At 41.5% G+C, this 426,021-nt stretch overlaps 20 protein-coding genes across 41 annotated transcripts; 6 read left to right on the forward strand and 14 right to left on the reverse strand.

Moving 5' to 3' along the window:
- Positions 1 to 9,407: 9,407 nt before the first annotated feature.
- LOC310871544 (hydroxycarboxylic acid receptor 2-like) lies at positions 9,408 to 10,535 on the reverse strand. The gene has a single exon (XM_083783127.1). It carries the CDS (start codon positions 10,513 to 10,515, stop codon positions 9,535 to 9,537), a length of 981 nt encoding a protein of 326 aa, XP_083639253.1. The 5' UTR covers positions 10,516 to 10,535; the 3' UTR covers positions 9,408 to 9,534.
- Positions 10,536 to 14,663: 4,128 nt separating this feature from the next.
- Positions 14,664 to 59,866, reverse strand: kntc1 (kinetochore associated 1). Its single transcript, XM_083783713.1, has 60 exons — positions 59,628 to 59,866; positions 59,393 to 59,525; positions 55,542 to 55,662; positions 55,174 to 55,289; positions 52,277 to 52,355; positions 52,021 to 52,098; positions 51,908 to 51,942; positions 50,542 to 50,652; positions 49,658 to 49,751; positions 48,579 to 48,631; positions 48,101 to 48,207; positions 47,597 to 47,654; positions 47,396 to 47,494; positions 47,255 to 47,298; positions 45,093 to 45,155; positions 44,895 to 44,970; positions 44,449 to 44,574; positions 44,140 to 44,306; positions 43,798 to 43,909; positions 43,273 to 43,416; positions 42,791 to 42,847; positions 39,551 to 39,622; positions 39,303 to 39,422; positions 39,041 to 39,184; positions 38,840 to 38,935; positions 38,591 to 38,694; positions 36,940 to 37,042; positions 36,664 to 36,798; positions 35,513 to 35,632; positions 35,125 to 35,197; positions 34,563 to 34,630; positions 33,288 to 33,589; positions 31,881 to 32,053; positions 30,830 to 30,930; positions 29,624 to 29,762; positions 29,460 to 29,516; positions 29,182 to 29,345; positions 28,983 to 29,087; positions 28,770 to 28,898; positions 28,035 to 28,151; positions 26,730 to 26,839; positions 25,406 to 25,631; positions 25,066 to 25,155; positions 24,805 to 24,970; positions 24,513 to 24,571; positions 24,211 to 24,430; positions 24,034 to 24,107; positions 23,742 to 23,952; positions 22,889 to 23,001; positions 22,698 to 22,753; positions 21,955 to 22,030; positions 21,434 to 21,558; positions 20,613 to 20,748; positions 20,392 to 20,487; positions 19,720 to 19,776; positions 18,560 to 18,614; positions 18,399 to 18,462; positions 18,128 to 18,257; positions 15,452 to 15,541; positions 14,664 to 14,806 (listed from the first exon to the last, which is right to left on the reverse strand). Exons 2-60 carry the CDS (start codon positions 59,516 to 59,518, stop codon positions 14,729 to 14,731), a joined length of 6,420 nt encoding a protein of 2,139 aa, XP_083639839.1. The 5' UTR covers positions 59,519 to 59,525; positions 59,628 to 59,866; the 3' UTR covers positions 14,664 to 14,728.
- Positions 59,867 to 62,203: 2,337 nt separating this feature from the next.
- On the reverse strand, positions 62,204 to 83,157 carry LOC310871678 (proprotein convertase subtilisin/kexin type 5-like; the record flags this gene model as incomplete). The annotated part of the gene is made up of 16 exons (XM_083783318.1): positions 62,204 to 62,930; positions 63,488 to 63,698; positions 65,540 to 65,640; positions 66,558 to 66,775; positions 66,886 to 67,063; positions 67,356 to 67,589; positions 67,729 to 67,971; positions 69,141 to 69,355; positions 69,673 to 69,871; positions 70,036 to 70,119; positions 70,605 to 70,811; positions 71,418 to 71,563; positions 71,881 to 71,941; positions 79,614 to 79,682; positions 82,192 to 82,328; positions 83,114 to 83,157. 16 exons carry the CDS (start codon positions 83,155 to 83,157, stop codon positions 62,497 to 62,499), a joined length of 2,781 nt encoding a protein of 926 aa, XP_083639444.1. The 3' UTR covers positions 62,204 to 62,496.
- Positions 83,158 to 87,448: 4,291 nt separating this feature from the next.
- pcsk5b (proprotein convertase subtilisin/kexin type 5b) lies at positions 87,449 to 162,420 on the reverse strand. Of its 2 annotated transcripts, none has more exons than XM_083784910.1 (21): positions 161,841 to 162,420; positions 153,173 to 153,277; positions 135,997 to 136,152; positions 134,682 to 134,825; positions 129,656 to 129,732; positions 126,172 to 126,260; positions 125,267 to 125,439; positions 121,820 to 122,032; positions 120,298 to 120,398; positions 111,337 to 111,440; positions 109,568 to 109,685; positions 104,716 to 104,904; positions 102,550 to 102,686; positions 102,297 to 102,419; positions 101,954 to 102,056; positions 99,403 to 99,596; positions 98,043 to 98,127; positions 95,523 to 95,626; positions 95,024 to 95,162; positions 92,466 to 92,581; positions 87,449 to 90,072 (listed from the first exon to the last, which is right to left on the reverse strand). In XM_083784910.1, exons 1-21 carry the CDS (start codon positions 162,018 to 162,020, stop codon positions 89,966 to 89,968), a joined length of 2,757 nt encoding a protein of 918 aa, XP_083641036.1. In that variant the 5' UTR covers positions 162,021 to 162,420; the 3' UTR covers positions 87,449 to 89,965. The 2 variants fall into 2 exon arrangements, with proteins under 2 accessions (XP_083641036.1, XP_083641035.1); XM_083784909.1 differs by having other exon boundaries at positions 87,449 to 90,081.
- Positions 162,421 to 192,322: 29,902 nt separating this feature from the next.
- On the reverse strand, positions 192,323 to 227,452 carry LOC310872586 (ubiquitin-associated protein 2-like). 8 transcript variants are annotated; one of them, XM_083784581.1, is made up of 29 exons: positions 227,374 to 227,452; positions 225,010 to 225,147; positions 223,497 to 223,574; positions 223,222 to 223,335; positions 222,699 to 222,885; positions 222,435 to 222,512; positions 217,049 to 217,109; positions 214,936 to 215,021; positions 214,613 to 214,665; positions 214,446 to 214,507; positions 214,110 to 214,332; positions 212,147 to 212,405; positions 211,785 to 211,925; positions 210,626 to 210,762; positions 210,276 to 210,484; positions 209,908 to 210,124; positions 207,946 to 207,985; positions 205,888 to 206,017; positions 205,561 to 205,618; positions 204,526 to 204,742; positions 203,267 to 203,358; positions 202,905 to 202,979; positions 199,978 to 200,056; positions 199,564 to 199,824; positions 198,359 to 198,529; positions 197,493 to 197,597; positions 196,919 to 196,992; positions 194,522 to 194,710; positions 192,323 to 193,171 (listed from the first exon to the last, which is right to left on the reverse strand). In XM_083784581.1, the coding sequence occupies exons 2-29, from the start codon at positions 225,103 to 225,105 to the stop codon at positions 193,079 to 193,081; spliced, it is 3,585 nt and encodes a 1,194-aa protein (XP_083640707.1). In that variant the 5' UTR covers positions 225,106 to 225,147; positions 227,374 to 227,452; the 3' UTR covers positions 192,323 to 193,078. The 8 variants fall into 8 exon arrangements, with proteins under 8 accessions (XP_083640707.1, XP_083640709.1, XP_083640711.1 ...); XM_083784583.1 differs by having other exon boundaries at positions 210,626 to 210,738; positions 217,049 to 217,112; XM_083784585.1 differs by having other exon boundaries at positions 199,624 to 199,824; positions 202,905 to 202,955; positions 217,049 to 217,112.
- Positions 227,453 to 244,601: 17,149 nt separating this feature from the next.
- LOC310872018 (Rieske domain-containing protein-like) lies at positions 244,602 to 250,233 on the forward strand. Of its 5 annotated transcripts, XR_014570332.1 has the most exons (6): positions 244,602 to 244,740; positions 246,824 to 246,904; positions 247,013 to 247,240; positions 248,164 to 248,198; positions 248,721 to 249,156; positions 249,367 to 250,233. XR_014570332.1 is itself a non-coding variant. In XM_083783684.1 (5 exons), the coding sequence occupies exons 3-5, from the start codon at positions 247,030 to 247,032 to the stop codon at positions 249,021 to 249,023; spliced, it is 549 nt and encodes a 182-aa protein (XP_083639810.1). In that variant the 5' UTR covers positions 244,602 to 244,740; positions 246,824 to 246,904; positions 247,013 to 247,029; the 3' UTR covers positions 249,024 to 250,233. The 5 variants fall into 5 exon arrangements, 4 of the variants coding, with proteins under 4 accessions (XP_083639810.1, XP_083639813.1, XP_083639811.1 ...); XM_083783684.1 differs by having other exon boundaries at positions 248,721 to 250,233; XM_083783687.1 differs by having other exon boundaries at positions 248,724 to 250,233.
- A 285-nt stretch (positions 250,234 to 250,518) lies between these two features.
- On the reverse strand, positions 250,519 to 274,675 carry mlxip (MLX interacting protein). 3 transcript variants are annotated; one of them, XM_083783712.1, is made up of 18 exons: positions 274,078 to 274,675; positions 269,516 to 269,622; positions 266,995 to 267,080; positions 266,639 to 266,728; positions 266,504 to 266,545; positions 265,736 to 265,976; positions 265,122 to 265,211; positions 264,838 to 264,932; positions 262,889 to 263,471; positions 262,044 to 262,156; positions 261,167 to 261,278; positions 260,944 to 261,056; positions 260,578 to 260,685; positions 257,479 to 257,606; positions 257,259 to 257,382; positions 257,003 to 257,132; positions 255,762 to 255,900; positions 250,519 to 251,829 (listed from the first exon to the last, which is right to left on the reverse strand). In XM_083783712.1, exons 1-17 carry the CDS (start codon positions 274,383 to 274,385, stop codon positions 255,779 to 255,781), a joined length of 2,592 nt encoding a protein of 863 aa, XP_083639838.1. In that variant the 5' UTR covers positions 274,386 to 274,675; the 3' UTR covers positions 250,519 to 251,829; positions 255,762 to 255,778. The 3 variants fall into 3 exon arrangements, 2 of the variants coding, with proteins under 2 accessions (XP_083639838.1, XP_083639837.1); XM_083783711.1 differs by lacking the exon at positions 250,519 to 251,829 and adding an exon at positions 252,669 to 253,302; XR_014570336.1 differs by lacking the exon at positions 250,519 to 251,829 and having other exon boundaries at positions 257,003 to 257,127.
- Positions 274,676 to 276,396: 1,721 nt separating this feature from the next.
- On the reverse strand, positions 276,397 to 282,932 carry cfap251 (cilia and flagella associated protein 251; the record flags this gene model as incomplete). Its single annotated transcript, XM_083783319.1, has 20 exons — positions 276,397 to 276,500; positions 276,695 to 276,796; positions 276,925 to 277,153; positions 277,363 to 277,506; positions 277,639 to 277,729; positions 277,840 to 278,003; positions 278,190 to 278,304; positions 278,417 to 278,601; positions 278,700 to 278,873; positions 279,290 to 279,441; positions 279,607 to 279,857; positions 279,965 to 280,153; positions 280,285 to 280,487; positions 280,615 to 280,659; positions 280,744 to 280,821; positions 280,902 to 280,982; positions 281,968 to 282,076; positions 282,167 to 282,276; positions 282,403 to 282,546; positions 282,780 to 282,932. 20 exons carry the CDS (start codon positions 282,930 to 282,932, stop codon positions 276,397 to 276,399), a joined length of 2,823 nt encoding a protein of 940 aa, XP_083639445.1.
- Positions 282,933 to 283,760: 828 nt separating this feature from the next.
- LOC310872450 (rab5 GDP/GTP exchange factor-like) lies at positions 283,761 to 288,218 on the forward strand. 3 transcript variants are annotated; one of them, XM_083784343.1, is made up of 9 exons: positions 283,761 to 283,996; positions 284,619 to 284,813; positions 284,947 to 285,071; positions 285,528 to 285,679; positions 285,787 to 285,856; positions 285,945 to 286,086; positions 286,253 to 286,347; positions 286,474 to 286,730; positions 286,847 to 288,218. In XM_083784343.1, the coding sequence occupies exons 2-9, from the start codon at positions 284,644 to 284,646 to the stop codon at positions 287,252 to 287,254; spliced, it is 1,419 nt and encodes a 472-aa protein (XP_083640469.1). In that variant the 5' UTR covers positions 283,761 to 283,996; positions 284,619 to 284,643; the 3' UTR covers positions 287,255 to 288,218. The 3 variants fall into 3 exon arrangements, with proteins under 3 accessions (XP_083640469.1, XP_083640470.1, XP_083640471.1); XM_083784344.1 differs by lacking the exon at positions 284,619 to 284,813; XM_083784345.1 differs by lacking the exon at positions 283,761 to 283,996 and having other exon boundaries at positions 284,630 to 284,715.
- A 2,021-nt stretch (positions 288,219 to 290,239) lies between these two features.
- On the forward strand, positions 290,240 to 292,787 carry psmd9 (proteasome 26S subunit, non-ATPase 9). The gene is made up of 6 exons (XM_083783255.1): positions 290,240 to 290,385; positions 290,553 to 290,652; positions 291,089 to 291,282; positions 292,267 to 292,368; positions 292,463 to 292,551; positions 292,639 to 292,787. The coding sequence occupies exons 1-6, from the start codon at positions 290,260 to 290,262 to the stop codon at positions 292,664 to 292,666; spliced, it is 639 nt and encodes a 212-aa protein (XP_083639381.1). The 5' UTR covers positions 290,240 to 290,259; the 3' UTR covers positions 292,667 to 292,787.
- Positions 292,788 to 293,338: 551 nt separating this feature from the next.
- gtf2h3 (general transcription factor IIH, polypeptide 3) lies at positions 293,339 to 296,928 on the reverse strand. Of its 2 annotated transcripts, XM_083784077.1 has the most exons (14): positions 296,909 to 296,925; positions 296,682 to 296,770; positions 296,434 to 296,513; positions 296,236 to 296,342; positions 295,993 to 296,132; positions 295,587 to 295,649; positions 295,458 to 295,487; positions 295,261 to 295,289; positions 295,105 to 295,179; positions 294,969 to 295,022; positions 294,692 to 294,760; positions 294,452 to 294,587; positions 294,283 to 294,319; positions 293,339 to 293,857 (listed from the first exon to the last, which is right to left on the reverse strand). In XM_083784077.1, exons 2-14 carry the CDS (start codon positions 296,689 to 296,691, stop codon positions 293,788 to 293,790), a joined length of 900 nt encoding a protein of 299 aa, XP_083640203.1. In that variant the 5' UTR covers positions 296,692 to 296,770; positions 296,909 to 296,925; the 3' UTR covers positions 293,339 to 293,787. The 2 variants fall into 2 exon arrangements, with proteins under 2 accessions (XP_083640203.1, XP_083640202.1); XM_083784076.1 differs by having other exon boundaries at positions 296,682 to 296,928.
- Positions 296,929 to 298,258: 1,330 nt separating this feature from the next.
- LOC310871680 (leucine-rich repeat-containing protein 43-like) lies at positions 298,259 to 307,031 on the forward strand (the record flags this gene model as incomplete). Its single annotated transcript, XM_083783320.1, has 11 exons — positions 298,259 to 298,345; positions 298,477 to 298,731; positions 299,367 to 299,477; positions 299,708 to 299,847; positions 301,752 to 301,990; positions 302,436 to 302,644; positions 303,778 to 303,943; positions 304,470 to 304,609; positions 305,761 to 305,955; positions 306,114 to 306,210; positions 306,880 to 307,031. 11 exons carry the CDS (start codon positions 298,259 to 298,261, stop codon positions 307,029 to 307,031), a joined length of 1,791 nt encoding a protein of 596 aa, XP_083639446.1.
- An 803-nt stretch (positions 307,032 to 307,834) lies between these two features.
- On the reverse strand, positions 307,835 to 340,816 carry clip1a (CAP-GLY domain containing linker protein 1a). Of its 4 annotated transcripts, XM_083783273.1 has the most exons (27): positions 340,681 to 340,752; positions 337,684 to 337,772; positions 333,643 to 333,921; positions 332,877 to 333,427; positions 331,989 to 332,113; positions 331,670 to 331,889; positions 331,351 to 331,548; positions 330,682 to 330,773; positions 329,675 to 329,735; positions 326,058 to 326,162; positions 323,982 to 324,890; positions 323,623 to 323,739; positions 322,973 to 323,030; positions 322,755 to 322,838; positions 322,389 to 322,545; positions 321,340 to 321,505; positions 320,645 to 320,860; positions 317,246 to 319,678; positions 315,588 to 315,725; positions 315,314 to 315,420; positions 315,085 to 315,184; positions 314,914 to 314,966; positions 313,825 to 313,930; positions 313,629 to 313,683; positions 313,422 to 313,474; positions 310,330 to 310,454; positions 307,835 to 308,541 (listed from the first exon to the last, which is right to left on the reverse strand). In XM_083783273.1, exons 3-27 carry the CDS (start codon positions 333,722 to 333,724, stop codon positions 308,313 to 308,315), a joined length of 6,540 nt encoding a protein of 2,179 aa, XP_083639399.1. In that variant the 5' UTR covers positions 333,725 to 333,921; positions 337,684 to 337,772; positions 340,681 to 340,752; the 3' UTR covers positions 307,835 to 308,312. The 4 variants fall into 4 exon arrangements, with proteins under 4 accessions (XP_083639399.1, XP_083639398.1, XP_083639400.1 ...); XM_083783272.1 differs by lacking the exon at positions 337,684 to 337,772 and having other exon boundaries at positions 340,681 to 340,816; XM_083783274.1 differs by lacking the exons at positions 326,058 to 326,162; positions 337,684 to 337,772 and having other exon boundaries at positions 340,681 to 340,816.
- Positions 340,817 to 343,972: 3,156 nt separating this feature from the next.
- LOC310871681 (eukaryotic translation initiation factor 4E transporter-like) lies at positions 343,973 to 345,817 on the reverse strand (the record flags this gene model as incomplete). The annotated part of the gene is made up of 1 exon (XM_083783321.1): positions 343,973 to 345,817. One exon carries the CDS (start codon positions 345,815 to 345,817, stop codon positions 343,973 to 343,975), a length of 1,845 nt encoding a protein of 614 aa, XP_083639447.1.
- Positions 345,818 to 347,863: 2,046 nt separating this feature from the next.
- Positions 347,864 to 358,877, reverse strand: zcchc8 (zinc finger, CCHC domain containing 8). Its single transcript, XM_083783953.1, has 14 exons — positions 358,701 to 358,877; positions 357,985 to 358,025; positions 357,816 to 357,890; positions 357,622 to 357,718; positions 357,451 to 357,528; positions 356,915 to 357,018; positions 356,515 to 356,580; positions 356,305 to 356,365; positions 354,693 to 354,826; positions 353,090 to 353,232; positions 352,876 to 352,991; positions 352,219 to 352,305; positions 350,326 to 350,431; positions 347,864 to 349,732 (listed from the first exon to the last, which is right to left on the reverse strand). Exons 1-14 carry the CDS (start codon positions 358,869 to 358,871, stop codon positions 348,705 to 348,707), a joined length of 2,307 nt encoding a protein of 768 aa, XP_083640079.1. The 5' UTR covers positions 358,872 to 358,877; the 3' UTR covers positions 347,864 to 348,704.
- Positions 358,878 to 359,031: 154 nt separating this feature from the next.
- On the forward strand, positions 359,032 to 361,430 carry LOC310872057 (uncharacterized protein). Its single transcript, XM_083783751.1, has 4 exons — positions 359,032 to 359,339; positions 360,150 to 360,279; positions 360,378 to 360,511; positions 360,625 to 361,430. Exons 1-4 carry the CDS (start codon positions 359,220 to 359,222, stop codon positions 361,405 to 361,407), a joined length of 1,167 nt encoding a protein of 388 aa, XP_083639877.1. The 5' UTR covers positions 359,032 to 359,219; the 3' UTR covers positions 361,408 to 361,430.
- A 25-nt stretch (positions 361,431 to 361,455) lies between these two features.
- On the reverse strand, positions 361,456 to 371,344 carry rsrc2 (arginine/serine-rich coiled-coil 2). Its single transcript, XM_083783752.1, has 10 exons — positions 371,209 to 371,344; positions 370,173 to 370,311; positions 369,839 to 369,879; positions 367,935 to 368,113; positions 363,439 to 363,570; positions 363,226 to 363,342; positions 363,000 to 363,082; positions 362,629 to 362,921; positions 362,430 to 362,519; positions 361,456 to 362,326 (listed from the first exon to the last, which is right to left on the reverse strand). The coding sequence occupies exons 1-10, from the start codon at positions 371,212 to 371,214 to the stop codon at positions 362,141 to 362,143; spliced, it is 1,266 nt and encodes a 421-aa protein (XP_083639878.1). The 5' UTR covers positions 371,215 to 371,344; the 3' UTR covers positions 361,456 to 362,140.
- Positions 371,345 to 373,663: 2,319 nt separating this feature from the next.
- On the reverse strand, positions 373,664 to 383,141 carry rfk (riboflavin kinase). 2 transcript variants are annotated; one of them, XM_083784497.1, is made up of 4 exons: positions 382,671 to 383,141; positions 378,533 to 378,684; positions 377,554 to 377,656; positions 373,664 to 377,214 (listed from the first exon to the last, which is right to left on the reverse strand). In XM_083784497.1, exons 1-4 carry the CDS (start codon positions 382,750 to 382,752, stop codon positions 377,048 to 377,050), a joined length of 504 nt encoding a protein of 167 aa, XP_083640623.1. In that variant the 5' UTR covers positions 382,753 to 383,141; the 3' UTR covers positions 373,664 to 377,047. The 2 variants fall into 2 exon arrangements, with proteins under 2 accessions (XP_083640623.1, XP_083640624.1); XM_083784498.1 differs by having other exon boundaries at positions 377,181 to 377,317.
- A 5,298-nt stretch (positions 383,142 to 388,439) lies between these two features.
- LOC310871683 (beta-1,3-galactosyl-O-glycosyl-glycoprotein beta-1,6-N-acetylglucosaminyltransferase-like) lies at positions 388,440 to 391,351 on the forward strand (the record flags this gene model as incomplete). The annotated part of the gene is made up of 4 exons (XM_083783323.1): positions 388,440 to 388,681; positions 389,863 to 389,956; positions 390,219 to 390,623; positions 390,866 to 391,351. 4 exons carry the CDS (start codon positions 388,440 to 388,442, stop codon positions 391,349 to 391,351), a joined length of 1,227 nt encoding a protein of 408 aa, XP_083639449.1.
- Positions 391,352 to 394,893: 3,542 nt separating this feature from the next.
- LOC310871684 (protein prune homolog 2-like) lies at positions 394,894 to 415,090 on the reverse strand (the record flags this gene model as incomplete). The annotated part of the gene is made up of 12 exons (XM_083783324.1): positions 394,894 to 396,702; positions 398,943 to 398,984; positions 402,720 to 402,818; positions 403,431 to 403,517; positions 404,501 to 404,632; positions 404,756 to 404,855; positions 406,781 to 406,951; positions 408,644 to 408,865; positions 409,764 to 409,846; positions 413,325 to 413,897; positions 414,492 to 414,536; positions 415,047 to 415,090. The coding sequence occupies 12 exons, from the start codon at positions 415,088 to 415,090 to the stop codon at positions 396,672 to 396,674; spliced, it is 1,629 nt and encodes a 542-aa protein (XP_083639450.1). The 3' UTR covers positions 394,894 to 396,671.
- Positions 415,091 to 426,021: the final 10,931 nt, after the last annotated feature.

The raw sequence follows: 426,021 nt of genomic DNA on the forward strand, positions 1-426,021 counted from the left end.
TTATCTTTAGTGTTAATGGGATTTAATGTTTGTGTTAGGGACAAGATTATGTAAATTATCCCTTCATTGTCAATGGCGTTTTTAAATCAAACATTGAACTAAAAACAAACGTGTTTGTGTGTAGTGACAATTTGATGGAGTTAAGAGTCCTTCAAAATAAGGTTTAATGGACATAAAAAGCATTGATTATTGGTTAGGGTTTCATGTCCTTCATAAGCCCTGCCCAGATCATCTTATCCATCCAGCTTGCTATTGCTAGACTGGATTTTCACGTTCACTGCCAGTTGGAGCAGTCACCCTGTCATTCTGTTCCAATTAAGGTATGCAGGTGAAGGAAGCAGAAGGGCTGATGATGGGACAACAGGAAAACAGAACAAAGGGATGTTCTTTGCACCACTGACCAAACTGGCTCTCTCACATTCTTCCCCATGCATGCTGCATGGCCGAACATTGACAGACCACATTGACAGCATATCTTTAACCAATGAACCTATTCCCTATTCTGGGAATGTCATAGAGGAACATTAAAAAACAAAAAAATCAGCCAAACATTTGGCCAAAAAATAGCAGATCTACAAGATCATAATTTGTCAGAACATGCTGAGTTGTGAGCTTGTAGATCATCTATTGTCAGGGAAGTCATTTCATGTACTGTAAAGTGTAAAGGAAGGGAAATGGAGGGCAGGAACTAGGTAGCCTTCAGACCCCTAGGGGATCTTGGTCAACAAAGCATAGTTTATTAAGTGGTTAAACCGGTATGGCCCAAATCACAGCCCTGGTTAAGTGACAGAATAATATAGCATCTTTGCCTATTAGTCCAGGCAATCTAGCCCATTTTAGACCCAAAAATCAGACTAATTAAAATAGTTTTTTTTTCAACAGATATAATTTCTATGAGGTGTCTAGAATAACATACTAAAAGTCCTAAGAAATCCTAGATGCGGAAATATGTTTAATTCTCATCAATTCAAGATGTGTGCTAATACCTCGAGAAAACTAAACACCCTAATGGGCTTTTTTTTTTCTTTTGTCCTATCACAATGAAACTTTCCACAATGAATCTTAACATGAAAACTAAACTTTTCTGTATTACAAGTTTCTCTGAAAATTAATTTGAATATGCAAATTAGCTTAATATATATTGAATATGCCCACATTTGCATATCACGAAAATTACTTTTCCCCAAAATGTATAATATTTACATTGTTGTTTGTTAATGATATCAAACACACTGATCAGACTTTCATGAACCATTTCATCGAAATATTGTGACTTCATAGAATAACACCATTCATATGTATGACAAATGCATAAATCCGTCAAATCTTCCTCCAACCATCCTACTGATAATGGTTGATGGCAATGCTGCTTTTGGACTGGCCTCTAACCTGAAACCTGCCGGGCTTGGTTGTACCTACCGGGGGCATAACCCCCACCGGTATAGTCCTCAGGGTCACAGAGGCACACAAGCCTCCCCACCACGACAAGGTAGCAACAACAGGGGAGGTTCCCCTGCTAACGTGGCCCAGGAAAGAGAAGTCTGGAACTCTCTGCAACCCAACTTCGGATGAGCGGATGAAGATGAATGGATGGATGAATTTGCAACACATTAAAGGGATTGTGACATTAAAAATAAATGAATTAATGTCACATGTGAAACCTTTAAGGAGTAGGAAACACACAACATAATTGTAGCGACAGAGCTGTGTGATGGAGTCTACCTGGAGGAGACAGAGCTGTGTGATGGAGTCTACCTGGAGGTGACAGAGCTGTGTGATGGAGTCTACCTGGAGGTGACAGAGCTGTGTGATGGAGTCTACCTGGAGGTGGGAGAGGTGTGATGGAGTCTACCTGGAGGTGGGAGAGCTGTGTGATGGAGTCTACCTGGAGGAGACAGAGCTGTGTGATGGAGTCTACCTGGAGGTGGGAGATGTGTGATGGAGTCTACCTGGAGGAGACAGAGCTGTGTGATGGAGTCTACCTGGAGGTGACAGAGCTGTGTGATGGAGTCTACCTGGAGGTGACAGAGCTGTGTGATGGAGTCTACCTTGAGGTGACAGAGCTGTGTGATGGAGTCTACCTGGAGGAGACAGAGCTGTGTGATGGAGTCTACCTGGAGGTGGGAGATGTGTGATGGAGTCTACCTGGAGGTGGGAGAGCTGTGTGATGGAGTCTACCTGGAGGAGACAGAGCTGTGTGATGGAGTCTACCTGGAGGTGACAGAGTTGTGTGATGGAGTCTACCTGGAGGTGGGATAGCTGTGTGATGGAGTCTACCTGGAGGTGACAGAGCTGTGTGATCGAGTCTACCTGGACCTGGAGGTGACAGAGCTGTGTGATGAAGTCTACCTGGAGGTGGGAGAGCTGTGTGATGGAGTCTACCTGGAGGTGGGAGAGCTGTGTGATGGAGTCTACCTGGAGGTGGGAGAGCTGTGTGATGGAGTCTACCTGGAGGTGACAGAGCTGTGTGATGGAGTCTACCTGGAGGTGACAGAGCTGTGTGATGGAGTCTACCTGGAGGTGACAGAGCTATGTGATGGAGTCTACCTGGAGGTGGGATAGCTGTGTGATGGAGTCTACCTGGACCTGGAGGTGACAGAGCTGTGTGATGAAGTCTACCTGGAGGTGGGAGAGCTGTGTGATGGAGTCTACCTGGAGGTGACAGAGCTGTGTGATGGAGTCTACCTGGAGGAGACAGAGCTGTGTGATGGAGTCTACCTGGAGGAGACAGAGCTGTGTGATGGAGTCTACCTGGAGGTGACAGAGCTGTGTGATGGAGTCTACCTGGAGGTGGGAGAGCTGTGTGATGGAGTCTACCTGGAGGAGACAGAGCTGTGTGATGGAGTCTACCTGGATGTGACAGAGCTGTGTGATGGAGTCTACCTGGAGGTGACAGAGCTGTGTGATGGAGTCTACCTGGAGGTGACAGAGCTGTGTGATGGAGTCTACCTGGAGGTGGGAGAGCTGTGTGATGGAGTCTACCTGGAGGTGGGAGAGCTGTGTGATGGAGTCTACCTGGAGGTGACAGAGCTGTGTGATGGAGTCTACCTGGAGGTGACAGAGCTGTGTGATGGAGTCTACCTGGAGGTGACAGAGCTATGTGATGGAGTCTACCTGGAGGTGGGATAGCTGTGTGATGGAGTCTACCTGGACCTGGAGGTGACAGAGCTGTGTGATGAAGTCTACCTGGAGGTGGGAGAGCTGTGTGATGGAGTCTACCTGGAGGTGACAGAGCTGTGTGATGGAGTCTACCTGGAGGAGACAGAGCTGTGTGATGGAGTCTACCTGGAGGAGACAGAGCTGTGTGATGGAGTCTACCTGGAGGTGACAGAGCTGTGTGATGGAGTCTACCTGGAGGTGGGAGAGCTGTGTGATGGAGTCTACCTGGAGGAGACAGAGCTGTGTGATGGAGTCTACCTGGATGTGACAGAGCTGTGTGATGGAGTCTACCTGGAGGTGACAGAGCTGTGTGATGGAGTCTACCTGGAGGTGACAGAGCTGTGTGATGGAGTCTACCTGGAGGTGGGATAGCTGTGTGATGGAGTCTACCTGGAGGTGACAGAGCTGTGTGATCGAGTCTACCTGGACCTGGAGGTGACAGAGCTGTGTGATGAAGTCTACCTGGAGGTGGGAGAGCTGTGTGATGGAGTCTACCTGGAGATGACAGAGCTGTGTGATGGAGTCTACCTGGAGGTGGGAGAGCTGTGTGATGGAGTCTACCTGGAGGAGACAGAGCTGTGTGATGGAGTCTACCTGGATGTGACAGAGCTGTGTGATGGAGTCTACCTGGAGGTGACAGAGCTGTGTGATGGAGTCTACCTGGAGGTGACAGAGCTGTGTGATGGAGTCTACCTGGAGGTGGGATAGCTGTGTGATGGAGTCTACCTGGAGGTGACAGCTGTGTGATCGAGTCTACCTGGACCTGGAGGTGACAGAGCTGTGTGATGAAGTCTACCTGGAGGTGGGAGAGCTGTGTGATGGAGTCTACCTGGAGGTAGCCTCGATAGCCAGGCTTTCATTTCGTCTGCGCGAAAGATGAAAGCCTGGAAAAAGCCGTGGGCTGAACCAGTCTAAAAGTGGGAGTCAACCCTTCCGGGTGGGCGTCGCTCTAAATGATGTGACGTAGCGCTGCACTAGGGGGGAGAGGAGGGGCCGGGGGTGACGGACAGATCGATGAGATCCAATCAGGGTGCGCGCATTTCTGAGGCGCGACCCGCCCCTCTAGACGAGAAATGTCTCGCTCTGGGTCAGGCTAACCTGGAGGTGACAGAGCTGTGTGATGGAGTCTACCTGGAGGTGACAGAGCTGTGTGATGGAGTCTACCTGGAGGTGGGAGAGCTGTGTAATGGAGTCTACCTGGAGGTGGGAGATGTGTGATGGAGTCTACCTGGAGGTGGGAGATGTGTGATGGAGTCTACCTGGAGGAGACAGAGCTGTGTGATGGAGTCTACCTGGAGGTGACAGAGTTGTGTGATGGAGTCTACCTGGAGGTGGGATAGCTGTGTGATGGAGTCTACCTGGAGGTGACAGAGCTGTGTGATCGAGTCTACCTGGACCTGGAGGTGACAGAGCTGTGTGATGAAGTCTACCTGGAGGTGGGAGAGCTGTGTGATGGAGTCTACCTGGAGGTGGGAGAGCTGTGTGATGGAGTCTACCTGGAGGTGGGAGAGCTGTGTGATGGAGTCTACCTGGAGGTGACAGAGCTGTGTGATGGAGTCTACCTGGAGGTGACAGAGCTGTGTGATGGAGTCTACCTGGAGGTGACAGAGCTATGTGATGGAGTCTACCTGGAGGTGGGATAGCTGTGTGATGGAGTCTACCTGGACCTGGAGGTGACAGAGCTGTGTGATGAAGTCTACCTGGAGGTGGGAGAGCTGTGTGATGGAGTCTACCTGGAGGTGACAGAGCTGTGTGATGGAGTCTACCTGGAGGAGACAGAGCTGTGTGATGGAGTCTACCTGGAGGAGACAGAGCTGTGTGATGGAGTCTACCTGGAGGTGACAGAGCTGTGTGATGGAGTCTACCTGGAGGTGGGAGAGCTGTGTGATGGAGTCTACCTGGAGGAGACAGAGCTGTGTGATGGAGTCTACCTGGATGTGACAGAGCTGTGTGATGGAGTCTACCTGGAGGTGACAGAGCTGTGTGATGGAGTCTACCTGGAGGTGACAGAGCTGTGTGATGGAGTCTACCTGGAGGTGGGATAGCTGTGTGATGGAGTCTACCTGGAGGTGACAGAGCTGTGTGATCGAGTCTACCTGGACCTGGAGGTGACAGAGCTGTGTGATGAAGTCTACCTGGAGGTGGGAGAGCTGTGTGATGGAGTCTACCTGGAGATGACAGAGCTGTGTGATGGAGTCTACCTGGAGGTGGGAGAGCTGTGTGATGGAGTCTACCTGGAGGAGACAGAGCTGTGTGATGGAGTCTACCTGGATGTGACAGAGCTGTGTGATGGAGTCTACCTGGAGGTGACAGAGCTGTGTGATGGAGTCTACCTGGAGGTGACAGAGCTGTGTGATGGAGTCTACCTGGAGGTGGGATAGCTGTGTGATGGAGTCTACCTGGAGGTGACAGAGCTGTGTGATCGAGTCTACCTGGACCTGGAGGTGACAGAGCTGTGTGATGAAGTCTACCTGGAGGTGGGAGAGCTGTGTGATGGAGTCTACCTGGAGGTAGCCTCGATAGCCAGGCTTTCATTTCGTCTGCGCGAAAGATGAAAGCCTGGAAAAAGCCGTGGGCTGAACCAGTCTAAAAGTGGGAGTCAACCCTTCCGGGTGGGCGTCGCTCTAAATGATGTGACGTAGCGCTGCACTAGGGGGGAGAGGAGGGGCCGGGGGTGACGGACAGATCGATGAGATCCAATCAGGGTGCGCGCATTTCTGAGGCGCGACCCGCCCCTCTAGACGAGAAATGTCTCGCTCTGGGTCAGGCTAACCTGGAGGTGACAGAGCTGTGTGATGGAGTCTACCTGGAGGTGACAGAGCTGTGTGATGGAGTCTACCTGGAGGTGGGAGAGCTGTGTAATGGAGTCTACCTGGAGGTGGGAGATGTGTGATGGAGTCTACCTGGAGGTGGGAGATGTGTGATGGAGTCTACCTGGAGGTGGGAGATGGCCTGCAACAGCTTCAGGCGCGTCTGCAGAGTGCAGGAACAAGAAGACTGGGATGGACTGAGACACTGCTGCAGCCAGGGGATGTCCTCACAGAGGTAGGTCACCTGGCCTCTGTGACCCTGAGGACTATACCGGTGGGGGTTATGCCCCCGGTAGGTACAACCAAGCCCGGCAGGTTTCAGGTTAGAGGCCAGTCCAAAAGCAGCATTGCCATCAACCATTAGCAGTAGGATGGTTGGAGGAAGATTTGACGGATTTATGCATTTGTCATACATAAATTTGTCATACATATGAATGGTGTTTTTGATGTTATTCTATGAAGTCACAATATTTCGATGAAATGGTTCATGAAAGTCTGATCAGTGTGTTTGATATCATTAACAAACAACAATGTAAATATTATACATTTTGGGGAAAAGTAATTTTCGTGATATGCAAATGTAGGCATATTCAATATATATTAAGCTAATTTGCATATTCAAATTAAGTTTCAGAGAAACTTGTAATACAAAAAAGTTTAGTTTTCATGTTAAGATTCATTGTGGAAAGTTTCATTGTGATAGGACAAAAGAAAAAAGAATGCCCATTAGGGTGTTTAGTTTTCTCGAGGTATTAGCACACATCTTGAATTGATGAGAATTAAACATATTTCCGCATCTAGGATTTCTTAGGACTTTTAGTATGTTATTCTAGACACCTCATAGAGATGATCTATGGTGAAAAAAATTCTATTTTAATTAGTCTGTCTGGAAATGCTACTTTGCCTGGACTATATGGTATATATTTTTCTACTTTTAAAAGTGAGACAAACTATCATTGCAGGTAATATGCTGTATATCCTGAGCAAAGGAATAAATATCCAAACATGCAACCAAGGATTAAAGATTGAAGCTTTATTTGTCACTCAATCATACACATATGTGCAGTGAAATATTGGTGACAGCCACAGACTGTGTTAATATATAAAATTAAACAAGATATAGGCTAATAAAGCAAGGTATAATAATACTAGCAAAACCCTATAGCAGCAATAGAAATAATTAAACTATATTTGTCACTCAATCATACAAATATGTGCAGTGAAATGTTGGTGACATCCACAGACTGTAAATATATAAAATGAAACAAGATATAGGCTAATAAAGGAAGGTATAATAATACTAGCAAAAACCTATAGCAGCAATAGTAATAATTATAAACTATGAAGTGAAGATAAATTACAATAGGCTATAACACATGTGTAAAATAAATAAAATTAAATAAACCATATCGATATACAAATCACATGGAATTGCTTGATCCCAGGGTTACTGAGGTAGAATAACCACCTTTTTGGATGTGATTAATCATAGTCTACACCGGTTTGCTTGGCACCATTTTGATTCATTGATAACAGTTTGCAAAGACACACTCAGGAAAGTAAAGTATAATACAAGGTTTGCTAAGAGGATTTAAACCCAAGAAAGCCTTAGCCAGCATATAAAGCTAATTCTCCAAGAAGCATGGTTCATACTGTAGCTTCAAATGTGAATCACTAGAGAGCAGTAGAGATTTGCAGCCTCCCATGAGTATGTGGTCTATATATTCTATGTTATAGGTAGTTTCCAGTTGCATACCTTAAGTTTCAAACATAAGTTTGTCCCATATGGAAAATATTTATTTCATAAATGTAAGGGCAACCGTAGCCTAAGTGGTTTTATGCAACTGACACTGGAACAGTTTCAACCTCTAGTCTACTTGCAACTGCTGGATTACAATTACCATAATGCTTTGCTGCACTCATCCCACCTTGTGGAGAGGGAGAGGACTGTCGTACTGAGACAACATGTAGCCCAGGAAGGAAGTGCGACCAGTGCCCATGACATCACAGACACTTTGAAATATCCTATTGGCTGGCCTTTACACGGCTATTACTTGTTTGCAGCATGCCAGACGCCTCTGGGGCGCATGTCAAAATGGAAGGCACAATTAGTAACTCTGTCTTAGTGACAGTTACAGTGTTGCAGCTTTCCGTACACACACACACACACACACGCCAAATTCCAATAGCCTAAATCTCGGCCACTTGCTCCCTCACACTCGGTCACTCCAGCATGGTGGTGTTACGGTGAAATTGGTGACCTGCTGAAATATGTCACAAACTTGTTGACATCACATAATGTCAGTGTCCGAATGTTGCAGTTTGTTCATTAACAGAGTTCAACCTATAGCGCCGTAGCTGTATTTAGGCCACGTATTTAAAGCTAGACTTCCATGTAAGTTGTGTGAAGTCCACAAGATGGTCACATTTCGGCAGGTCACCAATTTCGTAACAGAGTGGAGGCTCCGCTCAAAAATAGATGCCTCATTGGCCGCTGCAGTTCTTTGGAGGTAGAGGGGAGGAACAATTTACACCAGGCCCGGTGCCACGCTGGTGCCAGAGGGGGCCTGCAAATTCTGCCCCCTCATGTACATATTGTGGCGGAAGTGTGGAAGGCACGCTACGTTACGCTGCCACTCAAGTGATTACTGGCCATCACAGCGCATCTTTTCCGGGACTTATCAGACCCAAATGTGCGCACTCTGACTTTTTGGGCCTGTTGAGAACTCTAGTTCTTGCCGGCTGCCGGGCGTGACTGCACTAACGAGAAATGCACTCTGTCGAGCTGACTCTTGTTAACTTACCGTCCATCCCTCTTTAAAATATAACAAATAAAGACGAAACCCATAAACAAACATTTAAAATAAAATAATCCCTGATTGGATTGGCCGATCAGTGACGCCACTAAAAATATACAATACCCGATTGGCCAAGGGGACCACCAAAAATGTCACAATTCCTGATTGGCCAAGGTAGTCACTGACATACAGTACTTGCGCAAGTAATAACTTTGGGGCAGGTCCATCTAGAGTTTAAATGGACAGGTATCAGTCAAAAGGGAGACATCGAAGAGGAAGGATGGATGGGGAACGATCAACATGGAATGTCAGAACAGGTCAGCTCCATATATGGAGATCTAAGGGTTTGAGGTGAGATGTACAAGGTTCAAGGTTTCTTTATTTTGTCTCCCAAGGGAGAAATTTGTCTTGGACCCCAAGGACCCGCCCTGCAGCATACAGATACAATACAATACAAGACAACAAAGGCACACAGTGACCCATACAACATTAAAAAACCACACACCAACATACCTAGTGCAATTTCTTTTTTTTTTTTGCTGGCCAATATTGATGACATCAGGGATCTCCATATATGGGTTTAATATATTAATATTGACATCACATGATGTCACAAACATGAGTCATGACCATATATGGGGTGTGACCAACTGACGGGAAATGCACAATTTCATAGTTAACTGCGACCTGCGGTTGCAAAAAGAGGAAAAGGGAAAACATGCGATTACAAATGTACAAATTAACTCTGTTCTCAATATGTACCATTGTCATTGTTGACAGTGGCTTTCATAATTGGCTGATGGACTTGGAACCGTTTCTCGAGTCTTATCCGCTGCGTCTGCAGTGTCCTCTGCTTGACGTACTCCAATAGCTTTCTTGAATATTTTCTGGAATGCAGGGCTGGAGAGGTAGTAAACAATAGGATCCAACATGCTGTTGAGATAGGTCAGGGTGATGGTAATGTAAAATGCTGTGTCCAGAACCTCCATCTGATGACAATCTTTAGATTCTCTCTTCTTAATCCAGGCCAGTAGCTCTGTAATGTTACTTGGGAGGAAGCAGATAATGAAGACGACCACCACAACAGTTATGAACCACAGAGCCTTTTTGATCTTGGCATTTTGACCCAGCTGTCTCCTTCTCAGATGACCAATGATTTGGAATGTGCAGTAGAGTATTACAGCCAGTGGAATCCAGAAGGAAAGTAAAAACTCGGTTCTATGCCACATCAGCATAGGATTGGACTCTTGCAATTTACCCTCAACCGTAAAGCTCTCACAGCGAGTTGTGTTGTTTCTTGGTATAGCCAGGAGATGAGCAGTCATTGAGATCGTGACCACCCACAGCCCAAATGCACAGCATACTGCTTTGTGGATACTTAAAGAATTGATGGAATGGTGGGGATGCACCACGCGCACATACCTGTCCACAGCAACAGCCATTAAAAACATGATACTTCCAGTGCGGTTCATTGCCAACAGGAAGAGAGAAATGTTGCAGAAAGTATCTCCAAACATCCACTTCATCCTAGAAACATAGTAGCTTGCACGGAAAGGCAGAACTACAATGAGCAGAAAGTCAGCCAGTGCCAGGTTGAATATAATGACAGTGCTGCTTTTCCAGGGTTTCAGATGGAAACAGAAGATCCAAAGAGCCAGGCCATTACCGATGACACCCAGAATAAACTCTGTGATAAGTACTGGAGGTAGCAGTTGGATGAGCAAAGTTCCATTAAAAAGGCAGTGCATTTTTTCACGTACAGTAGCTCGGTTTGTTGGATACAGGACAGGTCCACTAAATAAGCTAATTCTTATTGCATGCTTATAAGAGGTGCAGAGAAGCATTGTGGTTTGAAGGATGACGCTTTTAATCTGTCACAGGAAACCCACCAATGATTAGACCCACCCCTTAGTACATGGCAATGAGAAAAGCACTATAAATGCAGTTCATTTACCATTGACATGTTTTATTTGTTCAATTTAATTACTGGAGGCCCCACCCACCACCATGTTCACGTATCCCTCCAGCATAGGCCTATGACTGGACCTTGTATGGGCAAAGTTATAAATTGTGGGTTGACAGATCAATCAATGGGTGTGTCTATGAATGTTAATTCCTGAAAATGAAATGTTCATGTGCAATTTTCTGTAGTGGTCCCAGTCAACGAACGCAAAAGGGGATTCACGTGAAAGAGGATGTGTGCCTACAGCCTACTCAAAGCTAGCAGATGCTGAACAGTTTCATGATGAGCGATGATCCAGACTGGATATATTCTATCCACTAGACTCTAGTCTACCTGTGTCCTTTTTATGCCCATATAGGCCCATGGCGCTCTGCTAATATTGATCTGACATTTGCGCAACTTGACTGGCATTATGTACACTTGTACAGTAATCAGTTATTTACAAGCACCTGCTACAATAGTAGCCTATTTGAAGAGACTTTCATAGTCTTTGTTTGTGCTCAGTTTTGGATATTAATTAATACAAAAACATTCGCACAGGGCCTCGAATTTGTCCCCGGCGTGTGTGTGTGTGTGTGTGTGTGCGCTTGTTGGTTATATTAATAGATGGATCTCTTATCGTCATTGCTGGTTCGTTTTGTGTCCCGTTCTGTGGCAAAAGTCGGGCACACAATACTAGACAGTAGGCTATACAATGTCCACCGTAGTTCTACATGAGAACCACAATGGGAACGAATCAATACAGAACAAACGTTAATGGTCTGGGTCTGGTGGAGCTGTGCTCTGCTGCATGGGAGTTTGCAGTCAGTATACTGCAGTGATGGAACAGGTCAGTCTTCAGACAAGAAAAATAAAAGATATCGGTGACAATGGCGAAATAATTTTCTATTAGGCATACCTATTATTAGTAGGCCTAGTTAATTTCATGAGTGAATCGTTTAATGTATCGTCTATATTTTGGATATTATTAGGATATTTTGCATAATAAGCTATAGCCTATATCTTATTATGAACACATGTAAGCAAACCAACTTGGGTGTGCAGGTGCAGCGGAACAGCTGCCCGCAGGCATTGATTGATTTGCAGAACAGTGCATTTCCAAAGAAACTTGGACTAGTGTAATGAGTCTGTAATCGGACCCCCGTCCAATTACACTATATTTTCGCGACAGTGTCCCCCGGCGAGAATATGTCGGGGAATGTAACAAATGTGTGACCATGCAGTCTCTGACATTGAGAGAAATTAAGATTATCAGATTATTATTATTTTTTTAAACAAAAACACAGTTTATCAACTAACCGGTTAAAGGACCACTTCACCACTTTTCAACCTATCTTCATATAATAGCTCCTCACTAATAATCATGATAAAATGGCTAAATCCTCAATACATCTCATCTTTCATGAAATGGGACTCTGAACCCTACCACACCCGGTCAAGTAATTAAATTAAAATTGACCACACTGGTACCCTTGAGCCGTTTTAAAACCTTGGTGAGCGCACAGAGAGAAATTCGAGAATAAATAAAACTTGAATGAATGAATAAAAGTCAGTCAGTCCCGCATACAGTATGCACATGACCATATACTGCATGTGAAATTGTGCACAGCGGTCGGATATGCAGCTCTGAACAACCAGATATCCATATGCCTATATGTTGTTGCTCTGGAGAGGGAAGGCCTGGATTTGTCTATTTTCTGTCAAGAAATTCCAGTGCAGGTGACTGTCAGAGTTTGGAAGCGCTCGTTTTCAATAACTCAACGTCCTGCTGCCTCCTCCATTAAGTGCAATTTAGAAACAGTTAGTGCAGCACCGTTGGGTGATTTCCAACGAGCACTTCCAAACTTCAATGCTTCAATGTTTTGCCACTCAGTCTCGATGAGGGGGGGCGTGTCTCGGTGGAAAGGTGCTGCATGTGCATACTCTCTTAGGCCCTCATTTATCAATCGAGTGTAAAATCTGCCACAGATTTGAGTGCAGGTTTCGTAGTACACCCACGTCGCCACGGCATTTATAAAGTGATCGCAAACAGCTGATCCTTCCTTAATTTCGTTCCGACGTTAATAAATGTGACGGCTGAAATCTATCTGGCACGCCCTATGAAATCAAGCCTCGCCCTCGTTTTTGCGACAGGAACAACGGTAATACGATTTTGAAACCATGGTTACATGAAGAAAATAAAATCCCTCGCTTGCCTTTCTGCCCCCTTTCTCATACACACACAGACGCACGCACGCAAACGCAACTTGCAACTCTTTGCATCTTAAATAAATAAACCTGCATGAATTAAATAAAGCTGTCTGTTTCTCCTCTCGCTTCGCTTCCCTTGCTGCCTCCCTTGCTCCTCACCCCCCGCACGCACGCACCACATATCGTAATTTGCAAGCAACTTTCACTGTGTGTTGTTAGTTGTATATAAAATTATTAAAATGTTTATTCATTTAATATACAACAAGCTGTTTTGAAACTCTGCATCTCCTCCTCCGCTCCTGTTCCGTCTGTCTCTGTAACTGTCGTGACCTGCATGCACGTTTATGACATTACTGTATATTAGGCTGCATGCCTCGCAGCCTAAACCTTATGTGGTACTGGTGGTAGGCTGTAGTGGTGGAGGTCCGTGAATTAAGTTGGCACCCCGTGATTTCCATATGACGAAAAAAAAAAGATGCGGTCCCCACTTTGCTGCCTCTGCACTGTCGGCATGTCACATTTTGTGGCATTCGAGTGCGTCAGGTTTACCCTTAATTAAAAGGACGAGACGTGAGAAAGACATGGCTGTAGACTTACTTATCTGCGAAAAGAAAAGCTAAAGCTGCAGCACTGCAAATGCCTCTCGATATGTCATGGGGGGGGGGGGGGGGGGGGGCTACCGGTATGCGCTCATGCAAAACACTGTTTAAATGGCTTAAGCATGACTTGCATTGTTTTTAATTGCGCGATTTTAATAAGCTTGCACACTTGGAAATATGATAATATCCTACCAATTTCATATGACATGCTTTTACAAAATATATTTTTTTCACATGTAGGCCATTATTAGTTTTATACATTTTAGGAGTGAAAACATGTTTAGATGCCTGTGACAGCCTCTCAGCTGGTCAAACAATGCTGCTCTGCTGTTCTACGACAGAAAAACAGGTGAGGACAAAACGTACGACAGCTCCCGACCAGACGTGAGTTTTGAACTTTGTCAAGTTCAATTTCAAGCTTTGGCGGAAATGTTAAATGCCGAAAATGTCGGTAATTTCGGCGTGCACCCATATTTTGGCGTACGCACGGTTGATAAATGAGGGCCATACTCTCTAGACGCCTCAACCTCAACAAGAACACCACCTCTCATAAGATGCAATGGAAAAGTTCTAGCTGCACTCATGTGTATCAAACGTGTATCAAACTTTAAGATGCTGTTTTTCTCCACTCTTATACGATATGTGATGGTAGCGTGTCCGAGTCATGGGCATGGCAGTGTTGGCAGATGGCAACGGTTGCAAGCTAAGATTGGACAATCGCTATTGGGGGGTGGGTCTATTAAATTTGTCTATCAAATTCTAGTTCAAAGAGACAAATGTAGGCTATATTAAATATAGGTAACAGTTAAAGGACCACTTCACCACTTTTCAACTTATCTTCATATAATATAATCATGATAAAATGGCACAATGTTTTTCTACTCAGTCTGTGCCTCATAGGAGGGCTGTGGGCAGTTTAGAAACAGTCTTCTAGTGACATCATCATTAGGCAGATTTTTTTAAACAAGATTTCTTTACAAGTTGCAATTTTCGCATTGCAACTTTTCAGGACTAGAAAGTCTGCAGTTTCTATTGGCTTGTATTCCCCATCGATGATTTAAATAAGAGCTAAATAAACGTAATAACAATTCTCAGTATGATTCACGTTTTTATTATCACAAACAATTTAAAGTAAAGTAGCAAAGTAGTTCATCATCAGTGTAAAAACAGTGAAGGTTTTTACTGTAGTACAAACATACTGCCCCAGTCCTACTTGAAGTACTTTGTCTTCAGCACCTTATGCTGCTGCCCATTTTGGTTGATGAATGTCAACACTGTGTCCTTGATCTGGGGAGGTACAGTAGCAATGCACATAATACAGGTATTGATCAGAAAAATAGTGTAACAAATTTGTTTCAAACAAAATGGTAAAATTAACCTAAGTTGGTAAAAACGCATTGTAATTGTATTAGGAAGTATATGCTTTTGAAAAAAATAAAATAAAGATGTCAGTGTGAGATGAAATGAATCCACAAAGTCTCAATTTGATACACATGGGTTTTAGTTGGAAGAACAGACATTCAGTAGTATGATCTGGATAATGGCTCTGCTACCCTAAACGTACTGTACTAACACTGGTCAGACACAACATTCTGCACGGTCCAGTGCCAGAGTCTTTCCCCACACTATGACATGTTATTCTTTTATTTTCTAATCTGCTGTGTTCTCTTATAAGGCGTTCCGTCTTTATGACTGCTGTAATTTTCATGGACACTGAATATCTCCTCATTGGATCAATAAAGGTCTTTCTATCTATACATCTCTAATTGCTCAGCACAACAGTATTGATGCTATTAATTGTATTTAACAAGAGTAATATAACTACCGTAGGTCATTTAGAAACAATCTTTCTAACACCATCTCAATGCATGATTCTGAAAGAGAAAACTAATACAGGGGATAATAATGTAAGATGCAAAGACAGTAACTAACCTGTAATGGAATGCCAGCCAAGTCCCCACTGTTCATAAGCTCTTCTACTTGCTCCAGTATGGTCACATGGTTAGAGCGAGAAAGGAAACCCTGCAAACAGTAAAAATAAATTGTGTAAATCAAATATTTCCTTTGTGAGAGAATAAATGCCCTTTAGTATATATATTTTGATACAACAATAATGAAAAGATTGCTTCAAATAGGCACTGAGGCGTCACCACAGGTTTTGACTCTAATATTGATACAGTATTTTAGCTAAGCAGTTCTCAGTCCCAATACTATGCAGGTGCCCTCCCATGAGCCTTGTTTACTTTCTCTGCTAAGGCACTTCATTCAGATTTCAGACATAATGATAACAAGTGAACTATTTCGGATAAAACTCATAGCAGATGAATAATTAATGAATAAATCAATAACAGGAATATACAATCACAGTCAATATATGATTTGACTTGGCAGCTACTGAGGAAAAATGCTGTTGGTGTGTACACAATATACCCAAATTATACACATGTACATTTGATGATGCTCCATTTTATTCCCTTTTTGCACTCTCATTTCTTTTAAAAGTTTATAATTTCTTAGAATAATTATTCTAATCTATGCTGCTGCTTTGTCTGAAGGAAACTAAACCAAATCAAGTTTTACTTTTGACTTTTTGGAAAAATGTCAAGTAGCATTTCTTCGTCAGCCTAGTGGGAATATGTGTGCGGTTTCACTGCAATCGGACGCTGTGTTTTGTACAAAACGGGCCACTCCTGAAAACTTTGGAAGGCAATCTTAGCCATTTAGGATGGAAAATGAGAAATCAAACAGACCCGTCTTCATCACATAACTATAGAGATTATGTGTACCGATTTGCGTGAGATCTGGATAAAATCTGAAGGAGTAAATTCAAAAGGTGGCGCTATTAAGAGCACATGTGAAAAATGTTTCGTGGCCTCTAGGGAGTGTGCCTACAAAGTTTTACACAGATCGGTCCAGTTATAGGTAAAAACACGAATGGGCCAGTAAGAGCGCCCTCGGCTTAGTTGGAATGTGCATGTAAAACTTCACTCACATTGCACTCTGCGTTCATGATTTGAGGCATTTTGTTCAAAACGGACCAATCCTGCAAACTTTGGAAGGCAATAGCCAATAGGGATGCAATATGGGGAAGCAGACGGGTCTGTGTTGATCAAATAACTATAGAGATGGTGTATACCAATTTGTGTGATGTATGTATGGTGTTACGGACTGCCGTCCTGATTATAATTGTTATTGTATTTGGTTAATTAAGTTGGAAATGTTGGCAGCCCATGTTATATTGTTTCCCTTTGGTGTTCTCTATATTAAGGTCATGAATGGAGGTGAATGGAGAATGTGTGGTGTATAGAGTAAAAAAACTAGACGACGGCTTACTTCTGCAGCAGACTCCATCCCTCTTGTCCTCCACCCATGTTGCCTTTTCTTTTGTTTGCTTTGGTATTTTGTTTCTTTAGTTAGTTTGACTTCAGTCCTTTGAGTAAGTTAGATTTTGTTATCACAGTTTCATGTTCAGTTATTTATTGTACTTTTGTATTTCCCTATGTAATGTGAAACCCTGCTTTACCATCCCGTAGGGGTGTTTGATCCTATTTATTGTATCTTTATTAGTGTAGTGAGGTTAGTAATTGTATTTTTGTTTCCAATAAGTAATTTTTATTTTCTTAAGATAGCAAGTTTTTCACAAAGAACTGACACGTTTTTGTCTCTGTCAAAAGAAAAAAGGAGATAACTAGAAAAAGTGCCCTTCCGGGCACAGGTCTCCACCAGGTTATCCACAGATCCGTGCAGTTAGAGGTAAAAACACTTTTCGGCCAGTTATAGCGCCACCTTGAGGCTGAGTTGAAATTGTTCATGTGGCATTTCGTCCTCGGCCTAGTGGGAATGTGGGTGCACAATTTCACAGAAATCACGCGATGTGTTCATGATTTGCAGCATTTTGTTTGAAACTGAGCACTCCTGTGAACTTTGGAAGCCAATCTTAACCAATCAGGATGGAGTCTGATAAATCTGAAAGAGCCGTTTCGTTGAATGGCTCTAGAGAGACTGTGTACCAATTTGCGTGATGTTTGGACAAAATCTGTAGGTGTACTGTGCAAAAACTTGTTTTGCACAAAGCGGCCTCCTGGTGGCGCTATAACAGGCCGTTCTGGAAAGTTTGGGGCAGAGGTTCATGGTTGGCATCCAGGGAGTGTGTGTGCAAAATATGGCATCGACCGGGTTAACGGTGGCCGAGATTAGCTGTTCACGGACACACGGACGGACACACGGACGGACACACGGACGGACGGACGGACACGCGGACGGACGGAGTGCAAAACATACTCTCCCCACATGCCTTCGGCCTGGTGGAGACAATAAACAAATCTTTTGTAAAAGCTATCTCCTCATTATTATGTCATCTCCCCCTACCCTAGACAGGGGGTCGTAACATATGGATAAAATGTGTACGTAATATAAAGAAATGTGTTTTGCAAAAACCAGCCTCATGGTGGCGCTATAACAAGCAATTGTGGAAAAAGTGGGACAGAGGCAACGATCGGTGCCGGAGATTAGCTGTACACGGACGAAGTGCGAAACATGCTCTCCCCATGCCTTCGGCCTGGTGGAGACAAAGTACAACCTTGACCAAATCATCTGTTAATCAGTCACCTGGATCTGCTGTTCCTTTTTCCTGGAACAGGGGATGAGGAGGAGAGATCCGAGTGCAAGGGCTGACAGACCAAACTGGGCAAAGCGGTTGGCAATTCCTATCAGGTCCAGATTCAATAGGAACGGACACCTGTTGAAACAAAGGCCAAGACAGACAACATTAACCAATGATTCAGGTCACTGCTGTCCCATGAACCCATTCATTTATCAAGTCACGTGGCCACCATCTCTGGAATAAACCGGCAACAAGAAAAGTTTCAACAGCGCTTACTTGAGAAGAAGAGCAAAAGTCCTGTGGAGGGTGGCCTGTTGATCGGGACTCAATGGAACAGATGCTGTGACAATCAAAGCAATCAACGGCAGTTATTTTCACATATTATACATTTAAAGATCAAACTGTAAAAGCACCTGGCAACCACTATGATGCGATACCTGAGACAAAGGGTGCCAGTATCATGCTCCTCCAGGTCCGAGAAAAACAGGAGATCTGTGTGGACAATGAAACGTCACAAGAGATTATTCAATATTTTAACCAATTCACTTAGTTATAAAATGCTGTAAACTAACTGGGTTTATTTTCTCGCTCCATGTGTGTGAATAAAAATAATGTGAATACCGGTACATTTTAATTTGGAGAAGGACTGACTGATTCTGTATACAGACAATACCTCACCACCTTGGCACTGGCAGGTTTGCATCAGCTGAATGTAATTCCATCCAAAATTAAGAATACAATGCTTATAGCTGCTAGTTCGTTTGTAAAGCAGTTAGTTACAAAATGCACCATTATGAGTAGGTGCATCGACGGTTTCATCATTGCAAAGTCATTGTGTAATCTGTCCACACGCTACCTATAGTTCCTCCAAGAGAAGTTTATCACTACAGTGTACCCCGCTCCCTGATTATAACTTGCGCAGTTGTAATAAAGATGTGGATTAAAGGACCCAATGACGGAGTGTAATTGGTTTTAGATGGTGACGTAATGACGATATGTTTTAGTGTTGGGAGGATTAAAGGTAATGCTCCTATGTATACATGTATGTAATCTGGCACCACTGCTGTATCAGGCACAAGTAGTCATTACGTGATTTGCTGGGACGGTGCATACGCATCGAATATGCTGGGACGGTGCATACGCATGAAAAGTGGCGCAAAGTAATTTTTTACATGCATAAAGTAGGTAGGTAGCAAATAGTTAAACCAAACAATTCAACATTTCAAACGTTCCTTCACAGAGAAACTGAGATTTGACTAGTAGGCCTGGCCATTTATGGCCTACTAGTATGCACTCGACAGAGTGCAGTTCTAGTTGATGACTGTGCCTGTCAATTACTCTCAAAATAGGCATAATAAATGTGATTATTTGATTTGAAATGTTCCAGAAATCCATATGGACTATATACTGTATATACCTGCTGGTGCTCTACTATATTAGGGTTACCCTAACCCTAACCCAAGCCCCCCCCAGTAAACACAACTTAGCCTTAGTACTTAGGCGGAAAATGTTCTTGGCATGGTGGTAGTGCACCACTGCTCAGTCAAGAAAGAAGAAACGCATCACTTTAGTTTGTTGAGAACTAAATCTAAATTACCTGCCACAGAGAGGGAACAGCAGCTAATGCCTCCAGCACCTTCTGGAGGTGGCTGATCTGTTGAAAAACAAAAAAGACAATTCATGTTAACAGTAGGGACCTGAAGCCGATTCTGCAAATCCCTTCTAAATCAGTAGTTCTCACACATTTAAGATTTTTCAAAAATGTTAAAAAATATATCTGATGTACAAGATTATTATGTAGTAGTGTTCTTATAGTAGAAAAAGTTCTAAAAAGATTTTATTCTAGTGCCAGTACTAGTGAATGTCTTGACAGAGGTCGGGTGACTGAAACATTGACACATTTAAGCAGTGTCTGTAGCTAAATGGATCCAGGATGTAAGGGTCCATTTGACCCCAGCACAACCAGAAGAATTTTTGGAAGTGTGCATGTTTCCTCTTCCAAGTTTGATTCTATGACTTGCAGTTTCATTATTTTCATTTGCCATGAAAATAATTGTGTAAGTGTTGTTGCTGTGATTGTAGCTGTTTTTTACTGTTGAGACCGAAGACAAATTTCCACACGTGGACAATAAATTAAACTAACTAACTTGTCTTTAACCATCTGCAGACAGGTTACTTACTACTAAACATAGTATTACTAGTAGTACTACTAGTGCCCCGCCCCATGAAGAGATTATTCTTTAATTCAGTTCAAACTTCATCTTCTCACCATGTTGAAGCTTAGCAGCTTCTGCAGTAAACCATTCCACAGTTGGGGATCAAACACTTGATACTCCAGACAAAGATCTGCCACCAAACGCACAGCCTGCAGAGAAACTACTCCCATTAATGTCTATACACGGCCACATACATCTCATACATACTCTCAATGAAGAGGAACAATTCAATCTAAATTAACTAAATGGGCTTATATTTTCAGTGGTACAGCACCTGTGGTTCGTGACTGTGGTTCTTCCACAACCCCTTAATCATGCCTTCTTTGGGACTGTTGAGGAATGATTCCACAGTGTAAGGAATGTTTAAAGCCTCCAGGTTGGAGACATAGATGTAACACTTCAGGTAGTACCTGCATGGGATGTAAAATACAACATCAGTGAATAAGACCAACACCCCTGATGAAGGCCAACTGTGGCAGAAATGTCGTGTACCATGTATACAAAGAGAAAAAAGAAGCGCTGCAGGGATCAGTCAGTGGCTCAACAAATAGATAGGTACTCTTTGGTGATACAGGTAGGAACATACCGATAACGGTATGTACAAAAAGGTTTTTCAATAAAAGAAAATCCGTGGAATTCTTCTTTGCAAGTCTGCACCTTTGGGAATTGAGCAGTACCTTTGTGTTTTGAGCCAACTAACATACGGTTGGGGAATTCCAGCTGATGTATACTATTTGTTTGGTTGGATATACTAGGGCAACAAGAAATGCCTGGGTGGGAATCTGTACATTCTCAGAACTTATTTGCCCTGGCCTGGACAATGGAATGATAGGACCAGAAAGTGATCAGCTTGAGTTGATTGGTCAGCTGATGCATCTTACCTAGGCATTATATTATACAATCGTAGCACAATCCAAAAGTTAACTTAAATTGATGATTCAATGCTAGTAGAAAAGCGGCCTTCGGGTGTGTGAACAATTTCTGTGTGGTTAGCAGTGTTTTGTTATTGGGGCAAAAGTATCCATAAGTATGCATATCAAACTTCCAAATTCCCATTGAATACATGATTTGATCTTTGACCAGAGAAGAACTTACTTAATCTTTGTAGAGGGTATCTTGAGCTCTGCCTCCAGAGTGGCAGCATCGGCCAGGTGGATGAGACAAAGCAAGGCTCGACTCCGGTGGCAGGTCGTCAGACGAGGTCCAGAACTGCCATGGGGCTGAACAAGGAATGAACCCATTAAAACCGATAAAGTCTGTTAATCTGTGGTCATTTTAGATTTTAGCTATACATTGCACATTGGTTGCCTATTCAAAAATACAGATATAATAATAAAATCATGAAGATGTTTGCAAATCTTTGTATATCTTTTTCGAAGCGAACATTTTAAACTCAAATCTTTGCTTCCAGGGGTTCCTGGGACAAAATGTTTTCAGATGGGGGTCTGCTGCCAAATCAATTTAAGTTATGTTTAAGTCTTTTTTTCTTCAGAAAACTGATTTAGAAGACATTTGGTAGAATCGACCCCAAGCCTGTCAATCAGGAACACTTAAAATGTTATACGATTTCATGATAATTCAGGTGCAAACTTGATTCATCCCACATAATTACTCACCCATGTTTCCACAGACAATAAAGGGCTCAGCAGGCAGACAGTGTCCATGGGATATGCCTGCAGTAGATGCACCACCCTGAAGAACATAGTTGAGCACAGCACATATGTAATTAATATTTACTTTTCCCTTTCTGCATGATCACCTATGAGAAAAAAAGAGACTGCATAGCTGCCACATTTAAAAGGCACAGCCATTGCACTTTTACTGGCTCAGTGGAACACGTCCAGAAGTTGAGCACAGTTTTGAGAAAGACCAATAACTGCAAACTCTTTTTTTTTTTTTTTTAAGATATTTTTTTGCGGCTTACGCCTTTATTGATTTTTTAAGGGATAGAAAGTAGGCTGACAGGAAACGGGAGAGAGATGGGGGGATGACATGCGGTAAAGGCCGTGTCGGGTCCGGGAGTCGAACCCGCGGCACACCGCGACTGGATCACCAGTCCGGTGCCCAGACCGTTACGCTACGGCCTGGGCCAATAACTGCAAACTCAAACCTTATCATGAATGATAAGGTTTGAGTGCAGTTCATATCGATAATTAGAGGCAAATATAAGTAGTTGCCTTTAGTAGACAGATAAATGATATCCCTATACGCAAAGTATTTTAAACATTTTAATAGCATTATGAAGATGCAAATAGTGTGACTTCACGTTCTTGTGGGGATTTTCAATTGCTTCGCCAATATGGAACCGATTACAAAATTGACAGTTCAAAACTACTACACACTATAAAAATGCCTGTACCTCATTAAATCTGGGTCTTCCTCAATGTTGCTGGCACATTCTTGATTGTTGATGTCCTTCATGAAAAATAAATAGTAACCCTTAGTCAGTGACTCAACATAAGCAGAATAAAAAGGAGACCATTGCAGTTAGCTGATCATTTGAAATATAAGCAATGCAAGCCTGAAAAGACAAATACAGATTTGTCAAACCTGGGCCATGGCTGAGCCAGTTTTACAGATCCACTTCTCCAACAGCATATTTCGGATCTTCAGAAGATCCACCTTGCAGATGGTGGCTATTTCCTTACATACAGCATGAATGTCTGTTCAGAAACAAATCGTCTTCATATAAACATATTGTAATGTAGTAGTACACAATTTTAATTATGTCCACCTAGCACTCACACTAGTATGAATCACTGTAGTTTAAAATAGTTTCAACAAAAGGGTGTAGATGTGCAGTCTCACATCGTTTACACTGCCAAGTTAGACTGCAAAAAGCCACAGATACAACACATGGTTGTACTGGCCAGCTCCCAGGTTTTAATGTGTGCGTGTGTGTGTCCGCGTGCACGCACGCGTGTGTGTCTGTCTGTTTCTATGTACAGGGCGTTGCTGAAAATTAGCACCTGTGCTCAGCTACTTCCCTGGGTAAACAAAGGATACAAAAGAAAATGTCTGGATAGGAACTCTAATGTGGGATTGTTTTCACAAAAGGGTCAGTCGAAGTCCAAAGTATTGAAGACTTTCTAAAAACAAAATGAGCATGTTGGTGATCTGTGGCCAGTGGAAAACAAGTCTTTGGTTTACTGGTGAGAAACTTAGCGTTTGCCTCATTAGTTGTACAGTACACCACGTAGCGTTTGCCTCATTAGTTGTATACCAGTATACCAAGGCAAAACCTTTACACCGGGCGCAGACACATACTGTAGCTTCTCCCATTTTGTGTCATCTACTGTATAGAGCATCTATATACACACAACACACCCCCACGGCAAGAGTTCAAATAATAATTATGATGTAGCATTGTGGTTACAGTATTGGCCAAGGCGGTGGTACTTGCCAGGATAGGCTTGACCCATTGAATTCTTGTAGCGCTGCTCCACGCTGATGTGCTCATAGAGAGCGGCTATGAGTTTGCCTGGCAGCCCAGTCAGTTTAAGAAGCTCTGGGCTGTTGAGTTGGCTGGCCATCATAATGTTCTCTGTGGCTGAACGCTGGAACTGCAACTTCAGCTTGGACAAAAAGGACTCGACCTTGGCCCGTGCAGTCTCCTGCTCAGGATAAGACAAGCAAAAATATTAAAACCCCAACAGATATACAATCAAACATAACATACGACTGTGAAGACTGACCTCAATGTTTGGGTCCTTAAGCCATATATCAGCAAGAGATAAGCAGAATCTTAGTGACTGAGTCTTCTCAAGGCCTATGAATAAATGAATAAATACAAGTGAGAAAATATAATGCATGTGTATAAACAGACAAAGCAATGTTATGTCAAGTGTCTGTTATGAACAGGCCGATCAGACCTGGGGGCAGTTCCTGAGCAATCCTATGGGCTGTGGCTGTAGCCCACTCTAGGTTCTTTATGCAGTGGATATACTCCATCATCGTCTTTGCCACTTTGAAAGTCTCCTTTTTCTGTAAAACATGTCTCTGGCCCTTCTTGCTCTGCTCCAACAGCAGAGGCTTCATTCTCTTGTCGAAGCAGTGGTTCACAGCAGACATGTACAGCTTGTCAAGACACACCTTGAAGGAAACAAGACAACATTATGATGGATGTACAGTTAAGGTGCTTTTTATTGAGGTTGTATACATTTGAATTATCTACCTTCATAAGCTTGCTAATCAGGAGAAGAGTAGGGAAGGTCTCCTCACTGAGCTCAGGAGCTAAATAGGAAATATTTTAATGTTTAATTGATTCATTCTAATCATAACGAAACTAACGAGGATCACTGTGCCGTGCACTGGAACACAATACAAAAATTACTTTACAGTGTTAATGTCAGACATGTATTAAAATAAGACAAAAGGGGATAAAAAAAAGGATGATGTTCTAAAATAGCAGGCGACCAGTGCAGAAAAGCTAAAGCAGCAGTCTTTGGGGTAACTAGTGTACTCACAGATGATCTTCCAGAAATGATTGGTCTGCATAAGCAGGTGGACAGGCAATCTGCTTTTGGACAGAGGAGTAGACTCCAAGCCGTTATCCAAAAGATAGGTGCTCTCTATGTCTGAAGGAGGCGAGATGCGCTTGTAGGACTTCAGGTGTTGAACGAGGCCCATTGCCTGCAGATGGTTAAGACACCAATTGCTTATGAATTGTTTTTGTAAAGACATCAAGTGATTAAGTGTACTAATTTCTGAGAAAAAAAAATCCACACCTGACTAACTGAGAAGCTGGGGACATTCTCACCAGTTGTCTGTATGATCTTGAGCACAACCTCAATCCTCTCATAGTTATAGGGACTGAGCTGCAGAAGCAAGGCATTTTTCATAATGGAAAATAATAAATACAGTCATTATCCAAAAGCATCACATAAGCATGCAACAGGGCTTGATCAAAAAATATATATATATATATATATATTTGACAAGCACCATCTACAAAAAAGGCTGACATAAATCTAGATCAATAGTCTAATGAAGGCTAAATGAACTAATTCAGTTAATAAGAAGAACAAGCAAACACATTAGCAGTAGAATAATCTCCCAGCGACAGACCTTGAGCATGGCAGCACTGAGGCTCTCGGTGAGGTTGGTGGTGCTCTGCAGCATGGGAATGATCTGCAGGACCCGTTCCAGGGCCTCCGCATGGCTCAGAGACGGCACCTCTTCCAGGCCTAACCCAGGATCACCAGCTGCTCCAGTGTCTTCGTCCTCCTCCTGTAGCAGCAACAGGGTTGTGATGTAGCGGTTGATCACGCTATCTCGATCCAGACCAAAGGTGCTGTTGGAAGCAAAGAAGAACGTGTCAATCTAATCTACTGTAAGTACTTGATGCATGCAGCAACTCCCAGTGATCATTTTAGTCAACAGCATCAACTGTCATGCCCACAGCTCTGTTACAAGACGCAGGGATAACATGATGGAAATACACATATTTTCTACAATAGACCACCCCCTCTATGGAGCTTTGGTACACATTCTCTCAGCACACTCACTTCCACAACCATTGTTAAGTACTCTGACAAGGTTTTAGACTTATGATCCCTCCGTCTACGTCTTCGCCTACTGTACAGTTAATATTTAAAAAAAATCATTCCGGCACATTACAGCTACCACTTTTGCGCCACAGACCACAGACAGAACGTCATCAACACCGCGCCGCGCTTCTGATCGTGGCATATTTCACCAGGTCACCAATTTACCCGTAACACCGCCATGTTGGAGTGGCTGCGCAACTCGCACACCTTCCCCACACAATATGCCTGCGCTTTGGACCGCGACACAGACAGGGACTGTCGTCCACAGCAACAGGTTTTGTAGTGAGTTGTGCTTTCATTCCAATTTAAATGTTCCCATTCTGCATAGTGCAGACTGCAAAAAAATACTTTAATCAATCCGTCCCTCACGCAAACAGGTAGACTATCTTTGCTGCCAGATTTCAGCGCTGAGCCAGAAACAAGCAATCACGTCTATGCTTTAATTCCCCACTGTCTTCAGAGTGGTTCAGCCACTCCAACAGCAATGTGTGTCCCTATGTATGTATGTATGTATGCATGTATGTAGAAAAAGTGAGGACGCCAATTGTGATTGGCCGGAATATGATGCATGATAAGAGTGCCCCTCACTTCACACAGGTCTGATTTTTAAATATTGTTGCTGTTGCCCAATATTTAGCCGACCTCACACACTTGGCATTTGCTGCTACTACCTGGATGCATGGCGAAAACCAACACCTTCCTTGCTCACTACAATTTGCTGTGCAATATGGCATAGGTGACAACGCTGCAAGGGAGCCAATGACGCGTGGAACTAGAATCGAGTTTCTAGTCCAATACAGTTGTGAAGAAGACCAATGAACAAACTGTGTTGGCCAGCAGACCTGCAGTACTGGAGGATGATGTCAGGTGTGATGCTCATGTTCTTCACCAGAACTGGGATCAGAGCACTTTTCATCTCTGGGCGCTGGCGGAAAACAGACTGAATGGATATCTATAAAACAGGAAAAGACATGTGGTTAAAGGAAGGGCAACAGTCAAAAACTTCTGATATTTATGCTATGTCCATATCTCAACAATAATATCAGTTGCTTTTTGCCTATATACAGCTTTTCGTCCAAACACATGTCACATTTACCATCGACAAATAATTTACGTCAAATGTGGACAAGCAAATCGACTTTTCTAAATACAGTGCAACCGTTTTAACTCAGCTCGGGGCTTATATACTGTGTGTGTATATATACATACACACACAGTATATATATACACAGTATGTATGTGTATATATATATATATATATATATATAAATAAAATACATTGAATATTTCTTTAACATTGTATCATGGTTAAAAGATAACATAAGTTGACAAATTAATTCATGAGGAAGTATATTAATCTTTTGTATTGGATGATGTATAAGAGCGCCCCTCATTTCACACAGGTGTGATTTATTTTAATATAATTACATGGAAATTACTTAATGACTTAACTGATGATACTTAACGTAATGTTCTGAAATCTATATCTACATGTACATAGGGCAAATATGTTGCCCTGTCTTTAAGTTTGAGAAAGACAGCTTGCGGCTGGGTCCAACAGTGCAGCCAGTTTATGTTAAATTACTGCATATGAAATAAGCACGTTGTAATCGAGATCGCTCTATGTTTGTAGAGAAGATCGTCAGTAGAGGTTAGTCCTGTTTGTGGACCTTGTAGTCCTATTCGTGGACCCTATGGGATCTGTACCTTTCCTTAGGTGCTAGGTGTAGGGAAGTGTATGAACTAGTCAGTAAGCTTGAGCCCAGTGTTAGCTAGGTGCCTCCTTCTTATATGATTCCAAATACTTACTTGTAGTATGAGATACTATATAGAGGGTATGCGTGTGACATCATCATACCCAACGTCTACAGAGTGGAAAAACACTATTTTCTGGCCTTAACAGCCCATACATCCAAACAGAAAGGTCCTATTTAAACGACATTAAACTCACTTTTCCACTCGATTTCCCATTCACTTTATGCATGTGCATACCCTCTATTATACAGTATGAAATACGTACTTGTAGTATTATTATTGCTGAATTATTTTTTTTATGCGCCATACTTTATAGTGATGTAACGCCATACTGTCAACCGTTTCCGTGACAACAAGTGAATATTAAACTGAATTTCATCCACAATACAAACCCCTAATTTGCCCAGCTTGATGCCCCACTCTGCATCTGTGATGACTGACTGAAACTTCTCTTGTTCCTCTTCCTCTCCATACAAGTGGCAGAGATGCGCTCCAACCATGGCCACAGCCTGACATTAGAAAATGAAAAGTGGATTACATAAAAAATGAAATAGGATGTGTATTCCATTTGTTCCCACTAGAAAATGCTAACAAACGTCCAATTTGACATTTCTAAGTGTGCAGACTGGAGTGAGAATGGAGTGAGATGTGCAATATCAAATCTAAAATGTAACTATCCCTTTATTATATTAACAGTCTATGGAACTATAGTGAACTGGAAAAAAATAATTGACGTCTAAAAAAATTCTATTAAAACAGACAGAATTCAGGACAATCTATTGAATATGGACTTTTACAAGAGGATGTACACAAATAGCCACTGGCTCTGCTGCCTTTTTCAGGGGCTGTGCCTTTGAAGAAGGCAGCAGAGCAAGAATTTCTTTTCCGTTTGATCATCTTGAAAATGTAAAAGAACATACTTGAACAAACTTAATATTGCACTCCACTGTTTATAGATTTGAGGATTTCAACAATAAAACGACAAAAATAGGCTACAGAAGCGTTATTTTGTAATTTAATGTGTGGTGTGATTATTTTTACTATGTTGTATGTGTTAGCATGTGACCTTGATCTATGACATTTCATTTCCTTTGTGGATGAAAAAACATGTAACCATTTCATCATACCAAGATTTTGCTGTAGTTTTGCCAGGTGCTGTCAATAATCTTCCAAAGTATTTTGAAGACTTCGGCCTTGGATAGAAGAGTGCAGAGTCCAATAGCCAAGTCACAATCCACCACTCTCCAGTTCAATACCTTCAAACAAAGGAATATATAGAAAGATAAAATAAAGTGACAAATTCTAATGAAAGCTTTTCACAAGATCACAGGTGAACTCACCTTGTTCAAGAGGCCCACAGCAACCACATTGAGAGAGGATAATGTTGTTTTCTGTAGATCTTGCACGCAAGTATAGTACTGGAAAAGTTTGTCCTCGCCATAAAGCTGAAAGAAGAAGGACATAATTCAATACCCATAGATATTTGTCCAGATGCCACAACATGTATGACCACAACTGTGATACTGCTGCATGTTATACCCGTGTGCTGAACTTAGGGTCCATTATGTTGGAAGTAACATGCTGCAAGCAGATGCCATAGGAGTTGACCAGTACTCTAAGGGCCAGCTCCAACTGACTGCACTCCTGCAGCATCTGCAGCATGTTAGACAGGGGACCCAGGAGAGGCCTCAGGAAGTTTGAACCTATAGGAGGGACAGGTATGATCCAACATCAAAACTAAGGCTCACGTTTGCCAAGCAAATATGAATCCCGCTAAGAGTCTTTAAAAAATACGGTAAGTCATTTTAAGTAGTTACCATCTGCAAAAGAACACTGCGACAGACAAGAGCAGTCCAACGGATAGAGCTTGTTATCTGCAATAAATAAATAAATAATGGAACTCAACTGCATACCATCTCAATAAACCAGTTAACAATGTCACAAATCCAGGCACTAAAATGCAAAAAGATATTTTGTTTACCTGGTGACACAGGCACCAAGCTGTTGGTGATCTCATACTGCACTGGTAGTACAGATACTGGGTCCAGAACAATGCAATCCTCTTTAAAAAGATCCTGGAAACTGGAATAAGCAACATTTTCTGCTTCCAATGTTGCATCCTTTGAACAAATGTACAATTTATTAAAAACAGACTTTAGTTTTTATTTAGAATTTGTTATGTGTAGATTTGAGCATGTAAAATGGATTGAACTTTGCAAGTACTACACACTCAAAAGTGTATAGTTCTTTGAGTTTGTTTTGGGGGGTAGGCTTCATATTTGTGTTGCGATAAAATAGAGGTATCGCCTTTAAAGATGTGGTGCCGTGATTTGTTTCCACCCTAAAACATGATCATCAGGTAGTATTATTATATAAGGAAGAAGAACTGTTAAAAACGAAATTTTAACTAATACTGTACTTTTTTTAATGTGGACACGCCCCCCCGTTAAAGGAACACTTCACCACTTTTCAACCTATCTTCATATAATAGGTCCTCACTAACAATCATGATAAAATGGCACTTTTATTTCCTACTCGGTCTGTGTCTCATAGCAGGGCTGTGGGCAGTTCAGAAACCCGTCCACCAGTGACATCATCAATGAGGAATCCAAGCCAATAGAAACTTCAGGCTTTCTTGTTCTGATAAGTTGCAATGCGAAAATGGAAGCCATCGTTTTCATGATAATTAAAATCTTAACATTTTTGTAAAAAATTGTTAAAAAAAAAATCTGCCTAACGATGATGTCACTGGTGGACGGGTTTAAGAACTGCCCACAGCCCTCCTATGAGACACAGACACAGTAGAAAGAAATTGTGCCATTTTATCATGAATATTAGTGAGGACCTGTTATATGAAGATAGGTTGAAAAGTGGTCCTTTAAGTATGCCTGGTGGGTGGTGATCCACCTGAACTGAAGTCGCCCCCACAGCTGTGGTTGTATGATAAAGGGGGAGGGGAGGCGATGATATTGGGATGTCACCATCACCGTGTGTGTGAGGGGTGTTAAAACCTATAACATGGATGCACAGATGAACGATGAATCAGTCTCGCCTGGACCTCCCGGTCCCTAGTGAAGGACGGGGAGTCCATTAAACATTAGCAGTGAACACCACTTAAAGATCATGCAAAGGGCCAGGCCATCATTTGGACACAGTGTTGTAAGAAATTGGAGGCTGAGATACAGACCTTGGGTATGAAACCATAGTTGTCTGATAACTGACACTGATTGTAGACATCCACCGCTGTCCGTGTGCACTTACACAGCTCCAAACAATCCAGCAGGAGGTCTGAAACCATTTTCACATTTTCCTTTCAGGCATTATGTTTGTTGAAAAATGCTTAATAATTTGAGCACTAGGCATTTTCTGTAACCATGTACAGGTTTATGTCATGTACACATCTGTGTCTTTTTACCGGTTGCTTGAGAACAATATATTTATATCCAACAAAAGTTTGGAATTCAATTGTTCAGGTTCAGCTTCATTGATCATAATGTTGTGGGGTGTCACTAGGCAACCAGCCGCCAGGTGAGCATAGTAGTAGCCCAGACAGCCAGTGGGGAGGAGGCAGAACACGCCTACTTGGCCTCGTCATTGAGCAGACGTACTACCCCGCCTACCTATTGGCTCAAGGCCAAGTGCACACACCTACGTCACCTTCCAGGGAAGGTTAAAAGGGAAGGACTGACTGCTTCTGCGCCCATTCCCCATTGACTACTGACAGGGACAGTTTGGGCATGCTCGGCGGTAAGCGATAGCACACCCATCCTCACACCAGGCATATCCACATTAATACTGAATGTGAAGGTAGCCTACTGGGGGAAGGCTTATACTGTGTGTATAGGCTCAATATGTCAGTTTGTCACATTCAATAGATCCTGTGATCTTTTGTGGCCAGATGTAATTTCCTGGCGTTTATTAGGACTATAGTAAACCATAAAAAAATTAATCACCATAAAATTGTTAAAAAATACATATTAAGCCCCATGCTCGAATGCCCCCGCCCCCCTGTCAAAAACTGCTAAAATCCCTAAAACGAAAGAAAGCAGCAAATGAAAGAAAATTAACACTCACCTTTTAGTTTCTCTAATAACAAACTAAAACATGAACCTTGGTTGAAAAAAACTAAAGTTGTCCTTTAAGACTTTTCTTTTTAACAAGGCATTTGGCTAGTTGGACTTTTAGATGCCCGGTGTGCTTTTAACCTTTTAGCAGTATACTTGACCACAAACTTTTACCTGAGTGGCACACAGTTACAGCCTGACAGGCCAGGTTGTGGGTGACAGCTGGCAAGTCCAGGTCATCAGAGATCACCATGGGCGCATCATCATTTAACATCTGACACAGCCTCTGGGCAGCAGTGAACAGTACCTTTCCTGTACTGGGATTACAGTGGTGCTCATACAGCTCACTGTTAGGGTAGAATACAACAGACAAGACATGAGCCATTTCATTCAAAAAAAGAAATCATTAATAGTGAAGTCTATCACTAATCCACATTTCGCTCCCCGCCTGAAAAGGCCTTAAAAGAAAGCCTTATGTCAACTTCCCGTTGATCTTACTATTTGTAAACTTGCTTGTTTCACACTAGTAGGCCAAATTTACTAGTGTGAAACAAGCAAGTAGGCAAGTAGGCACTTGCAAAAAAAAGTATATATATATATATATATATATATATATAAGCAGAGCGCGCAAGTACCGTCGACCGCTACAAACTGTCAAATCTCAGCTTCTCTGTGAAGGAACGTTTGAAATGTTGAATTATTAGGTTTAGCTATTTGCTACCTACCTACTTTATGCATGTAAAAAAGTAGTATTATGAAGTATGGTACAAGTTTCTATCTATAAAAGAAATACAGTTTTATCTTTAGAATTATTCTGGATCCCTTTTTAGTTAAATCAAATCATCGATATCCGATGAAAAGAAAAGGTATATAAACTGAAATATGTTATCACGTACACAGTATAATTATTTAATTCTTTATTTTAAATTGTCAATTGCTTTAAAAGTCACTTAATCTTGGACTATAGTGATATTAATACTAAATGCCTCTGTGTATATGTATAATGTAATTTGTAAATTGATTAGCGGTATTCTGTGGTTACTTTGCGCCACTTTTGATGCGTATGCACCGTCCCAGCATATGACGTCAGGGTATAACTAGCTCTCAATAATGACGTAATAAAGATGTGGATTAAAGGACCCAATGCCTTCGATGGTGACGTATATGTCGATCAGTGTCGGGTCGATTAAAGGAAATGCCTCTATGTATATGTAATTTGTAAGTTGATTAGCGGTATACTGTGGTTACTTTGCGCCACTTTTGATGCGTATGCACCGTCCCAGCATATGACATCAGGGTATAACTGGTATAACTATGATGACGTAATATGATGTGGATTTAAGGACCCAATGCCAGAGTGTAATTGGTTTTTGATGGTGACGTAATGACGATATGTTTTAGTGTCGGGAGGATTAAAGGTAATGCTCCTATGTAATCTGGCACCACTGCCGTATCAGGCACAAGTAGTCATTATGTCATTTGCTGGGGCGGTGCAACGAAAATCGTCCTGGGCGAAACTAGTACTTACTAGGACTAGCTTCTTTCTCTTGATTCCTAACCACCCACACATGATTTTCTGACCTGAGGATCTTAAGGGCCTTATCCACCTTGCCCACCCCCAGGGCACGTAGGGCCAGGTCAGACCACAGCTCCGATTCTGTGCGCTGCAGTTGCCTTCCCAGACGACGCAGACCAGCTTCAGTTGAGATGGTCTTGGTCTTGCCATCAGGATCGTTGGCCACCACTGTGGTGGCCGTGACCTTCCCCTTGGATAGACGACTATTGCGTGTGGTTTCGTAGGCAGTGATGTGATGCTCCTGGATCTGCTTTCGGACTTTGGGATCAGCATAGTTGGTGGGAGTGAAGAAGATATCAAAGTCCTCCTGGAATGTGTAGAAATGAATTTGTAATATGACAAATTTCATACACAAGGGCTCCTAGATGCAAACGGTTATGCAATGGTTACATTTAGATACAGGAACACTGAGGATTTTACTGCTGCATGTTGTGTGTGTGTGTGTGTGTGTGTGTGTGTGTGTGTGAGAGAGGTGGTATGAGCTTGTAGATCTGCCACTTTTGAAAAATCTTGAAAATCTGTGCACATCTTTGAAAATCTGTGCACATCTTTGAATATTTTTAACAGAAATCTTCTTTTCTGGGGGTCCCTAGCACAAAACCTTTTCATATGGGGGTCTGCAGCCAAATACATATATAAATGTGGTACTGGGTATCCTTGACCTGAAAGAGTTTGAGAAACATTAGACTTGGACTAGATATTTCCTTCACTGTAGGTCAGGTGTATTCAACTAGATTAGTCCAGGGGGCACAACTGTAGAATGATTGTGGGGGGTGTTGTAATACAGCATGCTGTGTACTGATAGGTGGTACTTTAAGAGCTGTGTTAGGGCACGCTGAAGGCCGCGTGCTGGCAGGCAGTGATTGTGATGTCTAGTCAGTGACGTCAGTAGGACATGAAGTATCCAAGCTATATTATGATCCTGTATGTGTAATAAAACCTTGTGAATGAATTAATGTGACCAAGTCTCCGTGTCATGTTAATCTCGTTCTCCCGGAGCAGGCCTGCCCGTATGTCCGAACCATGGAAATGTCAACCGCGTAGTCACACACCAGAACCAGACGAGGGTCCAATACTTAGAACAGAGTTTTATAACAGGGGGGGGGGTGCACTGCTTTGTGCGCACACAGACAATTTGTGGGTTCTCAAAATGCATTTTGTGCTCAAACACGAAGATTTATGTATATAATATACATTTGTGTACAGTAATACAGTCTATACAGCCGTCTGGCCTGGCAGAGACTCAAATATTATGTTCGATTAAAAGAAGCTTACAATACCTGTAAGTTGGCGATCGCCTTAAACATGATTAGATTGTTCTCACACTCCAGGCTTTTAAGTGTATCAGCTGCAGGGAATATGAAAATGTAGGGTCAATGCACACAGTACAGAATAGCATTTACATTCATTTAATTATATAATTTTGAAGTAAAAAGAATCACACCGTGTGAAATGAGGGTCGCTCTTGTCATCGTACATCAATTTATGTTAGTGGACATTTGACATTGCTACATAAGGTGGTCCCTTATTGGCTATCACTCCCACAAACATGTGATTGGTTAGCCGATTTGCTCGTTTACATACGACGTAAGTTACCCCTTCAATGTCAATGGCGTTAAATGTTTTGATGTTTAATTTACGTCATATTTAGTGGAATTCTGACGTAATTTCTCTGTTCATTGTCAATGGCAAATATTGAGGGGACAAGATTTAGCGAACATTTGACCTGAATTCCCCTTTCATTGTCAATGGCAAATCTTGAGACGTGTGGGGACAAAATCTGTTTATAGAAGGCGCGCCCCTTAAAAATGGCGTTATATAAAGGTAGACTACTGTACTTACATATGTGGTTGATCTGCATGTATTTTAATGCTTCCAACATCACTTGGGCAATAACCATTTGATGCTTCTTGTGCTGTTGAAGAGACATTTAAGTTGTATGAATGATTTCACACAGTATTGGCTCCCTGCTCACTATTTACAGACCCTATGTTTTCTGTCCAACTGATTGTTGGTGGTGAAAATCAACCAGCTAAATAATAAATGTTCTACATGCGTTTTCCTTAAACAAAATGTATCTATTTTTTTCTGGAATGCAAAAACAAATGCTGATTTGCAGCATTAATGTTACTGATGTTTTTTTATCTTAAAAAAGGACAGAAAATACACCAAAAACAGCATTAAATAAACAAGTCATAGAATCTACATGCAGGCAATGACATCTGCCCACCTCATGGGATATATGATCTTTGTCCTCCAGCTGGAGTCTAGCCCAGGTTGTAAGGCGATCTATCACAATCTCCAACTCTGCAGAGGACAGCTTCTTCAGGAGAGTCATGCATGCCTCATTCTGCAAACACACCCTTTTCTATTAGATACTAGCCAACCTTGCATCACCAGGCTCTCCACACAGCTTAAATCCTGGTTTTCGTTCCAAATTGACTGCGAACAATGTTATGATTCATCCCATATACAGCTAAGTAAGTCTGTGTACTGAACTTGAGATACAGTGTACTTCATAGGTTACAGTGCAGCTTGCATTGTGCTTAGGGATGTGCCGATGAGACATTTTGACCGATAGATATAATTATAATTAATTTCTGTTATGGCCGATAACCAATATTAACGATGTCGATATGATCTCATTCTGTATTGAAAATGTATACTTATTTTGTTCATTCTGAAAAATACATGCAACAGGGTATCTGCACTGCAGGCTTAGGCAATTCAGATTGAACTTAAATACCTTTATATTAATATTGTGAGCTTGTAGATCTGTTCAAGCAGTTACTTTGGGCTTGTTTATTTGTAAAGACAGACCGATGAATCGGACCGATTAATTCATCGGTCTGATTGATTAATCAAACCAATGCCGATTAATCTAAAGACAACTAAAATCGGCCGATACCGATGTGTTTGCCGATTAATCTCCCATCAAATTGTGCTTGATAGCGAGATGTTTCTCTGTCTGCATTGTACTGTCTTGATATGTGACGCATCCTGTTAGGTGGCACCCATAAGGTCTGCCTGGTATGCCGACATATTAATATCCATATCTGGTTGGGAACAACAATGTTACCTCCTGGAGGAATGCCCAATTACCGGTAGTAGCACAGTTTAGCCAGTTGCTATGAATGACTGTTTGAATAAAACAGACATACCAATCAAAATATACCTGCTAAAGAATTTAAAGAAACGGATTCTTAAGATTTCAGACGATTATATGGCTCTACCACAATGTTGCCCCTGGTTTCCAAGTGAATTCGTTTTGGGAGCACAGGCTTCTCATTAGACAAAATCAGAAAACTGTACAACAACTTGATCACAGTCAGGCTACAACTTCTGATAAAAACAAAAAAAGATTAATAATGATTAACATACCTTGCCTTGGCCAATCAGCTGGATGAGATACAAATAATGTATCTGGGAAGTTGTAAGTTTGTACGCTTCAGCCAACTTAATGGAGTCATCTAAAGACGATGGTAGATCTTGCTTTATTATGTATTGAATCAATGTCTAGGGAAATACAAATCAGTCATTTTATGGATTCAAGTGGCTGTCATCGTACCAGAGTAACTTGCGTTAATTTAATGGGTAACTGGATGAATAAATAATGGAATGGCTAAGTCACTAAATTGACATGTAAATTAATCATACCATAATTTGAGAGTTGGAGGAGAGGTTGTAGTTACGAATCCCATAGCCTCGGAGTAGTTTCCTGATCTCCATCAGACCGTAACTCTCCTTCAGAAGCTCTTGTCTGGATAGTAGTAAAAAGAAAAAAAGAAAAAAAAAATCAAACCAACCTTTATTTATATAGCACAACCAGAGTTGACCAAAGTGCTTCACAACAAAAGATAAAAACAGAATACATCAAGCATAATAAGAAAAACAGAATATAGAAACCAGCGAGAGACATGGATAGTACTGTACAGGAGTGCCTAAATAGGTTAAAATCAGTTCACATTGAAAGCCAGGGAAAAAAGGTGGGTTTTAAGAAGATTTGAAAATGTCAATGGTTTGGGCAGCTTTAATATAGGGGAGGAGGTTGTTCCAGAGCTCAGGGGCTGCCACCGCAAAGGTACGGTCGGTCACCCCTTGTTCTGAGGGTTCGGGTTGTTGGAACGGTCATCAGTGACTGGTCCGCAGACCTCAGAGCTCTGGTGGGGTTGTGGCACTGTATGAGTTCAGCCATATATGGGGGGGGGGGGCAGGCCGTTGAGAGATTTAAACTTGGTGAATAAAATAATCTTAAAATCAATTCTCTGTTTGATGGGAAGCCAATGGAGTGAGATTAAGACGGGTGTGATATGGTCATACTTTTTGGTACCGGTCAGGAGGCAGGCAGCAGCATTTTGTACTAGTCGTCTGAGAGAGGATTGGGTGATACCATAGTACAGAGCATTACAATAGTCTAGTCTTGAGGAGATGAATGAATGGATGACTGTTTCGAATTGTTTGGGGGGAGGTAGGGTTTGATCTTGGCAAGTAGGCGTAGGTGGGGTGTTGGATGTAAGGGGCCCAGGTTGTTGACAGAAGGGATGGGGTGTTGGATGTAAGGGGGCCGAGGTTGTTGACAGAAGAGATGTGGAGATCCAGAAACAAGATTCCAGAAGAATAACCTGGCCCTCGACATCGATCAAACTTAAGCCAAGGAGAGAGCACCCCATCATCAACATGAAAGGTTCCATAATAGAGAGGTGCAGCGACTTCAAATTTCTAATTCCTATAAGTAAGTGGTGATGAAAGCACAGCAAAGCCTCCATTTTCTCAGGGGAGGTCCAACGGCCATTCTACAGAGGTACCACCTCTAAACCATCAGTTGGATTGTTGCAGAGGTTCATGCGAACAGGTACAAGGTGGCAAGTGGAAGGTACACAGGTAACTTAACAACTTTATACAGATATATATAATTATGTTAATATAGGTGCTATAAGTGCTTCTATTCTATCATTATTCACTTACTCTTTTCCTATAATTACCTTGTTCTCCTTTTAAAATCAATCCCGTCTGTTATTCTATACTATAATACACAGTAATTCAGTTTAATTTTGGAAGTGGGCTGGGGATGGATGGGCAGGAGCTTCTATTAGGTTAACATGGAAAAGGTTAGTTCAAAACTATGAACTCGGACCAGTTAATTATCTATTTTAAATTGTGTGAAGTTAACTTTGTGATAGCTCTTTTACTTGTGAACTTGAAAAGGTTTGGGACAGTAAACCATCCACCATCTAGTGGCTACTTGCACATTACTACAAATTACAAAATGACATGCAGAGTGCAGACCAAATAGTCTTCAGTGACATACTTGGGTCCCTCCATCTCGAGGTACTGCTGCACCAGCGTCTCCACCACTTCACTCCAAGGCACCACAGCCTTCTGCATGATCTCCAGTACAGCATCCACCATCAACTATACACAATACAGAAATTGTAACAACTTCAAATGATGGGAGATTGGGACTTAATTTAAAACTTTATCAACAGTTTTAATAATTGTCATGTCTTGTTGAGGCCAAAAAGATGTTTCCTGTTCATGTGTGGTAACAAGAACTCACGTCAGTGTCAGTCATGCATCCCAATACAGACACTGCTTTAGCCTCCCACTCTGTAAATAGGGTTGTGGTCTGTGAACTGCAGCGCTCCAGCAGATCCTAAAATCAGTTTCAAAGAGAGAAGCAAAATGTTATCTCTTCACTACAGCAAAATCATTTTAGCAATTTGGTGTGTGATGTTTTTTTCCTATGGTAGGTCAATACCTTGATATACTGTAGGAGCAACTCGTCAAAAGGAATCTGATGTTCTAAGCAATATGGCAGGATGCTGCTCTCCACTGCGGCGGGAATGAGCTCTGGAGCCGGCACCTTATCCAGCATGAAAAACACCACATTCCGAACACTTCCCTACCAGATTCACCGGGAAGATGAACAGAGATATTAGTAAACGATTCAAATTCAAGTCCCTGCTCTTTGTGGAACAGATGGCATGACTGCAAGTGAAATGTTTCATTTACACACACACCTTCTCAAAGACAGAGAGAGACAGTCGGCAGTTGTACATTCCATAAAGGTCCAACAGCTGGTGCAGGCTGGAGACCAAGGATTCCAGGCTCTCTATTTCTTCTGCTCCATAATAATCATCCTGAAAAAATTTAATATGACTATGTCATATGCTACTCTCTGTCAATATGTGCAGCATGTTACCATCCTGTCCACAAATATGATATGAAAGTTGTATTGTAAGCGGAACAGGGGACGAAGTAATCTTACACACTGCATCCACATCCATAAGGAGGGCAGTCCGAGCTCTGCCATGTCAAGTCCATTCTGTGGCCAGGCTCCCTAGAAGAACAGGATATATTGATGACTTAGTTGATTCAACATTTCACACCAACATTCATCGGAATATTATATTACAATAATGCTTGGCTGGACTCATAGGACTATGTGACAACCAGGTATAGTCTGGTGACCACCGTAGAGACGGGTGACAGCCGGAATGTCGACAGCACCCAGGTGAGCAGTATGGGTTAGCGCCCCAGCCTGTGTCCTCCGTGAGGAGGAAGCCCAACAAACCCTCGGTGAGGCCTTTAGGAGGGCCATTCAAGCAGCAAGCGGAGCCCTAGGCACCACCTTCTCGGTCAGGTGGAGTCTGCGGAAGAACCATTGCCCACCACTCGTGAATGAAGTGTCTGGTGCTGGGACTCTGGTGCAACGCACAGGTCCTGGGCCTGGTGAGACGTATAGTTAGGGAATTTTAGCAATATAGTTGGACCATCTGTGAAAAAATTTACCGCCAATAGCTTTCTTCACCAATGTGTTCTTATAGGTGTCTAGAATCACCTCTCAATTTTTTCAAACCCAATTCCTCGTGGAAAATTCTGGGGAGCCAATCAAAGTTGAGGAGTTAAGGAGGCTTGGGTGAAAAATATGAAAGTATAAAATTAACTTGTGAGGTGTCTAACTAGGGGTTTTCAGGGGTGCTGAATCCATTCCAACCATTATTTTTTAGTAAAAATGTCTCCCTGGCCATATATTGGTATATTGGTTATTAAGCTGTAATGTACAGCACACAGTGTATAATCAATGGTAGGGGATTGGGTTGTTGTTGAATTGATTCTATTCTGAAAATAAAAGAAAATATTGCTAAACACTTGATAAGAGTGTACACCTACTGTGCACATGCTCAGTGGATACACTGTCTGCATGTGGGGACTTAAGGAGCCCGGCTTGGGTCTAAAGATTACTTGTGACTAACTAGGGGGTTTCAGGGGTGCTGAATCTATTCCAACCATTATTTTTGAGTAAAAAAAAAAACTCATTTTCCATAAGAACATATTTTATTACATACTGCAAGAAAAATGTAAATCAGAAATGTGCAGTATTGATGAAACCTGGTGTCAACCGGGTGTTACTCAGCCAACTCCTCATCTTCCTCACTCCTTATCTCGTCTTCCTGGTTGATGTTCTTGCATCCTCCATTACACTTGCCACAAGCAGATATACACTTGACCCCCTGGTTTTTACAGCAGCACCTGCGTGTACTACAGTCTCCCTCACAGTTGCAGCTGATGAATTTCAGTATATAGTCTGGGGCAATGGGGTCTGTGGTAGGGACTGGTGCATAGCCTTCTCCTCCCAGTTTCCACCCGTAGTCAAGGACATCCAGTGATGGACTTTTAGCAGTAGCCAGTCTCTGGTTTGGAGATATGCCCGGAGAGAATGTTGTGCTGCAGCTGCAGTTTCTCTGGTATGATCTTCCCAGCAGCAGCATGCTTGCTGAAGGTCTCAAATCTCAAGTCCCCCAAGTCCTTTGGTGGTTTCCCGTGATACATGATTTTGAAGATTTCACAGCCGGCTGTGATGATGGCATCTTTCTGGGCTTGGATGTCAAGAAAAACGTCTATGTCTGTCTCGGCTTGGTCCGTCTTGCAGAGTTATATATAGATATGCTTCTTACAGGATTGGATAGCTTGGTTCTGCATTCCAAATGGTATCTTAATTTGGGGTCATCTCCGTTGTTCCAGTCCTCATGTAGTCTTTTGATTAATGCTGCATCATCCAGACTCTCAGAAAGAGACGCAATATGTGCATAGCCTTTATGGGTGACTTTTAAGAGCTTTTGAATATCAGGACCACCACAGATGAAGCACCTTAAGCCACAAGCTACAGAATCCTCTTCCATGTTGTTTTCCAGGATGCAACACTCCTGCTCCTTCCCCACATGCAGACAGTGTATCCCACTGAGCATGTGCACAGTAGGTGTACATTTCGCTAATCACTGAGGTTTTTCAGATGTGGTTTCACAAATGTCAACGAGGTCATCACGACCTCGTTGACATTTGTTGTTTGATGTTTGAAAATAGCATGTTTCACTCAAAAACACTTGGTAAAACAGAGGAAAACAGGGATTCTTTTCTCCGTTTATTATTTAACATTGAAGTGACTGGAGCAGTAAATCTTTGGATCGCATTATCTCCTGTTTTTTTGTGAATTTGAATTTATTTATGTATTTATCTTTTTTATTTTATTTGTTTAAAGAGACGTCAAAAGACGTCATTGGCGCTGTGGGCTTACTAAAAACAGTCGTCAAAAGACATCATTGGCAGGGAATGAGTTTTAACAAGCCCTCGGGGCTCCTTAAGCAGACAGTGTATCCACTGAGCATGTGCACAGTAGGTGTACACTCTTATCAAGTGTTTAGCAATATTTTCTTCTTTTATTTTCAGAATAGAATCAATTCAACAACACCCCAATCCCCTACCATTGATTATACACTGTGTGCTGTACATTACAGCTTAATAACCAATATACCAATATTATATGGCCAGGGAGACATTTTTACTAAAAAATAATGGTTGGAATGGATTCAGCACCCCTGAAAACCCCTAGTTAGACACCTCACAAGTTAATTTTAGACTTTCATATTTTTCACCCAAGCCTCCTTAACTCCTCAACTTTGATTGGCTCCCCAGAATTTTCCACGAGCAATTGGGTTTGAAAAAATTGAGAGGTGATTCTAGACACCTATAAGAACACATTGGTGAAGAAAGCTATTGGCGGTAAATTTTTTCACAGATGGTCCAACTATATTGCTAAAATTCCCTAACTAGTAGGAGGTGCCCGGACAGGAGTCAACCCACAGAGCCTAGTCTGTTTTGGTTTTATATTTGGCAATTTTGGCAGTGCCATTGATTGATAAGTTGCAGCATTTGATGTGTGTAGTTCTTTATAGATCAAATGATTGTTAGTTAACATTAAACAAAAAATAGTTTTTTGTGTCCCCTCAAAAATCGCAATTGCCCCCTCAGTCATTTCATCCTGGCGCCGGGCATGATGTTCGAGAGACCCGAAACCCCGATGACCTTGGGATACATCACTGAGGATACGTCCCAGGTGCATCCATGCAATGTTTTTTGTTATTGTATTCAAGGACTGAAATTCAATTCAATTTAATTTTTGCAAATTCATCCACAAATAATACATTATAGAGATGAGAAAATAATTCACCTTTTCTGTTAACTCCAGATTCCTTGCCCTCAGCTCAAGCCATCTTGCCAAGATTTTCTGCAAATATATTTTGGCAACACTTTAATGCCAACAATACTAACAATAAATGTTATACATCCACCACATACATCCATGTACCAGTTTGTTGTGTGTGGTTTCCATTAATAATTAGACTAAAATCATTATTTTTTCTTTCAAAATTTCAGGTGATACACACTTTAACTGGCAAATAAATATTAATGTTTGCCGTATGGCAATATAACTTTTTGTTTTTCATAAATCGATTTACAGACTTTTGTATAGACTTCGGAGCCTTCAACTGCATTGCATACATTAGATAGACGATAGTACATGCAGTACTTAACGCTTTGTGTGCCCTTTCAACATTTTCAAAAGTGACCCAGGGTGCCCAATGTTATTTTTGACATTTGCACAACATGCTAAAATACTTATGTGGTTCCTTTAAGACACTAACATCTCACCTGTCCTCTGGGAAGTACCCTCCTTACAAAAGGGACAATGACAGCTCTAAACCATGGACAGAGGTCTTGGGATGGTAAATCCTCAGGGATTGAAACAAGCAGAGTTTCAAGTCCACGCTCGTCGAACTTCTCTGAAATCTCTCCCTGTCCAGAGAACATTGTGTATAAATTACCATGATACTACTTACAGAGATCTTTTGTCATCTGCACTTCATGAAGAAGTAATAATAATTAAAACAATTATAATAAAACAATATTACAAAGTGCTTTAGATAAATAAAAAGTATCCCAACAGAATACAAACACAACAACGTGCAGTGACAAATTAAAGTAAAAACATCAAAAGATTTCACAATTTTGGAAAGGCCTTTCTATAAAACGTGATTTAAAAGAAGACACTGATAGAAAGCCTGGGTTCCTCGGGCAGGTCATTCCAGAGTCCTGACTAAACCTCAACTCAGGAACAAGTTTTCCTCTCAGGACCTCAGCATCTATGTATCTATCTCTGTACAATTTGGAGACTACCTCATGTCGGAGCCAAAGGTGCTGTGCACCCTGCAGATTGCCTTCTCTTAAGTGGGTCAGAATCTCTCCAAAGTTGTCTGTGCAGTTCAGAAACTCAATCCAGGCAATGCCACTGAAGGTAACAAACAAAACACATATTCACACACAAAGAATGTATATTCACCAAATTCATGGTTCGGTTCAATATTTTGGTGTCACTGGTTCGATACAAATTAAACAATTGAAGGAAATTTATTTTTTGTAATATATTAAAATTACATCTTTTTGTTTTAACTTTGAACAATACCCAAATTCGAGGGCACAGATCCCCATTGAACCTTTTCATTGCATTTCCTTACTTACTTGAACTTATCCGGACCATAAAGACTGCAGAATGTGGCCAATCTGGCCAAAGCCTCCTGAATATGCAGAGAGGCATATCGTGTGGCAGTGTGGTTCAGCATCTTCTCTGCTGTCTCAAAGGTGGGCCATGGCATCTTAAGGCAGTATTCCACCACATACTGCTCATCCTAAGAAAAACACAAAATAATCTTCCATCAGCAAAGCATGAACACTTTTAATTGCAGACCTTTAACTTTACACTAAACTAATTTCACTTCACTTTCAATGCAAAAATGATCGCTCCCCTCAAAATAGTGATGACATGCTCACCATGATTTTCATCAGGTTGGTGTTTGCCTCTTCCACGAGTTCACACAACACGTTGTCTCCATAACCCCCGACTGAAGCATCAGCCAGCTGCTCCAGCACAAAGTCCAGCTTCACCTTGTAAACAAGCTGAGCAAGAAGTAGCATTGTCAGTAGTAGTATAAACCCCCTAATCAAGGCATAACCAACTAGATTCTATATTAAAATTGGCTAAGGCAAAAGGTGGGCCGCCTGGATGGCGGGTTGATCACGTCCATGTCGATGATGTTAATGACATAATGGGAAATTATCTTATATTATGATTAAAATAAGTGTTAAATAGATATTATATATTCTTTAGTAAACAGAAATTGCATTTTCACAAAAGCAACAAAATGGAAATCTAACTTATTTGTTTTACTGCACCAATGGTCACATGAATTTAAATTCCATTTAGAAGAGAGACTGACCTCCAAATCCAGCTCGAATGCAATTGCAAACTTTTCAGCTTCTTCAAATTTGTGCCTGTAGAGAAGTCTGCTGAGTCTGTGAACAGTAAAATGTATCTTCTATTATTGACCTCATATATCTTGTTATTGAAAATCACATACAGTAATAGGCTGATCAAATGTATATTCCAACTATTTAGTGCAAGACAGCTATGTTACCTGTTCTCAGGCAAAGCCTCTGTGAAGCATCGCATGACAACACAAGATATAGGCTCCTCTGGGCTAATTGAAGATACAAAATAAACATCCATCACTCAGATATCACATCACAGTCAAATATTCATAATTTATAGTATGAATCAATGATGACAAATGTTAAAGAACACGCTTACAATTTAGGCATTTAGCAGACGCTCTTAATCCAGAGCGACTTACATTAAGCAAGAACAAAAGCATGGGAATACATCACATAAAAGCATTTATCATGAAACATGCGTAAGCTAAGAAAGTAACAGTGGAATATCTATATAATGAAACTATACATATATACTACTATGCTATACATATGTACTATGGCGTGCTATGACTATATACAATGCAATTATAGTGCTGTCTACATAACATGGCCTCTTTTCCACTATGGGGTGGAACAAGAACCAGAACTAGAACTTTCCAGATCCCAGAACTACCAGGAACCTGTGAAGTTCCAGAACCAAGTTCTGCTTCTGTTTCCATATAACCAGAACCCAGAACTTTCAAGAACCTGTTAAGTCTTGTACTTTTTTAAACCAATAATATGAACATATTTTTATATGCCAGGGTATGGCAGCACCCTGGGTCCTAAGGCCTTCAGGAGGCTGAAACCCTGTACTGGCATAAGCCAGTTGGATGGCCTCCTGCACAATACATCGGGAAAGCCATACTATTAGGGTTTCCTTTAGCTCTGGTACCCCATGTCACAAATACCCATACCCTTCCTGAAGGGAGATGTCTTGGTCATGTACAGTCTGAATATTTCATATCTTTTGTCAGGTGTGCGCTGTGAACAACAAGTGTGACTCAGCCTTTTTACACATTACCACATTTAACCAGACAAGGAAGGTAATATATATATACAAGGAACAAGGAACAAGGAACTGAAAAATTATACTCTGGGAAATCTAAACAATAAAGTTCCTTTAAGGACAGTTCCGTGAGTGCTGGTATTCTCTTGTTTAACAGTTTCTTCCCAGACTGCCTGCTTCCTTGATGCGTGGTGAGACGAGAAAAAAGGACGAGACGAGAAAAAAAATGCGATGAGAAATAAAAGACGAGATGAGAGAAAAAAGACGAGACGAAACGAGACGAGAAAAATAAGACGAGACGAGAAAAATGATGAGAAAAAAAGACGAGAGGAGCTGTTTTGGGGGGAAATAGTATACCATCTAATGGCAATTTCATTGGAAAAAAATGCTGTCTGTATTACTCTTATTACACTATTATACTTATTACACTAATATACTTATTACACGATTACATTTATTACACTTGCACTTATCGGATTGAGGGAACATAGGGCTGAGGGAACATAGGGTCTGTTTTGAAATGGGAGAACATACTAGGGCTGAGGGAACATAGGCATGACCCCGAATTTAATTCTTCCAATGTGTAGTATTGTGTACAGCACATTTCTAGTAGCCTAATGATATGCCTAATGCCTTGCCCTGAAAAAGAAAGAAAATTCTGTTCTGGCAATTTAGAATAGATCATATGGCGCTCTCGCGCGCGAGCACACACACGCAAACACATACACGCACGCAAACACATACAAACACGACACACGCACGCATACACACACACACACACACACACACACACCCCTATCTGCAGTTAGCCTAGCTGCTGTAGTGTAGAACAACAACTGCAAGCAAACAACTCGTCACGACAGCTTTATGGCTCTCTCTCTCTCCCTCACGCACACACAAGCTCTGTCTCTCCCTCTCTCGTGGCCATAGTGTTTCTGTGTGCTTTTCCAGGTTTTTTTTCTGTGTGTCCGCTGTCGCTGTGTCGCACTTAGGAGTTTAAAATGTGCGCTGTTGTGTTGTGTGCGCTTCTCCTCGCTCCGGTCTCCTCAGTGCTCAGGGTCCTGTCACCTCAGCTCGACCAATCGAGAGCAGCAGCGCTGCTGGCCCCGCCCATAGGTTCCCAGAACTCAGTGTTAGTACTACCTCAAAAGCAGGGCCGAAAAAAGGTTCTGAGAACCTGGTCTGAAACCGTGCCGTACCGCGCTGTGCGCTGTGGAAACAAACCCAGAACTAAAAAAATAGGTTCAGGTTCTGGAAAGTTCTGGTTCCACCTTGCTAGTGGAAAAGGGGCCTAAGTCAAATGCTATCTAAGCTTACCTTTCTGGGTTCTCAGATATCCCTTCAAGCAAATAAATTGTGTCCTGAAATAAAGGAAAGTTGACATGTTTAGCAGTGTACAGTATTGAGACCAACAAAGAAGTGGTTCAATTGCAATTACCAAGAATTGTAGATAATTACCATGCTCATTTTGGTCTGAACGAGGCAAGAGGTAGAGGAGACATCGAGAGAATAGAGAACAGCCATGGAGGGTAGAGAGCGCACGTGAAGTGTACTCATCTAAATTTAAAAAAATGTAAAAGAATAAAGAAAGAAAAGAAAACTTCATACTTTAACATTAAATGATCTTTCAAATTCCCTCTAAAGAAATATTATGTATACCTTGTGGTTGTCCTTCTTGGTCATTGTAATCATCTTCTTCATGCTGCCCTTTTCTTGGCTGAAATACAGATTGAGTTACATTTAAAAATATGAACTCAGTCTAACAAATCAATACATAAGTACATACTATCTCCAGTGGTGTCATGGTGTTTTTTTACTGATGTTTTAATGACGTCGCGTGCATGTGTGTGCATGGCAGCATGCACACAGAACAGCTGATATAGCCTAAGCCTATTGTTAAATAGTGTGTGAGAGTTTTAGAAACACAAACACAAAAGTAGACTTAAAATAGTCAGACAAACATCTTTACTGCACACTAGAGAAAGTAAAACGTTTGCGTTGACTAGGTGCGTCTTCTCTTGAAGGGGGGCGCGTTCTAGCATGCACGTACATGCACCGTTCCGTCCTTGCACGTGCATGTCAAAAAAGTACTGGTACCACGGTGTGGTACTGCGTTCTATGAGCATGACACCACTGACTATCTCACAAAATTGTGATACATACACCGCCATGGGGTCGCACTCTGTGATGAGTTGGAAGTCATGTATGGCAAGATCAGGCCAGCAGCAAATCATGACCAGACAATGTAGGTCCCACATACTCAGAACATCCTGAAACAAAAAGTGGGGGGGAAAACCTACATGTACTAATAGTAGACCCATTATGTGCATATAGTTGCATTGCAAGAGACAATGGGTCATATAGTAATAACCGGTAGCACCTAAATTGCCTGCTGCTAGTTTAGGATCCAATACTGCCAGTCTGGCACAGCTCTGTTTAAGTTATGTGCCTCCCTCCTATAGGCTATACGACACGCTGCTTTCATGTGGTCTGTTCAAATAAGTAAATACGATGTGGATTGACCATTCTTAAAAAACAAAGCAAAACTAAAAACTCTACATTTTACTTTGAATTATTTTGATAGAATACAGCATAAATATACACGACATATCAGGTAACTAACAGAAACCTTTGGACTTACCTCAGTGTCTAGAATATAGATGAGATTTTCCACCACCAGGATTTTCCTTACACCTTGCAAGTGAAGGTGAGAGAACCAACAGCTTAACAACAGTTAAAAAGAAATTACACTTTTCATAAGTGCAAATATCTGATATATAAAAACAACAATATCTTGACACTCATCCTCATAACTGCCACCCTACAACACATTTCTCCAACCAGGAAAGCAAGATGTTTTTCTACTATTTTTAAAGCTGCAATCCATTACTTTGTATTGTGTGAATAATCTCTAAGGGAGATGCCAGCCACCCGTCAAAGAAAAACTCATTTCGGCAGCTTGTATTTGGGACCTTATTCTTTCGGTCATGACACACACTTCATGACCATAGGTGAGCGTAGGAACGAAGATTGCTCAGAAGACAGAGAGCTTTACCTTCTGGCTCAACTCTCTTTTGTGCGGTGCGGTACAGTGACTGCAATACCACCCCTGCCGCTCTGATTCTCAGAAAAAGAGAAAAGAACGGCAGTGTACAACATTTTTGATTTAGTTTTTCCTTCTTACTAGGTAATTATTTGATCGGCCTAAAACATTGTGTTTATTGTCACGATTTATCATGAGCCAAGTTGGCTTTGTCCGCACCGTAAACGTCTTTAAATAAATCATTTTTTTCTTCCGGGGCTCTTGTCGTCATGAAAGGGGGCGGGACTGCGACGCTCTATAATAGAGCATGTTAATACAATGTAACGAACACAACTGCTGTGGTTATAGTTGGTCTACTGGCTCTTCTGTTGAGAAATGTATGTTCTGTGGTCAGGTAGGACCACTACTGATTGACAAGTGGTATAATTAAGCTCAAAAGCTTAATATACTGTATACAGTATATCAACCATATTTTCTGTATGAGCTCAACAGTAGAAATGTTGGGGCCTATGACGTGGAGGACCTGCGTAGGACAAGGTAGGACATACAAGTTACAGATTGCAGCTTTAAGAACAATTACTCATCTAGTGTAGAATGTATGGTAATGCAAAATATAATGCAAAATCTCGAAATTATAGTAATGATAATACATTAAATTACATGATGGAAGAAATCACCTGGGATTAAGCTAGAATCCAGAGACTGTGCAAGGCGCATAGTGGTCTGATATGGTTCCAATGTCCAGTGGGAGAGAACGTCCTCTCCCTTACCCTTTAGAAATCAATCAATTGAGAAGAATCTGTTTTATTTTTTTCATTAAAAACAATTACCATTACAGACAGCACCTTTTAATCTGACCCAGTACAAAATTCGGGGTGCATACTTAGTTTAGACCAGTCATTGGTTAGACATGGGTTAAGGTTAGGTTTAGGTGTGCTGCCCCGTGGGAGGTTAGGTTTAGGGTGAGGGTTTGAGATAGGTTGTAGTTGTAGGACTAATGACTGGTCTAACCAATGACTACCCGGTAGTCTAAACCAAAAACTGTCTAAACTAAGTACTGCACCCCAAAATTCATTCAAAAATCATGATGGCAGTCCCACCATTGTGATTTCAAGCAAATGTTTTAAGAGCATTTCCCCCTTAACCCATTTAGACCGTACGACGTGTGGGAAAGTCATAACTAATCCAACCGACGGCTAACGCATTTTCATTGATATCAACAGAGAGAAAAATATTCTGAAATTCTCTCTTTTTTTTAGCCTCTCCTTCTAATCTACACCATACTCCTTGCTCTTTCCCGCATGTGCGTTGTCGTTCACTTCCCCGTTTATCGTTCACAAAGAAAGGCTTGGTGTGCGTAATCTAGGCCTTCTAGGGAGCTCTCCATGGTTTTGACCAGATGGATACTAAACTCTTCATTTCATCAACATGCCTCTCATTCAAAATATGAAGTTTTATCGTAATCTTAGTGTCGTCCTTTCAATACACTGACTATTTAGAAGAATAAATCCATCTTCCATCAACTATTCTCTAGGATAATAAAGAGATTTTATGTATGTACCCCAATAATGAGATGAACTTCGTGGCTTAGATTGAACATCACTGCTGTACTGCATCCTTCCCCATGTGACTCATTGGTGGAACAGAAGTCGATCTTGATGAGAGACTGGAGCTGAAAGGAGGCAAAGTTTCATTAAACATCTATCCATTAGTGGTTCGTGGGTCGATCCGTCAACCCGGTCCGGCAGGCAGGACCGGGTTAATATTCAGACGCAATTACATCACTAATTTAAAGGTATATTCAGTGATTTCACTTAATTCAAATATCACTTATTTTTTTGTTTTGTTGTGATAATCCTCCCTACTATAGAGTGTGCTGGCCATATAAGGAGTTCCTCCCTGTCCCCAGTTAACCCCTGGGGGTCAAAAAACCTTAGGTTTCGTTTTTGACTCTTTTGACTCTATCCTGATTGGACGAAAGGCTGGGTCCCACAGCCAAAAACGAAACCTAAGGTTTTTTGAGTGAAATCACTGAATATACCTTTAATGCATTCTGGTACCTTCTCTCTCTCTCCTCCGTTCTCCAGGAATAATCTGAGCTTGTGTTAATTAGGCACAGCTGCATCTAATGATATCCCCTCACTGTACTCATTAACTTTATCATTGAATGTTCCTTAATTATAATATTGTAGGCCACTGCATCTATCTACTTTTCTACCCTAGGTTTAAGTTTACCGAACCTTTAGCCAATATTACCTGGTGGTGCTCAATATACATGATTTGGTTTCTTTTTTCTCACAGAATCAAAGGTTTTATGGTCATGACCAGGATCCTGGATGGCTTGATTCTAGGCTTACAATAATCAATATCAAATTTGGAAGTCTCGGAGGTCATGGCACAGTCGTTAGTGTCGCCTCACAGCTAGAAGGTCTAGGGTTCGATTCCCACGTCATCAGTGCCCATTCCCGAGGAAGGGTTGGCAAAAGGGCCTTTCTGTGTGGAGTTTGCATGTTCTCCACGTGTGCCCTAGGGTAGGTACCCTCACAAAAACATGCAGTAATCCTGGTCTCTAAACTACCTCCCCCTGGCCAGCCGAGGCACCTGATGGAGGGGAAAGGAACTGGTCGGAATAATGTGTTCCTTCCACTCCCCCGTCAGGTGAAAAGAAGCAGCTTGGACTTCTCATGCATTGAAGGAAGCATGAGGTCAGTCCACTGCCCCCCCCAGGTTTGCAGAGGAAGGGTAGCGCCCAGGATTACATTAGATAATTGACACTGGGTGAAAAAATGAGTTACAAAATCATGGGATAAAAATTTATTGTTTTCTAAGTCTCTATGGGAAAAATGAATGTCGTCACTGTTATTGCCCCCCCCCCCCCCCCCCCACACACACACACACACACACACACACACACACACTTGAATTACCTCTTTCAAAGCTCCGACATCCGTTTTGTCAATGGCTAAAGAAAAAAGAAAAAACGAATAAACTCCAACAACAGAGATACAGTAAGTATTTTGCTTTATAAGTTACCACATACCAGTCTGGATCTTCACTAAAGCAAGGTTTGTGATGTGGAAAAATCCCTCGTTTATGAGGAGTAGGATGCGATATATTCCTGCAAGCATGAAACAATAAAATAGATCCAACAAGGCATTAAATCTAACATTCCATAACGTCATCCATTTCAATTACCGGTAGTCACAAAAAGATAAATTTATTCCCCTTCAAATCCAGATTATTATAACAGTCCATCTCCAAAGCTAGTTTCTAATAATCAGCTGGAAAGAGCTCACCTGATGAGTCCTTATCCTCCTCTATGACGAGATGCTGGTATGTTTTATCATTTCCTTTACATGGTTTCTCCACCAAAACCTGTAAGATATTCCTTTGTATTCATCAATCAAATCACATACCGGTTTCATTCCCATTAGAAAGCACACTGGATAGTTATACAGGCTTTCATTATGGCTGGGTCGATTGTCTCAAGCAGGGACACCGAAATATTGTGGATGACTTCAGACAAGTACTGCATACCAATACAAGTTAAAAGGACATTGCCGCAATATGTGGGTAGATGCACATTGTGTGACAGTCTATAAAAGTATGTATGGTACATTCTGTAACTGGCATCTACTATTTATCATTCTCTTCCCCCCTTTCCTTTTATGTCCGTTGACTGAATTACTCGATCAGATGTTGTCTTTCATGTTTACATTTCTTCACTTTATTATTATTAATATTATTATTGTCTCCACCAGGCCGAAGGCATGTGGGGAGAGTATGTTTTGCACTCCGTCCGTCCGTGTGTCCGTCCGTCCGTGTGTGTGTCCGTCCTTCCGTCCGTCCGTCCGTGTGTCCGTGAGCAGCTAATCTCGGCCACCGTTAATCCGGTCAATGCCAAATTTTGCACACACACTCCCTGGATGCCAACGATGAACCTCTGCCCCAAACTTTCCAGAACGGCCTGTTATAGCGCCACCAGGAGGCTGCTTTGTGCAAAAAAAGTTTTTGCACAGTACACCTACAGTTTTGTCCAAACATCACGCAAATTGGTACACAGTCTCTCTAGAGCCATTCAACGAAACGGGTCTTTCAGATTTCTCAGACTCCATCCTGATTGGTTAAGATTGGCTTCCAAAGTTCACAGGAGTGCTCACAAAATGCTGCAAATCATGAACACATCGCGTGATTTCCGTGAAATTGTGCACCCACATTCCCACTAGGCCGAGGACAAAATGCCACATGAACAATTACAACTCAGACTCAAGGTGGCGCTATAACTGGCCGAAAAGGGTTTTTACCTCTAACTGCACGGATCTGTGGATAACTTTGTATGCCAACTCCCTAGAGGCCAAGGAAAAACCTTTGCCTGGAATTTTTCACATCTGCTCTTTATAGCGCCACCAGGAGGCCGACATATGTAAAACACATTTTCTATTATTACTCCTTCAGATTTTATCCAAATTTCACGCAAATCGGTATACACTATCTCCATAGTCATGTGATCAACACGGAGCGGCACCATTTCCCATCTTCCATCCTGATTGGCTAAGATTGGCTTCCAAAGCTCACACGATTCGTCCATTTCGAAAAAAGCCCACAAATCACAAACACAGTGTGCAATTTCCCTTAAATTATACACGCACATTTTCACTAGGCCGAGGACGACATGCCACAATTTATTCCTCAAAATCAGCCTCACGGTGGCGCTATAACAGGCCAATTCCTGTTTTTAGCTATAACTGCATCAATCTGTATACAACTTATGTATGCACACATGGAAAAACATTGTACCTGCATCCCTCCAACACGAACCTCCGGCCCAAATCTTCCTCAACAGCCTGTTATAGCGCCACCATGAGGCCACAACCTGACCTGCCCTGGTGGAGACCTGTGCCGATTGGCACTTTGTCTAGTTTATGATTATTCTTTTTTCAAATGCGTTACTTTTAATGTTGCTGCTGTCTCTTTGAGGAGACAATGTGAATTTTGCATTGAGAACCTAATGCTGTGTAACCTATGCTGTGCTTGTGTATAAAATGTATCGTTTCCCCCGGCAATAAGTTGCAAAAAGAAAAGGACATTGCCACAATCCAATAAGGTGTAGGGGTCGATTCATACACCTATTTATTTAGTGCTATAAAAGTAAATTCATACTCCCTCACGGCTAGCGCCGAAGTCGCTTGTAAATATCGGAGGTCCTTGGCAAGAATGTGTTTGTGGCCGGGAAATGAGCCTTGCACAGCGGGTACAAAGCTTTATGCTTCAGCCCATTTTCGGCTAAAATATTCACCATGTTGACTAAACAATGTAAATTGCTTAACAACCATTTTGTTTTATTTTTTAAATGACCGAAATAAAGATTCAAACTCAATATCTGACTGGCCCTCACTGTGGCGGTGCGTCCTCCTTGACTTCCAGCCGGCTGGGTGTTGTGTTGTGTCACACAAACAGGCTGATTTGTGTGTGTGTGTGTGTGTGTGTGTGTGTGTGTGTGTGTGAGAGATATCAAACGCAGTTGGTTAAGAACGTGATGTGGGGGTACCGGCTGACCAAGTGCCCATAGGCTATGGGCCTGACAGCGCGTTGCGTGTTCGAGTCCCGTTCATGACGACCTTTTCTGCATGTCTCTCCCCTTCTCCCTCTTTCCTGTCTATCTTCACTTGATACTATCAATAAAAACAGAAAAGCCAAAAACAAATCTTAAAAAAAGAAAGCGATGCGTTGTGGGAAAACGGAGGTATCTTGTGTTTTTGTTTGTTATGTGAACATGTTGTTTATTTGTGTAGCCTAGTATCGGTTTGTAATAATCTTAGAGAGTATTTGTTTTATTGTTGAGAACGAGTGTGAGAAGAGTGGAAAGCAGAGCAGCTGGTCTGACAACAACACTGCAGCCAGATTGCATGGCCAGCGAGCGACAGCTCCTGCAGACTGCCCGCTCTGCAGAGCTCGCCTCCCAGCCTTTCTTGGCTTCAACGGTGACAAATTGAACTTGAAGCTGGGCTGAATTAATGAGGAAATACTGCCGAAATGATTTTGGGTCGTCACAACATTTCAGTGGCACCGAAGCGCCTACTTTAGTTCGGTTCCCGCCCTCCCAAACATCTGAATGACGTCACATTGTAGTCTCTACAGAGCCGAACCAACTTTTTTAGCACTAAATAGGACTATGAAAGGACACAAGACATACCCTGGTGAGGAGGATCCTCTTTTGTGGGACATAGATCAAATGGAGGTTTCCATTTCTTTCGCAGACCACCAAAAACTGTCCTTCCAGACACACATCCACTGCATCCACAGCAGTTTCTGGGGAAAAAAAGTTACACCACCCGGCCCTCATTACTGATTTGTTTAGGTAAAATTTATTAGACTACAGTACAGTAACACAGCTCTCTGCATAATAGTTTTATTAATTTGTTTGGGATACCCATCCATCATGTTTGGCACACAGATTTGAATATGTACCATGAAACAAACAAGTTAATAGACTGATTCTTCAATTCTAGAAGAACACAAACTAATTGATGCTGAAACAAGCAATATCAAAGAGACATTTACCAAAGTCAAGGTGCAGCAGGATGTTCTGATAATTGTGATCAAACAGAATAATGGTTCTGTCAGCAACAACAATGCTACTATTCGTATCACTAGAGGAATAGAGCTGCGGATTGGACTGCACCTGCAAAAAACAATAATTTTTACAAGATTTTTGGTCAATACAATATATACCGGTGTATCCGATTTGGATGAAATCAGATCAAAATGAAATGACGTTATCCGTCGCCGTGGAAACGGCAGATGTTCTAACGGCGACAGAATGCGTAGCTGTCCTCGCAAATGCCACTTTTTTTCTTTCACAATGCCAACACATACCCAATCCGTTATCCGATCCGATTCTTGGGCAGACGGACACTCACATTGCGATAGCGGCAGATCAGTATAAGCCTGGGACCGAGGCTACTCAGGCTAGCCGTATGTTTTGTTGTTATTAAAACAGGAAGACAACCCCGTCTTCCTGTGACTGTCTATCTCCAACAATACTATAGCCTGGCTACATTTTAGAAATGCACCTATCACCATTGTTGGAGTAGCCTATAGTATGCAGCCCATGTAATGCGTAAGCAGCGTAACAATAAACGCATCGATGAATGAATGAATAAATAAATAAACGTTTGTTTCTGACGGGGTTCGAACTTTCTCCTCCGTTTGTCGGCATAAAGTTCCCCAGTCATGGAGCGTATGCCTACTACATTGAGCCATTCTAGCCATGACATTTTGTAATCATAATCAAATCATAGGTTATAAAAGAAGCCATCACAACTCAAAACGAACTGGGAACTAGATCAACTTGAAATCTCTTTCGTCACACCGATTTCCAAAACGGCTGTTTAATAAGCCTACAGAATTGTTTTTAACATCACCATCTCACCATCATCACCTATATAAGTTCACCTTATGTTAATTAATGTTATACAGGCCACATAGAAGTAGTAAATATGATGCATGATAGGTTAAAGTAACAATTTCTTTATAACATGACCTAAATATGCCCAAAAGCTACACTGACGTGACTTGGTCAGTCAATGTGCTCCAAATTATCAAAGCGAATGGTGTTAATGTTTCAGTTTCACACATAATATTCTGCCCATTTAAAGCGTCAAAATAAACGCATCATGAACGGATGACTGAATAAATAAATAAATCAATAATTGTCAACATCTCACAGGATTCGAACTCCTCCCAATGTCAGCAGGAGCACACCAGTCTGAAGCATAGCCCAGTGTGCCATTATGTGCACTTCATCTCTGAACAGTAAATAACTCATAGAGTACAAATCCAGTTATCACAACTCAAAACAACAGACAACAGAATAGATTAACTTGAGATATCAACACCACTGAATGACTGAGGCCCCTGGCTCCTCTGTCTATAGGCCTACCTTTATTCCTTCTATCCCAATTTCTATTTGGTCTTTGGCATCGTTTTTGTTTTCAAAAAGCAAGATTCTGTAGGCTACCATGTTTTTTTAAATATTTTATTTGTTCTCACTTTCTGATTGATTGATTGATTGATTGAAATATTTATTTAACAGTTTGCAGAAACTCTGTCGTCGATCCTAAGCCATTCCAGCCTGTCAATGGGCAGGGGTGAGGTGGGTTCTGGGGGTGAGGCCAAGTAGGAGCCTGACCTGTTTTGGGAAGTCTGGAGCCTAGTTTGGCTGAATGTGTCATTTCCAACTCTATTGTCGGCGCATGGAAACTAAGGGCTACTAATATATACTATTCTCTGCCTATCGGGACGTAACTCGGACGGCGCTGAGTCGGGTCTGGTGGCCGTCGCAACGCTCGGCACGGCGACTCGCTCGGCTAGCGCCTCGCTCGGCGGTGCCTCACGTGGCTCAAGGCCACCAGACACGGCGCGCCTCCGTCATTGACATCAGTGACATTATCACATACTGAAACACTGAGTAGGCCTATGCCAGTATACCCATATTGGCCCTGTTGAGGTGCCGATAACAGATAGTGTGTATAGAATGGCGCACGTTGCTTCTGACTGGTGCACAGGTGCTGACAGTTCAAAACTTCGAATCCCATGATGAGAGCCTTTTATTTATATTCATCCATCCGTTGATGCGTTTATTTTGACGCTTTAAATGGGCAGAATATTGTGTGTGAAACTGAAACATTAGCACCATTCGCTTTGATAATTTGGAGCACATTGACTGACCAAGTCACGTCAGTGTAATGTGGCTTTTGGGCATATTTAGGTCATGTTATAAAGAAATTGTTACTTTAACCTATCATGCATCATATTTACTATTTCTATGTGGCCTGTATAACATTAATTACCATAAGGTGAACTTATATAGGTGATGATGGTGAGATGGTGATGTTAAAAACAATCTGTAGGCTTATTAAACAGTTTTGGAAATCGGTGTGAATCTGCTGAGATTTCAAGTTGATCCAATTCCCAGTTCGTTTTGAGTTGTGATGGCTGCTTTTATAACCTATGATTTGATTACGATTACAAATTGTCATGGCTAGAATGGCTCACTGTAGTAGGCATATGCTCCATGACTGGGGAACTTTATGCCGACAAACGGAGGACCAAGTTCGAACCCCGTCAGAAAAAAACATTCATTTATTTACGGTATGTATTTATTCTTTCATCGATGCGTTTATATTGACGCATTACATGGGCTGCATAGTTAATGTATGTGACACATATGTTTACTCATAGTTGCATTTATAAAACGAATTGTTGTACATAGACAGTCACAGGAAGAAGAGTGTCTTCCTGTTTCTCAACAACAATCACAACAACAAAACACAGGGCTAAAGGGTGTGCAACCACAACGCAATGTGAGTGTCCGTCCGTCTCCCCGACGCTTCTTAATCCAAACCAGAATCAGATCGGTATGTTTTGATAAGTTGGCATTGACGAGGACAGCTACGCAGTGTAGGGTCCGTGTAGGACCACAATGGAACATCAGCCGTTACTAGGACGACGGAGACGCCATTTCAAGTTGATCTGGTTTCACGTTAATCTTTGTCACCGGTAGTAGGTAGAGTAGAGCAAATGCAAGGTACTTTTTGTGTTGTGAGGACACTCAGGACAGCATATACTGTATGAATCGAAAAAAACCTCTACAAGAATCTAAATGTTTGGGCTAAGTAGGCATATAGCCTACTGTTTGGCCTAAGTAGGCATATAGCCTACTTAGGCCAAACATTTAGATTCTCGTAGAGGTTTTTTTCGATTCTGACGAATCTCTCTAGAGAGTCTAAAAGATAACCCCGCCCCTAACGTCGAAAAGGAACGTTTGTGCCTCAAAATCACTCTTACCTTGTACAAATGCAAAATCTAAGCTGCTTTAAATGTTGCCCCACTTGTTTGTGAGGTGATCGCAATCAGATTAAACACCGCACATGCTATTTTTCAAGAAAAAAGGTATTTTAATCCACTCTGTTTCTGAATCCTCCATTGTAAATGCGGTAAACGGCGCAACAGAATATTGCCCGCGCCCCTAGCGGCCAGGGTTCTCTTGCGCATTTACAATGGAGAGAAAAGCAAGATGGCCGCCAGATTCCGAGACAGAGTTGATTAAAATACCTTTTTTATTGAATAATAAGCATGTGTGGTGTTTAATCTGATTGCGAACACCTCACAAACAAGTGGGGCAACATTTAAAGCAGCTTAGATTTTGCATTTGTACAAGGTAAGAGTGATTTTGAGGCACAAACGTTCCTTTTCGACGTTAGGGGCGGGGTTATCTTTTAGAGAGATTCGCCAGAATCGAAAAAAAACCTCGAGAATCTAAATGTTTGGGCTATTAGGCTATAGCCTACTTTATGGTGTCTGTCCAAAAAAGTGTCCATGATCACATGAATATTTTAACCATAGCTTACCTTTTCACCAGTGGAAATTTTGACCAATGTATCCACTTGATACAAGCCACTATTTTCATCTGAAACATTGCGAAGCCGAAGACTGTTGGTGTCCTCGTTAGTCAGAAGTTCAATGTCGTTCCACATTGTAGTTCTTAGACAAAAGGATTAAGATCACTCACTCATTTAACGTCCATGTTTGTGTTAACAGTTAATCTCATTGACATATTAAGGCACACAAGCGCATAACTATTACCTATTGTTGGCCTCTTATTGGGAAACAGGCAAATTGTTACTATCAAGAATCCACACATTGGGTCGCGCTAGGCTAATAGTATCGGTATATTTTTTATATCTAAAGTCACATACAACTAGTCGCAACTAAAGTATACAACTGCTGGTCAAACCGTAAAGAAGAATACATGTCGCGTTGGAGTTTGAAGCGTCAACACGTTTTAGCAGATCAAACAACACTGACAGTGACAGAAGATAAACGTAAACAGAAAACTTCAGAAATTGGCGGGCTGTAGATACCATCCGGGTCACAAGGAGGAGCTTGAGATTATTCTTCCGACAGACTGTACACTACACTGTAGTGCCGAAATGATTTCGGCTCGTCAGAAATTTTCAGTAGCACCGAAGAGCAGATAAGTTAGCCTGGGGCCGAGGCTAACCGAAGAGCCGACTTTAGGACGGTACCCGCCCACCCCCCCCCCCCCCGAACCTCAAATGACGTCAAATTGTAGGCTCTACAGCGACGAACCGACTTTTATTCGGCTCTATGGCCCTTCACTCGTGCAATGCTGCCATGGAATGCTGCCCTCCACAGTCTTGGAGGGCAGTCTTCTTCTGTTTATGTTGGACGCCATTTCCCAGCGGCCTTTGCGGGCAAAATAATAATAATAATAAAAAAAAATATATATATATATATATATATATATAGTACATAAAAAATATATAAAAAAATAAATAATAATAATAATAATGTAAATATGATAAATAAATAAAAAGATAGTCATGACACTCGCACCGTGATATATTTACAACGATAAAGTCGACAAAGGTTCAGATTTTAAAGTTTTTTTTTAAGTTCTCACCCTCAGAGCCAAGGATGTTATGATCCTCTTCGGGTAGGGTGACTAGTTAATTTCTTAAAATGTGTCATCCAATTCACCAATCCAATGCGTGAAAATGTAAATATCAAAAACTCCTGTGGAAGGGTCATCATACGGTACAGTTTAAACTACCGGTATATTAACCCATTTAGGCCTGATGTCGAAATTAAAAAAATTTCTTCTATGGCTTTGCCTACTCATTTGGTAATCTCAGCTCAAAAACTCCTGGGAACCCAGATTAGGTAATCATAGCCCACATTTGGAGCTCTGGCTCATGGACTTCTGACTTAACACCTGAATGCAGCCTGACCACTGACCTGACCAGTAATGTAAACCAACCAGAATCTCAACTGAGAATACAGGTTCTGTTTCAACCTCCGTCTATAAAGAGACACAATTTGGCCATGCAGTTCAAACCTGTCACTGAGCCACTATAGACCTCATAGACAGCAGCTACAGAACAACAGGAAAGCCCTCGATGCCCTTTTAGTGACCAGAATCAGATCCAGACTGATGTCTCACATTTTGTTTTAAATGCAAATTTTAGTCATGGGTGGTGGCCGACTTGGTACCATAGCCTAGGGGATATTTCTCATGTTATTTAACACATCATAATAATATGGCCTGTAAGGCCTGGGCTATTGAACTGCACTGCACTATACCTCCAGCGTCTTGCCTTAAGGATAGAGCGGCCTCTTTTAAAGACTTAACTCTTTAGTTGCTTGTATTGACTTGCCATGTTGTGCAGTAATATAGAAGTGTGATGCATCGTAGAATCGAATCATTAGCTGGTAAATCGTAATTGAATTGAATCATGAGGGCAGTGCCAATGCGCACCTCTATACCAGGGGTTCTCAACGTTTTTTGGCTTTTTTCACGATTTTCATACAAAACAGTATCGTCAGTATAGCATTTACCCTGTTGCACCATTGCCTTCCGCCCATTGCACGGTGCCTTTTCATACACATACACAACACCAAGACATTGTCATCAGCGATGATAATGTCCAAATACCTGGTATACACATATATATACTGTTTGCATGTGTGCTGCTCTACTGTACCCATACAGTACTACTTTGAATTTGGTGGTGGTGGTGGCGCCGGGGCCCGGTGGTGAACTCCAGAATTGTGTCAGCATGGTCATCATTCACACAAATGATTGAGCCAAAACTTCAATCTGACAAAACAAATCCAACTTTATTATTAAGCATTACCCCTCAACAAAATAGGGAGAAAAATCATGATGATTAATACTATAACCCCTTGGTAATAAAACCATATTGGTGCAATACCTTTACACCACTGGAAATAAGAGGGAGATGAGATTTTGCTCAGTGCAGACTCATATAAATACAAAAATATGTCATACAACCTCATGTTATCATTGGTGTCTAATACAATATGTTGCTCAAATTCATACATAACATTATGCTATGATTTCATATATTTTATGGAGTAGTACTCATGGTGTTGCATATTTTACATCAAAGTCACAGTATAGAACTCAACATCAGAATAAAAATGTACGGTTAGACTTTCCATGCTAATTGCTTACCTGATGACAGATGTGTGTAGCATGCCAAAAGGCCTTGTTTTTATAACATCAAGATTATCATTCACAGTATCATTACTGTAAATATTGTAAACATGATTTATTTATTTTTTGAGAAAAAAAAATGTAAACAGCATGCAAATACATTTTATAACATTTGAAGCACACCCCTGAGGTTTGAAGTTTGTTTGTGTCACTCACATGCAGCCAGGTGTGGTTCACTGTTAACCACATCATATGACTGAATATAATGGTTATTCCCTGGTGCATAATCCCTTGAAGCTAAAATGGCTACCAATGACTTTTACATTAATACAATATTTGGATATTGTACAATTATTGTGTAAAATATATAATTAACATTATAAATTATAAATACAATTTCCACAACACTGGGAGAACACACATGCTGTGTTCAGTGAAGAGCCACCCTGTCAAGTCTGTGGTGCTTCCTTTTTATTTGAAGGAATAGACTTCATCATCATATTCCAACTCGATTTCCTCATCTTCATCCAGGAGTCCGTACTTGAACTTACGATACACCGTGCCGTCCTGTCCCATATACACAATATCGTCGTCATCATTCTCCTCATCATCATCCTCGCAATCAATGATGCGGTCACTGTACTCCCCAAATGATGAGGTGGTGTTTTGTGTGGTGCTGCCGCCATTGCTGTCAAGTTTCTCATAGCCTCCAGCTTTGTTTTTAAGAGTGCTGACAATAGGATGTTTTTTGGAGCGAGCTTGGAGGAAGACAAAAACTCCTCCACCCACCACAATGATGAGTAGCACACAGGCAGTGACAAAGATTTTGGCACTGCTTCCTCGGCCCTCCAGTTCAAGTTCCTTAGCTCCCCTGAACACAAAGTTGACACTCATGATGCACTCCGCTAAGAAACAGAAGACAAGACAAGACAGAGGGTTAGATCAGATAAATTAGGTAAACTGTTTCTTCTTCATCAACTGTTTTTGATTGGCACACACATGACCTGAGTTCTTGTAGTGAGCCTGCAGGTCCAAGGAGAAATACCACCTCAGGTCCCACACCGAATTTCTCCGATATGAGATTATTATTGGGGGTATGTTAGAAGATGGAGAACAGCTTTGCTATTGTCACATAGTACTGTATGTGTCTATGTTCCTAGCAAGGCACTTCACTAACTTTTGGGGACTTCTTCCCCAGAGTTACTGTGCCTTCCTGTTTTACAGGCTTCAATCATCATGGACTATATTCAAGGGTGTGTTTGCGGACCAAGGCTTTCCATGGAATATGTCTGGGGAGTCGGGACTGTTATATCATACTACAATTATATCTCCTATTATTATTGATCTTTAGTGGTTTTGTTTGTTGTTTGACTCTCTCTTCTCTCTCCAAAGTCTTTCTCCAGTGTTGTATGCTCTACATTTAATTTGGAAAAATACTTTGTTGACAACTTTCACTGTTTACCTCTTGAGGCCTGGCAGTCGCAGCAGTCCATGGGTATGGGTGCACCATCCCTACGGGATTCATTCCCACAGCAGGACATGCAGCGGCCATCATCTGAAAGGATTTGGAGTGCATGACATTCTGTGCAGTTCCTCTTGCTGGCACCCCGACAGTCCAGGCAGGACGGATCACATGCCACACAATCTGGCTTTGAACCCACGGAGGCGAGGCCCTGGAGCCATGTGTAAATATTTGAATCATAATCAGTTTACTGGCAAATAAACATCATATAGAGTACAAATAATTTGACTTGGTAGGTTTGGCTATGTTCTAATCAACATGTTATAGCACAAACAAAATAGGAAATGGCAAATAAAAAAGCCTTGTAGATTTAAAAAATATATGGAAATTCTAACTAGACAGCATGAAAATAATCCAAAATACAGTACGACACGCGTGTGTGCTCACATGTGTGCTCACATGTGTGTCTCAACATACATGTTGAGACATGTGAGCACACACACGCGCGCGCGCGCGTGCGCACGCATGCACGCACGCACGCACACCAGACACAGGGACAGAGAGAGGGAAAAAGACGCAGTTTGATGTTACTGCCAAGATTTGCGAAACACGGAGTGTCTCTTTCTTGTTAACCCAGTGCTAACCTTCATTAGCAGGTGTGGGATCTGTACCCAGCAAGCCAAATGACGTCATGATGACGATATGATGACGTCCTCCGATGACTCCGGTGACGTTCAGGACTAGGCCAGATTTACATGGCTCTACTGCAACTTTATTATACAGTATATACAGCCAGAGTTTGCCTTGGGCATATTTCTGGACTTTTGATATATAAAGTATATCAAAATTGACTGTATCAAAGGCCTCTTCGATACAGTCAATTTTGATATACTTTTAAAGAAATTGAAACACTATGGGTTTCAAGGACAGATTCTTAAATGGCTGCAGAGTTGTATGTGTTTGAGTTCCTCAGGGGTCGATTTTGGGTCCTTTAGTATTTCTTATATAATAATGATTTACCTTCTGTTTGCTCCAGGATGTTTCCCATACTTTTTGCTGATGACACCAGCTTATAGTTATAACACACACTGACTTTCATTCCCTCATAGCTGAGGCCAATGAAGGTTTGGAACAAATATCCACATGGTTCCAAGCAAATAAGTTATCCTTAAATGTAACAAAATCAAATTTTATTGCATTTAGTGGAAAAAACTAAAAATACTGTAAAGACATTTGTAAAATTATCATAAATGATAATGAGATATCATCAAGTATCCTCTACTAAATTCTTAGGAGTCGTAGTAGACGAGAAACAGTTTCCGTTAATCATACTGTAAATAACTAAGACTTGTGTTTTGTTCTAGACTTCTGTATGCAATCATGTTTTCTGTTAATAATAGTATATTGCACTGAAAACATGTTTTTTAATGTTTGGTTATTGTACACAGGTTGAGGCCTCGTATAAGCCCCTTGGGCTTCTTGCCTCCTCCTATCACTTTCCTTTATTATAATTTTTTCTACGTATTTCCCATTGTTGTATTGTTTTATACTGTGCTAAATAAATCAATCAAATCAAACAGCCCATATGATGATGATCTTTACGTCATTTCCGGGACGTCTTCTCCAGTTGAAATAATATAGATTATTCTGGGCCAGATCTGACTAGTTATGATATGACTTAAGTTGATCTGACCTCGATCGGACTCTCTCTGATTCATCCAGGGATATCTGTCTTAGTGGGCAGAATTTGTGTTGGTTGAAATCAGGTGATATTCTGAGCCAGATCTAGATCTGACTAGTCTTGGTTTGAACGTGATCTGGCCCCAATCGAGACGTCACTAATTCGTCCAGGTCCTGAACGTGCTTGCTGGGTATGATCGCACACACGCACGCGCACACATGCACGCACGCACGCACGCACGCACGCACGCACGCACGCACGCACACACGCACACACACACACACACACACACACACACACACACACACACACACACACACACACACACACACACACACACACACACGTGCATGCACACACATAATCTTTACCTGCAAGACAGGAAAGTAGCCTAGGAGACACGGGGAGTCACAAATTCCTGCAAATAGTCTATATCCTTCATAACAGGACTGACAGGATAGAGCACCTTCAGCTGAAGGAGACAAAGAAAGAAGATACAATTAATGGCAATACAATGGTTCTGACTCTGATAAAAACTGGTCAGGCTACTACTTGGCCTCACTCCCCGAATCCACTTCACCCCTGCCCACTTTGACAGGCTAGAATGGCTTAGGGTTGACGACAGAGTACAGCATCTTGCAATGAGTCTGGTCCACAAGATTCGCTACACCACCAAGATACCCATGTACCTGTCTAAATACTTCCTTAATGTCAACGAAGTCCACACCCACAACACCAGAGGAAGTTCAACAAACCATGTGCAACCCAGATTCGGCACAAACAAGGAACTAAATTAATTTCGCTCCTACTGTACATGCCACCAAAATGTGGAACGCCGTACCAACAGTCATTAAGACATGCGAATCCCTAGACTCCTTCAAAACTGCTCTCAAAGGGCACCTACGGACGGCTACAATTCGGAACTGGCCCCCGTAAAATCTGAATCCCCCACCCACCCCTTTCCCCCCTCACTGTATATGTTTCTTTACCCTTTACCCTTTTTACCTCCTCTATGACGATGTCCTGTTTTGACTATATAGTTGTGTATATTCGTACGTCTCTAAATGTTTTGATGAATTGAAAATGGTGGGCCGTATTGTAAACAAGTGTAATGCTTTATGGTGTCGTCCACTCACAGTTAACAGTTTTTGTATTGAGTTGTACTTGAAATGTACTGTAATTCTGCAAACTGTTAATAAATCAATCAATCAATAAAAAAAAACACATTGCATGGCAATGCTAGAATGGCCAAACCATGACCGAGTCAGCAAAGACCTATACATTTACAGTATATAATATATAAATGTTTTTGCTGACTCATTTCTGGTTTGGCAAATATAATTGTCCTGAGGTCAACTAATGTCCTCCAATTCTGGAATGATCCCGTACCTCTACAGGTCTTGCAGGTTGGGTGGCATTTGTGGCAGGCCTTCGACCAGGTGTCCTGGTAGTAGTAGACAGGGCAGCTCTGCAAACATTGTCCCCACTGCCTCAGGTACAAGTAGCCCTCCCGACAGCTCAGACAGTCGCTCCTACTACGACCCCAACACTGGCCACACGAGGGGTCACAGCGCTCACATAGCCCAGAGGACATGTTGCCATAGTGACTGATGGGGGCAGACAAGACAAATTAATGTTCTTTGCTGAAACACGTAAAATCATTGTGTGTGTGTGTGTGTGTGTGTGTGTGTGTGTGTGTGTGTCATGCCTTTCTAACCTCTCTGAGCAGGTCTCTACACAACTGCGACCCTCTCTGAGGAGTCCAGGTTTACAAGTGACACACTGCACGCTGTGATGTCCCTCACATGACGCACAGCTAAAGTGACAACGCTCACATGCACGTTCATCCTCGTCGGCATAGTAACCCACGGGACACTCCTCCACGCAGTTGTTGTCTGATGGGCACAAATATTATATTTACAAAGTTGGACGTCTCTGGAAAGAGAACAACAATCTACTGCTAAATTGCAGCTATGGAATAATAGTGAAAATCAACAGCAATTATGGTCATATAGATCCTATTTTCGTATTTTTTTTAAATTGGTCCCGATGATGACATTATTGGCACATGATAAAAAGATTTGACACAAGAAGGTTGCTTTGCAGGATTATGATGATGAAATTGATTGGCTTGACAATGGATTGACTGCAGTACTGGCCAAAGGTCAAACAACCTCCATAACTCACTGAGCAGGAAGTGTGGGTTGTTGCAGCTAAGGCAGTGTTCTTTGCCAGGCCCAGAGCAGCGATGGCAGAGTGGGTGGCATAGCGGGCACTCCCCATTGTCATCCCTGTACGAGTGCATAGAACACTGGCTGTACCACACACAGTGTCCACTGCTATCTTTACGCATGTTGGATTCACAGGTGAGGCAGGAGGCAGGTTCAGAGCCCGAACAGGTCAGGCACGACCTATCACAGTCTGGGGATAATTGAGTGCAGTGAGATAGTGAGTGAGACACAGACCATAAGACAAGACTATGAGAAGGTTGTACGCCGTACGGTGTGTGTGTGTGTGTGTGTGTGTGTGTGGTTATGACCGTGTGTTAGCCCATCCTTACCCCTGCATTCAGCAGTGTCTTGATCATGGTATGTATTTGTGGGACACTGAGGCAGACATTCTCCATTGTAGCGGACGGCCTTTGGGTTCCGACACACGTCGCAGTCGTCTGCATCCGGCCCATCACATGAATGGCAATCAGCATGACAACTCACACACTCCTGCTGCTCCACGCTGACAAAGTAGCCAGTGGGGCAATCGTCCACACACTTGTCATTATGGAGGTAGTAGAACTCTGCACATTCTGGGAGTAAATGGAAGAAAATAGTTGGTGAAATCTAAGCAATGATTCAAATGTTATCCATGCAGGAATTTCCAAAACAAAAGCATTTCAGAGCTTACTCTCGATTTACTCAAACACAAACCATCTGTGCATTTTTACTCATCATGGCAGGCAGTGTCATGATGGCATGTCCATGAAGACACATGCAGCCATTGTTACACATCTCTGCTGTCTGGAAGAAACCACCTAACTCCAAAATGTTACTTTTTTAGGAAATGAAGAATACCTTTTTAATTTTTAAAACAATGCAATACTGCCTCAACAAAGTTAGTATTGTTATTTTCATGAGAGGGGGAGTTAGCTGCTTTAGCAGACAGTTTGAGGGTCCAATGGAGTTAAGAGGTTTCGTCCGCTTTTTTATACTTTTCATTGGTTGAATATTTTTTAACCAATACAAAGACGTAAAGGGTGTACAATAGCAATGATTATACTTTACACATTGTTTTGGGCTTTACCATTCGTGTAAACACCACAGTAACTTTTACGTGTATTACCTCGTCACTTACTCACTTCTACCCTAAACTCGTTCTCAGATGTATTTCTCACAAGGAAATAAAGCCTGGAAAAGAACTACTGCCATCTCTAACCACGTAACCAGAAGAACAGGAAGTAAAGGGCTAAATATGTCCAGATGACCGGAACTTCCTGGTATTTCCAGTTCCAATTTTGGCAGTAGTTCTCATAGACTATGGTAGTTCTTGTCAATGTCCAGCCTACTTTTATCCTGACTTAAAACTTCAGTTTGGGTGGAACTGAACTAAAGATAGCACAACATATTTGATATTTAATTTGTTATTCATAATCATACTGTATATTAAAATGATAAATTTATTGTTCTAATTGCACTTACAAATACAATGACGAGAAATGTATTGATTTCAGTTTTTCTTATAATATGAGCAGTGTTTTTGAGAAATTGCAACTTTTTATGGCAGTCAAACCAAGTTTAGATTTTATTTTATTTTTTTAATCACAATGAATCGCAGAATCACATACACTGTATTATGATAGAATGGATTGGTGAGGTCCCTGGTGATCCCAGATCTAGGCTACACAGTTCACCAGCGGTACAGAAAGCCAGGAACCTTTTCCGATTTCCTCTATTCAAGTGGTTTTCAAACCTTTCTTACCCTGACACAGGCCATCATGGTTGCACACCTTACAGTCAGGCGGGCATCGCAAACACTCTGTCTCTGTGGCATAGTGTCCTTCAGGGCAGTGGCCCTGGCAGGAATGGTCCACTAAAAGGTATTGTATGGCACAGCTCAGACAGTGAGTGGCATTGCCCTCGCATGACGCACAATTTGGGGCGCAAGACACACACACAACGCCTTGAGGAAACCCCCTGAGAAAAGAGAGAGAGAGAGAGAGAGAGAGAGAGAGAGAGAGAGAGAGAGAGAGAGAGAGAGAGAGAGGGATGGATAAAGGTGAGGAACTGATTCTCAAAACCTAGCTACAAGATGCTGAGACGTTATGGTATTATAATACACATAATATCGTGTGTGTGTGTGTGTGTGTGTGTGTGTGTGTGTGTGTGTGTGTGTGTGTGTGTGTGTGTGTGTGTGTGTGTGAGTGTGAGTGTGTGTGTGTGTGTAAGCAACATACAGACAGAGTGATAGATATTATAGATAGAAGAAAAAAACTAATTACACAGACAGTCACCTCTTACACTCCACCACACACACACCGTCCTGCAGGTAAAGGTGTGTGTATCCAGTGCTGCGGCATCGTTGGCAACGCTTGCTGTCCTGGCAGACGGCACACCCCTGTAGACATTCTTCACATTGGCCTGATGTCCCGTTAGCAAATGTACCAGATGGACAGCGGGACACACAGGACTGTTGGGCAGTCAGAAAATGCCCTGGAGGACAGAGATAAAACTAACTAAACACACTGCTAATAAAATCAAATGAATCATGTGTAAGGCAAGGCAACATTTATTTGTATAAAACATTTAAACAACAACGTCATTCAATGTGCTTTACATAAAACATTAAGCAAAGGAAACAGTGCAACAGACTTTACCTAAGTCACAAGTGTTGCAGTCTCCATTTCCTGGACCAGAGCAAGTCTTACAGGAAGGATGGCAATGCTCGCAGTCACCATCACCTGGTGACATAAAAACAACAAACTTAGGACATAAATAATTGACTGTCATGACAGTAGAGTAAAACGTAACCTTACATTTTAGGGTAATGGTGGAGAAATTCAAAGGCGTTAAATGGGCTGCGTGGTGGCTTAGCCATATACACAGACCTTTATGCTCCTATAGAGCATGAGAACCTGCGATCGAATCCTAGAGAGCTTAATAAGACCATGGGATCTAATCTGATCCCTGTCTTGTTTCCTCTCTAAAACAAAAGGCAGGGCAGGGCCTAGATACTGATGAGTCATGATAAAGTGTCAAACATAATTCATATAGCCTATTATTCAAGTATATATATTCAAAAATATTTTTTGAACAAGATGTTTCAGAATCAGAACAAATACCATTGCTGTTGAATTACAAATCCATATTTATCATATTTATCTAGTCTAGTCTAGTCTAGTCCTAGTGAACAGTATTTAGCTGGTGACGGGTACTGATGACGTACTGTTCCTGAAGTGCTTGTCAGGGCAGGAGGCCAACCTCCGGTTATCCAAACACTCCCCATTCTCCAGTGTGAAGCCGTCCTCGCAGGAGTCACAGTCATTGTATTTTAGCCCACCACAGGTTATGCAAGCACGATGGCAAGGCTCACAGTCCTCACTCTCTTCGTCCACAAAATAGCCATCGCTACAATGATCAACGCAATCTCCATCTGGGGAGGAGACACAAACAAACATAAAGCATGACCATTTATACACAGTAAAATCCTCAATGTTACTTTGAGTGTACAAATATGTTTTTATATGACAGTGGGGGGGTTACTATTGTGGTCTCACTTAAAGGGACATTTCACCGCTGGAAGAAACTCCAGTCACTCAATGTTAATAGTATCTATTTGTAGTAGATAACAGTAGCACAATTTGAATTTAGCACACTATGGCCAGAAAAATAATAAGTCTGTGTGTTTGACTATAGGGTTTGACTAGATTGATGGATTACTACAATGACCATTATGCTTTGGTGCACTACCCCACCTTGTGGAGAGGGGAGGTCCGTTATACTAAGACAACATGTAGTCCAGGAAGGAAGTGAGACCAGTGCCTATTGACATCACATTCACATGGCCCTTTGAAATACTAAAATATCTAAAACCACATATTACACACATTAAAAACCTCAGGAAAGTGTCCACGAAATTAAATCGTTTGAGAATGACTGCTCCAGGAGTTACAAATGGATAAATGAACACAGAGAGGGTTTTACAGATTTCACAATTTGGGCCACATATGCATAACGCATCCTAAATTTAAATTTGTACCGAAAACATAGAATCCGTCTTCACACCAGTAGCACTGGTCCTGGTCACAGTTAGCACAGTGGGAGTCCACACATCCGGCACAGATCATTGAGTCGTTTAAACTGTACGTCCGATCTGGGCATGACCTATGGCAGTCTGTATTATACCTGAGAGAGGAAATGAAAGGAGAGGAGATAATGCTTTATGGTACATTTGTACACTTTCACAGTTAAATTAAGACTGAGGTTTTAGAATGTATTGTAGGCTATACCATATATAGAGATTGGTTTGATCTGAATGATCAAATTCAAATTCATACAAGTCTTTAAAGTCTTTTACACACAGGGTCAATCAAGGTATAATTTATTATACAATAATGACTACACAACTGAGGAAGGGAGGTGAGCCATAAACAGGGTCAAATATGTTAAATTATGTGTCAATAATTGTACAAAAAAATATATATATATAAAATGAAATGTACTTGTAGTAGCCTTCTTCACAGCTGAGGCACACAGTACCCTGTTGATGTACCCCGTCGTCCTCTGCAATGGAGAATAAGATTCAAAGTCACACACATGTTGCATTTATGACAACTTGCAACAGAGTCTATTGCATAACAATATAACTATATATAACTATATATATAACTATATTATAACTAGAGGACAGAGGAAACCATGCAAGGCACCAATCGGGAGCAATTAGGGGTTCATTGTCTTGCTGTAGGACACTACTACCCCTGAGCCACTGCTGCCCCCAGTAGGCCTATGTCAAACCATGTATGGCTATCCAGAGTTTGATGAAGGTCAGTGTTGTCATTGTTCTGGAAATTCCATTCTGGAAAGGTGTTCCATTCCTCCATTGTTACTGAAATTAGTTGTTGTTGTTGTACTATTCTGCTATGTCTGCCTAAAAGTACAGTACTTGAAATTCCATTCTGTAAAGGTGTTCCATTCCTCCATTACTGAAATTAGTTGTTTGTTTGTTGTCTATTGGTGTACTATTCTATGTCTGCCTAAAAGTACAGTACTTGTTAGAGTTAAAAAAATTAGCTGGGGACCTGGAGTCTGTGAAATATGTCACAAACTTACAGCGCCACCAACAGGTGGATTTTTGAAAATGACTCAAATCATGAAGGCAGTGTGCAATTTAAGTGGAATCTTTCACAGACTTTCATACTAGGCTGAGAAATATATCACACCCTTTTCACATTGGCCAGTTACAGCTAGCGCCACCAACAGTTCAGATCTGTTGTTCTTGTTGTAGTAACGACCCAGCACACTCAAACAAAAGAGGCTGAGTGATGACCCCTTGGGCCCCCTCAACTCTAACTATAACTAGACACTTTACCCCCCCCCCCCCCCCCCCCCTCTCTTTAAAAGTACAGGAAAAATATCAAAGTACAGGTAAAAATATAGTAAATATAGTATCTGGCTCGCCCCAAGCGCCGTGGATATCCACGGCTTGGGGCAAGCATGGATATCTCGCCCCATAGCGTGGATATCTCGCCCCAAACTAAGCATGGATATCTCGCCCCATGTTTATTTTACCTTATTTCTCATATTAGAACATTTAGAATCAATATGTTGTTTGTCAAAGGAGAACATTTAGAACCAGTTTTGTTGTTGTTGGTCAAATGAAAAGTATGCATGGCTCACCCCCGGTCGTTACCAGCAGAGGGCACTCTAACACCAGATAATAAAGTTACCCTGCTCAGTGCTCACCCTACTCTGCACACTAAAGTCAAACATCTGTTTGGATAAATGCAGGGACCCGTTTCACGAAACTTGGATTAGAGATTAAACCGGGATTGAACAGATATCCTGGTTTAATATATCCTGGATCAGCGATTAACCGGTTTCATGAAAACTGGTTAATCTCGCCAGTTTAAGTTTGCCAGTTAACCTGGATATGTTGAGGCTTGATTCAGTTTCATGAAAGCAATGCCACAAGTTACCATGGAAACTAACAGCCAGGTTTAACCGTCTTTACTGTTCATTAAGCAGTCAATCTGATCACAAACCAATGCTTTTTCAACACTTATTCAATTATTATGGGTTTATGTTGCCTTATACACTATATACAAAATCAAAGAACCAAAATATATAGGCTGCACAACCTCATCATAACAGCTTGTGGGAGCTTGTAGATCAGCTACTACTGGTGTATGTTCCCCAAGAATAGGTTTGCTGTGGTGCAAGCGGAATTATTATATTATTTTAAAAAATAGTAACATTTCACCCACTATTGAACCCATGACCCACGGTTCACCAGTCTGGCCCCTGTCTGGGCAACTGGCCCTTCCCCAAATGTAGCTCCCTCAGAGGTGCTACAATATCATTATGCTTACAATAATTCTGTTACATTTATTATGACGATTTCATTATGAAGTTTTAAGTTAAGAGTAGTGGTAAAATGTAGACTATATTTTTGGGGTAGTTAATCATTCAGTCTATCCACTATTGAGAGTATTTTCTCTCTTTAATTACAGTAGCAGTATTTCTTTTAGAAGCTTAAGTAAGTCTGGAATAGATTAGTAAAGATACTGAGATATACAGAAGGGGGCAGTAATGCAACTATTAAGGATACCAACTGCCATAATACCCCACGAAGAAGAAAGATCTGTAAATATGTGTTCCACCGAATGGGTCTACAGAGGAAAAGCCAGGCTCTGCATTCAGCCAGGCTTTATGATCCTGGCTCGATAACCCCATGGGCACATTTGAGCCGACAGCCGCGGACAGAAGAAGCTGTGTTTTACGTAATTTCCGAGTTTTTAGACAGCTGGTGGATGGAAAAGAAGCTCCACCCCCGCGGCTGACTGCCGCGTCGGACAGATTCCCGGAAACGCGCACCTCCGCGGCGGTCAGCCGCGGGGGTGGAGCGTTTCTTCCATCCACCAGCTGTCTAAAAAGCCGGGCGTCAGCTTCCTTTGGCCGCGCCTGTCGGCTCAAATGTACCCACGTGTATCCACCCATTCTAAGCCTCGCTTGGCTTTAGTGGAATGGAATAAACCAGGCTGTACAAACCAGGATTTAACAAGTCTGGTTTTGGCTTAAATCCTGGATTTGTTAATCCAAGTTTCGTGAAACAGGCCCCAAAACAAGCAAGCAAGCAAGGAATCATAAACTGACCACGAGTGGCCTAACAATAGCTGGCATGACAAAGAGCAAAGACAAACAAGTTACAACTTGCCAAATAGGCCTACTGCTCTGTTTCGGCTGTGGCAGTTTGTGTGGAGGAGAAGGTGCCACGTAGGTGCCCATGAACTGCCAACCCTGTTATATTTGTTTCCCTGTAAAATTAATTGTAATTTGCGGACTCAAATAAAGAACCAAAATATGTGTGTGTGTGTGTGTGTGTGTGTGTGTGTGTGTGTGTGTGTGTGTGTGTGTGTGTGTGTGTGTGCGTGCCGTGCGTGAGCGCCATGGTGCGGAATATAATTAAATCTTAATTAAATTAATGAATTCCTCCTGTCAATCAAAACCATCGGACTGGTAACCATGGTAACGCTATCCTCCTGTCATCCTGCAGCACCATACTGTCAGAACAACCCCCAAAGACATAGAGATCAAGGGAGCTACTGAGATAGCCTACAGGAAAAATACAACAATGGAGAAATACAGAGAGAGGTATACACACCAAGGTTAGTAAAGTTTTTCTTTTTTGAGTGGTGCAGCCACTCCAATGAACAGCAACTCTAGTCTAAACCAAAATCGGACAGAGCAACCTTTATTAACGTATAATTTATAAACACACAGAAACACAAACAGACAAACAAGCAAACAGAGGTGACTACAACATCTGTGCCTGGTGGAGATAATAAAAACTTAAATCTGTAGACACAGCCCCCTGGGACATTCTTACATCTTACTGTTGAGAGAAGCAACACCAGGCCAGCACCCACAACCTAACACACATTATAGGTTTGCACGTCAATACTGTAGACAAGCCACTACCTGTGAGAGTAATTACTCATGCAGAGAGAGACTGACAGCGGACAGGTGGGAGGGACAGAGGTAAGACAGAGCACTAGGAGACGGAAATCATGCCTTTTGGGTGATTGTTGTGACGAGATAAAATAGTGCCCACATAAATATGAATTGCACAAGATGATGGTGTATTTGATGTATTACCATGTTGTTCTTGCTTACTGTAAATCGCTCTGGATTAAGAGTGTCTGCTAAATGTCTAAATTGTAAAGTGTGGGGACACCCCTACTGACTTGACTTTATAGGTTTGCATGCACAATCTCTCACGCAAACTACTCATGTAAACATGTTTACATGCACGCATGCACGCACGCACGCACGCACGCACACACACACACACACACACACACACACACACACACACACACACACACACAGCATATAGTATAGCAAGTAGTAGTGAACAGTAGTGAATATAGCTCCTGATCGTGTGGCTCGGGAACTGTTGGTTCCCAAGGCCACTTACTTCTACTTTACAGTAACAGTGCAGTCTTTTGCACATGTGCACATGGGCGAGCCGAGCTCATGCCTGCACAGACATGCGCACGAGACAAGTTTATTCATGCATGCAGATACACACACAAACTGAGCATACATACACACTCCGGTTCACTGTCAGTCTACACAGTACAGTGAAGACAGCTGACACTAAACTCAAATATAAATTAGGCTTAAGTCTACAATGGAGCTATAATCACTTGGAATTAAGACGTGGTGTGATTTGCTCTTCATGTCACCACCTGGAGTGAAAACGATAGGGCAGAATGTATTTCTAACTAAAGGTGAGGAGAGAAGGATTACAGGGAGCAAAGAGAAAGACTGAAGGCACGTTTAGTAAGTAGGGCAAATTCTCTCAAATATCAATCCTCCAGCTTTTTAATTCTATTATAATTTAACCAACAAAACTGCTGACATTCTCACTCTTTTCTGGGAACCATTGAGCATGTTCACTACTGCATGTAAGCATACCGTTTAACCTGTGTACTCCAGCTCAGTGGGTAAAGCATGGCATTAACACTGCCACAGGGCATCCATTCCTACTGGGACCACCCAAGAATATCTACTCTCACGGTACCGTATGGGAAAAAAACCAACATCTACCGACTGGATGAAGTCACTCTGCTCCTTTCCCCAACCGAGCCCTCTCCAATCTATTTAAAACAATAGGAGAATGTTTTTCTTTTTTTCCATTTCATGGCAAACAACATGCCCATGCTCCATTCAACTGAATATAAATATGAATGCACAGGGATGGATAATAAGAAATGTTTCAGTCTGAGTTGACAGGGTGAGAGGTACAGTAGAGAGGCTTGCTAACAATTAGAAGATCACCTTTCTCCTGACCTTTCGAGAGCCATGTTGTATGGATTAGGTCACAGAGAATTGGAGACCCGTACCTTGCATTATTAGTGTGTCATGCGATATGTGATGAATATTAGAAACAATGCCGAGCTTCTCTCGTCTCTTAATGACCCCTGACCAATGTTTGCGCATTGCATTGCAACCACTGAGTTAAAGTACTCTACAATCAAACCAAATAAAAAAACAGTGAACTGACATGACACTTGCTCTCCCTACACAGACAGTGGAGTGGAGGATCCCACTCATAGTCTCAGTGCCATGCTCTAAAACTACAGAGCTACAGTACCAGTCCAGTTATCCTACGACTCCTCTGTGCCCTATAGTGTAGATGTAGCTAAGGATCTGAGAGATGAGAAGATGAGAGAGTGTAAAAACTGATGATAAGCAGAGAAGAAAAGTACAGAAATGATGTGATATGAGAGATGGGAATGGAATGGATAGGGGTTGCTTCTTATCACATACTATCAGGCGGGTATGCTCTGCAATGGGAGCTCACACGCACGCACGCACGCACGCACGCACGCACGCACGCACGCACGCACACACACACACACACACACACACACACACACACACACACACACTAAGGCTGTCCCCGAACATTCAGGGTTCGAATGTTCGCTCGTTAAGGTTGGCACTCGAATCTTAATTTATGGCCTTGAACCATTCGTTTTATTTATTTATTATTATATTTATTTATTATTATATATATATTCTTTTTTTACTCCGAAATATATCTCGGCGAGAATGCGATATGCATAATAAGAGTACTATGTTGTGTTTACAATAATTGGAAAGTCCTGCAGACGGCAGAAGAGACAAACACAGTGACACACACACATACACACACCACAAAATATAAACCAGGCCCTACACAGTGACAAACACGTACGTCCATGTCAACTGTAAGATCCGAATGAATCCAGATTCCAAACAGATAGAGATACTGACGCACATGTAAATTGTAATCATGCTGATTACTCCATTCATTCCACCTTACTTTAGCCTGTCACATTGCAAGGGCAACAAGTTTCCACCTAATCTGCTGACTGACTGGTTTACAGTGTCAGTCAGCTCCTTCAGTGATTGCTGAAGGAGAATGGGTGGTGGGCTGGCTGTGATGGCAGTGAGAGAGATGAGAGAAGAAAGGAGAATGGGTGGTGGGCTGGCTGTGATGGCAGTGAGAGAGATGAGAGAAGAAAGGAGAATGGGTGGTGGGCTGGCTGTGATGGCAGTGAGAGAGATGAGAGAAGAAAGGAGAATGGGTGGTGGGCTGGCTGTGATGGCAGTGAGAGAGATGAGAGAAGAAAGGAGAATGGGTGGTGGGCTGGCTGTGATGGCAGTGAGAGAGATGAGAGAAGAAAGGAGAATGGGTGGTGGGCTGGCTGTGATGGCAGTGAGAGAGATGAGAGAAGAGAGGAGAATGGGTGGTGGGCTGGCTGTGATGGCAGTGAGAGAGATGAGAGAAGAAAGGAGAATGGGTGGTGGGCTGGCTGTGATGGCAGTGAGAGAGATGAGAGAAGAAAGGAGAATGGGTGGTGGGCTGGCTGTGATGGCAGTGAGAGAGATGAGAGAAGAAAGGAGAATGGGTGGTGGGCTGGCTGTGATGGCAGTGAGAGAGATGAGAGAAGAAAGGAGAATGGGTGGTGGGCTGGCTGTGATGGCAGTGAGAGAGATGAGAGAAGAAAGGAGAATGGGTGGTGGGCTGGCTGTGATGGCAGTGAGAGAGATGAGAGAAGAGAGTTATTCCACCCAGAACACTGTGTCAGCCTGGCTCCTCCTCACCCCATGCAGCTCAACAACAACGACAGTGTTCTTTGGGATGTTGGTTATCATCACCTACAGAAGAAAGAAGGATTCACCCACTGATGACAGGCCGAGCTGTCTTGATTTGTTATTAGCACTAATGTTTTAGTTCCTCCGAGGTTACCACATTTAGGGAAGACTCAGAGATAGAAAATGTGGTGCACCAATATTATGTACAGATACATATTATTATTATTATCATCATTATTATTAGTAGTAGAGCAGCAGCAGTAGTAGTATATCTTTATGCTCTTTTTGTATGTTTCTCGCACATTGTTTTTCTATTTTGCAACTCTGCTTTAAAAAGTGCTTAAAGCAACAAAAAAAAAGATTGACATGCCATTGTACCATTGTATCCAGTGTACTGAATATATATATATATATATATATATATATATATATATATATATATATATATATATTTTTTTTTTAATCATAATAAAATATGAGATTAATCCCTTATATCTTTAAAAGATGTTTGTCCCATGAAAAAATCCCAGTATGTATGATATATTTTGTTTTTACAGTTCTGCAGGGAGAGCTAACTCTATGATGATTTACGGCAAGTAATTATAGCAAGGTGGTGATCAGCCAGGGCAGTGTGTGTGTGTGTGTGTGTGTGTGTGTGTGGGTGCAGGGCCTTTTTACCTGTCTCTGCCAGCTTTAGCTCTGTGTCCAGGTAATCAAATACCTCCACTGTGAGCGTGCACTGAGATAGTGTATACCGATTTGCGTGATGTATGGATAAAATCTTTAGGAGTAATATAAAGAAATGTGTTTAGCAAAACTTGGACCCATGATGGCACTATAACAGGCAGATGTGGAAAATGCAGGGCAAAGGTCTTTCTTTGGCCTCTGGGGAGTGCGCACTGCGCATACAAAGTTGTACACAGATCAGTGCAGTGGGAATGCATGTGCATAATTACACAGAAATTTTGTTCAAAACGGACCAAACATACTCTCTCCATGCCTTCGGCCTGGTGGAGACGATGAACCAGAGAGAGAGATAGAGGGAAAGAAAGAGACATGGGGAGGGTGCTTATAGTTAACTCACTTTGTTGGCATTTCTTACAGCCCTGCTCACAGGGGATACAGTCCTCATACTCTGGTTCAGCCACTTCACCTGATGGACAGAGAGGACAACAGTAAGGACACAAAGTGACAGAGACAGACTTTGCCCCATTACTAAATAGACAACAGAGGAGAATGTATAAATGCAATGTGATTTTAGGAAATAGGGGGAAAAAAAGAAAAGCATCATTCTGACAGTGGGTTTATTTTTTCCCTTGTCACACCAAAAAAGGACATTTGAACAACAGCACAGACAGACAGAGAGAATATACAGTGTCAGTGATATACAAAGTGGACATTAATGTACAAGTCCATCTCCCGTGCCAGCCATAGGTGCATGTGGATGTGGAGTGGATGTAGGTTCTTGTTGAAGGTGTCTGAATTTAAGGTCTCTGGTTCACAATGTGTTCAGACGTGTCTGCCACATGTGGTAAGAATTTCCCCTCTTCCTTCCCCTGCTTGACCTTACACACTCTAATCCTTCCTCCACACTCTGCCTGGCTTTTTCCTCAATACTCTCTCTCTCTATCTCTCTCACACACACACACACACACACACACACACACACACACACACACACACACACACACACACACACACACACACACACACACACACACACACACACACACACACACACACACACACACACACACACACACACACACACACACACACACACATCTGTCACACAATACTACTAAACAAAGTAGAAACTACTGTAGGCTACTATTCAGCGAATTACAAACTCGGTGGGTGGCGGGGGGGAATATATGTGTGGATTTGAGTACACCAGCATCTCTCACCATCACCACACACCAGTGGAACACAGAGCCCATCTCTGAGGTTGTGTGCTGGACTGCAGTGAAGGCATCGGTTGGCTGCAGTACAAACGGTACAGTTGGCGGAACATGGCTCACAATGTCTCCTCCATGAGTGAAAATGCCCCTCAGGGCAGGTGTCACGACACTCTCCCTCAAACAGATATCTGTCCACCCCAAACTTATCTAGATGGAGATGGAGAATGAATAGAGTGAGAGAAAGAGAGAGAGAACACAGGGAATTATCATCTGAGAACCATCTTTTGTACATGAAAACAAACTAAATGCAGACACAGAATACACACACTAATACAAAATCAGTTCTACACACAAATACAGAAATATACCTGTACATACATGTCTACTGAAAGTTTTTAATAGTGAATCTGTTGAAAATAGCTGTTCATAACAATACATCGTAGTTACTGCACATTGTTTTAGCATTTTCAACTCTCGTGCACACAATCATGTGAATGTGAAGAATTATAGCCAAGGCTGTGTCACTGCTCTGCTCATTTTGAAAAGTAAAAGTTATTTTGAATACTCTACTGTAAAGCAGCAGCACAGATCCGACCTAGAGAACACAATTAACTCATCTCTTTAACAGTTCGAGCAATTGTGTGTGTGTGTGTGTGTGTGTGTGTGTGTGTGTGTGTGTGTGTGTGTGTGTGTGTGTGTGTGTGTGTGTGTGTGCACGCGCACACGCATGCGCCCGTGCGTGTGTTTGTGCACACATCTTTGAGACTGTTTCTTCCCTGTTCCCTCCACACATCCACATCCCCCCTTGACTTTTATCCAACTCACTCTCAATCTCTTCCATTGTTCCTTCTTGAGAGAGCAACAGGAAAATCCAACCTTAACCTCAAAGTTTCTTATTCAACAGTCAGTGTCTAATTAAATAATGCTGGACGTCTACAAGTATTTGTACATCATGCATTCATGTGCATCTGCCTTTGAGTGTGTGCGGATGGAGGCAGCAAGCTTGCCTTGTACCCCGTATGACCGGCTGAGATAAGGGAGGTCCATTTCAGTGAGAAATGAATCAGACGCAGACACATGGAGGGTCTTTCTTGTCATGTTATTATTGTTATGTCTCATTGAGCTTCAGACAAACCCGCAGTTAAACGGAACCACATTTTCAAACACTGTCTGACAAACTAACTGGTTAATTGAGAGTGTCTGTACACACGTGAGAAAGTGTGTGAGGGGGAAATCTGGTACTAATCATCTCCTTGGCTGTCTGGTGTATAAGGGCGTGTGTGAGTGTGTAACCGTATCTCACTAGTGTAAATACACATTCTGAGAGCCATAATACTGCCTGTAAACACACACACACACACACACACACACACACACACACACACACACACACACACACACACACACACACACACACACACACACACACACACACACACACACACACACACACACACATTTTAATGTACTGTATTATTTATTTGGGGCATTATTTTTGCTTTTTGCTTTACTAATTTCCTTGCTAAGCCAGGACCTGCAACATAGCCTACATTGGGATTCCTTGTGTCCCGACGGGCCGACGGCCACAGCTCACAAGCCGGGCAACCACTTGCAATTTCACAAAATTGCAGCTTTCTAGTGACTTAAGGTGGTTGCACACTGGGCGCGTTTTTCGGAAAACCGATGGAGAAACGCCGCTAAAAATCAGAAAATCGCGCCCGGTGTGTAGGGACCTTTACTGTGTACATTATTATTTTCTACCTTTGTCACAGCTGGTGCACTTGTCAGGGCCCCCATCAATGCACTCTTGACAGGTATGATGACAGAGGTGACACTGCCTCTCCATGGCATAGCGACCCCTCCGGCAACGGATGTCACAGCGTCCGTCATCAAAGAACCTGTACGTTTGGGTTTGGTTGACATAAACATACAACAATAGTTTCAAATGCACAGTTAATCACAGATCCTATTATGTTTTATGATGCCATGAATATTTCTAATGTCACTACAACACTAAATAAAAACGTCTGGATTTCCGAACACGAATAGGCTGTTTTACAACAAATAGGCTATATATAAAGTATGTGGAAATCAAGACAATTTATCTCTCTCGCACAGAACAGTTTATGTAACAATACTTAAAGGTCAGCTTCAACCATTTTCTACCTATCTTCGTATAATTGGTCCTCACTAATATGGCATGATAATATGGCACCATTTTTGTCTACTCAGTCTATATCTCAGAGGAGGGCTGTGGACAGTTCTGAAACCTGCTTCCCAGTGACATCATCGATGGGAAATCCAAGCTAATAGAAACTGCAGGCTTTCTATTCCTGGAAAGTTAGCATGCTATAATGGAAGCCATTGTTCTCATTTTAATACAAAGATTAAATAAAATATATAACGATGATGTCACTGGTAGGTAGGCGGGTTTCTGAATTGTCCACAGTCCTCCTATGAGACACAGACCAAGTAGGATTGTTTTTTCTCCCATTTTATCATATTAGTATTAGTGATGAGTGATGACCAATTATACTGTATGAAGATCCATGTCCTTTCTATCACGATGCTTAGGGCCAAAATTGACTTACCGGGATGTATAACAGCACATTTTACTCTCTTTTGCGGTGTGACCTGATGATAACTGTGCCTCAAGACTGGTTAAATCATTGCTCAGTCTCACCGTGTGGGGGGACAGCTGGTGCAGTCCTCCGTCTCAGGACCCATGCACTGCCGACAGGCAGCATCACACAAGTGACATGTCCCATGTCGACTCATATACTGTCCTGTGGATCATGACAATGAACAGCAATTCACTATAAAAACATCTTATGATTTAACTCTGCTTTGAACGATTTAGCTCTGAAATGGTTGGTAAAGGTGATTTTCCTTTTTTCTTACTTGAAAGAATGAAAACCGCCCCCCACCCCACCCCCCCAAACTACAGTAAATACATGGTGCCTACAACCAGACCCATCTTTTTGCGGTTAGTAACAAAAACAAAAATGATCTACTCAAATAGTGTTTCATGTTTTTAAAACTGGCTAGATCCAAGTGCAATTGAGCCATAAATATAAACATATACCAAGCAAACAATGTTTCACTCGCAATACACACAGTCTGTACTGTCTGTCTGTACACCAGTAAGACGGCCTGAGGGTGAGAAGCGACCTCGCCCTGAAGGGAAAGGTTGCGTACACCATCCGCCTGGGTGACGGCCTACTGGGCGAGCGCTGGTGCTTTGGCATGGGGGGTCAAATCAGATGAATTCTGTACTGGCCATATATGGAGCGTGTCTTGAGTGTACAGGGTTTGATGAGGTCAGATCATCATATGGAATGTCAGAACAGGTCAACTCTATATATGGAGATCTAAGGGTGTATATAGGGTTTGATGAGGTCTGGCCATATATGGAGCATGTCTTGAGTGTACACTAGGGTTTCATGAGGTCAGATCAACATATGGAATGTCAGAACAGGTCAGCTCCATATATGGAGTTCTAAGGGTGGCAGCGGGGGCAGTGTCTTGAGTGTATACAGGATGTCATGAGGTCAGAACAACATATGGAATTAAATCTGTATTGGCCGTATATGGAGCGTGTCACGAAGCATGATGGACTGACTGACGAGGCGTGACAGACTGACAGGTTTCGCAGGTTTTCATAGTAAACTGCAACCTAAAATCGCAATCATCTTTTGCATTCCAAGTTTGAAGGTTAAGATGTATAAGCTCAAATGATCCAGCATTTTGAAAGTGCTCTTACAGGGAGGCATAAACAGTAAACACGGTCTCCCGCTGCCCTACAGTAGCTGCCACCTTTGTATCAAATGTAAAAGGTTTTAGTTCAGGGAGGGGGAAAGGTGGTATGATGTGTCTGTAACACTTCAAGGCAGCAGCAAGGATGTTGTCTCTGTCTCTTTATCTGTAAAACCGGATTGTTCTTTTCAAAACAAGAGCTTTTCTGTGTACAAACACAACAGACAGAAGCTTCCCATTCAGCATAGCTCGGCTGCAGCGACCCCTGAATATGCACCATCACACTCTCCCTTACACACATACTGTATATGTCTCCCTCCCTGTACGTACACGCACGCACACGCACACGCACACACACACACACACACACACACACACACAAACTGAGGGAGCCATCTCCTTCAGGGACAGCAAGAAGTGTTGCTGTACACAGCAAAAACTGATATTTCTGACTCCACAAGGAGAAGAATGGAGTGCATCCCTCAGGGATCTTTCTTCTGTTATGGAAAAAAGGACTGACCTTGTGATGTCAGGACATTATCTACTATCCATATACCTGAATCCCAATGAATGACCTCCCCCATCCCAGATACTGTACTTCTAGGTACAGTACTTGACAAAAAACAAATGGATATTAAGGTCTAGGTCTTACTTTTCTCATACCTTTCATGTGGGATAGTCACACATTGGACTGACTATGCATGCTTTTAGCTAAATAAACAGCAGAGCTCTAAGGATGGCAATGCCTCTTCATCCATCCATCCATCCATCCAACCCCTTCATTCCTGTGCGATTAGGCCCAGAGTATTACCGCATACCCTCTAGCAATAGCAAAATGGATGTACATACAAGAAAGGACAAAATTACCTACCTAGCCTTCCTGTGTTAAAATGGCTACCAATGTAATCAAAAAAGGTCAACCAAAGAACAGGATCTGTACAGGATCTCCTCACTGGTCAGAAAAAATGCTTTGAAGACCCTAATAAGCTTTCTTCGACGTATGCATGCACCTCATGGTACCACAGCACCTCAAAGGCCCTTAAAACAAGGCTCCAGAGACATCCCAAAACAAACGGGTCAGGCTACTATTTGGCCTAACTCCCAGAACTCACCTCACCCCCACTCATTTTGATAGGTTGGAATGGCTTAGGCTTGACAACAGAGTACAGCAACTTGCAATGGGCCTGGGGCCTGTTTCACGAAACTTGGATTAACTAATCCAGGATTTAGGCCAAAACCAGGCTTTTTCAATCCTGGTCTTTACAGCCTGGTTTATTCCGTTCCATTAAAGCCAAGCGAGGCTCAGAATTGGCGGATTTGGCGAGCCGGGATCAGCAACCATGGCTTAATAGACAGTCTGGCTTTTTGTCTCTAGACCCATTATGTGGATCACAGATTTACTGATCCTTCTTCTTCATTGGGTATTAAGGCAGTTTGCATCCTTAATAGTTGCATTACAGCCCCCTTCTGTATATCTCATTATCTTTACTAATCGATTCAAGACTTACTGATACAAGGACTTAAGCTTCTAAAATAAATACTGCTGCTGTAATTAAAGAGAGAACATACTCTCAATAGTGGATAGACTGAATGATTAACTACCCCAAAAATATAGTTTACATTTTACCACTACTATTAACTTAAAACAGAATTCTTAATATTGTAAGCATAATGATATTGTCGCATTGTGATATTTGGCCATAACTCCCTCCTCTGAGGGAGCTACCTTTGGGGAAGGGGGTTGTTGTCCAGACAGGGGCCAGACTGGTGAGGGTCATGGGTTCATGTAGCATGCCAAAGTTTGTGCTATTGCCATTGAGAATGCATTGGGCGTTTAAGTTAAATAACTCAGAAACTACAAAACATTTCAAAGTAAAAAGTTCCAGCATGTGTCTCCACAGTAAGCAGAATTTTAGTGTGAATGGAGTTTCTAGGTGAAAATGATTTTTTGAAGTGCCACTATCTGCCTATAAATGTCACAAATTTTAAAGCACTATATTTCTAAAACTATGAAACATTTCAAAGATTCCTTTTCAGGCACACATGTCCACCGTAGGATGAACCTAAATAGGTTTGAATGGGGTTTCTAGGTGTAAGTATGTAGGACTAGTAGTGGCTGAAACGTTACAATGGTAATATGTTGTAAAACAATGAGTAATGGTAATATTTAGTGGTTTTCACTTTTACAAAAAAAATTAATAATAATATAATATAATTATTCTTAACCGTGCACTTGCACGACAGCAAACAATTCACCAACATTCACCAAAAGCATTCACCAAAAGCAGCTGATCTACAAGCTCACAAGCTGTCATGTTGTGCAGCCTATATATTTTGGTTATTTGATTTTATATAGTGCTTAAATTTGTCCTTTAATGCAGACCGATACAAATAAGGCAACATAAACCCATAATAATTGAATAAATCTGGAAAACATCATTGGTTTGTGATCAGTTTGACTGCTTAATGAACAGTAAAGACATCAGGATTAGGTTAAACCTGGCTGTTAGCCTGGTCCAGAGCAGGCTAAATCCAAAGCATTAGTTTCCATGGTAACTAATGTAGCATCACTTTCATGAAACCGAATCAAGCCTCAACATATCCAGGTTAACTGGTTAAATTAATCTGGCAAGATTAACCAGCTTTCATGAAACCGGTTAATCACTGATCCAGGATATATTAAGCCAGGATATGTGTTAAATCCCGGCTTAATCTCTAATCCAAGTTTCGTGAAACAGGCCCCTGGTCTTCAAGATTCGCTACACGACTAAGATACCCATGTACCTGTCATAATACTTCCTTAATGTCAACGAAGTCCATGATCACAACACCATAGGGATTTCCACAAACCTCAGGCTCAAACAAGGGGTTAAACTAATTTCGCCCTTGGAACGCCCTACCAACAGCCGTTAAGAAATGTGAATCCCATTCCAAGACTCCTTCAAAACCGCTCTCAAAGATGGGCGGCTGCAATTCAAAATTGGAACCTATAAATAAAAAGTAAAGTCCCCCCCCCACCCCAACTGTGTATATGATTTATTTTGCATAAAAGTGTATATAGTGTATATGTGTTTAATTGTTCTGATGAATTGAAAATGGAGGACCCTTATGAATTGTTAATACAATTTTCAATCAATCAATACTACAGTAACTATAGCATTTACTGTAGATATATGCAACTATTTGGTACTTTTGTTCATTGGAAAAAAGTGTTTCACTACTATATAATGAATGAGAATTATAATAAAGAAAAAAGCATGAACAGATTAAACATTTTAATAAGAACATTTAAGTAAAAAAAAAAAAAAAATGATTTTCAAAACTAGGCCTTTGAGTAACATTAATAATGCATTGTCAGGTATATCACAGGTACACAATAAAACAGTTTTCATAGGAGGGGTGTATGCGTGTTTACTACCACACAATCTAAATTAAAATTTAGTCATCTTAAACAATGACCAAAAATACGTTTTTGTTAACCAAAAAAGGGATTCATCAATTTTTATTACAAATCATCAAGAACCATAACAGTCGACAGTACAACAATTCATCTAATACTGTAATTGCTCAAGCTGCAGGAGTGAAAACCCACACAAATAGAATAAGAATCTTAAACATTATGTTGTTCTTTATTGGAATCCCGTACCAGTCAAATAACCTTGGAGTTCCATTCAGACAGACAGACAGACAGACAGATCCAAAGCCACACATCTGAAGGTTGTTTTGTTGTTTGTGGGGGGCTGCAACACCACAGTTTTCACCCCAAAAAAAATGCATGGGCGAGAGCAATTTGAAGTGCCTTTGTACAATAAAGGCTCAATGTTTGACATTTCAGAAAGAAAACATGAATATGCTACCTGAACATACCCCTGTAGTGCTTAAATCCCTTTTCCTGCTTCTGATGCTGAAACATTTACACCAGGGTGACCATTCACTCACGATCGAACTCTATATTTTATTGATAAGGCATTCATTTTTTTATTATGTCTTATTATTATGACTACTCTTCCTGTGAAGCAAGTTTAAATATTGGAACTTTTAATCTACTTCCTGAACAAACTGAGATGAAAGTGAAACCCCCGCCCCATCCGTCTACCTGTCGCCCAACTGTGTGTCACACGTAAAAGAAATAACAGATCTACAATCTCACAATGCGTCACGGATATGACGTGTTGTGCATTTGTATATCAGCTATTTTTGCCATGTGACCCCATCCTACCTACGACAAAGTATAAATCAGGCTTCAGAGATCACCATCAGCAAATGAAACGCACTTAAAATTAAAAACATTTTTTGTGATCGCTGAGCAATACTTCAGTTGGTATACGCCTCCATTACAATAAAATAATCTTATTCCTAAAACGTTTGGTTTGAAAATAGTGATGCACCAATACTAGCTGGCTGAAAAAGGTGTTGCGGAACTTCTGCCAACTGCCACGTGACAGATTTTTCACACATACAAGGATCTTCAATTTTCTCTAATGGAGGGATATGGATTGGAACAATTGCAAACTAATCCTCCAAGTGTGGATTGTTCATCAGCGGTAATTGTTTGGATCATTAGTTTGGATGTGGTTAAATAATGTTTAACCACATGAAGCTTCAGGGATCCCCAGGGGTCCCCCGCAAAATGAGGAATAGAATAAGAACACTTATGCCCTATTTCAGTTTTCAGCTACTCTTGACAAATCTTCTCTTGTGTGGGTCCCCGACACAAAGTATTTCCAAATGGGGGTCAGTGACCAAATACAAATCAATTTAGGGTTCCTTGACATGAACACATTAGAGAACCACTGGGTTAAGTGGTTAAACCTATTAGTAGTGTGCATCATTATTGTCAGTAAAACATTTTTTTATTGGTGCATCCATATTAACGGAATCATTTCCACTCACTGCCAAGTTTATTACTCCATGCAGAAAGATCCGGAAGGAATGACTATTGATGTGCTTAATTGTACCACAGTAATGAATCAATGCGCTCTGGTCTTACATCAAGGATCGTTGGCCTTCCCCTCCCCACACCGAGAGACACACACACACACACACACACACACACACACACACACACACACACACACACACACACACACACACACACACACACACACACACACACACACACACACACACACACACACAGTTTGTAATTGTATATGGTGCCGCAGTAAATCCTAATTTATGTGTGTGTAAGTACGTATATGCATGTTTATCTGCACAAGGTGTGTAATGACCTGCATGTATGAATTCTTTATTTGCACACAGACACACTGGGGCCTTTCCTACTGTACATGAATCGATTGCCATCGTTGATATTCGCTAGCAGAGGAGGAAGAATGAGGAGCCAAAATGAAAATGCAAAGACGCAAGATTCACAGGCTGAATGGCTCCTGCTTAGCTACACACTCTACACTGGCAACAAACAAAAAAAAAGAAGGTACAATTATTTTGGCATCAATGCTTTGGTCACAGAATGCCGACACTTTTGCTCGTTTGTGTGTTCTGTTTCACTTTTGTTTTTGTTTGCTTGTTTGTTCTTGAAGTATGTCCCAGTCATTTTACACCCTGACCGCGTGCGCATGTCCCACTACAGGAAAAAAAAGGTAGGTTTGTTGTAGTCCTGTCATCGCACCTCCGATGCAGTCCCTTAAAGAGGCACAGATTCTTTTTATAAATTATGTGACTATGAATGTGTGGGCTGAGAGGTTTGAGGAAGAGGGGTGCCCCTTGTTCCCCTGCATCCGGTTACGCCCCCTCACGTATGCCCGCCAAGAATGTTCTGTCACCCCTTTTGCGAACACGTTCTGCAGCACAGCTGCTGCAGCACTTTCCTCTGGCAGAGATTGTTCTTTTTTACAAGCACACAGAAACTGCCTTCCGCCCAAGATTCTTCATTTGCTTTCCATAGAGCAGAAATAAGAGATAAAGGGGAGTGGCACGAGGAGGGAGGAAAACAAAAAACAATAACAGCGTGCATACACACAGTGTAGAACCATCATAGGTTGGTCAGGATCAAAAGGTAGAGCCATGTGATTGGTCAGGAGAGGGGTCAGGTGACAGGAAGAGTTTTGAGGATCCAATCACAGGTGTGATGTTCGTCGAGGTGGGGAAAAACGATCGTAGTCCCGCAGAAATGATTGGATCCATGTCAGGAAAAAGGGAAAACAGATTTGGGAGGGGAAAAAAGAGAAACAGTAAGAAGACAAACGTCACAACAGATGTTTGATTTAAAAAAGTCAAAAGGTAGTTTTGCATAGCTGAAAACATTTGAAGTGGACCACCAGTCTCCCAGCTCTTCTATTGAGATATGTATAACCTGTTTCTGGTTTAACCACTACTGGATGACAAGTGGTACTGCCTGAAGGTCCAAATTCAATTCATCACATGAGCAGGCATGCAGGCTCCATTAGCTCAGTGATGAAAATGTTAACACTTGGGTGGGGGACTCGGTTTCAAATCCACAGTAGAATATTAAAGTTACAGAGTGTAGCTTGAAATGATCAGTGTGCAGCTATTTCTTCCTATTATTATCCTTTTGTCCTGCACCTATTAGGTTGGATATTGGCACTGTTGGGTAGAAACTTTCCAATGGATCCAATGTAGTCATCTACAGTATAAGATCACAACATGTGACAATGCAACCATATAGTGCATTCATTAATGAGAAAATAAATATAAATGTATATATGGACACAAGGTTTCTGCTCAACAGTGACAATATATACACACTCCAGCTCACATTACTGGAGGGTGCACTTTGAGCTTTGACAAAGGGCGCGTTCGGAAATGGCGCACTGAGCGCACTGCACAATGCAAACTAATAGGCGAGTGCGCTCCAGTGCAGAATTTCCGAACGTGCCCCAAGTAAAGATCTCCATCATCATGGAAAGGAGATATATTTTGAAATGTATCACAGACCGGTAAGGTTTATGGGCGTTTTAGTGAAAAGCCAGCCATAGAAAAGAGCAAACCCAGCAATTATGAACTGTGTTAGTTGTTAGCCACATAACCAGATCACCTTGGCCAGTCTTTAATGTAAAGAAAATAGAAAATGTACTGCATTAAAATAGCCTTTCCTAATTGCCAACACATGCACAATTTAAACAAGACTGGAGCAATAGAGCATACAGCAATGAAAATAGAGTTAGTGCAGTAGAGTGTAAAATAAAGAAGACAAGCCAGAGTTGAGAAGATAAGACTAAGCACAAGGAAGCAGTTGAAAAGCAGATTATCAAAATGTCTTAAATAACATGAGAAATATGTTGGCGCATGCCGGTGTGAATGTGTCAGCCTCTGTGTCAAAACCAATTATACCATTTCATGAGATAGATAGATAGATAGATAGATAGATAGATAGATAGATAGATAGATAGATAGATAGATAGATAGATAGATAGATAGATAGATAGATAGATAGATAGATAGATAGATAGATAGATAGATAGATAGATAGATAGATAGAGAGAGAGGGGGGGGAATGGATGGATGGATGGATGGATGGATGGATGGATAGATAAAGGTTGGACAGAGAGACGGGACTGAGACACTGTGCAGAGCAGATCAGTGAGCAGTTTGTTGTGATGGGTTACTGGGTTATTAAAAAGCTGAAAATGAAAGAGAAACCAGACCAGTGTGTTCTCTGCTGTTATTTTATACCGTGGCTCCCTTTTGGCAGCAACTGTGCCTCTGCTCTAGTGACAATTCAATTAGGAATGCAAAATGGCACGCATTTAAGCAACGCATTCTCAAACTTAGGCCTATTGCACAATTGATCTACACAGTAAAATCTTCAGTGTTTGATAAATTAACCAATCTTAACCATCTATAAGCTAACAACACATTGGCTATTTTTTTAATACATTTGGTGCCCTGGGGCACCCCAGGCAACAAAGTATATATACACACAGTAGTGTTTAACTGAGTATTTTACTCTGCACAAACACTTTGTGCCACACATTTCACTGCTTGTACCTTTATGAGTAAGTGACAATAAACCCTTCTAGATTCTTGATTGCTTGATTGACCAGAACAGTAGATTAGATATGCCTCAACATATACTGTACTTTCATTTTATAATTTGGCAACATAGTACTTCAAGAATTCATTCTTGTGAGAAAAAATTAATAAATAAAATGTAACATACATGTATCATGTATGTATGTTTATTTCTACAATTACATTGATATTCCTTACAATATGTACATTTGGATCCAAAACACAGTTGATCAAGGATTTCATTCCATTTCCATTATGCTAGTCAATATAGAAAGTTGATAACTCACCATCTTTGCAGATGGTGCTGACCACACAAGCTGTGGCCTCCAGGTTGTAGCCACTGACACAGCTGCTGCAGTTCATTTCACCAGGCCCTGTGCACTCATAGCAGCTATGGTCACACCTATGGGGACAGATTCGGTAGTGTCATCACTCTGAGAGATATAGTAATACAAAGGGCCATGGTTACATTATTAACACAGAAATAGGGTTGATATGGACAAAATCACAATATTTTTGAACAAATATTTTGATATATATATGGTCCGGACGGCTGGTGTAGAACTAGGGTGTACAATACAAAACAGATATAGAGGGTGTGGAAGCACATTCATTTTGATACAGTTTACTTTCCCAGCTAGGGTTATATGTAAGCTCTTCCACCTTTCCAGGTCCAATTTTGTAAAAGTAAAAGTGTGTAATTGGGATTTTGTACCGTTCGTGTTCACTGATGCCTTAGTAGGTGATGAGCAGGTTTGAGGCGTAATGCTAATATTTTAGCTAAAAGTTTATAGTCTGCATTCAAAAGGGAGATAGGACGGTACGAACTTACATTCACGTACATTCTGAGTTGTCTTTACCTTGCTTAGGCAATAATATAATTGAAGCTTCAGTGAAGGTTTGAGGTAATGATCCCTGGTCCATAGAGTCATTGAACATTCTTAACAAAAGGGGAGCTAGTTTATCAATGCATATTTTATAGAACTCTATAGGATAACCATCTGGACCGGAGGCCTTCCCACTGTATTTGTTTAATTGAATCTACAAGATCTACAAGAACTGTTATCCTATATCTGTAGTGACTTGAATAGTCGAATTGCAGATTTGAAAGATTATGTTGATATATATCATATACCCACAATGCCAGTATTGGACAACAGTTGTAAATAAATTAACATGGGCAAACCTTCATTGAATTCTTGAAATATTCAAAATGCTGTGAGTGTGCTTAACGGAAGGCTAAATCCAGAAAACCAAATCTTCACGTCTATTTCTACACGTGGTAAAGCTGTGGAAGACTATATTGTGACCCCACAAAACTTGCCATGAATGTAGTGTTCACACACACCCTCTGAGCTTGTAGACAGAGTTGATATGAAGCTGCTAAATTGTTGAATCAGCACAGCAGACTGCCTGAACATTAAGTGATGCTTTGAAGGTGACACAGAAAGCTGACTGACAAGGCAGAGATGTGAAATGATTAGACTGTAGAACTGCCTTACTGCCAGAAGAGAGGCTTAATAAAAGTAAATTGGAGCAGAACACATAATCCCATGGATAAGAAGGGTTTCCTCAATTTTCATACTCTCTGATCTATTAAATATATATTTTATGAATATCCTACAGTGTAATATAAATATGGATAACAGAAATTATTAATGTTACATCAGGAGCAATTTAGGGCAGACATTTTGAAACAAGAATTACTCAGTCATAATTGCCAGCTGCAGCAAGCTCTCGTTTATGAACATCTATAATCAGTTTGTGTGCCGCAGCCTCAGCTCACGGCTTCACATTGCGGCGTTCAGAGTATGCAGCCAATACGGCTTCACGTTGCGGCGTTCAGAGTATGCAGCCAATACGGCTTCACGTTGCGGCGTTCAGACTTCAGAGTATGGTTTTTATGCCGTTCAGACTAGCCTCCCATTGGCTTAGAGGCAGCCAATGACACTACTACGGTCTCTAGTAGAGGTAGGCGAATATGTTGTCCAGCAGCTTTTCAAGCAGCTGGCAAAAATGCAAACTTAACAAATGATGCTCAAAGGTCTCTCTGTGCTCAACTAGGATCTGGTGCCCTACCTCTGGCAGTTGAGGATGGTAGACAAAAGGCAATCCTGAGGAACAGTGATTGTGTGTTCTTAGTGACCTGGGAGTTTGAACAAATATTTTGATATATATATATGGTCCGGACGGCTGGTGTAGAACTAGGGCACCTAGTTCTACACTCTGTATGTATGTATGTATGTATGTATTTATGTATGTAATACAATTCTGTACGAGACATGGCCAAAGCATTTCCGTGGGTCCCCAGCCAAAAACGTTGAGAACCCCTGCCTTAGCTTAAGGCCTGATCTTTGCCACAGAGAAAACGCTGCATCAAATCTGTGTGGAGGAAAAAGGTGGTTGTTATGAATAGGACTATGGGTCTCAAAGGTCTCTCTGTGCTCAACTAGGATCTGGTGCCCTACCTCTGGCAGTTGAGGATGGTAGACAAAAGGCAATCCTGAGGAACAGTGATTGTGTGTTCTTACTAGTGACCTGGTAGTTGTGGAGGATGAGTTTAACTTTGTGTTCCACTGTCCACTGTACCATGATGTAAGAATAAATGCACATAAGACACAGAAGAAGATTCCTAGAGGCATGGTAGTTGCGTTGGAGTACCCGTAACTCACAGCTTGGACAATTCATGTCACTATTTTATTTGTGGATGTCTTGGTGTATGTACAGTACAGTATGTGAAGCATGTACAGTAAGTGTCTTGTGTGCCTGTGGGGCTGGGCATCTTGCGGTAGAGGACACTAATAAAAAGATCAATCAATCAATCAGGTACTGTAGGATGACTTACTTTGAGCATGACCTTAGCGCCTGTCCACTATCTGAGGTCTTCTCTGCCAGGTAGTAGCCAGCACTGCATGTTGTCACACACCTCCATTCCTCTAGCAGGTATCCCTCTGCACACTTGGTACATGCCTCTATCCCTGTACCTGTGACAAGATGCAAACAAGCGTACCATGTCATCAGTGCAACTTAATTGATTTAATTGATTAATAAAAAATATATATCAAATGTTTTATAGGAAATAAGTCACAGGTTGGTTTCAATAGTGAAAGTAGCTGATCTACAAGCTCGCATCACGTCATGCGGCACGTTGTGAGCTTGAAGATCAGCTATGTTATGCACAACACCATTGTGCGACAAATTATATAAGTAAGTAATGCACAGAAAAGAAACGGCTAAGAAAATAATGAATAGTTGCAACCCCCTACAACACTGAGTAGTACAGAGGAGAAAAGCAGGTGGGAGAATTATTCTGATGAATGCACATTTGAAGAAGTTCTGTATACCTGCACAGGTGGCACACGCCCGATGGCAGGGCTCACAGGTCCTTCTATGCCCATTGTAATAAGTTCCTGGGTCACATGTCATCTGACACTTGTTTCCTTGGAGACTGGACACAAACAATGCCATGCATACGGTTATGAGCCTTTCACACAGGACATTGTAACAATGATGCTCTATGAAGAGCGATGCATCCTCTGGTGTGGCAGATCTACAAGCTCACAATGCAGTGCAATGTGAGCTTGTAGATTGGCTATTTTCAGCAAATAGATTTGGTGTAGAGGGAAAAAGGAGGGTGGCAAGTATAGAGGGTATGGACATGACATCATCATCAAACCCGGAAGTTATGTAGGAACACCTACTGAGTGACAAAAAACTACTTTCTGGCCTTGACAGCCCAAACATCCGAACAGAAAACTTGAATTTGACTGCATTAAACGACGATAAACGCCATTAAACTCACTTTGTGAGTGAGAATTTTGCCACTCGATTTGCCATTCACTTTATGCATGTGTAATATGTATACCCTCTATAGAGCCCAGGGGAATCACAGTCAATGAAATACATAGGGTTTACTCTGTAAGTGTAACTGTTGTCTCCGAATGAGGATTATTTTTTCAGCCCTTACAACTCCAGTGAAATAAAAAGCCAGAAATGCAAGGTAGAAAATCACACCATTGTGAAGTGAGCGGTGCCTTTGGAGTGAAGCACAGTTGTTGACTTACGAGAATTTTCGACCTCTAGGTGTAACGGGGAGGGAAAAAAAGAACAAAAAATATATATATATTATTATGAATTATATTTGTATTATTATTTATTTATCTTTTAAGAAAAAATAATAATAATAAGACAATCACACCCATGTGAACTGAGTGGTGCAACCCTGTGTGGGGGTCCCCGGAACTTCCAGACCCACAGGTGGGAATGGACTTGAATTAATGAAAGAACTGAAAAGAAAAAAGGAACCTGACAAATGACACTTTTTTTTCTCAGTTATTTACAGTAAATCTGGAAATTCCGGCCAAGTACAAGTTAATCACTAAGCTTTGAGATAACGCTTGTAGAAAAACAACCCAACTCTAGCACCAATGATACTTACTTTTTGTGGGTGGTCAGGACACTGACTGGCCTTTCACTTGGTATTCAGGAATGTGACCATCCGGTGGTTTAATTTAAGGTATCTATGTTCTTATGCACTTAAAGTGCATTTATTTTAACTCATACACATTACAATCCTTGGTGTACCATCCATCCATTTGTAAATTTGAGGGTGGACAAATGTAACCAAATGTAACTAAATGAAGCCTTAGGGGTCCATTTAGTTACCTTTGTACACTCTTAAATAAACACTCGTTTTTTACAATGGCAAGCGGAGGGGCAAAAGTCCATTAGTGAGCAACGTTGGAGGTTATAAACCCAGTTCTAAGAAGTCAAAGTGAGGACAGGTTGGTCCTGACTCTGTGCTGAGTTGAAAACCAGCTGGGCTGTGTTAGCTAATGTTTCCCAGAAAGGGTCTGGTTTGGTCCACACTTCCTCCTCTCCTCCCCACCAACCATAAATGGTGTACTGAATTGGAGAGGGGAGACATTGTGTCTGAGTGCATGTGTGTATGTGCATCTGTCTTATTGTGGTCTTGTCGGCACTACTATTCACATGTCTATGTCCCCCAGCTCCGTCTCTTGACTACGTGCTGGGTTCAGGACCAAAATGTTTCCAAATTTTCACAAGTGCTTCCTTCATGACCTATCAGGAATCCCGGCACTCTGGAACACTCTATCCCGTATCAGGTCAAGTGCGGTCACTGTGGTTTAAAGAGGTTTGCGTGGAAGTGGCCAGAAAATGATGTCAGTATAGATAACTGACTGGTTCAGATCAGGGGCTCTTAAAATACAGGTCAGAACTTCTTACAAGGCTAACCCAAACTTTTAGTCTAGGACCTGACTAAGACATATCTTAGTCAGGTACTACATTGAATTCCTACTGCTTTGACTGGCCTTTTGGGGCTATAGAGTAATACCATGTCAGGATTTTCCTATATCCTTGATTCTGTTGCATTTGTTTTGATAGATAAGGCTCAAAATAATGCTCTCAGGTTAAGCCAAAACACATTGTGGTGGAAACCATACATTGTATCATTACAACTATATTTCAGCAACAGCTATTAGAAGGATGTTATACATTCATAGGTCAGCTGTCTGCCATGCATAGTGAATGGCAGTAAATGTTAAGTGCATGGATATCGATTGAATTCTACCTGCATTTTATTCATGTATTTGATGTAAATACCATGTTTTGTTCTTGATTACTGTAAATCACTCTGGATTAATTCTGCTAAATGCCTAAATTGTACATGTTTATATGCGTCTGGAAATGGGATAATGGGTAGCTCATGCCAGTGGTTCTGGGACCCCCAAACTGATACCTATAATGCAGTAGACTGCTTTGTGCCCGACACCCCCAGAATACAAGAGATATATGATGACATGCCCAAAATAGTGATGCCAGGTCAAAAGTATTCAAGTTACCTCATCCCTGGTTTACATTCTGTGCAGACACTGGAGGTGGTGCACCTCCTGCAGTTCTCAGGGCATCTCCTGCACATGTTGGAATCTGGAAGACGGAAGGTCAGTCAGTCATACACAGTGACTAATACGAACCAGACGTCTGGTCACTTTCAAAATGAAAGGGGATGAAGGGAGCAGGGGAAAGGCGAGGGTAAAGGTGAAGGAGGAGGGAGAGAGAGGCGATGTGTGGCGGAGGAGATGAACAGGAGGCAGGGGAGGGGATGGGCAGAGCTGAGGTGGTCATTGATGTATTATACTGTAGAAAAGGGTATGTGTGAACATTTCAAAGGGTAGACTTGATACACCTTTGAGGCATTGCACATGGACCAGTGTTGTGTTCAGCAGGGCCATGAATTACAAAAGGTTTTACCAACATAGTGAACCTATTTTCTTTATAGGCTAAAAGTCAACTCAGATCTTCACTATTTAGCATACGACAAAGGATATAGGGCTTAATTTGTTAAATCTATATGGATAGCAGTTTTACTTTTACGGTCACAGAACACACCAAGCATTTCCTCTTCTGTACAACATTCCATAAAAATGGTTTCCATGAATCATGACATACTGTATGTTGCATCAGCAAAGTCAGATCATGTTTCTACGAATTAGGGGGAAGGAGGGAGTCAAAAGATCTGTGACGAGATGAAACCGTTTTAAACATGGTTTATACTTCATCCTACAACTGTGTCGCAAGCCGAAAATAAGCTCACAAAATGTTGCATCCGTGACACGTTGTGAGCTTGTATGTCTGCTTTTTTTGTTGTGCGACAGCATCGTACAACAGAGCATACATTTTGGGAATTTAAACGTTTCAGAGAAAAAAATCTTAGTGCTCTAAAGATTACCCTTTAGACTGTGTGGGAGAGTTTGTGTTTTTTTTATTTTTGACATCCCAGAATCTGAAAATAGAGGATGCTTTCCACAAAGATATAGAAGGATCACACTCAACAAACAAGGTCTGTTTGTTTGTTTTGTTTGTCATGTTTATTTCGAATATGCCAATAAAAATAAATAAAAACTGAAACAATTCTTTGCATTTTCTAATTACAAGGAAGAACAATTAAAATAAATAACTTAAAGAAAACGATTATTTCTTTACACAGTTAATGGAGATATTTCTGTGAAAAGCATTGGCAGTGAAAGAAGCAGTGTTTTCAATTAAATATTCAAATAGATTTTTTTCATTGAGGAACTTTATTTGGGTAGAAAGAATTACAGATTTTATGGTTAAAATGTTCAGTAATTGGACAAAAATCGTTTACTTGAAAAAGAGTGCAGAGGATTGTTAATATGGCTGGCATTAAACTCTGCAACCCACCATGCTCCAAGAAGAACCCATCTGCACAGCTGGCAACGCAGGTGTTGGAACCCTCACTGAGGTGGTACCCCACCCTACAGGTGGTGCACTGGTCGCTGCGGCTACCAACACATGTCTCACATGACGACCAGCACTTCTTGCAGCGCTTCCTGTCGTCACGGAAAAACCCACTGGGACACTCAGACACACACATCCTAGAAAAGAGAAAGGAGGGAGGCACAGTAAGGAGGAGAGGAAAAAGTGGAATGAAAGAGTGTGTGACGGTGGACGGTGATGGCGAGGGAGAAAAGGAGTTTGACATTATGCTAGTAGTTCATATGGACTTGATGAACAGGGGAAACTGTAGGGGAAAAGTAATAAAGGCCCATTCAATTTTACTCTCAGGGGTAAATTCACAAAAGGATGGCACAGCTTTGATGTCAGTCAATCTGCAAAGCAAAAATAAACTGCATAAACTCAAAAGAAACCCCCCATGATCATCAGGTACTATGATTATACTAGGAGAACGATTTGTTTTCAAAAAAATTGTACAGAACGTGTTAAAATGATGTTTTTCTGTGGCCACACCCACCAGTTCATTAAGTATTCCTGGCTTTCAGGTGGGTGGTGATCCACCTGGACTGAAGCCACACCCATAGCTGTTGTATGATAAAGTGAGAAGGGTTAGGGTAGGGGATGATATTGTGACTATGTGACTATATCTGGTGTATTTTGATTGGGCCTTGGACTCAAAGGCTTCCAGCTTTCAGGAAGAAACTACAAATACACAAGGAAGATATTTCAATATACTAACCACACTTGGGGGTCTATTAGGGTAATTTTAACTCCATAGACACATGATAGATGATGTGAGCATCCACAGATTTTGGTAACATGTTGAACGTGAGTGATGCGTTGAATGAATGAATGTCCTGTACATTGGGATGGATAATGATTGGATATCAGTTTCTATTATTAATCAAAGCACACGGGTGAAATTCACACTTAACTGCACTGCCAATTAAATACCATCTCAGGGCTCCGGAACAATACCATTTTTCTTATTGAAAATTAATGGTCCGCAATGAATAAATAAATAAAAAGTCCAATTAAAAAACAAGTGAAAGTTATTAGCGTCTTCAGAGGGTTGGTGGTAACTGAAGCACATGTATATGGTCTGTCAAGCCCAGACTTTCATCATGATCATGGCAGCAGTATTTTATTTGTTCTTACACACACATACATTGTTGCGTTTACAGCAGCTTTCAGCGTCCAAGCATCAAATGGCCTTTCAACGCTGTGCGTTCTATGATGAAGCCAAGTGTGAAACCACTGAGTTGGATGAGTGTATTGGCTCAAATATAACTACATGTTTTTATTAGTACACTGGCATTGTCCATTTCCAGGCTTTTGTGAAGCTTACTTAATTCCTTGACACCAGTTCCACAAACTCCTAAGTGACAGTCAAAGATGCATCAGCATTCAGCACACAAATAAATAGTGCAGCGTAAAGCCACCATTTCGTTTTTTGCCACATAGATAATTGCAATCAGATGCAAAATGAGGGCAAATTGCACTCAGCTGCAAAATGTTATGGGTGTGTTCAGTGCTGCCATATCATTAGCGCAATGTCTTTTGTGAATTAGACTTTAAGATGGGGCAGACTCTTCATTGTACCTTTTTATTTACTGTCAAATGTTATTATATTTATTATATTATTTACCCCCCCCCCCCCCCCACTACAAAGTTTAATTTGTATCACTGTTTGCTTATCTTATCCTGTAAGCTGTGACAATCCTTGAATAAATAATATAAAGATAGTGGGTGCAAGTGGCCGGAATCCCAAAATAATTTAATTAATGTGCTGGATTTTTGCAGTGTATACTTGTGCTTACAGGGAGAGAAAGTGTGCATGCCTGTAATTGTCTGTCTTATATGGGGAACAGGTGTCACATCTGTTGGATAACTTCACAGCCCTGCACTCATTAACACTTTTTCACACATTACAATGTTTCCACATATGGCATGCATGCAGCACATTAAGTCTACTTAGTTGCACACTGTTGGAAAAAAGCACCGACAAGAGCAGATCTACAAGCTCACAACAACGCGTTGCAGCACGTGTTGTGAGCTTGTAGATCGACTTTTTTCAATGTGCGACACCCACGGCACGTACAGATAAGCACCAACTGTTCTTGACTCCCATTCCCTCCAGTTAGTCAAGGCCATCAAAGACATAAGGAGGGATGTAATTACCTGAACATTAAACAGCACTTCTGCTTCTCTAGCCCAACCCCTCCCAGCGTCATTCATCAATTGCTCCCAATGGAAGTGTTAAAGTGCAGCGCATGCATCTCTAAAGAGGACTAATGATAAGGCAGTGCCTGAGTTTCCCAGATTGCCTTAATGCACCTGCACAGCTCGTCTTTTATTAGACACACAACACAAAGGCAATTACAAGACTTTGATACACACACACACACACACACACACACACACAATGGGCCCGTTATCCTCAAAAAAAGAGGACTACAATTCCATGCTCAAAGCATTGAGAACATTGAAATCTGACCTGGTATTGTTCTTGAACTTGAGGAAATAATGGAGGCAGTTGATGCAGTGATGGGGTCCAGGACCCTCGCAGCCATTTTCATTGCACTCCGAGTCACATGGGCCTAGAGATACGGAGACGATGATGAATCAACACAGGTAAAGTATAATCAAGAAAGTATGTGCCATGGATTATATGTCATGTTTCTGTAAAATGACAACATGCCATCTGAAACATCATAATGCCATAGCTAAGTTGAGTTAAGTAGACAAAAGACACACAGATGCCAGATCCATAGACAGCCAGGTGCTACAGCAAATAGCTTTTGGCGTTAGCACCTGTTTGTCTGGTCTCAAGTCCTCACCATTGTATTCCTCTGTGAACTCGTCAGTGGGTGCCAGCAGGTCTGTGGAGCGGGGCTTGTCACTCACAGAGTATGGATGCACAGACGTACCGTAAAGCACCAGTGACCACTCCTTCAGCTTCCCTTTACACAAAAAAGGCATGAGGAAAATGCTGTTTGTTTGTTTGGTGGATGCTGTTCCATATCCGAATAATCGCTAAGAAAGTAATCGATAGTTGCAGCACTATTAATAGCCATTCCGTAGAATCCATACCAGGTACTTTCTGGCTGCGGAGCTGAGATGGTGAGTCATGGATCTCTAGGATCCAGTCTCCGGCAGCCTTCTCTCCCCAGCAGTGGGTGGTCATGAACTCCCAGTTCTTAAAGCCTTCCATGGAATGGTCAAATAACCTAGACAACAGAACAAGCACGCAGACCAAATGGAAAACATGCCCACGCAAAGTATGCCACTCAGGAGTCAAGTACTGAAAACTGTTACAATCAAAACCAAGCAAGCACGTGCAAATTAATGTCAGTAACCTGGTTGCAGAAACAGAAAGTTGCAACAGGAGTTATTTAAGCCTATTTTCCTTCACAGCACACACTCCATATCTGATATGATCAATTGTAACATCCACAAAAAAAGATAACCAATCTTGGTCAAAAACGACATTTTTCATTATAATTTAAGAAAAGGCGTGAGACATCTAAGACCATAAAGTCTGAAGAAAAAACTAAACATTTAATAATTTCATGTTCATTTCAAATTAAGTCACTAATCTCATCACCACTGCCCTTCAATGTGGAAGGCAGTGTGGATTTAGACATTAAGAAGAATTGCATTCTCTGTTCATAATATATGCTGGACGTACAACAGTTTTGTAATATTGTTGTTGTCAGGGAGAAACCTTGTATCTCCATATTTAAACTTTAAAAGGTGATATAGACAAGTTTCCAGTTTGTACACAGAAGTGAGTGAGTGTTTCCAAACAGATTCAAATCTAGCTCAACCCCCCCCCCCCCCCCCCCCCCCCGTCAGTCTATTGACCGAGCCAGGTCACTTCAGGCTATGGGGTTGTTGTTGCTGCTGGGAGGGACGCAATGCATTTGCGCTCGTATGGCTAAATATGGCATTCAAAAAATATGAATTTCTATCGTACATCTTAGTTACAATGAAAATTAGTTGGCATGCTTTTTTGCATGTACTGTACCATAAGCGCAATATCACACGAGTCCCGTGGCGTGGTCGCAAATGAGGATGTGGCGCCGGAGGCAGAGGCTCACTCTCAACATATTAATTCTCTTTTATTTGTCAGTGGCGGTGCATATAAAATATATATTGCCCCTCAAATGCCCCAGCCACCACAGCATTCATGTGAACTACTTTGTCCACGGTTATTCATTGTAATGATCAAAATCGCTGATTCGCTATGAGGCTCAAGACAGCCGCGCCGACGGAGCCACGGTGATCCGGTGGTGGTGACTGGTGATTCACTATAGCGACTTCCACCATTTCAACAAATAACCACATACAACCCACTTCACATGAACGATATTGATGTAACCAGGCGATTTGGTGGGGGTCTGATCATGCAACGTATGCAATCTCGGAGTTGGAATGACTCGGATCCCACTCCTCTCCTCCTGCCTGGCCGCTGCTCGGCGAGCGTGGTCAGTGCCAAAACCACGCTCGCCGACCGGCATCAACCCGAGGAACATGCACCGTTGTGAGGCTGCTGCCTGCTGCTGCCACCAAGACAATGAAGCGGTACATAGCGATTCTCATAATTTCAATAAAAGAAAATCATGAACTATTATAACTACTATTTCATATGAAGAATGTAGGTAAAACTAAGGGGAAATATAAATTGCATTGCGTAATTTGCGTATTCATTATAAAACTGTGCTGGGGAGTGGGACTGGGGCTTTGTAGACACCCTCGCTGTGATAATTGGCTACAACTCCGCCTCACCCCCCCACTAACCCCTCCTCCCCCTCACACCCCGACGTCCCTTAGCTATAAACACCTAGAAATCAAAACATCCCAGAGGCTGCCAACGGTAGTGTCTGCCTGCAGGAAAACACCACAGCATCATCATACAGGGGATGCTAGAGGGAAAAACTATAGATATATATATATTTAAAATTGTGGCTTAAAACTTGTCTATATCACCTTTAATGTTTTTCTGTAAATTAATACCCTACTAGTTCTTCGTAAGGAAGTGATTTTTTTTATATGTTTTTAATAAATATTTAACCAATGAAAAGGTATCAACAACAGATTGTGACAAATTTAGTCACCATTGAATCCAATGTAGTTATTTAATAACTACATTGGATTCAATGGAACACAGATTATCGTTTCCATTTCCAGATAAAGTGACTGCTTTGGACAAACAAGCGATGATACAGCACAAGGAGATTAGGTCTCATGTTTTACCTGTTGGCAAGTAGCTGAGACTTGGTCCCTGAGGGGGAAGTGAGGTTTATAGACAGGTCCCCTCGACGGGGGTGTGTGATTGTAATGCGTACAACCACATGCTCCAGGTAGATCACGTGGTGGTTGGAGTTGTCAGTGCAGCCTGTCGCCTTGTACACAGTACGCACTACATGCTCCGGTCGGATAGTTCTGAAACATAAGATACCAACCAATACGTTGGCAAACGTCATTATTATACTTCCATTATAAAATCCAGTGTTACATTTTAGGATTTTACTTTGTCTAAGCGTACTTAAAAGTAAAAATCAATCCTAGCGTCCCTGTTCTGGGGGAAAAGTTTGACAAAAAGAATGCGTCGCATCACATTGTGAGCTTGTAGATGTGCTATTTTTGGCAAAGAGATTGTGCAGGTCCATATTAGACAATATTTCAAAGTATTCCTGACTGTTATTTTCAGTTGATGGAAAGAAAGCATCATCCAAGTCATCCAAGCTAATATTAGTGCCATTAATATGGATTTTTTTTAAAACATTTTTCAGAAGTGTGCATTGGAGAGTTTAAAGTTATTAAACTATTCTTCAAAATATTCTATAGAGCACAAAAACATCAGCATGTTAACATTGTATTGTGACAATGTCAGTATACAAAGGGGGGATCTCGACAAATTGTTCATCTGAACTCTATTCAGATGCTTAGTTCAGTTCAGCAGAAACACAAGCCGGATAAGAGGAACAGTGTTTTGTACAGTATGTAGGAACGGTATTTGTTCTGTCTGCTATACATACAACTAACAGCAGCACATGGTCCAATAGCCAATACAAATATCTGTTCTATGACACATGAATAACAGACTAAAACAGCTGTGGTATGATGTCATACACGAGCCATAGAATTACCAAACGAAACACCAACGGTCTGGTCCAGTACACAAAGCAGTGAATGTCATCGTGCCAGAATTGGGCTTAGGAGAATAGAAGAGTCATAAGTTATTATTCTACAGCAGTACAACATGAGGCTTGCCAGTGCCTGGGTCAAATCAACATGTCTACAACACTGGATCAGAGACAGGTTCTGTTGCTGGAAACTATAACCTAGCTGGCAGAAATGCACAAAGGAATCACTGTGAGTTAATTCCTCTGTCTCTGTGATAGTAATGTCTTGCCTTGTTTAGTCTTGTATTGGAAACCAGACTATTGGAATCACTGTCGTCAGGGTGGCATTGATATTTTTAACCTCTTAAACCCAATAGTGTATCATTTATTGTAGGTCAAGTAGCGACAATAGCCGGCCTACAATCTCACAACACGTCACGTTGCACGTGCAGCGTGTTTTGATCTGAAGCATGTTAACAAACTGAGAATAGGGACACTAGGGTTCATGTGGTTAAAAAAGAACTTAACTGATACAACACAGATGTAAATTAATATAATCCAATAAATCTATACAAGGAAAAAGAGGTTCATTTTCTCCTGAAGACATTTCTTGGAATGCATTTCTTAAACTTGGCTCAAGGATTAAATGTAATTAAGAGGGTCCTTTGACAGCTGAAACTTGTTACTTTCCATAAAAGTCATGACGGGTCTCTACACCCCAAAAGAGATTACAGAAATTACAAAATGTCTATATATATATGCACTCGAAATATTTTGCAGGATTTTATTGTCATATTGTTTTTTCTAGTTTAATGTGCCAACTTTTAACTTTAACCAAGCTGAAATGATGTCATCATCTTCCTGATTATTTATCAGTGAAATATGCCATTAATATAGTTAACCATTTACAGTATACTATAGCCCTACACAGTATATGCTTAGTATTAATATCGTTAACCATTTACAGTATACCCTACACAGCAAATACTTCGTTGACCAGGTCCCCCAGGGGTATATCCTTGGTTCCATCCTTTTTTCCTCTAAATCAAATCTCTACTCTGAAAATAGACGATCTACAAGCTCAAAGCGCATTGCATCGCGAGCTAGTAGACCGGTTGTTTTCACCAAATGTTCACCGAAAAATGTTAGGCTTCTTGCAGGCCTTTTATTTTTCTTCTGATAGCAACAATGTCATAGAAGGTTAAATCCCTGTTAAGATCTCTTTTTCCAAGGATAGAACAGGCTAGAGAAGCCATGAGCACATCGAATTACAGACAATGAGACAAAGCAATCCAAAAGGACCCTCCTTGTCCTTGCTCCAGGCTGGCCTGAATCCATCTCATCATCCAACAGTAGTCGATTACTGATTGGAAGGCTGTCAGTGATGAGGATAGCTGGGGATACCAAGGGCTGACTTCATGGCATTGGCACCTCTACACATACACAACAACAACAACAATGTCCAGAAGTAGTTATGCCAGAGAAGTAAGTATCTAGCACTAAACCCTATATGCTGTGTTGACCGGTGTCCCTCAGGGGTCTATTTGCTTACCTTTTTTCCCTCTACACCAAATCTCTTGACCGAAAACAAGCTCACAATGTGCCGCAAAGAGCTTGTAGATTCATAAAAACAGAGTAAAGAAAACACTGGTATTACCGAATACACGTTTACTGTGCAGTCTTTTCAGTTCAAGCATTGCTACAAGACTTCTTGTTTCCTGAGGTCCAATAATGCTAGAGGAGGGTAGCAAAGTCGTTCCCTTGTTTTCCTTAACATTAATTTACCAGATTAGCCCTCGTGAGATCTACTTTTCTTATCCAAACCACTCAGTTCATCTCCTTTCTTTGCGGTAGTTAATAATTGGCTCAAGAACCAATAGCAAATGTAAATATTTAATATTAAATCATTGAAAACAGAGAAACAGGCCATAGTGATATTTTACTCTTGCATAAGCCATGGAATGAAAAGAGAGCGAGAGAAAAGAAAGAAAAAAAAACTAAAAGAAACGCCTCTTCCAAAAGTAGTCTATTACTGATTGGATGGATGACAGCAGTAATGGTTGGGGAGAACAGGACTGACATCACATCTCTGGCTTCTCAACAACAACACAGATATGGAAACCAAACGCATAGAACTGACCAGAGCAGATGCAGGGCCAATTAGGACATGTCTGATCGCACACAGATCAGCCAGTTTTCCCCGCGTGTGCTCCAAGGGGAGTGAAGCGAACGATTGCAGACAGACATTACCAAACGCCCTCTGAGGGGCCAGCCAGAGGGTGTGTGGGAATGCGGCAAATCTGCGGCGGCTGTGGTTATGTAGCAAGCTAAAGGTGCAATAACAGAGGACACAGACATACGCACATGTACTGTACCGTAGGTTCACATATGCACACAGACACGTGCACAAGTCTTAGCTTCAAAAAATGAATTAAATAGCCGATCTACAAGCATCACAATGTGATGTGGAGTGAACTTGTAGATCTTCCATTTGAAGGATAATATTAATAGTACATTTTCACAAATGTTTCACCTTTTATGACATGCCGTAAATAGGGATGCCAGGTTGTAAGTGGTTAATCAACGGCAGACCAAAAACCTTTAAGGCTCATTTATGTCTTTGTCACTGGCAACCTCATGCACATAAGATACATGTACTCTACCACAGGTTCAATGTCAGAACAATTCACAGACTAAACCCTTGGGATAATTCATACTTTGATAGAGATGCTTTATTTTACAGCTTGGTTTGGGAAGATTAACATGGCCTTTTTGCAGTGTGAACTGGTTTACCTTGCTCTTGTTAATAAAATACAGTATCGTTTACAGTCGTCCACTTTACAAACAGCATAAAAATATCTGTCACATAAGGCACGATGCTTTGACCAAACCATGACACATAGCAAGTGAAGATATAAAATACACCCGTATGATTCTTTGACTATAAGACATAACCTCTACAACCCATCAGTAATCGATATTTATTCAATAATATATCACATTCTTATTTGCTGCCCACTGAAATCTGTTCACATGAATATTAAAATGACCATAAAACTGTTGCTTTGCTTTTTGTCACTGCAGCAGCTCAATAAATCTCTTAAAGGACAACTTTAGTTTTTTTCAACAGAGGTTGTTATTAGAGAAACTAAAAGATGAGTGTTAATTTTCTTTGCTGCTTTCTTTCGTTTTAGGGATTTTAACAGTTTTTGACAGGGGGGCTGAATATGTATTTCTTTACAATTTTTTATAGCGATTTCTTTTTTAAATTATTTACTATAGTCCTACTAGACCCCAAGAAATTACATCTGGCCACAAAAGATCACAGGATTTATTGAATGTGACCTTAAACCTTGTATTACTATAAACATGGTCATGAATACTTTCTGCTTCCAGTCACCAGTCAGTTTAAAGTCTCATTTCTCATGTCATAATATTCTTTTTGGAAAATTATGGTCCCATTTATTAAAAAAATGTTCTGAGGGGTGTGGCTACCGTTACAGTCTATGAACGGGAGCCACCCCCCCTTCAGTCAAAATAAAAACCAACGAAGAGTAAGGGGGGGGGAAGTCCCGCCTCGTTGTCTGGGCCAGCCAATGGCCAGCTGGGCCCAAACGGAGCCAGCCAATGGCCAGCTGGGCCCAAACGGATCTAGAAATATGGCGACTTACAGTGCAAGGAATTACAGGCTTCATTTTACGTCCATGTTAGACCCGGGGAACGCTTTGTCCATATTTTTTACAGTCTATGTTTAAGACCAAATAAACCTGGCGCTCTCTTGATTTTATTTGTGGCCTAAACTAAGTCTTCTGTGTTTTTACACACACAATAATCAATCAATGTGATTGTCAAAATCAATCTGAATCAATGTGATTGTCAAACCAATAGTGTGACACAAGTGCGTCAAGAAAAGGTGTGTGTGTGTGTGTGTGTGTGTGTGTGTGTGTGTGTGTGTCATGTGTGCATATGCGTGAGTCTACCTGATCTGTCGGTCTGCACTCTCCACACAAACATGCTGGGCAGGAACTTGCTTCCATTGCTCTGCCTCCCTCACCATTGCCTCGGCATCCATCAGGCCAAAGCCATACAGGTGGCTGACTATTAAACACATAGAGCTGTCAGTCACAAAGCATAGAGCTTTCCTCTGGAGTGCCGCCAACATTGGTAAAAAAACTAAACAAAAATCAGCATAGTGAAGAAATTGTTCAAGACTTTGCTCTTCTTGCTTCATATTCAAGATAAGAATTGTTTGCAGTGATTGCAGCATATCAGTAATCCCCAAAGAGACAGAGTATTTCTAACGACATAACCGAATAAAGAGCCCTTGATAAGACTTTCAGTTTTTATTTGTATTAATCAATGCAGTCAGGAGGTAAATGTGCACAATGGGAACATGTATCCCCAAATTGCTTATTAAACTCCAACACTATTCCAAAGTCATAACTTCCTACCCGAACGCAGAGGGTTATTTAATCCATTAAATCATAGCGCCCAGCGATTTATAGCGGAGCACATGTAGCGACGGACTGGATGCTATCCCGGATGTGGTAGCTCTCTCGATGCGTTTCATTCTAATGCGACTAGCGACAGGACGTCTAACACAATCTTTTCGTAGAATTGGACGGAATGATTTAGATCAAGAGTTATTCACGTTTTAAGATTTTCGATCTCGTCGGGGGGGGGGGGGGGGGGGGGGGGGGGACATTTACGATGATGTCCCACCGGAAAATAACATTGAGTGTTGCGCAACAGACGCTCCCAGCCTGTGGAGCGATGCGATTGGTTTCGATATCAATAATCTCCGTCCTTTTGATCAATCTCCGTCCTGAGCGCTGGGCGTTACTAATTGATTGAACAGAGAACTCCGCCCTTGACGCTCAGGGTGTTAATGTATGTAAAACAAGGGCAAATTTTTTGAGGGGCGCTAGCACCTCCTATGTCCAGCTTTGAGGCTTTGTGTAAACACAAACATTGTCTTAGGATCCCGAAATATTAGTACTATTGACGTGTGAGGACGTCCTAGCGACGTCCCAGCGACGCGGGGCGAGATAAGAATATTCAGAATTTTTCCTATTTTTTTTTTTGGCATTTCGCTTTTCGCTTGCTGTATGCTAACGCTCAGTGCAACTATTAGCTTGTCATTGACTCCCATGTTAGCGCGGCGGAAAGAATGACTCGTATCTCCTAATCCAGGGCGCTCTCCGTGGTGATGAATGGATCGATATGCTGGCGCTTCATTTCTGTTCCTCATCCGTCTCTCCCGCAAAATATGAACGCTTTTTGGAGCGTAAAACAATATATTAAGATGATCGGGGATGTGAGGTCCCTTTGTAAAGTCAACTTTTTTAGGCAAGTGTTTCCTGTTTCATGGCTTTCAAAGTAAAAGCGCTCAGACAACTCTGGCACTCTATAGCCTTTATTTTGAAGGCACTTCCTGTACTAAATGTGTTAACAAAAACATTGAAGACGAAAGTGAGGATGTAAATTGTGATTGGCCTGGAATGAGATGATACATGAGCTCCCCTCACTTCACACAGGAGTGATTTTTATTTTATATTTTTTACCGAATGGGTTCCCAGATTGAGAAACAAACCTCATCACATAGCTGGCAGCAAGTAATGAGCTAGATTATGTGATCTAGCCAGAAACATGGAGATATGATTGTACTGTAAACCAAAATGGGGGCTGTGGTAAAAGCACTATATACACAGCAAATCTTGAGTGTCAAATCAAGTCAAAAAACACTTACCATTGTAACCAGCCGCATTGGTCTTCCAGTCAGGGGCGTTGAGATGTCCTGCTCTTGAGGTCTTCACGATAATATGTTGCACATCCCTCCATGACAGCAGAGGACTGGTGGAAGTGAAAACAAAATAACAAACTGATATTATAATATTCCTAAGTCAGAGGAGTAAAAATAACAGAAAGTAAAATGTATGGTGCCAACAACTTTTACAAAATCATTTGGATATTCACACATTGATGTCATTGGAAGGGGGCGAAAGAAATGGAAGGCAGATGAGGAGATTTTAAAAGATTACTTACTAAATCAATGTAATATAGATGGATGATCAGTAAGACAGAAAATCACAGACAGGAATAGAAGGGTCACAGAGATGCCTAGCTACCAACCTCTTTCCCTCCCTACCTCCCTCCATCCATCCATGCATGCCCACTTTTTTCTCAGATCTCACGTGAGATCCATTACAAGATGGCAGCCATGTGTCTCAATCCCTTTGATGTCCAAACGCTACATTAAAAAAGAAAAACCATGAAGTGGGTCACCAAGTTTCCTGGGAATCCCTTCTATCTCATATGCCAACCAGATGCTCAGTTCCCTCCCCTCGTGGTGCTGCCTCGCCCTCCTAGAGGACCGAATTCCACGGTCTGAATTGACATTCTGAGTGTTTCTGTGTAGCTTGTAACTTTAATGTGCGTACACCATTGCAGCTGTTTTAACATTAAAACTTTACGCCACACAGCAGGATTTCACAATTTGTTAAAGGTTATTTGAAGGCCTGATTTGGTGGTGTACTAAACTGAAGAGATTAACAGGACAGAGCACACAGAGAGACAGAGATCGGGGGCACAGCACAGAATGTGATTTGAACACTCAACCAGCCACCAGGATGATGGGCCATCAAAAGAGGTTCTTTCTTGGCTTCCTTCCCTCCCGTATTTCATGAGAGAGGATAACATCTGACAGCAGTTAAGCTAACCGTGAATTATCACAGCACTAAGAGCTTGAATAAGAGCTCATCTTTTCACATTAAGCTGTCTATCAGTCCTTGACTTTGACAGAACACAGTCAAATGGATCAACAAACTGCCAATTATGCTTTTGGTGGTCATCAAGATTTAACCCGGGTGCTTTTTACTGATATCAGAAATGTGAGCATGACAAACAAAAATTATTCCCTTCCTCTGATGCCAGATATGTTACAGCTCACTTTGACTGAAACAGGTTGCTATGTGAGAGACAGAAATAAAAAGTCAACATAATTCAAACATTGTTATTTTATTACAAAATAGATGTAGAAGAAGAAGTACTATGAAAAGCAGGAATAATTAAGCATCAGATCAATATTAAATAGGCTTAGCGTTCCCCCAGTAATTATGGTTCCATAAATGTTTCATGGTCATTAATTAAAAGTGGCTTTGGCGTCATTATCTAGGCCACAACAGACTTTCTATAAACAAGCCAATGCTAATTAATGGATGTAAAAAAACATGTTGGGTAAAAAACCATAGTCAAACATATCTCAACATCTCATCTGTATTTTTTATTTCTGTGCTCCTCCCAAGTTTGAAAGTGGATGAAATGCACTACAGACAGATAGGAGGGGATGGGAAAAGAGGGAGGAGAAGGAAAAAAATAGGACAGAAGGGCAAAGACGCTGCACGGTAAAATCCTGAGTGTTCATTGAAACAGACAAAGAAAGAAAAACAGGTGTGTTTCCTCTGGAGACTGCCCTTGGTTGAGGCAGTGGGTGCTCAGCTTTGAAAATAACTTCACTCAGAAACAAACTACATAGAAAAGGCGGCACTCCAACATAAAAGATGCAAGGCTGGTTCAGATGCAATTTCTCATGTTTATTTGCGAACGCTGACGTGTTATTTTGGAGTGCCGCTTTTTCTATTTAGTTGGTTTATGAGTTATGTTCATTGAAGCACTGAGGATTTTACTGTGCGGGCCCAAGATCAGTGGTGGAAAAAGTACTCAATTTCTTCAAGTATCAATGCCGCAATATAGAAACAGTCTATTGCAAAAGTATTGGCATCAAAATGTACTTCAAGTAAAAGTACTCATTATGCAGAATAGAGCAGGCACTGGTCTACTTGGAACGATGCAAGTTGGAAATGCATGCCTCACCCAGATATTATGTCCCTTTTATGCCCATATATGGAGTTCTTTGTCAGGCATGGCTCTGGGCATGCCCAAATATGGAGTCTATACAGATATCAGAACAATCATTGTGGCGTCAGAACTCAGAACAGGCCAGCTCCATATATGGAGATATAGGGGTGATCAGGTCCAGAGCCCGGGCAGAGGCATTTGTGTTGGTTCTGGACAACCGGCTCTCCGACGGACTCGACACTGGGCAGGGCGCTCCCTGTGGGGTGTGGAAAGCGTGTTTCGAATTTGAAGTGTGGCGAACGGTTCTCGAGTTAGACATGGTGCATTTATAGATAGACTCCCTTGGCTCTTATATAGGCCGGATTATCTGAATTAATTTATTGTTTACCCCTTCTTTCATTATGCACCCTATCATTGACCTTCCCACCAGTTCTCCACTTCAAGGAGAAAGGGCAAATGAACAAAGAATATTTCGTAAGCTCTACAGCCGCACAACCATATCATCAGATGAGAGATGAAAACTGACAACTAAACCTGACATTAAACTCAAGTGCATGAGTTTAATTCACAAATAACTCAACTCATCAACATCTGTTAAAGTGTCAATATTCGATTCATCCATAATTACGACCTTGGGACAGCACTCTAGCCTCAGGGCACCCCCAAATTAGTTCATAGCACCTTATATTTACTGTATGTATATCATGTTGATATCAAATGTATTTACATACCCGTATATTAGCAAATAGTAGCCCGGGCTGCTAATATGCAAAATCGATTCGGCCCCCGAGCGTTTATAAGGAACCAGGCCGTTATTTGCAGTAGGCTGTTATTTATTTGCACTGGTCAGCACAGGGCCATTATTTGGTTACAGACAGTTACTGTCGAGCATGTTTTTATTTGCAAATTTAAAAGGTATATGATAAACATACATAGCAGGCAAAGTCTTTTATCTTTTTGATTTAATATTGAGAATTGGTGAGCTTATAGGCAGCTCCTGAGCTTAATTGATTTGACCCAGATTCCAATATACATTTTAAAAGGCTGTCATATAGCCTACTCTTTATATATTTTTTCAAATGTTCTTTCGAGGTTTGGCCTTATAGATTAAAAAGAAATTGGGCTTTACCCTACCATCTCCATATCATTTGATAAAGGCATATAAAAACATGGGTTGTACAGCCAATGAAAATATACACTTCAGAGTATTTACCACTTGGAATTATAACAATCGGTTGAGGATTGCAGTATAGAACAAGTTAAATCTCAACTTTTGTGTTTTGTGTGCACTGAGGACCTCGTGGTGACTGTGTTTTACCTATACTTGTGAGGAACTCTGCTTGAATTCATGGTGAGTGGCGCTGGCGCACGCCGTGCACAAGCTCATAACGCGCTGTCGATGCAACACTTGGAGCTTGTAGATACACGCATGACAAACATTTCACAGAATATATACCACTTTGAATTAAAACAATTAGTTGTGCATAGGCTGAGTATATGGCACTTATGAAACTATAGCTATAGATTTATTTTGGGGATGTGGAGGAGTGGGAGGACTTTGTTGTTGCGCTATTGTGAGGCCACGTGAGTGGCGTGCGGAGATCTGCAAACTCAGCACGCTGTATATATAATAATATAAATGAGGCTGACTAAGTTTGCAAATAACGGCCCATGGGCGGTTATATGGATGAGGGCGGTTATTTGGACGAGGCGGTTATTACGCAAAATGGTGTAAGAACCTTGGCCGTTATTAGGTAGTGGACGGCTATTTGAGTAAGGGCTGTTATTTGGAAATATACGGTACGTAAATAAGTAAATATTTCCCCCTAATTTTCTAATTGACAAATAACCACTTCCATATATGGGCATAAAAGGGACATAATAACTGGGTGAGGCATGCATTTCCAACTTGCATCGTTCCAAGTAGACCAGTGCCCAACGGGTAGATATCATCAGCACCGCTCAAAGAGTTCCTACTAACAGTTTTCCTGCAGTATAATGTGTGCCTGCATGTCTATTCAAACAAGAGACTGAGTGGAAGGATAAGAAAGAGAACATTTGCATGACAGGAAGAGAGAGAGAGAGAGAGAGAGAGAGAGAGAGAGAGACTAATATTGCAGCCAAGCAAGAAGCAGTTTGAGATAATCTTGTTGAGGAAACTGGCTTAGGTGGCCATGACTGCCAGGACACAGAGAATATTTTCTACGGAGTGGATTTAAATTGGATTATCCAGGTTAAATAAAATGACCTCAGCTGACGGCGTTTCTCAACTTGTGATAATAGGGAAAAGCCCAATTCAGAGTCTCTGCAGCTGCACTGACATTGTGATTCAAGAACCAGGTACATACAGTAGGGTTGATGGGTTCAAAGAGGGCCCGGGAAGGGGGGTTCAACATGCCATCGACCGGTAATTTCACTTATGTTGCCATTTCTATAAATGGGACAGAAACTAAGAACATCACCCAAAAATTCAAAGGTCACTTTCAATCTAACCCTCTCTCAACATTAGCTTGGGCTACTAAAATGGCACTGCACAGCACGTTTTGTTACAGAAAGTTTGAAATTCACTTAATCCGCAGTGCTTTTACCTTAGGATGTACCTGGGCATGATTTAAGTAAAGATATTGTCAATCAACTTTGTCGCTGCTTCTGTGCTCAACACGTTTTCCTCTTTCCATTCACTCTCACTACCTGGAAGAACTGTCTCAAAATCCCATTTCAGATTGATTGATTACTTTTGGGAGGTTGACCTCCCAAGGCGCTCCCATGCTCCAGAATAGTTATCTGGGATTGCGTCCTATAGCTGTAATCTGGAACGGTTCCCAGACGGGAAATCAGAGCCGGATCTACCGTTGGGCTAGGGTTGGCTGCAGCCCGGGGGCCCCCGACTGGGATGGGGGGCAATTCTTTTTAAATTATGAAATTGTAAAGTATTGCAATCCAATTCAAGTGAGATTTATGTTTAGTTATTGTATATTTAGTATTATGGGAAAAACATTGCGTTCAGACAGTACCTGCTGTGTTGTGGGGTAGCTGTGGAAAGTTACCAATGTTGGTGTAACAGGAGTGATGACAAGTAATGATAGGTGAAATGCTGTAGTTAAGAAAAAGGTAACAGTTCTCCATGCATTGAGGGTTAATGGAGAAAGTCAAAATATGACTTCTGGGCCCAGGCTTAATCCAGCCTGACAATGTGTCGCGGGTTCAACTCTCGATCCCGACAACCATTACTGCGTGTCACTTCCCATCCCCCGCCCCCATTTCCTGTCAGTACTGTACTCAGTACTGTACTCCTATCTAATAGGACAGTATTCACTTTTCTGGCCATTTCTTATGATTGTACGATGAAAGAACATAACCAACATCATAATATACAGGGTACATCTTAAACATCTCAATTAAACATCATAGAACCATGAGTGGTACATCTTTTTTTTGGGTTCATAAGGATGTAAAAACCATTTAGACAAACTCAATGTTGTACCCCAGCAGACAACTCAACTCAGGAAGACATGTAACACACACCTTTCTACCAGAAGCGTGGTACACAAAACCGCACACAGTTCGTGGACATAGACAAGCTATGCCTTGCTTTGGGAGAGTCTAGTTGTGCTCACGCATTTACAAGATGTGACATTGAGTGACTTTGCTGGTTGTGGAAAACTGAATGCATGGTTACTGAAGAAAACCCCTGATTTTCAGGAGACATTCAAACAACTTGACCAGACTTGGGATGTTTCAACAGAGCTCTTTGACCAACTGCAGCAGTTCACTTGTAGCTGCTACCTGTCTGGGACCACCTCCAGTGACATGAACAAGATCAACTACCAGTTTGTCTGTGCCAGGAGAGAAGCTGATTCCAGTCAACTCCCACCATGTAGAGAATGTCTATTTCTCCATGCCCTCTGTGCCAATTACCAGACTAGAATATGGAGATGCTCTCTGCAGACTCACCCATCTGCCCCATACAGAGTCGATGGACAACTGTTGATTGTGGACAGTTACCATTTCACTGGATGGGCACAGCCCCTGCACCGGATGTACAGTAGGTAGTCCTTGAATTTTAAGCTCGTAAATGTGCACGTCTATGCAAGCTTCCTAACTGCAGTTGTCTCAGCAATGGGTTGACATGTGCAGACCTCTGCAAACTCCAGAACTGTACAAACCAAGCAACTAAGCAAGATTCAATGCCTACAGTTGAACAGGACAGTTGTCACAGTTCTGATGAGGAAGACGTTGCGTAGTTCAATATTAACTCATTAACTGTTTCTCTAGAACAGTCTGCACACACTGCCAGCATTTTTACTAATATTTCCAAAAAAAATCACACCCGTGTGAACTGAGTGGTGCAACTCCCGTCTATTGGTTCTCTGTATCGTTCCAAGCACGTAGGAGTGGTTGCACCCAGGGCTCGACAGTGCGACTAGGTACTCGCATTTGCGACTAAAAATATCACCGTGCGACTTGTAAAATTAAATTTGTCGCACAGGTGCGACTACAGGATTTGACCATTGATAAAGACAAGTCTCTGTCTACAGCAAGTGCACATTCTATAGTCGCGGTTCTATACCTACATTTATATTTCTGAACGGCGGTGTCGTTCGCCAAAAAGAGAAGAGCTACAAGCTAACAACGTTTTTTATTGGACCCCGACACGGCGACACGTTATTTGCAAAGTCTGTTTGTAATGCTCAAAGTTCAAACGTAACTTACTTTTAACCAAACGCGGGTGAAACAGCGTGCAGCCGTGCACGCACGCGCGCACACACACACACACACACACACACACACACACACACACACACATGGAGTGGACGGATTGATTATCAAAAACAACCCTTACTTAGCGTTTGCTTACAAAAGCGTGTGCCCAGCATAAATGATAATGCGAATGACCGAACTGGCTGGATTACCGTATTAATATCAGTCAGTCAGTCAGTCAAAGCCAAGGAGAATGTTACAATACTAATTCACCATCGAGCAGCCTCTGCACTGTCTGAATGTCACACTAACATGATAGAAAACAGAAGGATAAAAACGGATAGTATTAGCATAAAACAAATTGATTATATAGATTATATGAAAACAAACATAACAATGATAATTATCATGATGAATATCACTATTTTGTGATAATTGCTGAAAAGATAGTGATATAATATTTTGACATATTATTTTCCACCCCTACCTCATAACACTTCATTAAAGAAAAATCACACCCATGTTAAGTGAGGGGCGCTCTTGTCATCATACATCATCAGATATCATCTCATACTGGCCAATCAGAATGCCTGTTGCCTGTGATTGGTTAGCTGATTTGCTCGTTTACATATGACATACATTTTCCCTTAAATGTCAATGGTGTTTAATTTTTGTCATATTTAGCAGAATTTTGATGTAATTTCTCTGTTGATTGTCAATGGCTCATTTTGAGATGTGTGGGGACAAAGGCTGTATATAGGAGGGGCTAGCGCCATCGTGCTCCTAAAATAATTTGTGTGCCACTAGATTTTTCAACTTAGGCGCACACGTGCTACTTGGAAAAATGCTAAGCGTCGAGCCCTGGTTGCACCACCGCGTTCATGCACGGCACTACACACACCAATTCCTTCTCTGTGTCGTTCCAATTTCACGCATGCGCACACCTCGTGCTCATGACTACACACAGGTACACAGGTACACGGACATTGCTGGTTGTAGGAGTGGTTGCACCACTCAATAAGGACCTGACTGAAAAGGCCTTAGCAAGGGGAGAAAAGATGGAAAAATACATTTTAAATTAGACTGATATTTGTGATTATCGTGCATAATAAAATAATAAAACTATTTTGCTACAAAATGTAATTTAATTTGCTACGTATTATTGAGGGCAAAGTAAACATAAAAGTTAAGGCCAAGATATGCCAGTTTTGTTAACATTTCGGATTGAAAATGACCTTGACATTGACATTCGACCTTTGACTGAACTTGAATTGCTTCAGTCATCTCATAAATCAACTCCATTAGTTGCCCAGTTATGCCATATGTACCAATTTTTATATCAGATATACTGTAAGAGCTGAAAACAAGTAATCAGATACTATTTTGAGTCAAAATTAAGTTACCACCATCAGTGTTCCATGTTCTAGCAGCAAGCAAATCATACCAGTTCTTATATTTCCCCAATGAAGGCAAGAATACTTATATATTGATCTGCAGAAGAAATTGTGTGCTGTCCGCTCATACTGCAGATCCATAGTGATCTCACCAAGACAAATCCCTCTTATTATATTTTAATTCATCTTGACTGCAATTCTAATTGTTGAACCTATTGATTGTAACAGATAGCTGCATGTCTTTGTTGCTGGAACTGGAGTGCTTCTTTGGCACTGATTTGACAATAAAATGCAAATAAAAGAACACTGTGTGCTCCCCTTAACACATTCCGTCCGTAGGACGTGTCCACACGTCCTAGGGATCCCAACCGACGACTCCTAGCGCATCCTCAATGATACCGGGCGAGAGAAGAATTATTCTGATAATTATTTCAGTTCACATATACTAGTGCTTAATTTCTGCTCCTCATCCGTCTCTCCCTCAAAATATAACGCTTTTTGGATCATATATCGTATCAATTAAAACTATGTAAGCTAGCAATGTAAAGCAAACCTTTTTTCCGTATCGTTTCCGGGTCGTGGGTTTCAGAGTAAAAGCGGCCATGTCTTTCTGGCACCCCAGAGCTCCTATTTTGAAGGAATCCCGGCACGGATTGTGTTTAAAGAGCAAGCAGGGGAAAGGAATGGAGGGTTTGAAGGAAACCAACAGTAAGGAGGAGAAGATCGAGTCAAAAGGTATAAAGATATGTGGATCTTACTTTGCCTCCAGGGCGAGTGCAATGATGGCAGCAGCCATGGGAGCTGAGGCCGAAGTGCCCGTGTGACTGTCTGTACACCGATGTCTCAGGTCTGTTGTGATCTGGAGAGAGAGGAGAAGAGTAAAGAGATAGGAGATGGAGAGCAATAGAGAGAGATCAGCGAAAGAGATGATGAGGGCGTAATGAGGTTGGCACAGTAGGAACAGAAGGAGAGAAAAGGGGGAGGTGAAAGAGAGCGTTAAGTCTTGAGGATCAGGAGGAGATTTAGACACACCTGAAACTCACATTCCAGCTTTGACACATAACCCTGCTTGAGATAACACAGACATACAAATACACTCACAAATAACTTAAAAATCACTTACACTCAAAAATAACTCTGGTTTTCTATGAGAAACAAATCCATTGACCAAAGAGCAAATAAGGACATGCGATGGAAGTAATACTAGATGGTGAAGTTTGTTTTTAAAACACGGTATATTCATTCCGACTGTATGGACCTCAGTCAGCCAGCTAGTCAGTCAGTCGCTTTGCCAAGAAAAGCTTGGCTAACTCCCAGTCTGAGCCCCCATCAAAGGACCTTTCCCTAACCAAAGGGCTTGAAGGATTATCTGAAGCCACACATATACACACATAGTTTGATACATTTAGCAAGATTTTCAGTTCCAGCAGTACAAAAGGTACTGTAGACACTAGACAGGACAGAGGAACTCAGGTAGAATACACCGAAGTATGCTCTTTAATGTGACTACAACATTTTTCTTAGAAAACTGCAAAGGAAACCATCATATGCCCTGAGCTATAGCATATGATGCCATGAATAAATGAACGCATGTTCATCATTTAACAAGTTGTTTAATTAGTGACTCCTAGGTGGGTTTATTTGTGCGTTTATTATTGTGGCCATAACATTTCAGTAAGTCCACTTTTGATCTCAATATGTACAAATAATGTTCAAATAAGTATTGCTTTTGATTCAATAAAAGGTTGTAGCTTAAATTAGTTTAACGTTTAGAGAACACGAGGTTCACACAAAGCTTGTCAATATTTTATCACTAAAATAACTTCTTTCTCTCACATACTCCCTATAGTCCCTCTGCGTACCACCATTTGAGAAACACTAGTGTTCTATTGAACTATTGTCACAATGGATGTCAGAAATGTAAGTTAAGACCTACTGTAAGTGTACTAGGCAAATGGTCTATGTGTGTGCCTGTGTATGTGAGGGGAAGAGCAGATAGAATCTAACTCTCTCAACGCCAAGGATAAAAAAGTGTGTGTGGCATTAGTGTGAGGAATGTAGCAAGCGATCTCCAGACAAGCTAGCACGCCGTGGCAAACTGTCACTGTCCATCCCTGTTGATCATGCGAGATAGAGGTATTCGGTCACACCAGGGCGCGCACACACACACACGCACACTTTGCGATTTTAACTCAGGCACTTTGGTAGTGGTACAACACTTTTGATGTTAGTAAGTCAAACTCAATAATATAACGCTCAACCACACAGAGCCATCCTTACAATCTTTCGGTCGTAATTCTCTCCGCTGCTGTAGGTAGTTGTCAGTGTGGAGGAGCACTCCTCCAAGTACCAGGGTTTGCGTCCACTCTCAGCTGTGCTGGAGATGGAGATGGTGTAGATTGAGTTGGTGTAGCCGTCACACGAGCAGTGGTCCCTGCTGCGCCCACCATTGCCCGACGCCCACACAAAGATGGAGCCACGCCCCTTCCTCCCCTGACAAGAAATGACACAATGTGTTACAGTAAGCAAAATTGTATTTAATCTGCATCTTTTTTCTACTTCACTTCCGCATTATGTAGGAGCAGACCTTCAATAAATCAATCAACTACAGCAGTGGTTTTAAACCTTTTTCATATCATGGTCCATGATTTTGGGGGGTGAATATGTGTGATCAATTGGCTAATAAAGGGCGAGGTCGTGCGGCATTGTGATGTCAGAACAGGCCAGCTCCATATATGGAGATCTAGTGGTGTGTCAAATTTGAAGTCGGTGGGGAAAACAGTTCTCGAGTTACGTGGAGTACAGACGTACACTCGTACATACACACGTACCCGAACAGAGATGTGGTTCATTTATTGATATACTAGAGTGGTGCCCATTGGGCACTGGCCTACTTGGAACGATACAAGTTGGAAATGCATGCCCTACCCAGTTGTCACTTGCGCAAGCAGAACGCGCAAGTAATAGTTTTCGCCCAGGGCGAATGTTTGATGCGTATGCGCCGTGCCAGCATATGACGTAATGACTACTTGTGCTTGATATGGCAGTGGTGTCAGATTACATAGGGCCATTACCTTTAATTCTCCCGACACTAAAACATATCGTCATTACGTCACCATCGAAAACCAATTACATCCTTTAATCCATATCTTTACGTCATCATTGAGAGCTAGTTATACCAGTTATACCCTGACGTCATATGCTGCTACGATACATACACATCAAACGGGGCATACGCAAAGTAACCACAGTATACCGCTAATCAACTTACAAATTACATATACATAGAGGCATTTCCTCTAATCCATCCTCTAATAATTGGATGAATTTGAAATGCTTAAATAGAATTACCTTCATGTTCCTTCATGTTCTTCAACAGTTCTTCAACAGAAGAACATGAAGGTATTTCATGTTCTTCTTTCACAGAGAAGCTGAGATTTGACAGTTTGTAGCGGTCGACAGTTCTTGCGCGCTCTGCTTGCGCACCAGTAGGCCATTTATGGCCTACTAGTGTGCAACAAGCAAGTAGGTACTCGACAGAGTGCAGTTCTAGTTATCTCTGTGTCCCTTTTATTCCCATATATGGAGTCATTGTGATGTCAGAACAGGCCAGCTCCATATAATGTCCCGCAGGGGCCCTGTCCAGAGCCCGGGCAGAGGCTTTTGTACAGGTTCTGATCTTTCTGGACAACCAGTGATCCGACAGACTTGACACCAGGCACTGCACTCCCTGTGGTGGTGTCAAATTTGAAGTTGGTGGGACGAACGGTTCTCGAGTTATGTGGATTACAGACGTACGTACACACAGAGACGTGGTGCATTTTAGGACTAGGCAGCAATCCCGGCTTACAGGTGCTGCCCCAGCCCGTAAGAATACATGCGATAATATCACATATCCCGCCCGGCTTCCCTCTCCCAAACACAGGCCAATTATGTTCGTATATAGATGCTCGAAAAGCCGGATGCAACGGGAGTCAGAGACACCCGACTGATCCAGAATTCCTTGACATCTCACTTTAGTTTATGTACAGTATATGACTGTATTGTATTCCCATACATATTTGATATCTGCTATTTGATCTCTTTAATTTGCCCAAAAGACAGAGGTAGTCTTTATTACACACTTGTAACATTTGGTATTTGTATTAATTCTTAATTAAAATATAAATGCAATTTGTGGGAAGCTTGCACAAAGTCCACTCAAATACCAGTGTAAACGTCTGATGTAACTGTAACTGATGAGTTGAGTCCCTACTCTTTTTTTGTCCTTCTGTGAGGGAATACCCAAAATGTAAAGTGATGGACAGCTGTCAGTGGTACTGCACATACAGCTCAGTTCTCTGTGTACCTTCAGACTATCACACACTTCTCCAACTTGTTTGCCATCTCCACTCACATATACAAGCGCTCTTATACTTGCTCACCTCTCAAGGCTGTGATATATATCACCCTCGCCATGCCTGTCGCAAGTCTGTCATGAGTCTGCAAGAACTCCAGCTGAGCACGCACGCACGCCACAAAATCGCACAAAGACAAACATGCACTGCACGTACAGTTGAAATACGACACATTCACCACCAGCCAGTCTCGACCCCATCACCTTCTGTCAGATGCCAAACCTTTTTTCAACCTGCTGCATGGTCTGTCAGCCAATGAGTCGAGACCTTTTGTAGCCTTTTTTAAAACAGCATGACAGCTCCGAGGTCCCTCATGTCTGACTTCCACTCTCTCCATCCACCCTATGTAGTCTCTCTTTTGCAAACATAAGTACACTGTGGGTTCATTTTTACACACACACACAGTAAAATGAACACTCAGGATTTGCAGTGTATATACACATGTGCTGAACTTGTAGACATGTCAGCCAGCCCTTATGATGGAACGAAAAGTGTGTTTGTGTCTCCCCTCCTCTTAACCTCCATCATAGCTTCTCTGCTCCATGCAGTCACCTAGCTAGATGTTATGCAAATGCTCAGAGGACTCTGTAAAGGATGTCATGAATATGCAAATAGATCAGGGACTCTGATCAAAATGATGGCTAGAGGTGCCTCACAGGCAGAGATTAACTGGATAAGACTCAAACACTGTTGTGTAGGCTTCAACACATGCATTTCCAGTGAGCGAGAGTGTGTGTGTGTGTGTGTGTGTGTGTGTGTGCGCGTGCGTGCGTGCGTGCGTGCGTACGTGTCTGTTGGAGGGTGCACCTCTTTCATGATTCATATCATGTGTCTGCATGTGAGCAGTGAGCCAGTAAGCTGGTTTCTGTGTCCATTTCTTTCTATTCCCATGTGCACTTAGGAAGAGAAAAATACCGGAACGCTCACCACAAAACACACTTGCCCCCATTTGCTTCTTGCAGTTCTTGTATTCTTTATAACCTCGTTTTACTGAGGTTAAGGTGAGGAATAAGTTTGATAATATTGTGCATCGTGATATTGCTTGAAAGAATATTGTGATATTATATTTTTCCATATCGCCCACCCCTAGGATTAAAGTTAGTTTTAGGAATAGTTTTACTGAGATTACGTTGGGGAACACCTGGTGGCGACCGTTCCGAAGTCACCAGATTAGACCCGGGGCGAATGTGTTTTGGGGCAAGCATCTGTATAGTGGTGATGGTGATGTGGACTAGCAGTACAAGAGGCTGTGTGTGTGTGTGTGTGTGTGTGTGTGTGTGTGTGTGTGTGTGTGTGTGTGTGTGTGCGCGCAAGCCTGTCTGTCACCTACCGAGCGGATCCCATTCTCAAAAGCCTGTCTGGCCAGGGAAGCTGGCCCGTCCACGGTCTTTCCATCATCATCTGGTCCCCAGCTGGCACTGTAGATGTCTATGTGCCGTGGCTGCAGGCTCAGAGACTTGGCCTCCACCATGTCTGTTACATCTCCATCCAGCATACGCACACCTAGGGGTCATCAAAACAACCACATCCAATATCTAACGTAAATGAAAAATAACCAAGACTGCATAAGAGCAAACATGCAACTCAGAATCAGCCGATTAATAATATAACTTATTCCATATAGAGAGAGGGGGGATATTTATCTCTGCTTAGCTGCAGGTATAGTCCTGCAATTTGAGCAGTACTTTTTATCCAAATCATGATTCTCAGGCTCTGTGATAATCACATTTAAAGAACATCTTGTTGGGATTCATGCATTAACCCATTCAGACTGTATGGCGTGTGGGAACGTCATAACTAAAGCTCATTTTCATTGATATCAAACAAGAGAAAAATATTCAGATTGATTTTTCCTTTCTTTTCTTTTTTTAGTTGGCCTCTCCTTCTGCACCATACTCCTTGCTCTTTGCGCATGCGTGTTGTCGTTCACTTCCCTGTTTACCACTCACAAAGAAAGGCTTGGCGTGCGTAATCTAAGGAGCTCTCCATGGTTTTGACCAGATGGATATACTAAGCTCTTCATTTCTGACTTAAACATGCCTATCGTTCAAAATATGAAGCGAGGGATTATTCAGCGATTTTATCGTAATGATAGCGAGGTAAGCAAGCAAAAATATGTCTCCCGGTTTTTGTCCTGGCACCCCAAGCTTCTATTTTGAAAGAAATCCCGGGGCTGATTGTGTAAAAAGGGGCAGTCTGTAGAGCACAAAACTCCATATCAGACAAGCAACTCACCTCCTATCCTGGCATTATATGCAATCCCCACAATGCAATGGGAGTTGTTCGCCGCTGCAGCAACTTCACCTGCACACCGTGTCCCGTGTCTGAGGAAAAAACAAGAATAGACAATATATTACAAGTCTAACACATACAAGCCATGTGTGAGTAAGAGAATGTCAGTGGCATGCTAAAGTAAATGTTCACACAAGAACGCTTGTACACACAATCCAAATATAAACAGCTTTTGAAGTGGAAGGCAGGCATCCTTGCAAGTAAACATAGATCTACACAGATAAATGTGTACATTCCTGTATTGGAATTCCTAAACATAACGGTACAGTCCAGAATTACAAATTGAAATACCCGCAATTCCTCCTCTCTACCTCATGGACCTAGAGAGGGAAGAACATTCATGTTGTCTAGTCAGGCTTTTATAATGTCCCTTCCCCGCATTAATGTGCAGTAATACAAAGACTGTTATTCCATCATTCCAGTGACGTGAACACATTACACAATTACAAGTGCATGTACACACACACATATTTCCAATGTGTGCAAGGGGGGGGGGGTCACGCGCACGCACACACACGTAACATTCCACCGTAACTGCAGTGGTGACAATCGGTCCAGGTCAGCAACCAGCGTCAACAAACACGAGCGTGTTTTGCATCCGCCGTCTCCTCCACAACACTGCTCGTTGGCTCAGCACCAGACACACACACACACACACCCCCTGCTGGGAACATCTGCACGACGACACCCCCCGGAAACGGCTCTGACCGCTGCCATGGAAACCCCGTATCTAGCCATCAAAGCTCCCAGGGGAGTGACGGAGAGATGGGGGCCAGGGAAGCACTCGCAGAGCACTTTAGAGTGAGTCCACTAGTTTCATGGTAAAGTTAATCGTATTGGCATTGTATATGGATATCAAACGGTATACATACACAATAAATAGAAGTCTATGCGTGTTGGAAAAGTGAAAAGGTCCTCCTACCTGTAAAGGCCAAAAGTCCTGCCCATATCTTGGGTCACTTCTAGTTAGCCTTTTCTGTGACTCTACAGGGCTTGAGGAAGACCTGCTGCGAGTCTGCGATGGATACTGGCTCATAGGGGACTGACCGTCACCACCACTAATTAGTTGGTCTCCATTTAAAAAACAATACTTCTAACTAGGGATGTCACGGTAACATTTTTTTGCTCCAAATCCAATCATTTGATTTTGAGTATCTGCCGATACGTGTTTATGCCATATCACAATAGTACAATATCCCAAACCACAGACAATTTCCAGTCTAATATCATGATATGGATATAATATTGATACTAGGGATGTCCCGGTCACGTTTTTTTGCTCCTGATCCGATCATTTGAAAATGACGTGATCGGTCTCCATTTCCGATCACCCTATCCGATCGGGACAACTTCTAACAGCCGAGCTACACCAGGCGTTTCAGCGAGCGTTTACACGTATACGCACAAACGCACACATACACACTTATAGATCTAGTCCTATTTTAAGTGCGTATGCGGGGCTCACATGTGCGCGTAAAAATGAGCTGAAAAGCCTGGTGTAGCTCGGCCGTAACACAGTTTTCAACTGATTGTGAACGAGGGACCACCACCACCCTGACTTAGAATCAACCCGGGGGTCACCGTTGGGTGGGGAATGGGTATGGGCTAAGATTAGTGCCTTGAGAACACTTGCTATGAATTGCGTGTGTATTAACCCACAGTTTCTCTACCAATTGTCCATTGACAACTAATAATTTCCTAATAATAATGACTCAACTCAACCAGACAATCCGGTGCACTTCCCCCTCTCGAGATTAGAACTCCCTTTTTCTGTTGAATTTCATGACCTCCGACTTGTCAGTAAACTACTACATGGACGGTCACCATAGATCACAAAGTCATTCAGTTCGCGGTTTCTCAACGTAGCTCAGTCGCATTTTGACCACAAGGTCATGAGTTCAATCCCGGGCACCGCCAACTCAGGCTTGGGAACAGCAAATCATGCGGTAAGTATTGGGAGCTGATGGTAGGTGTGGCACTCCACCTTCGCAATCCATCTATGGGTCTAGTGACAGATACCGACAATACGCCACTCCAACCTACTTGGAGTTAAGAGCATTCATTGATGCTTTAAGAGCTAATTAGTAATCAATGATCACTGATAATTCTTCCTAGACTACCCCAATAGTCTTCTCTCACTCAATTCCACAGGTCAACTTCCATAAACTGTGGCAATCTTTGATATGTATGGTATTTTTTATGCATCAATTTAGAATTTTCTGCCAACTTAGCCAGTGCTACCCAGGGTCTATTTGTGTTTTAACAAGATAATCATAATCAGGTACAACATGCACACACACGCACACATACATGCACTGCAGTTACCTCGGTTGCACTTCCATGGGGACAAAATGTCCGATCCTGTGTGTGTGGCACAGACGTGATCATTTCATGGCAGTCTAAGGCAGGGGTTTGACCCCCAGGTTGAGAACCCCTGGTCTAAGGAGCTATGCAAGGGGGAAGGTTTGAGTGACTGTTAAAAACAACCCAAAACAAAAGAAAAAAGCCCCTCTTTACACCTCTCATTAACAGTGGTGGGTGATTGGACTGAAATTGGACTAAAATTGTAGCTAAATAAAACAAAGATCCAAATGTATCAGGGGTTCATTATATTATTTTCATAAGACGCTGTGCATTTTCCAACTTCGTTGTCTCTCACCAGTAAACAGACTGTCTATTGATTTTAGTGATAAGCTAATTCACATCTGCTGTGCTGGTCTATTCTTGAACTACACAAATATTCTTTTCTAGTAGGCTAAAAGAAAAAAAGAGTAATATATCCTGCATGAGTGCTCAAACCTCAGAGACATTTACCACACAGAGAACATGGCATTAAAGACTGAACAACTTTCTTTTGACAAATAATATTGTGGTGGAGTATTAATTCAGTCTTAAGGGGTGATCCTGTCACTGAGCTGTATGTGTAAGCCTCATGTCTCTTTAAGACAATACATTACCAGCTGGGTCTGAGCCCTTGCCAAGGCATTTGGGCCACAGCAGCCAAACACATACACAGCAGACCCGCACGCATGCGCGCGCACGTGCACACACACGCACACACACACGCACACACACAGAGCACTTGGCCAAATTGGCACAGGATGTTGGGTTCCTAGGCAGGGTAGTAGTGTGGTGACACACACGCTCTCAGTTACGCACACACACCACAAGAAACCACAACCCACCCACGAGTCACCTTTAATATATTTAATCGTAGGCCACAACAAAACAGCCAAACATACTCAACCCCATTTCTGATATTTATCAAGAGGACAGATGCGCACGCGTGCGTACGTACATACATACTACATACACACACAAATCTGGTCCTCACAAAGATGCAGTATACCCGCTGCACTCATCTTAATTCTTACACATCCTGTACATGATTATGATGTAATCCTGGGTTAGCGTACTGGTCTCTTACTTGTTCTCATTGTTTGCATCATAGCGGGGCATGGGGTCCATATCATTGCCATTAACGTCAAAGCTGGCTTGTGGATCCTTAAGGAGACACAGAGGAGTAGGGTCAGTAGGGTTAGTAGTCACCTTCTAAAGGCTGTGTTATACTTGCAATACAATCGGCTGTGGCAATGTCACTTTTTTTCATTTGACAGTCTGTTATTTATGTTGTCCGTAAAACAACCTATAAGCATGCAGTAAATGTGAACGGGATGTGAAAAAAGACTGTTGTACAATTCCATAGAAAAGTATTTTAGTCAGTGAGTTCAAAGTCAAGAATATAAATCACCTTTTTTACACCATTAGTAGCCAAACAATTTACTTGTGCGAGTGTGTAAGAGAGAGGGAACGTGACATCTTAACAAATGCATGGAGCTTCCCAAACCTAATAAAGCATCACATCAGTGATTCACATCATTCTGTGAATCGAATGCAATCAGTGCTAACCCAATTTGGTGTATTGTGTGCCCAGGGCATAAACAAATCAAGGCATTAAAAGAAGCAAATAATCTCAATGTGGTGACTGTTAAGCAGGGTGTAAATCGGTGGTTCCCAAACTTTTCATGTCGAAACCCAAAATACAGATTAAATGTTTGCCGTTGCAAGCTTGTAGATATTATGTATGTGTGTGTAGGAAGAGACAATGGTTTTTTAATCTAGTTGTGACCCATACAAATGTATCCGTGACCCATAAATTGTTCCCAACCCACTGTTTGGGAAACAGTGGCGTAAATAAATTGATCTACTCATTTGACTGATGGGCTTACCTGCTGCCTGAAGCAAAGAATACTAGTCTCACGAGCCAAGGAGGTACAAGCCCTCTGAAATCCCTCACTAGTGACCGTGCACAAACACAAACTGTTTCAAGGAAAAGCAAAACCTCCTATAATAATAGCACACACTGCTTCTAATAGTTTCATTTATTTGCAAATGTACAATGACAACAAAACAATTGTCTAAATTATTACTTGCGCGATCGGCTGGGTATGTACGTATGTATGTATGTATGTATGTATGTATGCAGTGTTGTACCCGAACGCGTTCAAAGAACGATAGTTCACGAACGCGTTCTTATTTGGGCTGAATGTGAACTGAACGTACTGTATTTCTGCCTGATGAATGTCATTGTGAACGCGTTCATTTCTGGTGTGTGTGAACGTCACTTTTTCTCATTCAACTTCGTTCAAGAGTGAGTGGGGTGTTACAGACGTTCGTATCCTGCCACGACGTTATGCTGCTTTCACAGGGGCAGATGCAACAGATGCAAAGCTACACTATACCTAGTCACAAACAGTGTAGTCGTTAAGCAGCAGGAGCCTAGGATCCCAGCAGCAGCTGTCCGTGAACGTCCAACACATATACAATGAATTACTCACCTAATGCTGCATGCAGGTTCCATGTTTAATTCCAGCGTGTGTAACCTACATTGTCTAAGTGACAGTTTTCATATTGTAAATATATATATATATAATGTGGTTTAGCGATTAGTACTTTGACAGCTCATCCATTGTAGCTTGTTTACAAGTGAAACGGACTTCCTGTGCAGAAACTGCCTCATCAAAATAAGAGCCACTTGTATTGATTAGTCAACACTAGTTTTATTTCCACATCTACTTACAGGACGTTAACATCTCATCTGAGTGCCTGTCAGCATTCTAGTTCCTTTTTAAATTTCTGAACTGTGAACAGAACTAGTAGAACTTTCCCAACACTGTATGTATGTATGTATGTATGTCTGTGTTTACATTTGACATCACCATCAACAGCCAATAAGGGACCACCATTCTTTGTGACGTAACAAAGGTACGTTTCAAAGTTAGTATATGGTCAATAACGGGTCAACAGAACAACAGTTGTATTAGACATTAGTTAGTAGCACTCAAAGTAGAGATACAATACAAAGCGGTGAGCGCTCCTCATGGCGGCTCTGCTTGCGCACAGGTGCAAGGCGCAAGATGCCATCTCGACAGAGTGCATTTCTAGTTATTGGTTTAGGTTGTAATTAAACTTAATACTAGGGTTGTCCCGATCGGATCGGGTGATCGGAAATCGGGGCCGATCACGTCATTTTCAAATGATCGTAATCGGATCGGGAGCCAACAAACGTGATCGGGACAATAATATATAATATGTCTGTGATTTGGGATATTGTACTATTGTGATATGGCATAAACGTGTTCTATAAAATATAAATATCGGATCGGGAAAAATCAGTATCGGCAAATGCTCAAAATCTAATGATCGGAATTGGAAAAAACATGATCGGGACATGTAGGACAACTGTAGGACTTGTCCCATGGCAAGAGACCATTGTCAGAAGAGATCTACTGTCATACAGTAGTTGATTATTTTCGGTACAATGATGTTATCACGATTCTTTTTCATGTCCAGCATTGTATTGCTCTGCTCCACTTAAGGGATTTTATGAACTATACTGTATATGGATGATGTCTTTCTCTTCTACTCAGTATTGTAGTAGGCTCAAATCTGTTCATGCTTTCTAAGTGTCTGCTGCACTAAGCTCTGACACGTAGAAATTGCCTGCAGAGCATGGACTTCGACTGTTTCACTGCATTAGTACTTTATAATCAAGCTCCCTAGCTCTTGTCCTCTATGTCATCCCCTTGTCTCCAGTCCAAGCTCTAATTCTTGAACTAAGTCTCCTCCACTTCATGTCTTACTTAACCCTGAACAACTTTGCTAAAAAAAAGAAAAAGAAAAAGAAAACATAACGTAGTAATGAGTATGAGACTTTGAGTCTGTCTGTCTGTCTGTTAACAATGTTGCATGCCCTAACGCTAACCCTAAAAGTACCTGTCAAGACACGAATAGAAGACTCACATCATTTTAGGATTGTGGGGCGGAAGTCTACGGAGTTTAGGCGCAACCTACATGCCAATGTAACCTTGGCATGACATGGTAGCCAACTACATCCAAACATTTTGGCTTGCTCCAGTGATTTCTATGTATTGTTTTATCTTATCTATTTCTAGGTAATGTCTTTGCTGCTCTGTTTCTTATTTCATTGTTGGTTTATTTTTGATTGAGATGTTCTTGTTTTATTCCTTTTATTTTATTGTACAGCACCTTGTAACAACTGTTTTGAAAGGCGCTCTATAAATAAAATTACATTACATTACATGTCAAGTCACCTCTCTCTCACCCTCTCACCCCCTAGCCTGGAGGCTCTCAAGCCTACCTCATCCAACACCCAAGTCTGAAACATCAAATAGCTCGCAAAGTCGGTCAGTCAGCCACCACCATGTTTCACATCAGCAAAATCAGGATTAGCTTGATCTGATGCCATTGGAGTGGTGGGTGTATTACCAGAGCAAAATGTACTATTAAATTGGTATTTAATTGAAATAAATCAGTAGTTTGATAAAAATCTTCATTTATCCCCCCACATTTTCACATCCCAGAACACTGTATTCAATCAAGTAATGATTTGTGAACATAACATTTTCTCAAAGATTATTTCAATAAAAGATTTTTATTTTGATTCATCAAAACATATCTAACAAAATTAGTATAATCTGTGACCAACCTTAAAAAGTAATTGTGGATATCTCCCAATGCACAACCACAACGGTATGCAAATACAGAAAAGCATATTACAGTTCTTTTTTTTATCCATTATGATTTTATGCTAGTATTATGGATTTGGAAAATAAAATTAGAAATAAAAGATTCAATGTCACAGGTCTTTTTCCCCTATATTTAGAAAGCTGTAATTTAACACAACACAGCTCATTAAGAATTCCAGGTTGGAATTTTAGGGCCGCCCACTGGTAATCTCATGTCCATCTCTTTTTGCCAAATGAAAATAGTGATAATGAAAATAGTGATATTGTACACAACAGTAAACACAACCAGAAAACATACTAAAATCATTACACCAGGTCCAGTTACCATAGATGCAAACTAGCTATAGTATAGCCAGTTTGCAACTGTGCTAGCTATATAGTGTGTTTTCCTTATGTTGCGTTGTTGTTCTTCATATCCACTATGGAAATGGGAAAGATTAAAGCCCTGATACAACTTTAGTTTTTTTCAACCAAGGTTCATGTTTTAGGTTGTTATTAGAGAAAGTAAAAGATGAGTGTTCATTGCTTTTCATTTGCTGCTTTCTTTCGTTTTAGCAATTTTAGCAATTTTTTACCTGGGGCGGGGGCATTCGAACATGGTCCAAAATATGTATTATTTTTATAAAACAATATGGTGATTTTTTTATTTAATTTACTATTACTATCTCACTATTACTACTATTAGACCCCAATAAATTATATCTGGACATGAATGTGACGAACTGACATATTAAACCTACAACACACAGTATACCTTCACGTTCAGCATAGATCCTGTGATCTTTTTTGGCCAGATGTAATTTCCTGGGGTCTAGTAGGACTATAGTAAATATTAATAAAGAAATCGTCATCATTTTTTGTAAAAAAAAAAAGGACGCCCCATGTTCGAATGCCCCCTCCCCCCTGTCAAAAATAGCTAAAATCCCAAAAACGAAAGAAAGAAGCAAATGAAAAAAGATTAACACTCACCATTTACTTTGTCTAATAACAACCTAAAACTTGAACCTTGGTTGAAAAAAACTAAAGTTGTCCTTTAAAGATCTGGACATCTTGAATTGTCGGAATCTGGATCCTATCATGAATTGCTTTGAGATACCAAGACAAGATTTGGCTGGATTATCTGACCCTGGATTACAAAATATAGGAAAAATCTGATCCCTCAGGGATTAAACATTTTGAACTCCTGGGCCCAGGTGCAAACGTATAAACACACACAACCATAATCCACAAACATACAAGCTTGCTCACGCAACCACTCACTGAAAATAACACAAACACACATCAAGCAACCAAATGCTTCCATATAGTCTCACCAGTAGTTGCACACATAACCACAAAATACATTTAGCCTACACCCACCGACACAAACTCATGCCACACACACGTGCATACATACACACTCACGTAGTTCTGAATGAGGTCTGGGTGGTTTCTCTCGATGCCATCATCCAATATGGTCACCACTACGTCTTTACCAGTGTATCCCCTCTTCCACGCCCCCATGATGTTCATATCAGACTGGCAGTTAAAGACGTCATCACTACAATGCTAGGCATGGAGGTCAGAGAGAGAGGAGGAGAGGAATAGCAACAAAGATGGTAGAAGAGAGAAAATTCATTAGGTTTTCTACTCAATTAACCACTTAAACAATCAATCACTTCTCCCATTTTCAATCTATGTTCATATAATTGGCCCTTGTAGTTGTAGTTAAGGTTGTAATGGCCGGCACTGCAGGTTTCTGAACTGTCCATAGCCCACCAATGAGATGTAGAGTGAGTGAGTGAGTGAGTGAGTGATAAGTGAGCATTAGTGGGGTCCAATTATACAAAGGTAAAATATGTGAAGTGTTCCTTTAAGCCCCATTAAAAATAATAATAATAATAATAATAATGTTCAACAGTTTTTAGGAAGCTGGCCGATAATGATCTCACAGTTGATCAGCTATTTTAGAGAATGTGGTTAACACTGTACATGAGTTGGAGAGCATGCACATTGAAAAAATAAAAAGGTACTGAAAAAAGAACCTTTCATGACAGAATTTTTAAATACCCAATACTCAAAATGCTGTGATCTTATTGATGGGAAATGGACAGAATAAACAAAGTAATGAAAGAAAACGGACATCAAAGGGCAGGGAGATTAAATGTATTTGGCCTCACACAAACATGCAGGCAAAGGCACACATTCATGCAAGCACCATTTATTGACCCAACGTTCAGACAGTTCTGTGCAGGAACTAAGAAAATAATGTTTAGGACTTAAGGTCAAAGTATTAACAGTTATCTATACAAAGTTAATGGTTAACAGAGTCGAGGTCAAACACAGGGTGAAATATAGCGCAATGATCTCGTAATTTGTATTATCAAACAAGCCCACACATTATATTTACCATAATATAACCCAATTTTTATTATTATAGCGTCACGTGTCGACCTTAACCTAACCCCAAATAGTATTTTTATTGACAGATTACATTTCCTTAGTGGAGAGGCTTGTCCTTATCGCGCACGCCCCTGGCCCACAATCACTAGCAGAAAAGCACAAAATGGCATTGTATTTTACTACTTTTATATCCAGACCATACACATTGTACTTTACTACTTTTATATCCAGACCATACACGAGCCAATCAATAAAAGTGCTGCCACACAAGTACAGCTGCATGAGTCAGAGCAAGAGAACATCAATATCAATGTTTTATTATGGCATTAATACTCACAATATACCACATACTGCTCCACTTAAGGTCATTATAAAATATATTTTGGGAAGAGCTGGTCTGACTCTGGGCGGGACTTGACAGGGAAAGGGGCGGGGATGGCTTGTAATCTCTCTTGATCCTCCTCTTCACCACCTGCTGCTCGATCCACTCCACCTGAAATCAACAAAGGGTCATAGAAAATGGTGGGACTGTTAGCAGCTAGTTTGTGGCCACAATAATACAAGGCATATTTTAATCCCACCTGAAAGAGAGATTTCTATTAAGAGAGTGGGAAAGTTTAAGTCAGTAGAAAAGATACATAGTTTGGAAAACTAAAGCTAGAAAAATGATTTTCTTTTGTAAAAGTTTAATCGTATTTACTATTCAATCTGGACTCAACATGAAAATGTAGGTTTTGCCATGCATTTGTTCAAATGCAGCCATGGTGATTATTCCATAGGCAGAGAAGTGTAATGATGGCCGGTAGTAGGCTTATGGATGTACTGTCCGAATGGCATTGCCTGGGGCACTGCAAATTGTAGTTTGCAGTTCCAGGAGTTAACACCAAAAATAGCAACTTCTGAATGTGTTGAACTACTAGACAATTAGAGCAAAATGTAGTTGAACTCTGCCCAACTACTTCCCAACACAGAGAACAGTATGAACAGTACAGTTTGTAAATAGTAAAAACTATTCAGTTATGATTCAATTTTCAACAAAAAAGGGGAAAAGATAAGTAGGAGTACAGAAGGGGCAGGAAAAGCTGGGATCTCCATTAACTGTGTTGTACACGTCCTAGCGCATCCTCAATGATATCAGGCGAGGGGAGAATATTCTGATTTTTTTCCTTTTATATCTGCAACACAGAAACATCTTCATAATCGTGATATCTTAATTGCGGTAATTTTCTTCCGATTTCAAAATCGACATTGTTGGATCAGAGCGAGGCAGCTGGACCTGCTTGCTTGGCTGCAATGACCACTTTTTAAACCTCTGAAATCTTGTGTTTAGTCTACCAAAAGTCCTTAAATCTACAATCGGTCTTAAAAGGCTGTATGAAAACAGCCTTTTATGAAAACACAGCCCAGGCCTGTGTTTGGGTTCTAAGGACCATATTCAGGGTATTAGAGTGACAAAGACTGACATACTACTGTGCAGAGCTGACAAGGGAAGGGATAGGGTCAAAGGTCAAAGGATCTGCAGAGAGTAAGAGACATGTAGAACGGGGCACATTAGCTGTAATAACTATGTAGTAGAACTGTAGAATGATTTTTGATTTAATATAAAAATATTATCCTGCCACACTAATAGCCAGCGCAACACCCCATCCTTTGTCCGCCTTCTCCTACCAAACCACACCGTTTGCACACATCTCACCATGCACAACACCAACAGCATGCCTGTCCAGACATCAACCACTACTTTGCATCCATGCAACTGTCATATTTACAGTACAATACCCATTTTTATGAAAGAAAACATTATTGCGCAAGATCACCAGCCTACGTCAAAATCATCATCACTTTGCCGACTTACGCCAACTCCGTTCACTTCATGGGGCCAGTCCAATGGCGCATTGTAGTCTACGGCCTTCACAGTGACACACGTGTTACATGAACCACGCGACCGGGATGATTTCCAACCCCTCAATGTCCAACCTCGCTGCCTCTGCTCCACACCAGCTCATCCTAACTCAGCCCCCTCCCCCTCTGGCTGCTGTGCCGGACAGGCGAACACTCCACCTCACCATCGACACACACCACGTCGTGTTGACTACACTACACTAATAAGGACACATGACGGCCACCAGCAACAAACCGAAAAACACATCTCTCGCCTATCGCACGGCAAACGCCACACAACTACGCTTGGTTGAACGCAGCTAAAGCAGCTGCCGTACGGCTTCACAACTTCACAGTACACTGTGGAGGTTTTTTGTATCGCATCGTTCGGGTGTCGGATCACATTACTGGCGGTCCGCGAGTGTAGGATAGCGTTACCCCAGTGGCCGGGGGACTTCAATTGACAAGTGCGCGAGTGAGTGAGTGTCAGCGTGTGTGTGTGTGTGTGCAGTACACATACTATTTACCCAGGGTGTGCGTGTGTCTACGATGGCCAGCCAGCCACTCACACACACACACCACCTCTCATCGCCACAATCATCGGATGCCAAGTTATTCCGTGCAATATTTATTTCCCAGTCCCACCACGGATTCAAAGTAACCAGTGACTGTGAGTGTGAGTGTGTGTACCTCGCATCAGTGCCACGGGTTCACCTTCACAACAAGGATTTTTGTATCGCATCACGGTGCCGGGGGGACTTGAATTGACAAGTGAGTGAGTGAGTGAGTGAGTGAGTGTGTGTGTGTGTGTGTGCAACAACACATAATAACTAATAACCCATCCGTTACTACATGTGGAGTCTGTCAACTTCCGCAATTCCCTTCTTCCCATATTGCGCTGCAACGTAACTCTGGAATGAGCCGCCCGAAGGACGGAGAAATTCTAGTCATCATTATTATTATTACACCAATTATGCTAATGACGTTTATACACGTTTTTAGAATCAAAACCACTGACGACCAAAATGCAAAAGCAAGAAATAGATAAGAGGTAGACAGGAGTCTGAGATAACAAAGAAAGCAGTAGAGGAAGACACAAGAAAAGACTCAAGTTATCAATGCAAGGGTTTTTAGGATGTTTTGAACAAGAATGGTTTGGCAAATTAAAGTCTGCTACAAAACAGGTCATGATTATGTATTTTCAGAGCACAGAGATTTGTCTCAGACAGTAGTACCACTATGAGTTATAAACCGATCCGGCTACAGTCTACATCCAAAGCATATAAATTTATTCCCCTCAATATCTGAATTAATTGACCACAGTAAGACAGTATAGAAGCTGGCATAAAGGCAGGATGGAACAATCTCCCCTCCAGTGTTCACCAGGGCGATGGAGATTAATATTATTACTAGGACATCAACGTAAATTGAATTTGGGGTAAGGTGTCGGGCAGGGATTCTCCTCACATGCTTTAGGTTGCAATGTATCAACGATGACTTATAGATCAGCACCTTGTAGGCCACAAATTGAAGGTTATAAAATCGTATTGAGTCTGACAGTAAAAGAAGGCAGGCACTGTTCACCGTTGGCAGAGTTGTGGACCTATGCTCCACTATCATTTTCCACACTAATGCCCAGCTAAATTGCACAAGAGATAGTTAGATCAAATCCAGTGTATTTCAAAATGTGATATTCAAATTATACGGTGAGAATACAGCGACATTCTTTGCAGTTAACAATAACATCGCATTAACCTACATACATGACATATACATACAGTCATGACAGCTGACACAAACTACAATTACAGCATGTTACTTGTGCTGCATTAAGCTGCTTCCACAGTGTCTAATGTGAAGTTAAAGGAGAATTCCATACTAAAAGGCTTTCTTACCTTTCTTTGTAGTTGTTACGTCCCCACCAAAGAGGTCCAGGTGTTATTTTGTGCAAAAGCTCCATATTGGCTATTTCCCCTACCATAAGCCCTAAATGAATTGCATTGAATGGGAATTGAATGGGGCTATGTGGTGTTGTGATAATTCGCTTATTTCCATCGCTCAAAATTATAATTTCTTTGTATATATCCTCTCTTCATAATGTAAATAATATCCCAAGCGGCACACTTTACTACTTCTTTCGATGGAAATAAGCGAACTAGCATAACACCCCATAGCCCCATTCAATTCCCATTCAATGCAATGCAATTCATTGAGGGCTTATGGTAGGGAAAATAGCCAATAAGGAGTTTTTGCACAAAAAAACACCTGGACCTCTTTGGTGGGGACGTAACAACTACAAAGAAAGGTAAGAAGAAAAGCATTCTAGCATGGAATTCTCCTTTAATGCTCTCTATGGTCCATTCCACAGCTTCATGAACAATGTGAGACTAAAAAGGCGAAGCCAGTGCTTCACATCTATACGGCATCAATAGAAGGAGTAGCTTGGAGGAGGAGAGGAATTGAAGTGAATAGTCGACACATAATGACTCAAGAGTGATTATCTGGTCTCATGCACTAAAACAATCTGCCAGCCTCTCTGGAGAGGTGGAGAGTGAGGGAATGAGACCAGATAAGACAGGAAATGGAGAAATGATAAAGAACTGGAGAGAACAAGTACCAGGGGAGTCAATAAAAAGTACAGAAAAGGGCAGGGGGGGGGGGGGGTGTTAGAATAACAAACAAAAGGGATTGTATAAGTTACAAGGATTTTTCTATGAATTATAATAACCAGAGAATCTTTATAGCCAGGCATGAAGACCTGTTTGGAAGTGAGATCGGGGAAAGAAGAGAATGATAAAAGTAAAGAAGTCGGATGGTGAAAGAGTCAGAGAAAAGGCAAAGGCTTTATTTGATCGCAATGCTAGACCGTCTGCTGAGGTCTCAGCTCATTTCCCTCTAAATTCTGTCATTATCATCAGCTTCAAAGCAACCGTTTACACACACCATTAACCCCAAAACAACAGCATCATCAGGATATGAGTGTACTTGTCTGTGCGTATCCATGAGTGTCAGTGCGATTTGCATACATTAGCGTAGTGCTAAACAAGACCTTTGATCGGTAGCATAAACAATAAATGTAATTGACCAAGTAATTTTCAAAGGATGGAATGGGCTAAATCAGAACTAGATAAAGTGCCCAGGTCTCCACCAGGGCAGGTCAGGTTGTAGCCTCCTGGTGGCGCTATAATAGGCCAATGTGAAAAGGGCGGCATTTCTTATTACGCCTTGGATGGCAATTGGATGATTTGAGGCATTTTGTTCCAAAAATGTGTTTTGCAAAAATCCACCTGTTGGTGGCGCTATAACAGGCTAATGTGAAAAAGGGTGGGATATATTCCTCAGCCTAGTAGGAAAGTCTGTGAAAGACTTCACGTAACTTGCACGCTGTGTTGATGTGTTCATGATTTGAGGCTTTGTCAAATCTTGCACGCTTACTGATGCCAACGATGAACCTCTGCCCCAAATTTTCCATAACGGCCTGTTATAGCGCCACCAGGAGGCCGACTTTTGTAAAACACATTTTTTTATATTACTCCTCCATATTTTGTCCAAAAATCCTGCAAATCGTTACACATCTCTATAGTCATGTGTGCTCAACACAGATCTGTCCGATATTTCATATTCCATCCTGATTGGCTAACATTGGCTTTCAAAGTTTATAGGATTGGCCCGTTTTGAACAAAAAGCCTCAAATCATGAACGCAGTGTGAAATTTACGTGAAATCTTTCACAGACGTTCCTACTAGGCTGAGGAATATATCCCACCCTTTTCACATTGGCCTGTTATAGCGCCACGAACAGGCAGAGTTTTGCAAAGCACATTTTTGGAACAAAATGCCTCAAATCATCCGATTGCCATCAAAGGCGTAAGAAGAAATGGCACCCTTTTCACATTGGCTTATTATAGCGCCACCAGGAGGCCACAACCTGACCTGCCCTGGTGGAGACCTGTGCCCCGAGGGGCACTTTTTCCTAGTTGATTTTGTACCATTTGCCAATCCCTCTCCAAAAGGAAAAATAACATTGTGCCCGCATTTCCTCCTAATTTTGCCATGCATCCCCGTCTCAGTTTTGATGCCAATATACTGGCATCGTTTGAACCAAGACAAATACACCTGTTCTGTTATTCAACTCCAGATGTGCAGAGCAGTGAAATGATCGACCAGGGACTATTATTGCGAACGCAGTGAGCCACTTACTATGACAGCAAGGGCTGAATGTCTGTGTGTGTGTGTGTGTGTCACGCTGTTACACCACCCGCCCGCCACCAGAGGGCGCAGCTGTAGCACACACACACACAGGGCGCAGCTGTAGCACACACACACACACACACACACACAACCACACACACACGAGCTGCGTTCGCTTCCCGCGTTTGCGCGTCTTACTTGTTCCCTTATAGGGGATTCACACTATGGTCCCGGGTGCGCACTCGGGACCACTTGGCAGATGTTGTGGTAGTGTGAATGATGCGTACCGTTCCCGGGAGCGGATCGCCCAACCGTCCCCGGGACCGCTAGGGGGGGCGGGTCTCTGGACCGTTGAAGTGTATTCAGATACGGATCGTTCCAATGTGAATGAATGCGTACCTAAAGAAGGAAGTGGACTGTTTTTTTTAAAGAACGTGACACAATCTCTAGTCGACGAGCCAAGCCTCAACAAAAAGAAACACAGCCGCTGCACGACGCGTAACACCAGCGCATTTCTCAACGCCGCCCGTCTCCTGTTGAATCTGCGTATACGCGCAGCACTGCAGTGCACGCTGATCTTATTCTGCGGACTACACGTGGCTCTTGGGCTTTGCTTGGCACAGTTTCCAAAGTAAAACAAAATAATAATAATGCTGAAGTAGAATCCATAGCAAACTAATACACTGGAGCACAGAACTGACTGACACAGTGAATAGCAGGCAGGCTGACAGTGAAGTAGTATAACGGCAAAAAGCCAAAGAGGCAATGCAACGCAGTGTGTCTGGATTTATTTGAGACAATGTCGCACAGTTGATGGTCAGTGTCCGTGCGCGCCAGCCATCAAACAAACCGCCGTCTGGAGGATTAAAGTGTGTTATGCAAGTGTACCCGGGTGCGCTGTTGAATCTCGGGCAATGTGAATCATGGCCATCGGGGACCAGGCAACCGTATTCGGAAACGGTTCCAATGAAACGGATTCAGTCCGTCTCAGTGTGAATCCCCTATTATACTCTCTCACTTTTCTGTCCCGTTCTGCCATCTCAACCTCAGTCATCCTGTTTCTCCACCCGATTCGACTGTTATCAATAGACAAGACCGCAGTGATCACTTAGGATCAGTACGATTGTTTGACGAGTATGGGCATGCTCTGCCGACTGATTAAAAAAAACGACAGGATTAAGGTTGGCGAACATGCGTTAATATTAGGACCGCGCTGCGACATGCTTGCGGTTAAGTTTAGGGGAGGGTATGAGGAGGCTTGTCATTTTCAGTAGGCTCCCAGCATGTCCAGTAGACCTGACTAGACCGATAAGATTGGTTAACGTGTCATTAACGCCAATCGCAGCCAGTAGGCTCCAGACGAGCCGATCGGCTAGATAAGATCGGCGTAATAAGTAACCTACTGGGAATTATCGGTTGATTTTCGGTCGAAACGGCTGGTTTTTCGGTACATCTGCCCGTCTTTCTCTCTTGCATGACCACTCTGATGTGCATCCCTCCCACTTCTCTTCCTCCCCACTCCATCAGTGTAAGGCAGGGGTGCCCAAAAGGTAGATTGCGATCTACCAGATCACATAGGCTGTGCAAGTAGACCACGTGACATGACATGCTCCTAAAATATATAATATAATAAACTATTTTTGGCATCTTCCACTTGAATTAAGGTGACTTGATGGATTGACATAAAAAGGTGTCTGCTCAAACCACAAAGCAATACATTGTTTTCAAGAGTGTTGCAGACAAACATTACAAAGTTATAATATATATAAAAAACCTACCAATTCCATTTTGCCCTTCTATTTCCCATTCTATGTGTTTGTCTTATATCGCCTAAGGTAACTGTTAAAAACTATTTTCAGCAATGGGATAATATTTTTTTGGGGGGGTGGATAGATCTTGTTGAGCTGGTCAGTTTAAAAGTAGTTTGAGTCAAATAAGTGTGGGCACCCCTGGTATAAGGGTTTGCAGGTGGCTCTTAAGTCTTAATAGCCGGGTCAGTAACCAGGGGAAACTGGGTAGAGTTCATTTCAATAGAACAAATGAGAACAAATTGATCCACGTTCACTGCTGTTTTTATGACTCTGCTTGAACTGAAGTCAAAGAACTGAAAGCTAGCAAATTTAAAGAGGGTCAAAGGCTTAAGCAGCAGGATGGCCGTGGCAGTCTTTGGACCAACACAGGAAGCAAAGCTGTGTATTCTTGCACTGTGTGCAGTTCAGATACTCCACAGTGATCTGTCACCTACCGTGTCTTATAGCTTAGCTTGAAACTTTATACGGTTAGCTGTTGAAACAAATGATTGATGAAGAACTGAGAGTAACACAGCCTATTATCATCTGCTTATAACAATGTATATCTGGCACTCTTAAAATACTCAAACCTTTATTACAATAATCACAACAGTTAATAGGTCAGGTATTAAATACTTCATAAAAGGACCAGGGATAAAAAATAAATGACACACCGCCGCCGAAACATTCGTCTATCATTCAAAATTTGGGATCATGTTTGATTTCCTGCATTTTTCACATCCATCAGATTGTACTCTAGGCTATGTTGCAGTGTTTTGAGGCTGGATTCAGTCAAAACATCGCCTAGTGCCCACATTTCCAAATGTCATGGCACAATTTGGATTGCCGTATTAAACTTGTGTGTGTGTGTGTGTGTGTGTGTGTGTGTGTGTGTGTGTGTGTGTGTGTGTGTGTGTGTGGGTGTGTGCGTGTGTGTACGTGTGTGCGTGTACGTGTGTATGTGTGTGCGTGTGTCTACTGCCACCCTCTCTTCAGGATCAATGGATTGAATAAATTGGTGGTCTTCCATTTAAAGTGTGGCTCCAGTATTACTAGCAAGGAATCAAACTGGGCCACTGAAAACCCCTTGAAATCATCACATTATCCTTGCTCTCTGTACACAAACTCTTGGATGGAGTGGACCCAATTTGTTTTCAAGAAGTGAAAGGAAAAATCATCCTCACTGACTTGTTTCTCTCTATAAAATGTAGTATAGTAATAATAGTATAGTACACATCATACTCTGTGCGGAACATTTTTTCCGGATGATGGAATAAAGTACTAGATTCTAACGACTGAGCTAGAGGGGGTTCACCAAATACCAGCACACATGGGAACTGCCGTGAAGACCATGACAGCTCTTTAACTCATCCCACTTTGTTTCCTTGATATTATGAGTCTTTAGTCTGAAAGGAAAAAATATGATTTGGATAAAAGCGGATTTGTTTATTTTGGCACTATCCATAAAGATATACATGTAATGTAAGTACCATTGTGAATAAACCTTTAAAGGTATATTCAGTGATTTTACAAAAAAAAACCTTAGGTTTCGTTTTTGGTTGTGGGACCCAGCCTTTCGTCCAATCAGGATAGAGAGTAAAAAACGAAACCTAAGGTTTTTTGACCCCCAGGGGTTAACTGGGGACAGGGAGGAACTCCTTATATGGCCAGCACACTCTATAGTAGGGAGGAGTATCACAACAAAACAAAAAAATAAGTGATATTTGAATTAAGTGAAATCACTGAATATACCTTTAAAAGAATTGTGGCTTTCATGGCACTAAAAGGAATTGAAACAGATTAAGATTAGATTACAAATGTACTCATCTTTTGTAGGTAGTAAAATACTGTTCACGTGCCAAGACTTCAAGAGGTCTTCAGGCCATCATAGAAATTAGCCAACCCTTTCCTCCTTGCAGCCTTTCAGCATATCCCTTTAAAAATTCAGCTGTGGATGACTCTGGGCTCTCTGTTATTCTGGTTTAGCGTGCACAGTGCACATGATTGGGTAAAGGGCCACAAGTACAAAAGCGTTTAAAAAAGTAAGCAAACGAGCCTGGAATCCTCATGCTTCTGTGACTGAGTTGAGTAAATGCCTGGATGAGTTTAACAGTTGTTTCTTCCTTCCTGTGGGGAATTAAGCAGGAAGGGAAATTATACAGGGAGAGGCAACTATTCTCATGTGTTTCTTTTACCCGTGGCCGTGTCATTGATGTCTTTATGTGAATTTAAATCAGCTTAATGGCAACCATTTACTTTTTCCGGTCCAAAGATATTTGAGCTCATAATGCAATCATTATTTAACGTTCATTATAACAATGAGCATAGAACAGTGTATACATGTTTGTAAGCAGTGCTTGCAAACACTGGGGAAATGGCCCTGAAGTTTGAGTTATCAGTAGAATTATAAAGCCGAGTAGCAACGGTAGCTAGCCTGTCACTACTAAGTATAACATTTAAAAAGTAGTCCACCCCCCCCCCTCCCATTTAGGAAAATAAATGTGGGGATAGTAGTTTATGATAGTTGCAGTACACACACACACACACACACACACACACACACACACACACACACACACACACACACAAGTGTATTTGTTGTTTGTCATACTTTGTTTGATTATCATGTTGAACTTACTTACTACTTGTTTATTATTTCAGGTGAGAACCTTGTATAATAAGCCCCATATGGGTTTCCTTTCTCACCTAAAATAAAAGAAAGAAAAAAAATAGACGGGAAGAACATTTTGTTTCTCTTTGAATGAAATGCACTATACAAATTAAATTGGACTTGGAAACACATTTAGACAGATGCTCTTGGTTGAAGAGAAGGTTTTGTAATATAAGGTAGGCTACAAGATATCAATCTTGAATTTGGCCCTTGACAGTATTAACCCATTCTGGGCAGGAACCCCTTTTGGTTTTTTAAGCATTAGGTTATACTTTAGCTGTTGAAAAATAGCAGATCTACAAGCGCATAGTACATCACCGAGTGCGACGCTACGAGCTTGTAGATCTGCTATTTTTGGCAAAAACGTGAAAATATGGCGCAAATCTTTGGATACAAATGTTTTTTAACTAAAATCTTTGCTCCTGGGTGGGGGGGGGGGGGGGTAACCTGGAACAACATATTTTCAGATGGCCGTCCACAGCCAAATACAGATAATTCTGGGGGTCCAGGCTTGACATGAAAAAGGTTGAGCACCACTGATATAGAAACCCATAAAACCTTGCCTTTAGAAGACTTTTTTTTTTAATCGACCTCAGGTCTAAAATGGGTTAAAAAAAATACGTTTAAAAGAAATATGAAATAACAATAACAATAACAAGCTTTTACCAGGGTAGTCTCAAATAATGTCTGGAGGGAAGGGAATCGACTTGGCCCAGGTCATCACTAGCATCAGCCCCGAGGAGAAAGTCACCTTTAACCCGTGGTTAAAGGTCATAACACACTAGTTTAGTGTAATAAAACCATAATAAGCCGTATTGGTGCGGCCATGGCAACAACTAGTACAGTGGATGGTAGGGCACACCTGTGGCACTGCTACACCCTTCTGACTCACACACACACACACACACACACACACACACACACACACACACACACGCCAGATTGTGTGCCCCAGATAAGGCCCATGGTGCAATGGCTAACGTGTCTGACTATGATCAGAAAATGGAATTCTAGGTTTGACTCCTGGTTGGCTCAATAACTTTAGGGCTTAAGAGAAGGCATGCTGTAGGTGAAGAGATGTTCAGTTTGACTTGAGGCTAGTCTGAGACAACAGCAGGGGAGAACTGCCAGGGCCTTTGTGAAAGGTTTAGCCTGTAACCAGTATCTTAAGTTCTTGATTTGTGGTTTTCTAGTGTAGCTTTTAGTGTACATTTCATTTTCCTATTTTTGGCCAGTCTTATTTATTTTTGCATCGTCACCAGCTTGCACTCTTTGCACATTTGGAGAGGTAAATAAAATACCCCAAACTGTACTGTTGGACCCGTCTACTTTTTGGAGCCTTGTGCTGCCAGCCTTTACACAATATCCAAATTAGAATTGCATGGTGAGGGGTCTCTTTGGAGTGTCCCGACAGCTGCACTGACACTGCCCTGGGTAGGCAACCAGACCTGGCAGAGATCTGTGCGCCGAGGAGTACAATTTTGTAGTCTTGTCTTTCCGCTTCCCTCAGCTCTTCTCCCTTTCTTTCCTCAGTTCTTTTTGACCCGCACCACTCTCCTCTACCACCCCCCCCCCCTCCCCCGTTCTCTCTCGCGTCCCTTATGCCAGCTGGCACCAAAACACAGGCCTACCATGCCGCACTGTCGGTCTGAGAACGAGAGAGAGGAGGGTGTAGCATGAAAAAAAACAGTGAGAAAGGCAACTACAAAGAACACTGATGAGAGACAGGAGGATGGTGATGAAAAGTTAAAACAGCAGGTAGACAGAACAAATGGAGAGCACACAAACAGAAGTCAGCAGTGCAGGAGGGGAAAAGGAAAACATTGCATCGCTGGGAACCCACCAATAAAAAAAACATCGCTCACGCGCTTTATTGTGCACGTAGGATTGTGTGAAACTGCTCTTGCCGAATCTGGCCATAGCAGGACGTCTGGTCAATGCATTCCAATGAGAATGTGCGCGGGAGACCTTCACATGCACGACTGGAGCGCAAGTGCACGGGCAGTGAGAACGTTCATTCATTAGGAGCAGAAGAAAATCAGCATCTGTGTGCTTGTGCAATGTGCACATGGTGGGTTTCAAGTGCAAGGGCAAGGGGTCAATGACAAGTACTCGTATCTGTTCCTTCCCTTCTGCCTTTTCCTCCTCCTCACTTCCACTTTTGTCAGCTCCTCACATTCTTTCCTTCCACAATCAGCATGAGCTTATAAACATGCAAGCAAAACATCAATTAATTTATCTTCATTCCTCAAGCAGTCACACAACACATTCAAATGCATGCATGTATATATACACTCATAACATCCTGGATTCTTGGAATGCATTCTTCACACATGCCTTTATTAACGGGGGACAAATATACCAACGTAGATTGGTGTATCTCTCTCTCTCTCTCTCTCATTAGCAGGCAACAGTACAGCACTATCTCTCTCTGTTTCTGGCACAACAGCGCCCCTACTGGTACTAATAGACATACTCGTGCTCAAACCCATTCTGGGCGGGAACCCATATTGGTATCTTACCCCCTCAGGCCGGGAACCAATATTTGGGTTCTGTACAGTATTCAAAAATATAACTTTTTTTGATGCTGCTATATAAATATTTGAAGTTTTTCAGAAACCTTAGGTCAGGATTTAGAGGCGTTTTTAGAATCGGCCTTAGGCCTAAATGGGTTAACGTCACATTCATAGGCGAACAACACGGACATTGCTGTTCCTTGAAACAAGTCATTAATCAAGATGAGGCCATGTCAATAACACACACACACACACACACACACACACACACACACACACACACACACACACACAAACACGTTTATGACTCATTGAAATGAGAGAGGGTTTACACATCTCTCAAACTTTAACATGAGAATTAAGAAACTATTTTCGGAATTGTATTTAATCCATTTTGACTTTCCAAGCACATCAATTCTTTGGACCCTAAAAATAATTTGTGTGCGCACTAATGGATATTTGTTGGTTTACCGTTATAAATAATCACACCTGTGTGAAGTATGGGGCGCTCTTATCATCGTACATCATCGCTGACTTCTTACCTGTACCATATAAGACTGACAGTCCTATATACAACATATCAATGATTATGTTACGCAATGTTGACGTAAAATTGTCCATTCATTGTCAATTGGAATTTAATGTTTGTGTAGGACAAAGTCTGTGAACACACACACTAAAAGCTGGACATAGGAGGGGCTAGCGCCCCTCAAAAAGCCAGGCCACAGTCTAAATACACAGCACACATAACAGTAGAAATCATGGTACCAATATAATCATCTGTGTTGATGTCCAAGTAGTGAGTGATCACTTCTAGCAGAAGGTGTCACTAGCTGGCCACCATAGATAGGACAGAGGTCCCATGATAATTAACAGTAAGGGTTTAATTTATTCAATTTAGTGAAGGGTTACGTTTAGGCATGGGTTTGGTGCAGTTTACAATTAAGAGTAAGGATCTGGGAGTGGATCCAGCGGGATCGCTGTTCTTTCTAAGGTGGCATCTAGTGACAAGCTTTTTTGACCTGCTGCAGGGACTAGTATGTTGTAGTCAGTCATTGTATTTGTTTTTTATTCCATGCCATCTAACTTGGCCATGCAGTAATGTTCATACCTGCCCTTTCAGTCCATTCATTTCAAAGAGTCACACTAGAGTCGGTGCCCCAGTGTTTGTCCTGTATGCATCAAACAAGATCAGTCACTAGGAGATGCGGTGTGAGGTTCCAGCTCCATCAATAATGCAGGTGGGTTTTGATGACCTCATGCGGTGATGTGAGGCGATAGGATGGAGGGAAGGTTTACCTCAGGACAAACACTGTCTGACCTAACATTCACAGTCTGTGAAGAACAGGCTTCACTTATCACTATTCATACATTCTGGACCTCCAAAAAGCTTTTGACACTATGAACCACTCCATACTGGTTAACAAGCTAAAAGCAATTGCACATCAGGGAGCTGGATGAAATCCTACCTGGAGGGAAGAGAACAGATGGTGGAGGTGAACCACCCCCTCCCAGTGAGCTGTGGTGTTCCACAAGGAAGCAACTAGGGCCTTTACTGTTCCTAATATATGTAAACGACATAACATCAGCTTGTGACTGCAACTTGTTCCTGTTCACAGATGACTCAGCAGAGTCAGCACTGCTGGTCTCAGACAGGAACAAACTGCAGGTTGAAAAGGCCCTCAACTCTGAGCTCGGTAGAATCTCGCTGATAATAAACAAACTATCTTTACACCTGGGAAAAACTGAATCCATTCTCTTTGGATCAAATATAGCTCTGGTCCATAGCTCTAATGCGTTGCATTTAGAGCTATGTTACCATCGACTTCTGGGGCTCGCATGAATGCAGACCAGCCTCGTCTTTAGCGTAAATAGAAAGAATGTTTTTGATACCAAAACAAAGGCAGGTTGTGTCATTAGAAAGCCTACTTTCCTTAGTGGAAGCACTCTGAGCCCCCCCCCCCCCCCCCACCGCACGTATAAACGGTACTTTTTGGCCAAAATGGGATTTTGTTTCCACCGGGGAAAAAATACTTTTAGTTAATCCACTGCGCCTTCTACCGATATTGCCCAGGGAATTGCCTCATAGAGAATATTTTCTAATGACACAACCCGCCTTTGTTTTGGTGAGTAGCAAAAACGTAATTTTTAACGTTCTCCTCCCGTTATAATGGTATGCTCCCAAAGTCCCCGCAGCATTGGGGAACGACCGTGATGCTCACTCACTCTAGCAGCCAGAGTAAAGGCAGGGAGCCGGGAACCGAGGGAGGCTACTGTACAGTAGCCTAAGCCTACATGTTGTTTACGCTCCGGAGTCCAGACCCATGCAGTTTAATAACATACAGTCACACCAGAATGCACACTGCTGTCTCGTGTCTCATCACAACCCAATGCGCCACCCGTGAAGTCGGGGGGAAAAAAATGAAAAAGAGAGAAAAGGTAAAGGAGTGACAAATTGTTAGCAACAAGCTAAGCTAACAGGCTGCCTGGCGTTAGTGCAGGCTCAGGGATCATTAGCTTAGCACTTAGCTTAGCGTGTTGCTGCTGATTCAACCCACTGATTGAACTTCATCTCCGCCTGTAAACTAGGTTATTTTTTTATTGACAACGTGAACGAACCCCGACACCAGCGCTGCAAAAATAGACAGATCTACAAGCTCTCAACGCGTAGCGAATGGCGCTGCAAAAACAGGCAGGACGCAACGCCTTGAGAGCTTGTGGATCAGCAGCAGCCCGCAGCAGCATGGGAGCCGGCGCTCCGAGCCTCAGACGGTTCGGGGAGGCAAGACTTCTCCGGGGAGGAGGAGAGGTTACTAGGGCAGGCTACATGTTGCTGCAGCTAACAACACTGTCACCAGCCATGGTGGTTGTGATGTTGTTGTTGTCTTCCTATTGTTGTGAATAGGAAGAAAGAATAGAAGAGAGATAGACAGGGTGGGCTCCGGATCCACGGTCACACTTCTGATGGGCTCCATGAAGAGGCCTGGTCCACAGTGTTCAACAAAAACACCTTGAAGACCCTAACAGGAGCCCTAGTACAAGGGTTCTTCGACTATGCATGCACCTCCTGGTACCACAGCACCTCAAAGGCCCTTAAAACAAGGCGCCAGACTTCCCAAAACAAACTGGTCAGGTTACTACTTGGCATCACTCCTCGAACCCACCTCACCCCTTCCCATTTTGACAGGCTGGAATGGCTTAGGGTTGACGACAGAGTACAGCATCTTGCAATGGGTCTGGTCCACAAGAATCGATACACCACCAAGAAACCTGTACCTGTCTAAATACTTAACCCATTTAGACCGTAGGATGTGTGGAAATGTCATAACTAATCCAACCGACGGATTGCTAGGACGTGTGTACACGTCCTAGCAAGATATTCATTGATATCAAACGAGAGAAAAATATTCTGATCACTTCTCTCTATACGGCTCAGAAAGAATGCCTCGTATCTCCTAATCTAGGGAGCTCTCCGTGGTTTTGACCAGATGGATATACTAAGCTCTTCATTCCTGACTTCAACATGCCTCTCGTTCAAAATATGAACGCGAGGGATTATTCAGCGACTTTATCGTAATGATAGCGAGGTAAGCAAGCAAAAATATTTCTCCCGGTTTTTGTCCAGAGTAAAAGCGGCCATATATGCGCGGCACCCCGGGCTGTTTGTTTTGAAAGAAATCCCGGCGCTGATTGTTAATGTCAACGAAGTCCACAACCACAACACCAGAGGGAGCTCAACAAACCATGTGCAACCCAGATTCGGCACAAACAAGGGACTAAATTAACTTCGCTCCTATGCCACCAAAATGTGGAACGCCCTACCAACAGTCATTAAGACATGCAAATCCCTTGACTCCATCAAAACCGATCTCAAAGGGCACCTACAGACGGCTGCAATTCGAAACTGACACCCGTAAAATCTGAATCCCCCACCCACACCTTTTTCCTCTCACTGTATATGTTTTTTTCCCCTTTTTACCTCCTGTTTTTGGCTATATAGAAGTGTATATTTGTACGTCTCTAAGTGTTATTAACTGGTTCAGTCCACCCGACGTGCCCACACGTCAAGGCGCTTTACAGAGTAAAAGCGGCCATGTCTTCCCGGCACCCCAGAGCTTCTATTTTGAAGGAATCAATCAATACATCAGGGTTATGATCTGGTCACAGTAAAAAGCAAGAAGACTAGGGGGAAACAATAGGTCTCGTCTGTGGAAATTCACGAGCGTAGACAAACCTATATTCACCCTTTCCTATGAAGGAATGTGGTTATGAGGTTATATGAAATATGGGCCTACATACCAGCTTATTCCGAATAATCAAACACTGTCAAAGCACAGGTGAGATATTAACAAGGCCTTGATGCCAATCTCAAATGATTTGTCTTCTTGTGTGGTGGTGATGCACAAGGAGCTCGTCTACTGCACCTCGTTTCCCCTCCCAAACACAACTGTAAACTTTAACTTACCTTAGGCTCCATGGAGATAAAACTATGGCGACCACGGCTGGACAGAGTAGACCTCTTGATTGTTCTACTGTGGAAGAAGTGGTAGTGGTCTTTCAGGTCCCCAATCTGCAACACAAAGAAACTCTGTTGTGTTTCCATACTTGAAGACACATCCTCACACTTACTTTCACATTAAAACCATGAATGTTCATTTAAGTTTTCTAAATCATGACAATTTTCGGAAAGATTTGAGCCACTCGGTGGCGCGCTATGAGCTTGTAGATCTGTTATTATTCAATAGCTAAAGCATAACATAATGCCAAAATGGGTTCCCGCCCAAAATGGGTTAAGTGTGTGTGTGTGTGTGTGTGTGTGTGTGTGTGTGTGTGTGTGTGTGTGTGTGTGTGTGTGTGTGTGTGTGTGTTTTATTATTTTTATGTACATTTGTATATAATACATCAACAGAATTAATGTAATTATGTTTTAAAGGGTAAGAACACCCTGTGTTGTGTAGTTACCTTGCCATGATGTAACTCAGACAAAAGGACAGACAGTTTTTGAGTAGCTAAGAGATTAGGGAAATATAAGATACACTGGCAGACAGACAGCAAGCTGCGGAATGGTGATTAGTTTTAATAATTCACACAATTGATCAGGTGACCAATCCACTATGGTTGCAAAGGGTCCAGTGGTGCATCACTGATCCATGGCAAAGCCTCCCTGCCACAGCACAGGCCCCAACACACACACGCGCGCGCGCACACACACACACACCCCAACTGTTTATGACTCATCGAAATGAATTCCATAAAAGAGGAAGAGCGAGGGTTTACACATCTCTCAAACCTTAACATGAGAATTAAGAAGACTTTTTTGGCTTAGGTACCCCTTGGGGGGGGGGAGATTTATTTTTATGAACCCTACAAATAAAAAATTCTTCCCCCCAAGGGGTACCTAAACCAAAAAGGTTTGGGAACCCCTGATGTAGATGATTAACAATACTTTTAACTCTTGAGAGTTAAAGGGTCCATTTTGTTACTAACTCCATCTTTTGGATGAGGACCACCTGGAACCCCCTCAAGGACCACTGGTGGTCCCTGGACCAGTGTTGAGCCAATTGATCACCATAGCAACCCCAGCCTAGGCCTGATTAGGTCAATTCCCAACACCTGCTAAATCCTCCAAACCTGTATCTTGATTGGAATCAATCTCCACTCACACTCAGTCACTCACACTCCTCTCATCAGTCATGCAGCTACACAGACACAACCCAGGCACACTTTGGTAGGCCTATAGCCCTGTCCTGTTTGGATGACAATATTGCCTTTCCAACAGATTTTCATAAAAATAAAGAAAAAACAAATATCGATTATTAATTTTAATAATCGATTTCTGGTCCAATTAACGATTATCGATTAATCAGACCCATCCCTAGTCTAATATGGTTTTGCTGGTGGAGACAATAAATGTAAAAGACTTTCCTATGTTTCCTATGTTAGGGACCACATGCAATTATTTCATGGACCACCAGTTGAAAACCCCTGATGTAAAGCATCACCACACACAGCATCCACAAACTAGAGATGGTCTTACATGATCAAGACATGGAGGACTCAACACAATGATCACATTAACATAATGTGCCCCATCTTAGGCAGACGCCACCCTGGCCTGGATGAGTCTCAGGTGGTTTTTAGACAAGAATGGTGTTCATAAAAAACGGCAAAATAAAGTATCGTTTGCTGGGACACCAGCAAACGATAGTTGGTGTCCCCACGAGAACGGTGTTTTCAGGAGCTGAAAACGCAACAAAGGGAAACCAGTTGCCAGAGTGGAAATCTTTGAGAACGCCGTTTTATCCCTTCTCCGTGTAAACAGGCAAAACGGTGAATCCGCAAAACATATGACATCATGGCTCACGTTGGCTCACAGCGCATATGTTCCTGAACAAGCCTCCCTCCTCGCCTACAAAGCGCTGCTCATCAGCGATGGTGAATGTAAATAAAATGCCTTAATTGTGATAGGCGGCAGCAGCGTTTATCCTAATGTATTATAAAATATAGAACCATCCCGTGGCGCGCTCTGCCTGCATGCTCTGGGCTGCCTGTCAGCCTGTCTGTCACCTCGATGCGTATTGCGTTAGTAAAAAGCAGGCAGCGAGCGACGGCCACAACCACATTGTGTTCTGGAAGCAAAACCCTGATAGGGTTGCGTGAAGGGGGGCTACATGGTTCTTCTTCTTGTATGTGGGTTACTGGTCTATTTGGCAGCCCGTTACCACCTAGCGACATTATAGCGTTTTCATAAAGTGTGCATTCTCGTGTAAAGGGTCAATAACAAATGAGAACGCAATGGGACTTTGCCATTTTATCTGGAGATGGTCCACGTCTAAAAGAGGCCTCAGTGTTGGTCTGCAACACAGCATGCTTCCTCTCACTGTCAAATCAATTTAGTCTGCATCTAAACTGCTATTCTGGGGACACGATTCCCTGCCAATATGTCTCTGTGGCCAAAGTTTAAGACATGGAATTCAAAGCCACATATCCACTATCCAAATTTTCTCTAGCAACCGTCACACCCATTTCTCTCTAATGCATTCAAAGTGATGTTGAACTATGTACAAACCTTTTCACCTTCTATCTGTTGCTTGCAAGTTTGCATAGCCCCTGAAATGCTTTGGCCATGTCTCACGGACGGCTGGCGTAGAAGTCCGGGTACCTAGGCTGCTGCTAATCCAGCCTGACAGTGTAGCGGGTTCGAATCCCGATCCTGATAACCTTTGCTGTGTGTCATTCCCCATCTCTCGCTCCACCATTAACTGTCAGAATTATGTACTCCATAAAAAAATATATACATATATCTTGGAAAATCAGGATGAAATATGAAAAGTCGGGTCCGTCTTGATGACATGACTATGGAGATAATGTGTACTGATTTGTGTGATGTTTGGACAAAATCTGTAGGAGTAAATAGCAAACGTGTTTTGCTAAATTCATCCTGCTGGTGACACTCACGGCAATCAAGCACTGCATTCATGATTTGAAGACAAGAGATAATAATGTGTACTGAATTTCAAGCAAGATCTCAAAGTGCGGAAGGCACTTGCATGGAGTGCCCTGGCCTTAACGGCCAGTGTGGAACTCCAACCTCCCCTGTCAAATCAAACTCAGCTTTTTCTATGCAACGGTAGAGTGATCTCCTATAGAGGGTATGCGCATGCATAAAGTGAATGGCAGATCGAGTGACAAAGTGAATTTCTGTCAAGTCCAGAAAGTAGTTTTTGCCACTCAGTAGGTGTTCCCACATAACTTCCAGGTATGATAATGTCACGTGCATACCCTCTATTCACCCGTTTTGGTGGGAATGTACTGGGACTCTTGTGTGTGTTTCACTGTTGCCATGTCTGCTTATTATAAGCGACATTTGGCTTGTTGTTCTGTAAAGTCGCTTGTAAACAGAATTATTGGTAGTTGCTGGTTGTGGGGATATTTGGGCTTGTTACGTGTACAATAGTTGCTTATTTGGGCTTGCTTCCTAATGTTGTTTAAACCAGTGGTTCCCACATTTATTCACGTCACGGAATCCCAGATTAATATAGAATTGTCCACAGACTCAACATTTTTAAATGTATTGAAATCAATATCATATTTTGACATGCATGCGTGCTTGCTAACTGGGCCTTGCCTGGGTTCTGTATGCGAGTACGATTCGTGAAAAAATTAAGTTTGGAGCTACTAAAATACCCAAATTAGAATTCAGACAACAACTAGCTCCATTCCAACTGCATTTTACTGTGGGAGGGTTTGGGGGAAACAGGGGGTATCTATGAAACAATGCAAGGCCAACAGGACAGGATTATAGGTTGATTCATGGGTACATGTGTTTTTGTCTGGATTTCTCCTGAGTGTATCGCCCGTTCAACTCCAGGCCACCCAGACTGTTTGCTTGAATGTGATTCCTCTGCTCTCTGTCCACCTTTCCTCTCTGTCTCAATAGTCAAAAGAATATTATTTAAATATTAAGTACTCAATATAGTGAAATGTATTATTTTCTTGATTAACTTTAGATAGGCAGGCATATGAACTATAATACGTAGATAGTGTAGGAATATAGGTCACATGCACAGAATTGATGAAAAAGCAGTAAGCGCACCAGTTGATTTCAGTAAGCCTGTGTGATGCATTGTCATTGAAAGGCATGCAAACATAGCAACAGGGTCAGAAGCATGGAAGAATTTCACTAGATTAAATGACACACAGAAGCACAATGCAAACAGATTATCAAGTGTGCTGAGGGTTCAATAATTCAGTGGTGGGGCGCCCACTGGCCAAGTCGTCCAGGGCCAGGCACATATAGGCTTTGGCCTGACAGCGCGTCGCGTGTTCGAGTCCCATTCATGATGACCTTTGCTGCATGTCTCTCCCCTTCTCTCTTCCTCTTTCCTGTCAGTCTTCACTTGATACTATCAATAAAAGCCTAAAACAAATCTTAAAAAAAAAAAAAAAAATCCAGTAGTAGCCACCACTATATTTTAAGCCAGCAGAGAATAACGAGCCATGATCGAAAACACCCAAATACAGTTGGATTTAAAGACGGGCTTTGATGGCCTAGTGGTTAAGGAGCATACCACATATAGGCTCTGAAGCAGACAAGCAGACTGATAGGGGATTCACACTGAGACGGACTGAATCCGTTTCATTGGAACCGTTTTCGAATACGGTTGCCTGGTCCCCGATGGCCATGATTCACATTGCCCGAGATTCAACAGCGCACCCGGGTACACTTGCATAACACACTTTAATCCTGTGCTTGATGGCTGGCGCGCACGGACACTGACCATCAACGGTGCGACATTGTCTCAAATAAATCCAGACACACTGAATTGCATTGCCTCTTTGGCTTTTTGCCGTTATACTACTTGTCAGCCTGCCTGCTATTCACTGTGTCAGTCAGTTCTGTGCTCCAGTGTATTAGTTTGCTATGGATTCTACTTTAGCATTATTATTATTTTGTTTTACTTTGGAAACTGTGCCAAGCAAAGCCCAAGAGCCACGTGTAGTCCGCAGAATAAGATCAGCGCGGTGCTGCGCGTATAAGCAGATTCAACAGGAGAAGGGCGGCGTTGAGAAATGCGCTGGTGTTACGCATCGTGCAGAGGCTGTGTTTTTTTTTGTTGACGCTTGGCTCGTCGACTGCATGCATTCACATTGGAACGATCCGTATCTGAATACACTTCAACGGTCCAGAGACCCTCCCCCCATGCGGTCCCGGGGACGGTTGGGCGATCCGCTCCCGGGAACGGTACGCATCATTCACACTACCACAACATCTGCCAAGTGGTCCCGAGTGCGCACCCGGGACCATAGTGTGAATCCCCTATGACAGTCAGTCGCGGGTTTGATTCCCGACTCGACGGCCTTTGCTGCGTGTCACTGCCCATTTCCTGTCAATCTTCACTTGTGCAATCCAAATAAAAAGGCAGAAAACCCCCCCAAAAAAAAAAAAACTGTCCCAAATGCTACGAACATGCACTTTGGTTTTTACAGCTATAGTAACAGCTTCACTAAATCAAAAGTCCACACTACAGATATGCTCTCATTACTTGTTAGTCAACAGCATTATAATCTGTGATATACTATAATACTAACATATACGGTATGTGATGGATATATCATAACTCTGAGTATACCTAAGGTTACTCTATATAACAATCATACCACTGCCAATACAAAAACTGCCAGTTATACATTTTAAGCATTGTCCGATAGAAATGTGGTTATGTTTTTGGAAATTCTCCAATACAAACACAAGGAAATCCACGTATTCAGCCGGTATGTGTCGATATACAGTCAGGGTTCCCAAACATTTTTAATAATTCATTTTCAAAACCTTTCCATAACTTTTCCAACGTATTTCACCCCATTTCCAGGTTTATAGTGCAAACCATACGGTGCAATATTGAGGCTCTGTGTGCCATCAATGCCCTAAAGACAAACTCAAGCGAAGGCTCCACATAACGAAAAGAGGTCCCTGATGAGCCGAGGTCTCTGAGGGACCTCATCAGCTGATCCAGAATCAGTTTGAGGTCTTACTCTGGGTAGGGGCCACATGTAATAGACATGAAATAGATGTGTAATAGACGTGGCCTCTCTCAACTCGTGCCAACTTTCTTTATTCATCCGTCCAGCCACCTCTCCTACTTCCACAACCCCTCTCCCAATGCATCTGCTTATAAGGGATATGATCATGATTAGGTTATAAGATGTTATAAATTAAAATCTGCAGTTTTGCATCAAAGCCTTTTTACAGGCCAATAATCGAAACTCAAGGAAATCAAATCATATCACACTTAAATTGGTAACCCATTTGTGACTCCAGAGGTTGCTGTGTCTTAGCACTGTTGCAGAGTTTCTTGCCTGGTGTCTTCCCTTTTCTTTGATTCTTTCAGTAATGATGTTTAATCATGCTAAATAAATAGGCTATGAATTATTAGGCAATGTAAATAGAAACACAAACCAACTTGGACACAGCCAAAACAATACATATATTCACAATGGATTGGCAATCATTTTCAACTATTTAAGTTACATAGTGGTTGGTACATGGTTGGTGAATGTTAAAATCTCCTATTATGTAAATCAAGTTATGTTACGAATACCAACCACACAACTGGTAACCATTGTGACACACACCGTCACCGACCCTAGTTTAGAGTACATGGGCCAGTTAAACGATATGTTCCGTATCAGTCAACCGTCCGTACTGGACGGGCCCTCATCACTACTGTGGGAAGCAGGGTGGTTGTAGGGGTGGGGAGGTGAGGTCAAGGCTCACATTAGCAGACTAGAGTGTGCTGTTATCACCCTGCACAGCTGACCCCAAATTCAGGAAGCAAAGCAATCCTCTTGTCTATGGGGTGTCAAAGTCCAATGAACACTCCTTATTGAGATGTAAATGAGGGCGAAGGGTGGAGGTTGGGGGCGGGGGGCAAACTACACTTCTTGGTGAATTCCTAAGGGGGCTACAAATGGGGGGTTGAGGGGCACTACTATTAGTTCCCGTAAATGAAAGGGGGTAAATAGGGCCATTAGGGCCTACTCTCTGGGGAGTATACTGTGTGGGTGGGTTGGAGAGAGGAGGGGGTTCAATAGCTGTTGACTAGGCTACCCCACAACAACCTGTCAGAATGCCCCCTTCTATTCCATGCTGTCTTCATGTTGAGAGTCAAGAAAGCAAAGCAAGTGTGGTCTTTAACTACCAGCCTATTTCGGTGTAGAGAGTTTGTGTTTGTGTGTGTTGGGGGGGGCTCATCATAATATTTCAATTATGATGTTGCTAAGAGACAACGTGAATCCCCCTGTAGTTAGAGATAGAGAATAAAAAGTCTGACATTCATTCCACAAATAACATGTGTCATAACAATAACAAGTACAAGCTTTATTATTAAACTTGTATTTGCAAGTAGTGCTATCTCCTATGCATTGTTGATGATAATGAAACACTGGGTCCATGCATATTGCATTTGGGTGAAAGTGACAATATGCATTACTGCATTTTTGTGTATGTATGTATGCATGTATTTTTATTTACGTTTAACAAAATATCTCAGTTCCCCTCCTCACTAGGTAGGCTACAGTCGTTAAAACTACTGTAGAATCAGAATAACTTTGTCATTTTTTTTATGACAGGCACATCATGCAGGCATACAGACCTGATTGCTAATGAGAGAATGGGAATAGAAAATAAAGGACTCCTCTTTATAATGATTACAATCGAACAGTAGCCTAATAGAATAATCACACCCGTGTGAAGTGAGGGGCGCTCTTATAATCGTACATCATAGATCATCTCATTCCGGCCAATCAGAATTTGCGTCCTCACTTTCGTCTCCAATGTTTGTGTTACGCAATGTTTGTGTTTACTCGAACACTCAAAATTGTCCATTCATTGTCAATGGCATTTAATGTCTGTGCAAGGACAAAGTTTGTGTTTGCACACACACTAAAAGCTGGACATAGGCTCCTCAATAATAAGAAGCAAAGCTGGACCACACCAGGCAGCGTATATAGGATAAGGGTTTCCTCAAGCTACAATAGCAAACATTTATCACAAGACAAATACTTTGAATGTTAAAAATGGGTGACTGGGCAAGTGGGCAAACGAAATTATTTTGGTCTCAAACTCAAACAAACCCCACACTAGCAGCATGACATGACACAAAAATACTGTCAAGGTACCAAATGCATTAAATTGGTTTATAACCGTATTAAAGCCGATGCTTTTTCTGCATGTCCCGCAAACTGACATGTGGGGCACCTGTTGTGCCATCGGCTTCCAATCAGTCTCATTGTTCTCTTTTCTCTCCCAATCTTTCTCTTGGTTCATGGCAGCCTGTATGCATGCGTGTTAGTGAACGAGGCCTCAGAAGCCGCTGAGTTAAGAGGAATCAATGTATATAATTTAGAGAGAGGGCACTGTGTGACTGGTTCTGTCTGTGAGATCCAAGGGGTGGGCTCTGACAGAGGCTCTAACCTTGACGTTTGAACCTCCGTCGTAATGTCAGTTTGTTTCTGATAATGAATTACCAATATAAACAAGTGCCATTTTAAGCTTTTTTTTTGTTGTTCTGTGATTACACAAACTAGACAACACACACATACAACTTTGATTTAAGCCGCAGGCATCCTACCTGTCCCATATTCCTATAGCCATATTTTTCCGCTATCCGGTCGGCGAGGTCAGATCCCCCGGGTATCCTCACAGCCCAGTGGTTGAGGTAAGTCCGAGCGTCGCACGGCGGGGACGCAACCCCCAGATAGATCGCCAGGACGCACAGCAAGCTCCGTCTCAAAGCGGCGTTCAGGACCATCTTCCCCCACTTTTCACCCGACTCTTCTCCCGCGTCTCCCTCCTTCTCCTCCTTAGCCCAGGCAAGGCAAACAACCAAACTTCACTTCTTTCTCAAACGAGAAAGATTCTCATAGAAGCCCGACTGTCCGCTCAACCTCCACATACACGCAAAAAGGGGAGAAAAAGAGGGGGGAAGGAACAGAGCCCGAAAAGAAGAATGCCTGAAAAAGCTCCGCGTCCACACGTTCCTCGCGGCTCTGCTATCCACGCGTGTTGTGCATTAGATAGTTTGTGTTCTTTCCACGGTGGAGGAGGAAGTCTGTGTGCGCCGTGCGGAGCCCAAAGCTGATTTCTGTTCTCCAGAACAACTCGGATGTTGGTTGTTCGCTCATAGGGCTTTCATGTGGCGAAATGGCTACAGCGCCTCCCCCCAAATAACTAGCGACACTCGGGAGACGGGAGAGTAGAAACAACTAAACCCGCGGGGTTTCCCTCCGAGCTCCGCTGGGTCTTAAAGACACACTTGTTGGAGTGCTGCTGACTCCAGAAAGTAATGTGGATACCGTTATATTTTGAGACATCGATTTAATTCAATTTCTCCACCTAACCCCACTTAATTCAAGCATATATATATATATATATATATATATATATATAGAGAGAGAGAGAGAGAGAGAGTGAGTGACAGAGTGAGTACCGTAGGGCAGGCTATATTATATATAATATACACATGTATATATATTATTGTGACCGTAAGTCGCAGATTACTATGAAAGCCGGCAAAACCTGTCCGTCCATCCGTCAGGTGACAGGTCACGCCACCATATATATGGCCGTCACCATATATGAAGATCACGACACTGACCTCATCAAACCCTGGATAGCCATACATGGAGAAGACTGGATCATCAACTAGATCTATGGAGCCGGCCAGCAACTCTACATCTGACCTCAAACCCTTAGATCTCCATATATCTGACCTGTTCTGACATTGCATATGTTGATCCTTCACCACCCTTCCTCTTTGATGTCTCCCGTTTGAACAATGATACCTGTCCATTCAAACTCCAGACGGGCCTGCCCCAAAGTTATTACTTGTTACTTGCGCGAGCAGAGTGCAAGTACTGTTTCCGGCTGTGTATGTCGGTGACTGCCTCAGCCAATCAGGGATTGTGAATTTTTGTTGGTCCCCTCGGCCAATCAGGAACCACCGTTTTTACATGAACATACATAGTTACGTCATCAGCCAATCCCTGATTGGATTGGCCGAGCAACACCCGCAACATACGGAGTCAATCCAATTGGCAGACTGACATACGCAACAAGCTGCCAACTTGCGCTCTGATTGGCTGAACGACACCACCAAAAATACACAATCCCTGATTGGCTGAGTGACGCCACCAAAATACTAATAAGTCTAATGATGTTTAGAGGATTTAGAACTGTAGAACACTTTCCTGGGGATCTTTATGTGTGTAATATGTGGTTTTAGATAGTTTAGATTTTAGCAGTGAGCCCAGTGTCTCTGATGTCATGGACACTGGGCTCACTTCCTTCCTGGACTACAATTTCCATAATGCTTTGGTGCACTGCTCCTCCTTGTGGATAGGGGGGCTGTCTTACTGAGACAATATGTAGTCCAGGAAGTAAGTGAGCCCAGTGTCCATGACATCAGAGACACTGGCTCACTGCTAAAATCTAAACTATCTAAAACCACATATTACACACATAAAGACCCCCAGGAAAGTGTTCTAAATCTTCGAAACATCATTAACATATAACATTTTAAGCAAAATGGCTAACGGCTCCCACTTATATTGGCTCATGTGGCAAAAACGTTATGCGAAGCTCAAACGCAAGACGACACACTTTCGCAATTGTATAAAGGAGGAGGATGCATCTCACCAATGCAAGGTCGCATCTGAACTTAATCTAAAATAAAGTTTGAAGAGAGTTGTTGACTTTTATCGGCTCCACCTGGATTCATTATTGCTAATTTATTTTGGACAATATGAACCAAGTACACAGTTCCAGAACCGAGATGGTTGATGAAGTGACTACTGCAGCGTCCTTCATAGTGTCACTTTTGAAAATGAAAGGTCTTGATGAGTATCAGCGCCAGGTGTTCCAGGAATGTCTCCAGGACTCAATGAGCACCCACTACCAGCCCCACTGGTACCCTGACAGACCGCTAAAGGGATCCGCCTACCGGTGCATACGTATCAACCAGAGAGGCCCTATGGACCCTATCTTGGCCCAGGCAACCAATCAAAGTGGACTTACCATTAAACAGCTGTCCAGTCTGTTACCTCTGGAGCTGACTCTGTGGGTTGACCCATACGAAGTCTGCTATCGCATTGGCGAGGAGGACGGTTCTATCTGTGTCCTGTACACGGCCACGGCTAGGCCGGTAGTGTGGCCAGTCCTCCAGGCTGACCTACCATACGAGGTAGACACATCTAGCCCGGTAGAGGTCATGCCTTGCCCAGTTACCTCACCAGTCTTCCTGTCTTACCTGCCATATGACAATAACCACTTTGACAATAACAACTACCAGACGACCATGTACAGTTGCTTTTGGCCTGATGGAAGAATGACGGACTATGGGGACCTACCACTGGTCACAGTCAAAGAGAAAAGGATGAGCCTGCATGGCGTGGCACTGCATCAGGCACCCAGAACTTGAGGCAAATAAATTAACTCTATGGGAGCCAACCTAGGGCAAAATCAGGATGGGGAAAGAAGCACACCACCTATGTAGATGCACTGCGACATCTTAGCTAACAACACTATAGAGCTCAAGAACCTGATGTTAGATAGGAAAGTGTAGAGGGCAGAAATCTAGGAGTCCCAAGTTGGTGTTGGCTATACCTCACTCTCGCAGTAACTAACTAACTGGGCCTGATGCAGAGATAGGGTGAGAAGTTCAGTCACGTGAGCGAGACTCAGTGTAGAAAGAACCGCTGCTTCTTCGCTTAGAAAGGAGCCAGCCAGGCATATGGTCTCCCTAAGGAGGTCCTCGATGCATGTCCCACTGGAAGGAGACCCCCGGGAAAACCAAGGATGAGATGGAGGGATTACATCTCCAAAATGGCCTCGGGATCCCCCAGAATTAAGTTACTAATGTTGCTCTGGAGAGGGAAGTCTGGAGCTCTCTGGTGGAGCTGTTTCCCCCACGAACCGACTACAGTTAAGCGGCATATGTGCAGGATTCACCAACCTCACGTCGTCAATGTTTGTTTAGCCTCGGAAAACACAGCCGTATTTATTTAATGTTTGTTTTACTGCTGCCCTAAACAAACATTAAAAGTCCATAGACTTGGCTGCCATATGACGTAATCTTCAAAAGCCATGCATTGGAGGGGCTATAGTGCCCCTCAATAAGCCTCTCAAAATCCAACCCTACTGAACAGAGTTGTGGTTAAACCGTGCAGTGAAATCTGTGAAAATGAAACCAAATAGGAATCATTTTCATATATTTCACTAACCACAACCATGTTCTTGTTGCTGCTGTTGCTCACTGGGTTTCAGAGAGCAACAGCAGCAGGAAGAAAAGAATCATGATTATTTCTGCCTGCTACTGGTGTGAATGCATGTCTGGAATGCTATGGATTTTCATCTTAATGGGTAATGGTCCGTTCACACAGGCAGATGAAACGATGCAAAGACGTGTACAAACCATGTACAACCCAGATTCGGCACAAACAAGGGACTAAATTCTTTTCGCTCCTATGCCACCAAAATGTGGAACGCCCTACCAACAGTCATTAAGACATGTGAATCCCTTGACTCCTTCAAAACCGCTCTCAAAGGGCACCTACGGATGGCTGCAATTCGAAACTGGCCTCTGTAAAATCTGAATCCCCCCCACCCCCCCCACCCCATTTTCCCTCACTGTATATTGTATCTTTTCCCTTTTTTGCTTCCCATATGATGAATTTAGCTACATAGAAATGTCTATTTGTATGTCTCTAAATGTTTGTATGTCTTTAAATGTTTTGATGAATTGAACAATGTGGACCCTGTTGTAAACAAGTGTAATGCTTAATTGGGTCGTCCACTCACAGTTGACAGTCTTTGTATTGAGTTTGTGCTTAAAATGTACTGTAAATTCTACAAACTGTTAATAAATATTTCAATCAATCAATCAAGTGTTGTGAGTTGATTTGGAGCAGCTACATGCAGTGCCGAATCAAGCCATCCGAGGGCCCTGGCGCTACACCAAATCAAAAGGCCCCATGCACATGTGATTCACATGCGTGTAACACTATAATAAAAAGGCCCCATGCACATGTGATTCACATGCCTGCAACACTATAATCAGGAATTCTATAATTCACTGACCCCCCCAGGTTGGCAGAGGAAGTGTAGCGCCCAGGATTACATTAACACTGGGTGAAAAAATGGGTTGCAAAATCATAGGCAAAAAAAAAAGAACGACCCTTTTTGTATTTGCGCACCCATGTGACTGAATTTCGTCCAGTCACGTCTCACATTTGCCATTGACATTGAAAGGAGAATTTATGTCATATGTGCCTGAAATATGACGTAAATTTGTGGCAACACAAACATTAAATGCCAGTGACAATGAAAGGAAAATGTATGTTATATGTAGACAAGCAAATCGGCTAACCAATCACATAAATTCAGTTGTCATCTTACATGGTCATAATGAAAAGATAAGTTGACAAATTCATTCATGAAGAAGTATATTCATTTTTTATTGGATGATGTACAACGACAAGACCGCCCTTCACTTCACACGGGTGTGATTTTTGAGTCTCCTCCCACCGAGTGGGAAACTGTTGGACGACCAAAAACACAAGCTGGGATCTTGTGTTGCATCACATTGAAATTGGTGACCATGAATACGTTTTTTTACGGAAGCAACAGAATAGTCTCGCACAGGGCCCGTCATGTCGCTGGCTTCCATTGACAATGAATTGCATCATTGAATCTGCCCGTGTGAACGCAACATAATGCATTCGGTCAGTCAACCATCTCGGTTCCGTCGCTATATGACTCGTACTCAGACATAACGCAACCATATAGAGTTCACTATGACTCAAACATAACCATATTGAGTTCACATGCAGCTTCACCCAATATGGGTGATGTAAACTGTGTCATGACATCAGACTCAAACAAATCATATAAGAATCCATATACTCTAGGACTACCATAGAGTTATTATATATAAATTAGAGGGAGGACTATTCATTTCAATGAAAGTTGTTCAGTGGCGATTGAAGCATCTGGAAGACTGCTGAAGTATACCTTTATATATGGTTGGCTCGAGCAGAAGTTGACAGCTGTCTCAACTTTGAGGTCCCTTTTAACACACTTTTGCACTGAACGTCCGTCCACCTCCATGAACGTCCCGGAACGCCCTGCAGTTCCAACTTTGGCCAGTAGAGTATTGGCGGCTTGAATGTTGGCCGCTCTGGGGGCCTGGGAGCTACATGTCAACCATAACCATATATGAAATTCCAGGTTGACCATTATGTCAGAAATGTCAAGTCCTTTCCTCTGCGCATTCCCAATTTGAAGTCACTTGATCCCATAATACCGGTATGCATGCAACCATATGGGCATATACTATAGAGTGCAGTTTATTCACAGTCCTCACTGCACTCGGTAAGAAGCTGTTGCACATCCTGCTCGTTCTGGCCTTACGGTGATGGAGGTCCCCATATGCTGCCGAAACAGGACATGTATAATGTATAGTTATAGGATGGACTCAATGGTGCCCCTAAGGTGGTGAGGAGAGGAGTAGGGACTAGGGAGGCCTGCCTTTTTGAGCCATAGGGCAGCGTGAGGCAGCTTGATGTACAAGTACACCCCCTGGACATGACGCTAGTATGTCGCAGGGATTTACCCCCAATCCAACCCTTGATGCTGAGTGTCAAGCAGGGAGGCATTGGGTCCCATTTTTACAGTCTTTGGTATGACCCGGCCGGGGATTGAACCCCAACCTCCCAGTCTCAGGGCGGACACAGAGAAAGACATGCAGTAGGCCTAAAGACCATCAGGAACAGGACTCGAATCGAAGGTGTGCTGTCAGGCTACTTATGAGCCTATATAGGGCTGTATTTTGCGTGTCTTAAGTACCAGGTCTTATTCCCTAACTTGAGTAAACTAAAGACCTGGAGGCGTGATCAATGCTCTTTGGCCACTCAGAATAGCCAAATGGCATTGATCACGCCTCCAGGTCTTTAGTTTACTCAAGTTAGGGAATAAGACCTGGTACTTAAGACACGCAAAATACAGCCATGTAGGTGCCCGGGGTATCTCTTTTCTTGAGGTAATTGTTCATCCCCAAAATCACAAAAGCTCATTTATGTCGGTAATCCAGCCCAATTTCAAATCGACATGGGTCCACCTTAAAAATCTTATGAAGGACTTTAAGCAGTTTTAACTGCTATATGGAACATTATAGGCAGCACTCTTTACATAGGCCTACACATAGGCTATCTGGCTATGTATGAAATAGCCTATATTATAACTCTATGGAAATAGCCTAACCTGCAGTGCCACCTGCCATTGGAATGCCCCGCATTCCAACACAATCAGAGGCAGTAGGCTAAATGCTGTCATTATCGAATCTATCTGCCATGACGTAATTGTCAAGCCTTTCATTCATGCTTTTGTTGATTGATGGGTTTTTGTTTTCTAGCGGTTTCCCGGAGGAACCCAGCGCATTATGTGCACAAGCGAAAACTGTTCTGCATGGGACACAAGCGCGAATCAGCATAATTGCACTAATTGCGGCCAATTTCTCCGTGAATAGACCCCGCTGTCAAATCTCACAACAAGCCCGGGAACAAGAATATCTCACGGTCCTCCAAAATGAGATGAAAGGAAATAAAATACTCTGTGACCGTTCCCCATTCAGAGCGATGGACGGGCTTGTAATTTAAAGGAGTTTTGAAAGGGATGAACGAAACATAGAAGAAATTGATTTGAGTGTCGAAATCAAGTACTCAGCTCACGAGCTGGACCCCCTCCCCCCCCCAACACACACATACACACGCACGCACCGTGACGCGCGCGCGCGCGAACACACAGTCACACACAAACACACACACACACACACACACACACACACACACACACACCATTCAGCGCAGCGGGCAGCATCGCTGCTGGGGGACCCAAAATTTCACGTACCCTACCCTAGACTCTGCATGGTCTGCATGACAGACACCGTGAACCGAATGAACCCCAACAGAACGTCTTTGTCAACATCCAACTGATCCAAGAACGGAGCAGTCACAAAGTGTCAACAAACACTCGGGCATTCCTGCGTACATTCCTTCCCCTCTTCAATGAAATAATAGGGCTCATGTTTAGGAACTTTAGGAACAACAACCATGTGAAAACTCATCATACGGTACCGTACTTGTTGACATATATAGGCTATGGGGTAAGTTCGGAAATACCGCACCGGGGCGCACTTGCCAATTAGTTTGCATGATGTAGGCTACAGTGCAAGTTCACTTTTGCGCTATTTCCGAACGCGCCCCTGCCCTATAGCCTATACACTGAAATGCAATTTGGCAAAATAAAACATTGTTAAGAATCCGTCCTTGGTCTGATTTTGGTAACCTTCGGAAAAAACATTTTTAGTGGGAGGGACAATTATGTCCTCTGGCTGGCTCATGCAGTGGAATGCTCATTATCCTCATAGTTTTAACTTTCTTTTACTTTATAATAGCGGATTCGAATGAAAATCAACCACTTAAGGTGTTGGGTGAGACACTTCTACAGGTGAATAGGGAAATTATCTGTTTAAATATGCAAATTAGGCATTATATATTACAATTTACAATTTAGGCATTTAGCAGACGCTCTTAATCCAGAGCGACTTACATTTAGGCAAGAACAAAAGCATGGGAATACATCACATAAAAGCATTTATCATGAAACATGCGTAAGCTAAGAAGGTAACAGTGGAATATCTATATGATGAAACTATACATACACTATACATAATAAACTATACATATTCACTACTATGCTATACATATGTACTATGGCGTGCTATGACTAATATATGCCCTAATTTGCATACATTTTGGAATGATAAATCTGAAGATCGGATAAAGCCAGGTTCATATTTATTGTTTAATTTTCTTGACATTAATATGTCAAGAAAATTAAACAATTTTAATTAAACAATAAATAACAATAAATAAGTATCAGAAAATACTGTCAACAGACAAATGTGTTTTTAGGAATAAAATGTGATGAAAATCAGGCTATGAATGATATATCAACAAACAACCCCTTCTGTACATTTTTGCAGAATATAAGAAGAAGTTTGGTGTAGGCTATGTGAGTGCAACTGAAGTGGAGATGCTTATTTGTCCCAGGTGAGGAAAACTCATTTTGACAAAACGGCCTTTAAAGATTTACAAGTAGGCCTAGGCCTATTATAATTCAAAAACGTTTTATTTTTTTTATAATATCTCATAAAATACTTGCCAACAACATATATCACGCCATATATGATACACCTTTCCAATGATATATATCATTGGAAAGGTGGACCTGAGCTGACTGTGGTTTGAACTAAATATGGTAATTTCCTTTACCAGCAACCAATCATGGAAATAGAGAGGGTGGATTTTCACCCAGCAAAACGAGCTGTCATTGGCTAAAATAAACATCTAAATGTGTATTTTGAATGTTTATTTTGCATTAGTTTGAAAGAAAACATGTTTAAGAAGCGAAATAGAACAAAATTGAAAAATGATGATTTCACCTGCTATGTCTCGCCTTAAAGTAGGTGAAACTGTTGCCCAAAGTAGACTATTTGCAGACAAAAACAAGGAAAGCTTATGTGTACATTTCAATTAAGTGGGATAGGCTATAAGGAATAAAAGGCATTCAAGGACAAATTAAGAACAAAAAGAAAGACTCAAAAAGTATGCAATATTGTCACTGTATGACAAACAATCAAGGCCAAAGTCCACTTTTCCTACTCACCATTTACACACTATCAGCAAAACATGATGGAAGAGTTGCCTGGGTCAGTGCAGAGTGATGGAATAAAACAGGTGCCCTGCCCACAAATTCAACATTCAACTGCTACTCAAAGGATACATTCTCAGATACCGGTAATGAGATACCACAAATTCAAAGAACAGTATTGCTGTGATCAGTATTTGTCTTCTTGAACAACTTGGCAGACTAAAGACGTTGTGAACCTTCATTCTAAAACACATCAGAACTTAATACCTGACCTGTGGGCAGTCTTTACATCTTAACTTTCTTGGATTTTATTTCTTTGCCAAGCCTGTATCACTTTATTCATAGTTTTATTGTCTTTATTTTCTTTTGGTCAGCCTTACACCTGTAACGTGGGAGCTTGATATTTTTGTTTTAGGGTAGGACTATATTTATTTATTATACAGTATTTTGTCAATAATACAATACATCCTCAGTGTTAATGTATCCTTTTGTAACAGAGAGCATACAAATTTAAGGCAAGGCAAGTTTATTTATAGCGCATTTAAACAAGGCAATTCGTTTTGCATAAACATTGAACTTATACAAAGTTCAAGACACAGAGCAAAATAAACACAATATATAAGGACAATTTTTACCAAATTGACCTGTAAACAAAGAATTTTACAGCATAGCTGGTCAGCACGAATGATTGTGCTCACTTTTCTTTTCACATCTCTGTTCTGCCATTACACCACCTTGTATATTTTCTTCATTCTTCCTTTATGTGTGCCCTGGATTATACCCATCTTTCCCTCTATTTTCTCTCACTTATCTGTTCCCTATGTGACCTCCCCTATACTTCTCCATATCTCTCACCCTCTCTGTTGCTGGGTGGGCTTCAAGAGAGCCAGATTTGACCTTTCAACTTCACTTTGACCCTTGACCTTGTTGCTGTAGGCTCCTGCACGCAGGCCACAATACCACCTGTCACTCATCGATTCTCCCTAGTCGCTGTTCCCTCGCTCTTTCTCGGTCACATACCAGGGTCATGCACTGTTCTATAGCTCATAGTCACATACCAGGGTCATGCACTGTTCTATAGCTCATAGTCTTAACATTTAGAGTCTCAGTGTTGGGACACAGCATAGTAGGTCGTTCAACAAAAATAATATCCTTTGTCACGCCAAATCAACCAATCAATTTCATACTTATTTGAGTTGTATGGAGGCAATAATATACAGAGTTGCTGTTAATAAACTAGAAAATTCGCAATTTAAAAAAATTGCAGAGTGTGGTTGCCGCAGTGGCTTACATATGCCCCTCCCACTATTGCCAGCCAATTACAATTTCAAGTCACGCCTTAGATCATGTGTAAGTAATTCGGAGGGGATTTAACCCCCGAAATTCATGTTTTTGCGACAAACGGTTACATTTCTCGCATTTGCGGCGCCCCCTATGGATGAAAATGGAATTGCTTTTAGAACTTGGTTGATTGAACCACCCCGGACATGTGATTCAAATTGGATGGGATGGATTGGACATTCCGTTCGTGATTTATGGCATTTTTTGTGATATAGGCCCCTCCTACTAACTTCGGAAGACGATTACGGCCGAACGATACGCACTTTAAAAATTCTGCAGTTCAGTTTTAATTGGATGGGTCCAGAGATCACGTGTGCCGATTTCTGTGAGATTTGGACAAAATCTGTAGGAGGAAAAGCAAAAAGTGTGTTTTGGACAAAATTCAAAATGGCGGAAAATCTATCATGGCGGAAATGGGCGTGGCCTATATGGGGAGATGCGTCATGACCCAAGGAATCCAGGGAAAACATATTTTTTATTTTACGACCTACGGTTCAAGAGTTATAAGCCAAAAGGTAAAGTGGGCTGTTATAGCGCCACCATGAGGCCGACCGATAAAATTTTAGGGTTAAATAATTTTAGGGATAATGTTGAATTATCCCTAAAAGTTTTGTAACTATAGTGATTACAGTCTCCGAGGAACAAATACTTGAATGTGAATTTTTGCCTTTTCCCATTCATGTCAATGGGGAAATTTAAAAATCACTTTCACCTAGAAACTACATTCACACTTTGTTATTCAGCTTACTGTGGAGACACATGCTGGAACTTTTTAGTATTGAGTTTGTGCTTGAAATGTACTGTAATTCGACAATCAATCAATCAATCACTGACCTTGAGCAGTATAAATGACCTTCATAAGATTAGTAAATGACCTTCACCAGTATATATGACCTTCACCAGTATATATGACCTTGACCAGTATAAATGACCTTGACCAGTATAAATGACCTTGACCAGTATGCGGTCCGTGACCATGGACTATAGCCTTTCTCTTTTCCGCGATTTTCACCTTTTTTTTTTCAAATCCTCCGAAATCGAAAAAAAACGACATACTATTGTATGACCTCCGAGACCATGGATTAATGACCTTGACATGTATAAATGACCTTCACCAGTATAAATGACCTTGATCAGTATAAATGACCTTCACCAGTATAAATGACCTTGATCAGTATAAATGACCTTGACCAGTATAAATGACCTTGATCAGTGTAAATTACCGTGACCAGTATAAATTACCTTGACCAGTATGCAGTCCGACACCATAGACTATATCCCTTCACCTTTCCGCGATTTTCACCTTTTTTAAAATCCTCAACAATGATGAAGAATCGCGCACTATAGCGCGCCGCTCAATGACCTCTGAGACCATGGACCAATGAACCATGTAAATACAACACATTGAGCAGGGCACTGCAGGGAGTTGAACCCCGTTCAATGAACCATGTAAATACAACACATTGAGCAGGGCACTGCAGGGAGTTGAACCCCGTTCAATGAACCATGTAAATACAACACATTGAGCAGGGCACTGCAGGGAGTTGAACCCCATTCAATGAACCATGTAAATACAACACATTGAGCAGGGCACTGCAGGGAGTTGAACCCCGTTCCGGTAAACCAGAAGTACGACACCAGTGCCTTAGGTTTTGTGTTGTCCTTTACAGGTCCTTTCGTTGAAATGTAAATTTTACATTTCAAACAGTAAAGTAATGTATAAAGAAGAGAAACACAAAAGCACAAAAATAACATTTTCGAATTACCTTTGCTTTGATTTTTTAAACTTTCTCTTTTGCCGACCTCCCACATTTCATTCGATGATTAACAAAAAACAGTGTTGGATCTGTAAGGATCCATTTGGTTACACGTGCGTGCATGTGTACATGCTTCGATAACCAGTGTTGGACCTGTAAGGGTCAATTTGGTTACATGTGTTACACTCTCAAAGTTAAAGACCTGTAAGGGTCTATTTGGTTACATGTGTTACACTCTCAGAATGACAGACCTGTAAGGGTCCATTTGGTTACATGTGTTACACTCTCAGACTTACAGACATGGACCAAATGGTCCATTTGGTTACACTAGACCTGTACGTGCCCGTCGGCCACCATATATACTCTCAGAGTTAGAGCTGTAAGGGTCCATTTGGTTACATGTGTTACACTCTCAGAGTTACATTTGGTTAGCGTGTGCATGCACATGTGCGCCCGTGCGTGTGTAGGTGCATGTGTGTGTGCGTGAGTGTGTGCACGCTTCAATAACCACTGTTGGACCCCATGGGGATCAAGGACCTCAGGGAGCCACCCATAATTCACAACGATCACAGCGAACTCTGTTGCGTCACAACTGGTGGCCAACAGTCATAACCAACACCGCCGCCGACCCACAGGAGAATACGTCTTTTCGTCATGCCCAGGACGAAAAGATATAGAGAACACCAACATGACAAATAACAGCAGGAAGGCATGGGCCACAATCCACCGTCTTGGCAAAGACCACACCACCCATAATTCACAACGGTCACAGCAAACTCTATTGCATCACAACTGGTGTAGTTATTGGATGGAGCCCGCACACCACCAAAAAAAGAAAAACAACATACTATAGTATGCCCTCCGTGACCATGGACTTTAGCCTTTCGCTTTTCTGCGATTTAACCTTTTTTCAAATCCTCAACAATGATGAAGAATCGTGCACTATAGCGTGCCACTTAATGACCTTGACCAATATCAATGACCTTGAGCAGTATAAATTACCTTCAATAAGACTAGTAAATGACCTTGACCAGTATAAATGACCTTGACAAGTACAAATGACCTTGACCAGTATAAATGACCTTCACCAGTAGAAATGACCGTGACCAGTATATGACTGTGACCAGTATACATGACCTTCATGAGACTAGTAAATGACCTTGACCAGTATAAATGACCTTTATAAGACTAGTAAATTATCTTCACCAGTATAAATGACCTTGACCAGTATGCGGTCCGTGACCATGGACTATAGCCTTTTGCTTTTCCTTGATTTTCACCTTTAAAAAATCCTCAACAATGATGAAGAATCGCGCACTATAGCGCGCCGCTCAATGACCTGAGACCATGGACCAATGAATGAAATACAACACATTGAGCAGGGCACTGCAGGGAGTTGAACCCCGTTCCGGTAAACCAGAAGTCCGACACCAGTGCCTTAGTTTTTGTGTTGTTGTTCATTTAAAGGTCCAGGTGTGCATACGCATGTGCGCCTGTGCGTGTGTAGGTGCATGTGTGCATGTGTGTGTGCACGCTTCAATGACCACTGTTGGACCCAATGGCGATCAAGGACCTCAGGGAGCCACCCATAATTCACAACGGTCACAGCAAACTCTGTTGCATCACAACTGGTGGCCAACAGTCGTAACCAACACCGCCGCCGACCCACAGGAGAATACCATCGCACAGTGGTATCAGACCAACCACAATCAGCCAGCCCTCAAACCAAACCATTCGACCTAGAAGAACTCGAAACCCGGAAAAGCAGCAGGGATTGATGACATACTGGCAGAAATTATACAGCACCTGGAACCTAACGCAAAGACCTGGCTCGTGGGGATGCTGAACACATGCATGGCACAGAAAACCATCCCTTCTGTCTGGAGAAAGGTCAAAGTGGTTGCAATCCCCAAACCTGGCAAAGACCCATCATCCTCAAAGAGCTACCGACCCATTTCCCTCCTCTGCATCACCTACAAGAGAGGCTGCTACTCCAACGCCTCATATCACTCATAGACACCAAGCTGACTAAAGACCAAGCTGGTTTCCGTCCCGTCCTGTGATGGACAGAGCTCAACCTCACCCAACACATTGAGGATGGGTTTGAGGGAAAACAAATAACTGGAGCAGCAACTGGAGGGCGAAGCAAGCACGCAGGCAGCTTGTGCCTGCCTGCGTGCCTGCCTTCCTGCCTGCCTTCCTCATGTGGAAACTGCATAGTTGACTTTGTGTGTGTCTTTCTTTTTCTGTCTGTCTTTCTTAGGATGAAGATCAAGGTAGACGCCGTTGGAAGGCTCAACACAAGCCGATGCCCCTAGAGATCCATCCCAAAGCTTCCCTCAGGGAGCCCAGCAAGCCAGCTAGCCAGCAAGCCCGCCCAGTCAGCCAACGCAGCCAGCCAGCTCCGCCAGTCAGCCAGTGTAGAAAGTCAGGCTGACAAGCCAGAGCATATCAGCCCTTGCAGTCCGCCATTGCAGCCATACCAGCCTTGCTCAGTCAGCTCAGCCAGGCCTCTCTCGAGGCCTGGCTCTCTGTCTGCCTGGCCCGGTCTGCCCTGCCCTGCCTTGCAGCAACAGAACCAGCCTTGCTAGCAAGCCAGCCAGCTCAGAATACGAGCTCAGCAAGCCAACGCAGCTGGCAAGCACGCAGTTAGTCTAAACCAGTTTCAGACAGGCAGGCCAAGGCAGACAGACAGGAAGACCGAGGCGCCTAGGCAGGCAGACAGGCCAGGAAGGCAACAAAGTGCAGGCAGGGGGACTATCCGGCCTAAGGCTGCGCTGCAAGGGTTGGAGCCTGGCCAGCTCCTGCTGGTCTTGGCTGAGTGGCTGTGGCTGCACAGTAAGGCTGCGGTAACCTAGTCTGGGCTTGCTGCTGCACTGGCTTGCTCAGCTCGCATTCTGAGCTGGCTGGCTTGCCAGAAAGGCTGGTTCTGTTGCTGCAAGGCAGGGCAGGGCAGACCGGGCCAGGCAGACAGAGAGCCAGGCCTCGAGAGAGGCCTGGCTGAGCTGACTGAGCAAGGCTGGTATGGCTGCAGTGGCTGACTGCAACGGCTGATATGCTCTGGCTTGGCAGCCTGACTTTCTACACTGGCTGACTGGCGGAGCCGACTGGCTGCGTTCGCTGACTGGGCAGGCTTGCTGGCTAGCTGGCTTGCTGAACTCCCTGAGGGAAGCTTTGGGATGGATCTCTAGGGGCATCGGCTTGTGTTGAGCCTTCCAACGGCGTCTACCTTGATCTCCGTCCTAAGAAAGAAAGACAGAAAAAGAAAGACACACACAAACCCAACTATGCAGCTTGCACCTGAGGAACCGAGACGCGAAAAACCGCCACCGACCCACAGGAGAATACCATCGCACAGTGGTATCAGACCAACCTCAATCAGCCAGCCCTCAAACCAAACCCTTCGACCTAGAAGAACTCGAAACTGCAATGGGAAAGTTGAAACCCGGAAAAGCAGCAGGGATTGATGACATACTGGCAGAAATGATACAGCACCTGGGACCTAACGCAAAGACCTGGCTCGTGGGGATACTGAATACATGCATGGCACAGAAAACCATCCCTTCTGTCTGGAGAAAGGCCAAAGTGGTTGCAATCCCCAAACCTGGCAAAGACCCATCATCCCCAAAGAGCTACCGACCCATTTCCCTCCTCTGCATCACCTACAAGAGAGGCTGCTACTCCTGTTTACATTCGAGGGTTGCCGGTCCTCTCGAACGGAACAGTTTAACGTCATGCCCAGGACGAAAAGATATAGAGAACACCAACATGACAAATAACAGCAGGAAGGCATGAGCCACAATCCACCGTCTTGGCAAAGACCACACCACCCATAATTCACAACGGTCACAGCAAACTCTGTTGCATCACAACTGGTGTAGGTATTGGATGGAGCCCGCACATCACAGGTGTAAAAAAAACGTTCTGTATTGAAATACTGACAACGTTTCGATCTATTTGATCTTCATCAGGTCATGTGTACACAAAACATACACTTTTATACTAAGGGAGTGCCCCCATCAACCAATCAAAACACCACATTTTGGTGCCCCTCCCATCACTGCAGGTGTGACACGTCAACCCTGAGTGAGTATGTGGGGACCCAGACATATTGATGTAAATATAGTCTGTTCAGAAATGTTAGTGCCTCTCATAGAGCTTGTAGGTGATGCAGAGGAAGGAAATGGGTCGGTAGCTCTTCGGGGATAATGGGTCTTTGCCAGGTTTAGGGATTGCAACCACTTTGGCCTTTCTCCAGACAGAAGGGATGGTTTTCTGTGCCATGCACGTGTTCAGCATCCCCACAAGCCAGGTCTTTGCGCTAGGTCCCAGGTGCTGTATCATTTCTTCCAGCATGTCATCAATCCCTGCTGCTTTTCCGGGTTTCAACTTTCCCATTGCAGTTTCAAGTTCTTCTAGGTCGAAGGGTTTGGTTTGAGGACTGGCTGATTGTGGTTGGTCTGATACCACTGTGCGATGGTATTCTATGTGGGTCGGTGGCGGTGTTGGTTACGACTGTTGGCCACCAGTTGTGACCAACACCGCCACCGACCCACAGGAGAATACCATCACACAGTGGTATCAGACCAACCTCAATCAGCCAGCCCTCAAACCAAACCCTTCGACCTAGAAGAACTCGAAACTGCAATGGGAAAGTTGAAACCCGGAAAAGCAGCAGGGATTGATGACATACTGGCAGAAATGATACAGCACCTGGGACCTAACGCAAAGACCTGGCTCGTGGGGATACTGAATAAATGCATGGCACAGAAAACCATCCCTTCTGTCTGGAGAAAGGCCAAAGTGGTTGCAATCCCCAAACCTGGCAAAGACCCATCACCCCCAAAGAGCTACCGACCCATTTCCCTCCTCTGCATCACCTACAAGAGAGGCTGCTACTCCAACGCCTCATACCACTCATAGACACCAAGCTGACTAAAGACCAAGCTGGTTTCCGTCCCGTCCTGTGCTGGACAGAGCTCAACCTCACCCAACACATTGAGGATGGGTTTGAGGGAAAACAAATAACTGGAGCAGCATTCAGAGATCTCTCTGCTGCCTACGACACTGTCCAACACCGCACAATGGTCAGGAAAAGCCTCCTCAACAACAGGCGCTTCTATGTCCACTTAAATGACCAGAGGAGTAAATGGAAAGCCCAAAAGAACGGCCTACCACAAGGTAGCCTGCTCGCCCCCTCCTTTTCAATATCTACACAAACGTCCAGCCACTACCCAAAGTAGTAGTACTGGAATGAAATGATAGAACACCTCACACACACATAGTTTCCTTTCGTGGCTGTTTACATTCGAGGGTCGCCGGTCCTCTCGAACGGAACAGTTTAACGTCATGCCCAGGACGAAAAGATATAGAGAACACCAACATGACAAATAACAGCAGGAATGCATGGGCCACAATCCACCGTCTTGGCAAAGACCACACCACCCATAATTCACAACGGTCACAGCAAACTCTATTGCATCACAACTGGTGTAGTTATTGGATGGAGCCCGCACACCACCAAAAAAAGAAAAACAACATACTATAGTATGCCCTCCGTGACCATGGACTTTAGCCTTTCGCTTTTCTGCGATTTAACCTTTTTTCAAATCCTCAACAATGATGAAGAATCGTGCACTATAGCATGCCACTTAATGACCTTGACCAATATCAATGACATTGAGCAGTATAAATTACCTTCAATAAGACTAGTAAATTACCTTGACCAGTATAAATGACCTTGACAAGTACAAATGACCTTGACCAGTATAAATGACCTTCACCAGTAGAAATGACCGTGACCAGTATATGACTGTGACCAGTATACATGACCTTCATGAGACTAGTAAATGACCGTGACCAGTATAAATGACCTTTATAAGACTAGTAAATGATCTTCACCAGTATAAATGACCTTGACCAGTATGCGGTCCGTGACCATGGACTATAGCCTTTTGCTTTTCCTTGATTTTCACCTTTAAAAAATCCTCAACAATGATGAAGAATCGCGCACTATAGCGCGCCGCTCAATGACCTGAGACCATGGACCAATGAATGAAATACAACACATTGAGCAGGGCACTGCAGGGAGTTGAACCCCGTTCCGGTAAACCAGAAGTCCGACACCAGTGCCTTAGTTTTTGTGTTGTTGTTCATTTAAAGGTCCAGGTGTGCATACGCATGTGCGCCTGTGCGTGTGTAGGTGCATGTGTGCATGTGTGTGTGCACGCTTCAATGACCACTGTTGGACCCCATGGGGATCAAGGACCTCAGGGAGCCACCCATAATTCACAACGGTCACAGCGAACTCTGTTGCATCACAACTGGTGGCCAACAGTCGTAACCAACACCGCCGCCGACCCACAGGAGAATACCATCGCACAGTGGTATCAGACCAACCACAATCAGCCAGCCCTCAAACCAAACCCTTCGACCTAGAAGAACTCGAAACTGCAATGGGAAAGTTGAAACCCGGAAAAGCAGCAGGGATTGATGACATACTGGCAGAAATTATACAGCACCTGGAACCTAACGCAAAGACCTGGCTCGTGGGGATGCTGAACACATGCATGGCACAGAAAACCATCCCTTCTGTCTGGAGAAAGGCCAAAGTGGTTGCAATCCCCAAACCTGGCAAAGACCCATCATCCTCAAAGAGCTACCGACCCATTTCCCTCCTCTGCATCACCTACAAGAGAGGCTGCTACTCCAACGCCTCATACCACTCATAGACACCAAGCTGACTAAAGACCAAGCTGGTTTCCGTCCCGTCCTGTGCTGGACAGAGCTCAACCTCACCCAACACATTGAGGATGGGTTTGAGGGAAAACAAATAACTGGAGCAGCAACTGGAGGGCGAAGCAAGCACGCAGGCAGCTTGTGCCTGCCTGCGTGCCTGCCTGCCTTCCTGCCTGCCTTCCTCATGTGGAAGGTGCATAGTTGACTTTGTGTGTGTCTTTCTTTTTCTGTCTGTCTTTCTTAGGATGAAGATCAAGGTAGACGCCGTTGGAATGCTCAACACAAGCCGATGCCCTTAGAGATCCATCCCAAAGCTTCCCTCAGGGAGCCCAGCAAGCCAGCTAGCCAGCAAGCCCGCCCAGTCAGCCAACGCAGCCAGCAAGCTCTGCCAGTCAGCCAGTGTAGAAAGTCAGGCTGACAAGCCAGAGCATATCAGCCCTTGCAGTCCGCCATTGCAGCCATACCAGCCTTGCTCAGTCAGCTCAGCCAGGCCTTTCTCGAGGCCTGGCTCTCTGTCTGCCTGGCCCGGTCTTCCCTGCCCTGCCTTGCAGCAACAGAACCAGCCTTGCTAGCAAGCCAGCCAGCTCAGAATACGAGCTCAGCAAGCCAACGCAGCTGGCAAGCACGCAGTTAGTCTAAACCAGTTTCAGACAGGCAGGCCAAGGCAGACAGACAGGAAGACCGAGGCGCCTAGGCAGGCAGACAGGCCAGGAAGGCAACAAAGTGCAGGCAGGGGGACTATCCGGCCTAAGGCTGCGCTGCAAGGGTTGGAGCCTGGCCAGCTCCTGCTGGTCTTGGCTGAGTGGCTGTGGCTGCACAGTAAGGCTGCGGTAACCTAGTCTGGGCTTGCTGCTGCACTGGCTTGCTCAGCTCGCTTTCTGAGCTGGCTGGCTTGCCAGAAAGGCTGGTTCTGTTGCTGCAAGGCAGGGCAGGGCAGACCGGGCCAGGCAGACAGAGAGCCAGGCCTCGAGAGAGGCCTGGCTGAGCTGACTGAGCAAGGCTGGTATGGCTGCAGTGGCTGACTGCAAGGGCTGATATGCTCTGGCTTGGCAGCCTGACTTTCTACACTGGCTGACTGGCGGAGCTGACTGGCTGCGTTCGCTGACTGGGCAGGCTTGCTGGCTAGCTGGCTTGCTGAACTCCCTGAGGGAAGCTTTGGGATGTATCTCTAGGGGCATCGGCTTGTGTTGAGCCTTCCAACGGCGTCTACCTTGATCTCCGTCCTAAGAAAGAAAGACAGAAAAAGAAAGACACACACAAACCCAACTATGCAGCTTGCACCTGAGGAACCGAGACGCGAAAAACCGCCACCGACCCACAGGAGAATACCATCGCACAGTGGTATCAGACCAACCTCAATCAGCCAGCCCTCAAACCAAACCCTTCGACCTAGAAGAACTCGAAACTGCAATGGGAAAGTTGAAACCCGGAAAAGCAGCAGGGATTGATGACATACTGGCAGAAATGATACAGCACCTGGGACCTAACGCAAAGACCTGGCTCGTGGGGATACTGAATACATGCATGGCACAGAAAACCATCCCTTCTGTCTGGAGAAAGGCCAAAGTGGTTGCAATCCCCAAACCTGGCAAAGACCCATCATCCCCAAAGAGCTACCGACCCATTTCCCTCCTCTGCATCACCTACAAGAGAGGCTGCTACTCCTGTTTACATCCGAGGGTTGCCGGTCCTCTCGAACGGAACAGTTTAACGTCATGCCCAGGACGAAAAGATATAGAGAACACCAACATGACAAATAACAGCAGGAAGGCATGAGCCACAATCCACCGTCTTGGCAAAGACCACACCACCCATAATTCACAACGGTCACAGCAAACTCTGTTGCATCACAACTGGTGTAGGTATTGGATGGAGCCCGCACATCACAGGTGTAAAAAAAACGTTCTGTATTGAAATACTGACAACGTTTCGATCTATTTGATCTTCATCAGGTCATGTGTACACAAAACATACACTTTTATACTAAGGGAGTGCCCCCATCAACCAATCAAAACACCACATTTTGGTGCCCCTCCCATCACTGCAGGTGTGACACGTCAACCCTGAGTGAGTATGTGGGGACCCAGACATATTGATGTAAATATAGTCTGTTCAGAAATGTTAGTGCCTCTCATAGAGCTTGTAGGTGATGCAGAGGAAGGAAATGGGTCGGTAGCTCTTCGGGGATAATGGGTCTTTGCCAGGTTTAGGGATTGCAACCACTTTGGCCTTTCTTCAGACAGAAGGGATGGTTTTCTGTGCCATGCACGTGTTCAGCATCCCCACAAGCCAGGTCTTTGCGCTAGGTCCCAGGTGCTGTATCATTTCTTCCAGCATGTCATCAATCCCTGCTGCTTTTCCGGGTTTCAACTTTCCCATTGCAGTTTCAAGTTCTTCTAGGTCGAAGGGTTTGGTTTGAGGACTGGCTGATTGTGGTTGGTCTGATACCACTGTGCGATGGTATTCTATGTGGGTCGGTGGCGGTGTTGGTTACGACTGTTGGCCACCAGTTGTGACCAACACCGCCACCGACCCACAGGAGAATACCATCACACAGTGGTATCAGACCAACCTCAATCAGCCAGCCCTCAAACCAAACCCTTCGACCTAGAAGAACTCGAAACTGCAATGGGAAAGTTGAAACCCGGAAAAGCAGCAGGGATTGATGACATACTGGCAGAAATGATACAGCACCTGGGACCTAACGCAAAGACCTGTCTCGTGGGGATACTGAATAAATGCATGGCACAGAAAACCATCCCTTCTGTCTGGAGAAAGGCCAAAGTGGTTGCAATCCCCAAACCTGGCAAAGACCCATCACCCCCAAAGAGCTACCGACCCATTTCCCTCCTCTGCATCACCTACAAGAGAGGCTGCTACTCCAACGCCTCATACCACTCACAGACACCAAGCTGACTAAAGACCAAGCTGGTTTCCGTCCTGGCCGCTCCTGTGCTGGACAGAGCTCAACCTCACCCAACACATGGAGGATGGGTTTGAGGGAAAACAAATAACTGGAGCAGCATTCAGAGATCTCTCTGCTGCCTATGACACTGTCCAACACCGCACAATGGTCGGGAAAAGCCTCCTCAACAACAGGCGCTTCTATGTCCAGTTAAATGACCAGAGGAGTAAATGGAAAGCCCAAAAGAACGGCCTACCACAAGGTAGCCTGCTCGTCCCCTCCTTTTCAATATCTACACAAACGTCCAGCCACTACCCAAAGTAGTAGTACTGGAATGAAATGATAGAACACCTCACACACACATAGTTTCCTTTCGTGGCTGTTTACATTCGAGGGTCACCGGTCCTCTCGAACGGAACAGTTTAACGTCATGCCCAGGACGAAAAGATATAGAGAACACCAACATGACAAATAACAGCAGGAAGGCATGGGCCACAATCCACCGTCTTGGGGAAAAAAAAATAGCTGATCAATAAGCCCCAAACGCGTTGCACTGTGACCCGTTTTGAGCTTGTACATCGGCTATTTTTGCTACAACAGCAATATGCAACGTGGCCCTCTGGAGTGAGAGTGGAAATATAGTGGAAATATAGTCTCCATCGTCAAAGTTGCCCACCCCCATTCTAAACACTACAACATGCAGAGGAGAAGTCATAACAGAACCATCTAAACACTACAACATGCAGAGGAGAAGTCATAACAGAACCATCTAAACACTACAGCATGCAGAGGAGAAGTCATAACAGAACCATCTAAACACTACAACATGCAGAGGAGAAGTCATAACAGAACCATCTAAACACTACAACATGCAGACAGAGGAGAAGTCATAACAGAACCATCTAAACACTACAGCATGCAGAAGAGAAGTCATAACAGAACCATCTAAATACTACGACATGCAGTCATAACAGAACCATCTAAACACTACAGCATGCAGAGGAGAAGTCATAACAGAACCATCTAAACAATACAACATGCAGAGGGGAAGTCATAACAGAACCATCTAAATACTACAACATGCAGTCATAACAGAACCATCTAAACACTACAGCATGCAGAGGAGAAGTCATAACAGAACCATCTAAACACTACAGCATGCAGAGGAGAAGTCATAACAGAACCATCTAAACACTACAGCATGCAGAGGAGAAGTCATAACAGAACCATCTAAACACTACAGCATGCAGAGGAGAAGTCATAACAGAACCATCTAAACACTACAACATGCAGAGGAGAAGTCATAACAGAACCATCTAAACACTACAGCATGCAGAGGAGAAGTCATAACAGAACCATCTAAACACTACAACATGCAGAGGAGAAGTCATAACAGAACCATCTAAACACTACAACATGCAGAGGAGAAGTCATAACAGAACCATCCTAAACACTACAGCATGCAGAAGAGAAGTCATAACAGAACCATCTAAACACTACAACATGCAGAGGAGAAGTCATAACAGAACCATCTAAACACTACAGCATGCAGAGGAGAAGTCATAACAGAACCATCTAAACACTACAGCATGCAGAGGAGAAGTCATAACAGAACCATCTAAACACTACAGCATGCAGAGGAGAAGTCATAACAGAACCATCTAATCACTACAGCATGCAGAGGGGAAGTCATAACAGAACTATCTAAACACTACAGCATGCAGAGGAGAAGTCATAACAGAACCATCTAAACACTACAGCATGCAGAGGAGAAGTCATAACAGAACCATCTAAACACTACAGCATGCAGAGGGGAAGTCATAACAGAACCATCTAAACACTACAACATGCAGAGGAGAAGTCATAACAGAACCATCTAAATACTACAACATGCAGTCATAACAGAACCATCTAAACACTACAGCATGCAGTCATAACAGAACCATCTAAACACTACTCTGTTCACCTCTAGTCGGTTATTTATTCAGCCACGGACCACCATTTGAGGCCATTTAGCCTCTCAGACCCATTTGAGCCACTGACCACCATTGTGAGCATAGAGTATATTATGAATAGAGAAAAGGCACCCAGAGGAAACCCTGAGGCCAAATGGACATAGTGGCCGAATGAAGGTATTGCAGCCTGGCCCCAAACACATGAACGCGCTGGTCCGTTGACTATCATTGTGCACGTTCACGACGGCAGCACGCTAGCTAGCTAACGAACACGCTAGTTCGTTAGCTAGCTAGCGTGCTGCCGTCGTGAACCAGAATGCTCTGTTCCTACTATGTTGTGTTCATATATGTTACTAACTACGTTATAAAACCATGATCCAGTAGCCCAATGGATACCGCCGATGGTATGTGAACAACCGGGCCCGGGTTCACTTCCCAGTCGATGACCGAGTTTATTTTCTTCTTAACAAACACAACTGTTTGTTTGCATCAAGTCGAGGTCCTTTATTCATTCGGTATCTGAGCCGGGACAACCATTTTTAGGCTCAAATACTGAATGAATAATGGACCTCGACGAGAAAAGCTAAAACAATTGTGTTAGTTTGGTAAGAAATGAAGCTAAACTCTCAGTCCTCGATGGGGACTCGAACCCGGGCCCTGGCCGTTGTCTACTAGGCGCCGACGGTAACCGTTCGGCTACTGGAACACGGTTTTACAGAGTGGCACGAACATAATATATAAACATTACAACAAAGTTATCATAAAGTGATCACAGATGTTTGAACAACAACAACGTTAAGTATTAAAATAACATTTAACGTACCTGCTTGCTGCGGACACGACGACGCCACGGCGGACATGGTGACGTGGCAAAATCAAAACAACACTGAGCAAAACCCCCCTCCACGCGTCTCTTCCGTATTTGAGGGGTTGGCGTCACTTCCTTCCGGGTGTGACGTGAGGCCACGCCCGCGAGTCTTTGTTTTTCTTGTAGTCATATATTATTGTAGTCCTCCTACGTTACATCCGGGTCCCGTCCGCTTCTATAGCTACATATTATTATGATTCTGAACGCGTGAATCTTTTTATTTTTTACAATAACGTTATTTTTCAGAAAGGAAGCCATTGAGGGTTAAAATGTGTCTTAATGCTTCCAACTCGAGTATAATTATTATTAATGTAAACTGTAAAGTGTCCACGACAAAGAAAATGTATGACGTGGAGCTTCCTTGAGTAAGACCCGGAAGCGGGTTACGTCACGGCTTAAATAGTCAATACAGACATGAGTCCCTTTCCTGGCAGCGTCCTCAGTGGTCTAGCTGTCTAGACGCCCGACTTCTTAATACAACTTTATAGAACTTCACGGGTTCAAACCCCTTTGATGTTTTTCTCAATCATTGATTCACAATATACCAGAATGCACGTTTAATCATAATACATAAAGCAGACAGCCCTGTGATTAAACCTTCAGCATTACATTACACTGCAACCCCACTGTGGCTAATACCTTTTTATTCACAATGCCAAGTTATTGTACTCCTAATAATATATCATGGTGTAGTCTAGCTCTGGTTTGATTGATTGATTTAAATATTTTATTAATAGTTTGTAGAATTACAGTACATTTCAAGCACAAACTCAATACAAAGACTGTTAACTGTGAGTGGACGACCCAATTAAGCATTACACTTGTTTAAGAGGGTCCACATTGTTCAATTCATCAAAAGTCCACATTGTTCAATTCATCAAAAAACAACATTATTACAAACCTACATTATGTGGGATCCTTTAGCTTACAAACGGAGTGACATTTCTGGCCACAACGTGGGTGTCGCTGGGCTGTGGCGCTGCCAACTGACTTTTGTGTTTCCCTCTGCTTCATGATCACCTTTTAGTTCCTTTATTACAGCGAATCAAAGGTGTGTGAAATACTTCTGTAATTAATGACTTGCTGACTATCTCGCGATTTTAGCCTGGATTTAGTGTTCACGCCACATAGGCTATACATTGAAGACCACATAGGCATAGGCGGCGGGTGCGTTTTACCTTTGGGTAGGCTATAGAATTGCGTTGGGGGGGGATTCTCGCGGCCGAGCGGAGCGAGGCCGCCGCCGCGGATTTATTTATTTATTTATTTCCCAGATGGTCTAAAAATGAGTTATTTAGCAATGAATTAGGCTATACACAGACAACGACTTTTGGAAGTCTTTTTCTCAAGTCTCGAGTCAGTCAGTCAGTGTAGATTACCCGGCGGTGTTGGCGTGTTGCTGCCCCTCCGGGAGTCGCGGCTCATGGCTCTCCACAGACGGCACAGAGACAGCAGTCACTCCGCTGAACGTGCCAGTGTTGCTGCAGTGGTGTGAACCGTGCGGGCACTGGCGCTGCTGAGTTCTGACACCTTCTATAATGCTGCGCACATATATTATATATATAAAAAGAATACCCAGCATAATTTTTGGGAAGGCTAAGCCTTCCCTAGCCTTACGCACCCGCCGCCTATGCACATAGGCTATAGCCTACATGAAGACCCGACTCCAGCAGCAGAACTGACAGGTAGGCTACAGTACCAAAAAAAAGCCCTATCTTGACCACAGAAACGCCCCTAAAAGACACGGTATCCTACCGTCGGTATACGTGTAACATAGTGTGTATATACAAATTGGCAGATTTTATTTTTTATTTTGCACGTCACTTTCTGACTTTCCAAAGGAAACGTTTTAATGCCTTATTGCTGTGTTGTTGGTGATTTGTGGATTCGTTTTTAGATCAATCAGGGATCTGTTAATAACTTAATACTGTACTGCAGTCTGCAGTTGTTCCCAAATCCACATTTGTTGAGCCCCCATTAGACCCCCATTAGACACTATACTTGATATGTATCAAACAAATTTGGCTAATAATAAATTAATTAACATAATTTCAAACATTAAACCATTTAAACTTCTTCACCTGAACTGAACCAGCTCGGTGAAATAACTCAGTACTCAAAACATGTTAATTGATATCAATTTTATTTATAACTGCCAATGTCATGTAAATGTACAACGCACAAAATGTATGTCACCATAACCAAACATGTATTTCTACTTGATAAACCTTATTTATTGGAAGACGGAGCACTTGCAGCATAGATTTTGAGTCTATAATTATGTTCTAAATACCTGCAAATTGACAAATTGTACATAACTCCTGTACTGGACGCTTTATCGTATAAAGTAAAGAAAATAAAGAACCAGACCACGTGATTAGACAAAAAGTCTCTGCAAGCTGATAAAAAAAAAAAAAAAAAAAACAGTTTCTTACCCAAACTTACAAGTGAAACTTCAGTAGTATTTAACCCATTCTGACCTGAGATCAGATTCATACGAGGTTTCCACATGGACACACACTGGTCTGATTAACCCATTCTGACCTGAGATCAGATTCATACGAGGTTTCCACATGGACACACACTGGTCTGATTAACACGGTTCTGAATGTGAAAATCTGACATAACATTTCTATGTTCCGCATCTAGAGCCATAGCCTACTGTAAAATAGATTCCAGCCTCACAAGAACTATGCATACATTTCACCTGGGCTGGTGGTGATTCACATTAAATGCCGGCAAAGCCATCCATCCTTTAATCACTTGAAACATGTGAAATTACAAATGTTCAAAAACAGCCTCACAATGCTGTGTTGTGAGATTGTAGATCAGCCATTTTTACAATTGAACATTGTTGTGCGACTAAGTGTATATATTATGTAGGACTTAAGAGGTTAATTACAAAATGATGTAACAATAACTGAACGACTTCTACAAACATCTGTCAAAGGCGTCACAAACTAGAAAATTCGCAATTTAAAAAAATTGCAGAGTGTGGTTGCCGCAGTGGCTTACATATGCCCCTCCCACTAGTATTGCCAGCCAATTACAATTTCAAGTCACGCCTTAGATCATGCGTAAGTAATTCGGAGGGGATTTAACCCCCGAAATTCATGTTTTTGCGACAAACGGTTACATTTCTCGCATTTGCGGCGCCCCCTATGGATGAAAATAGAATTGCTTTTAGAACTTGGTTGATTGAACCACCCCGGACATGTGATTGAAATGTGGGATGGATTGGACATTCCGTTCGTGATTTATGGCATTTTTTGTGATATAGGCCCCTCCTACTAACTTCGGAAGACGATTACGGCCGAACGATACGCACTTAAAAAATTCTGCAGTTCAGTTTTAATTGGATGAGTCCAGAGATCACGTGTGCCGATTTCTGTGAGATTTGGACAAAATCTGTAGGAGGAAAAGAAAAAAGTGTGTTTTGGACAAAATTCAAAATGGCGGAAAATCTATCATGGCGGAAATGGGCGTGGCCTATATGGGGACCAAAGGAATCCAGGGAAAAAATAATTTTGATTTTACGACCTACGGTTCAAGAGTTATAAGCCAAAAGGTAAAGTGGGCTGTTATAGCGCCACCATGAGGCCGACCGATAAAAATTTAGGGTTAAATAATTTTAGGGATAATGTTGAATTATCCCTAAAAGTTTTGTAACTATAGTAATTACAGTCTCCGAGGAACAAATACTTGAATGTGAATTTTTGCCTTTTCCCATTCATGTCAATGGGGAAATTTAATTCATATCAATTAAACTATACAACATTTCTCTTAACAAAATACAAGCACACGATTTTTCCGGTCAATTTGACATATGGCTCAAGTGCGTACAGCGTACAGTGTGGGAGGTATAAAGCGTCAAAATAAAGACTACTCCAGTGAAATAATAAAGTGTCACAGTTACAAGAGTCTGGTTGCCCATTCGGGCAACCACACTAATAAATACAAAGCCTTGTATAGTTGTATTAGTTCCTCTGAGAATGATGGTTTCAGCACACCACCTGGAGGTCACTAATATGATTACACTCAGTTTTGGATTGTGTTTTGAACACACAAGACAAGGCTCAGATTCATGTGCACAGACACAATGGAAGAGCTACATGAACTTTCAAAAGTCCCCCATCATCTCAATGAGATGCCAAAGACCTTCTCCCTTCTTTTTAAATATGTTCTGTCACATTGTTATGATCATTAGACTATGAGCAATAACCCACCCATCTCCCAAACTCTAGTTTTAATGTATAATTATGTGCAGGATGTAATTTACATACAAATGTGAGGGACTTTGACTACATTTATTTTTAAGTTTCCTCCTTTGTCACCGGTGCCAAAGGTTGCCTATACGTGCTCTATACAATATCTGAAGGCTACAATATAAAAATATACTTTAACCACTTAAATGTCTGTATACCTGGGGGCCCTGTCTTTTTTCCCCACCACATCAAATCTCGTCAGAAAATATCATATCTACAAGCTTGCAACACATTGCAAGCTTGTAGATCTATTTTCACCAAATGTTCACCCATTAGAGAATGCCCAGAAAAGTCTCTACCAGATCCTGGCCCCGACTAGGCCTCGACTTGACTGAAAAGAAAATTAATTTCCTTGGACAGTATGACAATGTAGCAACTTGTTTTCAACAGAGAAGGCAATCTGGCACCCAACTTGCTAACTTAAAATCAAACCTTGTACTACAAGCCTTGGACCACATCTTTAGGCCAATCTCACTACAATTAAAGCTCAGGATAAACACTAGTGATGTATTCCAAGTTGTGAATACAACCATGAAAACCTTGAGACAATGATAAAATCAACCAAGGTTTGCATGAGCTCCAGATACTAGAGCAGTGCAATTCATACTTCACTTAAATCTTACATGGTCCAGCTTAGTTTTGCCAGGTTGTTTGGTTGATAAAAAACGTTTATTAATTTAGGTTTTGCTTTATTTACATTGGGGGAAAGGTGCAACAGAGGTTTCCAGTCAAGAATCTGACCAATTAATATAGCAGTGTCGACACACTGGCCAATGACCACCAGTGTAACATGGTTAGTAAGGCTTCAACTTGCCACTATACGAATGAATTGTGGTCTAGTGTTCAGTCACTTTAAGAAATATTGCCGGAATGCTGGTTGCCTTCAAGGGAATGATGCACCCATTAGTCTTCCCAGTTCAACGTTCTCATAACGATGCAACTCGACTCATTAATTGCTGCCCCCTAACTAACATGAGGGTCTCGAGTATCTTCATTTATGTAAATACATGGTCCAAACACTAGTCCAGTTATCGCACCATTTGTCCATTAATGGACAGAATACATTAACTCAACTGGGAATCCTAGTCTGTGGTGCTTTTACACAGCCCAAGATCAGACCTGTTCTATAACATGATAAGTAGCAGGTGGTCAGTGTGGTGGCTTCTGTATGAAGATAAGGTTATGTCAAATAATCTAAATAATAATCTGTTACATTTTTGTTAAATGTTTTGAGATTATATTCTGCATAACTTGTGGGAACCTTGACTTGACACCATCAAAAAATCACACCCGCGTGAAGTGAGGGGTGCTAATATATTAAAGTCTAACTCATGTTGATTAGGTGATGTAAAACAAACATTAAATGCCATTAACAATAAAGAGACAATATGACGTACATTTTCCCTTCATCGTCAATGGAGTTTTTAAAACAAACATTGAACTAAAAACAAACATTAAACCTGTATATAGGATGATATATATACTAAAAAATACAATACAAAGAGGCTTACATCAGTCACATTTCCAACTGCTTAGAACTTTTATTTCCAGGGAAATGAGGGTTAAAATTAAATTAAAATATAAAATTTGAATGGTCAACATGTGTCTTTGAAAGGGGGGGTGACACAGGGACAAGGTTGAGAAATAGGCCCTCCGCTCATCCAGAAAACAGAAAAGGGGCAGGAGAGTGAGGGAAACAGGGTAGGAGAACTACAGCTACAGGAGAGTGAGGGGGAACAGGGTAGGAGAACTACAGCTACAGTTTTAAAATTAAACGATGTCTGCGGGACAAGCCTGGTCAGTCACAAGTAAATATTGTAAACCCCCCCCCTCCCATCTGAAATGTCCTCTTATGCAGTCAGTGCTATAGCTCTCTCCCTTTCTTTTCTGGTTTCTTCCAGGGGAGTTTCGGATAATTTCTCATCATTGAAGTTCTTTCCATTTGTAATGTAACATATTTTCCTGCAGTTTTGAAAAAAGTAAACAAAAAATGTCCTTCAAAAATAAAATGCAGCAACCACATTTATGTTCTACTATTACATATACAGTATATATATAAATACATACATAAATATCTTACATGTACAACCAATTTTGAAAAGGGGGGGGGGGGGGGAGAACCCAAAAAAAGTATGAGGACTTGTGGAGGCAAGGAGGTGGGGGAGGTGGAGGCTGGGGTTGTTCATCATTAGGGTAGTGTGTGTTCTCTTTTTGTTTAACTTCACACACAGCACTCAGACAGCTTTTTAAGGGTGGGTGAAGTGTGCATTCCTCAATTGGCCCAGTAGGGGGAGCTATAGTTGGGCTTGCTGCCTTGTGTCTTCTGCTGCATACTGTTGGACTGGTTGCGCTGACCAGGACCACCCTATGGATAAGCACAGAAAGCCCAGTGAGTAAACTAGGTGGGTGGGGAGAAAAGAGGCTAGGTCTGTAGTGACGAGCATAATAAAATGGGCCCTTATTAGATTTCACTTAAAGGACAACTTCAGTTTTTTTCAACCAAGGTTCATGTTTTAGGTTGTTATTAGAGAAACTAAAAGGTGAGTGTTAATTTTCTTTCATTAGCTGCTTTCTTTCGTTTTAGGGATTTTAGCTCTTTTTGACAGGGGGGCGGGGGCATTCGAGCATGGGGCTAAATACCAAATTTGATGGCGATTTATTTTTTTATTATTTACTATAGTCCTAATACACCCCAGGAAATTACATCTGGCCACAGAAGATCACAGGATCTACTGAATGTGAAGGTAGCCTACTGGGGGAAGGCTTATACCAGGGGTACTCAACTGGCGGACCGCGGTCCGGTCCACCTCTTTGCGGATTAAGTTAATAATATAAATAACATCAGATGGTATACATTTCTCATGTGAAATTGCTGCAAAGGCCCCCAAAATGTCCCCCAAGGGCCCCCAAAATTCTGGCGCGTGCTACGCGCGCACAGTGTGGCCTGCCAGGGCGTATAACTCCCGGCCTGATTTGGAGTTCCACTCCGGGCCTGCACTCTGCACCCCATTATTGGTTGGTTGGAAGGGGATCTGATTTGTATAAGCTTGGCTTGACCATACTAAACGGGCATAGAGCCCCGCTCTCCGATGGACGCGGCGCCTGGGACCGGACCTCGGTCTTATTAAAAAAAAAAATTGTGGACCTTCATCATTTCTAGTTGAGGACCCCTGGCTTATACTGTGTGTATAGGCTCAATATGTCAGTTTGTCACATTCAATAGATCCTGTGATCTTTTGTGGCCAGATGTACTTTCTTGGGGTTTTATAGTAAATAATAAATCGCCATAATATTTTGTAAAAAAATACATATTTAGCCCCATGCTCGAATGCCCCCGCCCCCCTGTCAAAAACTGCTAAAATCCCCAAAACAAAAGAAAGCAGCAAATGAAAGAAAATGAACACTCACCTTTTAGTTTCTCTAATAACAACCTAAAACATGAACCTTGGTTGAAAAAAACTAAAGTTGTCCTTTAAGGCAATGGAGTGATGTACACAATTTAATGTTTAATATTCATTCACATTGGGTCATAGCCAAAATCTGGAACATTTTCTATTGATCACACAAAATGCATTTGGATGATCATGCACTACTACTGTATATACAAGAGCCTCCAAAATAACACAGATTCAGGGTATTTGTTTGCTCAAGGTTTGTTTTTAAGCTCAAACATTTTTGTGATGCAATTCCCCAACTTTGAGAGCTTTGGCCATACCTGTCCGTCCTGTGCAAGATGGTGGTGCAGCAGCTGGGAGTGCGGCTGCTGGTGGGGCAGGATGTGGAGGAAGGGGGCTGGAGCATAGCCAGGGGCACCACCAGGGTTCAGGGGGCCTGTTCCCCCCAGGGCTGAAGGCAGGCTAAAGGGCGGGGGTGTTCCTGTGTGAAAGCCTTGTTTGTCGAATGACTGGGAATCGAACAGCAGAAAAACAAGATGACAGTTTAAATGTTAACTAGAAGTCCACTATATCAAATGTATAAATGTGCAAAGGATGGTGAACTTTAAGGAGAGTTAAAATCAGAAGGATCAGCCCTCACAGAAATGTTAAAGATGGAGTGAAGTGATTTGTAACATCCCTGGCCCTGGGGTGAGCACTTGTATATTTGTAATCTGAAAATGTGTGTAGGCATAAGGGCTGCAGAAGGAGAACACTAAAACACTTCAGGCTAGGGCTATGAGCTCACAGTGCACTGCGACGCATTGTGAGCTTGTTTTGGTTTATGCTGGGGTGGTTTATAATCAGTCAGATTATCCATCTCTTTATTGCATGCGTCAAGTTGCACAAGCAAGCACCACCGATATCTGAGATCTGTTTTCCTCTCCATGTTACAAAACATTGTGTTACCACCACAGTGTTTAATCGCCTGGTAGAGACACTATAGAAATATCAATTAAACTTAACATAATATCAAAAACCAGCCATTAAGTCATCAATAATGTTTATAGAACACATTGTAGTGAATTCCATTTCCGTTCACTATTTAATATCATGCAGGATTTACACACTGTTTTAGCTCTGTATTCATCGCCATGTTTTACAGTGTATTTTCTGTACGTTTCTGTACTCAACGGCTTGAGTTGTGCATAAATTAGCATAATAACACCCCACTTCCAGGTGGGACAGCACATCTAAACCTAATCCAGATCCGATACCAATCAGCCATCATCAAAACCAATTTGATACAGAAAATGATCAGATTCAGCACATATTTAAGTCTCTCTATGCTGTGTGATATCTGGCAGGTAGCACACTTTTTGATCTTTTTCTAGTCTGGAATGTTAAAATCAGGATTGATCAAGTGATATTACTCAAACAGAGAACATAACCTCCCCAGAATAATAGTCAAGAAACAAGTTCCACAACAGTATGTTATGAGAATAACTGTCCCACTTATTTTACCAACTTGAGTCTTGGTAAAATGTATTTTTTATTTTTGGAGTAACGTAATGAAATCCATGATCTCGACCGCTGTCGAAAAATGATGTTTTTTGTTGTTATACATTTCTCAGTAGCATAGGTAGGCTATACACATCAATTCTAGCAGTGATTTTCCTCATTTTAATTTCAAGGACGCCCAGTTTGACATGCATTAGGCTACTGACCCCCATTTAAAGCCATTTCTATCTCATTTTATTTATGAGAGTCTGAGAGTGTACAAATGAAACCAAATTGACAGGTCCATTTGTACACCGAGTTACAGGTCCATTTGGTTCCCATCTATCATTTAGCATTTGTTGTAGCACTTTAGCAGCCAAATTACCAATGGTATGTAGTGTGAATTAGTGCTGAACTAACTATCCTCGTCAACCAAAACATTTGGGGAGATTCTTTAAGAAGCCTGTTCAGACTGTTCCTTCAGATAATAATTGACGCTGACCGAGGCTAAACAGCATATCGTTCGGAGGAGGAACTTTGCTGTTGTTGCTGCCCGGGTCAGGAATGGAGCTGTTATTTTTTGCTCTCGTTTTCTAACATATAATACTCTAATAGCGCCAACATTGCTGCTTGAATGAGCTCTGTGCTCCTGCCAGCTAGCATAGCATGCTAGTAGCACAACACAACACACGTTACTGCTGCATACTGGATGGAAGTACTGAAGCGGAATTCTGGAATGGAGTGCTTGGATCGGAGCGTTTGATTGGTCATTTTCGCAGAAGTCCGATCCGATCCTGATCACGTTTTTACCCATCCTTCCAATGCTTGCTCACTGCGGCTTCTTGACTTGTATTAATAGCGCTATTGTATTAATAGCGGTCTCTCAATGTCTACTTTTTTAAACTAATCAAATTATTATGCACAGAATGTTCGTGGCTTTAATTTTCCCATGAGCCTTAAAAACCTTATCTTCAAATGTAATACCTACGGTCAGATTTGGTCAAATTTAAGACAAATTAAGACCTTAAATTCACGATTTCTTTATTTAAGACTTTTTAAGGACCTGCGGGAACCCTGACAACTATGAAATTAAGCTAATTCACTCTAGACTCTAAACTTGCTGTTTCAAAGAATAAACCGTCTAGACGGTTTATTCTTTGTAATGAGACTCTAGAGCATTACTTAGGAAATGAAATTATCAGATAAAGCATTGCTTTATGTAAAAGCACAAGACATACCTGGGTCTTGCTATAGATGGAGCCTCCCATGTCAGGTACGCCTCCACTGTTGCCTGACCCTGACAGTCCTGGGGCTGACAGACAAGGAATGGAAAAGAAATCCAAGAAGATGTGGTGAGGGAATGGGAGAGAAGAGGACAGGAAAGCAAATGGATTGAGATGAAGAGGAAATGAGATGGGAAGGAAGAGGAAAACCAGAGAGGGGTGGGGGGAAAATGCATCAGGTTAACACCAGCATTTGTAACAGTGGCTGAGCACTTGTTCTCGTTAGTAGGGGAGAGGCAGCCAATAGAGAATAAGCTTTCAACCAAGACTGCGCAAATTAGTCTTTTTTCGGTTTGCTTTCAACTCTGTGCGTGTTTCAAAGTGCATTTGCAAGTGCATTCATGCGCATGCATGTAGTATACACACCTTGCCGCAGATTATGTTGACCGCTTCATTACCCATGAATTCGGGCATACGTCTGTATTTCCCCGGGTCCCTGCCCACTGACTTTATACGAGTGTGTCGTTTACCATACCCCGGGCCACACAGCCAACTAACTTGGAGTGGGTGCATGCGTTTGTGTGTGTACCTTTCCCTGGGCCGCTGCCGGCTGACTTGGCCTGTGACTGGGCAGAGCCTCCGTACCCTCCCTTATTGTACTCCCCACCGTGGGCTTGAGACAGGTCATCAAAGGCTGAGAGAGGATGAGCAGAGAAGAACAGATGGACGAAGGAGGATGGAAAGAGAGCAGGAGAAAAGAATGGGAAATTGGGGGTGGGGGTTCGAGATGAAGAAAGTAGGAAAATGATGAGGAGAGGAGAGAGCAGAAGGAGCAGGGGAGAGAGAAGCAGTAAAGTAACCTGACTCAAGTGGCAGCCTGTGTTCATACTGAGCCGTGACCAACTCCAGCAGGGGGGTTTGAGCTATGCATGCAGCACAAGCAAAAACACCCTCGGACCATAATACACACACACACATGCAGCACTTGCCATACCTGTCTACAAGGCGGAAAGTCGTTTTTGTCTCAGATTACACAGACAGGAAACACGTTATTTCTGTAACGCTTAATTCTTAACGCTAAATATTGCACTAGTGTGATGCAAATGATTTTTACGTATTTAGTGTATAAACAAATCTAAGATCTATACCAAGCAGTAGGCTTTGTTCCCAACAAGCCTAATCATTTATTTGTGGTATACTATCACAAGATACATCTCAATGGTTATTACTCCAACATGAACGTTCATACACACACAGGAGTAAACTCAAATACAAAATGTGAGTAGAATTAATGATTCATGTCAGAAGAGTTCATTGGCACTTCAGACAACCACATAGCCATTATTAAATTTAGAGGGAAATTACTGTATAAAATTAACTGAAGCTCAAGTAAATTGACCCCAGCTATCATACAGACAGTTAATTTCTCCTATCCTGTGCTTCCCTTCCAAGTACCTGCGCCATAGGCGTGCTGTCCGTAGCTGGGCTGATGCTGTTGGTGGTACTGGTTGGAAGGGTTGGCCATGCCCATGGCAGGCTGCTTGGCCGATGTGGGAGGCACGAAGACAGTGGGACCATACTGGAAAGCTGAGGGCACACCAGGCATGCCAGCATAGTATGGCAGACCTGAAGGATTGATGAAGGACAAAGGACAATGAAAACACTTAAAACTAGAAAATGTGCCCCTCGGGGCACAGGTTTCCACCAGGACAGGTCAGGTTGTGGCCTCCTGGTGGCGCTATAATAGGCCAATGTGAAAAGGGTGCCATTTGTTCTTACACCATTGATTTGAGGCATTTTGTTCCAAAAATGTGTTTTGCAAAAATCCACCTGTTGGTGGCACTATAACAGGCCAATGTGAAAAGGGTGGGATATATTCCTCAGCCTAGTAAGAAAGTCTGAAAGATTTCACGTGAATTACACGCTGCGTTCATGCAAACTTTGAAAGCCAATTAGTATGGAATATAAAATATCGGACAGATCCATCTTGAACACATGACTATAGAGATAGTGTGTAACGATTTGCGGGATTTTTGGACAAATTCTGGAGTAATATAAAACAAATGTGTTTTTCAAAAGTCAGCCTCCTGGTGGCGCTATAACAGGCCGCTCTGGAAATCTTCAGGCAGAGGTTCATCGATTGCATCCAGGGTTTGTGCAAAATTTGGCATCGACCGGGCTAACTGATTGCATGCCAATGGCGAGATTTCTCGCCAAGTCGCCATATTTATTCAAGGCTCACGAGCCTCACATTGCCAATGAATCTCGTCATGGTGGTTAACGACAGAGGGCACTCTACCACAGCCTGTGAACGATCAACGAAGACGTGTACACCCAGAAATCACGTGATCACATTTTTCAGCTGGTTTAGGATAATGTTAAGTTTTATAAAAATATTTTATCTGCTTTCTGGTGGTTTTGCCAATAACTATGGAATGGATTATCCCAGCGATTATCCCACAGTCTTTGTAATTGTATCAGGCATTACTGAGTTAAGTCTGGAATCTGCATTAGAGGTACATTATCAGTATTCCTGAAAAGGACATTTACCCACATCTTCATAATATTCAAGCTTCATCATCACCACCTTTATTTATACTCGGAAATACAGTTGAGGGCAGGCCCTCATTTTCAACGTAGCCAAGCTTGCTTTTCCTTACCAGTGTATCCATAACCCGGGGGGAGAGGGGGATTGAGGAAGGCCTGGTTCTGTTCCTTACCAGTGTATCCATAACCCGGGGGGAGAGGGGGATTGAGGAAGGCCTGGTTCTGAGCCTGCTGACCCTGGTTCTGTCCCTGGCCCTGCCCCTGGACCCCTGCCTGGGGTGCCTGCTGGGGTTGTGACTGCACCCCGCCTGTAGACAGGTTGCTGGGGGGAGCTGGAGAGGAAGAGTCCCCCCTGCCAAACTTGGTCGCCTCGCCTAGAGACGAAAGTTGTTCAATAGAATTTATCACTATAATAGGAAATGGATGTCTTTCTACAATGTTAGATGTTTTTTTTCCTTTTTAAAGAACACGGATGTAGGATTTTAAGTATTGCATCATAACAAAGCAATTCATAAAAGACATGTTACCAGAGTAGGGATTGTTGGCTAGGCCATCTCTACCAGGCATGGTAGCCGTAGTACCAGGGAATGTGAGACCATAGTAGTCCTATAGACAGAGAAAAACAGATAAGAAAAACAGATAATTACACAAAGGATTAAGACAGGTCATTGCCCATTATTAATACTGTGGGGAAATACAGTTTCAGCTTCACCCAGCTGATGGCTGCATATTTGTGGTCATATTGTTGACCACCCGGGGGGAGCAGTTATGTGTTTTGCTCATAGACACTGGAACGCATACTGTAGATTGGGCATTGAACCTGTGACCTTCCGTTTCCCATGCGGCATTTCTACCCATTCAGCTATGGCCACCCTGGGGAATGACAAACTTAACCATTTTAGCCGACGAGATCGAAAATCTTAAAACGTTAATAACTCTTGATCTAAATCATTCTGTCCAATTCTAAGAAAATATTATGTTTTAGACGGCCCACCGCTGTCCCGCCGCTAGTCGCATTAGAATTAATCATTCCTCCCGTTGTTGTCGATCGCCTCAGGAGTAATTTGGCTACATCAAGCTACTTCAGCTACATCCGGGATAACATCCGGTCCGTCGCAAAATGTGCTCCACTGCTATAAATCGCTGGGCGCTATTATTTAATGGATTAACAATTAGTAGGGCTGTAATTCAGGATGTGAATCAAGCTCAAGATCATGTAACATTATCACTTCAACCATACCAAGTTGTAAGCAGTTTGTTTAACATTCATTTTAATAAAGTAGAGCATCTGTGTGTTTTTGGATGAGAGTCTGTTCCAGTGCTACATCCAGGATGTTGGATGCAGCTCTGAACATGCACTCACTCTATCTACACAAATGTGCAGGGTACAGAGCATTGTATAGTAATGCTCTTGTGATAGTAGCAAGGATCAGGAAAGTAATCCTTGTTGATTTGTTCTTTCTGAAGGTTCGGTTTGATAATACAGAGCCTGGTAGGGTAACATCTGAAAATGATGTGCACCCTGGGAGGGTGTAGCAGCAGGGCTGAACATGAGAGCAACCGCAGCGCGCTGCCACTGCTGAAATAATCAGCGCAGCTGTTGGATTTGTCTGTAAATTATTATATTTTTTTTAATTTATGTTTTTATAAATGTCTTTACTCTTTATAAAACAAAGCAATATTTTACGCTTTACACTTCATATCCTGGTACACACTTGAGACAGGAGTCAGACAGGGGAGACGGGAGTCGGACCCATTTAAAGATCTTGCAGCGATGCACATTATTACTTAAGCACAATTTTCTGGTTATCCCTGAGCATTACACAGGAACAAATACACGATACACATTAAATGGACAAATAAAAGTATTCAATTGCGGTTTCTTTACAGTCATTAATTAATATTCAGTGTATAGATAGCCTAGAAGACTGTATAATCATTCATAGGCTACTACTCATTGTTGACAGACCATACTGTATTCATTTCACACAGACGATAAATAATTAATTCACAGACTGTACATACTCATTCAGAGATTTTCTTTAATATTTTGGATCCACAACTCCTATATTTGCTCGCAGAGTCTCTATTTGAGCTAGCTTTCGTGGCCACCAAACACTTGTATTGGTTGAGAGATTTACACACTATTATTTATTGGTCATTTAGATATTTAGGCTAGGTCGCAGGCAATGACCAACACTCCATTATCAGGCCAGTTTTCTGCACATTATCGCCGTCAGAACGCTCACTCTTTGAACGCATTAAGTTTACACCTCATCTACACGGGCAAAGCACCTGTAGATTGTTTCCAGTTGTTCCAATCGCGTCATTTTGGCCATGCAGGACAACAGCGTTGATAAAATAAAAGTCTGCACACTGGCTGTAGATAAGACACGTAGGTAATTTAACTTTGGCAGTGGAAACAAATTGACCTGCATTTATAAGGAGCAAAATGTGTTCCTATTCCTCAAAAATGTTTCAGCACAAGTTCCACCGAAAACATCAACGCTGATTAGCTGTCAGGACACCATGCAAAAATGTCGCTTCAATTGGCTTTTCCAGCCAGCCAATCACAGCGGGGCATTCCTAGAACTGGGGTGGGATCCATAAAAGCTGCAGCAGTCACTCTGGAACTGCGAAAATTGTGTAGGTTCCGTTGTGCATTTCGTATGTGCGTACTGAGACCTAGAATTGTGTGATTTCTATGCAAAATGCATCTGGGTGTAATTTGAAATACGTGATATCACATATTCGGCAGTTAAAACTTTATTATCACACCCATGTGAAGTGAAAATCATTATCCATTCATTGTCAATGGGAATTTATGTTTGTGTAAGACGAAGATCTATACTAATTGCTTGTTTTTGAGGGGCGCTAGCCACTCCTATATTCAGCTATGGGTAGTTCATATCAACAATGAAGCAAACCAACACTGATCAGTCCTGTGACTTCACTCAATAGACTGCTGCATCTTAACCTGACTCCACCAGATGGGGCGGTATTAATTCACAAGTTCGCAACACAGCCTCCATCTGGATCCTCTCCTGCATTAGCGATGAACTGAACCAGCCGTAGTTCGGATCAATCAGCGGCAGCTACGGGTGGGATCTGCCAATTACCTGCCAAGTAGCTTAAAAAAAAAAAAAGGACCCGCCTTCTTCAGCGATTGGGTTTCAGAGATACCAGATGGAAGTAGTTTGTGAAATGAGTGTGAAGCAAGCTTATGTAATCTGGTGGAGTCAGGTTAGCTGCATCTATCCATCAGAAAAAAAAGAGTGCACAAAATTCGTTTTCACCACCTCCTATTTCCTCCTAGGGGAAAAACTGCATCCCTAGTTTCTGCACGATACCAGCGTCATGAAACCCACTTCGAATTATCACATCCGTGTTCTATAAGCAATACAATTCCATATATTAGAAAAAAAGAAAGTGAGAAATAGTCAGTATTACTCACCATAGGGAGACGGGACTGCAGCATCTGCAGATCCTCATATCCATAGATCTGCTGTGAATTCAAACAATAGATATTCTTTGGGGATGGGGTAAAAAGTTACAAATGACAGCATTAAAATTGTAAAACATCTCCTGGAGAAATCAGCAACCAGACAGCCCACATTCACCATGTGAAGAGCATAAGCTGAACTTTAACTGGAGCCTGCAGACTGTTTCAGGCAGACAGACAAATACTACAGCTGGCTCACATAATCTGTAGTAAATTGATATGATGGTACAGTAATCAGATATTTATCCATTTTATTTTGATTGCGACAATGTTTTGGCATTCATCAGGAAAACAGTGAAGTGATGAATACTTACTGGGTAGGCAGGGAGCAGGCCACCAGGGCCCATAATGTACTGGTTGGCCAGCAAAGGGGGAACACCTTGTGCCAAGTTAGGGGGAGCTTTACCTTGGGAACAGACGGGGAGAAAAATACAATGGGTACATTTAATTGGCAAAAAATATTAGTTTAACCCACAATCCTGGACTGAATGAATGAATAAAATGTTATTATCCTGACAATCCATATAGTGAGAACATTGTTATTCGGACCACAACGTTCTGGGTTTGATCCTGGGCAACACCAACTCAGCCTAATATCACAGCTTTGGTGCATCATGTGATAATTGAAAGAATGTAAAAAAACAAAAAAACACACCCGTGTGAACTGAGTGGTGCAACTACACATTTATTGTTATAGTTACTGTACTGTAGACTCTTTTTTTAAATATCTTGAAGTGCTTGGAAATTACGAACTACTTTGAGAACTACCGATTTCTAAAGGGAATTGTAAAATTAGCCTTTATTGCTAAGTCTACTTACAGGACATATTTCACATTGCATTTTTTCATACTTTGGATGAAAAACACAATTGTAAGGAATACAAGAATCCAGCCACACACACACACACGCACATGCGCCGCGTTCATGCACGCACACCGCAGGCTGCACGAACTGATCCCAGGGCAGTACAAGACAACTCAATGTCCACTATAGTTTAACCAACTGATCCCAGTGCAGCCTAACATTACTAACTAAACTCCTGGTTAGAACACACTGACCCAGTCGCACGCACACACACACGCGTGCGTGCACGCACGCGCACACATACCGCGGTCATGCACACACACACACGCACCGCGTTCATGCACGCACACAGCATTGATGCGTGTTGCTACGACGCAGCATTGTGTTGCTACGTGCTAGGCACTACACACAGATACGACGCAGCATTGTTGCTTCTCTGTATCATTCCAGTTTCTTCTCTATCGTTCCAGTTTCTTCTCTGTATCCAGTCTCACACACACACGTACCGCGGTACGTGCGCAGCATTAATGTGTGCCAACGTTACTACACACACACGTGCGTGCACGCACGCGCACACATACCGCGTTTATTTATGCACACAGGTGCACGCACACATGCACCACACATGCGATACCGCGTTCATGCACGGCACTACACACACCAATAGGAGTGGTTGCACCACTCAATAAAGAAAGTCTGAGACCTTTAATGGCAACAAATCTGCTCACTTTACACACACACACACACACACACACACACACACACCTACCAGAGGTGGTGTTGAGAAGGGGCGCCGTGCGGCTGCCGGCTGCAGAGATTATATTGTTTGCAGCATTCATGCCGTTGGCAGTTAGACCAGGGGCTCCGCCAGGGTGCATCCCATTGCTGGTGGAGTTACTGACAGCCAGAGGGGCTAAATGACTAGGGTTGACAGTCTGGCCTGATGAAGTGAAGGCATGGAGGCTGCTGCTTTCCTCACCGGCTATCTGTGAGGTTAAAAACAATAGAGGGGATTGTTGGGAAGAAAAGCGCAAAAGCAGGGAGGGAAAAAACAAGAAATAGTTAAGCTTTCCAAAAAAGTTCCCTCTCTAAAATATAAGCCCTCTACAAAGAGACATTCAAATGACTAGCTATTAACTGTGTGTTAATTGTGGATGGAGCTCGTTAATTCTTATTGATAACGATCACCTTATCGAGCCGGGTCCTTATCGAGCCCACTATCGAGCATTTGCTATTATTTTGTGGAAAGAACAGAACCTTATTTTTATTGGCCAGTTGTGAGAGTTTGTATGCCAATACAAAAACAGTTCTAAGGTGTATACACAGTCACACAAAATATGCATATCTTTGAGTGGTGCAACCACTCCTACAACCAGCAATGTCCGTGTACACCTATGTGTTGGTTAATGAGCACCAGTATAATGAGTACCAGTAGGGGCGCTGTTGTGCCATACAGACACACAGAGAGCGAGAACGAGAGCGAGAGAGAGTTGATTATTTTTTTAATGTTACCAAACCTTTCACCCGTTCCACCACGGCAAACGATGACGAACCACGCAGCCCCCTTTATAGCGAGCTGCCCATGACGTCAGCCACTGCGGCTATACCCGATAAGGGGCTCGACAAGCCAAACGCTTATTGATACTCGGGTCTCGATAAATGCCAAACCGGGTTTGTAATGGACCCGATTTTCGGACTCCATCACTAGTGTTAATAGAGCTATATTGACATAATTTACTTAGAACATTCATGGTCCTCACAGATTAGCATTGGCGTAATAAAGAAAACCTGTGTGTTCGCTTACCGTGAGAGAGGTGCTTGTAATGAGAGCAGCTCCAGATGAGTGTGTGCCGGCCACATGACTAGAAAAAAAAAGTGTGCCATTATTTTTTTGGTTTTCATTTGCTCAAGCAGCAATGTCAAGTCAATAGATAACCCTAACCCATAGATAGCAGTTTCAACCTAAATATCATTCATCAACATATGCTTTAATAGGATGCTAGGGGTTCATGTGTTTGACATACAAAGTGGTTAAGATGTGTGGATCTCCAAATCATAACGATATGAGAGGGGATATGATCAAATGAAAAGGGCAATAAAGTAGTGATGAGGGGTCTGTGGACCAGCTTACCTGTTGAGGGAGGGGAGAGGCGTTGAGTGGGAAGGTGTGGCTGCAGGAGAGGGTATATGGTGGGCAGGACCACTTTCACTTGTCATGACAGGAGACTCTGCCTTCACCGTTCGAGATGCTGATGATGGGACTGATGGAGGAAGAAACAGGTTTATTTTTTTCTTAATTGTCCTTTGTACCAATTTAGGTACTTTCATAAATAAATATCCAAACAGTGAATTAAACATCTGGAATATTAAAGGTCCTACAACATGAAACTCAACTTTTCAAAAAATGAAAATGTTGCCGTTTTTTGCGCTCATTTATGGAAATTGCTCTCAGGAACAGCTCAACTGATTTGGTGGTACCCGTGATATCGGTGTAGACAGTTACGCCGTGGACAAATCCAACTCGGATCGTAACAAATCATAAACAATATTTTGGGCCGATCAAATAATTAGAAAGAAGAAAATAAAGGCAGGATACAACACTATTTGTTTTGTTTTTCTTCTTATAAAACATTGTGTTTATTGTCATGATTTGTCACGATCAGAGAGCTTTGTCCGTGGCGTAAGTCTTTAAATAAATACTTTTTGAAAAGCCTACTGAGAAGAATCATTTCCTGGGCCACTCGTCATTCTGAAAGGGGGCTGGACTGAGTCGCTCTATTGTCCTTTGTATAATTCCGCCCCCTGTATAATGACCTACTGCCCCTTAAGTCTAATGTTAGACCTCTTAGGTCCTCTGAAGATACCTGGGACTAAACTAAAAACAAAGGGCGACCGGGCTTTCGCAGTGTAGACTGTAGAGTGTAGAGTCAGTAGACTGCTTTAAGTGAATGCTAAAGACACATTTATTCCGTATTTATTTTTCCCATGTAGTTCTTACCCGAATAATATTTACATACCCATGTGTTGTGATTCTGCCTCTATTTTACCTGCCTATGTTTTGAGATTTTGCCTTTTTACTTTATTGTGACATGTTTTCCTGTTTGGTTTTAACTTGTTGATTGCGTGTTCTGTGTTCTGTTCAGCACCTTGTGACTTTGTCTTGAAAGGTGCTTTACAAATACAATTTATTTACTTACTACTCTTCAGTCTTTAGTTACAAATTAGCATTTCGACTTTGTTTACAATGTCCGCCAGTGTTGATTTTCCAAGCTGGCATGGAATGGAAACAAGTCTAGGTTTATCTAGCATTAATCTCTCAAGAACAGATTCTGTGCTGAGCTACCAAATCTGTCAGCAAGGCCATTCAGAATGTGTATACATTGTTGATAGTGAGAATTAAAACACAGGCACACCACAGGAAGTGGAGGGCTGAGGCCAGGCCAAACGGGCCAACTTCCTGTTATACACCAAGGACTGTCTAAAGAGGACGGGACGCGAAGACCGTAAGGGCGCCGCCATGTTGCTCACATGGTGCTCCATGGAAGGAAAGAAACATGCGCAATGGGCTATATGCAGCCAACACTTCCTCGTTCAGCTTCCTTGGTCTCAACTGCGCATGTTTCTTTCCTTCCATGGAGCACCATGTGAGCAACATGGCAGCGCCCTTACGGTCTTCGCGTCCCGTCCTCTTTAGACAGTCCTTGTTATACACATTCTATTGAGGCCTGGCCCCAGAGGCAAATTCAAAGTTAACAAACACCAGAGGGTGTTTTTTTTTTTTGCCGATGGGTTCCCAGATTGATCTAGCATTAGCATTATAATGACTCAACGATTAAATAATTTGCATATCAGCGCCCCCACCGCGGCAGGACATTGTGGTACTGCAGCTAAAGCTGCTTCAGAGGCCAGAAAGAAATGATTTGGACGGGTTATACAAGAGTGGTGATTTAGGCTCAAACCATTAGAAATATGTTTGAGGGACATATATTAAATATTAAAAACTTTTAAAATGTATAGCTTCTTTAAAACAATAAAAGGATGAAAGCTCAGTGCAAAAGGCCCCACCCAACCTCTCAACATTTTCCCCTGCACTGAACCTTTTTACTTCCCACCGGATGCTTTTAGCAATCAATAATTAGATTAGCTTTAAATGGCAACTCCAGAAAGAGAGATGGTGTCGAGTACTTACCCTCCTGTGTGGTCTGCGTCTTCATACCACCGTAACCATTCTGTAAGAAGAAAACTCATCTCATTGACTAATCACTAAACTTCAATAAGGGTTTGCTTTAATTATAACCATCAAAGTGTTCGTTAATGGAGAAAAGGTCAAACAGCATGATGTGAAATATTAACACCCTACGTGTATCTAGACATAGTCATACACACCAAGAAAGCGGCACTGAAGTGAAAGAGTACTCCACCCATTTCAAGCCATTTTCATATAACTGGTCATCAGTAATGGTCATCATAAGATGCTACCATTTCCAGACCTGCCAACATTGGAGTACCACACTCGCATGTTTTTGCGCCGCTTTCGGCATTGATGCGCATGTCGTTTATGTGTACGCCACTTCACTTGAACGCTGTTATTTCTCACTGGCCTCCATATATCATTAAGTTATATAAAGGATAAAGGACCCGAAATGCAGTGAGTAGATGAAAATTGTTCCGTTTTATGAGCATTAGTGAGGACCAATTATATGAAGATATGGCATAAAATGGTTTAAGTTCTCCTTTAATGATTTGCTCGCAATGGGAATTGGGAACACCGCATTGCGATTTGTGCGGCTTCATTCACCATCACACCTAAGATGAAGATAAACTATTGAGTTCAGTACCTTACTACCCGCTATGGCGAGCTAAAGATTGGACAGTGAGGACACATGTAGGGTTGGGATTCGGAACCGGGTCAATTTCAGACCCGGTTCCGATATTGCGGATCGGGAGCCGGTTCCATCGTTTTTTTATTAACGGTTCCCCAAACGGATCTCATCAGTTGTCATTTAGCTCCGCTGTGTCTGTGCATGCATGCAAGCAGAGCCTGGGGTGACGTCACCCCACCTACATGAGTGAGTGGGGTCGGGGAGGATACGCCCACTGTTCTGTGCATTCAGCGACCGCTGTGGAGCGAGTGGGACAGTATGTCGCCAAAGTGTGGTTAACAGAGAGGGAAATGACTGAGGCTGAGCACGCAAAGTGCAATAAATGCGATAGTTGCCAGCAAAGGTTGTTGCAACTTGTAACACGTCCACATTGAGGAAACATCTCAAAATCAATATGCCTACACATCGCGTTTGTGAGCCATGCGGAAAGCCGTGCCCGCTCTCCCCGCAATTCCACCACAGCCGGCGGACGACGATCTGATGCAAGGCTGGTTTACTTTCCCCAGGCTAGTAACGTAATGGAAAATAAAAACTACTAACGTCTACAGAGCTTTTCATTAGGCGTATTGTACAACTGTATTTTATGAATCACGTTTTTACAACTTATAAGCAACTCAACTGCTTTTAAATTGGCTCTAAATTAATCGCGTGGCTGTTGAGAGCCCAGCGTTCAGGTGCATATACCTCCATAGATTGATTACTTTATAAACAATTTGCAGAAAAAAGCACAGGAACGTAGCCTACAGTTCAATACAAGGTCTGCTTGAGGATTTTATAATCCAAGAAAGCACTATGGCTTGTTTCCATTAGGGTAAGGGGTCCTTCATATTAAATTAATTTGAACATTAAAGACAACATTTGTCACTACAACAATATCATTATTGTGTACTGTATATTTAATATACAGTACAAATTGCAATATACAGTACAAATTGCAACAATGATATTGTTGTGGTGGCTAGCTGCTGCTGGTGGTGAAGTTTAAATAATAGTGCCACCTCATAATTGTAAAGTGCATTTTCAATAATTGAATTAATTAATTTGTGTTTATTATGTACTTGGTTAGGTTAGTTATAATATAAGCATAATCTATGTCAGAAAAAAGGGGAAAATATTAGGATCCGTTAAGGGAACCGTTAGGAACCGGAACCGTCAAGAGGGATCCGGGAAGGATCCGGAACCGTTAAAATCCTAACGAATCCCAACCCTAGACACATCGTTATTAGACTCCCTCTTGTTTATCTTATACCGCGACAGGAGATTCTCACCGTGAGTGGTCCAGCAGCTGAGGGAACATCCTTGTTCTGGGAGAAACCCAGGTGGGGAGGGAGGGTCCTAGGGCCACTGCTCTCCACCCGGCTGGCCAACGAAGGGACTGCAGAGGAGGAAGGTGGAGGTGCTGCACTGGGCAGACCCAGGGATGGGGAAGGGAAGCTAGGGTCTGACACTGCTGGGGGCAGGGTGGGCAAGCCGCTCATGGCTTCACTGGATAGAGTAGACCAAAATGGAAGAAAAGTAACAATGAACAAAAGGTTTTATATTGAAATTATGGCTGAGAAATGTTGCTTGGGTAAAATACAACACACAACCTCTTATACCCCCTCTCATGTAATAAAAACACACCACTCCTGCCCACCTGACAGGTCCAATCTTGGAGTACAAGTTGCTCTGAGACTGCGGTGTGGCCACTGGCGCAGGAACAGGAGCCGGTTCCCTGGCTGGCTCTGCCTGGCCCATATCCACAGATCCAGTGCTGGCTTCAGAGCCAAAGTCAAGAGCTCCAAACTGGACATTCAAACCAGACACATCTGCTGAGCCCGGCATCTCCACTGCTGAGGACGGGATCTGGGAAGAAGAGCATGTTACCAGAATGTGTGATGGAAGACAACAAACACAAGGAGTCTTTTATCCAGTTCCATGTAGACCTCCATTTTACATTACATGTGATCAATGTTTGCGTCCATTTAACTAATCTCAGTAACTTACTTTTGACAGGGGAGGTACTCTACGCCTTTGTGTCTTCATCTGCCGCAGTGGGGGTTCTGAGATGGGGTGCTCCATGCCTGACAACTTCCCTCCTGGGGAGGCCCCGTCTCTGGCTGAAGGAAGGCAGAAATCATGACCTGAGGGAGGAAGATTCAGTTCACTATACCGCACTGGGTTCATAACCATCACTACTTTGGTGTTCATAAGTTTGCTGCTGTGAGGTGAAAATAGGTCAAAATAAGAAGGGTTTCCTGGGGTCACATTCTCTGTCACCAGACCAACACAATGGTCTTCAAAATAAGACGTGGCAGAAGCTAAATGCACCGAGAATCAATTCTGGCAGTAAATGATTTAAAGGGCAGTCACACAGCATGTGTAGTGCATGAGAGTGCCCTCCTCCTCCTGGCACTACCAGCATTTGGAACAGTCTCTGAATTTTGCTATATGTAATTTGGTGGGTGTCCAATAAACGTATTTAAAATTTTGAATTGGACAAGTCTGGATTTAAGTTCTCTGGACATAATTTACAAAATTTCGTAGAAGCCGATTCCACTCAAACTCCATGAATGAGACAACCTGAGGCCGATGGATGTACAGGAGTAAAAACATAGCCTGGCCTGCAGAGACCACTAAAGTGCTACTTGATGGCTATTTTTGTCAGGTGAAACCACCTGACTAATGGAAGCTCATGAAAACTAGACGACCTGTTCTACGACCAAGCAACGGCAAAGCTGCCCTCTAGCCAATGGGAAGGGGAGAGGAAAATATCCCTGGCAGCCACGCAGGCTGCAGACAGACACTGCAGCGCAACGCAGCAGAGAAGCATGATCACTGTCACACTCACAGGGTGACGGGGAAGAGTATCGATATAACTAGTACTCGATATAACTTCAAACCCAAAGCGGCCAATGCAAAGCCACAACAAAACAGTCATTGAACCACACACAGAACATCCGGACACACACACACACACACACAACGGAGACGGCGCTTCTTCCACCTGACAAATATCTACAAAACTATGTGATCATTTCTTGTTTAACCATTATCCCTTTTAATTTTGTGACTTTATGTTTTGAATGTATTACCATGTTTTTTGTTCTTGCTTATTGTAAATCGCTTTGGATTAAGAGCGTCTGCTAAATTGTCAATTCCCTACCTGGAGGTGTGGGGACCTGAGGTGCGTGCGACTGAGGCAGGCCAAGGGGGTCAACAGTGGGAAGAATCATGTTGGACTGTTGGTGCCTTTGAGCTAGCTGGCTGAGCACCGCCGATGGCTCTGGCTGGAGCTTCAGTTCCACTGTAGGAGGAACATTATTGAAAATACACTGATAAAAGATTCCTGAGATTGGTTAGATTTTGTAGCTTTTTTTTTAACATATTATGCTTCAGTGGGACAGTGAATCATGTTATTTCCCAATGTAGTTTTTAATTCAAAGTTTCTCCAAACAGGCCATCAAATAAATCATTGCCTTACAATTCAACATATATAGGATTTTGAATGGGAAAAACTTTACTTACAGTGGGGTGCAGTAACGGGACCATTCTCCACCCTTTGAGCCTTCATGTCTGAAGAGGGGGAAGAGGAGATGGGTGCGGGGCTCTGAAGAGAGGGAGGCCTGATTTCCTTTGCAGCACTGCTGTTGCCAGCAGTAACCAATGTCTGATTGGCTCTCTGGCCAAGTCGTGGCCCATTGAGGTGCTCTGGTATCCTGGTATCGGAGGATGGGACGGGTTTAGGCGCGCTAAGAGAACCAAAACCAGACCCCAGGACCGAAGACTGGGGTGGAAAATAAAAGAACAAATGACAAAGCAATGAGAAGAATGGTGTTAATCTTTCTCCATCAGTATAAAAACACCTGAATGTTCTCCTGCGATTCAGTTTCAATGAAAGACTAAGTACTTCTGGGCAATTCGTGGTAGGCCTCCAACAAATAATCAATACAAATGTATTGCAACATTTGTTGACCAATAATAAATCAGCAGTTGTTTCTACACTATCGTTTTTTCAGCGATAACGGTAGCTAAGCTAACTAGCTAAGGAGGAATGCACCATCTCACTTTACAATGGCCGTGGTTACATGAGGGCTTTTCATTCAGAATAAAATAATTCAAAAGTAATATTTTTTGCTACGAGTTTACATGGGAAATGGTCATTCCGAATGAGTGTTTACATGGACGATACTTTTAAATCCCATTATTTCATTCCGCAGCAGCTTTGGGGCTGGGAAGGCTTCTGATTGGATAGGGGCAGGCATATATGTTTACGTCCCCTTCTCCGCTGGGAAGGTACCATCTCTCTCACACACACACACACACTGGGGTGGGGAGTGGGGCATCGCATTTATCAACTTTTGCGCGCCTCACGAGGCTATTGATTTCTTTGTTCTTCGTCTTTGCACAATGCACGTACATTGTGTAAAAGCTAATCTAGAGCTGACAACGTGTCCCATCTGTGGTCTTGTAGCCTACATCGCATAATGTTATCTGCACGACGCCATCTTGCGACGAAAGATAATCCAGGCTTGAACCCATACAGACAGATTTATTGAACTTGTGGCAGCCCCATCATGGCATGGTATTAAATATAGGTTATTCCAGGCGCAACACTGTAGGTTACCAGAGAATAAATTGGGTGTTTAATACTAAATTGATTGCAGCTGCTCATCAATGCTAACTGCAAAGCAGTTATGTTTCATCAACATTTTGGTTGCAACTTGGAATAGGTAAGTCATATAAAAGTTTAAGGGGATAGAATAGATAAACATTATAGCGATAATAGCGTATTCTTGGAACTTCAGTTTCAAAGAAAAATTAAATAATTACTTGCAATATTTGCAAGATGGACTTTGCTTTGCATGAGTGAAGTATAAAATTCCGTAGTATTTGAACGTTCCAATATATCGATTATGAAAATACTCATTAGTTGCAGCCAGGACTGGAATTTTGACATTTTAGGGGCACAGCCACTTTACCTTTGGTAAATGTTGAATAAAACAATGTTTTTAAGTTGACGGAAATGAGTTTAACTAAGGTTATAGATGATTTAATTGAATATAGTACAAGTACAGTATGACTCAGTGAAACATAATTTATAAAGATCGCATCAATAAGCAAGCGGTCTTTCCACACAATGCCATACTGGCTTATACCTGTAGTCTGAATACAGGGAGAGCGATCGACAGAGAGACAGTTGCTAATTGCTATTACTTCAAAGTATTATTAGGGCATGACTCCTAGGGGATATCTGTGTGCTCTTATGAGCGTGTACTCCGTGTAGACTTGAGTACTGCACAATCACATTTTGCTTACTTTACAGTGATAAATCGTGCAAACGTACTTTAATAAAAAATGCGTACAGGTTGGCAGGTCTGGTATCATACTGGGATGGCCTTGCCGAATCCCATCACTAATGAACATAGCCATCTGTGAAACTGCATAATGTCCATATGCAGATTATAAATGCATGTGTTTCTGCCCTCACCAGTGCGGCATGTGCGTAGGTGGTACTAGCGGAGGCAGCGTGGGCATAGCTGTTGGCGGCGGCGTGTGCGTAGCTGTGTGTTGCAGTGCGTCCGTTGTGGTGGGAGTTGGTGAACACCAGGCTTTGGCCCAAACCTTCAGCAGAGGGGCCATCTACTATGCCCACCAAGTCGTTGTCAACAGACCCCTCGACGGTTGCTCCTGCCTTGGGCAGCAGGTTCATGCTGCAAGAAAAGAGGATAGTGGGGGACAGATGGAACATATTGTCATAAGTCTTCTTGTCCAAATGCAGCATGATCTTTGCCAAAAGTTATCTTGGGTTGTAAGCATCTCTTACTTATGTCCAGGTGTGATGTGGTTTACTGGAGCAGAGGCAGTGAATACTTTGGTCTCAGACAACTAAAGGATAAAAAGAGAATTTATAATGGCATGGCTGGATATGTTAAAACACTATACTATACTATAAGAACTTCAACTCTGAGTCATGAATATGCTACATCTTACATCCTCATTCCAGTCTTCTGAAGCCCAGTCTTCCAGATTTCCCCTCCATGTTCCTAAGAGAGCAAGAAAAGACAATGACAATCAAAAACAAACAATGACCCCCAAAGCAAGAGTTTCGATGTGTCTTGAGCATTCAATCTTACTGGTCTAAAAGTTGCAAATAAGTTGTAGAACCTTGTATACAAGCTGCAGACAATGTTCCATTTCTGGTGCATCTCCACATCAAGGTTATGATACAAGATGGCATTGGCATGGAACCCTTTTTCGCCTTCTCCAGTACCAACTGACCCATACTAGGCAGAATCCCTAACCATTTTAGTTACCATCAGCAGCCTCATTTCCATCCACTTCCCAGGTGTCGTGGCGTGACGCTCCTGAATTTGCCGTATAGTCTGCTGGGTTGAATGTCCTAGGAGAAAGAGGGGGTAGAAGGAATGTAAGTAGGAAACAGTTGGGATTGGGTGAAGTTAAGCAAGGGACAGGGACGCTCATATCGTTCATTATTGTGCACTGTATGAACAGCACGCTGGGCTGTACAATTATTTTATGGCTCGCGGGGGCAAAAATGTATTATTGGTAATGATGTCGTTTGGTGGGAAAATGCCATGCAATGTCCTCTTGTAATGTCATGCCAAGTAGACCTGATCATATTTGAATGAAGTGTCATGATTATATAAACTAGTCCTTACCCGTTCAAATATATGAACACCAAATTATGTACAGTGTGGGTACAGCCATGTAATAGATCCTATTATTGATGTACATGTATGCATTTCGAGGTGTAATCAGTTTGGTGTCAGAGGCACTTGCCGTGGGGTGTATACGTTGGTTAGACAATACCAACTGTCCTACAGTCATTAGTCCGACAACACTGTCACTCCCGACATGCGCTGCAGGATAAAAGTAACCTGTGCTGTGGGTTTAATATCACCCAGGTTAAAACTAACCGATGCTGCAGGTTTAAAATCGCCTGTGGCTCCCGACCATAGACTGTAAAAAATATGGACAAAGCGTTCCCCGGGTCTAACATGAACGTAAAATGAAGCCTGAAATCCCTTGCATTCTAATGCACTGTAAATCGCCATCTTTCTAGATCCGTTTTGGACCAGCTGGCCATTGGCTGGCTCCGTTTGGGTCCAGCTGGCCATTGGCTGCCCAGACAACGAGGCGGGACTTCCCCCCTTCTTCTCCGTTGGTTTTTATTTTGACTCGAGTGGGAGGGGAATCCCGATCATAGACGGTAACGGTAGCCACGCCCCTCAGAACATACGCGACTTTATGGTCATTATTTTAATTAATGGGACCATAATTTTCCAAAAAGAATATTATGACATTAGAAATGAGACTTTAAACTAGTGACTGGAAGAAGAAAGTATTCATGACCATGTTTATTAAGGTAATACAGTCTAGGTGAAGTTGGGCCAAAATACATGGGCCTCTATGGAGCTATGGGGCTTTTTGGGTCCAGTCCAGCGCCACAACAGGCCATTATATGAACTACCGATTTCAAATGAGGCTTCACGAAATATCTGGCTGACTGCCCCCCTGCTCCCGACATGTGTTGCAGGTTAAAACTAACCCGTGGCGGGTTAAATATCACCATGCCGTCCGCGTACGGTTAGGGTTAGGTTTTTGGGTAGGGTCTCAGACTCATGACTGTAGGAGTGTTGGTATATATATATATAATGGACCCACAAGTAGTACTGATTTAGCTAGCCAATTACAATGTCAAGTCACCCCTGTGTTCATGTGCAAGTAACTAGGAAGGGGATTTATCCTCCAAAAAGCATGTTTTAGCAATAAATGTTTTAAAATTCCACATTTGCGGCACCCTCTATGGATGAAAATGGAATTACTTTGGGCTCTCCGTGAAATTTGGGGTGGATTGGACATTCCCATTGGTCATTGCCAATTACAGCCGGACTATGAAAATTCTGCCTATGGTGTTTTAATCGGATAGGTCCAGAGTTTGTGTACTGTTTCTTGTGAGATTTGCACAAAAGATGTAGGTGGAAGAGCAAAACGTGTTGTAACTGTAGCTCCGACGGTTTCTGAGAGAAAAATACTGTGAGTTTTCACATTTTCCCATGTAAGTCGATGGAAAGTTTTAATGCACCAATAAAATAATTATTAATCAATAATTTGTTGGTTCGTTAAGACCTCCATAATATTATGGTCAATGCCCATTGCCTGCACCAATCGCTCTGACTTTTCACACAGTGAGGAGATATGACAGTGTTTCAGACATTCATTCAGACAGACATTGATATTTTTTGCAAGTTCAGATCATAATCTTTTTTTATCTCAAACACGAGAAAAAATAAAGGGAAGCTCCGCACACTCAGATCTGCGCACAATCAATGTATTTATTTAGCAAGGTTTCGGTCTACTGACCTTCTTCAGGTTTTATCTCAAACACAAAATAGTCTCACTCACCCCATTGCTTGGGAGGCGAACCTGCTTCCAACAGCTGCTCTTCCTGTGCCACGACCCCCTACTGCTGAGGACACAAACAAAAGCACCAAATGACCTCAGCTGCCTGGGAACGTTCATACATTTTAAGTCTCGAGTGCAAACAAGGTCATCAAGCATATCCCATCGCAGATCTCGTATCTATGGAATAATTTACTCAAGCTAGCCTAGTAACCAACAAGAATTTTTAACATTCAAGTTTTTCTTTCTCCTATATTAAAAGGGAAAGATTTGATTTATTTAGAAAAGCAATCATAATACAACATTATAATCAGCGATTCAAGGATTGCACAGAAAAGTCTAAAGACTTATTTCCACTGAGGTACTCTCACACTGAACGGAACAATACTTTAAAATACATCACAAATACATAACAGTACATATACATTACATACACAACACAACAAGTACGTCCTTATCCATCCCTCTAAGATGACCCTTTATAGGGGAACCCTATTTTAGCGTCCCTTCTATGCCCAGCTTTGTGTGTACCACATTCGTGATGATTTGATTGTCTGAGCACCGAATGTGATGTATGATGATAAGAGCGCCCCAATTTTGAGGGGCGCTAGCCCCTCCTATATGTAGATTTGTCCCAACACAAACATTAAATGTCATTGAATGGAGAATTTACATCATACGTGTCTGAGCAAATCGGCTATATTCGTCCTACACAAAAGAAATCCCATTGACAATGAAACGAGAATTTACGTCAAACGTCTGAGCAAATCGACATGTTATGTCATGATGATGTATGATGATAAGAGCGCCCCTCACTTCACACAGGTGTGATTTTTGAGGGGAGCTAGCCCCTCCTATATACAGCTTTTGACCACACACGTCTCAATATTTGCCATCGACAATGAAAGGAGAAATTAGGTCAAATGTCTGCCAAATCTTGTCCCCACACGTCTCAATATTTGCCATTGACAATGAAAGGAGAAATTAGGTCAAATGTACGCCAAATATGGCATTCATTTGTGGCAACAGGCATTCTGATTGGCCAGTATGAGATCCATGATGAACGATGAGTGCCCCTCACTTCACACAGGTGTGATTTTTTAAATAAACCTTCCTGTCTCATTGCATTTGATGAACAAAAAATTAATTAAAAATAAGCTCAAATCAGATTCGCTACTCCACAAGAGGGTACGCTGGTGCTTTAAAGTTCTACACCATTTGGCAACCTTAATAATAAATAATGAGCTTTAATTGACGTAGATCTCGGCCAATGGCGGTATACGTGTTAGCATATATTGAGAGGATGAACGCGGCAAACAATGCTTAACTCATAACACTGACCCTACTGTAATTGTCTTTATTTTGAATTTTGTCATTATTATTATTATATTTTTTGTTTGTGTATTGTGTCTAATATTTTATTAATTCCTTCTATTTTTGAAGATGTATATTACATTTCAATGTATCTTTGTTAATGGTAAAAGATACCGGGGTTGTGGCCCTTTCAGAGCGGGAACTCTGGGGGAGGGTAAAATGCTCAATCATTTTTGTATGCTATTCTTTTTTTGAGTGGTGCAACCACTCCTATAGACAGCTATGAGTGGTGCAACCACTCCTATAGACAGCTATGAGTGGTGCAACCACTCCTATAGACAGCTATGCGTGTGTGGCCCTGTGACCGTCCCCGAGCACGGAAGTAGCATATTGTCACCACCAAGTGTCACTGTTGTGCAGCCTAACACACAGAGGCCAATGATGAGAGCTTGTACAGTACAGTACAGTACAGTACCACTCACTAAAAAATAAGCTCAACTCACCCCTTTTGCAACCAGATCTTATTTTAATGTTTGGGAGACAAGAAACATTTCTGTGGGTAAAGTTTTTAGATATTCAGTATTTCAAAGTGTCCATGGGCTCACTTATTTCCTGGACTGGTCAGTAAGACAGCACCCCCCCCCCCCCCCCCCCCCTATCCACAGAATTGTAGTCCATGAAGAAAGTGAGCCCAGTGTCCATGACATCATGACACTACCCACATAAAACCCCCAGGAAAGTGTTTCTTGTCCACCAAACATCATTAAAATAAGATCTGGTTGCAAAAGGGGTGAAGTGGCCCTTTAATCCACCTAACAAATTTCATAAATACTGCCAATTTCTTGTCCATCTTCTTCATTCATCTATCAAACTACCCTCCCCCAACTACCAAGCAGCTGCAGGGACCCAGGGCATTCCAGACATGTAGACTGCCACATGCAATAATTGCCAGCAGACACAAATAGCTGTGCTGCCAGCAACATCACCAAAAACATATGCAGTACTCTAAAAGCTACTAACTCAAACACAGTAGACAAAAAATAATACTAAATTATACTGTAAGTGTATTCATCTGAGGGAAACATAGCAGATTATGAAGCTAAAATACTCCGATGTGAGGAGATAATTTAAATAGCATTTCTCCGCAAAAAGTTAACATCGATTGGTGATGAATGTGAGCCTGGGAGTCTCCGCTTAACTATGTATATACTACTAGTAGAGTTTAATACAATCAGATAGGACTTTTCTGTTTGGATGTATGGGCTGTCAAGACCAGAAAGTAGTTTCTCAGTAGGCATCCCGCAAAAAAAAAAGAATAGCCCCTCCTATATATATATATATATATATATATATATATATATATATATATATATATATAGGTTTAATGTTTTAAACACGCCATTGACAATGAAGATAAATTGGGATTGTTTTGTCCCTAACACAAACATTAAATCCCATTAACAATAGAGAATTTAATGTTTATTTTGCACCATCATTACATCACCTAATCATAGCAACATGAGTTAAACTTTAACATATTAGAGTTAAGTTAGATTAATAGAAGTTACACAAAACAAACGTAATGTTATAAGATGATAAGAGCACCCCTCACTTCACACGGGTGATAGATATATTATATATATATATATATATCATTTTTGTCCCACTTTTTCACCCAGTGTCAATTATCTAATGTAACCCTGGGTTCTACACACCCTCCGCCAACCTGGGGAGAACAACGGACTGACCTCATGCTTCCTTCAATGCATGAGTGTCCAAGTCGCTTCTTTTACAGGGGGGAGTTTCCCCCGGTAGGAAGTAGCACGTGGAAGGAACACGTTATTCTAACCAGGAACTTGTTGGAATAACATGTTCCTTTCCCCTCCATCAGTCGCCCCGGCTGGCCAGGGGGAGGCAGTTTAGAGACCAGGATTACTGCATGTTTTTGAGGGGTGCTAGCCCCTCCTATACACAGGTTTAATGTATGTCTTTAGTTCAATGTTTGTTTTGTAAACGCCATTGATAATGAAGGGAAAATGTACGCCATGTGTGATTTGCGTGATATTGTCTCTTTATTGTTAATGGGCCGGCGTTTAATGTTTGCATTTGCACCGTTTATTTTATATCACCATTACATCACCTAATCAACATGAGTTACTTTAATATATTAGCGCCCCTCACTTCACATGGGTGTGATTTTATTTGTGAGGGTATCTACCCTAGGGGACACAGGGAGAACATGCAAACTCCGCACAGAAAGGCCCTTTCGCCAACCCCACCTAGGGTATGGGAACGGATGACACGGAGGAAAATCTAACCCAGGACCTTCAAGCTGTGAGTCGACAGCACTACTGACTGCGCCACTTTTCTGCATAGTATCAAAAATGTTTACATCTCAGAGAGAAATCGGTCCTGTTCATGAAAAATAAATGACTTTTTACTTTCTTTCACACATAAATGTGTCACTATTGTTAATTTATCAAATAAAAAAATAAAAAGTAGGGTTAGGGTCATTTATTTTTGTAATTTATTTGGAAGTGTGTTCTAATATTAGTCTATTATTGCTTGTTAAGATCATTATCTATCGTCTTCATTATAGGAAATGTAATGAGTGAATTTACATTTTCTTTATAATTGAAAAGGAGTGCTATATTGAAAGATGAATCCCTAACCCGAACACAAAATAATATTTTAAATAGTGTTTACATGGATATCAATGCATAACAAGTCAGCTGTGGGTGTATCTTTTTTTTTGTATTTTGGGCTGATTTATATCACGGGTCACCAAAAGTGTTCACAATTCAAGGGTTAAGTGATTAAAGCAGACGAGCTACACCATCACATCCACAATGAATCAAAATTTTAAAGTAGACGCATATGCTAAGGCTGTCAAAGTTAACGTGTTAATCGTTAACAAATCCCTTTATCGGCGTTAATATTTTGCGGATGAAGTTTGAACCTTTGTGCACTCCGTAGTTTGGGGAAGCTGCCGTGTGTCGTGTGCGTGGGCCCATGCATGGAGCACTGCTTTAACCCATTCTAGATGGGAACCCCTTTGTGTTTTAAGCATTATGTTATACTTTATTGAAAAATAGCAGATCTACAAGCTCATAGCGCGGCACCGAGTGCCGTGCTACGAGCTTGTAGGTCTGGGACAGAGACACAGACAGAGAGAGACAGAGAGACAGACAGAGAGAGGGAGTGCATTTTAACCAGGATTTCTCCTGTTTCAATTGAGTAATTTTTGATATGATTGACTGCTTAAAAAAGGTCCTAATTTACCCAGATTTTACCATCTAATGCATGCATTTTGATTTGTATTGTATCCTTGGCTACATTGAAAATGAGGGCTTGCCCTCAATTGTACTCCCAAGTATAAATAAAGGTGATGATGATAAAGCAAGCATTTGTCTACTCCCATGTTGATAAGAGTATTAAAAACTTGAAAAAGATCCATTTAAGTTAGATTTAGAACAGATAAAAATATGCGATTAATTTGCGATTAACACCTTAATTGCCCGGGGTTATTTAATCCATTACATTATAGCGCCCAGTCGATTTATAAACACGGACCACTTTTACTGACGGACCGGATGTTGTTGTGAATGTGTGTGTAGCAGCTAACAATAGCCACTCCACTCTAGAGTTGATCGACAACAACGGGAGGTAAGAATAAATGTATCGCGACTAGCGACTGGACAGTGGAGGGCCGTCTAACACAGGATGTTTTTAGACGGGATGATTTAGATCGCGAGTTATTAACGTTTTAAGATTTTCGTTGTTGTCGGCTAAACAGGGGAGGGAGTTTTTAGATGACGTCTCACTCTTGTGCAACATTGAGGATTGCACAACAGGCGCTCCTAGGCTGTGGAGCGATGCGATCCGTTTTTATATCAATAAACTTCGTCTTTTGGATCAACTGTGACAACTACCGTACACCTTGTCAGTAACTCAATTGCATCCTGAGTCAGTCAAAACATTATACATCAATTATGCTTAGTATTGCTTGCTTGCTTATATTAGTTCGCTCTGGATGAGAGCGTCTGCCAAATGCCTACATTTTAGTATTACTCACCTCTGCCCCTACCCCTGCGTCCACGGTCTGCCCCCCTCTCTCCAGGAGCAAACTCAAATCCATTCTCCTCTGACCGGCCTGGAAAACAAGGAAGAAAAAGTAATGGATAAATTAGATGTTTAACTATATTAATTCTAACAGGAGCATGTGAAATATATATACATTATTATTGCATTTTTGTATTAATTACACCAATTTAGGACAGTGGTCACTTAGCAGTCTATCTAATCGCACAATATAGACCTTTATCGGTCTGACACACACCTCTTCCTGCCTGTCCGACATTTTCACCCTCACGGCCTCGGCTGGCACCACGGCCCCTCCTGATCGACCCCCCACGACCTCTGCTTCCCTCCCTATCACCTCCTCTCTTTTCTTTAGTCTCCTTTATCTCTGAGGGCCCTCCCTCTTTCCCCAGGGCCCGCTTCTTTCGCACTGTCTCCCAGGAATTCTGACAGAGAGGGATGAGAATTATACATTATAAAACACAGATAAGTGCATACTTCTGAAGCAATAGTTTGAAGGAATGTCAAATATGGCCTTAATAAAAGGTAGAGGACATGTGAGACAGACAGTAAGTAGCAAAAAACTTGGTCATTATAATTTAAAACCCTTTTTAACTGTCGATATGTCTGTCGATCCTAACTATTAGGATCAGTGGGAGCCATTAATACAGTGCCCAGGAAGCTGTTGCGGTTTAAGTGTCTCTCTCATAAGTGCTTAAAGCTTACACTACTATTTGATAACTGAACATGTGTTAAGAGTTTGGAAATATATGGATGCTCACTGTGTCAGAGGAGGTGCTCTCCAGCAAGAAATTGATGGCTCTGTTGACATCCTCGTTGCAATCATGGAGTGCTACCATGCACTCATCTTGAGTCTTCCCAGAGACCTCAATCAGCTGTTGAGGCATTCATAGAGAGGCAAACGTTCAACATAAGTAGTTCTGATTTCAACAAAAAGGCTAATCATCGGACAGACAGAGACATGGACCAATATTATTACAAAACACGTTAAAACATCGCTTGAGACTTGAACAGGTGTGTTGTGCACTCATATTACCTGTTTGACCTTGTCCTCAAAGTCTGCATCATTTTTGTCATAGATCATCTGGGCCAGCCGAATCTGTTCTGCTGTGGCCTGGGAAAAAAAGAAAACCTGTCAGGAACAACAAGCCTGGAAATGTTCACATATGCTAGACAGCAAAAAACTGGCCTCATCTGTGTTCATGAATGAGTCACTGAAACATAGTGGCCCTACTCCGCTTACTAATTATCTCCCAAAATGACTTTGCACTTAATTAAAACGAGTAGTACATACAATTTAGTTATACTTTCAATAAGATCATTTCTACCAAAAGCACTGACAGAACTCTGGTTATGCGATACCCGTTGTAGCCACTGTCCAGAGTGCAGTACCCGTTATCATAGTAGTTATTTGTACACCAGTCTATGACATCTCAGATAACCTATTATATGGGCATAAAAACAACACAGACAGACAACCAGACAATTGTGTCGGTCAAGATTCCATTCCCCTTTCCTCTTTGGACTAAACATTGAAAGGAAGGCAGGCTCTTTCCCATCCGTCTGACAGGCATTCCTCATTGGACTAAACATCTTGAAGAGTGACTAATATAGTATGCAGTCAGTGAACAAAAAGCACAGGTTTGGTTAGAATGAACCCATGTCCACTGTTCAATGATTATATCTATATGCAGCCAGTGAGCTGACTGGGATCTTGTGCACTGGACAAACTTACGGAATACGGGATCATTACTAAACGATTTGAGGTGGTTAAAGTCAGTACTGTTTCTGTGTGTGTGAATGAATGACTGGATGTAATCCGAGTCAGTCTGCCGTCAATAACTGCATGCAGGATCACACAATAGTATAAGATGTTAATAATTCAGTACACTGAAAATATTGATAGTTCCCATCACTAATTTCTGGACAACTGCCGATGCGACAGACTTCCCACTTAGGACTGCACTCAATGGCACTGCACTCTGTGGGGTCCACTGCGACAGTGGTTCTCAACTTTTTTTTGTCAAGTATCCCCAACATTTGGCCGCAGACTGAAAAGATTTTGTGCCAGGGACCTGGGATAGTGCGAGGGATATTCATATATCCCTCACACTATTCACATATTCATATATATATATATATATATATATATATACACACACACACACACAAGCTCACAGCACGTCACTTTGTGCCATGCTGCAGGATTGTAAGTAAGTAAGCCTTGCCGAGCCATGAGGCCCATAGGGCAGGAACCTATCTCCTGTTTCTGTAGCGTGAGGCAGCTTGATGTACAAGTCCTACTGCAAATCTGCTATTTTTGAATAGCCAACGTATAAATGGATAAAGTAGTTAAAGTTATTGTAATGTGTTGTGTTGATTACTTTTGCTGGGGACCCCATTGATCCCCCCCCCCCCCCCCCCCCTGGGTGTCCCAAGACGACACTTTGAGAACCAATGCTCTGTGATACAAAGTTTTAAGTCAAATGGTCTAGATACACACACTTAAAGTAAACACAGAGATTCCGTGGTGTGCCCATAATACCCACCTGTATCTGTTTCTGTGGCTGTGTGGTTTGTGTGGTGGTGGGCAGCGCTTTGTCCCGAGTAGTCCGGGGTGGATTGCTGACCACTGAACTCATCATATACAGTATATACAAAACAATGTATGTACAAAATAGAAAAATCTGGATTGGAAGAGAAATACAGATGGGACAGAAGAGGTTAAAGACACGGAAGGACAATATGTGTTCACATAATACTGCTAAATCTATTCACAATAGCTAATTTACAAGTTCACAATATGCCACACTGCAAGCGATCTATTTTTGGTGAAGGTTCTCACAAGAAAAGGTGTCCAAGTGGTTGAAAAATAACAATAAAGAGCAAAGTGTCAAATGGCCTGTGGAGTATTTTAAATAGCGTTTACAAAATACTACTCTAAACACAATTGCATCCACTATACTGTACATGGATAGACTGAGATTTGCTGTTGTCAACTACGGCATGCTATTACCCGATCTGTCACCCACCTCCAACTCAAGGTTAAATTTAGACACTCAAGAGGGGAACGTCCCGGTGTCAACTTACGGTTACCCCTCTCAAAGACACAAACACATGGATGTGTTAACTCACCAACACCACACTTTTATAGATAGGAATTGCTTAAAATATGGTAGTCTACAAAACATGTCTAGCATGAGGCGAAATTCCCGGACACAACAGGCCAGCACACTATATGTTCAACTAGGCTGTCTTGGATGTGAAATACTTCGGCAAACAGATGTCATGATAGAAATGTTACATTTTACACAGAGTGTCAAATTGTGAGCTTGTAGATTGGCTATTTTCACTATTAATAACAGTGTATACGTCATGAGAATTAAGCTGTTAAAATACAGTAGATCAGCCTACTGCTCTTGAGAAATCCTCAAGTGAGAAATCCCCAGTGTTTAACTCATTGTTCTCACTCCACACAAACTAACACTGACATGTTAATATTCGTATTAATATGTTATCATGCATTAGCTAATTTGTGAGTGTAAAAAATTGACCCTTCTCAGGGTTACGCCAATATGTTGACAACCAATCATTGAGGTGATAGATAACATGAACAGATATTCCATGTCTTTGACAGTTTTCATACGAATAATGTACGGCGTGAATGTAACTTCATCGTAACAGCGTGAGTGTAACGTTATCGTAATGTACAGCGTGAATGTAAATTGCGTAATTAACTAATTGTAGTACTGTTCCGCGTTAATGTAACGCTATCATCCTAATGCCCAGACTCAAGTGTGAATGGTCGACGTAAAGTGCAACGTGAATGTAACATGGAACTCGACAAAACACACCCGAAAGTAACGTTATGGTCATACTTCTTGCGTTATACAGTTCACAGTAAAAAAGAAACACGAGCTGACATTAGCTTTAGCCAGGCTAGCAAACGTTTTACTCTTTGTTCGTGTTTTAATGTCTTCAGCTCAACCAACGTCCGCTCAGGGGCATTACATATAACGTTATTTATCCGTAATGGTGGATCATACTAATAACGGTTGGCACAATCACAGAACCAACCTGTCAAATCAGTGAATGTCTTCCTACCGGGGACCAAAATAAACAAAATACGACGAGTCGTCTTTGTGTGAAAGACGCCGATGGGATGCTAGTGTGCTAGTATCCGTTAGCTTCACAGCGCGAGCAGTCACTCGACACAGGAAAGGGGAAAAAAACACGCTAATTTCAACTTCAAAATGTCGACACTGTTTTCAGATGAAATGCGTCACATTATTTTGTGTCGAGCTACGAAGTGTAAAATGAAGCCTTTTTAAGATGAGCGGACCGCTTCGAGGGGGCTAAAAGCCACCGAGCAGCGAATGGAACGCCACAGCCAGTCAATTAAGTTGTGCCATTTCCGTAATAGCATCAATGCTGATATTATGAAGTGTACGGAGCTCGTTTATATTAAACACGTCAAAACAGTTTGGTGTTATGACGCGCGTGGCCTGTTCACGCACGCACCGCAGAGTATCGGCAGCATGCTAATGTTCCCTGGGCATGTGAATGTGTGAACGGACGGTCCCGTACAATGCCGTTGCCTAAAAATAGCTGATCTACAAAATCACAGCTCGTCGCGTCCGCTGCGGGACGTGAGCTTGCAGATTGCCTATTTTCGGCCGCGTGACACCGCCGTACGACGAACTTGGCTGTATTATAACTGGGATAAGGAGCGATGCTCGCTGCTTCAGCTAAACCGCGGAACGACACTCGGACGGCGGCCGCCTGCTGTCAACCGCTCGCCCCTTTTCTTTCTCCACTAAAGATTGCGATGAACCGTTCAAGCAGCGTTCGGTTGGCCAAATTGATACGTTTCCCCGAGTCAAAAAGACAACACGATTTCCTTTCTTCTTTACCTGCTAACACGCTTCGCTCCAGCCCAGCAGCAGCACAGCAGATGCCGTCACGTCACGTGACCCACAGCGCCGTTCGTTCGTTGTTTAACGTCGAGGAACCGTAGCCACCAATCGGAACCGGTCTGTTCACGTGCACTCTCCCTTTCCGCCTGCGTCATGCACGAGAGCGAGCTTTTATAAAGCTGACTGTGATCAATTCCACCTAGCAGGTTGCTGATCCGGTCTGAGCGGATACGGAAACGTTGCGTGCGTGTATTTGTTCGTGTGCAAATTACCAGATACAGTAGGTGGGATCTAGACCGGATCACAGTAGTTTATTCAAAATAGAAACAGTGGTGACGCAAGGTTATTTATGAATTAAAATTCACATAGTAGTTGTGATAATTTATTTAGTGCTTACAATTTCACAATGGACCTCACCTGTATTTCAAAGTTATGAATTGCTTGATTCAAAAGTGATTATTGGGCAATAATCCATTTAGAATTCACCATGGATGGACCTGTCCATCACATTGCATTGGTTTAGTCCATAGTCAGAGGATATTAATAAATATCACCGGACTACCGGAGAGACGGGTGACAGCCGGAATGTAGATTGCACCCTGGAGCAGTTTGGGTTGGCGCCCCAGGCTGTGTCTTCTGTGAGGAGGAAGCCCAACAAACCCACGGTGAGGCCTTTAGGAGGGCCATTCAAGCCGCAAGTGGAGCCTGCAGCACCACCATGCAGAACCATTGCGGCTCGAGAATCCACCACTCCTGAATGACATGCTGGGAGACTGGTGCAACGCACAGGTCCTGGACCTGGTGAGAGCAGGAATGGACCTGGTGAGACGTAGGAGGGGCCCGGACAGGAGTCAACCCACAGAGCCTAGTCCGTCCACGTGCCAGTTCCTCTCACAACCAGTTCCGGCAGAGTAGTTCCGGAGCATCGGATTGTGTGGCCCTGTCTTTCCCTAATGGGACTGATCGAGGGTAGCTACTGGGACGTAAGTCGGGACTTGATCACCCCTGGCTGGGTCACCTGAGTGAGGGGTGTGATGTTGAGAGACCCGAAACCCTGATGACCTTAGGATACATCACTGAGGAGGATACGTCCCAGGTGCATCCATGCATGTATTTTTGTTTTAGTTGTTCTATTTATAGTGACTCATAGGAATAGACTTACATGACAACCAGGAATAGTCTGCCAGTCTGGTGACCACCGGAGAGACGGGTGACAGCCGGAATGTAGACGGCACCTGGGGCCGGGAGCAGTTTGGGTTGGAGCCCTGGCTGTGTCTTCCGTGAGGAGGAAGCCCAACAAACCCACTGTGAGGCCTTTAGGAGGGCCATTCAAGCCGCAAGCGGAGCCTGCAGCACCACCATGCAGAACCATTGCGGCTCGAGAATCCACCACTCCTGAATGACGTGCCTGGTGCTGGGAGACTGATGCAACACACAGGTCCTGGACCTTTGAGAGCAGGAATGGACCTGGTGAGACGTAGGAGGGGCCCAGACAGGAGTCAACCCACAGAGCCTAGTCCATCCATGTGCCAGTTCCTCTCACTCCCAGTTCCGGCAGAGTAGTTCCGGAGCATCGGATTGTGTGGTCCTGTCTTTCCCTAATGGGACTGATCGAGGGTAGCTACTGGGACGTAAGTCGGGACTTGCTCACCCCCGGCTGGGTTACCTGAGTGAGGGCCGAGGGGTATGATGTTGAGAGACCCGAAACCCGATACATCACTGAGGATACATCCCAGGTGCATCCATGCAATGTATTTTTGTTTTTTTAAGGGTGACATATCCCACATTGGTTTCTATTCAACCATCCTAGGGGAATTTATGACAGCTGCTGAAAGTTGGGGTATCATCAACAACCATTATAAAATGTTCTAAATTTCATTATGCTTTAAGTAGCATGTGACATGTCAAACTAGGTTTTCATGATTCTGAATCCATTCCAAGCAGTGGCTATATGGCCGAATTTAGCCCAAGGGGTGTTTTCTGTGCAACTTGATACTCCACATGCTACTTAAAGCATAATAAAACATTTTGCCTTATAATGCTTGTTGATGTACCCCAACTTTCAGTAGCTGTCAAAAATTCCCCTAGGGTGGTTGAATAGAAACCAATGTGGGATTATGTTAGTAAACACCTTCGGTGAAGAAAATTCTTGTTAAGAAATCAAATGTATTCCCAGATTTGACAGTATTCAGATAATACCACTACCACTCCTATTCAATTGTTATGTTTTTAGTTTTTTTTTTTTTAATTCACATTCTCCCCATGAAAAAGCTTCACCTTGTGTGTTGCAATAACCAGTTTATAAATCTGAAAAAATTATTAGTATCATTATTAGTATGATATTGTCACACACTTACAAACAAAATAATCTAGATAAATATCTCTTTGCCATCAGCCGAGTCATTCAGCACAGTAGCCAAGTTCAACTCTACTTTAAATGAATATCAGTTCTATTGTGTAGAATCCAGGTATTACTGGATTCCAAGTAAAACTTGGAGGCATCAGGCCTAGGAGGCGAGTAGAAACTGAAGACTAACTTAAGTCCGTCACAACAGGTCTTCAACAGTAGGTCCGGGACCCCAATCGGTCCTCAGTTTTATATTACTTTTATTTTATTTTATGTGAATGTCTGAAAATACACATTGACATTATCAAACATCTTTAAACAAGCAAAATACATTTAATTGAATTTACACAGCACTAATGTGATGTCAAACAAATCTATAAAGCTACCAAAGCTAAAGCATCACTTGAAGCCAACCCAGTCACTTAATAATATCTAAATAAAATCTGGTAGAAGACTTCCAAGCTAGTCTCAAATCTCTCAATGTCCAACATATATTTATGAGATAATCTAAATATGGTGAGCTAGATCACCCAAGCTCTACTGTACCCTCTACTGTACTGTACTGTACTGGCACACCCAAAATCATAATATATACAGTTAATATGTGTAATGTGTGTTAGGTTGCGCACAGGTGGTGAAAAACAACCATGCTGTTTTCGTGCTCAGACCCACCCAGCCACACATAGCTCTGTAAAGGAGTGGTTGCACCACTCGGAGAAAAAAATAAGAAAATAAGAAAAAAAGGGCCCTGTCTCATCTCTCTCAGCTAAGGGGTCTTTAGCCTGAAATACAGCTTCATTACAATATTAGTAGCATTTTAGGTTAATGGTAATGCTATTCACTGTTGTTTGAGTTACTAAACAAACTCTGGGATGGCTTCAAAGTATAGGCTTGAATACATGCCCTGGATCATATTCAAGACAAATCAAGATTTATTTACATAAATTAAGCTCTAGGTGTAACCCTCTTGTAGGTTTCTACTGCAGTGTTTCACATTTCCAGTTCATCGTCAAACCCAATCAAACAGTATCTGAAATTACCAATTACCAACCCTATCCCAGCTAACGGGATGTCAGACTAATGGGCAGTCCCCACTTGTACAATAAGTGAAATTGACATATTATGTATGCCTTTTTTCACATTCACCATTGCTATCATACTTCCATTCTACTTGTTTACTTCATTACATTAATATTATTATTTGAATTATTATTATTATATGCTGTGTTAGCCCAGGCCTTGCAAACAATATCTTCCAGCCAGCCCTGTACCTGTCCCTGAGTGAGTGACAAATAAACCCCTTGATTCTTGACCTTTGATACAAGCATGCTGCTTGTTCAAGGGGAAAGTGCATCTATATCAGTCTGAAGGAGAAACATCATCCTATAGTTAATTAAAGTAGTTGGTTCAGGGTTATTTCCCCCCATTTCTGTGCTTGTGGTCATTAGGCTTCGGACAGAGATATGAGTGCAGCTGAGATCTCATGCTCTGTACACACTGAGCCTTCCTCTCCAAGATCTTCTCTAGTCTGTGGACATATTCAACAAATGCCTGCAAAACAGAGAGACAAAGAGTTAGGCAGACACATTGACAAGTAAGACAAAGGCACCTAAAAGAGACAATACTGGTAATATAATATATATATGCATTAGATACAATATTGTTCAATATTGTTGAACAAGGTAAACAAGTTAAGTCAAGTTTAAATAGTTTGCCACCAATAGTTAGAAGACACTATAACAGGGATGTGACAGCAGATCTGACCATAGCATGCTGTTGACACAGTAATGTTCCTTCTTTGTGACATAAAGCTTCCATCTCTTCTAGCTGCTCCAAATGGGCCTGGACAACACGCAACCTGAGAGAGAGAGAGAGAGAGAGAGAGAGATGTTATGTTGTCATTTATGTTTTGAAGGAAAGAAAGGCTCAATTCGACTTTGACCTCTCATATGACCAAAATGTCATTATAATCTATTCCTTTACTTCAACTTGGATACACTGTACAGTATGTCTCTCTGCAAAGTGCAAGATCAGAGTAAGCAGCATGAATGAACTCCACAATCTCAACACCAGAGGGAGCTCCACAAATCATGTTCAACCCAGAGTAGGTTAAATGGAGACAAATCTTTGGACAGAGTGAACACATCAAGTAATGTGGCATTGGTAGGAGTAGGACAAATAATAAATCAAGTTAACGTCTTATAACTTACATTGCAACATGTGTTTGTGACACATAATTGTTTCTGGCATTCAAACTACCGTACTGTACTGACGATGGAGGGCTCGTCTGAGGACGACCTAGAGAGTACTGTACTAAGCGAGTATTTAATATTATAGCTACTGGCAGATAGGCATACAGGGCCGAAGTATGATCTCCTGGCGGAGATAATTAGCAGCACTCTGCAACCAGACATTTCTCATTTAATTTGGGAGGTTGGTACTCACTGGGCATTATCCAAGTCTTCTTGGGTAGAGTGGTTGTTTGTGGCTGTAATGTGCTGTTGGCTGGTGATCTCAGACTTTGCTAAATTGGTCATTTGGAGGGGTCGGTGTGGGTTGTTAGAATGGCGTGATCTGACAGATTGACACTGGCTCGGTGTTGTGATAAAATGACCAAAGTCCCCCCCTGATTGGGGTGTTATAATGTCAGGAACTGGATGGTTGTCTGTTTCTGTAAGTGAATCCATCGGAACAACAGTAGACTTGCTGTGAGGAGGTTCTGGTGTTGATTGTGTGAAAAGATTTGGGATTGTGATTTGTGAACTGAGCATAGCAGTATCCCCAGAGCAACAAATAGAATGTGAAATGGACTGAACGGGAGAGGGTTGTGTAGTGGGATATGGAAAGGGTCTATGCGGAGGAGCTGAGTCAGTGCTGCCTGGAACCTCCCTCCGTGACGGGGCTTGGTGTTTCTGATTGTTCCCTTGGTTCTGGAGGGAGTTCTTGGCCACCACAGGGTTGGAAGGCATGGTTAATCCTGGTAAAATATAAACAATACAATAAAATAGTAGGATAAAAAAAAAACATAACAGATCTGTTTTATGCCACCAATCATGTGCAGAAATAAATGACCATGATTCTTTAAAAGAAAATCCATAGAAACAGCAGCAAGACGTTCTCAACAGGTTACAGATAAAGTTTGTGTGTATGAAATAGATTACATAGTCAAGCAATATACTAATACAAATCAGCATGTTGTTTGATGGTGAGATAGTTTAAGCTTGAGGCTCTATGTTGGACCACAACAATGTACTGATATCCAAGCAAAACCCGCTAATATACGCATATGCCACTCAAACACTCAAACTTCCTCACTTACCTATTCCCCAAAGCTCATCAGCAACACTATACATGTCTTCCCCTTGCTCAACGTGATAATTAGGCCTAGTCATTGTGGCTTTGAGGGAGGGCACATTTCTGGATTTCACGTTAAGCAGCTGCAGAAGGGACAGACCATAGACCTCTTGGTCCTCCATCAATGTACATGGTTTTTTATCCCCCTCTACTTTTCTATTGTTCTGTCTCTTCACTTCCTGGTCCCCACAGATGAAAGAATCTGTGGCAGCCTGTTGCTCCACCTGAAGCTGTGACAAACTGAGGGGATCCATGGTGCAGCTGGGAGAATAACCAGAAGAGGATTCAACTGTAGGCAAATCACTTGTGTCATCTTCATCATTGGGACTGTGGTGGATTTGAAAACAAGATAGAGATGCATTGAATGAGGTCACTACTGTGCTTGGATCTCCAGAGTGCTTTTTGACAGTATTGGCAGGTGTTCCACTTCGAGGCAAGGGGGAACTTGAAATTTCAGATGCTTTCTCGCTTTCACAACTCAATGGCATGGCCCCCCGCGAAGCATGAACAGGGTTCACATTATGTAGTGATAAAGGCAGGTTGTTGGAGTCATGATTCATGTGCTTTGACTCCAGTGAGAGGTCATTGAGTTTGATGAGGGACGGGATGTTGTCTATATGATCACAGTCTGGAGAAAGAGGCCGTTCAGCTGGCTCTCGATGGTGGAGATGTTTGGGTTGATGGCGGTCGGGCCAGAGGGTGTGGGTGAGGCTATTATTGTCGCTGTTACTGTCTATGGACCGTAAAGCATAGCTCCCAATTACACCTTCCTCCTCCTCAGTGCTCCATTCTGCCTCAATTAGGATGCCTGAGGTGTCTGTTATTTCCACACCATCTTCTATTGCCCTCCAACTTTCCTGTGAGTCACAGCCAGAGGACATCTGTGCCTCTCCATGACTCAATGTGGTGCTCGCTGCCCTGTCTTCTCCTTCGGACTCTGTTGATATCACCCACGCCCACCTCGGCTGTCCTTCCACCTCTGTTTGTCCCCACTCTTCCCTTCTTCCCCTCTTCTTTCTTCCCCCCACCCTCTCTTTTCTTCTTTCTCTCTCACCACAGTCCTCTCCACTCGTTGTCTCCATTCCTTCCCTAGAAACCCTCCACTCGCCACCTGACCCACTGTGATCATTGTCATTATAATCACCCTCATCTTCATCGTTATTGCGGCTCTGAGAGGTCAATGGAGAGTGTACTTCATTCAGACTGCCAATCTCTTCACAGGGAAAGTGGAGGTGTTGTCTGTTAACTTCAGGCACGTACAGATCTCCCAGTCCATGACAGACAGGGGGAGAGACAGATGGGTGGGAGGAGTGTTGGTGGGTAGTGGAAGTGAAGGTCGGGCAGAAAGAAGACTGGACAGATTGACGGTCAGACGACGGCTTGAACCGCTGCAGCTGCTGGTGGTAGCATCTTAGATGCCTCTCTCTTTCGGTTTCCATTTCTCCGCCCCTCAGTGAATCCATTTCTCCCCTGCTGTCCAGAGCACTGCACATTTCACTGGTGTCTCCTCTGTCTCTTTCCTCAGCAGTTACCACTTTCATTCTATTTTCCATAGTAGATTTGTTCCCATGTGTCTCCACTCCTTTCTGACTGAATCTAGCCACTATTCCATCGATGGTAATATCACAAGAGTGAATCTGCTCTCCCACTGGTTGCCTCACCTTTAGGCCTACCCCGATGTTTAGTCCTGTGATTGCCTGGCTAGTACCCAGAATTTCATTAGACCCTTCGTCCTCTTCTCTTCTCACGACTCTCCCTCTTCTCTCCCTCTTTCTTACTTCCTCTTCCCGCTGCATCCTAGCACCAATTCCTAGTAAACCTCTAATTGGTGTAATATGTTCAAGTCCAATATCTTCTTCTCTCCCTCGTCCCTCGTCCATTCTCCTCCCCTTTGTCCCAGTGCTTTTCTTTGGTGTGGAGCAGAATATATCACTCACTGTGGATACCCTCCTGGAAGGCGTGCTGAGGCCAGCATCATCCTTTTGTCTCCTCAGCTTAGGTGGGACTTTTCCTCGGTTAATGCAGCTAGCACCACTGCTATTGCTGCTGGTCTGGTTCTGTTTAGGCGAGGTGATTCCTTTGCTTCTTCTGTCTCCTCTTGCTCCTCCTTGCCCTCTCAGTTCCTTCACTCTATGTGAAAGATAAACAGACATTACTGCCATTAACGTAGCTTTCAAATACATCCTTTCTAACAGTTTTGTCCTTTATGCAAATAAAACAAAAGTATATAGAACCAAATATTTATGTACTTTGTTTCCAAAGCCTCTTCAAGTTATTACATCAATCTTATATGCCCCATACTGGTTCAGGATCAAATCCCACCAGAGACAGCCACACTGTGCTTATCAGTAATAATTAATCATAATTAAAATAGTGTTTGATATATCTAATTATTATCTTTTAATTATGTCTATTATGACATACCCAGAATAGGTACACTAGGGTTCATGTGGTTAATATCCTGGCTACTCCCATCACAGACACAGACTTACCGGTCAGCGTATCTCAGTGTGTTGAGGGTGTGTTCAGTTGCTAAGTGACCAGGTGAAATGTTTGCAATCATGCAGGTCATTGAGTTACCAACAAAGGAGTCTTTCAAAACCTGCAATGGAAAAACAGCCAAACATGTAGGAAGTTGAAGAATAGAACATGAAACTAACTGGAACAGACACAAAGTGGAACTGTTTCTGCAAACTAAATCCAGTAAACATCATTGTGTGTGTGTGTGTGTGTGTGTGTGTGTGTGTGTGTGTGTGTGTGTGTGTGTGTGTGTGTGTGTGTGTGTGTGTGTGTGTCGTGTGTGTGTGTGTGTGTGTGCGCGTGCGTGCGTGCGTGGCTGCATGCATATGTTAACACTGCTGGCCACTGTGTGTAGGTGTTCTTTACCTGGGTGAGTTTGCTTTGTCTGAAGGGTGTGTGTGACTGCTCCTGGTCCAGTGACCGTATGCATTCCTTAAGCTGAGACAAAATATAAACATAAAGTATATACAGAATATACAGTACAAATTTACATTGAACTGTATCTGTGTGTATTCAGTGGGTTTATGGCAGTGTGTTTGTGTGTGTGTGTGTGTGTGTGTGTGTGTGTGTGTGTGTGTGTGTGCGAGCGTGTGCGTGTGTGTGTGTGCGTGCATGCGTGCGTGTGTGTGTGTGTGTGTGTGTGTGTGTGTGTGTGTGTGTGTGCGTGCGTGCTTGCGTGCGTGTGTGTGTGTGTGTGTGTGTGTGCGTGCGTGCTTGCGTGCGTGTGAGTGTGTGTGTGTTTTGTTGAACCCACAGCCAGTAAACTCTGGTTAATCTCAGCTCCCTCCATCCGGCTCCGTCTGTCTGGCTCTCTGGTGTCTGCTGCCCTCTCACTACCTGCCAGGTCCACAAACCACATCCTACATGCACGCACAAAGTCAAGATGGTGTCAAAGTTGGAATAACTGGAGTCATAAAGTTTTGTTCAATCTTTAATTTAAATGTTATTGTGCAATTAGTCTAGTCCAGTGAAAAGTTCACATAACTCTTAGTACACCTTTGCACCACAAAAGTCAAATATACAAAATGTGATTGGATACTAAGAGCACTAACCTGCCAGCTAGTTGCTGTTTTGGACTTCTGATCTGAATCTGTAGCAGAGCGTGAGAGCGAGATGAAACTGGATTCACTCCACTCACTCCCTGAGTACGCTCTTCTGTACCCCATGAGATCACCTACACCAAGAGGACAAAGCCTAATTTATACTTCATATAAATCACATTGTTAGCTTCAAAATGTTTGGTTGTGCATTGAAGTAAAAATTCTAAATTGGGTGAAGAGGACACAAAAAGAAAACCGGGCATGGCGGTGATAGTGTTGTAGTAGAGGTTCATATGAGTCCTCTATAATAGTATCTGCAACACTGTACTGTTACATCTGCCAGATGTATATCATATATTTTACCATTAATTGAACCCTAGTACCAACCCTGTTCTGGGGCTAACATTTAACAAAAATAGCAGACCTACAAGCTCTGTGAGCTGGTAGATGGGTCTGTAGTTCGCTAGAACGGAGGTGTCTAGATTGGGTTTTTAAATGAGGGATGTCACAACTGCGGTTTTGAAGTATGCTGGTACAACACCTGAGGCAAGACTGCTATTAATGATGTTTAGGACCCTAGGCCCAATGGTTTCCCAGACCTCCTTAAAAAGGTGACTGGGTATAGCATCTGTGGGACAGGATTTGAGTTGAAATACCAATTCACTGAGTTTTGAAAGAGACACAGGGTTGAAATGATTAAATATAGTTGTGCAGGTGACAGCCATTGAGGGGTCAAAAGCAGGGGGGGAGATTTGTGCTCTGATAGTAGTGACCTTATCTATAAAAAAAGCTGAGAAATTTTTCACAGACCTCATGGGAGGCTTCCAGACAAGTGGGTCAACAGCTGATCAATGATAGATCTGTGTTGATCACATAACTATAGAGATATATGGTTAAAATGTGTATGAGTAAGTAACGCAGTGCAAAACATACTCTCTCCCCATGCCTTCGGCCTGATGGAGAAAATGAGCTCAGTTGTAAAGAGAGGGCCTACCTCTAGTAGTGAGTCTACTGAGTCCACTCTGACCTCCCTGAGCCCTGCAATCTGGACCACTCTCTGGCCATCCTCTCTCGCAAACAACCTATACAGCAAGACAAAAAGATTAAGGAGTGATTCTATAGAAGTGACAATGCTAGATTTCATAAGACTAGAGCAGTGCCCATTGGGCACTGGCCTACTTGGAACGATGCAAGTTGGAAATGCACGGCCCACCCAGTTATTATGGCTGTGTCCCTTTTATGCCCATATATGGAGTTATTTTAACCTGACTCCACCAGATGGGGCAGCAGAGAGTACACAGGGTTCCCCCCTCCTGTGTACTTTCTGCTGCCCCATCTGGCGGAGTCAGGTTAGAGTTATTTGTCAGGCATGCCCAAATATGGAGTCTATGCCGATGTCAGAACATCATTGTGATGTCAGATCACAATGATATGGTGATCTAGGGGTGATCAGGTGTGATCAATTTTGTAATTTGAGCCCGGGCAGAGGCTTTTGTGCTGGTTCTGACAACGGTGTATACCACAGACTCAAGGCCAGGCTGTGGTGGTGTGGAACGAGTGTGTCAAATTTGAAGTAAGATAGATAGATAGATAGATAGGTAGATAGGTAGATAGGTAGATAGGTAGGTAGGTAGGTAGGTAGGTAGGTAGGTAGGTAGGTAGGTAGGTAGGTAGGTAGGTAGGTAGATAGATAGATAGATAGGTAGATAGATAGATAGATAGATAGATAGATAGATAGATAGATAGGTAGGTAGGTAGGTAGGTAGGTAGGTAGGTTGGTAGGTAGGTAGGTAGGTAGGTAGATAGATAGATAGATAGATAGATAGGTAGGTAGATAGGTAGATAGGTAGGTAGGTAGGTAGGTAGGTAGGTAGGTAGATAGGTAGGTAGGTAGATAGATAGATAGATAGATAGATAGATAGGTAGGTAGGTAGGTAGGTAGGTAGGTAGGTAGGTTGGTAGGTAGGTAGGTAGGTAGGTAGGTAGGTAGGTAGGTAGGTAGGTAGGTTGGTAGGTAGGTAGGTAGGTAGGTAGGTAGGTAGGTAGGTAGGTAGGTAGGAAGGTAGGTAGGTAGGTAGGTAGGTAGGTAGATAGATAGATAGATAGATAGATAGATAGATAGATAGATAGATAGATAGATAGATAGATAGATAGATAGATAGATAGATAGATAGATAGATGACAAACGTGTGCACATACAAATACACATATACACCTACACACCGTTTCCTATGGTCCAACAGGTCATAAAGCTGACCACAGTATATCTCAAAGAAACTGATGTAGACCAGCAATGGCGTGTGTGTGTGTGTGGTGGACAGGTGTGTGAATATGTCCTGAGCCGCCAACACATAGAGTCCTGGACTGCTAGGAGAGGAGCCTAACATGGTGTGAGTTTTTCCTGCACCTGTTTGGCCATACGCAAAGCAGGTGGCTTTGCCTCTGTGAACAGAGAACAGACATAGAAAATCAGAAAGAATACATGCAGGTGGGCACACTCAGACAAGACCCACGCGGACACACACACGCAAATGCAAAAAAGTCTAGGTCAGTCAAACACCAGTCATTGTATTGTATTACAGAAGTTTCACCACTGTGAAGTCAAGTATGTACTGTATTTTGTTACATCCAACAATATTTGTAAAATGTTTTACTCAATATCAATTAGTGTACCGGTAGGCCTATAAAAATATCATGGTGTAGGAACATACAGTGTGTTTTTACATGAAAGTAAAACACAAGATTAAATTAGATAAATGTATTGTACATATGGCTTAGTATCCCAAATAACACTGATATATCCCAGATTAATTTAAACTCTGAGATACTCAAGTTACCCAAATACTGATGAGATAACGATCGGGTGTACATTTTACAAAATGGCAACCCCATCCACATGTAATATGGATGGGGTGACCCATCTCCTAAACTAGTACCAGTACAGTATACTGTAAATGTTCTCTACCCTTTGAGCATGTGTTGTACCAGGGGATAGGCTGTTCTCCGATACACCTCCTCATTGGAGCATTCCTCCCCAAGCACCTCGTCAAAGTAGAAGCTGTGCTACTTGGACACAGGGGAAGAGGGGATGGGTGACATGCAGTATGCATAACTAACTTTACCATTGTGTTGATATTTTTTAATTGAAATTAGTTTGTGTGTAGAAACAAGCTTGAACACAATCTGGAGTGTTTGAACTCTGAAAGTCTAAACATAATATTTCCTTTCAGAATTTCAATTAATACCCGAATGTTGGTGTGTGTGAAAGCTTTGATTGATTGATTGATTGATTGAATAGTTTATTAGACATAAATGTAACAATCACACCTGTGTGAAGTGAGGGGCGCTCTTATCATCTATTGCTTCATTATTAACGGGAATTTAATTTTTGTGTAGGACCGAAATAGCCAATTTGTGTAGGACAAAACCGATTTGCTCAGACACATTACGTAAATTATCCATTCATTGGCAATGGCATTTAATATTTCTGTTAGGACAAAAGTCTACACTATAGCTGAATATAGGAGGGGTTAGCGCCCCTCAAAAACAGCAACAGAGTACAGTCATACACTCAGTCCAAAGGGGATAGCACCAAAAAATTCCCTGCGGTCTTGTTTACATTTAGGCCACATAGTAACCTTTTTTTGGTTATGTAATCTAGTCACCTGTAGTATGTACTGTGTAAGATCCACAGCTTCTTTGCACTCGTGAACCATCACACACTCTCCGTCCTGAATTGCAACAACATCGGCCTCTTCTTTCCTGTCCTCTGCTCGTGTCAGCGGTCTTTTCCTCACACATACACTGATACGTTGCCCCCCTGCTTGCCTGAAACACACATGCACATACATTATTCACATACATTATTCAAAACCAGTCGGTAAGAAGAACCTCAAGCAAATAATTTGCCCATTTGCAAAATGTAAAATGAGGAGATGCAAAGAGGCATGAATGCCATTGTAAATAAAGGGTAAAACTCTGCTCATATCACAGCCATGAGGATACTTAATATGAATGTCTCTCTTTCATTAAATTCTTTATGACTTCTTCGTTTAAATGTTCAATATCAGAAAGGGAAATAGTAACGAATACAAGAAAAGACATTTGAACTCACATTTTGTTTGGTGCTAATGGGGAACTCAGCGGTAGTCCATAGTTATAGGCACATTTTCTCTTTGATTCATAAACAGGTGTGGGTTTGGCCATCTGCTTACAAATCCCATGATCCTCTATGCTTGCAGCAGGCTTTGTCCACCTGGAAGCTGGCATTCTGTTTGTGTGGACTGTTAGCTTGTTGTCTCTAATGCACCGTGGTTTTACTGTGTATTTGGGCCTCAGTTTGTAAGCAGATGTGCATGCAGGCGATGATCTGGTTTGAGAGTTGAATGGATGGTGAATGGATAACCGTCTCATTATGTCTTGCTTGGTGGTCTTTCCTGTGCAAAGAATGGATGTATGCTGACAGATGTCTGGATTCTTTCTGTGGCAACTCCCTTTACATCCAGGTTCTATCTCAGTAGTACCCGTTTCGAATCCTAACCGCATTTGCAATGGTATCCTTCGACCCTGCTCTGATCCATGGATATGTACGCTTTGCCTTGATGTATGACTTGAATAGATTTTATTATTAACAGCATTCATAGGATTGTGGTGATTATCCGTTTCAAAACTGAAATCAAGTCGTCTTCGTACAGGCGTTTGTCTGAGGAAAGTTGACCTTGCTTGCCGCTGCATTGCGGTGGTGTCCTTGTTTGCATCATCTAGAGCCTCATCACCAGCTCCATCCTCACAAATGTCATCAACATTGCCATCGTAATAAGCATAACCACCACCAGTAGCAGCATCTAGTTTATCAATGGCATCATCATTAACATCTTCATAACCCTGGCCATTCTTGTCTAGAGTTTTGACCAACTGGACCAGGTGGAAGAGGCGAGACCTGTCCTCCATGTTGTGGATCCCAAGGATAGGGTAATCCTCCATAGTCAGTGTTGATAGGTGGACTGCCCGATGCACACCCATGGAGATAAACCTGTGTGTTCAGGGGACAGGGGCAAAGGAAAAGTGGCGATAACTGTGACCAACTGAAATTTAATATGGAGCCCCTGTTTCAATAAGGTGTGTAATATGCGTTGTAAAAGCAAGTGTGTGTGTGTGTGTGTGTGTGTGTGTGTGTGTGTGTGCGTGCGTGCGTGCACGTGTTTAACCTGGCATAATGATGCTGTAGCCCAACTTCTTTTAGGCATTCGTACAGGCAAGACATTGCTCCTTCCTTCTTCTCCACAACTCCTCCGGTTGACATTCAAGCCTCCCTGCTGTGGCTGCCTGTGTATATGGCAGAGATGTTTGTCTAGTTTCCCCCTCAAATTATCAGACAATCAAACTGTTAAAATAATCCTTACATACCTAGCCTATTTAATATTAAAACTAGTGCCATTATTTCAAATAAATGTACACTTAGCGGCTGGATTCACAAAGCTTAAAACACTGCCTTCCGTCTCTCAATGACTTCTGCCAGTATGATGGCCAATAGCAAGTGACTGTAATACTACCACGCTGTACTGTTGTGGTGGCAAAAAGAGTACGATGTTGAAATATGAAACTGTCTCAGGATGAAGCCAGTGCAGCCAACGTGCAGTAAGGTCACACATGCAGGAAAGTAGCAAATATGATAAATATAGCATGAGGCTCAGGCAGCAGTTGCTTCTTTGGTGTTTCCAGTAGACCTATAGTGACAGCTGCAATAGTAGGACATTTGTACGGGATTAGAATGAAACTCCACATAGGCTACATGGCATCCAGGAATCAGGATCACATTGGTTCCAGAGTGATTTCCCTATTCATTCATGTATTTTAGAAATATATTCCTAATTTTCCCTAGCTAAGGTTACAGCAGAGTTTATGGATGATAATATTTATTGGCTTATCACCAGTGTTGGCAAGTAACTTAAGTAATATACTACTTTCAGTAATATTATTACTTTTTCCAGTAATATGTAACTTAACTAGTTACTTTCACATTTTGAGTAATAATATTACATTTACTTTTTTTTTTAAGTAATATTATTACTATTTTCACGAGCCTTGGTGGAACTGTGGGTTTGAGTGTTTATTCATAATGGTAGACTGGGTTGAAGTCAAGTTGCTTTGCAGACTGCTGATCCGATCTAGACTCTAGAGCGGATACGGAAACGATGCACACTCGTCGGTACGTATGTGTGAAGTATCGGATGCAGAAGGGCGGGCCTTAAACCGTCCGGAACACGGAACAACAACCTAAACTAGTGTGTGTAACTCGTTAGACTGCACTTTTAGAGAGAAGAGATGTAAATAAACTAACAATGGAGGAGGTGGAGGAGACAGAAACACCGGCACAACAAAGCCTTATAACATTCAATACTTGGAAGTATTCGCATTATTTTGAGTATGTCCGCGATCAAGACGAGATGAACATTATTGTCCGCTGCAAGTTGTGCATATGGAAGAAGCTATATTCCACATCGAATCTACTTCTAATCTATGTGTACAAATGGATCCATCATCATGAGTTAAATAAACACTGCAGAATAGGGGAGGGGGGACTGCTAATGTTGAAAATGCAAAGTAAGACTTTTGGGGACAAAATATGCAATTACTGGGGGCGGGAGAAAAAAGTAATAAGTAAAGTAATAAGTAACTAGTTACTTTTCTCAGGGAGTAATAAGTAGTGTAACTTTATTACTTTTTTTAAAAGTAATAAGTAATAAGTAGTATATTAGTGTTAAAGTAATATTTTGCCAACACTGCTTATCACACATGGCCTACTGTAAGTGTGTATTCATCTAGGCACGAATAGGCTACATTTACAACAATGACAATAACAAATTTACTCTCAACATTAATTCCCAAATGACTTTTAAAAAATCTATAATATAATTACGGAATTTAAACTGTAATAGTTTAGTCTCAAGAGACGACTTACCCATTTAATCTCATCAATTCTTAGTCGTATAAGAACCAGGGAATTTAAGACTCCTGGCAGGTTAGTGAGGCTACAACGCCGTAAAACAAGAACAAGAACAAAATGCATTAAAGTTTCATAAAGTTGTGGTCTTCTTCAGCAGTAGGCTAGTGTTTCCGTACACAGAAAACATCTCCATAACGACGAAAACGGGTTTGAGTGGACGCAGTCTTTCCCGCTGTGTACAAAGACCAATGAGCGACATGAGGCAGAAGCTATGAAGATGCGCTCGATATCTTTCCTTCAACGCGCCGGGGCTCCTAAAGGCGGTTGTTCTGTCACTTAAGTGATACAATAACCAGCCAGGTTACCACAGGTAAATGACGGATTATTAGACTTGATAAAGAACGTCAATTGACAGCTGATATATTTCCTAACCTCAGCAGCACTGGAGACTAATCCCAGAGCGCCTTATGCCAGAGTTATAGAGGTCACTAAGACATTAAGTCTTACTCTTAAGTAGGTGAGATGGCCCCATCAAGAAATCCATTGCCTTGGGTGAGAAATGAAACACTGATTTTACAGACGAATGATTATTTTAGGATGCTGCATGCCGTGTCATGATTATTGGAATAGGAAAAAAGATAGGCTATAGGCTAAATGGAAAATTGTAATACAAATGTAACAACAACAACAATAATAATAATAACAATAGCCTAATAATAATAATAATAAAGTTAAAGCTATTCACGAACGGTGTTTATTCAGGGAGCTCCCAATCTCTACAATAATAAGCTTTTTGGCAGCTGTCTGTAACATTTTAATTAAACTATACAACTACTAAAGTACTATGAAAGTCCAGGGTGAAAGATGGCTTCAAAAATAACATTATTTAACGATTTAAGCCATTTGGCCCTCAATCTCAAATCTCAATAAAACATATAAGCCTGACTATAAGAATGTGTTCATCGACAATTTGACAGGCTACGGAACATGTTTCATTGGGGATCTATTGAATGTAACACACAACACTGACACTTCCGTATTTATTATTTAACCAACGATTAGAACGATCGATACACTAGTCTAAATTGGATAGAAATTGCATTATTTTCACGGGATGGAACCAGTCTACGCGAGAGCCTAATGCATTGTCTATAACAGTTAAGTATAACATTGTGAAAATACGTTTAAATAAGAATGTTATATTTTCCTAAACTTTTAGCTCAGTTTGGAACCTCTATCTACGCTGCTACGCGTTAGCTCCAGCATAGCCATGGTTCCATTGACACTCGTACTTCATCATGAGTCATGACAGTCATGTTGCTCCAGCATAGCTCTGGACTCTGGTATATCAAGAGCTATACTCCAGCATAGATATTGAGGTTCCAAACGGAGCTACAAACCTTTAAGATGCTTCTTCGAAATGTACTAGTGCACTATAGTATTGTGCCTTTACATGTCCAACTCCAACATGTATTAACCCATGTCTCAAAAGCTATTGGAATAAGATAATTGGGTTTTAGTATTTTATGATAATGAAGCAATGGGAATCCCATCCCAGTTCCCCCGTCTATTGTTTTCCGTCTCTAAATGTTTTGATGAATTGAACAAGGTGGACCCTCTTGTAAACAAGTGTAATTCTTTATTGGGTCGTCCTCACAGTTAAGTCTTTGTATTGACTCTGAGTTGTGCTTGAATTGTACTGTAATTCTGCAAACTGTTATACATATTTCAATCAATCAATTCCCATCCTGCCATGATTCTTATCGAGAGCAGCTGTTGGTAGTATAGGGGAGAAAAGTTAGAAAAGTGTGCTCTTCGGAGCACAGGTCTCCGCCAGGCCGGGTTGCATACCCAGGGCCCGCAAACGTTGATTGGGGAGGGAGGGGAAGCCTGCTCCCCATCCCCTTCCATATTTCTCAGAGATATAGCTCAGGGGTGATTTCACCCAACACCGATCAGCACCCACTTCGAAATCGAATGGGATCTGAAAAATGTAACACACAATGGCCCGAGAGATAATGTGTATCGAATCCGATACCGATTTGTGTGAGGTTTGGCCAAAACTTATAGGAGTAGAAGTGTGATCTGAAGAAAACACACTATGGTAGAAAACAGCTTTGATCTTGTCGACTAAAACTGACGAAAAATGTTCGACTACATTTTTTCACTGACAAACTAAAAACTAAGCTACGATGACTAAAACTATGACTATTTAGTCAACAAGTAAAAACTAAACAAAATGACAGGGAGGGACTAGTGGAGAAGAGATCCAGTAGAACTGGTTGCGCTTGGGTGTTGCGCTCTGAAATAGATCTATAAGCTCACAACACACCGCGATGTGGCACATTGTGACCTTAATTGTAGTTCAGCTCCATATATGGGAGGATTCACACTATGGTCCCGGGTGCACATTCGGGACCACTTGGCAGATGTTGTGTACCGTTCCCGGGAGAGGAACACACCCAACAGAACACATGAAAGTAGTCTCAGGACCGATTGAAGTGTACTCGGATATGGATCGCTGCAATGTGAAAGCATTGAATACAGTTGAATGAAGTGTACTCGGGTGTGGGAGAATCAAGGCCAATGTGAATCATGGCCAGCTGGGACCAGAGAACCGTATCTGGGAACAGTTTGAATCGATCGGACTCAGTGTGAAACCTCCCTAAGGGTTTGAGGTCAGATGTAGAGTTGCTGGCCGGTTCCATATATGCAGATCTAGGTGATGATCCAGTCTTCGCCATGTATGGCTAATGGCTATCCAGGGTTTGATGAGGTCAGTGTTGTGATCTACCAATATGGAGAGGGACATATATAGAGCGTGTCACAAGGTTTGATGGACCGACGGCCATATATGGTGGTGTGACGTGTCACGAGGCGTAATGGTCTAACAACCATATATGGAGGCGCGTGATGTCACAAGGCGTAATGGACTGACAACAATATAAGGAGGTATGACCTGACTGACAGACGGGACAGGTTAAAACATTAACTATGTTTAGCTTTGGCAATGTAAATGTAAGTTTTTTAATGCCAATAAAGCTCCTTTGAATTGAAAATGTATTGATTGTACAACCTCCCCTACTGTTCAAGAGTTATAGGCCAAAACGCGAAGGTCACATGAAAATGGCTTTAGCAAAAATTGGTCACTGGCCGATTTGGCCTACTGGGAGTGTGGGTGCAAATTTTTGTCTGAGCATTATTAGTGCTACAACCATACTTATCACCTGTCCCCTGTAGGCCTTCGGAGGCCGTTCTCCAAGTTGGACCAGAGATGAGGGGAAACTGAGTTGGACATTTGAGGATGATACACACAAGAAGGTTATTGAATTAGTTTAATATTCTATGTCTGCAGAGGACAAAAACATGATGAGAACCATCCTATTTTGTTTATCTTAATCCTAAATTTACTTTAAACTATCGCCCCAGGAATCCTGTTTTAGGAAATGCTCAACATGTCTTCTGAGGAGAAGATTTCCCAGACGTCTTCTTTCTCTTCTTCCCCATCCTGCTCCCTTACCTCTACCTCCTACCTCATAGGAAAGAGAGAAGACATAGTCCAAGCAAGGCGTGTGACTAAACTAGTGAACGGATGCAGAGACATTCTGGTTCTGTACCACCAGGGGGAACTACATGCTATGGACATGCGTTGCTACCGTAAGTCGCTGAACTTGTGCAAACATGCATTGGCAATTTATGCATGAATATAGTGGAAATTAGCTTGTTGCATAGGTAAATGACAATAGTTTACTTTAGTTGGTTGACACCTCATTATTATTACAGGTTTGCAAATATTGTTTAAGTTATATTCTGAGTTGTTTTTGGTTTGTTAATTAATATGGGTCTCTCCAGCCACGGAGAGACATGGTGAGCAGTAATTATCTACCAGAAAATAGAGCATAATCCTTAACACTAGTACGTTTTAACCAAATAATATCACTTAATACAGCATCACTTTACATCTTTAAAGACAGAGTGATTTTGCTGTTAAACTAAAACAAGGTAGAACACAACATTTAAAACAGACTACTACTGAAACTATAACTTATGGTTATAAAGGCACATAGAGAAGTGCTGTAATGTATGTGTCATAATGCATTATAACCAATGTGTTTATTAAATGGAATGTCTTATAAACATCAATATGCTATAGCATATTATACAAAGCAGTGTCAATTTACTTAAAGGTCACAAAGTCATGCTATAGGGTATTATAAAATGATACAACTGCTAATAACCATTAAAGAATGTGGTCACTTTACTTAAAAGGTCTCAAAGTCCTACAATAGCATATTATTGATGCTTATAAGACATAATTCCATTTAATACACATTGGTTATAATGCATTATGACACAGACACTACAGCACTACCTAAGTTATGTGCTGTTCCACTGAGCATAATGCATTATGACCAGCACTCATGTTATAAACGTGGTTATAAGTTGTTGCACATTATTACAAACATTTATAACGAGTGTTATAATACTGTATAAGCATATTATAATGCATTATAAATGTGCTATAATGCATTATAAAGACGACCTTAATATAAAGTGTTACCTTTATGTTTTATTGACAGATGCTGGTGGACCATTACAGCAAGGAGACATTGAGGTGAGCCAGATATATATTAAGCACGTGCCAACTGCCAAATCGGTCGGATAGGATAGGCGGTTGTCCAGAACCACCGATCCAAACGATACACCCATACAGGCATAATGGAGATCCGGTTGTCTGGACTGGAACCACCGATTCGACCGCTATGCTGTACAATGGACCGCAATGGAAACATGCACCAAGTGGGAAGCAACATTGTGTGCTTATAGATCGGTTATTTAAGCCATTTTTGTACACTAAAGTATAATACAGGGTTAAGTTGTTCATAATGATCTATTATAACCTTTTCATGTTTGATTCTTTGATATAAAAAATATAATTAAATAAATATAAATAAACTGCTTCTCAGTTAATAGATTACCGGTAACCTGAATGAGCAAGATTTAGAGGTTGATATATTGCCCACAATATCATTTATTTGGAAGATTATCAATAATGCTGTATATTAGTAGTAAATGTAAAAAATAATGTGTCTATCTTCTGCCTTTTTGTATTATCTCTTACGGGTGTTCTGCTCAGGAGTTTGATGGCCGGATGTGCATTGTGTGTCCCTGGCACAAGTACAAGATCACATTGGTGGAAGGAGAAGGACTGTACCAAGCCGTGGATGATCCAACAGCCAAACCTCTGAGAACATACTGGCGTTCAAAAGGCATTAAACAGAGGATTCACAAGGTTTCAGAGGTCAATGGGAATGTATATGTAACACTAAATGACTCCAGTGAGGTCATTGAGTCAGACACCTACCAGACTGACAGATATTTCCTGAAGTCCAGGTTGTCCAGCCAAAACCCAGGCCAAAGAAATAGACAATCCCTCTAAGATTTCTGTGGTTATGTTCTTCTTCACCAGGCAGAGGGGCAAAGTGTGTGTACTGTGTAGCAGTGTTGATTTCGACAGCAGATTTTGATTTTTAACAAACTTTTGAAGTTTGTTTAGTTTTATTTACATTTTAGTCACCTGGAATCTTTTAGTGTTAATCTAGTTTTAGTTGGCCCAGGCCGTAGCGTAACGGTCTGGGCACCGGACTGGTGATCCAGTCGCGGTGTGCCGCGGGTTCGACTCCCGGACCCGACACGGCCTTTACCGCATGTCATCCCCCCATCTCTCTCCCGTTTCCTGTCAGCCTACTTTCTATCCCTTAAAAAATCAATAAAGGCGTAAGCCACAATTTTTTTTTATCTTTAATCTAGTTTTAGTTGACTAAACATCACAAGATTTTAGTCGACTAAAATGTATTTTGGCAGGCCTTGATGCTGATGGCTGATTTTACACTTGCTGAAAATAGCCGATCTACAAGCTTGCAAGCTGTGTCAACCAAATGTGGTTTTAGTGAAAGGCAATTAAAGGCTAGATGGTAAGGAAGCAACGGGTCAATATACTGTATTTAGTCTTAGTTTTAGTCATCATTGATTGCTTAGTTTTCATTTAGTTTTCTGCAAGGAAAAAGGTAGTCGACAAACATTATTTGTCATGGTATTAGTCGACGAAATCAACACTGCTGCATAGCTAATGATCCGTGTCATGTGACAATGAGCATCAAAACAGCGTTTTGATATTCTATACCGTTTGCCTGTAATTTTTTTCAAAAATGAACACAACAGTCAATCAACCCCAAATTGGAATTGAATGTTGAGGCTTGAGGGGCCTCTGTAGAGCGCCCTTCCAAAAGCATCAAAGGCACCAGTACCACAAATGTGAAAAGCTGAACCATATGTCATGCAAAAGCTATTTCCCCTCCCAGCTTCATCATATACTGCCGGCTGCAAACTACCATGAACCAACCCACACAACTCTGGGTAGGCCACCCAGCCTGGAGTAAACCCAAGTTCAGAGGAGCACCCTCTTCTGGTTGCAACTGAAAGCAGTTTATCTTGGGGATCTTGGGATGGCTTTCAAGTCCCATGTGAACGCTAACCGGACAAAATGCAACAATGTGGTCCCTGATCCGGACCTTTTAAGTGAACATTGGGTGTAAAAGGCCCCTTAATGCCTTACTGTACCATGTGTTTACATTTGTAATAAAGTATTAATCAACCAAACAAGTTCCTCAGAATAATGATGACTTTCAAAGTATGTGAAATGTCTACTGATGCACAATTGTTGAACAAATCAATTTGATTTACCATGTATTATTTATATACATACCGGTAGATTTATAGAACCTGATTTAACGGAATGTGAACAAAAAAAAGAAAAGTGAATGATAAAAACGTCTAAGGAATGTTATAATTGTGGTTTCATTTACGGTAGTTTTATCCTGAATCAAGACATGTTAACTAGCTACAGTAGTTGAAGAGAACAAAGACCACCGTGGTACAGCATGAGAAAACATCTTTACTTATAAAGTTCATTTGTACACTATAATATTTGGAGAGAAGTAGGCAGATCTGATATGCAAGGCTATATTGTGCATTGCTTTATACAAAATAAATCTGTGAAAACTAAGCATTTTCCTGTAGATTTTCACATCAGACTCCAATGTGCTACTTGAAGAGCTAATGTGTAAGATCCACCACATGAGGGTCTTCAACTATGAAAACTGCACAATTATTATAGCCACTTGTATTTATGATTGATTTAAACCAAAACCTGTCCACACTTAACCAGCTTGGCAAAAAAGAAAACATTTATAGGTGCAATTTGAAAAACATGCAGTATAGAAACACGCAGTTTAAGCTCTGCAGTTCTCACAAATATATTTTAGGAAACATTGTAGGTAAGCTCAACTGCATTCTTTTTTAATGACGGCTGGCAATGTTCCATTGTAACATGAGAGACTTTACTTGGAGAGGTAATTGTTTATTGATAAAACAATCTTGAAGATTTAAGATTACTAAAATCTTTCAGTAAAATGTATACACTATACATTTTACTGAAAGATTTTAGTCATCTTAAATATATGTATAATACAGAATCAATATCCTGTAGATTATAAGTAACAAAAACAAAACATCACTCTCAATGGTACTTTTGTTTCTATAATTCATAAGTAAACATTGTTGTTCTATAGAAAAGAAATAAATACAAAGTAACACAAGCCACCAGTTCCATTGAAGACTGCAGGAGTGTTGAACCACAAAGAACTCAACATGTTGCAGAACTGGAGGCAACAAAAAGAAAAGACAATCATCCTGCAAAGTTGACCATACAGTGATTACACAAGCTACATTTTCCCCAATTCCATGGTTCTCAAAAAAAAAGAAAAGCTTTGACATATTTGCAGCAAATAAAACAACTAAAAAATGGACGGGTAAATAAGCTACCCAACTCTCTGATATGGCTTTCAACTTGTTTCTATGTACTAGACCTTTTAAAAACTACAGCCAACTAGACTCTGGGAACAATAATTCCATTAGCCTAGCATGGGCTAAAAACTAAAAGGTGCCTTGAATATTAACATATCAGAAGTCATTTTGATATAGAACTATGACATACACCTGTATTTTTGTGATGTATTCCCATGCTTTTTGTTCTTGCTTAATGTAAGTCGCTCTGGATTAAGAGCGTCTGCTAAATGCCTAAATTGTATGCTTGCACGTTGACAAGCTTTAGATGTTCACACAACACGCTGACCTGTCTTCCCTTGGAAAAAATCCTGATTTGATTGAGTTTTGTTCATTTGGTTCTAGAGAAAAAGCATAAGCGTAATTATTACGCTAACCAGCACAGCCCTGAGTGAACAAAAAGTATAGTTACTCCTACTACACATTCAGCTAAACCTTTGTAATACTGTACATTTGTATACATCTATATTGTTGTTACAGTGAGTGGTATGGTGGTCCTCACAAGGGCTCTATGAATCTTATCCATGATGTTGTGAACAGCCCTTCGAGGCCTTTTGGCTTTTCAATTGATTTGCCATACGGTTTCCACCAAGCAACGTTAAGAGGGCAAGTGAAAAAATAGGAAGGAAGCATAGTTTTGTCATGGACGGAGAACCAGGCTCAAAACACACATGGGACGCATCACCTCAGTGTGGCGTCAGTGGTGCTTTTAACATGCGTCTGCTGTAGCGCATAATGATTCTATAAACTTATAAAGTAACAGTTGTATCAGAATTCTACTGCTGCAGTTATGTTATGTATGGGATAAGGCAAGATCTCAAAACATTGTTTTTGTGTATACACCAAGGGGTATAGGCAGAGCTTAACATTCCAATATCTTTGTGCATGAGTCACAGCCCTACCCAACCATGATAGTGTACTTAACCCATTCTGACCTGAGATCAGATTCACACGAGGTTTCCGCCGGACACACACTGGTCTGATGAACCCATTCTGACCTGAGATCAGATTTAAAAAAAATGTCAGTCGTTCTTCGATTTTTCAAAAATAGCAGACCTACAAGCTCGTATCGCGCCACTCGGTGGCGCGATATGAGCTTGTAGATCTGCTATTTTTCAATAGCTAAAGCATAACATGATGCTGACACCAAAATGGGTGCCCGTTCAGAATGGGTTAACTTACGTACGATTCATGATGACTATTTTTATGTATTGCCATGTTTTTTGTTCTTGCTTACAGTAAATCGCTCGGATTAAGAGTGTCTGCTAAATGCCTAAATTGTAAATGATAAATTGTACTGTAGATAAATTGTAAATATAAACAGGGTTATATTTCAGTAATAAAAACCAAAAAAAACTACTATGTGCAATGCAAAAATAGCACAGATAGGCCTACAGTACATTTGCCGAATTGTGCCGTATTTATTTGATAAATCAAATTGGCATATCCTACATATGAATGTTTTCTCAATTTTATCAGTTTGTATAAGCAGCTCTTATACACACACACATACACACACACACACACAAGGCTAAAGAACGTTCAGCCTGCACACTACCATTATTGCAGTTTAAAACGCATGCAAAAGAATGGTATATTAGGGATAGACATAGCACCGCTTCCTGACACTGAGCTGCATACATCCACTACATGAGTCAATTACTTTACAATATTCAATTACAATATTCTGCGATATTCTATTCCAATTGTAAGATCATGAATGTTGGCTTTTACTGTCAGTTACATAAATTGCCGTTTCTCTGAAAGACACATCCAGTCTGCAAGGACCTTTACAGTACGTATGTGAGACCCCACTGGTGAATGAAAGAAAAATAACAGAAAACATCATAATCATCATCAATTAATCCTATGATTATGAATTCTGTGAACACCACATCTGGGAAACCATGAATAGAAACCCATTTTCCCTTTTACAAATGCACTTTTTCTGTATTTTTGCATCAAAAAGGATAATTACCATTTAAATAAAGCACATTTGTTCTAAATGGTACCAAAATCCAGGAGGTGAGTATAGTGAACAACGTACATTTACGTATGTAAACCCGGTTTTATGAGTGAAAAGTTAACCTGTAACCATGTGACAATAAACCTCGCATCAGGAGCATTATACCAAATGAATCACACCTGTGGGTGCGACGTGACTCTATAAGTGCGTCACACAACCACACACTCTTCCTCTTTTCTGACAAATGAAAACTGAAAAGGCATGACAGGGCCAGCCTTCAGGGCCAGAGTGACAATGAAGGGTTACAGGTTCACTTTTCATTCATAAAACCGGGTTTACATACATAAACCTACGTTTTATTTAATCTCAAGTGAACTTGTAACCATGTGACAACATGAACAGTATACCAAATTAGTCACGAGGAGAGTGAAGTAGTTATTTTTTGTCAACTGAAAATCATGTTCACAAAACATTCTCCAGATTATTTCCAAAAAACTGAAACATTCCAATCAAGGGAAACAAACATTCTGGAGCACAATCCACGGGTGCCCATATTTAACTGAGAACAATACAAACTCAGGTGAAAATGCCACCCCTCAAGGTCCACACACGAAGCCTTATCATCTGAGGCTATTCCCTTCCGTGGCAAACAGGTCTACTTCTGCCCGACCAAAGTGAAACCATATCTGGTTCACTAGTAACTGGGGGTGCAAGCGCCACTCAACGGGGTGGGGTCCCCCTTGACAGCAGCTGCTACATTCCAGGGTTCCGGAAGATAGAAAGCCTTCAGGGTGACACCATTGAATTGTGCCCACAAGAGCAACTGGCGCACTCTTGCATGCAGCGTTGGGGACCTCAGCCCACCTTGATGTAAGACACCACGGCTGTGTTGTCTGTCCTTATCATGACTTGCTTCCCCGACACAACTGGGAGGAAGTGTCTCAGAGCAAGGGGAAACGCCTCCATCTCGAGGAGGTTTACATGCCACCTGCTGCACAGGGGGCCAACGACCCTGAACAGACCTGCCCTCCAACCAAGACTGCGCACTAGCCTGTGCCAGAGGCGTCGGTCATTATGGTCACCCTGGAGCCACCCTGGCCCAGGGGAACGCCCTCGTGGACGGCCTGTGATCGCCTCCACCACTTGAGGACCTTGAGGGCACAAGGGACAGGGTAAGAATCCTTGACCTGTCCCTGGGCAAACGGCATGCTTTCATGGTGATGGAATCCAGAAGAAGTCCCAAATACTCAACTGACTGGGCTGGGAGTAAGCTGCTCTTTTCTGCATTCAGATGCAGACAGAGCAAAACCAGATGTGCCAACACAACTTCTGTGTGGCTCCGTACCAGGCTCTCAGATGGTGCACACACCAGCCAGTCATCAAGAAAATTGAACACCTGAATATTATATTGTCAATATTAATATTAACAATTAATAATTATCAATGTAAGGAAAACCATGAATCAAAACCCTCTAAACAAGCCAAAGCCTGAATGCAACAGGCATAGGTGGCGAAAGCTCACTGTCCAAGATGCGGGAAGCCAACATAACATGTACAACACCAAAGAAGACGGCCGTAGCCGACAGTGTAAATAACAGCAGAGCCAGGCTAACAGAAGCCGCTCCAGTGCTGTGTGGAGTGCTGCCAGTGTAGGCTATGCTATACTTACAGGGGAGAAATTATTATTAACATTATACAATTACCAAATAGGAATGTGAGTATATCTCACGCTCACGCGCAACGAGCACACAGCTGTCACCAACGGGAACGTGAGTTATGTGTATCGCACGCAACGGACACCATCGTCACCTGCAACAAACATAGATGATGATACAGCCTCACAGTACGCCAAGTGGGTGCCACATAGAAGCCACCCCAAAGTAGGCATCCAGTACCGTGAAGAATTGATAGTCAAAATCACAAGCTGGTATCTTACCGACCAGGAGGAAGAGTGTGTGGGTGTGTGATGCACTTATAAAGTGACGTCGCACCCACAGGTGTGATTAATTTGGTATAATGCTCCTGATCCGAGGGTTATTGTCACATGGTTACAGGTTCAATTGAAATGAAATAAAACTGTAATACTGTGACAAGTAAAAAGATACAATACAAATTATGCTAAAGGTGGTGTTCATGTGTCATACCATTACAAGTTTAAATATAGGAAATGCCAAACCACAACTGCATTTCCTGGGAAGTAGCAGATAACTGGAAGACAGTGTAACTTTGTTGAATGGCCATAAGATAAAGCATGAGCAGTTCCACTGATTGCTTTTCCAGTGTCAATCTAAGGTTTCACAACCTCACCTCTCTTGAGAACATGGCTATAAATCCCCACAAGGTGTTTGGTTGCTGGTCACCGCCTGTATGGCTTCTTGATGCAGCAGGGACGGGTCACTGAGAATGGATGTGCTTGTGCTTAGCTGGCGAAGGGTACTGAGGACCACTGCAAAACAACCACAAGACATCAACCATGACTTGACTGTCAAAGGCTTGGACTGTGCAAGGGCGGTGGTAATTCTATTGTAATGTTACAGATCTATTCCCCAATTAACAGAACATATTGTCGCTGACGAGCAGAAACCTTGTATCTCCTTACGGTATTTAATATTTTATGGTTTGTTTTATAAATGAATGCCCTATGTATACTTTGTAGAATAGCAGTGTTGTTTTTATGGAATTCCTACACCTGATTCCAGATCTACGGTTAACGCATTGACACACCAAGCCCATTGGCCGGCGAAAAAACCATACAACAACTACTCAGTTTTTGCAGTGTGTCCAATGCCGTTGCTGGTAACCGGCTATTACCTGTAGCTGTCCCCATTTACTTGAGCATTAATAATTGGCTGCGGAGGTAGTTGGGGAGTAGAGAGCCCTCAGTTTGGCTGTTCAGCCTGAGCAAATCAGAGCACAGCAAGCCAACAATGTAAAAAAGGGCATACAGACGCAATATTAACAGATTTCTTTCCTTCTTCATAAGCAAAAGAGCTAGAGCAAATAATGCCACTGCCAGTTGCAAATTTACATAACAAAAACATTTCAATTCATATTGAGCTGCAGCCTAGGCTTTGGGTAGCAGATTGGCTCACAACCTCAGCTTGATGGCCTCCAAAGTGTAATATCTCCCCCGAGCCATGGGTTCAATTCCCGGGTGTTACATTTGCAGTGCACAACATTTTCCAAAGATGTGAGGTGGGGTGACCCAAAGTGATCTATACAATTGCTGTTGGTTCTTGCAAGTTGGCTTGATGTACCAGGGCCTTTAGAGGAAAAATCATTGCTAAGTGATGACATGACATGCAAAAGTGTCATGGGAAGGGGCTTTTAAGGACCTTTATTAAAAAAAGAAACCAACTGCTTGCTCCCTGGTGATTAACGATAAATATATGATAGAAATAGATAGAAACCTCTCTTCTGAGGCGATAAAAGAAGCAAACAAAAATGTATTGGGAAGAAAAGGTGGGTGATGAGGCTGGAATAGGGGGCTGGTGAAGTAATGTGTATTTGTATGTTAAAGGGGCTATTGTGGGTTTTGTTTTACTTACTAGGTCTGAGCACAGGAAGCGAGCAGTGACGGTCAAGCCACTGCAATGTGGTCTGACACAGCTCTGCTTTACTTGTAGTAGAAACCATTCCATTGAATGATTCAAAGAGAGGTTTGATGATGATGCTGAACTGGAACAGATGGTCAAGGGTCATGGGTCATCATAACGCGGATGTCATAGGATATGAGAGCTGGATGTAATTTGTAACAACATCATATCAATCTATATGGGTGTAATTAACTTAGGTTAAGGATACAATCCAGAACTTCCAGTTTTGAAGAGTGCGGCTCTTCACATACTCATCAAACTTTTCCCGCATGTGGTCGAATCGGTGGCGTGTGATGGGCACTCCTGTGGCAGGCAGCTGCTCCTGACACCGGCTATGGTTAAGAGATGATAGGCGGAGATAAGAGAGACCTCACATCACACGCATGCTTGCTTGTACACTTGACAGGAGCTATGGTGTAGAAACATACTTTACAGAGGAGTTTAGCTCTTCAATCTCCTCTCGTAGCCTCCGAGCCTCGTCCTGCATCTGCTGCCGCTCCTGCTGGAGCTTACCAACGTGCTCCACTGTCTTCTGTAACGTGCCTGCATTGCTGATCTGAATGCAGTTGGTGAGTGAATAATGCCATTAGAAAAGCCATTCAAACCATTTAGCAGTACACCGTCTCAAGCAGTAATTTCTACATAACAAACGTGTAATTCATACAGAAGATCAAAAGATGACTATAATGGTTGTGTTACAAACAACACAAGTTAGACATATTACAGATTACTTCATCATTTAGTTATGAAATTCCATGAGATGCAACATTCTTTCAGTCACATGATGCATGTTTCAGAACAGAAGGAGGGTTTCTTTTTGCATCATAGAGCTGTAGTAAAATACAATCAATTCAACTATTTTTTTTGAAGATCAGACATTTAACATTCCAACAGCATTTGGCAAAGACACAGAAGTAGCCCTTGTACAAAAGGGCCCCATCTTGCTTGCACGCCAATGTTTTACCATTTTGAAGAACATTTTAAATATATAATTTTGCAAATGATACATATAATTTTGTAATCTTGGTGTTCCCAGAGCACAGGTGATTAATACAGCATAAAATCAAATGTCTCTTTAAAATAGTAGACTTGAGATTCAGGCCTAGATTTTGAAGGTGCGTTTTACCATGTGGTAATACATAAATTGACCTCGCTCTGCGCACATTCGTATTATGAAAGGCATATCGGCCCGTGTTGAACGCACTCGGCCCGTGTTGAACGCACACACATTATGGCATACGGCGTTCCTGAATATTTTAGCATTGTGGGAGTGTCCATATGTTAATTATTTTCGCTTTGCGCAATTTGCTATTAAGCCCCTTGACCTAAAGACACTCAGCCCATAACGATTAGACGTGGGTCTGACCACCTCATAAACGCAACAAGCACTGTTTGATTTTACACTTGAGCGGCTCTGGGAGGCTGGTAGAGTGTTGCCATGTCTGTTTATTATAAGCGGCTTCTTTTTCTGTAAAGTTGCTTGTAAATATTGGTAGTTGTACTATTTTGTGGTTGCTTTTCTTGTTTCTAAAGTGGTTATTTGGGCTTTTCTCCTAATGTTGTTTAAACCAGTGATCCTCACACAGCACATTCCCATGTCAAGGATCCCCAGATGAATGCATTTGCCCAACTAAGGACGGCTAATCCAAAAATTAAATAAAATAATTCCAAGATTACTTTTGAAAATAGCAGATAGCAGATACCAGCTCACAATGCATCACATTCATTAATTAAAACTATGAACTCTGACTGCAGGGGGATATATATAATGATCATTATAACAATGTGCAAGAACATATTTAAAAATAAGGAAGAACTTTATATTTGTGGACAATCAAAATATGTTTTTTTATTTTAATGTGGCGTCATTAAAATTAATCTGGATATGGCAGACTCACTATCTAGAAAATAAAAACATGGCACTTAATTTAAAATAGGTTGCAGACCCCTGTTATATGCGCTTATTTTTATAGACCTATTTACTTGTTTCTATGAGACATGGCAACAGCCTTTTTTTGCGTCTTTCTTTTGTAAAATGTTGAGATTAGAAACGTCCATAATTCTTTCATTTCTCAACCTTAAAAATAAATAAAAACATCTCCATAATCCTTGGGAAGTTTGCTTTCATATGTTGTATCACACCCGATTCAAGTCTTCTTCAATAAAATGCTACGAGCGAACTCAGCGAAGACCATACCATCGGGGCCACAGCATTACGCAGCACGCATTCAACTCATTCCTTCGTCGTGACTTGAATGAAATAAAATATAATAAACGTTATTTTACTGGTGTTTTTCAATAGAAACAAATAAAGAGCGTGTGTAGGCTACTGTGTGCAAGAGCAACAGTGCATATACAAGCATGCACTAGGCTATATTTCTTCCGTGTCGGGATGGTGATTGAGCTCTTCAAGTTCACAGCCCGTTTGTCTTTCATAAAAAAACGTTGATATTAGCCTATAAACACTCATGGTTCTCTCATTTCTCAACCGTTTTATTAAATGTAAAAATCTCCATATTCCTTAGGAATCTTGCTTTCATTCACTGTATGGTACATGGTTCTATCGTTATCGAATTAAACAATATCAAACGAACTTGCATGTTCGGGGGTTAGACGATTCTGGGAACATTACGCATGGATTGCCAATTTGCCAATATGCTGCTATCTACTCGCAGTTCCATTCCGATCTGAAAGGTATAGGGTTTCTGTTCTTTTGAGGCATAAAGGTGATAGCATGCAGTGCAATAGGAATAATTAACCCAAATGTGACAAAGTCATGTCATGTCTTCTATGGTGCCAGGCTGCCAGCCTGAAGAAATGTAATACCACGATCCCCAAAGTGCGCATTCCGTATGTGACATCAGCTGATTGGTAAAGAGAATAGTACGGACATGTTGATTGGGTACGTCTCAAACACGCCTTAAACACACCCGTGACTAATTCAAGGCCGTTTTGCGCAATGCACGGGGTGTCGAAAGCGCTTCTTAACATGCCCAAAATTGCAATATGACATACCACACGCCCCCAGCTCTAAAAACTGTAATATGATTAACAATATTATTGGAACTGGTTAATCGACCTGTCAGTCTTTTAAAATAAAATATTAAACAGAACAAAAATGTATTAATTTGTAATTCAAGAAAAGAAAGAACTCCGTACACCATTGATGAAGGGCTGCGGCCACTTCAATAAAAGAAATATCTGGGAGCAGAAAATGGTGTGCGGATTTCTTTCTTTTCTTGATTTGTGACTTTATTTGATCCAACACCCAGCCTAATACTGTAGGTACTTAGATGTGCGTGTTGTTTTTGGCTGTGTTTTCAGCCTCCTCTACCACTTCATTTGCAATTCAAACACATTCTACAACTTTCAATTTCTAAAACCAGGGATTCTGCCCGATTTTAGATTAAACTCAGTTTTTAAAGTAATTTCACGCCTGAACCAATTTAAATGTCTTGAAATATCTTGAGACCGTTGCACAAGGTTGCACTTTTGGCCTATACAGAGAACACTGATATAAGGCTTACATTGGACTGGGATTTGAGGGTGGGAACCATGTTGCGCAGTGTTTTAAATCCAATGTTTATGTTGAAGCGTCTCTTCTGCTCAGCTGATATGTGAGTCACCCTTCGGCCCTATAACATAACAGACAATATCAGACATTAAAAACACATACTAGTACACTTGTAAGAAAGGGGGAAATGGTACCGATACACAAGGCTTTCACACTTACTCAAGTGCCTTTCAATGCATGAATATTTATATTCCGCAAATTAGGAAAAGTTGTTTTATGGTGTCACTGTCCATATTATGAAAACAATGATAACAAAGATATATCATGCATGCAAACCCGTCATTCAAAACTGATAATGACACATGTTGTGCACACACACCTGGCTTGGTTCATTCTTTGTTAGGACAGTACTGCTGCCGAGGGGGGACTGGGGACTGGGGGCTTGGTCTGACCCACATGGTGACCCTTGACCTGAACTTTGCCTACTGTGCACTGAAACGGAAAATGGAAATAAGAAATAGATTCCTTGGATATACTATATTAATAGCAGTAATTTTCAAGACTTAATCTGTATAATTATGTCATGCCTGCCCTAGCCTTACCAGCGCTAGTGGAGAGGTTTTGCTTCTTGCGGCTTGAAGAATAAGTCTCTTCTTTAGGGACAATTGGCTGGGGAGACTTGTGTGCCTGAGGCAATATATGAAATCCAGGAGTCTGAGAGATAAATAGCAGAAATTAAATAATGAACAAATGAATTGGACATAATGCAGTATCGACAGTTTAGATCATTTCATTTTTGCCATGAATTCATGAGACTACAACCTTTCTTAAAATGATGTAATGTACTGAACTCACAGATTACAAGACTGCACTATGTAACTTTCCTCTCCTACCTGGTTTTGTGCGTGTGTGTAGATTTTTTTTTACCATTGAGCTAATAGAGCCTGTCTGCTTGCTCAGGGGATAAATTAAATCTTGACCTTCATGTCAAACCTCGTGTCAGATACTGTGTCTAGTTGAAACGACCTTTGACACAATCTGAATGTCTCAATAGAAGCACAGGGGAAGACAAAATGCAACCAACCTTTGACAAAAATGCAATGTATTCATATAAGTTACATAATGCCGCTTTAAGTTTTAAATGTATTTTAAATCAATACCCCATCTTGGTAACATTACTAAGTATTTACCTGGTAAATATATGGTAAACTAGATAACATGCCCCTCGGGGCACAGGTCTCCACCAGGGCAGGTGAGGTTGTGGCCTCCAGGTGGCGCTATAATAGGCCAATGTGAAAAGGGTGCCATTTCTTCTTATGGATTGAGGCATTTTGTATGCTGTATTATGTATTACATTTGGATTTCAATCTTGCAAAGGAATTGAGGAATTCCTTTGAGGAATGATAGTTGATAGTTCCTTAAATAATCTATAGATGTATGTCAATTATTGCAATGTATTTCCAAAATAAATTGCCATACCCCTCTGAGGCTTGAGGAAGCAATGACATTCACAATTCCTGCACTTGGGACTACATCTGCTTTCAGAGCTGTTGGTGTGACAATCACTGCATTAGCATGACCTGTGAAGGGGGCTGGAAAAGCAGATATAATTTAAAGTCCATGAAAAGCATCAACATAAACATAGAAACATCATGAACTGCTATGGACTGCTAACAGTTTTTGCATTCTTTTTAGACAATGATGTGTATGAGCACTAAATAAGCAGGTCAGAGAGGCTTAATGTCATTATCAGCCTAGAACACAGGCGTCTATCTCCGTTTCAGTGCAATAGACCCCTGGGAGAAGTACTGCTGAGGTGGAGCACAACACCCTCCTACCACCAGCTCTGGTGCATTTATATAGACTTCACTAGAGCTTTCATCCAAAGCACTTTACAATGTGCATTACATTAACCCGCTCATATGTCGAGTTGTTGATGAAACAGTAAACGATACAGTTTCACTGCGCCATTACTTTTACACCATTACCGTATATTAGCTAAGCCAGCTGAGCTAATGGTTAGAAACAGTCCTCTTACAAAAAGGTCTGTGTGCTTTTTGCTGTTCAGGTACAGGAAAATGGCTGAAAATGGGCCCTGATCCTTTTTCTTAGGGGGATATGCAAAGACAATTTACTCCTAATTACATGGGCATAATAGATAGTTCTCCTTGTCAAAGCCGTTATCTGAACTATGCCCTACATATAATTTAGTCTAAATCCGATTACGGTATGTATGTACATTTTCATGCAAGTAACAAATCCATGTTTTCTTTAAATCTAGAATATATGAATGTATGCATATCAATATGAGATAAGTGACAGACCTGTGAGGATGAGGTGAGAAGAAGGGAGGGTGTTAGCAGGAACGATCCTTTGCATGTGGCGCTTTTTGTTTGCACTGGATGGCTGAATGGGTTGAGGAAGTACAAAAGTCTGGGGTTGCTGAAGGGGCGTGGCAGGCGGTGGTGCCAGGGGCTGGAGGTGGGGTGGTGGAACAGGTGGATGTGGAGCATGCGTGGGTACGGAGCTATACTCTGAGCTGCGACTGAAGGTGGGGGCAGTATCACTTGTTGTGACAGGCGAGGTGGCTCTATGTGTAATCACAGTGTGTGCTCCACTGGCGTCCAGTGTTGAGGTATCGTCCAGAGCCGAAGGAACCAGAGTTGCCGCCGAGGCCATCCCTGGGCCTGGCAGGCAGTGAGGCAGCGTGGGGTGAGAGATTGAGGAGACTCCTGTTTGACTGCTGGAGGCCACCTGCCCAGGAAAGAGCGTCATGTAGCCTTGTACAAATGCAGGATCACCTCCACTAGTCCCACTGGTTTGATTGGCCATGGAGGGGCTGATAGGCAGGGGGCCAGGGGATGAGATATGATCCCCTGAGAGTTGCATGGTTGATATCAATTGGACCTAGCAAGGGATGAGAAATTAAAAGACAACAAACATGCTGTCAGTGTATATACAGTAACAGGTACTGCAGGTAGGTACTGTATATGTAGGCAGAGTGCATGATAGCTCACGTGTTTTGGGAAGTCAAAAAGAATTGTATCCACATAACACAATCAAATCACTGTCCACCTGTTAAAATTATGTTTTCAAGAAAAATGGCGGTGCTTTGTTAAAGTGGCTCATTAAATACGAAGCAGGACAAATTATCATGACTTTTACCTCCACCTTTCAGAAGCTGCCTATACTGTGTGTGTGTGTGTGTGTGTGTGTGTGTGTGTGTGTGTGTGTGTGTGTGTGTATTCCAATATCCTGCACTTTTCTAGTCACCCAATTCACCACAGTAGGATAGTCTTACAGTTGATAAATGATACAAAAACTTCACTAAGATAATCATGTTACATATCGTCAATGTGGGCTGGAAATCTCCAAAACCATTACTTTTCAGGAAAAGAAAAAAATACCTGTATTCAGAACCAATGTAGACACACATTTGTATTGATTAAATATTATAAAAACGCATAGACAGAGCTGGCATCCCTATTTTGACACACGGTGAACTTGTAGACCGTCTACTGACACTACTTTTGTATAAAACTGTGCAAAGGGCACTACTTTCCCTCCCTAACACGACTTACACAGGTTAATTGACTGTAGAACAGCTTCTCTCCCAATAACAAGTTACATAAGTTATGTTTTAATTGTTTAATCAGAGTTTTTAATACGTTTTAAGTCATACAGGGTTTCCATCGGACAGAGTGGGATAGGTCAGGTGACGTGTTTTGATGACGCCATCGCAATAATCAGTCGCACCGGCATGCAAAGGGTTCTGTGAAACTGAGGCCCAATGCATTACAATGGCGGTGGTGCCGCGCAGCGTGCGTGTTCCTTCTCCGCTCTGTTGTTGTGATCGCCACTTTGGAATATTTCTCAACACTACGACAAGCGATTACACCCATTTAAAGCGGATTTTCATGACAAGCAAAGATCAAGTCGGCGCAGTGGCTCTTCAAAGGTTAGTGTAAACTAGGCAGGGAGATCAAGAACACGACTGTTTAATCACCGCAGGGAAACTGTTAATTTATGGGAGAAAAAGGAAAGAAAAATAAACATTACAAGATTAAAGATGGTGGGGCACCAAGCCCAAACAAATCACTGGGCGACCTGATTTAATTGTTACGAATACCCCCGGGCGTTCTGGTTGTTAATGGTGGAATTCCAAATCCCTTTTAATTAAACATCCGTACAAGAACAAAAGACACCTCTAGGGTGAGCTCTGTGTGTTACACTGGGAGGTGTGTTAGGGTCTAAGCTTTGGGTGGTTGTTTACCTGTGATTGGGTGCTGTTGCTGGGTAGAGGGGTAACAGATGATGCAGTGGGGGAAACAGAAGGGAAGACAGGCTGACGGAGGCTGTGAAATAAGTCTGGAACAAGAGTCTCTATGTTACATGTTAGTAAAACAAACTACTTTTTAAAGCGTTAGGCTATGACCACTGTTGTAGTGAGAGTTACTAGAACATTAAAGCTACCACTGTGCGCCTGAGTCGGGTAAAAAGGGTGTGCCATTAGTGTGTGTAACACTTTTATAATCGACGTTGTGCCTTACTGCTTACCTTGCAGGGGCTCAAAGGAATCCATAAAGTCCAGGTTGGGCTGTAACGGGATCAGCCCGGGCTGGATCATATCTGCATTCCCTGCATGAGCTGAGGAGGGTAGAGGGGAATGACCAGGGAAAGTAGTAAGAAAACATGTCTGAGTCAAAGCAGATTATGACTGGATGCAACCACCAATATCAGCTCATTAAAGTTTTCAAATACTAGGACTTTGGTTAGCAAGAAAATATGAAGACAAAAGTGAGCCAGGAGGTAATCTAAACGCATTGCTAGCAATGCCTTGAGTCTGTGCAGCTCCTTACACCCAAAGGGTGGTGCTAGAGTATAGGTGATGGAGTCACTCAAATAGTAAGGTTTCATGGCAATCTGCCCATTAGATTTGGAGATAACTTGTGTGCATTTTGTGCAAGTTAAACAGTTGGCCTAATGGTGGCCTCCAAGGCAAGGCCATGGAGTAACTAATACGAGTCATCATCATTTGACGAGTATGAAGGTGCACAGTAAATTACATAGCAACTAAACCAGTAGTTTTGAGATGATGCATACTATTTTTTTTTTATATTTGAAACTTTCAGCTGTTTTATATTTTTAAATCAGCGTATGTTTTCTCTCACCAATCTCACGTGGGTTGGGCCAAGCTATGGGCTGGTGAGAGGCCAAAGTTGAGAACAACGTGTCAGAGAACTCGGACATCAGCACGTCTACATCAAAGAGTGGATCCATCTCCATGGGGACAGGAGACTCGTGGCTCTTACGAGACACACGGCGAGCAGCCATCTCTTCATCCTGATAAAAGGAGGCGCGGAGTGTGTCTGGAAAGACTTCTCCAAACAGTGAAAACTGCTCCTCTGGCCCCTTTGATTGTTAAAAATGCAGAAAGCAAGCCAGTGAGTGACAAATGCATACAGGAGTCAGTAGAGCATAACTATGAAAATTAGTCCAGAATAAATAAATAGAATAGAATCTGAGATAAATTCTGAAATAGAATAGAATCTGATGACGTGGACGGCAGGCGAAGTTTTCACTTCCGGTCAATTTCCTGTTGTATCTGTTGCTTAGCAACCTGGAACCATAATATAAGAGTGTGATCTATCATAAACGACTGAAAAGAGCACATGCAAATTTACATTATCAGCGCTTAACCGCTGGATTAGACTTGACGTTAATCTAATCTAATCAACGGCGGGAAATGTGTTAATCATGCTATGTTTTAGAGGAAAATATTCACTTATGACACACCTAATAATGAATCATTCACATAGTGCAAGGAAAGATTAATTCAGATTAATTCTCAATCTTTAATTTCACCCAGATGTAAACCAGATGTTGACTTTGTTAGCATTTGAGTTGATATACGTAACATAGTACAATCTTGACCATACCTTGAGCAGACTTGAAAGGTCATCATCCTTGTGTTTCTGTAACTGTAACAGAATTTGTGTTATAGGATATATATTATAATGGATTAAAAAGCCAAAGTTTTTTTAGGATGTGACATATTGCTTCCAATACCACACCCTTTTTTTGAAGTATGTCCGCCATTTGTGATACTCTCTTATAACGATTTCAATTCTTCTTTTCCAATATTTCCCCTCTGTGGCGATGGCCTATAGAAGGTAAAGGGAGGTAGAAAAAGCAATTCAACAAAACAATTGAAGCACAGGGAAGGAATCCAAAGTTAGGGGTAAACGGAAATAGAACTGCAACAGAGAAGAACATGCAAGACTGGCAAAAACAAAGTAAATCAGTTGTGGTGATGTGAGGGGAAAAAAAGATCAAAGGAAGGAATTTGGTTACTAGAGAGAAACAACAGTAATGGAAGTACTGCTCAAATGCTGGTTATGCACAAATCACACGATTCTTCTGTCCTTACCTCAGCAGGTCGATGGACTTCTGTATCTATAGTTCCATCAAGTGGAGTCACAAAATGACAAACAGGATTCTCCCTTTTCTCCACATCTGAAATGAGAAAAATGACGTATTTACATTTACAGTTGTAAAGGTTACAAATATGACAAATAATACCTAAGGTGACTGTTCTGTGGTTGAGGGTTCATTAGCTCTGAATAGCCTATACATGTTAAAAGAGTTACTGTTTACTGAGACTGAAGTGAAATTATTCTCAATGCCATCATTGAGGATCAGATCAGTTAATACTAAAAGAATAATAGTGTTATTCACTGAAATTGTAATTCTTATTCTGCCCACTTGGTCTTCAAGTGTTAAATTCAAGAATAAATAAATACTAAAAAAATACTAAAATACCAAGAGCAAAACAATACAAAATAAACAGGGCAACAAAGACATAATGCAGTGGAAACAGAAACTCGTAATCAGCATGTTTGAACGCCAAGGAGTACAACTGAGTTTTCAAATGTGATGTAACACAGGTAAGGTTTGGGAAGCTCTAACATGAGGTGGAAGATGGATCCACAGCGTGGGCACTACAATGGAAAATGATCTACAGTATCTCCTTGGGATTTCAGCTTTGTGTTTGGGATCTTAAGAAGTGACTGGTCAGTCGACCTCAGGACGCTTGTAGATTATTTGGGAGGTACAAGTTCCGATATGTACAATGGTGCCAACCCATTTAAAGAATTTAGGACGTTTTGAGACAGGTCTAAAATTAGGGGGGAAAAAAAGGTGTCAAGGTTCGGCATTTTAATCAAGGGTTCCACCACTGCATGTTTGAAATAAATCGGAACCACACCTGCGGCAAGACTCTGATTTATGATGGACATTGGGCCCAATAGTCTGCCAGGCTTCCTTGAAAAGGTGTGGTGGACTGGTGGTACAATGTGAGTAGGACAAGATGCAGGTTTTAATTGAGAAACAATTGTTTCGAGGTGGGGGGATGACACAAACTCTTTAAAAGCAGCAGAGCAGGTGACAGTTATGGAAGGATCAAAAGAGGGCATTACAATCTGAGCTCTAATAGAGGCAATCTTATCAATAAAAAAAGTGTAGAGATTTTTCACACATCTCTGGTAAAGCATCCATTCTGGTGTGTTACAGAACAAGGGGTTTGTGTGGCAGTTATTTGAAATTATATCCAGGGGGAAAAAATCATCCTTTCTGTTTTTACAGTCTTTTGATATGCTGTCCAGGTTAAAGGCTTCCCTCATAATTTCAAATGACACGTGTAACCTTATATTTATTCCACTTGCGCTCTGCTGTCCTGCATTCTCGCCTGCCAGCACAAGTAATGTCATTTAGCCATGGTTCGGAGTGTTGTTTGGGATGCATGGCTTTAAGTGGAGCTACGGTGTTAGGAGCGCTGGTGCAGGTAGACAGAAATGATGAGGTAAAAATCCTCTGTATTCAAATGAACACAGGGCCCAGTGTCAGAATGAATATTCTGAAAGGTAGTCGAGAACTGCTCAGCAGTGGAGGGGTTAATCATACAGCACAGGCTGGCCAGGGCGAGTGGTTTTGCACTCAAATAGGGGAGCGAGATGTCAAAGAACAATGACATGTGGTCAGAACAATAGGATCACCAACTCAAACATTAAAATCAGGTAGACCAAAGGATAAACCCAGATGGAGAGTGTGCCCATGCTCGTGGTTGGGGCCTGTTGCATGCAGTACAAGATTAAAAGCATCAACAGTGTTCAGAAAATCTCTGGGCAGGGGATTAGAAGGGCAGTCCACATGAATGTTAAATTCGGGGTACAGGGGACACCAATGACAGTTGTTTGCAAAGTACATTGTTTTTGAAGAACAATCGCTACACCTCCTCCATGGCGTGACCACGGTGAGCTAAAATATGAACAGTTAAAAGGGCAGTGGTTCAGGGGTAAAGTAGCCGGAAGTAGCCGGAAGGTTCCCAGTTCGATCCCAGGCTTCCCCAGAGTCCTTGAGCAAGACGCTGAACCTTCAATTGCTCCTGATGTGCAGATTGGTGCCTTGCATGGTTTCCTCCACCATCAGTGTATGAATGCGTGTGTGAATGGGTGAATGAAATGCACAATCTATGTAAAACGCCTTGGATAAAGGTGCTATATAAATGCACCATTTACCATTTTAGCAGCTCCGAGATGGCGGAAGACTCACCAATATGTAGCCAGATTTTAGTCAAGAAATGAAAATCCGTCCATTTGTGTTGAAGAACTCCTTCAAGAAAGCGGTCTTGTCATTGTGCCTACGCGATCTAGCATTGATCAGTGCCGGGCCTTAGATGTCGCTATCGGGTTGGGGGTGCCCATTTCAGTGCTTGGTGGTCATATACTAGTAAAGAGTCGATGTTTCCAATGACAAGTGTAAGGGACAGCACAAACCCAAAAACAGCTGAGTGGGACAAACGGCGTGCCACACACACTCTCTCACGCAGACTCACATTACAAGAATACCAAACAGGATACCAAACACCTGACTTAGTGGAGGAGGACTCTTACATTGCATATACCAGGCTCTCCAGATGGCATTGTTGAGACGAATCTTGTCTCTCCACAACAGTTTCAGGCCTTTGAAGTTTTTCCATTTGGGAGATACCAAGTTGCCACTGAAAAAGGAGAAGAAAACAACACTGTAAATCAATTTCTCATGAACATGCACAAAACATGAACTAAATCAACTAATTACAATTAACAATTCTATAACTGGATGAGCTGCTTGTCCTGATTGCAAATGGTGAAAAATATAAAGAAAGTACAGAATGAAGTCATACACCCATGACCATTGACCAACACTGGTAACACTTGGCCACGGTCAAGAGCTTGTCAAAAGTATGTTTGGTGCAGAGGAAGTTCCTGACCACCACTGTGGAGACAAGGGGCACTATTTTGCGGGTACCAAGACTTGGAGGTGTGGCCAATGCTGTTTGGCCACTCAAAACAGCATTGGCCACGCCTCTAGGTTTTTACTTTACTTCGTTTATTTTGACGGGACAAGCATATTAAGGAACATTACAAATAAATGCAACATAAATACACCAGAATTAGCAAAGATGCTAAATTTCATCCGTAGTCCCCAAAGTTTAGTCATAATAGCCTGACTTAAGAAGCTCCAAATAGGGCCCTAGGTGTTTGAAACTTTGAATAATCCATTGTGCATTCATCCATATTGGCCGAGCGGTCGGCAGAACCGGTCAGGGATCATGCGATAGGAGTTCTTTGTACCTGCACTAGCGACTCTTACAGGTTGGTCAAGGACTGTGTGTACTGTAGGGGTGTTGAACTATGAGGAATAGGGTTTTCCTCTGTTCACATTATGTCCTCCCGGTGAAGCTATTCACTGGCAGGTGAAAAGAAGCGACAGGTGATTTCCTGTGTATCTGAGGAGGCATGTGTCGCTTTCAATACCATCCCTAGAACCAACCGGTAAAGGTCAGCAGTGACATTGTGACAATATTACACAAGTGTACAGAAGAACATTGTCCAACTGTCCATTAGCTATATCTACGACCTACCAGATACAGCATGACTGGCTAGCCCTGTGGTAGCCTATACATAACATGTAGGAGATATTGTGTTAATACACACACTATAATAGAGGTGAGTGCCACACATCGTAATATTTATTTTTAATAGAGTAGGAAGGTTTTTGTTTGTCTTTGGTCAGGTTAGTTATTTTACTATATTTAGGTAGTAGGTTTTGCTCAGAAATATGACTCGCACATCCTGCATGACACCACGACAGTGGTGCCTCCAAGCAAGTAAATAAAGCGGTACAAGAGATGATCCGTTGGATCCCTGAAGTGAAGACCTGTCTATATTAACGCATGGCTGGGGGCATCATGGAAGCAGAGTGTGACAGCCGGGCCCATACGATTCAACTGCTACATCTGGAACTTGGTAGCAATGGACTCTGCTGAACCGCCTACATTCTGGGGTCAGACGCTTCGAATCATGTTCGGCTTGGCATGTGAGTGTGGCGAGTCTGACCAGATTGTCAAACGTTATATTGCCACCTTCCCCCTACACAGACAACCTTCAGAAGCCGGCATCTTCTAGCATAGGACCAGAGAGACAAGGGCATGGAGCAGTAGTAGCTAGAGAAGAGCACAGACCATGTCTCATCAACTGAATGATCGACATGTCTCATCACAAGCTCATAGTTATGTGAGTGAGTTATCTAATAAGATCACTAAGTTTGTGACTATCCATTGAAAGACGAAGACAGGTTATTTTAATTCCTGAAATATAACTGTTTTGAACATACAAGGTATGATTACAAAACACTAAGAATTTAGATTTCCTGAGATTAAATATTAATAAGAGCCATTGATTGTCCTTCTGTAAGTAAACATTCCCACAGACATACAATACAGTAGGCAGCTTACGGTATATTTACTTTTGCATTTGGGGGATGAAAGGGGAAGGTTACCAAAACTGGTATTCCCTTCCTATTCTATAAATAGAAGAAAGTCAGAGGGAGATCCTCAGAGCAGCTGGCTTTTCACCTACAGCCATAAAAAGAGAAGCAAGCCTGCCCTGCTGTACTGTATAACCAAAACACTTATTGTGACACACCTGTTTACTTTGGAAAATATCACTGAAAACCCATTACTTAAAATGTACTCTCTCAAAGATTTGATTGAGATACCACATTATGCCATTTCCCAATTCCCACCCAGTTTGCCAGCATGCTTAACAAATCATAGAGGTTTCTAGGCATGAACTGAATGAAAGCAGCACACTTGAGGTTGGCAATAAATTCACAATCTATGCTAAACAAACCCCAATATTTTGATTTGGTATAACTAAGAAAGCCTTTTTGTGTGTATGTTGCAATGATCTTCCTAATCGCTAAAGGGAATCATTAAGGAACCAGAATTGTTAAAATCCTAAATCCAGACATTTTCCCAATCTAACGTGGTCAAGTTCATACAATAGAACCATTTATATCCTGTCAGGATGTCTCCTTAAATGCTCTCATTCATTCACAAAGTGCAATTACTCACTTTATGTGCAAGAAAATTATATAAGGAAGCCACGTGACTGATTCACTTGCCAGATGTGACCTCAGAATTATTAACACTTAAAACTTAGGGATGCCAGAATTGTTTATTTGTTCATTTTTATCATGCGTCTTCCTTCTCTTATGTTAACTTCGTACACTATGTACAATACGCTAGCAACTCAAAGGCCCTTAAAACAAGGCTCCAGACTTCCCAAAACAAACTGGTCAGGCTCCTACTTGGCCTCACCCCACCTCAGTGACCTCACCCCTGCCCACTTTGACAGGCTGGAATGGCTTAGGGTCGATGACAGAGTACAGCATCTTGCAATGGGTCTGGTCCACAAGATTCAATACACCATCAAGATACCCATGTACCTGTCTAGATACTTCCTTAATGTAAACGAAGTCCACACCCACAACACCAGAGGGAGTGCAACAAACCATGTGCAACCCAGATTCGGCACTAAAAAAGGGACAATTATTTTCGCTCCTATGCCACCAAAATGTGGAACGCCCTAACAACAGTCATTAAGACATGCAAATCCTTGACTACTACAAAATCGCTCTCAAAGGGCACCTACGGACGGCTGCAATTCGAAACTGGCCCCCGTAAAATCTGAATCCCCCCACCCCTTTTTCCCCTCACTGTATATGTTTCTTTTCCCTTTTTACCTCCTTTATGATGAATTCCTGTTCGGTTCTTTGGCTATATAGAAGTGTCTATTTGTACAGCTCTAAATGTTTTGAGGTGGACCCTCTTGTAAACAAGTTTAATGCTTTATTGGGTCGTCCACTCACAGTTAACAGTCTTTGTATTGAGTTGTGATTGAAATGTAGTATGTACTGTAATTCTGCAAACTGTTAATAAATATTTCAATCAATCAATAATGGCCCTGGGGCTGATGGGTTTTGATGTCACTCCAAAAGACCTTGATAATTCTTTACATATGCTAGCACTGTGTTATTTTTCACGTGTTATTAGATTAATAGATAGATAGATAGATAGATAGATAGATAGATAGATAGATAGATAGATAGATAGATAGATAGATAGATAGATCTACTAGTGAAACCAGAGTTTATAAGGCTCAACATGAGAGTACTAGTTATCTCATTTTGTGAGTTCAGAGGAAAGAGTCTTTAACATGACTGACCAAATGCTATTGCAGTAGCCATGGTTCATGACTGAGAGTCATGAAGTAAGTGCACCCTGTTTTTGGCGCTCGCTACATTTACAACTTTTACGTATATATAAACATTCTGATTTAAAATATAAAGTACTCACAATTTGTCCCACGGGTGTTCGTTAGCTGCAGCACCAGCGATTAGAATTTCTGCATCCAGCGTTGTTTAATAAAAAGCATTTTTATCCGAGCTGTTATTTTGCCATTGGCTTTCAACTACGCGCCCCTATCGGTCGGGAGGAGGGTGGCACTCGGTGTGTTCGATATATGTACGCTGACCGCCCTGCCAATACAGACCAATAGGCGAGTGCGCTCCCGGTGTGCAACTGTGGATTTCCCAAACGAACCCCGTTTGAAAAAAGTAGCCGGGGCGCTCGGATAAAAATGCTTTTTATTAAAGAACGCGGGATGCAGCAATTCTAATCGCTGGTGCTGCTACTAACTAACACCCGTGGGACAAATTGTGAGTACTTTATATTTGAAATCTGAATGTTTATATATACGGAAAAGTTGTAAATGTAGCGAGCGCCAAAAACAGGGTGCAGTTGCGTCATGACTGTCATGATAATCATCATGGCAGTCATATTTCAGGGCTACTATTGCAGATAGTGTAAGACTCGTGACTTTGGGCGTGTAGTGGGGAAACTGGAAGACTGGTAGTCAAGTCACTTCAAAAACTATTAAAATTGGATAATGTAACTGCGGCACTACGTTGGCTCCAGTGGGCGACCAGTGTCCCCCATCAGCCTGCTGCAATTAACATATAATAGATAACGCTATGGCAACATTTGCAGGCAAATCAATGGCAATTATAGTACATGATGTTACACATTTGAGGGTGTCAGAAGGATCGGACACCGCCATTTGTTTACCTGTATGCAAGGGTCATACACTCAAAAAGCTTTGTCAGCGACGCATCTATGGAAAGATGTGATGTAAAGGTCTTCCCAAAATGATAGGTCTGACATGTTTGTTTGTTGACTGTGTCGAAGTCGTAGCCCTTTTTCGGGGGGTGCTCAATGTGGGGCGATGAGACCATGAAGTGCCCGCTGTGAATTATCTGAGATTCTCGTCCATCGCACTTTTTGAATCCCAGGTTAGGTTCCTCTGCGTCGGAGTCGTCATCCTGCTCCTGTTTTATAGAACGCCGATATTTCTGTCGTAGTTCTCTGGTGGCCATGTCGTTGCTCAGACAAATAGCTAACGTTAGCTAAAAAGCTAGCTGGCTAGCTATCTAACGTTAAGCATGAAAACTCTTCCTTTCATGTGGCTTGCTAAAGGAAAGGTGTGTGGAGATACGTAGAAGGTACAACAAGACGTTATTTGTTTGTGCCCCATCGACTTGGAGTCGTCGCTTCACACATTTTGGATGGCTATTAAAAACGCGTTATCCTATTCCACTTGTTGCTGCCTTATCTGATAACTGACGTTACGTTAGCTGCCTGCCATCAACAGAATAACCAGCTGACAAAAGTGTTTATTTTCCTCAGAGCAGGAACTTGCTGCGCCTGGAGGAGTCTCTGATTGGCCAGAGTCATAGCTACACCCTCTCAAGAACTTGGAATGACCAGCCCCAACGGGCTGATTGGTTTCTTGAACCGAACGCACACTATTTTGTAAGGCGGGTAGCCATTTAAGTTACATTTTATATAACATAAATAAATGGCACATTAAATAAAATATACAATTTACAATAGTTTTCATGGCCCATGTGTTCATATCACCATACGCTGACCATACCATTTCAAAATGTAGGCCTATAGTGTGAATAGAATAGAATGAAATTGATCACCAAATATGAATGGTTATTTTTCTGTTGTGTTTTGCTTTTACAAAATAATAATAATATATACACGAAACCGGTCCGATTTGTGGTGTATTTTATCGATTGAGTCACCAAAAAATATTTTTTAAAGCTTTTTTCATCAATTTAAATGTTCCCTTTAATATTGTGTAAAAAATACATGGATTTTATCTTCATATTAAGATAAAAATCACACCTGTGTGAAGTGAGGGGCGCTCTTATCATCTTACAACATCGAGGAGGGAATTCGGTATAGTTTGGAGCAGCTATAAATGTTACCTCCCAGTTCTGGGGGTCGGGGGGCCCGGGGTCAAACTATCTACTTTCCAATATAACATGGTAAAATATGTGACTCTACTGGCTCGCAGACTGATACTGTTGAATTGGAAACAAGCACAGGTTCCCACTCACACTACACTTATGAAAGATGTTATGCACTACTTGCAATTGGAAAAGATAAAGTTTGAATTGAGAGGGAGTGAAGATAGATTTTACCAGACATGGCAACCCTTCATTGACCATTTCAATATGTGCACGCTAACCCCTCCTACACAATAGATAACATAGAAAATTGGAAAGAAAAGTAAAGAAAAAAAAGGAACTGAGGATTTTATTTTATTTTATTTATTCTCATTTAAAAAGAAATGTCTGTAATTCTGTTAATTTACAACAACGTGTTGGGAAAGTTTTGAGAGCAAGAGTGTCTGTCCTGTGGTCTTTGTTTTGTTTGTCTGTTCACATTTGTCGTTTAACTGTTTTTTCGTTTTTATCACATTTATATATCTTTTTTATTATGTATTGTATGTGGAATTTACATTACCTGTCTTTATCTTTCATTTTATAACTGAATAACTCATTATTATTGTCAAAGATTGTCATATAAGTTGTCATATACAAAAAATGCCTAATAAAAACAGTATTAAAAAAAAAAAAAATGTTACCTCCCAATGTATGAATGAATGAAACATTGTAAAGCGCTTTGAGCACTTGGAAAAGCGCTATAAAAATGCAATTCATTAGAGTAGTGGCCATCTTGAGTAAAAACTAATCACAACCCGTTAATAACGGTGTTGACTCAACCCTGTTATCATTTTCAACCCCATTATTATATTATTATAGATATAAAAATACGGTACATACAAATATTAATTGAATGCCTGAGATGGGAAATTATGTTTTTCTGATAGCTAAAGATGCCCTTAATATTGTGGGGTATTCAGGAAAGTAAAACCTTTCGGTCAAATTTTCAACAAAAAAAGGCCAAATCGTATACCGGTTTCGTGGAATGACTATATATACTGGCAAACTACAAAATGAAATGCATTCAACTCAGTACATTAAGAAAAACAATCCAATCAGGACACAAACAGACTGCTGTTCTGGTCTTTCACTCTGGAGCGGATGACTTTGAATATGATGGGAAGCCCAGGATATGACTTGTAAATGTCTCCATGGATATCTCTTCTGGAATGACGGTCACCAGAGCTTGTTCTGAATACACACACGCGCAAGCACACGCGCAAGCATATGCACGCACGCACATATACACATACACACACACACACACACGCACACACGCACACACACACCACAACAACAACAACAAACACCACCAGGTGAGTGGTGTGGTGTAATAATGAAATATTACAATTAATATATGCAGCTACTGGAGCTTTTGTACAGACCTTCACATTTATTGGTTTCAAGGTCAGGCCTTTGCTCCTTTGATCTCAAACCTAAAAGTGTTGTGAAACACTCTGCCACCTCATCCTCAGTCAAGTGTTCCCCTGTCAAAAATAACAAAACAATTATGCTCCTTCAACTATGTATATGAAGTCACGCAATACTAATAGACTGCATTATTAATTCAAAGGCAGTCTAATCACAACATTCTGCCTGAATATATGCAACAAACCTCTGGCCTGTAGAAGTTCCAAAAGCTTGTCTTTCTGTAGCACAGGCTCCCCCAGCTCATGACAGTCACACAGGACCTGAAATGTTTGAATGAGTTGCTCATCCTTGGAACTGCAGGCTGGCCGGTGGTTGATGTAGAGTTTAATAAACTCCTCCAAGTCAATGTCAGTCACATATTTTCCAGTTTCAGCATACCTGCTGAACTTGACCTCATTCTTCATGTCTTCCAGCTTGAGAAAACAAAACATCTAGGCTATAGTCATCCATTCATATGGTGTACATACTGTAGAGTACAAAGTACATGAATGCACAATGCAATATAATATATTTATAAAGGTGATGGGTACAACTGTAGACAATTTCAGCTGAAGTTAAACATGTTTATTATGACAGCTAGGTTTATTGAGGAGGCAAAAAATGAACATTCTACACATTCTACCTCTTGCTCTGTAGTGAAGAAGCCTAGTGCCCGCATTACAAAAGGCACCTCTGTCAAGGGAATTTGGGTTGACACCTGTCGAGTCTCCATTGTGTCAATGCCCTGATTACGCAACTGACAGTAATAGAAATAGTCTTCCATTTCCTAAAACAGAACCATTTTTATTTCAGTTAAGTGAGAAATGAGTGATTGTACACAGAAATGAGCTAAAATAATGTGATTAAATGTGAAATTTGAGAAAATGAAATAAAATATGAAAAAGTATATTTAGCTCACTCTGTAGAACTCCCCCTCTCTCCCTCCTTCTAAAAGTGTGTAGTAAGGCAACAGGTCTTTACCACCGAGGGCTGCTGCTGCTTCTAATGTACTGTTTACAACAAGAAAACATCTTACTGCTCATTAACTGCAAAAAAGAAATAGGACTATCGTGCCCATATAATTCTTTGGGTTAATCAGAGTGGTGATATCAAACCTTACTTTAGGCAAATTTCCCATGAAAAGACAGTGCTATCAGATCCCCCAGCAGTAAAAACAAATCGACCATCATAGGAGCAGGCCAGAGCAGACACCCCTGTCGGATGGCAGATCAAAGCGTTGGATTTGTATGGGTTTCCATCGATGGGCATAATTTGGAGACCCACCTTGAATGAAGGAAAAATAATGTTATCTTTTTTAATGTGATTAATTAGATTGAACAACACATTTTCATACAACGAATGTAATGTAATGTAATTTAATTTACAAAATAAGTGACACAGCTCTACAATAAATACACGACAAAAACAGGACATAGAGTAATAGTGGTTAATAAAAAAGGTAGAAATAACCTTATTGTTTGTGATGTATGCCAGGTAATATGAGCTTGTATCATGTTCCTTAGACATAGGAAGCATGACAATCTTCTCAACTGGAGAACCATATGTTGGGCCAAGGAGCGTTTTTCTAAATTTGAAAAAGGCACCGTAAATTGAACATTTAATGTGAAAAGAATCAAAGAATGGTACTGTACTAAGGTTTCTCAAATGAATTGATTGTTTTTGTTATAACATCAGACCTGCACATTTTGGTAGTGCTGTTGAATAGCTTCATTTTAAATTGGTCTGAAGCAGTGAGAAGAAAATGCTCTGTGGTGAGGGGTGGATACCAAGTCATGCATGTTGGCACAGCACTTTGCTCAATTTGTTCAGAGCTTAAGATCAGAAGGTTGTTCTCCTTGCTGTTGTCTAGGTCATACTCCACCTATCATACAGACACACACAAATTAATATACATATAAAAAAATGATACTAAAGGTATGTAGAACAGTGACACAAGCCACTCAAATAATTCCCACTCACCAGCCTTCGGTCCATGCCCAGAGAGAGCAGTCTGGGTCGGGTGCTGTCCAGGTAAACCCCAAACAGAAGGTCTTTAATGGGCTTGTAGTGGGAGTGGTGTCGGCCAACATAGCTCCAATGCTGTAACCCATTATTAGTCTGCAAGTGGAACACCATCACTGCTTTCCCAGCATCCTAACAGTGACATCAGAAGTGAAGGATTTTATCATCTAAAAAAATATGACAAGCCATTGTTCCATTTCTTCCTAACTTAGTTGTTCACGTGTGATTAGATTAATAGATAGATAGATAGATGATACATTATTCATGTGCCCTGTCGCTGCAAACCGACAACCATATCTCTTTCGATACACATGGAGTCGCCAGCCACTTATTTTCAACTGACAGTGAGGAGTGTCACGAGAGAGCATGACCTTGACCCCATACCAGTTCCACTCCCCAATGAACAGGCACCCGACTAACCTGTCCACTCCCTCCCCAACAAATATGTAGATAATCGTGTTTGTTGGACTGCCTGGCCAAGCCGAAGGCATCATGGCAGAACTGAACCCCAGTTTTCAAGACACCAAGAATAATAATGATTTGCTTACCGCAGTGGCAAGATACTGTGAGTCTGAAGAGAAAATGATGTGTGTGATGCAGTGTTGACTGTAACTGAAACACTCCTCTGCATCACTTTGTAGTGTACAGGCATCAAGCACATGGACTGCTCCACTGGCAAAACCAACAGCCAGGTGAAATCCTAATCAGACATAAAGACTGTTACATTGCAACATAATCTAGATAAAAGTAGTAATAACTATTATGTGATAAGATAAAAATGGCAAACACCACAGCTAAATGGAACAAATGTTAAGTAATTGTCTGCTTCTACCAGAATAATGGACAGAGTAATATTTTGGATCACCTTGGGGATCAAAGGCAATACACTGAATCTGCTTCTCTGTATCAAAGACCCTGCTGGAGATGGTCACTTTGCTGTTATAGTCCCACAACTTCAGAATGCCACTGTGACTGCCCATTGCAACAACCGGTTGCTTGGGATGGCAAGTTAATGCATGCAGGGGTTTACAATGTTCGCGTAACAGCGTTTGAGCCACACCATCTTGTGTATTTATATGTACCACTGTTGAAGTAACCGTGCTCACAAGAACGTTTCTACAGGAGAGAAGAGTAAAATGGATGAAAATCAAATGTTGGTTGTTTTGTTGTGTGACACATTACTGATTTAAAGTCGACACATAAAGTAGACATATTTCTCACACCTGACAATGAATGGCTTGACCTCCACAGTGCCTTCCTTTTGACATCCTTGAGGAGTCTTGGGTACACACTCTTTGGAAAAAGAGATGGACGTGATTGCATCCAGGCAGAATTCTCTGTAGCAGCCCAAAAGCTTTATGTTCTCATCATAAAATTTTATCTGGCCCACAGTGTCCCCTGTTACAATACATCTGTGAAATCATAGAGAAAAAAACAAAAGTGAGAGACCAGTAATTGATTGATTGATTGAAAATTGATTGAAAGCTACATATCAAGTAAACAATGCTGCTGTATCTATTAACACTATATTGGCATTGAGGACCTGTCAGTTCGAGTGAGCACAGTGATGGGTTCTTTCTGGAGGGGAATGAGCTTGATGGCTTCTCTAACGAGGGTTCTGCTCGGAGCAAAGCCTCTAACCATGTCCCACAGTACAAGGTTGCCTGCAGAAGTCGCTGTTAGGGCCTGAGCCCCCTTCCAATGAAACACAGACTGGCTGAGAGACCCCACAGCCTTTCTGAAAGTCTTACAAAGGACAACAACATCACTGAAGAGATTGGGCTAAAGTAATGAAAGGAAAATAGTGAACCATCCATCAAAACTTTTAATTTTAATTACACCTTTGCAGAATTTCACCCAATAATATCTCTACCTTGTCATGGAGCTCAGGGGCGATGTATTCCAGACTTGTCTTGGTCTGAAAATGAACGACTGTTTACGGCGGCCTCTATAAAAACGGTGTTCGATTTTCACTGTAGTGACACAGATTTATGGTACTTACCCTTTTGTAAAATAGGACTTGGCTCACACTGCTGCTGAGGAGCTCAGTGTCATCATTTGGATTGAAAATAATGTACCTCTGAAAAGGAGCTAAAATCAGGAAATGTAAAATATACATGACAGAAATGTGTAAAAAATAATAGAAAACGACGGCCTTACTTGAAATCCATGATCAGGACAGAGTTCAGTAACCCACAAAGGCTCTTTTAGATCATTAGTCCAATCCCAGATACATACACACTGTAATGACACATCATCAGTCTGGTTACTATAATACAGATTCAGCTATATTTGTAGTTTGTTGAGAATTTACCATTGTCACTGCAATGATACATAAAACATGTCTGTCACTTTGTCTACTATATATTAATTTAAATTGCAATTACTTGAAAGGAATTAATTGCGACCGCAGGTCACAGTTAAGAGTTAACTATGAAATCGTGCATTTCCCGTCAGTTGGTTCCCATCAGTTGGTCACAGTTGGATATTCCTGTCTTACCTGCTTTCCTAATAAATATTGGTACTCTAGCTATTGGTGTGTGTGGCCACCTTCTTGTTTATTCAAGATCTCCTCTACAGTTTTCTCCCGTGTGCCGGCACCGCCACAAGGACTTTGGTGTGTGTAGAGCCTCTTTGTACACACCCGATATATGGTCATGCCTCGTGACATCACTTGATTCATCAATATTGGCCAGCAACTCTACATCTCACCTCAAACCTCAAACCCTTAGATATCCATAGCTGAACTGTTCTGATTCATATTGATGATTGATTCTTCCCCACCCATCCTTCCTCTTCGATGTCTCCCTTTTGACTGATACCTGTCCATTTAAACTCTAGACGGTTATTACTAGTGCAGCCACGCCCGGCCGGCAGCCGGCAAAAACTAGAGTTATTCTCTCCCAGGCGTCTTATTGGTTATTCTAATTCTAAAAAGTAGCAATATTGTCTTCAGTTCAATCCATATTTGGACACAACTTGCTCATAGAGACTTGCTCATGTACTCGTGTTTATTAGATATTTAGGCCTCATGGAGGTTGCAGAGAGTCTAAAATCAAAAGATTCACTCTCAGAAAAGCATTAATACTGTAGATGTCAGATTAGAGTACACCAGAATTCTACTCCCATCGTGGGTTTTTCTTTATTGGTAAAGTTTTTGATAATTCAGTGTGGACTGTGGACTATGTTTTACTTTGTATTAAAATAAATTAATTGTCAATCTCACCTGAATTTCTTCAGCTCCTAGAGTTACCACGTGTTTGGCATCTCTTGACAATGCCATTGACACAACACCCCTGTCAAGGTGGCAGTCAAACAATGTGCGTACAGGAATCCTGGAAAATTGGCCAAATGTGTGCTTACAATCAAGAATGAAAATGTATATGTTAAGCATTTATTTCCTATGATGTACAACAGAAAGCTACCCTGAGTATGAGTCCCAAATAATAACCATGCAGCCTGGTCCTTTGTCTGCTGTCACCAGCCAGCGTCTGTCCTCACTCACACACAAACAGGAAATGGGGCTACAGTGACCCTATGAAGAAAGGTTTCAAATTGTAACTACAAGGATAACCAATCACATATTATGACTGACCATGTTATTCCCAACTTTGATTTGAAAATGAATGTGTGGAAACTGAGGACTGACTGTAATGTTTACCTGAAGAAGGTGCTGGGAGTTGGAGGTGTGATTGTATATTATACCAACATGGGAACCAGCATACAGGATGACTAGCTGATCATGCAGGTCTTGCAGAATGAAGACAGGAAGGGTGTGATCTATGCCAAAAGCCCATTCAAGTGTCTGGATGCATGATTGACACATTTGCAGATATGTTACATACCCAAATATAACTTGTTGAGACAGATATAGTAAATAGTAGACAGTAGTAAGATATTATGTCAAGACATTATTACCAAAGGGTGTGCTTTGATGTGAGTTAACTTCTCCTTTGGCAGGAGTGTCTTTGTGGTAGCAGTATAGACTTGAGAGAGAAATGAATCCCCATTTATCATGGGATATGCCTCTGATTGCACATTCCCATCTCCATTACTCTTCTCTGCCTCCTCAATACTTTTCCAGTCCTCTCCTTGACCATTGCTTGGATGCTTGTCTCCCATAGAATCTTCTTGCTTTTCCTCTTGATGCCTTGCCAAGGGTTCGTCTTTCTCAGGCCCAGCATCTGACATATTAACTAAGCATATTTCATTTATCATTTTTAGGGCAAATTAATGTCACCATCATCCCACCTCCTCTCTATGCTCCTTCTCACTTATACTTGATTGCGTCTATGCTTGCAAGTTTAGCAACTAGCTAGAGTTAAAACAGATGGCATGACAACTTTAAAAGGGAATAGTAGCAATTTCAATAAAATTATCAAAGGTATTATAATAACTCATGACAAAATAGTATGTAACTTTAGAATTTGTAGATTAAATAGAAGAAGATGAAAAAGAAGAAGGAGAAGAATATACATTGCATCTTACCCAGAATGACAGAATAGCCACAAACTGCTACTGCAAGTCCACAATGTCTTTTAAGAAAAGCGTCTTGTTACCATAGTTACCTTCAGTGCATGATGGGAGGAGCTTCGCATGTAGGGACAGTCCTTGGTAGGGACCAGAGTAATCTAAATCTAGTAAGAAAGTGGCGACGCGCTTTGATCTCGCCGCAAAAGCAGGTGCCAAACATTGGAACTATCTCATTGAGATAGAATGAGCACTTCCGCATTCTATTGTTACAATGGGAGTCAACGCTAGTGTCGCCACTCTCTTACTATTCCACTCGGGTAGGGACCAGGGACCAATGCGCTCGCTCAGGAAAAATAATAATAATTTAATATTTGTTATATTTATACAGTTTTCCACAGAAATGTGCGTCCACATTGAAGTTAAATACAATTAAATAATATAGCATAATATAAATAAGGGAGCAAAATGTCTTTCAACGTTTCCTCCCTTTAACAAGTTTTTCCGGTGTTTCCGGTTGGGTCATATTAGCATACCGTCATAAGCAGCTGATCTGATCGTTGCTTTCCATTTCCTTAAGCCTTTTTATGAGTTTAGTTCAAGCCAGCTGTGTTGTTTTCACACTCAATCCTTTGCTTAGTTGCTATAAGTAATAATTATCTCATTATCAAGGATTTGGGGTTTTCTACTTTAGAGTTGTTGTAATAGTAGAACTATATATTATAGAGAGTAATTAAATAATCAAAGAAAGGAGGTCACGCAGTGGCAACATTTGAGTCTGACAGGTGAGTCAGTTGTAACTCTGGTTGTGTTGTGGTTTAGTTATTTGTTATGGTTAGGTTAGTTATAGTTATACGTTATTTGTTACGACCAGTGACAGTAGATAATAAAGAAGTCTACGAGGAAAGTTTATCAATATGCAACAGTTGCAAAATACAGCGACAGAGCCAACTACTGTGTATAAAGACGATTTGAGCTGACAGTTGTTTATTATTTCGTTACATAAACGCGTTACATAAGTATGCCGTAGTGTTCTACCTGAATGAATAGTGGCATTTTGACTTTCTGTGTTGTGGACGTGTCCATGAAAACGCATGTGGGGGCTTCACATTTCAAGGCAACTTGGAATTCATAGATAGTGATTCAAATATTAGGTTGTACATCATAGCTGGGCAAACTGGCGTTGATCTATTAAACCAGCCAGCCAGGTAGTGGCCATCTGTTTTATTTTATCTGTTGTATCTTGTTAAAATGTGTTTAAAAATACATGCATTATTTGCCACTTCCATATTGGCTAATGGCTACATAAATGAGCAGTGACATAAGTGCTACATAAGTGATCGGCTTCAATAAACATAACATTCTGTTTATTAAGTGTTTTTTTTTTTTTTTTTTTTAATGTTCAAGTGGGAGAATCAGGGGAGCCAGAGGAATGAGCTCTACAATGTGGACAGATAAGCAAAGAGGAATCCGAGTTTCTCAGGCAGAACTTCTTTGCAAGAATGTATGTGGGTATTATGGCAACCCTGCATGGCAAGGCTTTTGTTCCAAGTGCTGGAGAGAGAGAGCTCGTAAAGCTGAAGTTCAGAAACAAGACCCTTGGTAAAGCCAATTAATTCAATGTTATTTTTTATCATGTTGAACTTTCGGACTTTGACATTTTACAAATGGGAAATTAGCTTGAAGTTGTATCTCAAATTTTAATGTTTGCTCCTAAATGTGTCATTTTGTGTAGCCAGAAGACTGAAGGAACTCCTCTCACTTTCTCCAAATTTGAGGAGAAAAAGAGCAATGAGAAGGGTCGTCGAGTTAACACTATGAGGAGACTATTTTGGGGTGGGCCATCACCTCCAAAACGAGGTAATTATTTCTCAAGAAACATAGTTAAATATAATCCAGAGTGTTGTTGGCAGCACCATACAGTAAAATGTGTCCACCAAATTATCATTTGTCATATTTACACCTGCACCCAGCCACCCACCATGTTTATACTATTGTAATTTAATCCAGTGTTATATTCAGAACGACCACAGAATGTGGTGCAGGTCTAGCATCTCTGAGAGCTTTCCTACTTGGGAATAAATTGTCAAAATATTTAGTCTGTCTGCCCCAGCTGCTTGCCACTCAGGCTAGTATTTTTCTGTAGACATGTGCAGACTGAGAGCACACACTTTGTGTGACATTTTATGTAGACATATTCCACATTATCGCTGACTTGCTATTTGCATGAAAGCGATTGCTTGAAGTTTAGAGAAGTGGACTTTTGACAAAGACAAAATCAATAGTGTAATGGTTCATTTCTTCTTGTCTTTTCAGAGTCTTCTGAAAGCCAAATAAATGCCTCGAAAGCTTACCAGAGCCTTGAGGTAGGAGACTTCACTGGTTTCTTGAAGCTACTCCGGAACCCTTCCTCACAGCGTTTACAGTCCCGCTGCACAGCTTTTCTCAATACAGTGGAGGCTTACCATGTAGCTATCTTTTTCATTCTCTCATTGTCATAAATATAATAATTCCACCACAAGATGACTTGTGAAAATGTACTTTAACCGCTGACTAAAGTGTCATAAATTTATAGGACCTACCAGTACAAAAGCAGTCTGACCTTGTGCAAGATTTCTACCAGAATATTGCTGAGTATTTTAGTGGTGAGTACAAACAGATTTAAAACTTGTTTCAATTCTCATTTCATTCTGTTAGCAGAATATTAATGCTTGTATTTGTGTTCTACTTTAGGTTTGAGTTTGACTGAGGCTCAGGTTTCTCAGATGATGGAACATGTAGAGAAGCTAATAATGACTCGTTTGCACAAATGGGTTTTCTGTCATGATAGCTGTGATGATGAACAGAAGGATCTAGCTCTCCAAAGGAGAATAAGGCAAGTTGAACATAAGTTCAGTTGTATGTCCTTGCCTTTGCCACTTAATCCAATTTGTACCTATTTTTTTATTTTGCCTCTGAAAAAAATGTTGCCTGTAGCATTTATCTTTGATGCCAGTGCCATGGTACTCCGTTATAACTGTTGTGATGTTTTGCTACTGTAGGTCCTTAAACTGGGTTACTCCCCAGATGCTGTGTGTACCATTTCCGGATCAAAATGCTGCAATCACGGTCGACCCCTTTCTACCTGCTATAACGGGTGATTCTCAAATTCAGTACTTTGAGGGAGAAAAGTAATACTCATTAGACGATAATGACTTTCACTATACATCTATGTATCCTAGCGTTTCATGTCTACTAAGTCTTCTGCCCTTTGTTTCAACAGCTATAATTGAGATGGATGCCAAACGAGCACCTCAGGACAAGCTTGCATGTGTGTCTAAATGCAGTCAGCACATCTTTGAAGCTCTTTCCACTTCAAATTCAGAGCCGGCTAATGCTGATGATTTTCTGTCTGGCCTAATCTATGTGGTGCTTAAGGCCAACCCACCTCGACTCCACTCAAACATGCAATATGTGATTCGCTTTGGCCTGCCCCACAGTCTAATGGCAGGAGAGAGTGGCTACTATTTCACAAATTTGGTTAGTTTACTTACTGCAATCATAATGCAAACTCGTATTGGACCAACCACAGCAATGGTTTTGGTATTGAGTATGATTCATGTTTGTTATTAATATGTTCTGGTATTCCATTTTAGTCTTGTGCTATAGCCTTCATTGACAAGCTGGATGGGCCTGCACTGAATCTCAGTCCAGAGGTGTTCGAAGGCTACATGCTGCAGCGCCATGCTCCCTCTGTTCACAGAGGAAGTGAGAGGAAACGGATTGCCAGTGAAACACAAGATCTGCTGCATGAGCTGAAGGGTAGACAGGAAAAGCTGGACCAGGCAATGAATGCTCTCAAATTGCAGTTACAACACTGGGAACAAGCAGTTGAGGCTCAAGTGGACGATGCAATAGCCAAGTCTGTTCTACTACAAAGAGAGATAACGGCTGAATGTGAGATGTCAAAATGTTGCTCATCCTCTGGTCAAGCTGTAGCCTTGCAGGAGTCGGTGCTGGTGCTCAGGGATCAAGATAGCTGTCCACTAGATACAGATTGTTAGAGACTTGCTTGATTTGGTAAATTGGCTGTGACATAACAAGTTGTCAATTTTCAAACCAGTGCTAAATGCAAGACCCCCAGGAGTACTTGAGGGAGTTCCAGGGGGGACCCAGCTAAATGATAATTTGGAACCAAATGGACCCTTATGGGTCTGTAACTCGGAGTGTACAAATGGACCTGGTTCCATTTGTACGCTCTCAGAGTTAAATTAGCATTGATTTTACAATATAAATTGGGGGTCCCAGAGATAGAAATGCTATTAAATGGGGGTCCTTGAAATTAAACGGGTTGAAAATCACTGCTAGAGCCATAAATCTTTTCTCTTATGGGGGGTCCCTGGCATATATTTTCAAACAGGGGTCCGCAGGCTAATTAGTGTCAATTTGGGGGTCCTTGACATGAAAAAGTTTGGGAACCACTGTTTTAAATTAATACATATTGTGAAGAGCCTCCATTGTTGTGCCTTTTTTTTGTGCATACAACCATAGTAACCAATTATTTGTCTTAGATACTAAGTTCATGTCGGCTTCATAACTTGTACACATTTTGCTGTTATATGATTTTCACTTTAAGGAGAATTATTATTTTGTGCATATTCCAGGTGGGTTGGCATTGAGGTCTGTAGATACTAGTGAAAAGTATGGTTAAAGCACTAAGTATTGTTAAGCATTTAGGTCAAACAGCACTTCATTGATTGATTTGAATATTCACTTTCTCAACCAGTGTGCCTTATGGACTTTCGTGAAGCAAAAACCTTCGAGGAAAATGACATTTTAAGATGTCAATTTATCAACTGGGATCACTGAAAGATAAATAATTATGCCTTCAGCAGAAGAACTTACTACAGTAGTGGTTAACTTAGTCCAGGTCATCTGTACTTAGAAGAATATATTTTTCTGACTGTTTGAATGGTCTGAACTGTTTACATGATTATATCAACATAATATTAAAGTTATTGATTTGTATGATGTGATACTTTCAGCGTCTTGTGTATTGATATGAATTAAGAATATATTACTATACATTTTCAAGGATTTGACATTGAATCAAGTAGTTTTACTGATGCATGGGATTCATTGAATGTGGACGTGTATAAGTTACTTGGCACTCAGAATCAGCATTAATATATATATTTTTGTCTTAGGTGCTTCTAAAATAGCATTTTAAAGAGATCCACTACTGTGGCATGTTAAACAAAAATGTCACTGTTGAAGAGACCTACCGATATTCATATTTCTGAATCAGGGCTCTTGGTTAACTTTATCACCACCATCCTCCTGGAACCAACCTGAAATAAAATCTGGTACAAAGTGGGTGCTGTAATGCAATTCAAGGGGTGTTGCAGAACTTTCATAATTGGATTTGATCAATGTCACTTCAGTTTAACCACGTAAAAACGGACCTGCACTGTATTTGATGTGTTCTTTTTCAGCCTACAGTCTCCACCACCAAAAATATAGGCCTATAGAAAAATATTTTTTGGTGAATGTCAACTCCAGAATAGGAATGCTGGGGTTTAAGTGGTTAAACGCCAAGTATAAAAGTAATTTTCAGTTGGTCCTATAATGGAAACAAACTTTGACGAAAAGATTTACATATTTGCGTAGCCTACAGTTAAAGGACTACTTTACCACTTTTCAACCTATCTTCGTATTATTGGTCCTTAACCACTCCAAGGAGTAGGCCTACCACCATTTTAACTCTGGTTAAAGTCTGTGTCTCATAGGAGGAGCTGTGGGCAGTTCAGAAACCCATCCACCTGTAGTGACATCATCGATGGGGAATCCAAGCTAATAGAAACGGCAGGCTTTCTTTTCTTGAAAAGTTGCAATGCGATAATGGAAGCCATAAAATCTAACTTGTTTAAAAGAAAATCTGCCTAACCATTATGTCACTGGTGGATGGGTTTCTGAACTGCCCACAGCTCCTCCTATGAGACACAGACTGAGTTAAAATGGTGGTATTTTATCATGATCATTAGTGAGAACCAATTCAATAAAGATAGGTTGAAAAGTGGTGAAGTGCATGGTCCTTTAATATGACAAAAGGTGCTATAAGACAACTATATACATGTAATTCAGGGGTGCCGTGGATGAAAATGTTATTTACAGGGGTGACACAACAATATTTGAGAACAACTGATCTAAAGCCCTCCCAAACTGCCCATCCTGAATAAAAAGAGATTTCCATTTGCCAGTGACCTTTAATATAAATAAAAATAAAATATGGTTTTACATATAGCCTACCGTGTGTGTGTGTGTGTGTGTGTGTGACAAGCTATTTAAATGCAATGTCGAAGAAACCTTGTAGGAGAGCTCCTGTCTTCAAGGTGTTTTTGTTGACCAGTGAGGAGATCCTGTAAAATAATCTTGTTCTTTCGTTGACTATTTTGATTACGTTGGTGGCCATTTTATCACTGGAAAGATTAGCCTCCAGAGTCCAGGATGGAACCCTAGGTAGGTCATTTCATCTTTTTGCTATGCAAGCTATTTAAATGCTAAATTTTCCTGTTCTGTTCTTTAACTACATAGAAGTGTCTATTTGTATGTCTCTACATTTTTTGATGAATTGAACAATGTGGACCCTGTTGTAAACAAGTGTAATACTTAATTGGGTCGTCCACTCACAGTTAACAGTCTTTGTATTGAGTTTGTGCTTAAAATGTACTGTAATTCTACAAACTGTTAATAAATATTTCAATCAATCAATCAATCAATGCTAGAAGGGTATAGCTAAGGTGGGCAGGCACAATAAGCCAAGGCTTCACCTTTTTGGTCAATGTCTATTTTCATTTTTTTAAAGATAACAAATGCAGGCATCTGTTTTAACTATTTTAATTACCAAAATAAATAAACAACTACTACTACTAAGATATAACCCTAAAGGCCCTTATAAATATTAGGCGTCGGCTGTACTAAACTAGATAGGTCGTGACTCGGATGGTATTTTGAGCCTTTGCGACACTCGTAGTTGTAGTTCACTGGGAATTCGTACATTGGAGCTGCGATGAAGATGACAGAGGAAAACAATGATCGAAGATCTGAAATGACAATGGATGACGTTAAAAATCTTGTTAAAAAGAAGGACCAAATTGAAGAGCAAATAAAAGCTTATTATGACGTCTTGGAAGATGTAAGAATCCATCTCATCAGCTTTCTGTTAGAGCGATAACGCTAGTCAGTAATGTTGTCTATGCTAGCAGGCTAACGAATGTTAGCTTTGATGTTGGCATTAATAAACCCTTTAAAAACGTGTTTATGAAACTGCTTACCACCCTACTGCCCCCCTTTTGTTTGCAGCAAGGTGTTGGAGTTGCAGGTCCCCTGGTTGACGTAGAAGGCTTCCCACGAGCAGATGTTAACTTGTACCAGATCACAACAGCAAGACACAACATTTCGTGCAAGTGTTTAAATGATAAAATTAAAGTTTTAAAGAGTCAACTTTTTGGTGGGAATTTCCCTCGTGATTGCTTTATTTTCTTAGCAAGCTTAATTCAGTACTATAATTGCCTTTTAAAATGTGAGACCTATAGTGTATAAATCACAGTACTGTTCACTTAATTTTTTTATTTTTGGTAAAAACCACTGGAAAGGGCCTGTGGCGCCCAGGCACCTTGAACTGGTCCCGATCCCGACGACCTTTACTCTGTCTTCCCCTGGCCCATCTCTCTACCCCTTTCCTGTCTCCTATATTAATAAAGGCAAAAATATATATACCTATATATCTTAAAACCACTGGAAGTAGCAGGCTAGTCTTACTACCCCCCCCCCCCCCCCACACACACACACACTATAGTATCATACTGAACTTGAGTGTATGTCTTCTACTTTACCAGGCATGCAGAATGATCACAAGGCCATCATGCTGGAGATTGAAGATGCATTGCACAGGCTGCATGCAAGAGAAAAAGCCAAGCGTGGCAACGATGAGACCGAAGAACAGGCTGAATCTATGGACCATGAAGTTACTCTACCTTCTCCCTTTGCAAGAGTGGATGCTGTAACACAAGCTTCTCCTGCCTGTCAAGCTGTGAGTGATGTTTTTAATACCATAACATCACATTCAGTTACCCTGCTGCTCATCTTTGAGCACAGAATACAAAACTCTGATGCTGGCATTCAAAGCAACCAAAGGTATGGCTCCCCCATATCTTACAAGTATGATTGAACCCTACAAACCCTCCCGCGCACTCAGATCAGCCAACGCAGGGAAGCTGGAAGTACCCTCACTAAAAACGCCGGGACAACGCTCCACACGTCCCAAACTCTTCTCCCTTCTGGCTCCAAAACTGTGGAATGCACTTCCCATTGCAGTCAGAACTGCAGCATCACTCCCAATCTTCCGCCGTAGCCTGAAAACCCACCTTTTCAGACTCCATCATGGCCCATAGCACTTACCCTACCCCCTTAGATAGCATTTATGTTGCCTTAGATAGCATTTGATACAGACTTATAGCATGTTATGTAGACAGCACTATAATTGTATTGTATTTAGTCATAGCACGCCATAGTACATATGTATAGCATAGTAGTAAATATGTATAGTTTATATGTATATATAGTATTATATGTATAGTGTATGTATAGTTTCATTATATGTATGTATAGTTTCATTATATAGATATTCCACTGTTACTTTCTTAGCTTACGCATGTTTCATGATAAATGCTTTTATGTGATGTATTCCCATGCTTTTGTTCTTGCTTAAATGTAAGTCGCTCTGGATTAAGAGCGTCTGCTAAATGCCTAAATTGTAAATTGTAAATTGTAGTAGTCCACCTCAAAAATCACATATTTTCTATCGGTTACATACCCCATGAATTAAATTAGTTTATTTTTTTTACTTTTTGCATTCCTAAGACAATAATTTGATGACTGGCAGAGTATCCATACTGAGCATTGGTTAAGGAATGAGCTGATCTAATGAGCTGAGCTAAAAAAACAATCTCCTTTTATGGGGTGTGTAATTGATGGAAAATAAGTTGTTTTAATGTGATTTTCTTTTCTACCACAGGGTCTTCAAGTTGGTGATGAAATCATAGAATTTGGTTCTGTGAACACAGGAAACTTTCAGAACCTCCAGAATATTGCTTCTGTTGTCCAACACAGTGAAGGGGTATGTTACTGACTCAAACAACAACTAACTTACATTTTGTATTTCATTTATAATCATTAACAATTCTAATCAGCCCATTTGTTTTACTCTACAGAAAACATTACGTGTCATAGTGATTAGAAGTGGGCAACGAGCTCAGATGTCCTTGACTCCACAGCGATGGTCAGGGAGAGGTCTATTGGGGTGAGTGCTGTTGATAGATATTCTTAATGTTTTACCAGTGGACAATTTCAATTCATAATTTCATACATATTCTCCCATCTCTTTCAGGTGCAATATTGTTCCCATCCACAGATGATCGTGAGACTTTGTAGGATTAAGTATTATTTTTCATGTGCTATTCAGAAAGCACCATTTGCATTTTTTGCTGCATAAATGGAGTTTTCTGTGGAATGTGAAAATAAAGTATCAAATTGCTACCATGTTGGTTAGAATTCTCTACTTTTACAGGATGCTTGCTAATAATATAAAAACATTTGTCATTTTGTCCAACAAATTGACAAATGTGTCCTGCGTTTAATCAGGGACTGCAAATAGGTCACACTGAACTGTTTTGTGGTTTAGACTACAATTTCTTTTGAATACAATCATTTAAAGTAGTTATCTCCTTTCACTTAATCACTTCCCCATATTTCTTCTAGCTTTATGATTAAAGCAGCACTATGTAACTTTCCTCTTCTACCCCGGATTTGAACCCGGTTTCCTATACAAGTACTGACTTTGATTTGTATTACCATTTACCTAATAGAGCCTGCTTGCTCAGGGGATATCAGGTCCTCTGTATAGGTGAGAAATTACCTTTGACACTATCTAAATGTCTCAATAGAAAATCAGCAAGACAAAATACAACCACCCCAATGGTATAAGTTATATTGTATTAATATACTCAGTCTACCATACAGATTGGACTAAAGTTAGTTACAGGCTGCTATTAATATACTCAGTCTACCATACAGATTGGACAAAAGTTAGTTACATAGTGCTGCTCTAATATGAATGCTAAAGAAAACACACCAGTGTTGAGGTGCTGCTGACCACAGCTATGTGGACCCAAAACTGAAGGAAAAATAAAATACTCACAGGTTCAAGATATTTATTGCTAGTGCTTTGACTTAAGTAAAAGATTTTGCCAGATAATGCCATATTAATCTTTGTGTGTATATTGTATGTGTGTATGTGTACACAATATAATTACTTTGAAACATACCACATTTATGCACAAATGTTTTGCCAATATACAGTAATATAAAAAGTTGAATACAAAAATACTAGATGTAAGCATATTATCTAACAAAACAAAGTTGAGTTGGATGTATGTCAGTCAACATTTTCATTTAGCCCCCCCACTGCCCTAAAAGCATATGTAGGACATTACAAACAAAATGAAATAAGAAACGGCATTATTAAAATGCAAAGTATTCAGTTGGGTGGCTTGATTTTCTTTTTCTTTGACTTCACTATTGGAGGCAATTGAATTTTAAAGGCAGTCCTGGGGGGAAAGAAATGCAAAGAACATTCAAGCAGTTTCTTTTACCAACCTATCTTCATATAATAGGTCCTCACTAATAATCATGATAAAACGACACAATTTTTTTCCTACTCAGTCTGTGTCTCAGGAGGGCTGTGGGCAGTTCAGAAACCCGTCCACCAGTGACATCATCGTTAGGCAGTTTTTCTTACACTTTTATTATCGTGAGAACGATGGCTAGCATTTTCACATTGCAACTTTTCAGGACTAGAAAGCCTGCAGTCTTATAGTTAATAAGTCTATTAGCTTGGATTCCTTGTCGATGATGTCATTGGTGGACGGGTTTCTGAACTGCCCAAACCCCTTCTATGAGACACAGACCGAGTAGAAAAAAACTGCCATTTTATCATGACATGATGCTGAACGAATAAATAAAAACTACTCACTCGCAAGTTGTGCAGATGGGACTGAAGCTGCAGAATACTTTAGATGAGAGAGGATTATTTATGTTACTTCACAATCACCATATACTGTACACGTATTGATACTGTACATGAGCTACATTCTTTATTTTAAAAAAAGTATATAAAAAAAATATATACATATAACACTCACTTGATAAACACACTGAACATACGTAACCAATTTCGATGAGGTTACGATGGCAAAAGCATGCAGCTCTGTAGTCCACATGTACAGGTGGTGGCAGCACCAGCTGTGAGCGTTGGTCGCCATCAGGCAGAAATACCCACTATAAAAACAGTAATTTAATTCATAAATAACCAACGTTTGTTTTTTTCTGTATAGAAATAAGTTAAACATTCTCATAACCATAACATTGGGGTAGAATCTCACCAAGAGGTATTGCGCTAGGGCAATCTTCTGTGGTACTTTTAGGTATAAGCCCCCAGTGATGTCACAAGCCTAGTGAGAGAAAATAAATGGTGGAAGACATGACTGCAGTCTTCATAAGAAACCATGGATGTGAAACCATACAACCAAGTGCATCAGTTGCAGTTACAATTAACTAAATGCCCATAACACCTTGTAGGTGTTACAGGCATTTACATATAGATGATGATCTTGTAGGTATTAGATCAGTTCTTAGATCTGAATTTAGAATAGAACATACCTGCTGGAGAAGACCTGAGTCTGAGTCTAGCACACAGGCATCTATCAAGATATTCTAAAACAAAATAGAAAAGAAAAAATTGTAACTGAATGTAAGTGCAAAGCTGTATAACAGAAGATAAGTTTTAATATGTTACCTGCTTTTGAGCAGCAAAAATCACATTCATGAAGTTCATGTACTGGAGAGCACAGTCCTCTGCTGCCTTTACCACCTATCAAGCAAAGAATACTGAGCCTGTGTTCAAAGTTATATGAATGTAATAATAGCAATCATGATGCTATTTAGGGCTTACCAAGATTCTTGACTTCATTTCTTGTCCAGCTAAAGAAAATAATATATATATTTGAAAAACTGAGTGTTATAGTGAAAAGAAACAATGCACTTTGTGTCACAATTAACTGGTGTAATTTATGTTGTATAAAACATGAAATACTCTTAGGCGTATGTTAACCACAGGCACAGACCTTCAGTATTGGAGAGCATAATTACCTTCCAGTTCCTTTGTGACTCTGTGAATATCTGAATGTTTAAGTTAAAAGAAAAGAAAAAGGCCAGTTGATGTGGCTATTGTAATACATCAACCTAACAGAATACGTAAATCTGCAGGGAAAAGGATACAGCATAGCGCTTTGGCAAGGGATCCAGCCAATAAAGTATCAGTTGAATGTCCCTTTACTTCAGCTGTAAAGACAAAATCGGTATAATGAAAAAAGGTGGTGTTGACAAATGTTAAGTGCCTGAGGCTGAGCTAGTTTATACAAATTAATTGAACTTACCATGCCTTCTATCTTAAATCTAATTAGGAAACTCATAAAATCCCATATTTATCCATTAGAAATTCATTTGAAATGGGTAATTTAGAATGTATATCTAAATCCAATCTTTTGTACAGCTGGTTGTTTTGAAGCTGTTCTTGCCAATTAACAATGGTGAATCAATATGAACAAACTGCTGTGAACTGTGCTACTTCAAATTGAAGTCCAATTTATAAAGAAAAAATGGCAAATGACAGACTGGCACTCACTTGACATGACAATCCTTATCTCTTCAGCAATAAGGTTATTGGCAACTGATAGCAGTTCATACTTCCCGTCCCCACTTGAGGCTAGAACATCTCCATCTCCACCACCTGCCTTCCAGTTCTTACTGGGATATAGAAAGTAACTGGGACATAAGAGAAGTAGATGGGAGAGATATGCATAAAAATGAATAAACCATCAACATACATTCCGTATTTATTATTTTAAAATAAGTGTGCTGAAGTCACCTGTCTTGACAGTGGCTGGCAATAATAGCCAATTTGTTTGTCCTGGACATGACCATGTGTGAGTTACCAACTACCATGACAGCATCCAAACACTTGGACAGGGTGAACTAGAAGGAAATGGAATCGAATGTACAGGTTTTACTCAACGTTTAGAAACCTTGGTGTTTAGAAGATGTTCTTGACAGCATGTGTTATTACCTCGGGATCTCGTTGAGCTTGTTGACCCCACCATATGGGATTTACATCCACAACAATGACTAGTAGATTGAACTCATCCTCTGCATGTTAATCACATAGGACATGAGTTAATCCATATTGAAATGAATGCAATCACTTGTGTCAAGCATGTACTAGTAATCTGAATTTCACGAATCAGCACAGAGAGCATGGGCATCTGCAACAGAATACAATATACGCACACATCATCAATACTTAACATAACATACCCGAAGCCATATCGAGAGGACAAACTTGGAAGGAGTCGAGTGATGCTGGTTAGTTTCTTGATGCTTTGATAGTTTTCATGAGATAAAAGCTTAGAGAGCCAGAAATACAAAGCTTAATTTATATTTCATGGTAGATGGTACTTATGTTAAAATATCAGTAAATGAAATGTGAAAACACCATACATTTGAAAATCAAAACACGCCAAAATACCATGCAAAATACTAACAAAACACAAAACCCGGCACGTCTGAGTACGTCACCACTTGCGACTTGATGACGTCAGTCGGACCGGTCGTGAGTGAACCCGTCTAGTGCCTGACTGTATTTTGTTTGATAATTATGACAGATTTTTGTTAAATGTGAATAAGTTGTAGATACTGACGTGGTTGAAAACCATAGTCGAAAACACGCATCCATGGAGGACCCAATTATGTAAATTTTATTTTTGGTTTTCAACCCTGTTCCCAATTGAGATATACATTATACAGTATATTATGAACAGGGCGCTATTACTTTGAAAAGTTTGAATACTAGTGTGCTCGTATATTATTATCTCGTTCTTTGTATCCTAAATAATGATTTAGCTTTTATTTGAGTTTATCATTTTAAATCTTTCGTTCCTTTGTATTGCCTATACAGAAAACATAAGAAATAATAATAAAACTGGAAAAAGGTCTCCACCAGGTCAGGCCTAACCTCGCCTCATCAGGCTTTTCCACCAGGTCAGGCCCCTATGGTCAGGCCATGTTGTGGCCTCCAGGCGGCGCTATAGGCCAACGAAAAGGGTGCCATTTCTTCTTATGCCTTCCAAAAATGTGTTTAGCAAAAATCTACCTGTTGGTGGCGCTATAACAGGTCAATGTGAAAAGGGTGGGATATATTCCGACCTAGTAGGAATGTGCGTGAAAGATGTTAGCCAATGTTAGCCAATTAGGATGGAATATGAAATATTGGACAGATCTGTCAGTATCAGTATTTATTTAGTTTTTTTCTTTTTTAAAGTATTTGCAGTAGCATGATAATACAAGTCTGTAAATTCACATTGAACCTCATGGACAAGAATTCAGCTGTTACATTTTAAAATGTTCACTTTGACATTAATAAATATTAAATAAGTTTCAGAAAGCCACTCCAAGATAAACTGCTTTCAGTTGCAACTAGAAAAGGGTGCTCCTGATTCATTGTGGAAAGGTAGGCTATTATGTAAATGTTTCTTTCACATCAGATTTTTTTTTCCAGGACTTCTTTGTTATTTGTTATAATTGATTGCCCATGTCTAGAATGATGCTCAGTTGATATGATTTTGGTTAGTTAAAGTTGTCTGTTTTCCAAAGACTGATCTCAAAGAAGGGGGCAAATGGTGTAATGTTCCTGGTGTTTGTTTTCTCTAAAGTTGCCAGGCAACCTATAGCCAATAATGTAAACAGCCAACGAGGCCCTTTTGACTGAACAACTCTGTAGAGACTTTCTAAATTAAATAGATATAGACGTTACGTATACTGTGTTTCTGGCTGCATTTGTGCGATAAGGGGACAAGTCGGAATAACCGATCTGTCTCCAACTCGGAAGCATGCAAATGGATTCTCATTTGCTTTCTTCTGTGTTGGAAAAGCTGATTCACAGCCTCTGCCTGAAGGACTTTCCTTGTGGACATGGCAGTTGGGTGAGTCAATTACATTTTGTGACATTTTCCACATTAGAACTAATAAAAGACTCTGTGTAAAATGTGTATCCATTGGATCAGAATGAAATTCAATTTAGTGATAGTAAACATTTTTGTGGCTTTGTTCACAGAAGGCCAACAGTAGCTTATTTGAAGAACAGAGCTGGGGCTACACAGAGCAAGATGAGAGCCGGGAGGGAGCAGATAAAGAGGGCCAAGAGGCCCTCATTGATTTACTGACCTGCCCCCACTCCCCATGGCAACTTAAAGGATCATGGAGCCCTCAAGTTCCCGGCTTGAGACAGCTGTCTGTACAAAGATGTGAATGTCTTCATGACAACTTCATTTACAACTATTTTCGTACCCTACGCATTGTAGACAAGGGTGTGAGTATACCAAAAACCCAACGAAACAAGCAAAGAAACATTGTAACTGCCATGACCAAATCTGCAAAAAGAAACTTAATTAATGATAAAGCAGAGGAAAACAAAAACAATCCTTGGGAGCTCTGGAATTAAGCTACTCAACAACCAACTAGGCTGCACCGCTGCGGTCAGAAAAAAACAGATTTACAAACATCAAATCGAACGACACTCTCATCACTGACAAGCTTGATGTGACCAACTACTTAAACAAATATAGCAACAACGCTGGTTAACAAAATGCCCTCCCACTCTGCCCTGCAACCCAACAAGGCCACTGGCCATGACAATATTCTCTACAAATGTCTCAGAGACTCAGCCATATAGCTCATGCCATGTTCCTCAAACAGGCATGTCCCTCAAGATTTCAAACTTGCCCCCTTCCCCCCCCCTTTATTGTATATGTTACTGATGTGGTCTTATTTAATTACATAAAATCATGCACATCCCGAGAAATGTATATGTCAGGTTCTGGGCAGAAGCGAACACCAGTGACAGAATAGAGTCCACACATTGGGAATACTGTATGCTCATATATCACTGAAACTCACTTAATATTTCCCACCTTTGTATTTAACCATTGTTGTTTCTTGTAACAGGTATTCATCATTGATGATGGCCTGTTAAAGTTCTCTAACCTAGAGGAATTGGTGCTAAGTGCCAACAAAATCTCAGAACTCCAAGCTGAGCATCTCCCCTGCTCTTTGAGAGTGAGTACAGTTCAACATGTTTACTAGAATGAGGTGGGTGAAATGGAGAAAAAATGATGGAAAGTGGACATCAAGTTCCATGTTTGGGTGGATGGTGTGTGTTTGCATGTATTTTATTTAAAGTAACAAATTAAGTCCTTATTGTTTTTGTTAGCTTTTAGTACCTCAATTCCACTTGATCTCATTCACCTGCAATCCTATTCTTTATTGTTGTTGTTTTTCCTTCAAAGGTTTTGGAGCTTCATGCCAACCAGTTGTCGAGTCTTAAAGGTCTATCTCACTACCAATGTCCTGAATTGCAACATCTGGGGCTGGGTTCAAACAGACTGGGTTCCCAGGAAGATATCCGCTACCTTACAGGAGCATTCTGGTTAGTCGTCACAGACAAAGACATGAAGGCAAATTCAACAGTGCATTACACTGTGCATTTCATTCACACACATTCACTCCCCAACGGTGGAGGAAACCATGCAAGTCACCTGCTCATCAGGAGTAGTTCTCGCTCAACGACACTTTCATGCAGCCAGGAGGTGACGAACTAGGTGACGAACGAGGATCCTTCTGATTCCAAACAGCCACTCACTCAACCTCCTGAGCCACTGGTGTGTACAGGCCGGCAATCCAAGCTCTATATGGCACAAGCTCTATGGTTGCTATCACACACACACTATCACACACACACACACACACACACACGCACGTCGCATGCACGCATTTAAATTGTATATTCATTTGAATACTCATGCCACTGTTGCCACATATGAAGTGTGTTCCCGGTAACTGAAATAAGAGGGGGTGCAGCGAACACTGGATGATGCAATACAATAATGTCCACTAGCACTAGCTGACACCAACTCCTGAATTGCTGCCCTCCACTCCCTTCAATCCAGCATCAGGGTTGACAGCTCTGCAGTGTTGATACAGTATAGCTCTGCTGTCATGCCGCATGTGACGTCGCAGTATATCTATGTTGGTGGTGCGCCTCTTTCTGCTCAGAGCTGTGCCTTATGTTGACTCCGCAAGGCAAATGGCTTCTTGGTTAGAGTGGGTGACAATGTTATCACACGTAAAGATGAAATTACCTACCTAGGTTCCATCCTGGAGGCTAATCTTTCCGGTGATAAAATGGCCACCAACGTAATAAAAAAAAATCAACCAAAGAACAAGATTCCTTTACAGGATCTCCTCACTGGTCAACAAAAACACCTTGAAGACCTTAACAGGAGCCCTCGTACAAGGTTTATTTGACTATGCATGCACCTCCTGGTACCACAGCACCTCAAAGGCCCTTAAAACTAGGCTCCAGACTTCCCAAAACAAACTGGTCAGGCTACTACTTGGACTCACCCCCCGAACCCACCTCACCCCTGCCCACTTTGACAGGCTGGAATGGCTTAGGGTCAACGACAGAGTACAGCATCTTGCAATGGGTCTCGTCCACAAGATTCGATACACCACCAAGATACCCATGTACCTCTCTAGATACTTCCTTAATATTAACGAAGTTGGCCCAGGCCGTAGCGTAACGGTCTGGGCACCGGACTGGTGATCCAGTCGCGGTGTGCCGCGGGTTCGACTCCCGGACCCGACACGGCCTTTACCGCATGTCATCCCCCCATCTCTCTCCCGTTTCCTGTCAGCCTACTTTCTATCCCTTAAAAAAATCAATAAAGGCGTAAGCCGCAAAAAAAAAAAAAAAAAATATATATATATATATATTAACGAAGTCCACACCCACAACACCAGAGGGAGTGCAACGAACCATGTACAACCCAGATTCGGTACAAACAAGGGACAAAATTCTCGCCAACACACGCCAATTGTGTTAAGACTGAGGTTAGGGTTAGCAAACTAATTGGCCAATTGAGACTGAGGTTAGGGTTAGCGACCTATGTGACCTATGTTGGTCGTACTAAGGGGAGGTCGGAAAAATGACATGTTACCGGTCTCGGAGACCAGGGCAATGTAATCTGCATAGTCAAGGTTGGTGATCGGGATGGAATGTGCTTGCTTCTGTCTCTGGACCAGCGTGAACCCCTGTGTCTCCTCCCTGCCACTGATTGTGCGTGAAGAAAGGAACTACTGCACGACAGTAGAGAAATTTTAAATTGTTATAAATCCTGTGGAACTGTTTAAAACATTTAACCCATACTCAGATGTTTACAGAACTGATGCTTGTAAGACACAGTTGTACGTGGTTGTACATGCACTCTCAAAACATGCTTATTTTACCTCTTATCAACAAATTGAAATAATTTTCCATATTAATTTCAGGCCAAAGCTAGTATCACTGGACTTAAGTTGGTGCGAGTTTCAGCTACAGCAAGCCCTGGTGGATGCCTTAACTACAATACCTTGCCTCAGAACACTGGTGCTTGAAGGGAACCCCCTTACCCTGACACCTTCCTACCCAGGATTCATCATAGACAGTCTCTCATCACTTTTCTACCTTGATGCTTCATTGATCACCCCAGAAGACCGGCATAATTTCAAAGGACTTGCCAAAATGAGAAGTAAGACAAATCTGCATTGCATGTTTCTTACATTTCCAAGTATAAAATAATAGTAGCAAATAGATTAAACTTAATAGAACTATTCAGAGATATTCCCATAATCTCCCTCTCTCAATTAGAATAGAGATTATTATTATTATTATTATTCGTAATTTATTTTGATTTAAAACAGTATATTGTTTTGGTATGCGACAAGAAGAACATGAGGATGATTTGAACCCATTAGATCATGATTTGGTCTATGCATTCACTAACTGGTTTTCCTTATTTAGCAATAGCTATTTTCATATCCTCATCATAGCTTTGTCACAGCATCCATACAATGATACAACCACAAAGAAAGAAAGAAAGAAAATTCAAATTTTCAACTTTAAGACCAGACTTTCTTGTCACTCCTCTTTGATTGATCGATCTATACTGTACATCAATTCATTTATAAATTCAGTTAACACTAAGGTGGAGCAGGATTTGACCTTTGACCTGTCAACAGAGTTGATTGTGGACCAGGCTGTAGCGACAGTAAGAGTGGGTAGGATCAGAGGAATCCCAGACCCCCATTTATCTGTGGATGAGAACACCCCAGAATACCCTGTCATCTCTTACAGCTATTGTGTTACATACGAGTTCCTGAGTAACCAACCATTTGCTGACACGGTAACCCTTCTCACATTTGCCTTGTACTATTTAAGTGCTTTTGTATTATAGATAGATAGAATACTTTATTGGCAGTTTAAGAAAATTACAGAAATTGACATCATTTTTCTAAAACGCCAAATGGACGTAGACACAAAAAAGCCTATGCTTGTTTCCGTTGTGGTCCACTTTGAAACATGAAACTATACCCATACATACTGTACAGACAAAAACAACCATGGAACATATAATAAATAATCCTTATATATAAGGCTGGGAGCTATATACATAGGACAAGAGGTACCCTGAGAGAATAGTCCTGAGCATGGTAGATGGGCTATCCAGGGTCGGAAGCTAACTATGACCAGTGAGTGTGTAGATGGAGCCATGATTTCAGGTCTTTCCTAAATATTGCAATAGAATTTAGGGATTTCAGGGCTGGAGGGAGTGCATTCCACAGAGTAGTGGCTGCGTAGAAAAAAGCATTTTTTCCCATGAGTGTCCTGAAACTGGGGGGAACTAGATCATAAGGACTTCCTCTGGTTGAGTACCTGTGAGCATCCCTCACTCTGGGCAGGTAGCCCAGCAGGTACTCTGGAACAGAGGCACCTAGGATCTTGAAGACCAGACACAATGAGAGCTGAGATACTCTCTCCTCCACCCTTAGCCATCCCAGGCTACTAAAGTGGGCAGAGGAAAGATGAGACCTGGGGTTCAATTTTAGCAGTAACCTCACAAGCTTGTTTTGGGAGGTCTGCAGCCTTGTTTTCAAAAGCTTGGAGATACCTCTGTACCATGAAGTACACGCATAGTCAAAGTGGCACTGGATGAGGGCACCGGCCAAGGTCCTCATAGCACTGCTGTTGACATAAGGTGATATCCTGCCCACGAAACGAGTTCTCTGGTTGACCTTTGAGATCACTATTGTATTTCTGTGATGACAGGGGTTCCTTTGTATTGATAGTTAAAACATTGCGGGACAATGTTCAACTTGATTTTGTTGATGTGGAAAGTCAAAGCCTATAGCGGAAAGTGAGGAGAAATGTCCTGAGTCACATCAAATATTAACGATTAGATGGAAATTTAAATGTTATTTGAATGAGTTATCCTAACCTTTGCTATATTGTTTTCTTATGATCATCTTTTTCTCATAGCCAGGCAAATGTGACTCTGAAGCAGATAAGGTTGCAACGTTGCATACAAAGGAAGATGATGTCACTGATATTTACCAAAAATCAAGCAGGAATTATGAACAAATATCAAAGACTGACAATCCAGCGTTGATTATGGAATCTAGAGGAATTACCCATGTGCCACCTGGTAATTACTTATTTTTTATTTATGCTGCACTCTTCAGAGGCCATCTAATTTCTCTGCTTTTAATTTTTTATTGTGTTAATGTCAGTTAATAATAATAAGCTTATAGACAGGGATGCAGAGAGATGGGCAAGTGACACCCAATATTAGCTGCTTTTCAATTAGTAATAGCATGCTAAAAGAGAACAGAAATTAGTCGTATTTTGAAATATTTTTGTATCGTTATTACTTGCATTGAGATTCAATGTGAGTTTTCTATAGTTATAGACTGCATGTTCTGTACACTTATGGCCAGACAGTAGTAGACTGACCATCATGACAGTAGTAGACTGACCATCATGTACACTTATGTCCAGACAGTAGTAGACTGACCATCATGCAGCATCGTAGCCTAATCTGCTCTAATTTGGTTAGAGCAGATTAAGCTACAATGTTGCATAACATCCATGTATTCTTTTTTGGTTGTGTGTACTTATTTGTTTACATTTTGTATTTACTCAATGGCATCCTCTGGTTCTATTTCATATAGTGTTGAGACATAGCACATCAAAGCTTACGTGGACAGAGGGCATGGACTTCCTCCATGCACGTTCTTTCGTTGCGAGTGATCTTGGTTCCTTGAAGAGATTCCTAAACGAAGGGATTTGGCTCAGGATAGAGGAGGAAAAGGTACAGCATAATATTAGATTTGAGCTGTGATAACATTTATAGGGCATGGTGTACATATTGATTGAAACCTTTATTTATTCTCGAAAAAGCATTGAGGTTCACCCTCATTTGCAGTGCTGCCAAGATCACACATCACACAAAATCAAAAATGAAGACATAAGATATAAAACATAAAAACAAATCTACAAGTAAGGCATAAAGCATTGAAATAAAGCATAAATTAAAAATTACACATTGAAGTAGGGAGATATAACAGTAGGTTATTAAATATGCTATATAAAAATGTATATACTGTATATATTTATATAGTTATAGTACATAGTAAATGTATATACTGTATGTTATATACATATATAATATATACTGTTATATGATTATGTTCATCTTTCACATTGTAGGTCTTTTCTTGGCCTGCAGAAGTCCCATTGACCAAACCCACCCAAAGCCAGAAAGACAAGAAAGCAACAAAAGGGAAAGAAGTGAGGTTATTATACTATTATATCTTCCTTGGAAGGGAGGGGGGATTAAATATGAATTCATTAAATAAATAATGAGAAATAGATCAGAGGTTTACATTCTGAATATAGCAGCAGGTAGCAACAGTTTGGGTGGCAGGTTACAAGTAGAGGCTGACCAGTGAACTGACTGGTCTGTTGTCACTGGCAAGATGTGGGCTAGCTGACTAGATGCAACAAGGCCGGTATTACATTGATAGGGGCATCAATACAGCTACAGGTGTTTGACCCTAAAAAGAACACTGGGCACAAGAATTGGGCACAAGACACCTGAAATGGGGTGCTTTTCATAGTAATCGTGCAAAGCATATGAATGTTGTTTTCTGGATAGCAAATGTCAGTGTTAACTCGTAGCGAAATGTTCCCAAAGACTTGAGTGTCATTTGACCAAAGAACTGCACATGGAGATATGATGAGATGTGGTGGGGGCCCTGGGCAGTAGTGCGATATGGGTGGCTGTATGTGGGAGAAGGCCATCGAAGGAACTGGCAAAACGTTCCACAGTGGGGGTAGTGATATTGCCGTTCCGACCTTAGAGGATACGATGTTGGACAGTTTTTACTTTATTTGTCACATAGGCCTACATCTATCATGTTAGTGTGGAAATTATTTGATCAGATGATTGTGCCCTTGCAGGCTCCACTCAAAGCTAGCTCCAAAGACAGAAAGAAGAAGTGTGTAATTGACATGGTCCAGGACACGCCCATCAGAACAGTCATCAGGTCTGTCCATGTGCCTCTCCAGGACCTGGTCAAACAAAGTCATAAAGTTGACATTGTGGGTGTCCTGGTCACAGAGCCCAGCATGAGGGCTATGGAACCAGTGGAAAAGGTAGGTCATTTGTACACATTCTGTACATTTGGAGTACAATGCCAAAACATGTCACTTTGTCATTTTTAAATCATTACAATTATAAGGTCTAGATATAAAGCAAGTTAACAAACCCCAAAACAGACTTGGACAAGTTGATTTAAAAAATGTTATTTTAGGATTCAGCAAAGAGAATCAAAGATGACAAAAAAGACAAGAAATCCAAGTCAGGTAGAGACAGCACCGTTGGACAGAAGAATACAGCAGTTTCCAAAGGTGAGCATAAACCCAAGATCCTTTATGCATGCACTAAGTTCACACCATAACACATCTTCAAATTTGTAATCCATCACCATCTCATCAGTTTGGGACCTGTCATAATTTGTTTTTCTTTACTTTAAGTTAATCTTAGAGGAACAAAGACATCCTGTATGTCTAGTCAAAACAATCAAACTTGGAACTTTCTGGGATCACAGATAGCTTTTACACAGTGGTGAACCAAAGTACTCAACTCCAGTATTTGAGTCAAACTTGTCAAAGTATCTTTGGAGTAAGATACTTTGAGTAAGAGTAAGTTTTTGCATTGCTGTATTCAAAATGTTAAATGTCCCCCTAAAATATGAATATTTGTCTTTGAAATATAGTGGCGTGAAAGTCACAAGTATCCAAAAATCCAAATATTCAAGTTCAGATACTCAAATGCAGTATCATACTTTGTACTTTATTGTCCACCACTAACCAAGACTTTGTCTTGTCTGTTGACATAAAAGATCAGGGTATTCTATGGAAAAACACTCGGTTTTCAAAATACATTAGTTAGAATTTCAAACTTTGTTGTACAAAGAAATGGACAAATCCATAGTCCATATAACCTTTGATATTTTCTCATACAATGTTTGTCTCAGTTGAAACAACACAACCTCCTCCTCTCACTTTCCTGTATAGGTAAAGGCAAAGGACTAAAGGAAAGTGATGCTGATGTCCACATAGAGGACTCTGCTGCTCCCGTCCAACATGAAACATTAAGTGTGGAGTTCACAGTGCAGCTAGAGAAATGGCAGTCAGCATCTGGAGCCCATCAACTTTTGCCACAATAATGTGCTCTTTCAGTATTATTACTTAAAGCAGCACTATGTAACTTTCCTCTCCTACCCATCATTTTAACCTGGATGGCCCGGGGGATAAATTGAATCAGCTCAAAATTTGTGTCAGACCCCGTCTAAGTGAACAAAGTCACACACACAGCTTTTCAGCAAGTTTTTATATATACTCCCCATTGTGCAATGGGGAGTATAAATTAAGCATTACCCTGTCTCCTATACTGGAAGTAATGAGATACACAATAACTTGTTTGTACAGCACATTTTGTGCCCCGTCTCACCTTTTGTTACAAACCTGAGGCAGTTGCAGTGGTGGACAATATTCCAGCAAATACTCAAGTATTCAAAAGTTTGAATTCCATCAACATTTCACCCAAAATGAAAATAAAATGCTGGGAAAATGAATGAAAATAGCTGATCTACAAGCTCACAATGTGTGTTGTGTACAATATCTCCATTTGAAATGTAGCAGAGTGAAAGTCATGATTTCATTCATATTTTCATTTTGCGTTCAATTCCATGGCTGTCAGGTGGAAACCTTGTAGGTCCAAAACTAGGTCAGAAAATACTTTTCAGTATATGGGGAACAATAGATCCAATAAGTTATTTAGTAATACTTTATTGGTTAAAGATTTATAATTAAAAAAAAAAAACACTTTTTTCAAAATAGCTTCTCTTGTACGAAGTAGGCCATTCATTTACGACGTTTAAATATGGAGATACAAGGTTTCTGCACGACAGCAATGTTAGTAAAATGGTAATGTTAGCATTTGTGGAATATAAATACAAACATTATTGAATTGGTTGCGCAAACTGACACCTTTTTAATAATCACGTCATTTACAGTTTCAAATAAACACCTTTTGTGATATTACATTACATCTGTCACCCCTTGACATGTGCAAACCGTTAGGATACTTATAAGTTAACAGATGTGTGGGAGACCTTTCTTTACCTAAAGTATCTTCTCACCAACACTACTGAACATAGCAACAATTTCCCATGCCCCCCCCCCCCCCCCCCCCATAAAAACCAATGTCACCCATTTAATTACAATACATCTATATTTTAATTATCTGCACTATGTAAATTCTTGGGTACTGACTTCAAGGAGACAGTTCTCCCATAAGAGCGCTTAAGGGCTGGCTTCGACATTAAAGATGCTTGGCAAAAACAAGCACACAGACGCACACATTACCAACACGCCCATGGGCACTGCATATATTCCAATTAATGTGCAAATATCTTGATTGTGCCAAAAATGTTCCTGGGAAGGTTTCAGAAGGTCTGGTCGTCATTACAGGATTCGGTCCAGTGGCCAAAGGCCTCACAGATATCGCAGTATGGCCGTTCTTCACCTTTACTGCCATGGTACGCGGTATGTGGTGGAGAGTCTGGCATCTGCATCTGTGTGGGGCAGTCCTCGGTATCGTGGAGGTCAAAGCAGTCGCAGATGTCACAGAACAGTCTCGGTGGTGCTTTCTTCTTGACTGGCTCTTTGTTTGAACTGCAAATAGAAGTCGTTTATGTCAGCCGTTTTCAACCCGTTTCATATCAAGGTCCATTATTTATTCAGCATTTGACCCACGGACCACGTAGCACTTTACAATAATGACCCGTTATAAAGCATTTATAAACGTTTATAAGCAGTTTGTAGACTATTAACAAATCATTAACAACCTGTTTGTTGACATTCGTAATTGATTACTAAAACCGTTATAACTATGGTTACAAATCATTTATAAGGTATTAGTAAGTAGTAAACTATTCATTAATAAGCCATTTATATACATCTGTAAATGATTATTAAATAATTTGTAATGACCCCATTATAAAGCATTTATAAACGTTTATAAGCAGTTTGTAGACTATTAAAAAATCATTAACCTGTTTGTTTACATTTTGAAATTATTACTAAAACCTTTATAACAAATTTACAAATAATTTATAAGATATTAGTAAGTAGTAAAACTATTCATGAATAAGCCATGTATAATACATCTGTAAATGATTAAATAATTTGTAACTGATGTTATATAATATATACAAGCTATTTGTATATTTGGGAAATGTGTTTGTTCATGTTTAACATATACTTTGTAAAACATTCCTAAAATATCTATAAACCCTTAGTACATGTTATTAAGTGCCCTATAGTAAAGTGCCGACAGTTCATGATTTACAACTGTCTGTTAAAACACATTCTGTACGTAGGACGTCTGGAAATGTCATAAGGATCCCGAAATATTAGTACCATTGACGTGTGAGGACGTCCTAGCGACGTCCCAGCGACGCGGGGCGAGATAAGCATATTCAGAATCTTTCCTATTTTTTTTTTGCCTTTTCGCTTGCCGTATGCCAACGCTCAGTGCAACTATTAGCTTGTCATTGATTCCCATGTTAGCGCGGCGGAAAGAATGACTCGTATCTCCTAATCCAGGGCGCTCTCCGTGGTGATGAATGGATCGATATGCTGGCGCTTCATTTCTGCTCCTCATCCGTCTCTCCCGCAAAATATGAACGCTTTTTGAAAAAATATATTAAGATGATCGGGGATCTGAGGTCTCTTTGTAAAGTCAACTTTTTTAGGAAAGTGTTTCCGGTTCATGGCTTTCAAAGTAAAAGCGATCAGACAACTCTGGCACCCCGGAGCTTCTTTTTTGATGCAGTTCCTGTACTAAATGTGTTGTGTTTGTTCATGTTTAACATATACTTTGTAAAACATTCCTAAAATATCTATATTTAAGCCAGTAATGCCGATGTTTAACACAATAATTACTCGAGAGGGTAAAATGAAACCAAATGGACCAGTTAAGTGCCCATTTGGTTTCATTTTACACTCATGAGTTAAAGATCTTTAAGTGTCGATTTGGTTACCAACTTTCCATAATTTAGCTGGGGACCAACTGGTTGAGAACCACTGTCAGTAAAACTACAAAGTGATGTAAATGCAGCATCAATGAAAATATTGCCATTTCATATAAATGTCTGATGGTTTAACCCATTCTGACCGGGCACCCATTTTGGTGTCGGCATCATGTTATGCTTTAGCTATTTAAAAATAGCAGATCTACAAGCTCATATCGCGCCACCGAGTGGCGCGATACGAGCTTGTAGGTCTGCTATTTTTGAAAAATCAAAGAGCGACTGACATTTCTAGAATCTGATCTCAGGTCAGAATGGGTTCATCAGACCAGTGTGTGTCCAGTGGAAACCTCGTATGAATCTGATCTCAGGTCAGAATGGGTTAAATGCGTCTGCCAATTCATTATTAGCTGTAGCACTGTAGGCTCACCCATAGTTATCCAGCTCGTTGCCATTATTCCCGTTCAGAGCCGCTGCCGCCAATGTCTCTAGCTTGCCCTTGAGTTCCTCATTCTTCCGCTGTAGGTCAACGATGACTGTATTCAAGAAAGCAATCTGCAAATGACAAAAAAACTAAAAGTTCTTAAGTAATTTTGACTAATTACCCATTAGATAATGAAAACTATCACTTAAGTTTTTTCTTAATAGATTGAATAGATAGATCCGATGTCCAATGCATGTATGTAATCCCAGCTACCAGTAATTATTTTGGGCATAAATTGGAAGTTAACCTATCCCATTACAAGGACTACAGAAAACCACAACACTGCCTAGACGCCTTAAATAAAAACTAAACCCCTTAAGGTGTTTGCACACTCACACTGTACAATGTTGGTCATCTTATTTATTCATTACATGTCACAATGTCTGTGTTTGGCGAACACTGAACAAATTCTGCAGTGGTACCTGGGGTAGTGTTGGAAGCTACAGTAGGAAATCATGTTAGTGTCACTGTCATTACAGAGACATTTGTAACAACGCAACCAAGAACTGACAATGCTACCGTCCTTCAGAAAGAAAAAATCCAATGCGGCGATGTTATGTGCAATTTACAATTTAGGCATTTAAGCAGACACTCTTAATCCCGAGCGATTTACAGCAAGCAAGAACAAAACATGGTAATACATCAAATACATACAAATAGTTGAGCCTTTGCATACGCCTCTGTAAGGTCGTCGAGGCTAGGGCAAGTGCTACGGGTTAAGATGGAGTCTGAACAGGTGGAAGACTACGGCGGAAGATTTGGAGTCAGTCTGCTGTTCTGATTGCAATGAGAAGTGCATTCCATAGTTTTAGAGCCAGAAGGGAGAAGAGTTTGGGACGTGTGGAGCCGTTGTCCTAGCATTTTTGGTGAATGTACTTCCACCTTCCCTGAGTTGGCTGATCTGAGCTGGGCTTTTGTAGGGTCCGATCAGACTTGCAAGATATAAGGGAGCCATACCTTTGGTTGCTTTGAAGGCCAGCATCAGAGTTTTGTACTCTGTGCAGGCAGCGACTGAGAGCCAATGGAGGGAGCAGAGAGGGGGGGGGGGGGGGGGGTGGAGACGTGAGAACTTTTGGTTTAAGACCAAGGGAGCCAATGGAGGGAGCAGAGAAAGGGGGAGACGTGAGAATGTTTGGTTTAAGACCAAGGGAGCCAATGGAGGGAGCAGAGAAAGGGGGGAGTCGTGAGAATTTTTGGTTGAGGACCAAGCGAGCTGCAGCATTCTGGATAAATTGGAGAGGCTTAAGTGTGCATGCTGGTAGGCCAGTTTAAAGGAGAGTTGTGCGCCAGTGGCGCCAGGAGGCGGACGCATGTGTACTGGGAGATGTATTCGTTAGGTCATCATTAGCTGAGAATTGTAGTCGAGAAACTTTAGAGACGTGTTTTTGACACAATGTAGAAGTCTGAAACATAACTACGACGGCCAACATTATACAGTGTATGGTCCCTATAAGGCAAACCTATACATCACCACATGAGCTTTGTGTGTAATATTGTTCCCTGACAGATTAAGTGCCTCAACAATCTCATACATTTCTAAAGCTACATATTGTATGGCCGTCTGAGCCATTATGAGGATGGGACAATTTTGACTTCCAGTTCCGACACCCATGGTAGAGCCTGATTTGCCTTTGAAAGACAGCCAATGGTTTTAGCCACCAACATAGTGAATCTTACACATCATCTTCAGAATGTGAGAGTGCAAAACAAGAGCCACTGTGATATCAACAGACAGACAAACATGCACATGTGAAGCTGATGAAAAACAGTAACAAACCGCTGCCTGATGGTGGGATAAACATCAGAGACAGGGGAGGAGGAGGAGAAAAGGGGATTTAAGGATTAAAAAAAAGGAAAGGGAAAAGACAAAATTGAGATTTGAATTAGATGGTAGACAGCATAGCATGCCATCACTAACAGAAAATACTAACCAATTAACCAAAACAGAAGCTGGAGAAGTCAATGAAGAGCTTCAGCTAACCTATCATAATACTGTAGCACCTAATTTGACATGTCCAATAAATTATTCCTTAAAGAAAATGAAGGAAGCTGGTAATGTTGTGTAGGTAAACATTTCATCTTCTAATTATACCTTTTTTTTTGTCTTTTATATGAAGATCTACAGTGACTTCAAATGTAATTAAGACACTACATGGCAGACAACATCATAAGACATACAGTATGGTCCAATGCCACAATACTGATAAAAAGTGTTCATAAAAACTCTTTCCATACCGCTGCCCAAAACATGGATATTTTCGATGCTGTCGGAAGGAAACCACCCAACTCCAATTTCGATAATTCTTTGCATAAATCAATGCTATTGAACACACTTTATGTCTGTGTTGGTTGGTTAAAACAATATTGAACCAATGAAAAGTAGTAAAAAGTGCTTTGGGCAAAACCTCTTAACTCCATTGGAGCCTCAAACTGTCTGCTAAAAAATCCAACTCCATCACCTTTCCTCCTAACATGCAAGTAATTGACAATATATAAAGTAACTTTTTAGCAAAAGGCCGATGCACACCTCAGAAGGCTAGTGACAGGTGCGTAGGGCAATAAAGCATACTTAAAAAAGGTTATTTGAAAAACAAAGAAGGGTCCCGCACACTGTCAGAAACATGCCACAAATGTTGCTCTTTATTCAACGTTTTGGTCTATTCGACCTTCATCAGGACAGACAAAAGATTTTTCTTCTTTGTTTTAAAAAAAAATATATAAATATATAAAGTCACAAGACCAACTTTGATGAGGCATTATTGCTTTGTTTTCTAAATATAAAGTTTTGTTCATTTCCTGAAATAAATTATATATATATATATACACATACACTTTTCATTTTCTGGTTTCTTCCCGACAGCATAGATATATTAAGTGAGATTGATAAATGGTAAATCTTATGGGAAAAAGGTACAGGTTTTCACATGAAGATCTATATGAAAAATTGCCTTTATAAACTATATCATACACATTGGTCTGCACCTACATGTAGTACAGGATTATGATTTGGTCAATAGCCATCATTATGGAATGTATACCTGACTCTCTGCCGTCTCCTTGTCTTCCCTCAACTGGTCCAAGACTGCATCACCTGGAAGTATTGTCATTCAGTACATTTAAAGATTACCATGAACGCTCAAATAGCAAACTTGCTGTCTCAGTTATTCTTAGTTAAAATAATTTAATTGCAAAAGGTGCATTAAAACTATTTGAAATCTTTGTAGGCCTGAGTTAAACAGTGTTACCTGTGGCACACTGCAGTGTCTTAACTGTGGCACGGTCTTCACGCAACACAGACAGCTGTACATGAAGAAAAAGAAAGCAGGTCAATGGTGACAATTTATATTACAGTAGGTGTTATGCCTGCTGAAGGAGTGAATCTGAAACTTCGTAGGAATCAGTAGGCTAATAAAAGAGTGCCAGTGCATATCCTATTCTCACCTTATTTGTTAGAGTCTCCAACTCCTGGTTCTTCTCTGATATTAAGGCACTCTTTTTATGCGTAGACTGTTGCTCCTTGTCCAACTCCTTTTTCAAAGAGCTCTCTCTATTAAATGCAGAGCACATGAAAAATTAAGTTTACACTCATTTTCTTCGTCACTAATTGCTTTCATTATGGTGTTTTGGAAGCCATTGAAAGCTATCAAAAATACAAACGGCTTACATGTATTTTTGCTCATGAAGTGTGGTTCACTATACACCATGCCAACAATGTAACCATGTCAACACATCAGTATCATTGAAGATTTTAACATTTGTTTTATATGATTTGTGCCACTCATGTAATTATAATATTACTGTCATCAGTATGATGAGCTGTTTAAATTCACCGACTGTAACCTGTGTGTAATCGACAACACAGCTAGCATTTGTCAGAGCAGTTTTGAGCTTGGGGAAAAGGATGAAAATACCCCCTCCAACCGCTCATACATACATACATACATATACATCCATGGTGTATGCATGTTTCTTTACATTGAAGGTCAACACTTGCTGACATGGTATGGTGGGCGTTCAGGAAAATAAATTACACCAAAATAACTCAATTGATTTTATAGCATATAAGGAGTGTTGGAGTGAGAGGTCATCTCTATGAGTCAGAGCATTATAGGAATAATTACCTACTGTAAATGCTGAGACAAGCTAAGTGGTACACAATGGCTCCAACGAAATGTAGTAGTAATTGTAGAAAACCACCAAATTATCTTTTGATATAAGACCAATGATGTATTAACCTATGATATACATTATACAGTGATGCATTTCCTTTGTGACAATCATTATTGATTGTCACAAAGGGAATGCATCACTGTTATTATTAGGCTCTGCTTCCATTCATTACAATGATTATAACATGATGTAACATTAAAAGGCATGGGATACCTGAAGGCATTGTTTGGTAGGCTTTGAGGACAAAACACAACACGGTTAAACAAAAATAATTCGATTCTTTAAAGACACACCGTTTGAATGCATCTAGAATTTTAAAGTTACTGCCAAAACCAACACAATTACTACTTTTACATTTACCTTTGTTTCAGCACCTCAAACTCTTTTTTGAGTTTTGAACACTCAGCCTCCAGCTAGAAAAAACAAACGCATAGAAGTTATTTTGTTCACTCACTGTAAATTAAATTAATGTGAATAAGTACAATGCAAAATGTTCTATGATGTAGGAAGTCAGGTAGGAAAGCTATTAACCTTGCGGTTGCCATCATGCTCCAGAGTCAACCTGTTGTTCTCCACCTGCAGAGATTCCAGGGACTGGGACTTCATGGAACTTGATTCTTTAAGTGCCTCACTAAACACAACAAATACAAGTACAAGCTTGTTGCATATCTCAAGCAAACCCCCACAAATGAAACTCTACGCCATTTGAGATCTACTGCTTTCACTTTCAATCCAAACTAAAAACTAATGGTATACTCACATTTCTTGACACAGACTTGTGATCTTCTGACCTTCAGAGCCAAGCTGTTCCTTGGATACGTTGAGATGACGTTGGTACTTGGAATTCTGTTGCTTCAACATTTCCAGCTAAGACCGCCAAAATATAAACATATTTATTTTTAAAAAAATATTAAAATTAGCTAATGGGAGGGTGGGTGTGTACTTTGACAAAGTCCCCAACACTATGGGACATAGGCGCGGGAACCTCTAGTATTTCCAAATTTCGACAAGAGAAGAAGTGGTGCTACTCATACCTGAGTTTCCATTTCCTTCTTAGAACATTGGAGCTGCTCCACCAAAGCCTGAGCTTCAGTCTTCTCCTGCAGCAGACTCTCTTTCTGTTTTGTCAGTTGGTCAAGGGCCTCACCAGTCTTCCCAGAGACCTCGGCAACCTTGATAGTGAGGGAGAAAAAATGTTTATAAAAAAATAATACATTACCATCTGAATAGGGATGGGTTGCGGTCAACAGCTATTATACAATTATTACAAGATCTGTAAATATAACAAGTGATATAATTCCTGTTATCAACCAAATTAAAGTACATATTGTGCAGAATTAAATTGCATGCTTTGTGTGTTAGCTATCCCTATACATTGTGCCACTATAATAATTAGGATCTAAATATTGCAATAGATCATGCCAATCTATACTAAACAGATTTGTGCACAGTTCATGGCCCTTTCCAAAACCAGAGATAACCTGTATTTTACATGAAGCACTATGGAATTAACGGCCCAGATCTTAAAAGGACCATACTGCCATGCCATCAGTATGTCATTGTCTATTCACAGCTTTGGCCATTTCGAATCATATGGACCATGTTCTGTAATAGTTTTATTTTTAGATTTCACTCTTGTTGACATCTTGTCCACAGTCATTAAACATTACCAAGCATATTTGAATAATAATGTCAAAGTTAGTTACGTATTAGTCATGGACCTGATCGGACCTGATCTTCCACTCCCCATAAAGGCTAAACCCGTGAAGTGGCCTTTCATAACACTTAATCTACACTGCCAGCAATAGAAGCGAGCGAGCGAACAATGAATTCTCATTAGAATATATGTTTTTCATTGTGACTGTCCTGACGTAACGCAAGCGACAATGCGCCGTGCAGCGACGTCGTCCAAACCTCCTACTGTATATTCGCTATCAATTTGAGCGAGGTTTCGCCGCAAATTAAACAGACTATGGTATGCTTTGGAAAATGGCCATGACCTGTAGTAAATTGGCTAAACATGCCAGGCAGTATGGTCCTTTAGTCAAAATCTAAAACTATAATTAAGGGGTAATGTATAATGAGGTGGTCATTAATGGAAAATAAACCAGACAAAATATACAGACATTTGTAACCCTGTGGCCTCAGAACGGATATTTTGGGAAATTGTAGGTAAAGTAATGTGTGTATTTGCACTGTGAATTAATCATATAGCTCTGGAGAATTGATTCATTATTACCCTTCTCCGCTACCTTTTTCCTCTATAATTAGAGTATTTCTCATCAAATTCAGCCAGAGAGCTCCAAAGGTTCCTCATGTGTCTTGCATTTTAAAATGGAAAGAATCCAATAAAAAAATATAAAAGAGAGCTCCAAAGGTTGTGTCAAATAATAATAAAAAATAAGTAGGGTTATATACACATCTATATTTTATAAATGTCAATATTGGAACCTGACTGGAACCTTAGATCACGTTATAAGTCCACAGGGAACAACAATGGCTTGGAGATAGTTTACCAAAAAGCAGTTAGTGAATGGAAGAGAGAAATTAGACATGAAAAAGAAAAGTAGGACAAAGTGTCCTACTTTTCTTTTTCACAAAGCAGCAAGCATGCAGTGAGAAGGCAATACATCTCCAGCCATTCTAAGTCTAACATGTAGGTAAGTGTCAGGGATTGTTATTAGGGGAATACCTCAAGCTGCTTAGAAAGAGCATTTTTGAGTTGGGTCTCAAGCTGTGCGACTTGCTGTGTGGCTTCATCTCTCTCCATTTTCAGAGCATCTCTCTCAGCTTTTAGTTTATCAACACTGATGGAAAGTTCTTGGCTTGTCGTCACATTAGCTGTTGCCTGTTTTTCTATACAGTCTTTATCTTTTTGTAGGGACTTGGCATCATCCTCCAGTTGTTTCTGTGTAGCCTGCAACTTCTCCATCTCCTTAAGAAGCCTTGCACGCTCTTCATCATTACTCTCCTGGATACTGCGGAGAGAAGAAATGTCTTGCTCCATCATGCTTTGTGTAGCTAAAAGAGCATCCTTATCCTTAGCAACACGGGCAATCTCTTGGCCCATGTCTTGAAGCTTAGCTGACGAGCTTTCTTTATCTTCTGCCAACTGATCGTTTTCTTGTGCTTTCTGCTTCAGTTGTGTGGCCAAAGACTCAACATTGACAATTAAAGCTTTATTTTCCTCATCAGCTGTGTTACGGCAAGACGACATGTTGGCATTTTCTTGTGTCAGCATTAACAACCGTTTCTGAAGGTCTTCAATCTCTTTGGTGAGCCCATCATTGCTGGAGGTTACTTTGTTCCGTTCAATGGTTTCACCCTGGAGCTTGCCCTCCAGAAGGTTCTTGGACTCTGACACTGATTCTATCTGACCCTTTAAATCCTGAACCTGCTGAAGTAAACTCTCTCTCTCCTTCTGCAAGGATTCAGCACTTTTGTCAGCTGTTCTCTGATGCGATTGTAGTTGGTCACAATCTCTAGTGAGATTATCTACCTGTTGAACAAGCTCCAAACGAACCTTTTCAGCATCAACTTTCAGTCTGTTATACTCTTCAGAGAGGTTAGCTTTTCCTTTCTCGAGCTTTTCCATGTCAAACTGATGCGTCTGCAATTGCTTTTGTAGGTCTGCCTTGTCTCGTTTTAAAGAACTCCTCTCGGCTTCTATTTCATCTCTTTTAAGTTTGGTTTCCTCTAGCATTGCTAACATACTGGAGTTCTCCTGAGTACGTTCAGAAATTACTTTGGCAGAACTGTCCAATTGGTCCTTCATATTGTGGATATTGCCAACTAGACCATCTTGCTCTTGAGAAAGAACAGTTTTTTCAGACATTGCCTTTGTGTATTGTTCTTCTAATTCTCCCTTCTCCTGTATCAAATGCTCAATCTCCACCTTTTGCTGCTCCAATGAGGATTCTATGGTCATCTTCTGTTTTCGTAGAGCATGTAGAGATTTGTCAGTTTCTGCATTTTGGAGACGAAGTGCTTGCTTCTCTTGCTCAAAAGATGAAGCTCCTTCTGCCATTTTCTGCTTGGATGCTGACAACTGTTCTGTTGTGACCTGAAGCTTTTCTTTTAATTCATCCATCTCCTTAGTAATTTCCTCCTTCTCAGAACAGACCTTTCGTTGGGATGCAAGCAAGTCCTCTTTCTCCTGCATAAGGTGAAGTCTTTCAGAATCAGTAACTTGACTGCTTGTCTTGAACTCTTCCAGCATCTTGGCCAGGCTCGCTTTTGAGGCTTGAAGCTCTTCACAATCACGGACAGACTTCTCTAAATCTTTCTTACAGATATTAAGCTGATTCTGGAGCTCTACATTGATTGTGTGGAGGCTCTCTTTGTCCAAAATGGCTGCACTGATTTTAGTAGACATTTCATTCTTCTCGTTTGTCAGTGATTCTGTTTCAGTCTGAAGCTGTGTATTCTTCATAGTGAGTTCCTCTTTTTCTAGGCTCAAAGATTGAATTTTAGCCTGCAACTCTGCATTCTTACTATCAAGAGCTTTTTTTGCATTTCGGGCAGTGTCTCTCTCCAAAATGACATCATCTCTCTCTGACATCAACTTCAACCTGCTCTGACTGAACTCTTCTTGAAGTCTGTTTCTCTCTTTAGAGATGTTTTCAAAATCTTCAACAAGTTTCTTCTTCTTCGCTTCAAGTTGCTGAATTTCCTGCTGATGCTTCAAGACAATCTCATTTTTCCCTTTGTTTTCCCTTTGAAGTTCCTCAATTTGGGCTTGATGTTCAATTTCTGCATACTTCAGTTGTTGTGTTTCATTCTGTGCTTCCTGAAGAACGTCTTTGAGTTTCTCGAACTCCTTACACAAAGAAATCTTCTTTTCATCCAACTGCTTGTTGTTGGAGAGTAATTCCTCTTTGTCTTTTGAAAGCTTATCTCTTATTATTAGGTGTTCTTCATTCTTGAGTGAAAGCTCCTGGTAAGTAACCTCTAATGCAGATAACTTGACTTGTACATCTGAAACTTGCTTTTCCAGTCCAGCTTTCTGAGCTTTAACATCATTACTTTCCTTAGACATGTGGTCAAGATCTAAAATCTGCTTTTCCAGGTTTTTGGACAACCGTTCAACATCCTGCTTGGAGGAGTCAAGTTCAGCAGAAACACACTGGGAGAGTTGGGGGGAAAAAAGGGAGGGGTATATAAAAGGAAATGGTAAGATGAATCCAAAAATAAACCAAGAAGATATGGGCAAAATAATATGCAAATGGCAAGGTTAAGCTGGAAAAGCATAAAAAAACCAAAGCAGCCAAAACCACACCTGAAACCACCCTGAACTATGCAATGTTGCATTGCAGTTTCACCTCACCACTGCAATAAATCTAAATTCCATCACCAGCATTCCTTCGTGCTGTAAAGCCAGCCAGCTTAATGTAAAACAATGCATTTTATCCCGTCTTACGTAGGATTCCAGCGAGCTCCAGCGCAGAAAGAACGAGCACTCAACAGACAGATTTAGTCAGATTCTCCTCACAATGGAATGAAAGGATTAATGTTCAGTGAAGTTGCCCTTTAAAGGGCAATGGGTCATTTCTATCCACTACAGTCTAGTGACTAGACAACATTTCTACTTGAGCATAAAATAAATAATACTTAAGTCCATCAAAGTGAACTTTCCAAAACAGACTTCTTAAGCATAATGGTAATTTAACGGTAAAATCTAGAGACTGAATCAAATCAGCATTCTGTCATTTCTCATTTCCTTATTTCAATCTAACTTGAGCAAACCTGGTGGGCTACGAACGCTTTAGGGATTTCCAAATGGACCCTAAAAACTAATCTGATACCTTTGAACACCTCATCTCATTTTTTATATCACTGCCTAATTAGCCCTTCACTAAGTCCCTCCCCAACGCATCCTTGTCCAATAGGCACGTTACCAGTGAAGAAATCTTGACCTGCATAGTAACCGTTGCTAAACTATTTGGATTGGCATTGGACAATCGCTTTTTGGGGTGGGATTTAGTGAAGGGCTAATTGTCATCTCCAACATTAACACACCAAAACAACCATTTCTAGGTACTCTGAAACATGGCAAACTAAAAACCCCAACTCTGTGGTTCCAGGTACTCACCTGGACCTGTTCCTTATACGATTGCAGCTCAGATACCAACTTCTCTAGCTCCTGGGTTCTCTCCTTAGAGGAGCTGAGCTCCAGCTTCAATTTGTCAGACTGAACCCGCAGTTCCTCAACTTCCTTCACATGGAGCTCAGAAGCCTGAGAGATGGCCTTCTCCCGTGAGGCCTTCAGATCTTTAACCACGGTCTCACCTTGTTGCAAATCTTTCTCCTAGACAATAGAAAAGAAAAATACAAAACATAATGAGCAATAACATACTGTAGTTGTTTGGATGGGACCAGGCACGGCTTCAGGATGAAATGACTGAGGGGGGCAGTTGAAAATGACAAGAATTTGCAACTGATGGTACCAGGACCCTCTGGCACGGGCCTGGATGGGACAGAGTGCAGTTAAGGTGCTTAAGCGTGTTGAAAACAGGATATGTATATATCTGTACACAGTCTTTTGCCTTTCATAGTCAAGTGTACTCAAAGCCTACAAACCCCAGCATTTCCCATGGACAGGTCACAAGGACCTCCATGGCAGATGTCTGCTATGCTGTATGTCTGCATGGACCCTGCAGATGTCAGTTGCCCCAGGTTGAAAATAATCTGAAACGGCATGTGTGCTTACCCTGGGTTCACCCCATGTTGAAAATGCAACTGCCTAGTATCTACTGTTCTACCACAGCTAACTGTCTCAAAACTCACAAAGTTAACAATCTTCTCTTGGAGGGTGCTTATTTGAGATTCATAGTCATCTCTGGTCTCTTTCAGTTCCTGGTGTTTGCGGGACACTTCCTGTTGGTGTTGCTCGGACAAGTGTGCCACCTGTTCCTTTTCTTCTGCAAGTTGGCTCTGTAACTCCTCCAGTCTCCTGTATGATTGGAGAAAGAACAAGTGTAAGTCCAACAGTTAATTGAACTAATCAATTTGATTATAAAAGTAATACATAAATTGCCAATGTATAAACTCACAATGCGTTGTGGTGATGCATCACCTTTTGAGCTTGTAGATTGATTATTGTCGCCATTTTTGTACAAAAACGTATGTCAATGTATAAAATAGGGTACTTATTCAGACTAACGGTTTAGTTTTTTTGTGTTAAAGGACCACTTCACCACTTTTCAACCTATCTTCATATAATAGGTCCTCACTAATAATCATGAGAAAAATAAATGGCACGGTCTGTGTCTCATAGGAGGGCTGTGGGCAGTTCAGAAACCGTCTTCCAGTGACATCATCTATGGGGAATCCAAGCTAATAGAAACTGCAGGCTTTTAGTCCTGAAAAGTTGCAATGCGAAAATGGAAGCCATCGTTCTCACGACAATGAAAATCTTAACATTTTTGTAAAAAAATCTTGTTTAAAAAAAAATCTGCCTATTGATGATGTCACTGGAAGACACTTTCTAAATTGCCCACATCCCTCCTATTAGACACAGACTGAGTAGAAAAAGATTGTGCCATTGTATCATGATTATTAGTGAGGACCTAGTATATGAAGATGAAGATAGGTTGAAAAGTGGTGAAGTAGTCCTTTAACTCGCTGATATATACTTGAAAATAATCCACCCAAAATAAATGTTGAGGCCAGGCCACTGCAGAGGATAATAATGTGATAATTCCAGCAAGAGATGAGTATTGATTACACAGATCAGTAATGAATTCGCAACTTCTCCAGTTCTTCCAGTCTTTTGCAACTTTCACATTCATCAGCAACAAATTGGTCAAACATACAGCCTCAAAAACCACATTTACCTTTCTTTCTGCACTAGGTCTTCATTCATTTTGGTAAGCTGTACTGAACTATTGCCAGATGACTTCACCATGCCTGAAATATCACTTTCCAGCTTGGCCTTGTCCTTCGTTAGCTGATCAAGTTTCTCATCTCCAGTTTTTTGTTTCCTCTCCAAACCTAAGTAAAGATATCATATGATATTAAAGTTATGGTCATCAGGAGTATTATAAAAACTGCCTACCAGCTTTGGGGTGGCATGCTTACTATCATTCTTCTTCTAAGTAATGTTACGATTGTGTTTGCTTATTTGTGATATATTTGTAAAACAAATTAAGATTATATAAACAATAATTGATCATAATCGTGATGGTAACCCTTTCTCTGACCTGTAATTTGGCTTTTTAGATTCTCTGATTCAGTGGAAAGGGATGTGCAATGCTCTTCCTTTTTACTGAGCTCGTCAAGCAGTTCTGGAAAATAAAGTGGGGGAAATGGCTGTTGTTCAACTCCAGGCATGTCATTATACAGAATCATACAGCAGAACTTATGATCCTAAAATCATTAAGACCTTCATCTGACTGGCAGAACAAATTGTGTCATTTACCTTGCATAGATTGTACTGCTTTAGTCTGCTCTTCTGTGCTTTCAGCCAACTTTTCTTTCTATGAAAAAGTTTTAATATCAGCTTCATGTAAATTCATGAAATGCGCCATGCTAGGTGTGAATGCGATTACTGTAATGATGAGATAATGCCCCTGTAATTCCCTCATCTTGAGGTCCCAAACAAAGTTAGATTAAGAAAGTTCATTCATTCAGTTTATTTTTTATTTTTTTATATATATATATTTTTTTTGTCCCACAATTTTGTACCCAATTTTTCACCCCTGTGTCAATCATCTAATGTGATCCTGGGCTCTACACACTCTCCACCAACCTAGTCCCCATATATGGGGGACAAGGGGAGAGCAACGGAGTGTCCAAGTTGTCCTTTACACCTGCCAGGGGGGAGTTTCCCTGGTTGGACGTAGCGCGTGGAAGGAACACGTTATTCCAACCAGTTCCTTTCCCCTCCATCAGGCGCCCCGGCTGGCCAGGGGGAGGCAGTTTAGTGACCAGGATTACCGCATGTTTTTTGTGAGGGTAGCTACCCTAGGGGCCACTAAAGTGGAGTTTTAAAGCAGAATTACATGCTTGAGCTATCTTCTGTGGGCGACAGTGTCATATGACCAAGTATAAATCAGCATCAAGGCTCACCAGGGTCCCCACATCCTGCTGCAGAGTGTCCTTGTCCTGTTGTACAGTGGACAGTCTCTGCTGTAAGGACATCAGCTCCTGCTGTCTGCTGTCCAGCATGGAGCTCAACTCAATGACCTACAACACATGTCAGATGAATAATAACACCAGTGAGAATAAAATATAAGAAGCAAGCAAAAAGAGAGAAACTTCCATTATTTTCATCGTCGCCCCAATTTAGGTTTCAGCCCAACAGCGACGATATATACAGTAGCTAAAATGACAGATGTTTCCCCAGTTTTAATGGTTTAATACAACAACATGAAATTGCAGTGGAATTTGACAGAATTTTGAACAGCAAAGGAGGCAAAGGAACCTACCTTGAGACCCTGTGAGCTTGCCAGGGTTTGGGCCTCCTCAAACTGGGTGTTCAAGGTCTGGAGTTCCTGGTTACCTTCAGCCTCATTGGAGCGCATGGTCTCAATTGCTGCCATCTGTTCTTTGGTTTCTCTCATCCTGTCCTGCGCCTCTTGGGCCAACTGTGCCTCTCTCTCCTCCAGCTCCTTTATCTGTTGTTCAGCAGCATGCAGTTTACCGAGCACATCCTCCATCTCAACAAGATGTTGTTCCTCAGCAGTATCGATGCTGGACCGCACAGACTCCTCCAGTCGCTCCTTCTCTTCGGTCAACAGCATCATCTTTGCTTTCAGAGCCTCCATCTCCTGAGCCCAAGCTCTGGTGGCAGCCTCATGTCTGCATCCAGCATTTTCTAAAGCCAACTTGTGCTCCACCTTCAACCTCTCTATGGCGCTCTTGGTCTCCACTAACTCCGCTGTCTGGTCACCAGCCCCTTTGCTGAAGGACACCTTTAACTCTTCCATGGTTTGCTGGTGAGAGGCAACGGTTGACTCAAGCTTGCTACGCCACAGTTCAATGACATCTGCATTCTCTTTCTCTGCCTGACTCAGGCGCATCCGTAGCTGCTCGTTGTCACCAGACAGCTTAACGAAAGAGGCCTGAAGCTGGGCGAGCGCCTCACTGTGGGTCTTTTCTTGAGATTCCAGCTTCTCCTTGTATTTCACCTGTTCCTCTTGCTGCGTGGCTTCCTGGGAGGCCAGTTGAGCCCTCAGTGAGCTCATCTCTTCTAGGAGAGGTGAAAGAGTAGAGTCGGAACCCTCAGAGCCATGCTGGGACTCTAGTCGGAACCGCAGATCAGCTACCTCTCGGGTTCGCAGCGAGAGGTCCTTCTCCAACTCCATGATACGGGATCTTTCTGAAACAGTGGCCACCTGCAGGGTGGATAAATCATTACCAATGACAAATAACACAAAGGACAATCTCACACATGGAGCCGCTTACTTTTACAACATGATTCCTTAGTAAAGCTTAATAAAAGCCACTATGAATAAATGGACATTTTCAGATGATCCATAATGGAAATCACTCAATATCAGACATAAAACATTCATAGGTCAAGAAAGAAAAGCAGTCAAACTTGGCCCAACTCCAATAATGACTGATTCAATTCAGTTTACAAGGCGGACACATGCTTACTTTGGATAGACAAGAAAACATTATACTGACCTCTTCTGGGTATAGAGGGTATGGTCAAAACTATAAAAATTGACTTCTGTGAATTATTTCCACAACTGATATAAACAGTTGTAAGTCAAGTGTAGGGCATAATAATGGGATTTAATTTGAATTTAAAGGAAATATTAATGTTATTTCTGATATACACACACACACACACACACACACACACACACACACACACACAACAGGAACATTTTAATGTTGTTCAGATTGTTTAAATAAATATACAAATGTGTAACTATGACCTTCAACCTATGACCTTCAACCTCATAACCAAGATTTTAGAATTATATAACTATGCATATCCCTCTGTGGCTGTGATACCCCAGGTGCATGTTAAAGACTTGCAAGAGGTGGGGACATGTCACCCAAAAAGCAAAGACAAGAGGTGGGGAACCCCCAAAAAGCAAAGACAAGAGGTGGGGACATGTCCCCCAAAAAGCAAAGACAGGAGGTGGAGCAGGGAGGGTACAGGGAAGGAGAACAGGAAACAAGTAGTTGGGCTGCTAGGCAGAGGTTCATCTGATGAAACAGAGATACAGCACCATTTACCAGTAAAGGCAAAAACAGATATGAACATTGACTCAGCCAAGTCTTTCAAGTTAAAGAAATAACTATTGTATATGTTTGTTAAGTAAAAATAAACCAAATGTCAATCAATTTCTTCTATTATGTGATTTTTTGTGGTGTTTTCCTTCTTTTTTTTTTACATTTAGCTTTCTAACCACAAGCCCACCTGAGGCCCTGACACTCCTCAGCAACGACTTGTGTTCACTTGTTCATCATTGTTCTAACATTGTTCCCGGTCCCCTCATTTCTCTTTCCATGAAAGCAGTGAGCGGCAGAGCGGAAGCCATTACCCTAGTGTCTTCTAACTCTCTTTGGAGTTTCTCAGCTTTGGTCTTTTCAAAGAGCAGGCTCTGTTCAAGCTCCTTAATGTGGGCATGCTCCAGTTTGGTCTGCGTCTGTTAGTAGACAAGGGGAGAGGAAGAGAACACACCAGTGCCACCATCACATGCCAGCCCAATGCAGACAGAAAGGCCAGGGGGATAGAGTGGAGTGATTAGAATGTTGGTGTGTGTTTGTAGGATGGGGAGAGACAAGCGATGTGGAAGGGAGGTGACGTGAGGGTGAAAGGGTACCCCATGCAGAACATTCAGGTGGGGCCTTGAACAATGGTACACAGAGACTATTCCAAGGAGTGGATGGATGGAACGTTATATAACAAGCAGCAAAAGAGAACGTCACATGTTATGGATATGCGTATGGGATGCAGTTTATAATCATGCAACCTGGTGAAGAAAGCAAAGAGTTCACCGTTATGAATTACACATTTGAGAAATAAATTAGAAAATAAAACTGACTTCACCATGAAGGCCTACATTAAGAGAAAGCTGAAATGGTTATGCTCCACATACACTATTTTACTTAAGTTTCCAACATAACTATGCATTCTTGTAGACATACTGTGAGTGGGGAATTTACATGCTTGACATGTGTTTATAATATTAAGCTAAAAAGCTTGTCAGGGTATCATAACCAATGTGGCTTTCTCTCTTATGTGATAAGGCCAAATTAAGTAAACAACATTGACACAAAGATTAACACTTAAGAGTAGGGATTTGCTATGGGATTTGTTTTTCGTATTACTTGAATTTTGAGGGGCGCTAGCCCCTCCTATATACAGGTTTGTTTGTTTTTAGTTCAATGTTTTTTTTTTAAAATGCCATTGACAATGAAGGGAAAATTATATCAATCATATTGTCCCTCAAGTCATATAGTCTTTATTGGTAATGGCATTTAATGTTTGTGTTGGCACCGTTTGTTTTACATCACCTAATCAACATGAGTTAGACTTTAATATATTAGCGCCCCTCACTTCACACGGGTGTGATTTTTTATATTCTCTCTCTACTCTCATCTGTAGACTGTACCTATCCTGTTTCATGCTTATTACTATTATTGCTGATACAATCAGGGGCTCAGTCTATCAATCAATCAAAGTTCCCTATTCACACCCTAAAACTGTATGGTGAAGTATATGCATTTCAACGATACCATTTCATGATCAATTTAGTGTTATATGTTACTATTGTAAGTTCAGTAAATTCAGTTAACTTTTAGTTTCTTCACAAGAGGTTGAATACCACTGAGTTTCAGCATTATATTAAATCATTTCAGTGCAAATGGCCTGTTCCGAAAAAACATTAAGTATAATCTTACATGCCAACACTGAAAGTCACCTGGGGACATTTTACAATACCTTTCTGACAGCAAAGTCTCATACACATCCACCCACTCAGAGTATGTTAATTCAGACTCAAAGACAACTAAATCAAATGTGACTTTTATCATTTCAATCGCAATTTTAAAACTGTATATTTGTCCTTACAAAAGGGCATAGGATGACGGGCAAAGTTGAAGTCCAAAGTGCCCTCCAACCAAAAAACCCCCAAAACAGCTTTAAACTATAAAACCCAGCAAAACCCTTCATTTAAGTAAGTGAAGATGTGCTGCCCAGTTCCCATAATGCTTTAGCAACTTGTTCAATGCTGCCACCTATTGCCATAGGTTATATTGCAAACATAGCCAATGAATCAAACCACCTATAAGTTATTACCAGCTCAGTGGCCTTGTGGTTAGAGTGTCCGCCCTGAAACTGGGAGGTCAGGGTTTGATCCCCGCCCACATCATACCTAAAAACTGTAAAAATGGAACCCAATGCCTCCCTGCTTGGCACTCCTCATGAATGGTTGGATTGTGGGGTTAGATCAACTGCATATGATAATGTGGAGAACAAATTTCACATACGTGACAAATAGTAGGACTTGAACCTTTTTAACCATTATAAAATGATCTGTAGCGGTGCTCACCCCGCTGACAAATGGTTACAATATAACTCTTGGCAACGGTATTGCAATGCTAGCTCAGTTGTGTCACTCTACCAAGAGCAGCAAAGTAGTATTGGCAACGCCATCTTTATTGGAATTAACGGATTTGCTCAGTGCTAAATGCTTTTTTTTTTGTGTATTGCCTTTTGGGTGGAGGTGCACAGGACTCTGCAGATGTTTTCCAATAAGACCTTTGTGAATAATCAATAGATTCAGCTCTACAGTTGTGTCAATATCAAGAATGCACTTATGCAGTAGTACTGAAGGACCTTAGCACTACAATAACAATAACACCCAACAAAATGTGTCCCCCATACTGTGTCTATGGGTGCAGCTTCAGGCTGGAATTCAATATGGAATGACAAAGAGTTTTAGCTCTTTTTGCTTTGGGTGTGAACTATTGATTAATGATGCATACACTGTCCCGTAAAATAGGAAGTGCATGAATTCTTAAATTGAGTGCCATTTCCCTTTACTTGCATATGGGGAGTTTGAATTGTGGCCAGTGACTGGGCAGTGAAATGGCAGGGGAGCATCTCCAGTGGTTCCATGCTTAGCACTGGGCCAACATGAAGGACAAGAGGAGGGGGGGGGGGGGATAAATCACATCAATGAATACAGAGGCACTGCGGGTTATAACACATTAGTACACCTTCAGCAGCTTGAAATCCACATAAAACAATAAGCAAAGTAGAGGCTTGGACGGGTCTCCTTGTTCCAGTTTTTTGTATGAATTTTAAGCTGCATGCATGTATTTAATAAACATGTAGACATTGGTAAGTATAAAACGGTTTGTTAGTATAGAAAGGAAGATAAAGGGGTATTCTAACCCTGTTGTATTCATTTCTAAAGATCTATTTTGAGGAGAGACGCCTTCAAGGATGATCACCTGACTGGTGTTGCACTGTGGAATAATAACAAATCTTTTGATCAGAATCAATACAGATATGAGTCCAATTTTCTGTCTCGCAAACTTAAGATAGGGACATGAATCATCTGACATTTATCAAAACAAAGGCTGTGTTACGACAGCCGCTGCCAGTGAAACAACTGTCCATAAAAGCTATGACCCGACTCTTGACGTTTTCAGATGCTGGAGAACATGAGGTTTTGCAACCTCATGAATATATGAAGGACACCAGCTGTGGATATTACGTTTTGGTACAGCAGAGCCCTGCAAGGAATGGCATTGATGACATGGTCATCAATACCATCCTTTCAATAACATGGATTAAATGAGGTTTCAGACAAGTCATTCATGGAGGACGAATGCAGAATTCATTCATCCATGCAAACAAGTTGATCGAGACTGGTTATCTATTGCTAACAAGAACTGCAGATAATGTAAATACTCAGTCATTGCCATAATTAACTGGCTCCGACAAGAATGGCAGTCAATTGCATCTTAAATCACAATTAACAGCCACCTGGAGAGACAACCAAGATTGATCTTAATTTGTCAAATAAGTCTGCATTAAAGGCATCTTCTCAATCACTCATGTCAAGGATAAAAAGGCAATCCTGACTGAGATCCATTGCAGTATTTCACATGTGAAAATATGTTACTGCCTGATGTATGTACTTACCTCCAGATCTCCTTTGGTTATGCAAGCTTCTTCCACACGGAATTGGAGGTCCTCCACCTTCCTGTTAAAGATCAACAAATCCCTTACATTTGAACACATTGGAAGAAACTGTTGTTTCTAAAATGCAATAGTAATAATAAATAGGGCATATGGTTGAGCTAATACAGTCGAGACCAGGGTTTCTTTCTGCTAGGCATTTTATTAGCTGGCCAACGTGACCGCAAAATAATCTCCGGCTAAATGTTACATTAATTGACCATAATGTAATACACGTAACGTGCGTGTTCGCAAAAACATGCATGTGCAGTAACCCACCCAACTGATCGCTATATCTCCTTACTGTACTGCAGTGATCTTGACACTTTGTTTACAGATGCTGTGCTGTTCTTGTTTATCCACAATTTCTGACAGCATACAGTATCTACTCCATCATGCAGTGGTGTCACTTGCCAAAATATAGTGAGGACACGAGAGATCTGCTCTTGGTATGCAACACTGTCGAACTACAGTAGGCCTGCCCTATAGGCTGAGCAGTGAGAATGTTTGGGGCTTTGCATTTCTTTAAACCTTAATATGTAGTACCCTAAATCATTTGCATTTTTGTTTGTTTTGTTACAGTTTAATGATATCACCAAGTGCTTCTACCACGTCACTGCACCCGCTCTCCATGTCGTTGACAGTCCCTGTAACCTATTTGTACAACATCCATGACTATGCGAGACCTGTATGTGTTTCTGACATGCCCAAGTTTTATTATGGTAATTACCATAATGACCGAGTCGGTTTAGAGTACACCAATCTGCGTGAAACTTTGCACTCACACTCCTGGGAGACCAAGGAATCACCGAAAAGATTTGTCTGTGTACTATAAATGAACAGGAGCTATAACAGGCTAATGTGTTTGGGGTGGACGTTCTACCTGTGTGCATGCAAAGTTTTATGCAGATCGATTTCATAATACCGGCAGTCTTCCTGACTAGATGTACAGTAGCTCTGGGAAACCTTACCTCCGCTCCTCCTCTAGCTGATTCAGCAGCTCTACTTTGTCCTTGTCTGCTGCCTCCACCAAGGCACGCAACTGATCCATCTTGGCCTCCATCTTAGCCATGAAAAGAAAAGAACATGAATATAGGGGAAAATGCATGCAAATACAGACAGTATGCATGCTCACGCACATGCCCACACAGACACAAAATGTTTCCTTTGCAGTTCATGGTAGCTAAGCCTCACTTGGAGGATGTTCATCACACACACCCACACACAGTACTTTCCAGTTCATAGAAATCAATCTGGGAACCCATTGACAAAACAAAGAAAAATCAGCGCCCTCTGTCTCGAGAGACTAAGCCTTAATTGATGGGAGGATGTCCATCATCCATACGCAGTTCATAGTAGTTGAGCCCAAACCCATTTTGACCTGAGATCAGATTCTAAAAATGTCTTCTACATCCTGACAGTTTTCTGAAAAAGCTATGTTTCTGTCAGTCATTCTTCGATTTTTCAAAAATAGCAGACCTACAAGCTCGGAGTGGCGCGCTATGAGCTTGTAGAAGCACAACATAATGCTAACACCAAAAGGGGTTCCCGCCCCAAAATGGGTTAAGAGATGGAGGATGTTTATACATGTGTTGTAGTCAATTAGCTGCAGGCCACAGGCATTGTGAGATGGTGCTGACCTGCTCTTGGTCGTCCCTCATTATGCCCAGTTCTTGCTCCACCTCCCCGACATGGCTGGTGGCCTTAGCAACCTCAGCCCTCTCCATGTCACGCTCAGCCATCAGCTGTTCAATGTGCTGTTGCTTCTCCTTCAGTGCCTCCTGAACGGCCGTGGTACCAGATATCTTACGACTGTACCGTGATGACGTCTCTGTGAGCTGCGTAGGGACAGAAGAGAAGCATGTTCAAGCTGGTGAAATTGAGCGCAAAAAGATGGCCTACTGCACTCGTATTCATTCATTTATATAGTTTTGATGCTGCCGTGTGTGCACGTCTCACCAGGCCAGTGCGGCTGGGCTTGGCGCTGACAGAAGATGCCACAGAGCTCATGCTGCTGATGGAAGAGGCACTGGGACTGCGCTTTAGGCCTGATGGAGTGGTGGTCACTACCTTTCGAACGGTCGTCTTTGCTTTGGCTGGTGTGGTGGAAGGGAAGCCAATGCGTGACACCTTGTGGACTGGTGCAAATAGGCCATACTTGGGCTGGCACTGAAAATATCTGAGATGTGATTGGCAACAATTAGACTAATGGTTTTTATAATATTCTTTTAGCCGATTAATCAAAAGTGCTTTTCTTTCAGAGAGAGTGGCTTGTTACCTTGTGCCTGCCACTGCCCCGTCATTCTTTCCCAAGGGTTCATCCAATTCCACACCGCACCACTCGCCTTTGGCAAAATCCGTTTCCCCGAGGAAACGTACCACTCCAGCTTTTGTACCACCAACCTGGAAAAGAAATGCAAAACATTTCAGACAGAACTCCTGGGTGAGAGAATACCATCATCATAGCAAAAAAAGAAGGGAAAAAAGAGGGGGGAAACAAATCAATAGATGCATGCCTTGCATTCATAAATGTAACTGAACTATTCAGTAGTTGTGTAGTTGAAATATTCAACTACACAGATGTATGGTTTGCTGGTGACTCAATTTGGTGTAATTATTTTTGTGGGGGCATTTCCTCTCCCGCCTAGTGTGTGAGTTACAGACTTCCTCTTTGTATAATATGGTGCTATACAGCCTCCTGTGGAGGAAGGGAGAGAAAAAAGTAATCTGTCAAGAGGAAGGAAGGTACTGTACTAGGACAACAACATAGACATGGATTAACTACAATAAATACATCAGTGCTACTATTTCCACTAACTAGTAAGGTTCTATGAGGGTGAAGTAGAAGAGGTCATATTGCAAACACATTCCTCAGAGATTAGAAAGGGGAGGAGAATGCCAGTGAGTCCTGTGACTCCTGACCAGTAACCCACCTGCGTTATTGTGATTTTGACATCTAAAAGGTCTAGCCACCCACCTCCCTTCTCTGGGATAATATTGGCAACAAGGACATAAATAAATAATAAAATAAATGATCAATGTTCTTGAGTTTGATTTAAATTTGTTTTCCTGCTGAATTCCTACTGAAAAAGTGTTTGCAAAACAATCGTGTTTTAAAACATTAGGAAATTCTGAGATATATAACGGAATATTGTATAAACTTTACCAAAACGCGGTCACCCATCTTGAGCTCCCTCTCCCCTTTCTTGACAGATCCAGTCTCTGAGAGGTTGGAGACAGATTCACTGTTTGCACGTGCCAAGTTGGAAGTTGTTATAGGTTGTGTAGCAGATGTGACTTGTTTGGAGGCCGGAGTGGTTGAGGGAAGCGCTGATTTTGTAGAAGGTGTATGAGAGGCCACACTACTAACTGAAGGTGTGGGTGAAGCAGCGCGGGATGGTGGAGCAGTTTGAGTTCCATTGTCTTCCCCTTCTGTGAGAGACAACTTAGACGGACGGGTGAATATCCCTCGCAAGGCCTCACACTGGAAGTAGCGGACCCCAGCTACTGACCCATCATTCTTCCCGATGGCCTCATCTAGAACAATACCTGCCCATTGTCCTGGAGCAAACTGTGTCTCCCCAAGGAATTGTATGACTCCTGGTTTGTTCCCATTAACCCACACACGCTCGCCAACCTCAAAGGTTTCCTCAGAATCCTGGGGCTCTTCACTGACACTTGCAGCTGTTTTGTCCGCCACAGTTGCTTTGGGTCCAGCTATAAAGGAGATAGTGATAGGTTATCCTAACTGCTTCCGAAACTTGTGCCCCTTATTGCAAATGAAAGCAGATTGCATACGATCAGAGGGGAACTATTGTGACACTGTACAGGTCAGAAGTTATGTCTTAGCTCATATTTGAACAACATTCTTCCAGTAGCGACCACTGCTACTAGGAGATACCTGGTAATGGATGGTGATGGAGAAGTCTTACCTGTGCTTGGGGCAGCCTTGGTGGCTGTTGTCCTGGCTATCTTGCTGGGAATTTTTATCCCACTGGGTTTGGCTGTACTCATGATTCCTCTCGTTAGTGGTGGATCCAAAAGGGTTGTGTCTGTCAGTGGGAACAGACTGTCCGCAGACCATCAACACAGCTTGGCTCCGATACCAAAGCCGACTCCTCCGCAACAAAATAACAAACCCAAAGTAAATAAAAATAAAGAAAAAAAGGAAAGGGGAGGAGGGAGTAAAAAGGATGTTGCTGAGAACGAACCTGTTGAGAAAAAACAATTGTACAAGTGAGTGAGTGCACTATTTTATACCTCACTGAAACACAATTCCTTTAAAGATTTGACACACCATTAAGCTATTCACAATTTCACATTACAACCTGAGTACCTGACCAATCTATTGGTGGAACAGTAATATTAGCCAATAAAGCTATGCATGAGAGAAGTTTGATTGATTGAAGTATTTATTATCAGTTTTCAGAATGGGCACATTTCACATGAAAGCTAGCCTGGCTCCAGCCCCTAAATCGCTAGCCACATAAAAAAATTATGTTCAGGCGATTTAATGGATTTAATAATGGAGTAAAACGAAATGAAAATTCAGGCTGAGTGTCAGGCTACATGAAAGCACAACTCAATACAAAGACTGTTACTGTGGATGACACATTGATAAAGCATTACACTTGTTTACAACAGGGTCCACCATTTTCATGACTGCCTGCCTAAATATGTCCCAAACCGCCCCCTAAGGTCTTCCACTGCTGGCCTGCTCGCTTTGCCTAAAAAAATGGCAACTAAAAAATACGGGGAAGCAGCTTTTTGCTTCTACGGGCCATCGGTATGGAACAAGCTCCCACTGTACCTTCGTCAGGCAGCCTCTGTAGACATTTTTAAAGCTCAGCTCAAGACCCACTTCCACAACATTGCTTTTAATTGATCTTTAATTTTTTTGTTATTCATGTCCTCACTGTATTGCATTACTGCTTGTTTTTTAATGTCGTTGCCTTGCTTTTCTTTTATTCTCCATTGTTCTGTAAAGCACTTTGAGCTGCATTTCATGTCATGAAAGGTGCTATACAAATAAAGTTTTATTATTATTATTATTATTATTTTCAATTCATCAGAACATTTAGAGACGTACAAATATCCACTTCTATATAAAAAATCACACCAGTGTGAAACGAGTGGTGCAACTCCCGTCTATTGGTTCTCTGTATCATTCCAATTTGTATCGTTCCAATTTCTTCTCTGTATCGTTCCAATTTCTTCTCTGTATCGTTCCAATTTCTTCTCTGTACTCTGGTGCCCCCTACTGGTATAAATAAGTAACATACTCGTGCTCACTTATACATACAGGTACCTACCTACCTAGGTACACGGACATTGCTGGATGTAGGAGTGGTTGCACCACTCAAAAACAGGAAATCATGTAAGGAGGTAAAAAAGGGAAAAGAAAAATATACAGTAAATATACAGGGGAAAGGGGGCGGGGGGATTCAGATTTTACAGGGGCCAGTTTCTAATTGCAGCCGCCTGTAGGTGCCCTTTGAGAACAGTTTTGAAGGAGTCAAGGGATTTGCATGTCTTAATGGCTGTTGGTAGGGTGTTCCACATTTTGGTGGCATAGGAGCTAAATTAATAATAGTCTCTTATTTGTGCTGAATTTGGGTTGAACATGGTTTGTTGAGCTCCCTCTGGTGTTGTGGGTGTGAACTTCGTTGAAATTAAGGAAGTATTTAGACAGGTACGTGGTGTCTTGGTGGTGTATCGAATCTTGTGGAGATGCCAAATCTCAAGTACACAATGAGATTTGATACAAGCACTTACTGATCATCAGTAAGATTTTTATGTTAGAAATTGGAGATTAAAATGCCACAAAACAAATGACTGAATGAAAAGGTATACAGGATTCTCTTTCCTAAATTGTCGTATTGGACTTTTATAAAACGTTCACTTAATTAATCAGATTAAAGTCAGGCTGCACAAAAAAGGAAAACGACCTCAATGTGTTTACCACATGCTTACTTACAAGTAATAGCAATAGCAGTAATAGTGCCATTCTGAGTAACAATGACAGCATTACTCGATAGCTACTGTTTAGGAGTCAACTAATAGCTAGACTCAATGGAAAGTATACATGTGACTTTACGGCACATCTACACCCAGTGACATGGTGTGGTGTAGTGTCACTGTGTCAGTGAGGGGGCATTCTGGTTTTGTTATGACAACAAGCTCTGCAGCACAGGACAATCCAGGCAAGAGTCAGACCTAAAAATATGGCTGGCACAACCCAGTCAGCAAGCAGTCTCCATATCCTACCACCTTCATAGACATTTCTCACCTGACCTGACCATGACATAAAACATTTCCATAACAGCAGCTCATAATCCATCATTCTGGGCTGTCAAATGGTGGCTGCCTCTTTTCATAATCCCCCAAAAGATTACTAAAGGACCACCACAATCACATTACTAGATTTACGTTTTAAAAATGGAGCCGATAACTGAATGCACTGCAAAGAAGCATGGTCTCCTTGTTGCCTTAAAATGCCCTTTCATGCCTTATGGAACACAATCTGAATTGTTTTCCTTTATTTATATAAGATTTGATTGGCTAAATGAAGTGTGTTACAAACATAACATCCAGATTTGACTGGCCATGCTCTGATCAGCTCTACAGTAGAGCTCTACTAGATTTTTAGGTGGCAAAACGGCCTGAAAATAATAGACGTGAAGGCCCTGTGAATATAGACGTGAAGGCCCTGTGAAGGCCAGAAGCCAGTCTGGCAATATCTAAATGACTAATCCAACATTTGTTGTTCAGAAATGCCTTGATGGCCTGTAAATTACTTCCAATTGACCATGTTTCAATACTGGCTTGTATCAGAGAACTAACTAGAAAAAGTGCCCTTCCGGGCACAGGTCTCCACCAGGTTATCCACAGATCCGTGCAGTTAGAGGTAAAAACACTTTTTGGCCAGTTATAGCGCCACCTTGAGGCTGAGTTGAAATTGTTCATGTGGCATTTCGTCCTCGGCCTAGTGGGAATGTGGGTGCACAATTTCACGGAAATCACGCGATGTGTTCATGATTTGCAGCATTTTGTTTGAAACTGAGCACTCCTGTGAACTTTGGAAGCCAATCTTAACCAATCAGGATGGAGTCTGATAAATCTGAAAGACCCGTTTCGTTGAATGGCTCTAGAGAGACTGTGTAGCAATTTGCGTGATGTTTGGACAAAATCTGTAGGTGTACTGTGCAAAAACGTGTTTTGCACAAAACGGCCTCCTGGTGGCGCTATAACAGGCCGTTCTGGAAAGTTTGGGGCAGAGGTTCATGGTTGGCATCCAGGGAGTGTGTGTGCAAAATATGGCATTGAAAAACTTGTTTTGCACAAAGCGGCCTCCTGGTGGCGCTATAACAGGCCGTTCTGGAAAGTTTGGGGCAGAGGTTCATGGTTGGCATCCAGGGAGTGTGTGTGCAAAATATGGCATCGACCGGGTTAACGGTGGCCGAGATTAGCTGTTCACGGACACACACACACACGGACGGACGGACGGACGGAGTGCAAAACATACTCTCTCCCCATGCCTTCGGCCTGGTGGAGACAATAACAGTAACATTATATTACGGTAATATAAACTGAATCCACTCAAAATTGCAGCCAAGAACTTGCAAAAACTTAAATTATTGTGTCTTACCATGAGCAGGGTTTACATAAGAAGCAGTCCTATCATAAGTAATATATATGAAGGGGCATTTAGAGATGTATCTTTCTGCACTGGCTGTTTAGGCCGTTTTAACAAAGTCCATTAAGAAAATTGTCTAACAGGGCAGCAAATTAATTTTGCTTTAGAGCTTGTTTAACAACATCACAGCCTCACAGGCACATAGCTTCGTTGCATTCCTATTAGCTGGGGTAACCAAAACAACCAAGACACGTTAGTCATATACACACAGTGCATGAGTGCACACCAAGATATTTCTCAGTTCAGAATGAAGGGTGGCTAGCAGTGACTGACCTACTTTATATGCAGTGTTTCAGTTTTCCCCTGCTGTGCCTTTGAATGATACCGTTTGGTGCCCTCAGGTCAAGAGGACTTTAAGTGCAAGCCCTTGAAAGAAAGCATTCAAATGATTGACGCTTTTGTGGTACAAAAAAAGGATACAACAAATGGAAGCAGAAAACTTGCTTCCAAAAACCACTTAATTCTGCTCTGAACAAAAGCTTAATTGGTAGAATAAGAATAATAGAATAACGCCAAAACAACCAAACCTTTGACACCAAGTATATATCATGGGCAAGATCAAGAGAATGTTTCAGCTCCCATTTAAGAGCTGGCGTAGTCAGCTGAAAAGGATCACTTATGCTCATTGGAGGAATGGTAATCTTTTGCTGCTGACTCCTACTCTACTCTGTAGCTAGGAAAAAAGCCAAGGACAATGTTGTCAATGTTTGAACTCAAATGAGAAAACATTGTATAATGTGCATTACAAGAACCTTGTCATCACCAGAGGAATAAAAACTATAAACTTGATGAAAATAGAACATTCCAAATATAGCAGAAACATGTTTTGCAGACAAGCGTTGTGCAAAAACAATAGACAATTAAGCCAAATTTCAGGAAAATCAGGAACTCTTTGCTCAACATTTGTTTCTAACCTAAATAAATATTGTATCACTGTCAATATGGTACACAAGAAGCCAGAGGGCATATTTATGAGATTCTAAGATTTCATATACCATATAAAGACTTCATTGTTAGTTTAGAGTGGGTAACAAGAGAAAGCATGCAAGGTTGCTTTCCACGCTCTCAGAAAAGTATATTTTCTGATACTTCTCCCATGGCTTTTGTCAGAAGAGAGTTAGCAGAAGGCCACACAACATTCACTTCCTTTTTGAGGAAACATCTGCTGGGATGTGTTTTATGACCCCCACTGCTAGCAGTGGCAGAGTCAAGTGAGAGCTTGAACAAAGCATAGACAAACATTTGTGCTACTTTAGGCATCAAATCATTCAAATTAAACAACTGTATATTAGCATTGTGTTCTACAAAAGGCATAAAACTAAGGTTCAGTTGGAAACTTCCTTAAGGTTTTAACAATATCGGTTCCTTTTAACGGTCTGATTCCTTATATAAAATGGACCCTTACAGGTCTGCAACCATTTGATTCAATTTGTAAACTCAAAAGTTATGGTGGTCCTTATGTTAAAATGTTTTAGAACGACTGGTATTGTAATTGTATAGCAGATGTGAACTTCACATTGTGAAGTCCTCATACCGGCTCTGAGAGTGTGATACAAATCAAAACCGTTCCAGAACAGTTCCAAAAGTGATGGAACTATAACTGATTCTGGTTCTTCAACATTGGATCCGGTTCCTCTGGTGCTGGATCCCAACCCTACACAAAACAGAACTGTCCAAAATACTGTAGAAAAAACAAGCACATGGATGCCATTGTCTAAGGTTAAGCCAAGACCAACATCTAAAAAACTACAGGTTGAATCAATTAAAGTTCACACATCATAAAAACAGGAAAGAACGTTCGGTCAGATCAAACTGAGAAACAAGAAAAGATTTATAATGTAGAATAACTAGTGCATCAGCAGGATTGGTGAATGGCTTCACACTCACAGCCTTGATTCAAACTAATTATAGGGGTTTTCACTTTAAAACATGGCAAAATTTATATAAAAAATCAGCATCAAAATGATGAAAGTTAAAAAGAAAAAAGAAAAAAAAGAAAAAGAAAAGTCAAACACCCTTTTAAACAATAATAATTGAGCCGTCTTGGCGAGTAAAGAAAGGTCCTGGATTTAAGTGCTGGCTTGTGGTGGTCTCTGTTGCATAATACCATCCCTCATGCGCCTCCTGTCCCACTCATGCTAATGAAAGCGTCTAAATAAGAGCTATGAAAATAATCTGGGGAAACATCGTGAAGATTGTGAATAAGAGGTTACAAAGAAGGCCAGGAGGGAGACGTCACATTTTGAGAGCACCATATCACAGAATGTACCTTGACTGCCCAAGACCAAAACAGTCAAAAACATGTTTCATGAACGCAGTCCCAAAACAAGCATCTTGAATTATGATTAAGATTCAAGGTCTGAATATAATATCGATCCACAAATGAAACGCGAGTGTCCAATCCCTCAATGTACCATTATTCATCTCTGATTAATTGAACATTCTGGTCCCTACTGTTGTAAAGAAGTGTGAGTGCTTAATCATGGTATGTCCTATAGCCCTACAAGTCAGAACCCAATGCTACTGAAGTTTCTGAGATTTTTGAGACCGGTTCGGCACGAATCGATTGGGCTGACCCAGGGGGTTCCGAGAGGGGCTAGGTATGTCCCAGAGTAACAGTTTTTGTATTGACCTGTGCTTTCGTTTGAAAATGGCCCATTCTACAAATTCACTAAACTGACTACTTGGTGAGGTGGCACGTCTGGGCTTAGTTCAGTAAAGTACATCCGGAGGTTAAATCATCTTCAAGACATATTTAATCAATAGTGCTGTGCAACCTAAAAGGCAACGTTGATGTTTTCCGGTCATTTAGATTGCCAAATCACTTTCACAGTACGGGTAAACAACCATACCTGCAACCAGTGAATGCAGTGATCAGGTACTTAGTAGTAAATTCCACAAGTCCAAAAGTGCCCGCACTCCGCAGTGTCACCGGCTGTGTCAAGTTGACATGCCCCAAATGTAGATGATATATGCCGCTAAACATAACCCACTGCGTGGTTTTGTTCCATAAACGCCAACGTCATCTAAATCTTGCTTAAACTGACCCCAGTCTGGGTCATTACTCATTATTAGATGTAATTAGTAGCTAACTAACGTTAGCGCCGATAGGCCCAGCTAGCTAGGAGCCAGGGCTGGCTTGACTGGCTAGCTGCTGTGCTGTTCAACTGAACTGTCAACTTTTACCTGGCATTTGGTATTTTTGCCGTTGTCCACGTAAACTGGCAAACAAGTGCAATCGGAATAGATTAGCTCAACGCGAGCTTTTACTTACCCTATATATCGTCGATATGAATAGCGTATTTATGAAGAAAACTATATTTAGCTAACAAGCTAAGTGTATAACCACGACTGCTTACAAGGAGAATGAGGCTGAGACAGAAGCAGCAGCAGGCACAGCCCAGCAGCTCCGCCGATGAGCTGCCCGCCCTACCGACCCTAGGCACAAGGTACTTTGTTTCCTTCGAAACTAGTAGAAGGCAGATGCCTCGAACTACTACGCCTGCCTGCCGCCTACAATCATGTTCTCCTCTAGATGATAGAAATCCTCATCAATGTGCACTGAATTAAAAAAATTAATCACGTGCGACTTTATGTAGGCTGTGTGTGTGTGTGTGTGTGTGTGTGTGTGTGTGTGTGTGTGTGTGTGTGTGTGTGTGTGTGTGTGTGTGTGTAACTAATTGTGATGATGACCATAGCTATGGTCCCGGTCCATCCTGGTCCATAGTTCTGAATGAATGGTTATGGATGTATAATGAAGGAGGATCTTGTAGTCGACGCGGTATTTGATGGGGAGCCACTGGAGTTGGTGTGTAGACTACAGGGGTGATGTGAGTGATCCCTCTGATGACACTGGGGTTCTGGTGATGATACGGGCAGCAGCGTTCTGGACCAGTTGGAGTTTATGGAGGAGTTTGTGGGAGAGACCAAAAAGGAAGGGAATTACAGTAGTCCAAGCGGGAGGTGACGAGAGAGTGAACCAGGATTGCGGCACTGTATTAGAGCTAGACTATACAGGTTAGTAGTTACTAATACTGACATCAATACAGATTAGCAACAGGTGTTAGAATGGTAATCAAATCACAATATATGACACTGTTTTACTTTTATATACTTTATAGTTAGGGAAAGTTAGCCAAATGTTTGACCAATCTGCAAAATAAATGCTCTCCAATAGCTTTCTTCACAACTGTGTTCATAAAGGTGTCTACTATCACCTCTCAATTTGTTCCAACTCCCTTGGGAAACTTTAATTGTGACAGCTGCTAAAAATTAGGGTACCAATTAACAACCTAGGCCTAATTAACACATTTTCCTTCAGGGTTTTTCATGATTTTGAATCCATTGGAAGAATTTGTTTAGCCTTCATCATTTATGGAAAAAAAATGTTTATGGCAGAGTGTTTTTCGTGCAAAACAAGTGGATTTAATAGCAGAAATGTGTACATTATCGCTGCATATAGGTTATTAACATTTTGTGAAGAAAGCTAAGTAAGCATCTATTTTGCAGATTGGTCACACATTAACGCTAACTTTCCCTATCATTATTTGGTCACACATTTAGCTAACTTTCCCTAACTATTATTTGTTCATTTGGATGGTACAGCATGTTGATTATTACATCGCATTATCGGAGTAATAGGCTACTCCTCACTGTTTTCATATTATGCATATTTGGTATAGTGTTAAAGTAATTTATTTCATTCAATAACTCTACGTGATTGTATAACTTAAAGCTGTGCAATGTTTTTGTTAAGCAGCCAACATTTGTTAAAAAGTTAAAACTAGTAAGTAGGCTATTATTTGCTTGTTCAGTCAGTATAAGCACCTGGCACATTGATGATGCAAGTTGCAAGAGCACCTGTCAGGCTCTGTCAGCCTAAAAGTATAAAAAAACAAAGGAGAAACGTTTTTTACTGCAAAATAATTGCAGAAAAACAAGTGTCTACTCTGTAGACTTCATGTGGCTCTACATAATTTTAATTTGTTTCAGATTAGGCCTCATCCAACTGGGTACCCAAACTACCCATTGGCAAAACAAAGGAAAAACAGCACCCTCTTTTCCTTTGAATTTGTCAACAGTCTGTCTCGAGATACTAGGCCTCATCAACTTCAAGGTTAAAGGAGAATTCCGGACTAACCATTTTATTACCTCAATCTGATGTTATTATATCCAAGAACATGTCGTAGAGTTGGTAGAGTGGAAGACAGACAAAAAAAAACTAGGAATGCACTCTGTCGAGGTGCCAACTTGCGCCTAAGTACTGCTACTAACTAATGTCTATTACAACTTCTGTTGTAAATCCGTACCTTAGTTAAGTCACCATCAACAGCCAATAAGGGACCACCATTCTTAATTTCTTACCCATACATACATACATACATACATACATACATACATACATACATACATACTGTACATACCCAGCAGATCACCAAACGTACCTTAGTTACGTCATCAGCAAATCCCTGATTGGCCGACAGACAATACCGACATATGCAGCCGAATGAGCCGATTACAGTACTCGCACGCTCTTGTGGAGATGGAAAAACGGTTTGGTAACGGTGTGCCTCCAATGTGAGTATTGGACTTCATGTGGTCAAACTTGTGATGTCAGTCATGTCACGTATGTGTCTAAATATGGACATGGTTTCAGCATGATCCGCACCTGTTGACCATTAATTAAAAAAAAAGTTATATAAAACAAATGTTCTGGAGGTTGGTAGAAAACAAGCCGGTGTGGTGAAGCATGCATGAATGAATGAGTGCAGCCAGTCCTCCCAGCCACTCAGCCTTGATTGCATGTTTGGCAGTGAGTCTCCACGGGCCTTTTGACAGCCACCCCGGAATTAGTTTCATTTGTAGTTTGGCTTGGATGTTGTTTATATATTGTTTATACTTAAAGCTGTGCAATGTTTTTGTTAAGCAGCCAACATTTGTTAAAACTAGTAGGCTACCATTTGCTTGCTAAACTAAGTTAGCTTGGCAACAAGAAATCTGGCAATGATCAGGCCAGCAGTTTAACTAAGAAATCTGCTTCAGACACACAGACCAACCGTCTAGCCTCCTGTAGAGTAAACATTTTACTATCCCGCGCCGTGTTTGAAATGATCATGGCCATGATAATTATCGAACTGTTGGGGCTGCATACCCATCCACTGCACCCACAGCTGGGGCAAACAGGGAGCACCATGGGTACATGGGATAGCAGCTTTATTAGGTAGACTTATAGTCTACCTGGTAGACTAGGTGAGGAGGTAAGGTTTAGGCTGACCCCAGAGATACCTGCATGGGTGTGTGGTGTCCAAGTCCAACAGTCCCTGAGATGTTTGTGGTCTTTGTGATGAAGCTTTCACCTCTCATTATTTCACCCTAGGTCAAAGTTTGGGGAACCGTTGTCGTATTTAGAGCGTTCTGTCTCTGCTTGGCTCATCTCACTTTTCTGTTTCATTTAATACATTGCGTATCACTAGTGTGGGGGTAAATTATGTTGATAATACATCACTGACATTGCCGGTAGAGTTTCTTCCTGCATTGTGAGGGACTGTGCCAGAGGACCTATTCATTCATTGTCTGTTTCGGAACGCCTTGTCTTGTGGTTGTTTGTTGTAACCACTTTGGAATGGGTGGTGGGCATGAAAGGTTTCCAGGTCTGCCTGACCTGTAGCCATAGACAGTGCTCTCATCTGCGGGGTGGGTCCAGGGGTGATAGATGTATGCACATCTGTAAACTTCTCCGTTGTCATGGGCTGAGGTACAACTGGAAACCCTGATGAAGGTTGCAAGCGTCTATTAAAGTAGTCAGGTGATGGTGCCCGCTGTAAAAAGACAGGGGATGAGGCGCCTTTATGCAGAAACCCATGTAAAGGAGCAGAAGAGGTTGCCTGGGCATCAGATCCACTCAGCAGACTGGCAAGTGGAGTAGGTGAGTTGCTTCGAGGGGGACCCTGGCCTCCCAGAAGCTCCTGGAATTTGTTTTTTTGCTGTTGAACAGGCACTTGACCTTCAGGCAACGGGACTAGAGCAGCATTTGAGGATGGATTGTGGGAGTTGGCTTTGGGATGGGAAGGCAAAGTTCCACTTGCCTTCATGCTGCTGACCAATTTATTAAACGCTGACATTTCAGGGTCATGTGAGCCACTGGTTAAAGCATCCTCCAAGTGCTCAGCCATGAATGGTGTGCCATCTCCTCTCTGTGGAGGGGAAACTTTTTGCACCTGTAGTTCAGTCCCAAGCTTCATCCCCTTCATTTCCCCCTCCACCTCCTCCAGAGATAGCACCATTCCTGAGTTGGTACTCTCATGTAGCCGAGCTTTGTTCACTGACAGACTGGAGAGGAGGGGTTTCAGGTCTATTTTGGCCTTGTGTAGTATCTCTAAGATGTCTACCTTGTCTTTTTGCTCTGCCAGTCCTCCCAGCTCTTCACGCGGTGTCGACCTCAAGCTACTGGAGAGGCTACTTGAAGGGCTAAGGAACCACTGGCTGAAGCGGCTGGCAGATACTGGCACATCTATCATAGAAGACAGCCCTGGTGTTGTCTTCAGGTTTAAGAACTTGTTGAAGTCAAATTCTCCAGCTGAATGCTCTGGCAGACTGTCAGTGTACGGGACCTCCTTATCAGCTGTTGAGGCTCTTCCCACATGTGGCTCCTCTGCCTGGCCACCATTACATTCCACTGCTTCCTTCAGAGACACCTTCTGCTTCCTTGGCATCTGAGACCTACACTTGTCATCTTCCAGGATCTCATCATCAAATCCAGTGAGCTCAATTGTTTCAGACTGGCTTGTGGGACCTCCAAAGAACCACTCTGGTTCTTCCTCTGCACAATAATCATTCCTTCGTCTCTCACTTTGTTTGTCACCAACATCTCTCCTGAATCTCTTGTCCTTGAAGTCTCTTACACGTTCCCTTTCCTTCTCTGCACATGCTTCAAAGGCTGGGGCAGCAATGATGCGGCCACTGCCAATTCTGCGTGCCCCACCAAGACTCTCATCCTTATTCTCCAGGGGACTGATGGGGAGATCTGTGTGGGGTATAAGTGCAGCATTGCCCTGACGTCTCTGTGAGCGGAGTACAACATCCAGATTGTCCTCCTTTAGGCCCTCAAGAGGGTCTGAGATTCTGCATTTCAAAGAAATTCTATCGTCCCCATAGTTAAAACCATCCAGTGGAGAGCCGCATCTCGAAGTGGGATATAGTGAGTCATGCCACTTCTCAGGATCCCAGACACCATCACTGTAATACCTTTCGGAGAGACATTGTGGCCTTTTTTTGGAGCATGACAATTCCTTTATATCTAAAAGCTCTTCCTTGGTGTATCTGTAATAAGTTGTGGTGGCTGCCATTTCCTTCACTTGATCAATATCAGCATCACCATTCCTCTGCTCTTCAACAAAAAAATTGTTCTCCATTACTGACCACTGGACAGGTTTTAGATTGAACTGGAGCAGTACCCATTACCAGAGTACATGGAGGCCAGTCTATGAAGTCATTTAGAACATCAGCACTATGACATCAGGCATTTCCATATTGGGCATAAAGAGAGACAGATATGCAAATTCATGGAATATATATATACACATATTATACAGTATATACAGTACGTGTACACACACACACACACACACACACACACACACACACACACACACACATATATATATATATATAGCTCATGTTTGCTCCTAGTTTAAGTATAAATTGTATAATCACACTTGTGTGAAGTGTGGGGCACAAGATGTATTTATATCGGCCACATGACGTCTTAAGTTGTCATTCAGTGCCCTAAACAAACATTCAAGTCCATAGACTTTGCTGGCAAACAATTTACATCATAAGTGTACTCCTAGACCACAACATCACGTCCGCGAGCCACCCACCTCCATACCTCCTCTTTGATTGGTGTTTGTACAGAACCAAAAAACACGAATGTCTGAATGTCTGCGGAGGGCGCACCAAATCTGTGCTGTGTATGTGCATGTGTGCCGCACAAACAAGTGGGGCATGCACTGTATAAACAAGTGGGGCATGCATCCCCAACTCGTATTGTTCCAGAGTCGGACAGTGCCTGTTTATAAATAATCCATTGATTGTAATATATAACATTATTGGTACTGTAATCACAGGTACAGCGAGAACTCCCAACCAGGTACATCCTTAACTAACATCGCTCTTGCATGTCCCCGAGCAGGCCAGTGCCCGAAGGGTACTAGTCCACTTAACTGTTCAGATATTTGGATCATCGCACACCATGCAAGCAATCTGTCTATAAATCTTTTATTTTTATGATTAGGGTCACCTCCAACAACCTATTCGAAATGACCTTCCCTGTCACTTGGCCTTTCTAACATTTAATCTTAAAATGTTACTGTATGAGATGCCCTGCAGTACTGTACCATGATATGTTTAGCCATTTATGCCAGGTAATTACAACTCTGCATACATTTCCCAATCTCTTTGGTGCCAAATAATTCTAAATGGGTTCTATTATTTCCCAATTTGTGAATATATCAGTAGCAGCTACTACTGCTACTGAAGCACCAATGCAAAGGTCTATTAGCTGTTCTGTGTACATGTATAACTTAGTGTTTCATATGGGACAATACCATTGGCTGTACATAGCCCAAACATTTAGATTCTCGTAGAGGGTTTTTTTCGATTCTGACGAATCTCTCTACGAGAGTCTAAAAGATAACCCCGCCCCTAACGTCGAAAAGGTAACGTTTGGGCCTTACCTTGTACAAATGCAAAATCTAAGCTGCTTTAAATGTTGCCCCACTTGTTTGTGAGGTGTTCGCACCCAGATTAAACACGGAACATGCTTATTTTTCAATAAAAAGGGTATTTTAATCAACTGTCTCGGAATCTGGCGGCCATCTTGTTTTTCTCTCCATTGTAAATGCGCAAGAGAACCCTGGCTGCTAGGGGCGCGGGCAATATTCTGTTGCGCCGTTTACCGCATTTACAATGGAGGATTCAGAAACAGAGTGGATTAAAATACCTTTTTTATTGAAAAATAAGCATGTTCCGTGTTTAATCTGAGTGCGAACACCTCACAAACAAGTGGGGCAACATTTAAAGCAGCTTAGATTTTGCATTTGTACAAGGTAAGAGTGATTTTGAGGCCCAAACGTTACCTTTTCGACGTTAGGGGCGGGGTTATCTTTTAGACTCTCGTAGAGAGATTCGTCAGAATCGAAAAAAACCTCTATGAGAATCTAAATGTTTGGGCTAGGCTGTACACACATCTTTTCTTTTGGTCCCATCTTAGCAACCAATGACGAAAAACATTATAGGACAAATCATCTATTCTAACTCAAGCTCATTTCACTGCAATTTATACTAGTACAAGCTAAAGGATTTCTAATTAGAAAACGTGAACATTTCAAGATACAACAGCTTAATTTTATTGCTTTGTCATTTGGAAAACATTTGAAAATCCAATTAGAAATTATCCTGACCCCGACACAAAAAGGTGTGTATATATAAACCAAATGCTGGAATATGACATGTCACAACAGTCACATATGTATTTACATTTGCATACTATTATACAGTCAAGTGGGAAGTAAGTTGAGTGGGAACATGTCAATACCTGCATATGTTTTGTTTTTTTAAATACTACCTCATTTGTATTCCAACTTTAGTTTGACTCATCAGAATAAAAAAAATGCCTTTGAAATTCTCATTTGTATAAATGAGACTCGTGACAAAAATAATCAACACCCTGCACAACACTGCTGTACTCCATTTGCCCTCAAATCAAGAAATAAAATACTGGTGGCCCTGGTTTGAAATCAGCAATACTGGACATGGGAACCTAGAAATAACCAATTACATTAAGTTTCATTGCCAGGTGTTGTGCACATGCAGAGTATGCATGCTATTCAGATTGTGATATGTTGTATTGAGTCATAGCAGACAGTGATACAGAGACTGCCTCATAACAATAGTTTTGCAATAACTTCACAGTTCAACTAACCAAAGTGGCTTTAATGGCAACTGTCCCACTGAATCAAAAAAAGTCATAAATATTAGTTTGTCCAGGTAAAAAACCATTTACAAAAAATTTAATCAAAAAGATTCTCCAATATAGTGCTGCAAAGGAATTCAATGAAATTACTGAACAAGATCTACATCAGTTGTTTACCCATATTTTCTGTACACAAGTATCAAAAACAGTCGGTTTGGTACAAAAATAAAACCATTAAAAACCCAGGTTTTGATCAACTGGTCACAATACTCAACCCTTATACTTCTGGAGAAAAAAAAAGGAATCTCTGGGTTTTGATCAAACATCTATTTTTTGCTTTTTGCCAAATTCCGTGGTGAACATTTTAATACGTCTCTGATCTTAAGGTATGTCCCTGTGGCCTCAGCAACTTCAGTAAACTCTGGTGTATCTTCAAAAGGAACAATTCCAGCTGCAAACCTACTCCGATGAGGTACTGCCGTTATCTTCTCAGACTCAGAGATGTCATCTAGAGCCTCTTGAGTAGGGAGCTCTGGAACAGGGCTCCCAGGGCTCACTTCTTCAAATATCATTGGACCAGGGCTCCGAGAGCCATCTTCTTTGCCTCTGATTGGACCAGGGTTCTTCGGGCCATCTTCTTGGACCAAGATTAGACGAGGGCTCTGAGGACTATCTTCTACAGCTTTGACTGGGCCAGGGCTCTGAGGGCTATCTTCTTCAGCTTTGACTGGGCCAGGGCTATGAGGACTATCATCTTCTTCAGCTTTGACTGGGCCAGGGCTATGAGGACTATCATCTTCTTCAGCTTTGACTGGGCCAGGGCTATCTTCCTGTGCACAGGCTGGACCGGGGCTAGTGGACACATGAGCTTTCGTCTGTTCGTCACTATTTTGACATTTAGCTTCTGTGGATCCCTTCGTCTGAGGTACTTCTTCCGGTTCATGCTCTTCCATTTCTGATTCGGTGTCGACATGGGCAGATGTAGAAATACTTGGCGAGCTAGGTACAGGTGTTCCAAGGGCAGGTGTCTCACAATCGCTGTTTGTGGCTGTATCTGCATTTTCCAGAGCTGCCATGATGATTCTTTGTTGCTCTTCTAACTCCTCCAGTGTCAGGCCATCCTCCACATAATCAGCCTGGTCAATCACTTTCCAGGTACTTCCTCGCAGTGCTGGAGAGCGATTAGAGGGTGTGGCAGGAGGGGTGCCTTTAGGCAGAGGGGGTTGAGTCGGCGTAGTGGGTGGTGTACCCTGGGGTAAAGGAGGTGGTGAACTGAAGGCAGGTGAGCCAGGAGGGAGTGGAGGCTGGAACTGAAAGCCCTGTGGGCTTGGGTAAAACCCAGAGGTGTCTAGATCTAGGAAAGATAATAAGAAAGTTACCAAAAAAGGTTAAAAAAAATACAATCTTCCTGTATATAAGCTACTAGAGGACAATACATCTGTTATACAGAATAAATTCTTCTCCCCTCAGTCCTGCTAATAATATAATAATGTACCTTCACCAATATCACAAGAACTCAATGTAGCAATGCGACTTATTCACATGTCCCTTCACCAAGACAAATGAGCAGTCAGTTTTTTGAGTGGCGCTAGCCCCTCCAATGCATCGGTTTTGAAAGTTACATCATATAGCAGCCAAGTCTATGGATTCCCCCCCCCCACCCTGCCTTTATTGATAGGTTGAAAGTAATTTGACAGGAAATGGGGAGAGAGATGGGGGGGGGAAGACACGCGGCAAAGGCCGTCGGGATCGGGAGTCGAACCCGCGGCACGTCGTCAGGCTGGCTCAGCAGCCTAGGTGCCGAGACAGTTGAGCTAACCGTCCGGGCCAGTCTGGAGTTTTTAAATGTTTGTTTAGAACACTTAATGACGTAATGAATGTGGCCAATATAAATGAGTGAGATTTTTAAAGGTACTAAAGAATAAAGATATTCTGAAGAACCATTACCCGAGTCTAATTCCATATCTGAGCTTCTGGGACTGGATCTTCTTTTCTTTCTTTCCTGTGAAGATGAGCCAGAATCCTGCCTTCTCTTGTTGCAGATGGCACCAGGCTGTTGACAGAGCAGATGAGATTAGTTAAATTAAATATTACGAAGTGTCTAAATGTATTGCCATTTCATAACCACTGGTGATGACAGTAGTAAGCACAATTGACTAGAAAGGATGGCATGCAGCAAGGAGACAATAAGTCATTCTTAACTCCTTTTGCTGCCCCTAGTGTTAGCATGGTTGTACTGCCCCAGGGGGCGCCCGTCCAGGCCCACTCTATGGAGCTTGTTGTCCTTCCGGGTTAAACAGGAAGGTGGGGGCTTCCGGAAGTGGAACGACACCACACAACACAGCCCACAGCCTTTAGCTAGCAGAACAACCAGCTACATTTTCTCAGCGATGCGATACAAAAACACAAATGATTTACGATCGTCGGGTGCGAGCCGGCTCACCATGGACAGCTCTCTAACCTTTGGAGATATGGCGCTTTGAAAATCGGGTTATAATGGAGGTTCAGCGGAGCTGGATTTAGAAATCGCATCGCTGCTGGTGAAGGAGGAGGGCTATACTAGTGATGGGGGAAAGTAGACCCTTTAAGCAGTTACCATTACTTTTATGAGTGTGCAGCCGAGCTGCATGCAAGGTCACTCAGTGAGATTCCTATATAGCGGCTGAGAGCAGAGTGACACGTCAGAATTCTCCAGGACAGACTAACCCTCTGGCCTGCGCTTCGCGGGGCCCCAAAATCTGTGGACTGATATGATCGAATCCGAATTTGTGATGTAACAGGTCGTATTTGCTTTCATATATGTCTTTGCTGTTCATATGTATATCACATGACCATTCAATTTGGGATAATTGTGGGCAATCAATAAATGCCAGATCTTTTGAATCCATAATTTTAAGTGTACAGCCTGTTTATTGGACTATTAGATAACCCTCTCACAGGATGGCGCATCACTAGCCGGAGCAATGCTAAAAGGTAAACAGACCTACGGGCGGACGGCGCGTTCATATATGGATTAAACATATGTCTACGCTTATAAACGTAGCTGGCATAGATAGGTCCCAATAGCCTAAGCTAAGTTTATAAGCGTAGATGGCATCATGGCAAGAAAATAATTAAGGACTTCAGAATCCGTAGAGCGGTACCCTGTAGACCAGCTTTTGGCAATCAATACAGCAGTGTCAAGCTGCGCTTAATGTGATGATGATGATTGTGCCCAGGGCACCCCTCTGGATTAGTCTATAGACAAATTCAGAAATGTGTCTCATGGTCGCAGCGAATGTATTTCATGTTGGCGGGGGCGACATATCTGCGGTGTAAACAGCCAGGTCTTCTACTACATTGAATGGTAGAGTGACTGATGTTAGTCTGCTCAAACATTACTCTTTTACCTGCTTTTTACTAACACTAACTTCACAAAACATTTAATTATTTTGCCTTCATCTTTGTCAAGTTTTTGGGAAGTTGTTACTATCTTGGATTCACCAATATCTAGAATTTAACTAGTTAATGTTCCCTCTAAGCTGTGGCTAACCACATCCACAGTGCAATAAATTAACAGGGTGAATAGATAGAAATGTGCAACAGATGATATAAAGCAGTAAACTTCATTAGCAATTTATTTAGCAAAGTACAAATTATCTATATATCTTTTTAATTTCTAAGCAATGTTCATAGGCATTCACCAGTTTGTGTATCAGTATCTATCTCAAATTTAAAGAATTGTCTCATCTTGAATATATCTGGTGTGATTAGTTGGGGAAAGTTATGGCTTTAGTAAAGCATCAAAAGTGCTTTGTATTTTTGAGAAACCTGACCAATTATAGCCTTTCTGATTATTACCTCCGGATAATTGCTGGACAGGTAGGCAGCAAAGTTGTGCTTCATGTGGCTGTTCTGCATTGGAACCGAACCATATTGCATGAACTCCTGGAAGTCAGTCAGTCAGAGAAAATAGGTTTGTTGGATTAGTACACAGACTATTACTATAGAATTGGTATTTTACCACAAATGGAAATGACTTGGTTGCTCACAATATATTTCTACAAGCCATGTTAAATAAACAGAATTTGAGATATTTAGAATAAACACTCACAATCACTGCAATAAAGTAGTCACTAAATAAAATCTCTACGCATATTTGAAAATAAGTTAGTGATAACAATCATTTAGGCATATTTAAATCTGTTTTTAACATTCAGCGGGGAGGCATCACTCTGCTCTACCAGCCTAATAATGTACAAATTATGATAAGCAATCGCTATAAAAACATTCAAAAATAGCAGATGCAATGTCAGTGCCGCACTGCAAACTTGTAGATCAGTTATTTTTGTAGTACTGTACTGTTCTAAATCCTTAGTTTTCTGAAACACTTATGTTACCACTATATACACTGTATAATATAGCTAAAATGACACAGGTGCTTTCCTAGTTTTAATGGGTTAAAATACCAATAAAGACCTAGTTAAAGAGTGAAATGTTTATCTGTTGTAAACTTACATCTTTCATTTTTGGGGACGCAGGAATATTGAAGCCCGGGAAATCTACCAGCTTGGAAACATCGTAAGAGATTTTTTGTCCGCTTGCACCATCTTCTACAGCTCCTTCATTTGCAACTACAATGGAGGAGAAAAAAAGGGATAAATTGGTAAATGTATCGTCATGTTTGTCAATGATTGTCTGTACCTGCATGTGGCTTAAGCAGAAAACGCACCCTTTCCGTCATATAGCGTTAGGCCAGAGTTTTCAAGCTCAGCTTCTTTGAGCCAACCTGGTGGATACCCCAACTGTCTCATGCGGTAAATCAAAGGAGGAAGGGTGGTCCCATCAACTCCCAATGCTGCCAGCAGTTCCTCACTATTCAACGCCACAGGAGGTAGAAAACAAAAGAGTAATGACAACATTGCAATACATTTTTTTGTCATCAAAGTTTTTTAACGATTTTCAATAAAGCATACAAAATTCACATGACTTACACAAAAGAAAAAGACAAGAAAAAACAAAACACAACTAGCAGTAAAAAAAAAGAAAACCCCTGGACAACACCCCTCCACACTCTGTTGTTGACACTCGTGGTTATATAATTGTAATGTACAAATACAAAATGTTACTACAACAATCCTTTGATATATAAATAAAAGTAGTCCCATATCTCATGGAACTTCCCTTTGACGTTATTCCTCCTGGCAATTGAGTATTCAAAGGATGCCGTTTCAGTCATAAGTTGGGTCCAGTCTGATCTCTGGCGTAGCAGAGCTCTTCCAGTTTCTCAGTATCAACCTAGCTGCAGTAATAAGGCCTGCAGTCACCAATGCATGTTGTGCCTTGGTGACCCCCTGTGGCAGCACCGTGCGATCTCCCAAGAGACATAACTTTGGGCATTCTGGTAGTATTAGCCCCATCCAGTCTCCAAGTTTCCCCAGTACCTCTTTCCAGAAATGCACAACCACAGGACATTCCCAAAATTTACCATTTTCCCCTTTACATTTCCAACACCGTTTGTCTTCCACCAAGCCCATCCTAAACAGTTTCACAGGGGTATAGTAGAATCTATGTATAATTTTGTAATGTGTAAATTTGCTTTTAATATCCCTAGTGGCCCACCCAACTTTGGAAATTATATTTGACCATGTCTCTTCACTTATTTCACATCCTAAATCCCTTTGCCATATTAATCTAAGATTTTCAGTCTTTGCACTTTGTAATTCCATTATATTTTTGTAAATTATTGAAGCCCTATGCATTGTCGGTGGCCAGTCAATTTTTTTTTTCAACATATTAGGTTCCTCTATACCCCTATTAAGGTTGAACACACTTCCAACACTACTTCTTAGTTGAAGACATTTCCAAGATTCTCCAACTCCTGATATGACTTAAAAGTTGTATCCATATACACATCATCAATTACACCTATGCCATTTCTAAAAAATGAATATTTACCTATCAAGATGCATGGATTATCCCATATAGAAGAATATCCCTGTTTATATTGGGATTTCCCCATCAGCCTATGGACCTCAGACCATACCCATCGGGAATGTTTCAAAATGGGACTCTTCCCCCCTTCTACCATTTTAACCTGAGAGAGAACCTGTATGGGTTTGAAAGGAGCTACCATAGACGTTTCTATCTTTACCCAGTCCAGTTGGTTATCACCTTCAGCCCAATGCCTCGCTAGTTTAGACAATTCAAAAGACAGATTATACATTTCTACATTCGGAAGAGCCAAGCCACCACATTCCCTAGGGCAACATTGCAATTATTTAACTTGTTATAACTTCTACTACATAAACACTCCTACAAAATTACAATATTACCTTATTACTCCAGGTTTGTATTTAGCAAATCGCTCCTCTACTTCAGCATGGTAGCGCTGGTTGCTCTGGTTGGACTGATTGCTGTTTTGACCAAACTCCTTTCTTCTTTCATTGATTGCAGCCATATCTTTTGGCTAAAGCAACGACACACATATAATTAAATAACACATGTCCCAAGTACATTTCTAATTTCGTCCTCTGCTCTGCATTTAAAGGGATAGTTCCGATTTTTTTCTCATTAAGCTGTATGAAATACTTGCCATTAATATAGTGGTTACAACTGTATTATTTGATTGCCCAAGTCCTTGGTGGGAGTTCTGCTCTGGTTTTGGTAAAATATTAAGTAGTTCCGGTCATTGTGGGGGGCACATGGGGCCACGCATTAAAGTAAATTAATTCACAAAACTATTGTGAATTTGTATTGTTGACCTATTTCTACCATATAGTGCAATTTTCGTTCATTTGAAACCGTTTTGTGTCCATATCACTACGCCCAAAAAATAGTTCCATGTGATAGAGGGGTCAAAATTTAACGAAAGTTGCACTAATATTTTAGAAATAGGTTAACAATACAAATGACTACTTTTGTGAATTAATTTACTTTTAATGCGTGGCCCCAGTTCCGCCCCACAAAATGACCGGAACTACTTAATATTCACCAAAACCAGAGCAGAGCTCCCATCACAGGACTCAGGCAATCAATTACAACCACTATATTAACACAATGAGCGCTGGGATTTCTTTCCAAATAGAAGCTCGGGGTGCTGGGCAGATATGGCAGCTTTTACTCTGAAAGTCATAAGTTTCAGTCTTTACTTCACGATGTCACAAATAAAGTCTCTCTAGAAGAGTTAATATTCCAAACGAGAGGCTTGTTGAACTCGGAAATGAAGAGAAGTATGCCTGATTGCCCATCTGGTCAAAACCATGGAGAGCTCCCTAGATTAGGAGATACGAGGCTCTTTCTGAGCCGTAAACAAGTAAGTGAAGAGGCAACCCTCCAAAAAAACTAGGACGCACTAGGACGTGTGTACACGTCCACTAGATCCATTGGTTGGATTAGATATGACGTTTGTACACGTGTTTACCCATTTTGGGCGGGGACCCCTTTGTGTTTTAACTAAGCATTATGTTATACTTTAGCTATTGAAAAATAGCAGATCTACAAGCTCACAGCGCGCCACAGAGTGGTGCGCTAAGAGCTTGTAGGTCTGCTATTTTTGAAAAATCGTGAAAATGCGGCACAAATCTTTGAATATATATTCTTTCAGAAGACTTTTTTGACGTCCGGTCTAAATGGGCAAATGGCAAGTATTTCATAAAACTTAAGTTTATTGTGAACTATCCCTTTAACTAACTACGGCGACACACTAACTTCTGACCACTGCAGTAACAAACAGAGTAAAGTTCTGTGATGTGATAATGTCCAACTTGTATTCATTTAAAATACAAAGACTGGAGGCAACTATATGATGCCAACAATATGAGGAGTTTACACTATTTACACTAGTCTGTACATGGCTGTGTCGTGTCAGTAAGCCTAATCAAAACAATAAAAGGTCGAATATTTGAGTTGAATTAATACGTTTGGCATTATACAATGGCTACCTACCTTGGGGCAGTCTCTCAGCTGATGTCCACCCAGTCCACAATTGAAGCAAGTTGGCTTGGGTCTACAATGAACACATCAGTTGCATGCTGTGATTAGAGGGTTTGCTGCAGGTACAGTCGCTGAAATAATCAGACTATCCAGCGGATTCAACTGTTCACTATCACAATCATGTAGGCCTACCAAAGTACAGCTTAATTCATACTCCCTTACCTTCTGTCTTTCATTTCTATGTCTTGTCCATCTGTGCCAATAACTAGTTTGAAGATCTGCTCGTATCTTTGCAAGAATTCAGGAATGTATCATACGACCACATAACAAGAATGCTCTATGTTGTCAATATATACCTGGTCAAATGCCATAATATTTTGATAACACATACAAGATACAAATAAGAGCACATTCCTGGAACTAATTCATCTCTCTCACACACACACACACACACACACACACACACACACACACACACACACACACACACACACACACACACACACACACACACACACACACACACACACACACACACACACACACACACACACACACACACACACACGTTGACTTGAATGAAGAAATGATCTTAGAAGGCATCAGGTAGTCATAAAGATACGTTGGAACTTCCCACCCATCAGTCAGCTGGGGGTTTTCATTCAGCAATGGCTGTCCCAGTTTGTCAACACTAAAAGTTGTAAAATACATGACACTTCCAACCATCTGTGGACGAGAAACAAGAAATAATGTTCACGACTCTGAAGCAACAAGAGTTGGCCATGTTTACAATATTTTTTGAGAATATCACACAGACATGTGACAAGGTGACAAATGTTACATGTATTCCATACACCATGTAATGTTTGAAATGAATCAGTCTTGTATACAAAATTGCTTACCAAACACAAACTGCTCATTAAAACGTACTCATTTGCCATGCCCAAGCTTGTTATAAATGGAGATTAGGCATTCAGGGACTTTAATACAAATTTAAATACACACGAAGCGAAGGGCCGTTCACACTGAGCACTATAATATTAACCATTACCACAACTATAATGCTGACCATTGCAGTTTTTTATAGTGGTCAGTGTGAACAGCAGTAACAGCACTCATATCTTTAAATGTTTGACAACAAATCATGAAAATACTCACACTAAAGACCTCTGTCATTTTCTTGATACAACTGCTGGACTTTGTCTTCTGGTCTTCCTCCATGACAAAAGCAGAATTCTTCAAGGGATAGGAAACGTTTAAGCCATGTCATATTTTCTCTCGATGTTTACGGATTCATTATATTATAATGTTCTACTTGTAGGAGAGTACCTGAGGTGTCATATTGAATGAAGTATTTTGCTTCCCCTGATTCTGGTGCTTCTGAATCACACTACAGATACAATCTTCAATTTCTTGTCGACACTGCCTAGATAGATTTAAAAGGATCATTTTCTATCCATGCCACATATGGACAACTAATCAATGAAAGCATATAACATAAAACAAGACTAACCAATACTTACTTTGATATGGCATTGTTTGCATAAAGGATCTGTAAAAGTGGGCCATCAACATTGACATCTTCGACTTTGAGGCCACTGTAATACAGGGTTATAAATGAATTATTAAGTGATTACATTGTGTTTTTAAAGGATAACATTTATGAATGCAGAATAGCAGATACACATTTACCTGGGCCTCGTCAAGATCCTGAGCTTTCTGTTTAGACTCAGATGTATAATGTAAGTCAAGGAAATAGTACAGAGACAACACCTGCACAGACATCTATCATGCACATGTTTACGTAGCCGCAATTCTAGAATTTTTTATAATGGGATGAATCTAGATTTGCAATAACCTCCATTGACTCCCCGTCCCCACTCATCCAAATTGCTTTTGCGATCTGCTTGTATTAAACGACGTTAAACTCACCAACATTGCAGCTGTAGGGAAAGCTTTACTTATGCTCTTTTAATCTGCAAAGAGTTTGTTTCATAAAAATCCACCGTAGACATGTTATGAGCTACTTTCTGTCAAGACATTCTGTGCAGGTGATTTTTCTAAGTGTTGGAGTTTGGAAGCACTCGTCACTGAATGGCCCTGCCCCTGCGTACAACCTGTTTTGAATTTGCACATACTGCAGGAGGCAGCAGCGCAACCAGTTATAAAACGAGTGCTTCCAAACTGGATTTTTATGAAACAAATGCCTTGCCCTTGCAGATTGGATGGACAATTCAAGCTTTCCCTACAGCTGCAATGTTGGTGAGTTTAATAGTTTAATACAAACAGATCGCAAAAAGTCTTCTGAATCTGCACTAAATTAGCATTGGAGTCCCACACTCGCAGCGCGTGATACTGTTTGGGCTACGGTTAGCCTGCTAGCAAACAGAGCATTTGAACAAAAGGATATTTTCATCCGTTAGTCTCTGGATAATCTCCTCACACTCCTCCAGCCTGTCCCGGACGTGGCATGTGTCTTCAATGCTTTCATCATCCGAGAAGCGAATATGCGTAGGGACGGGCAGAGTGTCGCCTAGTTGTTCAAACAGTTCACTGTCACCAAAATCAACCACCGCCATCTTCCACTTCTGTCTGTGACGTGTGTGACAAGACGTGGGTTCAGAGGTAAATGACCTACGCCGAGTTACGCTGGTCTCAGAGTGTAGCTCTGGCTGGTCTCTCACTGGCTCGTGCAGAGTCACGTGTTAAGAAGAATCAGGAAGTGTGTGAATCAATAAATGGAGGGGGAAACATAGATTATATAGAAAATCTATGGGGGGAAAGACCTCAAGGGAAATACCACTCTCAAGTCTCATCCGTGATATATCTTTGATATTTGTTTTTCATTTTCAATTGAAAGCTCCCGATCCTTTCGGACTAGCAGCAGATGAGACTTGAAGAGAGGCATTTGTCTCAACTTTTCGACAATGTCAACTTCCACGACTGTCCAATTGACTTTACCTCGTTGCAACGAGGGCTCACGGAAGATTCGTTTTATTTACATGGTTGACCAAACATCGTTCAGGCTGTCAGAATGTCCAAACAAGGTGGGTAGACGATGTAGACGTATGCTTTACAGTCGATTGATTAACAGTTTTCCGTGGCCCCTGTAGTCAGGCGGTCGCTAATTACTGCTTCAGCATCTGGTCTGCACACATTAGCCATTTAGCCCCATACTGTATGTTCCATTTGTTCCCTCTCCCTACGCTCATTCTGTAGCTCCGAGATGAGGTCACACACTGGGTCCCTCCCACCGCGTTTCAGATACGGCGCAAGTTTGCGCTATGTAAGTTTCTTACCCTGACGCCACGATTAATCCAAACGTGAAGGGGACGTGAAGGGTTTACACTAATTCAACCATAACAACGCCCAAGAAAATCGAACTAGAGATTTGAACCGAGCCTTTACGTCCCGTATTTTGTCAGTCGCTTCCATGTTTATCAAGGAAGTTGAAAAGCTTTAGCGCCTCCCCTGGTCGAAATTTCCAACTGACTTCAGTTCACTCGACATGCACGCGCACACGCACACTTCCTTGATAAACATGGAAGCGACTGACAAAATACGGGACGTAAAGGCTCGGTTCAAATCTCTAGTTGGATTTTCTTGGGCGTTGTTATGGTTGAATTAGTGTAAACCCTTCACGTCCCCTTCACGTTTGGATTAATCGTGGCGTCAGGGTAAGAAACTTACATAGCGGAAACTTGCGCCGTTTCTGAAACGCGGTGGGAGGGGCCCAGTGTGTGACCTCATCTCGGAGCTACAGAATGAGCGTAGGGAGAGGGAACATATGGGGCTACTGCGCACATATACATGAAAAAGAGGGAACATATTAACGCTGTTTTGTTTTGTTTTTTCAGGGTCCAGTTGTACCGCTATATTTAGGTGCTGATCTCTTCTTCAATACTGACATTCGCACAGAGAATCATCCCAGATATCATGCAAAATTTGCCAAGAAAGGATTGGCCACAAAAATCACATTTTCTTCAGGTAACCCAACTCCGATTTGGAGAGATTGACTATGACGATAACATTGTTTCAGAATTGCAATAACCAATTTAAGTTGTTTTCATCATGTTTTCTGACAGCATTTAGGTTTCATGAGTTGAGAGTTCCATCTACCAGTAATAGCCTCTGGTTCTACAGTATCCAAGGACTGTTTCGAGTAGCATTTGAATTGTATAGCAGACGAGAACAACTTGAAGTGTTGCAGAATTTCCAGGTCAGATTATGCATGTTTCTGCATAGCTTTGAAAATTATTTAATCAAAAACAATACCATTTGTTTAATCAAATGGTAAATACTCTAATCTAACATTGTATATTCCCTCTTTAGGATGTATGGAAATCCCAAATACATGACGACCCTCTTCAGATGAGCTACAACCTCTGTGTACAGCGTGACCCCACAATTTGTAATAGCATGATGTATTATGAAAACGTGAAGGTCAAGCAGGTGTCACATTTTCAATTTGCTCAGGAAATGGTGTCTGTAAATCAGGTTGATACAGGTCTCTCTGGTGATACCTCAGTAGATCATGATTACTGTAACTTACCCGCTGAGGATTTGCAAAGAGAGCCTGCACCACTCAATTCATTTACCCTGAGACAAAAACTACACAGCTTGGAGGAAAAAATGACTTGTACGAGTCAAGGTTGCACATGGCAGCCTGAGACTGTCTTCATGTTTCTGGACACTATTGATCACTATATAGATGGAAAACTGGATGAAAATGATTTGACTGAAACTGTGTTAGCACTACTGGAGGCCAAGCATTCACATTCAGTTTATTCAAGTCAACTGCTAAATGCTATAAGCCAGTGGCTTGGCCAGCAATTCCATACTGCAAACAGTAGTATCAGTCATCAAGTGGAGAGTTTTAAAGTACAGCATATTGAGCGAATCAGTGACCTTCCACCTGCAGAGGAACTTGTGACAGAGCTTTTTCCAGAAGCCATGCAAACACTGCTGCTTCATTGGATGGGCTTAAGTGAAGAGTCCAGTCTAGAGAAGAGACACAGCGAGTACCCCATCCTACTCCTCATACTGGAGTTTGCAAACCACAACCTCATTACTGGTGTGGCTCATGTGCTGTACTCAAGTCTTATATGCAAGTAGGAGTCAGGATGAAGTTTGAGTAATAAATTCAGAGTAATTGTAGTCAAGTATCTGAAAATCTTTTTATTTACGTGTCAAGTTTGTATTGTAATGCATATATTTATTTTCCCCTATCAGGTTCAACAGCTAATGAAACACTGTCTATCATCTGATTACAATATAAATCATTCATGCAGATGTTTGGCAATAGTCAAATAGTAATTGTGGTTGAATGTGGAGACATACAAAAGACCTTATACGACAGACTCATTTTAATTACATGAAAGTCTGATTACTTCTTTCCCCAAGTCCAAGCATATCCTTTGAAGCCAGTATTACAATCCAACAACTTTTCTATTCCAGAAAAAATATGGATTCTAATAATGCTACATCGATTTAGGATCAAATTGAATAGCATTTTGGTAGATGAATGTAAACAAATATTAACTTGACCTAGACATGTTCCAAATTAAACAATCACTTTTAGTAGAAAAAGAAAAAGCTATCACATATTTTCAAACAAATTAAGTTCAAACTGTGTCAGTCACTTAACTTTTATAAAGATGTACATATTACTAAACACTGAGACAAGCTCAGTATTTCACTATTTACATTAGAATGTTCCAAGATGTGAGATCTTTTGCTTCTAAATAAATTACAGATCAATGCAACATCCATGCAAGCTTGAGGGGCTAGCAGTGAGTTGTTGACCTATATGATTAGTCAAGAAACCAAAACAGCACAATGTTTGGCACTAGATGGCATCCATTCCACGTGAAAATGAGGACCCAAAACCAAGGCCCATTCCTCTCTGGGTGTGGGTCTGAGACCTGGCCATCTCATATTGAACGTCAAGGTTTCTAAACATCTCCTCTTGCTGTTGAAGAGTCTTCAAACCCTCCTCATTAAGTGGTTTTGCGGCTTCAGCTTCCTCATCTCCCTATAAATAAGACAATCTGTTAAGTCTGGGGAAATTCCATGGGTTATCAATTTAAAAAGTCTGAATGTGAAATGCCAGTATAATTAAAATGACTCTTGCGTACTTTGATACCCATTAGTTTGCGAAATTTAACATTTTGGTCCTTGTTTCCGAAGTTGAGCTTCTCCCACAATTCAGCAGTCTGCGATTTGTCCTTTAAGAAATATTGAGACAGTCAACATCAAAGACTGAACTATTAAATAGCCAGACATGCAGGGAGAACCACAGTACATACTAGGTGCTGGAACCAAGTCAATTCTTACCCCCTCTTTTTTCCCCTGCCATAGCTTTTTTCTCTTTTTCTCCTGCTCGGCGAACTTCATGGGGTTTACAGCAGAAGGGTTGTAATAGCTGGGTACAGCAATACCAGTCTCTGCTAACGTTTTGGCTTGAAGAGCTGCCATCTGTGCTGCCATGGCAATCTGAGGAGTTACCTGGGTTCCAGAGGCCAAGAGAGCTGCCACATTGAGAACAGGGTTGGTGGCAGCAGCTGCAGCAGCAGCAGCTGCAGCAGCAGCAGCCGCAACCACTGTGTCACACAGCAGAGGAGTGGCCACTAAAAAAACGAAACAAGATTAGGCAATGTCTACATTCTGGATCAAATGATACAAGTCTCCAAAACAGTGTTATTCACCTGCAGCTATCTCTTGTTGTTGCTGTTGCTGCTTCTCCATCTCCTTTTCTTTCTGCTCCTGTAGCTTTTTGGCCCTTTCCAATCTGCAAATCAGCATGAACAAGAAGTTCATATTAGTCACCATTATTTGGAAATGAACGTATAATATACCAAAAAGGGGAATGAAGCCACACACACACACACACACACACACACACACACACACGTGACTGAGCTGTTGCAATACCTTCTGGCCAGGGCCTCTTGTGCATCCATAGCTGTGTTTCTGCCTCGGAACGCTGGTGGACTCACAGACCTGCTCCGAGTCTTTCTGCGCACTTTCTCAATCCTCTTCTTTCGCTCCCTATTTCAAAACACCCAAATGTCATCAAAATAGTTAAAAGACAAAGGAAAGGCAATAAAGTTATTCAAACGTGTGGCAAATGTTTCACAAACTCACCTGCTTTTACTACGGCTTTTGCTACGGTGCCTATGTTTGGTTCTGGAACCTGACCGAGACCGTGCCTTCCTCTTCCTGTCCCGGCTGCGTGACCGTGATCGCCGTTTGTCCTTACTTTTGCTGTGATGCCGCCTGGAAGCAAGGAATCACATAAAACATCATGGTAATTGGAAATCAATAACATGACAACATAGTCAGGCTAGAAAACCAAGTACCACACAAGGATTTCAGATCAAGTTGACAGTGTTTTTCCTGTGATCCCATTGGCCACTCTCCCCCCAGCGCTTTTAACACATTGATTGCTAGAGTTTTCTATTTGCTCAGGCTTGGTGGTGCTGAGCGATTAACATTGGGACTTCTGAACTTTTTCGGGGCCCACAGCGAGGGGCCTCTTATAGCGAGAATCACACCGCATAAATCAAAAGGAAGCCAAACTAGTCCACTTCAATTTAAAATTTTTTTTATGATTCTACCATCTTCCATTCTGGAGATATTGACCTTTTTCTAACACCTGCTTTTCGCAGCACGCTGCTCTTTTGAAAAAACAGCAGAGATATGGAAGGTTGAAGTTGACAGACATTGACAGACAGATATAAAAATGAACACAAATAATATCATATACATACTACACACTGAATGAAAGCCCTGAATGTCTACTTTTAGGAGGAAAACAAATACACATGGTCCCATGTATAGTTTGTCAGTAATTGGCTATTGAATGCAGCTTGCGCCCACCAGAGAGGATTTCAGAAAATGCATGGACCAGAAGAACTATTATTCACAAAATAAGGCCTATAGCGAAATGTACATACTATATACCGTATGAAACAGAAGACTCTCTGCTTTCATAAGAAAAATACTTCTACTGTAATAATAATGAAAATCACACCCCTGTGAAGTGAGCAGTGCAATGTTGCGCAACATTGCACTGCAACATTGCACTGCTCACTTCAAATCAATATTATGTATTTGTTTTCCTCCTAAAAGTAGACAATTAGGGCTTTCATTCAGTGTGTAGTATGTATATGACAATAATTTATTTATGTTTATTTTTATATCTGCCTTCAGAACGATAGTATAACGGTGAGATGCGTTACTGGATCGGTGAGTTTAGTGGTTGAGGTTGACATGTCTGGACATGTTTGAGGAAAGAAGCACAGGAGAGAGAGATGATCAAATAACTGGCTGCTTTGTTGGACAACGCTATCTTCACTTTGTTTGGGCAAAGAAGCAGAGATCAGCGATGGAAAAGAGTTTTATCCACGGCAGATAAGTAATGACGTATTATCGAGGGACCGCCATGATCAACTAACTGCCTGGGACCGAGGCCATGTTGTCACCAGCCAATGCAGCCATCGCTATCCGTTGTGTGATTGTAGCCTTTTTATTCATTATAATTGCAGTGATAAGACCTATATCACAGCCGGGCGTCTCTCTCGATACCGTGGATATAGCCTACATCCACAATCACACAACGGATAGCGATGATGGCTGCATTGGCTGACGAAGACGTAGGCAGTAAGTTGATCATGGCGGTCCTTCGATAATACGTCATTACTTATCTGCCGTGGATATAAAGCTCTTTTCCATCGCTGATCGTGCTTCTTGCCCAAACAAACAAAGTGAAGACGCGATGGCGATCCACACAACGGATAGCGATGGCTGGTGAAGACTGAAGACGTAGCCAGGCAGTTAGTTGATCATGGCGTGTGCCGTGTGCGTGTTGAAAACGTTATGAAATGGCGATCGTTGAAGATTATTCTTGGTTTATATACTGGCAGAGGGCAAATCGACACGACTGCGTTATATCTTTTTCCGAGAATGAGAGAGCGGTGCAAGGCGATTACAAGGCGCAGTGTGGCCTGGGGCCAGGGAACTCAAACTGCAATGCGATCCGGGCAGAAGAGACTCCCCCCACAAAGATTCCTCGGGAGAAACCATGTAGAAACAGGAGGGGAGGGGGAATCGAGTGTATTCACAGACACTAGACTACTACTAGAGTATGGGTAACTCCATTTTAGATGCCCTGACATCTGCGTTGGTCTATGCCGTTGCCGTGCAGACCCATACGTGTAATGGAGGCATTGGAGGAGGGAGCGTCTTCGCCACAGACAGACCTCTTTTCAGGAGGGAGGGGCTTTTTACTCCCGGATCACATATTGGAGCTTCCTGGAGACGATCGCTGTTATTTTCTTCGGTGTCCTGGAGCATAGGACGTTGATGTACAGTAAGCAATAAAAAAACGTATAAAACGTATACATACGCTTCGCGCGTACGGCGTTCGATATTAATAAAGCGTATGGATACGTTTCCAGCATTTTTTGTGTTAACACTGACATCACCCACAGAGAATCGGAGCGGCAGGGGCGGTATTGCAGTCGCTGTACCGCACTGTTGTGACGAAAAGAGAGTTGAGCCAGAAGGCAAATCTCTCTGTCTACCGAGCAATCTTCGTTCCTACTCTCATCTATGGTCATGAAGTGTGGGTCATGACCGAAAGAATAAGGTCACGAATACAAGCGGCTGAAATGAGTTTTCTTCGACGGGTGGCTGGCATCTCCCTTAGAGATAGGGTGAGAAGTTCAGTCACACGAGAGAGACTTGGAGTAGAACCGCTGCTCCTTCGCCTGGAAAAGAGCCAGCTGAGGTGGTTCGGGCATCTGGTTAGGATGCCACTCGGGCGCCTCCCTAGGGAGGTCCTCGACGCATGTCTCACTGGGAGGAGACCCCGGGGCAGACCAAGGCGCAGTTGGAGGAAATACATCGACTCTCTGGCCTTGGAACGTCTCGGAATCCCCCAGGAGGAAGTCACTAATGTTGCTCGGGAGAGGGAAGTCTGGAGCTCTCTGGTGGAGCTGTTGCCCCCGCGACCCGACTACGGATAAGCGGTTGAAGATGGATGGATCACCCACAGCGAGGTTGCCATTGTCTTAAATATTGATTTACATTTCAATTCCCACTCAGCTATATAACTGGGAATGTGAATAAGTAATTGGGAATGTTTACTGAGATCTGATATGTAAAATCTTTATGACAAGAACTTATAAAACAGTGCATATCGCGGCTTAAATTAGGTACGCAAACAGGGTTTAGGAAATGTGCCGGCTGAGGAAATGCATGACAGCATTCGAAGCCGGTGTGAAACAGCCGATCACTGTAACGAGACCTACACGGTTCTTAAACTATAGGAAGGAATTAATTTGGATAATGGTAATGGAGATATTGTAAAAGTTGTCACTTTATTAATCCCAAAGTTGGTTAAGGTTTGGACTTCATTTGGAATAAAGTCTGCGGTTTTATATGGCTATGGGCTGTGGCAATAATGAAAAATAACTATAATTTTGAATGATGAACCATGAACGGAACTAGTTAATTTAAAACTGAACTTAAAAAAAAAAAAAAAAACTTTCCCAACACTGCACTACTTTGGCGTACCGCTATTTTGTTATAGTGTCTGGACTGGAATGTGTAGTGAGCATTTTTGCACCCCAAGTAGTGGACTGAAGTATACCACATTACCACAATGCACTGGGAATTAGCCCTTCACTAAGTCCCTCCCCAACCCATCCTTGTCCAATAGGCAGGGAATAGGAAGAAAGCTTGACCTGCAAAGCAACCGTTGCTAAACTATGTGGATTGGTATTGGACAATCGCTTTTGGGGGTGGGATTTAGTGAAGGGCTAATTGTAGGGACCATCCGATGGTCACATGTACGCGTTTGCATACATGCGCCACTTCTGCATGCATGCACTCCAACTCAGAAGAGGCAAGTTGAACCAGCGAAAGAAAACACAAATGTACTTTTTAAACATTTGTTTTCCACCCTCTTTTCTTCCCTGACGGACCTAGAGACAAATGATCTGTGCGTTTATTTGCAATTGTTTTATTTTATTTATAATAAAACAAGTGTATTCATTTGCAATCATTTGCACTAGTATTACCAATCTGATTCATTGTATCACCCAGGCCCAGCACATGACGTTAGGAGAGGAATCAGTTGCTTGCTGTAGAATATATTTGCGAGAATCTTTATCACAAAGAAGATACATTGTGTCACGAATGTTTTATTAATATTCATTAATTCCTGCCATGAAAAAATTTATATAACATTATTTTATTTCATTGAATTGCGATAACTATATTAAAACCTCATTATGTAGGCCTAGATAGTAAATTATTGGACTGCTGTTTCTGTTAACACCAAACATCCGTACTTTCTCTCATGCCAACAGGTTTGCTTCCTGCCTAGGGTCCTCCTACGTCTCACCAGACTGTGCGGTGTGCATGAGTCTGTAAAATTACTCTCAAGAGTTAAATTATTGTTAAACATCTGCATTACTTAATTTACAAAAGATTCTGAGGCATGTTGTGCTGTGGAACAAAAACAGACAAACCAATCTGCATGGGCAAGTCAAGAGATTGGAATCAGCCACATTTGAGTCATAACCCCACTTACCTACATGTTTTAACTACATTTGGTTATTAACTACACTCACTTTTCCCGTGAGTGTGACCGTGAGTGGCTGCGTCCCTTGGAGGGCTTCTTTTCTTTGCGTCCTCTCCGCTCCTCTCCATTCTCTGTTGAAAGTCTCTCCTTCCCCTTTTCGCTCTGCTCATACAGCTCATCTTGCTTCTTGGATGACTTTGAAGGCTTCTCAGGGTCCCGCTTTCGTGCCTGTAAGAATAAGTTGTCTCTTTCAGGAAAATAGTGCAACAAAAAGAGTTAGTACCATGGCTTTCAGCAAATGATACTTAATACAGTTGACAGGTTGAAAATACCTTATCACACTGAAAATCTATTTCCATAATGTATTTTCTATTTTAAACATGCTCATGAGTGAGATGTATATGTTACGCTTACTATGACTCCAGCATTATGAATGTGGGAATAATGTAGTGAGGCCAATCAATCTTCAATTGACATGTGATTTCATAATTCAGATTTTTGGTCAAATCGAATTACCAAAAGAAAAAGGAAAAATAAATGAACAGTCCTGCACCCATCGGCGCTATGTGCCTTTGTCAAAGTACAAGGACATGAGCTAAACAAACCATATGAAACTTTGGTTATTAAGTTAACCCATTTGACCAGTGAACCATTTATAAAGAGGAGGAAAGAGGTTTTTCTGAAATTCCCGTGTGGGAGCCCTGAAAACCATTTAACTCACCAAACAAACCAATGGAACAGACAATTTTGTTTTAAAACATCAATTACTGAACTGTAAAACCACCTCTGTGATATTCCATTCCACAATAAAGTGCCACAGGAGTCAACACCTATAAATCTGTTGATGCTCTGTTCTTATGCACCAGCTGAATCATTATTCTATTTCCTGCTCAACAGGATTTCACCTTGTTTTCCAAACTATGTAATTAACTAAACATTAGCAGAAAACTAAAGCATGGGCGGTTTTGTCATTTTGTCAACGATCACTTAACCCATTTAGACCTGCAACACCTATACATTGTTATACCTTTCAAGCTGCGAACGCCTCCGTGTCATTTAGCTGTTGCTATATATATATATATATATATATATATATATAGCTGTTGTTGGGCAGAAACCTCTTATCTTCATATTCTAACGTTGTGTATTTTTCGTGAAATTAAATGTGATCATACATACAGCATCACATAAAAGTATCAAAAGTAGCATATCCACAAGTTCGAAACGCAGCGCAAAGCAACGTATTTTGAGCTTGTAGATCTGCTAATTATGATCCTGAAAAGGTTTCAACCCAACAGACAAAAACCTTCTGAAAACTTTTCAGATTTAGAACGCGATTTTAGAATCAGCCTCAGGTCTTGTGGGTTAAAGATCCATGAGATTAAAGATGTGCTATTTGTTTATTCGTATTAGCTGAAAGTGTCTTAATGCCCATCCATAGCTGTAAAAGAAACAATAGTTAATTCCAAATTGTTTACTTAATTTTGTAATTAAAAAAAAGAGGCAAATATGAGTTTGAATGGCTGATAGTTACCTGTCCCAGTAGTAGGCATATAATTTTGCTATGTCAGCAGGGTCTTCTGTTCAGAGTCTCTTCGTGCATTAGCACGCTGAGTATGATTTATTGTAGAAATGTTATCATGATGTGATCTACACACAAGATTTTAACAAAAAAAAAAAAAAAAAAAAGAAAAGTCTACTCTTCACCATGTAAAATGGCTACAATTAGTGACAGATATCCAAGGAGGAAACCTTCCTTTGAGACATGTCAACAAAAGGATGGCAAAAAGGGCATCTTTCCATGTGAATAAGGCCCTGTCCATCTGGAAACCTATAATTCTTTAGCTTTTATTCTATACATTTAACCAGATGAAATATACTTACCACAATCTAAAATTATCAAAACTATCGATAAGCACTGAAGATTTGCATGAAAATGAAATCACGAATTACCTCTTTGCTCCTGCTGCGACTTCGTCTCTGCTTCTTGTCACCTGTACATGTAAGTAGACAGACATTTTGAGAGATGTACTTAGTCCTCCTAGCTGATAATATTGAAAGGCCTATTTAAAAAAAATCCCTTCAGTGGTTTAACATGTCAGATCGATGAGATGCAAGAGTGCAGTCTAGCCAACACCAACTCTGGAGTCTGGACTCCTGAATCGCTGACCTCCACACTCTAGCATCATGGTCTTGTGCTCTGTGTCAGATCAATAGTCAGATTAATCTTCAAGTTTGATATACATTTCAACTCCCAAAAAGGGCAAACAAATTAAGTACTACTTACGTTTTCTGTCCCTGGATCGTGACCGTGAATGGTGGTGTTTGGAGCTTCTGGGTGACTTGGAGGACTCTGTACTGTGTTTCTTTCTGTGATGTGCAGGTGAGCTTGTTTTGGGCAGGTCAGCGGAGTCCTCGCCGCTTGCCTAGAAAGAATGGGTATGAGTTAAGTTATGCACTGCATTTTATCCAGATAGCAGTAGCCTACTACATGTATGTATGTACCCTAATATAATTAGGTTTTTAGACAACTGTTCACAGCTGTACTTGTATTGGTGACACAAGCGTGACTGCGTGGATGCACCCTCTAACAAATTAATTTCAAAAAATATATTGAGATATCTAAGACAAGTATGTAACTGTTATTTGTGTAAATGTTTATCAACAGTCCAGTCAAATTAAATTTGTATTTTAGTTAGCTTTATTTAGGACCTCTGGAGTCTAGAACCCATTCATGTGTCTAGTAATGGGGAATGGGGATCCTTTAAAATAAACCCCTAGTTCTCCCTGTAGACAACATGCCGTTGAGCAATGAGCATAACAAAAAAGGCAGCATTCTCATACACATTCATAAACATTACACATTCGTGATTCAAGTAAAAATGGTTTATTGAAAGCCTTAATATCATATGAAAGCTGTTGATTGTTTATTTTATTGTGTGGCTTACCAATATCTAATAGGCCTAACGGTGACCTAAGGGATTTATTGTCAGTTAGCCACGCAAGCTATCAAAGGAAATCTCCGTTGGCATAAATAGAATTCCAGATATTAAATTGTTTTGTACAACAGATTGGTTGTTTATATAAGACTATCGTTCAAAAGTAGCGTTAGTACGTAACGTTTGCTGTCAAATTCGACTGAGTAGCTAGTAATTAGGTATGCTAGTGTTGTGCTTCTAGGCTAGCAGAAGGACGAGTCGGTCGCCATCTTTATGAACCTAACCTAGACATCTAAATATAATCAACGAGCTTACATCGACTTGATGCTGTTAATGGTCTTATAGTCATGCATCTTTGGAATATTTTTCTCTAACATTACTCACCGACATATTGACTTTGAGGTAGACTCTATAAGTAAGGCGTCTGTTCTTTGTTTTGGTTAATCCTGAATGGGTCGGGTACAAACGAAGTGATTCTGATTCTGGACGACAAAGCTAGTAGCTTACTGTAGCTAGTCGTTCGTTGACGTTGTGTAGCTCAGAGCGGATGTGTGGGCCTTGTGGTTGTGGGTTGCCAGATTGGTATCTCTGACATCGCCCGCATGCAAGTTTCTCTCCAGAAAAATAAGTATGACTATATATTTAAAACTCAAAAGTTAGGAAAAAAAGAAGGAAAAAGAATCCCACCACCCTCTATTTTTCAAATGTTGTTTTATGCAATCCATATTCAGTGGCAATTTATTATGTTTTCCCACTATACTTTTAAAAGTGCAGAATGTGATTTTGTTAAAAATAAACAAATAGCTCAGTTGAGTGGATGTGTGGGGCTGTGGGCCTTGTTGTGAGTTGCCAGATTGTTATCACATCTCCAGCAAGTTTCTCTCCATAAAAATATCTAAAAAGTTATTAAAAAAAACCCACCACCCTGTATTTTTTCAAGGGCTGTTTTGTGTAATCCAGTCATTTCAGTGGCAATTTATTGTTTTTACACACACACACACACACACACACACACACACACACACACACACACACACACACACACACACACACACACACACACACACACTCCGTGGAAGTATTGCATGTGGTCCCTGACCATTCATTTAGTAATGTAGGATTTGTTGATTTTTAAAAATGTCTTTCCACTAGACATTTCTAACCCTATAGGGTTTTCCACAGATAAACAGTGAACTGAATGACCTGGTGACGTATGATGACCATCCATGTAGTCATTTTACTGACAAGTTGGAGGTCCAACTTTTTAGCAAAAGGCCGATGCACACCTCAGAAGGCTATAGTGACAGGTGCGTAGGGCAATAAAGCATACTTAAAAAAGGTTCTTTGAAAAACAAAGAAGGGTCTCGCACACTGTCAGAAAACTTGCCAAAAATGTTGCTCTTGTGCATTTTTGGCAAGTTTTCTGACAGTGTGCGGGACCCTTCTTTGTTTTTCAAAGATAACCTTTTTAAGTACATGCTTTATTGCCCTACGCACCTGTCAGGCTGTCACTATAGCCTTCTGAGGTGTGCATCGGCCTTTTGCTAAAAAGTTGGAGGTCAAGAAATTCAACAGAAAAAGGAAAATATAAATATAGTCAATGGACCATTGGTTGAGAAACAGTATGTATGTATATAGCCTACACATGGGATGCATTGCATAGCAAGTGTTACAAAAGCACAAATCTTAGTCCATATCCCCACTCAACACAACAGTGGTCCCCAGGTTGATTCTAAAGGCTCATACATAGTCTGGATTTTCGGTGGTTAGGTGACCACCGAACTACAACATGACGTCACGAGCCGCGGTGAAGAGCAAACCACCGCCACCGCTCCAGCCCTTCTCTCTGTTTTTACTCACCACCGCTTAACGTTATTTCAGCTCCGGTGGTCAGCTCACCACCAGAGCGGTGGTCACCTCACCACCGAAAATCCAGACTATGAATAGGCCTTAAGTCAGGGTGGTGGTCCCTCGTTCACAATCAGTTGAAAACCCCTGGCCTATATACATATAGGGATAGCCTGCTACTAGGGCTCAAGTGGTTACATGCAAACAAAGTCTAAAGTGTAATAACAGATTTCCTGAGTTCAGGCAAAGTCTGAAGTGTAACGCAACAAAGATATTGGGCCTCATTTACAGAAATGCCTATGCACAGCGGCCACTTTTCCACTGGTTGGGAACCAGTTCAGTTATGTTTGGTTCTTAGTCCATGAGCCAGCTAGAGCTCAAAAGTAATTATGAATTGATTGTGCAAAACCATAACTATATTAAATTGTTAATAGGGTCAATATAAGTAAATGAATACATGATAAACCTTCCACAGAAGTAGCGTTTTCATATGTACCGGTATCACACATTTTGTAAATTTCACCTACAGTAGGCGTGATAGGTGAATAGGTAAACATGTAATTAATAGTTATCACCATGAAACTTCCCCAGTTGATTACCTACATGAAGACAATGATTTATTCTTGTATTACACATTTTCTGAAATTGGACATTTAAATATGCAAATTAGGCAATATATAGGGAAAATATGAAAAAGCTACTACTGTGGAAGGGTTATCATATATTAATTTACTTATATTGATCCTATAAATACACAATTTAATATAGGTAAGGTTTTGCCCACTCAATTCATAATTAAAGTTCCAATTTTAGAGGACTGGCTCATGGACTAAGAACCAAAAAAAACCTGTACCGGTTCCCAAGAATGGAAAAGGGGCCAGTATGTACTCAATCATGTAAAAATATGGTAATTTACCATGGATTTCATCAACTGGCTTACCAGAGTCAAAATACATAATACAAATATGGACAAACACAATACGTATGCAGCAGTTCAGTAGGCTTTATTAATTAGCAAAATGTAATTTCAAACACAGCCAAAGGTGACAGTAACAGATTAAACCTCCATTCCACGTTTGCATTGTTCATTTAGTTTGTCATTTTGTTACAACATAACAGACAACACTCACTTCCTGTTTGCCTGCTTGGCCATTACAGTAATATATAAGAACATGACTGATAGAGAGCTGGAGAATAGGAGCAATTACATATATTGTAGAATTATCCATTTAATAGAGCAAAATTATATGAACATGTGTAAGTAAAGTTAGGCAATCATCAGTCACTGTAGTATTCTACAACCGCATTGATTGACAAAAATAACACTTTTTAAATAAATAAAAACCCTGAAAAAACGGACGCAGCATGCCACGTTTTACTTAAAAGCTGCTATTTTTGCAAAGCGATGTAGTCAAACAAAGTATAAATTCAGTTTTACAGCACTAACAGGATATGGCTGAACTGAATATCCTTTGAATGATGTAGATTATGGCTCCCTTATGCTGGAATTACAATGTAGGTACACGACTATGTTTTACTATAATCCCCCTTTCTTTGAGTGCTTTACCCTATGGGAAGAAGCTCTTTGATCGGGTGCAGTACTTATAGTTTAGACAGTTTTTGGTTTAGACTAGTCATTGGTTAGACCAGTCATTAGTCCTACAACTAAAACCTATCTCAAACCCTCACCCTAAACCTAACCTCCCACGGGGCAGCACACCTAAACCTAACCTTAACCCATGTCTAACCAATGACTAGTCTAAACTAAGTATGCACCCCCTTTGATCAAAACACTTTTCCTACAGTGTCTTTGCAGTAGACCTACTAGAACTTATAATTTACTGTTGTATAATTATAAATGTAAAATGAGGCACCATTAATAGCATATAGCTCCATTGACTCTACAATGAGTGTCTGAGTTAATTTAGAAATTAAATATTTCCAAAAAGTGAGATATTTTGCTTTGAAAAGAAATCCTTCATCTTTCCGTCACAATTCAAGATTGCTTTAACAAAGCAGTGCATTAGATTTCTAAAAAGAGCCATCATTCAACTCCCGAGTACATCGGGAGAGGAAGGCAACATACAACATACACAAACGCAAATGATAAACAAATGATCTTATATGGTAGGAAAGGGTATATCAAAATAAAGGTAGTGGGTTGCACACACCAAGACTGCAGTTCAAATAGTTTATTTCATATTTGAACAAATAAGGACAAACGTTTCAGCTATCCAGCCTTCATCACTGATGAAGCTATTTTGCTTCATCAGTGATGATAATTTGTGACGATAGTGTTTCTGTGTGTCTTAGTAAAGCGGCAAACATGTCTTTTACATGTGATAAAGTTTGAGAAGCCATATATGCAGAACTAACGTAGCCTACTATAATAAATAAATCAAAGTTATGGGCAAAGGTGCCATTCCAAAATCTATACAAGAGTAAATCTGTCCCTGGGAAGGGAGAAGAAAGTTAGAATCTATTAAAAAATAAACAATATTCATAAAATAGTAATTATCTCTCTCAAGAAAAGTCTCCACTGAATGATATGATTGAACTTAGAAGCAATGTACTTAGTCATAGGGTAGCACAAATTTGAGCTCTACTCTTCCCATAAATACATCAAGAGTAGCTTAATTAACCCTCACTTAGGCATTCCTTATCAAGTTCCAGAAGCTGTAATGTGACCATGTTGATGATTCAGCTATAGCGTGTGAGCAAAGACACAATCTTGTAACATAAATTACAAGTATAGTGACTGATTTCATTACATGTATTTAACAATTCACAATATGAATTAAAGTCTGAACATTCCCAGAAATATTGAACCACAAAATTTGGATGGACTTCAGACTCCCCCACCGCTTATCAGTGCTTATGACTTGTATACCTAGAAAGTCTTAGTGATTACAAGTCTATTAAATTAAGATTAGCCAGTGAAAAATGCTGTCTATTATTTATATATCTATGCTCAAACCGAGTGGAAGCGTGTAGGGCGAGGAGCTGGTTTCAAAAAGGGGGTACGGGTGTCATCTAGATTTTATGTGACTTGAGGGGCAACATTGTGCCAATTAAAGAATCAAAACAAATAATAATACTGATGCAAGAAAACAGTTGGTCATATACATCAGTGGAGTCCACAGTGTGCTTAATGTCCTCAAAGTCAGATTGGAAACGGCATTACAATTTGGTAATGTTAAATAAGGCTGAAAAAAGGCTGAGTTGTTTGTGTTTTGTTCACAGCACACATGACGAGACCAATGATATTTGATATTGACGAAATAAAATAAATGCAATGCATTTGTGTGCGACTTTAATATGGTCCGAAAGCACATTACGACAGGTAGGAGATGTAGTTGGCCCTTGGGTATTTTCATGTTTTCAAATTTGGCCCCCTTTGAAAAAGGTTTGGACACCCCTGATATACACGAATTCAGTTTTGAGTTTACAATCATGGGCAAGTGAATTTTCCATAACTAAAATAAACAACAAACTTAAATATAAACTACCGGTAAGACAAACAAATCACCTATTTTAATATGGGCAGTGATCAGACAGTTTGTGACTAAAAGTCCTAGCAGCAGGGATGTTACATTTCAAATTGATTTAATTAAATGAAAATAGTGAGAGAAAACATGGAAAGACCTTTGATATTAACTTTGTCAGTAATACATCAATCTGTCTGTCACTCTGGTGTCCATCTCTTAAGTTCCAAACATTAATGCCCAGATATAAACATCTTCCCTGCTAAAACAAATATCAACACACAAGACTTAATAAGTAACATATTTGACCTTGGTGAGATAGCACTCACGGAAAGGGCACTGATAGTAAAAGAGCAAAGCTCCGAATGGGGCAGTGGGGCCGGGTGTTCATGGCCCAGCCTTGCCTTTCACAATAAAAGACATACCATCATCTCCACTAACAAGGTCCATTCAAACACTTTCCCATACTAACACAGATTTAAAAGATTGACAAGAATATGAACAGGATATCTAGTTCAGAAGTTATCTATTCATACTACAGCCATTGCCTAAGAAAATCTGAATGGGAATGTGTAAAAATAGGAAAACAAAGGGGAAATGATAATCAAAGGGCATTGCCCCACATAAGATCCTAATGAGGTAATGTGGTGAGATTGTACAGAACTCAAAACCATCCATGAATTCAAATGGTTGCCTGCAGTGAAAAGAAGAATGCTTCCTCCAGCAAGACTTAAGACAAAATTAGAAAAAAGTAAAAGTAAAAAAGAAAATGGCAGTTGATGGATTCATCACTATAGACAAGGTCCTTACTTAATGATCAAGTGAGGGTTGTGCATCGATTAGGGTGGGTTTTGCATATGCGTGAAAAAAGCTCAAGAAAGAGTCATCGGTCAGTGACCGTTGATTATCGTTTGTGATGATGAAGACGACGACTCAGTGGTTGATGTGTTGTGGGCTGTGGTGAAGAAGTTGTCCTCCTTCAGCTTGAGATGCTCTGGGAGCTCACACTTTGCCTTGGCCTCCTCTATGTCATTGTTTATTGCCACTATTAGTTCTTCTGTTTCATAAAATAAAAAAAAGGATGGAGAGAAGGAAACAAGTGATAATGTCATGTAGAAAATGTTGAATAGATGAGCAGGGAAAGACAGGAGTGTAAAGTTCTGTAAACAAGAGGTAGGACATTTTAGATTAGAGCAAAGGATGGTAACAGAATTAAAGAGGAGATGGAGGGAAGAGAGAGAGGGATAAATTGAATTTGAGAGGAAGGAAACAATCCAGATGGACAGAGTAGGCAGGGGATGGAGACAATATGAAAAAAGACAAGGGAAGGCAGAAAGGAAGGAGATGACTGTTAAGATTGAATTTGGGTGGCCTTCATTTGAGTTATAAATCTTACCAAGTGAGTTGTAGCTCCTCTCAGGACGAATGTAACCTGCCATTACAACACTGAGAATCTGTCCATAAAAGTCGTCTTTGAATGTGTGAATCACATGCGTCTCCTGTGATGAAAAACACAATGCATTTTTTAAAGTTTATAGAGGCACCAATTGTAACTCTTTTTGACACCTAATACCTAATCACATGCACATCGACAGTAGGTGCCAGTTCTTTTTCTTTTCTTAATTTTTCTCTTTTTTAAAAGGTAGAGCCCCCCCCCCCCCCACACCAGCTTAAAAGTAAAGAATGACTTTGTTGAGTGTCTAGCTCATTAAAGTGATCCTTTGAATAAATTCCTAGCATCAGGGAATTTGGATACTGAAGCCAAAAAAGTGCTACTACTGCTCTAACCTAATCGTAAATGTATTTGTGGCGGTACACAGCTGTCTTACGTTGTGCTGTCTTTGTCTTAGAGGGGGGCTAGACTGGACAGAGCGGAACGGAAGTATCGAGGTGGCTGCACCGACAATTCATCCGTCCCTCGGGGAGCATTTTTCCTCTGAAGGCGCGTAGTCGCATACATTACACACAGAAAAATAGAACGTGCGGAGCTTACGCACAACCTGCGCACCGCACCAACACTCGGTGTAGCCGAATCAGGTTCCATTGATTATAGTGGCAAGACTGTTAACCAAGAAGGCTGTTCATTCCCAACCACTTATTGGGGTAAATGAACAGCATTTTAATTGGGGGAGGCAATTGGCTGAAAGTAAGTTTTCAATTCCTTACGTTATTCGGATTGTTACACATAGTAACAAATTATCAAACAAACAAACAAAGTCTGCATTGTGTAGGTTTAAAGATGATCAGAAAAGTGGAAACACAGAGACCCAGAGTGAAATTTCTGTTTAAGCTAAATGTTCCCGACTGAGTTTACTTTAACTTGTTGAGCATGAAACACTGTAATCACAGTGAACAATTGTCATGTTATAACTAACCATGGACTTCTTTGTGTTTTTGTAATAAGGGTTCCAACCGATGCTCATCACCATTTTGTGGATGTCTCCGTTATCTATGCATGCCCAGCCATAGTAAATTCCTGTGCAAATATCTGCAGGTAGATGTTCCACCACTGAGTCCGGGAAGTTTGCTGAAGGGAGATAGAATAGGGGCGAGTGAAAGTGAGATACTTGTCAAATACAATTATAAATAATATAAAGAATTATAAACAAATTCAGTTCATCAATCTATGAGTTTTTTCAGTGACTTGCTAATTGCCAAATGTAATGTTATACTTCTGTAATTCCTGTTAAGTCATGCAAGTAATGTGGGGTATTTCAGCCAAGTGGCAGAGATATTGAATTTGAGTACGTCTGTTTCTGTGTATCTGTCTAAAGCTAATCTTGCAAACTACTCTGCCAAATGTCAATCTGCGTCATCTTTCTTGTGTCTGCCTGGCAGCAGGCCAATTCTCAATTTGTTTTGGCAACTACTATGTCTTTATTTTATTTTGTTATACTTACACAACGATCTTCCCTTCAGGCTATGAGATAAATGTTGTCCCACCAGGCTGGCCAATCACAATCCCTCTGGATTTGTTAATGTATTGGAACTAGCCAATCACAGACATACAAGTTCACAGATACAAGTTCACAGATTCTCTCTCTCTCACACACACACACACACACACACACACACACACACACACACACACACACACACACACACACACACACACACACACACACACACACACACACACACACACACACACACACACACACACACACACAATGTGTATCCCACGTTTGTAACCACTTTTTCACCCGTTGCCACTTGCCTAAGCTATCCCACTGCTACTCTACCTCCGCCAACCTGGGGAGAGCCCCGAACTGAGCTCATGCTTCCTTCAATGCGGAGGAGTGAGCAGGCCACTTCATATCACCTGACAATGCTGATGCGGAGTTTTCCCAGTAGGACGTAGCACGTGGAAGGAAGAACATGTTATTCCAACCTGTAGTGCCCAAGTCCTATACTTGGGTGCAACTGGATGCTGACAGCTAGGGGTTTAAGGTTTAGACGTGTGCAGAAGAACTGATGTCCAAAACGTTTCCATAGAGTAATACAATTATATTTATTCTCCGTCCAAAGTCCTGTACTTCAGTAAAAAAATACAATAAAATAAACAAATGCAGACAAACGCATACAGACCACCAGCCTAACAAACAGTCAAAAACGGTATACCTCCCATCAGCAAAACCTGCGCTCAATCAGGGACAGGGTAAAATACTGGGCTGGCCTTGACATCCTTGTATGGAACAGCACAGCGGGGGACTGAGAGAAAGCCAGCCACTGATCCGAAACAAGAGAGGACCACACAGTGCCGAAAGCCTGCTGATCTGACTGACGCATGTAGGTTTGTACGTGTGAGTGTGTGTGTGTGTGTGTGTGTGTGTTTACGCATGTTCTGTGTCAGGCATCTGATGCAAGACACAATATATTGATTGAACTGCCAGTGGAGAGAGTGGGGACCAGTCAGTTAACAAATTCATGGACATGAAACAAGTGTCAACTTGAAGTTTAGAAAGAGATTGTTACACAATGTCCATCATATTTAAGTTTGTTTGTTTTGATTACTCAAAAGTGCAGCACACGCAGCACAGTAAAATGAGTAAATGGACAGAAAGAATGCCTAACTAACAAGACTCGATAAACGAATGTTTTCCAAATACTGCCTTACATGCTCCTCATTGGCCGTAGGTCCGGGAGTATGAGAATGTGAACATGCGTGCAGCGAGTGCAGTTTCACCTTTTCTAACGGAATATACACAATCCTGAGTAGCCTACAGCGGACAAATACATATTAAATGGCTGGACTCCAGGTATGAACCCAAACTGTCTGTCTGTGACTAGTCTGTGCAACTTTCCATAGCACTCAACTGTAGTTATAACACAGTAGGCCTAAATCATGAGATGACGGTTATCTTTATGGTAACAGCTGTTGTCTTCATTGTAACTGCTGTTATAATCAATGCTCATTAGGCTAAGAAAGTTCAAGCCTAATCTATTTTTCGTTGCGCGATGGCGTTGAGTCGAGCTGATAACATCCACAGGTGTGTGTTTATTGCGTGGCGGGGTGCGGCTGTCCAAAAAAACAACACAATTGATTCAGACAGTGCATGCTCATAAAAACTTTAAATATTTTAATTACATATACATATATATATATATATGTATGTTCAGGTTCGAGAATGTGAATAGAATCTTGTAGTGTGTGATGCCTTCAGATTATCTGCTAAAATTATCGTGTCAGATACAGATTATCCTATAGTTGTAGTGTGTGACGCTACCAGATTACAAAATTGCTTACAATCGTAAAAAATCTTGCAGTGTTAAGGCTAACCTAGAACGGGGTGCATACGTTGGTTAGAAATACTAACAGTCTGACAGACATTAGTCCGACAACACTGTCGCTTCAGACATGCGTAGCCGGTTACAACCAACCTGTGGCAGGTTAAAGGAGAATTCCATGCTAGAATGCTTTCTTATCTTTCTTACCTTTCTTTGTAGTTGTTACATCCCCACCAAAGAGGTCCAGGTGTTGTTTTGTGCAAAAACTCCTTATTGGCTATTTCCCCTACCATAAACCCTCAATGAATTGCATTGAATTGAAAGGGGCTATGGGGTGTTATGCTAGTTCGCTTATTTCCATCGAAAGAAGTAGTAAAGTGTGCCGCTTGGGATATTATTTACATTATGAAGAGAGGATATATACAAAGAAATTATAATTTTGAGCAATGGAAATGAGTGAATTAGCACAACACCCCATAGCCCCATTCAATTCCCATTCAATTCAATGCAATTCATTTAGGGCTTATGGTAGGGGAAATAGCCAATAAGGAGCTTTTGCACAAAATAACACCTGGACCTCTTTGGTGGGGACGTACCAACTACAAAGAAAGGTAAGAAAGCCTTTTAGTATGGAATTCTCCTTTAAAACTCACCCATGCTCCCAACATGCGTGGTAGGTTAAAACCTGTGGCCTGTGCGGTTAGGTTTATGGCTTGTACACTACACACTGCACGATATTTACTCCGATTATGCTGTCAGGGAAGCATTTCTGGCACTCGCCGACAAAACCCCCGATCTGACGCAAGATCAGGCTTTGATTGCAGAGGTTTTGCTCGCCGTCTGTGAAAGGAGCTGCGAGTGTTTCTGAATATCCAGCAGGTTTGAAATTTGGCTGCCTCGCCAACTGGACATCTTACACTTGCAGTATGAACGGGGTTGCGACAGCGTCCGGAGAAGGCCTGTATTACAGCCAATGAGAGCACAGGAAAGCTGTGCTCACAGACAGAAAGTCAACATGTCTGTTTGTATCGATAAATGATATATAACCTTTATTCCGTACGTATATACAGGTGTCATAGGTAGCTATATTAGCCTAATATTGCTGTTAAATAGTCTATAAAACCAACGCATCTCACTTGAATAATGTTGAATAATATTAAAACGCAAACATTTGGACCACCACACACCAACACCAACACTTTTAGGTATTGCCAAGAAGCATTGTTACAACAAGAGACATAAGATAATTTATCATGGTGGTTATGTCTGGCTGCAATGCTTCTTGGCAATGTGTAAAATTTCCCAAAATTCAATGTTTTAAACACACACACACACGGTAAATTAAACCTACAGTGAGTGTACAAAGAAGATGCACACAGGTGTGATGACACACGTCACACTACTGCAGTAGTGTCATAAATAAGGACAGTAATAATCTATTCTACAGTGAATAAAAAGAGTAATATATATAGTAAAAATGATAAAATCGTGACATGCATTCGTGTGCCCCCCCCCCCCCCCCCACTCAGCACACACTTATTTTACATTGCATTGTTGTCGAGGTGACACACCAAGCTGAGAGAGCTCTGCTGCCTCGGATGACCTCGCAGGTTTCTGCCAAGTGAAATGACGCACGTTGCGTCATTCACAACAAAACGTTTTGCTTGTAAATGACGTTACGTTTGGTTAGCATCACATCTTTACTAGAACAACTTGCTGTACAGTGTTAATAGGCGCCAGACAGCTGTTGTCAAAGAGCATATTATCAAAAATAAACACACTTACCAGTAGGAATCCCAAGTTCTTTACTTCCTCTCCCGAATCCTCGGACCACCTCTCCCCGGCAGAAGTACGGAAGACTCCTCATGTCTCCTGTATCGAGGCTTCTCTTCGATTTACACTTAACAGAGGCAGAGCAAATAACCTCAATGTCGTTGGCAGACTGCCTGTGTAAACACGGTTTGTTGCCGTAATAGAGATCAGAGTTCGCCCTTGTGTTTGGCTAGATCACGAGCTAACTTTATTTTGAGTGAGTGTCACCCGGTGCCACCACCAACTAAGCTAGCGAGCTAAAGCCAACTATGCTATCCTAATTTCCTTATTCTAAACAGTGGGGAGAGTGCCCGTTATACCGTACAGAAACGCTACACAAACAAAATATCCTCTCTGTCACGTCGGTTCACCCACTGGCTGCTAACAAACAAACACCTCGCATTTTGGGCTAGAGTGAGATGATGCTGCGATTTGAACTGAAATAACGTAGGTTACATTAGTGTAGATCCCATAGTCCAGAGGGAAGGTCGCGCCCCTCCAGGCTATGTGACCATTGACAGTTGGTCAAGGCTATCCAATCGCAGTCCAAGTGTGGTTACGTATGGGCTATGGGTTGGGCCAGTTTAGAGCCATTAAGAAAGAGAGTTACGACAGTCCATTGTAAACTTTCATTGTAAACGGAAAATGCGACTCGTCACTCATGAGTCATGACCCAGCACTTTCGTGTAGTTCCAACGTTGGAACGCATTCATCAGAATTTAGTCACGCTCGCTACACGAGCCATGTGATCGCGTGGCGCCGTGGCGATGAGATCAGAGAGTGTCTTAACTGTCTCTTTCAATGGTTCTGGGCCAACTTGACAGTCAACTAGCCAATCACTCTCCAGGCTGCTGTTCACTTGTCTACCAGTAGGAGAAGCTAAATCTGATTGATTGATTGATTGATTGATTGATAGATAATTGTATTAATAGTGTATACTGGTTACAGTTCAAGGTAATCAAAATATTTAAAGACATACAGATATACACTTCGAGACAGAGACTGCGTTGACCGAATGGCAACCCACCCTAGGCATGCCTAGATAAAATCCTATACCTAAATCTTTCACAATGCAGTAGTTGAATTAGAATCTTTATTGTCACATCACAATTAAGTAAAAAGGTGGGTGAAATTCATTTTTGTGCAGGAAAAAAGAAGAAAACAAAGAAAGGGAAGAAGAGAGAGAGAGAGGAGGGTAGGAGATTAGATCGACATTTTTTAACACAGCACACTGCTTCATTTCCAAACATACCTCCCAACTCATCAATGGAATCTATATTTCTACCTGACTCATTGGTCAAAGGAGGTGTTTCTATTATTTATAATTCTCTCTCATGTTTAGATAATAATGCCTCCTTGGATTATTTAAAAACTGCTTGGGAAAACGATTTAGGAATATCTATCACTGATGAGCAATGGTCTACATCTCAAAAATGTGTGCACTCTTCTTCAGTATGCGCCAGGCATGGTCTTCTACAGTTTAAAATATTACACAGGTTACATTTGTCAAAGGAAAAACTCAACAGAATGTATTCAAATGTGAATCCAGCCTGCGACAGATGTGGCCAATCGCCGGCCACTCTAGCTCATATGTTCTGGCACTGCACTAAACTAACATCATATTGGCAAAGTATATTTAAATCACTGTCAGACATTGTTGGAAGACCTTTTGACCCGGATCCACTGACAGCAGTTCTGGGAGTCAGGGGGCCCGGGGTCAAACTGTCTACTTTCCAATATAACATGGTAAAATATGTGACTCTACTAGCTCGCAGACTGATACTGTTGAATTGGAAACAAGCACAGGTTCCGACTCACACTACACTTATGAAAGATGTTATGCACTACTTGCAATTGGAAAAGATAAAGTTTGAATTGAGAGGTAGTGAAGATAGATTTTACCAGACATGGCAACCCTTCATTGACTATTTAAATAGGTGCACGCTAACGCCTCCTACACAATAGATAACATAATAGAAAATGTGTGTTTTTTCTTTATTTATTTTTTTCTCATTTAAAAATAAAAATGTCTGTAATTCAGTTGATTTACAACGTGTTGGAAAAGTTTGAGAGCAAGAGTGTCTGTCCTGTTGTCTTTGTTTTGTTTGTCTGTTCACATTTGTCATTGTTGAACTGTTTTTTAGTTTTTTCATGTTTATCACATTTATATATCTTTTTTATTATGTATTGTGGAATGTAAATGTGGAACATTTACATTACCTGTCATTATTTTTTTCATTTTATAAAACTGAATTACTCATTATCATTGTAAATAATATTCTGAAGTTGTCATATACAAAAAATGCCTAATAAAAACAGTATAAAAAAAAGAAGGAAAAACGTGAAGCTTGTTCCACAGTCCACACACAGCACACTCGTAGGGTGAGGGTCTCTCTTAGCTAATTTACAAACGGCACAGCCGTACAACCAAAGGGGTCTCTTTTCCACAAGAAAAATTACATAATAGTACCTAAGATTATATATATATATATATATATATATATATATATATAATTTTTATATTAAAATGTTCAATTCAATTCACTAAATTCAATTCAATAATTCATTTTTCAAGGTGCAGGACGTTATTCAAGGTGCAATATTGTTCAAGGTGCGTATGGACTGCGGGTTGACTAGTCATACAGTATAGATTATAACAAACCGCAGATAGCGGCCCGCAGATATGGCACAGATTCGGCACGGCTTGGAATATCGGCTTGGAATATCCGTGGATATGCACGGCTTGGGATAAACTGCCATGTCTTCCTTCTCAGAATGCATTTCTTTCATGTGGATTCCAAGGGATTCGATTTCCCAAAAGTTGCGTAACTGATCTGACAGTGCCTGTTCCTCTACGCTGATGTGCATCACTTCAATGTCCACAACTTCAGTTATGATATTTACTATTAGCGTAGTGACTTCTCCTTGCACCAGCCATCCAAATACACTTTCCAGTGCAACTAGTCCTTCATTCAGTCTCTCCATTTTTCCTGTGACCATTTTCCAATATTGGTCTCCGCCAATTAGGACTCCTAATTCCACTGCATCCATCCCTATGATGGTCATCCATTGGTTATCCTGCCCTCTATTTAATGAAAAAAACTTGCTTGAACTATAGCCTAGGAAATCATTGAAGATTCTACACTTGAGCAAACAGCCTTCAGCCCTGCCATGTTCAAGCAGTATAGGAGCCCCTTTTCCCCCCTTAAATGGCATACATTATTACAGCTACTATTTCCTGCTCAACAGGATTTCACCTTGTTTTCCAAACTATGTAATTAGTGTGGTTGCCCTAACAGGGCAACCAGACTCTTGTAATTGTGACACTTTATTCCCACATTATTAGTGTGGTTGCCCTGAGGGCAACCATACTATTGCTTTAGTGACCTTTTCTTTATTATTATAATAGATAAACTTTATTTTGCCGCGTTATACCTCCCACAGTTTTTGTCGCACGCACTCGAGCGACGACGGGCTACATCGGGAATCGTGTGCGTGTATTTTGCTAAGACATTTGTTGGATAGTTTAATTGATATGAATTAATTAGTGCATTAAATTTCCCCATAGACATGAATGGGAAAATGCAAAAACTCACTTTCAAGTATTTTTTCCTCTGAGACCGTAAGGGCTATACTTACAAGACTTGGAGGAGAGATTCATAATAATTACTAAAATTAATTACCTTAGAACTATATCGGTCGGCCTCATGGTGGCGCTATAACAGCCAACTTTACATTTCTGGGTATAACTCTTGAACCGTAGGTAAAATCAAAATGTTTTTTCCCCTGGATTCCTTGGGTCATGACGCATCTCCCCATATAGGTTACGCCCATTTGCGTCTAGATAGATTTCCCGCCATTTTGAATTTTGTTCAAAACACAGTTTTTGCTCCTCCTCCTACAGATTTTGACCAAATCTCACAAAAATCAGTACACATGATCTCGGGACCTATCCCAGAATTTAGATCTTCTGTATCGTTCGGCCGTAATCGTCTTCCAAAGTTAGTGGGAGGGGCCTATTTTACAAAAAATGCCACAATTAATTTATTAGTGAATTAAATTTCCTCATTGACATGAATGGGAAAAGGCAAAAAATCACATTCAAGTATTTTTTCCTCGGAGACTGTAATCACTATAGTTACAAAACTTTTAGGGATAATTCAACATTATCCCTAAAATTATTTAACACAAAAATTTTATCGGTCGGCCTTATGGTGGCGCTATAACAGCCCACTTTACCTTTTGGCTTATAACTCTTGAACCGTAGGTCGTAAAATCAAAATCATATGATTTTACTTAAGCATGATCACAGTGGTGACGCGACATTGTAATTGGCTGGCAATATTAGTGGGAGGGGCATATGTAAGCCACTGCGGCAACCACACTCTGCAATTTTTTTAAATTGCAAATTCTCTAGTAGTGATGCACCGAATATTCGTCCGCAGAAAATATTCGGCAGAAAATGGCTAAATATGCATTTTCGGCCTATTCGGTTTCGGCCCAAATAGGCAGAAAATATATCACCGAATAGTGTATGCAATTAATGCATTCAAAGAGCTGAATAAATGTTTTATGGATCCATAATAGTGATTATTATTTAAGTTAAGTTTTGCCATAACCATAATATAACATTTGTAGAATCAAACTCAGGTTAAGTGAGGATACTAAAACAGCGATATTCAGTTACACTTCATACCAATGCTGTGCGGGTGTAGGTATGTTAAGTGATAACCACTTTCAACATGGCATTATAGGCAAAAGCTTTCTAAATCTAAATCTAAATCTAAATCAGACCTGTCTGGCTGGAAACATTGTGGTTGCAAGGACTGCATTTCTGACCTTTCAGATACAGGACTGTGTCACAGTCATTACCCGGTGATTGAGAGATTATTTATTCTGTACTTACTCTGTATAAACATACTATTTTAACTAGTGATGCCCCGAATATTCAGCCGCAGAAAATGTTCGGTTTCGGCCCGAATAGGCAGAAAATATATCACCGAATAGTGTATGCAATTAATGCATTCAAAAGGGCTGAATAAATGTTTTATGGACCCATAATAGTGATTATTTTTTAAGTTAAGTTTTGCCATAATCATTTATTTTAAATAAATCAGGTAGCTTTAAGGTACAGCATGACAGCAATGGTAGGAAAAAAGATGTATAATATTAATCATATTCGGATATTCGGTATTCGGTTTTCGGCCAACTGTTTCCTATATTCGGTATTCGGTTTCGGCCAAGAATTTCAATTTCGGTGCATCCCTATTTTCTAGTTAACTAAACATTAGCAGAAAACTAAAGCATGGGCGGTTTTGTCATTTTGTCAACGATCACTTAACCCATTTAGACCAATGAATTGTAATAGTTGCAAATATATTTTTACAGGGTGTTCAAGTTAAGCAGGAAATATTTGATGTTCCCACTGAGCGAAGAAGAGGGGGACTTTCCACTGGCAATTTCTATTGTGTGATTGGCTGTGGACCTGTGGTCATACATTGGTTATCCTGCCTTCTATTTTAGCCTTCTATTTAATGAAAGAAACTTCCTTGAACTATAGCCTAGGAAATCATTGAAGATTCTACACTTGAGCAAACAGCCTTCAGCCCTGCCATGTTCAAGCAGTAGGAGCCCCTTTTCCCCCCTTAAATGGCATACATTATTACAAAGCTACTACGGCGTAATTGCCGCCTCCGCTGGCTATTTTTCTCTGTCATTCTGGGATCATTATGTTTTCTTGTAATGCATGGCACATCAGAGGCGGACTGGGATACTATCTACAAACACAGTTCTAGGTCTAGTTGGTTGGTATATAGGCCTACAGCTGTTGATGGGAACCATGAAGATAACCCTTACTGCTCTGCAATCCTGCAAGGAGATAATGACACACTGCAGGAGGCCAAGCTACTGACAATCACTAAAGACTTCAAGAGGACTGTCCAGATCTCTGATGAGTATTATATCAATGCCACCCAGGACTGCAGGTGAGATTCTGTTACTGTAAATGTAAAACAAAAGCAGTGGTGGAGAAAGTAGGCTAATATTTTTAAAGGTATCAATATCCTACTGCAATGTAGAAATACTCTGTTACAAGTAAAACTCTGGAATTCTAAATGTTGATTAAAATACGCCTGCCTACAAAAGTATTGGTATTGGTATGATGAAAATGTACCTTACTAAAAGTATAAAGTACCCTATTGTTTTTCTTTTCAATGGAAATATCCTAAAAATCTGGTTATTATAATCGGGTACTAGACTATTTGATAATTGTAATTAGTGATGCACCGAATATTCGGCCGCAGAAAATATTCGGCAGAAAATGGCTAAATATGCATTTTCGGCCTATTCGGTTTCGGCCCAAATAGGCAGAAAATATATCACCGAATAGTGTATGCAATTAATGCATTCAAAGAGCTGAATAAATGTTTTATGGATCCATAATAGTGATTATTATTTAAGTTACGTTTTGCCATAACCATAATATAACATTTGTAGAATCAAACTCAGGTTAATGGGTTAAGTGAGGATACTAAAACAGCGATATTCAGTTACACTTCATACCAATGATACTGTGCGGGTGTAGGTATGTTAAGTGATAACCACTTTCAACATGGCATTATAGGCAAAAGCTTTCTAAATCTAAATCTAAATCTAAATCAGACCTGTCTGGCTGGAAACATTGTGGTTGCAAGGACTGCATTTCTGACCTTTCAGATACAGGACTGTGTCACAGTCATTACCCGGTGATTGAGAGATTATTTATTCTGTACTTACTCTGTATAAACATACTATTTTAACTAGTGATGCCCCGAATATTCAGCCGCAGAAAATGTTCGGTTTCGGCCCGAATAGGCAGAAAATATATCACCGAATAGTGTATGCAATTAATGCATTCAAAAGGGCTGAATAAATGTTTTATGGACCCATAATAGTGATTCTTTTTTAAGTTAAGTTTTGCCATAATCATTTATTTTAAATAAATCAGGTAGCTTTAAGGTACGGCATGACAGCAATGGTAGGAAAAAAGATGTATAATATTAATCATATTCGGATATTCGGTATTCGGTTTTCGGCCAACTGTTTCCTATATTCGGTATTCGGTTTCGGCCAAGAATTTCAATTTCGGTGCATCCCTAATTGTAATAGTTGCAATATATTTTTACAGGGAGTTCAAGTTAAGCAGGAAGTATTTGATGTTCCCACTGAGCCAAGAAGAGGAGGACTTTCCACTGGCATTTTCTATTGTTCTCCACCATAAGGTATTTTCGAAACAAATAAAAATAAAATATTTTTTAAAGATTAACTGCTTTCAATTAAATTAATTTTGAACTAGACCCGCTCAGTGGAGTGCAATCTCCTCCAGCAGGCACACTGCTGGAGGAGAACTTTGTCCTATAACACAAACATTGAAGACGAAGGTGAGGACGCAAATTCTGATTGGCCGGAATGAGATGATGTATGATGATGTACGATGATAAGAGCGCCCCTCACTTCACATGGGTGTGATTTCTATTCACATAGGTGCAGAACTTTGAGCATCTGCTGCGAGCCATCTACGCCCCTCAGAATGTTTACTGCATCCATGTTGACAAGAAGGCAGAGGCCTCAGTCATTGCTGCTGTTTCAGGTATCTCTTCTTGTTTCCCTAATGTCTTCATGGTCAGCCAGCCAGTGAGTGTAGTCTACGCTGCATGGCCACGCGTTCAGGCTGATCTCAACTGCATGGCCGATCTCTACAACGTTAGCACAACATGGAAGTATTTCCTCAACCTGTGTGGTCAGGATTTCCCTCTGAAAACTAACTTAGAAATTGTGAGGAACTTGCAGGTTCTGAAAGGCAGAAACAGCATGGAGTCAGAGCAAATTTCTGATGGGAAGAAGGAGAGGGTGAAGTCAGTTCATCAGATAGTAGATGGAGTGATCATGGTAATCATTCATATGAATATATGAATAGTTTTCTTTTTGTTATTATGCTTTCCCCCTAAATTGTGTTTTTGTTTTTGCTGGGTTGATGTAAGATTGTATTGTTTGTTATTGTTGTGTTGAAATGTGCAGCAAGGTAGTTCTATGTTAAGCATTGCTATAAATATAATATATTCCTTTTAGATTGCTTTCAATTATAAGATGCAAAATACTAATTTATTTTTTCTATCTCATACTCATTTCAGAAAACGGAGCAGGCTAAGAGTCCACCACCTTTTGATCTGCCCATCTTCTCGGGAAATGCCTACATCGTGGTTAGCCGGGGCTATGTCCGCAGTGTATTGGAGGACAACCGCATACAGGAACTGATCACTTGGGCAAAAGACACGTACAGTCCTGATGAGTTTCTCTGGGCCACCATCCAGCGCATCCCTACTGTTCCTGGCTCAGTGTGGCCAAATTCCAAGTATGATACAACGGATGTCAATTCTATTGCACGGCTAGTGAAGTGGGAGTGGCATGAAGGGCCTCAGGGTAAACTGGAGGCTGTGTACCCAAAGTGTCATGGCTCACATCAGAGGGCAGTATGTGTATATGGTGCTGGGGATCTGCAGTGGATCATTCAGCAACATCACCTTTTTGCCAATAAGTTTGATGTAGACACAGATGTCATCGCTATCCAATGTCTGGAAAAGTACCTCAGAGACAAGGCACTGGCAGAGCAACATTAAGTGTATTCAGAAGGTCTCAGACTCTCACAGACACGTTGGAACCAAAGAATGCATGAGGGGGTATTGAGCAGGTTCAGGTTCAGGTTCAGGTTCATTTATTAGTTTGTCCCCGTGGGGCGATTTGGTTTACAGCAAGGCATAACACAGGCAGGTAACAGGAAACACAAAAACACAGCAAAGGCACATAGTACACATAGAACATTTAAAACAGGATGGCAGTTCAAGGTATCAGTGTAACAATATAATTCATAACTTTTCCAGAAAGTTGTATAAAAATAAAAATAAAACTATTAATACAGATACAATTTATCTCCTCCTATCGACATTTAGAGCCTTGATAGCTACAGGCACGAAGGAGAACTTATACCTGTTGCTTTTGGCCCCTGGAACTTTTAGGCGAATGCCAGAGGGAAGCAGCTTGAACTCAGAGCTGAGGGGAATCTGGGAGTTGTCCGTAAAAATGGACTTGGCTTTCTTAAGCACCTGATTTTTAAATACTTGGTCTAGACTACTGAAATTAACTCCGGCAATCTTTGAGGCCGTTCTCACAATCCTACCAAGGTGGTTTTTGTCCTTTACATTTAGGTTTCCATACCAACAAATGATGGAGAAGGAGATAACTGACTCAATAAAGGCACTGTAGAACAGTTTCATAAGGGATTTGTCAACCTGAAATTTGGCGAGCTGTCACTTTCCTTACTTTCACTTTTACTATTTATTTAAAAAGAAACTGCAATATTCTGGGAATCTTGCACAATATAATTTCAGCCACTCTTTTATACCTTTTATATCTTGTGATTTTTATGTTTATTTGGGAGGGACAGCTCATATTAATTAATGAACACCACACATACAATGAACATGTTCTGTACAGGGGAGGACATCCAGCAGCTCATGATAGTGTTAACAGCAGAAATGAATAAATACAAACTCTGGTTTGATAGAAATAAATTATCCTTAAATCTAAGTAAAACAAAATGTATGGTATTCGGAAACCGCCAGATACAAACAGATATCCAGTTGATTATAGATAATAGTAAAATAGAAAGAGTATATGAAAACAAATTATTGGGAGTGATTCTAGACCATAGACTCTGCTGGAAACCCCATATAGAATATGTGGGGAACAAGATGGAAAAAGAGCATCTCGGTCATAAATAGGGTAAAACACCTACTCAGCCCCAGCTCATTGCACACGCTGTACTGCACAATGATCCTACCCTACCTGAACCACTGCTCTGAGGTATGGGGAAACACCTACCAATCTACCATAAATGATCCTACCCTACCTGAACCACTGCTCTGAGGTATGGGGAAACACCTACCAATCTACCATAAATGATCCTACCCTACCTGAACCACTGCTCTGAGGTATGGGGAAACACCTACCAATCTACCATAAATGATCCTACCCTACCTGAACCACTGCTCTGAGGTATGGGGAAACACCTACCAATCTACCATAAATGATCCTACCCTACCTGAACCACTGCTCTGAGGTATGGGGAAACACCTACCAATCTACCATAAATGATCCTACCCTACCTGAACTACTGCTCTGAGGTATGGGGAAACACCTACCAATCTACCATAAATCCACTGATTATACTACGAAAGAGAGCACTAAGTGTAATAAACAATGTAGGATACCGGGACCACACACACCCACTGTTTTTACAATCACACCTTCTGAAGTTCACTGATATGGTCAATTCTACAAATTATGTACAAAGCAAGATATAACCAATTACCGGTAAATGTACAAGACACATTTCTGAAGAGGACCACTGAACTTCAAAAAACCTGTGATGCGTACAAACTTGAAAACGAGGAGCATCTCGTCTTACGGGGTCACTCTGTGGAATGAGCTGTATATGTATTCCACTATGTATATTGTTGTGTATGTAAGTAACTGTATATGTATGCTTATATGCTTATTTATATGTATGCTTTATGTATGAGTGTATATCTAAGGACAACATTACATTACCATTATTTCGAATTACCATTCTGCAAATAAAACTGAACTGAACTGAACTGAACTGAATGCTGTGTAAATACACCAGATTTAGCAAGAATGCCAGTTTCCATTCGTAGTCCCCATACAGAAAGCAAGCAACAGTACAAGAGCACATTTACTAAAAGGCTACAAACAGAAGAGAAAAAAACAACATAGAAGAGAGAGAGAGAGAGAAAAAAAACGTGTTAATAGACTGAAGTTGAATTTGATTGAAATAAAAAAGTCAGCAATGGCAAAAACATTAACATTTGTAATGCTTTAAAATGCTGTGTCAGTAGTGGGATATACCGCCGACCATATCATCTACACCTGCCCCTTATACAGACCACCCTCGGAAGCCAGCCTCTTTGACCTGGGACCAGAGATGTGTGGCTCCACGACACAGAGTTGGACCTCTGACGTTACACGAAAGAAGAAGATCTCTTTATACTATATGAGTGGGATGCACAGTAACAGTATAAGCTGGTCTTTTATGATCTTGTTTGGGATCATTGGACCAATAGTATTTCTATAGACTACACATTTTATAATGCAATCATTATAATTACTCTAAAACATGTTTTTTCCAAACTTATATTTCCTTGAATTTGACATGAAATATGTGGACTGAAAACAAGATGTTTTTTCCCCCCTCTTATTTCAGTACTGCTCACGTCGTAAAAAAAGAGCAAAAATAAGAAAGCATTGGTATATCCCAGAAATGAATGGGTACTAACAATATAAGAAACAATTGTGGATGCTAATAAAAAGAGGAAATGTGTTCTTACATCACTTAAAAAATGAGGCCCAATTGTCTTAGAGTGATTAGATAATAATTAGATGTCCATCCATACTTCCATGCTTCCATGTTTACACATGTATGTTTGAATGGCCTGCCATTAAAACATTTTATGTTGCAGGATCTAGTTGAATTATGTTTGTCATGTCTGTCACCATTGTTTCCAAGCACACCCTCCCGTCATTTACTTAATACATTTATAATTTATATCAACATGTTTACACATCTTTATGACTACAGGGTTTTATTACTGCCGTGTACAGTGCATACTATTGCCTGTTGCCTGGGTGATGGTCCCACCTGCACTGGAAAGCACGCCATTCTCACTCCCAATTCGCATTAGGTTGATGAGTCCACAAAAAACCTTTAAAACAAGGCCGGACATGAGCCCCATGAAGCAGTCCTGAGCGAGTGGCCGTGTAATGTTTGTATTTGAGCACTAAGGGGAAAGCTAGGCCTTATGGTTTGAAAAGTGATCTGTATCACACAAACAAAAATATGGTAAAAACATGACAAAGTTCTCTAAAACATGCGTTTGGAGAATTGTATACACCTCTATGAAAGAGCAGGGCTACATTTTCTAGATAAGGCTTAAACGTAGAAATAAATGAATAAATAAGAATTAGCATTAGCAAGTTCTAAAGCTCAAATTCAAGATAGTAGTACGGAGAAAACACGTTTTGATCATGGGGAGAAGGTACAGGAATATATCTTTATTGAAGCAAAAGACATTTTTACAGCAGATTAATAGGTTGTGGGCCATTTTGGCTACATATACACAGACAAAGTGAAAGATGAATGAATACACATCACAGACATAACCTATACAGGTTAAGGTAGTACTGTACAATCTTCAGTACAATTTATTTCTCTCTCTCTCTCTCTCTCTCTCTCACACACACACACACACACACACACACACACACACACACACACACACACACACACACGCACACACACACGTAACTCAATCATTATTTAGGATAACACAAGCCAAAGCCAAGTCATTCGATAGCATGAAAAGCATGACAGAGACCATTAAAATTACACAGTAAGCTCTATTAACCGAACAAATGTAGCCCTGTTCATGTCTGATACGTTGTTTTTGCTGTGTGCACTTCATGTTTTCATAACTTCTTTGATGCAAAACGCTGTAGATGGATTCACATAGGTAATCCATATACTGTAGGATAGGATTGTCACTGGAGACAATGTTGTATCATTTGATATAATTATCAATGCAGCAATATGTCATTGCAACTGCTTCTTATTAACAGTAACATCAAATGTTAGGTGATCTAGGTTAGGTGATCTAAATTCTGTCCAGTGTCCCTAAATCTGTGACAGCCGTTTTGTACTAAATAAAATAGTTAGTAGTAATGGGTGTTAAGTCAGAATTATAATCTTTTAGTGTCGCACACTGTATCTGTTCTTTAACAGCTCGCAACACTGTCATATGATGGAGTATAAATTAAGCATTACATTTAGCTCAACATGTTAATTTGGAAACTCGATGACATACAGTACTGTATAAGGCAACGTTTACGGATAGATTATAACGTTCTTTTTCATCCATGCTTGTCACAATTTTTAGGTCATAAATACAGTTTATTTAGATGCAGTAATTCATCTTACATAGTGAAACTGTAAAACATAAATGTACAAAACTTAAGATCGAAAGTACCAAAATGTGTCTACATTAGTTCTTGTCATTAATGCATCTACAATGTAACACTTCTTTACAATGCCTCACAGCTTGTTTTCCCACATTTAATAAGAGAAGAGAAGTTACACATGTGAAGTTGGCGACTAGAGGTGAATGTTTAGCCCATCTTTGTTGTACAAAATGTATCGTTCTCTGAACATTTATATCCAATGCATTGAAGTCAATCTTCGGAAAGGTGGGGCGCTGGAATGGTGACATGTAACTCCATTTTATCGGGTTAGAAATCGTATTTTCAGTTGAAGAAGTATAAAGTATAAATTAGGTAAATATTTTCGATGGGGTGTGATATGGTGAGTAGGAGAGCCATTCCAGCATGTAACGTGAAAAGTTGTGAAACTGAACAAAACATTAAGTAAGCTTTGCCTTATGTAAAAAATAAGCAACAATGTATTTTCCCAAATCAAGTTACAGGGGAACTCACTCACTGAGAGAAAAACTAAACTCAGTTGAATACAGAAAACTAATACAGGCCTAAATATAGACCTAAAGTACTCTATAAAATACACAGCTTAAATCCTGTTCTGTGTCACTCTGTATTCTGTTCTGTGTACTCAGAATAATGTAAATACAGTTTCATTCTTACTTTATCTAAAGCTTAATGGATTTAGATACAAACAAATGAACACTGCATGAGCAACTCCCTGATACTTTGCCCATTATGTTTTGTTGATGGACCATACTGTACACTGCAGTGCTGCAGGTTGATTAATATGTGCATATTGTATACTGTACACATACTGTTAAGGACAGAATACTGTAGGGCGAGGAAAGGCGGCATCCAGACATCATCTAATTGTCAAACAGCTGAGCTTCCCCTCTTATCAGCTCTAAAAGTGAGAGAAAGTGGGAGAGACAAAGACAGAGATACGGTATGTTGTCACTACACAAACTAACAGTCTACTCCACTGGTAATGTAACCTTTTATTGTAGGCTACATGGAGTATAATATTATATGAGCTGAAACTAACTTAAGAGGTTTAAAAAGGTTAAAAAAAGAAAAAAGTAACATATCACAGGAAACTAGAAAAGATCTGTAGTGCTCGGTGAAGAAGGTGCTCTGTAGTAGGGAACACAAAAGTCACTGTTCTGGCAAACATAAATAAAAAGCCTTTATTTCATGGGAAAACAAAAAAATCAAGACAATTACATTACATCAATTTAACTAAACAGAGCTGGGTTGCACCAGATGCATAACTGCACAAACGCATGTACTGTATGTTATGCCAAAACAAATTATTTTGGGGGAGTACTCCTTTAGGTTAACTAAAGTTTTACCACAAAGGCTTTTTAATTAACTTGAGTTTCAAGAACAAGAATATGCCGACAGTGAGGTTTGTGAGGTGTGCAAGCCGATAACCGAAGTGATTGGTTATCGGTAAAACCAGCACGTCCTCCATGTGTCTCAGCCAATCGCAGCGGTCATACTTTGCATCTGTCACATGTGAGTTTACTGGTTTCCTGTTTTGGATCAATTGTCTTGTGTATGCATTTATGGGGAAACTGTTTTAACACGCACATTTATGGTTCTCATTTAGAATATTTCACCATATAGCCACCTTAAAGGCTTTAAGATGGTAATTTGGTTGGGTAAAGTACTGATACATTACAACTTTTAATACTAGTGTGTATGCTCTGTATGCGTCTGTAATAGTAGTTGTTGAGGACTGTAGCTGTTATTCCAACATTTATGTATAAATTAAACTTTTTGTAATGTTGGCAATCCACAGGTACTGTACATTGTTGAGACCCACTGAAAGGTACTGTAGACTGGAGTATTCCCATTTAGTTTGACAAATGGAGCCATTACCACATGCGCGGACGCACACACGTGCGTGAGCGCACACGCACGCACACGCACGCACGCACGCACGCACGCACACACACACACACACACACACACACACACACACACACACACACACACACACACACACACACACACACACACACACACACACACACACACACACACACACACACACACACACACACACACACACACACACACACACACACACACACACACACACACTTCAACAGACAGCAATAATTCACTGCTTACTTAGCCGCAGTTTCCATTAATTCTTCATCCAGTCTGGGTTAGAGTCCGGTCAGAGAGTAAATGTTAGGTGTTAGTAGGGGAGAACATATCAAGAGGACAAGCACAGTACCAGTGCAAATTTGTGTTAATTATTTCGACATCAGGTGAAGGCTACACTTCCATATCCTGTGAGTCTAGGAGTTAAGACTTCCGTAGACCACAGCAGAGGTGCAGTAACCATTTCAGTTGTGAAGCGCCAACTGCCAACCTGGACATGTATATGGACTATAATCTTATACGCTCTGCTTGTGTGCCTGCTTGTCTACAGATAGATCATCTTTCTTGTGCACAATGCCAGTAGGCCACATAATTATCCAGCCTGCCAGGTAACCTTCCTGTGTTTAGTATCATCAGATATGGTACGCTTGGGATAAACGTGCTGAGCTGGAATGTCTGCTGTGGTCTGTGGAGGCCTTTAAGCATGTCATGCTTTAGCTGATGGAATGTTTAGAATACATGCATGACATTTGCAGCAGCAATTATATGGCATCATTTTAGAAAGAAGGTTTGGGCAGGCTTTATTTTGTTGTGTTTTAGTAGGTTCAAAGGTGGGTCAGATGAGACATAACTTGCTTTTATCATTTTATAGCAAACTTTACAGCAATTTTGCTATAACCTTATAGCAATTTTATAGCAAATCTTATAGGATATTGAGTAAGGCAAGTTTGACAAAGATCCATCCTTCATTCACTCCTTCAAGCGTTGGGGTTTATGTGGGGTGTTGGGTTGGGTTCAAGGGTTAGAGTATTTTGGGTCAAAAGTCAAAGAAAAGCTAACATGGACTAACTACAGGCCAGGGCACATCACAGACAGGGTCATATATAGGTTACTAGTATACAAGACATCGTGGGAAAGGAGATATCTAAGGTCAATCCAGAGCATAGGGTAAAATGTAGCATTCAATACATTTCAGGGTTATCTACAGGTATAGTCATCTGTCCAATCGAGGCAGGTTAGTTGAATTACCTCATGCATGCAAATTTGTGTATACCCCGCTCCTCGTCGTACCTTTGAGGAGAATGAGAAAGGCATGATTGTGTCTAAGTTAGGGACTTTAAATAGAACGTATTGTGCATTTGCTGTCTGTTTTCCCTGATGGTTGAGCTACACCAGGCTTTCCAAAGCGTTTGCGCGCGCAAACTTTATCCCCAAACTTTATCCCCCGACCTCCGTGCTGACGCAGTGACTGTCCTCTTTCTGGTTTAGCTTTACGCGCGGGACGCATGAATCTCTCTGTCTCCGGTCAGTGCGGGTTATTGTTTATTTGCATGGCTCAGAAAGGAAGTAACATGAGGACCTTATCAAGTTGATGTCGGAGGAGGAGGAGGAGGAGGAGAAGGAATACATGTTCACATCCAGAACGTGGAAGGTAACAGGCACAGCAGATTGTATTCTGATGATGTGTTAACTGCTGCTGGCTGCTATAATGTTAATATCTAGACATATGTCTTCTATTGTGTTCTGAAGATCGGGCTGCTGTACTGCCACTAGTGTTAATGTTATATTTTGTATTGTGTTCTTATGGCTGCCTGGCCGGCCGCTGCGCTGCTGCTGCTGCTGCTGCTGCTGCTGCTGCTGCGCTGCTGCTGCGCTTTGTGCCAATTATGCCCCCTCTCCTGCTGTGTTCTCTTTTCTGGTCTCTGTACCAGTGTGCGTGCACTGTTTAGTGTTTACTATTACATTTATATGTTTTGATAATCAGCGCTTTGCCATAGATACCACTGTGTGCGCAGTGCTCCGTTTGACATGCTCCATATTTGAGTGCGCGCACCCCCCACCCGCCCCCTGTTAAAGTACCCCCCGTCATAAAACGACGCATCGACTCAACTTCGACTTTACTGTCTGACAAGTCGACTGGGAAAAATCTCAACTCGTTAATGCCCTAGCACACACACACTTTTAGATCACTTTTTAGATCCAGTATTTTAGTGTGCGTATGCGGGGCTTGCGTGCCGGCTTGGTGTAGCTCGGCCGTGAAGAGTATGCATGCATGACTCAATTCAGTGAAACCTTCCTACTTCCTTCCTACTAAAATATGTTTCTTATCCACCACCTACTGCACCTACTGTAGTCAGTCCTCCTCAGTTGACAAACAGGTTGCGTAGCTCCCAATCTGATCACAGAAGATCAGGACATATTTTAAATGTATCAGAATGAGACGATTGTACAAGGAGACAGACGTAAGGTGAATGAGAGGAGTTTTGATACAGAGACCGCTCAAAATAAATTGTTATGGGTGAGGTGGACAGTGGATACAGGTATCGAAGGCTTATCGATGTGTGTCGACAACACAGCATCTGTCTTCCCAGATATATCAAAACTATGTCCGTTACCACAGCAAGTTTAATTGGCTCCATTGATAACATCTGCTTGTACATGTGATCACTGTGATGTTTAGAAAATCGTATAAGATTATCTTCATGTGCGGAATGAAACCAGGTTTCAAAATCAGTCAGGATTTAAAACTCCCGCAGTGTGATCTGAGAGAGTGGAGGGTGAGCGCCACCACCAAACTGGTTCACAGGAAGTAACACATGCATATTACACATAATTGTGTTACGGATCGGTTCGCTCTCCATCACCTTCACATCCATGTGCTGTGATTTCTCTGTGCCCATCAGTGCCACTATAGAGGGTCCCAGAGCACTTCAAAGCACACCTCAACGCACACCTCCCCAGCTCCTATCTCCACACCTGAGGGACATCTGCAATCATCTCCTGAGGCTACAAGAGCCAGTCCCACCTGGAGCTCTGTGCCAGTTCCTCACCAGTCTAGGTTGGTAATGTTAGACAGCCAGACTTAGGTTCTCCGTTTTTAGAGCTAGCCAGTTAAACGTCACGCCGTTACGCCGTGAACTCGGTAGAATCTGCACATGTCTTGCTGATAACAAACTATCTTTACACCTGCGAAAAACTGAATCCATTCTATTTGGATCAAATAGTAATCTCAGCAAGGCAGGTGGCTTCTTGGTTAGAGTGGGTGACAATATTATCACACAAAAAGATGAAATTACCTACCTAGGTTCCATCCTGGAGGCAAATCCTTCTGGTGATAAAATGGCCACCAACATAATCAAAAAGGTCAACCAAAGAACAATATTCATATACAGGATCTCCTCACTGGTCAACAAAAACACCTTGAAGACCCTAACAGGAGCCCTCGTTTCTTCGACTATGCATGCACCTCTTGGTACCACAGTACCTCTAAGGCCCTTAACATAAGGCTTCAGACAAACTGATCAGGCTACTACTTGGCCTCACTCCCCAAACGCACCTCACCCCTGCCCACTTTGACAGGCTGGAATGGCTTAGGGTCGACGGTGGAACGCCCTACCAACAGTCATTAAGACATGCGAATCCCTTGACTCCTTCAAAACCGCTCTCAAAGGGCACCTACGGACGGCTGCATTTCGAAACTGCCCCCCATAAAATCTGAATCCCCCACCCCCTTTCCCCCTGTTTTTTTTTACCTTTTTACCTCTATGATGATTTCCTGTTCTTGGCTAGATAGAAGTATATATTTGTACGTTTCTAAATGTTTTTATGAATTGAACATGGTGGACCCTATTGTAAACAAGTGTAATGCTTTATGGTGTTGTCCACAGTTAACAGTCTTGTATTGAGTTGTGCTTGAAACTGTTAATAAATTCTTCAATCAATCAATCAAAAGCCTAGCTTGAAGATACATCAGACACAGAACAGCATGTTTAGTGGACGACACACAAAGGCAGACATCCCTCTCCATCACTAGGAGAGTCAGGTCACCTGCAGCCAAGAAGGTGAAAGAATGGCTCCAGTTTACAGGAATCTTAATAGCAAAGAACAATGTGGAGAGACTACATGATGATGCAAAGAACAATGTGGAGAGACTACATGAGTCATGAGTCATGACGATGCTAAACATTGTGAGAAAATGTTATACAGAGGAGAATCAAGTGACTAGAACCAGCCAGTCAAGGAATTGGTGCGAAGATCCTTAAGATGACTAGAAGGTGATAAGTGACACTGTTCAGAATCTTCAGGTGCTTAGCCATGCTGAGGAAGCAGCTCATCACCATTATGGCAAAATAGCATCAACAAGGACTGCAGTACACCAGTGCCAAGTTGCACTGCGGGTGCAACGGGTAAAAGAACAAGTGTGTTTAATGTTTAATGTTGAAATTTGACTTGTTATTTGAATACAGTAAAAACAAAAGAAGTGTAAAATTGCAGTGCATAAGAATAATGGAAATATATAAAATAAAAGGCAGCAGCAAACAGAGAGGCTTTAGGCTATGTTTTAAAAGAAATAGACGCACGACACCAACATTCAACACACAACACCAACATTCTATAAGTTAAACATTACACTCCAATATTAGTTAGAATTTTATCGTTACAGGCAAAGCAGACTTCAGGGATCACCTTCCTACACAGTGTTAACCATTTAGGCCTAAGGCCGATTCTAAAAAGGACTTCTTAAGCCTGACCTAAGTTTTCTGAAAAACTTCAAATATTTATATCAAAGTTTTAATTTTTTTGAATACTGTACATACTGTACAGAACCCCAAAATGGGTTCCCGGCTTGAGGGGGTAAAACACCAAAAGGGGTTCCCGCCCAGAATGGGTTAAAGAGCATCAAAATATGTATCCATAAAGCACTGTTTATTGTGACAATATGCACATGAGACTTATTTTCCAAAAAGGACCTAAGATGTCAGCCTCCAAAACATAAACAAATGTGCAAAGCATAGCCTGACTCACTTGACAATGCTGGGTGGAATATGGATGTACTCCATTGGAATCATTCCTTGCAGCTCTGCCAGACTGTTCACATACTTGATCTTGCTGCTGAACTTTGAGCTGAAGAGGTGGGAGTAGGATGTAGGACCAGAAAGAAAGAAAGAAAGAAATAATGGATTACAGATGAATAGCTCACAAAGGCGTTGCAATGCATTACTCACCATGTACTTTTGTTTTGTCAAACAAGTTTCACATTTTTAACATTAGGTCTAATGAATCAAAACAATTAAACAAACGTGTGGCTGTCTTTTTGCCAAAGAATGTTACAATTGAATGCCATCGACACTCCTTGAATACCTTGAAGCTACCTTGCCAAACCAAACAAATGGTTCTCTGGTAGAACTGGCCTCATGTCCTTGTAACACTGTCCTTTGAAAAGCCAGCTATCTCTATAAATGTTTTATTTGTTTGATTAAAACATATATTTTTGTCTATAATGATCTGCCCAAGATAGACACACTAGGATTGATGTGGTTAACATTAGGATAGCTAAACACTATTCAATTGAAAACACATACTTGTGTCGAGGACGTGTCACTCAAAGTCGCTGCAGCATGAGTCCCATTTACTACTTACTTTCTATTTCTTAGAAAGTTACGTTAGTTAAGATACTACTGGATCGTGTCAGCTACATTAAAAGCATGTGAGACTATGCAAGTATAATGCTATAACCTTATGAAGGGTCTGGCGATTCCCAGCACTGTCCGTATGAACCAGGAAGGGTGAACGATGATGAATGACTTAAGATCTTTCTTCAACCTATGAGAACAATAATACAAGAGAATACAAAAGTGGGAGTGAGTGTATGGTCTCCATTCGGAAGTAGAACAATAAATTAGGCAAGCATTTAGAGTATATAAAAATGAGGCCAAATAAAAGCATTATGTCAGAAAAGAGTAGGGAAGGACCTAGTAGCGATACAGTGCTGTACCTCTCAAACAAGCCTGAACAATTCTTTGTACTGGTGTAATGGACTGGACATGCACAACTTAAGGGCAAATCACCATTATTAAGTAATGGTTAACGCAAATCACTGTTGCTAATATGTCAGGCGGCTCTGTCCTCTAGTTTTTAATATTTTAATTTATATAGGTCTATGGCTCTACCCAGAAGAGCTGGTAGGGTCATCAGCTAATGTGGCACACCTGCCTGCCTATTAGGACACTCTCTTCCCTAGAGGTCATCCACCACCTTTAGAGTTGTTGGGTTACTTTTGTTCACTTCCTTCAACCAATTACAGCACATTACTTCCTTATTACTTAAGTTACTACTCACTCACTCATTACACTCACTACTGAGTGACTCAACTCAGCAAACATGATTTTGTGCTAATTTTCTTTTCAATATATTCAGTTTAAGTGTTGATTTTTTTTCTTTTCTTCAACATAACATAACATAAGTGGGAGAGGGGAAAAAGGAACGCCTGCAGATAACAAACAAAACAAGTGCCAACACACAGACACACAGACACAGACACAGACACAGACACAGACACACACACACACACACACACACACACACACACACACACACACACACACACAAAATATGTGATGTGACTCTAGGATGATATTATATAGAACAAGGCCAAAGGTAAACAACATATTAACGATACAACTACAAGGTACCATAATTCCCCCACAATGAATGCTGTAATAACATCATTATAACAGTATGTTCATTGTGTGTGCGCATGTGTGTGTGTGCGCACACGCACGTGCGTGCGTGCTTGCGTCCATTACCTCCTGTCTATCATTTGGTAGCACTTTTTCATCCAGCCAAACCCAGGCATCCTCCTACGAGGTGTAGCACCATTCAGGTAAACAATCATGTAGTCTTCGGCCACCATTAACTCCAGAGTACTGATCACATATCTAACACACACACACACACACACACACACACACACACACACACACACACAAAACTCAAATATTTTGTTGTCAGCTGTTATTTGTTATTTTTTAAAGGCACTGGCAGCTGTGTGTTATACTCACAGGAAAAGGTTTTCCATAACATAATGGTAATTATCGCAGTCACTGTCTGGTAGAAAGCAGGCTGCAAACACAATGATGGCGTTCTTGTCATCATAGTAGCCTGGAAACATGGACATAATGGGTGATCACAATGTGCTTGTACTGTATGAGCAAGAGAGAGGGAAAGAGAGTTAACTACTTACTGTACTTACCCACTAATCTTATCTTAGTAAAACGGACCTGGGATGCACCTGTACTTGGACTGCTTTTTCAGCCTACACCAAATCTCTTCGCCAATAACAGCTGATCTACAAGTTCACAATGCGTCATGTTGCAACACTTTGTAGATAGGCTATTTTTGGCTATTAATGTTCCCCCCAAAATAAGGACACTAACAAGTGGTTAAAACCTACATATATACTTTGTTGTACGTACAACTGTGAAAATCGCAGATTTACAGTACAAGCATACAACTCAAACTTGAATGATGGTAAAAGCAGTTTATTGTTATGTTGTAACCATATGAATGGAAATGATAAGCAGCATTCAAATGCAGGCCTACTGTATGTATAATTATTTATTTAGCAAAATAACAACAATTTAAGAACCTCCTAAGAAAAAAAGACTGCTCATAAAACAAAATGAGAGAGTAAATACACGTGACTGAGATCTGTTTCAGAAGATCCATGAAAAGAATGCTATTGTTACTGATCTGTGGAGACCTGCTTGAAACAGTTAAAAACACAGATGGTTGCAGACAAACCAGAATCTCTCCCATTCTTTTATTCTTTTATCATTTAATCTGACACATCAAATCATTTCCAAAATATTCCCACTAGCAGTACAGCCTTTCACACCAGAACATGGCGTGCAGATTGAACTATTATTGGACATGATGACCACAAAGAATATACAATATGTAACCAGGTTGTTTTGAGACTGGAGGAGATGAACCTGGTGTTAGATGTACACTGTACAGCACCTTGTAACCATATTTTGAAAGGTGCTAAATAAATAGTTTACTTACTTACTCTGCATAGAGCAGATAACACCAGCATAAATAATGGGGTACATAAATCTCTATAATAAATAAAATAAAAAGTTAAAAGAGAAGAATGGTGCAATCATCAAAGCTGTGTGGCCCCAATTTTTGATTTTGTGGATGAGGAGTACATACCAACATGGTGGCCCAGTTTGTGGCCAGTTGTCAAATGGCATAATGACTGCCAGCCTGCTGTCAGAAGTGGTCTGTTTCCGTACTGCGAACTACGTCACAAAGGGTGATTGGGCCTTCGCCATCCGAGCACCAAAGCTCTGTAATGAGCTTCCAGAATGAATTCGCCTCACTGACTCCCTCACACGTTTTAAAACCCATTTGTTTCAAAAAGCATTCCTAGAAATAACTGTTTTTGTTTTTCCCTGCCTTTTACTGATCTTGTGTTAACTTGATTTGTTTGGGTATTTCTTGTTTATTACGTTCATTATGATAGAGATAGATCATGTCACTTATTTGTTTTTCTATTTTTCTATTGTGAATTTTTCTTGTTATTATGCCTGTGCAGCACTTTGTGGCTCATGCCTAGAAAGGTGCTATATAAATAAAGTTATTATTATTATTATTAACGGTGAACCAATATTCCCAGCGCTTGCTCCATGCCCGCCCCTCTAGAGCAGAAAGCCCACTGGCTGGGACAGGCTACTAGACCGGTGCCCGGCTGTAGAGCACCCAGTCAGTAATGATGGAAGTTGGAGACCCATGCCCCACCCGGCTATGCAATACCCGTTGTACCCGTGTCAGAGTACCCGTTCCACCCATCTGTCTGTGTCCCTTTTATGCCCATATATGGAGATTTCTCTATGTGTCTCTCTGTGTGCCTTTATTCCTATATATGGACTTCTGTGTCAGGCATGCCCAAATATAGTGTTGTGATGTCAGAACAGGCCAGAACAGGCCAGCTCCATATATGGACCCTGGGCAGGGGCCCTGTCCAGAGCCCTTTTGTCTTGGTTCTGGACAACGTGCGTGCGTGCTTCCTTGTGACATACCTCCATGTGATATGACTCTTTGATAAGGCTCAATGCACTTCATATCAATGCGATGCTCCTGCTCTCCAATCACTATGCTCCTATACAGCCTGCTGTCACTGCGCTCCTCAGATGCATCACATTCCAGGACAGCATCACTTCGTCCTGCTCCTGCACATGGCTCCGACTCTCCTGTTTGTGACATTCACAAGCAGTTAAAGTGAAAGCTTACATGCAGTATGATGCATGTACTGTTTTAAAAACAATTCAAAGTAGTATATACTAGTCGCAACTCTGCTTCAGTGGTCAGTTTAATCATGACAGGGATTGTAGGACTGCACAAGTTTTGACCAGAAGAACACATGCCACTGGGATTATCATGAATTAAGTTTAGTGGTAAATTGAGGAATGTCTAACAATTGGGGAGTTTCAATAACGATGGAGATTCCTTTAGGCCATATTGTGTGTGAGGTCCCTTTTTGTTCAGTTTCGTTTCCGCGTCATGGGCACTACTCATTCAATGCATTTTTGCATAGATAATACCCTTCTGGACTTTGGGTTAAAAGTTCTACTCATAATATCCTGCAGTATTTTGTCACAGGCCAGAAATGTATATAACCAAAAAACGAAAATCTTGTGTTGCTGTTTTTGCTTGTAAAATGTGTTAAATAAATTTTGGCAACACAAAATCTTTGTCAAATGTCATAAATACATATACCTAACATCTGAAACAATAATTGGTGCCTTAGGTTACTCATATGTGAATCTAGATCATGAAATGTAGCAAATTCGTTAAAGAAAACACTTCAACTTAAATGATTGGCACCCAGCACAATGAAACATACACATACCGGTAGTACATTTAGCCAAAAGCTTATGTTTCATACATAAAAAATGTCACAACCTACTGTGTAATGAAAGAAAAGCAGCGCACCTTGGCCCAAAATGGCTGAAAATCTATCAAAATGTTACCACGCCCCCCTAAATTGGAATAATGCAAAAAAGACTAGTTTCCTTGTGCACCTAAACAGGCCGTTGGACTGGTCTGACTACTCTGATGCACTGTGTTCTTCTCGAGAAGGCTCAGATCTTTTAGCGTATGCAACAGGATGCTGCAAATGGCTGGTGAGGAAGGCAGGCTCCGTCGTGGGGACTTCACTGGAGTGGGTGGTTTAGGTGCATACAGCGAGGAAGCTGTACGCCATAATGGCAAACCTGAGTGTTCTAGATTGATTTAATCATGAATTGGAACATTCCAATGTTCCAATTCCAATGATAAAAAAAACATAAAATCGACTCCAAGTTTGCCAAACGTGTCAAAAGTTTAGCTTTTGGCTAAATGTACTATGTGTATGTTTCATTGTGCAAGGTGCCAATCACTTTAGTTGAAGCGTTCTCTTTAACAAATTTGATACATTTCATGATCTAGATTCACATAATAGTAAACTAAGGCACCAATACTTGTTTCAGATGTTAGGTATATGTATTTATGACATTTGAGAAAGATTTTGTGTTGCCAAAATCAATATGCCAGATTTTACAAGCAAAAACAGCAGCACAAGATTTTCGTTTTTTGGTTATATACCTCTATTTACATTTCTGGCTTGTGACAAAATACTGCAGGATATTATGAGTAGAACTTTTAACCCAAAGTCCAGAAGGGTATTATCTATGCAAAAATGCATCGAATGAGTAGTGCCCATGACGCGGGAACGAGATTAATTTTCTAGGGTCCCAACACGGCCTACTTGCATTCCCTATAAACGCACCGCTGTTGCATGTACTGTATGTCATGTCCAACATTTCAGACCATTTTATCCATGCTTACATTTGTTCTTTCCATGACATGACATGATTGTGTGTGTCTTTGGGTGCATGTCTGACCTTGTCCATTGAATTCAAGGGACTCAGCCTCATCAGGTGTGTCCAGGTCATCTATATCAAGATCCAGGTCATCCCCTGTGTCTAAGGCCTCATCTCCTGTATCTAGCGCATCGTCTGAGAGGAGGGACCCTTCACTATGGTCCAATGACACATTAATGCGAGGGGCTGACAGCTTCTTTCTTTGGTTGGACCCTCCTGACAGATCAAGGGTGGAGGGTGGATCTAGGCAGGGCAGGGTAATATAAACACGATAAGATAACATTATGCAGTGATCTGTTGTGGGTCAGGGCCTATAATGAGTCACATTAGTATTAAGTGTTGTTACCACAATGAAATGGTGGTTATTTTTGGTCTTGAAATAAAAAATATGAAGAGGCTGTTTAATACAAATCTATAGGAATATTTCAACATTATAGATTATATTTAGATGCCAGGCCCCACTCCAAATGCTCAGTTCTTCTGGACACATCTGCAAATTAAAGCAGTTCTGGAAATGCTAAATCATATCCAGTGTTTAAATTACATTCCAGTGTGAGTATGATTGTAATAGAGAATCCAGAAAAGAATGAGTGATATTTTCTAAAGATAGCCATTTAAGAGAACTTCAGCTTTCATTGGCTGAAATGTTAGGTTTTAAAACCACAATCGTCTCCTACTTCAACGTGAAGCTTTTTACAGTACATATAGGCTACCCTTTTCTGGGTTGATTCTTATTTTTATTCTTTTAACTTTGTCTTTTTCGTATTTTCTATGCATTGTATTTTGAACTAGAACTAGAATTTATCAAAATCAATCAAAACATTTTCAGAAACTAAAATTAAATTTCAAATATTTTTCAACGTAATTGTACATGTTCAAAATATCCAAGAGACAAGAGAGGTGTTTTGAGCTTGTAGACCGGCTATTTTCACTGGTTTTGGTCCCGGGGACACATGAAACGTAACATAATAAAACTTATCTCTTGGGAGCCACTGTTCTAGACAACCTGCGTGTGAGGAAGTTATAATATTTAATAGTAGGCTATAAAGTAGTATTTAGAGGTAATCACGATAAGTACTGCTAAGAAAATGCTTCAGATATCAGCACTGGTACTGGATATTATAGTGTATGTTGATGTTACCTGCTCTGTTATCCATCTCGTCTTCATCATTGGAGGCCGTCTTTGTCACCCTTCCTGCTGCACCATCTCCCTGTTGAAAGGACCTGCCCAGAGGCACATCAATACAATAATGAGCGACCACATAAACCAGCATCGCCATTGCTACCACAATCAAGGGCACGACTACACACAGTATTGGACTGAATAAAACAAAGAAAAGCATTTAAAAAACACTGTCACATGTTTCCCTTTCCATTGGATGAGGAGTGTTTTGATATATTGAGATACAAAAAAAATCACATGGAGATAAATGTGCATGGAAGTGACAGAAAGAGACAGACAGACTCACTGCTTCCTTCCCAGACCTGCACGTGTGGGATGGTGAGACAATGCCAAGCAGTGTTGCTGACCCTCTCCCCACTCGCAGCCAGCCCCTCTAACAAACCCTTATTAGCATATGGGCTGCTAACAATGGAGAAATGCAGCACAAAGTATAGCAAGTACTTTGCAACACTTTTTAGACATCACTGACAAGGACCCCTACCTTAGATTTCTTTACACAACAAATCCACATGGCCTCTTGATTCTAAGCAATGATTCCACACTTGCACATGACTAAAATAAAATACATTTACTTACTAAACACATGCAAGCACAGCACACTCAACACTACTGTAACACTTGCCCACAGGGGAGGGGGGTTGCTTATCCCTCTGGCACTACAAAGAGTAGGCGGGTCATTAGATTTACAAATTGGGACAAAACAAATACCCATAATGCAATTGGAATAGTAGAACGTTGCAGTATGCACAGACACACATGCACAAGCATCAAATCTATACACGCACGACGCACACACCACAGGATGCTGTCAATGGAACTATTGTCTAATATGTCTATACAGTCCAAACCTTGTTGTGTAACTTTGGAGTGCTTGATGTCATTTTTATTAAATTTGAATAAGTAACCTAATATATATGTTGATACTTCACAGAAGAAAGGAGATAAACTCTGAGAATAAAAAGGAGAAGAGAGAGACAAAGGAAAACTCAAACTCATGGCAATGCAATGTATGCTATTTTTTGTTATCTATCTTGGGCGATACTTCCGCTAAAATCCCGCAACTTCCGCCCAAACAAATGATAGTCTTTCAGCGTAGGTCTTGCCCAGGTGGGTGGGATAGGGTTAGGGTTAGGGTCTTGCCCAGGTGGGTGGGATGTCTAATTATGGATTTGTGGGTCCTGACTCTTGAATCCATTCCAACGATTCCTTTCTTTAGTAAAAAATTACTCCTGATCATAAAATCGTCCACGCCTACTTTTCAGGGGGCATATCCATGAAATTGTGGTCACCATACTACTTAATAATCTTTGTTGAGTGGCATATTTTGATTCTTGGGGTTCTGAGAACCCCAAGAATATAGATATTTCCATTTATACTGTTGTGTTTAGTTTGTGTAATTTGCATAATTAGCTAATTATTGGCCAAAAATTGGATGTGAAAAAAGTGGGATGATATGGGTACCTCACAATACGATTGATATCTGTGGCAATATTAGGCCCTCGATAATGATATCACGATATTTGTAACTATTATCATAAAAGGCCAAAATCTGTAATTATGTATTCCAAAATCTGACAAGATTTGTGTCGCGATATTGTGACATTCAATATATTGCAAGAGATTCATCAACGATATATCACGATATCTGTAACTGTAAAGGCAAAAATCGGCAATTATGTATTCCAAAATCTTACAAGATTATTTATGTCACAAACAATATACATATACAATGTACATGAATCTTGCCTCCTCCAAACAGTAAAACACTGATTGCAACTTTACAACTTGTCCACAACTTGTCTGTCCACAACAATGTGTAACCTACTACTACTAGTACTAATCGATATCACGATATTGGGAGGATGACACAATATATATATCGCGGGAGGAAGTATCACGATATATCGATTTGTGTTGTTCAACACGATCGTTGACATCGGGAATGCATTTTTCGTGGAGCATTCACCCAGGTGGATGTGGTTATTTGACTAAACCTAACCCTAAACTTAACCTCACAAAAACTATGGCTAAACCTAACCTTAACCCTAACCTCACATAATAATAACCTCAAAATAACCTTTTGAGAATAATAACCTCAAAACTACGCCCACCTAGGCGAATGCTCCACGAAAGAGTCAGACCCTGTTGATGTCATCAACCGTGCGTGTAGTGTATGGCAACTAAGCCACCAACTACTTAGGCTTCACTCACACCTTTCGATCTAGCATACAACATTGATGCATGCGAGATGTATAAGACTTGTTTACTGATGCAAGCTCCCAATGCATTTCCAATGGAAGTCACATGGTTTGACACAACATTTTTGTTGTACTGCTTTCGGCTGCGTTTCGACTGCCCCCCTCCCCCTCATACAACAAAAATGTTGTGTCAAACCATGTGACTCCCATTGGAAATGAATTGCGAGCTTGCATCAGTCAATAAGTCTCATGCATCATAGACTGTGTGTGCCTGGAGCCCACACGGAAGAGATTCCAGGGTGGCAATTAAAGCCTGCAACAAAGGCTGGAACTAACATATATCTCTCACCAAGGAGGGCACACGGAAGAGATTCCAGAGTGGCAAGCCGTAAATTACTTACCATGTTGACACAAGAACGCTTGAGACTCTCACATGCACACACACACACACACACACACACACACACACACACACACACACACACACACACACACACACACACACACACACACACACACACACACACACACACACACACACACACACACACACACACACACACACACACACACACACACACACACACACACTACACACTACACAAGCTACCACAACACTAGCAGCGCCAGTGGAGTTTGATCCAATTCTTAAAATGTTCTCTGCTCTGATTTCTCTAGCAGTTAAAAATATCACTCTCTTTTTTTATTTGTGTATTGCAATATTTGTTTTGGAGAATTGGAGAATGCAAGAAAAAAATGTATGCATCAACAATGATAGATTACCATTAAAATGTAAACATGTTATCATTATTCATTACCATGAATATTTTTGCCAAATAAATCAAGTACCACTTTAAAAGGTTGTATGCTGCCTCCTTATGGCAAGAGACAGTATAGCAACTGTAATCTACAAAGCCTCTGGAAAACAACTAGAGCAGAGGTTAAATATGAATAAACTTTCAGCTATAAGCTATTTAAAGTAATGTTGATTGGAATTTATTTAATATCACATAAATATCTGCGCTTTTATATCTACCGAAATCGTCAGCCTCTGGTCACATTTAAGAAAGAGTTCACTAAAAGAGGATGCCATCCTTCTTCAGAACAGTTTGCTGTTTACAAGCATGCTCATTTTCATCTTGTTCATCAAGGATGGCTATTGGTTTATATTAACTGCCTAATGCCTATATTATACTCTTTATCAATCAGTCCAGGAGGTGTAAATGCTAACTTTGGGCCATACGAAAGTGTTATGATTGTACAGTTAAATGGCCCAAGTGTGCCTACTGATCAGCACATACTTTATTAGTGAAGGTCTAACCTTGAGAGGAAATGGGCATATCCGTCTGGAACATACTGAGCATGGTCTTCGTTCTCACGGTGCAGATCTGAATGGTATGATGACTCTCCATCACGTGAGGTCACATGTTGAACATCGTCTCTGGATCCGTAAACCCCCAAATCTCCTCTGTGATACTGAACATCAGCCTGGTGTTGTCCTGGACCTTCTGAGCTGTACTCTGCAACTCCTCTGTGATACTGAACATCAGCCTGGTGTTGTCCTGGACCTTCTGAGCTGTACTCTGCAACTCCTCTGTGATACTGAACATCAGCCTGGTGTTGTCCTGGACCTTCTGAGCTGTACTCTGCAACTCCAGTCTCAAAATACTCTCCAACCTGCTGGGATCCGTACCCAGCCGTTGTGGGCCGAGTCCCAAACTCTGCATAGACATCAGTGTTGTCCTGCTGGCGGTCACCTTTGGTTTCAAAGTAGACTGGACGAAGGTCACTTTGGGTTTCAGTTCTCTGGTCAGGGTAGTGATAGTTATAGCCATATTGGGTTTGGCCATCAGTTGAGCTATTGGTTGTCTTAGTTGATGTCACCTCTTGGAGTCTGAGGGACAAAAAGAGATGTAAAAATAAGAATCACACACGTGTGAAGTGAGAGGTGCTCTTATCATCATACATCACATTCCGTGCTCAACCAATCAAATCATCACTTTTCTGCCCTCACTTTTATCTTCAAAATCAAATATCATCAAATAGCCAATCAAATCATCGCTATAAGCCAATGCCCGGAAAGCTGGGCATAGAAGGGGCTAGCAGTAGCACCTCTCAAAATACAAAATAATAATAAAAAATAAATAAACGCCACAGATGAACCTCATTTGAGTACCTCCAGAAATGGAGAAGAAATGGAGTTAATTAACTCTTTGTAATGCTAAAATGTACTAAAATGTAAGCTTTGGCAATGATGTTTTCCATGGAATAGCAGACCATTTAACGTAATGTTTTGCTCTCACGTTTACTTTGATAGACAGCCTGGTTAAATAAATGGCGATTTGCCATTTATTTAAGAACAGCCACGAGTGATTGTTTATAAAAAATAAATAGCAAAATGTTACACCCTGTACTAATGCACGTACACGCACACGCACACGCGCACACACACACACACACACACACACACACACACACACACACACACCTTGAGCTAGGGGAGCTGTTTCCATTAGCTGTGGTGGGGCTCCAGCTGTAATGAGGCAGGTAATGCATATTTAATGAGGCGTAAACAGATTTATAAACACACAAAGGGCCACAGATCAAATCCGGATCCCATACATAAACACACGCACGCACGCAAGCATGCATGCATGCACGCACACACACACACACACACACACACACACACACACACACACACACACACACACACACACACACACACACACACACACACACACACACACACACACACACACACACACACACACACACACACACACACACACACACACACACACACACACACACACACACACACACACACACACACACACACACACACACACACACACTTGTACTAACAGAAATAAACTTCTTTCACTCTCACTTATGCGCTCTCTCTCTCTCTCTCTCTCTCTATCTCTCTGAGGTGTGTTGCAAGGCCACATGGGTGCAATATTCACCACATGACCCTTTATCTTTCCATTATTGCACACATGCACACGTGCATACAAATCATGTGCATCCAACATCCTACCAGACCTTGGGATGGCCTTTTAGCTCAGCGTTTCCATATTCCATGCCGATGCTCCAACACACTAACGAACTAGTAACTACCGTGTGTGTCATAAGAACTCTGAGAAAATGTTGCAATGTTGAATTATTGCTTTAAGTTGAAGGGGAATTTCAGACTACTGCAATTTGTCACGTTATAATATTTAATTTGTGCCCTGTTGTACGACAGTGTTGCATGCTGAAAATAGCCAATCGACACGCACACAAAGAGTTGTGGATGCGGCATGTTATGAGCTTGTAGATTAGCTATTTTTGGAATTCAACATCATCATGAAAATATTGGGCTTAAAAAGATTTGGCCTTGTCGAGAACTAAGATGAAGCTTGATGTTTCGCAGTGCAGTGTGTTGCTTACCCATAACAGGCTGCTTCTTGAGAAACATTGCCTCTCATTTGCTGTTCAGATGACCACTCATCACAATCAAGTGATGCCATTGGTTGCCCGGTTGAGTAATCCATTGTGTGCTGTTTCTCCCTCTTTGGTTCAAATGTCTTTCCTTCAAATTCAGATGAACAAACCCTAGTCGGCTCACTGTGTGTGAGCATGCCAGTGGGTTCTGTGTGTGAAGAAGGCCCCAAACCAGCTTCCTCCTGCTCATTCTCCTCCTCGTCCTGCTGCTGTTCCTCCATGAGATCTCCAGCAAATGGTAATCCAATGTCTCTCTCTGTAGTGAGGGCTGATTCACTTAGTGGGGTGCAAGTCAAAGAAGTGTTGTATGAGAAAGAACTGTTGGTGAGTACAGGAGATTGTAGTTCCGAGCTAATTTGAGGGATGCTGTGTCCCCTTAACTGACCATCCCAACCTTGGAGACCACCAAAATAAGGAGGATGAGGGAGAGGTGAAGTGGGGGAGTGCCTGTCTTCATCTGAGTCCTCCATTGAGATCTGTGAATGCACATAAACTTCCTCTCTGGCTTTCAAGAAGTTATCTGATGGATATCTCAGAGATGATGAGACACTCCTCAGCACAACATTAGATTGGCCATCATGGTTTCCCTCCTGACCCTCGCTGTCATCTGTTGACCGAGTATCTGATGGGTGGAAACCTGCTACAACAGCACTTGTTTGGCCATGATTGTTGACTGTAATGGGTTGGGAGGGGCAGCTCAAAGCTGTGTATAATTGCTCCGGACTGGGCACAGAGGATGTAGCTTTTTCTAAGTATGTCTGGTTAGTGGTATATTTATCATAGGTGCTTTCGTTTGAACGTCTCACATCAATATTAGATTGGGTAGAGCTTTGTAATGTAGTTGGAAAAGAGGATAATTGATTCTCCCTCGCCGCAGAACTGAATGGCTCTGTGGTGCTTTGTTTATGACCGTTTGGTTCTTTGCTCTCTTGGCACTGTCTGTGCAAGGCCTGCGTTTGCAGGAGTGTGGCAGCACATGAAAGCATGCTGAACGTTTCCATGGATCTCCCCTTTCCCCCTTCTCTCCTCCCACCATCACCACCATGTGGTCTACAGACACTCTGTCTCTCGCTCTCCTTCACAGTCCCGGACACAATGATGTACTCCATCTCCAGGCCTGAGGAGGAATCTCCATCAGAGTTGGATCTGAGGTCATCTCTACTGCCGGGGAGAAGGCTGTCAGGGCTTGGTTTCAAGCCATCTCTATCGCCTTCAGAACTGGGGCTCAGAGACATGGCGTCTGCGATAGCCGCCTCCACGTCCTCGTTACTTTCAGTGAGTGGCCAATCTTCAGGGCAGGTAAGTTTACTTGTCGAATCAAGTGACCCGTCGTATTTATTGCCATTGTCTGGGAGGCTGTCCCAGTTCACAGGGTGCAGGGACTCTGTTTGAGTGACACTGGCCTCTCTTTGGCTTAAATTGTGACTTGCTGAAGTGTGTTGACCATGTACCAGGATGAATGGGGAATGATCACAAAGTTGATCATCCCAATCTGCAGGTGCACTGTAATGTTCTACCATCTCATGGCCTTCTTTATTGTCAAACTCCCTCTCAATAGACCTCCCCTCACTCCTGTTCACATGACTACCAGTTCCCTCAAACAGGAAAACCTGGTTGTCCTTTTTTTCATTGTCTGCAACTACTGCTCTATAATCACAACATCTATCAGACTCCTGACACTGATCACTTCCTCTGGGTGTTTCATGAGGTTTAGCCACAGCTATAAAAGGGCTAGATTGCTCTTCTATCTGTATGATGTCTCCCACAGGGCTGGCATGGGTCTCAGGGGAGGAGGGTAAACTCCACGCCCCGACTCCTACATTTTCATACTCAGAGGTGGAGGTGACCATGTTCGGGACTGGCATCGCCCAAGTGCCTGGGTCCTGTTGGCCGGAGGGCTGATCCTGTTGATTTTCAAATGTCCCATGCTGAACAGACAGTTGAGGTTCCTCAGTCCATATGCCTTCCTCTCCCTCTATGATTATTTGGACACTCTGTTTCCACCCCAGTGATTTATTTGCCGGCTCTACCTTGGTTTCCTTCTCTGCCTGTTTGCTCCCATGCGGCTCAGGAGCCTCAGTGGAGGCATCCCATGATCCCATGATGTGAGATTGTGCCGTTCCCATTTCTGCTCCTTCAGGGCTTGTCAATGTGGAAGCACTGTCTTCTTGTATAGTGGTGTTCCACATCTGCATCCCACCATTGGCCGGTTCTAACGGACTTTCCAATGAAGCCCCACCCCCAAATGGAGAGGTTGGCCCGCAGAGAGAGTCAGAGTGTTCTGACAGGTCGTCAGTCTCAGGGGTGGTGACAGGTGACAGGCTGTCATCTCGGATGGTCATATTCCACAGATCTAATGACTCGGGGTAAGAAGTAGTCGTTCCACTGTCAGATTTGATGAATCCCTTCTGGGCGGAGTAGGTCCAGAAGTCTAGGAGTTCAACTTGGCGGTCTCCTTTTCGTCCCTGCATTCCATCCTCCTCTTCTTTTGAGGTCTCTGGTGTTAAAGTTCCCAACAGCTCCCTCTCTCGCACCAATGAAGACGTTTTTTCACTAGTTCCAAAGACACATGGTCTGCATTTCCAGTCTGACTCCTCCTCTGGTGGCGTCAGCTGCAGATCGTCCATGGTAGCGGGGTTCCAGGCTTCTGTTAATCCAGAATCGGGTTTCCAAGTGACGTAGGACTCTGTGTGCTCAGTGATCAGACTGAGTTGAGGTTTGAGGCTCACATCCCTCTGCTGGTCTGCCTTTGATTTGACCATTCCAACCACTTTCTCTCCCTCTTTCACTTCTCCACCTGTGCCTTTTCTTTTAACTCCTTCCACAGCGTTCCCTAAGCTCTCAGACGCACAGGTCTCAGTTTGATCTGAGGTGGAGCCCCCTCGTGAATCATGACCAAACTTCTCCCAGGTCTCAGATAAGGAGCTCTCTTTATACTGCAGGCTCTGGATCCTTTCAGCTACATCCTCTGGGAAGAACATGGTATCGCTGCTGTTTGGTGGACAGCTACCAACCAGGCTGTTTGCTGGGGTCGGAGGAACCACAATGTCAATCACCGCATTAGCCCGGATGTTGTCAGAACGTGGAGGGAGGCGGTCTGAGGGGGGCCCACCTTCGACTCCAACCGATGAATCAGGGCTGTAAAAATCCACAAGACTTAGCTCCTCAAATTCAGACAGGCTTGGGTTACCTTGAGCTCCCCTTCCTCCTCCAACGCATCGTCCTCCAGCCTGGGCCGATGCCCCTCCTATCGGCAGAGGGTGGCTACTGTTATGGAACGGGTCGAAACTGAAAAGGTCCACGTTATCACTCTTGTTCCTGTTGGAGCGCTGCGTCCTCCTCTCAGGCGGGACAGGGGGGGAGAGGGAGGAGAACCCCAGGGGGGAGGGGTTCCTGAGGAACAGCCCGACTGCTGCTGCTCCCCCTCCAGCTAGGGTCTCGCCGATCGGACTATCGTCGCTGAGGAACACAGAGCTCTCCTTGGAGGAGCGGCAGCTGCGGATGGCCATGCCACTGTCTGGGCTCACCAAGTCGCCACCGGCACCGACCACCACACCTCCTGAGTCCTCCTCTCTATCTGCTATTACCCTAAGAGTGGAAAACAAACAGCAGTGTGAACAGTTATGAATGTGGGCAAAAACCAGTCACCAGTCTCATTAACAAATAAACAATGCTAACAAATTCTTAATGACCTTGCCATGGCCACCACATCACCAGCACCTCCCTCGGGTCTCTCTGTGTCAGAACTATACTCTTCATTGATACCCGATGATCCCTGTGAGAACTCCACACTGCCTGCCACTCCCTCTGTGGAGGAGGTCCTTCTGCTGGGGTGGCAAGCCAGCACGGCACTCCGCCGGTCAACAAGCTCCTTGAGGAGGTCCTGGATCTCCTCCTCCAGCAGATGAGGAGATCCAGAGGAAGAGGAGGTGTTTGTTTGGATCTGGTAGAGCTGGAGACAGCCCTGGAAACACTCCGCAGCCTGCAGTCCACCGGAAAGGAACCAACTAGATGACTCCTCCAACTCACAGCAGATCTAGAGTACAAATGGATCAAACAAAAGTCAGAATAAAGAACATGATCATTGCCTAACTAACCTTACAGCAATCGGTGACAGTACTTCACCAATAAATTGTTACACCTTGACGCTCTGACTACAAGAAAAGCAAACTGCAATCAGGTATTTAAAAGACTGCCTCTATTGTTTAAAACAGTATAGACTAGATGCTTCTGTAGTTAGAAACTACAGGCCTATATCACATTTTCTGTCTAGAAACTTGTTAACTTCTATAAGCTATTACCACATTTTCAATGCTTTCTTTTCTGCCTTTATTCATTGCGGCCAAAGGTCACGGTTAACTATGGAATCGTGCATTTCACGATTCCACGTCAGACATTTATGTTTTATTTTTGCCATGGACATGCAAAACAAGTGATCAATAATATTACAGAAACACAAATGTATAGCGTACAGTGCTAATGGACTCTTGATGTGCAAAAGTGTCTACTGTGCGCTACACGTTTTAAAACAAGTCACTTATCAAAACTTATTTTGGGGGAAAAGCCAATCTAAAAGCTCACAACAAATCGCGGCATGTTGTGAGCTTGTAGATCAGCAATTCTCTTTTCTTTTATCCTATAAGGACATGCCCAAAAATTGGAATGTCAGTGTTAAAGTGATTAGCTGTAGTTAGCCAGCGAGACTAGGACCTTACCCACTTTATACTTGCAGGTGGCGGTCCTGAGACAGGCATTACTGTATGTGGCATATTATGCATGGTCCAAGTATATTCCATGTTTGGGATTTCAATAAATGGGTCTTCTCAGTACAGTTGCAGGAGAGAAAGGGCCACTTATAGCTGCAAAGGTGAATGGGTGTGTATTATACTTCATATTAGGTTATTACAGTATATAGATAGATGGCTTTTCAGAGGGCAGTGTTACTTGAGGACAGATAAGGAAGTTATACTAGTTGTGTCCAGTTTTCTTTTGCCTTGGTGCTCCTTCTCAACAGATGTCATGCCATGTTTTTCTCTTTACTTGCGCAAGCAGAGCGTGCAAGTATTGTGGTCGTGCTGGTATGAATGCACGTGTATGCTTGGTAGGTATTGATGGTGACGTAATTAAGATATGTATCAATGCCGGGTTATAACTGGCTTTTGATAAAGATAGGTTTCAGATTACATACATGTATACAGTACAGACATTACCCTTAATTCACCCGACACTTAAACATATCCTAATTACGTCACCGTCGACAGCCAGTTATAACCCGACATTGAAACATATCTTAATTACGTCACCATCATCAGTACCATCACCTACCAAGCATACGCACATAAAAAAGCCAGCCGACCACAGTAAAGTACTTTCAACTTATATACATACAATACGTTACCTATCCAACCAAATGACAGCCAGTTATAACCCGACTTTAGTTTTTAATTTCAATGTTTTACAGAGAGGATGAGATTTGAAAGTTCGTAGCGGTCGACAGTACTTGCGCTCTCTGCTTGCGCACTAGTAGGCCATTTATGGCCTGCTTGTGTGCAACGTGCAAGTAGGGGCACTCAACAGAGTGCAGTTCTAGTTTCCACTGTGGTCATACAGTTGACTTGACTCACACATTTGGTGCTTGTGTTGTTGTGGGGCATTTGCTATAATAAAGTATAGATAGACTAGACCCCAGCAGTGTCATTGCTGTAACATGGTATCTGGAATGTGATGCTGTTGCTGCAGGGTGAACTATGGGTAGCATTATAGCCCCCCACCCTCCCCAAATCACCACCAGCCCCCACTGGATGGTGATAACAGAAAATTCATTACCTGGTTGAGGGTATCTGTATTGTCTGCATATACTGCCACCTGCTGACATGAGAGGTGAACTGCACCATGGACAGCATAAACAACGACCAGACTCTCATAACTGTGGCGATGACAGAATGCCTTTAGCTTGATCACATGGCCATTCCAGTCCTGAGGGGGAGAGAGAGATTCAGTGATATTGAAAGAATGAATTATTGAAAGAATGAATTAATGTAAGAAAGAAAGAAAGTAAGAAAGAAAGAAAGAAAGAAAGAAAGAAAGAAAGAAAGAAAGAAAGAAAGAAGAGACAGAACAGAGAAGTGGTGAAAGACAGGCAGAGTTGAGCACTGCAGTGAATCTTGACAAAAGTTCACAATATTAATAATGTAATGTAATGAACGGAAATGGAATAACTTCAGCAAAGTGTGCCAACGTTTTTTTCTTTCTTTTTCATTTGAATGATCTTAAAGCGCTTATTCAACATTTTTCTCCCATTTTGGCTACAGAAACTTTGTTGGACCCCTGCCTTTTGTTGCACATATGCTTTACTTTTTTGGCAATTTTTTGTGTGTTTGTAAGTGTGTCTTTGTCTGTAGTGATGAGAGACGAAGCTGTCAGGGCACAGAGAGGGGTAAAGAGATATTTTGTGATTTATAGTTTGGGAATTAACTGTTTGCTCTTAACACAGTCACCATCCACAGATTATGGTAATTCGGTGACACAGCCTGTGATTGATGGATAAAAAGCTACATAAATTAATTGTTTTGTTTGTCAAAGAAAGTCGTTTTCCTTCTTTCCCTTTCGAATGATTAACAACAATGCTATGACAACCTTCATTTGTAAGACAGTGTTAGGAACAAAGTGTACAAAATGGCACAACGAAAAACAAATTTGCCAGAGTCATTCAGATTCGTTGTACAGTGGATTTTTTAAATGTTTTAAAAATGTTATGTTATACTTATTTAAAATGTTTAAATGTTGAGTAATTAAAACAAAACAGAATGTAATTGTCAACACACCAAATCACAATGTTTCTATAAAAAATGCAAGCTAGGCTGGTATTTCAGAGGATTATTTAAGCACAGGAATTATAAAGAAAACCTACTGGAGTAGAACAGCCATATATGACTTTGCACTTGCAGAAATTACTTTCCGTAAACAGACGCAAGGTGTGTGCAGGCAGGGTGAATGTGTATGTTTTTTTCTCTTAGTCCAAACAATGTGTGTTTGTGTGCAGGAATACTACTGCAGAGAGTGGTGATGAGTGCCTGTGTGTCTCCTACATGAATGTGTGAGTGTACAGGTCCAGTGGAAGTGATGGATGGGCGCTGCAGGCATGTATCTGCCCAGGCTGTGTCAATATTAACCTGTGAGGATGAGAGGGCTACACACTCCCTCCCCCCCTCTGTTGTCACTAGCATCCATCCTCCCCTTTTCTTCAGTGACACCATCCTACCACACAATATGGCTGCTGTCAGGCTCAAGCTCATTAATCCTCACACACACAGCTGTCAGCTCACAGACACTGCCATTTTTCAATGCTGATATCCTGACGAGTGCAACGAAGCCTCTCAAGTTTGGACAAAACACACATATTCACTCACATACCGAACGTACAAATACACAAGTTAACGCTTACGTAACCCCAACACACTTGCTTACACAAACATGCGCGCAGTCAAGTAATACAATGCAAGGTGTTGGTTGCGAGCAGCGCCGTGCAGAACAGGTAGACGATCAGTTCATAAAGGAACATTGGCATCATAAAGGGAAAGACATAATCTCATAATGCAAAGATACAAACTAATGCTTACAGAGGCACACATGATGAGATACATAGACGCGCATACACACACACACACACACACACACACGCTCGCGCGCACGCACACACACAGGAAAATGAAAAAGGCAGTGTGCAAGATAACATGCAGTGAGACAGTCTGTCTGCCATTTGGCTTTTAAGTGAGGAAATTACTACCGGTACTTGTATCACCCGCCCCCTCCTCCTCATTTCAGCTCCCCCACCCAGCTACACATATTGCCACTTCTTACGAATTATCAACATGCAAGCTACAGAAATTCACTTGTTAACCACATGAACCATCTCTCCATATTCTGGGTCGAACATTTGGCAAAAATATCAGATCTACAAGCTCACAAGGCATTGGGTTGTGAGCTTATATATTTGATATTTTCAACTAAGACATTTAGTGTAGAGGGAAGACCCCAGGGCAATAACTGGGTGACTCATTCAAGTTGATTCAACTAAGTAAATTATATAGGATTTAAGTTGTTAACCAAAGAACAATAGGATGAGGCCACAAAGGCTCAGGCATGCTGACCTGCTGCACATCAGCAAAATGATGACGATGAAGTCAGCAGTTCTGCCAGCATCAGTCTGCAGTTAGTGTGACACGTACTTAGTAGTTCATTATAATGAGTTTTGCAGGATATTGCTGAGTTCTATGAAAGTAAAAGGGGGGAGGGGACCCTGCCAAGCAGGTAGTACTCAGTGAGTACAGTTGATTTTCCAAAACTCTTGACATTTAAAACATGAAGTGAGATAATGTTGTCTTATCTTCAGTTTATTTCTACTTTAGTTTATCTTTCTGATGATGTTTCTCCTTTCCTTTAACCATCTTTCCTCTCTTCATCTTTATAATATTTTACTCTCTGAATTTCTATTTCTCACACATGAACTCTCTTTTCTCCTTACGTGCTACTTTCTCTCTCACTCTTTCCTTCTCTTTCTCTCTCTCTGGTTGTCTTTGCTCCACAGGTAGCAAGTCTTTAGCGGCTGCTTGCAGTTCTCCCAACCTGCCATCATTATGCACAATAGCCTTAGGTACAAAACTCAGGCCTCATAACTCACACCCCGCGTGCGCAAATTCCCATGCAAACACAGTCAAAGCAAAAACACATTTCCTGCTGTCGCCAACATCTCCGGCAAAGAATTAATCAAGCGTTCATCCATTTAGGCTCTTTGCATGCCCTTTCTGTCAGAACAGAGAACGCTAAGAGACTTGCAAGCTCTTCTCAGGCGATCGTTTCGCCGCCCTGATGTATTCATCAAGCGAGGTTTGATTTATACGTCTGTCTGTGATCACAGCGGTACAGCTACAGCAAATGGAGTGGCAAGGAGCGAGCTGACACCACCCCGCTCTAACACGCACGCACGCACACGTGCAAGCACACATGCAAAGGCAAACATATATGTGCATGTGTTCACAAACCAGCAATCAAACACGCAGGCTTCTCTCAACTCAAACGCATAAATACACAGACATACAGTGCTGTATATGAGTTTGTGCGGTGGGCATTGGAAGAATGCAAGTGCACGGAAGCATGTGCATGCACAAAGACTCATGTGCGCAGGGAAGCATGGACACGCACGCATTACCACACACAAGAAAAGGAAAATAGAAAGGGGGGCAGAAGTTTGCCAAAGCTGATGCTCAAATGTCTGTTTTTGTCTTGGCTATTCCTCCCCTCTGAGCTTCATGCACTCTCTCCGAGTGCAGAGATCTGGGGGTGCATGCAAGATGCAAATCAATGTTTTGTTTTGTTTATTTGTCAGTTTTTGGCCCTTAAAGCTTGGAACGCCACAAGAGGAGAGCAAGACAATAAGAGGCAGAGATAAGACTGTATACACTACAGTAAATGCTTTCTGAAAAGTTAGTCAAATTATTGTTGTGGAAGTGGTTTTCAAAGTTTGCCAAGTTGCTGCACACGAGGATTTCTGTCCCAAAAATCCCCCTCTTTATACTACTGACTGATAGTCAGTAGACTGATAGAGGGCTACATAATTCAATCTATTTTACTCTGTAGAGTCCTAATAGATTAAGTTTTAGCAACAACTAATTACATGACTAAAACAAATGTGTTTGGGGCCCCTACCTTTACTTAAGTCACTTAAAAGTAGTGTAAGTATTGAATACATTCAGTCCTATTGTGAAGATGGATGGAGACAGAAAATAAACAGAAAGGTTTGAGGGAGATATGGAGAAGTGAGATGATGTTGGAGATGGGACGGGTAGAGATCGGAACAGAGAAAAAGTAAAAGTTAGAGAGTCAATAGACAATACAGAAGAAGATGGAAAGGGGAGGGGGGGGGGGTTTTCTAGCTATTCTGTCTTCAATCTTAGTCTCTGGGAGGCCCACCCTGCACCTGCTATCCCCTAGCGCCTCTCATCAGAAAGGCATTTACGGAGCGCTGAGGCTGCGGGCTCCTTCATTAGCAAGCATAATTATTTGTGCAAGTGGCGCAGGGGCAACACTGGCCCGGCATAAACAAACAGAAGGGCCGGAGGACTGCGAACAAACAACACATTAGAGACAATCAGCATTGATACAATGAAACCTAAAGCACACCTCATATAGAGAGACAGAGATGGTCACACACATACAGTACATGTGCGTAAGCACAAATGCACGCACACGCAGTGTCGCTCACACGCACGCACGCACACACACACACACACACACACACACTAAATAAAATCACAAAAACAAACAAACAAACAAAATAAACCTACTGGACTCTGGAGTAGCTATTGAAAAGAAAGAGAAAATTATCTTTCCGAAAATCTGCAAACAGCAATGCTGTCAAAAAATATATATACGGTATATATGAAAAAAAATATTTATATATATATATAGGCCTACTATAACATTTCTATGTCCATATTAACTTACACGTTCCTGCTCCAAAAGGGGGTGGG

The sequence above is a fragment of the Protomyctophum parallelum genome, assembly GCF_964188405.1.
Source record: "Protomyctophum parallelum genome assembly, chromosome: 15".
NCBI classification, from domain to species: Eukaryota; Metazoa; Chordata; class Actinopteri; order Myctophiformes; family Myctophidae; genus Protomyctophum; species Protomyctophum parallelum.

Bases quoted from the DNA above. Each gene is read 5' to 3' on its own strand.
- LOC310871544 (XM_083783127.1), bottom strand. From the start codon at position 10,515: ATGCACTGCCTTTTTAATGGAACTTTGCTCATCCAACTGCTACCTCCA.
- kntc1 (XM_083783713.1), bottom strand. From the start codon at position 59,518: ATGTGGAACGACATTGAACTTCTGACTAACGAGGACACCAACAGTCTT. The intron at 34,631-35,124 runs GTAAGTACAGTA...TATTCCCTGCAG, and splicing joins CATGCAGATCAACCACATAT to CTGATACACTTAAAAGCCTG. The intron at 21,559-21,954 runs GTGAGTAATTAT...TTCCTTGTTCAG, and splicing joins TATTGTCTGTGGAAACATGG to CCCCATGGCAGTTCTGGACC.
- pcsk5b (XM_083784909.1), bottom strand. From the start codon at position 162,020: ATGGTCCTGAACGCCGCTTTGAGACGGAGCTTGCTGTGCGTCCTGGCG. The intron at 126,261-129,655 runs GTAAGAGACCAG...TTTTTTCCTCAG, and splicing joins GATGCAAACAATGAGAACAA to ACACGGGACACGGTGTGCAG. The intron at 122,033-125,266 runs GTAGGTGACAGA...ATTTCTTGTCAG, and splicing joins TTGAGAATGGGATCCGCTCG to GGGAGGAAGGGGCGTGGCTC.
- LOC310872586 (XM_083784579.1), bottom strand. From the start codon at position 225,105: ATGATGAGTTCAGTGGTCAGCAATCCACCCCGGACTACTCGGGACAAA. The intron at 211,926-212,146 runs GTAAGTAAAGTT...TTCCTCCTACAG, and splicing joins TCCCGTTACTGCACCCCACT to TGGAACTGAAGCTCCAGCCA. The intron at 206,018-207,945 runs GTAAGTACTCGA...TTCCTCCATCAG, and splicing joins GACGCAGACCACACAGGAGG to TCCCATCATCAGCATCTCGA.
- LOC310872018 (XM_083783684.1), top strand. From the start codon at position 247,030: ATGCTCAACATGTCTTCTGAGGAGAAGATTTCCCAGACGTCTTCTTTC. The intron at 247,241-248,163 runs GTAAGTCGCTGA...TTTTATTGACAG, and splicing joins TATGGACATGCGTTGCTACC to ATGCTGGTGGACCATTACAG. The intron at 248,199-248,720 runs GTGAGCCAGATA...TGTTCTGCTCAG, and splicing joins TACAGCAAGGAGACATTGAG to GAGTTTGATGGCCGGATGTG.
- mlxip (XM_083783712.1), bottom strand. From the start codon at position 274,385: ATGGCCACCAGAGAACTACGACAGAAATATCGGCGTTCTATAAAACAG. The intron at 262,157-262,888 runs GTCTGTCACTTA...CTGCTTTTCCAG, and splicing joins TTCTCACCTCATCCTCACAG to CCCCCTTCACAGGTCATGCT. The intron at 261,279-262,043 runs GTATGGCAATTT...TTTATCTCTCAG, and splicing joins CTTCCTCAAGCCTCAGAGGG to ACTCCTGGATTTCATATATT.
- LOC310872450 (XM_083784343.1), top strand. From the start codon at position 284,644: ATGAGCTCTACAATGTGGACAGATAAGCAAAGAGGAATCCGAGTTTCT. The intron at 285,857-285,944 runs GTGAGTACAAAC...GTTCTACTTTAG, and splicing joins TATTGCTGAGTATTTTAGTG to GTTTGAGTTTGACTGAGGCT. The intron at 286,087-286,252 runs GCAAGTTGAACA...TTGCTACTGTAG, and splicing joins GCTCTCCAAAGGAGAATAAG to GTCCTTAAACTGGGTTACTC.
- psmd9 (XM_083783255.1), top strand. From the start codon at position 290,260: ATGAAGATGACAGAGGAAAACAATGATCGAAGATCTGAAATGACAATG. The intron at 290,653-291,088 runs GCAAGTGTTTAA...CTACTTTACCAG, and splicing joins AGCAAGACACAACATTTCGT to GCATGCAGAATGATCACAAG. The intron at 292,369-292,462 runs GTATGTTACTGA...TTTACTCTACAG, and splicing joins TTGTCCAACACAGTGAAGGG to AAAACATTACGTGTCATAGT.
- gtf2h3 (XM_083784076.1), bottom strand. The intron at 294,588-294,691 runs GTGAGATTCTAC...CTGTTTTTATAG, and splicing joins CCCTAGCGCAATACCTCTTG to TGGGTATTTCTGCCTGATGG. The intron at 294,320-294,451 runs GTGAGTGTTATA...TCTCATCTAAAG, and splicing joins ATGTTCAGTGTGTTTATCAA to TATTCTGCAGCTTCAGTCCC.
- clip1a (XM_083783272.1), bottom strand. From the start codon at position 333,724: ATGAGTACAGCCAAACCCAGTGGGATAAAAATTCCCAGCAAGATAGCC. The intron at 322,839-322,972 runs GTAAATGACACA...TTTATTTTCCAG, and splicing joins AGCAGTACAATCTATGCAAG to AACTGCTTGACGAGCTCAGT. The intron at 320,861-321,339 runs GTGAGTTTTGAG...TCTATTGTCTAG, and splicing joins AAGAGAAGATTGTTAACTTT to GAGAAAGATTTGCAACAAGG.
- zcchc8 (XM_083783953.1), bottom strand. From the start codon at position 358,871: ATGGCGGTGGTTGATTTTGGTGACAGTGAACTGTTTGAACAACTAGGC. The intron at 356,366-356,514 runs GTAAGGGAGTAT...TGTTCATTGTAG, and splicing joins ATAGAAATGAAAGACAGAAG to ACCCAAGCCAACTTGCTTCA. The intron at 352,306-352,875 runs GTAAGTTTACAA...ACTGACTTCCAG, and splicing joins CGTCCCCAAAAATGAAAGAT to GAGTTCATGCAATATGGTTC.
- LOC310872057 (XM_083783751.1), top strand. From the start codon at position 359,220: ATGTCAACTTCCACGACTGTCCAATTGACTTTACCTCGTTGCAACGAG. The intron at 359,340-360,149 runs GTGGGTAGACGA...TTGTTTTTTCAG, and splicing joins TGTCAGAATGTCCAAACAAG to GGTCCAGTTGTACCGCTATA. The intron at 360,512-360,624 runs GTCAGATTATGC...TTCCCTCTTTAG, and splicing joins AAGTGTTGCAGAATTTCCAG to GATGTATGGAAATCCCAAAT.
- rsrc2 (XM_083783752.1), bottom strand. The intron at 363,343-363,438 runs GTGAGTTTGTGA...GTTTTGAAATAG, and splicing joins AAAAGCCGTAGTAAAAGCAG to GGAGCGAAAGAAGAGGATTG. The intron at 362,327-362,429 runs GTACGCAAGAGT...TCTTATTTATAG, and splicing joins GCAAACTAATGGGTATCAAA to GGAGATGAGGAAGCTGAAGC.
- rfk (XM_083784497.1), bottom strand. From the start codon at position 382,752: ATGAGGAGTCTTCCGTACTTCTGCCGGGGAGAGGTGGTCCGAGGATTC. The intron at 378,685-382,670 runs GTAAGTGTGTTT...ATCTCCCTTCAG, and splicing joins AGAACTTGGGATTCCTACTG to CAAACTTCCCGGACTCAGTG. The intron at 377,215-377,553 runs GTAAGATTTATA...TTTATGAAACAG, and splicing joins GAGGAGCTACAACTCACTTG to AAGAACTAATAGTGGCAATA.